The following is a 501,662-nucleotide window of genomic DNA, read 5'->3' as shown; positions in this document are numbered from 1 at the left end:
TTGGCAAACATTCAATTTGATAAACCTATACAACAGCATGTTTCCTTTAATGAAATAGTAGTTCCATATTATAAGATCCTGCCATAACTTCATTTGTGAGAAGATGTGGCATAAAGGACAGAGCAGGTGCTGACTTTGGAATTGGAGAACCAAGTTCCAGTCTCCCTGTCAGCTCTACAAGCAATTTTTTTTTAAATGCAGATTTAAATAGCGCAAACTCGACCCATAGGTATTGCAGCACTTTACATGAGCACTGGTTATGTTACATATTCAGGCACAGGGAGATTAAGTGATTTGCCCAGAATCACAGGATGTGGATGCGACCCGAGGCTCGAACCCTGGTTTTCAGCACCAGAGTCAGCAATCTACCCGACAGACCACATCCTCTCCTGTGATTGAAGGCAGATCACTTAATCTCACCATGTGCCTAAAACAAAATGAATGTGTCCTTGTGTGATGCAAAATGTAAAGAGCTCCAATACCTCCCGGTCGTGCTACATAAAACTAGAGATAAGAAAATGTACAATATCCCTCTCCTTGTACTCATTTTCACCCTCCCAACAAGCATTGGCAAAGCTAATTGCTTTTGCCTATATGTGGGAGCTGATTTTGTCTCACGTTAAAATGCATTGCAATGTGGGCTTATGCTAAGTTGGGATGTGTATACAATGTCCTCCATCTTGTATCCACGTCACCAAGATCAAGTGTTATTGTTGTCGTTCTTTCGTTCCAAAACAAGAATTGCAAGACTCGCATTAAATAAACTGAGAACTGTTCCCAGAGACCTCTTTGCTTTATACCAAGATTGCTTCAACCGTCCCAGGCTATGAACATGCAGTGTATCCATTGAATGGCTGAACTAACTGTGAGGATGTCTATATATTCCATGTAGTGCTACTATGAGAGAATCTCTAAATGTATTCTGTAATAAAATGTTTCATACTGCTTGTTCTCTATTGGTGCATATCCTGAGAAACGTGCACCTATGTAGGATGTATGACTGTCTGAAGTCCTATAAAAAGACATAGGTTTCTATTGGAAGGTGAATCTAAGCCAGTATTTACCTTGAAGTATACGCAGGACCACTGGAATTATGTGGCAAGGGAGGGCCAAATTATGCAGCAGGGTTGAGTAAATCATGCAGCAAGAAAAGGCAAAATATGCAACCTAATACAGCACATTTTTTGATAGTATTACCTCATTATTTTGTAGTTTGTGCACTTCTTAACACTTTCTGGGCATTGGGTGTACCTCATTGCTACAATTTTAATACCCAAATATACCAATAAGCAACAGAAAGGTGACCAGTCAACATTTGCAAAGGGCCCTCCACTGTGCTGCAACATGTCACAGCGCTTTTAGTAACTTTTGACCCGTTTGAGCTAGAAACATTTTTTTTTGTCAAAATCTGCAGATTCTGCAGCAGGTGATGGGTTATGTGGCAAATCTGTAATTATACGAAATTCTCAGCAGCCACACAATCGTAATTCCAGTGGCCCTGACTATACAGAGTTCTTTATATTTATGACCTATATGCTTTGCTGCTAAATCCCTTAATGGCATATATTTTGTAACCTGCCTATACTCTTTATATAAAGCTTTGAACCTACAATCCTTGTCTGCCATTCTTATTAGAAATGTTAGTCACTTGCTACTGATCTTAGTAGAGTGACAGCTCCAGTCGGGAGCACCCAAATCCGTGTTGGGACTACACCGCTCCCGTTCCTAGGTGTTGGCGCCCCCCATGAATGAGATTTAAGGTAATGTGAAACTTGCTGATGTAAGCGAGTCCTATTAGAGTTGTCAATGTTTTTTTTAAAGATGTTGCACAGCAGGGCGAGCTGCTGTGCAACATAGCTCAAAGTAAATAAAAAACAAAGCACTGTGGCACAGCCAACGTTGAATGCACCTTAGCGCTTTGTTTTTATTTACATTAAACCATGTTGCACAGCAGCCCGGACTAAAGGCAGATGCATCACAATGTCCCACAATGCATAGTCACGCATTGACTATTGGTTAGTCTCGAATAACGCTGCTGCCTGCAACACAGGAATCAACTATAAGCCTTGCACGCTCTCAGACCACGAATAATAGCATTGGGACTATCCTTAGGGGAAGGAGGCAGGCGTGCCTTCACTTAGAGGCTTCTGCCAAATGCACTCAGAGATTCCATTTTACAATCAAATGAAAGCCAACCTAATTGAGTTTTTCACAAATAATGCTACATCTGGCGAATCCCCAGGTTTGCTGTGGAAGGCCTTTAAAGTCTATGTTCGCGGAGCCTGCATGTCAAAGCAGCTGGACATACTGAGAGACTTGAGGGCTTGCATTGCCCGCATGGAGCAGGAGTTGCAGGACTTTGAGACCCACTACTTCATCACTAACTATGCACAGGTATTTGTTCAGATTTGCAGTAACATGCCAAGGCTGAGAGTGTAAACTCATTATGTGCATAAAGAGGCCATCGCAAGACAATACAGGAAGCGCGACAGAACTGTAATAACCCTTGCATCCCAAATCAAAAACAATCAATGTGGCCCCCCACGTTACTCCACTCCTGAATGACGAGGGACAGTGCTGTCATACTACCAGAGACGTTATGCAGGGGATGGTGCAATATTATTCCCTGCTGTACAAATCCAATCTTAAGGTAGCCCCTAGCGCAGCGACAGACTACTTTGATTCCATCCTGCTGTTGTGGTTGGACAATACCCATAGGCAATATCTGGATGTGCCACTTGATATGGCGGACATTATACATGCTATCTGGGCATCGCTAGTGGAGACTCCAGGCACGAGGGTCTCACAGTCCAGCTCTACAAAGAATATGCCTAGCGTTTAGACCCACACCTGCAATCCATGTCTGAGGAGGCCAGGGCTACTGACATACTCCCCCCATAGGTGAGAGAAGTGCTCCTGGTTATGGTACTCAAACCTGACAACCACTGTGACTCATCAAGACCGTTGCCAACGATTAACAGACAATAACATTCTGGCAAACTTATCACTGCTAGATTGCTTCCACTCCTTCCAATATTGCCTGGTTGGACCAGTCCCAGTTCATACCGGGTAAGTGCACCACATACAACCTGTGCGTCTTATTTGCAGTACTCCATTCTGTGCCTAAGCTTCAGGCCATGGCTGTTTTCCTTGATGCCACCAAGGCCTTCGGTTCGCTAGAATGGCCATACTTTTTTTCTTACTTAAAACACTGGCTCCAGTGCTGGCTTCCTCCAGTGGGGGGGGGACTGATCGTGCCCAGCCAACTGCACGTATCTGAGTAAATGGTGTGATTTTGCCTGCCTTGCAGATGAGCAGGCGCACGCAACAGGGCTACCCACTGTCCCCAGTGTTATATGCGATGGAGCTCATGGCAGCCAGTCTTCGGCAACACCACGTGGAGCGCAGACTAGGTTACACAACATGAAGACTTGTGGCTTCAGTGTATGCAGAGAATATTACAGCCTATTTGCACGGGCCTGAGGTTAATCTGGCACCTATTATGCATACATTTCTCAGGTTTGGCAGGTTGGCCGGGATCAGTATCGGCTGGACCAAGCCTGTAGTTTTTCCCCTAATGCATGCCAAATATATGCAAAAGGTACCACCTAAAAATACTTTATATGTCCAGGAGCCTGGGGGAAAATAACAAAAGACACTGAAAAATGCTCCTGCCTGACCTATATTAGTGCTTCTTTTAGGCTATAAGCAAGCTCTTAAGGGTTGTCCATCATGAGAAATTTAGGACGAAAACATGAATACAATCATTTGATTATTTATTTATAGTCTTTTTTTTAAATAAATGTAAATGGAAACGAGGGAAGATTTAATTTCATATTGTAATAAAAGGCGGAAATAGATGTTTATACAAAGTTAAAAGCCTGTTGAAAAAAGCACATTATGTTTATCCATGCGGATACCAAAGTATTCTTCATTGAGATATCTCACACATTTCTATCTATCGTGCTGAGACAAATCTACAACCTAAACAAATGAAAAGATGCCAATAGCAGTGAGACCTTCAAATTCATATAGTGCACCCCCTATGAGATCAACCACATAGCAATTATTCTGACCTCACATACCACAACATACTCACACATGTGCATGTCACTTGGAACTACTCAACCTAACAACATACACCGATGAAAATAGCGGAAAGAACACTTCAAAGATAATCCGCAATGGTGTTGTCCTTTAGGTGTTCTGAACATTCAGGTCAACAAACGTTTCAGTGGGAATAGCAATTATCTTTTACCTTCATCAGGACCATCCATTTGACTCATTCTAGGTGAGTGGGCAGGGGTATCTGTAGGTAAATGAACATAAAATGTATTTCCATATGGACTGCTCAAATTTAATTTTTTACTTCGTATAGGCGTGAAGGGTTTATTCAACATAGAATAGACCAACAATAAAAAAGTGAAAAGAGACCATATTGGCTTAAACCCCATGCATGTGAGAGAAGCTCAGTAAGGGTAGTCCATCCCTATAGATACCACCAACAAAGTGTGCATTTTTTGCATAGGGTCATGATAAAACCTTTCAAGATTTCCACCACCTTAGATACTTGGGGCCTCATGTAGGAAGCCAAATACCGGTCGGTAACGGCCGACTTTCGGTAATTATACCGTTACCTACCGGTATTTTGGCTTTTGAGATGTAGGGGGAGAATTTCATGATTCGGTATTTACCGAATCGGTAAAATTACCGAATCGGTAATATTACCGATTCGGTAAATTTACCGATTCGGTAAATACCGAATCATGAAATGAGATGTAGGGGGAGTGTGTGGTGGGTGTGGGGATTCGTTATTTACCACCAACTAAAGGTTGGTGGTAAATGACGAATAGGTGAAAAAAAGCATTTTTGTGCACGTTTAAGTGTGCAATGTGGCAGACATACATGCCCTTAGGGCATGTATGTGCGCCACATGTGCACACATGGCCGAATCAGGGGTGCAACAGGGTGTCAATGTGACACCCTGCCACCCTTGCATGTGCTCCCCCATTACCGTCAATGGGAAGGTATGCCTCATTACCGAATCGGTAAATACCGTTTCGGTAATTACCGAATTTTTCCGATTCGGTAATATTTACCGACTCATTACCTACATTGCATTTACCACTTCATAAATACCGAATCGGTATGATTCGGTATTTATGAAGTGGTAAATGCCAGCCCACCTACATACGGCCCTCAATGTGCAAATGATCATATTTACATGCAAAACTACTGTGAAGCTAAGAATATCCTGTATGTGATGATAGAAGGCGCGGACCCGCCCATATTGGTCCCCTGTATACATAGGACACCAACCACAGAAGGCCCTTTAATTGTAGCTGTACGGTTACCGCAGGTTCACCCACAGAAGACTCAATCCAATATATGCTGCCTGAGATGCAAATTCCCTTCGTAACAGAATTATCACAGTTAATTCAAGGGATACCAGAGATATCCAAAGATGCTAGTTCGGGACAAACTAAGGTTGACAAACGAAAAAAGAGAGATACAATAAAATATCCAAAGGGGATCAGATAGTACTGTAAGAAACTGGCTCTAAATATACTGCACCAAAGTGAGGTACAGTTTGTATAGAGTCCAAGGGTCTCCAGAGGTTTGGCAGAGGATAAAGTTAAATAGAACCTTACTCTCTAAAGTGGTAGCTTGGTCAAGCAGTAAGGCAGTATCAGAGGACAGTGTTAAGCATTTGATATAAAAACTCAGTCAGCAAATGAATTCACACACTCAATAACTGAACTCGAGGCCAATTGTTGTTGTATAAAAAATATACTGTTTTATTTCTAGAACCAAGCAAGCCTGGTACAGGTAAGCATATAAATACTTTGCAGTAGTAAATTACTTGTATGAACACAGTTCAAAATTGCAGTATAACTTGTACTGATTTTGGTTACAGTTTAAATAAGCAGTTTGCAACACATTGCAGGTATGGTACATTCGAATGAATGGGCTTTTAAAGTAAAATGCAGTTCATTACTTTTCAGATTACTTTTACTAACACAGGACTGGGTCCTAGATTCAGCCCTGGGACATTTCCTGAAAACAGGTGAGTAAATGCATTTTAGTTAGAAGTATGATTTTTAAAAAATATTATTGCATTTCAAAATTTGACACTTAGAAACTTTTTCACATAGAATTACCAATGTTATCCTATGGGAGGAAATTCACTTAGCAGGTAAGCTATGTTAACAATACTTTTTCTTACTCAGTGCTGGATACCTAGATTCAGCACCGGGACATTTCCTGAAAACAGTTGAAAAAATGCGTTTTGGTTATTCGGCTGATTTTTAAGGAATATTTGTAATTTTCAAAAGTCGACACGTTGAAACTTTTTGGGAGAAAAAGTGTCAATGTTATTCTATGAGGAAAAAGAGGTTATCGGTTCCCAGGTAGGTAATCAGTCTTTTGAGTTAGGGTTCTGGGGTAAGACTAGGGGGACTCCCAGGGCCAGTGATGCACTGTTGTTGCACCCCCAGTGGCACTAGGGCGGCCGGGTGCAGTGTTGAGGCCCAATGTTATCCTACGGAGGATAGGGGCACTCTGGTTGGTGGCTGCTGGCAAGCAGGCCACGAGGTTGTGGGAGCAAAGCTCCTAGGGTTGAGCTCAGGGCAAGTTGGGGATCAAATTAGCACCAAAGGGGCACCCTCAGCGGAACTAGGGCGGCAGGGTGCTGTTTTGAGGTCGGGTGCCCTGTTGATTTCAATGGAGATTCTCTGGGACAAAAAACACTACAGGCTCGGGGACGAGGATCTTCCAGGAGTGACCACCAATTTGAGGGGTAAGTTGGGATGTAGAGGGTTGGTTAGGCACCGCTGGGTTGGGCACACAAGGCTCTGGGGGATCAGGTGCAGGAGTGCCTTGGGACGTCGGATTTTCTTACCCGCTCTGGTCGCGGTAGGGAGGGTCCTCTGGATTGAGGCTGCAGGTGTCGTCAGGAGGCTTGAGGCAGGTCAGGGGTCGCCGGATCTCGGGTCAGGATCTCCGGGGGGACCTCCTTGTGGTATTTGTCCTCTCGGGCCAGATTCGGCGGGAGTAGAGTGTGCGGGATTCGCGGTTCCTGGCTGGCACCAGAAGTTGCAGTTCAAACACGTCCGGCGTTCATGGGAGAAACAGCTTGGAAAGTGAAGGCAGGCAGGTCCTCCGGGGCTTTTGAGGTTGCTGTCCGCTGGCCACGCCGGGGTTTTGCAGGAGCAGGTTTAAGGGGAGACAGGCCGGTAGGGCTGGGGCCAAGTTAGTGGGCGTCGTCCTCTTGCTAGCTCTGCATGGCTTCTCGTCCTTCTTCTCTTCTTGTTCTTGTGGTTGCTGGATCTGAGGAAGGAAGGTTCCGGGTGCCCCTAAATACTAAATTTAGGGGTGTTACAGGTAGGTAAAGGGCAGGGACCAATGGGTCCCTTCCCTGGGGTGGGTACACCCCACATTCCGCCACTCTGCAGTGGGAGGGGGGCAGGAGCCTGTCCCTGGTTGGCTGGGTCTCCCCCATCCTGAATATGGCGGGGACTCAAAGTTGTGCTTCACCTCGCCTCCCCCACCTTAGGGGTGGAGTTGGCAAAGGTAGGCACACCTCTCTTCCTCACTTGTTTTGCCCGCCGGTTCTCCCGCCCAAAGTGGGGGTAGAACCAGTGGGGACTAGTTGCTGAAAGCAGCAAATGTTCTGGAGAGGCTCACAAAGGCGCCATGCTTCGAAGCTTCTCCTTCGTGAACCTTGCCCATCCTGGGGAAAGAGGCTTGGCACCTCGTCCCAGGATGTGCATTGTTTCAGGCCCCCGAGAGCAGCACGCTCTCGACCCAGGGGTCCAGAAAAAGGTCTCGTGGTGGCAGCCTAGGCAGCCACTCAGTCAGGTCACTGGAGGTTGATCGAGTTTTAGGGGGCATATCTAAGATGCCCTCTGTGGTCATTTTACATTAAATCCCACACTGGCATCAGTGTGGATTTAATGTGCTGAGAAGTTTGATACCAAATTTCCCAGTCTTCAGTGTAGCCATCATGGTGCTGTGGAGTTCGAGCACCATATACTCTTAATGGCAACACTGCACTTACAGGGCCCAGGAATGGACTTGGGCACTGTAGGGGCACAGGGCTCATGCACCTGTACCCTCACCACTGGCATAGTGCACCCAGCTAGAGGGGTGACTGATGTATGCCAGGGCAGTGGTTTGTGGGCATGGCACACAGTGTGTCATGTCAACTCTTCACTTTGTACTGCACCAAAACACGCAGCCTGCAACAGCAGTATGTGTGTGTAAAGGTACAGGGCCTCTAAGGATGGCACAATAAGTGCTGCAGCCCTTAGCGGCCTTCTCTGGTTACAGTGCCCTGGGTACCTGTAGTACCATTTACCAGGGGCTGACATATGGCCAGAGATGCCAATTGGGTTTAGGCTTCAATGTAGGTTTAGGGAAGGAACACAGGCCCTGGGAACCTGATTGGCAGGAGCCCAGGGCACACTCAGTCAAAGTACATCAGCAATTCAATAAAAAGTATGGGCATACCATGCAAGAAAGATGGCACTTTCTCACAAGTACTTCTAATGGATTTTGCAAACCAACTTTCGAGTCTGATCGATAATATGATCTGTGTGATCATATTAGGAGTGTCGTTTGTGCAGGCTTCTATCCTGGGTTAGTCAATGTACCAGGCCTGAGTAGATAAAAACGCCCATATCAGTAATCCAATATATCATCACAATTTGACGTTGTGATACTTTAAAGCCCTTGTATTATGGGTCATTTAGGTAGCCAGCATATTCAATCTCATATGTCTTTCCCTAGGTGCTCATGTCTATCCTCAGAGACCAGCAATACCATGGATAAGGGGCAAATGTTTGGCTTGGTGTGAGAGCACAACCTGATACTTCATACGTCTCTAGAGGTAATAAGCTGTACCTATGAAGGCTACACTGCTCTAAGACAAACTAAAGCATATGAGAGTTACCAATCAAGATATTCTATAGGTTTATATATAAACGTTATCATAATTAAGAGTGGTAGAGTCCAAGTATTAGAAAATGAATGCTACTTTCACCGAAGAATCTCAACCTCTACTAAATTGCATCGCGCATGAGGGCGCCACCAAACAAATGATCATACGAGGTACGCAAATCCCCTAGTTTTAGATATGAACCCAGTACAATATTAAATAAAGCCTGTTCATTATTCCTCACCATTATTTATTCCTTCTCCGATCCTAGTAATGTCGCGTGTCCGGCATGTCTTTCTCTACCTGGATAGAGATGACTTTCCCTTTGTAAAGCCTCCCATGCAACGAGAGAAGCATAGGGAGGCGTAAGAGGACATTGAGTGGCTCCAATCACGTGCCGGCATCTACTAAAGTGACTTGAACACCTCTGTAGAGACACAGGAAAGACACGATAAACACATGCACTATCTTATAGTGTGTTCAGATTCATAGAAAAATTTATATGTTCCTGCTTTCGCCATGTTCGCCCATTTCTATTGCATGGGCAGCGAGAATCCTGGAATAAGACTCCATATACCACACTATTTGCCAAATTCAAAGTAATATTGCTCTCTCCTCATGTACCTCTCTTCCAAGGGTTATCTGGCTTAGTGCACTTTCCAGTGGGAAACAAGTGCCATATTTCTGATATCATTGCCAGAAATATGCAAATGCACTCCTTCCCTTTTAACTTGTAATCCTTTTACTTGAACATTGTGGTTGTAATACGTGCAATCAGCTCTGTGAACCGTCCCATGTCACAGATCGTAAAAAATACAACCAAGAGGGTGCAACATACGCTCCCCCAGCTGTTGCACTGCGAAAACCTTTTCAGTGAAACCACTTCCTCCTTGTTTACTCATTTTCAATGTAGTATACCAAACTTATATCTATCTTACGCGTATCCATATTCCTATGTATTTTAATCACTTCGTACACAGCATGGTTGCGCCAGAATACTTTATTCCACAGTTTTAAATGCTACTGCTGCCCATCCAAGCTTAAAAGAGCAACTTGTGAGGTCAACCATAATACAAAGCAGACTTTTATTGATTGCCGAATGCATTCCGAGCAATGTGGCTGTTCTTCAGGGGTCTCTGAAATAAATGAGAACATCAAGTCAACAGACAACTCGAGACGACCTAATCTTATGCAAAATACTGCTCAACAAAACTGCACTTCTGTCACCCAATAACTCCACCCTCATTAATCCCCCCTCCCTTTACCATCATAATGCGTACCCAGACCATCATGCACTCACAACTCATAAACTACTCACCCCATAACATCCGCTATCGCTCCCCGCCACAAGTACATCAAATGTGTTTAGTAATACTTAAACTAATGTGCCAAAACTAATACCCAACCCCGTTCAATCCTGTGAGAAAGTGGCTCTGTATATACTGTTCCCTAATAGGTACAGGGTGTACAGAGTCCACAGTCCCCCAGGGGCTGATAGAGGTTAAAGTTAGGTATGACCTTACTCTCTAAAGTGGTAGCTTGGTCGAGCAGTAAGGCAGTACCAGAGGACAGTGTAAAGCATTTGTTGTACACACTCAGTCAGCAAATGGTCTCACACACTCAATAACTGAACTCTAGGCCAATGGTTTTCTATATATAAAATATATGCTTGTTTTATTTTTAGAACCACAAAGGGAATAAAAATATACTTTCTCAGAATGAGAGGTTGAATATAAATACTCTTGCAATAAGCAATGGATTTTTGTAAATAGTCACAGTTGGTTGCAATAAACAATCCTATTTCCTAAACACAACAATGCATTGAGCTCAATGGTAAATTCAGGTCATTTGTAATAAATTACTTTTCAGATTACTTATGGAATTCCAGGTCTGGTTCCTAAATCCAGCCCTGGGACAATATTCAGAATCAAGTGGTGAAAGTCGACTTAATTACTGTACTGATTTTTAAATAATATTTAGCTATTTCTAAAGTTGACACTTAGAAAATATTTCAAAGAAAACATTCAATGGATCTCTATGGCAAGAAATTCAAGTTGCAGGTAGAGTACTTTATCGTTACTTTTGTAATCCAGGTCTGGGTACCTAGACTCAGCACTGGGGTCTTTATCAGAAACAGGTAAGTAATTACGTTTGCAGAAATTGTACGATTTAAAAAGAATATTTCAAGATTGCAGAAATCAACACTTAGAAGAAATTTCACAGAAAAGCAGTCAATGGTTTCCTATGGGAGAAAATTGGGTTACTGGTAAGTATAGATGCGAGTATTCTTCCGAGCTAGTGCTGGGCACCAAGATCCAGCACTGTGAGCCCACCTGAGAACAGGTGAGTTTTTGCGTTTTTGTCGCTCGGCTGATTTTAAGTGAATATTTGAAGATTTGAAAAGTCCACACTTAGATGAAATTTAAAGAAAAAGCCAGTCAATGTTACTCTATGTAGAAAATAGAGTTAGCGGTTTTCAGGTAAGTTCTCGACTGGCAAAGGTGGGGTTCTGGGCATAGACTCAGGGGTCCCCCAAGGTCAGATAGGCACAGTTAGTTCACCCTCAGCGGCTCTAGGGCAGCCGGGTTCAGAGAGAGTTAGGCCCAATGTTAGCCTATGAGGAACAGGGGGGCCTGGTTTGGTGGCTGCTGGCTAGCGGGCCACGCAGCTGTGGGAGCTGGGCTCCTGGTCACTCACTCAGAGCAAGTGGGGAAGTAGGCTAGTGTAGAGATTGCACTGCCAGGGCCACTCGGGCGGCTGGGTGCAGGGTGCTTTTGAGCCGTCGGGCGCTCAATGGAAATCAATGGGAATGTTCCGGTTAGGAAAAAGGCTGCAAGCTCGGGGACGAGGATGCTTCAGGTGCCACCACCACTTCGAGAGGTAAGTTGGGTAGTTGTAGGTTAGGTGGGTACCCCGGGATTGGGCACAGGGGGCCGCAGGGCGCCGCGTGCAGGGGTGCCTTTTGGTGTCGGGAAATCTTACCCTCTGTTGATCGCGGTTGGGGGGGGCACCTTGTTCTGAGGCTGCAGGCTCCTTCCGGAATGTTGAGGGGGGTCCTTGGGTGCCGGACTCGGGGTCACAGTCGCCGTGGGGTCGTCCTCAGGGTCTTTGTCCACTCCGGCACTGGCCAGGCTTGGCTGGTGCAGAGTGTGCTGGGTTCACGGTTCCGGGCTGCTGCCAGGGGTTAGGAACAGGTTTCTGAGTAGAGCCTCTACTCATGAGAGTCCCAGGGGCTTAGAGCCAAAAGGTAGCCATGTCCTCCGGGGTTGGTGAGGTTGCTGGCCACGAGAGATGCCGCGTTGGTGCAGGTTCGGGAGTCGACAGGCCGGTAGGGCTGGGGCCAAAGCAGTTGGTGTCTTCTTCCCTTTTTAGCAGCTGCAGGGCAGGTCTTTGTTCTTCTTGTCGTTTTTGAATCTGGAATCTGGGGAAGGAAGGTTCAGGGTGCCCCTAAATACTAGATTTAGGGGCGTTATAGGTAGGTGAAGGCCAGGGACCAATGGGTCCTTGTCCTGGGGTGGGTACACCCCCTATCCTGCCTCTCTCCTGTGGGAGGGGGGCAGTAGCCTAATCCTGATAGGGTAGGGCCTCCCATCTTCAAGATGGCGAGAGCCCGGAGATGTGTTTCACCTCGCCTCCCCCACCTGAGGGGTGGGGTGGGCAGGCTGGCACATCCCCTGTCCTTGTATGGGGTTTCCAGCCAAGCTTCCCGCCAGAGTGGGGGGTTGCAGTGGCCTGGGGAAACTCCAAATGGCGGCATGCCTTTGAAGCTTCCCTTTGCTCATCCTGGGGGAGGAGATTTCTCACCTCACCCAGGATGTGCATTGTTGCAGGCCCGGGAGAGATGGGGCTCTCCCACCCAGGGGTCCAGCAACGTGTCTGCTGTGTGGCAGCCTGGGCAGCCTCAGAGCAGACGTGCATTGTAGGTCAGCTGTAAGGGGGCATCTCTAAGATGCCCTCTGGGGTGCTTAGTACATTAAATCCCACACTGGCATCAGTGTGGGTTTAATGTGCTGAGAAGTTTGATACCAAACTTCCCAGTCTTCAGTGTTGCCATTATGGTGCTGTGGAGCTCGTGTTTGACGAGCTCTCAGCACCATGTACTCTTAAATGGCAGCACTGCACTTACAGTGCCCAGGAATGGACCCGGGTACTGTAGGGGCACAGGGCTCCTGCTCCTGTGCCCACACCATAGGCGTAAGGCACCCAGCTAGAGGGGTGACTGACATATGCCTTGGCAGTATAGGTGATGGGCATGGCACACAGGGATGTGTGCTATGTCGACTCTTTGTTTTGTCCTGCACCCAGACACTCAGCCTGCAAAGGCAGTGTGTGTGTAAGGGTACAGGGCCTCTAAGGGTGGCACAACGAGTGCTGCAGCCCCTTGAGGCCTTCCCTGGCCACAAGGCCCTGGGTACCTAGGGTACAATTTACCAGGGGCTGACATGTGGCTAGGGTTTGCCAATTTGGAGTTTGTGTGTTTTAAGGAAGGAACATAGGCCCTGGGCACCTGATTGGCAGGAGTCCAGGGTACACTCAGTAAAAGTACATTCAGCAATTTAGCAAAAAGTGGGGGCATACCATGCAAGAAAGATGGCTCTTTCTCACAAATCCCAACTATCACTTGCCCCAATGTCTCCAAGAACCTCACCCACTCTTCCTTGCAAACCCATCCACCTTGGTTCCCAAACGAGCCAAACCCACTCCAATATACCTCTCAAATGCCGAACCGGCGGCCTGACCTCCTTGTGCTACACTTCATGACCAAGATCCATGTACGTTCTCATTCCCGCTCAGTCCGTTCTTTCTGATATCCACATTCTGGATTGATAACTCGGCCAATCGGTTTATAGAAGATAACTAATGCCCTTTTGCCCCCTATTAAGCAGGGGATGAAGCTGGCGAAAGGCAGTAGTCACCTCACTCTGACAGAAAGACTTGCACATGATATCAGATGCCTGTGTAGTTTCACTGCACCATGTTCTTTCCACAATATGGTGCATGGTGATATTCGGGAACGGGGAGTGAAAGTAATTTAATTAGAAGCCATAAAGGCAGTGGAATATCAACCTACAACAATTGAATACAGATCTCCATATGACGGACCCATGCGCCGAATACAAGACATTTAAAAAAAAGAAAAGAACATAATTGGCGCCACAACCAGTTATTACTTAACACCACATGTATTTATAATCAATGGAAGGGCCTTAGCATCACGGACCCTGACAATGGTAAGATGTCCCACATTAATAAAGGTCCATATATAGGCGGGGAAAGGAAACCTCAGAATTCCAAACGTCCCAAAGGCGAGGCGATGATACCATGCAGTTAACTACATAAGGAGAATTACAGAGTGATTTACCACAGTTGTAAATGAAAATAAAGGGAGATAAAGCATGGGGAGAGGAACTAATAAGTCACACAATACCTCTCCTTTATATATGGTGGCAAACTTTAAAAACTAAAAAGCTACCCTATTCACCTAGTATGTAGGTACTGCCTACTCCAGGATGTTTAAGTGATGTTCCACACTATTTCTTCGTTCAGACCTTCCTTTACTGTATTCAACGAGAAGATCCAAAATGTCTCTCTTTCTTTGCGGACTTCCAAGATAGATCGCCCTGGTTTGGGTCTTACTTTCTCCAGGATAAGCCATTTGATTTTGCTCTCAGTATGTTTCTTCTCATGTCAATGCCAGGCCATAGAAGCTTGACATTTGTTGGTCCAGTTCGCTGACTTGTGCTCACAAGAGTGTATCCGAAATTCTCTCCTCGTTTCGACAATATCTCTCAGGCCACATGGGCAGAGGAGGAGGTAAACCCTATTAGTGCTCATACAGTTGGTCATATCTTTTAGTAACCCCGTGTAGCCCCTGTACTTCCATCGTTCAGTGGTGAGTACTAAGTCGCATGCGTGGCATGAACCACACCTGTGATTGCCTTTAATCAGGGGATAGCCCCCGATTGTCCAATGTTTCCACTCTTTCCGTTTCAGCCTAGTATGGATAATTTGTCCTTAAGATTCACATTTCTTCTGTAGGCATGCATAGGCTTCTGCAGCCTTTCTTCTTCTGCATTAATGTTAAGGATCTTCCAGTTTTTGTCTAGGACTTTCTTGATTTTGAAATTTAAGTTGCAATGGTTACTGACACACACCAGCTTCTCTTCCGTTTTCCGACCTTGACCTTGTATTAAGGCATCCCGATTACAATATTTTGCTCTTTTGAAGGCTTGCCTGACCAGGCAACTTGCATATCCCCTCTCTAAGAGTCTCCTTTTCAGTTGTTCACCATGTGTGTTATATTTTCAGTGTGTCCCTTAATGCAGGCTACGCTGCAGTTCAACATAGACTCTCCACTGAGGTGGGCTGGCTCTGCAGTCAAATACCTGGCTGTATGGATCAGTAGAGACATGGAGGCATTGTGGCGCAAGAGGTATGGTCAGGCTGTTGACTAGCTGGAATCTCATCCGTGCTGGGCTAGGCTGCCCCGACTATACCTGGTAGAACAGCGATTGCCAATATGGTGATCCTCCCAAAGTTTTTGGATCTCTTCATCAGTCTTCTTATGACGTTGATGAGGGCTTTCTTTAATTGTCTGTTCTCCCTATTGGTAACACTTGCCAGGGGAGGTAGACGGCCACAATTAGCTTGGGAGGTGCTGATCCTGCTGCTTGAACAGGGAGGCCTATGTGTCCCTGATGGACAAGTTACTTAATATAGGATATAAGATAAGTAACACCTTATTTGGATGAGACATAATCTAGCCACAGATTCCTTACCATAGAATATCCCAGGCGTCAGGCTGGACTTTTGTCCAAGCAATACACTTGCGTGCCAGTAGGTGACATTGGTCGGCTCTGCATGGCATCGCCGGACGTCTACAGCACCTATCTAGGCCCCACCTCAGCACACAGATGTCAGTTACTTTTCACGACTTTCCATGCACAGAGCCATGAAGTGCACTGACAGTGGTGTATTTAGAACAACTAGGGCCCTGAGAGGTGGGTCAGTAATGAATCTGAGGCTAGAATATGTCTTTACATAGAGATCGAGAGATAAGACGTTACTGAAGGTAAGTAACTTGTCCATCTGATACAGACAACTAGCCGCAGATCCTTACCTTCGAGTAGATACCCAAGCAATACCATTCCCGGAGGGGGGACTGCAGACAAGTTTAAACCAGGAAGTCCTGTAGTACAGAGTGGCCAAAAAGGCCGTCCCTCCGGACTTGACTTTCCAGGCAGTAGTGCTTGGTGATTGTGTGCAGTGACACCCATGATGCTGTCTGACAAATGTCAAGGACTGGAACACCACATTGTTGGTGGAATGAGCTTTAAAGCCTTCAGGAGGCTGTTTCTTTGGCAGAGCGTAGCAAATTTTTATGCAGAGATAGTCCTCTTCTGCAGCGCACAACCTTTCTTTGATCCAACGTACACCATGAAGAGTTGGTCGTCCACCCGGAACTCTTTAGTGCTTTCAAGGTAGAACGATAACACTCTTTTTGGGTCTAGACAGTGGAGGCGCGCCACCTCTTTAGAGGGGTGTGGAGGAGCATAGAAAGTGGGCAAGTTGACTGATAATCCCCACTGGGAATGGTGTTGCATCTTTTGGTAATAAAGAGGCTCTAATGCAAAGCACCATATTATCAGGGAAGATGGTCAGGTAAGGAGGCTCGGATGACGGAGCCTGCAATTCGCTCACCTTCCTGACAGAAGTTCTGGACACTAAAAAGGCTGTTTTGATGGAAATCAGCCGAAGGGGGAAGCTGTGCAGAGATTCGAGCGGAGTGCACATCAGGCAGGTGAGAACCAAATTAAGTACCAACTGAGGCATGACGAATGGGTCAGGTGGGATCATATGTACAAGCCCCTTAAGAAATCTGTTTACATTAGGGGATTTAAATGAAGTGGGTTGGTCTGGCATCCTTAAGAAGGCAGATAGGGCCAAAAGGAACCCTTTAAGAGTGCCCAGAGCATAGCCCTGCTGGGCAAGGATCAAAATAAACAGAAAGAGGATCAATAGATCTTTCTGTACAATATTTCACACAATTCTACCACCAGCAGGCATACATGGTCTTGTGGGAAGGGTATGCCCAGACGTGGATCCCATGCTTACTACGCCACTGGAGTCAAGCTATCCTGGCTGAAGAGGGGTGAAACCCCGAAACCGGTCCTAGGATGCTTGATTCCGGTCCAGGGAAGACATGGCTTGGCAATTCGGGCTGGACTGTTCCCATGAGGCACAGGGTCAAGACTGATTTGCATATGGCCATGTCTGAACTGGGGTGGCGTGGTGAGCAAAATAACTATGGGTGAATGTTTTGCCAATGTGCTACATTCCGTCCATCATCTTGTGTGTTTTGCTTGGTAGAGGGACGCCTGGCTTCCAAAATCACATCACAAACTTCGGGAGGACAGTCCAATGCTGCCAACTGCCGCTGATCAAAGTCCACGTAAGAAGGCGTCGAGTTGACAGGTTTGGGTGAAGGACGCTGCAACAGAAGGTCCTCCCAAAGAGGCAGCCAGATCAAAGGGTCAATGCTCAGTTGGATAAGCTCAGGATACCAGACTCTCAGTGCCCAGTCCAAAGCCACAAGAATGACTTGGGCCGGTCGCTCCTGATCTTCTTGAGCGCTCTTGGCAGGAGAGGTAGTGGCAGAAACGCGTACAGGAGGCCTGAGCTCCACTCGAGATGAAAAGCGTCACAGAGCGAGTGCCACCTTGGTAACTCCAGTACGCAAAACTGTTGACGTTGTGTGTTCTCGGCGGAGGCGAACAGATCTAACCAAGGCTCTCCCCCTTCTGAAAGAGACCTTGCGCCACTTCTGGATGGAGACGCCATTCATGATCTGCTAGGCATCGATGGCTGAGTTTGTCCACCCTGGCATTCAGGGAACCTACCAGGTGTTGAACCACCAGAGGTATGCTCTGCTGTTCCAACCTTGTCCAGCGACACAGGGCCTCCAGACAAAGGGTCCACGACCCTATCCCACCCTCTTTGTTGCAGTACCACATGTCGTGGTGTTGTCCGTAAACACCTAAACCAGCTTTCCCTTGATGGAAGGGAGAAAAGCTTTCAATGCTAAGCAAATTCCTCAAAGCTCTAGCAAGTTGATGTGAAGTCCGGATTCCGCCGGCGACCAGTCCTCTGATCTCCACCTCTCCCAGATGGCCACCCTATCTGTCACTACAGCGTGATCTGGTTGGGGAAGGGAAAGGGGTCTGCCTCTGACCCAAATGCAGTCAGTCAGCCACCACTGCAGATCCTCTGCAGTTCCCTCTGAGATCTGGACCATGTCAGAGAGATTCCCCTGATGCTGCTCCCTCCGGAACTTCAGGTCCCTCTGCAGAGCCCGCATATGCCACCTGGAATGTGTCACTAGCAGGATGGCATAAGGCCCAGCTGCCTCAGTCAGTCTCACAGAAAAACAGGATAGAGGCAGAAATATTGGCTTCATAGCCTAAATATCCTGGACTCGCCGCTCATTAGGATAGGCCCAATACTGCACTGTATCTAGAACAGCTCCAATGAAAGTGAGCGTCTGACAGAGTCAGGTGTGACTTCAGCACACTGATAATAAACCCCAGCGAAAGCATGAGATTCACCGTAGCCTAGAGGTGTCAGTCATGAAGATAGTGAAGACTGGCACCCCTGATCTGCACATATGAGCTGCGACCGCCGCAATTATCTTGGTGAACATCTGGGGGGCGCTGGTAAGGCCAAAGGGGGAGCACTGTGAAGTAAAAGTGCTTGTAGCCTACCATGAACTGCAAGAAGCACAGATAGGCAGGCAGGATAGGAATGTGAAAATAGGCATCCTGCAAGTCCAACGATACCATCTAATCTCCGGGATAGAGGGCAGACAAGACCTGAGCCAGAGTAAGCATTTTGAACTTTTACTTTTTTAGGAAGTAGTTGAGGGCTCACAGATCTAGTGTAGGACGAAGGACCTGTCCTTTTTTGGAACCATTAAGTAGCAGGAATGGCAACCACAGCCTACTTCTGGCGCCAGAACCCTCTCTAGTGCTCTCTTGGCCAAGAGAGTCCTGGTTTCCCCTGAAGCAAGTTCTGGTGGTCCTCCGTCAGCCAGTCATAAGTTGGAGGCATGAAGGCAGAGGTAGTCTTGAAGGGGAGAGAGTAGTCCCATCGGACTATTTGAAGAAACAAGTGGCGTAACACAGGTTCCCGCATTCCCCACAGTGCGGGGGGCCCCCTCAGCACAGTAGTCAGGCCTGAGAGCTCCGGATTCAATCTGCAGCGTGCCCCTCCATGTACCTTGCAGAGGGGCCCCCTCAACTTTTGTTACACCAGTGGACGAAGCCACTTATACGATTTGATATTTTGCCAGTGGTGGAGGTGATGGCTGATCTTGCCACCAATCGGCCGCTCATGATCTTGAAGAACTGGACTAAGAAGGTTTAGAGGCTGCAGGGGTAGGAATGGACTGACGATCTGTGGCTGCCTGGTCCATGCGGTCCAATGGAGCCGCGCTCACAGCCGCACAGAGGTTGCTGAACTTGCCCTGTCTTGTGGCTGGGATATGGCTGGTGTGGCTGAAAGCCCCTTCCGTTGTCACAAGTGGAGCTTGTACCATTGTGGATTCTGAGTATTGCAAATACACACTAACTATGTTGTATTTCTGCTCCTGATTATGCGTGAGCCACATGGAAGTATACCAATGTCATAGAGTCAAGCTTAGAATCTTTATGTGTCATCACTGGCAGTTGGAGCAGACAGGGACAGGTGATCACCAAAAGGCCCAAAGACTTGGCCGTAGCCTGCAAGTACTTAAAGCGCTCCAGGGCAATGTTTGCCTGGTCCCCTAAGAAATGTATCAAAGGGCATGCCCATAAAGGAAGCCTGAACATCCCCAGAAAAGCCAGATGTTCTGAGTCAGGCATGGCGTCTTTTCTTGCTGGGCGTGTGCCCACTGTTGCCAGGGGTGGGGGATTAACTCTGAATCCAGTCCTTACTATTTCCAACTGCACTCTGGAGTCCTCTATTCTCCCCATCACTCCGGTGAACAACCTGGCGCCTATTTTGTTTGTGGTACCCGGGTCCTCACCAAGGACTAGTCTGGATCCTGTTATCCTACTCACATCATCCCAGCCATACGGCATTGACCCTTCAAAGTCCCCACATTGGAAAAGACAGACCGGAGAACTATCTGAGGCCTCCCTCTTCCCCATGTTCAGGATCCAACTGACCATCCATCAAGTCCAAATCGTACCCAAGGTTTAAGAGGAGGTTGCATTCCACTGCCGTAGCATTAGCATTCATTTCCAATCAGTTACAAACCCTGAGAACCATCCTCCTACAAAACAAAATGGTTCTTGATTTCGTCCTTGCTGCCAGTGGTGGAGTCTGTACCATTGTGGGTTCAGAATATTGCAAATACACACCAATTATGTTGTTTTTCTGCTCGTGCTTATGCGCAAGCCACATAGAATTATAACTATGTTATAGAGTCAAGCTTAGAATCTTTTATTTGTCATCACCGGCAGTTGGAGCTTGCTGTCCGGTGTGATAGACCTGCTGTCCTCTGTTGGTAATTATCTTACAAATATTGTGAAAATCCTGCCAGTGTCTCATGGACCCTTCTTAACAATGTTGGCCACGATCGGAGAACACATCCACTACGTGAACTTTCATGGTTTGATCCCAATTTAACGTACTCTAACGAAAGTAGCACGTGGGGCTTTTCAACTGAGCACAGCAAGGAGACAGTGATTTGTTTTTCTTTACAATATTTACTCAGCTATGCTAGTTGCTACTCCTTACCGTACATCCTTGGGTATCGGGAGAATCTTCACTTTGCGCAGTGAAACCCCACACAGTTGGATGGACATGGCGGTAATGGAGTGGTGTTACCCAGTGTAAATCAGTCACAAGAAGAAATTGTACAAATGTACTTAACCCCAGAAGGGCCCGCCAGTAGCAAATTTGGAAGAGAGATTAGACAACCGGATTATCTCAAAGATTGTGTATCTTAATGCCATCTAGGCTTAACTTTATTTTGTCTTGCATTTTGTTGGCTTAACTTTATTTTGTCTTGCATTTCTTTACTGTTTTTCTCTCCTTTTCTTCCTGTTTATGATTGCACATGCTCATAATTTTAGCCTTCTCATTCTGTTAGTATTGTTGTTTTTAATTTGTGTAAGGAAAATATGTTGTGTTTCTTCTCGTGTTTATGCTCGTGCCACATAGAATTTGAACTATGTCAAGCTTAGAATCTTTGTGTGTCGACACCGGCAGTTGGAGGTTGCTGTCCGCTGTGAGAGACGTGCTGGCCACTGCTGCTAATTATTTTAATAAATATTGGGAAAATCCTGCCATAGTCTCATGGAGTCTTCTTTTGTACCATTGTGGGTTCAGAATATTGCAAATACACACCAACTGTTTCATGAAGTACATACATCCACATTGATCAAATCCGCAATAGTGTCAAGAGACAACACAATCAGTGGAGTATATCGTCATGGTTGAAAAGCACATTATGAGGGCTTAGAGAAAAAGGAATAAAGATGCTGCCAGCCATTTTTATCTTATTTTGATGCAGAAACACCCGATGAAGTGAACAGAATTATGTCAATTAATTTAAAGGTTGTACAATATTGTGCAAATGGAGACATTGCAGTTGTTTTTATATTTGCCTTAGTGTAACTTGGAATGCTTCTGCCATTTGCTGGATGATGTTAACCATGGCAACAAGCTGTGCTGCCTGTGATGTGCCACTGTCAGACTGGTCCTCAACAGCCCCCGCCGCAGCACCTGCGAGAACTCCACTGGCTCCCAGTCAACAAAAGAGTCACTTTCAAGCTCCTCACACACACCTACAAAGCCCTCCACGACGCAGGTCCAGCATATCTGAACCACCGCCTCTCATTCCACGTACCCACCAGATACCTCTGCTCTGCCCATTTGGCCCTGGCTACTGTCCCACGGATCCACAAGACCAGGATCGGCGGAAGATCCTTCTCCTTCCTCGCCACCGAGACCTGGAACACCCTGCCTCACCACCTCAGGCAAGCCCCGTTGCTGACCCAATTCAGGAAGGACCTGGCTCTTCGATGAACCCCAGGGTCCAGATAGATCAGCAGCAGCCCCCCCCCCCTCCTTGAGACCCTCAAGGGAGTAGTCATGCTATATAAACCATGATTGATTGATAAAGTATCACTCTCATGTTTGGCACTGTAAGCGAGAAACTCTTAACTTGTTTAGCCCTGCAAGTCTTTTTGTTCCATTTTGAGGTTGAATGTGTGTTTCAACTCTGCACCTGCTAAGCCATCAGTTGTCTCAGATTAGCCTTGTGATCTCCATTAAGTTTGAAAATGTAAACATTTAACCTTCAATATGGTCTATTTAATGTTTATGTGGACTGGGTGCTAGGGGGTACTTTTGCCAATTATTTCTATAATTCACTTTTTCTTTTTGTCTATAAATATAAGGAAATGCCTCTTTTTCTATGGTCACTCTAAAAAGTTTGGACTGATGCTGCTGGTTTTTCAACTCTGAAATTGCGCTTAGGCCTGCTAAAAAGACCTCAGTGCCTTTGTCCTGATCGTAAACTGTGTATGTTTGATAGGCTTATACCCAATTGGCATAAGCTAACTTACTTGTAAGTCAATAGTATATTGTATTTAGTTACCCAGGGCCTGTAAGTTAGAGGGTCATCCCAAGGACTGCAGCACCGATTGTGACCCTCCTGGACGTGGCAAGAGTAAAACATGGCTTCAAGTCGGCCACTGCCAAGAACAAGAGTTATTAACTGCTAACTCGACTCTGCCATTTAAAATGTTGGCATAGCCAAGTCTTTCCTTTTTAATATACATAAGTCACCCCTAAGACAGGCCTAGCGAGCCCTATGGCAGGGTGCTGTATATTATGCAGGGAAACGTGCTTTACATGTTCTAACAGTAAAAACCTGCAAGTGTTGTTTTTACTGTGGAAAAGGCTAGTAGCCCCGTTGGTGAATGCAGAGTACCAGGCTGCCACAGCAGCCCTGCTAACTTTTGACTGGGCCTACTAAAGTCGGTACTGTAAGGTATCAAACTACCCGTTACTTTAAGACTGACTTGATACCCAAGTTGAAATTAACATAACTTGTTGTAGTTTGCAACTTTTCCAAAGTTGCCACTTTATTGCCATACATCCGTGCCCGTCCATGGATCCACGTGGTTTTTTTTCCTTGAGACAGTTTCTGCCCCCCTGGGGGGACATGCAAACGAGTCCCAGGAAACAGGTCAATACCAGCCTGCGTGGGCGAGAAGTTTTTACCTCTCCCAGGCAGGAAGCCACTTGAACGTTGGCCCAAAAGGCAAGTTTAAAGGTAAAGCTCCCATTGAAGAGCAAATGAGGAACGTTTGGGAGAGGGGCTGCCCTATTGTTTAGGTAGACAGGCTGGCATTCGGGAAGGAGAGGGGAAAACAGTTGTCAAATTGTTTTTTTCAGGGGTCTGAAGGCCCCCTTGGTAACCACACCTCTCGGTTGGGCTAGGGATCTCCACATGCCAAGAGAGGGGTCCTGCTATGTTGGAAGTGGGCAGAATGGTGCATCCTGGGATAGCCCAGTGTCACAATTTACAGGAAGTGGTTATCAGGAGGGAGGTTGGGAACCTAATAGCCCATTGCCTACTGTTCAAGTTCAAGACGAGCTTTATTCGATTTTAGGCATTACAATCATAAAAGCAGACAGTTAAAACATCATCTCACATCTAAAAATTAATTTAACAATAACTATTTCTTTGCATATCATCTCTGTATTTCTCACATATATTTTACGTCCAGCATTCAAATATTAAGCGATTTTTCTGGCTCTGTGTACACTTTTAAAAAAAACAACACAATAGATCCTATACAATGACAGTTTTCCAACATCTGCAAATACACAAAAGCTGGACGGCATTGTCTTCATCCCCCCCTGTTTTAGTAGCGGTATAATCCATCTTCGCCTTTCAGTTTTGTAAAATTTGCAGAATAAAATTACATGGACTATTGTCTGTGGAGAAGTGTTATCACAAGGACATCGGCAGAGTTCCCTTGACCAGTTATTAATGTCTGGGTGACTGATCAAACGGTGGAAGATCCCGAATCGAAAGCGTGTTAACACGTACCTGTCATATCCCCCCAATATTCATGTCAAATATGGTTGAATGTTATATGTTATGGTAATTAATTGGTGTTCAACCACCGAAGATTTATTTATTTCCAGAGTTAACCTATTTTCTTCCAGATGAGTCATGCTGATTTTTTTTTAATTCTTCCAATTAATAAAATTCATATTTTCGGGTAAAAAAAAATACTCTGGACGGGTGATGTCCTGCATAAAATCTCTTGCATACTTCAACCAGGGAATCTTTTTAGCATTATCTAATTTCATTGCATCAGTTATTATTTCCCTATTTAGACCAGTACTAACAGAGGTCCAAATTCTATGCCAAAGCAACACCGGTTGTGCCTTAATTAAGTCAGAGATATAAGGTACTCCTAATTCACTATGGCAATTAAAAACTGGGACACTGACCGGTACTGCCAGTATAAATCTTAAAAAGGCATTTTCCACGTATTAGTGAACAGTCATAAAAACCCCAAATACCCGCCCCAAAAACTGATATACTAGCACATTTAGCTTGATACATTTTAAAAAGGATTTCTGGTTGTCTCTTCCCCAATTTTTTTTCAAAATTAATTAGGGCCGCGGTTGACTTCATGAACAGAAGGCTCCTAGTCTTGATAGCTTGGGCCCAAGACAAGGAACGGTTAAAAAGAACACCTAGGTAACTAAAGGAATTAATATATTCCACCCTACTTCCCCTGGCTTGAAAACTTCTGTTCTTATGTTTCCCTCTAACCGCAGGTCATAATAAAGCTTTTCTTTGCATTCATTCTTAATCCTAGGTTATCCATAAAACTTGTATAGAGAGTGAGGGCCCTCTGTAAACCATTCTGGGTACGTGCCATGAGTACCGCATCGTCGGCGTAGGGACGGGAGACTATCGGGCGTTTGTTTACGTATGGTGGATGCCCAGCGTTTGACACCAACTCTTGTTCTAGGGCATTTGTGTACAAAGTAAACAGCAGTGGTGGCAAAACGCAACCTTGCCTCATTTCCCTCTCGACTTTAAACGGCACAGTACACTCCCCCTTGAGTCCATAACGAACTTTTGCTGTAGCACCAGAATATAACTGTCTTAAAAACTGGATTAAAATGGGATCAACCTTTAAATCACTAAGAACGCTCCACAGCTTATTATGAATTACACAGTCGAATGCTGCTGTGAGGTCAACAAATGCCAAGTACAATCTCCCCGATTTTGCCTCCGTATACTTTCCAATTAAAATACTAAGGTTAAGAATCTGCTCATTTGTACCTAGACCAGATCTAAAACCATACTGTACATCAATTAAAATATTTTTTTTCCTCCGCCCATGTCTGCAACCGGTCTAAAACAATCCTGCCCGCTACCTTCATAAGAGAATCTAACAAAGATATCGGACGATAGCAGGCAGGATTTGCCTGATCCCCCTTTTATAATAATTGATTCGGACCAGGTGCCTAAGAAAACCCTTGCACAGCATGCTTGTAAAACCCACGTTAAAATTGGGCCCCACATTTCCAAATTCGACTTTAACAGGTCAATTGGTTCCCCATCCGGGCCGGGGGGCCTTGCCGCTCTTGCTTGCCTTTATAGCCGAGGTGACATCTTGTAAGGTAATATGGAGATCGATGGGCGTAAAATTATGGTCATTTTCCCCTGTGTCTTGCCTACAGTCTGCTTCCCTCACACGGGCCTTCTGTAGGGAATAGACACTTGAAAAGAAATCCACCCAGGTTCTTTCCTCTATTGCTACCTCGATTGACGGCGCGTCAGATCTATTATTAAGGAATGGGGCATTCACAGCTAACTAAAATTGTGAACTGTCCCTGCTCAATGCTGTGTTACTTAAATTCTTCCAAGCCTCTTCTTTTAATGCGTTTGTCCTATTTTTCCTAGCTGCGGTATACAGCTTTCTACAGATCCTAATCTCCTCTTTATTTCTTACTGATCTATGTAAGGCATTTTTTAGTTTGGTGTAACTTTTTGTGCAGTTATTATCGAACCATCCCTTTCTGGTATTACGGGTACCTTTGCTTTCCTTTTGCAGCGTGATTTTAACAATCTCAGTAATACAGATAAAAGCTTTTAGAACGCTATCATGTGTGGGGCTATCACTTAAACATGTAGAAATTGGCACATACGCATTTGTGACTATTTGTTTACTTAACTCTGCAGGGTCCTGACTTGACCAACAAATTGTGTAACCATTTTTTCTTCCCACTTCTATATTTTGCACCCATGCTACTTTATTATAGTTTCTCCTTTCTGTGCATTTTGGGGTTGCTATTTTTACACTTATCGGCAGGTGATCACTCATTGCATTTCGGTGGATATTGTACCCAATGACTTAACTTGCATAGCGGTTTGGCATGATAATGAAATCTATTGTTGAATCAGCTCCTCTACCAATAAAAGTATAACCAAACTCCACCTTAGGGGTACATTGACAATTTGTGAAACCAAAATCGTACTCAAACAGAATCTCGTTAAACATCTCTCCTTTTTCTGAATGGGAGAAATGGATCAGTGGTTCATCTCCCTCCAGTGTTAAACCACGTTTTCCCATTTCAGCCAAAGGATACAGACCAATATTAAAATCTCCACCCCAAACGCGCACTAAATTGTTAAGGCCTAGCAAGAGCTAGGCCTTTAGAGATATATGCTGTATTTGTTCTGCCTCAATAGGAAGTGTTTTTTATGGTTTTTTATTGTACATATTCCCTTTTTTAATGCTTATTTTTATATTGCCATTTGTTGTATAATGACGAATTTTTATTGATGACTCAATCTGCTCGTACTTTTAGGATATTTTATATCGAATAAAGTATTATACTACTACTACGACTACTACTACTATATTAAAATCCCCACCCCAAATAGGAATAATTTCGGTCTCCTCTTCTGATTTTAAATTTCTGATATCCTCGCTTAGTTTCTGCAGTATAGCACCCAGTTGCCCTTTTTCAACATTGCTGTAAAAGTTAATCACAGCTAAAATACAATTCACATCTGGGTGTATAGAGACAATTTGATAATAAATTTCCGAACTGATCATATTAACCTTCTGTGCCCCTAGCAGATTTGAAACGTAAACACAAACTCCACCCTTTGCTCTTCCCCTAAGTGATTGGATAGCTGGTGTGTGGAATGTCTTAAAACCGTCAATAATTATTTCATCAATGGCCCAGGTCTCTTGCATACATAAGATATCGAAATTATTAATAAAATACAACCAATCTGTGTCATTTACTTAGTTTTTTAGACCCGTAATGTTACAAAAAAGTACTCTACAAGCATTTGTTTTCTGAACAACTGTTTCAGATACATTCGCAGGCTGAGTTCTCAGTTCGCGTTCCGGTTGTGAAGCAGGATCGGATCTCCCATACTATCCATCAGTATACAGGATCTATTTGTGTATTCTGTCTCGATTGGCTCCCCGCGTTTAGGATTGCTTCCCCCTCCTCAAGTAGCTTTGCCTCAGTTAAACCACACAAAACTTGTACACCTAGACTTTCGGCACTATGATTGATTACATTCCCTGGTGAGTTCAACCGAGTTGATGGTCAATCATTTTCATCTAGAGTTGTTAGTGGATCAAATCTATTAGTTGTTGCGAAGTTAAAAAATGGACCATCTGTGGCCTGTCTACGAGGGCCGCAGTTTGTTGATTTTATGAAGCATGGAGGCTGGTAAAAAAAAAAGCCCAATGGGAGTACTTGAATATTTGTGTACATAGGGCTAGACTCTTGTGTTCTTAATAGGATTTCCCTTACCAATGTGGGAGATCCTAATGAGAGGGCGATACAATCACCTTCAAAGAGTTTGTTCTTATTTCCCACCTAATCAATCCTCCTCACCATCTTGAATTCCCTAAAAAGGGCACTAGTCAGGCCTGTTCTGTTTCCCAGCCAATGTATGGTTTTATTTCTTAGTGCCGACCAGGATTCCGTGTCAGCTAAAGGCGAGGACGGGACATTTGCCAGGATAATAGTATAGGGTGTGGCTGCTGGCGGTAGGTTTAGTGTTTGCGGGCTGTTGGTTACCACTGGACATAAGTGTCTATTGGGGTTGCTCTTTTAATTTCCCCTCCCAGCCCTCTTTCAGCTATTTTGTGCTCTGTCCTCCCCATCGTGTTTAATCTGTGCGCCGCTCCCTTTAAAGGGCAAATGTTTTCACATTTTCAGATATATTAAGGTTTAATCTTTGTCCCTTGCCCTGCTCTCTCACCCCGTGCGCTGTCTCTGCTGTCAGAGAGGTTACTTTTTTGGCTACCTTCTCAGAGTATGTGCTCGCACACAGTCATTTCTGATGTTCTGCGCCTCTTTCTTGTATAGCCTTATTCTGAGCTGTTGAGATTTTCTCTATGCCTACTTCAATTTTGTCCAGTCTACCCGTAAGGATATTGATGGCTTGTGTAACAGTCTCAGTTAGATCTTTAATGGCCAAGGACAGGCTTACCAATTCGGGTGAGGTTACCGCCCCTTTGCAATTTGCCTGTAATACATCAGTGGCGCATTTTTCCCTACGCATTTTGGTTTTGGGGCCCTGAGATTTTACCTGTAACTTTTTTGGATGAGTCTTAATTGGTTTAGGGGTAAGTTGTGCTGTATTTAGTTCTCTACTTGTAATATCCAGTATCCTTTGATTAGGCTATTTACAGAGTTTTTGGGGGGGGGGTAATTGATCATTTTGTAGTTCCACCGAGGAGATATCCTCGGAAATTACCTGAAAACACCAATTTTTCCTCTGCTCAAAGGGAATATCTCCCGGGCTAGCATGCTCAATAAGCTCTACACCCTTTGGGGTAATAATTTTCTCCTTTTGCTTCAAGGGTGATGGTAATGAGCCCTCCGTTTCAATGTTTAGTGTTTCTTCCACGGAGATTATCTGTCTTTCGATATCCCCGACTGCCCCGGTTAAATAATTGAGCAGGGTCAAATTTACTTTCCTGTGTTTGCTCGGTGTTTTCGGTGTATGGCTCGCTGTCTGCTTTCTTTTTCCCATGATGCTAGTCAACTAATTGGCTGCTACGTCTAGAAGGTTAGAGCTCAGTATACACAGTGAGCTCAACTTGTCCCCTGGCTCTCACACATAGGATATAAAGTGCAAAGTGCTTTTACTGTAACAGTGTCCCCTGACTCTCGCACATGGGATATAAAGTGCAGGGTGCTTTTAATGTAGCAATCCCAGGTCCCAGAACAGGAGGTACGGGTACAGATTGTTGCTGCAAGAATTCAATTATCCTCGGATTAAGAGATACGATAATATAGCAATTTCAAAATAGTTATACAAATACAGTTAATTACTGTTAAAAACCTGTTTAAAAAATGACGATATGCAAATATAAGATTCAGAAATCGGTTGACGAACAAGTGCTATGTAGTGCAAATTATTAAAGTCACAAGTAAATGTCAAAGAAGTGACCGTGGGCTTAGCCTCATTTGAGGTTTTAAGGTGCAGTACATAGATCGCAGCTGAGTACAGGTGTTAGAACACTCAGGCTTGGCTGGTCACAGTACCTTTCAATCATGTGGGGTGGCAGAATCCTAGGCCCTGCCCTGCCTCTTCCTGCCAATGACAGGCAAGGGCGGGCCCGCCCTTGGCCCGGGCTTCGCCCGCGCGCATCCCGCACTGCGGGTGGTGCTCGTTGCTTTTGGCGCCTCCGGGCGCGAGTGCAGCGTCAGGGGAGCGTCGCTAGCAGCAAGGGGCTGCTGGGGATTGTAGTCTTCCCAGCCGTTCCCCTCATGGCACGGAGAAGAGATTCTCAGCTGTTCCCCTCACGGCGTGTGCTCTTGCAAAAAAGGAGCCGTTCCCCTCACGGCGTTCTGGTGTCCTACTGCCCACATCCACCCCGAGGGCAGTTTCTGGGCATAAAAGGGCACCCCAAACTCAGATCTCAATGGTCTGGAGAGAAGGACCAAAGAACTGCCCTGCTGCACCAAGGAACCGGCAAAGAGAGGCTGCACCAGTGAAAACTGAACCTAGTGATCAGCAAAGGAGAAGGTACTGTACCTGCTTGTGGATAAGACATCTCCAGAACCCAGCCCAAGCATGAGACTCCGAGGGTAAGTTGGCTGACCAGGGGGTGAATTGTTATCACAAATCTTCAAGCCACTGATTTTCGTCGCCGTGAAGCACCAGAGACCGGGACAGACGCTCAAATTACACCCAAGGCTGCTGGACTCGAGAGATGCTAACATTCCCATGAGTTTCATGACTACCCTCACTGTCCGAGACTGACCCTTCTGCTAGAGGCGAGTTTGCCGTTTGATAGCTTGTATTCTTCTTTGGGTCGGGTATGCCTGTGCAACCTTGGAGTTTAATCTTGCTCCTAGGACGTTTTTTTCTAGCTCTGGTTTTGTTGATGACTTTTTGTGGTTTATTGAAAAACACAATTTTTGCAGCGTTGTGATCACCTGATGAACGTGTGTTACATCTTTGCTTTGAATTTGCCTTCGCCTTGCCTTGCCTCTCCTTAAGGATGCTGCTAATGTGGCTAGGCACTTTGTGAAGACTCTTGGTGCTGATTTTATTCCAAATGACAATCCTTGAATTGGTAGCGAATGTCCTCATGGGTGAACCAGAGGTATCTCTTGTGTGCTTGGTTCATGGGGATGTGTAGATAGGCGTCCTTTACATCAATTGTTGCCATGAAATTCCCTTTTTGCATTGGGATTACTTCCTGTAGTGTTGACATCTTGAAATACTGCGTGCAAATAAATTGGTTTATGAAACGGAGATCTGGGATAGGTCTTAGCTCAAGATCTTGCTTTGGTACCAAGAAGTAAGGTGAGTAGTTTCCTTTGTTGTGGTCCCTCTTTGGTACCCTATCTATTGCTTGGTTTTGTAAGAGTACTTTATTTCCTGTCTTAATTGCAAGAGTCCTGTGCTTTGGAACCTCTTCTTCCTTGGTGGATTTAGTGGGGTTTGTTTGATCTATACAATAGCCTTGGTGTACCACATTAAAAATCTGTCGGTGGTGAGGTTGCCCCATTGAAGTAGGTGATGCGCTATTCTGCCTCCCACTGGTCTTGTATGGGGGTCTTCCCTTGTGGGCAAGTCACTGAGTTTGCTCCTCCCCCTCAAGGGTTGTCCCCTGGCTCTTCCTCTGCATAAAAGGACTTCCTTGGTTGCTGCTGCCAGGCTTGGTATCTGGACTGCTGGTTTGATTGCTGACCGCTGCCCTGTCTTTGATGTTGTTGTTGGCCTGTTGAGAAGACCCCCCCCCCTCCTTCCAGTGGGTCTTCTGAGGTTAAAACCTCATCTTTTGAAGGTCCTGGCCATCTCATTGTCCTCCTTCCTTTGTTGTAGGGATTCAGCTACCTCACTTCCGAACAGAGCGTTTCCTGTGAAAGGTTTGTTAATTACGGAGGTTTGGACTTCTTGCTTGAAGCCTGAAATTCTGAGCCAGGCGTGCCATCTCAACGTTGTGCCTGTGCACATTTGTCTGCTGGCTGTATCGACTGCTTCTAAAGCTGATTTCAGGCAGGTGGTTCCATATGTTTCTTCCTGCCTGTATGATGGATTTAGCCCTTTTCTTATCCTCTTCTGGGAGCTTGTTCATCAGTTCTTTGATGTCATCCCATTGTTGGCAAGCATACCTACTGAGGGGGCAGTAGAGTTTGCAATGCACCATTGCGTTGCTGCCTCTTCCTCCATATTTCTCCCCACCATGTCCATTCTTATACTTTCTCTCTTTGGAGGAGGGCCAGTGGAGGAATAAGTGTTGCTCCTCCTTCTTGCTGCGGTGTCAATGATGGAGTCTGCCACTGTGTTCCCATGGATGTATTCAGGGTCCTTTGAGGAGGGTTTGTATTTTGTCTCAACCCTTGGGGTTACCCCCTTTGCTGAGGCAGGCTCCTTGAAAGCCTCCTTGCCTTGGTCCAGAATGCTCCTCAGCATTGGAAGGTAGTGTGTCTCCTTAGTGGATGGCGCTAATGTTTCTAGGAGTCTCCTTTCTCCTCCTCTAATGGGACCCCGAAGGTATCAGTTGCGGTCTTGATACGGTTGTTGTAGAAGGCTATGTCGTCTGGTGGCGAAGCCTTCGAGGGATAGGTACAGATCTCTTCTTCTGGGCTTTCTGTGCTGAGGTTATTCCATTCTTCCTCAAAAGTTCCAGAGGCTTCCTCCTCTTCTGGAGCGTCGAGTTCTTTTTCGACGTCCTCTTCATGAGGTTCGAGGGTTGCTTCGAGAGTATCCTCTTCCTCAGCGTCTGCAGCAGCGGACTGTTTCGCCAGGATTCTGAATTCCTTCAGCACCTCAAACTCCTTCTTTCTGCCTCCAGGTGCCTTTTCTTTTTTCCACCTCGAGGGCCCTTTCGGCATCTGAAGCCGGGGAGATTCTCTTCTTGGGTTTGGGGGATTCTGCCTCCGAAGGTGTGGTTTTTCCTTTCGCGGCCTCTCATTCAGCACCTGTCTTCTTCGATTTCGACAATCTTCCCTCGTCGGTATCCCTGGGGTGGGATCCGTGGGTTTCTTTCGGTCGTGGCTGACACTCAGTCATCGTTTTCTTCGACACCTGGGCTGCCTTTTGCACCTTCTTTTCAGGGCCCTTGGTATCCAACAGGTGAGGGCTTTTTATCTTGTCTGTTTTCTTCTGTACGTCCTTTGTCATCTTTTTCGTAGTATGCCTACTCTCGACATACTCTTTAAGGATCTCGACGGCCGACCCCCATGTGTCGATTCTGCGGCCATCCTCTGGTCATCCTTGCCGCTTGAGAGGCCCAAGTCTCTCAGTGATGCCTGGTGTTTCTGAATTTGGAGCATGGCTGCGTAATGGTCCTCGCTTTGCTTTCGACGGGCCTTGAGATTCTTGGACATGAAAACTACGCAGGCCTCACAGTCCTTATCCTTGTGATCCCTCAGCAGGCAGAGGTTACAAACATCATGTGGATCGTGTTGTGCAAACTTGTGGTGGCAATTTGGGCAAAATTTGAAAGTGGTATTTTCCATGGCCCTTATTTCGATCCATCTGCGTCATTACCCCGCTGGGATCCCTCGTGGGAGAAAGGTGTCTGGAGGTCTCTTCTCCCTCTCCGTTGTCTTCTCGATTTATGTTTTTTCTCTCTCGAAATCCTTGATTTTGGGGGGGGGGGGGGGGGGGGGGGGGGGGATTTTGTCCAAAACTTTGTAGTGTCTCCCTTTGCTCCCAGACCCAACGGCAGAAAAAAGAAGGCAACCACGCACAGAAACTTCAACGGTGCCGTCTGACATCACACAAAAGATTGACCTAGCACCATATGGTGGTCGATGATGCCCCAAAGGGAAAAAAAGACAAGACTATTCTGGACCCAACAACTAGATGGTGGAATAATGCACAGAATGTGATCCAGGAAAGGATTCATGCTGCAAAACATTACATTTTTAAACTCTATAAACCACTGAAATACACCAGCTTTAGTTAACTCAAGGAACTATAACTCGCGCCCTCACCATGAACTGCTTATAACCTCACCTATTACATCACTCATGTCATATTCAATCACATCATTATCATTGATGACACCTTAAATTAAATCACGGATGACCACACTGTGCACGGTGGGGGCGCAAGTAAGTTCTTTTTTGAGCTAACTGTAACTGATAAATAACATCATATACGTAAGAGGGCAGATTTTCTGCACTTTTTAGTTTTAATTTAGGGCAGTTAGAAACAGAATCTTATTCCTCTTGTTCTGGATGATGAATCTATGACCCAATAGCTCACAGCAAAAAAACAGCAAAAAAAGTGTATAGCACCATTGTTTATGAATCCATGAATAAATTAAAATCTTTTGATTGGTGGGTACAAGTTACTTTATATTGAAGGCCCAAGCACTATTTTTCTGAAACCATCACTCCTAGTTTATTCTTAACCCTTAGGTTTACAGATAAAACAAACGTATTTTATCATCCAACCACCAATAAATATAATATTTAGCCCATGGATGGCTCGAAAGGCCAATTAACATACGCTAAAGTATTTTGGGAGGTTTGGAGCAAAGCGGCGGTGGGACAGACTGTCACCTCAGTGAATCGCTGTAGGAATCTAGAAGAGCATAAAAGAAAAATCATTTTTGCAGCTTGAAGGTGTTGTAGATTCACATGCTGTGCATGCCTTTGCCATCTTGTTACTGGTTCGAAAAGCATATATTATTTAATCATGTATTTTTTTTACATTGTGGATGTCAAGAATGGCTGTGCTTGCCATAAAGGGTCTCCCACAAATTATCACCAGTGCTCCAGAATCTCTAGGGTTCTTTCCTTTCATCTTTAGACTGCATTTGCGACGGATTTTAAATGTATGATAGACTTGAGGTGGCAGCTAGGGTGGTGGTAACTCTCTTAACATAGACTGCATTGTGCAATCCCGTGGACCTGAAGTGTACGCAGATGAGGACTAGGGGATAAAATGCTGGCCATAGAAGGAATACGCTACTTACCAGTATGCATCTGTTCTCGGCATGTAGAGCTGCAGATCTACACACTATGCATAGATCGCCATCTGGTGTTTGGTCCGCTGTTTGCACTTGTTTTTGTCCTGGAAAGTCTTTGGAAGTCACGAGGTAGGTGACTCCTCCTTAGGATCATAGTGCGCATGGGCATCGACTCCATCCTCAGATTTTCTTTCGCCAGCAGGGAAATGATGGAGCTTTGTAAGAAACGGGAAGATGCCCTTGTATACCGTATCTACATAAGATAATACTGGAACAGATAAAGGAAGCCAGGGAGGCGGGTGGGTGTGTGTAGATCTGCAGCTCTACATGCCAAGAACAGATGCATACTGGTAAGTAGCATATTCCGTTCGAGGCATATGAGCTGCAGATTACACACTATGCATAGATTGTATAGCAGTCCCACTCCGTAGCAGCGGCCACCAGTATTTGTTGGAGTAGTCTGAAATAGGGTTTTGAGTACCGCTTGGCCCACACTGGCTTGTTGTTTCGATTGCACATCTACACAATAGTGTTTTGTGAACGTATGTGGTGTAGACCATGTAGCTGCTTTACAGATGTCATCTAATGGAATGTTCCCTAAGAATGCCATGTAAACCCCTATTTTTCTTGTAGAGTGGGCTTTAGGAGGAACAGTTACAGTGCATCTTGCTTTGTGGTAGCAAATTTGTATGCATTTAACAATCCATCTGACTATCCCGGACTGAGAAAGAAACAAAGTTGTTTGGTTTTTCGAAAAGGTTGTGTTCTTTCAATGTAATAGAGCAATGCTCTTAACATCTAAAGTATGAAGAGCTCTTTCTGCAACTGTGTGTGGTTGCGAGAAGAAAACAGGCATCTCCACAGATTGATTAGGGTGGAAGGGGGGAAATGACTTTAGGGAGGAATTAAGGATTAGTGCGGAGAACCACTTTATTGTGATGCATTTGTAAGAACGGTTCCTGAATAGTTAGGGCTTGTAGCTCACTAACTCTTCTTAGAGAAGTTCTGGCCACTAGGAAAGCAACCTTCCATGTTAAGAATTGTAGCTCACATCTATGTAGAGGTTTAAAAGGAGGTCCCATTAGTCGTGTGAGAACGATATTTAAATTCCACACAGGTGAGGGTGGAACTCTGGGAGGAATTATCCTTTTGAGTCGTTCCATAAAGGCTTTGATGGCGGGCACTCTAAATAGTGATAAATGTTGTCTATTTTGTAGGTATGTTGCTATAGCAGCAAGGTGTAGCAGAATAGACGTGTAGGCTAAGTTGCACCTTTGTAGGTGTAGTAGGTAGGTTATGATGTGTTGGATAGACACATCTAGGGGATTGATGGTATTAGTATGGCAATATATCACAAATCGTTTCCACTCGGCTGCATAGCAGGCTCTAGTGGTAGGGCGTCTAGCTTCCTTAATGACGTTCATACAGTCAGGAGGAAGGTTAAGGTAACCGAATTCTAAGACCTCAGGAGCCAGATCGCAAGGTTGAGCTGAGCTGGGTCCGGGTGTCTGATCTCTCCACGGTTCTGGGTTAAGAGGCGTGGTGAAAGGTGTAATCTTTGGTGCGGGACTACTGACAGTTCCAGCAATGTGGTGTACCTCGGTTGTCTGGCGCAAGTTGGAGCGACTAGGATGAGCGTTAAGGAGTGTTGCTGTAGTTTGCGCACCACTAGTGGGATGAGTGGGAGAGGCAGAAAAGCATACGCAAATTTGCCTGACCAGTTCATCCATATCGCATTGCCTTTGGACAATGGGTGTGGGTATCTGGTGGTGAAGCTTGGGCATTTGACGTTTTCGTGGGTGGCGAAGAGGTCTATCTGTGGTTGCCCCCACATTTGAAAGTATGGTTGAGAACTTGTGGATGGAGTTCCCACTCGTGGATCTGTTGTGTTTGACGACTTAACAGATCTGCTATGGTGTTTTGGACTCCTAGGACGTGTTGGGCAAGGAGAAATATGTTCTGAGGTATAGACCACCTCCATATGTTTTGTGCTAGCTGGGAGAGCTGCAGAGAGCGTGTCCCTCCTTGTTTTTGGATGTAGTACATGGCTGTCATGTTGTGCGGACTTAGACAGCCTTGGCCGATATTTGTTTTTGAAATGCTTTTAAGGCTAGGAATATGGCCAGGAATTCCAGGTAATTGATGTGGAATAACTTCTGTTGAGGTGTCCACCTGCCTTGCATGGTGTGATGTAATAGGTGAGCTCCCCAGGAGGAGAGCGATGCGTCCGCTCTCATGACAATCTGAGGAACTGGCTCTAGGAACGGTCGCCCCTTTGGAAAGGTTTTTGGTGTTCCACCACTGCAGAGAGCGATTAGTGCGACCGTCTACCAACATCAGATCTGTTAGCTGACCTAGAGCCTGGTTCCATTGGCGTGCTAAGCACTCTTGGAGAGGACGCATCTGGAGTCTTGCATGAGTCTTGCATAAGGCACTATGAATATGCAAGAGGCCATCATCCCTATGAGTTGCATGAACACTCGAGCTGGGAGAGAGTGATGCGGCTGAAACTTGGGTAGGAGAGCGAGAATGCTGGCTATCTTTGCTGGACTGGGATAGGCTAGCGCTTTTGAGGCAATTATTGTGGCTCCGAGGTACTGATGTATGTGAGAGGGTTGCAGATGAGACTTGGTGTGGTTTACTGTGAACCCCAGGTCGTGGAGTAATTGGATAGTCGCGTGAGTGTGATGAACACACTGGTTGTACGAGCTGACTTTTATGAGCCAGTCATCGAGGTATGGGAAGACGTGAATGTGTTGTCTTCTTAGATGGACTGCGACTACTGCTAGGCACTTTGTGAATACCTGTTGTGACTCCGAAAGGGAGTACTTTGAATTGATAGTGCTGCCGGTCCACTACAAGCCTGAGATATTTTCTGTGAGCAGCGTGTATGGGAATATGGAAATAGGTGTCCTTGAGATCTAAGGTGGTCAGGAAGTCTCCATGTGAAAGTAGAGGGAGGACTTGCTGAAGTGTGACTATGTGGAAGTGGTCCGATTGTATGTACAGGTTTAGTGGCCTGAGGTCTAGAATAGGTCTCAGAGAGCCATCCTTCTTTGGTATGAGAAAATACAGAGAGTAAACTCCTGTGTTTTGTTGGTGCAGGGGAACTAGTTCTATTGCACTTTTTTGTAGTAAGGAGATTACCTCTTGTTTGAGGAGTGACAAATGTTCTGCTGACATTGGACGCTGTTTGGGTGGAATGTTTGGGGGGGTAGAGGTAAGTTCGAGACAGTAACCTGATTGCACTATTTGTCGCACCCACCTGTCTGTGGTGATGTTGGTCCAGACAGTAAGGAACTGCTGTAGTCTTCCCCCGACAGGAGTGGAATGGTCCGGGGGAAGCGGAGGGAAGTCATTGGGCAGGGGTGGAGGCAGAGCGGGTGTTGTTAGTCTTGCCTCTGCCCTTGTTATTGTTGCCTCGGTATCCTCCTCTGTGGTAACCTCTGGTGAAGGTGGCTTGGGTGGGAGACTTGCAGGAGGTTGATGGGGTATCAGACGAGTATCCCCTGGAGTTTCCCCTGTAGGATGAGTGACTAAAAGAACGACTGGGAGCTTGCGATTGCAAGGCTCCCATTGATTTGGCTGTATCTGTGTCCTTTTCATCTTTTCAGGGGACGCATCCACATTAGGGCCAAAGAGGTGTTGTTGGTCGAATGGTTGATTGAGGATAGAGCTTTGCACCTCAGGTTTAAACCCGGAAATGCGTAATCACGTGTGCCTGTGAAGAAGGACGCTTGTGTTCACTGCTCTGGATGCGGTATCTGCTACATCAAGAGCACACCGGATAGAAGTGTTGGTGATTACTTTACCCTCTTGTATTAGGTCATTGGCCTTATGTTTGTATTTGTCTGGGAAGTGTTGGAGTAGGGACTCTAACTCATCATAGTGAGCCCCATTGTATCTTGCTAACAGGGCTTGAGTATTTGCGATGCGCCAAATATTAGCTGCCTGGGACGCTGTTCTTTTGCCGGAGGCGTCCAGGAGTTTAGACTCCTTGTCGGGCGGAGCTGCATCACCTGTTGTCTGCGAATTAGCCCTTTTCCTAGCATTTGAGACCACCATGGAGTCTAATGGAACAGGGCCCCTAATGTAAGCTGGGTCTGTAGGGGCAGCTTTGTATTTTTTCTCAATTCTAGGATTGATGATTCTAGTCCTGACAGGGTCTTTAAATACTTCTGTAGCGTGTTTAATCACCCCTTTGAGCATGAGTAAAGTGGATGTGGACCTTTGGGTGGTGTCGAAAGTGTCCATTAAAAAATAGTCTTCGACCGGTTCTGTATGTAGGTCGACCCCGTGGTACTGGGCAGCCCGCTGTATTTGCTGATTAAACCCCATGGTATCTTCTGGTGGGGAAGGCCTAGAGGGGTAGATGTCCTCTTGTGGGACATTAGGGACATCAGGCGTATTATAGTCATCCCAGGGGTCAGGGGAGCCTGGTGGACTGGGGTTATCTAGTGGCATGTTGTGGTCACCGTCCCCTGTGTCATCATATGTGTCGTTGTCCTCTACCGGTGTAGGGGATGGCGTAGGAGAACAAGGTTGGGGAGGTGGAGGAGGTGGTGGTGGAGGAGGTGGTGGTGGAGAAGGTACCCTAAGAGGTGATGTGGCGATATCCCTCTTTTTAAGTGGTGGAGCTGGTGCAGGCATGTCCAGTGGTCTTTTTCTGGAACTGAGAGTCAATTGACCGGTTTTAGGGTCTTTAGTTAAAGTTTTTTGTTAAGGGTCTGGTTGAGAAAGCTCTTCTGAAGAAGGTTGGGTGTTCGGTGTCGATGGTGTCGGCATCAAGGGCTTTTTCGGCGCTGGCTGCGGAGCGGTTTTGGGCTTCGAGCCATGCGATTTGTCAGTGTCTGTGTGCTTATTCGGTGTTGATGCTTTTTTCGAGTGTGAGTCCGAACTTTTGGGGAATGGCTTCTTCATCGGCTCCGATTGTTTTTTCGGTGCCGGGGAGTCACTGGTTAGAGTCTTTGGTGCCGAGGGCTTCAGGGTGGAAGTAGCGGTCGCCCCCGGGGATGGGTGCGGCTTCTTTTTCGGTGCCGATGATTGGGTTTGGGCACCGGTGGCAGGCAGACTCGAGCTCGAGTCACCGGAAGGCTTGGTAGGCTTCTTTGCCGGGCCCGAGGGCGGGGCATGGGAAGCAGTTTGTCGGTGTGCACCTGAGCCCGAAGGCGAAGGTGTGACCGAAGCCTTTGTTGTTGTAGGGAGTTGGTCGGGGTCGACGTCTTTACTTACGACCCATTGAGCTGGAGTCACTTCTTCGATGTCGGAGTCATTGGCTTTGGAGGCGCTGATGAGCTCTTCTTCGACCTGCTCCTCTGGCACATCGACGCCCTCCTGGAAGATGTCGTCGGGGATCGAACTCAACGAGCGAGCCATGGTCCTTCGAGCTCGTCGATCCCGGATGGTCTTCTTCGAGCGGAAGGAGGCACAAGCGGGACAGTCTCTGGCCTCGTGCTCGGAAGAGAGGCAGAGGTTACACACCTCATGCAGATCGGTGTGGGGAAACTTCGACCCACATCGAGGACACTTTTTGAAAGGCGTCCTTTCCATGAGCCAGATGCCAAGGCTCGGGTCGGCCCGAAGGCCTTCTTCGACGACCGGAATCGAAGACTGGTAGAGATGCGCGCCGATTAGGGTTCACGTTCGAGAAAATACCGTCGAAAGGGTGAAGGATTGCGCGTCGAAACAGGAATCTGTAACGGTTCCAAACTGGAGCGCGAGAAACCCATCCGAACACGATGGCGGAAAAAAACAATCTGAGGAAGGAGCCGATGCCCATGCGCACTATGATCCTAAGGAGGAGTTGCATACCTTGTGGCTTCCAAAGACTTTCCAGGACAAAAACAAGTGCAAACATCCAGACCCAACACCAGATGGCGATCTATACATAGTGTGTAATCTGCACCTCATATGCCTCGAACATTAATTTTTAAAATTGCGACTTCGGCACTTGACAAATCTCTTTCTCTCCATATACTTCACACTGTGAACGAGGAATGGAAGTGTACTTGTGTAATTTAAAAAGAAACTGTGTTGTCTGGAGTTGTACTATCACAGGTCTCCACCTGGTCACCTCCTGCTCGCTCTAATTTGGTTGTACCCAGAGTGCTTGCAGAAATGTACATACACACATGTATACATATGCCCAAAACGTGCACACACCCCCCCCCCCCCCCACACTAATATCAAGGTCTATTTACAGCACCTTCTGTTTGAGACGTCAGTGCTGCAATAAAAATGCTCCCTGTAAAGTTATTCACAGGTGTTTGAGCTAGGCTGATGTCACAACAAATACTTAAAACGAACCAAGTAAAAATGGTTCATTTCAATTTTGAACAATTGGAAGAGATAAATTCCGTTGTTTGCGCTAGTACAGTATACCACCTTTACCAATTTTGTCAGCCCCAAAAATATTACTACAAACTACAAAACTCAAACTTTTAAATAAATAAAACAATCCCTTTGTGGTACAAATGCAGTTTCCGAAAACGGTGTTCACCTCTGGCGACAGCAGGCCTCTGGAGAGGATGGCCATCTTGAAACCAGCATGTCTGTCTGTGAGAAGACTGGAAAGGCATGCTGAGGTTCTAAGGCATGTAAATATTTTAATACATCAGGAAATATTTGGCTCACAAGTCTCAATCAACGTTCACTATTTTTTACCCATGGTGTCAAGTGCACAAGGTGTCTGTTTTCCATCCACACATTCCCTCCCCCCAAAATACAAAGACTTTCCAACAATGTATTTTTCTCTAAGAACAATATATATTTTTCCTTTTCAAAATAAATACAAACAGAAACAGTAAAATAAGATTCCAATAGAAGGACCAGTCACATAAAACAAAACTGGCCCAGAAAAGTCTACTCAACAGTATAGTGCCCAACACTGAAGGCATCAGACAAGTAATAAACATTGTATTGCAAAGATACAATTTGTTGTCAGTCCTGCTTAGTAAATAAAAAAGTCACAAGGTTAAAGTAGCATACCAATGTCATTCGCCTTAAAATGGCTTATAGGTGAGAATAATTTAAATTCTCCTCAAATGTACACTATTTACAGTCACAAGAAGGGGGCAAAAGGACCTAGCTAAAATATTGTCAGTTAAGGGCATGGAAGCCAGGCGAAATCCCATTTTCCTTCGGATTGTCAGTTGTCTGTGGTTTGCGGGTGCTTTGTTTGGCAGTACAGCATGCAAATGTTGGTCTGTAACCATAACATGCTTGATTCACAAGTATCCTATCGCTTAAGACCCACCAGTAGTGACTTGGAAGCCACAGGCTATTCTCCGCGCCCTCTCTAGTGAGATCACACGTTTATCTCTGTAGCAACCACAACTTCAAGAACAAAGATAAACCACTATAGAGGGTGAAGCCGTCTGGATCCACTCTGCTCTTTTGGTATCGGACTGGCGAGATCCCTGCAAGCTATTACTGAAGCTGCTCCTCCATATTTTATGGGAGGTCACATAACAAACATATTATGAAAGAAATGCACACACCCTTGGCCCTTGCCCCCTTCCAGTAATATTGAAAATGTAAACAATCCCTGTTTTCCTTTTTACAGCATCCTATGGCTGAAGCCCCACCCGGCTGAAGCTTGGCTGCCGGTCCTTCCAGATCTGGAAGCTCAGGATCTCTCTAGTCATCGGCGATGAGCAGTAACAGCGTCTGTCGATTGAACGCTCACGCCAAGAGGACGAGCATGCTCTTTCTGTTGCATCACATTATCAACGGTTAACACAAAGAATTCCTTGAATAGTAAGTTTCTGACAATATAAACATACATACAAAGAGGGTGGGGGCTATACAAGGAAATCAATGACACATCGTGGGCCACAGTGTCGTCAAGTAGAAAGGCTGAACTGCATACACATCCACCGTTAGTCGCTCTCACTGGAGTCACTTGTTTGGTCACCCTGGACTTTGTTGCGGTGCTGCATTGCACGGTGATACGCAATTTGCACAGACTTGCGGATGTTTGACTTTCGCCCTTCGAGCATTTTTTCCTTATCCATTTCCTGGTTAACGCCCAAAGGAACCAGCTTCGATCTGGGTAACCACTGCCTGCAGGTGGGAAGCAAGGAGAGCACTCATCATTTATGGATTGCGGTATCTTGAAGCTGGGTCCTACAGCAGCATGCTGCACCTGGGGCCCTCATCAGAGGCAGCAACATGCCTCCTCGGACACCAGCACACCACACACTCTTGGAGCAGAAGGGAGTAAGATTCAAGCCACATCATTTCTCAAACTTTATGGGTACACATAAAGCAAAGTAGGGTTTCCAATGCAAGGTCCATGTCAATACACCGGGGAAACTGATACTCACCACCCAACCAACCAACTATACATTAAAAAAAATATCTGAAGAGTAGACATGTACCTCTCACTACCACAGCTAATGCCAAGCGTTAATGATGGACACAGCACTATTTGGGGCATGTAGTTCTGTACATTCACATGCTTGGTATACTCCTGTCATTTAGTGTTGTTCCCACATGTGTGGAAATTGTTTTTCTTCGAAGGTTTGATGACTCCTCCTCTTACTGGTAATGTGCATGGGCATCGACTCCACTGTTAGATAGTTTCCCCCGGGGTGGGGGAGAATGGAGTGAGATGCAAAGCGATGTGTAGAGGGAGGTCTATGCGAAAGAGGAAAGTGAGATAAAAAGATTACTAAAACGGCTACATGTGTCTGGAGACGAGGGTAGGCGCATGTGAATCTACAGCATTACATGCCACAAACAGATGCGTACTGAGTAAGTAACATTTTCTGTTCGAGGCGTGTGTGGCTGTATATACCCATGCTCTGCATAGACGGTAAAGTAGTCCTCCCAAAAGCCGTGGCTAAACTGTGGGTGTTTTGCATAGACTGAAAAAGTGTTGAGTACTGCCTGGCCAACTATGGCCCGTTGGTGGGTTGGCAAATCCGCACAGTAGTGTTTTGTAAAGGTGTGTGGTGAGGACCAGGTAGCTGCTTTGCATATGGCCAATGAGTCCTCTTTTAGCGAGTGGAGTGGGCTTTAGGAGGGACAGATAAGGTTCTCTTTGCTTCAGTATAGTAGGTTTAGATGCATTTGACTATCCATCTGGCAATGCCCGATTTAGAGAGGGCCTTTTCTTTGTGGGGTTTTGAGAAAGAGACAAATAGTTGCTGAGTCTTTCGAAAAGGTTTTGTCCTATCTATATAATACATGAGGGATCTAGTGTGTGAAGAGCCCTTTCTGCTACTGAGTCTGGTTGAACACAAAAAAACAGTTCTATTGATTGGTTTGGGTGAAATTGAGAATCCACCACAGGAAGGTAATTAGAGTTGGTGTGGAGGACGACTTTGCACCTATGCACTTGAAGTAAAGGTTCTTCTAGGTTTAGCGCCTGGAGATTACCAGCACGCCAAGGTAATGGCAAACGGAAAAGCCACCTTCCATGAGAGGAATGACTGGAGAGGCTCAGAAGGGGGACCCAAGAGTCTGGTGAGGATGATATTGAGGTTCCATGATGGCCCAGGTGGGGTCAGTGGGGGAGATTAACCTCCAGGAAAGCTTTGATAACTAGAATTTTGAAAAGGGCGAGATGTCCTCTGTTCTGTAGGTGAGCTGCCACAATGGCTAGATGGAGCAGAGAAGAAGTGAATGCCAGCCCGCACATTTCTAGATGTAGCAGGTAGCAGACAATGTCCTGTATTCTAGCTGTGAGTGGGTTAATATGTTTTGAGTGACAGTAGTGGACACATTTTTCCATTTGGCCACGTAGCATCCATGGATAGTGGGTCTACATGTTTCCTTCAGGATGGCCATGCATTCAAGATGTATTTTGAGATATCCAAATTCTAAGACTTTAGGAGCCAGATCGCAAGGTCGAGTGTCTTGGGTCAGGGTTCTGTATTTCTCCATGGTTCTGCATGAGAAGGTGTGGTCTGATCGGGAGTCTTATGTGGAACTGAGAGTTCCAGAAGTGTTGTGCACCTTGGTTGGCAAGCCCAAGTGAGGGCCTCTAGAATGAGAGTGAGGGACGTCTGCTGTAACCTTCGAACCACAAATGGAAGCAGTGGGAGAGGAGGAAAAGTGTAGGTAAATGTCCTTGACCAGTTCATCCATAATGCATTGCCTTTGGACTGTGGATGTGGGAACCTGGATGCGAAGTCTGGGTATTTTGCGTTTTCTACAGTGGCAAACAGGTCTATTTGTGGAAAGCCCATCACTATAGGTACCAGGGGAGCATTTGTGAGCAGAGTTCTCACTCGTGGACTTGCTTCAGCATCCAGCTGAGGAGGTCGGCAAAGTTGTTAGCCACCCCAGGGAGGTAGTCTGCTAATAGGTGGGTTTTGTGACAGACAGCAACATGGCTGTGCTGTTGTCTGTCTGGATGAGGATGACTATGCCCACCAGATGGGGAAGGAATGCATTCAATGCAAGGTGAACTACTAGGAATTCTAAGTAATATATGTGAAGCCCTGGTGTTTGGATTCCCAGTGGCCTTGGACGGTCAAAGTTTGCAAATATGCTCCCCACCCCGAGAAGGTGGCGTCTGTTGTGCTGGTCGCCTGCAGAATTGGGTCTAGAACAGGCAGCGCCCACAACAGGGTTTTGGTATTCCACTACAGGAGAGCATGACAAGGGCGGCGGCTGTCCAACACCAGTCTTCCCAATGACCCTTCGCTGGAGACCATTACTGCGCTAGGCGCTCCTGCAATGGCATGTGTAGCCTTGCGTGGGGCACTATTTCAATGCACAAAGCCATCATGCCTAGGAGGTGTGTAACTGTCCTGGCTGTGACCTGGTGGTCTGGTCGTCAGCGGGGAAGAAGTGTCTGAAAAGACAGTATTCTTGCCATGTGAGGGTACGCAAGTACGCATACAGAGTTGAGGATTGCTCCTAAGTAAGGCTGAATTTGTCAGGGTTGGAGGTGGGATTTTGTGACACTGATGGTGAATCCCAAGTTGTGTAGAAGATGTATAGTGGTCTGAGTGTGCTCGTGGCATACTTGGCGGGTGGAACTCTTGATGAGCCAGTCATCCAGATATGGGAAGGCCTGTATGTCCTGCCAACACAGGTGTGCGGCTACCACTGTGAGGCGCTTTGTGAATACTTGGCGTGCTGCAGTGACCTCAAAAGGGGGTACCTTTAACTGATGGTGTTTCCCACTGACCACACACTTGAGGCAGCACTGACGCGCTGGGTGTATTGGTATGTTAAAGCATGCGTCATTCAGCTCGAGAGTGGTCATTAAGTCACCCTGCTGTAGAAGAGGTATAACATCCACAAGGGTGACCATATGAAAATGTTGCGAGTGGATATTTTTTAATGAGGGCTGACGGAGCCCTCTTTTTTGGGAATTAAGAAGTACAGGGAGTACACTCCAGAGCCTTGTTGTTGAGGGGGTACCAGATCGATGGCGCCTTTGTGAAGGACCAATTGCACTTCTTTAAGCAGTTTCATGCGGTCTGCTGAACGTCTGTCAGCGGGGTGGTATGGTGGGAGGTTTGGAAGTTAGTTCCCGACAGTAACCATGCTGTATGAAGCCCAGCACCCACTAGTCTGAGGTGATGTTCCACCATGTGGGGCAGACCCGTTGCAAACGACCTGACAGGTGTTATGTGATCGGGGGCAGGCGGTCGAAGTCTGGGTTTGAGGACTGTGGCAAGTGTTGCTTTTGGAGAGGGACCCTCTATCTCTACCTCTGGAGTTATTTCGCTTATAGGTGCCTCTGGAGAAACCTTTACCTGAGGGTGGGGCTTGCGGGTGATTGTACGCCATGGAGGCTTCAGGGGAAGTTTGTTTCAAGCTTCAATGGAAGAAAGTGCGGTGAAAGGAAACTCGAAAAGTGGGTGTTTGAAGTGCACACCTAGCCTTTGCTGTCTCAGTATCCCTTTTACATCTTTTCAGAGATTTGGTTCACCTGGAGCCCAAAAAGATGTTGACCGTAAAAAGGAAGGGCTAGCAAGTAATGCTCTACCTCTGGTTTGAACCTTGATATACGCAGCCATGCACGACATCTGAGAAGGAGGCTTGAGTTGATGCCCCAACGAGCAGTGTTGGCATAGTCAAGGGCCCATTTTATGGCGGTGATGGAGATTAATATCGCTCCAGAAACCAACTCATGCCCTCTTTTCCTGTGTTCCTCAGGTAGGGTCTGAAGGAGCTCTCCATTTCATCCCAAGTGGCTGTCATATCTGCCCCAGAGAACTATAGAATTGGCGATACTGCAGTGGCTAGCGGACTGTGCAGCTACTCTTTCCCTGCAGCGCCTAGTCTTTTACTTTATCAGTTATTTGGGAGTTGGCCCTCTTCCGTGCCGTACGAACCACAAGAGCGTCTGGGGTAAGCTGACCTCGAATGTAAGGAGGATCTGAGGGGCACGCTCTATACTTTGTATCAACTTGGGGAGTAATTACCGGAGCACAGCCAGGGACCTGGAAAATGGTCAAGCTGGTTACATTTCAGGGTTGGTGTCTGTTGGGGGCTCAGCATCACAAGTGTCCCAGGGGTCTGGTTGTGGGGAAATGGGAGTAGAGTCTCCCCCCTCTATATCCCCAGTGTATGGGAGTGGTGACCCCTGTGGAGTGTTCGAAAGTGGTTCCCCATGTGAGGAATGAGGGGAAGGCGAATATTGTGTGGGCTGTGATGGTGAAGCAGGTGGTGGACTGGAGGCTGTGTCCGTCTAATTCCTTTCTTTAGAAAGGAGAAGTGTAGCTCACTGGTTAGAGGAGGCATACCCTGAAGCAGAGATCAGGCCAGGGACCTGGGTTCGATTCCCGACGCGGCAGGGTCCAGAACCCAATTGTCCACGGACTCGATAATTCTCGCTTCGGTGCCCACTCTAAGCATGAGTTCACACTATGCAGCTCTGGGCAACAAGCCTGCTTAATCTCCACAACGCCCCCCCGCGGCGGGATGCCTGGCTTTCACCTTGGGGATACCCAGTATGGGTTATCTTACAGGGAAAAACCAGGACGGGTTCCCAATGCAAGCGCCAAGATGCCCGTAGGGTGATAGTTGCGCTCTATAAGTACCCCAATCAATCAATCAATCAATCTTTAGGAGCTGGGGCTTCATCTTGGGCTTCCTGGAAAGAAAGCTGCCTTTTTGGTGGCTGTTTGGCAGCTTCAAGTTGGTGGGCGATGATCCAGCCCGTCTGAGGATGGATTGCCAAATGTCTGTCGGGCAACAATCTCCTCTTGAAGCTGATGGAAGAGTGGCTCGACTGTTAGCTGTGGGAACCAAAAAGACTACCGACGACAGTCTCGAACCAAAGCACACGTCCATACTCGTTGGGGGAAAGAGAACAATCTAACAATGGAGTCGACGCACATGTGCATTACCAGCAAGTGGAGGAGTCACTGAACCTCATGACTTGAAAGATCTCTTAGAATAAAAACAACTTGCACACATCTGGGCCCAACACTAGCTGGGTATGCGCAGCATGTGTGGCTACAGCTACGCATGCCTCGAACATTACATTTCCTGGCTACCTAGAGGAGAAGAGGCTGACACGTTAAGATAGCAGAGGATTGTTCAGGAATACGATGGAAAAGGTCCCTTGCTGGTGCAGTACTGAGAGTTTCCTACAATAAGTTTAATAGCAGACGGATGGGTCTGTGAAGCACTGCATTTGAGAGGACTATAACTATGCAAGAAATATTTACTTACAAAAACACCAATTATACTTGATCATGATTACTACAGATTATCAGCGCGTCATTTTCCAGTGTGAGGAAACAGAAAGACTGTTGAAATAGACAGTGTGCATTTTTTTCTATGGACCCAACTACTTAGCTAAGCAAAGCAGTAGTCTCAGGGGGAATCCATGGGAATTTAGGTGCCTGAAATGTGTCCATCTCATCTGTCGAGCGTTTGCACAGACAAGACTTTCTGCATTAAAGTCACCCCTTAAAAAGCTTCCTTTCCCCCATTCCTGTAACATCAGTCATCAAAGAGCACTTTTACCATGGGGAAAACCTCCTCTGCTTGCAGCGTAACCTACAAAACTGCACGTCAGGCACTTACCAGGTACGCTTATTGTCAAAGAACAGAACAAGATAGAGGTGTTCCTGTGCTTCCTGCGTCATCTGCTCACCCAGCTTCAGCACTTCCACTGGCGGAACAGGGATGGGGACGCCATGATGGAACACGCCTTCCCTTGGCATTTTTGGATCAATAATCTGTGAGGGGAGTAAACATATCAACACGGCAAAAGCAAATTAGAATCTGCTCATCAGCACTGTGATCCTGTTTAGGAGACTCCCCCCCCCCCCCCCCCCCCCCCCCCAAGTCCAAGCTGCTCAGCAGAAGTGGACAGCTGACTGCAAAACCAAAGCTTCCTGCGATTGGCCAAATAAGATCATAAGTGGTAACAAGGATTGCAGTATCGCTTTCACTTGGTTTTGTTGATATCAAGTTCAGTTCCTATGTTGACAACCATGAGCATGGAAAAACCATCAGATTTCTAATTCTGGATTTGCAATATTACCAAATTTCTCCATTCCGATTCAACATTTTCTGTGTTGTCCGATTTCAGTTATCTGCAAACCCTAGGTATAAAGATTCCAATGGAAACTCGACAACTACATAATTGTCTTTGCATGCAATGCATTTTCAAATGTGCTAAACCCTTTGGTATCCTGTCCTAGATAAAGAACCCATTTTGAACGTTTCACTCAAATTAGTCGATGCTTATTTAAATGAAAGTATTTGTTTGGTGCTTGCCAACTGCCCTGTAAGGAAATTGTTCAAAAAGGTAAATTTTAAAAGAGTAGGAAGCATTTTGTTTGCGTATCCAAGACAGGGATAGAAAAATCATAAAAAATTTACTAGCCCTGCAGGTACAGTAACTTGAAAAATCTACTTGATTACTGTAATGTACTTGACCCGTGAACTTATCTCAATGAGATTCTCACACAGTTCACTTTATAAAATCCTTTAACTTCAGTCACAGAAAGAAAATTTAATGTAGGAAGACAAAATGACTTTTGACTTCTGTCTCTGAAAGCCGACCAAATGTGACAAGATAAGATTTAAAGGCATCTTTATTGTTCATTCACTTTATGAGCAATAAAGATGCCTTTAAATCTTGTTATCTTGACACATTTGATGGCTTTCAGAGACAGAGGTCAAAGTCAGTTTGTCTTCCTACATTTACTTTTCTTTCTGTGACTGAAGTTAGAGAATTTTCAGGTCACCAGTAAGGGCGAGTAGGCCCTAAAAATATCTCGTCCTGAATAAATCTGTCTAGTCAAAGCGAGTGGACGAGTAGATTTCGACAAAGTTTGGAAAAATTGTGAATTCATTTTCAAAATAAAACAGTTGTCATCAGTGAATCCAGGATATGGGAGGCGCATTCTCCAATGGCGGAGGGAACTATGTGTTTCTGGCATGATAAGATGAAAACTCAGCAAAAAAAAGCTCAAGAGTTAGTGAGAACTCCCCTTAACTCCCACCTTTTCAACGCTACATAAAGTTTTTCTGTCAAAAGACCAGCTACTCCATGACTGGTTGTTCAAAATAAAACCTTGGCTAAGTGACAAAACACCTAAGTGACTGGTAACCTTATAAGTTATTTAACTTAATCTTTGAGCTAATGCCTACTTTAATTTTACTAAGACCTCCTAAATTGACATCCAATCATTGCTGTATTTACAACAAGCACTGAGAAAGCCAATAGGTCAGGCATTGACTGCCAGCATTTTGGCTCTGTCAATGCTCATTTTGCCATGGTTTTTTACCAACTTTATTGTTGCGCAAGCTCCCGGGCACTTGTCAATCTTAAACACTGGCTGAAAGCAAACATACTTTGTTGGTCTGAAAAAGCACACATTGCTGTTCACATTCCCAGCACTTAAGGGAACTACTTTGTTTGCAGATGTGCACTTTGTGAAATGTCAAAATGGCATCACTTACAGTGAAGTTAGCTAATGGCTGAAGTGGGCTGACCCAATTAAAAAAAACAAAAAAAACGGATTAGACCTATGACTGAGTTACTGCATGGCTGCTTCACAACTTCGACAACACTGTGCTGTATTGCATCTCAGTCAACAGTAAGTCATAGGTTTGGGCATCTGGCACTGCTCCCCTCAAACATGCCTTCATCCACCTCTTACGAATCCAACACTAGTGAGCGCAGTTGAATGTCCAGATGCAGTATGAATAAGTATGTACAAACAGCAGCGTTAGTAGGTACCCTCTGTGCACACCAGGAGCTATGAAGTTATCCCCAACTCTGCTCACCTTCTACCGAGCTCTCGGACTGATTCCAGGAAGAATCCTCACTAGTCAGGACAAATTGCGAACCTGCAACAATAGTTTTACAACTTGAAACTATTCTAGATTCACATGCTTTGCATTATTCTGCCAGACAGTGGTTAGGTCCAGAAATTTCTTCAAAAACAAAGTTTCAACTTTTTGGGTGTCGACCAAAGACAGAGCAATTACCTCTCTGATGACATCTACTGTAAATTCACAATAAAATTGTGTGAGACTACCTTCTTTAGAGTCATGTGTCTGCTTGCTTGTTTTTACATACTCCTGAGAGTGGAGGCACACATCACTACTGTGGCTATGGCTGGGGGAGTGGAGACAGAAGGATATCCCTCAGAGAAGGTTTTCCTCAGTCCCCCACCAACTACATCTAGAGCAGCATTCTTGGAGACCACTATGATGTCTGACAGATCTCTCCCATGCAAGTATCAATGTCTGCAGAGGAATCACCGTACAGCTCTCATGCGCAAATGTGCGACCAGGGGAATACAGGAAGTCAGCAGACCTAGCATAAGCAAGACCATCAGGACTGGAACTTGTGCACCTTCCTGATAAGCTGGGACCATCACATGGATGATTTTTGGATCCTTTGAGGAGGAAAGCCGCAGGAGTATAGTGTACAGGACAGGCACTATGATCAGGAGATGGTAGGACTCCAGGTGAGATTTGAGCCCGTTGACTAAAAAGCACAGGTAGAACAGCAGAGGTGCTGTCGACTGCAGATGACGCGCCACCAACTCAGGCCTCTCAGCTTTGATCAACCAGTTGTCCAGGTTCGGGAAAAATGGGATCAGTGAACGTCTGATATGTGATCCAAATGCCACCATTATCTTGGTGTAGATCCGACGTGCTGATGTCTCCAAAAAGAAGAGCCGAAAATTGGTAAAGAGTAGAGCCCACCACAAACCACTGTTTAAGACTAGGGATCTAGCATTCACCCTGCTGGCCTTCAACGTCTCCAAGGGACAGTCAGCTTTGTCACCTAAGAGGCGGGAGCCATCAAAAGGAAGACATAGAAGCGTGGCCCAAACATATGATAAAAATCGCAACATGTGCAGCCAAGTGTGGTGGTGACCGAAGACCTCATGGAACAGGCCACTGAGCCAGCAGTATCCAGTTCAGTTTTACCGATATGCCGAGAGGCATCCCTAACAACCACCGAAATATGAGCCTTGAAATCATCAGGGAATTATGTACCACTAAGTTGAGTCATATCCCACAGAGCTTGTGATTTTCTGGCCAGGTGGCATAACGTGTCTAGGGATTTCAATGCCATATTGTCAGCTGAAAAGATTTTTATGAGTCTAGACACTTAGACTTCCTGTCTGATAGGGTAGTTGGGAAAGTTCCACACTCCTGCCCTGAAGAACAAGAAGCTTGGATCAAGAAGCTGTGTGGAGAGGGGTATGCGGTCAAGAAGAGGAGATTCCCAAGGGCCGGGGAACAGCATCTTCCGACCAACCTATCCATCACAGGGCAGAACCAGGTTTCCTTCAAGTGTAGCAACAGCTGAGACGAAGGGGAAGAGGGTACAGGACTACTATCAAAACATTAACCTTTGTATTGATGGGAAGCAAAGATAGCTGCAAACCTCTGCTGCTGTCCTCATCGCTGAGTAAAAGGATGTAACTTCCAGAGGAGGAGGCATTAAAGGGAACTCCAACTCCGGTGAGGTATCCAGGCGATTGGCTGATGTGAGACCAGCAAACTCCAAAGTTGGGCCAATGGGACCCTTGTCCAGCCCCTCTCCAGTCTCAAAGGTCCAGTGGGTTAGCATCTGCTACAAAGGGGTCATAAAAAGCATGGCCATAAAGTCGTGCTTCTTGGCCGTGCCTCTCCTTTCTCCTCCTTCAACAGTCACAGCCCCCCCCGTCTAGATCTGAGCCCCTCTGTGGAGGACACTTGCTCAAATTCTGTAGGAGCTGGTGGTGCTGAGCTCAGCGCTGGTGGGGTGAGTGAGTGGTACAGAGATCTTAGGAGACTGTGAGCAACATTTTCAGCACCCCAAAACGACTTGTTACTCTCTGCTGATGAAGGACAATTATCATGAAACAAGCGTCTAGAGATACACAGCACTGGCTGCACTAACCAGGGTGAACTAATGACCGTCACTGATGTAAGTGTATTTACCATGATGCATCAGGGCAAACGGAGTGCTAGGATGTGAGGCAGTGTGCTCCCTTCCTCCTTTTGATTCACCAACTGAAGTTGCGCACGTCTAACATTGCATAGTGGTGTTTTCTTCTTTTCTGCACAATAAATGTAGTACATGGTAAGGATAATGGTCTAATGTGTCAGGCGCTGATCAAGAGCACCTACCGGACGTACAGCCGTCAGAGAACTACAACGACCAGAATCCTCGGCTGTACGAAGGCGGGGCCAAAACAGGGTAAATACGCGACTCAGGAACCAATCGAGGCGCGTAATACTGGATTGTGGAGCACGTTGGTTTTGACGCCCGTCACCGAGCGAGGAAGGCGCAAGTGTTCGCGTCTGCGGCATCGGAGGGGAGCTGGTACGTCGCCGTGCTGAGAAAACTGCCGAGAGACACCCGGCTTAGGATTGTTTGGTTCCGCCCTCCCGGAACTCCCACGCGGGACGCTGCTGTAAGCGTCGCCGCGTTCCAAGACCTCAGGATAATCGTAAGGTTCGGGGAGAACGTATTGTCCACCGGACTGCGAGGGCGCCGCCTTGGAACGTTTGGATACAGATATCCCCGGAGCGAGAGCGAGAAGGAGGCTGTTCAACTACTGGCAAGTAAGCGCGTTAGGCGTGAGGGTTTGCGAGACATTTTCTTTTCCCTCGTTGTTCATAAAAGAAGGAGCGGTAGATATAGGAAATACGAGACTCTGGTTCTTTATGCTCACTGTGTGCTGGGAAGAAGGAGAGCTCAAACATTGGTGCCCCTAGCGCTCTCTTTCATATTCTGATAAAGCGTCTACTGGAAATCTGTTCAAGACATTTGTGTTGGAGTACTTAACAGGGAAAGGGACTATAGAGCATCACGGAGGGATTGGCTTGAGTGGGTTTTTGTACATAGGCGAAGGGCAAACTGGGGACAGTAGAGGGAGAAGAGACTGAATAGAAGGTTGGAATTAGATGGGGAGTGTCCTCTCAGTTTGTGTTCAGGGGCATCTTAAGGAATTTGGGGGCCCTGGGCAAAAGGTATTTTGGGGGCCCCTGTTAGGAACCACTTTGAATTTATGATCCAATTTCATCTTTCATGTCATCTTTGGCCGTGTCACTGACAGTGCACAGGCATACTCATCCAATCTCTAAATGTGTTTGCATCTAATATTCAGGGATAGTTTCTTGTGTTTTTAAAATTGTAATACAGCAGCTGTTCACGAATATTATTGTAAATAATCTGTGATCCCCCTCCCATTTCTCATATGTGAGGTCCCTCTTTCATCTGGATCGTTTTTATGGATGTTGAATTAAACAAGTATCATTTCTCTGTAGAATGTTTGTAATAGACTCTCGCATATCACCCATAATATAAAGAAATCTGTTTAAGAATTATTAAGGTAATCAGGGCAAGACTCTTCAGAACGAAGCTGGCTCCATTAGGGGGCCCCCTGAAAGACTTGGGCCCTGGGCCAGAGCCCACTTTGCCCATGCCTTAAAACGTCTCTGTTTGTGTTGTCACGCTGTGCATGTAACAGTGTGTTTGAGGTGCCACAGTACATTTAGTGAGACCTAATGAGAGTAGGTTGTTATTGTGGTTTATCTTCTTTTGTTTTCACTCTTCCTATCCTTTCAGAACTCCCAATCCCTGCGGTACCCATCCCCTTTTCCCTCGCCTGATTGTTCTGGTACTCTGTGTTACTATAACCAGAGCCGGAGACGTCGGGAGGTGGAGCCCTTGTGCATCACTCGAATCTACAGGAACGACGGCGGTCGTGACATAATGTGCAGCAGACCCCATACAAAAATCAAAAAATCTAACCTAAGATATGAAATGGTGAGGTACTGGTGGTTTCGCACTGCCACATGATGCAATGGCACTCAGAGTAACATAAACCCTATAAGGCACTATGTTAAATGGAGATCTTGAAAACAGCGACTATCTTGCCCTCTGAGGATATGGGATTCTAATTATTGGAAGAAGTCCTAAAAATGTGGTAAATGTTGGCTTTAGTAGTAGAGAGCGCACACTGAGCACTCGCGAGTGTGGACCACCACTCAACAGTGTAAACTCGCATGCGAGATGGATAGTCTGATCTGCCACATCGTCATGCTTTATACCTGGACATCAGCCGCCTCCGTCACACGCTTACTGGGATGCACAAGTATGCAAGAAAGGCTACGGAGCACACACAAAAACCTCACTGATGAGCTACATTATGAAATCATCAAAAACACCAGGTAATAAAGATTATCTACCAGTGCAGGGTAAGATGGATATCCTCGGCACTTTGCCCACACCAGGTCCAAGGAATCAAGAGGTGAGTCTTCATCCTCCGAAAGCCACCCTGATCCTCGTGACATTGATTTGCGCATCACTACAAAGAAGCACAAAAAGCCTTGGTAAGGACAGCGCGAGTCTAATCTTGCACACAAAGAAGAAATCAAGGTATTTTAGATGCATTTTCTACCAGTCCCTTTTTATTACTTAATACAGTGGAGTCTATAAACGCCACTAGACGTTGCTAAAAATTAAAGAGAGTGTAAAAGAATTGTACACAAGACACCTGCTACTCCTCACTCTAAGGTGCTATAGGATCTCTCAAACAAAAGTCATGTGTTAATACTTGTATTTTTACTTTCATACACAGGTTATTTTTGTTACTGAATACTTTTTGTCCTTTCAAATGCTAATCTGGGGATAAGTTCATACTTACCAGGAGGTCGCCCCTTTTCATTCCTAACCTTGCATGTTCTCCATATTTTAAGAGTTACCTTCAACGTGCCAATGCCAGCATTTTCGTATGGATACCCGCTTATGCCAAGAATTACATACAATATTCCCGTACCAGAATTTGCATTGATACTGGCAATATATCATGGCTGGGCCCATATGTTAAAAATTTCCGCCAGTACATCAGAGCCAACATTTTCTCATTGTTTGCTTCCCCCAGCCTGCCCTTCAGCCCCAATATACCATGACAGCTCTCTGAGGCAAAGAATTAACTCCAATATGCCAGCACTCTGTCATAAGTGCCCTCTTATGTCAAGCATTACTTCCAGCATTTCAGGGTCTGCACGTTGTCATGGGAGCCCCACTCTATGTAAAGAATTAACGTTAAGGTCCCAGCACCTGCACTGTCATGGGATCCCCATGCCATGATTTCCCTCCAGTATACCAGCGTTAGCTTTTTTCAACAGGCCCTCCCATGCCAATGATTTCTTCTAGTATGGCAGGGCCAAAACTATGTTCAATATGCCTTCACTCACTTCCATTTATTCATGCGCACATTCTTAATTGTCACTGGTTCCCTCACATTCGCTCTCATTGGCACTCTCAAACACACACTCTGTCCCTTAAGCTAAGTCGCTCTCAATTACTCCTACACGAACATACGAGAGAGGGACGAGGAGATAGTTAGAGAAAGTGGGGGAAGGTCCTGTACCAATGCTCCGAAGGCAGTCAATCATAACAAAAAGGTGGCGACTAATGACTCACAACCATAGGTAGATTGTTGAGCATTTGTCGGCCCCCCCCTTTTCCCCTTTAGGAGCTCTCAATTACTCACAAACACAGTCATGCACAGAAAAACAATATTTTTTAATCACCTTTCTTCCTTTGTTGTCAACTTGGAGGCTCCAAAGTAGCAGCAGAGCGGGTATCCCGCGCTGGACGTTGGAACCAGCAGGCCATGATTCCCAACGAGGAGCCAGACAGAGAGGCGGGGGGCTAGGTTTAAAAGGGGAAGACCCCCCTCAATTCATCTCCCAGATTCTTGATAGGACTGGACAGTGCTGGGCATCCTGCCCCTGCTGCTCTGTGAGGCTCATCGCTGGCCGCAGGGATGCAATGATGCGTGCTCCAACAGCCACATTTTAGCAGTTAGAATGTGCTCCCAAGGCTTGTGTTGCATGAAAGTGAATTGTGCCTGGGTTGTAGGTTTATAGTTGAACTATGCCCTCACATGCGCAATCCAGACATCCAAATACATAGTACTGTGTTTTTAAACAACCGTCTGAAGGAGGATCGTGTCTTAGCCCCGTCAGCCCACCTTGAGTCATCAGAAGATTGAAGAGGAGGTCCTAAGTGCCGACCTGTGCACCGACAGTGTTCATGAAAAGGAAAGATGTGTTTCCATGAACACTGCTCAGTTAAATCCCGAGCAGTACTGGGCAGAGGCAAAACGCAGTAAATGGCGACTCATAGGAGGGAGGACTGTGCCCGCAAGCCCCTAGTAAGGAGCCGACACGGGTCCTTTCTTCACTCCAGCAAACACAACAAAGAGCTGATCACCCACACAGAACTCCATAGTCCCCATCAATGTAGACGGTAACTTGTTCTTTCATGCTGTGGAATGCACGAAGTGCCAAGGGAGTGCCCACAAGTGTGCTCCCTGTGACATATGGCTCAAGCTGTGCCTTAGTGACAAAACCCAAGAAGTACCAGTCTGGAACTGCTTGTTTTCCCGCCCAGAGCGGACTTGGCTTGGAAGTTTGAGATGAACTGTTCCTATAGACTGATTTGCCAATGGGTGGATCAGGTTTGTGATGTAACTTAGGGGGAAACAAACTATAGACTGGAATGCAGCCTGAGTATTTGCCATTGACTGATTAACTCAAACATTCCACTCATCGCTTTTTTTGTTTTCCTCAATGGAGAAACTAAGGGCCCAGTCAGGACCCAACTAGTGTAGCCTCTCATCCTCTTCGAAAATTGCCATGGAGAGACCACCACCAGGAGCGTGATAGGCGCCCCCACATGAAAGGGTGACGGAGCACTGGTAACGAGCACAAGAGAGACAGGTGGCATCACACTGGTCCGACCATCCCTGTTGGTGACATCCGCGGTCTAACGATGGATGCCTCCTAGTCTCACTTTAACTTGCTGAATTAAATTGTCGCGGCATGATGCAGTACAGAGCTGTGCCTACGCTTGCTCACCTTTGAGGGAATGAGAGCAGAGTGGCCACAAATCACTGCTCAACAGTCGTCTCGCAGGCAGAGAGCACTGGATCATCTCTATTTCAGGACAGCATAGGATCGGCTTCAGACCAGTTGGATTATTGGATCAATTCATTGCTGTTCCTTTTTAAACACACACACCGCAGCAAAATTCCTTGTGACTACATCTTCACTATGTAAAGATCTCCAATAATAGCATATGTAAACAATTGCTAACAAAACATTCCAATGACTATGCACAACAGCAGTTTTAAAGCCTTAATTTGTCTGTTTTCTGCGGACAGCTGGATTCTATTCTATCTGGACCATAAACCGATGCACACCCTACAATATCGAACTTAATTCAGGCATGACGGCTACATTTCTACCGACATAACGTCTGGCAACAGCACTTTTGTAGTTTGGGATGTGTTCAGAGCAACACTGACGGCTCCTACTAAATACTCACAGCCATGTCCAACTCCTCGCCCGCTACCAGCAGTGTACGACTCATTTTCAGTACCAGACGTTTCTTCACTGCTGTAATCTTGGAAGCTCTCACGGGAAAAGGAGGGCTTCCCCCTGCCCTGCTTTGAAGGGGTTGTACTGGAAAGAAAGAAAAGGTCACAGAGATCGTTAGTGGCTTAATTCAGGCTCACACCTACTACCCCATTCTGAATGCACAAACATTTGAGAATACATTGCAGCACACATGCAAATACATCTGTATTCACAGGGCTAGTAACGCTGTTAAACTCCGGTCACCAACAATGGTATGAAAGACAGAAAAAGCAAAATTCCAACTTTTTACTAAAACAACTTGCATTACTGTTGATAGAAAAGTGCCCTTTTTGACATGGTCACCCCCACTTTTGGTCTGGTATTTGATATGATTTTGACTTGTAGTGCACTGGGTTCCTGCCAATCTGGTCCCCTGTACCAGATTCCTTTACCGAAAACTGTGCAATTGTTTCCCCAATTGGCAATAGCTTTAGCACCCCCTGTAAGTCCCTAGTAAATGGTACCCCTGGTACGTAAGGCACGGAGTACTAAAGAGGGTCTTTAAGGGTTGCAGCATGAATTGTGCCACCCTAAGACACCCTTCACCAAGCACAGGCAGACTGCCACTGCAGGTTGCATGTCTTGGTGCAGACTAAAGTGAAAACACATCACAGCACGCATCCCTGTGCAAATCCATCTAATCTGGAGCCCATTTGCGCTGTCCCAGTCACATAGCGTCATCCATTAATATTCATAGACTCTCCATTTTCGTTGTGTAATCCATTTTAAATAGTTTTTTCCATTTTGTCCAATATTTTTCCATTACTTTCTCCGTTCACATCCAAGGCTTCACGTTTTCCCATTTCTTCTGATGCTAAAGATATGCCTATCCAGGCCCTTTTCTGAAGCACACGGGAAAACACGGGGATTGTTCTATTCACAGCAGCCATTGTACTGGTCTTTGAACCCGGTCCCCAGAAGAACATTTGAGAAGGCCTTGTTAAATGGCAGCAAGGGTTCCGTGGTGGAGACACCAGGCTGTAGGACCTCTGTCAAGACATTGGTCGTGACTGCCACAGTAGGAAGCTACAGGTCGAAGACCTCCGCAGCCCTACGCACCACCACGGTGAAGGAATCTCCCTCCCCAGGTTAGGAGGGGAAAGCATGCCAGGCTCTGGAGAGGTATCCAAGCCACTGGCATCACCCAGTTCCTCATACCAGTCAATTTCTTCTGTGTCATGCGGGGCTTCTAAGGGGTCCTGCATCCCCTCCAAATCTTCCTCCAATCCTAGCCCCTCAGAATAAGGCTGAGGATACCACAGAGCCCAAAGGCTCTGTCGCCGCCAGTCTCAGCATCGGTGGATGGCCAACCAGCTCCGTGTCGCCAGGGATAACAATGGGACTGGCGACAGACGCAGCACCGGGAAAGGTCGAGTGGGTATGTAGGGAACAGATCCATGAGAAGCCTTGGGCACTGGGGCCGGAGCCGCAGAACAAGTCCATTGCTGAGCCTGCAGGGCCTGAAGGCGCACCGGCAAGGTCAGGCCATCCAAATATTGCGCACATGGCGTCATAAAAGTCTTAACTGGGCAGGGGTCGCTACCGTCCCCGGAAAAGGAGGGAAATGCAGAGCCGACCCAGGCACCCGCTCGGCGGAGCGTGCCTTGGACACAGAGACTCCTCATCTTGTCGGGTGAAGGACGGAGCGAATTCGAATATGCACTTTATGGTGCTTCTTACCTGACCCCTTCTAAGATTTCGAATGGGATGAAGTAGACTTGGATCCCCTGGACCAGTGCTCGGGCATTCCTCTCAACTGAGACCGGGAACAAGACCTTTGAGGAGATCTCGGAGGTGCCGGGAGCCAGGCCGCAAGCAGCTTTAGGGTCTGCTGCCTCAAAGCTTTCAGCACCATGGCCCAGCAGTCGCAGCACAACTCTGGGTCGTGGTCGCGCTCCAGGCACGAAAGGCACACGAGGTGCGGGTTCCGTAACAGATATGGCTTGATGACAGGAGCCACAAGGTTTGAACCCCGATGTATTTTTGGACATGCTATACACCAAAAATGAATTCGACAAGATGTCGAAAAAAGATTTTTCACAAAATGGGGTTAGCTCTTTGACGGATCTGCGCTGACTGGCACGGAAAGAAAAGAACGGACGTCAGCGTGCTGAGGTAAACCCTCTATAGACAATGCAGACGTCACAACAACATCGATGCCACACGACGTCATGCGGAGTCCGACACCACCTACCGGCACGCAGTGGTACTGCTAAGAAAAATCTCCCAGGTCCAGCCTAACAACTTGAAGTTCACAGGTAAGGAGTCTGCGGCTAGATGTGTCTATTAGATACTATTTTTAATAAATCTAAAAACATTCGAAAATTGATATCAATTCTAACTAAAAACCATTTTGGATTTCCTCTTGTGAAATCAATTATCAATCAAGTGGTACAACAAAGGTCAAAGTCTTGTACCCCACCGCTGCACCACCAATGTAGGAAGCTGTCTCTGTATATGGTATGCCCCATACATGGTTATACCATGCACAATGTTCAGATTTTCCCCAAAAGTGTACAGGGCTCAATGTTAAACCCAAAGTGCTCTATTAGTAGTAGTGTGGGCGAGCAGCCTTAGGCCTAACACAGAGGAGACATTTATAGCACAACATTGAAAAATAATGGACACACGACTCAAAAACGAGATCAACACCAATTGTAGAAAAATATACTTTGTATACATTTTATTTTAAGACAAGTTGTTTGGAATTAGGTAATTATGTTTTTAAATAAAAATACTTTTCACTTTCAGAAGTCGACACTTAGAATATTTTTGAAGCAGTTCAATGTTATCTTATGGGGAAAACAATAATGCGGTTTAACAGGTAAGTACCACACTTACAAATCCATTCTTTGGGCCCATAGGTCAGCAAGGGTCAGCCCCACCAGCTGCAGAGGGGCGGCCAGGAGCAGAGGTCAAAGTCGGAGTATGGAGACTGGGGGTGCCTGCAGCCACGCTGTTTGCAGGTGAGTGGATCGGTTGCAGGGCCAAGCTTTTGGGGTTAGAACCAGCAAGGGGGAATGGTGGTCACACAGCAGCATGAAACATACACCACCAGCAGTACAGAGGCGGCCGGGTGGAGTGTGCAAAATCAGCATCGGGGGCCCAATGCGTTTTAAAGAGTTTCTTCGTTTGACAAACAGGAAAGACCTTAACCAGTTTCCTGTATGCTGATGATGTGGTTCTGGCCAGTCACACCCAGGTGGGCCTGCAACATCCCCTTAACAAAATGCAGGATTATGCAACGGAGAACAGCCTGAAAGTCAACTATAGAAAAAAAATGAACATTGGCCAATAACGAGAAGAGAAAGGGGTCACAAACCTGCCACCTGGGCAATATACAAATACATCCGGAAGAAGATTGTAAGTACCTCTGCATCGTTATTGACAAAGGTCTTTTTGCCCGACAGAAAGAAGTCATCAAAAGGAAATGGCTGGCGCTTGCAATAACATTGAAAAACCTCAAATCAAAACTGACTGGGTCCACACTAAGCTTCCTCTTCAGGATTGCACAAGCCAAAATTCTTCCAACAATCACCAATGGCTGCATATCCATGCAAGGCTAAGACGCCAAGATACTGGACAGCCCCCTAGTCATAGCATACAGAACCATGTACAGCCTCGGGGGTGCTAGCGAGTCCGAGGCAAGATGGGTGCACTGTAGTGAGGCTCTGCCGGCTGGGCTACCAATCCGACAATTATCTGCGGACCCGCTGACCATCGGACCCGACAAACAACAGCGTTTTGTGGCGGAATCACAGGGGAACTGCCCGGTGTGCAGCAGGACCAGGATATGACATCTAGCAGGCAGAATCGTAGTGTTAAAGTTTCTACCGCGACCTCGAGGGCGAACAAGATGGTGGCAGGACAGGGCCGTAATGCACTCTGGTGAGGAGTGGGACATTGAGTGCTCTGGGGCCACGGAAAAGCTAACATAGCTGTGCAATCTCGTTATTGGGGCTGACGGGCGAGTGGACGCTCAAACCTGATCGTCATCGCCCAGTGCTGGTGCGGAACGGCGCACTGCAGTGGCTGGTGCAAGGTACCACTGCAGTGGTGAATGCGTGCCTGAGTCAAAGTACGCCTGGGCGCTGCGGCAGAGCCACTGTGTACCCTCGGGCACTGCGGCTGAAGAAGCGGAGCGCCGGAGCAGCAGGAAGCCATTAAAAGTGGTGTGGTGAGTGTGCATACCCCCTGACCCCCCTGATTGAAGAAGTGCTGGGACTGTGAGCAGCGGGGGGTGCCACGCACCCGCGGATGGTCTGCCCGTGGGCGGCTACTGGTGCGTGTGTCCCAGGGAGCGGAGCGTGTCTGACTGCGTGGTGGTACCGGCTGGTTGCATTGCTTAGCGGACACGCAAGCAGAGATCTGGCAATTTATGGTGATCGATATACCAGTAGCTGAACCAACGGCCAACGAGATTGCGGGACAACGCTGGAGCCTATCTGCACTCAGGTGTTTGCACATTGAGGTGGCCCCCAAGCAGAGGTTCTGGAGTGCACTGACAGCATCAGGTCCGTACGTCTATGCGGTCAAGTTTCGCTGGGTTGAGGTGGTGAGTAGGTGCACCATCGTCCTATGCCTCATGGCTAAAGGAGTGGGGCCATTTCTGTACTGACCAAAGTAGTTGTATGAGCGTGTCCTCTCAACGGTCACAGTGCAGGTACCTCCAGTGCCAGGTGGGACAATAGTACGACATCGGTTGGGGCCTGCGAGTGATGCGACGCTTTGCCTTAGATGCGACTGAACAGGCATTTGAACTGGCTGACTAGTGAGATACGGGTGCCCTTTGATACACGTCTTTGCCCGAACTCAATGGCACTGCTCTAACGGCGGGATTTTCTGACTCGACAGAAGCGCTCAGGGGGGTCCTCTGGTGCATATAGCCAAACGCAGATAAAGTGGTCCCTTATCACAGGCACATTTGGGTGAAAGCGCACAGCAGGCTGTGTTACAGCTCCAGCCCTGAACCTTGCAGTGAGGAGGAACGCGGGGCACTGAATATAACGGACAAGTAACCGATCACAGAGTTTCGCACTGGGGCGGTGTCCCTGTATCCACTCACCTGCATACCAACACGGGCAAGACAGAGAAGCAACAACCTAAACAAAATGGTTACTTAACTAGTAGGAGTAGTTTTGCAGCTTGAAGAGTTTTCTGGAGTCACATGCTGTGCATCATTTGCATCATTCCGCCATCTAATGGTTGGGTCCGGAATTGTCTGGGTTTTTTTTCTCTTGTTTTGGTCGCTGTCGACCACCCTTTGGTGTCAGGTACGTCTCCTGTATGACATCAGACGGCATCCTGGAGGGTGACGTGCGTGGTGGCCATCTTCGGATTCTTTTTGTCTGTTTTTATGTTGTTTAATCCTTGTGATGGTCCTTATTTACAGTTTTTAACGTTGTACTTTGCTTCCCCACCTGTTGGTGTTCTAGGAGAAGGCTGGGTGGGTCGCATGTGAATCCAGAAAACTCTTCAAGCTACAAACTACTCCTACTGGTAAGTAACCATTTAGTTTTGCAGCGTGAATCCTTTTCTGAATTCACATGCTGTGCATCAGATTATGTAGCGGTTTCTCCCGTGTTTGGGAGGCTGTGGTGAGAGGAAGACTTAGCAAACAGGTGTTGAAGCACCCTTTCTCCAATTTGAGCTTCCTTTTTTATTTGTATATCCACACAATAATGCTTTGTAAATGTGTGTGGTGGTGCCCATGTTGCTGCTGCACGGATGGCATCGATGGGTACATTTGCCATGAAAGTCAGCGTTGCTCCTTTCTTCTTTCTAGTGGGGTGAGCTGTTGGTTGTATTGTTAGTTCTTTTTTGGCCTTTTATAGCTTAGTTGTATAGCCTGTACTATCCATCTAGCAATGGTTGTTTTAGTGACAGCTGATCCTGTGTTAGTATGTAAGTAAGCCACAAGGAAAATGCTACTTACCAGCATGCATCTGTTCTTGGCATGTAGAGCTACAGAGATTCACACTCTGTGCATAGATCGCCATCTGGTGTTGGGCTCGGATGCTTGCACCTTGTTGTTGTCTTGGAAGAAGTCTTTTGTAGTCACGAGATAGGTGACTCCTCCCTTGGACGATAGTGCACATGGGCATCGACTCCATCCTCAAGATTGTTTTTCGCCATGATGGGAAATGATGGAGTTTGTAAGAAACAGAAAAGATGTCCATGAGAATGTATCTAAGTAAGATAACACTGGAACAGATCCAGGTTCCAGGGAGGTGGGTGGGCGTGTGAATCTCTGCAGCTCTACATGTGAAGAACAGATGCATACTGGGAAGTAGCATTTTCCATTCGAGGCATATGAGCTGCAGAATTCACACTCTGTGCATAGACTCTACAGCAGTGTCTCCCCTAGCGGTGGTCACCTGTATCGGTTACTGTAGTTTGAAAAAGTGTCTTAAGAACAGCCTGGCCTACAGAAGCTTGTTGCTTCGCCTGCACATCTACACAATAGTGTTTGGTGATGGTGTGTTTAGTAGACCATGTTGCTGCTTTACAAATGTCTTGTAGGGAAATGTTCCTTAAGAATGCTATGGAAGCCCCTAGTTTGCGAGTTGAGTGCGCTCTAGGTGGAATTGTTAATGTACGTTTTGCTTTTTGGTAGCATATTTGAATGCATTTGACTATCCACCTTGCAATTCCAGCTTTGGAGATGGGGTTGCCCTTATGAGGTGGAGAGGAAGCTACAAACAGTTGTTTTGTCTTTCTGAAGGCTTTAGTCCTGTCTGTAAGAAAGTGGCTCTATATATACTGTTCCCAAAAAGGTACAGTGTGCACAGAGTCCACAGTCCCCAGAGGTTTGGCAGAGGCTAAAGTTAGATATAACCTTACTCTCTAACGTGGTAGCTTGGTCGAGCAGTAAGGCAGTATCGGAGGACAGTGTAAAGCATTTGTTGTACACACTCAGAAAATGGTCTCACACACTCAATAACTGAACTCTAGGCCAATGGTTTATATATAAAAATATATCGTTTTATTTTAGAACCAACAATGGGTATCAAAATATACTTTCTTAGGATGAGATGCTTTAGATAAATACTTTTCCATAGGCAATAGACTTGTGAAAATAACAGTACAGTGGTTGCAATAGGCAACACAATTTCAAACGCAATAATACATTGAGCTCAATGGGAACTTCTAGTTAAATGCAATTAGTTACTTTAAGGATTACTTTTCTAACCACAGGACTGGATCCTGGATTCAGTCCTGGGACATTTCCTGTAAACAATCGAGTAAAAGCATTTTGGTTACAGCTGTGATTTTTAAGCAACATTTTTGTATTTTAAAAGTTGACAAACTTTTTCACATATAATCACCAATGTTATGCTATGGGAGGAAATTCCCTTAGCAGGTAAGTGGGGTTGTGGTTACTTTATCTAACTCAGTGTTGGATCCTGGATCCAGCACTGGTGCATCACCTGTAAACAGTTGAAAGAATGTGTTTTGGTTATAAGGGCGGTTTGATTTGTAACGAATATTTGTAAGTTTGCAAAATCGACACTTCGAAACTTTTTCAGCAAAACCAGGCAATGTTATCCTATGGAAGGAAATTCAATTTGCAGGTAAAGTATGTTCTCGTTACTTTTGTAATCCAGTGCTGGGCTCCTAGGTTCAGCACTGGGACCTCTATCTAAAACAGGTCAGCAATTACGTTTTCACAGTTGATGCAATTTTTAAAGAATATTTGTAGTTTGCAAAAATGAACACTTGGAAGAAATTTCACAGAAAAACAGTCAGTGGTTTCCTATGGAAGAAAATTGGGTAAGCGGTAAGTACGGTTGTAATTACGTTGCAGGGTCTGTGCTGGGCACCACGATCCAGCACTGGGATCTCTCCTGATAACAGGTGAATAAATTTGTTTTCGTTACTCGGTTGATTTTAGGTGAATTTTTTAAAGTTTAGAAACTCAACGCTAAGAAGAATTTCCAAGTGAAACCAGTCTTTTGGGTAAGTACTCGACTGGCAGAGTTAAGGTTCTGGGCATAGACTCCGGGGTCTCCAAGGGTCAGGTAAGTACAGTTGTTACACCCTCAGCAGCACAGGGGCAGCCGGGTGCAGAGTGAGTTAGGCCCAATGTTATCCTATGGGAGGCAGGGGGCCCTTGGTTGGTGGCTGCTGGCTAGCAGGCCACGCGACTGAGGGAGCTGGGCTCCTGGTCACTTGCTCAGGGCAAATGGGGAAGTAGGTTAGAGTAGAGGTTGCACTGCCAGGGGCACTCGGGCGGCTGGGTGCAGGGTGCTTTTGAGCTGTCGGGCGCTCAATGGATTGCAATAGCTCAAGAACGAACAAAGGCTGCAAGCTCGGGGACGAAGATTCTTCAGGTGCGACCACCACTTCGAGAGGTAAGTTGGGTAGTTGGAGGATAGGTAGGCACCCAGGAGTTAGGCACAGGGGGCCCCAGGGCGCCGGGGTGCCTTTTGGTGTCGGGAAATCTTACCCTCTGCTGGTCACGGTTGGGGGGTCCCTGGTTCTGAGGCTGCAGGCATCGTCAGGAGCGTCGAGGTGGGTCCTTGGGTGCTGGATTCGGGGTCACAGTCGCCAGGGGGACGTCCACGTGATCTTTGGTCACTCTGGCACAGGCCAGGCTTGGCGGGTGCAGAGTGTGCAGGGTTCACGGTTCCTGGCTGATGCCAGGGGGTCAGTTACTTGCTTTGAGCAGTACCACTGCTCGTGGGAGTCCCAGTTGCTTAGAGTCACAAGGTAGCAAGGTCCTCCGGGGTTTGTGATGTTGCTGGCCACTGGAGATGCCGGGGTTTAGCAGGAGCAGGTTCGAGGGTCGACAAGCCGGTAGGGCTGGGGCCAAAGCAGTTGGTGTCTTCCTCTTGTTAGCAGCTGCACGGCAGGTCTTGTTTCTTGATCTTGTTTGCTGTTTCGGAATCTGGATCTGAGGAAGGAAGGTTCAGGGTGCCCCTAAATACTGAATTTAGGGGTGTTACAGGTAGGTAAAGGGCAGGGACCAATAGGTCCCTTCCTTGGCGTGGGTACACCCCCTATCCTGCCATTCTCCTGTGGGAGGAGGGCAGTAGCCTAGTCCTGTTTGGGCAGGGCTTCCCATCTTCAAGATGGCGAGAGCCCGGAGATGGGCTTCATCTCGCCTTCCCCACCTGAGGGGTGGGGTTGGCAGAGGCTGGCACACCCCCTTTCCTTCCTTGGCGTTTCCGGACAGTCTTCCCGCCAGAGTGGGGGTAAGAACCGGTAGGGGCCAGTTGCTGAGTACAGCAAGTGGCCTGGAGAAGCTCACAAAAGGCGGCATTTCTTTGAAGCTTCCCCTGCCCATCCTGGGGTAGGAGACCGAGCACCTCGCCCAGGATGTGCATTGTTGCAGGCCCAGGAGAGCGGATGGCTCTCTACCCAGGGGTCCAGCAACAGGTCTGATGTGTGGCAGTCTAGGCAGCCCCTCAGACAAGGCGTGGATTGTAGGTTAGGTTCAGGGGGCATCTCTAAGATGCCCTCTGTCGTGCATTGTACATTAAATCCCACACTGGCATCAGTGCGGGTTTAATGTGCTGAGAAGTTTGATACCAAACGTCTCAGTCTTCAGTGTTGCCATCCGGAAGACCTCCCAGCACCATATACTCTTAATGGCAGCACTGTACTTACAGTGCCCGGGAATGGACTTGGGTACTGTAGGGGCACAGGGCTCATGCACCTGTGCCCACACCACTGGCATAGGGCACCCAGCTAGAGGGGTGGCTGATGTATGCCAGGGCAGTGTAGGTTGTGGGCATGGTACCCAGGGATGTGTGCCATGTCAACTGTTTTGGTTCTGCACCCAGACACTCAGCCTGCCAGGGCAGTGTGTGTGTGTCAGGGTACAGGGCCTCTAAGGGTGGCACAATAAGTGCTGCAGCCCTTAGGGGCCTTCTCTGGTCACATGGCCCTGGGTACCTATTGTACCATTTACCCGGGGCTGACATGTGGCCAGAGATGCCAATTGGGTTTAGGCTTCAATGCAGGTTTAGGGAAGGAACATAGGCCCTGGGTACCTGATTGGCAGGAGCCCAGGGCACACTCAGTCAAAGTACATCAGCAATTCAGCAAAAAAGTGGGGGCATACCATGCAAGAAAGATGGCACTTTCTCACACTGTCTATGTAATAAAGTAAAGCTCTTGACGTCAAGCGTGTGAAGAGCTCTTTCCGCTACCGAATCAGGGCTTTGGAAAAATACTGGTAACTCTACTGATTGATTAAGATGAAAAGCAGAGATTACTTTTGGAAGGAATTTTGGATTTGTCCTAAGAACCACCTTGTTACGATGTATTTGTAAGAATGGCTCTTGTATGGTTAAAGCCTGGATCTCACTTACTCTCCTGAGAGAGGTGATTGCGACAAGGAAAGCTATTTTCCATGTAAGGAATTGTAATTCGCATTTGTGTAATGGCTCAAATGGGGGACCCATGAGTCTAGTAAGAACAATGTTTCGGTTCTACACCGGAGAGGGTGGCATTGTGGGTGGAATTATCCTTTTAAGGCCTTCCATAAAGGCTTTGATAGCAGGTACCCTAAACAATGACAAATGTTGTCTGTTTTGTAGGTAGGCGGCAAGGGCAGCCAGATGTAGTCTTATAGATGAGTGTGCCAGATTGCATCTTTGTAGATGCAGCAAATAGCAAATGATGTTTTGAATTGAAGCGTCTAGCGGGTCAATTTTGTTGTTATTGCAGTAAATGACAAATATTTTCCATTTAGCTGCATAGCAAGATCTTGTAGTGGGGCGTCTGGCTTCTTTAATAATGTTCATACAGTCGGGTGGAAGGTTGAGGTAACCGAACTCTAGGATTTCAGGAGCCAGATCGCTAGATTCAGATGTGCTGGATCTGGGTGCCTTATCTCCCCATGGCTCTGCATGGGCAGCCTTGGGGAGAGATGTAGTTTTTGGTGTGGAACTACTGAGAGTTCGAGTAGTGTTGTGAACCATGGTTGCCGTGCCCATGTGGGAGCAACCAGGATCATTTTGAGAAACATCTGTTTGAGCTTGTGTACTACTAGCGGAATGAGTGGCGGAAAAGCATACGCAAATCTGCCTGACCAGTTCATCCATGTCGCATTGCCCTTGGACAACGGGTGTGGGTACCTGGCGGCGAAGGTTGGGCATTTTGCGTTTGCGTGTTTGGCGAACAGATCTATGCCTGGGTGGACCCACATGTGGAAAAAGGGTTGAAGAACTTGCGTTTGAAGTTCTCATTTGTGTATCTGCTGAATTTGATGACTTAACAGATCCGCAAACTGATTGTTCACTCCCGGAAGATGTTCTGTCAGAAGATATATGTTTTGTGGAATGGGCCATCTCCATATGCTTTGCGTCACAGCTGGTCTGAGAAGTTGTTTGTTATTGAACGGGTGATTGAGGATAGTAGTCTGCCCTTCTTCTTTGAACCCAGAAATGTGCAGCCAGGCATGTCTTCTTAGTAACACACTAGTGTTAATGGATCTAGATGTGGTGTCTACTGCATCAAGGGCACACTTAATCAATGCATTTGTTATTAACTTGCCCTCCTGAATCAAATCATTGGCTTTGGCTTTATATTGGTCAAGCAAATGCTGCATTCGGGTTTCAAGCTCGTCGTAATGAGCCCTATCGTACCTGGCAAGTAATGCCTGCGCATTAGCTATCCTCCAGTGATTAGCTGCCTGGGTGGCAACTCGTTCGCCCAAAGCGTCTAGTAATTTAGACTCTTTGTCTGGAGGTGGAGCATCACCAGAGGTCTGAGAGTTGGCCCGCTTTCTAGCATTGGTCACTACCAGAGAATCTAAGGGAAGTTGACCTTTGATGTAGGTGGGATCATTAGGGGCAGGTGTATATTTTTTATCAATCCGAGGATTGAGAAATTTAGCCCTTACAGGGTCTTTGAATATCTCTGGGGCATGTTTAATGACGCCTTTTAACATGGGTAAAGTTTGGACTGTCTTTTGTGACTGTGCAAAAGTGTCTATTAGGAAGTCTTCCTCTGTGGGGTCTGAATGCATTTGAACACCATGGTACTGGGCAGCCCCATCAATTAACTGACTAAAGCCAATATTGTCATCTGGGGGAGATGGCTTTGTTGGGTATGGATCAGGAAGGTCTGGAGGATCTACTGGGTCTTCACAGTCATCCCATGTGTCCTGTGGTGTGTCTGTGTCATCATCAGGGTCATTGTTCCCTCCCCCACCCCCCAAATCATCATCATCCTGTGGTGGTGGTGAATGAGGGGGAAGGATGGGAGACTTTGGAGGAGAGACAGGCTTAGTAGGAAGAACAGGAGAAGAGGGTCTTAAAGGTGAAGTTGCACAGTCTATTTTCTTGACAGGCACCTCAGGGATGTGTGGGGTGTCCAATTTCCTCTTCTTGTGTGGAATGCTGAGAATATGGCCTGTCTTAGGGTCCACTTGGAGAGTTTTTTGTTTCGGACCGATGGGATCCGGGAGAAAAAGTTATTCCTCTTCGATAGTCGCTTTCGGTGCCGATTTTTTCAGTTCCGAGCGGGATTTAGATTTCTGCTCTGGAGCCTTTGAAGGGGTTTTTGGATCCTTCGGCTTCGGTGTCAAGTCGGAAATCTTTTTCGGTCCTGAGTGTTTTGGCTTCGGATCCAAGGCCTTTTGTTCTTTTGGTGCCGAGGCTTTCGGTGTCGTGGCCTTTTTGGAGGCTGCGGGAGTAGGATGTGTTCCCAATTTCGGTGCTGATGGTGTCTGTGGGGCACTGACATGCGGCTTGCTCAGTCCCGAGCCGCTGGAAGGCTTTTCCTTTGGCTTCTGAGTCAGGGCTTCTGAAGCTTTCTTTCGGTCACGACTGGGGTCTGCAGGCGAAGTGTTGACTGGTGCCTTCTTTTTTTTTAGGTGGGGTCGGGGCAGGGGCAATTGTGCTCACTCGTTGACCTGGAGTGATGTGGTCATCGGACTAGTCTGCCTGAGGAACGATGTCCAGATCCTCCGAATACTCTGCCTCCGGAACATCAGGGCCTTCAACAAAGATGTCTTCTGGCACCGATGCAGCCTGTTGCGCCATAACGTGTCGTTGGGCCTGGTTTTAACGGATAGTCTTCTTGGATCAGAAGGAGGCACAGGCTTGGCAAGTTTTCTCCTCGTGCTCGAGCGAGAGACAGAGGTTGCAGACCTTGTGTTGGCCGCTGTGTGAATTTAGCTCCACACTGGGGGCATTTTTTGAATGGAGTCCTTTCTATTAGCCGTAGGCCCGAAAGGCGTCGATAGGCCCAGAGGCCCGCGTCGACGAGCGGAATCGAGTATTTGAGTTAGCGTGTCGAAAGGCACGCAAACGAAAACAATACCGTAGAGTTTGCGATGGCTTGTGCGTCGAAAAGGTTTGGATAACACGGTAGCGAACCGGAGCGCCGAAGTTACATCCGAACCCGATAACGGAAAAAAACAATCTGAGGATGGAATCGATGCCCATACGTACTATCGTCCAAGGGAGGAGTTACCTATCTCGTGTCTACAAAAGACTTCTTCCAAGATTTCCTAACTGCGAGGCGTTCGCCACCCATTTCATAACTAAATCTGAAAACATAATGATAGATTTACGGAATTACCAATTAGCACTTACCGACCCTCACTTGATCGCCTCAAGGTCTCCCATCAGGAACCCATCTAGCTGCTCTGTAAAGCTCGACCTCAAAAACAACGCAAACTGGTCCTCATTCAACCTCTACAGTGAGGATTCTATTCTAAAAATACTCAAGTCCTTAAATCCCTCCACTCACTTCTCTGACCCACTCCCAGCATCCCTCCTAAAAGACTTCATACCGACATTAGTGCCTCTATGGACCAGGATTATAAACACCTCTCTGCTGCAAGGAACCATCCCAGACATCCTCAAAGCTGGTCAGGTTTCCCCCATATTAAAGAAACCATTGGCGGACCCAGCAGACCTAAATAACTATCGCCCTATATCCAACATCCCTACACTGGCTAAACTATTAGAAAAATGTGTTCACATGCAACTTACCTACCACATCGATCACTTCGACCTGCTCAATAAATTGCAATCTGGCTTTCGATCTGGGCACAGCACCGAAACTGCCATGAGCCATATAATTGACGACGCTTTAAAAACACTGGACCATAACAAAGCCTGTCTACTAATCCTGCTGGACCTATCCTCCGCCTTCGACACTGTCAAACACAACAATTTAATATACCTCCTGAAATTTAGAATGGGACTATCGGGAACGGTTCTCAACTGGTTCACTTCCTTCCTTCAAAATAGAACACAAAGATTCAAGACCAATCAATCTTTACCCACTCTGGTCAATCTAGGAGTACCCCAAGGATCTTCCCTCTCCCCGACACTCTTCAACTTGTTTATGGAACCACTCACCGAGCTTCTCAACTCATCAAAAGTCCAATACCATATGTATGCAGATGACACACAACTCTACATTAAGGTACACTCACTTCAGGACATCAAAGCCCTCAACTCAACACTCCAAAAAACGCAGACCTGGCTGGCAAAGAACCACTTGAAACTAAACACCTTAAAGACAGAATTCCTTCTAATAGCGCCCCCCAGCCAAACAACCACCATAATGGAATAGATGAAGCACTTAACAGCACTTGATGGCCAACCGCTCTTGATCGATTCTGCCAAATCGCTAGGCATAACTCTGGACAATAAGCTAAATATGCGGAAGCACATCAGTGCAGCAACTAAAGGAGCAAACTTTCAGATGAACACTTTAAGAAGACTGAAGCCCTTCATACCAGCAAAAGACTTTAAACAGGCAGTCCAAACCTTCGTAATCCCCAGAGTGGAATATGGGAGCGTCGCTCTCTGCGGCCTTCCCAAAGCAAGTACAGCCCCACTAAGAGCATCAATCAACACAGCCGCCAGACTAATCACTGGCTACAAAAGAAACTGTCACATCTCCCGGACCTACATGCCCTTAACTGGCTACCCTTTGAAGCCAGAATCCATTTGAAAATAGTCTGTATGACACACAAGGCTTTGCAACAAAAAACACCACGATACCTTGCAGAGAAATGAATACCATCTGGTGGGAGCAGAACCAACAGGAGCTCTGATAACCTTTTACTGAAACCACAACGATTCAGCAAGAAGAAAACATATAACCGCTCCTTCTCAGGCATGGCCCCTAGGATATGGAATGCCTTACGCCCAAAAACAAGACAAAACCCTCACGCGGCATCCTTAAAAATGAAGTGACATCTATTCTCCTGACTAAATTCACCTGATCTATAGATGCAGGCATGTAAATATTTGCTTTTTTGTTGGAACAGCTACCATTGTTTGACTATCATAACCAAGAATGTTTTGCATGTATATTTCGATTTCACCTATCTCCTTATTTGTTGTACAGCGCTCTGATACCCGCAAGGGTCATGTCCGCGCTATATAAAAAACCTTCAAAATAAAAATAAAATAAAGACAACAACAAGGTGCAAGCATCCGAGCCCAACACCAGATGGCGATCTATGCACAGAGTGTGAATTCTACAGCTCATATGCCTCGAACACAACTGTTTTGTTTTCCTTGTTCTGTTTTTTGCAGATAGTATAGTAGAACTCTCCTTAAATCCAGGGTGTGGAGGCTCCTTTCTAACTTAGTCTTTGGTTCCTTGAAGAAAACTGGCAAGATGATGTTTTGATTCAAGTGATACTTAGTTACTGCCTTTGGTAAAATCTGTGGGTTCGTTTTTAAGATTACCTTATCCTTGTGGATCTGTAAATAGGGTTCTTGAATAGTTAATGCTTGTAGCTCACGTACTCTCCGTAGTGATGTTATTGCAATGAGAAATGCTGGTTTGAGAGTAATGTGTTTGATATCCGCTGTATGCATAGGTTCAAATGGTTTTCCCATTAGCTGAGACAGCACCGTATTTAAACTCCATGTTGGTACAGGAGCAGTTCTTGGAGGAGCCACTCTTTTTGCTCGTTCCAGAAATCTTTTGATGAGTGGTCTAGTAAAGAAACATTTGCATGTTTTCCCTCTTCTGTGTGCCACTATGGCCGCGAGGTGTATCTTTAGGCTGGGAAAATTGATTTGCTGTTTAAAAGGTAGGTAAGATATGCGACTACTGTTTCCTGTGTCTTTATTGTAGTAGTCTTGTTAGCTGTGCACCATGTGGTATATCGCTTCCATTTAGCTGTATAGCATTTCCTTGTTGACCGTTTTCTTGCCTCCTTTAGAATCTCCATGGTTCTGCACTGCAGTTTGAGGTGTCCAAAGTTTGAGCGCCAGGCAGCTAGTTGTAGCGTTGCTGGTTCTGGGTGTGAAATTTGGCCCTGTTGCATTGTTAGCAGGTCCTTGTCTGCTTTGATCCCGATCATCCCTCCTTTCGAGAGTTCTAGGAGAGTTGAGTACCATGTCTGTCTCGACCAACGGGGGGCAATGAGAATCATATTTGTTCCTGGTTCGCATGCTTTTTGTAGTACTGTTTGCATCAGGGTAATTGGTGGAAAGGCGCAGACAAATGTCTGACAGCAATTGAGTGAACCCTTTGACAGGTCGTGTGGAAACCTGGATGCAAAGTTCCGGCAATTGTTGCTCTGCATTGTAGCAAAGAGATCCAACACTGGTGTTCCCCAAATGTTGAACAGGTATTGTACTGTTTGATTAGCTCCCACACGTGTGAGCAACTGTTTTGTCTGTTTAGCCGGTCTGCTGTGACGTTGTCTAACCCTGGTAGATGTACTCTTTGCAGACTGATTTGCTGTAATATCGCCCATTGCCAGATTTCTTGCGCAAGTCTGCTCAGGGGAAAGGATTTTGTTCCACCCTGTTTGTTCAGGTAAAACATTGTTGTGTTGTCTGTTTGTATTAGGATGGTTTTCCCCTGAATCTGTTTCTGGGATGCTTTGAGTGCCAGAAGAACAGTTTTCATTTCTAAGACGATGTGTTTTATGGAGTCTTCTTCGCTCCATCGCCCATGAATCTGTTGTTGGTACAGATGTGCTCCGCAACCGTTGAGGGATGCATCCGTGGTGATTGTCACAGATGGAGTTGTGTTTTTGAAAAGTCTCCCCTGTGCTATGTTGTTGGATGCCCACCATTGTATCTCTGTCTGTATTCTTTGTGTAACAACCACTATATCTTACCAACTCCCTGTGGCTTGTGACCAGCCGTTCTTGGAATGGTCGCATGTGAAGGTCAGCGTGGGGGATGAATGGGATGCATGATGCCATCATGCCCATAAGTTTCATTACCTTCCTCACTGTCAGAGACTGCCCCTTCTGGTAGAGGGCTGTTTCTTTGTAGATAGCTTGTATCCTGTTCTGTGTGGGATAAGCCTTTACGTTCTTTGCATTTAGTCTTACCCCCAGAAAGGTTTATTCGCTTTCTGGGTTTGTTGATGATTTCTTGTGGTTTATTGAGCAACCTAGACTTCGGAGTGTTTGGATTGTTTTCTGAACATGATTGGCTAATTAGGGTGCACAAAACAAATATGCCACAATCGTCCAGATAGGGGTATACATGGATTTTTTCCCTTCTTAGGCAGGCGGCTACCTTGGCCAGACCGTTTGTGAACACCTGTGGAGCTGATTTCATTCCGAATTGGAGTACCTTGAATTGGGAGTGTGTTCCATTGTGTAGGAATCTTAGGTACTTTGTGTCTTGTTCATTGGGATATGTAAGTAGGCGTCCTTGAGGTCTATTGTTGCTGGGAAATCTCCTTTTTGGATTTGCGGGATTATTTCTTGAAGAGTACACATTTTAAAGTTTTGTGTCCATATGAACTTGTTTATGAACCTTAAGTCCAAGATTGGCCTCAGGGTTAGGTCTTGTTTTGGTACAAGGAAGTATGGCGAGTAGTTTCCTTTGTGCCGTTCCTGTTTTGGTACTGCTTCTATTGCTTGTTTTAGACCCAGTTCTTTGATCTCTGCGTGTAGCAGTGTTTGTTCTGACTTGGATAATTTTCTTATCCTTGGAGGATTTGCAGGTGGTGTCTTTGTTAGCTCTATGCAATATCCGTGTTGTACCAAATTTAATATCCATTTGTCCGTAGTGATCCTTTCCCACTGGTTGTAGAAAAAGGATATTCTTCCCCCCACTGGTGTTTTGTGAGGGTCCTTTTTTGTGTGGAAGTCAGTTAGAGGTATTACTTCTCCCTCTTGAGGTTTGGCCTCTCCCTCTGCCATTTCCTCTCCCTTGAAAGGGCTGCTTCTGTTGTTGCCAACCCTGGTAACCAGATTGTTGACCCATTTGTTGGCTTGCGTTTTGCCCCCGAGACTTTTGCGGCATCTGCTGGTTTTGGCCGAAGCTGCCTCTTCCTGTGGTCTTTCTGCTAGAGATACCTCCTCTTTTGAAAGATCCTCTTTGTTGTAGGGCCCCCATCACCCTAGCGGTTTCATTATCCTTCTTGATTTGTTGAAGAGATTCATCCACTTCTTTCCCAAATAACTCTTGCCCGTTAAGAGGCCTGTTGATAATGGATGTCTGAACTTCTTCTTTGAATCCATCCTGAGCCAGGCATGTCTTCGGAGTATGGTTCCCGTGCACATTTGCCTGCTTGCAGTGTCTGCTGCATCTAGTGCAGATTTTAGGCAGGTATTCGCTAAGTTTTTTCCCTCTTGGACTACAGCTCTTGCTCATTACTTCTGGGGGTTTGTTTATAAACTCCTCCATTTCATCCCACTGTTGGTGGCCAGATCTGTTCAGCAGGGCATTTGAGTTGGCGATGCGCCACTGCGTTGCTGCTTCTTTCTCCATTCTTCTGCCCACCAAGTCCATCCTCTTACTCTCCTTTTCTGGAGGAGGTCTTGTATTGGAGACTGCGTTAGCTCTCCTTCTGGCAGTTGTTACGGTGATGGAATCTGACGTAACGTTTCCCTGTATATATTTAGGATCTTTTGAAGAGGGTTTAAATTCTTAAAAGGTTTCAGACGGTGTGTGTCGAGCCAAACTCCCTGCGTGTTGAAGAATACAGCACTGGCGTGTGCTGTATTCAACACGCGGTGAGTGTGGTTCGAGACACACCGTCTGAATATACACGTCTGTTTTTGTCTCTCCTTACATTAGGACTGTTCTCATTTATTGTGACATTTACCTTGAAGTTTCCCTAGAAAGTTACGCTGTGTATTATTTCCCTGCCTAGAGGATCTCCCCATTAGTAGCAGGGGGGCCTTTGTCTTTACATGACATTACTGGTGCCATATAAGCCCCACCGAGCGCATCAATATCAGTTCCTCATATGGTTTTTCCATGACCAAGAACCGGACACAAGCCCAGTTATATAGATAATTCATAAAGAGCATCATAACTAAAGGGGGACTTATCAAAGGGCATAAATAATTCCTCAGATAGGGGAGGGGGATACAATTAAGGAATTTGCAGGTAGACCCAAAAGACTAAGGTGACTTTTGCTTCCTATGGATACTGTTAACTGCAGATTCCTCGCCCTTTCTAATCCATATCACAGCAGAACCTCAATGGTGCTGGGTCTAAGGAAAGCTTAAACTAAGAGGTCCTGCAGAAAAGATCTAGCAAAGTGTCCATCCCTTCTGATTTCACAGTCCAGCAGTAATGACTAAAAAAGGTATGGGCTAAAGTCCATGGATAAGCCCAGTAGTGACCATGCTGAAAAAGCAGCCGTCAGCCCGGTGAAATGGGCCCCAATGACCTCAGGAGACTCCTCCTTGGTGAGAGTGTAGCAGATCCTAATGCATAACACAAACCACCTTACAACTATCCTCTGCTGGATGGTCCTGTCCTTTTTCACACCCACATATCCCATGGGCAGTTGACCATCAATAGTATGCTGGTCTCCGCATGAGAGGGCTCAAACAGTAAAGCAGCTATTCCTCTCTGGGACGATGAGGTGGTGGATTAAAAGTAGGCAGGGTGACAGATTGGCGCATGTGGAGTGAGCCGCCCCTTTTGACAAGAATGAAGCTTTTGAACTCCGGATCAACTTGCCCTGAATGAAAGCTGTTAACGGAGAAAAAATACATAATGGGTGCAGCTCACTAACGCAGTGAGCAAAGGTAATGGCAAATAGGGAAACGGTCTTTATCGTCCATAACCGCAATGGTCAGCTGTGAATGGACTCGAGCGGGGAACCAATACAGATGAGCATTACGTTCAGGTCCCACTGACGTATTATGAAGGACGAAGTAGCAAACATGAAAGATGGAGTAGTAAACATGTATGTGAACCCGCAAAGAAAATGCAAAGCTGAAACACATCTGAAAGGTGGGCCTTAAGGTGATCCATTTCCTCCCGGTGCACCAAGAAATACAACTGGACCCACATCCTAAAAACAGATTTCTTGGAAGGGTGGACGCCGACAAAATGATGTCCACCTCCGCCTGTAAGTTCAATGTACTCATATTGCCCCACTCAATCTCCAGGCACGAAGGGGGAGGCTCTGGGTGTTCGGGTGCAAGTCCTTTCCCTTCACCTGTGAGAGGACAGCCGCAAGTGGAAGAGGGAGAGGAGGACCCAAAAACAGACGCATCATATCTGAGGTAGAGTGACATCAACCAGATCCGGAGTCTCACTCCTCCTGTGCTTATGTTTATTTTGTGACATGTCTATTGACTTACTTGTCATCTGCGAGAGAGGTTCTGCAGTGACCCAAGATCTGGATAGCTTCTAGCTTATGTGGGCATTGCAGGCCTGCACCATAAACAGGCTCCCTAAGGAGGCATGAGGCCACATTTACTACACAACCCGGAGGTCTATCAGAAGCCCAGACACGTCATGGCAATGGACACCTGTTTATGGGAGAACCAGCGCTGACTGACCCATGATTCTTGGGGCGCTGAGATCATGTCAGCACCATGGCGTAACTTCAGGCCCCAGGGTGTGGGTCACACTCCGGTACTGTGCACAGGCAGCAGGCACCTGTCCTGAGAGCTCTGGACTTGGTCCAGAGTATGGGAGGCCCCTCAAGTTTTGTTATGCCACTGGTTAGCACTGTACATTAAAGTTTAGGAAAAAAAAATCTGAATCGAAGGGCAAGGAAAAAAAGGAACTGAGGTTGGTGCTGCGGGGGATGATTGGAGGTGGGTGGGGTGGGGGAGGGTTGTGTTGAAGAGCGATTCCATATTTTCCAGATCTAGTTTGGCCCTGGATGGAATTCAAGGTGAGGAATCTGCAGGTAAAAGTATCCTTCAGAATCATAATGCACGACAGCCCTCATTGCACACATTGCTAACACGTTCAGAGAAAAGTATTTCAACTGCTCTAGTACACTACGGTCAGAGAATGAGCTGTTTGCTGCTTTACATTAGTTCTCTTTTCGGACAGTTCATTGGCTAAGTTTAAAGCATTTAAGGGAGTCCCACGAATTAATCTATGAGTGAGACAATTCTATCTTCCACAGAGAAGAAACAAGTTACTTACCTGTAACGATGGTTTGCAGCCTAAAGCTCTTCTGGAGAAAAAAATTAACATTAAAACAAGTAGGACTTGCCGGCTCCAATCACTAGATGGTGGAATATACAAAGCATGTGAATCTTTGCACAGCATGTGATTTTAGAAGAGAATTCATGGTCCAAAACTACTATATTTTTTCCTCAGACTCTGCAAAATAAGAGGGGGAAGGGGCTGGGATTTAATGGCAGGGGGTGACGGTGTGGTGTGATATGTGATATTTAGAGCATCCCTCAACGTGGAATTTTGGACCACCTGCAATTTCAGAATGTTGGCTGTAGTCCTGCGCAGATCCCATGCCGTAACATACGAGACTTACCAAGTGAAATCAATACCATTTTATTCTCACTGTATCACCAAAGGTTCCCATTTAGCAAGTTACTCCTTCTCAATTGTTCTCCGGGATGTAAGTGGATGTGTAATGGTTTGTTTACGGTTACGAGGAGGTGAATCCTGCTGCGTCACTCATTGGCTGCAATATGGAAGGCCACCAACAGTTTGTTCTAAAACTTGAAACTGGGGGTAAGAACTACTTAGCTGCTCCTGTGACAGGACACTTGGTGGTTTCGAGAATCCTTTCTTCAGTAAAGCTTGTGTTCTTTGAAACTTACAGGTGTTTATATCTGTATCAGGGGCACGTGCTTTGCAATTCAATTTTGAGGAAGAAGTGAAATCCTTTGGAAAGCCTTCTTCTCTTCTTGCTAGAGGCTGCATGCAATCTTCAAAACTTGTAAGAAGCGGGAGCAGAATACACTAATTATTGTAACCGTATCGAACTGAACCCTGAATAAAATGCAGCTGCGTCTGATGTTAGTTATATGACAAACATATGGGGCGCATAGAGCGATACCTGGTCCGGTCGGAGGCGGCGCTGCTGCTGCTGGTGGTGCTGGACTCGGAATCAGAGCTGCTCCTGGGAAGATTGCAATCGTTTCGATAGACCAGAAAACTCTTCTTCACAGGCTGGTTACTGTTACTGAACCCATTTGCTGGTAAGTCTGTATTAAAGGACGAATGAAAAAGGTAAACAGTTAAACCCCGCTACACCTCTAGGACACAGAAAAAGGTAGGTAAAATTGATCTCCGTTTTTCAGGCCGATGAAACACAAGAAAAAGTCAGCAATAACGAAATGGTTACTTACCTGTAGAAGTTTTACAGCTTGAAGAGTTTTTTGTATTCCCAAGCTGCGCATTAATCCGCCACCTAGTAGATGTATCTGGAATTGTCATTTTTCTCTTTTTTGTGTGGGAGTTGTCGCTGACCACCCTTTGATGGTATATCCACCTACCCGTGACATCAGATGTGCACCCTGGCGTTCCTGCGCATGGCTGCCATCTTGAGATTCTCTTTTCCCATTTGCAAATTGTAGGTAGTTGAACTCACTCGGTCTTGCTGATTTGTTAACTTTGCCTGTCTGACCCCTTTTCATTTCCGGGGAGGTGGGCGGGGCATAGGTGAACCCTAAACACTCTTCAGGCTGCAAATTTACTCCTGCAAGTAACTTACTATTTCATTTTGCAGTATGAATCTTTTCTAGATTCACATGCTGTGCACTGATTTCATAGAGGCTTCGGTCTCCTTAGGGAGGCTCGGATGAAATGCGTATAAACATGCAAACAGGTGTTTTGGAACCCTTTACTCCACTTGGGCCACTCTGTGTACCTATATACCTAGACAGTAGTGTTTTATGATGGTGTGTATGGAGCACGAGGTAGCTACCATACAGATGTCACTAATGGAAACGTTTGTTAGGAAGACCAGCGTTGGTTATTTTTTCCTAGTCGAGTGTGCCCTTGGTTTGTCATTTAGAGACTTGTGTACCATATTTGAATTGTCTACACCATCCATCATACAATGATTTCCTTCTTACCAAAGTCCCCTTGTTAGCTCAAGCAAAAGATACATAACTGAGTTCCTTTTCTTAGACGCTTTGTTTCCTGGAGGGAGTACATGCCAGCTCGCCATACACCTAGCGTGCGCAGGGCTCTTTCAGTGTGCATCTTTGCCTGCTAGAAGAAAACTGGCAGTTGCACAGCTTAGTTAACGTGAAAATGTCACACTACCTTAGGGAGGTCCTTAGGAATTTGCAACTATGGTTCTAGAATGGTGAGTGCTTGAAGTTCGTTGTGTTTACGCAATGAGGCGATGGCTACTAGATAGACTGTCTTCTAGGTTAGTTATTAGTCATGATTTGTGCATTGGTTCAAATGGTTCCCACATTAGTTGAGCAAGTACTATATTTAGATTCCATATGGGTGTGGGTACCAACCTGGGTGGGGCTGTCTTTTTTTGCTCCTTCTAGGAACCTCATGACCAGAAGGGTAACGAGTCTTTCCCAGGTGAGACCCCAAATGTATGGTATAACGGGGGATAGGTGAACTTTTGAGTGATACCTTAGTTAAGTTTCCATCTAGTAAGTGGGTTCGGTATGGTAAGACTGTGGCGCGCTCAGAGAGTTTTGGCAAGACCTTGTTACTTCTTGCTTGTTGATAAAGAACATTGCGTTGTATTGTCTGTATGGATTAGTACTGTCTTTCCCCTTGCTTGTGCCTGGAAGGACTTCAATGCAAAAAACACAGTTTTAGTTCTGAGGTTTAACACAGTTATGTGTTTAACTGGCTTAATCGGGCTCCCTAGGGCACTGAGCTTGATGTTCGACATGTGTGCTGCTGATCCTGAGTGGGGCGCATCCGTGATGATGGTCACTGTTGCAGTTGGTAGTTTGAAGGGTATGTAGTCTGTGCATCACCATTGTATCTCCTTCTTAATCCCTTCTGTGACAATCCCTAAATCCTCTCACTTCTCAGTGATTTGTGACTATTTGTTCGGCAACAATTCCTGGTCTGAGTGCATGTTTGGCCTGGCATGTGGCATGAGTGGAATGCATGATGCCATCATAGCCATCAGCTTCATGTCGTTTGCACGGTCAGAGACTGCCCCCTTCTGGAAGAGGGGAGTATGGGCAGTCAATGCCTTGATTCTCTTGGGCATGCTCTTGCCTTTCTTCAGTTTAGTTCTGCTCCCAGGAACGCTTTATCTTGTTCTGGAAGTGGGAAGGTCTTTTCCAAATATACTGTAAAACCTAGTTTGTGCAGGCTTGCATCACAGTGTGAATATTGTCCTGATATTGGTGTTGCAAACTTACTTTCACCAACCAATCGTTTAAGTATGGGTAAACATAAAGACCCTCTGGGCAGACGTTATGCCAAAGAGTAATGCCTTGAACTGGTAATACGTGAATATGAGGTATCTCCTGTGTCTGTAATTAATGGAATATGCAGCCAAGCATCCTTTACGGCCACAATGGCCATGTAGTCCTCTCTTGATGAGCAGGAAGACGTCTTGCAAAGTTGTCATTTTGAAGCTTTGAGTTTGTATGCACTTATTTAACTGTATGAGGTCTAGAACAAGGCCAATGGACTTATCTGGTTTTAGAAAGAGGAAGTATGAGAAGACCCCTTTTTTGAAGACTCATTCGATCGATCATTTTTGGAACAGCCCTTACCTTCTGCTGTAGTGGGAGTAACTCCGCTCTAAAGTGTGCCCTCTACCTGGGTGGCTTGGAAGAGTGATATTTGAAAAGTGTGACGCAATGCCAAACTTGATTACATTCAGTATCCACTGGCCTGAGGTGATTGATTCCAAATTGAGAAAAGCCCCTACCCAGCCCCTAACCCACTGGTGCTCTGTGCAGAGGCAGTGTGTGGTAAAGTCACTAGGCAGCTGCCCCAAACCTTTTGAGGCTGGTCTTCTTCGCCTGCATCTTCCTAAAAAGGGCTGCCGTAAAATGTATGGTGCACCCATGTGGCATTGGTGGCTGGCTAAAGGCTTGTTGCTCTGGGGCTGCTCGATGATGGAAACCCCTTATTTGGTGGTCTTCTGGCTGCCACAACCCTCCTGTTGGAGGCTTCTCTAAACTGTAGCTCCTCCATTGCCGTAGCTCTTTTATTGTCCTTTTAGGTCTCGCCTGAGCCCGCGCATGCGCTGCTCTGGCAAGACATTTAGTGAGTGGGCTTTAAAAAGCCGACCACAGCTTTTTGTGTGGCCTAGAGTGTGCGGTTATGCGCACAGTAACGCGCATTCCTCGCATCGCTCGATCAGGCACCATCTGGCTTTCCACTTGCTTGCTCTCCCAAGCGCGCGCTTCAACGATCCTCCCCCTCCCCACCACAGAGCGTGTCTCGCGGCCGTGCATCTTGCATGCTTTGATTTAAGCTTAATTACTTCAAGCGCTGCCAATGCTTGTTGTTATTACATCCTGTCCCCCACCCCCTTTGCACCATCCACTTGCTGCTCTGTTTCCGGTCTACCCTCGTTCTCTGCCTCAACGTCACCACCTCTATTTGCTGCATCCCTTACCATCACCAATTCCTCTTTGGATGGACTTCGCTCTTCAGTGCCACCTCCAATATCCCCTCCGCCTTCACTCTACCCTGCTCCCTTTCTCCTTGCTCCCTTCATCTCTCCGCCCCTTCCCTCTGTTCGGGGCTTTTACTTGTCGCCCAATAAATCCATCGGAGTCCTTTCAGTTAACTCCCTCCTTTCTCCCCAGACAGAAGCGGCCCTTTTCCTGACCCATTCACATGAGAAAAGTGTCGCTTGGAGCCTAGTCTCTGTGATATTTAATTGAATAGTTTGTTTACATACTCTATAATTTAAATATATTGCATTTAAATGTACTTCTGTATTTACTTCACCTTCTCCTACCAATAAGAGTTTCAGTTTTGAACAAGCTATCAATAGATCAGTTACATAAATGGGTAGCCATCTAATTAAGTATATAAAAAGGTATATTATATAAAAATATTGTTTAAAAAAAAAAAGGTATATTATAGGGAAGCCCAGAAAGGTAACCTACCAGGAGCTACAATATTTATAATGTTATGTTAAATTAGTTTTATACAGCGCACAGCTACCCAACAAGGGTTTCCCAGCGCTAAACCTGACGAAAAACACAAAGAATAAAAAAGGAAACAAAGGAATGCAGTTAAAAGTAAATTATTGGTTAAATAACCAAGTTTTTAAAAGTTTACGAAAATTCATGTATGAAGTGCAATGGGAAGAGAATTCCACATGGATGGGCAAAGACAGGCAAACGAGCGACCTCCGATTCTTGTGAGTTTAATCCTAGGCACCAAGACTTTTCCCTGTGTGGTCGATCGCAGTAAACGAGGAGGTCGGTAGGGGTGAACTAGGGTTTGCAGATATTTAGGAGCAGAGCCAACCTTGATTTTGTACATATAACTCAGGGCCTTAAACCTAACACGGTTTTCAACCTTAAGCCAATGAAGATTTCGCAAAGCACTGGAGGTGGAAGATGCTTTAGAGAGCTGGCAGAGCAGCCTGGCAGCAGAGTTTTGTGCCACCTGTAGTCTCCGTGTAACATCCTTGTTTGATCCCAAATAAAGGATGTTTCCGTAGTCCATTCTAGATGTCACAAGCACCTGGACTACGGTTTTCTGAGTGGAGACCGGAAGCATCCAAATAATTTTTTGCAACCATTTTAAAATGGTGAAAGGCGTGGCTGCCACCTTTACTGCCTGCTGCTTCATAGAAAGTTTGTCATTAATGAGGACTCCAAAATTACGGACATGATCAGTGGGCTGAGGAAGAGCACCCATTTCACTCGGCCAATGCTGGGGACCCCAGAGATTTTTATTTGTACCCAAAATTAGGACCTCAATTTTTTCGCCGTTAAGCTTGAGTAGATTTGCTTGCATCCAAGATGCAATATTCCTCAGACCTGAAGAACTGAAGGTCCAGGCATCTTTTCCGTAGAGAGGGAAAAGATGATTTGGGTATCATCAGCATAAGAGAAAAGGCACAACCCAGCCTCCTCTGCAATTGTCGCCAAATGTTTAACATACAAATTAAATAGAAGAGGACTTAGGATAGAGCCTTGGGGTACCCCATAAGAAGAAAAGTGAGTTTTAGAAGTGGCTCTAGATGAAAAAACTTGAAATGTCCGTTTAGCTAGAAAAGATGAAAGCCAGTCAAGTGCTGAGTCGGTAATGCCAAGGGATTCCAAAGATTTAATTAGCACGGTATGGGACACCGTGTCAAATGCAGCGCTTAGGTCGAGCAATATAGGAGCCACGGTGTCCCCAGAGTCGAGTAGGTTTGGTTACATTTCTGATAATCCAAGAAGGGTTGCCTCGGTAGTATGGCCGGCCCTAAAGCCGGATTGAGAGGAGTGTAGAAAGTTAACAGATTAGACAAATTGAGTAAGTTGCTGGTTAACATGCTTTTCCAGGATTTTAGAATAGGTCGGAAGTAGAGAAATCGGCCTAAAATTAGATGGCTGCGCTGGGTCAGCATTGGCCTTCTTTAAGAGGGGATGATCCATAGCATGTTTCCAGTCCGAAGGGACAGTAGCTTCTTGAATAGAGGCATTAAGCAGCTGCATAATTAACATGAGAGAAGATAAATCCAACTCATGCAACACAGATACAGGGATGAGATCACAAGGGGAGCCGGATTTAATGCTGTTTAAAATCTTTTTAAAAGAATTACTATCAAGGAGCGCCCAGGTTTCTAATCTAGTAGAATCCTTCGCCCTGTGATCAGGCTCGATCGTAGAGGGCGGCATCACAGGTACCACTGGCTGAGTATTTTGCAGTGTGGAATATATTTGTTCTACTTTATCCACAAAGTAGTTAGCGAGGCTGTCGCATTGTTGTTCATTTAAGATAGGTGGCATTAAGTTGTGTATCAGAGCCAGCAAGTTTTTTCACTATAGTAAACAGGGTACGCGAGCAATTCTGGGCATTGGAAATGGTGGAGGAAACATAGTCCTTCCTTTCTAATTTACAGAGAGTTTGGTAGTGTTTTAAAGCTTGTTTATATTTTAATTTAGAGTCCTGCGTGTAATTCCTCCTCCAACTTCTTTCCAAAGCTTTACATTCGTTATTTCAATAGTTCAATATCTCAGCAACTTACACAGACTTAGTAATGGGGCCCACAGAACACAGGCGCAGCATCACTCGGCGCCGCCGCAGCATCACTCGGCGCCGCCGCAGCATCACTCGGCGCCGCCGCAGCATCACTCGGCGCCGCCGCAGCATCACTCGGCGCCGCCGCAGCATCACTCGGGGCCAACGCAGCATCACTCGGGGCCAACGCAGCATCACTCGGCGCCACCGCAGCATCACTCGGCGCCACCGCAGCATCACTCGGCGCCACCGCAGCATCACTCGGCGCCACCGCAGCATCACTCGGCGCCACCGCGGCATCACTCGGCGCCACCGCGGCATCACTCGGCGCCACCGCGGCATCACTCGGCGCCACCGCGGCATCACTCGGCGCCACCGCGGCATCACTCGGCGCCACCGCGGCATCACTCGGCGCCACCGCGGCATCACTCGGCGCCACCACAGCATCACTCGGCGCCACCACAGCATCACTCGGCGCCACCGCGGCATCACTCGGCGCCACCGCGGCATCACTCGGCGCCACCGCGGCATCACTCGGCGCCACCGCGGCATCACTCGGCGCCACCACGGCATCACTCGGCGCCACCACAGCATCACTCGGCGCCACCACAGCATCACTCGGCGCCACCGCAGCATCACTCGGCGCCACCGCAGCATCACTCGGCGCCACCGCAGCATCACTCGGCACCACCGCAGCATCACTCATACAGGCAGACACTAGTTGCCAGCATTGCAAGAACAAAAGAAAACTGAGGAAATGTTTTATTGTAAATACTTTTTTTAATATGGTCGTTCAGTTGTACATAATGCCTTCTTGGTCATATACAAGGTAACAAAAATTCTTCTGACAATTTTTATTACAACTTTTCAGCAAGCTGTACAGCAGCCACACTTCTCTACAGCACAGCTTAAAGACATTGGCAAAGTCAATAGATCTGGCTAAACACTTATAAGGCCCCAAATGCGAGACCTATTGGCTAAGCCAATGCTTGTTTAATTTGCTGTAAGGCCTCGCCCACTGCCGGGCCGAAGAGGGCATCACCACCTGTGAACCCCATATTAATGCATGCGGCTTGTACCTATGGCCTGAATCTAGAGACCCTTATCCAGGTGTAGCTTCTCAAGGTTGTCCCAGCGCATATTTACCTGCCTGCTGTGTCCACTGCGTTGAGGACAAACTTGAAGCAAGAATTGGCAATAGTTTGATCTTACTGCACAACCATCTTTGGTCTCATTTTGTAGTGCTCTGGGATGTGTTTCTTGATTTGTTCTATTCCCTCCCACTACTGCGCTGAGTAGCGCATTGGAGTTGGCAATTCTCCACTGGGTGGCCGTTGCTCACCTCATGCTCCTGCCCACTATCTCCATCTGCTTACTTTACTGGCAATGGTGTGAGTAAACGGCTAAATTTCCCTTGATGTAGATGGGGTCTTGTGAGGTGCGCCTATACTCTCTCGACACACTGAGTCACTGCCTTCAAAGTAGCTGGTTCTCAAAAAGTTTCCCTCCTTTGGTCAAGCTGTGAGCATCAGCAGACAGATATTCCTTCTTTGAGAAGGCATCAGTGTTTCAAACAGAAAACCGAATCACCTGTTCCTGAGGTGTCTGCTGCTTTCTTTACGAGAGTGTTGTAGACCGCCAGGTCACTGGCGGTGAAGGCCTGGAAGGATCTGTCCACGCCTTCATCTGGGCAGTCGGCATAGAGGTCATGCTAGTCTTCCTCGAATATGGTGGCGTCTCCATCCTCATAGTCCAAGAACTCCTTCTGCTCGTCCTCAAATCTGGAGTGGTGTCCAGCTCTTGTTCTTCGGCATGTTTAGGTTTAGACCATCTTAGTGGGATGCAAACCTCCTTCAAAATGTCAAAGTCTTTTTTTTTTCACTTTGAAAGAGTGCCACCATTTAAGCTTCATGCAAGCACTTCTTGCAGTCAGTCTTGTTGTTCGGCATTGGTGGGGCGTTTCTTTTCGTATTCAGCGGCTCTTTGCCTTTAGGCTCCTTTTCCTTTTCTCCAACGCCCCCTGGTGGTTGATAAGTGTTCCAAAGGCTTGCCTCTAATGGTTTCCATGCGTTTGGCCCAGTGAGCCTCTTTATATTTTTACTGTCCTTCAACTGTTGAGTATTTCGACACAGACATTGAGACTGTATTACTGAACTTACGAGCCTTCAGCTGTGAAGTTACTGGTTGTCGCTCCTCTGGTCAGGCTGCCCATGCTTTCCTTGTGGCTTCCAATCTCTCTATGTAGATCAGCCTTTCTTCGGCATCAGAAGCGCCTCCTTGAGCCGTCTCAGTATCTTCAATGTTTTCTTTGTCGTTACTGGACATGTCTAGGATGTTGAGGGAGGGCTGCTTCTTTTGTGCCTCGACTGCAGCATAGTGTGCCCATCGTTGTTTCTCTCTCACTTTCAACATCTATGGTCAGAACTCTGCCTAGGCCTTGCACCCTTTGGTGCTAAGTTCCCTTGGAAGGCAGAGGTTGCAAATTATATGCGGATATTTTTGCACACATTTATGGTGGGCCCTTTGGGGAGAACTTAAGATGTATTCTTGCGGTCCCAACTCTCAGCACCCTACGACCACATGCTCTTGGCCCAAACTTTTATTGTCCTTTTAGGTCTCGCCTGAGCCAGCGCATGCAGAACAAAGAGAAGAGTCGACATGGCACACATCCCAGTGTGCCATGCATACAACCCACTGCCCTGGCATAGATCAGTCACCCCTCTAGCTGGGTGCCCTCTACCAGTGGTGAGGGTATGTAAGAAACTGGCTCTATATATACTGCACCAAAGTGAGGTACTGTGTGTATAGAGTCCAAGGGTCTCCAGAGGTTTGGCAGAGGTTAAAGTTAGATAGAACCTTACTCTCTAAAGTGGTAGCTTGGTCGAGCAGTAAGGCAGTATCAGAGGACAGTGTAAAGCATTTGTTGTACACACTCAATCAACAAATGGTCTCACACACTCAAGAACTGAACTCTAGGCCAATTGTTTTTGTATAAAAAATATACTGTTTTATTTCTAGAACCAAGCAAGCCTGGTACAGGTAAGCATATCAATACTTTGCAGTAATAAATTACTTGTGTGAACACAGTTCAAAGTTGCAGCAGAAATTATACTGGTTTTGGTTTACAGTTACGGAAGCAGTTTGCAACACTTAGCAGGTATAGTACATTCAAATAAATGGGCTTTTTCAATAATTGCAAGTAACTTTAACGATACTTTTTCTAACTCAGTGCTGGATGCCTAGATTCAGCACTGGGACATTTCCTGAAAACAGTCGAGAAAATGCGTTTAGGTTATTGTTGCGATTTTTTAAGAATATTTCAAGTTTTCAAAACTTCACACTTAAGTCGTTTTTTTCGAAAGAAAAGTGTCAGTGTTATTCTATGGAAGAAAAACAGGTTATCAGTTTGCAGGTAAATAAACGACTGTGGAAGTTAAGGTTCTGGGGTTAGACTCCAGGGTCCCCCAGGGTCAGTGATGCACTGTTGTTGCACCCTCAGCAGCACTAGGGCAGCCGGATGCAGAGTGTTGAGGCTCAATGTTATCCTATGGAGGATAGGTGGTCTCCGGTTGGTGGCTGCTGGCTAGCAGGCCACACGGCTGTGGGAGCAAAACTCCTAGAGTTTAGGTCAGGGCAAAGGGGGAAACAAGTAGGCACCAAAAGTGCACCCTCAGCGGCACTGGGGTGCCCGGGTGCAGAGTGCTGTTTCGATATTGGGTGCCCTGTGGTTTTCTATGGAGATCCTCCGGTTTGAAGAAAGGCTGCAGGCTCGGGGATGAAGACCTTTGGGTGCGACCACCACTTCGAGGGGTAAGTTGGGATGTCGTGGGTTGGCTAGGCACCGCTGGTTTGGGCACACAAGGCCGGGGGGCGTCGGGTGCAGGGGTGCCTTTTCGCATCAGATTTTCTTACCCGCTCTGGTCGCGGTGGGGTGGTCTTCTGGTTTGAGGCTGCAGGCGTCGTCTGGAGGCCGGAGGCAGGTCAGGGGTCGCCGGATCTCGGATCAGTATCGCCGGCGGGACCTCCTCGTGGTATTGATTTACTCTAGCTCGGGCCGGGGTTGGCGGGTGCAGAGTGTGCTGGGTTCGCAGTTTCTGGCTTGCATCAGAAGCTGCAGGTTCGAGGCATGTGGGCTGCTGAATTCATATCTGTGCATAGATCGCCGCCTAGTGTTGGGTCCGGATGTTTGCACGTTGTTGTCCTGGAAGAGTCTTCGAAGTATCCTTGGATAGGTGACTCCTCCCCTGGACTACAGTGCGCATGGGCATCCTCTCCATCCTCAGATTGTTTTTTTCCGCCATTGGGTTCGGATGTGCTATCTTAGCTCAAGTTAGGAAAATATTTTTTCGAGGCCAAAAGGCCTTTAGTTTGCGTCGGTACTGTTTATCGATCGGGTTTCGATACAATCCTGTTCGCTTACTAACTTTCAGCACCGACTTTTTTCGCATTTACCCGTCCATCGACTACTTCGACGATGGAATCGAGGACGCCATTCAAAAGGTGTCCGGTATGCAATGCGAAGTACCCACACATCGACGTCCATCCGGTGTGCAACAAATGCCTTTCGCCGGACCACGACGAATCAACATGCATGGCCTGTGCCCGGTTCCGCTCCAAGAAGACTCTGCGGAATCGACGAGCGGCGAGACTTGAGGCGCAGCACGCGGCACCGGCCCCAACAGACATCTTCGACGAGGCCGAAGACGTCGAGGAATTGGAAGTCTTGCCCTCCAGTCCCGTTTCCGAACACGAACCCGGATCGGACGAGGAAGACGAGTCACTCTTCCACAGAGGTGAAGACGACACCGAGGTAGGAGACGACGAGGAGGCCTTAGGGGCCGAAGAAAGTAGCTCCAACGATGAACAAGGCCTACCTGTTCAAACCGTTCAAACACCAGTGCCACAGCCTATGGCTCCGGTCGAGGGATCGCCTTCGGGCCTTACCCGAGACCCATCCCGCAGTTCTTCGGCCCCGCCCTCGGGCCCGGCCTCGGACGTTCAGCGGCAGCCATTACTACATAAACAGGCTGGTTTCCCTACCACAAAACCGAAACCGAAAGCTGCTCAGGTTCCACCGAAACCGAAACTGAAAGTAGCGCTGGTCGGATCGAGGCCTTCGACGCCAGCGCACCGCGTCGGCACCGACCGCACCAAGAGGGACTTCGGTGCCGAACTTGAAGCGGGCGACGTTGGAGTCGACAAACGGAAAAAAGCCATCGGCACCGACAAACCTGCTCGGCTACCGGCACCGACGACACCAAGGGCCGTACCGCCTGCTGTGTCTCACATCGCTCCCTCGACGACACCTAAGCCTCAGGTATCGAAGACTTCGACGGTGATCTCTTCACCTCGACTCGATGAACCGCCGGCGCCGAAAAAATCTACGGCCGCCTCTACGAGCCTGGCCGGTGCCAAAGCCTCGAAGGCGCCCCAAGTACGACCTGGTGCGACGCAAGGCAAAACCACAACTGTCCTCCAGGACACGTCGGGCTCCGGTTCGGTCGGAGCTCCAGCAGCCTCTTCGGTGCCGACCAACATTACCTTCGGCTTGCCTCCGTCGACAATCCCAAAAATGTTCCAACTCAGGACACGGGTCACCCAACCTACGGTCACACCTGCTGAGACGTCTCCGGCACGTATCATCGACGCCGGCACTGGCAGGATGATTCTCCAGGACCGAAGGATAACTTCGGAGCCGCCATTGGACCCTTTCAGGATCCCACTAAAAAGGAAGTTGCCTGCAGAATCGGAACCTCTCCTTTATGAACCCTTCCATTCATCCTACCAGGATCCACACCGGTTCTCCCCCACACGCTCCGATACAGACGCATTGGAGGACTACATGGCTGACCAAGTCCCCTACCATGTAGACACGGACCCTGATGACCAGCAGGACCCTGATCAAACTTGGGGCGACCCTACAGACCCCAGTGCACCTCTCGATGCACAGGATCCACAACTCTATGGGGCAAAGACATCTCCTACGGAGGATACTGCGGCGTTCAATGCTCTTATCGAACGTGCTGCCAATAACCATGGGGTACAGCTTCACTCTGATACCATCGAAGATGACTTTCTAATGGACACCTTTGCATCCTCAGAAAGACATGTAAAGACTCTGCCAATGTTGAAGGGGGTCCTCAAACCAGCCAAGGACATTTTCAAAGAACCCACCAGGGCACGAGTGATAAACCCCAGGATTGATAAAAAATACAGATCAGCACCTGGGGATCCTACTTACATCAGAGGACAATTACCACTCGACTCCATCGTCGTAGCGAATGCACGCAAGAGGGCACACTCGCAAACAACAGGTGACGCTCCTCCCCCGGACAAAGAGTCCAAGGTGTTAGAAACCTCTGGCAAGCGAGTTGCCGCCCAAGCTGCCAACATATGGCGCATAGCCAACACTCAGGCGCTCCTTGCTCGCTATGATAGAGCGCACTATGACACACTGGAGCAAATATTCCAACATCTCCCTGACCAGTTCAAGGAAGGCGCAGAAATGCTCATCAGAGAAGGACAGCTACTAACGAACGCTTCCATCAAATGCGCACTAGATGCTGCAGACACGGCTGCCAGAGCCATAAACACAAGCGTCATGTTGCGACGACATGCCTGGCTACGGATCTCAGGATTCAAGCCTGAGGTACAAAACAATATACTGAACCAGCCCGTCAACCCCGACTATTTATTCGGGCCAGAGGTTGACACCACCCTCGAAAAGATAAAAAAGGATACGGACACTGCAAAGTCCATGGGCGCACTACAAACTCAGTCCTTTCGAAGCGGCTCCTTTCGTCGCCCCGGAAACAAGGGAGCAGGTAGAGGACAGGGGTCACAACAAACATATAACAAAGGCAATACACAGACCACCTATGATAAAAACACCCGAGGTGGATATCGTGGCTCCAGCACAAAGGGCAGAGGACGCGGCTACGGCAACACCAGGTCCTCCCCCAAGAACAAGCAGTGACGCCCTCTCCCTTCCTCCCGACCACATAACACCTGTCGGGGGAAGGCTACAAAGGTTCCTGTCCACGTGGAATTCCATCACCACGGACAGGTGGGTCAAAGATGTTATAAAATACGGTTACTGTCTGGAGTTAACCTCCACTCCACCCACAATACCACCAAGAAGCCGTCCTATGTCCTCAGAGCACTTAACGCTCTTACAGCAAGAAGTGCAAAGTATGCTTCTAAAAGGCGCTATAGAGGTCGTACCCATCCACGAGCAGGGTGCGGGAGTGTACTCCCTCTACTTCTTAATTCCAAAAAAGGACGGGTCGCTCAGACCTATATTGGACCTGAGACCCCTAAACCAGTACATTCTTTCAGAGCACTTTCATATGCTCACTCTACAGCAAGTCCTTCCGCTTCTCAAGCAGGGAGACTTCCTAGCCACACTGGACCTCAAGGATGCGTACTTTCACATACCCATCCACCCCTCACACAAAAAATACCTCAGGTTCATTGTTCAGGGGCAGCACTATCAGTTCAAAGTCCTTCCCTTCGGCGTGACAACAGCGCCCAGGGTTTTCACAAAGTGCCTAGCTACGGTGGCAGCACATCTACGGAGGCAGCATATACACGTCTACCCCTACCTAGACGACTGGCTCGTTCAAGCGAAGTCAGCCCAGCAATGTGCAAGCCACATGTCCCGCACCATTCACCTTCTTCACAGTCTGGGATTCTCACTAAATTATCCAAAGTCCCATCTCCAGCCCGCACACGTACAACAGTACCTAGGTGCGACTATAGACACTCTGGCGGCCACAGCTCAGCCAAATTTAGTGAGGATCAACAGCATACAACTGCTGATCTCCAAATTCAAACCCAATCACTCACTTCCAGCGCGAGTGTTTATGCAGTTGATAGGCATGATGGCCTCCTGCATCTTCATAGTCCCGCACGCGAGATTACATATGCGCCCACTTCAGGAGTGCCTAGCACGTCAGTGGAATCAGGCTCACGGACAGTTAAAGGACCTAGTGTTGGTGAGCGGTCGGGCATACAACTCTCTGCATTGGTGGAATCCACAAAACCTTTGCAAGGGCCGACCGTTCCAAGAGCCTGTCCCACAGATAGTACTGACAGCGGACGCGTCTCTCCAGGGATGGGGAGCTCATGTACTCCACTACACAGTGCAAGGACTATGGACAACACAACAAAAGAAGTTGCACATCAACCTTCTGGAATTGATGGCAATCTTCCTAGCCATGAAGGCATTCAAAGTACATCTATGCAACAAGGTCGTGTTGATCCGGACGGACAACATGACCGCAATGTACTACATACAGAAACAGGGAGGCACACACTCTCCACAGTTGTCTCATCTGGCTCAGAGCATGTGGAAGTGGGCCATTCAAAGGAACATGTTCCTCATGGCGGAACACCTCCCTGGCAAGGACAACCAGATGGCGGATCTGCTCAGCAGACACAGCCACCAAATGCACGAGTGGGAGTTACACCCATCAGTACTCCAACCGTACTTTCAGCAGTGGGGTCATCCAGAGATAGACCTATTTGCGACAAGCGAAAACGCAAAATGCCAAAGCTTCGCCGCCAGATTCCCACATCCGCAGTCGCAGGGCAATGCGATATGGATGAACTGGTCCGGCAGATTTGCGTACGCTTTTCCCCCAGCGCCATTGATACCGCTAGTGGCCCGCAAACTCCGACAACACTCCCTGACACTCGTCCTAGTTGCTCCCACGTGGGCACGCCAGCCGTGGTACACCACCTTCCTCGAACTTTCCGTGGTGCCGCATCAAAGGCTGCGGATCAAACCCGCGCATTTGACGCAGAACCATGGAGAGGTTCAGCACCCAGATCCGCAACAGCTGAATCTGGCGATCTGGCTCCTGAAGTCCTAGAGTTTGGCTATCTCAACCTGCCACCTGACTGTATGGACATCATCAAGGAGGCCAGGAGACCCACTACCAGAGCTTGCTATGCAGCCAAATGGAAAAGGTTCGTCATTTATTGCGGTAATAATGACATCAACCCGCTGGACGCATCCATCCAAAACATCATCTGTTATCTCTTACACCTATATCGATGCAATCTGGCGTACACCTCTATACGTGTCCATTTGACCGCAATATCAGCCTATCTGCAAACCAGGCAGCACCTCTCTCTATTCAGAGTGCCTGCCATCAAAGCATTCTTGGAAGGGCTCAAACGAGTCATTCCACCTAGTCACCCACCGGCTCCAATGTGGAACCTCAACTTGGTCCTCACACGCCTGATGGGTCCACCCTTTGAACCTCTACACTCATGCGAGATTCAATTCCTTACCTGGAAAGTGGCCTTCCTAGTAGCGATCACTTCCCTCAGAAGAGTTAGTGAACTCCAGGCACTAACCGTTCAAGAGCCATTTATTCAGGTTCACGCCAACAGGGTCGTACTACGTACCAACCCCAAGTTCATGCCCAAGGTAATATCGCAGTTCCACATGAACCAGACTATTGAACTGCCCGTTTTCTTCCAAAACCCACAAACTGTTGCAGAAAGGGCACTACATACACTAGATGTACGGAGGGCCCTCATGTACTACATCGACAGGACTAAACCATTCAGGAAAACAAAACAACTGTTCGTTGCCTTTGCCCCACACCACAAAGGTAACGCCATCTCCAAAGCAGGGATAGCCAGATGGATAGTTAAGTGTATTCAAATCTGTTATCAAAAGGCAAAACGCACATTAACTATTCCACCACGAGCCCACTCAACACGTAAGTTGGGGGCTTCCATGGCCTTCCTAGGAAATATTCCCCTGCATGATATATGCAGAGCAGCCACATGGTCCACTACACACACATTTACAAAACACTATTGCGTAGATGTGCAGTCAAAACAGCAGGCAGCTGTAGGACAGGCTGTTCTCAAAACACTTTTTCAGACCGCTGCAGCTGGCACGGGTAGCCGCCGCTAATAGAGGGCACTGCTATGTATTCTATGCACAGATATGAATTCAGCAGCCCACATGCCTCGAACTGAATATGCTACTTACCAGTATGCATCTGTTCTTGGCATGTAGGGCTGCTGACATTCATATCGCCCTCCCTCCTCCCCGGCGCCTGTCGCAGCTGCAGCTCTCAGAATTACTGCAAGCATGGTCATCACTTTCTGTATCTACTCCATCACTGCCACAATGGCGAAAAACAATCTGAGGATGGAGAGGATGCCCATGCGCACTGTAGTCCAGGGGAGGAGTCACCTATCCAAGGATACTTCGAAGACTCTTCCAGGACAACAACGTGCAAACATCCGGACCCAACACTAGGCGGCGATCTATGCACAGATATGAATGTCAGCAGCCCTACATGCCAAGAACAGATGCATACTGGTAAGTAGCATATTCATTTAAACACGTCCGGTGTTCTCGGGAGATAGAGTCCTTGAAGTGAAGGCAGGCAGGTCCTGCGGTGTTTGTGCGGTTGCTGGCTGCAGGACACGCCGGGATTTCACAGAGCAGGTTCGAGGGGAGACAGGCCTGTAGGGCTGGGGCCAAGTCAGTGGGCGTCGTCCTCTTGTTAGCTCTGCATGGCTCTTCGGTCCTTCTTCTTATCTTCTTTTCTTGTGGTTTCTAATCTGAGAAGCAAGGTTCAGGGTGCCCCCTAAATACTAAATTTAGGGGCCTGGGCCTTACAGGTAGGTAAAGGGCAGGGACCAATGGGTCTCCTGTGGAGGGAGGAAGGAGCTTGTCTCTGGTTGGCTGGGTACCCCCATCCTCAAGATGGTGGGGACTCGAGGTTGTGATTCACCTCGCCTCCCCCCCACCTGAAGGGTGGAGCTGGCAGAGGTGGGCACATCTCCCTTCCTCACTTCTTTTTCCCGCCGGTTCTCCAGCCCAAAGTGGGCAGTCGAACCAGTGGGGACCAGTTGCTGAAAGCAGTAAATGGTCTGGAGAGGCACACAAAGCCGGCATGCCTTTGAAGCCTCTCCTTCGTGAACTCTGCCCATCCTGCGGGAGGAGGCTTTCCACCTCGTTCCAGGATGTGCATTGTTTCAGGCCCCAAAGGGTCTAGAGACATGTCTGATGGTGGCAGCCTACGCAGCCACTCAGTTAGGTCACTAGTAGTTGGTCGGATTTCAGGGGCCATCTCTAAGATGCCCCCTGTCGTGCATTTTACATTAAATCCCAAACTGGCATCAGTGTGGGTTTAATGTGCTGAGAAGTTTGATACCAAACTTCTCAGTCTTCAGAGTAGCCATTATGGTGTTGTGGAGTTCATAATGACAAACTCCCAGCACCATATACTCTTAATGGCAACACTGCACTTACAGGGTCCAGGATTGGACTTGGGCACTGTAGGGGTACAGGGCTCATGCACATGTACCCTCACCACTGGCATAGGGCACCCAGCTAGAAGGTGACTGATGTATGCCAGGCCAGTGGTTTGTGGGCACGATACACAGGGATGTGTGCCATGTCGACTCTTTGTTTTGTTCTGCACCAAGACACGCAGCTTGCAAAGGCAGTGTGAGTGTGTCAGGGTACATGACCTCTAAGGGCGGCACAATAAGTGCTGCAGCCCTTAGAGGCCTTCTCTGGTCACAGTGCCCTGGGTACCTGTGGTACCTTTTACCAGGGCCAGAGATGCCAATTGGGTTTAGGCTTCAATGCAGGTTTAGGGAAGGAACACAGGCCCTGGGTGCCTGATTGGCAGGACAATTCGTGACAAGTCACTAATTGTACACAATAGTTTTCTGTAGTTTCTTCTTATGTGTACTATGTCACAGACAGCCATCACTTTTATTTACCTTTGTATAAATAAGTAAAGAATTTCATTATTTGCATAATTGATTTGTCCTTTTTGGTGTGTTACTTGGATATATGACTAGGAAGTATATTTCTTATTGTATTCAATACCTTGTACAAATCAATTGACCTACCCGACAGAATCAATTGCTTTTCATTGTAGATATCACACTGGGACATTGCCTAGAGAAAATGTAAGTAAATTAGTTTTTGTACATTTGCAGTTTCAGTGTTTCATACAAATCAACTCCACACTTAGAACAATTTGCAAGGAAAAACAGTCAATGTATTCCTATGGAGAAAAAAGAAGTTAACGGTTTGCAGGTAAGTACAAGTTTGTGGGAGTTGGTATTCTTGGGTTAGAAAAAGGGTTCCCCCAGGTTCAAGGATGCATTCATGAAACACCTTCAGCGGCACTAGGGCGACTGGGTGCAGAGTGCTGAGGCCCAATGTTATCCAATGAGGGATAGAGGGACTCCGGTTGGAGGCAGCTCACGAGCAGGCCACAAGGTTGTGGGAGCAAAGCTCCTGGTGTTAGGCTCAGGGCAAAGGTGGATCCAAGTTAGCACCTAAAGTACACCCGCAACGGCGCAGGGGCAGCTGGATGCAGTATGCTGTTTTAGCGTCAGGTGCCCCTGTTGTTTTCAATGGGAGATGCCGGTTTTGGACTTTTTGCTGCAGGCTTGGTCCAGGAAGACTTCTGGGAGGAACCTACAGCTGGGCAGGTAAGTATGAGGGCTCAGGATGTAGATGCACCTCAGGTTCTCTTCTCCAGAGCGCAGGGTGGCTGGATGCAGGGGTATCTTTTGAGCTTGGATTTCACCTTACTGGGCCACTCGTGGTGGGGTGGGGGGGGGGGGGGGGTCTCCGCGCAGAGGCTGCAGGTGATGTGGGGGAGTGCTTCAGGGGTTAACCCACAGTGGACTTCGACTCTGGAGCACTGGGGGTCCTCGCTGGGACTGGTGGGCCTCTCAAACTCGGGCCATAGGCGGCAGGTGCAGTGGTGGTTCCAGGTGTAGGGTCTCTTTGTCCTCAGCAGGCTCAGAGTCTTTCTTTGTGGTTCTTTTGAACAGAGCTGCTGCTCACAGGAGACCCGATCTTTGTTGAAGGCAGTCAGTCCTCCCAGGGTTTCTGGAGGTCACTGGCAGCAAGACAAGGCGACTTTTGGTGCAGGATCTCTGGAAGCTGCAGACGGGCTGGTAGGGCTGGGGCCAAGTCAGTTCTTCTCTGCAGTCTCCTCTGCTGGGTGTCTTCTTTTCTTCTTCTTAGGTTGAGGGAATCAGTCTTCTTGGTTCAGGGCTGCCCCCTTAATACTGTATTTAGGGGGCGTGTTAGGAGTCTTGAGGTCAGTAGCCAATGGGTTACTGACCTTAGGGTGACTACACCCTTGGTGTGCTCAACCCACGTGGGGGAGAGGGCACAATCTCTAATCCTGATCGGATAGTTCCTGCCATCTGCAAGATGGCAGGCACTGAAGAGTGGGCTTCATCTCGCTTCCTCCCACCTGACGGATGGGGTTGGCAGAGGTGGGCACACCTTCAGGGCTGTGCTAATTTTTCCTGCCCGTCTTTCCGCCGAACAGGAGGGGAGACAGGAAGGGGGCCTGCTTCTGAGAGCAGGAGAGACTGCATTACAAAGGCGGCAAGGCCCTTGAAGCTCCTCTGCCACAGATGGCTCTTCCTGGCCTGGGGGACTTGTGACCACCTCCTCCAGAAAGGCTTTGTTTCTGTGCTCATGAGGGAAGGCTCCCACCTCAGGGGTCCAAAAACATGTTTGCGGTGGCAGGCTGGTGTGTACCAGTCAGGGAACCCACAAGAGGCTAGTTGTTTTTCAGGGGACATTTCTAAGATGCCCTCTGAATGCATTTTTCATTAAATCCCACACTGGCATTTGTGTGGGTTTAATGTGCTGAGAAGTTTGATACCAAACTTCCCAGTTTTCAGTAAAGCCATTATGGTGCTGTGGAGTTCGTAATGAGAAACTCCCAGCACCATATACTCTTTTTTTTTTTTAAAACCTTTATTGACAGTTCAATCAAGAACAAGTATGGGCCTACAACCCCCCGGGGCCGGCCGCTAAGCAATCAGAGCAAAAAAAAGGCAAGTGTAAACACAGGCAGCACTTCGGGGAGCAGAATCGTAATGCTAATACTGTGAACAAAGTAGGTAGGGCACCAGGAGAAAAAGGTTTTCATTTTATAATGAAACAAGGCAGAAGGATCAGGTGCCAGACAATTTTCAAACAGCAATTACAGGTATGCAGAGTAATAAACGTAAGCGATTTAAAGCAATCCATTAGGTCAATGGCGCAAACACAAGAACATCAGGATGGGGAAAAATGTCATAAGCAGTTGCGCCTGCAGTCCCACGCCAGAACTCCCGGAGAGCACCCCGGAAATTGTGGTACACACGGAGCGGCAACGAGTCATAGCAAAGGAGGTGTATCACGCTGATCCCAGAAAAGAAAAAACAAAAAGAATCAGAGAAGAAAAAGGAGGCCATGGAAAAAGAGATAAAAGACTAAAGAATCCCCTCCCCCAACCCCCCACCCTGCACCTCTGCAGATGAGTACGGCCCCCCCCCCAGCAGTGTGCCTGTCGCCCTGGAACCAGACCCGAAATATAGGAGAACAGGGAAAAAGAAGTAGAAAAAGAACCCCACCAGACGGGGGGGGGGGGGGGGGGTAGAGAAAGTATTAATAAACTGGAGGAGGGCCTTCAAAACATACCCCCGGCTTCACCCTCCCGCACGGTAAGTTTCCCCCAAAGTGAACAATAAACGGCACAAAATCTATCTTCTCAAAGAAAAATGGGGAGCATTATGCACCTATTATGCTGTTAGCTATGCCAGGAGAGCACGCAACCCCTGAGCCCGCCCGTCCACTAGATGACCACCCCTGAAGGATCAGCCTCATCCCTGACCACTCTTTGGGAGTCTGCCCATGCCTACCCCTCGACCCAGCACCATATCCGATGTTCCAAGGTAGAGGATTGTCCAAAAACGTCCGAGAAGCGACGCACACAGGTGGGGTGGAAGTCTCTGAGCATCAACACAGTCCGCAGCGTGGAGAAACAGGCTTCCCAGTGCTGCACAAGGATATGCACTGCACTCCAGGTCCAGGAAGGCAGAAGCCGCCAAAGCAGACAATAGTTGCTGGAGTTGTCTCTGGGTCGCAGGAGGGCACGTACGGGACGAGGCTACCACATCCCACTCAGGTCTAATGCCTCCGGGGCAGATCAGGTCCTCAGCTGGACGAACACACTGTAGCATACTGGCCGGAGCGTCCAGCCGTGCACTAACCTCAGGGGTGGCCGCCAAAGTGTCCTCCTGTGCGCAGTGTGGGTAGTCCCTGTGTACGTGCGGACAGGCGGGCCGCCACTGCCCCAACGCCGACGCCACACCGTCAAGCTTACTCCCCAAGACCCCGACACCATGAATCAAGGAGGAGTGAAGAGCACCAAGGGCCTCGAGGAGGTCGCCGTACCCCAGCACAGCTCTCTGCGATCGCGCTGCCACACTCCCGAAAGTCGCACTCTCACAATCCCGCTGCGGCCCAGCGGACAGGATGGTAGGCTTCATCGCAACAAGATGGCCGCCAAGTATGTCCGACCCTCACCGGGGCCGGGACCCCGGGACAAGCGTCTCGATGTCCACGTCGCTGGTGACCGGGTTCCGGGGGCAGGCGAAAAGTTATCCGTTGCGTGGTCACGGGCAACAGTCGTCCCCACTACGGACCAGCTCCCGTAAAAATTCGGGGGCGGCCCGCAATGATCAGGGCAGGATACGGGCGGCGGCCGGGCAGCTCACCATCAAAGGCAGGGGCAGCCACCGGAGGGTCTGAGAATTGCACCCCCGGGCATGCACTCGGTCCGCTACGCTTGACAGTAGAGACGACCACGACGAAATGTAGGCCGAGTTTGGCACCGCTCCGGTGGACCGACTCCACCCAGTCACAACAGGCCGCTGTTGTTGAACTGCCACCCGGCCACGGCGTCCACTCGAGGTCCCGGCTCCAGGGCCGCACAGGCCGCAAAGTTCAAATGCACATTTCTCCAGCGATACCGCAGCCAGAAACCTCGGAGTCACACAGTCGGGTGCCTCTCTCCTTCAGAAACACGACCGCGTAGCACAGGTTAAGGATCTCGTGCAGGATATCCGTGCGGGATGCGGAGGTTCACGGAGCCGGGAGTCTACGCTGCCGTCCCGGTCGCCATCTTGGCTCCTCCCCCAGCACCATATACTCTTAATGGCATTACTGCACTTAGAAGTCTCAGAATTGGTCTAGACACTGTAGGGGTACAGAGCTCCTGCCCCTGTACCCTCACCACTGGTATAGTGCACCCAGCTAGAGGGGTGGCTGACCTATGCCAGGGCAGTGGGTTCTTAGCAGGGCACAAAGGGATGTGTGTCATGTCAACTCTTCACTTTGTACTGCACCAAAACACGCAGCCTGCAACAGTAGTATGTGTGTGTAAAGGTACAGGGCCTCTAAGGGTGGCACAATACATGCTGCAGCCCTTAGAGGCCTTCCCTGGCCACAGTGCCCTCGGTACCCATGCTACCTTTTACAAGGGACTGACCTGTGGCCAGAGGGGTGCCAGTTGGGGTAGAAGGTACAGTTTTGAGAAAAAACACTGAACCTGATTGGCAGGGACCCAGTGCACATCAAGTCAAAGTGCATCAGTAGTTTGGCAAAAAGTGTAGGGGGGGAGGTTACTGCAACAGAAACCCAGCTTCCAACAATGGTGTGGGTGAGGGGAGATCATGTTAGAGTGTCAAATACACATTGGTGGGGAAATCTCAGTCTGGGCAGATTCTAATTCCCCACCTTCACTTTGGTGGGAGGTAAAAATTGGGGGGGAAAAACATACGTGACTTAAAATATCACATTGTTCCCCCGACATAAATCCAGACGAGCATGGAGGATTGAAGATCGATTTAGTAGGGTATACTGTAATGAGGATTAACTTCAAGGCGAGAGAAACTGTGGGAAAAAACAATGGTCTGCTGAATGAAACCACTTTAGATCCTTGTTTTTCTTCACCATCCCCTGTACTATTGGTGGGTCCTACTGGAACAGATGCATCGCATTCAGACGATGCAGAGACCATGTTTGGGGAAAATTATGTGGTCAGGCACGGCGATAATTTTCTGGGGCGGATTCACCAAAGAGATTTAGGGATGACCCTGAACCCTGACTCTCCCAATCAGATCCTAATGGTAGCTCCCAATGGGGAAGACCTTGATTTGGTTAAGGAATGTCCTGAGGTGAGCTTGGTCTTTTTAACGATTGAGCACAAAATGACCTTAAAGAACAATGCCACGTGGTGGTGCACAAAGCGAGGAGAGTACCCGATATCATATTGAAGCCCTTGCAAGAGGAGTTGGATAAGTTGATACTTATGGGGGTTATTGAGGTGAAAGAATCTTCAGAATGACCTGCCCAGGTCTAGCTCCCAAGGAAATGGTACCAAGCAGTGTGTGTGTATCGCAGGGAACTCAACCAGTGCATCCGGGTTGATCGCCAGCCCTTGCCAAATATCACAGAGGCTTTAGCTACGCTAAAGGGTGCCTGTGTCGTTAGTGTGATGGATCTTTCAGCTGAGTACCACCAGGTCGTATTGCATAAGGATTCAAAGGCCCTACCATCTTTTGCTAGACCTGTGGGGGCATTTAGGTTCAGGAGAATACCTTTTGGGTTGGCTTCGGCTGAGTCATGCTTACAGATGCTTATGAAAGAAGAATTGAATAAGTAATGTATTTGCAGGACGACATCTTGGTACAAGGGAAGAACGAGCAGGATTATGGTGCTACCTTGAAGCAGGTATTAAAGGGACTGAGACACAAGGACCTTACTGTCAAAAAGGAAAAATACAAATTTGGAGTATGCCCGGTTTGAAAAAACGCCTCTTTTGCATGGTTAGCCCTCCACTTTGTGCCTGGTCGTGATGTGGGTCCGAATGTAGTGCACAGTGTCCCTGCCAACCAGGTCCCCTGTGCCAATGCTCCTTCCCTAGAAACAAATTCCTAATTGGTACTTCTGCCCTTGGTAAGTCCCTAGTAAATGGTACTCTTGAGTACCTAGGGCCTTGGAGCTGCAGAGGGTCCCCTAGACCCCCTTACTGAGACCAAGCTACTGTCCTTGTAGCTTGCATGCACCAGTGAGGAAGAAAATGACAAAGTCGACATGGCACCCTGCCTGGGTGCCATGCCATCTAACAGTGGCTGAAGGCATAGGTAAGCCACCCCTCTAGAAGGCCTCACAGCCCTAAGGCAGTGTGCACTATGCTATAGGTAAGGGCATATCTGCAGGATCAGATATGGCCCAACAATATTGGGGTCCATTTCCTAATATTGTAAGTGAACCCATAGAGAGTCAATAGGCTGGAAACTTGGCAACTCTAGTTCGATAGCACCATGATGGCTTCACTGAACACAGGAGTGTTTTCGGTACCACACTACTCTTTTCAATAAAGCCACACTGATGCCAGTATGGGATTTATTGTACCATGTACCCAGAGGGCACCTCAGAGGTGCCCCCTGACAACATGCCAACCCTGGTGTGGTCTCTGACCGGCTGTAGGCAACCAGCCACCACCAGACATGTTTCTAAACCCCTGGGTAGAGCCCTGTACTCTGGAACCAGAAACAATGCCCATCCTGGACATAGGTATCATACCTCCTACCCCAGGATGGGCCAGAGCTCGAACAGGGAAGCTTCAAAGGCCTGTCACACTTGTAATGCAAACCTCATCCTCTGATGCTAGCCGCAGATGGCAGCCCCTGGTTCACAACTCCTCTTTGGGAGGGAAAACCGGCGGGAAAAACTAAGAAGACTAGGAAGTGTGCCCACCTCAGCAATCCCCACATCCAAGGTGAAGCACATCTTTCAGTCACTGTCATCTACAAGATGGGAAGACTCCTTCAGTCAGGTTTAGGACTATGCCCCCCTCTCACAGGCCTGTCTCCAGCTAGCCTGTGACCGGTCTTGCCGCCAGCGTCCTCTGAAACCCTGGGAAGACTGCTGCCTTTGAAAAAGACTCCGATCTCCAGTGGACATCGGATGTGTCCAGAAGAAACCTACTGCAAGGACTCAGGATCCCAGCGGATCCGCGTTTCCTGCCCAATCTGCACCATACGCCCAGCAGCACCAAACAAACACCACCATCGGCACAGGGGCGGCCGGGTGCAGGGTGCAAATTCAATGTCGGGCGCCCAACGCTTTTCAATGAGGATCTATTTGATGGTAAAGAGGCTGCAGGCGTGGCGCCGGAGGAAGACCAGCAACAGCAGAGGTAAGTAGGGATGCACGGGGTCGTAGGGGCACCATCAGTTCAGCTCACCGAGGCCCAGGGGTGCCTTTGGACATTTGAATCTTCTTACGGAAGCTGGTCCTGGTCGGGGACAGCCTCTGGATTCACACTGCAGGCGCCGTTGTGGAGAGCAGGAGAGGTCAGCCAATGCTGGATAAGAGGTCAGGATCGCTGGGAGGCTTCACTACACAGGTGAGCCACTCAGACTCATGCCGTGGGTGTCAGGTGCAGAATGGGCTGGGGGGCGCGTATCCGCTTAGATCCGGAGTCTTGGAGTTGGTTTCTTCTGAACAGGTGTGCTGTCCTCAGGAGATTGGAGTCTTTATTGAATGCAACACTCCTCCCAAGGGTTTTGGAAGTCGTCGTTGCAAGACAGGTTGAATGTTCCTGTCCAAAGTGGGGGTGTAAACCAGGGGCTGCCATCTGCTGCCAACAGCAGAGACTGGGGGTCGCATTACAAAGGCGGCAGACCTTTGAAGCTTCCCTCTTCGAACACTGGCGAAAAGATAAGAGGTGTTCCCACCTCTGCCAACCCCACCCCTAAGGTGGGGGGAAAGCAAGGTGAGCACAACTTTCAGTCACCGCCATCTTGAAAATGGGCGGACCCTTCCAATCAGCGGTAGGTCTATGGCCCCTCCCATGGAAGGGTGGCATAACAGAGGGTGCAGTAAGATGCCACTTGGCTCTATCTGCAACTCCCCTAATTAGTATTTAGGTGGCTCCCCCTGACCTGGCCCCGAGATCTGCGACGACCTAAGCAGGAAGAAGACAACCTGTAGCAGAAGACAGGAGATGACAACTGGCATGGCCCTAGCCCTACCAGCCTGTCTCCAGCTCAACGACCCTTCATCTGTCTTGCAACAACGACCTCCAAAACCCTTGGAAGGACAGTTGCCTTCAATAAAGACTCCATCTTTGTTATCTGCCCCCAGCCTTTAGCTGCTATCAGCAACTGGCTCCCACCGGTTCTGACCCCCATTTTTGGCGTGAGAACTGGCGGGAAAACCTAGCCAGGAAAGGAGGTGTGCCCACCTTTGCCAGACCCACCGCTCAGGTGGGGGAGGCAAAGTGAAGGCCACTTCTCAGTCCCCGCCATCTTGGGGATGGGGGATCCCTCCAATCAGGAAGAGGTCTATGCCCCCCTCCTATTGGAAGGTGGCATGCTAGGGGGTGTAGAAATATACCCCAGGAAGGGACTCATTGGTCCCAACCTGCACACCCCAGCACACGACAACGACAACTGCTTTGGTCCCTGCCCTACCGCCTGAACATCTGCAAGCTGAAACCGGCGGGTCCTGCAGCCAGCAGCCTCCAGAGACCCTGGGGACCTGCCCTGCCTTCCTAAAGAACTCTTATCTACCGAGGACATCGGAACTGTCAAACAGCACCACAAGCCAGGACTCCAGATCCACGAGTCCTCACCACTCTGCACCAAACGCCCACGGCCCGAGTGGCCCAACACCACAGCGAGGTCCCCCCAGCAATTCTGACCTGTGCTCCAGTGTTGGACGAACTCCACGGACCTTCTATTCGATGACTGCAGTCTCATTCTGAAGGGTGCCCCAACCGTGACCGGAGAGAAGAACCCAACATGAAAGGACACTCCCGAGTCCTGAGGTGCCCGACCGACGGTGTCTTGGTGTCCAACAACTCTTCATCCTCCAGTCATCGATTCCTTTCATCCAGTCTTCTGGCAACAGACGTCCTCAATTAAAAAGCATTGGGTTCCTGACCCCTCCTGAGCACCTGCATCTGGCCGCCCCTGCACTACTGGTGCTGTGGACTTGGTGCCAAGCTGGGAGCCGCTTTGCCCTGACCTTAACCCCAGGAGCTTGGCTCACAAGTCCAAGTGGCCTGGCCGTGAGCAGCCCCCATCCCAGGTGCCCACTAGCCTCACTGGCTAACATTGGCACTCTGCACCTGGCGGCCGTGGTGCCCCTTGAGTGCAAACCTGAACCTTAGGAAACCTTTGTTCTTCCCTCTAAAACTCCAACCCCAAAACCATTTACTTACCTGCAAACTCAACACTTTGTTTTTCTCCATAGGACTGAATGGTGGGTTCTCTCTGAAAATTCTTCAGTGTTGAACTGTCTTGTACTGCAACAAAAGCAACTCGGTGCCTTCAATAGAGTTAACCTGTTTACCAATTTTCTGAGTTGTTTAAACTGTGTTAGGAGTGTTTTTCATGCCAAACTAGAAAAGTAATCTCAAAGTAGCTAATAGTTCTTCAAATGTAATTTCAAATGTTTCTGAACAGCTCAATCGTTTTCTTAACTGCAAAAGTAATCTAAATGTTCCTACCAGACCAGTATTCACTGTCTTTTGAAAAGTAACATTGTATGAAGAGCTTATCTTACCTGCTAAGTCAATCTTGGTTCTAAAAATAAAACAAAAGAACTGTTTATACCAACAATTGGTCTGGATTCAGTCTAGGTTTGTGTGATATCATTTCTTGCCTGAGTGTGTACAACAAATGCTTAACACTGCCCTCCCCAGGGTAGTGGGGTCCCCAGCCTGAAGGCTCAACCACACTACCTCAAAAGGGAGTAAGCTATTATCTACTTTAGCCTCTGCTATTCCTCTGAGGGATCCACTGGACTCTGTGCACACTATACCATACTTTGGTGTAGTATATACAGAGCCAGCTTCCTACACCTCTGAACAAAAAGTATATTTCAGGTCGATGAAGAAGGAAAACAGCAGCTAAGTTGAAGACCATTACAGTGTATTAGAGTAAGTTAATAAAATAAAAGCAGGACTAGCAAGAAATAAGCCTTCTGGATGTTTTGGAGTCCTTGTTGGCTATTCACGTCTGTTGCTTTAAGAGAATATGGGACACGTGAAGGTAATTCTGCAGCAGTAACCTGAAAATGCAAATGTGCTAATGCTTCGGAGGGCACATCACAAAAAGAGTTCCTTGGGTTTCAGTAAGCTAATACACATAGGACAACAGCAGGTGGCTAATCAAAGGAACCAATTCACAGCACACACAGTAATACTGACAAAATTATCTACGCCTCTGCTGAAAAAGAGTTTTATAGAATGCACGTGAGGCTTGACGGGAGGGACAGATAAAAGGTTAAGATCACTATGTTGCAGCGTGTATCGTAGCGCATAGGGAAACATTTTCTTTTTATATATCTATTTCTAGAGCACCAGACTACCCAAAGGAAAGGGTGTCCTGGCACTTGGCCTGTACCCACGATACTTATCTGGAAAGTGAAAGGACAGAATGCCTTAAAGAGGAGGATTGAGATGGTTCCAAAAACTCCTGAGATCGGTGTTCCCACACTGGGGCGAAGTAAGGAAGTAGCAGGCTTTTATTTGGGGGTACTGACAGAAATGTGCCTCCCGTGCAAGCTTTTTTGGAGCAAGGTTCAAATACACGATGGACCTTTGCAGAACGTAGGGTCCCTGTTGGCATTCAGCAACAAAATCCCTTGTTTTAGTAAATGGAGTGAATCCATGAAGCACCTTGGCAAATAAACTTTTACATAAACTTATTTTGTGAATCAGAAAACAGAGTAAAAAGAATAGATAAGAAGAAATGCAGATCTGTCTGTTGAGACAATGGAGGAGGTGAGCCACAGCGTTCTGTAAACACCAGCAGAGTATTGTGGTGCCTGATTGCCAATTGATGTAAAGATCATTCTCTACTGTAATGGGAGCGAATTAGGTGACTTCTGGATACCGTACGAGATCTATTTAAAAGAGATAAAATAAGTTGAATCATGGCATTCTAATGCATATGGTATGCTGGCAGATTTATAGTTGCAACAGTCAAGGCTAGAGTTAGTGGAACCTTTAGAAATGGGTCGATGAGCTTAACTTTCCAGATATGGAGGATATTATGTCGCTATAAAACAATCGGTCTGCTTCAACAAGGAAGCCCAGATTTGCTGCATTCTTACCAAGTAGGATGTAGTATCAGGAAATATAAGATCAGTTTTTGAACTCTTAAGATGGGGGCTGTCAGTAGCCTTCCTCTCCTCAGTTCTGCTAAGGCATTACGAAGGGTTTTAACAGCAGAACTGTCTTGGGAGAATGTAATGTGCATGTCTTTGCAGACATAGGACTGGAAAAGGGTAGTGTGATTAGTGGCAATATTAAAAAAGGAGCCAAATAAATAATTCAAATGACAGGAGATAATGGTGAGTTTGGAGGGATGTAATGACCCACAATCATCTGCTGGGAATGGTGTACTGGGAAATAAAACAAGATGAACCAATTCAGGGCCTTTTAGTGGATGTGGGCTACACTGGATAACCTGGTGAACAGGATGGCATGTGTAAGCTGCACAGGTACAGCACAACCAGCAAGCAGCTTGCTCCTTTGTCCGCCATCCACAAACTGTCATTCCAGAAAGCCTTCCGGGCACTACTGGTCGAACAACTGGCTTTAAATTCAGACTGAATGAAACAGATGGTTGTTGGAATCTAGGGAAGAGAAGAAGATGGCGAGTGTCTATAATTTTTGCAAAAGGCTGGTATTCTTGAGTTGGGCCTGCAGTTTGAAAGTATGGAAGAGTCTAAGTGTTTCAAAGACATAGCCTTCGTTAAAGGAAGCATACAGCAGGCAGCTGATAGGAGGAGCAAATGCCAAAGGAATAGACTCATTGTCCAGTAAGTTTAGGACAGCACAGGAAGCCTTGGCTGGCTCAATTGAAAAGGTATAAAAGAAAAAACAAATTGCCCTTGGGCAGATGTCAGCATGGATTTAGCGAGCAAGGACTCCCTTAGGGTTAATTATCGTTTAACAAATTAAGCAATCCCTTGGTTAATTATTTCTATTTTATGTTAAAGAACCTTTTTAGTTTATCACAGAGGCCTTGTGAAGAAGAGATAGTGTGCGTCTGTGGGCCTGTTGTGGTAATCTTGAAGAGCAATCTGGACTGATCGTGAACCCTGCCAATAACTGTACTACAATGACATTTTTGGATTTGACAACTGTGATAACAGGCCTCATCTTGAGGTCCGTTTGTTTTCAGTAAGACGACGATTAAACTAGTTTTGTTTGATTTGCTTTTAGAATAAACCAGGGTGCAGGACTGGATTGAACCAGTGGTTGCCAACTGTTGTTAAAAATGTCCTACATTGATAAACAAAAGAGTAAAAGTTGTCCAAACAAGACTGCCCATTGATCTGCAGAGGAATGTAGAGAGAACACACAGAATTTGTTCTTTTGAGAGATGTTGTGTCCACATTTGTATGTATTACACACATTCAGAAAGCACAGATAGACAATAGTGATCATGCAGGCACAGGAGGATAGATGCTGACAGAACTCCACAGAACATGGAAGGTTGTAAACTGCACTACACAACGGGGGACGTAAACAACGGAGAATAGAGTGTCATGGAAAAAGAATGAAGAACCAGAAATGAGAACCCGTGGAAGGAAACAATTCAATTACTGACTGGAGTAGAATGGATAAAAGTGACCTCTCTGTGCATAAGATCACCAATGCAGGTGCGCAAGTGATGGGACTGGACAAAAGGCAGGGAACATTGAGCAACAGAGGTAAGACAGAAGGTAAGGTATGTATAGTCCTTCACCTTTCAAATTAAATCTGCAGTTATGCAAGGATCCAAGGATGTATATATGGGCCAGCATTAAATGCAGAATAAGCAGACACAACAGGTTTTACCGACAACCTGTATAGCATCGGGAAGAGAGACAAATGTAACTGCAATTTTACAGGACATGGGCCTACGAGCAGGATTTATTAGAGACATCATGGCATTAGTTTTAGAGTATCAATTTTGCAGTCTGTATAAGTGCTAATGCACTAGAATTATCCCCTTAAAAATTTAAATTATTACCAGAAACTTCCTCAGTTTATTTTATCTGCAACATAATAAATGCTCAAAAACAAACCAGCCTCTCTTTATGTTCCAAAACTTGGGGATTGCAAGCTATCCATTAAAGGAAATCTGCAAGACAGTTGGTGTTTTCTGGTGCTGCACACAAGATTTAGCCGTGCATGTTCCCTTGTTTTATTACTCCTTCCTTTTAGACGTACTGGAACTTAGGTACAAGAGTAAGATGGGAGAATTGACTGCACTCACCGATTGGGGAATCCTCTCCGGACTTGTCACTGTCGCTCTCTGAGCTGGAAGTCTGTCGGGGGCTCCTCGGTCTTTTGCGCGGCCTTTGTGATCCCCCCATCGAAGGTAGCTGTGGGGGTCCCACTAGGCTGCTTCCTTGTCCTGGAGCTAGCTGGTTATCCCGGTTTTTTGGGGGCCGACCTGGACGCTTTGGGGGTCCAGCGACATTAGGGTTCTTCTTGGAGAAAAGGACTGAGGTTCTCCTGCCAACTTCATGTGCTGGGGTGGAAGAGGAGTTTGGCCCGAGCCCTGAGAGAAACAGACAAAGACGGCAAGAACAGAGTGGGGAGACAGCAGGGATGGGACCACAATTTGGAGGAGTAGGTAGGGAAAGGATGCAGTGAAACAAACACAGAAGAAGAGAAAGAAAGGGGCAAGAAGAGAAAGAGAAGGAAGGATGAGTAATGTTTAAATTCCCATCAGATAAACAGCAAAAACAGCACATCCCAAACCACGTGCATCAGGCGCAAACCTCACTTGCTTCTCAGCAGACTCGAGAGAGTCCTGCAAGAGCTGAACATTTGATATTCTACATTAAAAGCGCTCTGTACTTCAAAAAATCAAAGGGAGCAACATGTTAGTTTTAAATACACATACTTTATTGAAAATAATATCAAAAGTTTACCCAAAAAATACAGTGCTGAATTACAACTTTAAAACAAAAATGCTCACAGACAAAATCCCAGGAGGTAAAGAAAGACCCCTCTTGAATCATCTGGTGTGTGTGATACAGCACTTGTCAAGTCAATGGCATTAGCTATCAAATGACTTCCCCCACCAGTGCTTTGGAATATTCTATGGTCCCAGGAATGCCATAACAGTCCCCGCTAGCTTATCCCTCCTCAGTAAAAGAGCAATTTATTTCTTGGATACCAAGGATGGAAACTGAGGTGGACAGGAATTCTTCAAACAGCAGAACTTCCCCTGCGTAAGCAGCACATTCAACTTTAATAAAACAGTATCCAGATCAGACAGTGAGTTATTTGACTCCATTATCATAGGATGCATCTCACAGTATCACAATAGACCCCATTAAAAATAACAGGAAATACAATGAAAAAGAAAAAATCTGATCCTGTGACAATTTGAGGTCAGCACTGTTCGAAGTCTGAAAAGAAAAACAACTAAACGGGATGGAATGCCTTAATCTCTTCCTCTGTTCAGTAGTGAAAACCAATTAGCGCAGACTGAGGAACGAGAATTTCAAATGAGGTCTGCTAATTCAAGACATGCAATTTACAAATATGGAAGGGATGGAGTTGAAAGGTGCTTGCAGAAAGATGTGGAAAAGGGAGTGGGGGAGGTAAAGCATTCAGGAAGGTGCAGAGCCACAGTCCAGCAAAATCTACAATTCGAAGTGGCCGGTATTGGAAATGGGCTTGCAGCCGAGGTAGCATAGTTGAGCACCGGGAATGTGAAAAGACAGAACTGATCCTTATTAAAAGACCAATACCTACAGATTTAAAAACAGGTAACTGAGCAGCTTTGCCTTATGGAAGACACGACTAGCTGGCATGGAGACAACCCATAACCATGTGGCCGGGGGAAGGAAGAGGTTATCAACTGCAAGCAATAGCGTAAACAGGCCACAGGTCTATAAACATTCAATGTCTTTTATGGTCGTCCGGAGTGGGTGTGTGCAGCCAGGAAATAATCAGTCCTGAGAATTGCGGAACAGAAAGGACAGTGTAGAAATCTACCTCTCGTTGAACTAGCAATCTTAGCTCCAACCTTTCTTTGCTTTGTGGTTATACATAAACATTCAAAGTTGGAAATTCCCAACTGCTCCCAAAGTGTTGAATCCAAGAGTGGATAAAAGGCGTAGGTTTCAAAAATGATCACATAGTTTTACTCCCATTTTCCAAGGCATCTAGCTTGATCCTTCTGAATCATACGAAATACAAAGAATTACAATTGTGGAACAGTAACTATTACTTGCCATTTCGTGTTTGTGGAGACTTACGACCCAACAGTCGAAAGCAATGCTATTGAAATCTATTTCAAACCCATTACAGATACCACCTCAAAATATTAGTCAGTCTCTCATCACATTAAATTAGTGGAATTATGCCCCACAACAACAGTAGTAAAGGAAAACAAGCTCCCTCGAGTATCCCAGGTTTTCTAGCAGATAGTTATTAGAAAGCTTAGGACATTTTATGTACAAAATGGAAATCAAAACCGATGAAGTAATGAAATAAACAGCTTTCCTTTAATTATTTTCTCTAACATTGCAGAACCAGTGCCTGAGATTGTGTACTAAAGAAATAGCTTTGCTGGAGCTAAATTCAAATTTCACTGACAATTGAATATGCAAGTGCCGCACTCGCAGTATCAGAGCCTATAGATGGGCTTTGTCTTTGAGGTCCAGCTAAAACCAACGTGACCTTTTCATATTTAGACAGATTTGCCGACATACTTTGCTTCGCCTACAGTAGAGTAGCTGCGATCACAGAAAAGGGAACACACAAACTGCTAACAGCCTCTCCTAGATCTGGACTGAAGAAGAGGCTCCAAGGGTCACAAAGCAGGATGCTTCTGAACGAGCGCCGAGTCAGTACCTTTCCTAGTCTCCTGGCTGCTGCTCTCTTCTGCAGCACTGTCCGTCTGTCCATCCTTTTCTGAAGGGTCGTGTGGAGGCAGCCCTCCTCTACCAGATGAGCTGTGTCTGTCCATGGCTTCCCTCTTGGATTCACGCTGGTGAGCAAGTTTGCGCCGGATGACAGTTATTTCCTTTTTTAACATTTTGGCTCGTCTGTTGCGCCCGATGCTGTGCTTGCCCACACTCGCCTCATCCAACCGTTCAAGGAGGACCTTCAATTGCTCTTCCAGGGGCAGGTGCTTCTCGTGCTCTGGAATCTGCTCGTCCGCTGCAAAAGGTAGAGACAAATGTTATGGGTATGTTTATCCAAAACAGGTTTGCTGTTTGGACACTGCATTAGAGCAATCCTATTGCTTGTAACCAACCCGTTTAAAGGGACTGCAAATAAAGGCACTAGATTGTATGCACTTAGCTACTTTCCTCCAACAGTAGTTGTGAAGCTTGAAACTTCTATATTTACACGTGGTACATAATTCCACCATATAGTGGTTGGGTTGAGTACTTCATCTAAATATATCAAAGAGTTTTTAGTTTGGCCGTTGATCATAAGCAGTCGGGACAACTCAAGGTGAAGCCTATACCCTCCACAATACCCAAACAAGTGGGGACTATTGTAGATTCTCTTTTTCCGCCAATGTTTTTGTTAGCACAAGAGTAAATTGAAGAGACTTTTGAGAAATTCAACTGTGACATCGAAGTTAAGGAGGCAAACATATACCATGTTAGGCGTACAGTAAATCAGTGCTTCCCAACTTCAGACTCAACACCAATTTATTTTTAGAATGACAAACCTTTGCGACCCACCTAGCTTTAACCCCTTGTGTGCCACGCCCTTTCCCCACCCTGTGCCGGGCGTTGCATTAGCGGGCGGGGTTCATGACGAGCTGGACTCGTCATGGGCACAGCGCAACCGCGGCCCATGACGAGTCCAGCTCGTCATGGACACACAAAGGGTTAATGGACATGAGCAGGTGATTTTTTTAATGTAACTAAATAATTGTGTGGCAGCACACTTATTTACAGACAGCACATTTTCCACTGAAATGGGCAATACATTTGCCCAGACATACAGTTGTACAGATAAAATTATAATGCATAAATGATAATGTGCTGAAATCAGGTTTCAGTGAATAGTTATCATTTGTGCATCACCATATAAAGTGTTTTAATTTGTTTTGACCCTTTTAAAATCTTTGCTTCCATAACACCTCAGAATAAAAAAAAACAGCTACATTTTAGCTTTCCTAACTGCTGAATGCGTACAGTTCATTTACAGGTATTTACATTTAGTAATGGCAGCCTAGCCATTCCTTTCACACATTGTACCCAAGAAAGATGGTCTTACAATTCACTTTACTTTTCTTTCTCTGACTGCAAAGTGAGTTTGTAAACATCAATCCCCATGTTAAAAAAAATATAAGCAGCAATTTGTCAGAAGACATTGCCTGAGATTTTACCTCTGTCTTTGAAGAGCAAAAACGCTGCCAGAAATGAATAGCTGTTAAAAAATTATAAATTAGTTACTTACCTTTTGTAACACTTCCTGGTGGCTGCATTGTGAACCTGCCCAAGTACCGGTCTCAATCGGGAAAGACAGCACCATAAGCCTCCACACACCTCCCTCCGGACACAAAAATACAAACACAAATAAACCACCACTGCACACTCAAGTCAGTTAAATTATAAACAACACAAAGTGCAACCGACAACTGAATATCTCCGGCAGAATGCGAAAGCTACCTTGGAATCTTATTGGAGAGCCCATTGTACAGAACTGGGAAGAGGGACGGCTGTAAGGAATCTGCTGTTCTTATCAACCAGAAGGTAGGTTACAGCAGGTAGAGGCCCTAGAGAATACAGTGATGAAAAATACTTTTCCATTTTGCTGCAGAATATGCCTTTAGTGGTTACCTGGGCTTCTTTTAAGATGGATAACATTCTTAGAAGAAGGTTGAGGCACCCCACTTCTAGGACCTCCGGGAGCCAAATCTCATGCTTTGAGCTGCCTGGCATCTGGATGCCTCACCCAACCATGTTTCTGCGTCAGAAGGTCTGGCCTGAGGCGAAACCACTTCCGAGGGCTGACTGACCCCTTTAGGAGGGTGGGGTACCAGGGCTGTTTGGCCCAGGTCGAGGCTACTGGAATGAGGGTAAGTGATGTTTGCCTGAGTTATCTCACCAAGAAGAGGAACAGCGGGAGACGTGGAAAAGCACAGGCAAAAATCCCTGATCAGCTCTTCCACAATACATTGCCCGTGGGCATCTGCTGATGAAGCGGAGGCCTCTGTGGAGTCTGTGGTAATGGTCACTTGAGGTACTGGCTCTGCAAAAGGCCTGCCTTGCAACAAGTTGCTTTTCCACCACTGCGGGGCATTTTGGCCAGTACAAACCAGATCTTCCCAGTGACCCTCTACTTGAGATCATTGAGCTGCGGGGCACTTGGAGGGGGCACATGTGAAGCCTTGTGGGAGGAACAAAGGCCAGACTAGAAGGAGCAGGATAGTGCATACTGTGAGCTGACGACTTGGCTGGAAAACAGGAAGCAGGTGCTGAAAGGCTGTCACTCTATGATAATTGGGGCAAGCTTTCTCCATGACTGCTTCCGATATGGACCATAGGGAGGGCTGTTTTTTAAGACACTGCCAGTAGCGTTTGATAACGCTTATGGTAAAGCTTCGGCTGTGGAACAGCGACACCACTGACTGGGTGTGTGCTAGAAACAGCAGTTTGTAGCTGCTCTTGATTCTCCAATTATAGAGGTAGGGAAAGGTGTGAATGCCCTCCTGTCATAAATATGCAGCCACCACCACTAGCAATTTCGAAAACACCCTGGGAGCCGTGGTGACCCCAAAAGAAAGTACTTTGAACTGGTAGTGTTACTTACCACAAAGCTCCCGGTTGAAGGAGTGGGATGATAATTCTTCAGAGTTGTCTTGGAAAATGTTCGGACAGGATGTAGCTGTTGATAGGTCACAGACTGAAGATGGGCCTCAGAGCTGGCCTTGGGGATGAGGATGTAGATAGAGTAGACACCACTCCCCTGGTGTTGTGAGGCAACCTCTCGATAGCACTCTATTATAGGAGAGACAGCACTTCTTCCGAAAGGAGGGAGAGGTGCTCTCTGAAGAGAGTATGTGTACGTTGAGGGATGTTCGGAGAGGTTGAGGCAACAGCAATGTTGGACTATGGCTATGACCCAGTTGTTGGGAGAGAGAGAGGATGTTGCAAACCCTACTTCTAACAACTGATGTGTGATTGGGAGCGGGGGTCAGGGCTACTTACTGTTTGGAGGTGGCAGCTCCCTTGCTGGAGGCCCTTTTACTATCCCTGTAGGAGCCTCAAATGCCCCCTCTCTGTTTGCTGCTGCCTCTGTGTGATGAGATGGGGTGTATTATATAGTGTGCTTGTGTGACCTTCCCACGTAATACACTTCCAACACCTTTAGGAGTAGTCAGGTTTCGTTTGTTAAAGCTTCGCTCAAGTCTGGGTAGCTGTGGCTCTGAGCAGTCATGCTTACACAAAGGAACAAGTGTAAAGTAGCTGTTGTGCACATTGGGAGACTGGACTTGTTGGCAGCCTTCTGTTCTTCGGGACGAAGGGAACTTTGATCAAGATGTTTAGGGGACTGAGGTGTTCTGCTGATGCATCCTCCTCTATATTCAACGTCATTCCATTCGGTACTTCAGTCTCTTTTGGATCGGAAGGCGCGGCACAATGGGCAGGAGGCTTTGTGGTTGGGAAACAGGGACAGACTGCACAACTCATCACGATCTGCTCAAAGTAATTTCAAGTGACAGCGCAGTAGTTCTGAAAAAGTGTCTGTTCTATCACCCAGGCAGCAGTCTCTGGTATTGAAGGGCTGGCGGCAACTCTAGGACCCAGGTATCCTGGGCATCAATGATCTTCGATGAAGCTGATACACATCAGGGAGAGAAAGGTAGAGGGGCCTTGGTCAAATCCGACATGAAGTGACAGAAAGGTAAAATAAGGTGCCTAAAGAAAATTGTGTTCTGGACACAACAAACCCATCTGGTTCAGACTCAGTGCACGTCTGAACCAGATTGCGGGGGGAAAAAAGGAAAATGCTACTTACCAGTATGCATCTGTTCTTGGCATGTAGAGTTGTATACTTTAGCATAGATCACCATCTGGTGTTGGGCTCGGATGTTTGCATTTTGTTTTTGTCGAAGTCGTCTTTGTAGTCACAGATAGTGCGCATGGACATCGACTTCATCTTCAGATTGTTTTTCGATATAAAGGGTGATGATGGAGTTAGTACGAGAATAGAAAAAGATGTCCATGTGATGTATCTAAATAAGATAATACTGCAACAGATAAAGGTACCCGGGGAGGTGGGTGGGCGTATACAACTCTACAGCTCTACATGCCAAGAACAGATGCATACTGGTAAGTAGCATTTTCCATTGGAGACATGTGAGCTGTAGATTGAATGTTTTAGCATAGACTATAAAGCAGTTTTTCCTCCCTAGCAGTGGCAACCTGTATGCATTGCAGTAGTTTGAAAAACTTTTCTTAATATAGCTTGGCCCACAGTAGCTTGTTGCTTTGCTTGCACATCTACACAATAGTGTTTAGTGAAAGTATGAGGTGTAGACCAAGTTGCTGCTTTGCAGATGTCATCTAGAGGAATGTTCCCTAAGAATGCCATAGAAGCCCCTGGTTTGCGTCTGGAATGAGCTCTAGGGGGAATAGTTAATGTGCGTTTAGCTATGAGATAGCATATTTGGATGCATTTAACAATCCACCTTGCAATTCCTGTTTTTGAAATGGGATTGCCTTAGTGAGGTGGGGAGAAAGCTAAAGAAGTCCTTTTGTTTGTCTAAAACTTTTAGTTCTTTCGATGTAGTAGAGTATCGCTCTTTAACGTCTAGCGTGTGGAGAGCGCATTCTGCTACTGAGTCAGGTTGAGGGGAAAATACTGGAAGTACAACCGACTGATTAAGGTGAAAGGCAGATACCACTTTAGGTAGATATTTAGGATTAGACCTAAGAACCACTTTACTATGGTGTATTTGTAGAAATGGTTCTTGTATGGTTAATGCCTGGATTTCACGAACTCTCCTAAGTGATGTGATAGCTACGAGGAAGGCCACTTTCCAAGTAAGGAACTGTAACTCGCGTTTGTGCAGAGGTTCAAATGGGGGACCCATGAGTCTCGTGAGGACTATATTGAGATTCCATACAGGAGAAGGTGGAACTCTAGGTGAAATTATTTTTTTAAGTCCTTCCATGAACGCTTTGATAGCGGGTACTCGAAACAACGAAAAATGTTGTCTGTTGTGGAGGTAAGCCGCAATTGCAGCAAGATGTAGTCATATAGATGTATATGCTAGGTTACATTGTTGTAGATGCAAAAGATAACAGATAATATTTTGGATGGAAGCATCTAGCAGATAGAATTTGTTATTTGTACAATAAATGACAAATCGCTTCCAGTTTGCTGCATAGCATGCTCTAGTAGGACGTTGTGAGAAAGTGGCTCTGTATATACTGTTCCCAAATAGGTACATTGTGTACAGAGTCCACAGTCCCCAGTGGTTTGGCAGAGGCTAAAGTTAGATATAACCTTACTCTCAAAAGTGGTAGCTTGGTCGAGCAGTAAGGCAGTATCAGAGGACAGTGTAAAGCATTTGTTGCACACACTCAGTCAGCAAATGGTCTCACACACTCAATAACTAAACTCTAGGCCAGTGTTTCCCAAACTGTGGTCCGGGGACCCCCAGGGGTCCCTGACACTTTCCCAGGGGGTCCGCAGGCAGCAGTTTAAAAAGCACTGCACATGTATAATTAGCAGTTTTCCAGCAACAATAAAAGTGTCAAGATAACACCAGTGATTAATGTACCTGCTGGAGAGAGATGAGTTTTGTCCTGTGGCAGCTTTGAGTTATCTAATGTAGCACAGAGGGTTAATATGCCTATTGCAAAGAATGTGTACCATGCATTTTAAATACAGTATTTTATGTGCATAGGTGAGTGGGTTACTGCTTTTGTCACAAAGATTATTTTGTTACTGTGCAGTACATAAGTGACAACCATAATCTAGCACAGTGACCTATAAACTATCATCAAAGAGCTGCTTGCAAACTGCATGGTACAAGTTAGTAATTTATGTTTTCACCCTGTCTTTCATTATCCCGATGCTGCTAAAAAGGTTTACCAGGGTGGAAATACATTTTTATTGTTAAAGTCAATGCTAACCACTGTCTTAAGTTCTGAATCCCAAGTTTTTTGTGCTTCTCCAGACCAAGCACTCTTTAAAAATGCCTACCAGTATAAATGACATGTGAATCCTCACCTTGTAGTCCCCTTTGCCTTATGTAACATTTTCTATACACTGAGTTACACTTATGATTAATTGTCTCTATATGTGTGTGATGTAAAGTGATAAACATGTTGTAGACTGCACCATTGTTTCCTAAATTTCTTTGGGGGTAGAGCCTCCCAAAGCCCCCTTTGTAGTGGTCAGGCACACTCAATGCACTAGGTGTGCACCGTATGGGGACTGGTCTGAAAACATTTGCCAGGGCTGCTTTGGGATCCCAGTCTGGCCCTGGCAGGAGTAGGAGCCTCGTACTGCGAAATAAAACCAACCATTTAAAAGTTAGTCACAGAGATGCAGCACCAACCTTCCCATTAAAATTTTAGTTTTTTGCAAATTCTTTCAATATAAAATACTAAGGGGGATATTTACAAAAGAAGTGGTGGAGCGTGTCGTTAGCCTCTGTGGCATAACGACACGTGCCGCCACTTCAGAAACACTGCGCTGCACCATATTTACAAGAATATAGTGCAGCCCTACATTTCGCCCTGTGCTGGTGCTATACTTAGCAGTGTAGCGCCAATGCAGGCACCCTTGCAACACAGTGCAAGGGTGTCTGCGAGAAGGGGAAGATTGTTTATGTAAAGGAAGGTCCCCCCTTCCTGCACATAAACAATCTTGAAATTAGGTTTTGTCACTTGTATGTGTGCTGCTTAATGCAGCACACATGGAAGTTACAAAATGCCATTTTTTTAATGATTGTTTATGTGTTTATGTGCAGGAAGGGTCACCTTCCTGAACATAAATAATGCGAGGCGTTTTGGTTTTTCCATGTGTGCTGCACAAGGCAGCACACATGGGAAAAGCAAACAAGAGGAGAGATAAAGCATTCCTCCTCGTTTCGCCAAGTTAAGATCTGGTTTTCCCTGGTGTTAATTTTGTCGCTGCCTTCTATTTACGCTGCCCCTGTGAATAGGGGGCAGCATCAAAATCAATGGGTTTTGCGGTGGAACACCCACTGCAAAACACACAACCCACCCCTTTCACGCTAAGCATTGCGCAAAAGGGGGCCTTATTTACAAGGCAGCGTTAAGCCATGTTAAGTGGCTTACCGCTGCCTTGTAAGAACGTTGCAAAAAGTGATGTTTCCATGGTGGTAGGGGTTTGTAAATATGCTCCTAAAGTCCTTAGTAATTCGAGTATTTGTTTTGTGTGCACACATGTATTTTTTTCGAATTACTGTTTCAACGTTTGAAATTTAAATCATGCAAATTGCTTGGGGGTCCCCGACTTCCAGTGGTGACTCAGTGGGGTCCTCAGGAGTCAAAAGTTTGGGAACCACTGATCTAGGCCAATGGTTTATATATAAAAAAATATATGCTTGTTTTATTTTAGAACCAACATTGGGTATCAAAATATACTTTCTCAGAATGAGATGCTTTAGTTAAATACTTTTGCAATATGCATTTGGCTTTTGTAGAAAGTTACAGGTTGTTGCAATAGGCAACACAATTTTAAACACAATAATGCATTGAGTTCAATGGAAGTTTCAAGTTATTTGCAATAGATTACTTTCAGGATTACTTTTGTAATTCCAGAACTGGATCCTAGATTCAGTCCTGGGTCAGTTCTTAGGAACAAGTGATAAAAGTCGACTTAGTTACTGTTATGATTTTTAGACAATATTTTGCTATTTTAAAAGTTGACACTTAAAAGAAATTTCATAGAAAACAGTCAATGATTCCCTATGGAAGAAAATTCAAGTTGCAGGTAAAGTAGGTTCTCGTTGCTTTTGTAATCCAGTACTGGGCTCCTAGGCTCAGTACTGGGACCTCTATCTAAAACAGGTAAGTAATTACGTTTTCACAGTTGGTACGATTTTAAAAGAATTTTTGAAGATTGCAAAAATCGACGGAAGAAATTTCACAAAAAAACAGTCAATGATTTCCTATGGAAGAAAATTGGGTTACTGGTAAGTACGGTTGTGAATATTTTTCAGGGTCAGTGCTGGGCACCAAGATCCAGTACTGGGAGCTCACCTAATAGCAGGTGAGTATTTTCGTTTTCGTTACTCGGCTGATTTGTGGTGAATATCTTAAGTTTTGAAAACTCCACACTTAGAAGAAATTTCAGGAGAAACCAGTCATTGTTACACTATGGAGAAAATTGAGTTATCGGCTTTCAGGTAAGTACTCGACTGGCAAAGTTAAGGTTCTGAGCACAGACTCAGGGGTCTCCCAGGGTCAGGTAGGTACAGTTGTTACACCCTCAGCGGCACAGGGGCAGCCGGGTGCAGAGTGTGTTAGGCCCAATGTAATCCTATGGGAGGCAGGGGGTTGGTGGCTGCTGACTAGCAGGCCACGCGGCTGTGGGAGCTGGGCTCCTGGTCACGTGCTCAGGGCAAATGGGGAAGTAGATAGGTGCAAAGGTTACACTGCCAGGGCCATTCGGGCGGCCGGGTGCAGGGTGCTTTTGAGCCTTCGGGCGCTCAATTGATTTCAATGGGAAAGCTCCGGGACGAAGATTCTTCAAGTGCCACCACCACTTCGAGAGGTAAGTTGGGTAGTTGGAGGATAGGTAGGTACCCAGGAGTTGGGCACAGGTAGCCGCAGGGCGCCGGGTGCAGGGGTGCCTTTTGGTGTTGGGAAATCTTACCCTCTGTGGATCGCGGTTGGGGGGGGGTACCTGGTTCTGAGGCTGCAGGCGTCGTCAGGAGCGTCGAGGGAAGTCCTTGGGTGCCGGACTCGGGGTCACAGTCGCCAGGGGAGAGGCGGGTGGAGGGGGTCGTCCTCGTGGTCTTTGTTCACTCCGGCACAGGCCAGGCTTGGCAGGTGCAGAGTGTGCATGGTTCACGGTTCCGGGCTGATGCCAGGGAGTAGATGCTGAGTTTGAGCAGAGCCTCTGCTCATGGGAGTCCCAGGTGCTTAGAGCCAAAAGGTAGCCAGGTCCTCCGGGGTTTGTGAGGTTGCTGGCCACAAGAGGTGCCGGGTTGTAGCAGGAGCAGGTTCGAGGGTCGACAGGCCGGTAGGGCTGGGGCCAAAGCAGTTTATGTCTTCCTCTTCTTAGCAGCTGCAGGGCAGGTCTTCTTTCTTCTTCCTCTTCTTTGCATTTCGGGGTGGCTGATGTATGCCAGGGCAGTGTAGGTGGTGGGCATGGCACACAGTGATGTGTGCCATGTCGACTCTGTTTTGTCTTGTACCCAGACACTCAGCCTGCAAGGGCAGTGTGTGTGTGTGTGTTAGGGTACAGGGCCTCTAAGGGTGGCATAAGGAGTGCTGCAGCCCTTAGAGGCCTTCCCTGGTCACAAGGCCCTGGGTACCTAGGGTACCATTTACCAGGGGCTGACATGTGGCCAGGGTTTGCCAATTTAGGTTTTAGGATTTTAGGGAAGGAACATAGGCTCTGGGCACCTGATTTGCAGGTGTCCAGGGCACACTCAGTCAAAGTACATTCAGCAATTCAGCAAAAAGTGGGGGCATACCATGCAAGAAAGATGGCACTTTCTCACAGACGTCTAGCCTCTTTAATGATGTTCATGCAGTCTGGCGGGAGATTAAGGTAGCCAAACTCTAGGACTTCAGGAGCCAGATCGCAAGATTGAGTGGATTGGGATCTGGGTGCCTTATCTCTCCATGGTTCTGAGTGAGGAAATTGGGGGAGAGGTGCGCTTTTGATGAGGCACTACTGAAAGTTCCAAGAGGGTTGTGAACCATGGTTGGCTGGCCCATGTTGGAGAAATGAGGATCATTGTGAGGGAGTGTTGTTTGAGCTTCAGAACCAGTAACGGAATGAGGGGGAGAGGCGGAAAAGCATATGCAATTCTGCCTGACCAGTTCATCCCTAGTGCATTACCTTTGGACAATGGGTGTGGATATCTAGAGGTGAAGCTTGGGCATTTTGCGTTTTGGTGTGTGGCGAACAGATCTATGTCTGGATGACCCCACATGTGAAAGAATGGAAGAAGAACTTGAGGATGAAGTTCCCATTCGTGGATCTGCTGTGTTTGACGACTGAGCAGATCTGCAATCTGATTGTGTACTCCTGGTAGATGTTCCGCGAGGAGGTAAATGTTTTGAGGAATGGCCCATCTCCATATGCTTTTCGCTAGTTGTGAGAGCTGAAGAGTGTCCCCCCCCCCCCCTGCTTTTGTATGTAATACATTGCTGTCATGTTGTCTGTACGTATCAAGACAGCTTTGCATACTAGCAAGAGTTGAAAAGACTTTAGTGCTAGAAAGATTGCCAGTAACTCCAGGTGATTTATGTGGAGTTGTTTTTGTTGATGGGTCCATATACCCTAAACGGTTTGGTTTTGGAGATGAGCTCCCCAGCCGGTGAGCGATGCGTCTGTTGTTAGCACTATCTGTGGAAACGGGTCAAGGAACGGCCGCCCTTTAGATAGGTTCTACCACTGCAGAGAGTGATGTGTGCAGCTGTCCGCCAACACCAGATCTGTTAACTGACCTTGAGCTTGGTTCCACTGATGTGCTAAACATTCTTGTAAGGGACGCATCTGAAGTCTTGCATAAGGAACGATGAGGATGCAAGAGGCCATCATCGTAAATTAGCTGCATGAACACTCGAGCTGGAAGGGAGTGTTGAGGTTGCAATCTTGATATGAGAGCTTGCATGCTGGCTATCCTGACTGGATTGGGGTATTCAAGGGCTTTTGAAGTATCTATTGTGGCACCTAGATACTGAAGTAGGTGGGACAATTTAAGATGTGACTTGGGTAGGTTTATTGAGAATCCTAAATCGTGAAGCAGCTGGATTGTTTTGTGTGTATTGTGCACACAGTGTGTGTGAGACTTGGCTTTTATGCGCCAGTCGTCGAGATAAGGAAACATGTGAATGTGTTGTCTCTGCAAATGAACTGCGACTACCGCGAGACATTTTGTGAAGACTCGGGTGCTGTAGTTACTCCGAATGGGAGTACTTTGTATAGATAGTGCTGACCGTCCACTACAAACAGTAGATACTTTCTGTGAGCGGGGTGAATGGGAATATGAAATTAGGCGTCCTTGAGATCTAGAGTGGCAAGGAAATCGCCTTGTTGGAGCAGTGGGAGAACTTGTTGGAGAGTGACCATGTGGAAGTGGTCCGACTGTATGTAGAGATTTAACGGTCGGAGGTCTAGTATTGGCCTGAGAGTAACGTCCTTCTTTGGGATTAGAAAGTAAAGGGAGTAAACCACTGTTCCTTGATTAAGTAAGGGAAACGGTTCTATTGCTTGTTTTTGTAATAAAGAGAGACCCTCTTGTTTTAACAGTGTCAGATGTTCTGTGGACATTGGATGTTGTTTGGGGGTATGAATGGTGGAGTTGAAGTGAGTTCCAGGCAGTAACCATACTGGATAATTTGTCTTACCCACTTGTCTGTGGTGATGGAATTCCAGACAGGTAGGAACTGTGATAGTGTTCCCCCGACTGGAGTGGAATGTTGGGGGGGGAGGGGGGTGGGGGGGGGGAAGTGGAGGGAAGTCACTGTTTTGTAGTAGGAGAGGTGCGGGTGTTATTGCTGCATCCTCTACCTTTGTTGTTGTTCCCTCTATAACCCCCTCTGAAATATCCTGTGTTAGGGGATGTCTGAGTAGTGTTTTTGTAGGAGGATGAGGTGTTGTGCATCCCACTAGTTTTGGAGGCACCCCTATAAAAGGAGCGACAAAAAGAACCTCTAGTGGTTGTTGCCTGTAGGGCTCCCATGAACTTAGCAGTTTCTGAGTTCTTTTTCATTTTTTCCAAAGATGTGTCTACAGTGGGTCCAAATAAGTGTTCTTGATCAAAGGGCTGATTAAGAATTGTAGACTGCACGTTCTGTTTGAACCCAGATAGGCATAGCCATGCGTGTCTGCGTAGTAGAACGCCTGTGTTAACCGCCCGAGACGCCGTGTCGGCTGCATCAAGAGCACACTTTAAAGAAGTGTTTGTAATTAACTTTCCATGTTGTATGAGGTCATTAACCTTAGCCTTATACTGATCAGGAAGATGTTGTATGAGCTTTTCAAGCTCATCGTAATGAGCCCTAATATACTTGGCCAGTAAAGCTTGGGTATTGGCAATGTACCAGTAATTTGCTGCTAGTGAGGCAATGCGTTTGCCAGATGAGTCTAGTAATTTAGATTCCTTATCTGGAGGTGGGGCATCTCCTGATGTTTGAGAATTTGCTCATTTATGTGAATTCGAGACAACCAAGGAATCTAGAGGGAGCTGTGCTTTAATATACGCTGGATCGTTGGGAGCTGGTTTATATTTTTCTCAATCCTGGGGTTGAGAACTCTAGCCCTGACAGGGTCTTTAAAAACGTCAGGTGCATGCTTGATGATACCTTTTAACATGGGCAGAATGCTTGTTGATTTTTGTGACTGTGTGAAAGTCTCTAATAAAAAATCTTCCTTCAGCGGGTCCGAGTGTAATTTCACCCCATGATATTGTGCAGCCCTATTTACGAGATGCGCAAAACCTATGTTGTCGTCTGGGGGGGATGGCCTAGATGGGTAGGAGTCTGGATTGGGGACATCTGGAGGATTATCATAATCCTCCCAAGGATAGGGTGGTGGGAAAGTAGAGTCGTCATCATTATCCTCTTGTGGGTTTTCATTCCCACCCCGATGGTGATCATCATCATCTTGTGGTGTAGGTGAATATGGAAGTATTGGAATGTGCTGAAGAAAGTGGTGTAGTAGGAATATTTGTAGGAGAGAAGGGTCTGGCTGGCGAAGTTCTGATGTCGCTTTTCTTTGATGGTACCTTAGGGTCCTCTGTGGAGTTAACAGGTCTCTTTTTAGATGGAATTGTCTTGATATGACCAGTTTTAGGGTCAATGTGAAGGGTTTTTTGTTTAGGATCCACTGGATCTGGTTGAAATAGGTATTTTAATCCAGTCTCCTTCTTCAGCACCGAGGATTTTGATTTAGACTCGGAGCTTTAGGAGGGGTCTTGGTGTCCTTGTGCTTTGGAGGAGTTGCGGAGTTTGAGGAGTTTTTCGGCTCCGAAGACTTATGGTCTTTTTTCGGCTCCGAGGATTTACTGTCTTTTTTCTGTTCCGAAGATTTATGGTCCTTCTTCGGCTCTGAAGATCTATGGTCTGATTTCGGCTCTGCAGATTTATGGTCTGATTTCGGCTCCGAGGGTTTATCCTGGGGGTGTTTCGGTGTCGAATATTTGGATTTTGGTACCGGGGGTGGTACTTTGGTACCGATGCGTGGCTAGCTCGGTCTCGAGTCGCCTGAAGGCTTGTCCTTGGACTTCAGAGACGGGCCCGAGAGCAGGGCGTCTGAAGGATTATCACAGTGTAGACCCGAGCCGGAAGGCGAAGGTGTTACCGGAGCCTTATGTTTTTGGGAAGGGGTAGGGGTTTCGATGTTGGTACTCACAATTAGTTGACCTGGAGTAACCGTCTGATCTTCGGCCTCTGATTCGATGGCTTCAGAGACGCCGATGTCTTCACTGCCCGATTCTTGTTCCTCAGGAACATCAGGGCCAGCATCAAAGATGTTGTCCTGCACCGAGGTAGTGGATCGAGACATTACGGGACGTTGAGCCCGTTGATCACTTATGGTTTTCTTCGATCGGAAGGAAGTTCAGGACGGGCAATCTTTGTCCTCATGTTCTGGAGAGAGGCAAAGGTTACAGTACTCGTGGAGATCAGTGTGTGGGAATTTAGCACCGCACAGGGGGCATTTTTTGAATGGAGTTCTTTACATTAGCTGTAGGGCCTGATGGCGCAGGTAGGCCCAACGGCATGCGTCGACAACCGGAATCAAAGGTGTTGAGGGATTTGTTGGATGCGCATCGAGAAACAATACCGTTGAACGGTGAAGAATTGCGCGTCGAAGGGTAATCAAATACGACACCGACCCGGAGCGCAGCAGTTTACACTCGAACCGATGGCGGAAAAAAACTATATGAAGATGGAGTTGATGCCCATGCGCACTATCACCAGAAGGAGGAGTCACCTATCCCGTGACTACAAAGACTTCTTCGATAAAAACAAAGTGCAAACATCCGAGTCCAACACCAGATGGCGATCTATGCTAAAGTATACACTCTACAGCTCATATGCCTCGAACACCCAATTCAGTACGGAGTTGGTGCCCATGCGAATGTACAGCAAAAGGAGTTACAACACTTTATGACTCGAGAGACTTGTTCGTACAAAAACGACTGGTTAACATCCAAGCCCAACACTAGATGGCAGGAGATATTGAAGCACGTGTATCTACAGCTACAAATGCTATGTCACAGTATTACCGACGTTACACAACTGATTCTCTGATGGCTACTTCTAAGCATAGACTCCTTATCTTGTAAATCAATACCAAAGCAATGCCCTCTTTAGTAAGGTCTGAGGAGAGGACTCTACAGCAGGAAGTCATCTAGAAGGCAAAATGGCCTTTCCTGTGGTAAGCTGATACAGTACTGCCTGGTGAACAAATGGGTAGATGCCCAAGTGGCTGTCTGGAAGATGTCCAAAACAGCAACATCTGGCTGCGGCAGTGATCAGGACTTTGGCTCTGAAGGAACAGACACTAGGGTCCACAGGAGACTCATTTATTCAAGGACATACTATAGTTTCAAAGACTGGACAACCCATGTGGAAGAGGGCCGTTTCTGAACTGCATTTCTTTTCTTTGCACCAGTGATCCCAGCAAACAGCGCATCGCCCACCAGCAGTCCTTAGTTCAATAAATGTAAAAACTAAGAGAACATTGTGGGTCCAACTGATGAAGCCTCTTCTTTTAGAAGTATGCACTGGAGAAAATAATTAAACAAGCATGAAGGACTGCAGCACAAGGAAAGTTGACAACCTTTTTGGAAGAAAGAATGCAAGAGTTCTAATTACCAGCTAATCAAGAAACAAATGTAGTATATACGGAGACTAAACTGATGGATGAGGCCACCAGCTTGCTGATGTGCAACACAGAGGTAACTCCAATGAGAGACAATTTAAGGTCAAGAGACTTGATGGTTAGGATCTATTAAGGATCCCACTGTGGCATATCAAAGGCACTGTGGAAACATATCTCAAAGTCCTTTCAATAAACTCATCATAACGGGTGACTTGAAAAATTAGGGATGATCAGACCAACAAAGAAATATAAAAAGGACTGATAATAAACCTGAACTGTGCCCACAGCAAAGTCTATCCTGGCTAGAAACAAGGCAAACAAACAAAACAGTCAGCCAGCATTGCCAGTAAGTTGGTGGGGAGCTGGCATATTTTTCTAAATATAAAGTGACAGACTTCGCCTCACAGCTTGAATATACAGACTTGGTGGGAACTTGAGATTGTCTGAGCTGTGCCGAGCGCTTGGTCTCAGTCCCACGGCAGGTCAATGTCAAGTGTGATTAGTCTTTGTCAAGTGTGATTAGTCTCAGTCAATGTCAAATGTGATTAGCTGGATCTGGTGGCTTAGTAGACTAATGTATCCGCTGTAGTGGCCTGTGCTCATGGTCACAGGTTCAATTCCCGGCAGGTCCAATCAGCCTTTCATCCTTTCGGAGTTCGATAAAATGATAACCAATGAGTTGGGTAACAATAAACATCTGTTATTCAGCACCAAGATGCCCTTCGGGGATGAACGTGCGCTTTACAAATACACATGTTATGGAGCAAATTATCCATATACCGTGCAGAGAATCTTCTTACAGTTAATATTATCTCACTGAGCAAGGTTTTTGAATCCATGTTTGGGTTGGCACACCTGGACCGGCTTCTTCTACAGGTTCTGAGACTGCATGAGATAGCAGTTCTTGTCAGGGCCTCTTTAGGAAGTTGAGTCTCCGACAAGGTAACTTGTCTACAATCTCTGGTCACTGACACAGCTCTTGAAAGAAAGAAGACAACTGCCTTGGCCCCAGCGCTACCCACCTGGCTACAGCTTTGACGACCCAGTGACCAGTCTTGTACCAACGACCTCCAAAACCCCGGGCAGGACAGCTGCCTTCAATGAAGACTCCAATCTCCCGAGGACAGCAGACCTGTCCAGAAGAAACAGACTCCAAAGACTCCAGATCCAGGCGGATCCGCGTCTCCTGCCCACTCAGCACCCGACGCCAACGGACCGAGTCTGAGTGACTCACCTGTCCAGTGAAGTCTTCCTGGCGAACATGACCTCATGTCAAGCGTTGGCTGACCTCTGCTGCCCTCCACAACGGCGCCTGCAGTGTGAATCCAGAGCTCCCTTCACCAGATCCGGTAAGAAGACTCATATGTCGAAAGGCCCCGTGCACCCAAAGCCCCTGGGCCTTGGTGAACTGAACTGACTGTGCCCCTACAACCAAACTTACCTCTAATGTCATTGGTCTCCCTCCTGCAACCTCCTGTGCCACACCTGCAGCCCCTTTTCAGTCACAAGAATCCTCATTGGAAAGCATTGGGCACCCCACTTCAAATTTGCAACCTGCACCTAGCCACCCCTGTGCCGCTGGCAGTGTATGTTTGGTGCTGCTTTGTGGCCCAACCTCTGCTTGTGCTAACCCCAAAGTTTGGCCCCTGCAACCGATTTACTTACCTGCTAGCAGTGTGGTTCCAGGCACCGCGTCTAAATTGGAAAGCTTTGGGTCGAACTACCATGTTGATCTCTGCACCCGGCCACCCCTGTGCCGCTTGGGGTGAAGGTTTGGTACTTACTTGACCCCATAGCCCTTGCTGACTTTTGGCTTCGAAGACTGAGATTGTAAGTAGAACACTTACCTGTATAACCGCAATATTGTATTTCCCAAGTGTCGATTTTCCAAAGTGAAAAGTATTTTTAATTAAAAACATACTTACCTGATTAAAGTATAATGGTATAAAATTGGCCTGGATCGCCTTCTTGAGTTGTGTGTCCATTATTGATCACTGTTGTGCAATAAATATCTTCCACTCCTCTGTATTAAGCCAAAGGCTGCTTGCCCACACAACCACCAATAGAGCACTTAGGGTTTACATCGAACTCTGTATACTTTTGGGGAACCCCCGGACTCTGTGGATGGTATTAGCACCTAGTGGCAAAATCAAATCGAGAGCCAGCTTCCTACACACCTAAATACTAAATTTAGAGGCGTTTTAAGGGAGTGACAGGTAGGGTCATTGGGCACCTCACCTGAGGTGCCTACACCCTCAATTATGCCACCCTCATTGTGGGAGGGTGAATAGACCTAGCCCTGATTGGAGGAGCGGGAACTGAAAGGTGTACTTCTCCTCGCCTGCTTCACCTTAGGGGTCGAGGTGGCAGAGGTGGACACCCCACCTGTTCTTCCTAGGTTTTTCAGTCCAGAGTGGGGGTGTAAACTGGGGGCTGCCACCTGCTGCTAGCAGCAGAGGCTGGGGTTCGCATTACAAAAGTGGCAGGCCTATGGAGCTTCCCTCTCAAGGTTTGAGAGGAGTAGTATCGTACCAAACACTCCTGGGTTCAGAGATATCTAAGAATGGACTTAAATATTGTAGGGGCATATCTGCTCATGCAGATATGCCCACACCTGTGATACAGTGCATCCTGCCTTTGAGCTGTTAAGGCCTGCTAGAGGGGTGATTTACCTATACATTAGGCAATGCTGGTTGGCATAGTACACAGGAAGTGTGCTATGTCGACTGTCGTTTTTGGCAGCACCAGAGCATGCATGCTGCAGTGACAGTCTGCATGGCATGGGGGGGGGTCCCTAGAGGACCCTCTTCAGTCTCAATGACCTAGGTATCTTTTACAAGGGACTTACAGGGGGCCTGAAGGGCCAATGGTGGAACAGTTTTAGGGGACAAGCACAGGTACTGGGACCCCACTTGGCAGAGACCCTGTGCACTACAATCAAAACCACATCAAATACCAGGCAAAAAGTGGGGGCTGATCATGTCAAAAGGGGCACCTTCTCACAGGTATGATCAATATTTATTTATTTATTTCTGAATTTGTAAAGCGCATGGTTACACTTACAGTGAGCTCAGAGCTCTTTTAGGATTCAAGTGATGGAGTCTACCCGTCTTCTCCTGACAAAGGTGTGGGGAAGCATAGACGGGTGGCATTGTGATGCTTTGACAGACGTAGAATGGCATCACAACTTTCAGCAAAGAGGATGGTTGCTGTAGGAGGCTGGCTCTTAATAAGATGCATCAATAATCTGATATACCGTGTAAGGAGTCCAGGGGCTCCCTTATGAGTGGACAGGGGCTTGCTATGCAATCCCAAAGTGCTCTGTTAGGGGGTAGTGGGGTTGAGTAGTCTTAGGCTTAACACAGAGGAGTGCAAGACATTTGCAAATACACACAATTATTAATAAATGACACACAGGACTCAAGAAGAAGATTCACACCAATTTATAATGGCATGTATATTTACATATGTTTAGGCATCAGAGAAAAATTGTTCAGGTAAGTGCGTTTTTAAATTCTTTTCACTTAAAAAATAGACTGTGCAATTTTTAAGTTCTGCAATGTTATCCTATTACAGGAAGAACAAGTTCTGCAAACAGGTATAGTACAGCGACATACAAGACAAATCTCCAGCAGTTAAGGTGAGTGGTGGCCAGGTCCAAGGCAGCACCGGCAGTACACCACAACCAGCGGCATGTGGGCAGCCGGATGCAAAACAGCATTGAGAACCCAATGTATTTCAATAGAGATCGGTCACTGAGGAAAGAAGCTGCAAACTCTGGCCAGGAAGCCAGTCGGGCTGAACTAGCATGGGGTTCAAGACTTGCAATGCTTGGGGAAGGAGACAAGTTTGGTCCTCTTCTCCAAGACCCTGGGGCGAAGAGTGTAGGGGTGTCCTTAGACGTCCTGTTTTTCCTTTCCGGAGCAGTAGTGGTTGAGGGGGGGGCCTGTGTGCAGAGGCTGCAGGTGACTTCCGGGAGTCCAGGAGGGGTGAAACCACGATGGACTCAAGCCCAGGAGAGCTGGGGAACCTTGTTGAGACTGGTGGCCCACTTTAACTCGGGGTGAGGTGATGCCATTCCAATGCTGCTCTCTGTGGAGTAACCTCCTGTTACAGGTTGGTCATGGCCACCATCATTGATTTTTTTTAGAAAAATTGAAAATTGGAAAAAAAAGTTTTCAACTACAGACAATTTTCCTCTGTGGAATTACTTATCAACCAAGTGGTAGAGCAAATTTCGATTTTTCTATCCCACTGCTGCCACCAATGTAGGAAGCTGGCTCTTTATGTGATATATCAAAACGTTGATATACCATGTACAGAGTCCAGAGATTCCCTTATGAGTGGAACGGATCTTGCTATGCAATCCCAAAGTGCTCTATTAGGGGGTAGTGTGGTCGAACAGCCTTAGATTTAACACAGAGGAGTGCAAGATATCTGCAAAATACACACAATGATTAATATACGACAACACGACTCAAGAAGGATACCCACACCAATTTAAACAAGCATTGGCATAGCCAATAGGTCTCGCCTTTGGGACCTTATAAGTATTTAGGAAATGCAGCACATTATATTGGGTACTGTACTATCAAATGTTCTTTTGCGCGCAAAACAACTGGTTGCATAAAGCCGAATCCATTACCGTTCTATTGAAAAGCGCCGGCCATGTCACATGTGAGTGATCACGATAAAGATTGCAGAATCCGTACGCTTCAGTTACTCTATTTGCAGCTCTCTTACCTAGTTCTGGTTGATTGATTGTTACGCAGAATTCACCTGAAACACCACCGACTGCAAAACCAAGGCTGCGAGAAGATGTCCTTTGACCATCTCATTCAAGAGAGGCCACACCCCTTGCAATGTCTGCAGCAACCTAGTCAGAAGCAGACTTTCCCCGTGGGCGGGCAAGAACACGACGCACTCCCGTGATACAGAGATATGTTTTATTTCAATGCAGAAGTTAGCCTTGCTCACTCCTCTTCTAAGAAGCGTAGGGGTAACATCCTACAGGTGGGAGATTGTGAGGGATATCGAAAGGGTGGTCTATTCCTCATCTCACACTCAAATTTTTAGCAATGGGGAGAACTTCCATTATTCAGATAGTGGATCTAAGCAGAACTGAAGTATGTGCGAACTACTGAGGAGCACGACCCCCAAAACAAGCAGGAAGTGGGATAAGGGAGGGGGTAGGGCTCGTCGTGCGCACCAAGGCGGAGAGAGGCACGCAGGCTGGCAAATGGTGTGCACTTCGCGGCTGCTTTGATGTTCTCAGTGGCCGCGCGGTTCACTGAGAACATCAAAGCAGCCGCAAAAGTGATCACGCAGGCTGACAAATGGTGTGCGCGCCCGGCGCACATGCACTGTAGCTGGAGGCCTGAAAAAAGCCACTAGTTCGCACTTCCAAAAACCCGCTTACTAAAACTCTCGCTAAAGCGCTGGCTCAGACGAGACCTAAAAAGGAGAATGCTACTTACCGGTATGCATCTGGTCTCGCCATGTAGTGCTGCAGATCCACACACTGAGCATAGATCGCCATCTGGTGTTGGGCCCAGATGTTTGCACTTGTTTTTGTTTTGGAAAAGTCTTTGGAAGTCACGAGATAGGCGACTCCTCCTTTGGATCATAGTGCGCATGGGCTACGGCTCCATCTCCAGATTGTTTTTTCACCAGCAGGGAAATGGAGTTTTGTAAGAAACAGAAAAGATGCCCATGTATGCTGTATCTAAATAAGATAGCACTGGAACAGATAGAGGTAGCCAGGGAGGCGGATGGGCGTGTGTGGATCTGCAGCTCTACATGCCAAGAACAGATGCATACTGGTAAGTAGCATTTTCCGTTTGAGGGATATGAGCTGCAGATCACACACACTGAGCATAGATTTATAGCAGTACCCGTTCCTAGCGGCGACCACCAGTATCTGTTGTAGTAGTTTGAAATAGTGTTTTGAGTACAGCCTGGCCCACACTAGCTTGTTGTTTTGTTTGCACATCTACACAACAGTGCTTTGTGAATGTGTGTGGTTCCCTGATGTTTGTGAGTTAGGCCTCTTTCTGGCATTGGAGACCAGTAAGGAATCCAACGGTATTTGGCCCTTAATGAATACGGGGTCTACTGGGGCAGATTTGTATTTCTTCTCTATCCTGGGGTTAATAACCCTACCCTAACAGGATCTTTGAACACCTAAGGTGCATGTTTCATTACCCATTTTAACACAGGGAGAACGGAGGTGGACTTTTGTGAAATATCAAAAGTGTCCATTAAGAAATCCTCTTCCACAGGGTCTGTATGCAAATCAACCCTGTGGTATTGTGCAGATCTGTAAACGAGCTGGGTGAAACCTATGGTATCCTCTGGAGAGGAAGGTCTAGAGGGGTAGATGTCGTCTTGTAGTACATTAGGGACATCTGGTGTATAGTAATCGTCCCAGGGGTCTGGGGTATAAGGCGGACTAGGATCCCCTGGTGGTTCATCATCTGCACCCTCCCCCGTGTCATCAGAGGTGTCATAATCGACCACTGGTGGAGGAGATGGTGTAGGAGAGTGGTGTGGTGGGGGAGGTGGAGGAGGAGGTGAAGGGAGTCTGAGAGGAGATGTTGCAATGTCTCTTTTTTTAGGTAGAGATGGAGCCGGTAGATGCGTGTCCATTGGTCTCTTCTTGTAACAGAGTCAGTTGACCTGTTTTTGGGTCTATTAGATGAGTTTTGTGGGTGGGATCCGGTTTAAAAAGCTCTTCTTGTGGAGGCTGGTGTTTTGGCGCCGACTTTTCTGGTTCCAAGGGCTTGCGTGGCACCAAATCTGGGGTGGATTTGTGCTCTTTTGGCTTTGAAGCGTGAGATTTTTTAGTCTCTGTAGGAGCCTGCGGAACCGGTTGTTTTTTCGGTTCCGATGGTTTTTTCGGTTCCGAAGGTTGAGAATGTGAACTTTTCGGTACTGTCTTTTTACTCGGCTCCAACGACTTTTTCGGAGTCGAGGGGTCAGTGCCTGTTGGTTTCGGTGCAGAGTGCGTCGATGTGGAGGCAGTGGTCGGCACGGAGGTGGAGGAAGGTTTCTTTTTGGGTGCCGGGGTTTGGGTTTCGGCACCGATGCCAGGCTGACTCGATCCCGAGTGGCCTGAAGGCTTAGTTGCCGACTTCTCTGCTGGGCCCGAAGGCGGGGGGTGAGAAGTATTGTCTCGGTGTGCACCTGGGCCCGAAGGTGAAGGTGTTGGTGTTACCAAAGCCTTTTTCGGTGGTGGGGGGTCGACGTCACTAGGAGTGATGTCTTCGACGTCGGAGTCATCGGCTTCGGAAGCGCTGGCGGTTCCTTCTTCGACCCGCTCCTGTTCTGGTACATCGACACCCTCCTGGAAGATGTTGTTGGGAATGGATGAGCGAGCCATTGTTCATCGAGCTAGACGATCCCGGATGGTTTTCTTGGAGCGGAAAGAGGTGCAAGCTGGACAGTCTCTGGCCTCGTGCTCTGGTGAAAGGCAGAGGTTACACAGATCTGTGTGTGGGAATTTTGACCCACATTGAGGACACTTCTTAAAAGGAGTCCTTTCCATGAGCCAGATCTAATGGCCTAGGTAGGCCCGAAGGCCTTCGCCGACGACCGGAAACGAGGACTTCGAACTTTAAGAGATGCGCGACGACTAGGGTTCGCGATCGAAATAATACCGGAGAAAGAGTGAAGGATTGCGCGTCTAAAGTTGGATCAGTAACGGCACCGAACTGGAGCGCGATAAACACATCCGAGTCCGATGGCGGAAAAAAACAATCTGGGGAAGTAGCCGATGCCCATGCGCACTTAGATCCAAAGGAGGAGTCACCTATCTACAAAAACAAGTGCAAACATCCGGGCCCTACACCAGATGGCGATCTATGCTCAGTGTGTGATCTGCTGCTCATATGCCACGAACATACCAGGTACTTTTATATGTGATTTGGCATCAGAGAAAAATCGTTCAGGTAAGTACGTTTTTTAATATAAATTCTTTTCACTTTAAGAAAAGTGGACCCAGTGCAATTTCTGAATTCTGCAATGTTATCCCATGGAAGGAAGAACAAGTTATGCAAACCTGTACAGTACATCGACTTACAGGACCAATCTCCAGGAGTTAAGGTGAGTGGTGGGCAAGGACCAAGGCTGCACCAGCAGTACACCACCAGCGGCACGAGGGTGGCCGGGTGCAAATCAGCCACAGAAGCCCAATGTGTTTCAATAAGGATCGGTTTCTGTATGAAGAGGCTCAAGACTTTGGCTAGGAAGCCAATCGGGCTGCACCAGCAAGTGTGCTCTGGCCTTGCGATGCTCGGGGGCGCCTTTGGTTCTATTCTTCAAGGCCCAGGGGCGATGGGTGCAGGGGTGTCGTTAGGCATTCAGTTTTCCTCTTACCAAAGCAGTTGAGGGGGGCCTGCATGTAGAGGCTGCAGGCAATGTCGGGGAGTCTAGGAGGGGTGAAACCATGATGGACTCGAGCTCTGGAGGGCTGGGGAACCTTGTTGGCACTGTTGGGCCACTTCAACACAGGCCGGAGGTGATAGGTGCAGTGGTGGTGACTGGTTCTGGCGGTTCCGGATGCCTCAGTCTTCTCTTTTGGAGTCTTTAGAACAGGTCTGCTATCCATGGGAGGTTTTAGGTCTTTTTTGAAGCCAGGCAGCCCTCCCAAGTTTCTAGAGTTACAGCTGCAGGATGAGTCGACTTTGGCACCGGTTTTGACTAGGGATGCCGGAGAGACTGGCAGGGGGTGGTAATAGGTCAACTTCCCTCTTCTCGTCTTTTGCGGCTCTTCAGTGTCCTCTCTCTTCTTAGGTCATCAGTATCTGCTTCTCTGGTGCCAGGGACTCCCATAAATACTGAATTTAGAGGAGTTAGGTAAGTGTAGGGTAGTAGCCAATGGGCTAATGACCCTTTGGATCACTACGTTTCCTATATGACCTCTTTCTGTGGGAAGTGGGCAGAGCCATGTCCCAGAATTCCTAGGTATGCCATCACAAAAAGGCTACTTCTGAAAAATCGTGTCCACCAAACAGTAGCCTACCTTAGGTGTGGTACTAGCCTGGAGGTGGCACGCCTACCTGACGAGCTAATTTTCCCACCTGTCCAGATGTCAAGGTGGTCCTGGACAATGTGGGGGCGGCTTCGTCTCCTGTGAGGAGAGCCAGATTCACATTACAAAGGCAGCAGCTCTGTGAAGATTGCCAGCCCAAGGAGGCTAATCAGCAGGTCATCCTGTGGGAGGGGGTGTTACACCCTCTTCCCAGACAGGCTTTACTTTTGAGTCTCCTGACAGCAAAATGCTCTCACCATAGGAGGTCAGTCTCGATGGCAAGCTGGCAGAAACAAGTCAGCAAGGACAACAGAGGGTGGTAGGTTTTCAGGGCACACCTCTAAGGTGCCCACTGGGTGCATGTATTGGTAAATCCAACACTGGCATCAGTGTAGGTTTAACAATATGAGAAGTATGATACCAAACATCCCTATTTTCAGTGAAGCCATAATGTAGCTGGTGAACTCGTTTTTACCAGTGTTCCGCACAGGTCTTAAAATGGCTTCCCTGGTCACTTATACTGGCAATAATAGGACTCTAGGAAAGTTCGTTTCTGTAGAAGTACCCCCCCACACACACACAGTTTTTGCTTGACTTTGGTGCATCTTTGATTGAGTGTGTACGGAGTTCCTGCTACCAGGTTCCAAGTGCCTGTGTTCTTTCCAAAACTGCACCTTTGTTTCCACAATTGGCTCACCTTTTGCCCGCATAGAAGTCCCTTGTAAAAGGTACTAGTGATACCAAGGGCACTGTGACCAGAGGGTCTCCAGGGGGTGAAGCATTGTAGGAAAGAGCGTTTCTGTTGCAATACCCCCGCCACACCCATTTTTGCCAGATTTCCGATGCACATTGAGAGCGCCCTGGGTACCTGCCAATCTGGTATCCAGGGCCTGTGTTCTTGCCCTCACCTGTACCATTGTTTCCACAATTGGCACCACTCTGGACTACCTGTAAGTCCCTAGTAAAGGGTACCCATGGTAACAAGGGCATGGCAGCCAGGGAAAGGGTTCTGATGGCTGCAGCATGTTTTATGCCACCCTCAGAGACCTCTCACCACAAACATGCACCACTGCCATTGCAGACTGCGTGTTTTGGTGCAGCTAAAAGTGAAGAGTCGACATGCCTGCCCAGAACTGCATGAGGCCTAGGTAAGTCACCCTTAAGGCAGGGTGCACTGTTCCTCATGTGAGGATCTATATGCATGAGCAGATAGGCCCCTATAATAACTAAGGTCATTCTTAAATATTATAAGTGCCCAGTAAAGCCATACTGAGTATATGGTCTCAAAACTAGTCAGTACGAGTTTACTAGCACCATAATGGCTTTATTGAATCCTAGGATGTCTCAGAATAATAAACTTACACCAATTGCAATGTTCGATTGATTATTTCCTGCACTCTGGGGTCCCTTTCTAGAGAGAACCCCGGAACCAAACCAGCCTCTGGAGTGTTCCTTACTGGTGAACACCAGCCCGCCACCATGAGACAAGTTTCTGGACCCCTGGGGTGGGAGCCTTTGCTCCCTGGGCCCAGAAACTAAGCCTTTCCTGGGCAGAGGTGTTCACACCTGCACCAGGTCAGGAAGAGCCATCTGGGGCAGGGGAGCTTCAAAGGCCTTGCCGCCTTAGCAAAGAGACCTCCAGCCTCTTCTACTATCAGGAGCAGACCCCTTCCCATCTCACCCCCTTCTCGGCAGAAAGACAGGCGCGGAAACCTAGAGCAGCCAGAAGATAAGACCACCTCATCCCACCCCACAGTTCGGGATGCGAGGTGAAGCCCACTCTTCAGTGTCTGCCATCTTGTAAATGGCAGGCATCCTTCAATCAGGGTTAGGGATTGTACCCACTCCCCTACAACGGGTCAGCACACCAAGGGTGTAGTCACCCTACCGTCAGTAGCCCATTGGCTACTGACCTTGGGACCTCTAAAACGCCCCCTAAATACAGGATTTAAAGTGCAGCCCTGAACCCAGAAGGCAGTTCGACGACATAAGAAGATTGGAATCTCGAAGACGTCGCAGCAGTGAGGACTCCAGGCCCAAGTGACTTGGCCCTAGCCCTACCGGCCTGCCTGCAGCTCTGAATAAAACAACGGCTCCAAAAAGGATCAGCGACCTCCAGACTGGGTGAGGACAGATCCTCCACTTCGACAAAGACTTGAGACTCCCGAGGACAGCGGCCCTGTCCACAAAAGATGATCCAGCCCCTGCGGGACCAAGAAACCCTGCTCCAGGACTTACCTCTGCTCCGGTCGTCCACGACCCATGTCACGAGGGTCCAACTGTCCTGAAGTGGTCCCCCAGACGTTTTGACCTCCAAACCATCGAGGGGTGTCACCTCCAAGGTTCCGTGTCGCCGCCTGCAGCCTCTTCACAATGATCTCCCACCACCGTAATCGGACCGTTAAAACAGATTCCCTACATCGAAAAGCACCCCCAGCAGCCTCCGACCCTGCGTCCTGGTGACCCTATCCTGAAGTGTCCTGACGTCGAGGGACATCTCTACTTACCAGCCCAGCTGTTGGTTCCTCCTGAAAGACTTCCTGGACCGGGCCTGCAACCGAAACAAAATCCCAAACCGGCAAACTCCATAAGATTGTATTGGGCTCCAGACACCTCTGAAGCACCCCGCACCCGCCGCTGCAGGTGGTGTGGACTTGGCGCCAACCTGCACCCCCTTTACCCTGACTTTAACCCCAGGAGCTTGGCTCCCAAGACCAAGTGGCCTGCCAGTGAGCAGCCCTCAACCAAGGTGCCCCCTAGCCCCATTTGCTAACACTAGCACCCTGCACCCGGCCGCCTTAGTGCCACTGGTGGTGCCCATTGAGTGTCAACCTGAATCTTGGTTCTATCTGCCAAAACTCCTTATCCACAACAGTTTACTTACCTATAAACCTAACACTTAGTTTTTCTTCATAGGACTGAATGGTGGGTTTTCTCTGAAAAATCGTTTAGCTGTTAGCTCAACAGTTAGACGATTGTACCCTCCGGCTCGTACTGCAAACAAGAGTAACTTAGTGCCTTTAAAAGAGTTAGCCTGTTTACTGACGTACTGTGTTGCTTAAACTGTTAGCTTGTTTCATGCCAAACTAGAAAAGTAACAAGCATGTAATCTAAAAGTAATCTAAAAGTAATTCCAAACCGTTTTCTCAACTACAAAAGTAATCTACTGTTCCTATAAAACCAGTACTCACTGTATTTTGAGAAGAGACATTGTATGTAAAGTATAACTTACCTGCCACTAAGTAAATCTTGGTTCTAGCAATAAAACAATAAAATAATTTTGTACACAAATATTTGGTCTGGATTCAGTCTCTGAGTCTGTGACATCATTTCTTGCCCGAGTGTGTACAACAAATGCTTATCACTACCCTCTGATAAGCATGACTGCTCAACCACACTACCCTCAAAGAAAGTAAGGTATTATCTACTTTAGCCTCTGCTATACCTTTTGGGGAGCAACTGGACTCTGTGCACACTATACCTTACTTTAGTATAGTATATACAGAGCCAACCTCCTACAAGCATGTATTGTGCCACCATCAGAGACCCTTCGCCAAACACAGGCATACTGCCACTGCAGCCTGCATGTTTTAGTGCAGACAAAAGTGAAGAGTCGTCCTGTGTGCCAGGCCTGCCAGCACTGCAAGAGGCATAGGCAAGTCACCTCTACAGCAGACCTTACAGCTCTAAGGAAGGGTGCACTATACCTTATGTGAGGGCATAACTGCATGAGCAGATATGCCCCTAAAGTGTCTAAGTCCATTCTTAGACATTATAAGTGCACAGTGAAGCAATAGGGAGTACAAGGGCTGGGAGCTTATCACTGAGTTCCACAGTTTCATGATGGCTTCACCAAATTCAAAGATGTTTGATACAAAACATCTCAGATTAATGATCCCACACTAATGCTATTGCTGGAATCATTAATAAATGCACTCAGAGGTGCCTCATGAAAACCTACCAACCCCCTAGTGTGTGCCTGACTGGTCTGTACCAGCTTGCCACCCCTAGCCATGTTTCTGACTGCCTGAGGTGGGAGCTTTTTGCTGTCGTGGTTCCGAAACTAAGGCTGCTTTGGGTGAAGGTGCTTCACACCTACTGCCAAGCAGGAACAGCATTGAAAGGCGGTAAGCCTCAAAGGCTTCCTGTTATTTGTTATGCTGACCAGGGGCTCTCCAGCTAGTGGAGAAGCCTGCCCCCTGACCAAGCCCCACTTTTGGAAGCTATGTCAGAGGGAAAATTAGTAAGCAGGAGATGTGTGCCCTCTTCTCAGTCAGGGCCACCTCTAAGGTGCCCTGAGCTTAAGTGACACCCTCCTTTCAAAATCGTCCATATTGTTTTAGATGATTCCAGCCAATAGGGTTAGGGGTATGCCCTCTCCCCAGAGGGAGTGGACATACAAAGGGTGTAGGCACCCTAAAGGTAAGTAGCCCATTGGCTACTTCCTTCTAACTCCTGTAGCGCCCCTAAATGGAGTACTCAGGGGCACCCATTAACCTTGGTCCTCAGATTACGATGACCTACGAAGAAGACAAAAAAAGCGCCATGCAGCAGGGAAGTCAGCGCTACCAGCCTGTCACCAGCCCTCAAAGACCCTGTGTGAGAAAGTGCCATCTTTCTTGCCTGGTATGCCCCCACTTTTTTGCTGAATTGCTGAATGTACTTTGATTGAGTGTGCCCTGGACTCCTGCCAATCAGGTGCCCAGGGCCTATGTTCCTTCCCTAAAACAAACCAAACCCAAATTGGCAAACCTTGGCCACATGTCAGCCCCTGGTAAATGGTACCCTAAGTACCCAGGGCTTTGTGACCCATGAAGACCTCTAAGAGCTGCAGCACTCCTTGTGCCACTCTTAGAGGCCCTGTACCCTTACACACACACACACACACACACACACACACTGCCTTTGCAGGCTGAGTGTTTGGGTGCAAGACCAAAACAAAGTCGACATGGCACATATCCCTGTGTGCCATGCCCATCACATACACTGCCATGGCATACATCAGTCACCCCTCTAGCTGGGTGCCTTATGCCAATGGTGTGGGCACAGGAGCAAGAGCCCTGTGCCCCTACAGTGCCCAGGTCCATCCTGCTCTCCTGGTCCTGAAACAATGCACATCCTGGACGAGGTGCTAAATCTCCTCCCCCAGGATGGGCAGGGGGAAGCTTCAAAGGCATGCGCCTCTGTGAGTTTCCCCAGGCCCCTGCAACCCCCCACTCTGGCGGGAAGCTTTGGCCGGAAACCCCAAATAAGGACAGGGGATGTGCCAGCCTGCCAACCCCACCCCTCAGGTGGGGAAGGCGAGGTGAAGCACATCTCTGGGCTCTCGCCATCTTGAAGATGGGGAGCCCTACCCTATCAGTACTAGGCAACTGCCCCCCTCCCACAGGAGAGAGGCAGGATAGGGGGTGTACCCACCCCAGGACGGAGACCCATTGGTCCCTGCCCTTCACCTACCTGTAACGCCCCTAAATCTAGTATTTAGGGGCACCCTGAACCTTCCTTCCCGAGATTCCAGATTCCGAAATTACAAGAAGAGCAAGAAGAAAAGAAGACCTGCCCGGCAGCTGCGAAGGAGAGGGAGACACCAACTGCTTTGGCCCCAGCCCTACCGGCCTGTCGACTTCGAACCTGCTCCTGCTCTAATTCCGGCATCTCTTGTGGCCAGCAACCTCAGAAACCCCGGAGGACCTGGCTACCTTTGAACTCTGATCCCCTGGGACTCCCATGAGTAGAAGCTCTATTCAAAAACTACCTTTCACCCCTGGCAGCAGCCCGGAACCGCGATCCCAGCCCACTCTGCACCAGCCAAGCCTGGCCGGTGCCGGAGTGAACTAAACCCACGAGGATGACCCCACGGCGACTGTGACCCCGAGTCCGGCACCCAAGGACCCCCCTCGACAATCCTGACGAAGCCTGCAGCCTCAGAACAGTGTGCAACCCCAACCGCGATCAACAGAGGGTATGATTTTCCGACACCAAAAGGCACCCCTGCACCCGACGGCCCTCTGTGTCCGAACCCGGGGTACCTACCTATCCTCCAACTACCCAACTTACCTCTCGAAGTGGTGGTGGCACCTGAAGAGTCCTCGTCCCCGAGCTTGCAGTCTTTTTCCTAACCGGAGATTTCCCATTGACATCCATTGAGCGCCCGAAGGCTCAAAAGCACTCTGCACCCAGCCGCCCGAGTGGCCCTGGCAGTGAAAACTCTATTCCTTCCTACTTCCCCACTTGCCCTGAGTAAGTGACCAGGAGCCCAGCTACCACAGCCGCGTGGCTTGCCAGTCAGCAGCCACCAAACAAGGCACCCCTATCCCTCATAGGATAACATTGGGCCTAACTCTCTCTGCACCCGGCCGCCCTAGAGCCGCTGAGGGTGAACCAACTGTACCTACCTGACCCAGGGAGACCCCTGAGTCTGTGCCCAGAACCTCAACTCTGCCAGTCGAGTACTTACCCTTGAACCGCAAACTCTATTTTCTTCATAGGGTAACATTGACTGGCTTTTTCCTGAAATTTCTTCTAAGTGTGGACTTTTCAAATCTTCAAATATTCACCAAAAATCAGCCGAGTGACAAAAACGGATTTACTCACCTGTTCCTAGGTGAACTCCCAGTGCTGGATTTTGGTGCCTAGCACTGACTCTGAAAAATCTCTGCAACTGTACTTACCCTTAACTTGATTTTCTTCCATAGGAAACCATTGTCTGTTTTTCTGTGAAATTTCTTCTAAGTGTCGATTTCTGCAATCTTTAAATATTCTTCAAAAATCGTATAATATCTGAAAACGTAATTGCTTACCTGTTTTGGATAAAGGTCCCAGTACTGAGTCTAGGCACCCAGTACTGGATTACAAAAGTAACGAGAACGTACCGTACCTGTAACCTGCATTTTCTTCCATAGGGAATCATTGATTGTTTTCTCTGAAATATTTTCTAAGTGTCAACTTTTAAAATAGCTAAATATTAGTTAAAAATCATTACAGTACTTTAGTCGACTTTCATCTCTTGATTCTGAGAACTGATCCAGTCCTGGAATTACAAAAGTAATCTAAAAAGTAATCTGTTGCAAATAACTTGAATTTATCATTGAGCTCAATGTATTGTTGTGTTTAGAAATAGAGTTGCCTACTGCAACTACTTGTAACTGTTTACTAAAGTCTATTGCATATACAAAAGTATTTATATGAAACATCTCCTGTTGAGAAAGTATATTTTAATTCCAAGTGTTGGTTCTAAAATAAAACAAGCATATATTTTTTATATATAAACCATTGGCCTAGAGTTCAGTTATTGAGTGTGTGGAACTATTTGCTGACTGAGTGTGTACAACAAATGCTTTACACTGTCCTCTGATACTGCCTTACTGCTCGACCAAGCTACCACTTTAGAGAGTAAGGTTATATCTAACTTTAACCTCTGTCAAACCCTGGGGGTCTGTGGACTCTGTACATCCTGTACCTATTAAGGAACAGTATATACAGAGCCACTTTCTCACACCCTGCTAAAGAAGAGCGACTCTTCCCACAGCCCAGTGACCTCCAGAACCCGGGGAGGACTGCCTGCCTTCTAAAAAGACTCCTTATCTCCCATGGACAGCGGACCTTTAAAGAATAAGCCAACTTTAAAGAATAAGGAACTCTGCCCTGACGAACCACAAAACCACCGCCAGACCCATCTCTGCACCCGACGCCCACAGCACGAGTCCAAGTGGCCCACCGGTCCTGTGAAGTTTCCTTAGCGATTCTGAGCAAGAGTCCATCGTGGGTTGACCCCTACCAGACTCCACTTAGACGCCTGCAGCCTCAACGCAAAGACTCCCACTGACCGTGACCTGTCCGGTAAGCTGTTTCCCGACGCCAAAGGACACCTCTGCACTCAAAGCTCCTAGGACTTGGGGATTTAGACCAACTGGACTGTGTCGCTACGTCCCCTAGCATCTCTACTTAGCTGGGCAGCTGTGGGTTTTCTTTGTACGGCCTCCTGGCCCGAGTCTGCAGCCTTTCTTCAAGCCTGATCTCCCCCATTTGTTAATATTAGGTGCCCAACGCTGTGCTGGCAATCTTCACCTGGACGCTCCTGTGCCGTTGAAGGTGTAAATTTGGTGCTGCCTTGCCCCCGCCCCTCCTTGCACTTAACTTCAGGAGATTGAACCCTGACACCGCTTCACTAACCTGTGAGCAGTGCAGCGCATCTTAGAGTACCCCCAGTCTCCATTGGTTAACATTGGGCACCCGGCCCAGAATCGGACCTCTGTACCCGGCACTCCTGTACCGCTTCTGGTGCAGTTTTGGTTCTGAACCTTGCCTGGTGTTGACCCGACACCCTGAATACTGGATCTGTAAGTTATGTACTTACCTGAAAAACTGCATTCTTGTTTCCCTCAGTAGGTTAACATTGCACACCCTGAAAATTGCACTAAGCGTCCACTTTTTAAAGTGTAAAGTATTTTCACTGAAAACATACTTACCTTTTTGCGTACATCTTGGTCTTAAAATAAAACTTGAAAGAAGCATATTTTACCAAAATTGGTGTGGATCTCCTTTCTGAGTTGTGTGTCATTATTAATCACTGGTGTGCAAAACAAATGTCTTACACTCCTTTGTGATAGGAGTAAGGCTGCTCACCCACACTACCACAAATAGAGCACTTTGGGTTTACACGGAACCCTGTACAATTCTGGGGGAATCTCTGGAATCTGAACAATAAAATTACTTTGTGGTATACCATAAACTGAGCCAGCTTCCTACAATGACTGACCAGCACAGGGGCATATCTACTCATGCAGGTGTGCCCTCACATGTAATATTCATCACCCTGTCTTAGTGCTATCAGGCCTGCTGTAGGGGTGACTTACTAACACTACATGCAGTGTTAGGGGACATGGCACACAGGATATGTGTCATTTTGTGTTTTCATTTTTGTCTGCATCACGAAAAACAGCCTGCGATAGCAGCCCTGCATGTGCTTGGTGGTACCATTTACTAGGGACTTAGAGGGTGCTAAAGGTTTTGGCAATTGGGGGAAAACAATTGTACAGTTTTGGTAAAGGGCACTGGCACTGGAAACCTGGTTGCCGTAGGATGTGGGAAAACAAACTTCAATTGAAACCAGATAACTAGCTCAGTACCCTTAAAAACGGCAAAGAATCTGCAAGTCTGACCTCAATTTGTAATGCTTTGTGAAAGGTCTGCCTACAGCTACACTGTAAATACCAGCCATAAAAATATTCCTAAGCAAAGCTGCAGAAATGAGCCCTGCCAATAAAGGGAAAAGGGTTTAAAAGCCTTCTGTGGCAGAGGTTATCAGGTACCCAGAAGATACGGTGTGATGCAGGTAATAAAGCAATTAACAAAAACAAAAACACTTGTGAAAGTAAGCCCACAACCTCTCGCTGTTTACTAAAAACTACTGTAGATCTTCATTTTCATATTGCCCCTCATCTCATGGAGATAAGCCTGAGCTAAGTTCATGAGAGCTACACTTTGATGGCAGAAGGCTAGCATAGGTTCCGAAAATGGAGGTCTGCACTCAACAATGTGATAAAAAAGAAGCACCAAGTACTTTTTTTTAACTAAGAATGTGTGTTTGGACATGAACTCCTCTAAGGGCTTGATTATAAGTGTGTTGGTAATTCGGAGCAAACACAAGATGATGGACGGAGTGCTGAAACGTTTCAACCACTCACCCTCAGTCAAGAGATCTGGGTGGAATCCATCGTTCTTTTGCTCACTATGCCACCCCAAGACTGATTTGCATATGGCCGGGTCCAAACCCAGCCATATGCAAATCAGTCTTGACCCTGCTCCTAATGGGAACAGTCCAGTCCGTACTGCCAGGCTAGGTCCACCCTGCAACAGAAACAAGCATCCTGGGACCGGTTTTGGGGTATCACCCCTCATCAGCCAGGCTAGCTTGAATCCAGTAGCACAGTGAGCAATGGACCCACGTCTTGGCATACCCATGGCCACTTAGGGAGAACATAGCAAACACAACAAGATGATGAAAGGAGTGCTGAAAGTTTTTAACCACTCACTCACAGTCAAGAGATCTGGATTGAATCCATCGTTCTTTTGCTCAGTATGACCCGTTCACCCTAAATGCTATGCTCGGTTAATTCTGACCCGTGCGTAAATCCCCTGTTTATGCACGTCAGAATTATGAGTTTGAAGGTATTTAACACATTCAATAATTATCGCATGCGTTTAATAACTCAACCCTTGTTAAATTTCGGCACGTTAAACTGGCCAAAATTTAACAGGGGAACTTGTACGCTATTTACTGTATCATGCGGATTTTGATGCGCTGAAACCCAAAATCCACATGTTATCCCCCACAAACTCGTAATAGGTGTTTGCACACGATAAATAACCTACCCTGTGGTATTTTTACTTATCAGGTGCGATAAATAACACCTAAACTTATAATCAAGCCCTAACAGGTAAAGGAAATAACATGTAAACAATGCTCTAATACATGAAGAAAATGACAGGTCTAGTCTGTCATTTAAGAAAAATAAATGTTTTTTTTAATCATTCCGCCTTAATAAATGAGTATCCTTCTGGACTTTCCTACAAGAAGATATTCAGAGGACTTGAGAAAACACTTTATCGTGAGCCGTGAAACAACGTCTCATTGTGGCAAAGCCAGACACTGAACCGTAACGTGGAATCTTCTTGAGATAAAAAGCAAAGCCTTCATATGTCTCTCCATAGATCAGATGCAGAAACTGTTGAAAAAAGGTAATGGTGGAAAATATAGAAAACTCCTTTTTTATACAATTAACAAGCATCTTGGGAGGACACTAATTAATCAAACTCCAGAGTTACTAAAAAGCAGTTAAACGGAGTTGTGGAATCTTGGCATTATGCATGCATCATATCTGTGGGCAGCCTTCGTTGCGCTTCTCAGAAAACGAAATGGCAGTCCAAAGCTTTCCTTGGAAAGACTGGCCGCTTTCCCGTAAATAAATAAATAAATAAATAAATAAATAAATAAACAAACAAACAAACAAACAAACAAACAAATAAATAAATAAATAAATACACCATTAAATTGTTTCTGTACTAGAGTCCACCAATTTAACTGTGGTGGTAAATGACTCACCTTCTCACAAAAAAGAAGCTGTGGACAATAAGCAAGCGTTGGGCTCCCAAGCTTCTGTGGTCGCACATGCAAAGACTCGGCCTTTTTGAAGCTAAGGTACATGTTTAATTCTGAAAGTGGGAGCGTGCGGCAGCTGTATGATGTTAGGCAAGCTAGCCTATTAAGATTTAAATAACTGCTGGGAGGCACAGTTCATCACTTCCAAAGAGTGCTACTTAGTGTGAGATACAATTTTAATGGTCACCCACCAGCTAATACAATTTGCATAGTTCTTCGCGTTACTCAAAGTCCAAGCTACTTTAGGTCTGAAAATGCCATTCAGACTTTTGTGGTCTTCAATAACTAGCTTTCCTACCCAGAATGCACAAACACGACAGCACCCAGAAATAAAACCATTCTTTGTAAATCGCTGCCTCATTCCACTTAGACGTCTCTGCTGAGGATACCTCGCTTTACAGCAGTAAATAAATCTACAACACACCTCATCAGTCTTATCACTTTTATGTCATCAGCATTCACAATAAGATGCAGAAAATTTCAACTGAAGACTTCAATACCCACCATCAGTAGTAACACGTTGAGTGGTCTCTTCAACCGGGATGGAAGGAGGAGTGTGCATTCCAGTCTCAAAGTCTATCCCAATTTTTTCTGCTGCTTTGCGGGCCTGTCGTAGCACTGCGTTGCCCTGCTCACGCATGCGCAAGGCAGACCGATAGAAACTGGTGTCCTTGCCATTGTATTTCATGCAGTTTGTAACGATCAGATTGAAATCGGCCTCAAACTGGTCGAAGCTCAAGTAGCGGTAAGACTCCAGATTCTGCTTCATGGTCTGGAAATCCATTGGCTTCTTGATGTGCTCCAGATAGTCGGGCACCTAAAACAAGAAACATTGAAGGGTAAAAAGGAGAATGTTACTTACCCTGTGAGCATCTGTTTGTGGCATGTAGTGCTGTCGATTCACATGCTGTGCGTACTTACGCCATCTAGTGTTGGGCTCAGACGTATACAACTTGTTTTTCTTTGAAGTAAGTCTTTTTGAGTCACAGGATCTTTGACTTCACCCACTAGTGGTAATGCGCACAGGCTCCACTGTTTTTTTTTTCCCCGCACAGAGAGGGAGATTGGAGATGGAGGATAGAGACACAGTAAGGATGACTATGAAAAGCAAAGTATTAAAGAAAACAAAAGAAAAGAAACATCTGCAACAATCAAAGGCGACTGGGGAAGAGGGCGGGTGCATGCGAATCTACAGCACGATATACCACGAACAGATGCTTACAGGGTAAGTAACATTGTCTATTCATGGTATGTCTCTGCAGATACGCATGTGGTGCATACACAAACAGTTCGCCCTAAAGCTGTGGCTTAGCCAAAGGATGTTGCAGAAGACTGGAAAAGTGTACGCACAACAGCCTGGCCAACTCTAGTTTTGCTGTCTGGCCAATACATCCACGCAGTAGTGTTTAGTAAATGTATGAGAGGTGGACCAAGTAGCTGCCTTACAGAGGTCAGCTAATGGTATATTACCTAAAAAGGCCATATAAGCCCCTTTCTTACAAGTAGAATGAGGTCTGGATAAGACAGGCAGTATTCTTTTAACTTTTGCATAACAAGGCTGTATACATTTGACCAAGCAATGCGCTACTAACGCTCTGAAAATGGCACACCCCTTGTGTGACATGGAGTATGACACAAAAAGATTTTGTGTTTTACGCAAGGACTATGTTATGTCAATGCAGTAGATTAATGCTCTCTTGACATCTAGAATATGTAACAGCGTGTTTCTCTACAGTCTGAGCGCAGAAAGAAAAAACTAGTAGTTCGATTGTCTGGTTACTGTGAAAACTAGAGACTACTTTAGGGAGGAATCTTGGATTGGTTCCGAGGACCAGCTTATCATGATGTACTTGGAAGAAAAGCTCTTCCAAGGTAAGGTCGTGAATTTTGCTAACCGACCTGAAGGAAGTGATGGCTACAAGGAAAGCAACCTTCTAATAGAGAAATTGCAATGGAACGATTGAAGGGGTTCAAAGGCGGGCCCATGAATCTTATAAGGACTATATTCAGGTTCCACACAGGAGCAGGAGGCGTCAGAGGTGGGATAACTCGGAGTGCTTCCATAAAGGCTTTAATGACATGTATTCAGAACAATGAAGCATGTTGCCTATTCTGCAAGTAGGCAGCTACAGCCCCATATATAATCAAATGGAAGTGTAGGCAACGCTTGATTTCTGCAGGTGGAGCAGGTAACAGAAAATGTCTTATACCGATGCAGTGATAGGATTGTTACATTTAGGAAGACAGCAGTGCACAAAATGTTTCTATTTACCTGCGTAGCAGGCCCTGGTGGTGGGCCTGCACGATTCTTTGAGAATGGACATACATTTCTCCAGGAGGTTAAGATAACCTAACTCTATGACCCCCCCAGGAGCCAAATTGCCAGGTTGAGTAGCTGAGGGCTGGGTCTGAGGGAGCTATCCTTTTTTGGGGGTAAGAAAGTACAAGGAATAGACCCCGTTTTTGAGGTGTTGTTGCAGAACCAGATCTATGGTCTCTTTGGCAAAAAGGGCCTGTTTTTCCTGCTGAAGACGACGAAAATGTTTGTGGACATTTTGTGTTGGCGGGGAATGTCTGGTGGCATTTGAGTGAGTTCCAGACCGCACCCCTCCAGGAAAATGTAGAGTATCCAACAGTAGGAGGGGATTTCTGCATAACATGGCAAAACCCTTGCAACCTTACCCAGACAGGTGTTATGTGATCGGGGTATGGAGAGTCACTGTTTTGGAGCGGCTCCCTTCCCTCTACCCTCACCATTATTGACCCTGTAACCACCCCTGTAGTAGCCCCGGGAAAGAAATTGCTGCATTTGCCTTGTGATGGTGGTGGAGGTTTCCGTGAAGGAAGTTTTTGCTGCTTCACAGTATTGGGAGCGTCAAAAGGAGCCACAAGAAGCGCGTCTGTAGGGCACCCGATGCTTCTGGCTTGTCAGTGTATTTCTTAGTTTTTTCTAGCATCTCGACCTAAGGGCCAAAGAGATGCTGGCCATTAGAGGGTACATTTAAAATGTGCTGATGGACCTCCGGTTTAAAACCAGACATGTAGCCAGGCATGGCGACGCAATAGAATGCTGGTGTTAATGCCGTGAGTGGCTGTGTCAGCCGAATTTAGCAAACATTATTGGAGATTATTTTTTCCTCCGTCACCAGTTCCTGTCCCTTCTTATGGTTCTGTTCTTGGAGATGTTGGAAGAGGTCCGCCATCTGACCCCAATGAGCTCGGACGTACTGGGAAAGTGTGCAGATGGAGCTGCGATGGGCAAATGCATAGCATCCTGTGATGCAACACTTTTGAACCCGGCATCAATTTTCTTGCTCTCTCGGTCTGGAGGGGAAAGCATCACCTGTGCCCCATGTATTAGCCTGTTTGCTAGCTGTACGCACAACTACAGCATTAGGTGGTAACTGACCTCGTATGTATGTAGGGTCATTTGGGGAGGTCTTGAATTTCTGATCAACCGTAGGTGTAACAACCCTCGCTTTATCTGGCTCCTTGAATATGTCAGTGGACAGTCTGAGAACCCCTTTGAGCATGGGAAGATACTGCAGGAAGCGTTGGGTGGAGGAAAGGGTCTCCATGAGGAAATCCTCTTCCTCGTGTTGCACATAAATCTACACGTTGTGGAAGGTATGTGCTCTATGAAGGACCTCAAGATAAGAGGTGACGCCATCTGTGGGTGAAGGCCTTGCGGGTGCAGGTCTGGGTTTGTGTCCACTGGGAGTTCTGCATCATAATCATCCCAGGGTTCTGGGCCCCGGATAGGATAGCCTTGGTCTGTCACACCCCACCCAGAGTGTGAGGAGCCCTGTAGTGAGTGTTGTGGAGAAACCACATTCAGTAAAGGAGAGGGTGAAGAAGGTCAAACAGGAGTCAGTGGAGAGGTAGCCCTATCGTGCCTTTCAGGTCTTTTGGGAGTGGGAGGCACAGGAGGGTTAAAGGCCACCTCAAAAGCCAATTTAATCTTATGAGGAACAGAGTCCTAAGGCAGCTGTGAAGGTTTTGCCAGGATATGACCAGGGCATGCCTGGATGTGGATTCTCTGCTGCTTGGCGCTGAGATGTTCCTCGCGCTGGAGAATCGATTGGACTAAGTCCTCAGAGGCAGCGGAGGATGCACAGCAGAAGGCGGTCTAGAGGGAGCCAAAGGAGGTCTACGCCCAGACGGCGCCGAGCTCCACTCCGAATGCCTCGGCACGGAATTCTTTTGGTCGATACCCTTCTGCTCAGAATGTTTTGGGGCGGTGTGCCTTGGCTTTGAATGCTTCAGGTACACCAGTTGCAAGTCCAAAACCAGGCGAGCCTGCGTCTTCAAATCCAGCGCCGAAGCGGCAGTCTAGGAACACTTTGGCGCAGAGAGTGAAACAGGTGTCGGGTTCAGCTTGAAATGGCGGTGTCGATCATGGCCGGAAGACAGTGGTGCACTGGAGAACTCAAAGACGGCACAAGAGCTCCATCTGGCGAGTAGAAGAGGTGCGACAAAAACACCACGCGGGGTCGAACCAGAGCTCACAAACACATCTGAACCAGACGGCGGAGAAAAAAAAAATCTAACAATGAATTTGATGCCCATGTGGATTACTACTAGATGGTGAAGTCACTATATACCCTGATTCGAAAAGAAATACTTCGAAGAAAAACAAATTGTACACGTCCAAGCCCAACTCTAGATGTCGGACGTGTGAAAATCATGTGTGTTTACAGACACACATGCCACAAACAAAGTTACAATTACATTTTCTTCATTTTTAAAAGCTAAAATATAGAACTATTTAGTTCAATATGGATTAGTGATATACACATAGATTAGATACTGCGATACATACCCAAGAGTTATGTGGTCCAGGGTGCAATGAGCTGCAAGAGTTCCATATCCAATCACAGGTTATTGGGGATAAGAGTGGCCTCAGGCGGCAGAACACTCGTGTGCTTGGCAGTGTTTTAAAGGAGTGAGGGTCTGATGGGGGAGATTAATAAAGTTTATATTGCTTTTACCCACATGACAAGGATATGGAGTCTGACCAGTGTGAGGGCACTTTATGATTTCAATGAAGTTGCCTACGGTGCAAAATGAGGACTACAAGTAAGTAATCATTTCTGGTGCATCACAGTATCTTCACTGATAGTCATAAACATTAGAAAGGAGCAGCAAGCAACAACCAAAAATTAATTTCAATTGCAGCTCTTGGATGGAATGAAATGAAAAAAACAATAGAACAACAAGAGGGTACCGAGTAACTCCAAAATCCAAACCCAACAAAAAAAAAAAAAAACCTTCAGAGGAGCTTGATGAGGGAAGGACTCTCAGGAAGGCCTTGACTGCCACGTTCAGTGGGATGAGTCTTGGGTTCACCTGATAGATGTTGATTAGCCAAAGAGCTATACAGGCACAATGCAACAAGAAACAGCTTGTATGAAAGCAGCTTTTCCTCTGAGAACGTGACCAGTTTATAAAGAGCTGGTTTGATTTGAGTAAAGTCTTTGTCTTGTCCATGTAGAAGTGCAAGACCCGCCTGATCTCGCGAGAGTGCAAGGAATACTCTGCTGATGCAGATGGATTGCTAAAGAGAACAATGATCTGTGTTGGTATGAAATTCTGGTGCCAAGTTTGGAAGCAAAGGTGGACGGGTTCCCATTATTACTCTAGTTGCAAGAAAAACTGTACACGTTTCAAATGCTGAAGAGGCTCAGACTTCAATAATACAAGCCGAAGTAATAAGTACCTAAAAGAGGCATTCCCAGACAGATGCTGCATTGAGGTCTTATGATTGGGCTCCAAAGGTAGACCCACTGATATTGACAGATTGACTGTGCTCCCAAGGAGTGGCGGCATTCCTTTGAGGAGACAGACTTTCTTTTAGCTTTCTGAAACATCTTTTGTAATGAGCAGCGTAAAAAAAGGATGCTCAATTGGGGACGTTTACTATAAGCTGTTAAAAGTCGCAAAGCTTGACTTTAACGTGAGACAGCAGAAATGTTACTTTCACCATTTGTAACAAGTTCCAACTATTCTCATCTTGGCAGCAGATAACCTCGTTATTGACATCATAAGCAAAGTTGGAAGCTCTTGTTTGCAGACGTCTAGCCGCTTTCGAAAAAGTTCATAAAATTGTGGAAAATTTAAATGATGATACTGAATTAAGGAGCCGTGCTTCCAAATTCAAGGAAGTTTGGATCAGGTGGAATATCTGGCCCTGTAATCTGGTGAGATTCTGCTTTCATAGCAATTCTTGTGCCGTTTAACAAATAGTTTCTTACCTGTCGGTGTAGCTTTGCAGCTTGAAGATCTTTCTGGATTCACTATGCTGTGCATTATTCTGCGGTCTGGTGGTTGGGTCCGGAACCGTAGTCTCTTTTTTTTTTTTTTTTGTAGCCCAGGTGGGCGTCGACGTCCCACCATTTGGTGTACTTCTCGTGACATCGGCACGCTTCCAGCGGAAGCTCCCACCTTGGGGCGCCATCTTCGGATTCTTTTTTCTTTCTTTTGTTTTTTTTCTTGAATCCTAGGCAATTTTCTTATAATTTTTTCTTAATCCCATCCTTTTACACATTTCTCTTAAGTCTCTTCTTGTTCTCTCTTCTTTGTCTTTCCACCTTCTTCTCCAACCTCATCTTTCTGGCGGAGGTGGGTGGGTTCGCTAGTGAATCCAGAAAGATCTTCAAGCTGCAAAACTACACCGACAGGTAAGAAACGATTCGTTTTGCAGCGTGAATCTTTCTGGATTCACTATGCTGTGCATAGACTTTGTAGCGGTTTGTCATCTTTGTGGCGGCTGGGTGGAAGATGAGCGTTGGTCGTTGAATATATGTTGAAGCACCTTCTGTCCTACTTGTGCTTCCTTGTTCATTTGTATATCCACACAGTAGTGCTTAGTGAACGTGTGCACTGAAACCCATGTTGCCGACAGGCATATGTCTTGAATGGGTGTGTTTGCCAGAAAGGCAATTGTTGCTCCTTTCTTCCTTGTGGAGTGGGCCCGTGGCCCTTCCGATAGTTCTTGCCCTGCCTGTTTGTGGCAGAATTGTATCGTCAGTGCAATCCATCGCGCGATGGTGCTTTTTGCTACTGGTCTACTCAGGAAGCTGGTTACGAAGGACACAAAAAACTGCTTCGTTTTCCTGTGCTCCTTTGTTCTCTCGATGTAGTGCATCACCGCCCTTCTTGCGTCTAGAGTGTGCAGTGCCCTTTCTGCGCTTGTGGCTGGGTTGTGAAAGAAGCTTGGTATTTGAATTGTCTGGTTCATATGGAATGCCGACACCACCTTCGGCATGAAGTGTGGGTCCGTTCTCATGACGACTCTGTCCTTGTGTATTTGGATGTAAGGCTCTTGCAGTGTTAGCGCTTGCAGCTCGCTTACTCTGCGCAGCGAGGTTATTGCCACCAGAAAGGCTGTCTTCATTGTCAGCATTTGAAGAGAGGCCTTGTGGATGGGCTCAAAAGGTGCCTTCATAAGTTCCGTCAGGACTATGTTGAGGTTCCATGCCGGCGGCGGCATCCTCTTTGGTGGCGCTATCCTTTTCGCCCCTTCCAGGAATCTCTTTACTACTCGTGATGTAAAGAAACTTTCGCCCGTCTCACCTCGTTTGTAAGCTACAATCGCTGCTAGGTGTACCGTTAACGAGGATAAACATAGTTTAGTCTTTAGTAGGTGCGTGAGGTATCTCAGCACTGTTGATTCCTTTGTCAACTTGCTCTGCAGTTTCTTTTTGCTGCACCATTGTGTGAACCTCTTCCATTTTTCCCCATAGCATTTACGTGTCGTTGGTCTCCTTGCCTCCCGGAGCACTCGCATGGTGCTTTGTGGTAGCTTAAGGTGTGCGAACTCTATGTCTTCAGGATCCATGCCGCTAAGCCGAGGCTCTCTGGCTCTGGGTGTAGAACGTCTCCGTTCTGCATGGAGAGCATGTCTTTCCTTTTGGTGAACTTGTGGGGTGGCCCCTGTGCCATTTCCAATATTTGTGAGTACCAGGTCTGTCTCGCCCACTGTGGTGCAACTAGGATAAGTGTCATGTTGCTGGTCCTGCACTTGTTGAGTACCCTGTGTATCAGTGGTATTGGGGGAAAAGCATAGGCAAATGTTTTTTACCAGCTTATCTATAGGGCATTCCCCTGGGATTGTTTTTCTGGTTGCCTGGATGCGAAGATTTGGCCTTTTGCATTTAGGTGTGTTGCAAACAGGTCTATCGTCGGTGTACCCCACCTTCTGAATAGCCTTTGCGTTTCCTGTCCATTGAGCTCCCACTCGTGGGATGCTGAAGTCTGCCTGCTGAGCCAGTCTGCTTCCACATTGTCCTTCCCAGGTAGGTGTACGACCAGCAGGTCTATTTTGAGTGGGATAGCCCATCTCCAAATGTCCTGAGCCAGGTTGGATAGAGGGAACGATTGTGTTCCTCCCTGCTTGTTGATGTAGAACATCGTTGTCGTGTTGTCTGTTTGTATCAAAACCTTTTGGTTGTACAGTTTTTTCTGGAAGGCCTTCAGGGCTAGGAAAACGGTCTTCAATTCCAGGTAGTTGATGTGTCTTACCGCATCTGCTGGGGACCACAGACCCCTCACTCTGAGCTTGTTCATATGTGCTCCCCATCCTATCTGGGATGCGTCTGTGGTGATGGTCACCTTTGGGCTTGGTGGTGTCAAGGGCTTCCCTATTGTTATGTTCTCCTTGTTCCACCTGCTATCTCTTCTTGCACCACATGCATTACAACCACTAGATCCTCCCAACTTCCGGTTGCTTGTGACCATTGTTGTTGTAGCCATTCCTGGAATGGTCTCATGTGTAGGCGTACATTGGGAACTAGGTGAATGCATGACGCCATCATCCCCATGATCTTGCTCGCTGTTCTCACTGTCAGAGCTTGCCCCTTCTGGTAGAGGCGCGTCTCCTTCAGCAGGGTCAGTGTTCTCTTGTCGCTGGAGATCACAGTTCTCTGTATGGTGTTGATCTGAGCCCCCAGGAAGATCTTCATCTGTTCCGGTTCCATTGAGGATTTCCCCCAGTGAATGGAGAATCCCAGCTTCGTTAGTGTCCTTGTGACCCACTGTGCGTGTTCCTCGCATCTTTCGCGTGAACTTGCCTTTATTAGCCAGTCGTCGAGATAAGGGTACACATGAATCCCTTCCCTCCGCAGGTACGCCGCCACTGCCGCAAGGCATTTTGTGAAAACCCTTGGTGCGGACTTTAGTCCGAAAGCCATGGTTGTGATATGGTAGTGTTCTTTGTTGATGGAGAAGGAGTAGTTTCTTTTCTGTAACTCCAGTTCTGTAGTAGGGGTATCTCTGTTATAGTCATAATCTAGTGAATAGTCCCGCCCATGTGCGTGGACCCCAGGGCAATAAAAAATAATCTCTAAAAGGTGACAAATCATGCAGACCTGCATACACCTTTAAGAGAGAATTTAATTTAAAGACAGATAATGCAGCCTATACCCACAGGCTACACTGTCCAGTACTTCAACTAGAATTCCACCAATATCCACAAACAGCACTGCCTGTCTAGTTTTTCTCCACATAGGAAAAAACCCTGCCTCTACCAGCAAAAGCCTCTGGAATGATAGAGAGGAAGGAGTGGACAGACAAGCCCCATAGGCTGCCATTATGTGGCTTGGAACAGGATACTGTGCCTTTAAGAAAACTTTCCAGTTTTCCAGAACTTTCCCCAGTATCCCAGAATGCCCAGCAGGTCCCATTTACTTTCAGTTCTTTTTGAAGGCGTAGCACGCCAGACCTGTAGCATTCTACATATGAATAAGTATCTCTCCACCGGGGAGGAGGGCGGGCGCTTATGACTATAACAGAGATACCCCTACTACAGAACTGGAGTTACAGAAAAGAAACTACTCCTTCTGTAGTAGGGGATCTCTGTGTATAGTCATAATCTAGTGAATAGAATGGCAAGCCCATCCCCACACAACAAAAGCGGTGGAGAACACACAAGACACTACCACTACTGTGCGAACAAATTTCGCAGCGAAGCCTGCCCAACCTGAGCATCTGCCCTGGAATCCGTGTCCAGACAGTAATGCGCAGCAAAGGTATGGACCGACTTCCAAGTGGCCGCCTTACAGATTTCCGCAATCGGAACATTACGCAGCAAATCCGTCGTGGCAGCTTTGCCCCTGGTGGAATGAGCCTTAGGTTTACCCCCTAAGGTCTTATTAGCCTTTTGATAACACAACTGTATGCAGGACACAATCCACCGAGAGATGGACTGCTTAGAGGTCGCAAGACCAGTCCTGACTGAGCCATAATTAACAAACAATTGGTCAGACCTACGAATATCCTTGGTCTTATCCAGATAAAATTTCAACACCCTTCGAACATCCAGGGAATGGAGAGCCCTTTCCGCTGGCGAAGAGGGATTCTGAAAGAACGTAGGTAAAGTTATGGTCTGATTGACATGAAAGTCAGAGATAACCTTAGGAAGGAACTTAGGGTGAGTACGCATCACAACCTTAGCAGCATGAAACACAGTATAAGGTTCTTGACAACATAATGCCTGAAGTTCACTCATCCTGCGGGCCGATGTAATGGCCACTAGGAACGCCGCCTTCCAGGATAGGTGCTGCAATGAAGCCTTGTGAATAGGTTCAAAAGGCTCCCTCATCAGTCTGGACAGCACCACATTCAAGTCCCAAGAAGGCGAGGGAAGTCTGACAGGAGGAAACACCTTCTTCAAGCCTTTCAAAAAATCCTTGACCACAGGAATCTGAAAGAAGGACGTCTGTGAAGGGCACTTCCTGTAAGCAGTCAAAGCAGCCAGATGAACCTTAATGGAATGGAAATTAAGGCCAGACTGCGCCAGATGCAAAAGGTATGGAAGGATGACATCTTCCTTACATGTTGTCGGATCAAAGTTCTTGGACTTACACCAGATACAGAACCTCTTCCACTTGTAAGCATAGGATGTCCTAGTGGAAGGTCGCTTAGACTCCTTCAGAATGTCCATACAATCGTCTGGTAGATTCAGATGACCGTATTGCACTATTTCAGGAGCCATGCCGCCAAACTCAAAGACGAGAGGTTGGGGTGCACCATCCGCCCCCCGAACTTCGTGAGAAGGTCCGGCCTGCACGGCAATCGCATGTGAGGAAGGAGAGACCGGTGAAGAAGGTCCGTGAACCACCACTGCCTGGGCCACTCCGGGGCGATCAGGATCATCCGCGCCCTGGACTGGGACAGCTTGATGAGCACCGCCGGAATCAGGGGAATGGGTGGAAAAGCGTACAGAAAGCTGTTCGACCAATCGATCCATAGCGCATTCCCCAGCGTCCCCCGCTGGTAGTACCTGGATGCGAAGTCTCGGCATTTGCTGTTTTCGGCGGTGGCGAACAGATCTACGTCTGGAGTCCCCCACCTTGCGAAGACTTCTCCTAGTACTTCGTCGTTTATGACCCATTCGTGGTTTTCCTGAATCAGCCTGCTCAAGGCGTCCGCCTGAGCATTCTGCACCCCTGGCAGATGCGTGGCCGTAATCGTCAGTCCTCGGGCCAGCAGCCAGCGCCAGATCGCCTGCGCCTCCTGCGACAGAGTGCGCGATCTCGACCCCCCCTGCTTGTTGAGGTAATACATCGTGGTTGTATTGTCCGTCTGTATCAGCAGCGAGTTGGTCTGGAAGGACGGAAGGAAAGCCTTCAGTGCCAGGAAGACAGCTCTGAGTTCCAGGAAATTGATGTGGTACGTCGATTCCAAAGGAGACCACTTCCCTTGAATCTGCAGGTCCCCGGAATGCGCACCCCAGCCCTGGAGAGAAGCATCCGTCACCACATTCGTCGTGGGAATGTCCTTGTGGAAGGGAACCCCCTTGAGGAGGTTTTCCGCCGAACACCACCACTTCAGAGACTGACGAGCATGTAGAGACAGTCGGATCTTGTCGTCCCAAGAGCCTGTCCTCTGATCCCACTGATCCTCCAAGCACTCCTGCAGTGTAGACGTGCGTGCGGAGTGAGGAAGATACAGGAGGCCATCGATCCCAGTAGAGACGACACCTTCCTCACAGTCGTCGATGGAGCAGTCCCGAGGTCCTGAGCCTTCCGAAGGAGTGATAACCGTCTCTCCTCCGAAGGAGACACGCTTGCTGACCGCGTATCTATGGAGGCCCCCAGGTACTGTATGCACTGTACCGGAGACGGGACCGATTTGGACATGTTGACGTGTAACCCCAGCTTGTTCAAGAGCTCGCACGTCCATCGGAAGTGTTCTTGCGCTTCCTCGAAGGATGATGCCTTGATCAGCCAATCGTCCAGATACGGGTAGACAAACACCTTGTTCCTCCGCAGGTGTGCCGCCACCACCGCCATGCACTTCGAAAAGGTCCTGGGAGCAGACTTTAGCCCGAATGGCAGTACTGTGTATTGATAGTGATTGGCGCCGACTTGGAATCGCAGGAACTTCCTGTGCTTCCGTGCTATGGGCACATGGGCTTCCGTGCTATGGGCACATGGAAGTACGCATCCTGTAGATCTATGGCACAGAGCCAGTCTCCCCGTTGCAGCTGAGGGTAAATCTGGTGCAACGATAGCATGCGAAACTTCTCTCTGCGAATCCACTTGTTTGCTTGTCGCAAATCCAGAATGGGCCTGAACTCGTTCTTGTCCTTCTTGCGAACGAGGAAGAACCGAGAGTACAGACCTCTTCCCCTTTGAGACAAAGGTACTTCTTCTACCGCCTTTTTTCTCAACAAGATGTCTGCCTCCGCCTGGAGCTCCCTCAGCTGGAAGCGAGGGCTGACCGGCGGAATCGCTGGAGGCGGGCTGATAAACCGAAGACTGTATCCATTGCAAACAATATTCAGCACCCACTTGTCCTGAGTAATTTTTCTCCACTCTGCCGGAAAGAATTGAATGCTTCCCCCCACTGGAGTGGGTAACGGTTGAGGGGGAAGTAACCGCTCAGGGCCGAGACCCGGCCGGGCCCTTGTTTGTGGTAGTAGCCTGCTGGCCTCCTCTACCCCTCTGGCGCTTCTGGAAGGGCTTGCGGAACTGCTGCTGTTGTGGCTGCTGCTGTCCCGAGCCCTGCCCACGCCCTCGGCCCGACGACCCAAACCTCCTCTGGAACGGTCGTTTCTTTTTCTCGGCCTTCTCTAACCCGACAGCCGTCAGGGTTTCCGCCTCAGCCTTCATGCGGGCCATCTCATCGTCCGCATGCTTCCCGAACAGGGTTTCCCCCGAGAAGGGCAGGTTGGCCACTCTTTGCTGCGCCTCCGGCTTGAGGGACGTCAGGCGCAACCAGGAATGGCGCCGCTGGTGGACGCCATGACAGTAGGCGTGGGCAGCCAATAGCGATACATCCGCCGCTGCGCTGATCGTTTGGTTAGAAACCAGCATGCCTTCGCGCACCGTCTCCAAGAAGTCCTCCTTCTTGTCTTGTGGCAGGAGGTCCGCATATTGCTGCAGGGATTCCCACAGGGCCCGGTCGTAACGGCCCAACAACGCCCCTGCACTCGCCGCCTTCATCGTGGTGGCGGCGGTACCACACACCTTCCTGCCCGCAGAGTCCAGCCAGCGGCTTTCCTTGTCCGGTGGAACCGTGGAGGCCGGGGCGGTCGCATGTTGTTTTCTCGCCGCCGTCACGATCACCGAATCCGGCTTCGGGTCCACTCTCAAAAAGGACGGATCCGACTCCGGGGCCCTATACTTCTTCATGAGCCTGGACGGAGCGGCCTTCGCCGTTGCGGGAGTGAGGAACAGTTCCAAGGCTGGTTCCACCAGTCCAGGCACGAGAGGCAGGAGGGGGCGAGACAAGTGTCTTTTATGAAGCGTCTCAAATATCACGGACGTCGTGGGCTGGACGTCGTGGGCTGGACGAAGCCGACGACGCCGATGTAGTCGACGGCGGCCTATTCAGGTCCCTCGACGGCGATCGTCGACGCCGCTTCTCCCCAGAGCCCTGGGGAGACGGCGAACAGACGGTGGTCATCCTCCTCGACGTCGCCGTCGACGCCCTCGACGTCGACGGGGAGTGGGAGCGCTTACTGGTCTTCCTGCCCCTGGGGAGCCCCCCAGAGGCCTCAGTATGGGCCAAATCAGCCCCTCCAGACCCACCTGGTGCCTTCAGTCTTCGCTTCTCCAGAGCTTGAAGCCTGCTCTTCATCCTGTCCCTCAGGGTCCTGGCAGAAAACGAGTGGCAGATGGTACAGCTTTCAGGCACGTGGGACTGGGGAAGGCAAGCTATGCACACCTCGTGTGGGTCAGTTTTAGCCTTCTTTCGACCACATTCCGGGCACTTGTCGAACAAGCCAGGCATGTTGACAGTACCAGCTACTAAACACAAGAAAAAATGACAAAAATTGCCAAAATCTCAATGAAACCCTTGCAAAAGGGAGAGCTCAATGCTCCAGGGTCCTGCTAGCAGGAGCCGGAAAAAAGAACTGAAAGTAAATGGGACCTGCTGGGCATTCTGGGATACTGGGGAAAGTTCTGGAAAACTGGAAAGTTTTCTTAAAGGCACAGTATCCTGTTCCAAGCCACATAATGGCAGCCTATGGGGCTTGTCTGTCCACTCCTTCCTCTCTATCATTCCAGAGGCTTTTGCTGGTAGAGGCAGGGTTTTTTCCTATGTGGAGAAAAACTAGACAGGCAGTGCTGTTTGTGGATATTGGTGGAATTCTAGTTGAAGTACTGGACAGTGTAGCCTGTGGGTATAGGCTGCATTATCTGTCTTTAAATTAAATTCTCTCTTAATGGTGTATGCAGGTCTGCATGATTTGTCACCTTTTAGAGATTATTTTTTATTGCTCCGGGGTCCACGCACATGGGCAGGACTATTCACTAGATTATGACTATACACAGAGATCCCCTACTACAGAATCGTAATAGACGTTTGTGCTGCCTGTTCATTGGGATGTGCAGGTAAGCGTCTTTGAGATCCACGGTGGACATGAAGACTCCGTCTCTCATCTGCGGGAGAGTACCTCTTGTAGGGACGTCATTTTGAACTTCTGTGTCCTTATGTACTTGTTTAGGAACCGTAGATCCAGGATGGGTCTTAGTGTTTCGTCCACCTTTGGTACCAGGAAGTAGTTTGAGTACACTCCCTTGTTCCTTTCTTTGAATGGTACTGGTTCTATGGCCTCCTTTTGGAGTAGCTCTTGTGCTTCCTCTACGAGTTGCACTAGCTCCTGTCCTGAGTGTTTCCTTCTCTTTGGTTTCCTGTTTGGTGGTTTCCTTTCCAACTCTATGCAGTATCCAAACTGTATGATGTTGAGTATCCATTTGTCTGTTGTTATGTTTTTCCATTCCTGAAGGAAACGTCTCAGCCTGCCGCCTACTGGTGTTGCAGGATCGTTGGCGATTGGTCTGTGTAACCCTCTCTTGTTGGATTTTTTATGCTCTCCCCTCGGAGGGATCTTGTGGGTGAGCACGCTTCGCCGGGCGGAGTCACTGAGGCGGGTTGTTCTCCCCCTCTTCGTCTTTGCCCTCGTCCGTTCCCCCTACTGTGAAAGGACTGGCCCCGAGGCTGGTACTGCCAGTTTTGTTTCGGATGCCCCTGCTGTCCGTGATTGTCGCCCTGGTGTCCCTGCTGGAATGTCTGGTGTGACGTTCCCGGCTGGTTTCCTCCCCTTCCGTATGGTCTCCATGTCGGGGTACCTCTTCTCATCCCTCTGAATTGCAGGGCCCCCATTGACCTTGCGGTTTCGTTCTCCTTTTTGAGCTGGGTGAGTTTTTCATCCACCGGTGCTCCTAACAGCGTTTCCCCGTTGAAAGGGGTGTTCAGGATGTTGTTCTGGACTTCCTTCTTGAAGCCTGAGATCCTGAGCCAGGCCTGCCATCTTTCTGTTATCCCTATTGCCATCAACCTGCTTGATGTTTCGGCTCCATCCAAGGCCGTTTTAAGGCACGAATTCGATATATTCTTCCCTTCCTCCACCAGGTGCGAGGCTCTTTGCTGGTATTGTTCGGGGAGGTGCTTGATTAGCTCCCCCATTTCGTCCCAATGTTGGTATTGGTGTCTGTTCAGCAGGGCATTGGAGTTCGCCATGCGCCAGTGCATCGCCGCGTTTCTCTCAATTTTCCTCCCAGTCAGGTCCATCCTCCTGCTTTCCTAGTCTGGTGGTGGCCCAGAGGTTGCCGGGACATTAGCCCTTTTCCTGGCAGTCAATGCAATGATGGAATCCGCTGTGACGGATCCCTTGATGTATGGAGGGTCCTGGGAGGAGTGTTTATACTTCTTCTCCGTCCTAGGTGTGATGGACCTGCATGTTGCAGGGTCCTTGAACGCCTCCTTCCCCTGGTTCATGACACTTTGGAGCATGGGGAGGAACTGGCTCCTTGTTTGGATGGGGAGCAGTGTTTCCAGTAAAAAGTCTGCTTTTGGCTTTTCTTCCTCAAGCTTGACCCCAAAAGCTGCTGCTGCGCTTTTGATGACCATATTGTAGGCCCCAATGTCATCTGGCGGCGAAAGCCTCGAAGGGTAAGTCTCCACGGGCTCTTCTGGATTTTCAGCGTCGAGGTCCTGCCACTCCAGGTCCTGTGTCGTCGACGGCGCCTAGCCGTAGTTTGATTGTTGTTCATCATCTTCCTCTCCCTCTTAGTATAGGTCCTCTTCTTCATCTCCGGGAGTTTTCCACAGTTCTTCGGCGTCAAACTCTTCCTGTTCCTCGACGTCTACGATGACCGACGGAGGTTTTGTGGGAATTGTGAATTTTTTCATTTTGTCATCGAACTCCTTTTTCCTTTGTAGGATGCTCTCCATTTCTGCCTCGAGCCTCCTCTTCTTTTCCAGTTCAGAGGCCTGTTCGGCGTTGAGCGCGGGTCTCTTCGTCGACGCGACCTTATCTTTCGAAATCGAGCGCCCCAGTTCTTGGCATTGCTTCGGCGACCTTGGCTTTTTGCCGGTTTTCACCACCTGGGAGTCCTTTTCGAAGGATCCGCCAGGCCTTTCGTCCTTGGATGCACTTGCGGTCATCGAAATTTTCGGCACCGGTGCTCCTTTCGAGGACTTTCTCTGTTTTTCGAGAGTCGGGCTCTGGTTTTCGGGGGTCCTGTCGAGGGTTTAGTGTTCGACGTCTCTCCTACCTTGTCAGACGTTTTCTTATCGGTCTCTGCGACCGTGAAGTCATCAGGTCCCTCGGCGATGTGGTCTTAATCGTTGGTGGAGAGGCCCAGTTCGTACAGCGACGGGGCCTGTCCCTTGCCCTGCATGTTGTAATTGGCACTCCTCTGTCTCTCTCTCACCCGGAGTGTCTTCGGTGTGAAGGCGGAACAGGCGTTGCAGTCTTTGCTCTCGTGGTCGACTGGCAGGCAAAGATTGCAGACCGGGTGCTGGTCCTTCTGCGCGTATTTATGGTGGCAGTTACGGCAGAATTTAAAGGGTGTCTTGTCCATTCCTGTGCTCAGTGTCCCTGAGTGCGCATTCTCCGTTGGACGTCGAAGATCCAATGGCGGAAAAAAGAATCCGAAGATGGCGCCCCAAGGTGGGAGCTTCCGCCGGAAGCGTGCCGACGTCACGAGAAGTACACCAAATGGTGGGACGTCGACACCCACCTGGGCTACAAAAAAAACAAAAACAAAAGAGACCCAACCACCAGACCGCGGAATAATGCACAGCATAGTGAATCGAGAAAGATTCACGCTGCAAAACTGACATTTGCTGCAGCTCAGTGTATAACCATTCTCTGAGCCACTAGGGAGAGATGAGAATTTTTGTCGCCTGACAATTCTGGAGTTTCAAGATTACTGTTGGTATTAATAGAATCAGAGGACAGGAGGAGAGTAATATCTTTGACCACTTCATCAAAAGGGCGTGGCCGAGAGAACATGAACCTGGAAGCAAAGTCTTAGCATTATTTATTCTGAGATGCAAAAACAATTTGTGGATAACCCAACTCTTCAAAGATTTTTTTAACACCACCATTGTCTAGAATCCATTTGTGGCTTTCTTTGTAATACCTGCTTATGAAATCTCCTCGTCAGGTTAGAATTGCGGGCAAGTGAACCAAATTTACTGACAGGCCCCACATCCAGCTCTTGTGCATCTCTAGTTCTATCTTGCGCCTCCTTGTTTGTTTGAAGTATGGACTGTTTTTGTGTTGTCTGTTTGAATGATAATGTTGTTCAACATCAGAAATAGTTGGAAGGCATTGAGAGCCACATGGATTACTCTGCATTCCAAGAAATTGATGTGATGATGATTCTCCTTCCTTGCTCAAAGACATGGCGCACACACAGAGGTCCTAGGCAGGCTCCCCACCGTGTGATTAATGAACCGCAATCATTTAAATTGATGTGATGATGATTCTCCTTCCGTGAACAAAGACATGGCACACACAGAGGTCCTAGGCAGGCTCCCCACCTTGAGTGTGCGCCATCAATCATTTAAATTGATGTGATGATGATTCTCCTTCCGTGAACAAAGACATGGCACACACAGAGGTCCTAGGCAGGCTCCCCACCTTGACAGTGAACCATCAATCACAATCATTTAAATTGATGTGATGATGATTCTCCTTCCCTGGACAAAGACATGGCACATACAAAGGTCCTAGGAGGCTCCCTACCGTATGACCCATGAACCGCAATCATTTAAATTGATGTGATGATGATTCTCCTTCCCTGGACAAAGACATGGCACACAGAGGTCCTAGGTAGGCTCCCCACCTTGACAGTGACCCATCAATCACAATCATTTAAATTGAAGTTTGCTTTTGAATAGCTACATCTGGCAGAAGATTGGTTTCTACGCATCACCAGGAGAGAAACTGTTTTGCTGATTTCAAGATCAAGACGGTCGTCCCAGTTCATCCCTTTTGAGACCACTCACCTAGCAGACATGGCACTCAGCAAAGATTAGATCGGACTGGCTGATGGCTAGGGAGCCTCAAAGCAGCTGACACTTCTCCCAGATCAAGGACACACTCTCTCCTCAGAAGGAAACCCTGCGCCTAATGTTACCCCATGCAAGTTAGGGCTTGTAAAGGGACTGGGACTGATTTCTGGTTCTTTATTTGGGGACCTCGACTGTGCAATAGATAATCTGTCCAGTGCTACTGGTTCAGATCAGGAGGGTGAATATTCTTTGACATCGAAGGTGGGCTGCCACGACTGTCATGTGTTTGGAGAATCTCTGAGAGTACAGGTTTCAGACTGATGGATAGAGCATATTAATAATGTGATGTTCCTACAATGAATGCCAGGTATTTTCTGTGTCTATTCGACATTGGTATGTGGAATAGGCATCTTTTAGATCCACAACGTGCATTCACACCCCTTGCCTGAGATGTGGGAAGGTTTGAAGGCGTGCCAACACACAGAATGCTTCTGTTTTGATCTACTTATTAGCCATACACAGATCAAAGATGGTCTGAATCCGCTCATTGAGTCTTTTTTTCTAAACCAGCAAATATCTTGAATAAATACCTCTCCCAGGTGAGGAGTGGGTAGAGTCAATAGAGACTGTTAGGAGGCCACAGAGAAAGGGGCAGGTTGAGACTATACTGACAGTCTTTGATCTGCCCCTCGTTGGTAAGAGTTTCTTTGGCACTGCTGATCGGACCAAAGAGAGGATTGAACCTTCTGCCAAAAAAACAGCAGTGGTCTTTGTGACTATACTGTGATCCAACAACAACTTTTCTTCAAGAACCTCGGACTTCAAAGTCTTTGCTTCATTTTTCATCCACGCTATTTCTTCCTCAGTATATTGTGCCAATGGGGAGGATGCAAAAAACGAGAGGTCTCGTTTTTTAAGCTGTCCATCAGAGGTCTGGCAAAACCAGAAAGAACAGTGCAGGGTAATACCTTAGCAATAAATGGATGTGGCCAGCTCTGTCAAATCAGGTCACACTCACCACTTGGTTTCAAACCAAGGAACACCTGCAAACCATGCAATGTCTTAGTGGGTTGTCGGAGAAAGATTTAGAATTTCTCAGTGAGAACAGCCTTGAAGAGCGGCCACACTTGCCCTTTGCAGTGCTGTGGCTGCAGTCAAACAACATATTCTTGTTTGCCAGATTTATACTTTTGTTTTCCCTGTCAGGTAACAGAGGTCTTGGAGATGCTTGGGGTTAAAGAGTCTCCATTATGATGGACACCAATGTTTGTGGTTTTTCTGTAGATATGTTTAGCTTTTACATTGAAGATGGTGAAGGAGACTCGTCTATGCTTCCTTGGTGTATGTGGGGAGCCTAAATCCCTCAGAAGATCTAGGCGTTTTAGGAGGAATATTGCCCGTTGTGAGTCAAAAGCAATTTTCTTATGGGTAACAAAAGTTTCAAACTGACAAATGGGGTATGTTTGCAAACAGTCTAACCAATGGCAATCGCTTGGGGTAGTATTTCAACCCACCATGATGGAATGAGAAATGCTTTAAAAGAAAAGTTTCTTTCACACAAGACTTTGTATTTAGCACATGGCTAGAGATATTCAGCATTTACATAAACAATGAAGATGTCATAGAATATTTTAGCTTAGATTTATACTTCAAACATATGTGGTAGCCTAGACAACATGCCATGAATATTGAATGTTGGAAATGAAATACATAATGGTACAGTAAAAAAATTGAAAAACTGAAAAATAATGTGGTATAATTAAAAAATAAAAAATCAATATAGTGACGTGATGTCATACTAGGCCCTGCTATGCAAGAGAAGTGCACTTAATGAAATTAAACAGATCAAAATAAAAAGGGAGTATGTCCCTTAACATCCGATACGGATCATTTGTACTAAATAGAGGGGCTTCCTTACTCTGCACACTTTAGTATAAGGCCAAGGTAGGTTCAAATAACTACCGCTTAACCTTCTCATGAGTATGGACTTCTTAAAACACAACATTTGACTTAAGGATGCAAGGTTTTCGGTCTCATGACTCAGCCATTTCATTAACAGATTCAATGCTTTTAAAAGATAATGTTTTCTGTGATTTTTCTATTTGTTTATCAGGGATTGAAGCTGTTGTGACTACACACCCTGCTTACAAAAAAGAAACCTCTGAAATTACACTTCAGCTCCACCTATGAAGTTTCACAAAAACCAGAGGCCAAAAATAAATTGTAGTTGCTAGTGTTAATGTTAGTCTTTCAACCCACACAAACATTTACATCATAAGTAAGCAAGCATGCAAACTAGCAATGAGGTATGCCTATGACTTAAATTGCAGGCTCAGAGCAACAAGGGATTAATTAGTCCTTGTAAGTTATATCATGCTGGTGTAAGCAGAATGTTAGGCCCAAGTTAATGGCTGAATGTAAAGAAACTGTTAGCAGTGTGATGAGGATGGCAACTGGGAGAAGCGACTCGAGTGGTGTGGCGCAGGGGGAAGCATTACTGGTGACACTGATTAAAGGAGGGAATGCGCCAAAAACTTGTACGCACTATGAACGTTAAACGCATGGGAGGTGGTGGGGAAGATAGTAATGTCCCCTATTTTCTAGATCACTATACGTCAATTGTTTACAACCCTTTGGAAACATCAAAACAATGTGTCTATAGGACAATGGATTGCTGACTGCTGTCGTGCACTGGGTGATTTATACACGGGTGACCTTCCTGGACGCACAACAATTTGGCATCAGGCCAGTCCAATGCTTGCAGTATGCTGAATTTAAAAAAAAAAAAAAGCCGGAGAAACATGGCGGGAATTTCCTGGAGTCCCTGTCGCTTATGTCGCAATGAATGTGCTGCTGGAGACAGAGGTTGATAACCCTTATGTTTAAGGCTCTAAAAGACGACAGAGTGGAGACTCCCATGAAGGAGAGAGCTGTGGGAGACAGATCTATGAGAACAATTGACGGACACTGAATGGAATGGGACTCCGGCACTAGTAAAAGAGGTGTTCAGCAATGCAGATTTCCAATTGGTATACTTCATCTTCTTCCCTGTACCTATATGTCCCATCCCCCCACCCCCAACGACCCAAACTGTACAAAATATATCGATATAGATATACGAGGTGTCCTAGATGTGGGAAGTGTGAGGCACACAAGATATGGACCTATATCAAGATTAATAGATACTGGCACCAGATAGTGCATGGGTTGACTGTGATCTTCCACATCCAAATCAGCGCGACTTTGAAGCATTGTATATTAGCCATCATACATACAGCTAGAGACATGAAAATGCAGCATGGCTTTGCTTGGATTGGTCCAAGAAAAGAGACGGGTGGCAATAAACTGGATTAATTCAAGAGTACTGACCATAGACTCCTGGGAGTGAGATCTGCCAGGGTGGTAATTAGAGGATGAACTTCGGATGTGTGACACTAGTACAGATGAAAGGGTAGTAGACGACATAGTCCAATAGTCCTTCCTCAATACAGAAGGTGGGATGGTGAAGAAAAGAACGATGACTAACACAGGGTGCCAGAAGGAGAATGGGTACAGCTACTACAATCCTGACTGAAGAAGCTGAACATGATTGGAGCGGGAGGGGCACCTTTTTTGTGTATTATGAATATACAGTTCTGGATACTCATCTGACTGATCATGCTGGCACTGCTGCCCTGCTGGAGAAGTGGAGTGCAGTTAGGAGAGTGGAGGGGATTGATGGTTAACTAAAAACTACTGTATTAACTGCATACCCAGGTCACAGCAAGTAGGCATAATTGTGAACTCTGGACAGAATACTGGGTCTGTAATGTGTTTGTTCTTGTATTGCAAAATGAAAAATAAAATACAAGTTCTAATACATAAAAAAAAAACTGCTAGCAAATGCATCACTCTGAACTGCTCAGTGGCAAACAAAGGAACAATGGTACCCTACAGAGACCAACCACTTCATTTTCAACCAATACTGCAGCGAATGATTTCCAAACAGGTTGAAAGGCACAAAACTTCGACACTGCACTTGTGTTCATTATTCGTATCACACGGCAGCACAATCAATGCAATGAGCAATGGATAAATTGATGATGAGGATGGTTCTTACTTGGTAGATTTCTGTTACCTCGGACAGAGGGACAGGCTGGTTGAAGAGGTTGCTAGTATCCTTTTCCTGAAGCTGCTCCAACGTTTTACGAAGCAGAATGAGAAAAGGGGTCAACTGTACTTCCAGTGCCACCTGCTGAACCTTGATCTGAAATAAGATCATACAGACAGTAAGAGATGCTTCCTTCCCATAAATGGAGGCACTCGCATGGACAGAAAAAAATGACGCAAAGTGATGCACTACTCTCCTCTAGGGGAAAAACAGAATGTCCGCACACAGGCCTCCCAGTATAAACAAGGATGCACGGACTAATTTGGAGAAGGTGAAATAAAATCCTACCCACCTGTAACCATCAACTACCTTTGCAGCTTGTTATGAATGACGTGCCCTGCACAATCCTGCCGTTTAGTGTAAGCCGAAGGCAATGGCGGGTTGATATTCTTAACACCAGTTTGTCTCCAAAAATACCATAAAAACTTAGCAGCAAGTCACCCTGAAGCCAACGATGTATTCAACTCTGCGTCCGTTTACATTTTATTCCCATATTCTTGTTAGTGTACCCATAGCAACACCCAAGTAACATTTCCTTTGTGCAATGTTTGCCTAGGGTAAAGACACATGATGCGGGTGGACTGTTAAACAGTACAAGTTTATTTTATTTAGCACAGTTACTTAAAACCATTGCTACAAAATGTCTCATTACATATCATCAATTTATAAAATATTAAAACCAGTTAAGAGTCAATATAACTAATTGATGTTTGCAATACATTGAAAAAAATAAGTAGTTATTTAGCAATGTCCAACCTTTCCTTATCAGCTGTATTGATGTTCTGTCTAGGCATGTTCTTCTCCACTTGTTTCAAAAATTTTACAAAGGGGCAATTAAGCTGCGCGTCCTCGGGTGCAAAACACGCCAGAACAGCCTGTCTCCGTGTGCGGATACCTCTCTGATAAAAAAGTGTTTTTAAAAGCGGTTTCCTTTCCTTTGTTAGTTCTTTGCATATACAGATAAGGTACAGCATATCTTCTTGCGATATACAGCATAGGCGACAGGTAAAGTCAGATTGTTTTTTCAGCCAGTGTGGAAAGTGCTTTATGCATGGCAATAGGCCTAATCTGTATTTTAAAAATTAAGTTTTAGTTTATTTGGCAGACCCCGAGGCTAGATAGTTTTGTGCAGCCAGGGAGGAATAAGAGCTCAAGATCACCCAGCCGTGCGACCTTCTTATTAGGGCTGCCTTGTCTTCAATCCAGGATTGATTCTTTACTATTTTCTTTGTTGCTTTTTTAAGGAGACAGTGACTTGTAGGAGTTTCCCAAAGTTCAGTGAGACCTAATGTGGACAGACTAGTTGCTAAGTATTTTGCCGCTGGTGACGCTTTTTAGGTCTCGCCTGACCCAGCGCATGCGCTGGTCTGGCGAGACTTTTTGTGAGGGCTCAAAAAAGTGCTACCACTGTAGCCTAGAGCTACAGTGCATGTGCGCGGGTGCGCGTGCCTCACTTTTGCAGCCCCACGGCCGCTTTGATGTTTGATCGCGCTCACTTTCGCGGCCGCACGGCCCTTTGATCTTCTCCGTGAGCCAGTTTTTTTTCCTCCTGTTTATTACTTCTAGGTAGTAATGGTGGCACCCGTGCGCCGCCATTACTACAGGGCAGTAATAAACAGAAACTAGCATTGGCATAGCCAATAGGTCTCGCCTTTGGGACCTTATAACTATTTAGTTATGCAACTGTTGCATGGCCAAACACTTATAAGGTCCCCAAAGCGAGACCTATTTGGCTATGCCAATGCTTGTTTCTGTTTTAACTCAGACCACAAATGTCAATTTAGGGTGCCTGGTTTGGATTTCCTTACTTTGTCCCAGAAGATGACTGTTGCACCTTTTCTTGCTATGGTCTGTTTTTAATGCCAAACTCGAGCCTGATTTGTGTTGGGGAGACTCGTGTTGGTAAACCAAAAATTATTCTATGCACTTTAGTGACCACAGCATCCAAGATCTTCGAGTCCCTATCCCTCTGTGCCATGCTCTCATAGGTTATGGTGGGTAGAAGTTGTGCTCGTATAACTTCAACCAATGGGGCAAGTGAGGGGCCCGTCAGTTTGGAGTAGAGGTTTCTTATTGACACAGCTAGGGCTATACCCTTTCTTCTAATTGTATCCCTTTGGGTTACAATGTGCCCACCTTTATCGATAATCACCCCCAGGTATTTATACTCTGTAACTGAGTCTATGCGTTTCTTGTCCATAAACCAGATCGGTGTTTTCTTAAGGTTCTTTTTCATTGTCATGGTTCTGGTTTTTTCCAGGTTGATATTTAAATTGTTAGCCTCAGAGTACTCAAACGTGATATCAAGAAGACACTGTAGACCCACCTTCCTTTGGCTAATCAAAACCAAGTCATCTGCGTAAAGTAAGCATGGTAGTACTAGGTTCCCAATCTTTGGAGAGTGTGAATTACTGGCATTTAATAGCGGGATCAAATCTGCAAGAAACAGATTGAATAGCGTCGGGTCCAATACGCAGCCTTTCTTGAGGCCTTTCGTTGTTGGAATTTTCCTTGATAGTGTTGACCTGTCACCCAGCTGTACTTGAACCCAGGTCTTAGTATGCAGATTGATTAACAGATTCAGTAAAGCCTGGGGAATGCCCCAGCCTGCAAGTTTCAACCAAAGTCTATGACGATTTACATGATCGAAAGCCGCCCTGTAAGAGAGTTTGTTTTCTTCGACCATGGGTCCTGCGGTTGTTTGGTTCAAGACAGGACGCTGTGGGGTAGTTTCTTCCGAATTCGTTCTACACAACAGTAATTGATTTTCAGCTTCTACCCCCTGGCGGTGGTTGCCACAAGGAGCCCGTAATGGCTGTTTTTTTATTAGGAGTTTGAGACCAACCCTTGCCCAGGACGCAATGCATTTGATTGTGTGTTGCCCTATTGCGCTGGGGATGCTTGATTTGTAAGGTCAGATATTACAGGTAATGTCTGTCTAAAGAGGTGGGCAAAATCCTCCTTTTTTGAGGTAGGTTTTTGATTCCGACCCCTTCTCCTTTGGGCTCGCCTTTGTTTGGCATTAGAAGTTACTCCTGGGTCAGCCAGCTCTATCTCTGTCCCCGGAAAGATTCAGATGCTGATGCACGAGTCTTGGTGCACCCATCTTTTTTGGCATTTCCTGTTCTTGTCTGCTTTGAAATAGAAGGTTTAGGACCTAGATTTCCTGTGATAAATGTGCTTGTTCCATACTTATCCTCAACTGGATGGGTTCCCTTTTGGTTAGACTCGGTGGGGTTCCGTACGGAGTCTTTAATTTGGGCGCACAGGTCGCTCAGTATTGAGGGGAGAGTGGCGAGTTTATCGACTATTGGGCCGCAACCACAATTTAGCTCCCATTCTTGTAGTTTTCCTTGTGAGCTCTGGAAGCATGAGTTCAGAGCGCCAAGTTTTTCACCAATTGCCACCACAAACACTGCCAGTGTGTTTAATAGAGTTAGCAGAGTGTTCATTTTGACTGATTGATATTGAAGGGCTTCCACTAGGAGTTGTACTGTTTTGAGTAAGCTAGCCCAGGCATTTCCAGAGTTCGGTTTTTGATGAAGATTGGTTGAATTTCCTAAGTCGGGTGTCAGTGAAAGGGCCTCCTTACCCCGAGTCCCTTTCAGCTCTATGTTCTCGGTTATGGAAAAGTTTTGGGAGTCCAACTTGGGTCTCACTGGTGTTTGTTGTCTGGGATTTGTCAGTAAAACATCCCAGTCCCCTTTGTCCATTTTATATAGTCCTTTAGATTTTCCGACTCTTGTCTGAGTACTAGTTCCATGCTGTGGGGCATTGATGACAGTAACAAACGATAATTTGGCGGTGGGGTCCAACCGGTCCTTGATTTTTTGGTAGCAATAGGTGATGTGCTTATCTCTACTATAGACAATTCCTTGTTTGTGGTGCAATTATTCCCTTTTTCCCCACTGCAACCTCTCTCTTCCTGCTGGTCTTTATGCTCTCTTCCAGCTCGTCCAGGAAGCATTGCCAGCTTCTTTGTTGGTTCTAGATTGCTTGGTGTAATTGCTTTTAGCATTCCAGCTTCTAGATGGCCCTGGGGCCCTTGTGGCAATGTTTTGGAGTTACGTTGAGCAGCTAATATCGAAGCCAATTTCCTATGTGTTCGGTGTAGTACATCATTCGACTCTGGATCGTTTTTTGTACCAGATGTCGCACTTTGGTTGTTGGTTTGAGTCTTATTCGCCCTGCTATCCGATAGTTTGAGTGGTGAAATCGGAGTTTTGAGACCTTGTGCTGCAATTGAACTTGATAAGAGGGCGTCTCCCGGGTTTTTTTGAAAACTGAAATTTTGTGTAAATCTTAGGCTGTGTCCATTTGCAGCAGTTCCGAGTTGGTCCTGTCTCCAAATTGTTGTCCCGTGTGGTGCGTCCCATGTCAGGGGAGGTAACGCCTGCTTTAATTTTAGTTTTAGGTTTGGGCTCCGCCATGCAGCCCTTGGGTGACAAGGATCCTTTTTTACGCTTATTCATTTTTGTCTGTTTGTTTTAGACGGGCACCCCCTGATCCTGCCAGATCTCATTTGTTCTTTGGCTGGTCTGCTGGTTGCCTAGTCCGCCTCTTTGGCCACTATTCGGCACTGCGCTCGCTGGGTGCCAACCCAACTTGCAGCGACAATGCACAGCGCCAGGCGAAACAGAGGGGCAAGGAGACAAGGAAAGCAGGCTGTAGGAGGTGAGTTGGTGTAAGTTGAGTAACACCATGCACCACCAGGCACCTTGCACCATTCACCGCTGTTAAACAGTACTCTCACCTCAACAACAAATGGTTAGTACCATTGAAAGCATTCTGTGGGGTCCATACAATACATGGTAGATGTTTTCAAACCCAGGATGCTTTCTGTGGGGTCAAGGCAAACCATGGCAGCTATTGTCGCTTGTAGATGTTCTCAGATTATGGTGCCTTCTGTGTGGTCAATGTAATACATGATAGTTGTTCTCACATGCAGAAAGTCTGCTGCAAAGATAACAGAATACATATTAGTGTTCTCACATGTAGCTTATGTGAGGTCAACATAATACATGATACCTGTTCTCACGTGTAGGATGCCTTCTCTGTGGTCAACGGATCACACAATAGTTGTTCTCACATGTAGGGTGTATTCTGTGTGGTCAATGCAATACATGGTAGTTGTTCTCATGTAGCTTTTCTCAGATTGGGATGCCTTCTGAATAGTCAAAGTACAATAGAATAGCTGCTCTCACATGTAAGATCCTTTCTGGTTAGTCAACATAAAACATGATAGATTTCCTCACATGTATGATGCCTTCTGTGTAGATAACATATTACTGTTCTCACATGTATCTTTCCACATACATAAGGGTGGATTACATGAGGTCAACGTAATACAGGATAACTTTTCTCACGTGTAGGATGCCTTCTGTGTGGTCAAAGTATCAAAATAACTGTTCTCACATGTACAGTGTGAGAAGCTGGCTTAATATATGGTGCACACTTTTGTAAGCAGACACCCTGCACTAATCCAGACAACCCTTATGGTGATTTCAGTGGTCTTAGACAACCTTAGAAAGCTCTCTAAGTAGTACCTGTGGCGAGCAGCCTTCAGGCTTAGTGGAGAAGGTGTGTAAAGCAGCTTGTTTTTTTACCAGAACATAATATTATCGGTACAGATTAAGTGAAAAAGAACCACACAGTGTCTTTATAAAAATATGCATTTATTATAAGACACTAACACATACAGATATCTCTAGCCATAGATATACACAATGCACAGAATACTTTTCAATAGAAACAGGCGTGTAGCACGAAATACACAGTGGTCATCAGGAGGAGACCAAACCATATACTAAAATAGTGGTATGCGAACCACGACTCAAGTCAAGGCTCTACCCAGAAGACGCAGAAGTGCCAATACAAGTCAATGGGTAAGTCTCTGTTGCAATTTTTAAGAAAATGGACCCTTCCCAGTGGACCCTGAAGAAACCCGTTGAAGACAGAAGGTTGGAGAGCCACCCCAACCGTGGATATCTTAGGAACCAGGATACCTGCACCAGGAAAGCCGGGTGCATAGGTGTGAAGTGGCATCGGAAACTGCAGTCAAACCCAATGAAGGACTTCAAAAAGATGCAGCTGCTGAAGAAGGTGAAAGTGTCCGGTGGAACCCAAAGGTGGATTCAAGATGTGAAGAACCTGCAAGCAGAGGGGACAGAGTCTATGCCACTCAGGAGTGACCAGGAGGCACAGAAGACGAATGCCCACCGATGTCGAGTGTTGCAGGAGAGCCAACGGTGACCTTGAAACTGCAGCTGTGCAGACCAGGCAACACCGTGGAAGACCAGGAGCCGTGCACGAGCAGTCCCACCTCAAATGTCGAGAGTTGAGGGGTCGGTGTCTGTCGGGATCACCAACAAATCTTTGCAACCGCAACCAACGAGGAAAGTGAGGAAGGTACAGTGTTGGGACCAGCAATGTCCAGGTGACTCACCACAAGGAGGAGTCAGGGCAGGCCCGAGCAATCAGGATAGCCTGCTGAATTCAAAGATGACCCTGAAGAGCAGCCACTGGCCGGAGGCACTGTAATCCCGAGAGGACCTCGAACAGCTCACCAAAGATGCAAGCCTACAATGGAAGTGATGCGGTGAGGACAAAGATCTTGGTCACAGGAGATGCTTGTGGTTGGGGCTACTTGGAGCCCGAAGATCTTGGGAGAGGGAATACGACAAAGCTTTGCAACAGTAAGCTGACACAGTGCATAGGGGTTCGGTTCTTGCGGCTCCGACGGGAGATACTGGCCTCAAACTTGGTAAGAGGACAGGGCAGACCTCGAGGGATGTGAAGAACCACCACCTGTGTTGCTGAGCTTTTTCGGAGTCTGTGGGAGCCCAGGATCAGCAGACCGGTCAGTTTAGTTGCTGTGCCTGCAGATGCAGGGAAGTGACTCCTTCAATTCAGGGAAGTTTCCTACAGGTATCTTGGATGCCCACAGGCCTTGGAAGGTTCCTGTATGGAGCACAGGCACAGACTTTGCAGCAGACGAGCAGGGCGACGAGATCAGGAGTCTTCCTAGTTGCATCCATGATGCCCAAAGCGAAATCAAGCAAAGTCCAGAGTGCCAGACGGTCGAAGTAGTGTCTTGAAATAGATCTTGTCTCACGACGAATCTAGGAACCCACTCACAGGTAAGCCCTTAAGTACCCTAAGGAAAGGGTTGAGACGATTCAGGGTTCCCTCCCAGGGGAGAGGTTAGACAGTTTGGAGGATACTCCCACGTCCTTTGTCCAGTTTAGCGCCAGAGTAGGAGCCAGTGGCTCCCTGAGCTGGTATGAACTGGACTATGCAAGAAGGGCACCAAATGTGCCCTTCAAGCAAACTGAGTGGCCTTGGCAAGTGCTCTCACCCGGCCCCAATAAACTAAACCCTGTCTGGAAGGTGGTCACACCTTCCTGTGACAGGATACCTATTGTTTTGCCTTCCCTTGCTCGAGCTTGCCTCACCAGCAGGAGGGCAGACTCGTGTCTCTGGTCGGCAGCAGCCATGATGTGCTGTCCGGGTCTTGAAGACTGGTGCCGGGAGGACCGAGGGCTGCCCAGAGGAGCTTTACAGTGCATGGAATCATACCTCTGATATGATTTCAACATGTTTGATATCAAAGACAGGGTTTGTTACAGCCAGTTTAGAGATGGCCATTGCTTAATGACGCATAGCTTTAATGACAGCTTGGATGATTATGAAGCTAAACAAACACTGTTGCCAACTGTACAAGTATTCAAGTGCGAAATAACCCCAGCTGCTTTAATATTAATGAATACTGTTAAATATAGTGAACTAAAACATATATTAGTCCAGATGTTCGTATAGTGCAATGGTGTGCATACATTTCTACTTTGCACCTTAGCATACACTTGTAGGCTGGCACTAGGACTGATGTATATTCTGGATGCAAGATAAGATACTCAACTATGATTTATTTAGGGTGTCAGATCACAAAATGTAGGTATTGCAGACTGAGGGAAATTACTGGCAGAGTATGTGTTATGGTGGTGTAAGTTTCCTGCAACCGTATATCAACATTTCCAAGAGGACAGAAAACCAAGTCAAGTAAGCCAAGAGTAGCAATCTAATCACTGCCATTGGTGCTAACATCATTTACATTCAGTAGAAGGGCAAAAGGAGACAAATCATACACAAATATCCCTGACCAATCAATCCTTAGAGGTGGTCCTTGTATACCCATGAGACTGGAGATATGGATGCCTGGTTTTAATGTTTTGCATACTTTCCCTGCGGTAAGCGAGTCTTTCTGGCGTCTTACTCTCTGCATGTCTGTAGAATGTTGTACTTGATCTCCTTTCTTGCCATTCCCTGCTTAGTATGTCTGCCAAATGGTTCTCCATATGAGGCAAGTAACCAAAGAAAATGACTGCTTCTCTGAAGAGACCAAAGCCGCAACTTCAGTGCCATCCCGGATAATCAGTGAGGGTGCATTCTGCCAGAAATATAGAATTGTCAGATTGTATGTTCAAATTGGAAACCCTCTGTCTGCGATAGCGATTTGTAGATTCTCTCAAGGTAAAGCAAAGGCTTAAGTTCAAACACATTGAGATGCAGGTGCACCTGCTCAGAGCACGAACTGCCCTGTACTGAAAGGTTGTTCATGTCAGCACACCAGCCCACCTGTGAAGAGTCCATCATAGTAGTCACCTGTGGGCAAGGGTCTTCACAGATACTGCTTACAACAAAATTCTAGGAGTTAACCACTATTTTGTTTTGAACCTTGCCTATTACCAACATTATATTCTCTCAAGACACTTCATCTGTGGTCTTGATTTGGCAACCACTGCTGGGGTGATCTCAGTACAAGTCACAAAGTCATCTTGTCGAACAGGTGCGTGACCTTCAACACCACGGAGAGATTATGGCATCTTGCAAACACAAGCAATGGCCAGAAATACCTGCTCCATTTCCTATGCGAGACACGCTTTCACCATTTGCAAATTCATCCTAGGCTACGAGAGGACTGATGACAGCAGGATTCTAAGGGGTACAGGACTTTTTCTTGTTACCTCTACACTTTGCTTTGCCCTGGAAACGTCCACTCAGATTCTGTCCTACCCTTACTTGCATGTGGTATTAGTAGGTCGTGTGTTCACGTTTCACAGTAACCTGAATCAATGTTGGTACCCAATGGGACATGGTGTGCATGGGTAAACAAGACTGCGGTTCCCATGCAGGGTGTATTTTTCCAGCTCAAACAAGGCTGCCTTTACTTCCACCAAGTTCAGGACCCTCTCTCCTGAAACCAGTTCTTCTTTTGTTTCATCAAGGTAGTTTGACATGCCCTGGTAAAGGACAGTAGTAGTCCTTCATTAATGTCTGTTGCCTAACAACAGGGGCTTTCTGCTGGGCTTTGTTGGAGGTCAATCTATACCCACAACTTAATGAATTTGAACAGGTCTGACCTTGGATACTCTGCTGGAAGTCCAAGGAAGCAGGACGGCAAACGGATCTGGATACAAGAGGACTTTCACAACCTCTGTAGATGTGTCCTCAAGAGGCAGAAATGGACTATCCTAAAAGATGCAAACTCAAAATAAGGCCCAGCCAACAGAGTACCCGCGAGGAGGATAACCTGAAGTACCAAGATTGTTCAGGAACCACAAGGTCACTGCCGCGAAACCGCAACGGAGCACTGAAGACCACAGACAAGAGTGGCGCAGGTTATTGAGCTGCAGAGATGCTTTAACGACTCATCAACAAATCTCTGGGCCCCACTGTTGTAATAAAGTGCCCTCTTTGTGCATGGTTGCCTCCACTTTTTGCCAAACTGCTGATGTACTTTGACTGAGTGTGCCCTGGGTTCCTGCCAAACAGGTACCCAGGGCCTATGTTCTTTCCCTAAAACTACACTGAGACAAAACACAATTAGCACTGTCTGGCCACAGGTCAGTCCCTTGTAAATGGTACCACAGATACCAAGGGTACTGTGGCCAGGGAAGGCCTCTAAGGGCTGCAGCACATATTGTGCCACCCTTAGAGGTCCTGTACCTATACACACACACTGCTATTGCAGGCTGTATGTTTTGGTGCAGAACAAAGTGAAGAATCGACATGGCACACATACCTGTGTGCCATGCCTACAACCCCCAGCCCTGGCATAGGTCAGCCACCCCTCTAGCTGGGTGCGTTATACCAGTGGTGAGTGTACAGGTGCATGTGCCCTGTACCCCTACAGTGTCTAAGCCAATTCTTAGACATTGTAAGTGCAGTAATGCCATTAAGAGTATAGGGTGCTGGGAGTTTGTTATTACCAACTCCACAGCACCTTAATGGCTTAACTGAAAACTGGGAACATTGGTGTCAAACATCTCAGCACATTAAACCCACACTGATGCCAGTGTCAGACTGAATGGCAAATGCACTCCGAGGGTATCTTAGAGATGCTCCGTGAAAACCGACCTAACTCTAGTGTCCTGGCTGAGTGGCTGCTCGCCAACTGCCACCACCAGACATGTTTCTGGACCCCTGGGTCGAGAGTCTGCTGCTCTTGGGGTCTGAAACAAAGGACATCCTGGGACAAGGTGCCAGGCCTCCTCTCCCAGGATGGGCAGGGTCCACAAAGGGGATGCTTTAAAGGATTGCTGCCTTTGTGAGCTACCCCAGCCCTTTGCTGCTTCCAGCAACTGGCTCCCACCAGTTCTGACCCCAACTGTGGGCGAGAGACTCGGCAGGAAAACCAAGTGAGGAAGGGAGGTGTACCCACCTTTGCCAACCCCACCCCTCAGGTGGTGGAGGCGAGGTGAAGCAGAATTCTCAGTCCTCGCCATCTTGCAGATGGGGAGACCAGCCACTGGAGGGTGGCATAATAGGGGATGTACCCCACCCCAAGGAAGCAACCCATTGGCCCCAACCTTTACTTACCTGTAATGCCCCTAATTTTAGTCTTTACAGGTAACCCTGAACCTTGCCCTCCTCAGACAAGCACCGACCTGAAGAAGAGAAGAAGGAGGAGGACCGATTGAAGCCATGCTGAACTAAGAAGAGGAGGATGCCCATTGACTTGGCCCCAGCCCTACCAGTCTGTCCGCACCTCAAACCTGCTCCAGCAAAATCCCAGTGTGCCCTGCAGCCAGCAGCCCTCAAGAACCCGAGGGACCTGCCCTGCCTTCCAAACCCAAGACTTTCTCTCCCATGAGCACCGGATTTGCTAACCCACAGATTCTGGCCAAAACCACAAATCAGCACCACTCTGCACACGGCCTGACTTCGAGTGCTCCAACACCACGAGGAGGTCTCCCCGGCAATCCTGACCGGAGATCTGGTGATCTCTGACCTTCCTCGAGTGTTCAAATGACACCTGCAGTCCCTTTCTTCTGGAGGATCACCCCCCCCCCCCCAACCGCAACCATGAGCTGGTAAGAAAACCCTACGCCTAAAGACACCCCTGCACCAGACGTCCCTTGGCCTAGGGTGGCCCAACCGACTGTGTCCCAGCATCCCCAGACATCCCAACTTACCTCTCCAACTGGAGGTCACCTCCAGAAGATCTTCCTCACAAGCCTGCAGTCTTTGTTGCAACCAGAGAATCCCCATTGAAATTAACAGGGCACCCGACGCCAAAACAGCACCCTGCACTCCGCCGCCCCTGCGGGTGTACTTTGGGTGCTAACCCTGATCCCCCTAAGTCTAGCCCCAGGAGCTTTGCTCCCACAACCTTGTAAAAAGAACAATTGATTGACAGAATGCAGAACAATGTCATATATTATCCCCGGTACAGAGATCTAGGCCTAAATCCATCGTTTTTTGCTCACCATGCCATTTCAGTTTTGACCCAGCTATATGCATATCAGTCTTGACCCTGCGCCCAATAGAAACAGTCCAGCCCGAACTGCCAGGCCAGGTCCTCCCTGGACTGGAAACAAGCACCCTAGGACCGGTTTCGGGCTTTCAGCCCTCATCAGCCAGGAGAGCTTGACTCCAGTGGCATGGCGAGCACGGGACCCAAGTCTGGGCATACCCATCCCACTCAATATCCCATATTAGTAAGCAGATCAGTAACAAAAAAAGTGGTATGATAGCCACCAACAAGAGAATACTATGTTGGTCCAATTTAGGGCTAACGCATGGTAATGGAGACTCTCCACACTAGCTGATGTACTTTGTGATGAAAGTATAATCCGGCATGGTTCCGGTAAAGTCTCGACCACTAGATATTAGATTACGTCAAGTTGTAAATACGCTTGCATACTGGAGCATGAACTCTACGCAATGATTAAATGACTGTCTGATAAACGTTAGCTCAGGATAATTGCTCAAGAAAGGTCACAACAGGGTTGATCGGTTGTTGCCTCCCACTGATAGTGCCCTGAAGAAGTCCTCTGTTATAGGACGAAACGCGTTGGCTGTAGTTTTTTCCGAACGAGAAATAAAGAAGAGAGCATATTACACCTTGCTTCACTGAATGAGGTTTTTCGACATGGACTTTGATTGATAGTGGAGCAGCTCTAATTTAGTCTGCTTGTTAATAGGTCTTGTATTTATTTCACAGGGTTCTCAGTTCTATACGTAGCTAGAACTGCTTCATTTGAATACCCAAATGTGAATCTCCATCTCTCCAAAGTTTGTAATATGTTACACTGTCTTTTCCTCCAAGAAGATAAATTCAATGTCCGTATTTAGTCAGCACTCCTATCACTGTCAATTTTAACAAAGACCTCTGGCTCGTTTACCTCTCTGCAGGAATACCTATTTTTAAATCTGCAATTACATGCATGGCAGTCTGATACCAAGATCATTGCATTCAGGAGAAGTAATAAAAAAAACCTCAATCTAGAAATGCCAAACTGTCATTGTCTCCTGAGAAAGCGCCGGCAGTCAAGAGCTACCTCTTCCAGTTGAGAAAAGTATACAGTCACCTTTGCTTCCCCCACCCAATCTGGCTAAAGCCTTGAGAGCTACTACCAACTTTCACCTTGACTATACTGAAACAATTCTCAATGTGTGCATTTCAGAATACATCATCAGCCTTTAGTGGCTACAGTGTTAGTTTACACTGCCGTTTTCTTTTTTTTCCCCTTAGATACATTGTTTTTCTGGTCACTCTTTGATGGATAGCGCCTGTCTATTTGAATATGTCGTAATTTTTAAATATTGACTCTTCTGCAAAAACTTTCTTGCATGTTTACTTTTTTTGTTTGTTTCTTAAGTGATCAGTATCCCGCACATGGGCGGGACTATGCAGTGCTTTTGCTATTAATAAAGACCTCTTGTAGGAGAACCAGTGATGTTCTTAAAAAGGCATACTTAACAGGTGCCCTTGGATTGCAGGGGTAAACCCTGAAACTCAGAGCCGAGCATGGTGACAAGAAAAAGCCAGGGTTGAGCAGGTGGCTGGCAATAGCTGCTGCATCCCCTACAGTGAGAATGTAAGGACTTGACATGGCGTGGCACTCCGCAATCTAAAACCTGGACCTTCTTCAGGTGGAGCATTATATTCTTCCTCTCATCCTACTGTTACAAGAGCTAAACTGAGCTTGGGATTTGGCTATACACAAGCTTTTAGCCATACCCTCTAACATAAATGAGATGCTTTAAGTAGGAGTTAAAACACTTGGAAGTCATAGACCCACTCTTGATAGGGTGGGAAGAATTATTTTTGGCAGGCCGAAAGAATCACTTGAGCATTGGTATGGAGTTGTTTGCTCTGATCTGCTGAGTTTCGATAAAAGAGTAGGAATATGCTACTTACCAGTATGCATCTGTTCTTGGCATGTAGAGCTGCAGATCTACATACTTTTGCATAGATCGCCATCTGGTGTTGGGCCCGGATGTTTGCAGTTTGTTTTTCCTCTTGGAAAGTCTTTGGAAGTCACGAGGTCGGTGACTCCTCCCTTGGTTCGTATTGCGCATGGGCTTCGGCTCCATCCTCAGATTGTTTTTTGCCAACAGGGAAAGATGGAGCGTAGTAATAACAGTGAAGAAACCCATGTGTGTTGTATCTAAATAAGATAGACTGGAACAGATACAGGTAGCCGGGGAGGCGGGTGGGCGTGTGTAGGAGAGTAGGGTCTGCTATCCTATGGTCACCCCAAATTTTTGCTTTTTGCTTCACTGGTTTTTGACATATTGAGGCTGTGGGCCTGCCAATCAGACCCCCAGCCTGCTGTTCTCTCTACTAAATTAAAACTATGCACCCTAGGTGCATAACCAATTGGAAGTGGATCACCCTGTCAGCCCCTGTACCAGTGTACACTAGGTACCCAGGGCATTGGTGTACCCAAGGCCTGCCAGGGGCTGAAGCATGTATTATGCCACCCCAGGCTTGGCCTAACAATTTGACACAACTGGCTGATCACTCAGCTGGGGTAAGTTGGTGTAATCACCTCTTACTTAGGTGTAGTATACCTATACCTAACCTTAAATGGGACACCTGGTAACCTATAAGTCACTCCTATGGCAGGCCTTAACAATCCTGAAGGCAGAGTGCTTGGTTCCATGTGAGATGGTGCTCTGGCATGAGCTGAGCCTGTCTGCAGTGGTCGGAACAACTTCCTTCTACTGTTTCCAGATATCGTCATACCATATACTCTTAAGTGCATTATGAACCTCGCGGTTAAATGCTATCTTTGGTTTGGCTTTATCAAAACATGTCGAGTAAGGTGTCATACGAATTGGAATACTAACCCCTCGCCAATTCTGGCGACGGGGTTAGCATTCCACCCTTCTAGAGGGACACGACATGTACAGTACCTGAAACCCGGGTAAAATCAGACATAGCCTCAGCTCCACAAAATGGATGCTGCCACCACAGACACAAGTCTGCCCTCCTGCTGCTGGGAGTCCTTCCAGCTTGGGAGGTGTGGACAAAGGGTTTCCTGCCAGGGGAGGTGCATGCACCACCCCAGACAGGATTTTGTGTATTGGTCAGGTAGGGCTTGAAAGAAACCAGACATGCCTGTGGCTCACAAGGAGCCTCGGTGCATATGCCAGTTCAAACCGGTCCTGGGGCACACCAGTCCCGGGCCTGGGGCGAGCTGGACAAAGGATTGGGGGTGTAACCACCCCCCTTCCTGGTCCCACCCATAGGGAGGGACCTAGCAAGTAGTCCGGCCCCTAGAATCCGCTTAAAGGTAGGAGCTGTGTCCTAAGACTTCAGACATCCTGGAATCAACTTGAAACTAAGAAGAAGACGGGAACTTCGACATTCTGCTGCACAGAAGACTGAAGGAAATCTCCCCTGTGGTCAGGGAGTGACCACCTTGCTAACGCAAGCACCATCCAGCGAATCAACGTCTGCTTTGCCGCCGCCTCCCGCCGGAGCCCGAGCCCAGAGACTGACAAGACCTGGACCTCCAGACCTCTCACCGCCCGATCCACAGTCCCTGAAAAGAGGAGACCCGTGGAGGCACCGAGACACGTGGAGCCAGCCATCTTGAAACGACCACGACAAGCTGACAAGTGCAACAACCGAGACTCCCTCCAAGTTGTGCTTTGGGATCTGAGAAGCCCAACCCTCGAGCAGCATCTGCACCAAAGGTGAGCCCTCCAGCATCTCCACGATCTGCGTGGGGCCCTTCTGCATTTTGCCACTCGACGCGCCTAACCGGTTGCTGGCCCGCTGGCTAGTAGCCATCTTGGCGATGAACTTTACGAAATACACCGCTGGTCTGGTTGCTCCAGACTGGCCCTTGCTCCCCTCCAAAGGAGCAGTCCCTCTGACCTTGCTGGGCAGAGCCATCAGCTTATTTAATCTCCTACAACAATTGCTTTTGCCAAGGCTTGTTTGCTTCGATCAAGTCGCCGACACCGCCGACAGCGAGAGCCTGCGTGGGACAGCTCGTGAACCGACTCCTGGACGTCGTCGACCTCCAGGGACCACGTGGCTGCAGAGACAAGCTACACCTTTCTTCCTGTTTGCACCCGACATTGCCTGGTACCCACCTGGTGCCACGCTGGTCACTGGCTAGTGACTGTGAACACTGTCCCCTCTGCTTACAGGTCTTCAACATCTCCGATCCACTCTTGGATCCACCGCATCTCTCCCGGACCGACCGCCTGCAGCATCTTTGTCTTCAGGCTCCACGGAACAGATAGAAGAAACCCGACGCACTTCGAGGCCTATGCACCCGCTTCCTGTGGGTGAGGTAAAGCTGGCACTCCTGTGCCCAAGTGTAGTATTACATCTCTAGTGCCTGTGTTCCAAATCTTGAGTTCCTAGTCCATCCGGAAGATCCTCTTGGCAGTAACTTTGTACTTTTTACGCACCCATTGAAACCTATGGGAGCACGCGTGTGACTATTTGCTCTGCACACGCCACCCGTGGACCTCCTGGTCACTAACTGAAGTTAGCTCCTTGTAGGCCCAGCGATTCTAGAGGCCCTAGGCCTTTTCCCCTTTCTGTTCGTGGTACTTATACCACTATTTTAGTATATGGTTTGAGCGGCCACCAGGGCCTATCCATAGAAAGTGCAACTTCTGTGTATTCTACTGTAATCTTGTTTGACGATTTGTGCTCCTGTGCTCATAAAGAGACTAGGGGTTACTTTGAGAAATAAATACATATATATTTTGAATATATATCTGTGTGGTGTCCTTTCATTGGTATAAAAGGGGGTTGCATTTGGTAAAACAGCTGGATTAACACGCTTCACGAGTTTAGCCTCAAAGACTGCTTAGCCTACGCTACCACTAGGGCAGCTAGTCCGAAAAGGTTGACTTACAACCACACCATAAGGGTTGCTTGGCATAGTACAAGGTGATCACTTTAACTAGTGAGCATCATATACCAGGCCAACTTCTCACATTGGTGAGCAGCGGTTGGATTTGAGCTTGCTGTGTTTTACCATTGTAATCTCTTGGTTACCAATTGAAAGATCACATAGGTACATGTAGGTACATATAAAACAAGATTAGATATACATAAGTTCTTCTGAACTTAGTTGTTGTAGAGCAAAGGGAGTAGCACACCCTGACTACAACTACTAGATAGGTTTAGTAGGTAAACCCAAGTGTAGGTAGATTGCAACACATCCACCCACACTTAAGAGCAATGGCTGGGGCAGAGGGGTCCACTGTACCCATCTCTGTTGAGAGTGACCCCCAGAGGGCACCATCCATCTTTGCTACCCTTAACCAGAATGAGCTCAGGCATTTGGCAACTCTTAGAGGCCTTAAACAGCCCAAGAATCCTACCTCTGCTGAGCTCAGAGAACTCTTGCAAAATGATGAAAATCAGAGAGAGCTCAAGAAAGCTTCCCAGTTAGCCCCCTTAGGGTCAGGAACAGGAGCCCCCCCTGCTGAAGATGCTACAGAAGTACCCCTTTCCAATAGCCATCCCTTAGATGAGAACCATACTACAGAGGAGGAAAGTGGAGAGGATACAGAGAGTAGTGATGATGAAGGGAGAACTAGCCCAGTGCCAAGTGTTATACTTGGCCCAGCTAAACTAAGGCTATTGGGGACTGACAGTGGGTTTACCCCATTGGATCTCCCCAGTGGACTTAACACAGGGCTTGGGAGGCAAAGGAATCGCTCAGGTGAATCCAATGCTTCTCATGGCTCTAGAGGCTCTCAAGGTCACTCCAGGAAAAGGATAACCACCCCTCAGAGGAGGGAACATGAGGCCAGAATGCAGGAAGCCCAGCTGAGGATCAGGAAGCAGGAGCTAGAAGTAGCCCTGATGGAAGAGAAACTGAGTAAGGCTAGGCAACCTAGAGAGAGTGGGTCTATATCCACTGGTGGCAGCATTGTCCCTAAGGACAAAGATAGGGTCTTTGATAATAGGAACCTGTCTAAGGTTGTGCCCCCCTACAAAAGTGGGGATGACATCCACAAATGGATAACTGCTCTTGAGGGAGCCTGCAAAGTACAGCAGGTTCCTGAAGACCAGTGGGCAGCAATCCTCTGGCTCTCCTTTGAAGGAAGAGGCAGAGACAGACTCCTCACTGTTAGAGAAGAGGATGTCAGAAACTACAGAGTCCTGAAGAGTGTTCTGGTTGATGGGTTAGACTTAACCACTGAACAGTACAGGTTAATGTTCAGAGACACCCAAAAGACACAGACTCAGGACTGGTCTGAATATGTTGAATGTGCCACTAAGGCTTTGGAGGGTTGGTTGCTGGGAAGTAAGGTATCTGATTTTACAGGATTGTATAATTTGATGATGAGAGAACAGATTTTAAATAACTGTCAAAACCAGCAACTGCATCAACACTTGGTTGACTCTGATCTGACCTCTCCCCAAGAATTGGGAAAGAAGGCAGACAAATGGGTCAGAACCAGGGTTAAGCAAAAGAACCAGAACCAGGGCCAAGGGGGTGATCAGAAGAAAACAGACCAAAAGGGTGGAGATCAGAAACCTAAAGACCAGAAGTCTTCAACAGGGCCCCAAACTACTGCTAAGGAGGGTGGGTCCCAACAGTCCAAAAAGAAGAAAGAAGGTCAGAAGAAACCCTGGTGCAATCATTGCAAAAATACAACTCACTGGACTAGTGATTGCAAAAAGGGTGGAGCCCCCAACACTGTTGCCCCTAAGGCACCTGCTCCCAGTACTACTGTTAGCAGTGTTAGTCCCCAGACAAAGGGTGTAGTGGGAATCACTATGGGAACTGAAGGAGATTCTGACTTAGACAGAACCCTGACACAGGCAGTCTTGATCTGTGATGGGGACATTGATTTGTCCCTGACTGTGAGCCCCAGTAACCTGGGCAAGTACAGACAGACTCCTTTAATTAATGAAAAAGTGGCTCAAGCCTACAGGGACACATGTGCCAGTGTCACTATGGTGACACCAGGCTTTGTGGACCCTGGACAGTACATACCAGGTGAGAATTACCTGGTGACCAATGCCAGCAATGCCACTACTTCACATAGTGTGGCAGTTGTTAACTTCTCATGGGGAGGGGTAACTGGCCTCAAAAGGGTTGTGGTTAGTGCAGACCTCCCAGTAGAATGTTTGTTGGGCAATGACCTAGAGAGTTCTCTATGGTCAGAAGTGGATTACAGAGGACTCAATGCTGTCACCAGGACAGATGCACACCCTATTCCAAGGGCAGATGAGCTCATAGACAAACTAGCTTCTGCAAAGTTTTTGAGCACATTTGACTTGACAGCTGGCTATTGGCAAATCAGATTAGCTGAGGAGTCTAAGGCCAAAACAGCATTCTCAACCCCAGGTGGGCACTACCAGTTTGTGGTGATGCCCTTTGGTCTGAAGAATGCACCTGCCACCTTCCAAAGGCTGGTGAACCAAGTCCTTACTGGGTTGGATGACTTTTGCGCAGCATATCTTGATGACATTGATGTCTTTAGCTCCACCTGGGAGGATCACCTGATCCACCTGAAGAAGGCTCTTGAGGCTCTGCAAAGGGCAGGCCTCACTATCAAGGCTACTAAGTGCCAGATAGGGCAGAGTAAGGTTGTATATTTGGGCCACCTTGTAGGTGGAGGCCAAGTTCAACCATTGGAGAGTAAGATACAATCCATCAAGGATTGGTCCCCTCCAACCACCCAGACTCAAGTTCGAGCTTTCTTGGGCTTGATTGGGTACTACAGGAAGTTTGTTAAGAACTATGGGTCCATTGTGACTCCTTGTTAGACCTGTCAGCCCTTTGGGTGGTCCCTCCCCATCATTATTTATTTTGTCCCACTTTTGCCTCAAACCCTGTTTGAATTTTTTCCTTTTTGGGAACCACCAGACTTTTTAGTGTTGCTGCAGATTCAGGGAGCCATTTTATCTACCCCTGGAACTTCTGTCTGAGGGCCTGGTGCACAAAATGGTGGCCACCTGTGACATCACCAGCACCCACTGGAACCTACTAGAACCTTCTGCAACATTCTGGAGCCCTGTGACAGTTGGAGGCGGTTTAGAATGTTGGGAAGCTAAGACAGAGAGTTGGCAGTTGGAGCTGGCAGTTGGCACCTGACTGGTGAAGAGTGAGCAGCAGAAACCTGAAGGAGGAAGGAGTGAGGCAGCAGGGGTGGAAACTTGTGCCTGGAGTGGGGTCCATAAACCCACCCTTGATACTAGTCCCTACTGACTGAGCCCAGCCTGGAGCCCTGTGTGGGAAGAAGCAAGAAAAACCATCTTAAGGACCTGGACAGCAGGAACAGGCCTTAGAATCCAAGAACAGCAAGATCCTGACCTGGATACTGGTTTCCCTGGAGTCCGACGTCGAGAAGCCTGAGACCTGGAGCCCGAGGTGGAGAAGCGGCGCTGACTGGAAAAGCAGACGTCGTACCCGGAGCCGCCAGAGGTCGAGAGAGGGCGCCGACGGAGGTCGTGAGGAGTACCAGAGGTCGAGGAGGAAGTCACCCGAGGTCGAGTGAGCGGCGTCGACGGGGGAGTGAAGTCCGCCCTCCGGAGTCGCCGGAGACCGAGGTGAAGCGTGCCGGAGGTCGGGAGTGGAGATCGCACTCCGGAGTTGCCGGAGCCTGAAGGGAATCGTGCCGGAGGTCGGGAGTGGAGGTCGCACTCCGGAGTCGCCGGAAACCTGAGGAGAGGAGCACCGGAGGTCGGGAGTGAGGATCGCACTCCGGAGCCGCCGGAAGTCGACATCGAGCCAAGGCCGGCCGACGTCATCGAAACTGAGGTCGCCATCGGACCGGAGCCGCCCGAAGTCGACATCGAGCCAAGACTGCCCGACGCCATCGAATCGGAGGTCGAGATCGGAGCCGAGGCCGCCGACATCGAACCGGAACCGCCTACCGGCGTCGTCAAGAACTGACATTGTGCCGAGGCCGCCGACATCGAACCGGAACCGCCTCACGGCGTCGACACGACTCCAGCGGCGTCGGAGCTTCAGAAAAAGGGCAGTAAGTGGAATAGAGGGCGCCAAAGGCCCTGTGGAATCCTAAGAGACTACTCTAGGGGTTAGAGAGGTGCTGGAACCAGCTGGACTGTGCCAGGGGTGAGCTGAGACTAATTCAGAGGGGTTGTGTAGGGTGAGAGAGCCAGGTCTCTAGTAGTCCCCCCTTGATCTACCTCAGTTTAGGCCTCAGCCTTGTCCAAGCCAGGGAGTAGACACCCTCAAGCCTTCCACATCCCCACAAGCTGTGCCTGGGCCAAATCAGCCCATAGTAATCTCAAATGTGATCTGATTATATGAGTGTCACTGTCAGCTTTTAATTATTTATTGAGGGCACTGTATTTATTGTATTTAACCTATTTATTGCTTCACTGTATTAATTGTTCCACAGTATTTATTGTTGCACAATATTTATTGGTTTACAGTATTTATTGCCTCAGAATATTTAATTGCCTGTATGTTTTGCACTTATATTTATGCCTTCCTTATTTATGATCACCCCTATTTATTGAATCATTAAGCCAGTATTTATTTGACCTGCACTATTTAAGAAAAGCCTTGTATATTGTGATTGTGTTATTTATTTATTTATTCAGCAACTAAGAGAAAAAGCAGATAAAGAAAGATATTTTCATAATTTTTACGGTGTAGAGTCGTTTTTGGAACGGATGCACGCATGGTTATTGTATGGGTATGTCGTATGCTTAGCACGGTGCCTGATTCCTGACCACTCGAGCCAAGCTACCACAGTGTATGTCTGGGAGAACACTACCACCCTTCCGGTGTGGGAGTGGAGTATTTCCAACATTAATTGGTGTTCAGTGGTGGGATAGAGCTGTGCCTACGTATACTCAATAATAACTGTGGGTAGTCCATAGGCCTACACCGGGAGTTTTCTCAAAGCGGCCTTCCTAATTGTGAGTTTTTGTTTTTCCAAATTTACTATGGTGGTGGGAGGAGGTATTATATAAAGGTACCCCCCTGCATTGTTACTGCAAATAACTGTCCTCTGACCTGAGTGGGCAAGATGGAGTTTGTACTGGAGAATTTAGAAACGTACACTGTGGCCCAACTCAGGGAGTTTTGTCAGCGGGAGGGTTGTATTGTCCCCCAGGAGCAAAGAAGGGTGCACTCCAAACCAGCTTAAGGGCTTGGGGGGGAGGCACGCCGAGAAAGCAAGGCTGAGGAGGAGGACAGGGATAGAGAGCCCGACAGTGAGGGAACTGATTTGTACCAACCTGAGGTGGGGAACCTGTCAGCGGGGCCCAGGACACTTTCCAGGAAGGGCAGCAGTGCCTCTAGCGGTGGCTTGTCTGAAGTGGAGTTAACAGACCGGAGGGAGAAAAGACAGCTCACATGGGACTTAGCAAGGCTGGAGAAAGAGAAGGAGGAACAGAGGATGGCTCATGAGATAAGGCTGAAAGAGATAGATCTTCAGATCCTGAGAATCGGGGCACACCCTGTACCTAACGGTGGCAGCGAAGAACGAGAGTACCCCAGGGAACCCAAACCCTACCTGCCAAAGGACATAGTAGCTAGCTATGGGGTGGGTGACGATATCGCCAAGTGGCTAGCGGCCTATGAGGTCTCGTTAAGGGCCCATGGGGTTCCAGAGAAGTACTGGGGAGGGGGATTGTACAAGTACATGCCTCCAGCTGGTAGGGATGCATTATTGGCCCTCGAGGAGGATGAGCAGACCCACTACCCCACCATGAAACTGGCGCTCATAAGAAAGTTTGGACTAACACCCGAAAAGTACAGACAGAAGTTCAGGGGTAGTCACAAACTGGGCACACAGAATTGGGTGGACTTCCTGGACTATGCAAAGAAGGCACTAGAGGGTTGGATTCAGGGCAGTGAAGTGAGGAACTACGAGGGGTTGTTAGATCTAGTACTGAAGGAACACCTGCTCGAGAAATGTTTCCCTGAGCTGCGTCAACACCTGGTGGATAGCAAGCTGACCAGTCCCCGGAAGCTTGCTGAGGAGGCGGACATTTGGGCTAGTACCCGGGTGTCCACAAGGGGGACTGGAGGGGATACTCAAAAGGCCGGACAGGGCGCCCCTCAGAAGAAAGAGGGAGGGGAAAAGAAAAAGGAGTTCTCCAAAGGCCCCCAAAATAACTTCCAAGGGAAGGGAACAGGATTCACCCCTAGGGCTAACCCACCCAGAAACCCTAATCCTGGCCAGAGTCAGCAGCCAAGGGTTGTCCATTGCTACGAGTGCGGTGGCGTTGGACACTATAAAGGAGATCCGAAGTGCCTGAAACGACCACCCCCTCCCATTGGAGGAAAGACCCCCGGAGTAGCTAGTGTAGTGCTCGGGGAGGAGATGCCCTTAACTAAGGGAAGGGAGTGGGCGGGTGTCACTTTAGTATCCCTGGGAGAACGGGAGATGGTTCCTAAGATCCAGGTGCCCGCAAATACCGTAAAGTATGGGCAATGGGTCACCATCAACGGCCAAAGAGGGGAGGCTCTGAGAGACACAGGAGCCAGTATGACTATGGTACGTAGTCAACTGGTGTCTCCAGAGCAGGTAATTCCCGATGTACTCCACCCAGCCACGATGGCTGACGGCAGAACAGACCACTATCCAGTGGCCGAGGTTCCCTTTGAATGGGGGGGGGGGTTGCAGATTCACTTCGAGTTGCCGTAAGCCCTGCCGTGCCAGTCGATTGTCTGCTGGGGAATGACATGGAGCACAACGCTTGGAAGGAGGTGGAATACCGGACTCACACTGAGATGCTGGGTACACCTGATTGGGCCTGTGTGAGCACAAGGTCCGCGACTACCCGGAGAGGGAGTTCGTTTCGGCTGGAGCCTGGAACAAAGGCCCAGCCAGCTGCCAGTCAAGGGAAGAACCGAGGACAGGAGGAGCCTGCCTCGGCGTCCACACCCCGTAGGACGGATAGGCCACCGGAGGTGGTGGACCAGGAGTATGCGGTGGGGGATGTTAACAAACTGGAGGACCTACCCATCCCGGCCGAGTGGCACGTGGAGGGAGGCCCGTCCAGGGAGGAATTCTGCCAGGGCCAGAGGGAGTGCCCTACCCTTGAGGGGCTGAGGCGACAGGCCGAAGCCCAGGCAGCAGGGAACGTTGAAGGGAACTACAGTGTTTACTGGGAGGATGGCCTCCTCTACAGTGAACCCAAGGCACCCCTACATGGATCGTCACGAGCCTTGGTAGTCCCTCAACGTTATCGAGCCTTCCTTCTGGAGTTGGCTCACGAGATACCATTGGCAGGACACCTGGGGCAAGACAAGACCTTCGCCTGTCTTGTCCCACACTTTTATTGGCCTCAGATGAAAGTGTCGTCCGATACCTACTGCCGGACATGTGTGTCTTGCCAAGCCAGTGGGAAAACAGGGGTGAAGCTGAAAGCTCCCCTGGAACCACTTCCTGTCGTTAGCACCCCCTTTGAAAGGGTGGGCATCGACATTGTGGGTCCGTTAGATCCGCCAACGTCAGCTGGTCACAGGTTTATCCTGGTTCTGGTGGATCATGCCACACGGTACCCAGAGGCAATACCTCTGAGGACCATAACAGCACCTGTTGTGGCTAGGGCCCTGATGGGAATCTTTACCCGAGTGGGTTTTCCCAAGGAAGTTGTGTCCGACAGGGGGACCAACTTCATGTCAGCGTACATGCGGGCGATGTGGAAGGAGTGTGGAGTGACATACCGGTTCACCACTCCTTACCACCCCCAGATCAATGGTCTGGTGGAGAGGTTTAACAAAACCTTGAAAGGCATGATCAGAAGTCTGCCTGAAAGCCTGCGGAGGAAATGGGACGTCCTCCTACTCTGTCTACTCTTTTCCTACAGGGAAGTGCCACAGAAGGGAGTGGGCTTCAGCCCCTTCGAGCTTCTGTATGGGCACCCTGTACGTGGACCTCTCAACCTGGTGAGAGACGGATGGGAAAGAACTCCCAGAAAGCTTCCCCAGGACGTGGTGAGCTACATGCTGGCCTTCCGGAGCCAAATGGCTAAGTTGTGGAAGCAAGCTTCTGACAACTTGGAAGCCAGCCAAGCAGTGATGAAGGCGTGGTATGACCACAATGCTCACCTGGTGGAGTTGGAGCCTGGCCAGAAGGTGTGGGTGATCGAACCAGGAGAGCTTAGTGCCCTCCAGGATCGCTGGTCAGGACCCTTTGAGGTGTTGGAGAAGAAGGGCAAGGCTACCTACTTGGTGGACCTTAAAACCCCTCGTCAGCCCCTGCGGGTGCTGCATGCCAACCGCCTCAAACCCCACCACGAGAGGCCCGAAGTCATCTTGATGATGGTGACTGACGGAGGAGAGGACGTGGAAAGCGAGCCTCTCCCTGATTTGTTTGCGTCTCAAGAAAAGGATGGGTCGGTGGAGGGAGTGATTCTCTCCCCATCTCTAACTCCTGAACAGCAGGAGGACTGTCGCCAGGTCCTGGGGCAGTACTCTTCGTTGTTCTCCCTTGTCCCGGGTAGGACTCACCTGTGCGTCCATGACGTGGACACAGGAGACGGCCCACCTGTGAAGTGCAAGATCTACCGGATGTCAGACAAGGTGAAGGCCAGCATTCACAGTGAAGTCACTAAGATGCTGGAGCTAGGAGTGATCGAACCTTCTAGCAGCCCCTGGTCCAGTCCGGTGGTGTTAGTACCAAAAGCTGCACCACCGGGTGCCCAACCGGAACTGAGGTTCTGTGTGGACTACCGGGGACTGAATTCAGTGACCAAAACTGATGCTCATCAGGATCCCTAGGGCGGATCAATTGATTGACCGGCTGGGAGCTGCCCAATATCTAAGTACCTTTGACCTTACTTCTGGGTACTGGCAGATCTCTTTGACTGATGGAGCAAGGGAAAGGTCAGCCTTCTCCACGCCCAATGGCCACTACCAGTTCTGTGTGATGCCCTTTGGGCTCAAGAACGCACCTGCCACGTTTCAGCGCCTGGTAAACCAGATCCTCACCGGAATGGAGAGTTTCTCTGCTGCTTATCTGGATGACATAGCCGTCTTCAGTAACAGCTGGGAGGATCACTTGCGTCACCTGCAAGCTGTTCTCCAGGCCCTGAGACAAGCTGGATTGACGATCAAGGCCAGCAAGTGCCAGATCGGGCAGGGGTCGGTAGTGTACCTTGGACACTTGGTGGGCAGGGGAGCGGTGCAACCCCTCCAGGCGAAGATCGAGGCCATCATGGCCTGGGAACCCCCCAAAACACAGACTGAGGTCCGAGCTTTTCTGGGCCTCACGGGATATTACCGCCGCTTCGTGAAGGGGTACGGTACCATCGTAGCCCCCCTCACGGAGCTCACGTCCAAGAAACAACCTCGACGGGTAGTCTGGACGGAGGCTTGTCAGCAGGCCTTTGTGAGATTGAAGAAAGCCATGTGCGAGGCCCCGGTCTTAAGGGCCCCAGACTTTTCCAAGGAGTTCATTGTCCAGACAGATGCATCAGAACATGGCATTGGGGCAGTGTTATCGCAACTCAATGAAGAGGGTCTGGATCAACCCGTGGTTTTCCTATCCCGGAGACTACTCCCCAGGGAACAGAAGTGGAGTGCAATAGAGCGTGAAGCCTTTGCAGTGGTATGGGCTCTGAAGAAGTTGCGGCCATACCTGTTTGGCTCGCACTTCCTAGTTCAGACCGACCACCGACCCCTTCGTTGGCTGATGCAGATGAAGGGGGAGAATCCCAAGTTGTTGAGGTGGTCTATTTCCCTACAGGGAATGGACTTTCAGGTGGAACATCGGCCTGGAGTGGACCACGCCAATGCAGACGGTCTCTCAAGGTATTTCCGCCTTAGTGATGAGAACTCCCAAGGGGTTGGGTAGCTCTCCCCACTTTCAGCTGGGGGGGACGCGTGTTAGACCTGTCAGCCCTTTGGGTGGTCCCTCCCCATCATTATTTATTTTGTCCCACTTTTGCCTCAAACCCTGTTTGAATTTTTTCCTTTTTGGGAACCACCAGACTTTTTAGTGTTGCTGCAGATTCAGGGAGCCATTTTATCTACCCCTGGAACTTCTGTCTGAGGGCCTGGAGCACAAAATGGTGGCCACCTGTGACATCACCAGTACCCACTGGAACCTACTAGAACCTTCTGCAACATTCTGGAGCCCTGTGACAGTTGGAGGCGGTTTAGAATGTTGGGAAGCTAAGACAGAGAGTTGGCAGTTGGAGCTGGCAGTTGGCACCTGACTGGTGAAGAGTGAGCAGCAGAAACCTGAAGGAGGAAGGAGTGAGGCAGCAGGGGTGGAAACTTGTGCCTGGAGTGGGGTCCATAAACCCACCCTTGATACTAGTCCCTACTGACTGAGCCCAGCCTGGAGCCCTGTGTGGGAAGAAGCAAGAAAAACCATCTTAAGGACCTGGACAGCAGGAACAGGCCTTAGAATCCAAGAACAGCAAGATCCTGACCTGGATACTGGTTTCCCTGGAGTCCGACGTCGAGAAGCCTGAGACCTGGAGCCCGAGGTGGAGAAGCGGCGCTGACTGGAAAAGCAGACGTCGTACCCGGAGCCGCCAGAGGTCGAGAGAGGGCGCCGACGGAGGTCGTGAGGAGTACCAGAGGTCGAGGAGGAAGTCACCCGAGGTCGAGTGAGCGGCGTCGACGGGGGAGTGAAGTCCGCCCTCCGGAGTCGCCGGAGACCGAGGTGAAGCGTGCCGGAGGTCGGGAGTGGAGATCGCACTCCGGAGTCGCCGGAGCCTGAAGGGAATCGTGCCGGAGGTCGGGAGTGAAGGTCGCACTCCGGAGTCGCCGGAAACCTGAGGAGAGGAGCACCGGAGGTCGGGAGTGAGGATCGCACTCCGGAGCCGCCGGAAGTCGACATCGAGCCAAGGCCGGCCGACGTCATCGAAACTGAGGTCGCCATCGGACCGGAGCCGCCCGAAGTCGACATCGAGCCAAGACTGCCCGACGCCATCGAATCGGAGGTCGAGATCGGAGCCGAGGCCGCCGACATCGAACCGGAACCGCCTACCGGCGTCGTCAAGAACTGACATTGTGCCGAAGCCGCCGACATCGAACCGGAACCGCCTCACGGCGTCGACACGACTCCAGCGGCGTCGGAGCTTCAGAAAAAGGGCAGTAAGTGGAATAGAGGGCGCCAAAGGCCCTGTGGAATCCTAAGAGACTACTCTAGGGGTTAGAGAGGTGCTGGAACCAGCTGGACTGTGCCAGGGGTGAGCTGAGACTAATTCAGAGGGGTTGTGTAGGGTGAGAGAGCCAGGTCTCTAGTAGTCCCCCCTTGATCTACCTCAGTTTAGGCCTCAGCCTTGTCCAAGCCAGGGAGTAGACACCCTCAAGCCTTCCACATCCCCACAAGCTGTGCCTGGGCCAAATCAGCCCATAGTAATCTCAAATGTGATCTGATTATATGAGTGTCACTGTCAGCTTTTAATTATTTATTGAGGGCACTGTATTTATTGTATTTAACCTATTTATTGCTTCACTGTATTTATTGTTCCACAGTATTTATTGTTGCACAATATTTATTGGTTTACAGTATTTATTGCCTCAGAATATTTAATTGCCTGTATGTTTTGCACTTATATTTATGCCTTCCTTATTTATGATCACCCCTATTTATTGAATCATTAAGCCAGTATTTATTTGACCTGCACTATTTAAGAAAAGCCTTGTATATTGTGATTGTGTTATTTATTTATTTAATCAGCAACTAAGAGAAAAAGCAGATAAAGAAAGATATTTTCATAATTTTTACGGTGTAGAGTCGTTTTTGGAACGGATGCACGCATGGTTATTGTATGGGTATGTCGTATGCTTAGCACGGTGCCTGATTCCTGACCACTCGAGCCAAGCTACCACAGTGTATGTCTGGGAGAACACTACCACCCTTCCGGTGTGGGAGTGGAGTATTTCCAACACTCCTCTTAATGATCTGACATCCAAGAAGATGCCCAAAAAGGTTCAGTGGACAGTAAGCTGTCAAAAGGCATTTGATGACCTGAAGGAGGCCATGTGCTCTGCACCTATCCTGAAAAGTCCTGACTACTCCAAAGAGTTTATTGTCCAAACAGATGCTTCTGAGTTGGGTGTGGGAGCTGTGCTGTCACAACTTAATGTAGATGGTCAAGACCAACCCATTGCTTTTATTAGCAGAAGGTTGACCCCCAGAGAGAAGAATTGGTCAGCTATTGAGAGGGAGGCCTTTGCTGTGGTGTGGGCCCTGAAGAAGCTGAGGCCATACTTGTTTGGCACTCACTTCAAGATTCAGACCGACCATAAGCCCCTCTTATGGCTAAATCAGATGAAGGGTGAAAACCCCAAACTGCTTAGGTGGTCCATTTCCCTACAGGGTATGGACTTTACAGTGGAGCACCGGCCAGGTACTGACCATGGGAATGCAGATGGTCTCTCCAGGTACTTCCACTTAGGACATGAAGACGAGACTGGTCAAGGCTAGTTTAATGTCCCAGCGTTTGGGGGGGGGGGGGGGGTTGTGTAGGAGAGTAGGGTCTGCTATCCTATGGTCACCCCAAATTTTTGCTTTTTGCTTCACTGGTTTTTGACATATTGAGGCTGTGGGCCTGCCAATCAGACCCCCAGCCTGCTGTTCTCTCTACTAAATTAAAACTATGCACCCTAGGTGCATAACCAATTGGAAGTGGATCACCCTGTCAGCCCCTGTACCAGTGTACACTAGGTACCCAGGGCATTGGTGTACCCAAGGCCTGCCAGGGGCTGAAGCATGTATTATGCTACCCCAGGCTTGGCCTAACAATTTGACACAACTGGCTGATCACTCAGCTGGGGTAAGTTGGTGTAATCACCTCTTACTTAGGTGTAGTATACCTATACCCAACCTTAAATGGGACACCTGGTAACCTATAAGTCACTCCTATGGCAGGCCTTAACAATCCTGAAGGCAGAGTGCTTGGTTCCATGTGAGATGGTGCTCTGGCATGAGCTGAGCCTGTCTGCAGTGGTCGGAACAACTTCCTTCTACTGTTTCCAGATATCGTCATACCATATACTCTTAAGTGCATTATGAACCTCGCGGTTAAATGCTATCTTTGGTTTGGCTTTATCAAAACAGGTCGAGTAAGGTGTCATACGAATTGGAATACTAACCCCTCGCCAATTCTGGCGACGGGGTTAGCATTCCACCCTTCTAGAGGGACACGACATGTACAGTACCTGAAACCCGGGTAATATCAGACATAGCCTCAGCTCCACAAAATGGATGCTGCCACCACAGACACAAGTCTGCCCTCCTGCTGCTGGGAGTCCTTCCAGCTTGGGAGGTGTGGACAAAGGGTTTCCTGCCAGGGGAGGTGCATGCACCACCCCAGACAGGATTTTGTGTATTGGTCAGGTAGGGCTTGAAAGAAACCAGACATGCCTGTGGCTCACAAGGAGCCTCGGTGCATATGCCAGTTCAAACCGGTCCTGGGGCACACCAGTCCCGGGCCTCGGGCGAGCTGGACAAAGGATTGGGGGTGTAACCACCCCCCTTCCTGGTCCCACCCATAGGGAGGGACCTAGCAGGTAGTCCGGCCCCTAGAATCCGCTTAAAGGTAGGAGCTGTGTCCTAAGACTTCAGACATCCTGGAATCAACTTGAAACTAAGAAGAAGACGGGAACTTCGACATTCTGCTGCACAGAAGACTGAAGGAAATCTCCCCTGTGGTCAGGGAGTAACCACCTTGCTAACGCAAGCACCATCCAGCGAATCAACGTCTGCTTTGCCGCCGCCTCCCGCCGGAGCCCGAGCCCAGAGACTGACAAGACCTGGACCTCCAGACCTCTCACCGCCCGATCCACAGTCCCTGAAAAGAGGAGACCCGTGGAGGCACCGAGACACGTGGAGCCAGCCATCTTGAAACGACCACGACAAGCTGACAAGTGCAACAACCGAGACTCCCTCCAAGTTGTGCTTTGGGATCTGAGAAGCCCAACCCTCGAGCAGCATCTGCACCAAAGGTGAGCCCTCCAGCATCTCCACGATCTGCGTGGGGCCCTTCTGCATTTTGCCACTCGACGCGCCTAACCGGTTGCTGGCCCGCTGGCTAGTAGCCATCTTGGCGACGAACTTTACGAAATACACCGCTGGTCTGGTTGCTCCAGACTGGCCCTTGCTCCCCTCCAAAGGAGCAGTCCCTCTGACCTTGCTGGGCAGAGCCATCAGCTTATTTCATCTCCTACAACAATTGCTTTTGCCAAGGCTTGTTTGCTTCGATCAAGTCGCCGACAGCTAGAGCCTGCGTGGGAAAGCTCGTGAACCGACTCCTGGACGTCGTCGACCTCCAGGGACCACGTGGCTGCAGAGACAAGCTACACCTTTCTTCCTGTTTGCACCCGACATTGCCTGGTACCCACCTGGTGCCACGCTGGTCACTGGCTAGTGACTGTGAACACTGTCCCCTCTGCTTACAGGTCTTCAACATCTCCGATCCACTCTTGGATCCACCGCATCTCTCCCGGACCGACCGCCTGCAGCATCTTTGTCTTCAGGCTCCACGGAACAGATAGAAGAAACCCGACGCACTTCGAGGCCTATGCAACCGCTTCCTGTGGGTGAGGTAAAGCTGGCACTCCTGTGCCCAAGTGTAGTATTACATCTCTAGTGCCTGTGTTCCAAATCTTGAGTTCCTAGTCCATCCGGAAGATCCTCTTTGCAGTAACTTTGTACTTTTTACGCACCCATTGAAACCTATGGGAGCACACGTGTGACTATTTGCTCTGCACACGCCACCCGTGGACCTCCTGGTCACTAACTGAAGTTAGCTCCTTGTAGGCCCAGCGATTCTAGAGGCCCTAGGCCTTTTCCCCTTTCTGTTCGTGGTACTTATACCACTATTTTAGTATATGGTTCGAGCGGCCACCAGGGCCTATCCATATAAAGTGCAACTTCTGTGTATTCTACTGTAATCTTGTTTGACGATTTGTGCTCCTGTGCTCATAAAGAGACTAGGGGTTACTTTGAGAAATAAATACATATATATTTTGAATATATATCTGTGTGGTGTCCTTTCATTAGTATAAAAGGGGGTTGCATTTGGTAAAACAGCTGGCTTAACATGCTTCACGAGTTTAGCCTCAAAGACTGCTTAGCCTACGCTACCACTAGGGCAGCTAGTCCGAAAAGGTTGACTTACAACCACACCATAAGGGTTGCTTGGCATGGTACAAGGTGATCACTTTAACTAGTGAGCATCATATACCAGGCCAACTTCTCACAGCGTGTGTAGATCTGCAGCTTTACATGCCAAGAACAGATGCATACTGGTAAGTAGCATATTCCGTTCGAGGCATATGAGCTGCAGATTACACACTCTTGCATAGACTATATCGCAGTTCCCAACCTTAGCGGCGACCGGTATCTGCTGCAGTGGTTTGAAATAGTGTTTTTAGTACAGTCTGGCCCACACTAGCTTGTTGCTTGGTTTGCACATCTACACAGTAATGTTTAGTGAAAGTGCACGGTGTTGACTATGTAGCTGCCTTGCAGATATCATCTAATGGGATGTTCCCTAGAAAATCCATAGAAGCCCCTATCTTTCTTGTAGAGTAAGCTTTAGGGGGAACAGATAGCGTGCGTTTTGCTTTGTGGTAGCAAATCTGTATGCATTTTACAATCCACCTAGCTATCCCTGATTTAGAGATGGGGTTGCCTTTATGAGGTGGAGAGAAAGAGACAAACAGTTGCTTTGTCTTTCTGAAAGGTTGTGTTCTCTGGATATAGTAAAGCAAGGCCCTTTTAACATCCAGTGTGTGTAGAGCCCTTTCTGCAACAGTTTGAGGTTGCGAGAAAAAAAACGGTAATTCTACTGATTGGTTTAGATGAAAGGGTGAGATGACTTTGGGTAGGAATTTTGGGTTGGTACGGAGGACAACCTTGTTCGGGTGCATTTGGAGAAAAGGTTCTTGTATAGTAAGTGCTTGTATTTCACTGACCCTTCTAAGGGAGGTGATGGCTAAAAAGAAAGCTGTTTTCCAGGTGAGGAATTGCAGTTCGCATTTATGCAAAGGTTCGAAAGGCGGTCCCATTAGCCTGGTGAGAACTATATTTAAGTTCCACACAGGTGGCACTCTGGGGGGAATTATTCGTTTTAGGCCTTCCATGAAGGCTTTAATGGCAGGCACTCTGAAAAGTGATAGGTGCTGTCTGTTTTGTAGGTAAGCGGCAATTGCTGCGAGGTGTACCCGAATGGATGTATATGCTAGGTTACACCTTTGTAGATGGAGTAAGTAGCATATGATGTGCTGTATGGATGCGTCTAGAGGGTTGATTGTGTTGTTATGGCAATAAACAACAAATCTTTTCCACTTGGCAGCGTAGCAGGCTCTAGTGGTAGGACGCCTCGCCTCTCTGATAACGTTCATACAGTCGGGGGGAAGGTTAAGGTATCCGAATTCTAGGATCTCAGGAGCCAGATCGCAAGGTTGAGCTGAGCTGGGTCCGGGTGTCTGATCTCTCCATGGTTCTGGGTTAGGAGGCATGGTGAGAGGTGTAATTTTTGGTGTGGCACTACTGAGAGTTCCAGCAGCGTGGTGTACCACGGTTGTCTGGCCCATGTTGGAGCTACTAGAATGAGTGTGAGGGAGTGCTGTTGTAGCTTTCGCACCACTAATGGAATTAGTGGGAGAGGTGGAAAGGCGTATGCAAATTTGCCTGACCAGTTCATCCATATCGCATTGCCTTTGGACAATGGGTGTGGGTATCTGGCGGCGAAGCTTGGGCATTTTTTGTTTTCGTGGGTGGCGAATAGGTCTATCTCTGGATGCCCCCACATTTGAAAGAACGGGTGAAGAACCTGTGGGTGAAGTTCCCACTCGTGGATCTGCTGCGTCTGTCTGCTGAGCAGATCTGCCATGGTGTTTTGGACTCCTGGGACATGCTGGGCTAGGAGAAAGATTTTGTGTGGAATTGCCCATCTCCATATGCTCTGTGCTAGTTGAGAGAGCTGTGGAGTGTGTGTGCCGCCTCATTTTTGGATGTAGTACATGGCGGTCATGTTGTCTGTGCGGATAAGGACTGCCTAGCCTAAAATCTGTGTGTGAAAGGATTTTAGGGCTAGAAAGATTGGCAGTAACTCCAGATGATTGATGTGGAGTAACTTTTGTTGCGGCGTCCATGTGCCCTGCACTGTGAGGTGTAGTAGATGAGCTCCCCAGCCGGAGAGCGATGCGTCTGTTGTCAGGATTATTTGTGGATCCGGGTCCAGGAACGGTCGAACTCTGGACAGATTTGTGGTGTTCCACCACTGCAGAGAGCAATGGGTGCGACCGTCTACCAACACCAGATCTGTCAGTTGCCCCTGGGCCTGATTCCATTGGCGCGCTAAGCACTCTTGGAGTGGACGCATCTGGAGTCTTGCATGAGGCACTATGAAAATGCAAGAGGCCATCATCCCTATCAGTTGCATAAACACTCTTGCTGGGAGGGAGTGTTGAAGTATGAATTTTTGACGCAAAGCCTGAATGCTTGCAATCCTGGCCAGATTGGGGTAGGCTATGGCTTTTGAGGTGTCTATGGTGGCACCGAGGTATTGCTTTATGTGGGATGGTGTTAGCTGGGACTTTTGGTGGTTCACCGTGAAGCCTAGTTGGTGAAGTACCTGGATTGTAGTAGAGGTGTGGTGTACACATTGGTTGTAGGAAGCGGCTTTTATCAGCCAGTCGTCCAGATACGAGAAGACGTGAATGTGCTGTCTTCTGAGATGTGCCACCACTGCCGCTAGGCACTTGGTGAATACCCGTGGTGCTGTTGTGACCCCGAATGGGAGCACCTTGAACTGGTAGTGTTTCCCGTCCACAACGAATCTGAGGTACTTTCTGTGGGCATGGTGTACCGGAATGTGAAAGTATGCGTCTTTCAAGTCCAGTGTGGTGAGAAAGTCGTTCTGGGAGAGGAGCGGAAGTATCTGCTGAAGTGTTACCATGTGAAAATGGTCCGAATGTATGTATGTGTTTAGAGGCCGGAGATCTAAGATAGGACGTAGAGTCTCGTCTCTTTTTGGTATCAGAAAATATAGGGAGTAGACCCCTACATTTTGCTGACCGTGGGGGACCTGTTCTATTGCGTGTTTTTGTAGGAGGGAGATTACCTCCTGTTTCAGTAACATGGAATGTTCTTGTGACATTGGGCGTTGCCTGGGTGGAATGTTGGGGGGGGGGGTAGATGTGAGTTCTAGGCAGTACCCTGAACGAATAATTTGGGTCACCCATTTGTCTGATGTGATGGACTCCCAGACGTGAAGGAAATTTTGTAGTCTGCCCCCGACCGGAGTGGGATGGTCTGGAGGGAGCAGGGGAAAGTCATTGGGTAGGCGGTGTGGCAGAGCGGGCGGTATTTGTTTTGCCTCTGCCTTTATTGTTATTGCCTCTATATCCACCTCTTTGATAACGTTTTGTGAAGGGGGACTGAGGAGGGGATTTGTAGGACGTGGACGCGCTATCTGAGGAGTAGCCTCTGCCCGTGCCCCGAAAGGAAGAGCGGCGAAAGGAGCGCCTAGGAGGGTGTGACTGTAGGGCTCCCATAGATTTCGCCGTAGTTGTGTCTTTCTTCATCTTCTCGAGGGCCTCATCTATCTTTGGACCGAATAAATGTTCCTGAGCAAATGGATGGTTTAATATAGAGGCTTGTACCTCAGGTTTAAAGCCTGAAACTCTCAGCCAAGCGTGTCGACGGAGGACACTAGTGTTAATGGCCCTGGAGAGTGTGTCTGCTGCGTCCAAGGCACAGCGTATAGAGGTATTAGTTATGATCTTACCCTCTTGAATTAATTCATTGGCCCTATTTTTATATTTTTCTGGGAGATGGTGCATGATGGTTTCTAGTTCATCATAATGCGCTCTGTCGTATCTGGCCAATAGCGCTTGAGTGTTGGCGATACGCCATATATTGGCTGCCTGGGACGCAGTAAGTTTTCCTGACGCGTCCAGGAGCTTTGACTCTTTGTCAGGCGGTGGTGCTTCGCCTGATGCCTGGGAATTAGATCTTTTCCTTGCAGTGGATACCACTAGGGAATCCAGTGGCGCTGGTCCTTTGATGTATGCAGGATCTGTGGGGGCGGCTTTATACGTTTTCTCTATGCGTGGGTTTAGGACTCTAGCCCTGACTGGGTCTTTAAAAACCTCTGCCGCATGTTTTATTACCCCTTTGAGCATAGGTAGTATAGCAGTAGACCTATGTGCATTATCAAAGGTGTCTAGGAGGAAATCTTCCTCTACTGGGTCAGTGTGTAGCTCTACCCCGTGATAATGTGCCGCCCTCTGAAGTAGGTGGTGAAAACCTAGTGAGCCTTCTGGTGGAGATGGCCTGGATGGATAAAGGTCATCTTGTGGGACATCTGGAATGTCTGGATTATTATAATCATCCCAGGGGTCTGGGGATCCTGTAGGGGTGGGGTCTTGTGGCACATCTGCTGGGTCGTAGTATGGGTCCCCCTGATCATCATGGTCTGGAGACGGGGTCGGAGAGCGATGAGGCAGGGGTGGAGAAGGTGGAGGGGGTGGAGGTGGGGAGAGTGGAGGAGGTGGGGAAGGCACTCTGAAAGGGGAGGTAGCACAGTCCTTCCTCTTTGGAGGATGAGGTGGAGCTGGTTTGTCCAAATGTCTCTTTTTAGAAGACAGTGCCAAATGTCCAGTTTTTGGATCCTTGGTAAGTGTCTTTTGCAAAGGATCCGGTGTAAAAAGTTCTTGCGACACTGGTTGTTCGGTCGGCGCCTACGTTTTCGGGGCCGATGGCTTTTTAGGCTCGTCTGTGCCGTGCTTTTTTGGAACCTCCAATTTTTTGTTCGGTGCCGAGAGAGGCTTCAGCGCGGGAGTGTCGGTGCTGAGGGCCTTATGATGTTTGGTCGGCACAGAGGCTGGGTTTGGACACCGAGGGCTTTGGTACGGGGCTCGGTGTCGAGGTAGAGGCCGATCTTTTCTTCGGTGCCGAAGGGTGTTTTTCGGCACCGTTGGCAGGCTGGCTCGAGCCCGAGCCGCCGGAAGGCTTAGTTGGCTTCTTCACCGCGCCAGAAGGTGGGGTGTTCGCAGCAGTGTCCTTGGTCTTGCCTAGGCCCGGAGGCGAAGGCGTGACCGAAGCCTTTTTGGGTGTCGGCGCGGGTGTGGGAGGGGGTATTTTACTCACGACCCTCTGCGCCGGGGTGATTTCCTCCACATCCGAGTCGTCGGCTTCAGAAGCACTGACTAGGTCATCTTCGGTGTGCTGTTGTCCCGGAGCTTTGACGTCGTCCCCGAAGATGTCGACTGGAACGGAAGTCGAGGAGTGCGCCATTTTCCGTCTGGCCCTTCGATCTCGAATAGTCTTTTTGGATCTAAAAGACTTGCAGGCGGGAGAGTCTCGAGCCTCGTGTTCAGGGGAGAGGCAGAGGTTGCACACCTCATGAAGATCGGTGTGGGGGAATTTGGACCCACATCGAGGGCACTTCTTGAATGGAGTTCTTTCCATCAGCAGGGACCGGAGCCTGGATAGGCCCGAAGGCCGCCGTCGATGACTGTAATCGAAGGTGTGTCGAAGAAGAAGGTGATTGAGGAGATCAGTATCTAAACAATACCGCGGAGAGCGAGGATTCCGCTTTGATCGTCGAACTGGAATGGTCGGAACCGGAGCGCGAAGTATTACATCCGAGCCCGATGGCTGAAAAAAACAATCTGAGGATGGAGCCGAAGCCCATGCGCAATACGAACCAAGGGAGGAGTCACCGACCTCGTGACTTCCAAAGATTTTCCAAGAGGAAAAACAAACTGCAAACATCCGGGCCCAACACCATATGGCGATCTATGCAAAAGTGTGTAATCTACAGCTCATATGCCTCGAACATAATTTTCCTCCTGTTCCTACCTACATTACCACACTACATGTGCAGATCTTAATATCACTGCATAATAGCAATGTCTGGCCAGCAGGGGTTGATTTTGCCAAAGACGCACCCGATAATTGTTCGGGGTTTCTCACACAAACACCGATAATCAGGATAACGGTGCTTCTCTTTGTCATGATAGGTCTCTGTGAAGGGACTGTAGTTCATGGCCCAACTAGATGGTGGGTGTAGTGTCCCACTTAGCTCTGGGAACAACGTGCGCCTAGGTGTACTTGGCTTGTCATTTCCAGTCCTTCCCTTAGAAAACGTTAAGTGATCTAGGCTCAGGAGAGTGGGTTAATCAAACGTGGGTCTATTTGAAGCCGGTACTATACTTTATTTTATTTTCAAAACAGGTTGAAATCAAGGCTGTCACAATGTGACCAATTTTAGTGATATTCTTTGTTTTATTTCCTGTAGAGGTTGATTTTCCAGAAAGGGGGTGGTGGTGTGGGAGTGACTAAGTGGGTTAATGCTAGACTAGGAATATAGATCAGTCTCCGCCTGGGTCTTTCAGGTCAGGGTCAGACTTTGTTTTCAGGTCAAATTATCTTTTGAGTTTGAGACTTCGTTTCAGTGAGGGAATCCTATGAAGTTGATCATCCAAGTGAACTTTAGTTGGTATTTCAAGGGGACTGGCGATGAGGCCGTTTCTTAATGCTCAATGGTTGCAGGTTTGAATCTTGGCTGATGAACACAGTCTTTCATCCTTCAGAGCGATAAAATGAGCACCATTGAGCCGGGATACAATAAACCTGTGTCACTCAGCAAAGATACTTAAAAACTCTCCTATCGATCATTCTTTACACAGTTTCTTTCCACCTCCCCAGAGCTAGTATCCAAAATGCTTAGTAGCACGAAATCCAGCTCTCCACTTGACCTCTGCTCCCCGGCAATTCCAAAACTGGCCCCAGAGCTGATAGCGATCAATCTCTCATATATCGAACTCCATGTTTACCACTGGAGGTTTCCCCTTCATATGGAAAAAAGCCTCCATTCCCGCTTTGACAAAGAAGCCCACACTGAATCCTGCTGACCCCAGCAACTATCGCCATCTACTGCCCCCCCACCTGCAAAAATTGTAGAAAAAATAATGAACATGCAGCTGTCTCAATTCATCCATGAGAACCATTTATTGAATCCAACTCAGTTCGGATTCAGACCTGGGCATAGCACAGAGACTGCCCTAATCAAAGCCACCGAGGAGGTAAAGGCTGCACTAGATAGAGGAGGATCTGCAGCTTTTATTCTTGTCGAACCACCTGCAGCTTTTGACACGGTTTACCACAAGACTCTGATCAATCATCAGGCCTAACTAGGAATTAAAGGCAAGGCATTGTCTCTCCTGACTTCCCTTCTCTCTCTCAGAGACTCCAAATAGTTGCTTTAGGCCAGTAAGAATCCTCCCCATTTTAGGTCTCGCCTGGTGAAAGCAGCGCATGCGCTGCCCTCGCCTTTTGCAATCAATTCAGCCAAAGCTGAATGCACGCGTGTCCAGATGGACAAAGATGGCTGCTCTCGCCATTCACAAAGCCAAACGTGCACGCGTAGGGACAAAAAAATGCACGTGCATGTGGACAGCCCGAGGCCATCTTGGTTTACTTTAATTAGCATAGGGATGTGCACACGTGCGCGCATTGTTGTTTTGTCCGTACGCGTGCGACGGCTCCCGTGCACTCGCCTTGGTGCTTCCTCTTCCTTTCGTGCACGCATGAGCGAGCTCCATGCCTGAACAGCGCTCCCGCTCAGCTGATGGCTGGCTTTCCCTTCTCTCCCGACACGGAATGTGCCTTTATTTATTACGGTGCTGCAATCACTTTGGGCTCGCCGGTGTCTGTGTTGCCTTTAGCTCCTCCCTTCCCTCCTCATGCCGTTTGTTTGGATTGTGTTTATGTGCGTATCACAGTTTCAGCGTGTAGTTCCCTGCTACTGCTAGTAGCTTCAAGCACCGCCCGCATCTCACTTTTCATTCAACCGTTGCCTCATACCATATCAAAAGACACGCATCTATCTAAAACACCCACTCGCCCTGAACCTCCAGTAAGTTATTAAAATGAGCTCGTGAGACTTTGCGTAAAACATGGTAAACATGAAATACATTCCGAGTCGGAAAATGGTTAAACGCCACTCTCGGCCAAACCGGAGCTCACGTTGGTAAACGCTGGTCTGCAGCAGCCAGACAGTTTGTTGAACGAGGCTCGGCCCATGCAGCGGGTACATTCTTATAGCGGCATATGGGTCAGTCCATACACGGTGGTGTGTGGCCGGGGTCCGGTGGAGACCGAGTAACAATAGTTGTTTTGTCCTTTAGGCAGCCAAATCTGGATCTTTTGGTTGAAAATGAATAAAGCAAAGTGATGCCCCTGAGACTGCAGAAGATTATGACTGAGCTCTGTTGTGGGAAGCGTGCTCAGTCAGCGACATTTGTTGTGCCTGCAGTGGTGTACCCTAGTGCCTCTTGTTCACAAATCAAAACAAGCATTGACATAGCCAATAGGTCTTGCTTTTGGGACCTTAGAAGTATTTACTTATGCAGCACAATATCCTTGGTGCAACAACATCAACTGTTGCATGGCTAAACACTTATAAGATCCCAAAGGCTAGACCTATTGGCTATGCCAATGCTTGTTCACTTTCTTGTAGGGTTCCGCCGGGATCCTTGCCCAATCCAACATTATTTATCCTCTATGTCACAGAGCTAGCTACTCTAATCAGAACTTTCGATTTTTCACTCACTTCTTACGCCAATGATACTCAGCTAGCTATATCAGCGTTAAACAATGATCTCAAATTTTCCACCTGTTTCCATGACTGTATGCGTGCCATCAGTTCTTAAATGAACAGTCATTGTCTGAAGCTCAAACTTTGAAGTGGTAATTGAAATCTTTCACCACCCTGGACCCCTGCTTGGTGGCCAGAACTAGCCCCCTTCCTGTAACCCCCTTGGCCAAAGCCAAGAACCTGGGAGCACAGATTGACAACAAGCTTAATAATGGCACCCAAGTGATGGCCGTGGTCTCATCATCCTTTTATACCCTTAGGATAGTCAAAAACAAATTCCCTTCCATTCCAGACAAAACCAAAAAGACTGTCATCTGTTCCTTGGTTCTATCTAAAATAGACTATTGCAATGTCTTCTAAATGAGCTCATATATTCAATAAACTTCAGAGGATACAAAATGCAGCCGCCGGGATTCTACTAGGATTTCCTCAATTCCATTCTATCTCCCATGTATATCAAAAACTTCACTGGCTTCTGGTGAGAAGTCGCACAAAATGTAAAGTGCTATGCATAGCCCATACGGCACTGCATAACACAGGCCCTGACTATCTATGGCACATCTTCAAGTGGTACACACCCTGTAGACCCCTGCGCTCCTTAGGAGCCAGGACACTCAGGGCTCCCAGATAAAAAAAGAAAATGAACTGGGGAGGAAGAACCTTAGTCACTGATACTACCAAGCCATGGAATGACCCCCACCCCCAGGCTACACCCCCCCCCCCCCCCACGCACACACACGCCCCCCTAGGGTCCTGCACTCTCGGCTCGCCTTTGGAAAGGAGCTAAAGATATGGCTTTTTTTTTTAACTAAGGGCAATGCGCATTAGTGTTCTAAAGCAGTCAGTGCCAAGACACCCAAGGGTATACGGGCGCTTTACACGTTGGATTAACATAACTTAACATGAGGGAACGTGAATTTTGCAAATACATTCTGTAGGATGCGTACCTACCGTAATTAAACCAGTGCCACAGCTGCCACAATTAAATACTTTTTGGACCGAAATGCCCACACCTCTGACATGTAAAAGTTGACGAGATGGCTGGAGAAAAAAGTGCAGACTAAAGGTAGATCTCTTCAGTCTTATGAGCGATTACACAGACAGAATTTAAAAGAGGTATCCCTACACTACATGTGTGAAGGTGGCTCTGTACATGGCACACCTGTAAGAGGTTGTATTGTGTAAAGAGCCCAGAGATTCTCCCACCCAGAAGTGTACAGGGCTCAATGTAAACCTATTTGTGGTAGTGTGGGCGAGCAGCCTTAGGCCTAACACAGAGGAGAATAAGCCATTAGTTAAGCACAGAGTGACTAATGAATGACACGCCTCAAAAAGGAGATCCACACCAATTTTACAATAATAAAAGTTTCTTTCAAGATTTATTTTAAGACCAAGATGTTTGCAAAAGGGAAGTATGTTTTTCAGGAAAAATACTTGATACTTTAAAAAGTGGATACTCAGTGCAATTTTCAAGCTTTGCAATGTTAACCTATAGGAGGAAAGCAAGAAAACAGTTTTTGCAGATTAAGTACTCTACACACAGATTCAGTCTTCAAGGTCTTTGGTCAACTTTAGGCAGAGTTCAAATCAGTTCCAAGAGTGCACCACCAGCGGCACAGGGCGGTAGGGTGCAGAGGTCAAATTCAAGGTCAGGCGCCCAATGTTAACCAATAGAGACTGGGGGCCCTCGAAGTCGCGCTGCTCACAGGTGAGTAAAGCCTTGTCAGGGGTCAATCTCCTGGAGTTAAGGTCAGTAAAAGCTGGGCCACATGGCGGCACCAACTTACACCCTGAGCACCTCGGAGACTAGAGGCTCTCAACCCAGAGGTCCAGAAACATGTCTGGTAGAGGCAGGCTGCCTAAAGAAAGTCAGAGACCACACCAGAATGGGTAGGTTTCAGGGGGCACCTCTGAGATACCCTCTGAGTACATGTTTTAATACATCCAACACTAGTATCAATGTGGGTATATTAAGGATGGCTTGGTACCAAACACTCATGGGTTCAGTAAATCCGTCATGGTGCTGGGGAACTCTATTCAACGAGTTTCCAGCCCATGTACTCTCAATGGCTTCACTGGCACTTATATTAAGAATAGACTTAAATATTGATGGGGCATATCTGCTCATGAAGATATGCCCACACCTGAGATATAGTGCACCCTGCCTTAGGGTTTGTCAGGCCTGCTATAGGCGCGACTTACCTATTCCTTAGGCAGTGTGGCATTGCTTGGTGTGGCATAGAGGTAGTGCGCCATGTTGACTTTGTTGTTTTTCTCTGCATTAAGGCATGCAGGCTGCTGTGGCATTTTGCATGGCCATGGTGAAGGGTTCTGTCCTAGGAAGCCCTCTTCAGTCCCAATGCCCTAGGTACCAGAGTTACCATTTACTAGGGACTTACAGGGGGGTCTGAAGTGCCAATCGTGGTACAGTTTTAGGGAAGGAGCTCTTGCACAGGGGACCTGGTTGGCAGGGATCCTCTGCATTTTTAACCACATCATTTTCCAGGCAAAAGGTTTGTGTGTGAGGGGGGAGGGGTGGGGGAGCACTGCAACAGAAACCCATTTTCACAAACTAGATTTAAACACAAACTCCATTCACCTCCGCAAAGAAAGAACACCAATAAACCAATGTTTTCTAGTTCCGCACTACAACTTGATGCTTTTGTTTTGCATACTCTGTGTCAAACACTCTCCTTCTCCTAGTGCACTGTTGGGTTTCAAGAAGACCGAGGAAAGAGTTTTCAGGTCATGCTTGAAAATCAGACTGCAGGAAAAACTTGGTACATTTGTGCATCAATATCTAGTTGGAAGGAGTATGAACAGCATTTAACTCTACAAGCATTTGCACACACATCTTACAGCAGCTTACCGTCTCCCGCTTCAGTTTCTCTCTTTTACGGATAAGTTCCACCAGCAGTCGTGCTCTCTCAAGGTCGTGACGGAGACGTTGCCATGCCTTGAGCTGTTCTTTGAGGGTCCATGGTTTATCCTCTGTGTCTTTCTGTGGAAACAGTGGAGGCCATAAGAGAAGGGAAAACATTAAATATTGCCCTTCTGATGGGTCAACATACAGACCACATCTTCCTACCCAATCAAGCTCTCAGATCAGTAGAAGGCAGTTCCTTGACTTGTACCCATCCTAAAACAATTCTAAGAGCATTGGAGTGCAGACCAAGCTACTAAATGGTTTAGGCCAGTGCTTCCCAAACTTTTACGGAATTAAACTTTCACAATCCACCTATCTTTAATTGAGTTTTTATTTAATGTAACTAAAGCATTATGTGGTAGCATACTTTTATTTACAAACAGCACATTTTCCATGGAAATGGCCACTAAATTTGGACAGGCTCAGTCTTACTCATAAAACTATATTACACACAAATGTGTGGAAATCAGGTTTCTGTGACCAGTTCTCATTTGTTTATCTCTCAGTAAAGTGTCTTGATCCTAATAAAATGTGTTTCCATCACACTTCAGAATTAGAAGAAGAAATGTGCTTCATTTTTGCTATCCTAACTAGTGAATATGTACAGTTCTTTTACAGGTAACCTACATGTGCGTTATAAATTAGCATAAATTACATCCTATAGCCTTTCCTTTCGCAATCCCTATAACCCAGCAAGATTACCACATAATTCACTTTACTTTTCTTTCACTAACTGCGAAATGAGAGGAGTTTGTAAAAATCAACTCCCATGTTAAAAAAGTAAGTAGTAATTTGTCAGAAGATATAGGCTGACATTTGACCCTCTGTCCTTGAGGCAAGCAAGAGTGACAAGATAAATACAGAACTCAAAGGCATCTTTATTGATTTATTGCTTAGTCTTTAACGACCCACCCCACTCCACCCAAAAAACGAAACCAATCGGCTTTGAGAAACACTGGTTTAGGCAATAGTATACTGCCCAATTATCAAATTCAAATTTTCCCCAGAACAAAAAGGAAATCATTTATTTGGTGGCTAAAGAGCAAAACTAAAAGGTCACATTTAATACTCTACCACGTTGTCTGTAGGAAAAAACACTACGCAGGACGAATACACAGAGAGTACTTTTTCCAATGTTCCCTACCAAATATTGTTAGAATCAGACAATTTGGAAACTCACATTAAAGTTTTAGGCTTAAACGAGGATCAGAAAAGAAGCCTTCTAAGGTTGTGCAAACTCTCCTACTATATTCTAGGCTTATGCAAACGCTCCTCCTATATCAAAAGTTGTGCAGCTTTGGAAACACTGGTTCTGATAAAGAATCTCCAGATGGAACAGAGTATTCACCTCTGAAAACCGATGCTGCAGGTCAGTCATGGGGAACTTTTGAAGATGGTCAAGGAGCTAGGTGGCACTACGTACAATCCGGGTACCACACCAGTACGATGTGAAGTCAAACTGATGTTTGGCTGCACATAAGGACAGAGGACATAAGAGGTGGAGCCCCACCCTATTCCTTCACTTCCTGTAATCATCCAGCCGAGCGAGTGTCAAAAGATAGTATCCATGAAAAAGGTCTGCAGATTCCTCATCTTTGAACATCCAACAAGCAATAACCAACCCATACGGATGGAGAGCACCTTGAAAATCAAGTAGAACCTAAGCTATGAGACTGGATTGATCTTACAACCAAAGTTTCATTCCTGGCAATGCTTTACAGAGGTACGGAAGGAAGAGAAAATATCTGTCTTGTAGATCTTCTCCAAATGCATCCATCTGAAGAAAAAAGCAGAGAACACTCTGCTCTTCTGAGAATGCGCAATTATAGCTTTTTATTTATTTGAAAGTTTTATATAGCGCGAAAAAGACCCTCGCAGGTTAAGAGCGCTTTACAATGTTAAAAAAAAGGACATATAGAATCGGTATTATAATGGTCAAGAGGCAGTACAGGATATGGCAGTTCCCCAATGAGGGTGGGATCTCCTCGAAGGTAAGACATAGCTCAAAAACAATAATATCACAAGCGAGCAGTAATCCTGAGTGAAGTTGAGGAGTCCTGCTCAGAGAGAAAAGTTCCAAGGGTCTAAGGCAGAAAAGTGTTCATGAGTAGTTTAACTTCTTTCTTGAAAGATACCGTTGAGGGATTCAGTCTGGTTTCAGGGGGGAGGGAGTTCCAAATTCTTGAGGCTATGCCAGAGAAGGCCCTGTTGTAGGTTTTATTTTGTTTTAATCTCTGTGGTTTCAGCAGCAGAGTGCTGGAGCTTCTAGAGATCTGAAGCCACCAGAAAGTTCAAGCTTCTGAGCAAGGTAAGTTGGGGGTATTGAAGTGTAGGGCTTTGTGGGTCATGCATGCAATTCTGAGCAGAATTTTAGCTTCGTAGGGGAGCCAGTTAAGACATTTCAAATTAGGGGTGATGTGGTTTTTACTTTTTGATCCAGTGAGGAGCTGTGCAGCGGAGTTGAGGGAGGCCCTTAAAGGAGCCTTTTTCGATTTGGGCAAACCACCTAAGAATCACTAGGGTTTGGACAGCAGACTTAAAGTCCTTCGGGGGTAGGGAGGGTTTTAATTTTCTTGCAATGCTCATTAGGTGGCAGCAATGATGTGCTTCTGGAAGTTAAGGTTCTTATCGAGGGTTAGTCCCAGTGATTTTGCCGAGTCTATTACTCGAGGTATGCAGTTGAAGGCTGTTAGGTGCTTCATCTATTACTTAATGGCTGGTGACTGTTTAGGTGGGACGATTAGGAGGAATTGGGTTTTGGGCGTGTTTAGTTTGAGGTGATTGCATGTCAGCCAATTTTGGGTTTTTTATAATGTTAAGTTGAGGGCTCTGATGTCTTCAGGGTAGGTGACTTTCAGGTATAGTTGGGTGTCATCTGCATACCTGTTATAGTGGATGTTGGATGATCTCAGAACAGCAGTTAGCAGCTCCATGAACAGGTTAAAGAGAGTAGGTGAGAGGGTGGAACGCTGTTGGACCCCCAAGATGACCAAATCGGACTTAGAGACTGATTAATCTTGATTTTGAGTTCTGTTTTAGAGAAACTAGGTGAACCAGTTTAGGACGGTCCCAGAGAGTCCCATCCTACGTCAGGTAGGTATTCATGCTTAACCATATTGATTGCAGAGGATAGGTCAAGGAGCAAAAGGAGCAACGATTTGTTTTGGTGCAACATTTTTAGCGCTTCTTCCACTATATGTGTGAGTACCGATTCAGTGCTATGTCCCAGACGGAAGCCGGATTGGGATTGGTAAAGATGACTGAATTGACCAATGTGGTTACAGAGTTTGATGTGTACACAATTTTTACGGCGCTTTGCCGGAGTTGGAATGTTGGAGATGGGGCGGAAGTTATTTTGGGCCGTGTGATCAGCTGTTAGCTTTTTTAGGAATGTTACCTGCCCAGACTACGAAATCTGGGATTGTGCCTTGAAGTAAAGAGGCATTAACGATCTTAGTCCAAAGTGTGAGTATAGATAGTTTGATCTCACTGAAGAAGATGGGGGTAGCGGGTCATTGAAGTGGTTTAGGGTTTCAGATCTGCCAGAATTTTTAGAGTTGCATTTTCCACGAAGGTTATAAAAGAGATACACAAAGCGATGTATTTGAGGAAGTGCTCCAGTAGACCAAAAGGTACACAAATCCGGAAAGGGTATAGGCTGGAGTGAGGTGAGAGATGACAGTGCTCCAGTGCCCTTAGCAAATCAGATCTCATTTTCCGTCTTCTCCAGGAAGGAGGCGGCAAATTTTCCGCAGTTTGGTAGTGGATTCGATCCAACTGGGGAAGGGTTGGGTACGCAAGTTGACTGAAGTTTAATGAGTGCAAATATTTTTTGGGGTCGGTTTCTAAAGAAGTTTGCTTTAGAGGGTCTAATGCTTTTGTAATATGAATTCCTCAATTATCTCAAATGTTTGAGGTGCTCAAGATAGGGTGAGGATCTCCACTTTCATTCTGCTAGTCTCAAGTTATGTCTTTCGGCATTAAAGCTACCAGTGTACCATGGTTTGGAGTCTTTGGAGGACAGTCTTTTTAGCTGTAAGGATGCGAACAAGTCTAGAATGTTCTTCATGGAGCAGGTGTAGTGCTCATGGAGCAGGAGGAGGTTATTTCTGAGGGATGTCAGTTTATTGAGGTGAATGTTATTCATGCTTGTTTTCCACATTTTGGGTTTCGTTAATTGAGCAGAATTTGTTCTTACGGATTCCAAAATGAAGAATGTGATGCAATGGCGGTCAGACCAGCCACACAGGAGGATATATTCCAATTGAATAGTTAGCTTTGGCTATGATCAGATCTAAGGTCGCTCCCATGTCATGTGTAGGGCTCTCTCAGAATTGTATCAGGATGAGATGAGCAAGGAAGGATTTAAAGCTGTTAACTATAGTGCCATTCAGATCGTTCCTATGGAGGTTGAAATCTCCAAGGAAGATGGGGGGGGCTCGAAGGGCGGGTGGAGCGGAGCTGGAGAGCAGTTTAAGAGGGTGTGCTAGGGTGCTGTTGCAAGATAGGATGGGAGTTCAGACTTCAGCAGTGTCATTGGTTGAGGCAGGGTAAGAGGGCGTGCTAAAGACAGGTTTTTGGGCAGGTTAGGGGGCTCAGACTGCAGCAGTGTCATTGGTTGAGGCTTGGCGGGGGTCTGAGGTCCAGACGGGGAGAGGTAGTGATTCCCTTGTTTGCGTATTCACAAATGAAAAAAACAGTCTATCTAGCTTGAACTTCTCAAGTCCCTTTTCTGGTTTAACTTGTGCAAACTCTCCTCCAGTTCAGATGGTGGCATAAAAAGTATGCAATTCATTTGACTGGTGTGTAGGAAACTGGGTTTTTGTTGCAGTCGTCCCCCACACAAACACACTTTTTGCCTAGTATTTGATTCCTGCTAACCACGTCCACAGTCCCAGTGTTTTGCCCAAAATAAGACAACTGGTCAACTGATCCCCAATTGACCAGGCCTTTATAACCTCTGTAAGCCCCCAGTAAGTGGTATTTCTGGTACCTAGGGAATAGGTACTAAAGAGTGCCTAAGAGCTGCAGTGTATCTTCTGCCACTCTAGGGGACCCAGCACTGCAGGCTGCGTGACAAGGTTCTCTTAAATGTGAAAACACGACATGGCAATGTGTGCCATGTCCCCTAACACTGCATGTAATATTTACAGTAATAGTCACCCAAGGCAGAGTGCATTATATTACATGAGGACACATCTTCATGAGCAGATATGCCCCTGTGCTAGTCAGTTCAACTACTGATAGTACAAGGGAACAGGGAAGCATTCTTAAGGTACGTACTGGGCACTGGTCAGAACGAGTTTCCAAGCTACATAGTGGCTTCAGTGAAACCTGTGGTGTCTGGTATCAAACACCTCGTATTAATAAACTCACACTGATTCCAGGGATGGATTTATTAATAAATGCACCTAGGGTACCTTAGAGGTACCCCCTGAACCCTACTGGCCTTTGAGTGTGCTGGCTGACTGGTGCAGTCCAGCCTGCACCACCACAAGTGCCTGACCCACTAGGAGGGGAGAACAATGCTCTCGGAAGACAAACAATGCCTGCTCTGGAGAGATGTGTAATCACCTCCACTTCTAGGAAGTCTGGCAAGTCTGCATATCAAGGCAGGAGACTTGAAAGGCCTATGCTGCCTTTGTTATGAGACCCAGGGCTTCTCCAAACAGGGAGATGCCACTCCCTGCCCTGGGCACATCTCGCACCAGGACAGATGGGAACATTAGCTATGCAGGAGGTATGCTGCACTGCCAGGCTGGACACTCCTCTAGGATCACAAACTTAGGAATTCCACCATTTTGTGTGTGGTGGAATTAGGAACTCTGGGACAGGGTGATGCCTACACCCCAAAGGAAGTGGTCATCAAGGGGGATGTAATGACCCCAGGAGTAAGTAGCCCATTGGCGACTTCCCATCACTCCTCTCAACACCCCTAAATTGAGTACTTGGGGGACCCCTTGATACCAGGGCTTCAGATTTTGACTTGCACAAAAGAAGGAGGTGACAAAGAAGACTACTAACCCAAGTACCAAGGAGCACCACTGACTTGGCACTAACCCTGCCAGCTGCATCTAACCCTCGTGGAGCAACCAACTCGTCCTGCCACTGTGCAGACTCCAAGAAACCTGGAGGGCTGCCAGTGCTTTGACAATTGTTAAAGAAACTCCCTTGGAGTAGAGGAGCTACACCCCTGCAGCCACAGGCACCAAAGAAGCAACACCCAGTACACCGACCTGTGGCCTACGGGGACTACCGACGCAGCAGCTGCCCAGAAAGAGGTACGGTCTAAGGGTGGCGACGCCAGTATCGACCGGAGCTGCACAACACTAATACCTGGGGTACTGGACCTCTTGCAGCAACCAAGGCTTGTTGTAACCAGGCCAGACACTAACGCTGAGGAAAACCACCTGCACGTCGAAGGACTTTAGGGACAGCGAGAACCACACCAAGAGAGGGCCAGCTATCCTGTTTATACCTTTTCTGCAGAACAAAGACAAAGAAGTTAGACTTCGGCTGTCGCCACCCGACGCCTCAAAGTACCTCTGCACCCGCGCTCCACAGACCGAGTTCAATAAGGTGACGGTGCCAATGGGCTCCCCAGAACCTCAAGAGGTAAGCCCACCCTTGGGTTTACCCAGACTGGACTTCCATTTGCCGTCTGCAGCCTCTTTCTGCAGGCTCCCTCTAACGGCGAATGACTCCAGCACAGAAGCAGATGCCAAAAGACACCACTGCACCCATGCCCAACAGCCCGAGGAGTAGTGGACCAACAGTGCCCCCCCCCCCCTTTCCCAAGCATCTCAAGGGTCAAAACCCCGTGGTTCTCCCAGATTGGTACCCCAGTCCAAGCCTCTTCCAACCAAACCATTCCCCAATAAAGTGAATCGGGCACCCGTTTCCGTAACGCACCTTTGCATCCGGACGCCACAGAGCCTCCCGAGGTGACCTGTTGGTGTGGCCATGGACCTTTCCCGATACTCACCTTAAAGCCTGAAGAACAGTGCTGTCAGTCGCTGTTAAGTGCCTGAATGTAGAAAACGTTTTTCTCCCATAGGACAGCATTATTGCTCCCAAAAACTGCAGTGTGTTAACTTTTGAAAACTGTAAAAATTAATAACTCCAAAGGTACTTACCCAATTCCGATGAGCTTTGTATCTACGTTCAAATGAAATTCTCTCATTTACTGCCTTTGTGTGTGCAATAAATGCTTAGCACTGCCCTCTGATTTGCTGAACTGCTCGGCCATACTACCATAAGAGAGAGCATTTGGGGTGTCATTTGTGCCTCTGTAATTCCTATGGGGTTTGCCAGGACTCTTTACACCGTGTACCTCTTTTTGGTCCACTATATAAAGAGCCAGCTTCCTACATTGCTAAGATGGAGTTCTGTGACGGTCATTGGGAGGGAATGACTGCTTTACCCTCAACGTCATTTGTCTGTGGAAAAGTCTATGTCTTAATCGCCAATAAGACTTGTAACTCACAAAATGATGCGAATAAAATTATTGCCACCAGGAAAACATTTTCAAGAGTAAGATACTGGACGTCACACTTGAGCAAGAACCATGAATGGAGCAATCAGAAAATAGAGGTCCCAGTGAGCACTGGAGAAGCCAAGCTGTGGAAACGCCTTTCCATCCCTCTCACTCATCCTCCTGTGATGCAGAGGTAATTGGGCACTTCCAGTAGGTTGACTGTATATTTTTATGGTGTTCACCATCTTGGAGTGGTAAATTGAAAGAAAAAAGAAAAAGCGCATGAAGTGGCATTACAAAGAAAGAAGCGGTCCCATGGCAAATGTCTGCTGCTGGGCCCTCATATTCAAAATATTTAATTTGCGAGGTCTACCCTTTATACTAGCAAGTGTCAAGCTCACAACAATTTCTAGTCCATTCCGCTATGGGATTACATAAAACCACTGGGATGGTATTCTCATGCAGAACAGATTCATCACCAAAACACTGAAAAAAGACTACAGCAGCAATGTGCAGATCACAGTTACTTTCTTGATGACACCAGACACAAGAATCCTGCCAGTACATCTGTAAAACTCACATGGAACTCTACAACATCTGAACAGTAAACATTCTGTTCTTTAGTTTTGAATCATACCTCACATTTCAAAATAAGCTCTGCTCAACTACACACCGATAATAACTCATGCCAACATTATGTATCAAAGTACTTGTGCCTCCAAAAACATTCCCTACAAGTAGAAAACAGGTAATCACAGCCTTTGCCTGTACAAGGAAATGAAGTCTGTGAGGATTTACCTCTTTGCTAGGATCAGACGTGTCTTCATTGGCTTTGGCATTTGTTCCCCAAAGAAGATCATCCTCGTCGTCTGCTCCGGGAATCAGCCACTTCATCTCCTGTAGAAACAAGTCCAATAATATTTGACCCAAACAGAGATCTTACTTCTTTGCATGCACTATGACAGTGGAAAAGAACAAGACATAATGAGGGTGTCCAACATTTAAATATATGGGATAGATCAACCCTCGGTGCAAGCTTGGGCCCTGATCCTTCATGTTTTAAGTAAGAATATAGATACTATTTAGGCAGCAAATAGTCGAGAGACTGCGCTAAATGCCTATTTGTATCCTGAGGAGGACTTCACTACTGCCTTCGTTTACATTAAAGTACACTACAGCAGCTGCTCTCCTCATCATAAAAAACGTTGAGGCGGTTACCCTGAAAGGATCTCAAGATAGGACCCCATCCTTGTATGTTCTACAAATCGCAGAAGACAGTACAAACTTCTTTTGTACATTTGCTTTTCTCTACATTGAGATTTTCTGGATTTGGGGGAAGTGGCGAAGCAGAGGTCACTTATTTTAGATAAAGCAACGCTATGACAGCGATCTTTTTTTTTTTATGTCTATCAAGTATGGAATTAGAAGGGTGATCCTGGCGTTTGTCAGTTATAGCCATCTACTTTGCTTGGATATTCCATTCCTTTTTTGTGTTTAAAAGGCTTTATTAGCATTTAATAATCAACAAACCGATCAGCAACAGATAAGGAAAACAAGATAATAGTAAAACAAGCAAAGAAGCTGATATCTGAAAAGGAAGAGTAAAAGCACTTTTCGGGGTTGTATATATAAAACAAAAAGGGGGATGGAGGGACAAGGGAGAGAAAATATCAGCAGTATGGTGTGGAAATGTGGATTTTCCTGATCAGTTATGTCCCCTATCTTGGACCCCAACGGTTCTATATGCATGTTACAAGTACATGTATGTTCCCTCCAGTTCCAGTTTCTAAGACGCAAACATATGTGTGTCTACCGTTGACATGTTCTCTGTCAGATCCGCCATCACAGGGTTGGATATTCGATTCCTAAGTATGAAAGGCCACCGACTTTATATGGCTAAGTTACTCCATTTTTACAGTTCAGGCAAGTAGGCCCGATTCTGTCCTCAAAGCCTTTCCCTGCTCTCTGTCTCTGACAGCTTCAGCTTGAGCTCGCATCTGTATCCATGAACTTTGTCCTACTCCCTGTGCAGCTAACGGTGACTGCCTCGGCCAGTTTTCGCCTGTCTGCCAAGAAGTTGTATTTCACCTTCGAATTATCTATTTTACTCTTCAGCCGATGCATTCCTGTCCAGTGATTTAGGTAAACATTTCCTTTAGCTCACAAGCAAAGGACTCAGCCTTTCCGTCCTCCTGCAAGTGATTCATAGCCCTGTTGCCATGGAAAGTTTTCTGCCCCTCGCATCTCATATAGACACTTAGACGCTTGTACACGCACACAGTCAGTATAGAATAGATTCTGTCCGAGAGTTCTTCCTTGTGGATAACATAGTTCTTTAAACATAGGATGTTAGATACGATTTGGGATTAGGTTGACTTGACCCCAGACTTCTCGTCTCCACATGTAGAGCTAAATGTCAAGTCCCCTTCACCCCCTAGTTGCACGTCAATTACACGTCATGCTGCCGCGCGCGCATCTATGCCAAGTATTATCTTATAGATCCACCTATGTCTGATAATTCTAACCAATCATGTTTCTTTTATTCCTTATTACGCCTAGTTTCGATTATGTCACTGTTTTGTCACTTTTCTTATCAAATGTTACGCCTTCTACATTCGTTTCATTGTAATGCACTTATTATAAAAATACATGTCTGTTAATGAATTATTGTACTTCACTTCCTGAACCCTCGTGGTGACGGAACCTGAAGGCCGCGACTCGAGTCGGCCATTTTGAATGGAATAAAGCCCATTAGAAAACCTCTTATACCACGGATTCTGCCTCTTGTTATTTTGAGCTATTTACTTTAATTTAAGATTCCGCATGAAATTCAGTCCGGTAATATTTATTTTATTTACCACATAATGGCGCCCGAACAGGGACACTTTCTCATCTCACGCGCCGGCGGTGCGTTGCAGGCCCGGTCTCCTGCCACAGCTGGACGGACCATAAAACGCGTACCAGCAGGATTTCCTGTAAGCTCCCTCCGGTCAAGCGGGGGCGACTGAGGCTGCGATCAACCCAGACGAGGCGGTGAGAAGTGCGAAGTATCCCGACCAGAGCCTAGCTGAGAGAGCAAGATCCGAGGTATACAGAGGCCCACCAGGTTTTCCGAAATCCCGACGTCCAGAGGGTCCGATGTCCGCAGTTATCGAGTCCTGTCCATTCTCTGAGGCCTTCCGTTTCAAGGAGCTACTCGGTGAGTACCATCGCCGGGGAGGCGTGTTGACGCGCACATAGGTTGTGCCGGTCAAGACGGATTTGGGTACACAAATCCGGTCTGCACTGTTTAGCAGTGTATATGTACTGTTTATCAGTATATCAAGTATTCCGAAGTATTCAGTTATTGTCAAGAATTCAGCGTGGTGATTAGTTAGGCAGACTGTCATCATTGTCGACCATTGTTATAATGTTTAATGTTTAAAGTTTAAAGTATTCAGAAATGTCTTGCATATTGTGGTATGAATGACTGTTCATTGTTCACTGTTCATTATTGTGTTTCTCGTATTAAGCAAGTTCAAGAGTAAGTATCAGATCAGTTGTAAATATGCCGCTCTTCTCGAAGTTAAGACAGATTACTACCAGAAAAGGGGTGCTTGAAGAAGCAGTTCCTATTCCTCCTAGGGATACTCCAGGGCATTTCATGTACCATAAACATGGCTTAGATGCCATATTGTTTCTTGATCTATGGGTAGATTATACCAAAGGATTACCGGAAAGTCAAAGGTGGCCCATAGCGGGAACCTGGGATGCAGAGTGCATCATGAAAGTGGAGGAAGAGTTATGGAAAAGAAAGGTCAGACAGTCACAGAAAGACGCTGTTGAGTTATGGCGTAAAGAATCTCATAGACGAACAGAAAAAGCACGTAGACAAGAAGAGAGGAGTAAAGAAAGTTCAAATAAAGTTCAAGAAAATCTATTAATTGAGGAAGGTATCCGAGTGAAATCAGAACAAGTGAATAGACAAAGAAATGCTCTTATGAATGGTATGTATCCCCTTCTAGCCGAAGGACTACCTAAGGCTGCTCCAGAGATACCAAAAGACTTGCCACCCCCATTATTTCCAATTAAGGTACATCCAAAGGGGCATCCCAGAACCGCAGAAGATGTTTTTCTTTCCTCATATCTAGACGATGCAGCTCCCGAGTATGCTAACGCCACACCACATAGACCGTCTGGCGGAGGGGTCCAACGTCAGGATCAGGTATCTGTCCCCGTGCAACAGCAAGTCCCGATACAAGCTTCGGCAAGCACATCTGTTTCCGCATCTGTCTCCGCAGTCGACTCTACAGAGGTATCGACACCCATAGTTGCTGTGTCACGTTCAACGAACCCATTCACACCCGACGCCCCAGATAGGGCCACGGGAGGTGCTAGCAGTACTTTTACACCACCTAGAATAAATAAACTTGTCTTTCAAGAATCAGCGCATTCACGTACACCTAAATTCGTAAGTGAACGTACGCTTAAAGAACTCCTTGTAAATTGTAGATATGACCCAGTGGTTGGTAAAGAGGACGAAATGGTCCTGGCATCATTACGTATCAGGCGAGCCGCAGAATATTTAGCAAGGTTACCAGGGATGACTACGCATCTAGATAACATATATCATTTTGTTCAAACAGGACGAGATCCAGGATGTATTAACAGAGCTATGGAATTCCAGAAAGTAGAGATACAGGGGGAACTGTTGCGTTTCCTCATAAACTGTGTAATCAGAAATCAAGATCGTCCGGGGGTAGACCCGAATGCAATGCTTATTCTTACAAGATGGAGTCAGAATATATCAGAAGGGAGACACGATAAGCAAAATTGTATAATAGCCATGTGCCGAAAAATACGTAAAGAAATAGAGCGTATTCATGAAGAGAGATTGGGAACAGACGAGTTTGAGCAAGATGAAGTGTCCGAATCAGGGAATTCCGCAAGACAGTCAGAGACCATAGCTTATGTAGGCAGAGGAAGAAAGGAGCCGAGCTGCAGGTTCAGGGCTCGGGGATAAAGTTAAACTGTTACCAGGTTTACTAGTACAGGTACTGCCACGTTTATTAACTACAAAAAAGGAAGATTGGGGTGCAATCACAGCCTGCAAACAAAAGCAAGATGAAGACACAAGCGATTATTATGCTCGATTTGAAAAATGTTTTGGTATAAATAGTGGTATAAAAGCAAGTAGTGACTCATATCCACATTTATTTGTGACAAAATTGGTGGAAAATGCATTGCCTCCAGTGAAGAATAGAATATTGAAATTCGAGAGTACCTGGCAAAGTAACACTCCGTCGCAAATGCTACAAATGTTACAGTATCATCACAATAGAATTAGGGATGAACAAGAACACGAGCATAGACGCATGAAGGATACAAAAATGAAAATGCTAGTTTCTCAGACAGTACCAGCAGATGGTCACAAAAAGGGTGTGACACATTCTGGTGATTCTGCAGTTCCTGTAAAAGGAACCTGCAATTACTGTAAACAACTAGGCCATTATGTACATGATTGTCAAGTCCTGAAACGTAATATAGCTACAGGTATTGCAAAAGAGAGACCACGATTAGTTAGACAAGATCAGAATGAACAAGGAGCTATGCAGCATGGACAGTCCATGCCAGTTCAGCAACAGTCTATGCCAGCCTCACAGCAACCCATACAGTTTGTGCCAGCTGCACCACCGTTGCCTGCTACTGCCACACAAACCACAACACGACAAATGTATCAGACTGCACAGTATGAATACCCTGAGAATCAGCGCTACGCATGAACCAGCCTAGAGAGGGAAGTCGACTTACCGCTTATCGAGATTCCTGTAGATCAAGAAGGACCTTATGTACATAGTGAATTATTAGGTCAAGATAGAAAATTCTTACTCGATACAGGGGCAAGTCGAACAACCATAAAACGTAGTGAAGTTCCAGGGGCACCCCTCTCAGGCTCTCAAAATGTTTCCCTTGGTTTTTCAGGAAAACCTATTGTTAATGAAGTATCACAGCCTCTACCACTTACGTTAGGACCTTTGACACGAACTACAGATTTATTGCTTACTAAATCATGCCCAGAAAATCTGTTAGGAATTAAGACTCTGAAAGCACTAGGAGCCATAATATGTTGTTCTCCGGAAGGAGTAAGGTTGTTTTTACGTGATTTTAAAGGTCACTATGTGTCTAGAGACATGGATCCCCGACTACAGACTTTACCAGTACATCTATGGGCACAAGGCCCTACGGATGTTGGCTGCATGAACATTACACCCTATCGAGTTACATTGAAAGCAGGAGTGGTACTACCACGAATGCGACAATACAAGTTACCGCATGATGCTGTAGTGGCTTTGTTGAAAATCATTGATGAGCTAATTGCCCAGGGAGTAGTTGTAGAAACAGACTCCAATGTATGTAATTCACCGATAATTCCGATTCTTAAACGAACTGATCCTACTGCTCCGCCAGTATACCGATTGGTTATTGATTTGCGTGAACTAAACAAGTGTATTGTACCACAATTCCCTGTGGTCCCTGATATATCATCATTGTTGACAGCAATTGATTCCGAAGCAACATTCTTTACTGTAATCGATCTCAAGAATGCCTTTTTCAGCGTCCCAATAGATCCGGAAAGCCAATACTTGTTCGGATTCAGTTTAAATGGGCGCAGCTTTAAATTCTCACGCGCTCCCCAAGGATTTACAGAAAGCCCCAGCATCTACAGCCAAGCACTGAAAAGAGAACTTGACAGTATCCACATGCCAGTCAATACTGCACTGCTTCAATATGTCGATGATCTGCTGATCACCGCAAGAAGCGAGTCAGAATGTGAAAAAGCTTCTCTGACAGTTTTACATTTCCTAGCCGACAAGGGGCACAAGGTGTCCCCTTCTAAGCTGCAATTCTGTGTTCAGCGAGTTATTTATCTTGGTCACTCGCTGTCCAAGGAGGGAAGGCAGCTTACACCAGATCGCATTCAGTTAATTGCTAACATGTCAATACCCCAGACACAAAAGGAGGTGCGAGCTTTCATAGGCCTCACTTCATATTGTAGGCAGTGGATCCCTCAGTACGCATTTCTAGCAAAACCACTTATTCAGTTAACCACACAGGAGGCAGCCACATCGACTGTTCTCCCTTGGACTCAGGAACATACACAAGCTTTTGAAAGCCTAAAGGAAGCTTTATGTCAAGCACCTGTTTTAGCAACGCCATGTTATAGCAAACATTTTACACTCTTTGTTACAGAACGCGAAGGTACTGCCTTGTCAGTACTCACTCAGGATCAAGCAGGATCATGCAAGCCATGTGCTTATTTTTCCAGTACATTAGATCCCGTAGCTCAGGCTTTGCCTGCATGCCTGAAATCAGTGGCAGCGACAGCTTTAGCAATCAGACAAAGCGATGCCATAGTATTAGGACACCCATTGACAGTTCAAGTACCACATGCAGTAGAGGTTCTTGTGAACCGAACACAAACACAACACTTGACCATAGCAAGACTTACCGGTTATGAACTGACATTGTTTCAACCACACATAGAGATCCGACGGTGTAATACATTGAATCCTGCTACACTATTACCTGTAATTGGAACAGACCCACTAGCTCATGATTGTGTTAAAATCATTGAAATAAAGACGAAACCTAGACAAGACTTGACAGACGTTCCATTGTTAGATCCAGACCTGACGTTGTATGTAGACGGATCATGCATGAGAGCAAGTACAGGAGATTTAGTGGCCGCGTATGCAGTCACAACAGACACTGAAGTTATTGAAACAAATTGTATAGATACTTTGTCAGCCCAAGCAGCAGAACTCATTGCTCTAACGCAAGCCTGTATTCAAGCCACAAATAAGAAAGTTAATGTATACACTGACTCACGTTATGCATTCGGAGTTGTACACGACTTCGGCGTGCTGTGGCGAGAGAGAGGTTATTTAACGTCCCATGGTGCCCACATTCAGCACGGACCCCTCATTCATGCTTTGTTAGACGCAATACATCTACCCACTGCTATATCGATTATGAAATGTAAAGCACACACGAAGGTTACTGATACCATTTCTCAAGGCAATGATTTAGCTGACAGAACAGCTAAACAGACTGCTCAGAATCACACATTAGACATGACAAAGCCAATAGTTCAGACACCAACACAGTGTATGACAATTAAGGATCCCGCACTTGATGTAATTGACATACAGACACATGCCACAGCAGAAGAAATAAAGAAGTGGACTGAACTAGGAGGGATCCAGACAGATCAAGGGTGGATGACAAAGGAGAAATCTGTATGGTTTCTCCCTGATTCCATGGTTCAAGCCATTATAGCTACAGTTCACAGTCCAGCACATTTAGGAGAGAAGGCTATGCTAGACAGCATTCAGCACATTTGGTTCAACAAACATTTACGAGCAGCAGCTAAACAAAAAGTTCGTACCTGTATGATATGTTGTCAGTTTAATCCAGGAAAGAGTGTTCCCGTAGAGCAGGGTGGATTTCAGCCTCCTGACCATCCTTTTGAAGTCCTCCAGATGGATTATATTCAGATGGAACGTTGTCGAGGATTCAAATATGTCCTCGTAGTTGTCTGCGCTCTCTCCCGTTGGACAGAGGCGTATCCCGTATCAGATTACACTGCCCCGACTACTGCCAAGCAGCTAGTTCGAGAATTCTTCCCACGGTACGGTTTACCACGTGTTGTATATTCAGATAACGGTCAGCCTTTCTCATCCGAATTAATGAAACATGTCTCACTCTTGTTGGGATATCAGTGGAAATTCCACTGTGTCCGACACCCCGAGGCAGCAGGTCTCGTAGAAAGACATAACCAGACACTGAAAATCAGACTGTCCAAAATATGTAGAGAGAAAGGTGTCGACTGGATAGTAGCATTACCAGTTGCACTCTTTTATATGAGAATGGTAGCACACTCTAGAACAGGGCTATCCCCGTATGAGGTGATCTTTGGTAGACCACCGAATATGTGGGGGACGCCTATACCACGCAAAATAACTGACATTGACTGTAACATGCTGACAGATTACTTGGCTTCCTTGATGTCTGCACTACAATCTTCTCGTTCACAGGTAGCTGCAGCCTTTCCCGACAACACTGAGGCGAAACCCCATGACATTGTTCCGGGTAATCTTGTCTTTGTGAGAAATTTCGACAGGAAAAGTCAATTGGAGCCCAGGTGGAAAGCACCGAAGTTGGTCCTGTTGACCACAAGAACAGCCGTGAAGATCGAGGGACGTAAAGGGTGGATTCATTCAAGTCACGTCAAAAAATTCCATGGACTACCTTCAGATATAGACACTGTGCCCTGCACTCCCTCACAGACTGATTCAAAACTTCCTTTTGTTGAAAAGAATGACTCTCAGTGCTATAAATTAAAGCTTAGGCCCAAACCGTCGAGCAATTTGATTGTTTAAGTCCTCTCCAAGGTGAAGCGGTTGAATTGTCTCCGACATGTATCCCTTGGACCTGAGTAGAGAAAATACCCGAGAAATGTTGAAACGACAGGCGTATTGTAAATCACTGCGTAGCCACTGTATTGTGACTTTATTAATTTTGTTTTTCTTGAGTTTTTTAATAGTTACTGCAAGTATATTGTTGCATATGTATTATCCTGATTCTAAACGTGTTTTCAATATAACTGATGAACACTCTTTTAGTGACCTACCGCCACATGAGTTGTCCTATAGACTTGCGCTGCGCAATAACACCTTCATTAGTATGTTACATCATTCCCATCAGACTAGTAATGCGACCAATTGTTGGGTGTGTGGCCGACTCCCTCCCTATCAGAATAACAAAGGAGTTCTGCCTTTCTTTCCACATCCGTTCACACACAATGGCTCCTGTGGAGCATGGTTTAGTTTATTAAATTCCATAGACCCAGACACAGCAGTTTATCAACAACATTGGATATGGGGAAATCTGAATTTAGTTTTATTCAAAGTCTGTCACCCTAATAAGGAGGGTTACCCCAGTAGAACAGGAACTGATTTAGAAAATGAAGTGTATAAATTAGGTAATTTTACGCCTAATCTTATGATTTTGAATGTCAAATCCGAAGTTGAACTAATTCTGCCCACTATGTCAGTATTTCCAGTTAAGGGTGAATTATGTGTAAGAAAAGTTGGTTCCATACACATGGGCCATAGCCAATGCGTTACTACAGTAGAATATAGTGATCAAGGTAAATCTTCATTTAGAGCTTCTCGCCATTCTTACTTTATATGTGGTCAGATGGCATATATGCGTCTGCCTCTAGATTGGGATGGTACCTGTTACATAGCATTCCTTTTGCCACCTGTTTTCCTAGCTCCCCCTGATTATTATCGAAATGTTCATTTAGTACACAATAGAGAGCAAAGAGATCTCTCAGTTGTCGATTATACTGAAACAGCATGGGACAAGTATGTAGATTTCAATAAAGGTATCTTTCCCTATATAGGTACAATATCAAATGGTAAGCTGATACGCAGACTCACCAAGACTCTTGAAGCTGTAGTAAACGAGACTATAGCCGCCCTAGGCAATCTGACAGAGGAACAATCAGTGATGAGAATTGTTGTTCTCCAGAATCGTCTTGTCCTTGACGTCATCCTGGCCGATAGGGGCGGAGCTTGCAGGGTCATCGGATCCAGCTGCTGCATATTCATACCAGAAAATTCGCCATCTGTATATAAAGCTATAACACGCCTTCATAAGATTGTAAGCCAGATACACGAGAATCCAGGCACTTGGACGTGGTCCGGGTGGTTTTGGAGTGTGATATCAGCCTGGGGATGGAGAGTTCTATCCTTCCTAGGTATTGGCCTTCTTATGCTCTTCAGTTGTTGTTTATGCCTACAATGTGGACCAGCGATTTGTGGTCTGTGTGCCACATCGTGTATTCCACATCAAGGTTTTCGTTCAAAATACCGGAAGAAGAAGGAAGAAGAAATGATGCTCCATGAGCAAATCAATGGAATGATGAAGATTGATGTCTCGTGAAGGGCAAGAAGGGGACAAGGAGGGAATGTGGAAATGTGGATTTTCCTGATCAGTTATGTCCCCTATCTTGGACCCCAACGGTTCTATATGCATGTTACAAGTACATGTATGTTCCCTCCAGTTCCAGTTTCTAAGACGCAAACATATGTGTGTCTACCGTTGACATGTTCTCTGTCAGATCCGCCATCACAGGGTTGGATATTCGATTCCTAAGTATGAAAGGCCACCGACTTTATATGGCTAAGTTACTCCATTTTTACAGTTCAGGCAAGTAGGCCCGATTCTGTCCTCAAAGCCTTTCCCTGCTCTCTGTCTCTGACAGCTTCAGCTTGAGCTCGCATCTGTATCCATGAACTTTGTCCTACTCCCTGTGCAGCTAACGGTGACTGCCTCGGCCAGTTTTCGCCTGTCTGCCAAGAAGTTGTATTTCACCTTCGAATTATCTATTTTACTCTTCAGCCGATGCATTCCTGTCCAGTGATTTAGGTAAACATTTCCTTTAGCTCACAAGCAAAGGACTCAGCCTTTCCGTCCTCCTGCAAGTGATTCATAGCCCTGTTGCCATGGAAAGTTTTCTGCCCCTCGCATCTCATATAGACACTTAGACGCTTGTACACGCACACAGTCAGTATAGAATAGATTCTGTCCGAGAGTTCTTCCTTGTGGATAACATAGTTCTTTAAACATAGGATGTTAGATACGATTTGGGATTAGGTTGACTTGACCCCAGACTTCTCGTCTCCACATGTAGAGCTAAATGTCAAGTCCCCTTCACCCCCTAGTTGCACGTCAATTACACGTCATGCTGCCGCGCGCGCATCTATGCCAAGTATTATCTTATAGATCCACCTATGTCTGATAATTCTAACCAATCATGTTTCTTTTATTCCTTATTACGCCTAGTTTCGATTATGTCACTGTTTTGTCACTTTTCTTATCAAATGTTACGCCTTCTACATTCGTTTCATTGTAATGCACTTATTATAAAAATACATGTCTGTTAATGAATTATTGTACTTCACTTCCTGAACCCTCGTGGTGACGGAACCTGAAGGCCGCGACTCGAGTCGGCCATTTTGAATGGAATAAAGCCCATTAGAAAACCTCTTATACCACGGATTCTGCCTCTTGTTATTTTGAGCTATTTACTTTAATTTAAGATTCCGCATGAAATTCAGTCCGGTAATATTTATTTTATTTACCACAATGGCATAGAAAAATAAAACAAGAAAATGCATACTAGAAAACATACTATAAAAAAAAGGAAAGACGATTGTGAATTAAATCAAAACGTATCACAATGCAACAAGGTAAAAAACGAGTAACCAGAAATAACAGAGATAAAATCATTTAAGGAGGTTTAAAATGTTCAGAAGTTAAGTGCGAGATGTTCTTCAGAACAGTTCGGTCTAAGTAGGTGGTGAGAGGCAACCAGAACAAATCTTTATTAAGCGGAGTGCAAGAGGAGCGAAAGCAACATCTAGCTTGAGAAAAGGACAAAGGGTATTCCCCCAATGTTGTATGGATAATGTTGCGAGATGTTTCCAATTGAAGGAAATATGCTGAAAGGCTAAAGCAAGCAGGATATTCCATTCCTAATTGTTAGCGAAAGGGGAAACGCCAGTACATGGAGACCCATTGGATCGTTTCTGTGTTATTCTCAAAACGTTGCTGATGGTTTCAAATGAACATCATTTGTGAGCGAGTATGGCCTCTCTATGGTGATTCCAAACAGGGTCAACATTGGTATTAGTTCGGATATACAAGCAGAAGAAAAGCCATGCCACAGTACAGGCAACCTACCTGGTCACAGTTTCTTTGGGACTGCAGGTGTGTTTGCAGCCGTCGTAACAAAGGTACCCCATTTCGAGACTGTCTCTTCAGTGTCCAGTAACTGTGCAGCCTCTGCATAAACTGGCTCTTCCGCTGGATAGTTAAACGGTTTGTAATCTTACTGAGCCTGGGAAGAAGAGAAACAGAAAGATTCACCACAGCAGCTCCCAGAAGAGTGAGTATAAACCTCTCCAGCCACTAGAGTTCTCGAAACTATACCGAAAATGGCTTGTGAATCAAAGACAAGATTTAAATCTTGACTCGCTTTGTACAGAAACCTTAAATACAAACCTGTGTGCAAGGAAGAAACAGTAACAGAAAGTAATGTGCATAAATGAAATGCTGAACAAGCTAACGCTATAAGAACTCTTCTTTACAGCACTCTGGACTGCTTCCATGTGGCAGCAACACCAGTCTTGCAGGCTGGCCCACGACTGGCAAATTATTTAAAACCTAAGTAAATAATTAATATGTGTGATTAATCCATGAAAGGAAAACTCCCAGGATTTCGGTCATGCTGTGCAGACCTGCAGAATTATTAATAAAAGTAGAGCAAACAAACTGTAAGCACTATCTCCACTCATTGAACTAAGCTTGAAACTAATCTTTTATAGTGGGTATTTTAGGGGCACAGGCCAAGAGCTACAACTAAATTCTTGAGAAACTAAAAACAAATGTTCCGCGATATACTTTAATGAATTACATTTATATCGAAGCACCATAGGAATAAGTTATAGTACTTGAAGGTTGATATCTTACAGCATCGTCACTTTGAATTATGCACATCTGATGTGCACCATAAGACCTGCTCAATGGGGAACATGCCGCACAGGGAAAGAAAGCAGAGAAAGCCAACAACCGTGACATTGGTGGAGTCCTGCTCTTTGGTACATCTGGACACGGTATCATTTCTCGCACCTGGACGTGCACTGCAGAAGAGCAGGCACCCAACTGTACCCACAGATTTAAAACAACAAGGAGTAAACTCACTTGAACACCGGAAGTACTTTCTACGCAGGAGGGAAGTTCTTCACTCCAGGTTTATTTTCTGAGACTGATGAGACGGTCATTTAGTGTGCTGACCAGCTCCAGGGATGGCAAACGAGGCTCAGCCTGCAATGCATGGAGTGGTGGAAGGATAGAGAGCCTAGATCATGCTGGGCACTCCAGGGACCATCAGAGGGGCGCAACCTGCACCGGGCGAATGATAGAAGGAACGTGCTAGGCAGCTTCAAGGACTGACAGAGGGGCTCAGCCTGCAATGCATGGAGTGGTGGAAGGATATAGAGCGCATTGAGCGTGCTTGGAGCTCCAGGGACCATAAGAGGGGCACATCCTGCACCACAGGGATTGCCAGAAGCATACAGAGTCTGGAGCGTGCTTGACAGCTCTAGGGACAGCCAGCGGAGCACACATTGCACCACAGGGATTGGCAGACGGATACATAATCTGGAGCATGCTAGGCAGTTTCAGGGACTACAGTGGGGCTCAGCCTGCACCGCGGGGATTGGTAGAAGGATGCTGGGCACTCCACGGACTATCAACTGGGCTTAACCTGCACCACAGGGATTGACAGGATAAAGTGTTGGGGCCTGGTAGGTGGCTCCGTGGACGGCCAGTGAGGCCTGTAACCCAGGGATTAGCAGAAGGATACAGAGTCTAGCGAGTGCCAGGTAGCTTTAGGGACGGACAGAGGGGCTCAGCTTGCACCTCAGGAATTGGTGAAAGGATATCGAGAACCTAGAGTGTGCTAGGTGGATCCAGGGACTATCAGAGGGGTGCACCCTGCACTGCAGGGATTGCAAGAAGAATACAGAGTATGGAGCGTGCCTAAAATCTCCAGGGAAGGCAAGTGGGACTTACCCTGTACCCAAGGGATTGGCAGGATACTGTAGGAAGCTGGCTCTGTATAGGATATTGCCACTAGGCGGTAATACCATGCAGAGTCCAGGGGTTCCCCAAAAGTGTACAGGGTTCAATGTAAAACCCAGAGTTCTTTATTAGTGGTAGTGTGGGCGCGCAGCCTGAGGCCCAACACAGGAGTGTAAGACATTTATTGCACAACAGTGATCAATAATGGACACACGACTCAGGAAAGAGATCCAGACCAATTTTAGAAACGTATACTTCGTTTGTATTTTATTTTAGGATCAAGATCCTCGTAATAAGGCAAGTACGTTTTTAATAAAAAATGCTTTTTACTTTGAAAAATCGACACTTAGAAACTTTTAAGCACAGTTCAATGTTATCCTATGGGGAAAACAATATTGCGGTTAAACAGGTAAGTACTGCACTTACAGTCCCAGTCTTCGGAGCCAAAAGTCAGCAACGGTCCGGGAAGTACCAAAACTGCACCACCAGCAGCACAGGAGCGGCCGGGTGCAGAGGTCAAAATCGGAGTTTGGCTCAATGCCTTCCAAAGGAGACAGGGGTGCCTGGAGCTACACTGCTTGCAGGTAAGTAGATCAGTTGCAGGGGCAAAGCTTAGGGGGTTAGGTTAAGCACGGGGGCACAAAGCACCACCAAACATACAGCACCAACAACACAGGGCGGCCGGGTGCAGGGTTCAATATCGACATTGTGAGCCCAATGCAATCCCATGGAGTTACTTCTTTTTGGAAACAGGCTGCAGGTGTCGAACGGAGCGTCCAGACACAACACCAACGACGGCACGGGTTACTTAAGGTGTTAGGGGTCACAAGGGAACCGCTGGTCGAGCTCACCAAAGCCTGTGGGATGCAGGTGCAGGGATGCCTTTAGATGTCGGAAATTTTATTTGACCGGTCGCGGTGGGAGTGACCCTTCAGAGTCACTCTGCAGGCGCCATTGCGGGGGTAGCGGAGGTCAGTCAACGCTGGATTCGGAGTCCTGGTCGCTGGGGAAACTTCACTTGGCAGTTGGGCCACTCAGACTCGGGCGTCGGGTGAAGAGTGAGCACGAGTCGCTGATCTGTCTGGATCTAGTCTTTGTTGTTGGTTTCTTCTGGACAGGTCTGCTGTTCATGGGAGATCGAGTCTTTATTGAAGGCAGCAGTCCTCACAGGGGTTTCAGAGTTCGCTGGCTGCAAGACAAGTCTCAGGTTTGTTGAAGCTTGAGACAGGCCTTTAGGTCTGGGGCCAAGGCAGTCGTCGTCTTCAATCTTCTCTGCAGGGTCGTCTTCTTTCTTCTTAGGTTGTTGCAGATCTCATTTCTAGTTCTGGGAGAGCCTCCTAACAACTAAATTTAGGGGGCGTTTTAGGGGAGTAGCAGGTAGGGCCAATGGGCACCTTACCTGAGGTGACTACATCAACTAGTGTGCCACCCTCTTGTGGGAGGAGGCATAGCCCTAGCCCTAATTGGAAGGGTCCCCTCATCTTCAAGATGGAGGGGACTGAAAAATTTGCTTAGCTTCGCCTCCTCCACCAGAGTGGGGGAGTTGGCAGAAGTGGGTACACCACCTAGCCTTTCGAAATTTTCCCGACAGTTTTCCCACCCGAAGTGGAAACTGGGGGTTGCCATCAGCTTCTGGAAGCAGACACGGGGGGTCGCATTACAAATGTGGCAGGCCTTTGAAGCTTCCCCTTCGAGCACTAGCTCATCCTGGGGAGGAGGTTTGGCACCTCTGTCCAGGATTTGCATTGGTTCTGTCCCAGAGAGCAGAGACTCTCCACCCAGGTGTCCAGAAACATGTCTGTGTGTGTGTGGAAGGTTGCCTAAAGCCAGTCAATGCCCACACCAGGGTCAGTAGGTTTTCAGGGGGTACCTCTGAGGTGCGTTTGACTAAATCTCACACTGGCATCATTGTGGATTCATTACAAGGAGGAGTTTGGTACCAAACACTCTTGGGTTTAAGGAAGCCATCATGGTGCTGTGGAACTCGGGTAGTCAAGTGCCCAGCCCATGTACTCTCTCAGACTTCCCTAGCACTTACAATATTAGGGAATAAACCCCGATATTGTAGCATATGTGCTCATACAAAAATCCCCACACCTGGGATATAGCGCACCCTGCCTTAGGGCTGGTAAGGCCTGCTAGGGGGGTGAGGTGACTTACCTGTATCTTAGGCAGTGCTGGCTGGCATTGCAGACACTCAGTGTGCCATGTCGACTTGGTCATTTTTTCACCTCACAGGGGCAGTGGCATGGTCCTACACAGGGGGTCCCAAGGGAATCCCTTCGGCCTACAGGCCCTAGATACCTCGGGTATTACTTACAACGGACTTACAACGGGGGGGGGGGGGGGCAGGAGTATCAATTGTGGGCATGTTTTAGGGAAACAACACTGGTACTTAGAACCTGTACAGCAGGGACTCAGTAATCAGTCAAAGTTGCATCTAAAGCCAGGCAAAAAGTGTGTGTGTGGGGGACCTGCAACAGAACCCCATTTTCTTACACATACAGAGTCTGGAGCGTGCACACCGGGATTGGTGGAAGTATACAGTCTAGAGCATGCTAGACATCTCAAGGGAAGGCCAGCGGTGCTCAGCCTGCACCAAAGGGATTTGTGGAAGGATATAGGGAGCTTAAAGCATGCTAGGAGGCTCAAGGGACTATCAAAGTGGTGCACTCTGCACCACAGAGGTTGACAGAAGGATACAGAGTCTGGAGCGTGCTAGGTGGTTCCAGGGGCATATAGTGGTGCTCAGCCTGCACCGCAGTGATTGGCGGATCGATCTAGAGAGGCTACAGTGGGCCAAGCTCTCTAGAGAACATCAGAGGTGCTCACTCTGCACCACAGGGATTGACAGAAGCATACAGTCTGGGGAATGCTAGGCAGCTTCAAGGACAGCTAGAGGGGATCGGCCTGCACCCCAGGGATTGATAGAAGGATATAGAGAGCCTAGAGTATGCTGGGTGGCTCTAGGTACAATCAGAAGGGCGCAATCTGCTCCACAGGGATTGGCAGAAGGATACAGAATCTGGAGCATGTAGGCGACTCAAGGGACGGCCAGTGGGGCTCGACCTGTACACCAGGAATTGACAGAAGGATACTGAGTCTGTAGTGTGCTAGTCAGCTTCAGGGACAGCCAGTGGGATTTAGTCAATACCCCAGGGATTGACAGAAGGATCCAGAGTCTTGAGCGTGCTTAACAGATCCTGGGAGGGCCTCAGCCTTCACCGCAGGTATTGGTGGAAGGATATAGAGAGCCCAGAGCATGCCGGGCACTCCAGGCCCCATCAGAGGGGCACGCCTTGCACCACAGGGAATGAACGGAGGGAGGATACAGAGTCTGAAGCATGCTAGGTGGCTTCAGTGACCGACAGTTGGGCTCAGCCTGTAGCCCAGGAATTGGTGGAAGGATATAGAGAGCCTAGAGCGGGCTAGGCGGTTCCATGGACAGCCAGAGGGCTCATCCCGCACAACAGCGATTGGTGGAAGGATATAGAGAGCCTTGAGCATGCTGAGCCCGTCAGGGACCATCAGAGGAAAGCACCCTACCCCACAGGGACTGACGGAAGGATACAGAGTCTAGAGCGTGCTTAACAGCTCCAGAGACGGCCAGCGGGGGTCAGCCTGCATCGCAGGGATTGCTGGAAGGATAAAGACTGCCTGGATCGTGCTGAGTGGCTCGAGGGACTATCAGGGGAAGCACCCTGCACTACAGAGATTGACAGAAAGATACGGAGTCTGGAACATAGTAGGCGGCTCCAGGGACGGCCAGTGGGTCTCAGCTTGCACCACAGGGATTGGTGAAAGGGTATAGAGAGCCTTGAGAGTGCTGGGCACTTCGGGGAATATAAACAGGCGCACCCTGCACCAAAGGGATTGGCAGGATACAGAATCAGAGCGTGCTTAACAGCTCCAGAGACGGCCTGCAGGGCTCAGCCTGCATCGCAGGGATTGCTGGAAGGATATAGAGAGCCTTGAGCATGCTGAGCCCATCAGGGACCATCAGAGGAGAGCACCCTACCCCACAGGGAGTGACTGAAGCATACAGAGTCTGGAGTGTGCTTAACAGCTCCAGAGACGGCCAGCGGGGGTCAGCCTGCATAGCAGGGATTGCTGGAAGGATAAAGACTGCCTGGATCGTGCTGAGTGCCTCGAGGGACTATCAGGGGAAGCACCCTGCACCACAAGGTTTAACAGAAAGATAATGAGTCTGGAGCATGGTAGGCAGCTCCAGGGATGGCCAGTGGGGCTCAGCTTGCACCACAGGGATTGGTAGAAGAATATAGAGAGCCTTGAGCGTGCGGGTGGCTCCAGGGACTTTCAGATGAGTGCACTGTGAACCACAGGAATTGACAGAAAGATACAGAGTCTGGAGAGTGCTTAACAGCTCCAGAGACGGTCAGTGGGGCTCAGTCTATACCACAGGGATTTAGAGAGCCTAAAACATGCTGGGACTATCAGAGAGGCGCACCCTGCACCACAGGGATTGACAGCAAGATACAGAGTCTGGAGAGTGCTGGGCAGCTCCAGGGACAGCCAGTAGGGCTCAGCCTGTACCAAGGGATTGGTGGAAGGCTATAGAGAGCCTTGATTGTGCTGGGCACTCCAGGGACTATCAATGGGGCGCACTCTGCACCATAGAGATTGGCAGAAAAATACAGAATTGAAGCGTGCTGAACAGCTACAGGGACGGCCAGCGGGATCAGCCTGCACCAAAGGGACTGAAAGGATAGTCTGAAGCGTGCTAGGCAGCTCCAATGACAGCCTGCGGGGCTCAGGATGCATCGCAGGGATTGGTGAAAGGATATAGAGAGCCTAACACATTCTGGGCGGCTCCAGAGACTATCAGAGGGGCGCACCCTGCACCACAGGGATTGGCAGAAGGATACAGAGACTGGAGTTTGCTTGACGGCTTCAGGGGCTGACTGTGGGGGCTCAGTTTGCACCATGGGGATTGGAGGAAGGATATAGAGAGGCTACAGTGTGCTGGACGCTCCAGGTACTATCAATCGGGGGTGCAACCTGCACCACAGGGTTTGACAGAAGGATAAAGAGTCTGGAGTGTGCTAGGCAGCATCAGGGACTGACAGCGGGCTCAATCTGCACAGCAGGATTTGGTGAAAGGCCAAAGAGAGGCTACCTTGCGCTGAGTGCTCTAGGAGCCATCAGAGGGGCGCACCCTGCACCACAGGGATTGACAGAAGGATGCAAAGTCTGGAGCGTGCTAGGCAGGTTCAAGGACCGGCAGAGGGGTACAGCCTGCACCACAGGGATTAGTGAAAGGATATAGAGAGCCTAGAGTGTGCTTGGTGCTCCAGGGACCATCAAAGGAATTCAACCAGCACCACAGAGATTGACAAAAGGATAGAGTCTGCAGGGTACTAGGCGGCTTCAGGGACGGCCATTAGGGATCAAACCGCACCACAGGGATTGGTGGAAGGATACAGAGAGCCTAGAGCATGCAGGTGTCTCCAGGGACTATCAGAGGGTGCACCCTGAACCACAGGGAGTGACGGAAGCATACAGAGTCTGGCGCATGCCTAACAGCTCCAGGAACTGTCAGTGGGGCTCCGCCCGCACCGCGAGTATTGACAGAAGGAAACGAAGTCGGGAGCATGCTTGGGAGCTTCAGGGACAGACAGTGGGCCTCCGCCTGCACCACAGGGACTGGTGGGAGGATAGAGAGAGGTTACAGCGTGATGGGCGGTGCCAGTGAAGAGACCCCAAATGCAACTGCTCCTATTTTGTACTAGTGAAATTCATTCTGCTTTTACTGCGTGTGCAGGGACATTGGGCCACTGAGGTGAATAGCTGCCAAGTTTTTGGTCAACTTATGTGTGACATTTCCATGTTTTCAGTGGGGACGTGTGTGACATTTCATTCTCTTATGTGTGACGCTTTGTCACTAGTAGAATTTACTAAACAGATCGACAGATAAAAATCTCAACATGCACAAAAAAGAAAAATTATTAAACTTTCAGGTCAAGCAGGAGTTGGCAGGAATTGTTGGAGGGTGCAGCAACTGCTCAATTCTTCAACAAAAAAACTCTGCTAGATCTGAGTGGCATTATTATAGTACCTTACTTAATACTAAATATGCATTTTTCTTTCCCCCCCGAAATTTTGTAATAAACCTTTTGGTTCTATTTACCTCATGTGACTTTTAGAATTTGATTGGGTTTAAAGAGAAGGACAAATCATCATGAGCAGTTTAATACTGTAAACAATTGTTTACATAATTCAACAGATATTTTTTTTTAAATGTGCTGCTTGAGCTCTGTTACACATTTAATTGACACTGGATTGGAGTCACACTATTGGAATGACCCCCTTAGTTCATGCACTAAGTGGCAGACTTAAACATGAAATGAAACAAATTTCTTTTGTTTTGACTTTCACATCACTAACAGACACTCCAAAGAGGCAAAAAGAAAAGGGAGTCATGAATTCAGGCTTCCGGGTGGTCTTGTTGTCATGTTATGTACAGTAATGTTTCTAACATTACACTTCCAGACATCATGATGCCCTGTGTAGATAGTGTGAAAATACACCGTTTATATTCATGGTTTTTAGACTTATCGAGTAGATACCAGTGAACACATGCCACATAATCTCTAGAGCTGAATGCCTGCCTGTAGCGCTATTGATCAACTCGTTTTTAGGATGTGTGGGTAGAATGTTATTACTCCGCATTATTCCCTTAAATACTGCATACTGACAAATCCACTAGATTGTGCCTGTTGTAGTATAATTTAACTTTATGAGCACCAGACTAAGACTACATTGTTCCAGCTATGTGCAACACACATTAAAGGTCTCCATACTGCTGTTGAAATATAACACACGTTATACATCCGTAGAACTGTATGTTACTTTATAGTGACTGTGAGGTACTCGCATTTGGGAGATGTGGGTTATAAAGTTATCACCCTTTATCATTGCCCTTAATATTGTGTATCGAGTAAATACTAGATTTTGCTTGTCATCACGATATCCTATGACAATAGCGCTAAACTATCATTATTTATGTCCGTTTTTGTGCAACATGAGAGAACCAGCTTGAGCCGTTCTTTTATTTCTTTTTAGTAATTTGTGCTTTGAAGCATCATTCCTCGAAAGGTAGAGGTAAATTAACATTACCTATAGGTGAGTTTACACACTATACATACTTACCTGTTTGGTGTGTTTTCCCTATTTCTAACCATGTGTGCAACACATATCACGTGTGTGTGGTGTTAGATTTGGTGTATGGAGGATTACTTTGACGTTTTGGAAATGATATTGAATTTATTTACTATCTTCTTCTTCAGAGACACTGGACCGGACTGCAGCTGGTTCCGTTGTCATAAATACCTTACCACTGAGTATGGTCTGTAACTTAATTTTTGTCCTATAAGCAGAGTGATAATATTGAGAGGTCCTGATGAATGACGCAAACAATTAGTCATCTGGCAGAAACATGTCTACCACCAATAACTAGGATATTATTTCAATCCTAGATCACCTCATTTTAACTCTAGCAGAAGGGAACTATTATTAAATTAAATTTTGTTACCCTATAGCTAGTTTTATTTACCCACATTTTGTTTGACTTACACTCTGCCCCTTACTTCCCCTGCCTAAGTTGGTATCCTCATTAAAACACCTCACGCTCCTCTCTTATTTTTCTTTGAGAGTTGTAGCCCACACTGTATACCTTGCGGTTGCAGTGTACAAGAGGGGACCCAATGATGAAGCATGTCACCCTCGGGTGAGTGAGGGTTCTCGTCTTTAAAAGAAAATATTTATTTTTCCTCCTTTGTTTATACACCCTAACCCTGTCTTTCAGTACAGTAGCATTACATCACTTTTAGTGAGATAAATTCATTTGGAGTTGGTGATGCATGGTGCTTTGTCTTACTCCACCGTTAGAACCCTCTAGTGTGATATACATTCTCCGTGTACTGCCAGGCACTTGAAGTAACCATGCTGGCAGATCAAGGAAACCCAGTCAAAGCTACAGGCACAGCCCTGGTGCCTTGTGATTAGCTTTCCTCAGGTCCAAATGAAGTGTCCATGCAACTGGTCTCTTGGCCGGTCCTTCCATGCATCTCATCCTTCCCACATATCTGAAGGAATGAATCCACCCCCTCCCACCGCTCCTGTGCAGAGCATGCAGCTACCTATTCCCTACAACTGCATTTTAGGGTATGCAGTTAGTTGCCTTGAAAATTTCTACCAGGGAATGGGGGCAGTTTCTATCCACATTGACGATATGGACTGGATGCATATCTCATCTTCCTGCAAAGCAAGGCCCTCCAGGACCTCCACACCCCCATCAATACCCCAGTTTACAACACACTTTAAGTTTGGGATCAACTGGTCTCACTGTTTGCAGCTTTAGTGGTGAATGGTTTCTGTTGGTGACGCAGGGCTAAAACCTCCGATTAGTATGCTCACAGAAGTGGGGTATTTCAAGTACCTGCAGCGTTTTTAATGCTACATTCAACAAGCAGTAGGCAATAGAGGAACCTGTGAAAGTAGTGGCACCTCTGAAGGGTGCAAGGCAGAGAAGGGTGCAAGGCAGAGAAGGGTGCAAGGTGCAAGGGAAGAAGGGTGCAAGGTGCAAGGGAAGAAGGGTGCAAGGTGCAAGGGAAGAAGGGTGCAAGGTGCAAGGGAAGAAGGGTGCAAGGTGCAAGGGAAGAAGGGTGCAAGGTGCAAGGGAAGAAGGGTGCAAGGTGCAAGGGTGCAAGGGAAGAAGGGTGCAAGGTGCAAGGGTGCAAGGGAAGAAGGGTGCAAGGTGCAAGGGAAGAAGGGTGCAAGGTGCAAGGGAAGAAGGGTGCAAGGTGCAAGGGAAGAAGGGTGCAAGGTGCAAGGGAAGAAGGGTGCAAGGTGCAAGGGAAGAAGGGTGCAAGGTGCAAGGGAAGAAGGGTGCAAGGTGCAAGGGAAGAAGGGTGCAAGGGAAGAAGGGTGCAAGGGAAGAAGGGTGCAAGGGAAGAAGGGTGCAAGGGAAGAAGGGTGCAAGGGAAGAAGGGTGCAAGGGAAGAAGGGTGCAAGGGAAGAAGGGTGCAAGGGAAGAAGGGTGCAAGGGAAGAAGGGTGCAAGGGAAGAAGGGTGCAAGGGAAGAAGGGTGCAAGGTGCAAGGGAAGAAGGGTGCAAGGTGCAAGGGAAGAAGGGTGCAAGGTGCAAGGGAAGAAGGGTGCAAGGTGCAAGGGAAGAAGGGTGCAAGGTGCAAGGGAAGAAGGGTGCAAGGTGCAAGGGAAGAAGGGTGCAAGGTGGAGACGGGTGCAAGGTGGAGACGGGTGCAAGGTGGAGACGGGTGCAAGGTGGAGACGGGTGCAAGGTGGAGACGGGTGCAAGGTGGAGACGGGTGCAAGGTGGAGACGGGTGCAAGGTGGAGACGGGTGCAAGGTGGAGACGGGTGCAAGGTGGAGACGGGTGCAAGGTGGAGACGGGTGCAAGGTGGAGACGGGTGCAAGGTGGAGACGGGTGCAAGGTGGAGACGGGTGCAAGGTGGAGACGGGTGCAAGGTGGAGACGGGTGCAAGGTGGAGACGGGTGCAAGGTGGAGACGGGTGCAAGGTGGAGACGGGTGCAAGGTGGAGACGGGTGCAAGGTGGAGACGGGTGCAAGGTGGAAGGGAAGAAGGGTGCAAGGTGGAAGGGAAGAAGGGTGCAAGGTGGAAGGGAAGAAGGGGTGGAAGGGAAGAAGGGTGCAAGGTGGAAGGGAAGAAGGGTGCAAGGCGGAAGGGGAGAAGGGTGCAAGGCGGAGGGGGAGAAGGGTGCAAGGCAGACGTGGAGAAGGGTGCAAGGCAGACGTGGAGAAGGGTGCAAGGCAGACGTGGAGAAGGGTGCAAGGCAGACGTGGAGAAGGGTGCAAGGCAGACGTGGAGAAGGGTGCAAGGCAGACGTGGAGAAGGGTGCAAGGCAGACGTGGAGAAGGGTGCAAGGCAGACGTGGAGAAGGGTGCAAGGCAGACGTGGAGAAGGGTGCAAGGCAGACGTGGAGAAGGGTGCACGGCAGACGTGGAGAAGGGTGCACGGCAGACGTGGAGAAGGGTGCACGGCAGACGTGGAGAAGGGTGCAAGGCAGACGTGGAGAAGGGTGCAAGGCAGAGGGGGAGAAGGGTGCAAGGCAGAGGGGGAGAAGGGTGCAAGGCAGAGGGGGAGAAGGGTGCAAGGCAGAGGGGGAGAAGGGTGCAAGGCAGAGGGGGAGAAGGGTGCAAGGCAGAGGGGGAGAAGGGTGCAAGGCAGAGGGGGAGAAGGGTGCAAGGCAGAGGGGGAGAAGGGTGCAAGGCAGAGGGGGAGAAGGGTGCAAGGCAGATGTGGAGAAGGGTGCAAGGCAGATGTGGAGAAGGGTGCAAGGCAGAGGGGGAGAAGGGTGCAAGGCAGAGGGGGAGAAGGGTGCAAGGCAGAGCATGAGGCGCGTCTAGCAGCACCAGGCCTGTCAGCATGTTTTACAGACCCCTATACAAACAACTATGACGGGCCCCAAGTCACAAGCACCTGTTTCGAAGTTTAAAAATAAAGTGTTATGGGAAAGAGAAAACACAGTAGCTCCAGTCTTGCCACCACCTAATGATTTCAAATGTGTCAGCTGACATGAAAAAACACAAAATGCTAGCTTCAAAACCTATGCATCAATTTTCTAGCACAAGCACCGGTGCTGTCAAAGCGCAGGGTCTGAGGAAAAGAGTCCCTTTGGCAGTCCTGGAGTGTCTGTATGAAGGTGTGACTGCATCAGTGCTCCCTTTACACATGGTATCGCAATCAGCAGCTGTCTCCTCCCGCGCCTGGCGGTGTCTGAGGCCTCAGAATATATTATGATGGTGCCGAGGCCTCTAAACAGCAGCAGGCTCGGTATTAGCGAGAACATGCTCTGCATACAGCGTGGACCCGGTCTCATCAGAGCCGCGCGGGCCAGACACGGCTGGGGCTGGCAGCTTCTCATCACAGCCAGCGTGTTAACCAAGGAGACGTGTCCTTGGCAACCACTGGCCCCAAATTCATTCTCTGCAGGTCTCACTAGGGAAGAGCTGGCGGGGGCCCGAGGGGCGGCCGCACAGGGCTAAAGTCAGAGGGGCCCGTATGAGGGCAGCAAATTCTGCTGGTAGCGAGAGGAGGGGGGCGGGGGGTGCACAGCGAGGGATACAGGTGAGGGGGGGGGGGGGGGGGGGGAGTGTGGAGGGATAGAAGGGACAGAAGGTGAGAAGGGGTTGAGAGTGGGCGCGAAAGGAGGGAGGGCGCAGAGAGATTCAAAAGGGGGTTCTGGTGAAAAGGGGCGAGCAGGAGGGTTTCAAGGTGGGAGGGTAGGGTGGATTTAGCAGAGAGGAAGAGAAACAGGAGACAGGTGTGACAGGGGCAAGGCAGCACAGGGAGTGATACAGGTGAGAAGGGTGTAAAGGAGTGGGGAGGGGAGGTAGCAAAACGAAGTAAATAGAGGAGCCAGGTGAGTAAGAGAGATGTAAATATATTAGAAAAAGAAGGCGAGAGAGAGACAGAGACAGACACAGGGTTGGGGCTTGTGAAAAGGGGAGACTCGAGAGAAAGTGACTGAGGATGAAACCGATGCCGACAGGGAGTGAGACAGTGAGCAGGTGGGTAAATGAGGTATGGGGGAAGAAGGAAGTGGGTGAGCGAAAGGCCTTGGAGAGATATCGAGGAAAAAGAGAGGCCAGCGGGAGCATATGTGACTGGAAGGAAGAGGCCGGGTGTGCAGAGAGGCCGCGAGAAGGGGGTGCAGGGCGAGATGAGAGCGGGTCAGCAGCTGGGTAACAGGTGCGGGTGAAGGGGAACAGGCATATATAGAGGCGGACAAGGGGAGGCCGACGAGCAGGAGAGAAGGGGAGATCAGAGGGGCGAGGAGGCGAAAGAGAGGGGGGCTAAGTGAGTGGGTGAAATGGGGAGAGGGTGGAAGGGGAAGCGGCAAAAAGGAGAACAGGTGGGGGGAAAAAAAGGAGCTCAAGGAAATCTGATGCTGGAGGGGAAAGAACGACAGATGTAGAGAAGCGCGGGGTGAGACGGGGTTGAAGAGTAGACAGGAATCACTAGGAAAGAGGTGTGTAGCAAGGGGGAGGAGAGGTGGACGAAAATGAGGGAGGAAGAAGGGATCACAATGGAGTCATGAAAGAAAAGTGAGATAAGAAGTGCAAAAAGGAGGTAAAGGGGTGGGGCGTGGTTAAGAGGGGAAGGTTCACAAAGCAGCGGAGAGACACTAAAATGTTATGAAAGACGGTGTGCAGGAAGAAAGTGCAGGGGGTGGGATAAAGGTGAGAGAGAGGGAAGATCGCAGGTTAGGAGAGATACAGAGAACCAAAGAGGACGGAGAATAGAAAGACAAGAAGAAAGGGGGTGCCGCTCGCGCCAGGGATAATAGGAGGAGAGGCTCAGATAACACGAGGAGAAGGCGCACGGCCGTAATAGTAACGTGGCCGCGCAACTGTGAAAATACTGGTTCACTGAGAAAAGCAAAGCGGCCGCGAAAGTGATCGCGGTCAAGCGCGGCGAGCAATGCGCTTAATGAGCATAACGAGGAAAGCCATATGGCGCCTCTGCTCGTAAGCACGCGCCCGCGCACATGCACGCAAGCTGTAGGCCGGTCATGGTAGCATTTTTTGAAGCCCTTACTAAAAGTCTCGCCAGAGCAGCGCATGCGCTGGGTCAGGCGAGACGTAAAAAGGACACTATACGATATACCTGTTCTCCCAGAATTCCTGCTTGAGAAAAAACAACGCACATGCACAAAGGATTTAACCTGAAGCTAACTGAAAGAGGAATGTTTTTTATTCTTTCCTAAAATAAAACGAGACAAAGTAAAATAGGATTCAAAAATCATATTAGAAGTAGCAGGAAAGGCCTTAAGGTTTTGAAAAATCTACTCGTGCAAGCCAGTTTTTATCGGGGTGAGCTATTTTTAGGGCCTACTGGCCCTCTTTGGGAGAGAGCTGGAGCTGACAAAGAAGAGGTGTTCTAGTCATTCAGAAAGTGAATGATGGTGCCTTTAAATCTTGCTTTTATCTTGTCATTTTTGCTGTGCTTCACAAACAGTGGTGAAGAGTCAGCTCATGCTGCTTACAAATAGCTGCTTATTTTATCATGGGGATTATTTTACTTGTCTTTCTCAAACTGCAAAGTGATCTGTCCAACAATTGTGCTGGGTACAGCGAGTGCGAAATGAAAAGCTATAGGAGGTCAGGTTTTTTTCTACCAACATTTAGATGGCTTGAAAACGAACTGTATAAAAATAATATCAGTAGAAGGAAACCACATTGTTTGTAATTCTTAAGTGCGATGGAAACAAAGATTTTAACGGGCTCCGAACATTTTATTTGGTGATGTGCAAATGACAACTATCCGCCAAAAGCAGATTTGCACACATTAGCGTTTGTACCCATGCAGTGTTATCACTAAAACTGCACGTCAGTGGGAAATGGTGGCCATTGCAATGGAAAATGAGCTGTTTGTAAATGACAACGATCTACCACATAATACTTTGGTAATATATCTAATAAGAGTGAGAGTTGCTAAAAACATTAACTGAGAAACATTCCTGTCCCATCCTGATGACTGGTATCAGTGCACTAAGAGGCCAGGAGGCATGTGTAATCTGAGCTCTTTTATACTGTACATTGGGCTGGGCTGCTACAACAGCATCAGAAGTGTCAGAACTCTTTTTAGATTCTCCTGGGCATCTCCTCAGCTGGACACCTTCTCAATCCCACAGCTCTGGGGAGGCAGGTAAATGAGATAGACGAACACTTTTTGCAGAAGAAAAAAGCACAAGGGTAAAAGGTAAAACAAAGTAGAAAATGATGAACACTTGCTTTCCCAAAAAGCTTTTTATTCATTAATTAATTAAGTAGGATGGTGTGCGGTCATTGAACGGTCCCCAAAAGACAACAAACTGCCTTTTAACTAGGACTGCCCCGTATTAGGCTCGGTGGGATAACTTGGCTGCCTTTAAGTTTAAAGTGCAGTTTTCTCTCCCTGGAAGCCTATGCAATGTACTCTTTCTGGGAGGCTCCTATGTGCTCAGTTTCTTTCATACTTTGCACTTCATAAAAATACCCAAACAAAACAGTTAAGAAAGTGAAACTATAAGGCTTTCCTTTTCCACAGCCGATCGCTCCTTCACACAGACCACACGATGGACAGGACGACGCATCTCGTCTTTGTGCGCCTTCACTCCTGGAATATCATACTCTAGCCCAAACAGAACAAGCATTTGCAATGCAATAGGTCTCGCATTATTGAAAGCTAGAGCTCTTGGTGTTGAAAATGGGAGTGTTTTTTACTTTTCCATTTTTTGTATTTAGTGTTGAAGTTATGGTTTTCAGTAAGTGGGGAGCAGGAAGAGGAAGAAAGAGGGGGAGTGGCAGCGCAGGAGAAGTGAACACTGTCGTTCAAAGAAAGAAGAAGAGAAAACGGAAGTAGCGCTTCACAGGCAAATTGTGTAAAGTGGCGCTAATGTGTTTCAATAACCACCTGCTCACCTCTTCAAGTTTCTTGGCATTGTCGGTCACGAATACAGTGTTCTCTTGACACAGGGGGCCATGCTTCTTGTGGGGTACAGTTTGAGGAAATCCAACCATATCTACTCTGTATAGCCAATAGATGCAGATCCCAGCTGCGGCTCAAGTCTCATCTTTAACCTTATCCCGCCAACGTCGAACAAGGAACAGTCTATAAATTTGCAACAACGCGGCAGCCATGGTTCACCATTTTCAGGCATATATCCACCAATACCATAGCTTCACGAAGTGGAACGGGGTAGAGCATTAGTTTTCGATTAACTGGAATTATTGAGCAGCCTGACTTTCACACACGAAAAGCTTTAGTATATATTGCAGTACAACTTATCACGCATATTGTGATAAATGTCTTTATGAAGTTTTCTGCCTGCCTTTTTTCTCCGCTTGTACTTGCCATTTTGAGAAATGCATAAATACATAGCTATGCTAAATGGCTGCACCTGAAATGAATTCACAGCAGAACTGCTGATGTTACTAAAATTCTACCAGTCTTTCTTTTCTTTCCTTGCCAGTGTAGTCCATGTATTGTCAGAGTTCTGTGCTTTTGATCAAATGTACTCGCTTGCCTCCCTTGTGCACTTCTGTGTTTCCGGCTGTGGAGTTGCTGCCCCATAGCTCGCAGTTTGCCTCAGCCAAATTCTAGGAGCGCTTTTTCCATCGCCGAGGTACAGGTGCCTTCGAGTGGTGTGGCAACTACACTAAGCTTTGTGGCGTGCTGCACAAGTACATCAAAACTAAGGGCAAAGTGTGCTCTGCTCTAACCCCAAATACTTTTGTAATCACAACTAAAACAAGAGTGTTTTGAACAGGGTGAAAGGGTAAATAGTGCACGTATGTGGGACAGAGGTACAGGGGAGCGTGTGTTTGTGAGTAAAGGGTTTTCCGAGATAGAACAACTACTGCTGAATGTCCCTTCTTTCAGGACCCTTCAGAGTGCAGCCTCTTCCACAGTTTGATGCTTGACAATTTGGCTGGACTTCAAGATAAGCGACCTCTCTCGGGTCCGGTGTGCCACGGCGCCCTCTACAACGAGTTAAGTTGCAAATGATCATCCGGATGCATTGCTACAGGGGAGCCGACTGCAAGTGAGGAGACCGGCATAACTTGTGCATGCCTTAACTGACTGAGCCCGAGAAGAGAACTGCTCAGTGCTGATTCCAGGCTTTAACAAGCATTGGCATAGCCAATAGGTCTCGCCTTTGGGACTATAAGTGTTTAGCCATGCAACAATTTATGTTGTTGCACTAAGGATATTGTGCTGCATAACTAAATACTTATAAGGTCCCAAAAGCGAGACCTATTGGCTATGCCAATGCTTGTATAACTGGTCAGGACGCCTCTCTTCGGCAGGGCGCTGAAAGAACTAAATGTGCGCCTTGTGAGAAAGGCAGCAGACAGTTTTATTAAAAAACAGGCGTTAAAGCTCGCTCTGCGGAATGAAACAAGCGATGTTCAGGCATTAACGATGGCTTCGGGTGAATGCATCTTCTGCAATAACACCAATAATTTACAACGCATAAAACGTCACATGGAAATGGTTAAACATAAGAATGGTTGCAGAGTAACTGAAGAGGAGAGTGCAAAAAAGTTACAAGGCTTGTCAAAGGCACTAGATTGTTACTAAGTCGGTCAGTCCGCACGAGTATTATCGGTCTACCCAGCAAGGATGCTATGTGCCAGGACAGCATAACTTAGTTAAATGACACAGGTGGACCTGTAGCCATTTTTTTTTTTTATAGTAAGTACTTGCACCTGAATCACGGCGCGAGGAGCGGATGGCTAGCGGAAGGGCACTAACCAAACATAACAATTAATCTGTGTTTGCTCCGTGCGCCCCAGAAAGAAAAGGAAGCGACGCATGGCAAGAGCTGCCAAAATTACAAGGCAGCAAATAAGAGCGACGACGATGTCAAAGAATGGCAAGAAATTAGTGGGTTCCAAGCCCATTACTGAACCAGAGTCTTGCTCACGCAGGTTCGACCTAAAATTTGCACCGTAAGTGTGCGCTTGCTATTAGTGACACTAAACTGTTGTGCACTGTGCCACCTTACTATTCTGAAGCCCTTTTCACAAGTCACCATTCCTTATTTTGACCTCACTAAGCAGTTTACGTGAAGGTGAAACTATTACAAACCCAGTCTGCCAAGAACAGTTAACAAGCAGAGCTAAATTGTGAGGCATTGGTCGAATAAAACCCACACAAAACATAACGGACCTAATATAAAATAATCTGTAACCAGTGTGCAACTACATAAATAACAAACAAGAATTTACAAAGCCAATATCTCTGCTTTGCGTAGTAAGCTGTTGTTTAGTTAACAATGCCTTTCTTAAAGCCCACAGACCATTTAATTCTAGCGCCGTCATTCTGACTTGTAACCAGCAGCCCAGGCTGCCCACTGACTTGGAAGCTTTGCTTAGGAGGGATCAGGAAAGTTTCTGTTGGAGGGGAAGAGAAGATGGAGAGAAAAGACAAACAAAAATGAAAGAAAAGACGAAGAAAATAAAAGTGAGCGGGCGAGCGCCTGCGAAAGTGATCGCAGGGATGCGCTCCGTGGTGAAGGAGGGGCAGAGCGAGGCGCTTGGGAAGAGTGCTCTAAGGCTTTATGAGCTATGACGGCCAGACGGAGGAAAGACAGATGGCAGCTGCGCGCGTGCACGCCCTTGTGAACGCAAGCTTGAGGCCAGGAAAAGCCTCTGGTAGCACTTTAAAAATCCACTAACTGAGGAGGAGCCAAGATGGCGACCGAGACGGCAGCGTAGATTCCCGGCTCCGTGAACCTCCGCATCCCGCACGGATATCCTGTACTAGATCCTCAGCTTGCGCCATGGGATCGTGTTTGTGAAGGAGAGTGGCAACCGATCGTGTGACTCCGGGGTTTCTGGCTACTGTACCGCCTGAGAAATCTGCGGATGAACTTTGCGGCCCGTGCAGCCCCGGAGCCGGGACCTCGAGTGGACGCCTTGGCCGGGTGGCAGTTTAACAACAACGGCCTGTGGTGACTGGGTGGAGTCGGTCCACCGGAGCGGTGCTGCCCCCGGCCTGCATCTCGCCACGGCCGCTCCCGTTGCTAAAGCGTAGTGGATCGAGGGCATGCCCGGGGGTGCAGTTCTCAGACTCTTCGGTGTTTGCCCCTGCCTTTGACGGTGAGCTGCCCGGACACCGCCCCTAGCTCGCCCTGATCCTTGCAGACTGCTCCCGGATTTTCGCGGCTGCTGGTCCTTGGTGGAGACGACTGTTGCCAGAGTCCACGCAACGGCTGAATTTGTACCTGCCCCCGGACCCCTGTCTCCAGCGACGTGGACCCCGAGGTGCTTGTCCCTGGGTCCCGGCCCCCATACGAGTCGGGCCTCCCCCGGCGGCCATCTTGTTGCGATGCAGCCTACTATCCTGTCCACCGGGTCGCAGCAGGATTGGGAGTGTGTGACTTTTGGGAGTGTGGCAGAGCGACCGCGGGGAGCAGTGCTGGGGTACGGCGACCTCCTTGAGGCCCTTGGTGCCCTTCATTTCTCCTTGGCTCGTGGCATCGAGGTCTTGGGGAGTAAGATCGACGGTGTGGCATCAGCGATGGGACAATGGCGGCATGCTGGTCCGCAGTTACACGGGGACTTCCTACACTGCACACAGGAGGATAATGTCGCGGCCATCCCTGCGATTAGGGCACAGCCGTACACTCCGGACAGTATGCTACCGTATGATCGGCTGACTGAGGGTTTGATCTGTTCCGGAGGTAGTGGTTCCGAGTGGAAGGTGGTGGCCTCGTCCCGTGCACGACCTCCGGTGACCCAGGGACTTTACCAGCAATGTCTGTCTACTTTGGATGATTCAGCCTTTCCGGACCTTGTGTGCAGTGCAGATCCTGGGGCAGCACTGGGAAAGATGTCCCTCCGAGATGCGGACTGTGTTGGCGTTCTGAGACCTCCACCCCACCTGTGTGCGTCGCTTCCCGGTTGTTTTGGGACATCCCTTCACCTTGGAACATCGGACATGGCGCTGGGTCGGGGGGTAGGCATGGGCAGCATCGCCAGGAGTGGTCAGGGATGAGGCTGATCCCTCGGGGTGGTCATCTGGTAGACGGGTGAACTCACGGTTGTGTACTCCCAGGACACAGCTACTAGCATATTCGGTGCGCAATGCTCCCCATTCCCCCTTTTGTTATGGTCGATTTGGTGCTACTTATTGTTTGCTGTTGGGATACCTTACTGTGCGGGAGGGAGAAGCCGGGGGTATGTTCTGAAGGCCCTCCTCCAGTTTATTATATTTTCTCCACCCCCCCGCCTGGTGGGGTTCTTTCTTATTCCTTTTTCCCTGTTTCTTCTATATTTCGGGTCTAGTTCCAGGGCGACAGGCACACTGCTGGGGGGAGGGGCCATACTCATTTGCGGAGGTGCAGGGTGGGGGGTTGGGGGGGGGGGGACTCTTTTCTTTCTCAGTCTTCCTCTCTTTTTCCATGGCCTCCTTTTTCTTCTCCGTTTCTTCTTGTTTCTTCTTTTCTGGGATCAGCGTGGTACGCCTCTTTTGCTGTGAACCGTTGTCTCTCCGTGTGTGCCACAGTTTCCTGGGGGTTCTCTGGGCGTTAGGTATGGGGGCCTGCAGGCGCAACTGTTTTTGATATTCTTCCCCATCCTTTCCTGTGTTTGCGCCATGGATTCGACAGATTGCTGTTTATTGCTAACGTCTATCATGCGGCCTGCCCTTTATCGCTGTTGGGAAATTGTTTGGCACCTGATCCTACTGTTTTGTTTCATTATAAAATGAAAAAACCCTTTTCTCCTGGTGTCCTACCTGCGCGGCTCCCGGGCCGAACTATCTTAAGTATGAAGATTTTGCTACCGCGGTGCCGCATGTGCTTATATTTGACCTTATTGCTCTGATTGCTTAGCGGCCGGCCCTGGGGGGTTGTAGGCCCATACTTGTCAATGATCGAAATGTCAATAAAGGTTTTTCAAAAAAAAAAAAAAAAAAAAAAAAATCCACTAACTAAATGTCTCGCAGAGCAGCGCATGCGCTGGCTCAGCGATACCTAAAAATCGGGCGTCCACCGCCTAAATCTGGGCTATTGGCATGTACGACTAGAGTGCTAATGAAAACATCCTAACTAGGCTGCAAACCTTCCTCGGAACACGCTAGTAGAGCAAAACAGTTGCTTCTGTTAGTTGCTGTGCCAAACATTCGAAGTTGCAGAGCCTCCGCCCCATGCATCTTAGCATTATTTTCCCTCCCACCGCTGGCAGGGGTCTGCCTCCCTGTCAACACAGGCCCTGACCTCTGCTAACGGTGTCAAAATGTGATAATAGTAGCGGGCTCTAGGTGAACAGACAGCCGCATCCAACAATACGGGTAACCAAGGCCCGGATGCGCGCTCCAGGTGCATCACCTCAGGCTGTGCGCTTGGAGAAGGCTTTCCGTAAACCCATTTTCCGGGGCAGAAGTGAGGCTTCCATCTCGTGCGTGGCGTCGCAGGGCATAAATTAAAGACTAAGAAAGTCACTTCAAACAATCCCGCGAATGGTGCCCGTGAATGGTGCGCGCGAGATGCGGGAGCTGCTGGTGTGCGCGCGCGGTTGCGAGCAGCAGCATATGTTTTCAATTATCGCGCCCATGTCTGGGTACGATAATTGGAAACATGCTGCTGCTGCGCGTAACAGACACCAATAGGCCATGGGCGGAGAAAAGCGCCCGCCTTTGGCCAATTGCGTGCGGTCTTCGTGAAAAAGACAAACGCAAAGGCCAATAGCGTGGCCCAAAAGGAAAAGCACACGCTTGTGCGTGTGTGATTCCTAGGTCAGTTTTGAAACCCCCTACAAGAGGTCTCTCGCTGCGCGAGCAATGCTGCTCACTGCAACGATAGGCGCGAGACCTAAAAACCCTCACTGCCAGACTCAAGAGTTCATAACCTGATGGCCAACATTTGCCTTAGCCTTCGTAAGCAGGAGCTCAACCACCACCGTCTATGGAGGACTCCACTGGCGGGGGATCAGATTCAAGGTTCCATAACTCATACTATGGATGAAGCCCGGTGCACCTGTGGAAACTGGCACCTCAATACAAGCCAACAAGAGCCCATTGTACACCATCCACCTATAGGAACACACAATGATCGTTTAAGAATGCGAACCGGGGAGGAAGATCACTTGGCACCCAAGGACCTAGACTTTGAGTCCGCTTAAGGCTGTTGCTGAGATCTGAACACACAACAGGGGCTGTAATCAGAGAATTTAGGACACTGCTAATCCCTACTTCTGGGTAGACTTCAACACCCTGCTATAACGTTCCAGCCATCTCCCCACACTGCCGTCACATGCTGTGAAGTAATAGGAAGGACAAAAAGTTTTTTTTTTTTTTTTTTAAACGGTCCAATAAATAAATGTGAGTCGAGATATTAAGTGTTTATTTCAATAAAGTTCCCATGATGGAAAATAAAATGAGCTTTGGCATGCAAGCACACTTTTCAATAAAGCCCATAAAAACAGCAATCCTTTGTGAAGTTGTACTTCATTCATGTCAAGATGAAAATGTGGGAGTATGTTGATAACTGCTTCCAGTAATACTCTTTCCTTATTTAGTTTATAATCTAGACAGATTACACAGTGTGATAGCCACTGGTTAGTTATGGTGAAGATTAATTTTGTTAGTTATGGTGAAAATTCCTTTCCACTGATCAGCAGTTTTGGGGTTTGCAAATAACTTTTGAACCATTTGTTGAACCTGCACAAAAAGTTCCATTGAATCAGTGTAAATCCCAAACTGTTAGCTTGCAAAGTTTCGTGAAGATCTGTCATGGGCATGAAGAGAGTAGACAGAAGGGGGTGTTTTTCAGTTCTGTTTTCCATTTTAATTCGTGTAGGAAAGCAGAATTGGGAAGGAGAGAATTACACAAAATGTGGTATTAAAATAGAGCTTTACTTGGCAATGCATTTGATTCTTTAGGAGTAAAGTATTGTTTGAAAATTTTCAGTTATAAAAAAATTTGCTTTTGTAAGAGACTTTTGTACATCTGGGTGAAGATGGGTGCTGTGTTCGACAAGACATACTATGACTGGGATAGCGGCAACAGTAACATTTGCTATGTTGAGCTTTTCAGTATGTTGAGCACCACGGGTCGAAGGGAAAGTGAAAACTATAAAAAAAAGGTGGCTGGGAGTGCAACACCATGCACAGAGGGTACCTTGAGCCTAAGGACCGGCTCAGGGCCCAGCCCCAACCTCCAGTCTGAAGGCACAAACGCTGTGCACAACTACGTCAGTGGTACGTGGAACTGTGCAGAGCCTGGCTTCAGGGCCCACTGCGTACCTACAAACTGTGCACAGCTGGTTCAATGACACAGAATGGCCAAGCGCCAACTGAAAGGATCATTACATTTGCACTGACATACAGCTTTACTGCTAAGACTATACAGCACACAAACAATGTGTGGAAATTGTATCACTTACTGTATTGATTGTTTTGATCCTATTAAAACATTTGTTTCCAACACACTTCAGAATTGCAAAAAAGTGCGATTCATTTCTGATTTCTTAATTCTCACATATTATGAAATATCTGCACAGTTCGTTTAGACATTAAAATTTTGTTGTGTGCCAGAATATGCTTTTCCTTTTCACACCAAGATTAGAACATAAATACTTTCACTACAAGTCAGAGAAAAAAAGTGAACACCAACAGCCTCAAAAGGCAAAGCCTGACATTTGAGCTGTGCCTTTGAGTGCACAGCAAAAGTGACAAGATTAGAACAACATTTTAAAGCAGGTTAACAGAAAGTAAGTACTCATGGATGCTTTCATGGAAGAATACAAGGAGCCATGGTAAACAGACTATGCTCCAATAGGGGGGGGGGGGGGGTAAATTCAAGTTGGACAGCTTACAAAAGCCTGCAAATAGAAAGCAAGCAACTGTGTGTCACAAGACTCAAAGCAAATGGTAAGCAATGGGCTGAATGCATTCCCAGGGAAGCTTTCAGAATGTCCCCAAGAGGTCTTAAGTAAATCAAACAGCTGCACTGTCTGGTAGGCTTCAACCTAAAAACGAGACAGGCATTGGCAATGCTAATAGTTCTTACTTTGATAATGTGGGTGCTACGCTATTGGCTTAGCCTATGCTCACTCGTAAAACATTGTTTAAAAAAGAAAAGTAAAATAAAAACATTTCAAAATACTGGAGGAAAAACAGACATTTTAAGGTATCTCAGAAGTGTACAGTACGTTCAAAAAAGTCAATCTCTTGAAGCGGATTTAAAATTTTAATCTTTATGGGGCAACTAAAATGGTCGCTCGGCTTAGAAGCTCAGTCTGGCCTTCCAGCACTATGACGTGTTCCAGCATCCAGCGCCGGCATCGTGGGGTGAGCGCGAGGTGACTGATTCCTGCAGCGATTCTGCACTCTCTGGTGCAAGAACGGAGCCAATCGGTGCATGGGGCCGGCCGTTATGACTTTATGATGTGGCTCCCCCTCCACGAGTGCAGCTCCCGACTCCGGATCCGATACCTGAGCCCTGGGTCAATATGGTGTGGCTTGGCTCCTGCAGACCCCGGTAAGTGCCGCCGCGCCCCCGCTGAATAAACCGCCCGCAGGCCCGTTCCACTACCGCCGATGCCGGGAAATTCGTTTGACGGCATGGCGGCTGATTTCTGACACAGCTGTGGAGGGAGAGGCGCATGCTGGTGGAAGACACACGCTTCGCCGACTGTAGCCCGGGACATTATCCTGCCCATATCTTTGCCTTGTGAAGCGCTGAGCCCAGCAGGGTGCTAGCGTGCGAGGCGCCCTTTGGAAATTCAAGGAACTAAGACTCGCCAGGTCCGGTCTGTGCAGTGTACCAAAGTACAGTATTCCCCGTATCACTGACGACCGGCCCGCAAAGTGCCCCCCACCCCCCCACCCCTCAGTGCCTGCCTGCTACGACAGCCCTTGTACTATACTGCAGTGGCCTTCACACACAGGCACCCAGTCTCTTGCTTACAGTGGAAGCCTGCTTTATACTTGTGGCCATAACATCTGTGACACGGCTGGCAGAGCGGAATTGGCCCCCCCATTCCTATGTGTACAACCTAGCATCTACAGCGGGGGGTGTCACTCAGCAGCATTGCCACAGCGTGTGCACCAACCAGCCACTCGCCGCCTTGTCACAGTGTTGAGGGACTTGGGGTAGTTGATTGTTCCAACAACACGCCACACAAGGAGGATAAGTTCACCCTGGAGACAGCCACAACATCCTAGTGGGTAGTGGCAGTTACGTCTATTGCGGCATGGGCCGCAAGGACCCTAAACAGTGGACGCTCCCTATCGGAAAAGTTGCAGAAACCGCTCAGGAACAAACCTTCAACATGGCGGAAGCTGTGCAGGGCCCGGTGCTAGGTGACGGATCCAATGACACTGCTGAATCACTACTTCAAAGAGATGCGAGCGGGCTTTAAGTCGCTGGACAGTCGCTTTGATTCCCTAGACAATAACATCGCTAGCCTGGACGCTAAAGTTCAAGCACACAACAGAAGGTTAGACGTGCCAGAAGCCCGCATTTCTGATATCGAGGATGGAACTGCACAGTCGGCCAAACGCCTGGAGCGAGTGGAGAGCATTCTAAAAGAAGTGGCCATTAAAAACGAGGACTTAGAAGCGCGCAGTCGCCGAAACAACGTGCGCATCCTGGGCATCCCAGAGACAACTCCCACCGGCCGCATGGATCTGTTCATTGAAACCATGCTGTTGGGTTTGTTCGGCAAAGAGGCTTTCACCCCTGGCTTTGTCATAGAGAGGGCGCATAGATCACTAGGCCCTCGACCCAAACCTGGTCTTCCTCCACAACCCATCATAGCACGCGTCATGAATTTTCGGGACAGGGACACAATTCTCCAACTGGCACGAGAAAAGGGAGATGTGAACTGGCAAGGTTCCAAGCTGTCCTTCTTACCCGATTTTACTGCCATGGTACAGGAGGCTAGGCAGAAATTCCAACGGTGTCAAGGCCGCCCTGAGAAATATGGGTCTGCGGTATGGCATGCTGCATCCTGCCAGGTTGAAAGTTGATGGAGATGGCAAGGTTCGCATATTTGATAACCCGACGGAGGCACAGGAGTTTTGCCAGGTACACTAACAGAAAAACATTCCTACAAGAGGGACTGGGTCACGATCTTCTCCCTCGCACAGCGGCTCAGATGCAAGTGCGGAACTGTTCTTGAGTGCTGGCACAGGATTATCGGACTACTTTCCACTACATGTTCTTTTATTGCATTTTGCAGGAACACGTTGCATAATATTGTTTTGCTATTTCAGATTGCTGGAGACTGGCCAGGGCGTTGCTGCCCCCCATGGTATATCCTTTGAGTATGGTTCGTTTCACCTTGGGATACTGTTTATTGGGAACATCATTGTTGTGTAAAGGTTTGTGGTATCACACAGTCACTTTCGTTTGGGGTATGGCCCTTCCCCGGGTGTGTATTCAGCTGGGTGGGGGGTGGCGGGTGGGTGATTTAATTAATAAGCTCATCTTTTTCGTTAGGTTGCAGCACTCCAGGCCAATCACTGATGTTAGTAGTCAACTCTCTATACTTGCATAATCATCACACCAGTTAGATGACCAAGTTTGGTAATGTTGAGGGTCCATCGGGCCTCACTCTGCTCTCGTGGAATGTGAGAGGCTTAAATAACACTCGAAAACGGAGACAGGTTCTTCATTACTTAGTACGACACAAGGTGGATGTTGCTTTTTTACAAGAAACTCACCTCCCCAAGAAAGACAAGGTGCACTTTGGGTACAGCTGGGAGGCGAATAGATATTTTGCAAATTATAGTAACTATGCAAGGGGGACAGCCATTTTGATACGCAGCACAGTCCCATTCTGCTTAAGCTCCTGTCAACAAGACTGCGAGGGACGCTACTTGATAGTTACTGGGACCCTGTTTGGTAGGAAAATCACACTATCATGCATATATGCCCCTAATGTAGATGCCCCAGAATTTGTTCATGCTCGGTCATCACAGCTCGATAAACTTGACCCGCAGACTTTGATAGTTGGCGGGGATTTTAACATACTCCCCGACCCCATCGCAGACAGTACCTCATGAGCACAAAACACTAAACCTCGAGCTTGGCGGGCACTCCTGGAGCTCTGCGATCGGTTCTCCCTATTGGATGTATGGCGTAAACGGAATCCAAACACGACAGAATACACGCACTATTCAGGCCAATACAACACATGGACGAGGATCGATTTCTGGCTGCTCTCGCCAGACATATGCGGCTGGTGCTCGCAAGTGGAGTCCCTCCCTCGGACCTATTCAGACCATTCCCCGGTGAAGCTGCAGTTACAGTTCCCCCGCCCTGAGGGCTTTGAGCGCCAATGGCGGTTCCCTAATAGCGCAATATAGGATGAGGTATTCCGGGCTGAGATACAAGATGCCATTGAAGATTACTTTGATATTAATACTGGCTCGGTAGACTCGTGGGCGGTCCTATGGGAGGGCTTCAAAGCGGTTCTCAGGGGCACATGCATTGCGAAACACGCCGGTGTACTTAAAGATCTACGCAACACATTTGCGAGACTTGAACTAGACCTCAAAATGTTAGATGAGGCCAATGCACAACACACTACACCTACATATGAACAGAGGCGATTGGTGCTATTAGAGGGCTACAGAGATACAGCAGATAGGGAAATGTTATTTCTGGGAAAATACCAGACTGCCAGATGGGACGGAGAGGGAGAGAGACCTGGTAAAGTCCTTGCTCAACTGTTGCGCCCACCTAATCACAAAACATACATTACTGAACTGCGAGCCTCTGATGCACACAATTTCACCACCGCGAAAGACATTCAGAATGGCTTTCTGGGGTTCTTTTCCAAACTATACTCCTCTACGATTGGAGTTGATAAAGAAGCGCAAGAGGGTTACTTGGACAAAGTCGCTTTGGTGTACCTTGAAAAACATATGCAGGACTTTTTAGCTGAACCCATTTCAGTTGCAGAAGTTCTTCTTGCCATAGACACTATTCGGGGCTCATCGGTGCCTGGGCTGGATGGATTTACTGGGGAATTTTACAAAACATTCAAAGAAATCTTAGCTCCCAAACTCATTAAAGTCTATGCAGAGGCCCTCGAACGGCAGACGCGTCCCCCCCCCCACTCTACTTGAGGCGGTCATAATTCTGCTTCCCAAACCGGGCAAAGACCCTACACGGCGCGGCTCATATCGTCCATTATTCCTCCTAAATTTAGATTATAAAATATTGGCGAAGGTTCTTTCCAACAGATTGTCCCAAGTGATGCAATTTATAATCTCCCCAGCTCAATCCGGGTTTGTGCCGCATTGATCCACCTCCCTGAATCTCTGCATGCTATTCTCGGTCATCCATCGGATAGACCCGCTGCCATACTGTTGGACACAGAAAAGGCGGTTGACTCCTTAGAATGGTCCTTTTTTCTATCTATAATGCGCCGCATGGGCATGCCCATAGGCTTTATTGCCACAACAGCCCTTTTATATACTAAACCGACTGCCCGGTTGTGTTTAAATGGTACACTCTCAAGCCCATTTGAACTAACACATTGTTCATATTAGCCATGGACACCCTCATACGTCATTTCCAACAAAAGCATCTTCACAGGGGATTACAATTCAATACCGGGCCCCTATTGGTATCACTATATGCAGACGACACGATTTTATATGTCGGACACCCCAAGGATAACCTAAAAGAATTGATTAGAGAAATCATCAGGTTTGGCAGTTTTTCGGGACTGGGCATAAACTGGCACAAATCGGTGATATTCCCATTAACAACTAGCACACAACCATGGGAACTGGAGTTCCCCTTGAATGTTGCACAGAGTCGGTAAAGTATTTAGGCATACACGTTCACCTGGATACAGCCCAGATACTCAGTCTTAATTATGGTAGAGCGGTAGACACGCTCACTGCTCAAATAGAGAAATGGTTGAAATTGCCACTGTCGATGGCAGGCCGGGTCGCCATTATTAAAATGGTTTTCCCCCCCAAATTTTTATATTTATTCAACAACATACCGATTCCTCTCACTAATCATTTTTTTTGCCACACTCCGCTCTCTCCCGAGTAGTTTAGTGTGGGGTGGTAAACACGCATGGGTTCGAAGGGCAGTCCTCACGTTGCCATATGAGAGAGGGGGTTATAATGTTCTAGATTTTCAGCTTTATTATTTGGCGGCACAGTGTAGCTATGCAGATCACTGGTACTACCCAGGCGCCCGGATCCCCTATTTGAGGTCTGAGCCAGATATGGCACTTCCCGGACACTTCTCGGCTGTATTACCCGTAGGTTTTCCAAGAGACCCACTAGATATTCAGACTGCATCCTCCACAAGCTGGGCATGGCATAAATTATGCCGGATCACTGGAGCGGAGAGACTATATTCCTCTGCCCTACCTGTCATTAATCCTCGGTTAATTCCCATCACGTCGGAACAACTGGTGCAGCGCACCTTGGCGAAGCTAGACTTGACCAAACTGGGAGACTTGTACCCCCCAATGGCCAAGTCTTCTCACCCTCGGAAGATGCACGTTTTAACGCAGTAGATTTTATGGATGTATTAAGTCGCCTCCACTCCGCACTACGCCCCGTCTTCCCACTGGAGCCAGCTTCGTTCCTTCCCCTAACGATACTTGTAGAAAAAGTAGACAGCACGCACCTGATATCGAAACTTTACAGGGCATGCGCCACACTGAAACCTGTACAGAACAGTAAGATTCGCACTGCATGGGAACACAACCTGGGTATCACATGGGAATACGACCTGGGTATCACAATCACTGATAAGCTATGGGCTCACTGCTTCTTGGTCACGCAAGACATTTCGCTTAACAGCAGACACAAACTCCTACATTTTTAAATTTCTACGCCGCATCTATTTTACCCCGGCACTAGCACATAAAATAAACCCATCTACGCCGCACAACTGTCGCAAATGTTCTGCCCCACGTGCAGACTTCGCACATCTCACCTGGACATGCCCGAAACTACAAGACTATTGGACGCAAGTACATCACACGCTTGGGCAAATGTTTAACATCCCATTGACTCAGATTCCAGAGGTTGCCCTGTTAGGCTACACTGTAACTTTCCCCCAAAAATTTCGTAAGTTTGCAGCATTAGGTCTTTTATTAGCTAAGCAGGTGGTGGCACTGCACTGGGGGCTTAAAACTGCCCCGAATGTCCAGGGCTGGTTGCGTAGTGTCGCTTATTGCAATGTTAACAGTGAGCTCTATGCGAGTATGATGCCCAGCACGTCACGTCCCAAAGATATCTGGGGACACTACAAGAAGTATGTCGAGACCATTAGACAAGCAACTGAGTCCCAGCTAGAGCAAGGGATTGTCCCGGCTGGGGTGAACCCTGCGCACCGTTTGGCTCAAATAATTTTTGCAAGGGTACATTGTGACGTATACAACACTGTATGGCGGGTTCGTTGTGTGTGTGTGTGGGGGGGGCTGATAGAGGTGGATTGTCTTTTTGTTGCTCCCGTGGGTGGGTTTGGTTCATGGACCCTACTGTTATTAACAATGATTTGCGCCATTGGTCTTCTCATTAGATGCCACTTCGAACATATTACCATGTTACTTATGACTCCAATTCTATATGAAGAGACAGCCTGTGACTGTGGATTGCTGCACGTACATTGATGTATGTTTTTTGTATTGATGAAAACGCTAAATAAAGTTTTTTAAAAAGTATATGGTTGATTTCCATTCAATGCAAGATTGCAAGCTCCGTCATATAAAAATAAATATTTAGCTAAACCTACCACACTGCTACCCTCATCTGAGGTTTTTCTCACAACAATAGTTTAATCAGATTGGAGGGAATTAGGAGCCTTAATCTCATCACATGGAAAATTTATATGATGACTTTATTTCAACAAATAGAACACATTGGAAACCTTAAAAGTTTTTTTAAAAACCTTTATATAAACAGTCATGGTTTATTTTTCAAATAGCACGCAGGAAACTTTGAACATTATTTATAATGCCTATTGCACATGATCCAGCTTAAGAACAACAGTGGACCAGTTTCATGTACTTGAGAACATTATAGATGTCAGAGAGTTCACTTTCTACACAACTCCGGGCATTTGGTACTCTGCAGCAGCCCATCAGGCAGTTTTTAGGTCGAGCCTAGCGCAGCGCGCATGCGCTGTAGAGGAGAGGACCTCTTGGAATCACCCCAGACTTTTCAGTAAACTTGGACGTGTCTCGTGCGTGTGGCTTTAGATTTTCCACACATTGTATTGGCCTTTGCGTGTGGCTTTCAAAAATGAAAGCACGCAATAGGCCAAAGGTGGGAGCATGCCCCACCTTTGTTAGTGAATGTTTACTCCCAAGGCCTCCAGCTTGCGAGAGTAAGCAGCGGTGCGCAGGGTGCCAGCAGCATTCCTTTGTGGATCATTAAACACAGCGCAGTCACACGCAGATGGAATCGGACAACTTGTTTTATTTGTTTTCATACATTGGGGCTTAACTTGGATGGCTAGAACAGAAAATCAAAGTAGAGTTTTCAAAGGTCACCCAAACATGTCAACACACATACCATGGGGCTCGACCTTGCCCGCATTGTTGGCAGGCACCCACTTTAGGAAAGGCAACGCAATCACCTTTTCTTGTCAGTCATCCAGAATTTTCTCGACGCTGCTGGCAGGGTACAGCAGCATAGCTTGTAGTGTCAAAATTGATAAGCTGGGCCGCACCTGAGGACACAGCTGTTCTTTGTTTTTCTTTTGGATGACTAAGCGAGCAAGCTGCATTACTGGACATCCGGGCATTTCTCGGCTTTCAAAAGCAAAAACAACAGTTGATGGACAGAATGCAGAACAATGTCATACATTCAACCCAGTACAGAGATCTGGGCCTAAATCCATCGTTTTTTTGCTCACCATGCCATTCCAGTTTGAACCCAGTCATATGCAAATCTGTCTTGACCTTGTGCCTCATGGGAACAGTTCAGGCCGAACTGCCAAGCCAGGTCCTCCCTGGACTGGAAACAAGCATCCTAGGACCGGTTTCAGGGTTTCACCCCTCTTCAGCCAGGATAGCTTGATTCCAGTGGCATGGAGAGCACGGGACCCACATCTGGGCAAACCCGTCCCGAAGCCGGTCCTAGGATGCTTGTTTCCGGTCCAGGGAGGACCTGGCTTGGCAGTTCGGGCTGGACTGTTCCCATGAGGCACAGGGTCAAGACTGATTTGCATATGTCCAGGTCTAAACTGGGGTGGCATGGTGAGCAAAAGAATGATGGATTTAACCCAGATCTCTTGACCGGGGGTGAATGTTTAGATTCTGCATTCCGTCCATCAATTGTGCGTCTTTTGCTTTCTCTGCGTTCAAGCCTTCGCAGATGCACACAACTCATCCAGTACAGCCTTACAGACTGAGCTGGATTGAATCGGTAGGACACAGCGGAGAGCCCTTAATACCAATTGGCTGCAAGGATATTGAGCTGATACCGCATCCGGTAATAATAAGTACTGCTTTTTATTATCCTGGATTTTAAATGTCCTAATTTTTATTTGGATTGAACGTTCAACGATGTTTGATTGGTGCGTTTACTCAGAGATGCGGCCGACTTTGGAACTGGCGAACCAGGTTCGAGTTCCGGCGTCGCCTCAAAATCCTGTGATTCTGGACAAATGACTTAATCTCCCGGTTCTTAAAAAAAAAAAAATCTGCCCTTCTGTAAGGTTATCTAGTGCACAAGTAAAGCAATCTAAAGGTCTTGCGGAAATTTTGTGATATATGATAACTGCAAAAATAGATACAAATTAATAACGCTTAATTACTAGGACGTAACTTGTAAGAGTTTGTATTCTCATGATTTAACATGCTTCTGGAATGTTGAGGTACGTGCTATAAAATTTTTCAAGTTTGAAACAAAAATTACATTGGCAATTCTGTGCTGTGTTTTCTACCAGTACACCTAATAGTATTTATAAAAGAAGATGTTTCATTCTAAGTTTTTCTACTAACTCAAGTGTCAGTATTATTAGAAATGGGAAGGTGTCGTCTCACCTTTTGGTACCCTCGGATGAGGCTGATGGTTTACTCTTAAAAAGTGTTTTCGGGTAGGGATTTAGAGATGAAACGAAACAGCTAAACATTAAAGAATAAAGCATTTATGACTCAAACCAAGGTTATCAATTCTCATTTGAAATAATGATATTACAAAATAATAAAGGGAAAGGTGAAGGTAAATAGCCTTTGAAGTGTCTCTAATTTTTTAGCACATTTGTTAGAAAATGGGTTAGTATAAGGTCAAAAGCAACTTTAAAATAAATCTCTTTGATATAAGAATTACCAAAGCATAACCACTGAGGTTTCACTTGAATGGGAATGATAGAACAAGCACTGGCATAGCCAATAAGTCTCGCCTTTAAGACCTTATAAGTGTTTAGCCAGAGATATTGGTTTTGCCAATGTCTTTAAGCTATGTTGTAGAGGATTGCGGTTACTATGCAGCATGTTGAAAAGCTATAATAAACAAGTGTTATTAAATGTATTACTTAGCATGCTCATTGAGCTTATTTAGCTAATTATGCTTTCTCTCAAACGATCTTGGTTTCCAGCTTCTTTGTTAATGCTCTGAATCTTACTGTCATATCTTTATTCCCTTCCTCATTTTGCCATACCTTCTATTATGCTAAAGCTAAAAATAACCTCATATATTTATGAGAAATTTAAGATATAAGTGGTTGCACGTATGGGTTGGCTCTGTTCTTTTCTCTTTGGGTGGATTCTGACACGATCCTTTATTAACATCGGTGCTATGCAGTTATGATGTGGAAGCATTTTATGGATTGACAGCTATGTCTGTTTTGCTATTTCTATTTTGTGATGTCCAGGTGGTCCAAGAAGAAGATCGATTGAGAATACCCATTACTTTAATTGTGAATATAGAAGGAGGAAAGAGGCTACTATCAAGAATAATGAGTCAGGAATAGAAGCAATTAAATTTATTTAAGGCCCACTTGGGCGTAGTACTTTTCCTAGATTTTGTTTATCATGCTAATTTATCCTTTTATCATGTTTGGGATTATAGATGTTCCTCTTTCCATTAATTTAATTTTTTCACTAATCTTTTGAAAATATTTTTTTACCCACTTGGGTTTAATTCTGAGAAAAGAGATTTAATGTAATTAAACATTACATTAATTTTTTGACTGAGATACCCAATCTTTTCTCACTTGAGATGTATTATTTTGGTACCTAAGTGTGAGAAGAAGATATTCAAAAAATGAAGAAAACTTTATTGCAAAACTTTATCAAAAGTAAATTTCTATAAGAGTAACGGTTGTTGAGGAGCAGCCACAATATAAGTAACACTGATTATGTTTTGAATTCATGCACTTGCTCGAATTTTGTTAGGCAATAAGCGTTTTCTTCCCTCTGTATGCATTACTTTATCGCATAATCAGATTAGGGTACCATTATGTTTGGTCTTCATTTACCGTTCTAAGATGGCCGCCATGTAGCTGGATAGTGATATATACAAACTGCTATCCGCTTTTGCTGTTGATGTTTTGAACGCAGCTCCGATGTTTCTTTGTCTCTTTTTTTATGCATTTAAACTGTTGAATTGTAAACAGTCGGTTACCCGTGACCAAGACGATACGGTCGTCGAAACGCGTTGGGTATTTATTTGGCTTTCATGCACTGAATTAAATCTTGGGGTATTTATTTGGCTTTCATGCACTGAATTAAATCTTGGGATTTACAAAAGACGCTGTTTGTGTATCATTGGGGAAGGAGTGCATACGTGTATGCGATACACTTGGTGGAACTGGAATATATATATATATATATATATATATATATATATATATATATTCACTGAAAAAACCATAGGTTTCACACATGTTATAGTTAGCGGAAATTTTACTGATAAAAAACCAGTGAAATTCCCCCGTTATAGTTAGTGTAGGCAACTATAACTCACGCGACCGCAATCCTCTGCTGATGCTAATACTGTATTTAGACACTTATTTGCCCATGTCTTCTTCCATACATTTTTAGCTATACATATATTTCAAATATTTTTTTTTCATAAAGACACATGTCATCAGCAGAAGATTGCGGTCGCGTGAGTTATAGTTGCCTACACTAACTATAACGGGGGAATTTCACTGGTTTTTTATCAGTAAAATTTCCGCTAACTATAACATGTGTGAAACCTATGGTTTTTTCAGTGAATTTGCAAGGTTTTTTAAATGCTAATTCCTAACTATAACGTGTGTGAAACCTATGGTTTTTTCAGTGAATTTGTACGGTTTTTTAAATGCTAAGTTACTTTACGCCATTCGTGGCGTGCGCGCCCACTTAACGCAGTTCGTTCCGTGCGCGCACGGTGCGCTTCGCGCACCGTGCGCGCACAGTAAGCACGCGGTGCGCTTCGCGCACCGCGCGCCCACTTTACGCAGTTAGTGCCGTGCACGCACGGTGGGCACGCGGTGCGCTACGCGCACCGCGTGCCCACGTTACGCTAGATGGGCCATGTACGCACGATGTGCTTCGCGCACCGTGCGCACATGGAGGACATATGATGCACTTCGTTTTGAAAGGTAATATTTTAATTTTTATAAGTGGGGTGGAGAGAGTGTTGTTAATTTTTTCTTTTATTATTTTTGTTTAAAATATTGTGGTTTTTACCACCTCTAATAAGCCCTGAACATTTGGTGGCCTGCGGCCACCAAAAGCACAGGGGGTGGGGTGAGTGAAGATAGTGTTTTTTTTTTACATTTTTTACCGTACGCGTACGGTAAGCGTAATCGGCGAAATTAGCGAAAAAAAAAAATGGCATTTTTGGCCTTGGGGGGTCTTTGGGGACTCCCTCAACATGGCTATGTGTGTGGGAGCTGTCTAAACAGCCCCTTTACATGTTTATTGGTTTTATTAAACAACCTAGCTCTCAGTGCGAGAGAGAAAATGGCGGCCGCCGCTTCCTGGTTTCGGCTGTTTGGAATGTTTACTAAGATCTAAGAGCCAATCAGAATCGCGCTCGCGCACGCCACCGTACGCGTACGGTAAGCTTACGGTAAGCGTACCGTAAGCTGGCTCAGATATATATATTGATTTAAAGGCTATTTTCTCAGAATCTACTGAACAGATTTACACCAAACCTACAAAAGGCACTTCCTTGACCTGAGGACTACCTCTCTGCCAAATTTCTAGTAATTCTGTTCAGCCGTTCGGGCTGTAGCCCTGTCTAAAGGTCCTATGGAAAAATGCATGGGAAAAACGCGTTTTGGGACCCCCCTTTTATCTCAGCCCCCGCTTGACGAATCCCCCCCGAGACTTTCAGGGTAGGAGCGGAGCGTAGCGCCCCACCTATTTTGAGAAATTCGCGAGGATTCGTCGACCGGCGCCAAAGTTATTCAAAATAGAATGTTGCGGATTTCCTATGGAAAAGGGGTCCTAACTATAACTACCTACTGGCAGTAGGTAATATATATTACCTACTGGCGGTCGCCAGTAGGTAGTTATAGTTAGGACCCCTTTTCCATAGGAAATCCGCAACATTCTATTTTGAATAACTTTGGCGCCGGTCGACAAATCCTCGCGAATTTCTCAAAATAGGTGGGGCGCTACGCTCCGCTCCTACCCTGAAAGTCTCGGGGGGATTCGTCAAGCGGGGGCTGAGATAAAAGGGGGGTCCCAAAACGCGTTTTTCCCATGCATTTTTCCATAGGACCTTTAGACAGGGCTACAGCCCGAACGGCTGAACAGAATTACTAGAAATTTGGCAGAGAGGTAGTCCTCAGGTCAAGGAAGTGCCTTTTGTAGGTTTGGTGTAAATCTGTTCAGTAGATTCTGAGAAAATAGCCTTTAAATCAATATATATATCTGAGCCAGCTTACGGTACGCTTACCGTAAGCTTACCGTACGCGTACGGTGGCGTGCGCGAGCGCGATTCTGATTGGCTGTTACATCTAAGTAAACATTCGAATCGGTCGAAACCAGGAAGCGGCGGCCGCCATTTTCTCTCTCGCACTCTGAGGGGGGGGATGTAAATAAAGGCAAAAAACATATAAAGGGGCTGTTTAGACAGCGCCCATGCACATAGCCATGTTAGTTGAGTCCTCAAAGGCCAAAAACGGTAAATTTTTATTTTTTGAAAATTTCGCCGATTACGCTTACCGTACGCGTACGGTGCGCTTACGCTAAAAATTTTAATAAAAAAAAAAAACACTCTGTGCATGGCATATTATTGTCATCACTTACAAATTAAATTTAACAGATTACCTATCACAAGGAAGCGCATAATATGTCCTCCATGTGCGCACGGTGCGTAACGTGGGCACGCGGTGCGCGTAGCGCACTGCGTGCCCACCTTGCGTGTATGGCACTAACTGCGTAAAGTGGGCGCGCGGTGCGCGAAGCGCACCGCGTGCTCACGGTGCGCGAAGCGCACCGTGCGCGCACGGAACGAACTGCGTTAAGTGGGCGTGCACGCCACGAATGGCGTAAAGTAACTTAGCATTTAAAAAACCTTGCAAATTCACTGAAAAAACCATAGGTTTCACACACGTTATAGTTAGGAATTAGCATTTAAAAAACCTTGCAAATTCACTGAAAAAACCATAGGTTTCAGACATGTTATAGTTAGCGGAAATTTTACTGATAAAAAACCAATGAAATTCCCCCGTTATAGTTAGTGCAGGCAACTATAACTCACGCGACCGCAATCTTCTGCTGATGACATATGTGTCTTTATGAAAAAAAAATATTTCTAATATATGTATAGCTAAAAATTTATGGAAGAAGACATGGGCAAATAAGTGTCTAAATACAGTATTAGCATCAGCAGAAGATTGCGGTCGCGTGAGTTATAGTTGCCTGCACTAACTATAACGGGGGAATTTCATTGGTTTTTTATCAGTAAAATTTCCGCTAACTATAACATGTCTGAAACCTATGGTTTTTTCAGTGAATATATATATATATATATATAACCTACTGGCGGTCGCCAGTAGGTAGTTATAGTTAGGACCCTGTTTCCATAGGAAAACCGCAACATTCTATTTTGAATAACTTTGGCGCCGGTCGACGAATCATCGCGAATTTTTCAAAATAGGTGGGGCGCTACGCTCCGCTCCTACCCTGAAAGTCTCGGGGGGATTCGTCAAGCGGGGGCTGAGATAAAAGGGGGGTCCCAAAACGCGTTTTTCCCATGCATTTTTCCATAGGACCTTTAGACACAGCTACAGCCCGAACGGCTGAACAGAATTACTTGAAATTTGGTAGAGAGGTAGTCCTCAGGTCAAGGAAGTGCCTTTTGTAGGTTTGGTGTAAATCTGTTCAGTAGATTCTGAGAAAATAGCCTTTAAATCAATATATATATCTGAGCCAGCGTACGGTGTGCTTACGGTGCGCTTACCGTACGCGTACGGTGGCGTGCGCGAGCGCGAGCGCGATTCTGATTGGCCCTTAGATCTTAGTAAACATTCGAATCGGTCGAAACCAGGAAGCGGCGGCCGCCATTTTCTCTCTCGCACTCTGACAGGGGGTTGAAAAACCAAGTGCAAAAACATGTAAAGGGGCTGTTTACACAGCTCCCAAGCACCTAGCCATGTCGAGGGAGTCCCCAACGATCCCCCAAGTGAAAAAAGGCAATTTAAATTTTTTCGAAAATTTCGCCGATTACGCTTACCGTACGCGTACGGTAAGAAATTATATAAAAAAAAAAAAAATCCACATTCTCCCCACCCCGTGAGCAAAAGGTGCCCGAAGGGCACCTTTTGTGCATGGCTTAGTAGAGCTAAACAAAACATATATTTTACCTGTCACAACGATGCTCATCATATGTTCTCCATGTGCGCATGGTGCGCGAAGCACATCGTGCGTTCATGGCCCATCTAGAGTAACGTGGGCACGCGGTGCGCGAAGCGCACCGCGTGCTCACTGTGCGCGCACGGTGCGCGAAGCGCACGGTGCGCGCACGGAACGAACTGCGTTAAGTGGGCGCGCACGCCACAAATGGCGTAAAGTAACTTAGCATTTTAAAAAACGTACAAATTCACTGAAAAAACCATAGGTTTCACACACGTTATAGTTAGGAATTAGCATTTAAAAAACCTTGCAAATTCACTGAAAAAACCATAGGTTTCACACATGTTATAGTTAGCTGGACATTTTACTGATAAAAAACCAATGAAATTCCCCCGTTATAGTTACTGTAGGCAACTATAACTCACGCGACCGTAATCCTCTGCTGATGACATATGTGTCTTTATGAAAAAAAAATATTTGTAATATATGTATAGCTAAAATTTAATGGAAGAAGACATGGGCAAATAAGTGTCTAAATACAGTATTAGCATCAGCAGAGGATTACGGTCGCGTGAGTTATAGTTGCCTACAGTAACTATAACGGGGGAATTTCATTGGTTTTTTTATCAGTAAAATGTCCAGCTAACTATAACGTGTGTGAAACCTATGGTTTTTTCAGCGAATATATTATATATATATATATATATATATATATATATATATTACCTACTGGCGGTCGCCAGTAGGTAGTTATAGTTAGGACCCTGTTTCCATAGGAAATCCGCAACATTCTATTTTGAATAACTTTGGCGCCGGTCGACGAATCCTCGCGAATTTCTCAAAATAGGTGGGGCGCTACGCTCCGCTCCTACCCTGAAAGTCTCGGGGGGATTCGTCAAGCGGGGGCTGAGATAAAAGGGGGGTCCCAAAACGCGTTTTTCCCATGCATTTTTCCATAGGACCTTTAGACAGGGCTACAGCCCGAACGGCTGAACAGAATTACTAGAAATTTGGCAGAGAGGTAGTCCTTAGGTCAAGGAAGTGCCTTTTGTAGGTTTGGTGTAAATCTGTTCAGTAGATTCTGAGAAAATAGCCTTTAAATCAATATATATATCTGAGCCAGCTTACGGTACGCTTACGGTAAGCTTACCGTACGCGTACGGTGGCGTGCGCGAGCGCGATTCTGATTGGCTGTTACATCTAAGTAAACATTCGAATCGGTCGAAACCAGGAAGCGGCGGCCGCCATTTTCTCTCTCGCACTCTGAGGGGGGTCTGTAAACAAAGGCAAAAAACATATAAAGGGGCTGTTTAGACAGCGCCCATGCACATAGCCATGTTAGTTGAGTCCTCAAAGATCCCCCAAGGCCAAAAACGGTAAATTTTTATTTTTTGAAAATTTCGCCGATTACGCTTACCGTACGCGTACGGTGCGCTTACGGTAAAAATTGTAATAAAAAAAAAAAAACACTCTCTGTGCATGGCATATTATTGTCATCACTTACAAATTAAATTTAACAGATTACCTATCACAAGGAAGCGCATAATATGTCCTCCATGTGCGCACGGTGCGTGCCCACCTTGCGTGTACGGCACTAACTGCGTAAAGTGGGCGCGCGGTGCGCGAAGCGCACCGCGTGCTCACTGTGCGCGCACGGTGCGCGAAGCGCACCGTGCGCGCATGGAACGAACTGCGTTAAGTGGGCGTGCACGCCACGAATGGCGTAAAGTAACTTAGCATTTAAAAAACCGTACAAATTCACTGAAAAAACCATAGGTTTCACACACGTTATAGTTAGGACTTAGCATTTAAAAAACCTTGCAAATTCACTGAAAAAACCATAGGTTTCACACATGTTATAGTTAGCGGAAATTTTACTGATAAAAAACCAATGAAATTCCCCCGTTATAGTTAGTGCAGGCAACTATAACTCACGCGACCGCAATCTTCTGCTGATGACATATGTGTCTTTATGAAAAAAAAATATTTGTAATATATGTATAGCTAAAAATGTATGGAAGAAGACATGGGCAAATAAGTGTCTAAATACAGTATTAGCATCAGCAGAGGATTGCGGTCGCGTGAGTTATAGTTGCCTGCACTAACTATAACGGGGGAATTTCATTGGTTTTTTATCAGTAAAATTTCCGCTAACTATAACATGTGTGAAACCTATGGTTTTTTCAGTGAATATATATATATATATAACCAAGAAGACATTATGTACAACTGAACGACCCAATTAAAAAAGAATTAACTAAAAAAATGTATTCTAGTTAAGTGAATCTCCTCAAAACAAACTGATCTGTCTATTGCATGACCAATGTCCAACCCAAGATTTACAGAAAAAGATATGTTTTTATAACTCCCTGAATTGCATGCGTTTCTTCCCATGCCTGATGCAAAGGGGAGGGAATTTGAAAGTCTAGGTGCAATACATGAGAAACTCTGACCTCCTAGCTGCTGATGCGAGTGTCTATGAGTAATCAAATAATTTTTATTTGATGACCTCAGCCTACACTTTGACCGATCTTTTTGCATAATATCCTTCAGGTATGTTGCTCCATGTGAAGTGACAACTTTGCAGTAAGTACATAGGACCTAAAGCTTTCCAATTTTTCACTTTTTTCAAATGGATAGGTCTCAAAGCCATGGTACAAAGGTTATGTTATTGAAGTCCTGATGTTACTCTAGCATTTTAGGTAACCTATAATCACACTGGGGAATGCTGTGGCAGCCCAACCAGTAGCGTGTTGGCATCATCTAGCCAAAGATCACCCATAGCACCTAATATTGTGTCTCAGGTGTCCTGGGATGAAATACATGCCATTCCTCAGCATCGCCAGATGAACAAAAACCTGTTTACCATCTGACAAATTTGAGAAGACATTGTTAGTTCACTATCTATGATTACTTCTAAATGCTGTAATTTGTCAGATATTAAGAGTCTGCAAAGAGTCCACAAATGGCGTCTCGCAGCACTGAGCTCTCAAGTAGTTTACCGCCCCACCTGAGCCATTAAATTCCATTTTGCCCCATTCAGTTGAAGCCAGCGGTTGTTGACCCACCCTTCCAGCTATTTCAAACACTTAGGCAAAATTTCCTATTGAGAACTGGACCCCTCAATCGTATATTCCACCTTCTAATCATACTCAATAATGACTATATATATTTGGAGAAAAAGACAGGGAGAAAGAGGTGACCAGGTGGGCTCACTAAATTCCATTGTTGAGGTCTCAGAGTCATGGTCTTCGAATCGCACTCTGGAGGTGCGTCTGTCCAGGAAGGACATGAACCGGCGGAGTTCCAAGGCTACCATCCTTGCAATGCTGCTCTGCCGAGTAATTGGGTGATCCAGTGTATCGAAGATGGCAAGGATAAGGGCACTTCTGGACACCACTACTCTCCCACACGAGCCAGCAAGGAATGGAAGGACGGCCGTCTTTAGTGAGGTAATGGATGGCACAGTGTCATTTGAGGTGACCAGTGCTTGCAAAAGTCCTATTTCCCCCTGTACACTCCATTGCAATAAGGAGCTATGGAGAGCCAGACATCTCAGGACTCAGAATGCCCATCCACAGCCTGTGAACCTATTCAACGCCACAGATACTCATAGGCCTTACACTGTATGGCTGCCCCCTGAAGGGTGGTCCCCTCCCATGCCACGGGGGCTGCAGGGGTATGTGTTACACCCTTGTTCGATACTGCAACAGACAGAGGTCACTGCTGATTGTCCTGGGCTTGCCGTGCTTAATATTTCTCCTGATGGCTTACAGGAGATTATTGACATGGCAGTGGTGGCGGCCTTTCAGGTACAGGTTCTACACCCAAGGCAGGTCTTGGTGAGGAGGAGGGATTGAATAACAAGATCCTGTACCTCAAAGAGAGAAATTGTCCCAGTTTTCCCACCGGTCAGAGGTAGGTACCTGCATACGGAAATACTCATATTACCTTGCTCCAGATACATCTGTGGATCCTAAAGAATCTTTTGGATTCTATGGGTTGCCACCACTTCATACTCTGCCAGTTCACAAAGCAATCAATGAATGACCTTTTGACCTGGAAATTGAAAAACGTCGATAAGCCTAGTTTCCCGAAGTTCCTGTGGCTTCGTGACTCATTTTACAGTTTTGACTCAAACTTTCTTCAGCCTGCGAAAGTTAACTTCTTGCTGGCTAGCATGTTACCTTCATTAGCAATTGAAGACTATTTGCCTTCAGATCTAATTGACAACAAGGGGGAGGGGCTATCAAGAAGGCATATGCTGCCTTCAGCTTTCATTTTGAAAGATGCATATGCAGCACAAGCCCTTTTGATGGGTTTTCAGGTTCTTTATGATGGAATTCAGAACGGAATGGACTGAGCTTTTAGGTATCGCTGAACATGTGGTTTCTATCTTGCAATATATATTTAATGGTTTGTTTACTGCTGCGCCTTCTTTGGGAGCTGTCACAGCTCAATGTCACCACAATAAATACGACCATTTTAACTGAAGCCTACTTACCCATCCTTTATATCTCATCCTTCATTTTGTCCTAAAGATTTTGGGCCATATTTGGATGAACTGCTGAAACAATATGCTGAATATAAGAAGTTGTTGAAGTATCTAAGGTACTAGCAACCCAGCTGACTTTCTTACTTATTTTCTTGCTCGGGACAACAACAGCACTTTCTGAATCAGCATGGATTTGCAAGGCCGACGTCACTTTCGCGCTTGGGCGGAACTATCTTGTCAAGTCATACCATCAGCTTTTACCATTCTGCTACTCCACAAGACCTCACTATGCGGATTCTACTTTGGGTCTGGTAAGGGGTCGACTATTTCTAATTTCTCAGTTTAATAATTAGTGATCTCACATTCAAGATAAATGGGCCTCACAAATATTTACATACGTATATCAACTGAAATACGTTCTTGCCCCTCCATCTTCACAGCTTGATGGCATATCTATGCTGGCAGGGGGTCGGAAAGCAGAGGTTACTGATTGCATGCTTGCACCAATGTACGTTGTCCAAAGGAAGAATGTAGTGATTCCAGTGCCGGACAAGAGTGGTACAGGGATCTATTTAATCCTGTCTGCGATGAGGAACTATCCAGAGATATCTGTACTATTCTGGACTTGAAAGTGGTCAATCCATTCATGTCAACATATCTCTTCCGACACACATTCACCTTCTAGCCCTTGGTGTTTTTCTAACCACTCTGGACTTGCAGAGGGCCTGTTTGTTCCATCCCTGTGCTTCACCTGTCAACTGTTTTTAGGTCGAGCCTGAGCCAGCGCGCAAGCTCTGCGAGGCTTCTTGTAAGTACTCTAAACTACTGTGTGTGGGTCTGACTCCTCCCACGCACAGAATTTGGCTTTTCCGTGTGTCTTTCAATAATGAAAGCACGCAAATGGCTAAAGGCGGGTTTAAGTCCCACCTCTTTAAGTCGATGTTCACTCCCACTTGGGAGCGAGCAGCGGCGCGCAGGGTGGCAGCTGCATTCCTCGTGGGCCAGGTTACCGTGCTTTCTCTTTCACTTGCAATCATTTTCCTGCCTGTTTTTTTAAAACAGCCCGGCACCCCGGACTTCATCATTAGCATTCGCTTGTTTGCTTTGTTGCTGGACTTGTTCTTATTCCATGGGTATTTCTCAAATGTGTGCACTACGTGTCAGCTTTCTGTGCCTGCCCTGTTTGGATCACACCTTTCAAAGTGCACCTCCTCTCAATAGGATTTCTTTTCATCCGTCTTTATTATTGGCCACCTGCCCTCGAGGAAATTGAAGGGCCTTCGCAAAAAGGGAAGTTGTAGGACCTTCGCAAAAAAATGAAAGGCGAGTAAGTAAGCCACTTTTCCCCCAAAAGATGGCTGTTCTCTTCCCAGAAACGTTTTTTCTTGCACAGGCTACTTTAGATAGGCAATGTTGCGGTTTGTGTTAGGTCTGAAGTGCAACGTACCACAATACTTGGCATTTATTTCTTCAGAGTTGTTTTACCTCTATTTATCTACCTTTAATACTTGTTAATAAGATCAATTTTGCCCTTGGTATGACACTTTTCCTTCACCCTTTTTGGTCATTGTTTTTAAACAAACAATCTCTAGTTCTCGCTTGTTTTCTTGTAGCCGCCCTGAGAGGAGAAGTGTCTGAGGCTGTAGCAGTTCAGGAACAGAGTTGTTCACGCTGAGCCCATGTGTGACCTTGGGCTAAGTTACACCGCAGGTTAGCCACCACACATTTTGGGAAGAATATCACTCGGTGTCTCAAGTTAGGAGATTGCAACCAGAGGTGGTTTCATGCCATTAAAAGACTGCTGGCAAAATAATGCTACATCTGGAGAATACCAGTGCACATCAGTAGATTATTCCAGAGCCAATGCGTGCACATTCCAAACTTTTGAATTCTTTAAAACAAACTGAAAAGTTGTATGACAGACAAAGCTTTCCGCAGTATTTTTTTGGGCAATTGAATTAAATTGGAATTATCTAGTGCTTACTACCCCAAAAAGGTGTTGATACGCTTTATGTCTTTTTCGCTCCCTAGTTACGGTGAACCCAAGTATTGGATCATTGCCTCCAATGCCTCCGTTTAGATGGTTGTGAAATTGCTCTTCAATCCCTAGCAGCACAGCACCCGGGATAAAGTGCTGCATGGCTAAACACTTATAAGGTCCCAAAGGTGAGACCTATTGGCTATGCCAATGCTTGTTTTACAGGTCTCTGGGTAAAAGGGCATCTTTCCAATTACTCCAAGTACACCTTCTATCACAAATGCAATCAAGTGCAACCTCCTGATCCAGAAATACTACCTTTGAGTGCCAACGCCTGGGCTTTCATGAAACATGTGGAGGGCATGAGACAAAAGCAAACCAACCCTCCAAAGTCTGCTCTTTGGTAAAACCTGGCAAAAATATACTTGTTACTGTGCTTTTACGGACAAACTGGAAGGAGAGAGAAGAAACGCAGAGCAGGAATTTGAGGAGGAAAGCAGAACACGGAGGAGAGAGCAAGAAAACAAATCCACTCCCATGGAGTGCTCAACGAATAGGAAGTTCCTTGATGCAAGCTGTGGAAGTATACAAGTCCTACAATCAGAAGAATGGTAAATAAGCTATGTTGCAGGGAAAGGACAAGCACAGGGGGAAGGCATGCTGCTGAATAAGAAGCAAAAGGAGAGTGACATGAAAACCAAGAAAAGAGAAAAATGGGCAGACCTCAGGCCCACTGAGTATTGTCATTGTGCACAATCAGTCGTTTTGACAATAGACAACTATAAGCGTCCTCTAAGCGAGCCAAATATCTATTGTACCTACAATGAAAAGCATTGGGAATGATTTTCATAAAACATGGAAGAGGTGTGACAGTTCTTGTACATCTTTTTCATCATTCTTCCGTTTTGAGAAAATCTGCGCACCAGTCTTTGCAGAAGAAGCAGAAAAGGAAGAGCAAATGAGGTCAAAGAAATATGTAGACCTTGATAATTGGGTTGCCATCTTGGATTTGCCAAACATGAGAAATATAAAGATTCTGATGGGAAAAGGCAATTGGTTTTCCCTTAGTGCAATGAGACATTTTCAGATCCTCACCGGTCTAGCAATTAGAGGGATCTGATCAGAGCAATCTAACTGAATGGCCATGGCTGAAAATTCCTTACCCGATAGCAATCGCAGGATAAAAAGTACATAAGCTTGTGTCCTTGAAAAAGGGTGAACGCACAGGTGCTAAAGCAGCATCCCCTGACCTCAGCAATGATTGAGAGGGACCTCCCAAAGTGACTGATACTGTCCTCCAGCTCTGAATGGAAAAAAACATACTTCACACTTTGTGATTTGCAAACGCACAGCACACAGGCGAATCCTGCAAGGCACCTCTGTGCTGGATTTTTGGGGGTGGACTGTGGAAACACTTGTGTGACTTGTGGTACTACTAGTTTTGGGGGGGCAGGGGGGCTGCAGAACCTAGGCTAGGCCCTGTGCCACGAGGCAGCCGCACAGCTTCCAATGTGTAATGATGCTTAGGAGCAGGGCCTGACCAGGACCTAGGTTGCATGAGATGGGGGCTGGTGTTGGGCCCATCAATACTCCGGTTCCTGCATCCAGAAGGTGTTGCGCACCTCTGAAGGTTAAGATAAAAGGTTAAGATAAAAGGAAAAATAGGTTTTGGCCTGGGACTTAAGATAACTATTTTGTGTTTGGTTGTGATTCTTTTGAAAGGGCAAGACTTATTAACAAGGAAGTTTGCCAGAGAGGCTGAATCACTGCCCCATATTGTATGCTGTAGCAGGCGGAAGAAAAATGTGACTGACACAATAACTGACTAATGGATTAAGAGGACAGAGCACAAGTCCCTATAGATAAACAAACTTTTGGCAAAATCAAAAAGTCTGTCTAACGTGGACCTATAAAATTAAATATGGCTAAGCAAGAACTTGGGAATTTCAGTGGCTCATGTCTACTGCAAAGTAGGGATATTTAGTCTATAAAAAAAATGGTTTGTCTATTTTTAGCAGCCGAATCCTAAAAACACCGTGGTAAATTAGGTCAGCAGTAGGACTGAAGTTCTCACAAAATAACACTATTATAAAAGCAGAAGTAGGGATACTTTCATCCAGACAACTGTAGTAAGGTTGTGAACTTCACTCAGTGAAAATTTTACTATGGCATTTTATGTAAACATGGTTTGTATATCACTGCATTTTGAGATCTAGCAAGCTCATCTGAGGAAGTATTTCAGTAAGAATGGAGGTTTCTCTTATGGGGGGGGGGGGGGGGAGGCAGTACTGTGTGCTTTTTAAGGTTTGAGCTTTTGACACCTTCCAAAAGCAGAAGGGGAAACACATTGAGGTTGGCGGCCATGTCCACATGCCTGAAGTTGGAATATTCATATTTTCCACTCTCCTGGGGAAAACATACAACTTTCATAGACCCAAAAATAGGACTCCAATAATAATAAAAACTGCATTGTGATTGGGACACTTCTGCATATACCTTGTGCGGTCCAAATGTTTAAAAAATGTCCACTGCAAGTCCCACAGCTTGAATTTTGTAATTGCAATCTGGAGCACAACCAAGTACTGATTCCTTGCCCAGTGTGCTTCCACTGCTGGCCCTTTCGGAGCTACTTTGTTCTTTAGTAGCAGCACTTCATAAGAGAGCATATGTTGGAGGCAGTCTCCCATCCCACGTCCCGGTCCACAAGGTTGCTTATCCACTCCCAACCAGTTGCTTTGGCCCTGCCACCACCACCTCCCAAATTGTTGCTTGCCCCATCCCACCTGCTTCCCTCACTGGTCAACTCATAGCACTTGTTTTTCTAACTTTCAGCCATGCGGCAGTACAACATGGTGAAAAGACTGACAACGCCAATAGCTCTTGGACTGCCAAAACCTATTGGCTTTGCCAATGCTTGCTCTTTTAGTTTCAGCACTCCATAAGAGAGCACGTGTTTGGAGGCTATCTCTCCTCCCACGTCCCGGTCCACAAGGTTGTTTTTACCCCTCCAAGCATGTTGCTTGGTCCATTCCACCATCCGCCTCCCAAATTGTTACTCGTCTCATCCCACCAGATTCCCTCACTAGCCACCTCTCAGTGCCATTTTTAGGTCTCGCCTGAGCAAGAGCATGCGCTGCTCTGGCGAGACATTTAGTAAGTGGGTTTTTAAAGTGCTACCCACATGCTTTTTCCGGCCACCAGCTTGCTGTTACGCGCACAAGCGCGGGCGACGTGCACAGCTGCCATCTGGCTTTATCGTGTGAACCCGATCGTGATCACTTTAGCGGCGCACGTGCACACAACTCCCAGGGTTCTTTTCACGCACGCACCACTCGAGTGCTTGTTTTTCTTTTAGCGCGCGCGCACACAACTCTCGCTTCTCTCCCCCCCTCCTCCACCACCACAAATCGCCACCACCAATCGCCGCCGCCATCGCCGCCGCCGCCGCCACCACCACCACCACCAATCGCGTCTCGCCTCATGCGCGCGAGCGGCCGCCAATGCTGGTTTCAACTTACATTCTTTCCCAAACTGAATACGTTCAGAGCCAGTGACCGGAGTTCAGGGGTGAATTTGCGCATCCATAAAAGCGGTTTGCATGGCATTGGACTTTCCTGAGCATTAACGTGACTCATAGCTGCCAAGGTTTCAGATTGCTATGTGTGACAGTTTCATAATTTCAGAGAAATTATGAGTGACATTTTAACGACTATGAGTAACAGTCTTGCGCGCAAAATCATGCTATGAAGACTAAGAAAACAAATATAAAAAATTACACCCTTTTCAGCTACAGCAGTCGGAAAGAATGATTAAATGTCTTCCATTTATGAGCTCATGCCTAAGTAAATATAATTAGAATTGTACAAATTAATGCTCTGAACTGTAGCTCAGAAACAATTTTTTTGCAGATGTGTGTTTTTTTTAGGCTTGTGCTTCTGGGTGGTGAATGCTACAAGCCTGCACAAGACACTCAGCTATGGAAAGCCACGCCATTTGGCAGTGAGATAGTGCAGACCTTCTGCTTGCGCATCAGTGTCTTTATTCCCTGCCTGAAAATGAGCTCATCTGCCCAGCCCCGCACTCGCAGACAGTGGCACCAGCTAACACACCAGAAGGCTATCACAGACCTAGTTCTGCCTCTCTGTGATGATCTATGTGCAGCCGCGCTGACTGTCATTTGTTGCACCGACTAGAACCACCAGTCCACTGTGACTGCGCGCTATGGCTAGCGCAAAACAAAAACCAAATCAAATGTCAACAAGCAGGCACTCACTTTACTTGATGAGCAGCAATAGCAGGCCGCCTGGTCGTTAGATCCGCAACGACTACTGGCCAAGGCAAACGCCGGCCAGCATAAGTCTGAGGCTCAGGGGGCCTGGCTGCACAGGGCGTGGAATAGCAAGGTGGGTCGGTTCCGGTCGCGGCAGGGTCAATGATACCACGGCACAACGCAGCGCAAGCAGCGCTGATATTTCCCCTGCAGTCAGCCTTAAACACCATGAACTGCATCACCTGCCTGGCGCCACCGCGGATGGCAGCCGGACGTCCCGCCTAGTGTGGATGAAAAATTCAAGCTGACCCGAGTCGCACAGACCCACTTACTCTCACGTCAGTCATGATCATTAATATATCAAAAAGCAGGCGGCCGGCAGTGTCGGGTGAATACTAGAAGAATTACATTGTTTATTTGTAGCACTAGCAGCTAGAGTTGCAGACTGTGAGCAAGCTCGTCCCTCTGGGAGCAGGGCACGGTGAGCTGCAATTTCAGCTTCATTTTAAGCTTATTATGCGAATGATTACTAGCGCTGTGACTCCACCTTGACAGCAGAGATGCTATTATGCGTGACTTAACATTTCAGTGCGGTGATGCGGACCACCACACTGAAATGCGTTAGTCTAACGCCCGATGCGTGATACTTGGCAGAGCTGATGACTCTGTGGGCTAAGTTTTTATTCTGAGTTTCGACACCAGTATATTACAGTTGCTGTTTGACTTTTTGGTGCCTGTTGAACACTTTGCATGTGAATACTAAGGCATTATGGGACTAGCAGTCCCGCTTGTTTTGACATGCTGCTCACGGGTCGACGTCAGGGTTTCACATCACACGTTAGGTGTCATATTTCTTTTGTCAGTCTGATGTTGCTTTCGAACTTTGGCCCCATTTGTGCCTGCATGTGTATATTTAACTCAGCACTGACCAGCCTTGCCTTTCATTCCAACCGCAAGTGAGATTTATGGGCCCAGCCTCGAGTGGTTTAAAGGTTATCAAAGGGATTAAGTGTATTCATTTTTATCTCACTAGCGCTTTATGTTTACACAGCATGCTTTTTGTTTTTGAGTGTTACAAGAAAGAGGTTTGCGCAATTCTTTTTAATATGTGACAATTATAGTAGATGTTCTATCACATTGAAAAAAGATACATTTCCAACACGATTGCCAATTGTACTATTGTGCATGTATATTTTAGTGGTCTGACAATGCATTAAGCATGTAATTGATTTATATTATTGCACTTGCATTTTTATTTATTGTTTTCAGTTATGTTTGTGACCACTAAATATACCCAGGTAATTATGTGTGAATGCATTAGCGTGCACTTTTTCATAGTATGTACCTTTTTAAATTAGAAACATGAAATGTTTTCTATGTCTATGACGGTGACATTGCAAAAATGGTTACAGAACAAGCATTGGCATAGCCAATAGGTCTCGCCTTTGGGACCTTATAAGTGTTTAGCCATGCAACAGTTCATGTTGTTGCACCAAGGATATTGTGCTGAATAACTAAACACTTATAAGGTCCAAAAGGCGAGACCTATTGGCTATGCCGATGCTTGTTTCTAAGTGTTAGCCACGCTGCTGTACAACATGGCTGAAAGACATTGACAAAGCCAACAGCTCTCACATAGGAACAAACTATTGGCTTTGCCAAGTATTGCTCTTTTATGGGGACCCAAAGGAGAGCTCTCGGTGCTAATGCGATATGATCAAAGCACTTCAATCCCAACAGGCAATTCGGGAGTGAGTGAAATGGTTGAAGACCATTACAAAACATTACCACTTCCAAGACAAATGACTTTTTTTTTGAGAGGTCAACCAGAGGTGGGTTTCCTTTTAGCAGTCATACACGTGGACCTCTGCAGTTGTAGGCATTTATCAAGCACTTCAGAGCACATATTAGATCATCTTTAATGAACTACGCACGTAAACAATGGCTTTCAGACTCGGCGGAATTGTCAGGATTGAAAAGTAAATTTGAGGTTTAGCACCATTCGTAAATAGGCACATACTATATTAATAACAAAATAAATACTACATATAATATTGTCAAAGAAGGGCCCCACGAGTGTGTACTTTATGAATGAGATCTTGGAAGAGGTGGGTCAGATTACAAGACTTTAAAAATATTTTGCAATACATCACCTTCAGCAGGTGGAGCTGTCCTCAGTCAGTTCCAGGCACTGTATCCCTGCTGCAATGAATTCCTATGGAAATGTTCCTGATGCAAGGGATGAAGGATCCTGAAAGTGCTCAATGATGCTGTGGGTGCAATGTGGCCATCCTGCGGCTACTCCTTGGTCCACGAAGGGCGGACGGTGGTGGTGATCCCATCCCTCGAAGTCCTCCCAGTGCTGGTATGAGTCCAGTGCCTCTGGGCTACCAGTCCCCCAGTATCGTGGCCACGGTCAAATCCTTCCCTGGGTGATTACTCTGCTTCTGGGTGACCAAGCAGCACTCCGACGACTCTCTCTGGCTCAGTTAACTCAGGTGCAACTTTGAGTGTAGGGTCCTGATCTCTGGTGCTGCATAGTGGCTGCTTGAAGAATCTCGACTACCAACTTGCCCCAGCAGGCTTCTCAGGTGTTGTTGCCCTAGGACGTGAACAGGAGGTCAGACAACTGACCCTAGGAGTCTCTTGGCTTTGGTTGTGCTATGGAGATGACCTCTCCACCAGCAGGACACAGTAGGCACAGTTCCTCTTTTTTGCTAGCCACCAGGTTCAGCAGGCGCAGTCCACGATGGTGTAGTCTCTCGTTGCCAGTTCCAAAGTGCAGCAGGGCAGTCCTTTTTCAGTTCCAGTCCAGATCCGAGTTCTTGGTGCCAAGTGTGCCCTATTTATGCTCAGAAAAGACTCAATTCTTCCAGTAAAATACACAAGGGCCCGCAGAATTTGAGACAGTCACCATGGTTTACCCTCAACCTACTAATACTGAAGAAGCACTGTAACAATTAAAAAAGGAAATTGAGGAGGCATTATCAGAAAGCGAGTAGGATAGATTACCAGGAAGCAATCAGACTTACTCCGAGAATAGAAATGCCCAGGCAACCCACTATTCCACTAAGCATGAGAATGCATCAAACTCACATTGGGAGATATTCTCAATTCTTAAAATTATTAGTGGAGGTGAGATCTGTCCACCCACACCTAGAACCCTCAACTATCTGCTGCAATGAGTTAGCCTCGTTCTTACCAAAGAGGATTTCAGACATTTTTTTTTTTTTCTCCAGGTAAAGCTATGTCCTTTATAGTTTCTTTCCCGTTAATCTGACAAGATGTCAGCCTTTCAGCCTTTTCCCCGATTTCGCACAAACAACTCTTGACCTTGCTCAGCCAAGTGAAGTCAGGATCTCCATTTGACTCAGATCCCCTCCACATCTTGGCTCAGGGTCCAGTGATTATTTCTCAAGTTCTACTACAATTAGTGAACTTGTCAGGCATAGTCCCCCAAAAATGGAAACATTAGTAGTCAAACCCTGGCTGAAAAAAACTAATCTTGAACCATCGTGCCTGGGTAACTGTAGGCCCATCTCCCTGTTGCCAGGCATATCCAAACTGGAGAAACATGTTGGCCACCATCTCTCCATGTTCCTAGAATCTAAATCTTCTCTGCTACACCCAAACTGGATTCAGACCATTACATGGTACTGAGATTGCACTGCTAGCCGTAACTTAAGGCCGGAGACAAATTCTTAATCAGGGTAGCTCAGCGGCAGCCACTCTCCTGGACGTCAGCGTAACCTTCGACACAGTGGATTTGTCGAAAGGCTTGCAGAAGTAGGGATAGGTGACCATGCGCTGCAATGGCTTATATCCTTCAAGGACAGAACTTTTAGGTGTGGGACACAGAATGTTTTTTCGATATAAGGTGGAGTACCTCAGAGCTCCATAATAAGTCCAACTTTGTTTAACATTTACCTGCACCCCCTTGGAAAACTAATTCAATCTTTTGGCCGGTCTACAGTGTCATATGCTGATGATACGCAATTAGTTGTATCGATTGCTCCAGAACAAGGAACTTACTGCAACCAACTTTTCCCCTATCTTAATAAGGTAGCCAACTGGATGGCCAACGGCTCCCTCATACTAAACGGGGACAAGACGGAGCTTATGCTACTAGGAAATAATAAAGTTGAGAGAGAGCATCTCCCTTAGCCGGAGTGCATAGGAGCTGCTCCAACTCAAAAAACAAAAACAAAATAAAAAGTCTGGGCATCTGGTTAGATGACAGACTTACAACGGAAGTACAGACCAACCCACTAGCTGCAAAATGCTTCAGCACTCTCAGACTCCTGAGGAAAGTGCTAGATCTTCTGCCCCATCTGGCACAGAGACTCGTCATCCAGGCCCCGATTATCTCTCAACTTGATGACAGGAATCCCCTATATTTAGGGTCTCCTCACTATGTCAAGAAAAGGCTACAAACTATTCAACGCTGCTGCTTGTCTCCTCTACAAAATCCTAAGGCACCGATCAACAAGGAGGGCCCTGGCTGAACTTCATTGGTTACCTATAGAGCAACGAGTTCAATATAAATGCTGTGCATCACCTACAGGACTTTTTACAGGAAGGGGCCTCAAATTCTTTATGCTCTGGTTGAACCTTAAAACCCAGGCTAATCTCAAAGGTCCTCTTCTCTTTCTCTTGTAACAATATCCCGTATCTATAGATCCAGATTGGGCAGGTGCTCCATTAAACATCTGGCATCTAGACTTGTGAACTCCTTGCCTCTCAAATTGTGTCAGATGGACTCAGAATTGGCCTTCAGGAAAGCTTTGAAGACGTGGCTTTTCTCTAATCTTTCTTCGCTTAGATCTTAGCTGGGCTGTCTTGTGATCTGCTGGCTTGATTCAGCGCTGAGAAGCCTCCGGGTAGCCATGCGCTCTACAAATAGACTAGACTAGCTTAGATTTGCTCTTCAAAGGTGGCTTCAGCTTTGAGGCTCGCCTTCTGAGCCAACACCCATGTGGCTTCCTGCAGAAAGGAGGCAACACCTCTTTCCTGTGCAGACCCCTATAGTCTCCTTTCCTGGGATTGGTTAGCACATCTCACTCGGAGAGCAGAATGTTGTATAGGGTTCGAGCTCCTTGTGTAACCGTTAAGGGCACAGGAGGTTGAGGGCAACAAAGTGGCAACTTTTTAAAAGTTGCACACTGTGCTTTGTTACATTAATTTCGACTTGAGAATTTAGCCAGGCTTAATGTAATGAGTTGTTTGAAAACTTGGAGTACCAACTTTGGTTGCACCGCTCAGGAGTTAGCACAGTTAAGGGGTCAGCATGTAACACTACTCTCAAATGGGGCGAACAATTCTTTCCATAGGAAAAACTACAATTTTGCGTTTTTACTGCCAGAACACACAAAATAGATGTTCTGCCCATGAAGTGTGCTGTACCCTGCCTTAGAGCTCAGTAGGTCTGCCATAGGGGTGATTTTAACATGTTTCAAAGGGACATTTGACCGTGCCATGACTTATAATGGCAAAGTCGGGCTAGCAGTTCGAAACTGCTCTTCCAGTCTGCAATGGCGGACTGGGAGACTTGCTTTAACTTTGTCACACCCAGGGTAGCACAACCAGTGCTGCAATCCCTGGGGTGACTCAAGCTTACAGGCTCTGGGTACCATATACTAGTGGCGTACAAATAAGTTAGTCTAAGCCAATTGGGTATAGCCAATGTAACATACACGTTTGGGGAACAGGGCAGTGGCACAGAGGCCTGGCTAGCAGGCCTCAGTGGACTCAGAGTCGAAAAACTAGCATCAGTCAAAAAAAAACCTGGGGTGACCATACAAAACAAAAAGAGGCATTTCCTTACAGTCACTCATTTATTCATTCACTTGAATCACTCATCCACTCGCTCATTCAGTAAGTTACTCAACCATCATACTGCTGCTCAAATGTCCACTCAATCACCTACTGAATAGCATAGTCACACAACCCCACACTCATATAATCAGTCAATCAATCAGGATTTCTAAAGCGCGGCTAATATTCTTTTGAGACATCCCAAAGTGTCTATCTTAAGAAGATCATTAATGACCCAAAATCCGCATCATGGGTGAGTTCGGTGTAGCACCAAAGAGAGAATTTGGCAGTTGTGATATCTTTACTTTTTCAAGCATAATCAGACATCCTCATCAACATGTCAATGTGATGGCACAAGTTTAAGCTGATGCAAATTACATTTGTCCATTTTACCCAATTAGTCAGCACCAATGGATAAATGAGATCTTGCGAGAAATCAGTGTTCAAATTGGGGCAAATTGGGGAACAAGGGTTAGGATGCATCTATCGTTCAGGGCAGTTCGTATATAGGGCTTGCTGAAGAAACACGTGGGGATCGAAACTACTGTGCCTTATGATAGCTGTGATAATAATGAATTGATCATGGCTATTTTCGTTATAATTTAATGTTTATTGTAGTTAAAATGTTGTTATTTCTTTTGTGTCATACACTGCATTCCATATTTTTTGTAGCTAATATCCAAACAAAGTCTTTTTGAACTGAAGTCATTAGTGTTTTCATATGTCGTCTGTGGTGCTCTTTGTATCATAGCTGAGGTGTATGTAGGGGGTGAAACTATGGTTGCTTACCTCTCTATTAATTGGCAAATGTTAGTGTGCTTTTTATCTTAGACATAATGTCACTTCAAACTTTAAAGAAGCACTTATATTTTTATATGCGGTTTTGTTTGTGGAATCAGTAGGTAATCATAACATTCCTTTAACATTTTTTTCTTTCGAACAAAAACTGTGCAGTAGACAAAACACAAAAACAAAAAAGTACCCCCCCAAAAAAATACTCAAAAGGGACAACTTGGGGTAAGACTTGAAAATTATCAACTGCCAACTAAAATAGAGCAGCTAGATCTTGAATAATATTGTAAGTACAAACAAAGACTAGCAGCACAACCCAACGACAGACAAAATACCAATGTCTAATAGGAGGAACATATTGAAGGCTTAGTCCAAGACAGCCTCTCTTACTTAACCTTTACTGATCATGTTTCACAAAGTGCACAGCAATCAGCATCTCTAATGCAAACCACAATGGGTGAATGAAAAAGCTCACCGACAGTGGTGGAATCCTATTACATCCGAACACAACGCTGAGACCTTGAATGCCCACACCCCTCTCTGTAAACCGTATGTACAAAGTCAGAAAAGTAATAGGTTGAAATCTCGGAATATGGAGAAGGAACACACTATGGGATGTTACACCTGAACCCAATGCAAATTCAATCCTCTGGTTATCCAACAAAACCTACCCTTCACACTTATTCTGTTGCAGACCACAACATTTTTTTAAACGTACCTTCTTTTTGCTGGCTACGCTGCTCTACACTGTGAATGAAGGGCTGAATTCAGAATAACCCCAATGTGATAGCTTGGCTCTTCAGCCCCTGGACTTCCCTTCTACTTTCCATTCCCCCTCTTTATTTCATTTTTCTTTATCTCTGCCTGGCAAAATTCAGTTTAGGAAAAGTAAGAAGGGGCATAAACTCTGGATTAAAAACAGACATTTGCTGGGGGTTGAAATAAATAACATATTTGGGAAGTACAAGGGTCTATAAGGCATACATTCAAAATCCTGCGAGACACACAAACAGGGGCTGGATGCCCACCTTATTCTTTAAAGTCCCAGGTCTTTTGCCAAGGTATACACTCCTCGAAAGCCTCATCGAATGGCAAAACAAACCCTGCGCACACACCCGGAAGTGATAATACTGTCACCACCGTTGTAAGGTGCAGTATTACCCCCAGAATCCCGTTTTGCAGCATATATTAGAGGCCTAAGTTTTGGTACTTCCATTGCCATGTGCTTGCATTCTGATGTCGGTGGTCATCACTCCTAAGGTGCTACAATGCAGCATTACTCTCAATTTGAGGAGTGGTACAAATGTTTTAGACACAGCATTACACTTTTTACAAGTACTGCAGTCTTGTAAAAGAGGATAGGTGCTACACAGGAGTCACTTGTAGTAAAATATTCACCTCTAAGAGTGGTGGCACTAACTACCTTCTTCAAAGCATTAGGGAAACAAGATTGAAGTCAATTTGCTGCCCTTCGCCTTTTAATTCTCACACTCACAGACTTCTGAAATAATTGAACAACAAAAACCAAGGAGTACCTGTGTGGTGGGATGCATGGCACAGAGACAACAGGAGCAGCAGCACGCTTTTCTGCTAGGATTTTTCTTGCTTTTTTCATTTTAATCCTCGACTTTGCTTTCGCTTTTTTGACTTTTTCTGAGCTCCAGCTTTTGCCATCTTCTTCGTCCTCATCATCCTCTTCCTCCTCTTCACTGTGAGAGAGGTCAGGAAGCTTGCGAACGGATCCAGGAGGTGTATGAATGTCACAGTAGGCAGTTTTGCGCACACTGAAAGAAGTGCCATTGGCCCCCGTCTCACGCACAGGCTCCATTTTCATGTAGAGACCGGCTTGTTGCGCGCATGTGACATGGAAGGCAGTGTAACAGTTTGCTTTGTGGCACTGAATGCAGGCTCCCGAACCGCGTTGCTTACAAATGTAACAGGTGAGCTTCCACCTTGCCGGTGGGATATGTTCGATACTATCAATGGGTTCCAGAAACACAGTGTTGGCAAAACAAACCTCGGGGATCCAAAGAGCACAGACCACATGCGCCCAGCGCCCATCGTCTGTCTGTTTGAAAGCACCACCCTTATTTGGGCACAAGGCACAGTCCACTGCCCTGGAAGGGGACTGAAGGCATCTCCTGCAGAGCCACTGTCCTTCTGGGATGTAGGGCACACCATAACACTCCTGGTGCACAGCCAGGTTGCACATGTCACAGAAGAGAATGACGTTGCTGTTTTGGCATTCCCCATCATTGCAGATACAACAAACTGCATCTTCGTCAATGAGGGAATTTGGATCGCCCTTATTATGGCTTTCGAAGTACGATTCCTTCTCCAATCTATCCATCAGGTACTCAAATATCTCCTGCGGGATGGGGTTCACCCCTTCGGTCTTCCTTCGGTCATTCATAATGTCCAGCCAAATGTAGTCCTCCTCATCCATGTCGTACTCCACATCCTCATCAAGCTCCTCTGCAGACTTCTCAATGTATCTAAGAAGCAAGAACAACAGATCACATTTAGACATAGGCTCAGGAGAAGGCATTGAACAGTACCCTTCTGCCTTATTCGTGACAGCACAAGGGAAGCACAACATACAACAGAATATGGATTTATCTCGCCTTCAACAGCTCTTTGAAACACCATGCTACGTAAGGATTCAATTGTGCGTCCCCCTATCAGGAGCCACTTCCACTCCAACAGAGCTTCAAGCTAGAGGAAAAGAAAATACTCAAGATGGGAACTATTACTGGTATCCTTATTACATGGTTTGCCCAGACAGGACATGTAACTTCCTTGCGACGTGATCGTGTACCAAGAAAGAGAAACACAAAAAATGCACTATTTAATAAATAAAATAAGAATCTTAATTGAGTGTAAACGTTCTGCTTTTATTAGAAAAAAGGTTGAGATGCAGTAGTGGTTTGGAGCATAAACTTTTCAACATTGAGCAGAGTACAAGAGGGACATTGGGGGTCAGAAAAGGCACGATTCACTTAATTGCACTATTTGATTTACTCCTCAGTATGTGTATATGGGAGGAATAGATACTACCGTGGGGTCATAAAGGTACCAAGTAATACATATAGGTAGAAATATTTAAAAGTGATTATATATATATATATATATATATATTAATACGCATTACCAAACATTTTACTCCTTAATCAATTTAAACACACGCATGGGAAAAGGTGAAAGGAAAAATAATATACCATCTCTTTTGCAGGGTGCGACTGCAAAGCATTAGGCCGATAGTTTTCAACTGGGGCTTATTAGAGCCATGGGCAAACAGCTGCTCAGTAGTTCTAAAGTGTGTTAAAAGTCGGAGCTAAAACAGCCATTCCTTTTCTCCAAACTGTTCCCATTTTTAGATGATAAAACCTAGGAGATAGAAGTGACTAACATACAAAGAAATCTCTCCATAATAATTTCTATCCTTTCAAAAATTAAGGCATAACAGATTTCCAGAAAGGCATGCATTGCAACGGAATGCGTTGTACCGACATACAACCACCCCGCTCTGGAAAATATAAATCCTTGGCTCTTATGCGGACAACTTGGAAGTCAGTGTTGCCTCATTTGTTTTGAATGCAGAATATTCCCTTTCCACTGCTTCCTTCGAACACTTTGGCTGAAACAAAGCTGCTGCTTTGGTGACAATAGGCCTAATTTTTGAAAGATGTTTTCTCTGAAATCGAGCTGATGAAATGAGAAGGAAATCTAGATAAGACATGGTAAAATCCACTTAAAAACGTGTGCGCCACTAAAGGTTTTGAATTCAGATTACAAGCCATTGTTCTTACCATATGATGCATCGGTGTCATGACCAGGGTACCGAGAAAAAACAAAACTGTGGCAAAAGGGCTTTACACATGGAACCTGCTATACTAGCAACAGAAGCCGTTATCTGCTGCATACTTTGCAGATTCTACATTAAAAACTTTTTTAGCTCAAAGGGGTTAAAAGTTATTAATACCGATGCAGACTGGTTGCAATGCGGCACCAGGCACTTTACAGAAATGAACTGGTCACCATCTGCTGATGGCAGTAATCAGCCCTATAAAGAGGGGGCAATATTGCCACAGAGCATTAATATTACCATCTGATATGCTTTGGATGTGGGTGGCGGGCTCATGTCTGCAGCAGGGATTACAAAATGTCAATAATTAAATGCAATTCAATTATGTGGAGAGAATGCTCCCGTTTTTGTCAATTCTATTTCCTTACTAAAACAATTTCATATTAATCTCACAGGCAGTATTATCAAAGCTGCAGCTATTTCACCAAGGTACAGGGATCCAAGAAGAACCCTAACATGGTCCAGTCCATCCCTTTTTAACCCCTTCGGTGCTCATGACGGAATGGTTCCGTCATGACCCACGGTTGAGCTGTGCTCATGACGGAACCATTCCGTCATGACCACGCCCGCGCAAGATTCCGTCAGCACAGCGGCGGAATCTGCGCAGCATCGAAGGGGTTAAAGGTCCCTCGTATTGAATCCCAAAGTGACTCCGTTGATGTTGTTGCACCTAGGATATTGTGCTGCATAACGAAATACTTACAAGCTCCCAAATGCGAGACCTATTGGCTATGCCAATGCTTGTTTTAACATGGAACAGATAAAAAGGTTTGTGGTGTTTTTATAAATATGCAGCAGCTTTCCTCAGATTTTAAACTACAACTTTTGTATTATTGTCGCTGTCTGGTGTCCAGTGATGGGCTCCCTTGCCTCTTGCCAAGAACTGTTTATGGGGGAAAGTTGAGCTTTTCAGCACGAGTGAATTCTTGTCTTTATCCTGTGTTAGTGTGAGAACACCTGAAGTTTTATCATCTTAAAAAGCACAAAGGTGCAGTTAGTTATGTCAGATAGTGTGTGTGTGAGGGGGGGGGGGGTGGAAGGGAATCCGGAGGCCTCCCGTTGCTAATCCACCTGACGGGATTAAGGTTAGAATAAAAGAGATGTTTATAATAATGTGTTTTTTTATATGAACTGTTGTGCTTTTATGGTCTGTTCACAAAAGATCGAATAAAGTTGTGTGACTGACAGAATAAGAATGTGGTATTGATTGAATGAAGTGGGGTGCCAGCCGCGAATCTGCATTGTGTTTCGCCACTCATTTTCATTCCACATTCACATTTACAGCGCTTTTATTAAATTCTAATTGGCAGAGGGCATATAAAAATGTGATTTAATTATCACGCCTGATTGTCCGGTCAGAGCGTGTATAGTTACAGGAGATTTGGGGGGGGGGGAGGGGGGGGGGGGGGGGTTGGGATTCTCTCATCTACAACCCAATTGATTGACATTTTGGGAAAATTGAGCTTTTAGCGTTGCGTGAAGCTCCCATTTGTGCCATTCGATTCGATATGATGTATTTTTGTTGTGAAGCTGGACACTGTACACATTCCATGTGTAACTCTTTTGACATGTCACTTGGGTGTCTGTGCGGAACACAAGAGCTAACAAGCGAGCCACTCTACGCGCTGTTTGTTTGCAGCATTTCAAGATGCACTTTTGTTCTGCGCTGTTCACAAAACACATTGGTTCCAGCAGAGACCAACTCGTTTCCCTGGAAAGAGCTTCTTAAAAGGACGTGTGAGCACATTAATTGACAGTGAAAAAAAGACAAATTCCTAAAGTGAGACGGTATGCAGCACAAACCTTGGCCAGTTGAACATTTTTACCCAACAAAATGAAGCCGCGCTCCTGTCCACACTTAATAAAATCTCAAAGGATGCTCAATCCCCATAGGAGCTCAGAAAAATGAGAAATTATTCCTTCATGTCATGGATCTTAAATGCATTTAGGTAATTACAAAGGTGTAGATTATATCTGTATGATGTATCCTTTTTACATAGCATAATTTTGGGCTCTAAATACAAAACCACAATCTCGAAAAGCTTGTCACCGGGATAAAGGTATTTGCCATTTTAAGGCATGGACAAATAAATGTGTTACTCTATTTGGGCTCACGGGTCATTAGAGATGAAAGTGTGCAAACCGGAGTTTATAAATTATTCATCATAAGCCAATTTAGGAATACTCCCCAATTCTTCACTTTCGTAAGCTGAAAAGTAGAAATCAATGCTGCCAGGCTTGTCTGATTTGACAGATTTAGATATTTTTCAAGCAGTGAAAATAAGAGTGCTACAAGGGGGGAAAAAATAAATGTGGTGGCGAGCTCTTGACAATTCCCCAGAGAATGGACGACCAGGCTGGGAGCTGAAGGTACATTTTCAGCTGGTGGGCAAATTGTGCCCTTACTTCGCATCCTACCTCACAAATATCAGGTCACAGTGGGCAGCCTGTGGAAGTGAAATCAATATTATAAGTAACACTTTAGATCATATTAATTTTAGGGCTGACCACATGCCATTTCATATCTAAAGCTTAAAGAGAACATACAGATAAGCAAATCATTTAAATCAAAATATTTCAAGTAATAAATACATGGCTGTTTATGTTAATCGCAGCAGCGAAGGACACTCAGCAAAAAAGAAAAAAAAAAGGGGGAAAACAAGGTCAGTAACCTAAAGCATTCAGGTTATTTAAATAGTGAAAAACTAGGTAAGTGTACGCTTGATGTCAACCTTAAGGACGTACCTCGAAGATGATTTTGGTTTGCAAAAACTGTTACCCAGTCCTAACAGAACAAGCACTGGCATAGCCAATAGGTCTCGCCTTTGGGACCTTATAAGTATTTAGCAATGCAGCACTTTTTATAGTGGGTGCTACAACATCTATTGTTATTTAACACAGAAGCTTTGTGCATAGAGCAGTGCTGCTAGGCACTGAGATGTGGCAGACATTCAATGGTGATCATGTTGAAAGCTGTTGCATAGGTTTCTAACTGATGGTAGTTTTCTGTTCAAAATCCGTCCCTCCAGACTCTGCATGGTAGTGGTATAGACAGCAACCATTAATTAGATGTTCTGGTGATCGAAGTGCATGCCCCAATGTATGTGTGTCTAAAACTATGCAAACGGGTTTAATGGGATTAGGCTTGTCCTAAGCCTGTGTGCTCTGCATGCCTGACCATGAACGGCTCTAGGGCAAGGCAATGCTGAGGGGGACATCTGGCTTGCGCTCAAGAACATACAGAATGCTGGGTTTGGTGGCGGCAATTTACACCTTCCTGCTCTTTGGAGTTATTCGCCACTTGAACAACGCACGATCGGGCATTACTGTGGCGTCGCTGTACTTTGCAACATAACATCTGCGCGACCTTTGGAGCAGTCCTGAGGTTTGCAACAGAGACGGCAGTGTGATTTGGGCTGTCGAGACTTGCAGCCGACAGACCGAGTGAAGCTATGAAGGGGTTGGGTCTCAGTATTACAGAGTGCGAACCAGGTGGAAGGAGGCGCAGGCTTCCACTTGTTGTTAAGGTACTTAGAAGAGCAGAAAATAAAAAAATTCCCAGAAAAAACAGAAGGCGGGAGCTCGAATGTAAGTTGCATTGGGTACCAGCGCTGAAAAACAGCAAGCACTGCTACCAAATAGTAAGACAGCCGTGGCAGCTCGACTGGACTACAGAAGAAGTGGCTGCCAACAAACACGAGGGCGCACACGTAGGACTCGGAGACACACCCGTCACAGTGACCAATAGAACAGCTGTGCTCTGAAAGTGAAGTCACAAGAGTGATCGTTTAAAAGCCCGCACTTTGCGTCAGTCATCATCCCATCCCAGCGCCTCAGCTCCTACACCAGTTAACACCTTGTCAGAGTGGTAGAAGATGCACAATTCAGCTGCATGCCAAACCTGTGCCTTTAGACGCAAACATTACGGCACTGTTTGTAGGTAAATGCAAGAGTTAGGAGTAACAGCCCAGTTTAAAAAATCGTGACTCCAGGACACAGAAGCTACATTTTATTACAACCACGGCCTGCATGTAAAACAAGGGCACACACGTTGATTAAAACCAGATGGTACACCTAAGCAGCAGTTTGTCACAGAATACCTTTGTGTGTTTGTGAAAAAAGCCCTTCACGTATTCACAGAATTTCTAGCTGCCAGAGTTAGGCAAAGTACGTTTTAGCACTTTGTAAAGTTAAAATATTTATGAATTATTACTTCGCACAATCTTCTTTTACCAATTTTTTTTGCTGCTTTTTTCAAACTTTTACTTCTTGAAGCTACCTCTAAAAGTTCGCAGAAGTTGTATTTCATATTTCATTACATTCTTTTTGCTGCATATAAAAAAATAGAAAAGCACAGTCATTTCTTATTTAAAAGATAGGTGATACTATAGATGCGGAGTGCTCAAATTTGCTGAATAAAAAACGAGTTATATTTCTGCCTCGCGGGGTATGTGATCACGCTTGTGATGTTTTCAAGCAGGATTTGCCACTTGTTGATTATGACTGCATAATGCCGCCTGCACGGCTGCCTCCCGTTGCTCTTTCTGAATCATATTCAATTCAATATAAGTAACATCAGTAATGTGCCTAACACGCATCTGCATTCATTGCCAGTGGCAAGATGAGCACTGACGGGGAGGGAGTCAACGCAGCACACCAGGCAGAGGGGATGGGAGAAGAGATTGCAGGAGGCAAAGGATGCTGCTTAGATGTTTTCCCATTAGTATTCAGCAGCGCGGCCGCCGTACCAGGAGAGGGGGTGTGCAAAAGCACATCTTGTGTGCGCGCATTATGAGGCAAAACACAGACACGCCTTTTAAATGCTCCTATTTCCATTTCGGATTTATCATTTAAAGAGCTAGTGTCGTGAGCACAAGTGTTCTCTTCCTGCATTGAATTAAACTAGTATAACAGAGATATTTAGAAATCGATCGTGGAACAAAATGCGTTCTTTCACAGCTATATAATGCTATTCCCTCGGCGAGCACCGGGCTCTAGGCACGGGGTTCAAATCTGTTAGATCACAAGTATTACAGTATTCATCGTATGACATCCAGCGCATTCAAAGTACCTCAGGAGACTGTCCGTGTCTGATGATCGGCAGATCACAGCGCAGCGGGAAACGACGGGGAGGAGCCTTTCACCTCAGAGAGCGCGAATCTAATCAGTTTAAAGTTGTTATTCATCACAGGTCTTTGCTCATTCAACTTGATGAGATGGCCAATCTCATGTTTAACAAGGAGACCAACTGAAAAGAAGGTTTGTTGCAAAACCCTCTCTCTAAAGCAGAGTATTAGGTTTACACGCTTCTCCTCAGGTATCGTTAACTGCAGGGCAGGATGGAGCCTCGCCGTAGATGTTCGTGTGTGGTGTACCGCATACTACTGTTGTACTCTGTTCCAATGGGAAGACGTCATGATCCAGAGCACAGCCCCCGTTAACAAAAACTTTTGACGGAGTGTACATTACAGTTTACTTCTCTCGGTTTACTGCAGGACTTTAAATAGGAATAAAAGTAAAGCAACAAATTGAAATGCGTGGCTGTATTTTAAAGTGTTTCACCTTGCTACTTTGAAATAATGAGTGGGATAAATTTGCGCGGCCCGCGAGAGTGATCGCGATCAAAGACAGATGGCAGCTGCGCGCGTGCACGCTCGCGTGAACGCAAGCGCTAGGCCACCAAAAGCCTGTGGCAGCACTTTGAAATCCCACACACTAAATGTCTCTCCGAGCAGTGCATGCGCTGGCTCAGCGAGACCTAAAAAGGAGCAAACTGCACTTCTGCAAAAGATGCAAGGTGTTCTATAGATGCCACACTGACAGAACCCAAAATCACATATATAAAATTAGAAAATGGAAAAAAATATTTTGAAATGGTACTGGTTCCGCAGTAGAAGGGTTTTAAACATTTTCCAGCACAGAAAGTTTAGTAGCTTGAAACCCCACTACAGCCAGTTTTCATCCTTCAATCTAGACTTCGCCAATTCAGTGTTGCTATCACCATCACGTGCCCTATGTTGAACTTGACATTGATGAGTTTCTTTTCCTAAGATTTTGAAAGAGCAACCACAAAATCAAACATAATAGTCCTACAATGGCTACCTTTTCATCAAATGCTATTCAAAAAACAGCATCCACGCCACAGCACTATTTTCAGAACCCAGCTTTCAAATATACTGCAAATATTGACTGCAACTACCTTGATAAAATAAATACTCTTTCACTTCTTTTTTTTTTTTTTTTTAATTAAATTTTCACAACAGCATAGATAATTGAACGAGCTTAACAAGGCATACATGAAAATAAAGAGAAAAAAAACAGGAAAAGTTAACACAATTGAGAAAGAAAAGTTTGTCTTCTCTTCTAAGACTGAACCCAGTTGCTAATAGGGGCCCAGATATTTAAGCCTAGAGCTCTCTTTTTCTTCCCTTTTAGCCGATACACAGCTTGCTCTAGCTGATAAATATTCAACAACAATTTCGATTGCCATTGTATAAATGATGGAGAGTCAGAATCAAGCCAATGGGAAGTGATACAGTATCGAAAAATAGACAGATATAAATAAAAAGCCTTCTTCAGCAATTGTCCATGCTTTAACAGGATTTGATTGAACACCACAAATGACAAATTCGGCAGAAAGGATAACGGATGAATTCATAATATTATTCAAAAATATTTGGATTTCGGAGATAAATTGAGTTAGCTTTGAACAGAAAAAAAACATATGTGCAGCATTTGCACCCAGAAGATTACATCGACTACATTTATCACCCCTATTAGCTTTCCATTTCATCAATTTAGCTGGAGTATAATATAAATCAAAAATACTCATAAAGAATTGGCTTTTAAAAGATCCATTAATTAGAACTAAATCAGATAAGTATAAAGCATCAGATAAGTTAATAATCTCTATACCCAGATCCTTTTGCCATTTTAAATTGAACAACTCAAGATGGTCTTCTTTCCGGGTCAGCATAGTCTGATACATTATGCCAATTCTATTTTGTTTCTTGCAACATTCGAGTATATCAATTTTCCTGATGTTATTAGTATATAACAAATTCTTGGGGAGTAGAAAACTACGTATTTGTAAGTACTTAAAAAAGTCTTTTTGAGGTACATTATAGTTTTGTTGTAAATACAAAAATGAAACAAATCGTCCTTCTTGATAAAGATCGCCTAAATTAAATATATTAAGTCTTTGCCATTGCTGAAGAATCTGATCTGAGAATATTGATGGCAGAGTTGGGTTATTATACAATGGTGTATAATAGGTAATGTTATTAAAGCAAAACCTTTTCTTACATGGTCTCCATACCTGAAAAATGGTCGATATAACTTTAAATCTTGTTTTTTTATAGTAACTTGGTTCTGAAAAACGTACAAGGCATTGACGTGCTTGCATACCTAAAATCATTTCATAAATAGTTGGATAAGTAAGATCCCTGGGTGGTAATTCTTGAAAAATTAGGACTCTCATAAATTTAAGTGATATCGCCAAATAATATAACCGGAAATCTGGTAGTCCCCAACCTCCTCTATAAGTAGGAAGTGAACACCACTTGAAAGAACGCCTAGCTCTCTTATATCCCCAGAAAAATCTTGAAAATATTCTATCTATTTTTGTAAATAAAGTAGAGGGAAATAATAATGGTATGGTGCGAAAAAAATAAAGAAATTTGGGGAAAAAGAGCATCTTGATTACATTGGTACGACCATAAAGGGAAAGATGGAGATTATTTAACCTTTCGAGAGATCTAGAAGTTGAAACGAGTAATGGGTCGAGATTAAGATTAACAATATCCTCAACCTTAGCAGAAATTGTTACGCCCAAATATAGGGCCGTTTTAGCATATGTCAGATCCGTTGGTAGGCTAGCATTAGAGTGAATTATTTGTGTTTTGGCTATATTTAATTTATATCCAGAATATAAACCAAATTCTCGAGCTGCCTCTACAATTTTAGGAAATGCCAGACTGATATCTGAAGTAGCAATCGCGACGTCATCAGCATATGCAAAGATTTTATACTCTACTGGATGAATTATAACCGGTGGGATATTTTCCTGATGTATTCGTTTTTGCAAATAAGACTCAATATAAAGTGCGAATAAAAGAGGCGAACATGGGCACCCTTGCCTGGTCCCCCTTGTTATTGATAATATCGTAGATGTCTCAGAAGCAATACGAATTACAGCCTTGGGTTGATTATATAAGGCTTTAAGAGCTGATAGAAATTCAGCCGGGAATTTTTTCCAGATCAGTACTTGCCAAAGGAAACCCCAATCAACCCTATCAAATGCCTTCTCAGCATCAAGTAAGACAATTCCGACTGGGGATCCCGTGGCTTGTGCCCAATCTAGCAATGTAATGATCCTTCTGACATGATCAGTTGTATCTCTCTTTTTAATAAATCCATGTTGCGACTCAGCCACTAAGTTTGGCATTAAATCATTTAATCTATTAGCTAATATTTTAGAGAAGATTTTACTATCTGATGTTATTAAGGATATAGGTCTGTATGATCCAAGATCCATAGGATCCTTCCCTTTTTTTTTGAATACGACAATAGTGGCTAGAGACCATGATGGAGGTGGCCGACCGTTAAATGCTTCTTGAAATATTTTCAATAACTCTGGTTGTAACATATTACGGAATGTTCGATAAAATTCTAGAGGGATGTTGTCTGGTCCGACTGCTTTGCCAGATGCCAAGCCTAAAATAGCCCCTTCTATCTCTTCCCAAGTGACTGAATCGGTTAATGTATTTTTTTGAACTTCCGTAAGAGAGGAAAGATGTTCAATTTCCGGAAGATAGTTGGAAGCATCTTCACAGACACTAGTACCGTCATTTGATCGATTATACAAAGATTGATAGAAGTTTCGGAATGCTTCTAAGACACCAGACTTGGATTCCTGAATAACCCCTTCCATATCCAATATTTGAGCAATATCCGTAGCGGTTGCTTTCTGTCTCACTCTCTGGGCTAATATTCTGCCGGTTTGTTCACCTAGTTCATAACAGTCCTTTTTAAATAATTTGTACTTCTCAGCTACCTGATTGGCTAAAAAAGAGTAAACAGTCGACCGTGCAGTGGCCAGCAATTTTTGAGCTTCTTGTATCGCTGAACCCAGCCTAACACAAGAGGCTAATTTGATTTCTGCTTGAATACTCTTTCACTTCAGTGAACTTGCACGTTTTATTTTAACTCGCCTTTCCCCAGGTTCTTTGGATAATTGATGAAACCTGTGACCTGGTGTTCAATGTTTTACAATTGTTGATCTCTACAGGCCGTCCCACAGCAGCCACTAGTATTGATCGTGTATCTACAAACAGCAGAGGTGCCATTTCATAGCTTGCTATACTGGCTGGGCAACATCTTTCATTAGCAGAGGAAGGCAAGCACATAACGCCACTGACCTGCAATAGGTGCAGGCAAATGGAAGAAATAGGGGAAATGGACTCAGTGACATGCCCTTGAATGAACACTTCCACAGGCACTTCACTCATAACATTTTTAGCATACATTTGAATTAGTCCGAGCAATTCTAAAATGTACCGTAGAGACGGTGGTCTCTAGGTGCTACGCAGATGGTGGGGAAGGTGGTATTAGAAGAATGAAGGCGAGAAAGAAGGGGGAGCCACAATGAAAACTGTATTTCAGATAGAAAAGCAAAAACTACTGGTAAGGCATGAGTACCAGGCTAGTAAGTGCATGCCCAAAGTCTATTGCCCCATCCATTGAGTTAACCATAGTCACTACTGAAACAATATTAACATTAGATAAATTATCTTTCAACCAATAATGCTAAAAGCCTACTACTAAAAATGTAGGGAGAAGGAAGGCATGCTACTTTCAAGGTGGAAGTAAAACATTTACAAGCATTTCACGATATAGCATATTTTATCCGTTGAGTTTGCTTGATACATTGTTCTCTGATCCTCTCAGACATTGACATGCAAGAGCCAGAACTGACTTAGAAGTACTGTACTGACACGGATTGCTTGTGAACAGGCAATAAAAAAATATTTTATTTTTTCACTTCCTTTACTTTGAACAAGTGTGTTTGTGTTCTGTACTTTCAGCAGTCTCAATCCTTTTTATTGTATATAAATCTCATATCATGAACCAAAATGGTGGTATTCTTGGGGGTAATACTTTTTAATATTTCCTATACAGCCTGTGTTTGGAGAGGTGGGAGGGTGACTGGGTTTGGGGGGAGAGATGCTTCTATTATTACCGAGCACACAGAATGAATTAAACAAAACATAGGCATACATAAAATATTTAACGTACTCATTTTTACCCAATTAACAAAATAACATGGAAGACATACTCTGGGAAACCAGGTATATACATTAAAAATGCAATAATGTCAAACCTAAAACTCAAATTGGAAATAAAATACACCAAATAAACTTAGAAAAATAACACATGATTTGTGTTGCGCTCATAAAAGAAGAATGGACAAACAAGACAATAAGAGAAAACAGAAAGGGTGACCTGAGGGAAAAAACGAATTAAATAAGCCTGGCCGTGGGATATAGGATGCATGGACAGGTGTGTTTAAAAGCATAAATACATTAATATCAAAGAGAAATAAAACAAAAACAACAAAGTAAAAGTATTAATTTTGAGACACTGGGTGATGACAGGATGTTCTAAGCTGACGATTAAGGCTATCTTTTTTTATGTATATTTTAATAGGTGGGTAGGGGGTTAAAATGGTTTTCCCAATAAACCTGGGAGGCAATTAACATGCATACCTCTTTGGGGGGTCATACACATTTGGTTCACAATCTTTATTTCTATAGAACAATGCATAACTGTACAGTTCAAAAAGTGCATAGTTTAGAGACACCTGCAGAACATTATAGCCAAATTGTTTCACAAAAATAATATTACTTTGAATTCTCCACTTAATAAAATATGAATACGTTTTAGTGCAGAGTCTGCAAATTGTAAACAACAGAATTTAAGAAGACAATGCAAGTAAACTTGCAAAATGGAGGGATACTTCTGTGGGGGTAAAAATACTTGTCCACAAGTCCCACAAGCATAAAAATATAGGCTACTGCAAAAAATTAAGTTGACTGCACCTTCAAATGCTGCACGTTTAGGGTATTTGATGGATGTTTTTAAAATGCATGCTGGGAAATTCAAAGAAGTATTTCTAAAAAAAAATAACAAATTGCCATTTAAGGGATTTAAACCTAAAGTGTGTAAAGGAAATTTTAGGAAATACTGAGAAGAACCATTCCTGATGGAAAACACTAATGCATTAAATATTAACAAATGGAGAATATACAGAAATTATCATTCAGTTAAAAAAGAATGCCACTTCCCATTGAAATAAAAATATTAAGGGTATCAGTGCAGCAGCAGCAGACAAGCTAATTATTCTTTGTTGATTTAGATAAAGAGAGGGGGAAGTAAGAGAAATATTGTGAAGTTGAAAGGTTAAGAAAGGGATGGTATGAGCTAAGTACAAAGAATGATCAGATATAAGAAAAGAAACATGCAGGAAATGGGGTATAATGAGAGTATGGAGTGAAAATAAAGATGTTAGTGTAAAGTGAAACAGAGAAATGGAAAAGAGAAAGAATCAGCAATAGAGGGATGAGAATGATAGTGTGTGGGCTGAAGTAAAGGAAGCAACGAAGAAAAATTGGGAGGAGTAAAAGGATAAAGGAAATAAGAAGTGTAAATAATCAGAATAAGATAAGGGAAAGTCTGAAACATACTTGCGAGGGAAAAGGAAACCGAAGAAATTAAAAGAAAAACAAAGTAGAAAGAAAAAATATATGGGGCAAAATCTAAAAATTTTAACAGGAGAAGGAAGGGGATAAATCAAGAAACACGTACAAAGATAAAGTTTAGGGAATTAATTAAAAGAAAATGAGAGCTAGAGAAGAAATGAGAGGGAAAAAAAACATCCACTAAGGAAAAAAAAGGCCAGCCGAAAATGGGAGGTGCCAAACCCCTTTCACAGAGGGAAAAGTTCATGGTGGGTAACCCGGAAGAGAGGGAATGAGAATACCGGCAGACTGGGTGGGACCTTTCTTTCCACTAAAAAAGTTTCCATGGGGTTCTGCTTCATGGCATGTTATGTGTGAAGTAAGGGTTAAACGTGGGCCACAGGTGAGGGCCACTGTCACTAAAAATAACAGAGGTCGAGCATAGGCAACCCGTGCGTGCATGTGTGCGCGAGCGAAGGTGAAAGCAGCGCGTTTGCACATATGTTTTAAATTAATGCGAGACACGGCGGGGGATGGACGGAGGAGCGCTCAGAAAGCAAGCAAGAGGAGAGACAGAGGGCGCCTGATCGGACGCTTAAAGCGGACAGCTGCGCGCGTAACCGCAAGCCCTAGGCCAGCAAAAGCTGGTAGCACTTTTAAAAGCCCACTACTAAATGTCTCGCAGAGCAGCGCATGGGCTGGCTCAGGCGAGACCTAAAAAATGAAATCTTCTATACTGTTATGTAGAGTGGTTTTCTAATAGAAAGTGGGAAAGCATAATTTGCCTTTCTCGAGGCACACCAATGGCAACCCTCCTGTACAATTTGCTACTTAACTTATGCCTCATTGTGGCGGCTCTGGCCATGACCCTCGAAAAGTCTTCAATTCAATGCATTTCAAAGCAAATTCATTTTTCATGAGGATATATTATATATATATATATCTGTATTTGTTTACTCCAATTTACAGTCAAGGCCGCTGCTCTCGGCATAGCGGGTGCAAAAGCTCACAAAGACGGGAACTCGTGCACACCTTCATGAAGGAGCGCCATGCACTCTCTGGGCTTTCAATATTTCTTTAATCACAAGTTGCCAGCAGAAAAAATACTGACAAACGTCTCCGGTTCTGATTTCAACTTTTAACATGATTGCATCGGATTGGACGGTTCAGGTCGCATGGAAATAAAAAGCGGACTGTGCCTTTTTATATACATGGATTTTCACTGTGAATTCGTCTGACATGTTTAGGTCTCGCCAGACCCAGCGCATGCGCGGGTCTGGCGAGACTTTTTGAGAGGGCTCAAAAAAGTGCTACCATGGCCAGCCTAGAGCTACAGTGCATGTGCGCGTGGCCGATTTGATGTTTGATCGCGATCACTTTCATGGCCGCTTTGATGTTCTCCGTGAGCCAATGCTTATTTTTTTCTGTTTATTACTTCTATGTAGCAATGGTGGCACCCGTGCTTTAGCTTAAACATCTTAGGCTAAAGTCTGGTGCTGAGATTGCTTCAAAAGTAAAAAAATAGACAATGCTTTACTTTTGAAGCAATCTCGGCACCCGACTTTAGCTTAAGATGTTTAAGCTAAAGCACAGGTGCCACCATTACTACAGAGCAGTAATAAACAGAAACAAGCATTGGCATAGCCAATAGGTCTCGTTTTTGGGACCTTATAAGTATTTAGTTATGTAACTGTTGCATGGCTAAACACTGATAAGGTCCCAAAGGCGAGACCTATTGGCTATGCCAATGCTTGTTTACCTTACCACCAATTCCATGGTTATTACAATGTTCAAACCACGAATGACCCGGCATTGATCTATATAAAATTTCCGTCTAATTCAAATTACTTTTAATTTGACTACATACTCTAGTTTGTCAGTATTATTTCTGTTGGTAACTTGCAATTAAAGAAATATTGAAAGCCCCAAGAGTGCATGGTGTTCCTTCGTGGATATATTATTATTATTTTTTTAATTTGACTATATACTCTAGTTTGTCAGTATTATTTCTGTTGGTAACTTGTAATTAAAGAAATATTGAAAGTCCCAAGAGCGCATGGTGTTCCTTCGTGGATATATTATTATTATTTTTTTCTCACAATGTGGTTTTGGCCGGATCGCTCAGCAGCGGGTGCAGGCGTTGGGCCAAACCAGTGGCAATAAATCAATTTTAGGACAAAGGATGCCGCACTCTGGAACTTTATAGGTTTCTAGAATTTATTAACAGAGCCCAGTCTGTCACACCGACGCGTTTCGGCCTGAACGGTCTTTCTCACGGTAGGGGGCACTACTTTTCGCATCTGTTTGATCTCATTTCCTGTGCATTATACAGTCCCATTGTTCTCTGGGATTTGTAGTTCGACATTGTTGAATATAGATCACCTTGTGACAGTTCCGTTTTTCAAACAGTTAACACATTAGTATTACATTTCATAAGTACCGGTACTTAATATTTCTAGCATTTTATCACAATTGTGCAAGGTTGTCAAGATTGAGAATACGAGGCAATTATTTGTATATTTGGCCAAACATTGATGTACATCGGATTACTGTATGTATAGTACAATTCAAATTAAAACTCATTCATGTATTGTGAAATGGGCCCGATAGGTCATAAATCTCTCACACACACACACACACACACACACACACACACACACACACACACACACCCACCCCCCCCCCCCCCCCCCCCCCCGTCACGTCGAACTCCTGCGGTGGTGAACCGCCGATTTACGTAACCACAAGGCGAACCCTTCCACCGCCACAATGGAGAGTACACACGGAAGTTCAGTTGAAACATAGTCCATTGAGAAAGCCATAAGGCGAAACGCGCCCGTCAGTGCAGGGGGGTTTGCACAATAAAGCACTTTGTTTCAACTGAACTTTCATGTGTGCTCCCCATTGTGGCGTTGGAAGGGTTCGCCTTTTGGAGATAGATAGATAGATATATATTCCAATGCCCACAAGATAGATATATATTCCAATGCCCACAACAAAAGCATACAGCTCAGTTATCCTTTAAATATCCTAAATGTGATTTATCAAGTGTATCAAACCACGAAAACATAATTAAATATTATAACTGCATTCAAAGTTTCACGGCTGTGATAGTACTGCTTTGTATCAAAAGTGTCATGGGGTGCATTTTCTACTTAACCATATTTACAGTTCTTTACTTTAATCAAATAATGCTCTATACGCCCATTTATCGCACTTACCAACATCCGCAGTCACTCAAGAGCTGTAGGTAGATACGATTATGGACAGTACTAAAATTATATTTTTATCATTCAAAGGTGCTCAATCAGATGAATCTGTAAAAACCATTAAATAGTGCATTACTTTCTATAATTATTGCCAGATGCATATCTAACTGGACTAGTAAGCATGGTGGCGCCACCCATGTGCCGCCCACCGCAAAAAAATAAATAATAGAAATGGAAAACGACCAGTACCTGTAGTAGGAAGAGGGCCGTGGAGGGGCATCAGGTGTGTCCTGGTCCAAGACTCGGTACACCACCTCGGGCAGCTTTGGGGTGGTGCCAGCTGAAGTGCTATGATGGTGGTGATTGGAATCCTTCCGCTTCTCCTTGCTTTTGTGCTTACCCATTTTTGGAGTGGTGCCAGAAATTTCGTCATTCTCCTTATTGCTGCCATTTTCAGGCACCTCTTCGGGAACCTCCTCATCCTCTGACACAACGTCCAGGTTATCAAATATACTGATGCGATGGACTCGTCCATGCAAGTCCACCTCCACCAGCCTCTGAGCCTGGGCATGGGTCATCAGCTCTCGGATAGGCGATCTCGAAACCTCTGACTGAGTCGGGGAGGGTTTATTGGCCGATCGTTGCTGCCGCCCCTTTTTCTTGGGTTTGCGGATCGGAGTCTGCTGAAGTGGCGGAGGGTTGTCATGATCATAGTGGTAGAGGTGGTACTCAATACCACTGTAACTCTTGTAGATCCGACGGCAGGTATCCACAGGGCACTCATAAGGTGGCTTTGTAGCCCTCAAGTTGTGGCAAAATGTCTTCACGTCGAAGTCCACACCCATCCTGTTACATCTGAAAAAACAATGGGAACTGGTTTAAGCTGAGGCTTAATATGGGTAGATGTCATTTAATAAACAATGATCCTCAACCAGCAATAATAAACAAGTGGATTTTAATTGTGAAACGGGCACAAAGATGAGTTCAAGTAGCACCTCACTAGCGGAGAGCAGAAATTCACTCAAATCATCATTTAAATAGCGGCAGCAGATCTCTCATCCACTAGAAAGCATCAGTAAGGTAAGGAGTCAATGGACTGCTAACTCCTGGCAGGTGAACTGGCACACGTCACCGTACAGGGTACTGTAGTCGGAATGATTAGTGGGAAAGGGACATGATGCATCTGGCAGCTTGTGGTAGGGTTGCCGCTCTTCAACACTTATACGAATATTGGGGTCCAAGGGCAGACTGTAATCATAGAGCACAACAAAGCTGCGGGCAATTCACTCGGAAAGGGAGTTACAGCAAAGGGCTCAAAGCAAGGTAAGATTCATAAGAGAAAGAGGACTTCATGAGTAGGGTTTCTTGCAGTTAGGGAGCAAACCAGTTGCCGTCAATACAGTTTTTTATGCCTCAAGTATTCATTAGTGGTGTACAATGAAGACCGTCGTGTTTGATTTCCCAGTCCGATTAGTAGCAGCATATTAGCCACACATATTTGGCCTACAAGACTGAAAGGGTTGGGGACTGGAGCAGAGCCAAAATACCAACTTTGACCAGGAGAGGGAGTCAAGACAGATTTCACCTACACTTAATACTAGTGAATGTGAAATACTTGAGTGAGATAGAATAGTTGTATTCTGTAAAATCACCCACCATCTGTTGGAGCAGCACCTGAGATACCAGTATTCAGGGCGAAGCAGCGCTGTGTCATAGTACAGTGTAGCAGGAGAGTGAGCCCAACAGTAGACAGAAGGTCAGGCAGAGACCAGTCAGGGGTTGCTTATGCCACGGGCAACTATCCTGCTTCATGACCGCCGCCTGATTACAAGACATCCAACGGCACACTTGTGGTGGCGAAAGAGTGGATAACATTGAAAGCTTTAGTACTTTGAAAGCTTTAGTACTTTGCGGAAGTGGACCCCGCTCCATCTTGACATGCCACCCAAAGAAGCCAAAACCAAAAGTGCCAAGAACAAAAGAGATGACTTCACCCCTGCAAAGAAAGGTGGACTCTGAAGGGGGAGGGGCTCTTGTACTGCCAGTCTAATAGGTAGTGAGGTGCTGCTCCATGATCCCCCCAGTATATTGATAGGCCACAATATGTTTAAACTGGGAGCCCTTGACCAGCGATCGCTAAAGGTTGGCTGCCACTTGCACAGACAAGCGGAAGGAATGAATCAAACAGTACGAGGACACAGCGCTGGTGTAAGTGGAGCACAAAGTGGAGATGTTGGACAACATGGGTATGGCCACTAGTCAAGTTCTCCCTTGTAATTCGACACCTCCCTCACCATGAGCCGTCAGATCAACACCGTCACCTCCACCTGCTTCAACACCCTCTGCATCCTTCGCAAGACCTTCAAATGGATCCCCCCCCCCCCCGAATCAAGAAAGACCATCACCCACACACTCATAACAAGCAGACTGGACTAAGGATACACCCTCTATGCAGGAATCAACAAAACCCTGCTGCACAAACTCCAGACCATCCAGAACACCGAGGACAGACTAGTCCTCGGCGTCCCACGACAAACACATCACCCAACACCTAAGAGACCTCCACTGGCTCTCCACTGAGAAGAGAGTAACCTTCAAGCTACTCACCCACACCTACAAATCCATCCACAACACTGGACCCAAATACCTCAACGAAAGAGTCTCCTTCCACGTACCCTAGAGAAACCTCGGCTCCGCCGACCTCGCCCTAGCAGAAACCCTGCGCATCCATAGGACCAGAGCAGGTAGAAGAGCCTTCTCCAACGTCGCGGCAAAGGCCTGGAACGAGCTCTCGGTCAACATCAGACGTACCCCCACGTTGCACACCATCAGGAAGAGCCTCAAGACCTGGCTCTTTGGCTGACTCGGAGCCGCACCCCCCCCCCCCCCACATCGCCTTGAGACCCTCACGGGTTAGTAGCGCGCTTCACAATTCCCTGGTTGATTGATTGATTGTAATGTTGTCTGGTTGAATGTTGCTCCCAATAAAAGGAGTTAACCTAAAATAACCCAAGCTTGAGCTGATGGGTGATAAAGCCTCATCAAATGAGTGTACTTTCCATACTCATTGCGCATCTGGTTAAAACATCCACTCAAGAGGCTTGATGTTCCTTAAATCTGCCCCACATTGTTTTTACTGCCGCAAGTAGCCCAATAAAAAAAATAAAAAATTGAGGATCAATGCAGAGTTGGAGGTTACCCTGATGTGAAAGCGGGGAGGGACTTACTTGCAAGTAAGGAGGTGTAACCGAGGTAGATTTAGCTGACACAATGCTAGCTCTCATCTTCAGTTTTACAATCTTACAAGGGGCTTTGGCCACAATTTCTTTATTCAAAGAAGCCTGAACATTGTTTTGAGTTTGCATACATTAAGCACAGCTTATAGCAGGCATGATTAGTGTTTAGACGCAAACAGCTAAATATATCGGGGGTAGAAAAGAGAAAGCGCGACAGAGGGGTCTTTGTGAGAAGGGAGGGAAATAGAGGCTATTACCCAAGAAGGGTGATAGCGACAGCATAAAAGAAGAGCATCAAGAGTGAATATGAGCTCTGGTTAGTTCATTTATGAAGACTGAGTTCAGTTTGGACTTGAATGAACGTCACAAGGCTAGTGGCAGCTTTGGAGTCTGCAGGGAGGAAGTTCCATCATTTGATACCTAATGTTGTGAGTTGTTTGCCACCAAAGCTTTGTCTTTTCATTTTGGTCGTGCCAATGACATGATACAACTGTGCTCTTACACCAACTACTCCAGATTACAGTTATGAATATAAATAATGACATAATTTGAGCCTCAATAGAGTTAACACAACAATAAAAATAATTGAACTTCTCCAAACCTGGTGTTGTAACTTGACCATATGTGGGCTGTGTGGATGAATTAAAAGAAGGAGTTAACACGACTCCAAGATTATGCTAATACAACCCACTTTGCCACAGAGAATTCAGTATCAAAACCTTGGTGTAGGCCAGATGCATAGACATTAAAGAGCAGCTTTCTTCCTATTGATCAGGTTGTCTAGGAAGGGAAAACCAGGGATGATGCTTTTCATCAGAGCTAAGACAGTGGATATTAAGCAAATTAGTTAATTGTGTTCTAAAGGAAGTGGACACGGAAACTGCCTGCGTGTAGAGGCGACTGCTGCAAGGCCCAGAAGAGTGCTAGCTTCTTCACCGCTTCCACTTGGCAAGCATAGACTACCTTTACCATTTCTGGTCGGGTAAAGGGGTGCAGGATGGACTCTTGCTGTTGAAAGGTCTAGCTGCAAGTGACTGTGGGCAGGAGGCTTAGATGGTAGGTCTTTCAGGGGGTTTGTCAATGTTATCATTACATGGAATTTAGATTGTTATCAACTGTACCAATATCGGAGCAACAACATTTTGTGAACCCAAAAAAGATTTTCAATAGCTTGGACAATGCAATCTTCTATAGATTTTGGCAGCACGAAGAGTCTATGACCTTAATTATGAGGTTCACTGTGAGATGTGTTTGTGGAGGAGGTGGCAAGCGCTTGCATCGATTTGTTGACAACATCTGAGGAGAGTCTTGAAAGGACCCTTTGATCTCTGGGGAGCAAGGAGAGGAACTCGAGATTGGATTTGTGGTGTGACTGAAAGCAAAGATGGGTCCACAGGGAAGGGCCAATGAGGTCTGTCAATAACCAGTGACAAACGCGAAAGGAAAAGCATATATACTTTGCCTTACTTGATTTATAACCTTTTTTTAAGTGAGTGATCAGGTACCAGTCCGTTTCAAGTAGGGAATACCATCTGAAGAGTATCCCTTTGGCAATCAGAGTACATTTTTGTCTAACTGTCCTAGGTAACCCGCCTTCACATTATACTTAACTACCAACCTTGGTAATGTGTTACAGGGCACAGTGTGGTGCAGCCCAGGGTTAGTGCAGTGAGCTGTATACACACTTCATGGCGCATTAATGGACATCCCGCTATATAGATGCAACCCGGTATGAGACTTGTTAAAGTAATCCGTTCCACATCATTCTGAACACCACTGTAAGATTATAGTCGGGTGAAAACACTGCTTCTCCTCCATTTTTAAATCCTGGTTCTGCATAAATTGTTCTTTTTGCAGTATTGTTTTCTTCATGTGCCATGTCTCCCGGGAATACTTCAGATAACAATCTGTCATTTTTGGGCATGGTTGAACAAACCCGCCTTTGCAATCAGGTTGAACTTGTTATCCCAGAAATTGTAATAAATGCTAGAAAATAACACTGTAGAGGAAGTGGGAAAGTAAAACGATTAAAATAAAATGAAAAATCTCTATGGAGCACAAGTAGGGCAAGCCATAGCAAACCTGGGAACGAGCAGTCTGAGTGTAACAGGCCCCTGCGGGGGCGGTGTCCTCCAACAATTCAGGAGTCCCCCATTCAGCCAAAGGACAATCCATATCTGTGAGATATTAGACTCGGGGGGCAGGGGGCCCCCCCTCATCACATTCTACAGGAGGGGGGGGGGGGGGGAGAATAATTTGGCGTTACGCCACTGGGAGGAGTGCTCATTACTGAGTTGTGTGCTGAAAATCTGGAGACTGGATGGGCCCAGGAGCCACATGTTGTGAAAGGGTATGCATACAGAGACACTGCTTTGGCAAAAGAAAGATATGCGTCACTGAGATGCTCTCATAGGTCCCGCGAGAAGTTGTGTAAAATGTGTGGGTCTACTGAAGGTGGCAGGAGTGCAAAAAGCGTACAGTGATCGGAGTTTCAAATGTGGTGCTAGATTAAACGTGCAGGTCGCTGTACTGGAAGAGGAGAGGCGTCAGAAACCGGGGCAGTTCGACCAGAGTTATCGTGAGTAAACCATGCATAGCAGACTTACGAGTACTATATTCATTTTAAACTTTATTCAATTCGGGATAGAGAGACACACTGGTGACTCATTAACAGATCGCTGCAAGAGTGCCACTGTTAACAAATGGACGATCTGGAGGGTCAACACAGGCTTGAGTCGTGCCAGTATTGCAATGCGTCTGGGTGTGTCGCTTGGTCCCACCTGCCATTCTTGCACAACAATTTGCACTTTCGGGAACACGCCTGTGCTACCATGGTGCTTTCATGCTGAGCTTTCATTGCTGCTGAGTCCATAGGTTATTGCTGCGAGAATGACAATGCCCAACAGGCAAGGAGGTCTGGTGTCCCCCAGCATGCGTATCAAGTCCCCCTGGACACTACAGCCTGCCTCTATTCCGGGAAGACCCCAGCACAATGGGTAGCAAGAAACAACAGTCAATGACGGGAGACGCACAGTCATTAGAGTCCCCCAAAATCAGTGGCTCCCACGAAAAGAGGATGTGGCCTTCGGTTCCAATTACCTGCCCCCCTCCCCCACCTCCAAGTTCTATAGGCGCTGCTGCAGCCGGGTCTCATAGCTATCCCCTGACGTGACCAGACATTTCTAAATGTCAGTACTCCCTGCAATGATGCCAGAACAGTGAATAACAAAAAGGGTTTCCCTTCTGTCCTATAAAAAACAGTCTGCCTATTCACAGCAGCGAGTAACAGGATGATTATAAGGAGCCTACACAACACTGTAAATGTGTGACCCAAAGGACGGTTATAGGGAGCCTACACAACACTGTAAATGTGTGACCCAAAGGACGGTTATAGGGAGCCTACACAACACTGTGAATGTGTGACCCAAAGGACGGTTATAGGGAGCCTACACAACACTGTAAATGTGCAACTAGCAGGACAGTTATAGGAAGCATACACAACACTGTAAATGTGTGACTCGCAAGACTGTTATAGGGAGGATACACAACACTGTAAATGTGTGACTCAAAGGACGGTTATAGGAAGCATACACAACACTGTAAATGCGTGACTCAAAGGACGGTTATAGGGAGCATACACAACACTGTAAATGTGTGACTCAAAGGACGGTTATAGGGAGCCTACACATTGTAAATGTGTAACTAGCAGGACGGTTATAGGGAGCATACACAACACTGTAAATGCGTGACTCAAAGGACGGTTATAGGGAGCATACACAACACTGTAAATGTGTGACTCAAAGGACGATTATAGGGAGCCTACACAACACTGTAAATGTGTGACTCAAAGGACGGTTATAGGGAGCATACACAACACTGTAAATGTGTGACTCAAAGGACGGTTATAGGGAGCATACACAACACTGTAAATGTGTGACTCAAAGGACAGTTATAGGGAGCATACACAACATTGTAAATGTGTAACTAGCAGGACGGTTATAGGAAGCATACACAACACTGTAAATGTGTGACTCAAAGGACGGTTATAGGGAGCATACACAACACTGTAAATGTGTGACTCAAAGGACGGTTATAGGGAGCATACACAACACTGTAAATGTGTGACTCAAAGGACGGTTATAGGGAGCATACACAACACTGTAAATGTGTGACTCAAAGGACGGTTATAGGGAGCATACACAACACTGTAAATGTGTGACTCAAAGGACGGTTATAGGGAGCCTACACAACACTGTAAATGTGTGACTCAAAGGACGGTTATAGGGAGCATACACAACACTGTAAATGTGTGACCCAAAGGACGGTTATAGGGAGCATACACAACACTGTAAATGTGTGACTCAAAGGACGGTTATAGGGAGCCTACACAACACTGTAAATGTGTGACTCAAAGGACGGTTATAGGGAGCATACACAACACTGTAAATGTGTGACTCAAAGGACGGTTATAGGGAGCATACACAACACTGTAAATGCGAAAGGGAACGCGTTTCACTTCATGGTTCTGAGTAACAAGGTAAACAAATGATGCTTTGCAGCCTTTATCTATTGGGTCTCAATCACGATAACTAACAAAAGGGAAAGTTTTCACCTAGGAGGTGAGAGTGACATCCTTAGCACTCGTTTTCTAGTGGGCGCCAATCATACGTAACTGTCTTGAATAAGAGTGTGACATCCTAGACAACTACAGCTTATCTATTGGATGCCAATCAAAACCTCATGGTGGAAACATCCATTATTTGCGGTGATTCGTCTTTAATTCTACGTATTGTGTTTTCCTTTGGTGATCTGGGCACTGGCAAGCCAAACACCCCCCCCCCTCGACGGATATTCACGAGCTCTGTCCAATAAAGAGCAGCTTTCAACTCATGAGAGGGTGGCATGCTTGCACTGTTAGACTGCCGCTGCTTCCTCAGATTTGGAGCCAACCAGTGGCTCTTCCAGCTCACTGACAAATACTTGTGAACAGCCTGCCAATGGTGCGGGCAGAGTTCACGGAGTCGGAAGTGGGCGGGGCGTCGTGATGATACAGTGATATTATTAGATAGAGTGGCTGATGCCATGCTTCTGTAGCGCGGGGGGGGGGGGGGGGGGCGTCTACCTGCTGCCAGTGACAGTGCGCCCAGCACTGCTGCAGCAGTGTTTAGTTCCGCAGTTCGTCGTATTGGAGCAGGCGCAGCACAACTGGGAGAGGCGAAGGTGGTATGTGATGTGCAGTGGTACAAACACGTGGTTAGAGACTCGGTGGCATGGCGAGCAGTAAGTACTGTGCGAGAGGACCGAGGGAGATGTACAGAGTGATGGGAGAGTGGTAAGGGAAGTAGACTGTGGAGGTGAGGTGTAGTCACATTGAGGAGGTACGGGGCAGAGTATTAAATAGAGACTGTCAGAGGCACGGGAAGAGGAACGGCGTGATGGTTGATAGGTGTAGTGGCACTGGGGAGCAAAAGTGGAAAGATGAGCGGTGCAGTGTGAAAGGGAGCGGTACAGTGTGAAAGGGAGAGGTGCGGAGTTAAAGCGAGGCATACTGTGACAAGGAGAGTAGATTGCGCATGTGATGTGTAGTGACATAGGTAGTATGGGGACAGGAATGGTGTGAAGGAGAGAACTGTAGGAGGCACGGGCTGATCACAAAAGGGAGAGACATGAGAAGCACAGGTGAGTGAAACTACACTTGCATGGGAGGAGAGGGGAAGGCACTGGCTAGGAGGAGAGGCAGAGTGGCAAGAGAAGTAGACTGTGCAGGGTGGAGGTGCAGTGACATTCAGGAGGTAGATGGCAGAGTCTGAGAGGAAGCGGTACATGTCAAGGGAGCTGTAGTGACAGGAGGGCAGAGTAGAGGTGCAGTGACATTCCGGAGGTAGATGGCAGAGTCTGAAAGGAAGCGACACGTCAGGGGAGTTGTGACAGGAGAGCAGTGTAGAGGTGCAGTGATATTCAGGAGGTAGATGGCAGAGTCTGAGAGGAAGCGGTACATGTCAAGGGAGCTGTAGTGACAGGAGGGCAGTGTAGAGGTGCAGTGACATTCAGGAGGTAGAACGGCAGAGTTTGAAAGGAAGCGGTACATGTCAAGGGAGCTGTAGTGACAGGAGGGCAGTGTAGAGGTGCAGTGACATTCAGGAGGTAGATGGCAGAGTCTGAAAGGAAGCGACACGTCAGGGGAGTTGTGACAGGAGAGCAGTGTAGGGGTGCAGTGATATTCAGGAGGTAGATGGCAGAGTCTGAAAGGAAGCGGTACATGTCAAGGGAGCTGTAGTGACAGAAAGGCAGTGTAGAGGTGCAGTGACATTCAGGAGGTAGAATGGCAGAGTCTGAAAGGAAGCGACACGTCAGGGGAGTTGTGACAGGAGAGCAGTGTAGGGGTGCAGTGATATCCAGGAGGTAGATGGCAGAGTCTGAGAGGAAGCGGTACATGTCAAGGGAGCTGTAGTGACAGGAGGGCAGTGTAGAGGTGCAGTGACATTCAGGAGGTAGAACGGCAGAGTTTGAAAGGAAGCGGTACATGTCAAGGGAGCTGTAGTGACAGGAGGGCAGTGTAGAGGTGCAGTGACATTCAGGAGGTAGATGGCAGAGTCTGAAAGGAAGCGACACGTCAGGGGAGTTGTGACAGGAGAGCAGTGTAGGGGTGCAGTGATATTCAGGAGGTAGATGGCAGAGTCTGAAAGGAAGCGGTACATGTCAAGGGAGCTGTAGTGACAGAAAGGCAGTGTAGAGGTGCAGTGACATTCAGGAGGTAGAATGGCAGAGTCTGAAACGAAGCGACACGTCAGGGGAGTTGTGACAGGAGAGCAGTGTAGGGGTGCAGTGATATTCAGGAGGTAGATGGCAGAGTCTGAAAGGAAGCGGTACATGTCAAGGGAGCTGTAGTGACAGAAAGGCAGTGTAGAGGTGCAGGGACATTCAGGAGGTAGAATGGCAGAGTCTGAAAGGAAGCGGCACATGTCAAGGGAGCTGTAGTGACAGGAGAGCAGTGTAGAGGTGCAGTGACATTCAGGAGGTAGATGGCAGAGTCTGAAAGGAAGCGACACATGTCAAGGGAGCTGTAGTGACAGGAGGGCAGTGTAGAGGTGCAGTGACATTCAGGAGGTAGAATAGCAGAGTCTGAAAGGAAGCGACACATGTCAAGGGAGCTGTAGTGACAGGAGGGCAGTGTAGAGGTGCAGTGACATTCAGGAGGTAGAATGGCAGAGTCTGAAAGGAAGCGACACATGTCAAGGGAGCTGTAGTGACAGGAGGGCAGTGTAGAGGTGCAGTGACATTCAGGAGGTAGATGGCAGAGTCTGAAAGGAAGCGACACATGTCAAGGGAGCTGTAGTGACAGGAGGGCAGTGTAGAGGTGCAGTGACATTCAGGAGGTAGAATGGCAGAGTCTGAAAGGAAGCGACACATGTCAAGGGAGCTGTAGTGACAGGAGGGCAGTGTAGAGGTGCAGTGACATTCAGGAGGTAGATGGCAGAGTCTGAAAGGAAGCGGCACATGTCAAGGGAGCTGTAGTGACAGGAGAGCAGTGTAGAGGTGCAGTGTCATGTGAAGAGGCACATTTAGGGAAAGTACTGGTTAGGGAGAGGTACACAATAAGGGAGAGGTACACAAGGAGGGAACGGTATTGGGGGAGGCCCATGAGAAGAGGGAAAGCTATTGTTAACAGGAGAGGGAAAGGTATTGATCAAGGAGAGGCCTGGGGCGGATTCAGTGAGGCCCATTGGGGAAGGGCAGTGACAAGCTGTGGGGACAGTGACAATGGAGACTGTGCACAAGGACAGCCACAGCTTGAATCCTCGGTCCCACTGCGAGAAGCGCGAGCCGAGGCCCCCCTGCCCTGCACATTAACTACCCTTCAGACCTCCTGCCCCACACGACATCATTTACCCCCGTCCCTCCTGCCCACACATCACCTGCCCCGGTCCCTCCTGCCCACACATCTCATGCCCCGGTCCTTCCTGCCCACACATCACCTGCCCCGGTCCCTCCCGCCCGCTCACCTGCTTGGCCGGCCGGCTCATGGTGGCCCCTGCTCGGGCTCAGGAACACCTCCTGCCCGCTGGGGCCCCGGCCCCCGGGGCCATGGGCTGAGGCCTGCTCGGGCTGCGTTCACAGAGCGGCGCTGGGCCTGAAGCCGCGGCCTCGAGTAGTGCGCCCGGCCGGGGAGGCGGCGCGGGCCGCGGGGAGATGCGGGGGCAGAGGGCGGCGCCCCAGCCCCGCTCCTGGAGGGTGCGCCCTGAGCTCGGGAAGGCCCCGGATCCCTCGGGCTCTCTTCGGCGCTGGTTCCGCTTCGGGGCCGAACAATGGAGCGACTCTGCCGCCTGCGCGCTACGGGAGCCCGGGGCTCGCCGGCCTAGTCAGGGCCGGTGCAGCGGGGGAGCCCCGGCCCCAGAGCCGCCGCCGAGGGCTTGGAGGAGCCGCTGCCGCCCTGCAGAGCCGGGAGCCACGGCCTGGGAACCGGCGGGGACGGGGGTCGGTAGCAGCGGGTTCCACGGGACCAGTGTGCGGGGAGGAGGAGCGGCGGCTGGAGGAGGGCCCGAGAGGAGGCGCGGAGGAGGGCCCGTGGCCTAGAGAGGAGGAGCGGGAGAAGGCCCAGGCGGAGCCAAGGCCTCGAGAGGAGGAGCGGGGGCGGGGCCGGGTAGGGGCCGAGGCCCAGAGAAGCGGCCGAAGGAGGGAACCAAGGAGGGCCCGGGGCGGAGAGAAGCGGCGTCGGGGCCGGGAGGGAGGGACCCGGCAGCGGAGGGCGGAACAGAGGCCGCAGGGACAGAGCTGAGGCGGCGGAGAGTGCTCAGGAGGCCTGGAGCCGAGGAGGAGGGACCCTGGTCTGACGGGGAGGACTGAGGCCCGAGGAGGCGGGACACTGGTCTGAGGAGGAGGGACACTGGTCTGAGGAGGAGGACTGAGGTCCAATGAGGACAGACAGTGGCCTAAGGAGAAGGGCACGGGCCTGAGGAGGCGAGAAGGAGGGACAATGGCCATGAACACACACGACGAGCAGTGTAGGGTGAGGGGCACTGGTTGAAGAACTGAGGAGGGACACTGGTCTGAGGAGGAGCACTGTCCTGAGGAGGGACACTGGTCTGAGGAGGGACACTGGTCTGAGGAGGGACACTGGTCTGAGGAGGAGCACTGTCCTGAGGAGGGACACTGGTCTGAGGAGGGACACTGCCTGAGGAAGAGCACTGTCCCGAGGAGGGACACTGGTCTGAGGAGGGACACTGGTCTGAGGAGGAGCACTGTCCTGAGGAGGGACACTGGTCTGAGGAGGGACACTGCCTGAGGAGGAGCACTGGTCTGAGGGGGAGGGCACGAGCCTGAGGAGGAGGGACACCGTCCTGGGGTAGGGCTTGTCACCTACTTCAACAGAACCTCGGCCTCTTCTCGCCTGTGTCCTGATTTAGCTAGACCATGAGTGCTGGTAGTATGATGGAGGCGGGGTCTCTGCCACCGGCCCATCATTTCTGTTTTTGTGCCCTCGAGAGGGGCTCTCTCGCTGTTCTTTACTAGATGTCCAGCTGAACAGTTGCTGCACATTTGCTTGAACTTTCAAACCTGCCCCAGCTACATTCACCTGCTCATATTTCCAGTATATGCCTAAGACATGGTCACCATAGGCGGCTCTCCCTGCCGAGGCCTTTCTGTGTTGCCCCTAACTGTGCTCTCAATGGCACTATAAACCCCATTCCCAGTGCTGATCGGATCAATGCCTGTTTGGGGTCTGTTTGCAGACCATGTCTCATACATGCTATCAGCCTCTCGCTGATGTGCTGTCAGTGAATGCTGCCTTATGCCTGTTGCAATGTTTGGTTGAGCTGCGTCTATCTGTACTGCATCCTTTTGTACTTAACCTATCCGCCCCTCTGTTTCTACTAGTAGCTATAATGCCCCTCCCCACCAGGATCCCTGGTAATGAGTTGGGTACTGCCTCCACGAGTTGTGTTGCTCTGTCCTGGGGCTGCCTGTTCCTTTATGAGTTTGTCTGACACTAGTGTGAGCTTCTGGCTTTGTGCCTGTGTACTGGTGATGCCTCTTTGTGGCACACCTCCTTGACCATGTGGAAACCCTTCCGCCATTTGTGACACTGGAGGGGGCCACAGCCACCTAGCACAGCTGTCCTGACTGCAACCCCGTTATTTCCTTAGGTTGAAGCTGCTCTGTGCTGGTCAAACAGAGGCCCTACAGGGTCCCTTGTGGCAGGGTTAAGTTCCCCTGCTGCCCATTCCCATGGATGGTGGCTGGTATGCCACTCCTTCTGGCCCTCTGTGTCTTGAACCGCCTGCTCCCACCACAACCAATCAATAATGTCAATACTTTTACCTTATAAGACCCGTATTCTCCTTAAGATTGTGTTGGTCTGCGGCGCTTCTACAGGTGATGCTGCCACTTTTCAATAGATTCCTGCACAGCCACCTCCATAGCTGTAGTTTATGCTGCATGCACTACCCGAGAACTGCTACCAGCTCTTCCTGCTTCTGTGTTTGTCCACGTCTTCTCTTCAGCCAACTTCTTGGTTGTTGTGAAAACAAATGAAAAATCTGTGAGAAGCTGGCCTGGTATATGATGTATACGTATGTAAGTAGGCAGCTTGCACCAGTCCAGACAACCCTTATGGTGATTTAAGAGGTCTTAGACAACCTTAGAAAGATCTCTAAGTGGTAGCTGTGGAGAGCAGCCTTCAGGCTTAGTCCAGAAGAAGTGTAAAGCAGCTTGTTTTACCAGAGTGCAATCTTATATTATAGATTAAATGAAAAAGAACCACACCAAGTATTTATAAAAATATGTATTTATAATATAATACTCTCTAGAATGTTCAAGTATATCCAACATGGAGATAAACACAATGAACACAATACTTAAGTTAAAAATGCAGGAAATAGCACGTTATACACAGTGGACCCCAGGTGGGGAACAAACCATATATTAAGAAAGTGGTATAAGAACCACGACTCGAGTCAGGACGATATCGAGAGGACGTAGAATCGCTTGAGACCCACAGAATAACCCCAAGTAAGTAGAGAAGGACCCCACAGAGAGCGTGTGCAGTGTGAGTACATGACTGCGTGCTTCGTACAACTCTATGTGCAAGTCACGGTTGGATTTTTAAAGATTAGGGACACTTTCCAACGGACCCTGAAGAAACCCCTTAGGAGTTAGAAGGTTGAAGAGCCACCCCACCCATGGATTCCCTAGTACCCACGTTATCTACACCAGGGACGCCCGGTGCATAGGGGTGTAGTGTTGTCGGAAACCGCAGTCAAACCCAATAGAGGACTTCAAGAAAGTGCCGCTGCTGGAGGAGGAGACAGTGTCCGTGGGAATCCAAATGTGGATTCTTGAAGAAGAGTACCTGAAAGCAGAGGGGACAGAGTCTATGTCACTCAGGAATGACCAGGAGACCTGGAAGACAAATACCCTCCGATGTCAGGTGCTTCAGGAAAGAGGACAATGACCTTGACTCTATAGCTGCGAGGAGCAGGCGACACTGAGGATGACCAGGACCCGGATACGAGCTGTCCCATGAAGGATGTAGAGTGCTGGGGGTCGGTGTCTGGTGGGTTCACGAACAAGCCTTGGTAAATGCAGCCCACGAGGGAAGCCAAGAAGGTGCAAAGTTGGGACCAGCAAGGTCCAGGGGACTCACCACAAGCAGGGGAGTCAGGGCAGGCCCCAAGCAATCAGAGAAGCCCAAAGGAAACAAAGGTGACCCTCAAATTGACCCACAGGCCGGAGGCACTGGAGTCGCAAGAGGACCTCAAGTATCTCACCAATGGAGTAGGCCATGGTGTCCACGAGGCGGTGTGGCTGAAGATGGTGGAAGAAGTTGCCGGAGGTTGGTTGGGGCTACTTGGAGCCCAATGCACTTGTCGCAAAGTTGCCAACAAGCATTTGCACTTGCAAAAGTACGTTGTGCACAGGGGTTCAATTAATGCAGCCCCCACGATGGATATTGGCTTCAAACTCGGTGAGAGAACAGCTCTGGCCTCGAGGGATGTAGGAAACTACCACCTGTATTGTTGAACCCCTCGGACTCTGCAGGAGCTCGGGGTCAGCTGACCGGTCAGGAGTGTTGAAGTGCCTGCGAATGCAGGGTAGTGACTTCTTCACTTCAAGGGAGATTCCTTCAAGTGTCTTGGATGCTCTACCGGTCCTGCACGGATCCTGTATGGTGCACAGGCACAGACGATGCAGCCGACTGGAAGGGAGACAAAATCAGGCCCAAACGAAGTCCAGCTAAGTCCAGAGTGCCCAGATGGTAGAAGTGCGGTGGTGTGAGTACTGAATCTTATCCCACGACAAATCTAGGGCCCTACACCCAGGTAAGCCCTTAAGTACCCTAGGGAAAGGGTTGGGAGGATTCAGGGGACCCTCCCAGGGGAGGCTCTGGACAAGGGGGAGGTTACTCCCATGTCCTTTGTCCAGTTTCGTGCGGGAGCCGACGAATCACAGAACTAGTATGAGCGTGACTATGCACAGGGACACCAAATGTGCCCCTCATGCAGACTTTCTGGTGCTGGCAAGCGCACCCACCCGGTCCCGATACACTAAATCCTGTCTGGAAGGTGGTCACACCTCCCTGTGAAAGGATGCCTATTGTTCCAACTTCCTCTGCTCGAGCTTGGCTCAGCAGCAGGAGATGTGTCTCTGGTCGGCAGTAACCATTTTGTGCTGTCCGTGGCTAAATGGTTGGCACCAGGCACTCTGAAAGCCTAACGGAGGGCTTAGAATCATACCTCCCACACTCATACGGTGTGGAAGTATGATTCCAACATGTTTGATACCCAACATGATGGGGTTAGTTGCAGCCGGTTTTGAGATGGTCATCGCGTAGTTACATGATGCCCCTCTATATAGTATATGGCTGCTTCACTGACAACCTGGGAGAATTGACTCAGTAGGCTGCAGGGGTGTCCTGCTCGTGCAGGGGCACCCTCTCACTTAGAACCAAACACACTGCCTTCAGGATTGCAAAGGCCTGCTATAGGGTTGACTTACAGGTTTTAAGTGCAGTGACCCAAGATATAGTAAACCTATATCTTTGCTAAGTGGTGTAAGCACCAACCTACACAGGCTGCAATGGCAGGGCTGTAGTTCCATTTTGAATGGTCTCTCATGGGTGGCACAATACATGCTGCAGCCCATGAGAGACCTCTGGGGTACCTATGCCCTGGGTACATGGGTACCATATACTAGGGACTGACAAGGGTACCCCAGTATCCAATCTGGGATGCACCTAAGTGCTGAACTGGTGTCCTGATTAGTAGGATCCCAGTCAGACTAGTCAAAACACAGCTTAGTACCAGGCAAAAAGTGGGGGTAGGGGGGCGTGGCCAGGAGGCGAATGGAGCGAGATGTGTCTTACTGAGTCTGCGCTCCACCGCGGCCTGCTAAAGCTTTGTAATCCATCCGCTGGGCACGCCGAGCTACACTGAGGGTCTAGTCTGCTCTTGGATGGATGAGGGGCACCCCTGCCTACCTGTAATCTGCCCGCCGAACATCGAGGGGGCTGTAGATCACCATCGGATGGAGCCGTTTCTAGCTGCGCTGCCGCCATTTTGATCTGGGAGCGGCGGAAAGAATCCTGTCTCTTGCCCTCGTTCTTGGGCTCGCTGCAGTGTTGTCTCGCCCAGAGAAACGTTTAAGGGTGCTTAAACCTCTGGGGGAGCTGTGAACCCCCGGGGCCTGGATCCTGAACCTGGAGCTTCTGCGGCGAAGTGGGCGGGCCGGCTGACCCATCCACGCAGCTGCCTTCTACACGCCGGGACCCACAATGATCCGAGGTGCCTCCTGGACATAGCTGCCTGCCCTCTGGCACGCCGCGACGTAGGTGAACTTTGTTGGGGCTTGCTCCACCCCATGGCTGCCGGGGGGTCTGGGGCCTCCTGCTGAGTGGAGCTCTGGTGGATCGTACCGTCCCATGGGGGACCTAAATATCTCAGCTTGGTGCCCGGGGAGATCATTCCAGACACAGCTGACCAACATACAGGTACGCGCACCCAGTGTCGCGCGGTTGAGGGGCTGTCCAGCTGTTAAGCCCGCTAGTTCTGGGACACACCTTAAAAGGGGCGATACACAGGCTGATCCCTGTTAGAGTCAGACCAGTGAAGCTGAAGGGAATAGCGCGACACGCTTCACGAACCAATGGGAGGCCTCTCCTGCGAACCAGGGGGCAAATGTGAACTGGGGCTGCTGCATGGAGACAATGGGATTCCCCTGTACAGCCGCATGCTGAAATGGGTCGGCCAGTCAGGCTTGGAAACCTCTGTGACATCAATGAACACCAGGCATCGCTGAGGTTAGCGTTCATTCCCCCTGTGTAAGGCCTTGGTTAGCTAGGCTTGGCGGACTATACCTGCTGGAGACCCCTTATTCCCTTGGTCTCTCCATGCTGGCTTGTTGTGACCTCATTAGACTATATCAAGCACAGGAACCATTCGTTCTGCTCGCTAGACTGTTGCTGCCCAGGAGGTTGTGCTAGCGCTGAGGGAGTGTAGTAAATCATTATTGGAGACTCTGACAGCCCAGTAGGTCTGAGCCGCCTATTTGACTGGGTGGTGAGGGGTCTTGGCTCTGGCACCCTGTTTTGCGATCATACCTATACCCCCCTTGCTGCCTATACCCTCCTGCTGGGATTTCTCTCCACAACTTGAGCCTTACCTGAACCTGACGTATAACTGGCCGTGCCATCTCTAAACCCTGAGCAATTCCTCATTTGGAGCTGCTGTGTCAAGGAATAATAATTAGCTATGCCCCCTAAAAATAAAGCCAACAAGGACCTAGATCCTACCTCGACCAGGGACAACCCTGTAGTTTCTCTATGGTCCAAATCCAATTCACAGCCTCATGCTACAGCCATCTCTTTAGATCCTGCGGCGGAAAGGGCCCAGCTCAATACACCGATCACCCAGGCCTTTATGACCCATTTCTCCAAGAGATCAAGGATGTATTTGGGTCTCCTAAACAAGACTTCAAAGCCGGGCTGCAGGACATCCGAAGGGATGTCACAGAAATCGGCAGGCGGGTGCACGATCTTGAGCGCACCATGGATGCCAGATCTGAGGACCATGAGAGCCTATGGCGGCGGATGGCGGAACTGGAAGACCGACACATTAGCCTACAGCTCAAACAGGAGGATCTTGAGGATCGAAGTAGGAGTAACAACCGACGTAGCAGAGGAGTTCCCCAGGGGGCTGAATGCAAAGACATCATGACCTTCACAGCAGACCTTCAGGTGATCCGCGAGAACGAAGATGCATCCCCACCCATCCTGGACAGAGCACACCGGGTCCCGGGCCCTAGAAATCATCCTGACTTCATCCCGGACATACTCACACAGGTCAATTTTTTAGCTGAAAAAGAAGCCATCTTGAGAAAGATTCAGGGAGTTAAAACCCTCTCTTATAACAGATTCTTGAGCCAAATCTTTCAAGACATACCCCCAGCCACCCTCCGGAGGAGAAAAGACTTTAAGCCAGTTACGGACAAGCTCCGTGAACTCAACATCAAGTACCAGTGGGGCCATCCCTTTGCTCTGTTGTTCAGCTGGGAGGACAAACGACACGTCCTCCGCTCACTGAGGGAGGCAAAGCAACTCCTGCATCTTCCACTGGATCTCAGAGACGGAGATCCCCCTTCCCCGCGTGGGTGCTCTGGAGGGCCCCCCCGCCTGGAATGGTCTACTGTCCCGCCGCCTAAATATATTGTTTCCAGTCCAGAGAGAACCTGGCTTGGCAGTTCTGGCTGGACTGTTCCCATGAGGCACAGGGTCAAGACTGATTTGCATATGGCCAGGTCTAAATTGGGGTGGCATGGTGAGCAAAAGAATGATGGATTTAACCCAAATCTCTTTACTGGGGGTGACTGTTTTGATTTGTTCTGCATTCCGTCCATCAATTGTGTGTCTTTTGCTTTCTTGCCCTAAGTGCGCCAGGTATGCCCAGACGTGGGTCCTGGGCTCACTGTGCCACTGGAATCAAGGTATCCTGGCTGAAGAGGGGTGAAACCCCGAAATCGGTCCTAGGATGCTTGTTTCCGGTCCAGGGAGGGCCTGGCTTAGCAGTTCGGGCTGGACTGTTCCCATGAGGCACAGGGTCAAGACTGATTTGCATATGGCCAGGTCTAAACTGGGGTGGCATGGTGAGCAAAAGAATGATGGATTTAACCCAGATCTCTTGGCTGGGGGTAAATGTTTTGATTTGTTCTGCATTCCGTTCATCAATTGTGTGTCTTTTGCCTAAATATAGGAGGCACCTTCAGGAACGGGCCTCCTCCCAGGCCAAACAGGAGATCATCAGCCACATCCGGTCTTTGAGTGAGTTGTCTCCACAATCTCGATCTCCTAACCATAAGGTTTGATTCGGACCTGGAGTGCCAGCTCCTTGTGTTCCCTGTATCTAGCACTGTGACCTGGTGACTGGATAAACCTGTGTGAATCTAACTTCCTCCAACTGTTCTAGCCGTCTCTCCACCTTGGGGAGAAATGGTCCCTTGCGGGAAAATAAAAATACACACGGTCACATCCAACATGGTTTTGGGCCTTTGGACCTCATCACTACCCGCTATGGTGCTGGCTCTTCCGGAGGTGACCCGGTGGAGGATGACTTCTGTCCTTCTCCTCACAACAGGCCGTTGGATGCAGAGACCTACAAACGTATTGGCGACTGCCAACCCCCCGTTCACAGGGTCCCTTCGAAGAGGGACTTCTTCAGAATGGCCCATCCTTTGGACGATGGGCTGTTCCTGGTAGACGTTGACCTTGTCTGGCCCTGTTGGCCATCCCCTGTTGGGACTGTTACCTCTCCCTTTTCCCCCACTCCATGTCAATCTTTCTGTGATGCTCTGCTATTAGGGGGTCGAGATTGGGTACCTTCAGTCTTGGAAGTCTGGTTGTCACTGGGGGTTACCATGTTTCCCCGACTGCCTTGCATAGACCTCTATCTTCCAAACTATTTTGGGGAATGACAGGATTGGAGGTTGGGACCCCGCCGTCATTCCTGATGTTTTTGTTGGGCAAAACACCTTTTCAGACTGACCATGAGAATTTCTTTTAAATTCCTCTTGCTTAACGTTATGGGACTTAACTCCCCTAATAAGAGACGGCAAGTCTGGCGATATATCCTCCTTCAGAACCCACATGTTATATTTCTCCAAGAGACCCACCTTCTTCCCTCTGACACTCGTCCAATGTCACATCCCAAGTATCCTACTCAATACTGGGCCTGCTCCTCTACTTAAACTGCTGGAGTGGCCATATTACTTAAAGCTTGTCGGGTGGGGGATGTCCCTAAGGTCGTGAAAGATCCAGACGGAAGATTTCTAAAAATACAAATGCACAGGGACACACGGCCCCTGAACCTCGTAAACATCTATGCTCCTAACCAAAACCAAAAAGCATTTTTACGCTCCCACATAAGCGATCTCTTACAACCGGTTAAAACAGCGATTATTCTTGGGGGGGATTTTAACCTGGTATGGGACCCGGAATGGGATCGTACTGCACACGCATATCAAAGCACTGGCGCCATGTCCGCAGCTCTTAAAAAACGCTATCACTGATCTAGGACTACTCGATGCCTGGAGGTACATACATCCTGACTCTAAAGACTTTACATTCTTTTCTCATTCACATCGCTCTTACTCACATATTGACTATTATTTTCTCTCCCTGCCCCTCCTTTATTCAGTAGCTGCTGCTAAGATATGTGACATTTCCCAATCTCATGATGCTCATATTTCAATATCACTTCAGCTTTCCACTCCCCAAAGCAGCACACAATCCAGGTGGAGATTACCTCCTCAGGCCCTCCGGGACCCTGTCGACCTTGCGGATATTTGGAAAGAGATCCATGCCTTTTTTATTGCAAACAACACCACCGGCGCTTTGGAAGCTGTCCGATGTGATGCTTTTAAGGCAGCCATTTGTGGAGTTATATCCTCCATAGCAATAGCCAGATCCCGAGAAGTCCGCCTTTGTAGAATCCTCCCGTGCTGCCAACATCAAAATGAAGAACGCCTGCCCAATCAACAGCCTTCTATCCATAATAACGGCTACTTGCTGAACTATGTGGTCATCTGCGCTTACACCGCACTAATAAAGCGGAGAGGCACTTGCTCGCCCTTTAATAAAAAAAATTCACAGGGTGACGAGGTTGAGGCATGTCTAGTGTGATGCCTGCGGGCCCAAACTACGAGAGCCCTTATCTCCAAACTTCTTTGTCCCGATGGCACCTGGGCCATTTTGGAGCTCGACAAGAGCTTAACCCGTTCAAATTTTTGCAGAGATCTATATTCAAACAAACTGTGCTCCCTAGAGGTAATTAAGGACTTTCTCGACTATTGCCCTTGGGAAACTATTAGCTCTCACCACACGAAACTGTTAGAAGAACCCATTCCACGTGAGGAAATAGTGAAAGCCCTAAAACAGCTACAAACAGGGAAAACGCCTGGCCCTGACGGCCTCTCTATAGCCTTTTATCGCCCCTCCTACCCCCATCTCCAAGACCACCTTCTTCAGCTTTTTAATGGCTTCACCGATGTCACCGGCCTTACTCCAACTATTTCAGAAGCAGAGCTAGTGCTTGTCCCAAAGCCTGGAAAAGACCCTTCCCTGCCTACCTCGTACTGCCCCATCGCCTTCTTAAATACAGACACGAAGATCTATACTAAGATCCTCGCGAATTGCTTGGAGCCCCATCTTCCAGGTCTCATAGACCCGGATCAAGTTGGTTTTATTCACCAGCACCAGGGGTAGACAACATTTGCCGGATAGTCCACCTTATTGAAAAAGCCCAGTATAGAGATATACCTGCCTGCCTGGTGTCATTAGACGCCGAGAAAGCTTTGATCGGGTGTACTGGTGCTTTCTTAGGGAGGTTCTTCGGAGAGTGGGGATGAGCCCCACCATGATCTCCAGGCTGATGGCACCTTACACGCAAGCTACCACACATATTGGCATAAATGGTCGCCTTACCGCCCCCATTCCGATATATCGCGGCACCAGGCAAGGATGCCTGCTATCCCCGCTCACGTTTGCCCTTGTGGTAGAGCCTCTGGTGGTTGGGATCCGCCGTTTACCTGCTATCTCGATATGCAAAAGGAAAATGGCACAGAGGAATGAATATCTCTTTTTATTTGTTCATAGGGAACATTTAATTACCCTATCAGTAGTCCAAAGTCCTGTTAGCAATACATCAAAAAATGAATTCAACAATCCCATGTACCATGGAAACAGTCTTTGAAAATGTCAATCATAATAGAGGTTTTTAACACAAAGAAAAAAAAAACAAATAAACATATATATATATATATATATATATAAACATATACATCACAAACATTTGTAGACTAACACCTGAATGGAACAAATCTAAACTGCCAATACCCGTATATTTCTATAGTGATTGGTGTTCACACACTTAATCTGAGTGATACAATATGAGGTAGTCTTCTATGTACATGAGGATATAATGCTATCGGGTGTGCTTAGTAACTAGAAACACAATCCTTATTGTTTGACAGACTCTTCTCGCCAAAATTGTCGACATGGACGCGTTTCAGCCCCCAATTTCTTCTGGACCTCCTCAGGACAAGGGTAAGGGTAACCAACGTGCCAAACACCAAAACAAATTTTCAAGGTCGTAATCCAATTCTACAAAGTCCCTCGTTCTGACAGAGGATTACCTCCTCCTATCCCTAACCATCCCGTCCTCCTCTCTCCCAGCACTAGCTACTCTTCTGGGATCTTTTGAGGGAGCTTCAGGCTTTAAGATAAATCTAGCCAAATCTCATGCCCTCAAACTCACCCTTCCGGCCTCGGAGATACAAGACTTACAAAATCTGATCCCCCCTAAAATGGTCTGATAAGACGTTACAATATTTAGGCCTGGACCTGACCCCTTCGCTCGCCTCCTGGACTCCAACTAATTGGCCTAGATATAGAAGTGCCATCCGGGAAGAGCTACGCAGATGGCGTGGCCTTCCCCTTTGTTGACTTGGACGCATTAACACTGTCAAAATGTCTCTTCTCCCAAAGATACTATACTTATTCCAAACCCTCCCTACCCCAATCCCACAAAGTGACAGCTTATCTCTCCAGCGAGATTTTACTAACTTTATCTGGGGTAACTCCTGCCCACGCTTTTCTAATAAGGTATTGATGCTGTCTCGAGACCGGGGAGGCTCACATGTCCTAACCTCCTGGAGTATTATTGGGCTTGCCACCTCCGCTACATTTCAGAATCGGTGGTCCGAGAGAGTGAAAAGCATTGGTTCCATATGGACTGGGCTGTAGCAGGTAGACCTCTATGGGACCTAGCTTGGCTCCCTCAGGGGGCTCACCCCCGTAGTGCATACATAGCCACTTCCACAAAAACAGTCCTAGACATATGGGACAAATTGGCGATACCTCGGGGCCTGACCTCGTTCCCTTCCCCTAACACGCTCATAGCACGCATTTTTCCGCCTGCTTTGCAACCTTGGTCCTTTACTGCATGGACAGATGGCGAATGTCGTATAATACAGGATTTATTTCAGGGTGAAAAATTTCTCATGTTTGACCAGTGCAAAAAATCATTTCACCTTACCGAGGGGGCTTGGATGCAAGACTATCAAGTCCGCCATTGGCTACTCTCTCCTGGCTACACACAAGGAGCGACCAGACAACTCACTGCCTTTGAGACCCTACTTCGCAAATTTGAGGGCTCGAGGGGCCTTATTTCCCATACTTACAAAGTCCTGCAACACATGTAACGGCTTCAACCCCACACATACCAAACACAATGGAACATGGACTTTGGCGAAGAAGTCTCCCCAGAGAGCTGTCATCGACGTGGCGGGACATCCCGAAAAGCTACCAAAGCATTACTCTGCACGAGTCGGCATATAAGATTATGACTCGATGGTACTTTACTCCGGCCCGTATACAACAGATGATACCAAACTTTCCCCCGACCTGTTGGAGGTGCCAGGGTTATAGAGGTGATTTCATCCACATATGGTAGTCCTGCCCCAGCTTAACGGTATTCTGGAAACAAATCCTCAGTCATATCATGGGCACAGTGGGATTCCCTATTCCTAGTTCCCCAATTGTGACTCTGCTAGGTATTAGACCTTGGCTGCTATGACTCACTCGGATTGGCGTTTAATATCACAGATGTTAGGAGCAGCACAACAGTCCATAGTCTTATTCTGGAAGAAGCCGAACCCTCCACCTATTGGCGTGTGGTTTCTCTGCTTATGGCATGTTCTAGCCCTTGAGCTACTTTCCGCCCGCATTAACCGCACAGCCACCAATTTCACTCGCATCTGGCAGTTATTAATTCAAAATTTCTCCCGCTTGGTTTCCCCTCACCTGCGAGCTCTACAGCTCTTTGATGATCCTCTTGTGCCCTACTTTAGAGGTCGACAACCAGCATCCCCAACCCCATTGGAGATGTAAGGGGATGTCTTACCTCCCCCTCTTGCGTGGCCTTAATCCCCCCTCAAGATATTCTGTGCACATCCTCCCTTCCCCGACCCCCTTATTTGGGGTTTCCTTGTTAGCAGTTTGTGATATACACTTATTTCTCCCAAACGGCACTAGCAATAATATCTAGCGATGAATACACGTATAAAACATTACATAGACATACTTGAACCTTATTCATTTATTTTTTTCCTTAGTGATGGGCCCACACGACTCTCTTGCATTAATATGTTATTGTATTGGGGCCTTCTTACCAAAAGCAGTGTCCGCCTATAACCCTTGCTAGGGAAGTACCGCATTATTCTCCTCCTTATTTTGCCTTCACAATTTCAGCTTTGGTTTACAGTGTAATGTCTATTTCTTACAGGATTCCATTGCTGTATTCTGCTACTTGTGATGGGTTTATGTCATTTATTTATTTGATTTTTTCTGTTTTCAATATATCCAATAAACAGATTTTAAAATAAAAAAAAGTGGGGGTAACCATGCAGAAGGATCCAACCTTCCTACAAAATCTCTCTGTATATCGTTGATATACTCATGAAGTGCAGCGTTAGCAACTGTTTATGTGTAAGAAATTAGGTTATTGGTTGAGGTGGGTGGAAGCCCTACTCAAGCAACAACCACAATCCTCGTCAGGGAGAACCACAAAAGTAACCAAATTACGCTGTGCTTAACCCTTTGGTAGCTTGTCACAAAGCAGTCAGGCTTAACTTAGAAGCAATATGAAAAGTATTTATGCAGCACACAAACTGTAATAAACTGAAAACACATTAAAAAAAACAATTTAGAAAAAATAGAGTACATTTTAATTAATAAAATGATATCAGGACAAAAATCCAATCAGTAGAACTGGAGATAAGCATTTTCAAAGTTTTAGATAGCGCGCCTAAATGCACAAAGCGCCACATCCAGTCATCAGAGCATGCAAGTCCGGGGTAAGTCAGAAGTTAAGGCCGACCATGGTAGAGTGCTGGCTGGATACAGTGACCAGGTTAGTCCTGCTGAAAAAGTTACCTTTTTAAAGAGTTCTGTTCGCAGTTGAGGAGGCCGCGAAGAGCAGGGAAAGTGTTGTGGATGGTCATCACTACAGAGCCAAGAACAGTCCTGGTGTTGTGAACAGTGGTCTCTGAAGTGAGAAGATCTGGTCAGGGGTCCAATGCGGGCTATCATGGCAGTAGCATGTAGTGCAGATCATGTGTTACCGGTCATTGCTGGGGGTTGTGTGGTAAATATTTAAATTACCTGTACTATTTTTATGCGGTAAAAGTCTAGTAAGAATAACTCAGAAAAATAAGAGGCAGAATCCGTGGTATTTGAGGTTATAAAAGGGAATTTATTCCTTACAAAGGAATGATGGTTCGAACCAGGCAATCGAGTTCCGTCACCACGAAGGTTCAGGAAGGGATCAGCAATACATTATTGACAGGTTATAGTATATATAGTAAATGTATTACAATAAAGACAGATGCAGGAGGCGTAACAGCTGAGAATAGAGATAAGAATACACATACGTAATAAAAAGGCGTTACAATAGGCGTGCATAGAGGCGTATACTAAAAACGTCATTATGATGATGACACAAGTGGGTGGATCCATAAGAGAATCCTGCAAAGTCAGCAAAAATACATGGCAGAGATGCGCGCGCAGCCGCATGACGTGTGATTGACGTGTAACTAGAGGATGAAGGGAACTTGACATTTAGCCCTACATGAGGAGACAGAAGTCTGGGATGTCAGGACAACCTAGTCCCAAATCATATCTAATATCTTGTGTTTAAGGAACTATATTATCTAGAAGGAAAGGTCTTTTCGGACAAAGCCTATTCTATACTGACTGCTAGTGCGTGTACAAGCGTCTAAGTGTCTACATGAGATGCGAGGGGGCATGGGCCTACCATGGTAACGAAAGTCATGAATTACTTGCTAGAAGACAGTAAGGCCGGGCCCTTTGCTCTGCAGCTGGAGTGATGTTTACCTAAGCTACTAGACAGGAATGCATTTCTCGAGGAGCGGGGCAGATAACTTGAAGGCTGAATACAGTTTTGGCAGGCAACAGGCCGGGCTAGGCACCGTTAACCGCGCAGGAAGTAAGTCAAAGTTCATGGATACAGATGCAGGTCCAGGCTGGAGCATTCAGAGGCAGAAGCAGGAAAAACTCGATGGCAGAATTCAGGGCCTACCTTGCCAGAGCTGGAAAACGTGAAAGGTACACCATATAAAGACGGTGGCAAGGCATACTTAGGAACGGAATATCTGACCCATTCATGGCAGATCTGAAAGAGGACATATTAACGTTGGACACAATTGTATTTGCGTCTTCATAGCTTGAAGCGGAGGGAACATACATGTACTTGTGGCATGTACATGGAGCCGTTGGGGTCTAGATAGGGGACACAATTGATCATAAAAATTCATATTTCCTCATTCCCTCCTTGTCCCCTACGGACCCTTCATGAAATATCGATCTTCAGGAATCCATCAATCTGTTCATGTAACATCATTTGCTCTTCTTTCTTCTTCCGGGATCTTGAATGAAAACTTGAACGTGGAATACACGATGTGGCACACAGGCCGCAAATCGCTGGTCCACATTGTAGACACAGGCAACAACTGAATACTATGAGAAGGCCAATACCTAGGAAGGATAGGACTTTCCATCCCCAGGCTGACAACACGCTCCAGATCCAACCGGACCATGTCCAGGTGCCTGGATTCTGATGTATCTGGTTTGCAATCTTGTGAAGACGAGTTATGGCTTTATATACGGATGGCGCGTTTTCTGGAATGAAAACACAGCAACTTGATCCGATGACCCTACAGGCTCCGCCCCTATCGGCTAGGATGACGTCAAGGACAAGACGATTTTGGAGAACAACAATCCGCATCGCAGACTGCTCCTCTGTTAAGTTGCCTAGGGCGGAAGTAGTTTCATTCACTACTGCTTCAAGGGTTCTGGTTAATCTACGTATCAGTTTACTATTTGAGACCACACCTATGTAAGGAAAGAGACCTTTATTGAAGTCTGTATATTGTTCCCATGCTGTTTCAGTGTAGTCAACAATCGGGATATCTCTCTGGGGTCTATGGTGTACTAGATTGGTATTTCTATGATAATCAGGAGGGGCTAGGAAAACAGGTGGCAGAAGGAATGCAATGTAACAGGTACCATCCCAATCTAGAGGTAGGCGTATATATGCGGTATGACCACATATAAAGTAGGAATGACGGAAAGCTCTAAATGTAGACTTGCCTTTATCACTGAATTCGATCACAGTAGTACATTTACTATGACCCAGGTGTACTGAACCATTCTTTCTTACACAGAATTCACCTTTGACTGGTAATACTGACATAGCAGGCAAGACTAGTACAGCTTCAGATTCAACATTCAGAATCATGAGGTTAAGTGTAAAATTACCTAATCCATATACTTCATTTTCTAGATCAGTTCCTGTTCTTTTGGGAAGTCCCTCCTTGTTAGGATAACCGGCTTTAAGTAAAGCTGAGTTCAGGTTTCCCCATACCCAGTTGCTCTGGTAAACTACAGTGTTTAAATCTAAAGAGTTAATCAAACTAAACCATGCTCCACAGGAACCATTGTGTGTGAACGGGTACGGGAAGAGAGGCAGAACTCCTTTGTATTTCTGATAGGGAGGAAGTCGGCCACATATCCAACAATTTGTAGCATTGCTGGTCTGATGGAAATGATGTAACATACTAATGAATGTGTTGTTGCGCAGCGCAAATCTATAGGACAACTCATGTGGAGGTAGTTCACTAAAAGAATGTTCGGCAGTAACATTGTAAGCAGGACGAGCACGCTTGAAAATAGGATAGTACATGTGCAACAGCATACTTGCAGCAATAATAAAAAGACTTAGAAAAAACATAATCAACAATGTTACTATACAGTGGCTATGAAGTGATTTACAATATGCATGTTTCTCGAGCTGTTTCTGTCTATTTCTTTCTCTAATTCGGTCTAGAGGATACATGTCAAAGACTAAATTCAACCGATTCACCTTGGAGAGGACTTAAACAATCGAATTGTCTGACTTGCTAGACCTTAGTTTCAGTTTATAGTTTTGAGATTCGGTCTTCTCAACCAGGGGGAGTTTAAAATCAGTCTCTAGAAGGGGGCAGGGCTGAGAGTTCAGATCAGATGGTAGTCCATGAAATTTCTTGATATGGCTAGAGTGTAACCAACCCTTGCGACCCTCGACCTTCACTGCTGTCCTTGTGGTGAGAAGTACCAGTCTTGGGGTATGCCAGCGAGGCTCCAACGGGCTCCTCCTGTCGAAGTTTCTGATGAAAACCAGATCTCCAGGAACCACTTCATGGGGCTTCACCTCGGTGTTGTCGGGAAAGGCTGCAGCTACCTGTGAACGGCAAGATTGTAGTGCAGACATCAAGGAAGCAAGGTAATCTGTCAGCATATTACAATCAACATCAGTGATTTTACGAGGTATAGGCGTCCCCCACATATTTGGTGGCCTACCGAAGACCACCTCGTACGGGGATAGCCCTGTGCGAGAATGTGCTACCATTCTCATGTAAAATAGTGCAACTGGCAAGGCTACTATCCAGTCGACACCTTTCTCTCTACAGATTTTAGAAAGTCGAATTTTCAGGGTCTGATTATGACGTTCCACGAGACCTGCTGCCTCGGGATGTCGGACACAGTGGAATTTCCATTGATAGCCTAACAAGAGTGAAATGTGTTTCATTAGCTCGGATGAGAACGGCTGGCCATTATCTGAGTACACGATACGGGGCAAACCATACCGTGGGAAAAATTCACGAACTAACTGCTTGGCAGTAGTCGGGGCAGTGTAATCTGAGACGGGATATGCCTCTGTCCAACGGGAAAGAGCGCATACAACTACGAGGACATATTTGAATCCTCGACATCGTTCCATCTGGATATAATCCATCTGGAGGACTTCAAAAGGGTGATCGGGAGGTTGAAATCCACCCTGCTCTACAGGTACGCCTTTACCTGGATTGAACTGACAACAAATCATACAAGTTCGGACTTTCTGTTTGGCTGCAGCTCGTAAGTGTTTGTTGAACCAAATGTGTTGAATACTGTCTAACATAGCTTTTTCTCCTAGATGTGCGTGACTATGTATTGTGTTAATGATAACTTGAACCATTGAGTCGGGGAGAAACCATATAGATTTTCCCTTCGTCATCCATCCCTGATCTGTTTGGATCCCTCCTAATTCAGTCCATTTCTTTATTTCCTCTGGTGTAGCATGTGTCTGTATGTCAATTATATCAAGGGCGGGATCCCTAACTGTCATGCAGTGTGTTGATGTCGGAACTATTGTCTTTGTCACGTCCGTTGCGTGATTCCTATTCTGTGCTGTTTGCTTAGCTGTTCGGTCTGCTAGGTCGTTACCCTGGGAAATAATATCGGTGACCTTTGTATGGGCTTTGCACTTCATGATAGATATTGAAGTAGGTAGATGTATTGCATCTAACAGAGTTTGAATGAGGGGACCGTGTTGAATGTTGGCACCGTGAGAAGTCAAATAACCTCTCTCTCGCCAAAGGACTCCGAATTCGTGTACAACTCCAAATGCATAACGTGAATCTGTGTATATGTTAACCTTTCTATTCTTGGCTTGAATACAGGCTTGTGTCAGAGCAATAAGCTCTGCTGCTTGAGCTGATAATGTGTCAATACAATTTGTTTCAATAACTTCGGTGTCTGTCGTGACTGCATAAGCGGCCACTAACTCTCCTATACTTGTTCTCATACATGAACCATCCACATAAAGTGTCAGGTCTGGATCTGGTAATGGGACATCTGTCAAGTCTTGTCTGGGTTTTGTCGTAATAGTAATGACTTCGATACAATCATGTGCCAGTGGGTCTGTTCCACTTAATGGCAAAAGTGTGGCAGGATTTAATGTACTACAACGTCTGATTTCTATGTGTGGCTGAAATAATGTTAGTTCGTAACCTGTCAGTCGTGCTATAGTCAAGTGTTGTGTTTGTGTCCGGTTCAAGAGAACCTCTACTGCGTGTGGTACTTGTACTGTCAATTGATGTCCTAATACTATGGAATCGCTTTGTCTGATCGCTAGAGCTGTCGCTGCAACTGATTTCAGGCACGCAGGAAGAGCTTGAGCTACGGGATCTAAAGTGCTAGAAAAGTAAGCACATGGTTTGTGTGATCCTGCTTGTTCCTGAGTGAGTACTGACAAAGCAGTACCTTCACGTTCCGTAACAAAGAGTGTAAAAGGCTTACTGTAACATGGTGTCGCTAAAACAGGTGCTTGGCATAAAGCTTTCTTTAAGTCTTCAAAAGCTTGTGTATGTTCTGGAGTCCAAGGGAGGACAGTCGATGTCGCTGCCTCCTGGGTTGTCAACTGAATGAGTGGCTTTGCTAAAAATGCGTACTGGGGGATCCACTGCCTACAGTACGAAGTGAGGCCTATGAAGGCCCGTACTTCCTTTTGTGTCTTGGGTGGGGGCATGTCTACAATTAACTGGATGCGGTCAGGTGTGAGCTGTCTCCCCCCCTTGGACAGCAAGTGCCCAAGGTACACAACTTGCTGGGCACAGAATTGCAGCTTCGAAGGGGACACCTTGTGCCCCTTGTCGGCCAGAAAATGTAAAACCGTCAGTGATGCTTTTTCACATTCGGGTTCGCTTCGGGCGGTGATCAGCAGATCATCGACATACTGAAGCAGTGCAGTGTTTACTGGCATGTGGATACTGTCAAGTTGTCTTTTCAGTGCTTGGCTGTAGATGCTAGGACTTTCTGTAAATCCTTGAGGTGCGAGTGCGAATTTAAAACTTCGTCCATTTAAACTAAATCCGAACAAATATTGGCTCTCCGGATCGATTGGGACGCTGAAGAAGGCGTTCTTGAGGTCAATTACAGTAAAGAACGTTGCTTCTGAATCAATGGCTGTCAGTAATGAAGAGATATCTGGGACCACGGGGTATTGTGGTACAATGCATTTATTTAATTCGCGCAGATCAATAACTAATCGATATACTGGGGGTGCTTTTGGATCAGTTCGTTTAAGAATCGGAATGATCGGAGGATTACATATATTGTAGTCGGTTTCCACAACCACTCCTTGTGCAATGAGCTCGTCAATGATTTGCAGTAAAGCCACTACAGCATCTGGAGGTAACTTGTATTGTCGCATTCGTGGTAATACCACTCCTGCTTTGAGTGTGACTCGATATGGTGTAATATGCATACAACCTACATCAGTGGGGCCTTTTGCCCATAAATGTGCAGGTAGATTCTGTAACCGGTGATCCATGTCTCTTGACACGTAGTGACCTTTAAAGTCACGCAAAAATAGTCGTACTCCGTCCGGAGAACAACATATTATAGCTTCTAGAGCTTTCAATGTTTTTATACCTAACAAGTTTTCTGGGCAAGATTTTGTAAGCAATAGATCTGTAGTCCGTGTCAATGGACCAACTTTAAGTGCAAGCGGTTGCGATACTTCGTTAATAGTAGTCTTTCCTGAAAAACCAAGGGAAATATTTTGTGAGCCTGAGAGGGGTGCCCCTGGGACTTCGTCGTGACTTATAGTTGTTCTGCTTGCCCCTGTATCAAGTAAAAACTTTCTTTCTTTCCCTAATACTTGACTCTGTACATAAGGACCCTCTTGATCTACAGGAACCTCAATAAGGGGTAAGCCAACTTCCCTCTCTAGGCTATTTCATGTGTAGCGCTGATAATCTGGATAGTCATTTTGTGCATATTGGTACATCTGTTGTGTCGTGTTTTGTGTTGCGGCAATAGACTGTGGCTGCGGTACCACTACGGTCTGTTGTGGAACTGGCATAGGCTGTACATGTTGAGGTGCTTGTTGTTGGATCTGATCCTGTCTAGGCGGACGTGGTCTCTCCTTGGTTTTACCCGTAGAGATATTATGTTTCAGAACTGCACAATCGTTTATATAATGACCTGGCTGTTTACAATAGTTGCATGTCCCTTTAACGGGAATCGCTGAATTACTGGACTGTGTCGCACCCTTTTTATGACCGTCAGCTGGAACTGACTGAGCGACGAGCATTTTCATTTTCGTGTCTTTCATACGTCTTTGTTCGTGTTCTTGTTCTTCTCTAATTCTATTCTGGTGATACTGTAACATTTGTAACATTTGTGAAGGAGTGTTAGCTTGCCAAGTGCTCTCAACTTTCAATACTCTGTTTTTGACCTGTGGCAGGGAATTCTCGACTAGTTTTGTTACAAAAAGATGTGGATATGAATCGCTACTTGCTTTCAGGCCGCTATTAATACCAAAACATTTTTCAAATCGGGAATAAAAATCACTAGTGTCTTCATCGGGTTTCTGTTTGCAAGCTGAGATTGCTCCCCAGTCTTCCTTTTTCGTAGTTAATAAACGTGGCAACACTTGTACCAATAATCCTGGTAATGCTTTAGTTTTGTCCCCAAGCCCTACGCCTGCGGTTCGGGCATTTTCTTCGTTTTCTAATACTGTCCAATCAATCTTTTGGTCTCCCACTTCCCACTCCTTTTCTTTGAGTTTCTCATAAATACCGGCAGGCAATAATACTTTCAATATTTTCATAATGTCAGGATAGGTATAATCACCCATGAGTAACATGTCCTTTAGTTCACGGTGGAAACCTGCTGGATCCTTATCATGGCTGGGCACTAATTTTTTCATTTCCAATAGTTCTATTTTGGTTATGGGCGTGTACACAAACACGCGTCTAAACGTATTATCATCATTTCTAACTGGGTGTACTTCGCGTAAGGGATTCTGTCTGTCTATGTAATACGTTTTTCTCTCCATGGAAGGAGCTGGATCATGTTCTGGACACAAAAAGGCACTATATCTATGTCGGTATTCTAGAATTTCTTTAATTAGATCGGTACCTAGACCTCTCCATTTATTCAGGAGTAGTTCTATCAGTATATCAGGTAGGGGACCAGGATCGGAGTGTTGGCCTTTATATAATATAAGGAGATGTTGTATCATGTATATACTAGCTAAACGCTGTTCATCTGGGGTGAGATTCAGAAACGTGTGTGCTAGCGCATCATCACTGTATTTTTCAGAGCTGTCAGCCCATTGTACTGCTGACCTGGCTAATTCTTGTTCATCCATAGAATCAAGCACATGGTACCCCCTTCGTTCTCGAAGTAATTTATCAGTAGCCTGGAATAAGTGTTCAGGGGTCCTTGGATTTGAGATAGCTGTTTGAAAAATTCTGTTACATTCTGGATGCATCGGACGTATTGGATATTTGAAAGATCTTCCTTTTCCTACATAAGCTATCGTTTGTCTAGCTGGTAATTCTAATTGTCCTGTGTTCATTTCTGACTGTTCCTCCTCCTCTTCCTCCGATTCAGTTTTATCTGCTTCTAATCTTCTTTCATGTATTCGTTCTACTTCTTTTCTGATCTTTCGGCACATGACTTCTATATACTTCTGTTTATCATGTTTTCCGTCGGTTATATTCTGACCCCACCTGGTAAGTACTTGCATTTCCTCCGGCTCTACCTCAGGCCTATCTCTGTTTCTGATCAAGCAGTTTATAAAAAACGTAACAATAATCTCTGCATATCTACTTTCTGGTATTCCATGGCTTCGCCAATACTTTCAGGACCTTGCCCTGTTTGGACAAAGTGATATATTTTGTCTAAATGTTCAACCATTCCTGGTAATGTCATTAAATAGTTTGCGGCTCGTCGTAAACGTACTGAAGATAGCAACATTCTGTCGTGTTTACCTGGCACTGGGTCATATCTACTATCTGTAAGAGGCTCATTTAATATATTGTCATTAGCTCTTTGCGGTGTACGTTGGTGTGCTAAATCCCTATAAGTCAATCTAGTTGCTGGCGGTGGCGTGGAAAAACCTCCTGTCGCACCTCCTGAGGTGCCAAGTCCAAAAGGATTTGTTGGGTGTAGGGTAGAGAGTGTGGGTGCAGGAAGGACTGTAGAAACAGATGGAATGGTCTGAACGTGAGGAGAGGTTTGTTGCTGCGGAGGTTGGTGCGGCTGATTTTGGGGTCGAGCGTCATTAACAGGTGGTGTGCGTTGCTGCGCACCATTAGCATATTCGGGGGCTGCATCATCTAAATAGGAGGAAAGGAAAATGTCTTTTGCGGTCTTGGGATGTACTTTAATCGGGAGTAATGGAGGTGGCAGATCTTTTGGTACCTCCAGGGTGGCCTTAGGCAAACCCTCGGCCAGAAGAGGATACATACCATTCATAAGAGTGTTTCGTTGTATGTCTACTTGTTCTGTTTTTACTCGGGTACCTTCGTCAATTAATATGTTTTCTCGGGCTCTTTCTGAATCTTCCCTACTTTTCTCTTCCTTTCTGAGCGCTTTCTCTGTGCGCCTATGCGATTCTTTACGCCATAATTCAATGGCATCTTTCTGTGACTGTCTGGCTTTCTTTTTCCATAATACTTCTTCTATTCTCATGATGCAATCTGCATCCCATGTTCCAGCAACGGGCCATCTCTGACTCTCTGCTAAATCCTTGGTGTAGTCCACCCATAGATCAAGATATAATACGGCATCTAGGCCATGCTTATGGTACATAAAGTACCCTGGAGTGTCCCTAGGTGGAATGGGAACAGCTTCCTCGAGTATCCCTTTTCTAGTTTTTATCTGTCTTAATTTTGAAAAAAACGGCATCTTGAACCTTGCTACTTAATTCTTTACTCGGTCTTGAACACAATAATTACAATAACCACAATAATGAAGATCGAACAATCACTCATACCACGACATTTAAAACATATCAAAACATTTTAGAACGAACAATAATAATTAGAATAAAACTAGTTAACTGCATAATACTAAATATACTGTATGTACTGCTAAACAGTACAGATACACTGCTAAAACAGTGCAGACCAGGTTTGTGTACCCAAACCCGTCTTGACCGGCACAAACTAATGTGCACGTCTAGATGCGTCCCCAGCAACGGTACTCACCGGGAAGCACGGAACGGAAGGCCTCGGAAGTCTGGACTGGACTAGACCAAACTGGACTGGACTCGACTCGTGACTTAGATACTTCGGAACTTCGGAATCTGGTGGGCCTCTGTATACCTCGGATCTTGCTCTCTCAGCTAGGCTCTGGTCGGGATTCTCCGCACTCCTCACCGCCTCGTCTGGGTGTTGATCGCAGCCTCAGTCGCCCCCGTTGGCCTGAGGGAGATACAGGAAATCCTGCGGGTACGCGTAATTGTCCGTCCGGCTGCGGCAGGAGACCGGGTCTGCAACGCACCTCCGGCGCGTGGGGTGTGAGAGGTGTCCCTGTTCGGGCGCCAATTATGAGGTAAATATTTAAATTACCTGTACTATTTTTATGCGGTAAAAGTCTAGTAAGAATAACTCAGAAAAATAAGAGGCAGAATCCGTGGTATTTGAGGTTATAAAAGGGAATTTATTCCTTACAAAGGAATGATGGTTCGAACCAGGCAATCGAGTTCCGTCACCACGAAGGTTCAGGAAGGGATCAGCAATACATTATTGACAGGTTATAGTATATATAGTAAATGTATTACAATAAAGACAGATGCAGGAGGCGTAACAGCTGAGAAGAGAGATAAGAATACACATACGTAATAAAAAGGCGTTACAATAGGCGTGCATAGAGGCGTATACTAAAAACGTCATTATGATGATGACACAAGTGGGTGGATCCATAAGAGAATCCTGCAAAGTCAGCAAAAATACATGGCAGAGATGCGCGCGCAGCCGCATGACGTGTGATTGACGTGTAACTAGAGGGTGAAGGGAACTTGACATTTAGCCCTACATGAGGAGACAGAAGTCTGGGATGTCAGGACAACCTAGTCCCAAATCATATCTAATATCTTGTGTTTAAGGAACTATATTATCTAGAAGGAAAGGTCTTTTCGGACAAAGCCTATTCTATACTGACTGCTAGTGCGTGTACAAGCGTCTAAGTGTCTACATGAGATGCGAGGGGGCATGGGCCTACCATGGTAACGAAAGTCATGAATTACTTGCTAGAAGACAGTAAGGCCGGGCCCTTTGCTCTGCAGCTGGAGTGATGTTTACCTAAGCTACTAGACAGGAATGCATTTCTCGAGGAGCGGGGCAGATAACTTGAAGGCTGAATACAGTTTTGGCAGGCAACAGGCCGGGCTAGGCACCGTTAACCGCGCAGGAAGTAAGACAAAGGTCATGGATACAGATGCAGGTCCAGGCTGGAGCATTCAGAGGCAGAAGCAGGAAAAACTCGATGGCAGAATTCAGGGCCTACCTTGCCAGAGCTGGAAAACGTGAAAGGTACACCATATAAAGACGGTGGCAAGGCATACTTAGGAACGGAATATCTGACCCATTCATGGCAGATCTGAAAGAGGACATATTAACGTTGGACACAATTGTATTTGCGTCTTCATAGCTTGAAGCGGAGGGAACATACATGTACTTGTGGCATGTACATGGAGCCGTTGGGGTCTAGATAGGGGACACAATTGATCATAAAAATTCATATTTCCTCAGTTGCTCTAGTGCAAAGAGTGAGGTTTATTGGAGCTTTGTGTTGGTGGTTTTCACAGACGGCAGAGTCTCTGCACAAACTGGCCCGTTTGTGGTAGCAAAGAGGCCAACACTTCAGGATTTTACCTTTTTAACACAGTAGGGGCTTAACTGATGTTAGCCAAGAGTCCTATGGAGGCACTTGTTAGGGATTAGGAACTCACTCTAGCAGGGATCGGGCAGAATGAGTTGCAGGTTCAGTTGCAGAGAGGCCTCTGGAGTTTGTTGTGTCCCTGTAGCTCAGACAGTAGGTCCATCTGACCCTTTGGAATCACTCCGGCATCCTGGGCTGAAGGGAACAGATAGACTATTTCTTTCTCAAAGAGCAGGGCAGTCCTCAAGCAACATGGCAGATGTCTGAGAGGCAAGGCAGTCTTCAAGTAGTGGCAATTCCTCAGGTAGCAGCAGGACAGTCCTCTGGGGAGCAATGCAAGCCTCTAGGAGCAGAGGAGTCCTCTGGGGAGCGAGGCATTTTTTCCTTCTGTAATGTACACAGGTCCAGGAGCATACTGAATAGCGGCTCTGGATGTCCAATATTTATACGCGGTACCAGCTTTTTAAATGGGAGGATTACCTATGCTACACCCACATCTGGTTCTGGAAAGTTTTTCCCTTCCCCTGTCAAGGTCCCAAGAAGTCTAGGGTGACAAAAGACTAGTGTCATGTTCCTTTGTGTGTGTTGGAGGCGAGCCATTTGAAAAATAAGTAGGGCAGGCACCAGCTCCACTTCAGCCATCCTGGCAGGGTGTCTCATCCTGCCTACACCTAGTCCCCTTTTTGTCACTGCCTGGAAATGTTAGACCTGTCCACTTTAGGGTGGTCTTTTTTCCTTCCTCCTCCATTTTTCTGACCTAATTATTGCTGGCCTTAGGACTCAGCACTTTACCACCGCTAACCAATGCTAAAGTACATGTGCTCTCTCCTCTAAACATGATAACATTGGCTCATACACAATTTGACTATTTATTTATGTATAAGTCCCTAGTACTGTGCACTTCATGTGCCCAAGGCTTATAAATTAAATGGTGCTAGTGGGCCTCCAGCACTGATCGTGCCACCCACTTAAGTAGTCCTTTAAACACGTCTCGGGCCTGCCTTTGCAGAGCCTGTGTGTGCAGTTTAAACTGCCATTTCGACCGGGCAAAAAAACCTTTTGCTTGGCCCAAACCTTCTTTTTTAAAACCAATAAGCCACCCCTAGGGTAGGCCTAGATAGCTCCGAGGGCAGAGTAAAATGTATTTAAAAAGCAGAACCTGTATGTTTAAGTTTTACATGTCCTGATGGTAAAAAACTCTTAAATTCGTTTTTCACCACTGCAAGGCCTTTTTCTCCCATAGGATAAGATTGGGATTACCTTATTACATTTTATAAGTGTAAATTCCAAATGGGAAGATTTTAATTGGTTCAAGTTTGGGGTCTCTAGAATCCTAATGTAAAATCCTAACTTATGGGGAAGGCAGACTTTAAATTACAACTCTGAAAATGCTAGTTTTAGAAAGTTGGCATTTTCTTGCCTTAGTCATTTGGTTCCTGAAGCCTGTCTATAGTCACATAACTGGGTCTAGTTGGCAGTTGGGCTTTGTATATTTCTCCTAGACTGTCACACACAATGAGGGCTTAGGTGTGACTGAGTGGAGTGGGCCATCACTGACAGCATGGGAGGGAAGAGCTGGGACCACCCTCACTTACACCTGAATAGGCTGTGTCCTGTCCCCACACAAAGGGCTAGTAGTTAGTCTGTAGTTAGTCTGGAGCCAGGGTTGGCAGGACAGAGCATCTGTGCCCTTCAAAGGCATGCCTAGAAGCTTCTCCCCTCTTCAAAGGCACAACTGTGTATGGGCGTCTGTGCTGCCAAAGGACTGCCACTCTGCTGGACTCCTGCTCTGCTGTGATGACCTGCTGACTATGCCCTCTTGCCTGGGTGAGAAGGACTATACCTGCCTCTCTTGAACCCAGCGCCTAGAGTGACTCCAAGGGTTAGTTGGCTGGCCTCCAGACCTGAAGCCTCAGAGACATAACTGGCTTCCAACCATCTTGCACGTGCAGCTGGACTCTACCATCTGTAAGTCTGCCCTGCCAAGTGGTGCCACCATAGGCCTGGATTCTTGGAAGTGGGCCTAAGGTGCTTGCCAGCAGAACCAACACATCTTTTCGGGCTGAACGATGTATCCTCAAGCCGAACTGACGCATTGTCACCTCGGCGTGGAAGGTGCTTGTTGTAAAGACGCTTATCACCCACTTCAGTTCTTGAAATCGACGCATTGCCACGGTGGCGCAGCACATCCATAGCCCAGGTCCTCGCATCTCTTGTCGACTGCAGTGCTGATTACGTCGACAGACTCTGCATCACAGCATTGTAGCTTCTTGGAACCAACGCATCACCGCATTTCAGACATTGGACTTTGCATCGCAAGACCCGGTGACGGGACCCTCAAAAACGACGCAATAGGAGCTCTCACCGCAGCCTCGCCACATCTTGAACGCGATGCACCGCTTTGGCTGTGCAGAACATTTTCAACACAGATCCATGCAACACTCCACAACCAGGATTTAAGGTGCTCTGTTCAGCAGACCTAACTGGGTTAGCCGGCCCGCGCTCCATCGTGGTCGGCCTGAACTTATGGCTTTGCCCCAGTCTGGCGCGACAAGATTTCTCCGATTAGCGCTTTGTGCTTTTCGGTGCTATTGTCAGGCTACTTACGTTTCCGCAGGAACGTGATACAAATGATGAATAATTCCCAACTTCACCTGGTCATCAAACGCACCCAACTATGTCAAAGTGCAAATAATAACTCGGGAAAGAGAACAAGGGTAAACACAAAAAGGTTCCTCGTGATGTCCCAAATGTGAGATGAGATCACTGTAAAATATAATAGGAAAATGAGGTAAGTATAAACTTAGTGTAGACCTTATAAATATATCTATTCTCTAATCTAGTGTATATTTCTGATTTTGCAAATACCTGATTATTTCCCTTATTCTGTTTTCTCAAATAACTGAGGTAATTTTACAACATAGATGAGTTTGGAACAACAGAAAATCTGGATAAAAACAAATGCAAGAAACATATGTAATGAATGATTGTATTTTGTTTATATGTCTGGAATTAAGTGCTCATTGAAATGGAACCCAAAATGTTTTATGGGAACTGATCCATAAATGTCCTGGTTCATCACATAACTTAAATTCCCTTGACTGCAGGTAATCCGTTCTATTCAATAATTCATCCTTCCCTTGTTTTCAGGAATCAAGAATAAACCAAGGAGTAAAATGTAACCTTCATCCACTTGGAGCCCAAATTAGATAAGTAACTTTAAATATTTATAATGGAGGTCTGAAATCAATTGTAAAGTCTTAAATCAGTTTTCAGCATTTCTTCCTTATGTCTTTTCTTTAGGAGGTGGTGGAGAAAAACCTGAAGCCTACCGCAAAAGGAGACATCGATAAGGAGCCAGAATGTTGCAGGAAAGAGGCTTTACATACAGAGGACGTCGCTAGAACACCGCAACGAAGGCACGACGAAGCAGTGTCCTTCAGGATATTAGAGATGCCAGGAAAACGCTGTGAGAACGCTGTATTCAAGGCCCGACGAAGAAATGTCCTTCAGTATCCGAGAAATGCCAAGAAAATGCGGTGAGGACATCGCGATGATGGGGAACCCGACGGGAGAGTGTAACGCGACCCGGAAGTCAGGTGAGTAATCCAGGAAGCAGAATCTGTTCCGGAAACTAGAACGCGAAGCGTTCTTTCCCGAGAGTGGCTTGTTTAAGTTCATTGCGGCCGGCTCTCGTGCATGTGCAGGGCGAGAGTCGGCCATTGCTGTAGTCCGACTGCCGCTCGCGCTCTGCAAACCTGACAGCTACTTTTACAAAAAACTGTCAAATTTAATATCTCTGGTTCTACTAATTGGATTTTTATTTATTAAAATGTACTCTATTTTTCTATACCTGTTATGGGCTCCTTTTGTGTTTTTTTTCACTGTTTCACTGTTTGAAGTGTTCCACAAATACTTTACACAATGCCTCTAAGTTAAGCCTGACTGCTCTGTGCCAAGCTTCAAAGGTGGTGAGCACAGGTTAATTTGGGGTTTGCTTGTGCCTTACTTTGACAAGGATTGTGGTTGCTGCTGTTAATATTGATGTCAATTTACAACACATGTAAATTATAAGACAAGATCGTATCACTGTTGTCGAAATCTACCGAAATGACTTTTCCATCATCCCAGAGTAAGAAATACTGACTGACAGATCACAAGTAGAGTAGCATGCAAACAGCCTGACAAACACACGAACAGGAAAAACCCAGATTAGTCCCACAGATAGGCAGCAACACCACAATGGTCCCAGGTGATCGGCCCAAATAAAGCACATATGGCCGGAAGGGTGCGCATGTTCTCAAAACACCATAAAGTTTGATGTCACTTACATTTAGGAACACTCAACCAATCAGAGCATAGCACACACAGTACACACAGCTATCGTGTTCCCCATACCAGACATCTGGACACTTCACCCACTGGCCCTCATTGTGTCCACACAAGGTCGAGACCCACCTGCATTCACTATTAGGTGGCATAATTTACAACCCCATGACTAGGCTTGCATTCCTTTCCCTAAAAACGAGATCTGAATTGTTTTATGATGCTCCAAAGACCGTATATAATAGCACTCAGAACGTATGTATGTTGAGACAGTCTTTAGACTCATTTCTGTAGTTGTTTCCAGGCCATAGCGTTTAATTAAACCAACTGTTCCTGTTTAGCCAAACGTCTCTTGTCTTATGTTTTTTCACGGTAAATTCATATTCTAACAACACTACTTGACCAGGACTTATACCCCAGTCAACCAGCAACCCAATTTCTTACACTGATGTTTAGCGGCGAGGATTCAACATGTGTTTGTACAGTGCCATACAGTAATTTTGTGTTACACTACTACCCTCATAAATAATTTAAGACCGATTTCTTTGTTTTAATTCTACCTAATTGGCTTTCGATGCTTTTTCTAAATCCTTTCTTTGACTGTTGAGCTTGAGATCACACCTGCGAGAATGGAGTTTGAGCTGGCCAACATGGACGTCTACACTGTGGCCCTGCTCAAGGAGTTCTGCAAGGACAGAGAACTACCTGCGAAGAGCACCACCAGGAAGGTGGAGTTGCAAAAGGCACTGAGGGCCTGGGGGAAAGCTCACCAAACACTGGTTGAAGCCACAGGAGAGGATAATAGGATGGAGGGGCTTGAAGAGGACCTTCCTGAGGAGTCACTTGCAGTGACAGGGGATGACTTGCTACCTGGAAAGGAACCCTCTGTCAGGGCACGGAGCAGTGTCTCTACCTGCATCTTGTCCCCAGAGGAGCTGGAGGGAGGAGAGAGAATTCTAGCTGCAGATGACACAGTTAAGGATGGAGGAAGGAAACTGGTGTTGGAGGAGAAGAAGGCGGAAAGGGCTTAGGAGGGGAAAATGTTTTTACTGGCTCATGAACTGAGTGTTAAAGAGCTGGACATCAAGGCCAGGCAGGCAGAGTCCACCAGTGATGGTGGCAGCATACCTGCAGTGTCTGAAGAATACAAAAAGGTCTGCATCCCTAAGGATCTGGTGCCCAGTTGTGTGCTGGGAGATGACATTGACAAATGTTTTTCTACCTGTGAGGTACCTTTGAGGGTGTATAAGGTCCCAGAAGAGTATTTGGGGGGTGGTTAGTGGAAACACATGCCTAGCGTGGGGTGGGACACACTTCTTACTTTAGAGGTTGAGGCCAAACAAAGTACACTCCCATTAATTAATCTTGATTGCTAATTTTGGACTGACCCCTGAAGAGTACAGCCAAAGGTTTAGGGACAGTCAGAATCTCCCCAACCAGTCCTAGGTAGATTTTGTGCATTACCCCAGCAAGGCACTGAATGGTTGAGTGTGGGGCAGCAAAGTTAAGGATTTCAGTGGGTTGTAAAATTTGATTATGAGAGAACACATGCTCAGTATTTGTTTTCCAGAGCAGCACCAGCACCTAGTTGACAGCAAGTTGACTGACTCCAGGAAGCTTGTTGGGAAGGCGGACCTCTGGGCTAGCACCAGAGTTTCCAAAAAGGTATCTGGCGGGACTCCCACAAGGGTCATCAGGGGTCCCTCCAGAAGAAAGAGGGGGGAGAAAAACTTAAAAATAAGTAGTTCTCTAAGACTCACCAAAATAATTAGCAAGGGAGTAGTGGTAACCAGACACAGTCTGAGCCTAAGAACAAACAGTTCTTTTATAAACAGACACGGAGGTTTGTACCCCAATGCACAGAATGCTACAAGTATGGGCACTCCGAGGGCGACTCCAAATGTCACAAGTGGGTACAACCCCCCCTCACCGGTGGGCAGACACCTGGGCTGGCGATTGTAGCGTACAGGGAGGAGGTAGTCCCAATTAGCTTTTGGGAGCAGATAGCGGTGACCCTATTTCTCTGGGGGAGAAGGTCTTGGTGCCAAAAGCCCATATGCCTGCCAGTACTTCTAAGTACAGGCTGTGGGTCACTGTCAATGGGCAATGGATGGGGGTTCTGAGAGACACAGAAGCCTGCACGGTGTCAGCTGGTGTCCTCAGAGTAGGTCCTCCCTAGCACATTCCACTAAGTCATAGTCGCCGACAATCATGAGAGCCATCTACCAGTGTCTCCGGTTTCCTTTGAGGGGGGAAGGGTTCTCAGGTTCTCTAAAAGTAGCTGTGAGCCCTGCCATGCCAGCAGATTGTTGGGCAACAACCTGGAGCACACGATCTGGAGTGAGGTAGAGCTCAGGTCACACTTGGAGATGTTGGGTTTGCCTGAATGGGTCTATATGACTACACAGGCCATGGATGCCCAGGAAGGGTGTTAAGGCCATCTGGAACCTCGAATAATGGCCCAGACAGCTGCCAAAAAGGAGAGTGGCAATGGTCGTGGGAACCCAGCCCCTGAAGTTCCCACTGTTGCGGTTGAAGGTCATTGCCGTCCTGGAAGGCCTGCCTGAGCTTGCTGGTCGGCAAGCTGAGGGTGGGCCCACCATGGAGGAATTCTGCAATGCACAGGAAGAGTACCCCACTCTAGAGCTCTTAACACTTTATTGTATCTCACCTGAGAGAGAGCCGCCTCAAATAGAGCCGCACAGCAGCTTTAAAAGGAGCACAAAATTGCCCTAAAAGGACATTGCCATATTGTTATACATTTCTGCACATGGCAATTACTTTCGATCACTTTGGAACTGACGTACGATGCTGTCACATGAAAATATTTGATACCCCTGATGAAGGGCCAAACCAGCCCGAAATGCATGGGGTGATGATTCCACAATATTTCATATAAGACAGCGTTCCAATTCATGAAAATACATGGATCGTTTTTTCTAAGGATGTTGAAATAAAACTCTGTGAAATTTTCAAAATTGTATGGAAGTTGAATTTTTGGTTTCAAAAGAAGAACTCTGCATTTGAATTTTTTGGTTAACTGATTAAACCCTAGTGGTTCCCACGCAGTGCGCCAAGGGGACGATACCCAAGTTGGGAAGCGCATGTTCATTAATTTATCTTACACGCCCTAAGGAACAGAGGGCGATACCCGCAGCTGCACGCAAAATCCGATTTACCAACAGAAGATACTCACAAACAAGGAGTGCTAATACTTTACCTTCATTGTCATATTGTTGTGAGCCCACCACAGATGCTTTCCAAAATTAATTCTGCAAGACACCGTTTTTATTTACGAGAGCCTACCATAGCTGCTTCTCAATTTCCCAATGAACTAATAAGGGAACTCTTGCCCCCTACAAGTCCATAGCAGAATCTGCCTTTACTAACCAGACATAATAACTGTTACAACTCTTTAGTGGGTCCCCACCAGGCAGATCTGATTCTCTACATTTCCAGCCAACCCCAGGCCATTTCAGTCCTGGTGACACCCTTGTATTTGTGTAAGGCTCGAAACACCATCGACACATGTACAAAGACAGACTGATTTTCATAACTGTGATACAATGATTAATTCCCTGTGTCCTTTTTTGTACTGAATATAAACTGCTGTCTTTTGCTATAGCATTCCGTCCATCATCTGTGTGTCTTTTGCTTTCTCGCCCTAAGTGCGCTGGGTATACCCAGACGTGGGTCCCGGGCTCACTGTGCCACTGGATTGAAGCTGACCTAGCTGATGATGGGTGATGCCCCGAAACCGGTCCTAGGATGCTTGTTTACGGTCCAGGGAGGACCTGACTTGGCAGTTCGGGCTGGACTGTACCCAGGAGGCACAGGATCAAGACTGATTTCCATATAGCTGGGTCTAAACTGGGGTGGCATGGTGAGTAAAAGAATTATGGATTTAACCCAGTTCTCATGACTGGGGGTGAATGTTTGATTTGCTCTGCATTCCGTTCATCATCTGTGTGTTCTTTGATAGAGCATCCAATATACCATGGATGTTCACGTTTTCCCTCACTTTTTTTTCTTCATTTCAGTTTTGGTTTCTCTTTACACCTGGGGTCTATTCATTCTTTCCTACTTTATTTTGAGAAACACTCACACATTTACAGGTTAATGTTTTTCTTTTAAATGCAGAAATGTTTTTCAATAAAACTCTGTTCGGCTGAACCTCAGTTATTCATATATACTGGCTCTGCTTCAATATGTTTCACTACTCTTTACTAAAGATCATTGTTCATTGGATCAAGGATGTTGATATAAAGATTGACTCTACACAGAAAGGTCTATGCAACAAAACAAACTTTTCTAGAAATGAGTTCCATGTGAACGCTTGTTCCAAGGATCACTCTAGAGGGCTTGATGCAACAAGCTGAGGTACAGGCAGCAGGTAACACCTCTAGAGATCACCTGATCTATTGGTGAGAATTACCTCCTATATAGTGAGCCTAAGGCTGCTGGACCTGGGGCAGCTCATGTGCTGGTGGATCCTCAGTGTTACTGGACCTTCCTGCTGGGCTTGGCTCACGACACACACCTGGCAGGACATCTAGGACAAGACAAGACCTTGACAAGGCTTGTTCCACTTCTATTAGCCCCAGAGGAAGACAGCCTCAGATGCATTCTGTAGGTCCTGTTCCACCTGCCAGGCCAGAGGGAAGTCAGAGAAAAAGCTCAAGACTCCTCTGACCCCATGACTGGCCATTGGCACAACCTTTGAGAGGGTATACATCAACATTGTGGGATCCTTGGACACCAAGTCAGCTTTAGGTAACAGGTTCATCCTGGTCTTGGTGGGCCATGCCACTAACTACCCAGAGGCCATCCCTGTGAGTTTGGTGGCTGCACCGGCGGTGGCCAGGACCCTGATGTGGATTTTTACCCGTGTGGGGTTCCCTAAAATATCTGACAGAGTCACAAACAAACTTCATGTCAGCGTATATAAAGTCCATGTGGGATGAGTATGGGGTAACTTACAAGTTTTCCACACCCTATCACCACCAATTCAACAGTCTTGTGGAGAGATTCAACAAGATCTTGAAAGGCTTGACAATGGGCTTACCTGAGCCCATGGGCCATAAGTGGGACGTCCTCCTTCCATGCTTTCTCTTTGCCTACAGGGAGGTGGCAAATAAGGGAGTTGGGTTTAGCCCCTATGAACTCCTCTATGGCCACCCTGTCAAGGGACCTATTAGCCATGTAAAAGAGGGGTGGGAGTAAGCTCCCAGGAAACCCCCTCAGGATGTGGTCAACTATATGTTGACCCTCCACAACCAGATGCACCGTCAAAAGCCCAGACGTGGGTTCCTTGCTCTCCATGTCACTGGAATCAAGCTATCCTGGCTGAAGAGGGGTGAAACCCTGAAAACGGTCCTAGGATGCTTGTTTCCAGTCCAGGGAGGACCTGGCTTGGCAGTTCGGGCTTTACTGTTCCCATGAGGCATAGGGTCAAGACTGATTTGCACATGGCTGGGCTCAAACTGGAGTGGCATTTTGAGCAAAAAACGATGGATTTAGGCCCAGATCTCTGTACTGGGGTGAATGTATGACATTGTTCTGCATTCTGTCCATCAACTGTTGTTTTTGCATTTTTTCCATCAGAAAAACTGACACGCATCCCATCCCCCTGAGCTGATGAGTTCATAGACAGGCTGGGCGCTGCCAAGATCCTCAGTACTTGTGATTTAACATCAGGGTACTTACTGGCAGACCTCTCTGACTGAGGGGGCAAAAGAGAGGTCTGCATTCTCAACCCCTGAGGGCCACTTTCAGTTTTGGGTGATGCCCTTTAGTTTGAAGAATGCCCCTGCAACCTTCCAGAGGTTGGTCAACAGGGTCCTAGGCCGGAAGGAGTCATTCTGTGCCGCCTACCTGGACAACATAGCTGTCTAAGTTCCAGATGGGAGGAACACCTGTACCACCTCTGCTTTAGGCCCTGCAGCAGGCGGGCATGACCATCAATGCCAGTAAGTGTCAGATAGGACAGGGTTCCATGGTTTATCTGGGCTTTGTGGGGGCGGGGGCATGGTGCATCCCCTCCGGGCCTAGATTACAACTATCCTGGCCTGGCAACTTCCTAAAACACAGACTGAAGTGAGGGCCTTCCTGGGTCTCACCGGATACTATAGGCACATTGTTAAAGGATATGGCACCATTGTTGCCCCCTTAACAGAGCTACCTCGAAGAAGCAGGCCAGACAGGCGATCTGGACGGAAGCCTGCCAGAAAGCATTTGATACCCTCAAGGAGGCCATGTGTACAGCACCCGTACTCAAGGCTCCTTACTTCTATAAGGAGTTCATAGTGCAGACAGATGTTTCAGAACATGGCATGGGGTGGTCTTAGCACAGTTAAATGGGGAGCGCCTAGACCAACCAGTAGCCTTCATTAGCTGGAGGTTACTTCCAAAGGAACAGAGGTGGAATGCGTTTAAGACTGAGTTAGCTGTGGCCCTTCACTGACTAGTGCTTTTGGACTGACATCAATCAATCAGTCAATCAATCACATCATTTATAAAGCACACTACACACCCGGTAGGGTCTCAAGGCACATGGGTATTGACATGTATCTGCTGATGTATCCGCTAAGGATTCATTTTCAGTGTTGTCCAATGCGATTGCCGTTGCTACAGAATGCATATTACGAGCCTCTACTGGATGCTTCGGCTCCTGGATTCATGGACCCTGGCTCCTCCTCTGCGGCAAGACACTACCGGCTGGCATGCCATCAGCGGCCGCTGATTGGGTTGAATATGACCATGTTTGTTCTTTGGTCCTCCACGGAAACATCGTCTGTGGAAGCTGGTTACATCATGGCTACTAATGACTCTCGGAACATGTAAAACATTCCTGGAGCCTTATGAATTTGAATTCAGCATTTAAAAAAAAAAATGCTTTGCACATTTATTAATTGCATAATTTTTTAATTGACATTTTTTAATGCAATTTCGCTTTTATTTTGCTACATTATTAAAGTGCATTATTATATATTTTTATGGTTTTAGGCTTATACATATGTTAAGTTTAATTTTAGAATATGCCTTTAATTTTAGTTTGAAGTATTAGTCTCCCTCTGAACAAGGTGTGGGTGTAGTGAAGTTCATAGGGCCCGGGCACAAAAGCTTCCATTTTACATGCTGACATTTAAACTTGACATCTTTTTTAGACGGTGACTTTTCACATGCTTGACAAGTCCATGACAACGTATTCAGAGAGAGTTCTGCTTGCAAAGTGCATTTCTTTGTAAGCATTTTATCACAACACTGTACATTTTGTTCAACGATAAAGTACACTGAGCACGCTGCGCACGCTGCCTTCGCACTTTGTTGTCCTTTAGGATACAGCTCTGAATCGGAAAGACAAATACAGATACTAACAATGGATCTCAGACGCAGTACAAATAGAGCCAGTTTTTACTATATAAACTGCGCTTGAGCTTTAGCTCACCAGAGGAGCACTTCCATGAATTATCCTAGATGTTCGCATGCCACATTACAGCTGTAATTCAGGCGTCGTAGCACACCCAGGATGTACTCTGCATCCTGTGTGGGAACCCGATGATGAAGCATGCCACCAGCTAGCTTGGTGGGTGAGGGTTCTTCTAAAAAACCTTTTGGTTTTATGCACAAAACAGTTTTCTGACCCATAAGTAATGTCTGTATGAGCCCCTTCTCTTTGATTGAAAAAGCTTATCCAGGGGAAAGGAACAAGACGCTCTTCCTTTCCTCGCTCTCTCTTTGATAATTTGTGTTATTAATTAACCTTGACATGATGGAAAGTAGGTATTTGACCAGATAAATATTGCATTGATGGTTGTATCTGTGTCAACAATCGAATGGCTTGACGCTTTCACAGTTCTTTGAACGATAAGGTCAGGTGACATCTGTGTATAATAGCAGACATGAGAATAATTCTGCATAAATCATAACAAATAGCGACTTTCATTGTTTTAGATAGGGAAGATGGCGACCTCCATGAGTCAGACCTTAGGGACTTTACGTCAGTACATGTAATGCCATATACAAGGGACTTGCAAGTAAATTAAATGTGCCAATCCGTGTGGGCCAATTTAACTATGTTTTAAGGAGACAGCAGAAGCACTTTAGCGCTGGTTAGCAGTGGTAAAGGGCCAGAGTCCTCATACCAACAAAAAATAATTCAGAAAAACTGGAGGGCTGAAGGCAAAAAGTTTGGGGGCGACCCTGCAGAGAAGGCGATGTCGAACAATATGTAATCCTGAATGTATTAACAATGTAATCAATTATGGATGTTGTTTTATAGTTGCTTGAAGCTTCATGTGATCAATGTGCTTCTAAACTTTCATGGGTCTTTCATTTCTCAGTGTTGTAACTTTCCCATTTTCTAACAGCATAACCCCGGTTCCATACCTGGCAAAAAAGGCAGGGTTTGGTGAGAATAATGTACTGGATACACCAGTGATATTTTCTATTCAAGCCCATTACTATTGTTTACATGAATTCAAGGCCATTTTGCTCTTCCTTGAGGGGAAGGTCCTGACACCTGCTCAGTGCATAAGTTCTCACTGAGAGTAACATGTTTCTATCACATGATCATGTTTCATTGGCTTGTATTGGGAGAAAATGTGTGTATACTGGGTAATGTTTGTGAATTTTAGCTTGTAGCTCCAACTGAACATTTTTTAGTGAGAGTGCTGGTCAGTTGAAATGACATTGTCTATAATCGTTTTGCAATGCTGACGGCTATTTTACATTAAACGCTAGTTGAGCTATAGGCGTCCCGACGTGTTGTGTTTTATCTTTAACACTGTTGACCCTCACAGTTGGCTATGGTGGCTATTGAGTCTGACCCAGGAATTGATTGACAAGAGAAGGAGACAAAGCAAGCTTACATTTTTTGTTCTCTGTAGTGCTCTTTGTGTCAGTGTTCTGGGAAAAGCAGTAATTCACAAATGTTCAGAATGCTGATGATGGGTCTCGAACATTTGACCATCCATACTAACCGCCAAAGCATTCACCTTTCTTCCTTTTGGCCTCATGTGCTGAAGAGTTGCACCGAGCCCTGCTCCGTTTTGGCTTTTGACCCACAACACAGCTAAGAAAGGTAGTTGAGGTGGGTGGTTTAAGACCTCATCATCCTTACTACTTTCTCCATCTACCTGAAGGTCCTCACCTTCAGTAGTGGGGTGGTCTCTTGCATACCCTGCAAGGAACTCCTGGAGTTGCATTTTGGTAGGGTTGGACCTAGTTCTTAGTTGTTTAGATTTACAGAGAAGCCTTAACTCTCTAACCTCTAGGCAGGAGTAAGGGGTGAGGTCGAGCTCCTCAGCCATCTTCTCTGGGTTGCTCATTTTTTTTTTACTAAAGTGGGGTTCTCTTTAGAAGACCTAAAACAAGTTCTCAGTACTTCTCCCCTATCTTCATTAACTTTTAAGTTTCTAAAACAAACTACAAGGACTTAACACAAGCCCCTAACAAAACTTTTAGAAATTTGGAAAATAGTCAATTAAAAAAAAATGAGTTGTGCTAAAGACAATTTTTGGATTCTTGTCGTGTGATCAGGTGTTGACTAAGTTAGTCCAACAAATGCCAAGTCTTAGACCCAACTGCTGATCCACCAATGTAGGAAGCTGGCTCTGTATATACTATACCAAAGTAAGGTATAGTGTGCATAGAGTCCAGGGAATCCTCAGAGGTATAGCAGAGGCTAAATTAGATAATCACTAAGAGCTCTCTTTGTGGTAGTGTAGTCGAGCAGTTAGGTTTATCAGGAGAGTGTGTTAAGCATTTATTGTATTCACTCAATCAAGGCTGATGACACACACTCAGAGACAGAATCCAGACCAATTAGGTAAGTATAAAAAATATATCACTTATGTTATATTTCTAGAAACATGCAGGAATTGGCACAGGTAAGTAAAATATACTTTTGAATGCAAGACTTTACAAGGAAATGCAGTTGTGGATGAAAGTGCAATTGTTACAGGTTTGTATTTTTTTTAAACAGTTTAAAATTCATTGACTGGGTGATATGCCTAGATATCACTCCATGGATCTTACAACACAAAGGTAAGTAAGACACTTTTTGGTTTAAGGCACAGCTACTTTTCTTTCATACAAAACACAAGTCAGCACTTAAACATTTTTAGGAACAAAAACTCGTAACATTGGTTTCTATGGAGAAAAGAGTGTTAACGGTTTACAGGTAAGTAAACAACCTGCAAGTATGGCTTTTGGGGGTTAGGACCAAGGTTCCCCATAGGTCCAGTTAGGCACTCAAACACCAGCGGCACTGGGGCAGCTGGGAATAGAGTGCAGGAGCCAAATGTTAGCCAATGGGGCTAGGGGTCACCTTGGTTGGGGGCTGCTCACTGGGAGGCTACTAGGTCTTGGGATCCAAGCTCCTAGGGTTAAGGTTTGGGCAAAGGGGGTCCCAGGTCAGCACCAAGTCCTCACCACCAGCGCTGGGGCAGCCCGGTGGAGGGTGCTTAGGAGGGGTCGGTAGACCAATGAAATCCTATGGAGGTTGCCGGTTTGGGATTTTGGCTGCAGGCTCGGTCCAGGAAGTATTCCGGGAGGAACCAACAGCTGGCAGGTAAGTTGGAGGGCTCGGGGACGTAGGTGCACCTCAGGTCCTTTTCTCCAGGGTGCAGGGTGGCCGGATGCAGGGGTGCCATTTGAGGTCGGATTTCACCTTACGGGGCCACACGTGGTTGGGGGGGGTCCCCATGCAGAGGCTGCAGGCGAAGTCGGGCAGTCCTGGAGGGGTCAACCCCCTGTGGACTCGGACTATGGAGCACTAGGGGACCTCGCTGGGACTAGTGGGCGACTTGGACTCAGGCCGTAGGCGACAGGTGCTGTGGTGGTTCCAGGTGTTGAGTTTCTTCGTCCTCAGAAGGCTCATAGTCTTTCTTTGGAGTTTCTTTGGAACAGAGCTACTGTTCGCAGGAGATTCAGTCTTTGTTGAAGGCAGTCAGTTCTCAGGGGTTCTGAAGGTCACTGGCTGCAGGACAAGTTGACTTTTGGCCCAGGATCTCCGGAAACTGTAGATGGGTCGGTAGGGCAGGGGCCAAGTCAGTTCTTCTCCACAGTCTCCTCTGCTGTGAGACTTCTTCCATCCTTCTTGTGCATAGGTTTCAGGAATCTAGGAAGGCAAGGTTCAGGGTCCCCCTAAATACTACATTTAGGGGTGTTACAGGGGTGTGCTGGTCAGGACCAATAGGCACTCTCTAATTGTCTGGATCCCCTCATATTCAAGATTGAGGGGACTGAGATGTGTGCTTCACCTCGCCTACCCCACTTGAGAGGTGGGGTTGGCAAAGGTGGCACACCTATCCTCCTAACTTGATTTTCCCGCAGATTCTCCCACTCAAAGTGGGTATCAGAACCGGTGGCGGCCAGTTGCTAGGGGCAGCAAAAGGCAGGGACAGCTTACAAAGGCGGCAGGCCTTTGAAGTTTCCGGATGTATGACGTTACAACGCTTGCTGTTACAACGCATGCTGTTACAACTAAAGTTTTACAACGCGAGTGCATTGACAACGCAGGACATTACAACACAAGTCTTTACATCGACTTGCACTAGATGGCGTTCTAACATTAAAAAAGTGTAATTTACTATTCCAACTCCAGTCCACGTAACAGTAGGGAAGGTGTTGGGATAGTAAACTACACTATTTTTAATGTTAGCACGCCATCTAGTGCAAGTCGATGTAAAGACTTGCGTTGTAATGTCCTGCGTTGTCAATGCACTCGCGTTGTAACCGTTTCGTTGTAATGGTAGTGCGTTGTAAAACTTGCGTTGTAAAGGTTGTTCCCCAAGTTTCCTCTTTGTGGACCCAACCCATCCTGGGGGAGGAGGCATGACCCCTCTGCCCAGGGTGGGCTTTGTTCCTGGACCCAGAGAGTGGAGACCCTCTAACCAGGGGTCCAGAAACCTGTCGGGTGGTGGCAAATGGTGGACAGTCATTCAGGAACGACACCAGGGCTGTTTGTTTTTCAGGGGGCATCTCTAAGATGCCATCTGAGTGCATTTTACATTAAATCCCACACTGGCATCAGTGTGGGCTTAATGTGCTAGGAATGTGCTGAGAAGTTTGCTACCAAACTTCCCAGTTTTCAATAAAGCCATTAAGGAGCTGTGTAGTTCGTAATGACCAACTCCCAGACCATATACTCTTTATGGCTTTACTTCACTTACAGTGTCTAAGAATGGACTTAAACACTGTAGATACTCATGCAACTGTACCCTCACCCTGCTAGAGGCGTGACTTACCCAGGCCCTAGGCAGTGGGTTGCAGGCATGGCACTTAGGGATGTGTGCCATGTCGACTCTTCACTTTTCTCTAAACCAAAACACGCAGCCTGCAATGGCAGTGTGTGGGTATTACAGTGCAGGGTCCCTAAGAGTGGCACAATAGGTGCTGCATCGCTTAGACACCTGCCCTAGTCACAGTGACCTTGGTAACCATGGTACCTTTTACAAGGGACTTACATGTGTCCAGTGAGGTGGCAATTGTGGGTACAAAGGTACAGTTTGGGGAAAAAAACACAGGCCCTGGGAACCTGACTGGCAGGGACCCAGGACGTGTCAAGTGTCAGGCAAAAAGTGAGGGGGTTACTGCAACAGAAACCCACTTTCATACAGGCGTCCCTTCCTAACAGCGACTCACAGTGCCATGTACGAATATTTTGTGACTGAAATGCGGTCGCAGAATATTCACATTTTACCGCCTACTTCAAGTAGGTGGTAACCCAGTCGCAAACAGGAAGGTGTCCCCAGGGGACCCCTTCCCCTTTGAGAAGGGTTGCAAAAATGTTTCTTAAGAGCAGGCAGTGGTCCCACGGACCGCTGCCTAATCTTAAAAAATTAAACGGAAATATTTCACAACCCATTTTCCTTTAAGAAAAACAGGCTGCATTAAAATGTTGCTTTATTTAAAAGCAGTAACAGACATGGTGGTCTGCTGTCCCCATATAGTGTGACTATATTATGAATAATAATGAGGTAGGTCAATTGCAACCCCATTAGGAATCACTAAATGTGTAAAGAACACATTCCTACAGAGGTGTTTGCAATGTTCGAGTGGCGAATTGCAAAAATTTGCTATTAGGAACTCGCAAAATAAAGCCTACACACATGTGGCCCTGGAGAAGCTTAGAGGAGGGGATAGACTTGGCTGAGCTAAGGTGATGGTACACATGACTGGAGGTAGAACGCAGGCCAGGATAAAGTGAGGGGTATAGACACAGGCATAAAATGGATGATGAAGATGGTCTAGTGTGACACATGCCTCTGAGTCTGAGGAGGGAAGAGATGTCGGCCTGAAGGAAAAATTGGCCTTCTCTCTTGTGGGAACTATTCTCATGAAAATGCAGGTATAGACTCCTGACTTTGAATGAGAAAGATGATGAGCCCTATGACTTGTGTTTTGGACTCACCATTGAAAAATACAGGATAACATTCAGGGAGACTCGAAAAAACCAGAGTCAGTTCTGTGTGGAATTTGTTGACTTTTCAGTGAAAACACTAAGTGGTTGGTTAACTTGTAACAATGTGTATGACAATGAAGGGGTTTACATTTTAATCATGAAATAATATCTGCTAAGTAATTGTTACAATGATAAGTTTAATCAGCATCTGGTAGACCTAAGTACACTTTTTAGGTCTCGCCTAGTGACGCAGCGCATGAGTTGCTCACTTGCGAGATCTATTGTCGTCGTCTTAGCTTCGGAAGCGGGGTGGAAGCTCCACCCATGCTTCTAATTGGTGCGGGTACCAAATGCATGATTTTCACTGGAAGGGAGGCATTTTTATTGCCTCCCTGTCTCCTGCTCACCGTGCCTGCCCAGACAGGAGATGTGCACTTTTTAGGTCTCATTTAGCGACGCAGCGCATGCGTTGCTCGCTTGCGAGATCTATTGTCGTCGTCTTAGCTTTGGAAGCAGGGTGGAAGCTCCACCCATGCTTCTAATTGGCACGGGTCCCAAATGTGTGATTTTCATTGGAAGGGAGGCATGTTTTGTTGCCTCCCTGCCTCCTGCTCACCATGCACGCTTTCACTTTTTTCTACATCCTGCCCCACACAGCACTTGGGGCACCGGCTTCAACAATGGTGGCTGCTTTTTGTTTTTATTTGCTGCGTGCCATGTGCGCTTTCACTTTGAAAATAGTAATTACTTCAGACGTGTATGTAACAATATTCACGATGCATATTTTTGCTCAATCGCTTCTTATTTACATGCCGTCGATTATTCTCTTTCTTTCCCGGACCACTTGCACAGCCTGCAGAAGGAGGCTGCATGTCCAGTCTACCTGGACCCCTTCCGGGACCTGGTGTCGGTGGAGTGCGGCCACAGCTTCTGACGGTCCTTCATCAACCATACCTACAGTGCAACTTCCCGTGCCCGCAGTGTCACAGGGTGTCCCGCTGGAAGAAACTGCGGCCTAACCGACACCTCGCTAACATGTCCAAGCTCGTGGAGCAGCTGGCGCGGCTGCAGGCTGGCTGCTGCAGTAAGCGGCACGAACCGCTGCGGCTCTACTGCCAACAGGAGCAGTGGGCCCTCTGCCTGGTGTGCTGAGAGTTCTGGAAACACCGGGCGCACACCGTGGTGCCCGTGGAGGAAAGTACTGAGGAGTACAAGGTAATAGGACTTCTATTTTATTTATTTTTATACAGCGCAAACTGGACCTGAAGAAACTGGAGCACGTTACAAAAGTTAGTAGCAGTTACATTATATAAGGTCGCGTTCATAATCGCTAAGCCCAGGGTGATTACGTGATTTGTAAGTAATCACAGAAAGATGTGTCGATACTAAGGCCCAAACCTTGTTCCCCCCTTCCAAAGTTGGTAGGCTCTGGCCGTTTTTGCATTGTTTCATCCTAGGATGGTCTTCTGTGTGATCGAGACTTAGGAACCTAAACTCTAATGTTTCCCACCAAATTAGTTAAGTTGTGTGATCTTTGACAAATCTCTCTACCTCTCGTGGCGTAAGTAGTGATTGCCAGATCTAAAACGCAAAAGAAGCACCCTACAAGTTACCCCCCATTGCCTAGCGCCCGTCGTCTACATATAATTCCGGAACAACTCGAAGAATCCCAGCATAATAACAGCAGATTTCTTTTTTTTTACAGCCATGAAGCTTTCTCACATTGCCCCACAAAGTTATCCATCTTCCCAACTGTCTCATCCCTATACCTAATCCTTTATCAATGTAGTGTACTGTACTATCAACAGATTTTAATATTCTTGGTTATGTGGGTGCAAGGAACCCCTAATAACACACCCAACAAGCATTTGCAATGCAATAGGTCTGGCATTTGGAACAGTTTGAGCTCTTGGCATTGTAAATGACAATGCCTTTTATTTATGTGTTGGTTTTTAAAACATAAATAAAAGGCATTATCATTTACAATGCCAATAGCTTAATCTCTCTCAAATGCAAGACCTATTGCATTTCAAATGCTTGTTCCTCTAGAGTTGGGGAAGAAGGCAGACCACTGGGTTAAAACAGGAGTAACCAAAACTACAATTGGTGGGGGTGAATAAAAGAAAAAGGTCAGAAAGACCCCTCAAGGTAAAGATGGTGACCAAAAAGATAAAAACAAAAATGAGTCTTCTTCCAGCCCCCAAAAACCTGCTCGGGGGTGGGCCCCGAAACTCTTTGCAGCACAATTGTTGGTACCTGGGTAAAAACTTGGATTCCTAAAAAGGCTTGGTGTAATGAGTGTAAGGCCCTTGGACACCGAACTGGAGACCCTAGCTGTAAAACCAAAATGAACGCCTCTAGCACACCTGCAGTAAATGCAGTAGTGAGTCTCCAGATGGAATCATAGGTGAACCCTGACAATGTCAAGGTGCTCACTGAGGCCACTCTAGTCTCAGAGGTAGAGGTGGATGTAGCTATCTTGGCTGTCTGGCCCAGTAACCTGGAGCAATACAGACAATACCCAAATATCAATGGGATTGGAGTGGAAGCCCTGATAGACACTGGTACCAGTATTACCATGGTGACTAAGCAACTGGTGTCCTCAGATCAATATCTACTTGGAGAGACCTACACAGTCCTCAACTCTGGCAATCAGGCTAAGGTGCATCCAATGGCATTGATGTCCTTAGATTGGGATGGCGTTACTGTCCTCAAAAAGGTGGAGGTATCTTCTGCTATCTCTAAACTGTGTTTGCTTGACAATGATTTGGAGGACTCAGCATGGGCTGAGGACGAAACAAAAACCAATGCAGCAATGCTGGGAATACCTGAATGGGTGTGTGTGAATATCAGAGCACTGTGTAGAACCCAGGTTGACAAAGAAGTATTGGAGTCTGAAATGTATGGACCAACCTTCCAAGAGAAATGGCAAGAAGTCTGGGAGGCAAGCTTCGATTCAGACCAGATCAAGTTCCTCTCCTCGTGGAGAATACTTGTCAGCCCCATAGGGAACTGAACCCCAGGAGCTTGGGCATTGCACAGCAGAGCTTCTGGGCCCAGGGAGACCCTCTAGGGAGGATCTTTGACAGAGGTAGAGAACATGTCCCACTCTTAAAAGCCTGAGGCAGCAAGCTGTTGATCAGAAAAAGGGAAGTGTCAGTGGGTCCTAAGCAACATATTGAGAGGAGGGACTACTCTACAGTGAGGCCAGAGACCCCAAACCTGGTGCCACTAGGAGAGTGGTAGTGCCTCAGCAGTTTAGAGAGTTTCACCTAACATTGGCCCATGACATTCCCCTTACTGGGCATCTTAGCCAGGCCAAAACATGGAGTAGGTTGGTGAATCACTTCTACTGGTCAGGAACGTTGCAGAAGGTGAAGGAGTTTTGTAACCACTGTGCCACCTGTCAAGCCAGTAGCAAGACAGGTAGCCACCTAAAGGTTCCATTAATTCCACTTAAAGTGGCTGGGGTACACTTTGAGAGGGTTGGGATTGGCATTGTTTGCCCCCTTAATCCTCAAACAGCACCAGGAAACTGATTTATTCTGGTGGGAGTTGATCATGCCACCAGGTATCCTGAGACAATTTCCCTAAGGACCACCCAGCCCCTGCAGTGGCAAAGGCCCTCCTTGGTATCTAAACCAGGGTTGGGCTTCCTAAGGAGGTAATATCAGACAGAGGAACAAACTTTATGTCTGCATACTTAAAGCACATGTGGACTGACCTATAGATTCACTACCCCATACCATCCACAGACAAATGGGCTTGTTGAAAGGTTTAACCCCTTCGCTGCTAGGCCTTTTCCCCTCCTGTGCTAAGCCTTTTTTGGGCTATTTGGGGTAGTGCGCGCTTAGGGCCCTGTAACTTTTTGACCACAGTAGGTATCCACGCCAAATTTGCGTCCTTTTCTTCCAACATCATGCGGATTCTAAAGGTACCCAGGGTTTGTGGATTCTCCTAGAGGGTTCCCAGAAATTAGTCAAAATACAGCAAAATGTTGTTTTTTTTGTGAAAAATGGGGAAAAGTGGCTGCAAATGAAAGCGTCTGGGTGTTTCTCTGCAAATGATATCAAAAAAGGGTTTGTGGGGCTGAAATCACCATTTCTCCAGCTTTTAGGGAATGACAGATTTTTGTCAGAAATCCAACTTTTTTTACACAGTTTTGACATTTTTCGGGGACATACCCTATTTTTGCAATTTTTTGTGCTTTCAACCTACTTCCAGATAATGGTAGAAATGGGTAGAAAAGCAATAATGGATCTCAGAAAGCTATACATTTTTGAATAGTAGACAAAATTCTGAATTCAGCAAGGGGTCATTTGTGTAGATCCATCAAGGTTTCTTTATAGAAACTAACAGTTAAATATAGGAAAAATTAAAAATTAGTTGAAAAAAGCAGCCTTTTGTGTCAACGTTTTCACCTGTAACTTCTTCTAATTATGACATCTCTTAGAAAGCAATGTACCGTTACATCCGCTGGACCTTCCTGGTTATGGGTATATATAGGACTTGTAGGTTCACCAAGAGCCCCACGAACCCAGAGTAAAAAACTGAGCAGCTTTTTGTAATGGTTTTTTTTTTGTTCCGGGTATATAGCAATTATAGTGTGAAAATGTATACATGGAAAAATTGGTATGAAAGACACCTATGTATTTCTGAAATGGGAACAAATTACAGAGTTTAGAAACAGTGCATATTTGCACATTTTCGAAATTGGGAATACTCATACTTGCATGACAATTATTGGCCCTTTTTTTTACACAATGTCTTTCATTTGGAAGGGAGAAATGCATCAAAAATCAATAGGTAATAACACTTGCTTTTCAAATCTGAACTACCCTAAGTCTCCCGATAAAAATGGTACCTCACTTGTGTGGGTAGGCATAGTGCCCACGACAGGAAGTGGCTCAAAACCTAAGGTGAACACACCACATTTTCTCACTGAAAATTTACACATTTTTTGCAAAGAGTCTAGCTGTAGTTTTTTAACCCTAGCTCTGCCGGCACCTAGGGAAACCTAGCAAACCTATACATTTTGAAAACTAGACACCCAGGGGAATCCAGGATGGGGTGACTTGCCTGCCTCCCACCATGATCTGTTACCCAGAATCCCTTGCAAACCTAAAAATTGACAAAAAAAACACCTTTTCCCCACATTTCTGTGGTGGAAAGTTCTGGAATCTGCGTGGATCCATAAATTTCCACCCACCCCGCGTTCCCCAAAGTCCTACGAGAAAAATGGTACCTCACTTGTGCGGGTCAGCCTAGTGCCCGCGACAGGAAACGGCGCAAAACGCAACGTGCTCACACCTCAATTTTGCAGTGAAAAATTAGCCTTTTTTGCCAAAGGGACTAGCTGTAGTTTTTGAACCCCAGCCCTGCCGGCACCTAGGGAAACCTAGCAAACCTATATATTTTTGAAAACTAGACACCCAGGGGAATCCAGGATGGGGTGACTTGAGTGCCTCCCACCATGGTCTGTTACCCAGAATCCCTTGCAAACCTAAAAAATTGACAAAAAAAACACATTTTCCCCACATTTCTGTGATGAAAAGTTCTGGAATCTGCGTGGATCCACAAATTTCCACCCACCCCGCGTTCCCCAAAGTCCTTCGAGAAAAATGGTACCTCACTTGTGCGGGTCGGCCTAGTGCCCGCGACAGGAAACGGCGCAAAACGCAACGTGGTCACACCTCAATTTTGCAGTGAAAAATGACCCTTTTTTGCCAAAGTGACTAGCTGTAGTTTTTGTACCCTAGCCCTGCCGGCACCTAGGGAAACCTAGAAAACCTATATATTTTTGAAAACTAGACACCCAGGGGAATCCAGGGTGGGGTGACTTGAGTGCTTCCCACCATGGTCTGTTACCCAGAATCCCTTGCAAACCTAAAAAAGTGACAAAAAAACACATTTTCCCCACATTTCTGTGATGGAAAGTTCTGGAATCTGCGTGGATCCCCAAATTTCCACCCACCCCGCGCTCCCCAAAGTCCTACGAGAAAAATGGTACCTCACTTGTGCGGGTCGGCCAAGTGCCCGCGACAGGAAATGGCACAAAACGCAACGTGGTCACACCTCAATTTTGCAGTGAAAAATGACCCTTTTTTGCCAAAGTGACTAGCTGTAGTTTTCGAACCCTAGCCCTGCCGGCACCTAGGGAAACCTACCAAACCCACACATTTCTGAAAACTAGACACCCGACGGCTTCCAGGGAGGTATGGCTTGCGTGGATCCCCCAACGGTTCCTTACCCAGAATCCCCTGCCAACCTCAATTTTAGCTTTTTTCACACATTTTGGTGTGGGAAAGTTGTGGCATCACAAATTTACCACCACCCAGCGTTCCCCCAGGTCTCCCGGTAAAAATGGTGCCTCACTTGTGTGGGAGGCCCAAGTACCCGCGGCAGGCAAGGTCCCAAAACGTAGTGAGGCGAAATCCACATTGCCTATCAAAAAAATGTCTGTAATCGTGAGTTTTAAGTTAAAATAATAAGGTTCGCACTTTGAAGATGTTTATGGTTTAATACTTCATTCTTTGTGACGTCTCTTCATGTTTTTTTTTACTTCAGCTCTCAAGTTAAGGAGCAAGAACAGGCACTGGAAGAGCTCGAAGAAAGAGAAAAAAACCGATCTGCCCCTCATTAGTAGCTATTTAAGCAGAATGAATAAAATGAGTTGAAATGTGTTAGGTGCTCTGCCATCAAAACAATATTTGACAGTGCATCACAACAACCTAGTGCACGTTTCCTCTTGGAAAGTGAGCACATTGCAAGGTCTGTTAGAGAAGGGGTTAGAGGAGGATAACACAGTGCCTTAAGGCCCTTCTTTAAGGAGCACAGAGATATAGGAAAGCTTGGAGGAGGAGGGGAAATTGGATTGTGAAGTTGAGACGCGCAAGATATCTATATATAACAGGAGAAAGCTGGACGACAGACCTAAAGAAGAAAGGCAGGCTACATGCTTAAGACTAAGGAGGGTACATCCCCTGAGGAACGGGAAAGGAAAGGTAAAAGGTGGGTTATAATAATGTAGTGCTCATGGACTCTAAATGTTACCAGTAAATGAAGTCATAAGAAGTACTTTCCACTTCCTAAAAACTCTTTGACAGCTTGTGCCTCATCTAGGCTGTCCGCAGAAACTACACGGTCTGGAGTGGACCTCAAAAATTATCTTCATACTATGAAAATGTGTAAAAGATATAAAACTGGGCAGTTTGATAGCCCCCACCTCTGACCCCATGGGAACAACACATCAGGCTGGGCCTCCAAGCAAATGCTTGGTTCTGTTCAGTCGCACATTCCACCTTCCAGATACTCTGCATTGACCCCAGCGCCATCGAGACGAAGGTGCATTGTTCTTCTAAGCCTTAATCTTGAGGGGCCCGATTCACAGAACTAACTTAAGACAAAATCTTAAACTTACTACCATTTTGGTATTCACAGAAGGCACTTACTCATTTTGGTATTCACAGAAGGTACTTACTCATTTCGGTATTCAGAGAAGTTAGGAGTCCTAACTTTAGGACTCCTAAATGCCTTCTGTGAATATCGAAAGTCTTAAAATTAGAATTTTTCTAAGTTTAGTAGTAGTATAGTTAGGACTCCTAACTTTAGGACTCCTAAATGCCTTCTGTGAATATCGAAAGTCTTAAAATTAGGATTTTTCTCAGTTTAGTAGTAAAAAAGTTACAACTCCTAACTTTAGGACTCCTAAATGCCTTCTGTGAATACCGAAAGTCTTAAAATTAGGATTTTTCTCAGTTTAGTAGTAGTAGTAAAGTTAGGACTCCTAACTTCTGTGAATACCGAAATGAGTAAGTGTCTTCTGTGAATACCAAAATGAGTAAGTGCCTTCTGTGAATACCAAAATGGTAGTAAGTTTAGGATTTTGTCTTAAGTTAGTTCTGTGAATCGGGCCCGAGGTATCCACAGCATACAACACTCTGTTGTAGAATAACTCATTGACTCTTCCGGCAGGAGGCAAGATTTACTATTGGGCATTCGAACACCGCAGGATGCTGTGATCCTTTTTGACTACAGTAAATTACACTCGTACATTTGGCTTCACCCCTTGCTTCAGGGGGAGGAGACATGTAAGTCTAAACTTTGAAAATGTTTGCACGTTTAACTATTCACTAGCCAAAAGTGTTAAAGTTACCTAAAAGTGTAAGAGAAAATGTACACATGTAAATTACTTACAAATAGAAGTTATTTTTGTAAATTGCACCCTTTATGTTTTGTAACGCGATGTGTACTCCCTGCCTCACAGAAGTGATAGCAGAACTATTCCACATGTTGAATTGGCCTGTGCTGGCTTTGAACAGCAGCACTATTCCAGCCGCGGCCCGTGGAGGGAGTTGGGTGTGGCAAAGGCAAGCCCATCTGTGCCCATCTGTGCCTGGACCGTGCCCAGCCCTTGACCCCTTGCATTTTTGGTGCCCCATCCTGTACTAAGGCTGAACTATCCTGCTCCCACCTTCCTTGAATGTAAGCCTTGCTTGCCCTCGCCTCGTTGTACAGGAGGCCCCCCCTCCTCCTTTGAAGGGTCTTTCTCCAGACCTCCCTGGTACTTCACATATTCTCCCCCCACTCCTACCCTCCGCCTATGACTCAAAGGAGGACCGGCCCTGTATTTCTCCTTCCCCTTCCATCAGTTACAGAATCTATTCCAACAAAGATTCCATCGCTTTGTTTAAAAATGGCTCTTTATTAATAATTAATTATAAGTGTTAATTATTAATGCCTTCTCTCTAGCCAAACACGCTCTGGGAGTCTGTATCTAACTGTTTCAAATACTCCAGTCTTGCTTTTCCTAATAGGAACCTGGCTGAACCCTGTCTCTGCCATGGTCCTAACTATTGTGATTTCTTCTGGTTTCAACATAATGAGACAGGTTAGAATTCTTAAACCTGGAGGTGGATTGGCCATCACTTAGCCCTCCACCTTCAATTGTTCCATTATCTCAGCATAGGTTAAAGACTGGATTGAGTGCCTTACTTCGAAAAGTATCTCCCCCAGTTCCCTTTGTTTTGAGATGAACTTTGGTGTATTGTCCCCCGGATCAGTTATAACTTTATGGAACTTATTTCACCTCGTTCTTTGGCTTTTCAATCATTCATGCTTCTTGGGGACCTCAACTTTCATCTGGAAGACACATCTGAGCCAGACTATGTCAACCTCTTGTACAACCTCAGAGTGCTGGGCCTTTCTCACCACGTTCAAGGACCCACCCATCTCACAAGCCACTTACATAACTCTACCTTCACCAACTTTCCAAATTAGGATAGAGGGGGCCCTACCCCTTACAGGGACAGATTTTTTAAATCAGTTTCAGCATCTCTTTCTTTCGGCCTAACAATGCACCCACACATGATCTTTACACGCGCTGATAGAACAGAATCGCTACGAATAGCTGTAACTCAGACCCTAACATATTCCCTCTGCTTCCATCGTACTGTCTACTGTCATCATTAGGTTCACCACTTGGCGTACAAATGCAGCTGGTACCCTTGGCCCATTAAAGACATGCTCCACATCAGGGTGTACCCACCCCCACTCTAGCTGGTATACAGAGGACCTCGGGCGGCTTCCTACTGCAAACACCTTGAGCGGCACTGGCGTAGCTCACATAATTCCAGATGAATGCACCCTTAAATCAGCAGTATGTAATTATCACCAGCACCTGATAGATCACTCCTCACCAGGTTGAAAAGAAGAGGGGAAACATCTTTAGAAGGGGAACAGTCTTTTAATGAAGCCACAGCAACAACAGAGCCAACGATGAACAACAACCAACCCCACCAGACAAGCCAGAATGTTGCGAGAGTTACCCGTGTGGCATTCCATGATGCCATCAATCAATCAGCATTTGTAGAGTGTGGAACTGTCACCCCAGGGGGTATCTGGGTGCTGTAGTGCGAGATCTCCGTCGGCGGTGGGAAGAGGGAAGAATTTAACAAAAAAAGGCAAAACAGAGAGCAGAAAATGAGCGAACAGATAAGGCAAAAGAGAGCAGAATAGGGCAAAACAGAGGGCATGAACACAAGCAGAAAAAGGCACATCATAGGGCAGAAAAATGAGCAGAAAGGCCAGAGGACAGAAAAATAAGCAGTAAAGGCAAAACAGAGGGCAGAAAACCGAGCAGAAAAGGCCAAACAGAGCAGAAGGAAAAACAGGGAGCAGAAAAACAAGCAGCAAAGGCAAATTGGAGGGCAGAAAAGGGAAAACAGAGGGCAGAAAATGAGCAAAAAGGCCAGAGGACAGAAAAATAAGCAGAAAAGGCAAAACAGAGGGCAGAAAAACAAGCAGGAAAGGCCAAACAGAGCAGAAGAAGGAAAAACAGGGAGCAGAAAAACTAGCACAAAGGCAAATTGGAGGGCAGAAAAGGGAAGACAGAGGGCAGAAAATGAGCAAAAAAAGGCAAACGGAGTGGAGAAAAATTTGCCGAAAAAGGCAAAACACAGGGCAGAAAAAAGAGCAGAAAAGGTTAAAAAAAAGAGCAATAAACGAGCAGAGGAGGCAAAAACAGGCAGCAGAGGGTAGCGGACTGTGGGCAAGCTGGACAGGAGAACTGTTGCAGGGGTAGCTGGCACAAGGACCCGCTCCTCACATCATGCAGTCACATCATGGAATCCCACGCAGTCACTACATACACTTAACCTTTGTCTTGAGGCAATCCATCATGATGTTTCTGACATTCGTGGACGACCCCCGGTTCTGTTTTTAGTGTCCGTGGCTTGAAACCTTTTTAGTAGTTTGGGCAGTGAAAACTTTACCCTTGGATACTCCATCCTGAGCCGAGGGGTGGGCAGCACATTTGACAGCAACCCCTCTGAGGGGCAATGGAAAAGCATTGAGCAGACATTTTGCAAAAAACCCATTTTTTGATGGGAGTTTGGGCTGAGTTGAGGAAACCTTGCTGCAGCCAGTGGAGGTTAGAAATGTGAAGTCATCCAAACCTGTATTTGGAACCGGTGAACATTTTTACATTCTTCTGATTAACTACAATGCAAGCACTGGAATGACTGCTCATTTGATCACCTGAGCAGAGTGTACCTGCGGTAAACATTGACTCTTTCAACAACCTGGTAAAATGTAGAAAGAGCATGACCAGCATCCAGGACTCCCTTCCATCTCTGAGACAGGCCCATCAACATAAAGTGCAAGATCACAGTGCGGCAAAGGTGCGTCAGAGGGGTCAGCACGAGGCTTGGTTGGCAGCGGCAAGCAGACAATCATTCTGCTCCCCTTAGATGGTGGTAGGGAACAAGGAAGCTGGATCTAGCATTTAGGGCATTGAAACAATATAATGTTGAAAGCAGCAATATTTCGGGCCCGATTCACAGAACTAACTTAAGACAAAATCCTAAACTTACTACCATTTTCGTATTCACAGAAGGCACTTACTCATTTTGGTATTCACAGAAGGCCCTTACTCATTTTGGTATTCACAGAAGTTAGGACTCCTAACTTTAGGACTCCTAAATGCCTTCTATGAATACCGCAAGCCTTAAAATTAGGATTTTTCTGAGTTTAGTAGTAGTAAAGTTAGGAGTCCTAACTTTAGGACTCCTAAACTGAGTAAAATCCTAATTTTAAGACTTTCGGTATTCACAGAAGGCATTTAGGAGTCCTAAAGTTAGGACTCCTAACTTCTGTGAATACCGAAGTGAGTAAGTGTCTTCTGTGAATACCAAAATGAGTAAGTGCCCTCTGTGAATACGAAAATGGTAGTAAGTTTAGGATTTTGTCTTAAGTTAGTTCTGTGAATCGGGCCCTTCATATTTAGACAACCTAGACATAGAAAGATGCTGTGTTCTCAATATTGCAGCCATAGCACACTGTACAGCAACACTGAGGGGCGACCCAAGCTTACGGATATTTCAGTAAGATGATCTGCAGTAGCCACAGGGAACAGGAATGGGGGAATCCTTCTGCCATAGCATCAGGAGCAGAGGAGAAATAAAAATAAAATAAAAATGTGGGGGCAGATTTACAAGCCCCTTGCGGCACTTTTGCGTCACTTGTAACATGGGAAAAGTGACGCAAAAATGGCGGTAGGGGCTTGTAAATATTCCCCGTGTTTTCCTCTGATCACCGTGTTCTTGTACCAGCATTCCCAAAGCAAAGCCATCCCTCTGAAGGCAATGCCGTGGGAATGGCTTGGTTTAATCAAGCAAACCTAAGGGAAGTGGGGAGGACAATGCTTGTTTTAAGGGCACGGTACCGGGAGAGACAATTTGTCCTACACAGCTCACCTTGATGAAAGTGTGACTATAGGGAGCTGTCCTCGCTCCCCTGCCAGTTCAAGCTTTGATTTGAATAAACTCGGTTTCCCTCGGAGAGCAAGTTACTTCTCCATATTTTCTCTGAGCATTCACTCAGAAGTGTGTTTACGCTCTACCCTAGAAATAAGCAGGTAGGGGTAGTACCTATGGGATCTTTCTCGTGTGAGTACTGATGAAAGCCGGGGTATGTACGCTAGCCGGCTGTACCATGTCGACGTTTCGCAGAGTGGAGGGGTAGGGGGTTCATTATAGCCTACCATACCACCACCCATTGGTCTGTTGATTAGCTTTTACTCTGGTCAGGGAATCCAATATTAAAGTTACATTTGGAATTCCTGTGGTCAGTTTTAAATTGTTGTATCTGCACCATTTTTCACTTGTGATCCCACACTGTTTCTCTATGTGTTGTATTGTCTTCCCCTCCCCTATTGCTCCACCTCTGTCGTTGGCTTGCGTGGAGGTGTGTTAGCAGCCCTTTGATGAAGCATGACACAGATCTCTGTGTTTGAGGGCAGTTTTAACACCCTGGTGTGTTTTCTCACCCCTAGATCACAGCAATTTCAAGTATAAAGCCCCCCCTTATACATGTGTGTGTAAGTTGTTTTAGGAGGTCGAAGTGGGGCGGTATTTCCTCCTACCTCTTATCTTATGTGTGTGGTTAAGGACACAAATGCCTGGTCCTTGTTAGCAACCTATATTTTCTGAAACTATATACTCCTCCATAATCTGATTAATTTGGATTAGTGAGTTAGTATGCACATTCTAAAGCCTCACCCATACAACACGCGTGTTCTGCCTAAATAGTGCAGGCTGCATGGTGTAGTCTTTCTTCTTTGAACGCTGCATTTTGAACTTCCAATATTGACTGTTCAAATCGAGATTGCTGCGATCAGCGTGTTTTTGGCCATGATTGCAGTGCCATAGTCTTTGTGGAAAGATTTTCTCTGAATGTAATCTAGGAACTTATAAACCTTATTGATCCATGAAAGTATTTCCAAACTAGGAATCATTCTAAATCCATGGGGTTCTTGGATATAGATCCCATTCTAAGATGGCTTTCATATCACTTCCTATTCCTGTTTGAATAATTTCCAGGTTATATTTTACGATCACTATTAAAGGAGCGTGGGAAAAATCCTCAGTGCATTACAACTTTGCTCTCCATCAATTGATCACTCTAGGAGATTTTCTTGTTGCCTTGTCTGTGTCCAGCATCCAGGCTTCAGTGCATTCTGGAACTCTGCTTCTACTGGCCTGTAGGGTTTGTTCTGAGGTTTGCTGTTTTCCCTTTTTGGATAATATCTGCTGCTAATCTTACATTCTGTTGTGTTCCACCCTGGATAGAAGAGTTGACTCCAGGATTCCAAGAGTGGGAGGTCTTATCTTCCAATTAAGAGAAGAACTCAATCCATGTCACTATGAAGACCAGCTCTTGACAGATGTGCCCCATTGCACCAAGACAACAATTTAGGTGTAACTTTCTCTACAAAATCTTTCAACAGTTGGACAGTACATGTAAATCCCAGGATCCACTATCATGGCACTATCCGGCCATTCTAAAAACAGTGCGCGTATGAGAGATCGTGACACCTTACAGACAGCTTCGATCTGCTTGGAAAATAGATGTTCTTCAGCTGCCACGATGTTGTGATCTAGATATCAAACACAGGGAAGACAAAACTTCAACTTGTCTGTGGAAGTGTTATGCTTTTTCATAGCCAATTTAGGGGGCAAAAACAGAGAATTAACCTTGCATTGGTCCATAGAGTCAGAAGTGACCATCAGTTCATCAACATATTAAACCAAGGTAGACCCACCTGGTAAGAACAGGTGGCGCAAATCTTTCATAAGTGCTCGTGTGTCAGGAATGTGCCTGTTCCTGGAAGGGAGAGCTGGCTTTGGACTCCGATAATAATCCACTAGTCTCCCCTTAAGAATTTACCGAGTGGTGGAATGGTAACCTAACTTCCCGGATCAGTCCAGAACAGTTAAGAGAGTTAGATGGTTTGGGAAGATGAGAAAGAAACACACCACACCAATGAGGGCTCATCTCAGGAGATTTTCTTTGCTTGACTAAAATGGGTGGCGTTGTAATTAGAAATCTTAGAGTTGGGGCTAAAGGCACTTAAAGAACACCTGGCACAATGACAATTTACATATATATATATTCACTGAAAAAACCATAGGTTTCACACATGTTATAGTTAGCGGAAATTTTACTGATAAAAAACCAATGAAATTCCCCCGTTATAGTTAGTGCAGGCAACTATAACTCACGCGACCGCAATCCTCTGCTGATGCTAATACTGTATTTAGACACTTATTTGCCCATGTCTTCTTCCATACATTTTTAGCTATACATATATTACAAATATTTTTTTTTCATAAAGACACATATGTCATCAGCAGAAGATTGCGGTCGCGTGAGTTATAGTTGCCTGCACTAACTATAACGGGGGAATTTCATTGGTTTTTTATCAGTAAAATTTCCGCTAACTATAACATGTGTGAAACCTATGGTTTTTTTCAGTGAATTTGCAAGGTTTTTTAAATGCTAATTCCTAACTATAACGTGTGTGAAACCTATGGTTTTTTCAGTGAATTTGTACGGTTTTTTAAATGCTAAGTTACTTTACGCCATTCGTGGCGTGCGCGCCCACTTAACGCAGTTCGTTCCGTGCGCGCACTGTGCGCGCACAGTGAGCACGCGGTGCGCTTCGCGCACCGCGCGCCCACTTTACGCAGTTAGTGCCGTGCACGCACGGTGGGCACGCGGTGCGCTACGCGCACCGCGTGCCCACGTTACGCTAGATGGGCCATGTACGCACGATGCGCTTCGCGCACTGTGCGCACATGGAGGACATATGATGCACTTCGTTTTGAAAGGTAATATTGTAATTTTTCGTATATTTTATAAGCCATGCACAAATGGTGCCCTTCGGGCACCATTTGCACACGGGGTGGAGAGAGTGTGGACAATTTTTTTTTTTATTATTTTTTTTTAAATATTTTAGTTTATCTCATGTCTAATAAGCCATGCACAATTGGTGCACTTCGGGCACCAATTGCACACGGGGTGGAGAGAGCGTGGATAATTTTTTTTTTTTTAAATTTTTTACCGTACGCGTACGGTAAGCGTAATCGGCGAAATTACCGAAAAAAAAAAAATTCCGTTTTTGGCCTTGGGGGATCTTTGGGGACTCCCTCAACATGGCTATGTGTGTGGGAGCTGTCTAAACAGCCCCTTTACATGTTTTTGGGCTTTATATTTTAAAAATCACTCTCAGTGCGAGAGAGAAAATGGCGGCCGCCGCTTCCTGGTTTCGGCCGATTCGAATGTTTACTTAGATCTAAGAGCCAATCAGAATCGCGCTCGCGCACGCCACCGTACGCGTACGGTAAGCGTACCGTAAGCGCACCGTAAGCTGGCTCAGATATATATATTGATTTAAAGGCTATTTTCTCAGAATCTACTGAACAGATTTACACCAAACCTACAAAAGGCACTTCCTTGACCTGAGGACTACCTCTCTGCCAAATTTCTAGTAATTCTGTTCAGCCGTTCGGGCTGTAGCCCTGTCTAAAGGTCCTATTGAAAAATGCATGGGAAAAACGCGTTTTGGGACCCCCCTTTTATCTCAGCCCCCGCTTGACGAATCCCCCCGAGACTTTCAGGGTAGGAGCGGAGCGTAGCGCCCCACCTATTTTGAAAGATTCGCGAGGATTCGTCGACCGGTGCCAAAGTTATTCAAAATAGAATGTTGCGGATTTCCTATGGAAACGTGGTCCTAACTATAACTACCTACTGGCGACCGCCAGTAGGTAATATATATATGTGTACTGTAATCTCACATGAACAGATACACAGGCATGGAATGCAATGGGGCCCACCATGTACACAGAGGAGGTGGCAGTATCAAGTCCCAAAAGTACCAGGAAACACCCAGAGGTCCAGAAACGCCTGGAAGGTCATCCGGCAAAGCAGCGGTAATGATGGGTCAAAAACAACCAACGATCATGAAGCAGAGCAAACTAGTAAGTAAAGGAGGCAAGATAACCAGGGTAAAAGAAAAACCCTAACCGAGGAAGCAAATAACACATCCAAAGTATGGAAACAAAATACAGTAATGAACTTAGGGACAGCAGAAGCCATACAACAAGCGGAAAGATGAAAGGCATCTTCTTTCTGGGAAGCAGCCTTGTTTATAGTGTCCAGGACCTGCTGGCGCGGGTCTGGAACTGTTTGTTCTTGGCTTTGTGTGTGAGCCAACCACCAAGAGTCAGTTGTGAACAGCTCTTAATCGATCCCTTTAAGGATCTCTTGAACAGAAATGAGCAGACTTACACTTAGATCTCTTCATCATTGTGTCCTGAGATGTAATCCTGACTGTACTCCCCTCCCCAAGATCTTTATTTGGCTTTTGGGGATGTGTGGAATGAAAGACCCTAATCAATCTGGATGCATGCACAAACGCTTCTGGTTCCCAAGATCTCTGGAGCACCACACCCCTTCCATGATACTACATCCAGCAGGCTACTTTAATGTATTCTAGAGTCTAAGATTGGCTAATATTCGTGTGACCCATCTACCAGAATCTGTGGAGGTGGGACTAGGTAGTCCTGGTACAGCATCCTTGACACAGGATGCATGTACTGCAGGATAGATTTGTTATCTGTTACGTAAAGCCACTCATAAGGCAGAAGTCCCTACCCACGTTTTGATTTAAAAGGGCCCCACAAATTGGGGCGAAAACATTGACTGGCCCAGTGGAATAGAGAGATGTTTCATGGAAAGCCAAACATTTTCCTCTATCTTTTAATGAGGTAAACGACTCATGTGGCGATCAAAAAATCTAATTCAGCCTCCTAGGCCTCAACCAAATGTGCATCAGCTGCTCTGTGGGTGTGATGGAGCTAAGTAGGGTTGTAACAGGGGGTACCTTTGTAATTGCTAAAGAGAAAGGCCAAAACCCTGGGTGGAGCCCATGGGCACAACAGTGTTGTGTAGAGTTGTTATAAACTCATTCAGCTAAAGCAACAAATGTAGCCCATTAGTCTGCATGCTCAATTATAAAACGTCTTAAATATTGTTCCAAGGACTGGTTGAGTCTTTCTGTTAGGCCATTTATCTGGAGGTGGTACCGGGTGGAATTATAGTTTGCAGTTCCTAATGACTATAGCCAGGTATCCCAAAATGTTGCTATGAACCGGGATCCTCTATCTGTAATTATCACTTCAGGGAGTTCTTTTATCACACTATCTGAATCAGAAAATGCTATGGCAATTCTGGGCCAGTTGGTTATTTAGTAAAATAGAGGAAATGACCAAGCTTGGTGAAATAATCTACCATGACTAGCCCTGTAGTGTAACCTTGAGATACTGGCAAGTCCAGAGTTAAATCCATAGAAATGTTTGCCCATGGAGCTGAAGGAGTAGACAAAGGTTTCAGCACTCACACTCGCCGCTTATATTCACTTTTGGTTTGGGCCCACACTTCACAACTCTATGTACTGCATAATATCAAACGCCTAATGCTACCATAAATTACGCAGTTATAAAGTTTCAGTGATTGCCAAATGCCCTGCTGCTCGGGAATCATGAGTCGCGACAAGGATAGATTTCTGCAATCCACAATAACACTCTTTCAAACATCAACCTGAGCTCAATGTAGAAATATATATATACAGAAATTATGTTTTATTAAATTTAAATCATTGTTTTTTCTTTTTATATATAATTAATTCAGATACTACTTGGTAGTTCACAGCCTCGAGTCCTTCCCTTTCTCGCGAGGATATCTTGAACAGAAACAAACAGATTTATAGTATGTTTGTTTCCCTAATGTGTCCCTAGATGTAATCCTGACATTGAGAGAAGACTGAAGGTGACTCTTTGTGCCCCTACGACAGCCACATCCACATTGGTTGGGACCTTGAAAATGTCAATGAGAAAAGGAACTGTGTTTCCGGGTGTCTGCGAATAGAGTAAACGACAGAGCATAAGTTGACAACAGTAAACCAAGCGGCTTTCTCCGGTGTGCATAACAAAATGGTCACAGGGCTCGGAACAACAGGAAAACATAGTAAATCAGCAACATTAATGGTATTCAGCTCTTGAAAAAATTTGACAGGTTTCTTTTCCCGGCTTCTTGATAGGCAAATTAAGAGTATTATGGACAATGGACCCCAAACCTTTTGCATTACCAGAGCAACAGTGACCTGGAGAATTCCTGCTTCCACCTTGGTTATTAGGGTATGTGACAAAGCTTTTTGATTGAATTCCACCGAATCATAAACAGTTCAGCAGTCAGAATACAACCTACATCGCTAGCATGTTGAGAACCCTATGAAGATGATGTATCACAACGCATCTTCGGGTGTAGCATTGACTACCTCATTAGTTTCTGAGGGATAATTGTGTTCACATAGCACAGCCAAACAGTATTCCAATTTTCAACAGCTATATTTAAAAAGAGGCCATCCCTGAAACAGAACACTGTGCAATTTAGTGTGCATGAAAGGTCCCTTCCCAACAGCGCTGAAGGGGAGGCGGTGCTCATAAGGAAAGCGTGTCAATCAGTACTTGGACTCATGGAAATAGGCACACGATCAGTAATGTAGTGAAGTGCATGTGTGTTTGAATTGCCAACCAAATCTGTGGTTTCACCAAATCAATCACCCAGAAGGCTTGTAAAGCTCGACTACTCACCTGTATGGCTCTCAAGGCACTGGGGTCCCAAGGCCCAAGAGAGAAAGACTAGGAAATAGAGACGTTTTAGAGATAATCGACTGGCACCAGCATCAAGCGAAGATGATGTGGGCTTTCCATTAATGACATATCTTACGTATGACCCGTTATGATTTAAGCAAGTCCAGAGCAGTCTTCTCCCATTGGGCTGCCTTAAAATGTTGGATATTAGTTTGGAGGGGGAGCGAAATCAGACTGTTCTGGTTGTTCACGTAAACCCTTGGATAGATTAGGGCATTCTCTTTTCCAGTGACCTCTTTGACCATCTTTGAAACATGAGGAAATACCAGTTGGAGCAACACATCCCCTTTCCCACTGCTGCACACTTCCCATTCGCCCACCTCCCGACTGCCTTGTCCTCCAGGTTCAACTTTTTCCTTGGCCTCTCCCCCTGACCATTTGGTGGAAAGGTTCCATTTGCAGTTATATAAGTTTAGATTCAGTGGATTCTTTCTAACTCTCCTGAACTGCTAAGAGTGATTTGCTTCTGGAAATAATTCTGAGATATGTTTGTTTTGTCAACCAGTTCTTTATTATTCTTGCATTTTTAGGCAGCCACCTTGAACAATGGCAGCACCACAGCTTCGGGGTCAATCCCAGTAGCACAAATAACACTGAAATAAAGTTTCAAAACATTATTTGTTTTCATCCAATAATCTTTGTCTGATCAGTTTTGAATGGACAGACTTATAGCTCCTAAATCACCGGCCTTCCACTGTTCCTACCCAAATAAATTAAATCCCAATGTCAGCTGCTCAGATTCTTAATTTAAACACTTAGGGCCATATGTAGGAAGCCCAATACCGGTCGGTAACTGCCGATTTTCGGTAATAATCCCATTACCGACCGGTATTCAGGCTTTTGGTATGTAGGGGGCACATTTCAGGATTCGGTAATTTACCGAATCGGTAAAATTACCGATTCGGTAAATACCGAATCCTGAAATGATATGTAGGGGGAGTGTGTGGGTGTTGTGGGGATTCGTTATTTACCACCAACTAAAAGTTGGTGGTAAATGACGAATGGCTGTGAAAAAGCATTTTTTTGCACTTAGAAGTGTGCAATGTGGCAGACATACATGCCCTTAGGAATCAATGGGAAGCCAGTTACCATTACCGAATCGGTAAATACCGATTCTAAATTACCGACCCATTCCGAATCGGTAAATATTACCGATGGATTACCTACATAGCATTTACCACTTCATAAATACCGAATCGGTAAAATTCGGTATTTATGAAGTGGTAAATGTTAGGCCACCTACATATGGCCCTCAGGGCCATATTTATGAAGGCCTGCATCACATTTATGCCGCCGTTGCATCACTTTTTGTGAAGCTGCGGCGGCGTAAATAATGCGCCATGTTGCACCATATTTATGAAGTGAGGCATCTAGGCAGATGCGTCACTTCGTAGACCCCTGCGCTACATTATACCTGTGTCAGGTATAATGTAGGCAGGGTGGCCGTTCCCCCACAAGAAAGGGTCGTAGTAGTGGCGCAGTGAAATCTATAAGATTTCAATGCGCCACTTCTAGGATGCCAATGTGTCAATATCTTACACCTGCTTCACGGCAGGCGTAAGGGTGACGCATGCCCTTTCACATGGGGCTTGCCCCATGTGAAAGGAACATTGCTGGAGTTGCATAATGCTTCCGACACGACTCAAGCAATGCGCCACTTTTGCGCCAACAGATACGTCAGTAACACTGATGTATCTGTCATTGCTTGCGACATGGTGCGTCATACAGTAAATATGGCGCATCCATCATGTTGCAAGTAGGACACACTGAGAAGTGTTGCATCACTTCTTTCACGCAGCGATGCCACACTTCTCATAAATGAGGTCCTTAATGTAGCTATTACACACAATAAACACAATCAGCCTCATATATTCTTCTTAAAGAGTCCCCATGGCGGATATAGCTATACATTTTCTTCGCAGAGTTTTTGCAGTTGAGAGAGTATCCAGGGAATTAGTGACTGTTAATGGGGTGCAACTAATATATAGGAAGGATGAGGAAAAGTTTGAAGGCCAATGATCCTAAATCCATATTTATGCAGTTTGAGTGAAGCTACTGACATAACTGCTGATATCAGCAATCCAGGGTTCGAAAATCACATCTGTGAACACAAGTCTGGGGTCTCGCTTCCTGTCTCTGCCGGGTACACCAGACCTTCTGGAAGGAAAGCCGCAGGCGCGTAAGATGGAAGTCAGAGGGACTTGTTAGCTGCCATCAGTAATCAAGGCAGTGGGAGCAGAGAGAAGAGGGCACTGAGACAAGGAAAGGGCCAAGTAGAGGCTTGAGAGTGGAGACCTGCAGTCTGACCTGCACAGGAGCCTCCTTAGAACTCAAGGGCCAAGGGGAGGCTTGAGAGTGGAGACCTACAGTCTAACCTGCATAGGAGCCTCCTTACAGCTCAAGGGCCAAGGAGAGGCTTGAGAGTGGAGACCTGCAGTCTGACCTGCACAGATGCCTCCTTAGAACTCAAGGGCCAAGGGGAGACTTGAGAGTGGAGACCTACAGTCTGAGCTGCACAGGAGCCTCCTTAGAACTCAAGGGCCCAGGAGAGGCTTGCGAGGGGAGACCTGCAGTCTGACCTGCACAGGAGCCTCCTTAGTACTCAAGGGCCAAGGGGAGGCTTGAGAGTGGAGACCTACAGTCTGACCTGCACAGGAGCCTCCTTACAGCTCAAGGGCCAATGGGAGGCTTGAGGTGGGAGACCTACAGTCTGACCTGCACAGGAGCCTCCTTAGAACTCAAGGGCCAAGGGGAGGCTTGAGAGTGGAGTCCTACAGTCTGACCTGCACAGGAGCCTCTTACAACTCAAGGGCCAAGGGGAGGCTTGAGAGGGGAGACCTACAGTCTGACCTGCACAGGAGCCTCCTTACACCTCAAGGGCCAAGGAAAGGCTTGAGAGTGGAGACCTAAAGTCTGACCTGCATAGGAGCCTCCTTACAACTCAAGGGCCAAGGAGAGGCTTGAGAGTGGAGACCTTCAGTCTGTCCTACATAGGAGCATCCTTAGTACTCAAGGGCCAAGGAGAGGCTTGAGACTGGAGACCAACAGTCTGACCTGAATAGGAGCCTGCTTACAACTAAAGGGCCAAGGAGAGGCTTGTGAGGGGAGACCTACAGTCTGACCTGCATAGGAGCCTTCTTACAACTCAAGGGCCAAGGAGAGGCTTGAGAGTGGAGACCTACAGTCTGACCTGCAGAGGAGCCTCCTTACAGCTCATGGGCCAAGGAGAGGCTTAAGAGTGGAGACCTGCAGTCCGACCTGCACAGGAGACTCCTTAGAACTCAAGGGCCAAGGGAGGCTTGAGAGCGGAGACCTACAGTCTTACCTACATAGGAGCCTGCTTAGAACTCAAGGGCCAAGGAGAGGCTTGCAAGAGGAGACCTGCAGTCTGACCTGCACAGGAGCCTCCTTAGAACTCAAGGGCCAAGGGGAGGCTTGAGAGTGGAGACCTGCAGTCTGACCTGCACAGATGCCTCCTTAGAACTCAAGGGCCAAGGGGAGACTTGAGAGTGGAGACCTCCAGTCTGACCTGCACAGGAGCCTGCTTAGAACTCAAGGGCCAAGGAGAGGCTTGCGAGGGGAGACCTGCAGTGGAGAAGTGTGGCTCAATGGTTAGAGCGGCAGACCCTGATGCAGAGGTCTGGCCCGGACCAGGGTTCAATTCCCGCCTCGTCGGGTCTTGGGCTCAATTTCCCCGGACCCAATAATTCTCACCTCGGTGCCTATTCTAATCATGGGTCCTACTCTGCAACTCTGGGCAATAGCTTGCTTAATCTCCACAACGGCCCCAAAAGCGCTAGGATGCCTGGCTTCACCTTGGGGGTGCCCAGGAGTGGGCACTTCACAGGGAAAGGCCAGGAAGGGTTCCACAGCGGTATGTGCACAGCGCCTGAGAGACCCTTTCGGGGGTGTGCGGAGCGCTACATAAATGCACTACATTTACATTTGCAGTCTGACCTGCATAGGAGCCTCCTTACAACTCAAGGGCCAAGGAGAGGTTTGAGAGTGGAGACCTACAGTCTGACCTGCATAGGTTCCTCCTTACAACTCAAGGGCCAAGGAGAGGCTTGAGAGTGGAGACCTACAGTTTGACCTGCAGAGGAGCCTCTTACAACTCAAGGGCCAACGAGAGGCTTGAGAGGGGAGACCTACAGTCTGACCTTTATAGGAGCCTCTTTACATCTCAAGGGCCAAGGAGAGGCTTGCGAGGTGAGACCTACAGTGTGACTTGCATAGGAGCCTCCTTATAACTCAAGGGCCATGGGGAGGCTTGAGAGTGGAGACCTACAGTCTGACCGGCACAGGAGCCTCCTTACAGCGCAAGGGCCAAGGAGAGGCTTGAGATTGGAGACCTACAGTCTGACCTGCATATGAGCCTCCTTAGAACTCAAGGGCCAAGGAGAGGCTTGCGAGAGGAGACCTACAGTCTGACCTGCATCAGAGCATCCATACAATGCGTCATTCATCCACGAACGAGCAGGAGGTGTGAATGTCTGGAATGATCTGCGCTCTCAATAAACTGATGTGTGTGTCCAACGCAAGGCGTGAACAGGGGCGTGACACAGGCCCCTGTGGCACGGGGCCTACCCTTCAGAGGGCTCACAGCCCTTCAGGGGCCCCATTCAGCCCAAGGCCAATTCATATCTGTGCTTTCATATTTTCACAAGTCTTGTGAAAAGTGACATATATAGGTCACAGAGGCATAGTCTGATATCACTTTCCCAGGCAATCGACAATAAAACACATTACTCAGCTGAAAGAGCAAGTCCTGTACAATACAACACAATACAACACAACCCTGACTGACACCATAAAGAACACAACACTGCTTGAACAGTACAACATGCACGCAGTAGTCAGAGGAACTATTCTCTCCATCCATTCGGACAGCTACAGCGCTCCCAGGGAAGAGCACCGCTTGAGAACACACTTCAAAGTTTTTAAAAGTGATCCAGTTCACTAACTGCTATAATTTACCAAGCACTCAATTTTACCTAGATTTAATTACATTCACTAAGCACTGTAATTTGCAAGCTCTACATTTTATTTAGAAGTAATTGAGTTCACTAAACACAATAGTTTGCAAGCACTACATTTTATTTATAAGTAATTGAGTTCACAAAACACTATAGTTTGCAAGTACCTCATTTTATTTAGGCTATAATCAGTTAACTAAGCGCTATTATTCACCAAGCGCTACACTGTATTTAGTAGTTTAACTAAGGTTTAAAAATTTATTCACAAGCACTATATTATATCTGCACTGATTCAAGTTTAAAAGGAGATAGAGAGACACGCCATAGATCAGAAAGCGGTCTCTATGGCATGCTAATTGTTTGGTCTGTGAAATTTCTGTCTGAAGCTTTATTTTACTGCTTTTAGAAACACGTTATTCTGCTGCTAATTATTTCGGTGTTGGGTTAGGAATTAAGATACTGCTTTTAAAATTCGCACTTCCGCTCTGCTAAAGCAGTCTAGTGCCCAGGGGGGGAACAGCTGCTGCCACGCAGAGCTGATTGGTTGGTGGGCGGAAGGGGAGTAGCTAAAAATCCTAAGGCAAGCCCGTCTGCGCCCGTCCGCGTCCGACCGGGGCCAGGGGCCAGAATTCCTGGTCTATTTCGGACTTACACCGGGGCAGAATTTCAGACTTTATCCTCAAGTAGTCATACCCTTACCGAAAAGGTAGCAGATAAGCTGAGAGCTGAATAACTGCTGAGAAGCAATAATGCGGGAAGTCCTACTACCCCGTGCCTAGTCCCCCATAACATCATTACACCTAGTAACCCACCTGGCCTGAAAATGGCAGTTCTTACTACGCGCTCCTTACAGAAGCACCACCTGAAAATCTTCTCACTCCTCCAGGATGGAGACATAGACATCCTAGCACTCGCTGGATCCTGGTTGGGCAACACTTCTGTCCTTAGACATCATCGCTGCCCTCCCGGGGAACTTCTAGACAAGGATAAACCTGTGGAGGGGGAGTAGCCATTCTGTTTAATAAGCGGATAATGGCCACTAAAACAGTGGCAGAGAGCATTGATCATGCAGACATACTAGGGTTCAAAATCTCATTTAAATCATCCTGCCTATTACTGCTGGTTGTATACCGCCCCCCACGGTCAACCACAAGCTTTAGCGATATTTTTACGGAAGTTATTACTGACCTCTGTTCATGGTACAAACATCTTTTAGTGACTGGTGACTTCAACTATCAAAGGGATAAAGCTCCGAAAGAGCTGCCCGCTAGCCAGTTTGAGACAGGGATGTGCGCGATCGGGCTCCACCAATTGGTGGATGCCCCTACCCACGCAAAAGGGCACATCCTGGGTCGTATCTGGACCTCGCAACTTCGGGCCAGTCTAATAGATATTAGCCCCTGTGCATGGTTGGACCACGCGCGTCTTAGCAGCTGGGTCCTAATGGACCGCCAACTATCGCAAGCACCCCCAGAGTGGAGAAAGGTGCAAAGCTGGAAAGGAGAGTGAAGCCCAGACAAACACTCTACGCAGAGCCATACACTAAGTGGCCCCAGCGCGAAGAGATAGAGTGAGAGATAAAGGGAAAGGTGCCCCTTAGTTTAATGAGACTCTGAGGGAATTGAAGCAAAGCCTTTGCCACACCGAGAGGCGATGGCGGAAAGCCTACAACCCAGCGGAGCTGGCAACCTATAAATCTCTACTTACATCATATAAAAAATACATTACTGGCAGGAAAGCTGAATACTACGAGGCGAGAATCACAGACCCTCCTAACAAGCAGAAAGAGACTTTCAGAATACTGAAAGAACTCAGCCAAACGTCTGAGGTGAAATCCGCAGCCGCACCCCTAGACTGCAGTACTTTCCAGACCTACTTCCTGCAAAAGGTCAGGGACATCATTTCCGAGATTGACAATACCCCCATCGATCAGAGCTCCCTAGTCCAGAATCAGGCCCCCCTTCTTCCCGGCAAGCAACTTACTACCTTTCGTTTTCTAGATTCTACATCACTGACACAACTGATGAATCGCATTAAATCAGGTTCTCCTGCAGAACCCTGCCCTCTGAGGATCTTCCGAATGGCCGTTCCTGGCCTGGAAAAGCAGCTCCTAGCATTACTGAAAAATTCCTTGGAGACCCGCCACCTACCCTCCAACCTGGAGGAGGCTAGAGTCACCCCCCTCCTAAAGAAACCTGGAGCAGGTGCCGCTAGTATCAAGAACTATAGGCCCATTTCCCAGCTCCCCTTCCTGGCGAAAGTAGTAGAACAACATGTTCTCAAAACACTTCCATCCTTCCTGGAGGAATACCAACTATTCCAGACGCGACAAGCGGGGTTTATAGCCCATCAGAGCACGGAACTGGTGATGCTTTCTGTTCTTGATGACCTCAGAATTATGTCCGACAATAACAATCCGAGCGCCCTGATTCTATTAGATCTATCAGCAGCGTTCGATACGGTCAACCACACTCGGCTGTTAGATCGAATAACGGCCCTGGGTATTCATGGGCTGGCACACCAGTGGCTAGAATCCTTCCGGACGGAGCGGTCTCAGAGGATCCAGTTAGGGGAGCGGGTATCAGACAGTGTCCCTCAAGTTTCCACATTGTCCCCGCTCCTCTTCAACATCTACTTACAGCCTCTGGTGACAGCCCTAGCCCACATGGACTGCCGTGTTTTCAATTATGCGGATGACACCCAGCTCATCCTCTGTATTGATAATTCCACCTATGCCCAGGATGTGGCACAAAACATCCTCCGATTCACAGTGAATTGGATGACTGCAAAAGCATTAAAAATCAACCCTGATAAAACGGAAGTCCTTGTCATCACCACAAAAGACAACCCTTGGAGTGATCGTTTTGGCCCCAGGAGTTGGGTGCCACCCCCACACCAGAACATGCTGTGAAAAGCCTAGGCATTAAAATTGATTTGGCGCTCTCCATGGCTAACCAAGTCACCACAGTGGTCGGTACTTGCACAGGGCTTATGAGACAGCTACGGAAACTTGTCCCCTCCTCTCAACTGCCTCTCTACAAATGATCGTATCGGCCACAATCGTCTCCAGACTAGATTACGGCAATGCCCTATACATGGGCCTTCCTCAAAAGCTCATCAATAAACTACAGGTGGTACTTAACGATGCAGCCAGGTTGATCTTTAGGCTACCAAGGCGGTCCCATGCCTCCCCTCTGATGGGCAAACTGCACTGGCTCCCCATCAAGCAAGGAGCTCAATTTAAGGGCCTCTGCATTGCCCACAAAGCGATCTACGGCAAAGCCCCGGCCTACATTGAGGAACGTCTGAAGAACTATGTTCCAGGCCGCATATTGCGGTCCTCTGAGGCCTGCCGCTTGGCCACCCCAAGATGCAATACTTCATCCAAAGGGGGCAGAGCCTATTCCGTCTTGCTCCCACAACTTTGGAACCAACTGCCCGATTTCCTGCACAAGGAACCAGCTCTCCTCCCATTCAGGAAACAACTTAAAACTTACCTATTTAGGGAGGCACTGGACACTGTCTAACTTACCTCACTGTGCAGCCATACACCCGCTTACGACCTCTGGCAACTCACTCAAAAGCCCTTAGAGACCCGCCGGTGATTAGCGCTATATAAAAATCAATTAACATAACATAACAAAGGCACTAAGTGCTAAACAAGCACTTGTTTATGACATCCATTGTGTCTCTTAAAAGTAATGCTGACGTTGTCCCTGGATTCACGCTCATGTGTGCATGCGCAGCAGAGGTTTGCGGTCTTCACCCTCGATCGAAGACAGATGAGTCTTTTTGGAAGCACCCTATTTCTGATGATGCCTGTGTAACTAGAATCTATGGAAATGTCCAGGATTTGCATTTATTTAGAAGATTACAGAAGTAAACAGCTTAATGTATGCTAGGCTAGGCAGGGTCATGTATACAATCACTGATGGTATTTCCAATTTATCAATGCATCAGGAGCTGATATAAAATATATTGACTGGTTAAATTCATTAGGTTTCGCCTGCACAGCGCATGGGCTGTGCTTGTGAAATCTATTGTATTGATATAAATCTAAAACAGGGGCTTAGAAAACACCCTTGCTTTTCATTGGTTCCTGTGTTCGCTACTTACTTTCCCTCCGTTTCCATTGGCTGTAGCATACTATTTCCTGTTGTTCCTCTGTGTGTTTCTCTTATCCGTTTAAAAACAAAATACAACAGGAACCCTGGGTCTACAAGAAAGGAAGAAAGCTGATACTGATTGGGTGTCCCTTTTATATGACAGTTTCACTACCCACTTGGAGGTGGCATGCTTCACCATAGGGTAACATCCTCGCACTATGGACCGAGTCATAGTGCGGGCTACAACCCCCTCACTGAGAGGCAGGAGCTCAGGGGTGTTTTATTTGTTTGGAAGAGGTATACTAAATACCGTTTGTGAAATCGATGTGATGAAGGGGGCAAAGAAGGGAAAAGAGACAGATGTGAATTAAAACTAGTTCAGAAGTACACGCTTTGTTTTATTCAAGCGTCCCCCGACCAGGATTAAAAATAAGCTATGACAGACAGGAATTAAATCTATCGTAGAGCACATAAGTGGTCATAGGTCGTCATGTTTCAGCCTAATACCCTCATAGAAAGTGTGAATGCCTTCTTCAGGACCTTGTGAATGTTAATGCAAGATTAGGTAACAAATGTCACAAAGAAAACTAAAGGAATGGTCATATACGTAACCAGTGGTTGGACTGGTGTACCTCTCAGTCAGGGGTCCACTGGTAAGCACCTTCGACAAGAAATATATAACAGTATTCAAACATAGAAATTGTTACAACACAACACAGCATAGCACAGCATTCATTCCAAAATAGGGGGTTGTCTCCACAGGAGATTCCTGGAACCCTTTATGAGTAGCAGAACTTACTGGGACCAATACATTAAAAAACAGTGAGGCGTTGTAAAACACCGATGTATTAGCTTATTGCAGTAGTCAGGTAACTAACCCCATCTAAACCTTGGCACAGACCTCAAGGGAACACCGAGTCCTGTACTTTCAAAAGGACAGGTAAGATTTAATATTGATATAGTTGACTCATTGCAGGATAAAAAGTTATTTGGTTCAGTTTACATTAAAATGACTAAATTTGGTGTGGTAGGATTGCATGCAAATCTTTATATCCTGAGAGTAAAATGGTGTGGCTACACTAATGTAATGGTAATCTAGATGGGTGTGTGCATGCAAAATGATGCCAAAGTCTTTGGACTGGTGGTACCAATAAATGGCTAATTGCTGGAGGCCACTGATGTGACGTTAACTGCTGCAGCCCTTTAACATCATCAGTGCTGGCGGCAGAAACATGTAGATGTCTTTATCATCTTCATCACTAATAATGTGTCTCAGAAATGTGACAATATATTCAAAGAGAGGTCTTCAAAAACACCATTAATGATCACCAAACTTTCTTTAAATGAGGCTACTGGGCCTGAAGCCGGCACACTGGCGTCTCTGCTTCATACTGATGGAGATGTCAAACACTGCCATTCATGTGGTCGGCATTCATTCCCTCGTGGTTAAACTAACCCGGAGGGTGGGAACGATTGATCATGCGTCCTGGTGTCAGTTGGCCAACACGATTCCATAGTTTCTAAAACCCCCCAACACACCTTCAAAAAACAGGAGCCCACATACCCCTAGAACTCGATATCAGGCGGTGCACTTTGTAAGGATTAGTCCCCGGTCCCCGAGCGAGCCAGAAGAAATAGATCCTATGGGTGGCGCGATAAATTGGAAATTCCATCAGTGATTGTATACATGACCCTGCCAAGTCTAACATATATTGAGCTGTTTACTTCTGATATCTTCTGAATAAGTGGAAATCCTGGAAAAATGGTTGTTTACCACTTAGTGCCTTTTAAACTTGAATCAGTGCAGATATAGTATAGTGCTTGTGAATTCTAGACCTTAGTGAAACTACTATAGACAGTGTAGTGCTTGGTGAATAACGGCACTTAATTAACTGAGTCATGCCTAAATAAAATGCAGTGCTTGCAAACTATAGTTTTTAGTGAACTCAATTACTTCTAAATAAAATGTAGGGGCATATCATCAAGACAGGCGATAAAATTATCGCCGCTTTAGCGGCAGAAAACTGCCGCTAAAACAGCGATAATGGGCTTGATAATATGCGAAGGACATCTAACCTGAGCTTCAATTGGAATTCCATAGAGCATATTATCAAGCCCATTATCGCTGTTTTAGCTGCAGTTTTCTGCCGCTAAAGCGGCGATAATTTTATCGCCTGTCTTGATAATATGCCCCGTAGTGTTTGCAAATGACAGTGCTTAGGGAATGTAATTACATCTAGGTACAATTCAGTGCTTAGTAAATTATTGTAAATAGTGAACTGGATCACGTATAAAAACTTTGAAGCGTGTTCTCATGCGGTGCTCTTACCTGGGAGCGCTTAGCTGTCCGAATGGATGGAGCGAATATTTCCTCTGAGTACTGCGGTCATGTTATACTGTTCAAGCACTGTGTGTTCCTTATTGTGTCAGTCAGCGTTGTGTTGCATTGTACAGGACTTGCTCTGTCACCTTAGCAATCTGCTTTTATTGTTGATTGCCTGGGAAAAGTGATATCAGACTTTGCCTCTGTGACCTATATCTGTAACTTTGCACAAGACTTGTGAAAATACGAAAGCACTTGTGTGAGTGTCTAGGCTCAGAAAGAGGGGAGTCAAACCCAGTGGCATAACTCAAAGTGATGGGCCCCCCTGCAGAATGTGAGGAGGGACCCCTGGGTCTCCCATATCTCACAGAAATTCATTGGCCTTGGGCTGAATGGGGCCCCTGAAGGGCTGTGGGTCCTCTAAAGGGTAGCCACCCGTGCCACAGGGGCCTGTGTCATGCCCCTGGTCACTCCTTGCATTGGACACTCACATCTGTTTATTGAGGGCTCAGATCATTCCAGAAATTCGCCTTTACTGCTCGTTTGTGGATGAATGACGCGATGTATGGATGCTCTGATGCAGGTCAGACTGTAGGTCTCCCCTCGCAAGCCTCTCATTGGCCATTGAGTTCTAAGGAGGCTCATATGCAGGTCAGACTGTAGGTCTCCCCTCACAAGCCTCCCCTTGGCCCTTGAGCTGTAATGAGGCTCCAGTGCAGGTCAAAATGTAGGTCTCCACTCTCAAGCCTCTCCTTAGCCCTTGAACTGTAAGGAGCCTCCTATGCAGGGCAGACTGCAGGTCCCCCCTCGCCAGCCTCTCCTCGGCCCTTGAGCTGTGAGGAGGCTCCTATGCAGGTCAGAGTGTAGCTCTCCCATCTTGAACCTCTCCTTGGCCCTTGAGTTGTAAGGAGGCTCCTATGCAGGTCAGACTGTAGGTCCCCCCTCGCAAGCCACTCCTCAGCCATTGAGTTCCAAGGAGGCTCCTATGCAGGTCAGACTGCAGGTCTTCCCTCGCATGCCTCCCCTTGGCCCTTGAGCTGTAAGGAGGGCCCTGTGTAGGTCACACTGTAGGTCTCCCCTCGCAAGCCTCTTCTTGGCCCTTGAGGTGTAACATGCTCCTATGCAGGTCAGAGTGTAGGTCTCCCCTCTCAAGTCTCCCCTTGGCCCTTGAGCTGTAAGGAGGTTCTTATGCAGGTCAGATTGCAGGTCTCCCCTCGCAAGCCTCTCATTGGCCATTGAGTTCTAAGGAGGTTCCTGTGCAGGTCAGACTGTAGGTCTCCACTCTCAAGCTTCCCCATGGCCCTTGAGATGTAAGAGACTCCTATGCAGGCCAGACTGTAGGTCTCCGCTCTCAACCCTCCCCTTGGCCCTTGAGATGTAAAAGGCTCCTATGCAGGTCAGAATGTAGGTCTCCCCTCTCAAGCCTCTCCTTGGCCCTTGAGTTGTAAGGAGGCACCTACGCAGGTCAGACAGTAGGTCTCCCCTCTCAAGCCTCCCCTTGGCCCTTGAGCTGTAACGAGGCTCCTATGCAGGTCAGACTGTAGGTCTCCCCTCTCAAGCCTCCCCTTGGCCCTTGAGATGTAAGAGGCTCCTCTGCAGGTCAGACTGTAGGTCTCCCCTCTCAAGCCTCTCCTTGGCCCTTGAATTGTAAGGAGGTTCCTATGCAGGTCAGACTGTTGGTCTCCCCTCTCAAGCCTCTCCCTGGCCCTTGAGTTGTAAGGAGGCTCCTATGCAGGTCAGACTGTAGGTCTCCCCTCTCAAGCCTCTCCTTGGCCCTTGAGCTGTAAGGAGGCTCATATGCAGGTCAGACTGCAGGTCTCCCCTTGCAAGCCTCCCCTTGGCCCTTGAGCTGTAAGGAGGCTCCTGTGCAGGTCAGACTGTAGGTCTCCCCTCTCAAGCCTCCCCTTGGCCCTTGAGCTGTAATGAGGCTCCAGTGCAGGTCAAACTGTAGGTCTCCACTCTCAAGCCTCTCCTTAGCCCTTGAACTGTAAGGAGCCTCCTATGCAGGGCAGACTGCAGGTCCCCCCTCGCCAGCCTCTCCTCGGCCCTTGAGCTGTGAGGAGGCTCCTATGCAGGTCAGAGTGTAGCTCTCCCATCTTGAACCTCTCCTTTGCCCTTGAGTTGTAAGAAGGCTCCTATGCAGGTCAGACTGTAGGTCCCCCCTCGCAAGCCACTCCTCAGCCATTGAGTTCTAAGGAGGCTCCTATGCAGGTCAGACTGCAGGTCATCCCTCGCAAGCCTCCCCTTGGCCCTTGAGCTGTAAGGAGGGCCCTGTGTAGGTCACACTGTAGGTCTCCCCTCGCAAGCCTCTTCTTGGCCCTTGAGCTGTAAGGAGGCTCCTATGCAGGTCAGACTGCAGAGCTCCACTCTCAAGCCTCTCCTTGGCCCTTGAGCTGTAAGGAGGCTCCTATGCAGGTCAGACTGTAGGTCTCTACTCTCAAGCCTCCCCTTGGCCCTAGAGGTGTAACATGCTCCTATGCAGGTCAGAGTGTAGGTCTCCCCTCTCAAGTCTCCCCTTGGCCCTTGAGCTGTAAGGAGGCTCTTATGCAGGTCAGATTGCAGGTCTCCCCTCGCAAGCCTCTCATTGGCCATTGAGTTCTAAGGAGGTTCCTGTGCAGGTCAGACTGTAGGTCTCCACTCTCAAGCTTCCCCATGGCCCTTGAGATGTAAGAGACTCCTATGCAGGCCAGACTGTAGGTCTCCGCTCTCAAGCCTCCCCTTGGCCCTTGAGATGTAAAAGGCTCCTATGCAGGTCAGACTGTAGTTCTCCCCACGCAAGCCTCTCTTTGGCCCTTGAGTTCTAAGGACGCTCCTGTGCAGGTCAGACTGTAGGTCTCCACTCTCAAGCCTCCCCTTGGCGCTTGTGCTGTGAGAAGGCTCCTATGCAGGTCAGACTGTAGGTCTCCCCTCTCAAGCCTGTCCTTGGCCCTTGAGCTGAAAGGAGACTCCTATGCAGGCCAGACTGCAGGTCTCCCCTCGCAAGCCTCCCCTTGGCCCTTGAGCTGCAAGGAGGCTCCTCTGCAGGTCAGACTGTAGGTCTCCCCTCTCAAGCCTCCCCTTGGCCCTTGAGATGTAAGAGGCTCCTCTGCAGGTCAGACTGTAGGTCTCCCCTCTCAAGCCTCTCCTTGGCCCTTGAAGTGTAAGGAGGTTCCTATGCAGGTCAGACTGTAGGTCTCCCCTCTCAAGCCTCTCCTTGGCCCTTGAGCTGTAAGGAGGCTCATATGCAGGTCAGACTGCAGGTCTCCCCTTGCAAGCCTCCCCTTGGCCCTTGAGCTGTAAGGAGGCTCCTGTGCAGGTCAGACTGTAGGTCTCCCCTCTCAAGCCTCCCCTTGGCCCTTGAGCTGTAATGAGGCTCCAGTGCAGGTCAAACTGTAGGTCTCCACTCTCAAGCCTCTCCTTAGCCCTTGAACTGTAAGGAGCCTCCTATGCAGGGCAGACTGCAGGTCCCCCCTCGCCAGCCTCTCCTCGGCCCTTGAGCTGTGAGGAGGCTCCTATGCAGGTCAGAGTGTAGCTCTCCCATCTTGAACCTCTCCTTGGCCCTTGAGTTGTAAGGAGGCTCCTATGCAGGTCAGACTGTAGGTCCCCCCTCGCAAGCCACTCCTCAGCCATTGAGTTCCAAGGAGGCTCCTATGCAGGTCAGACTGCAGGTCTTCCCTCGCATGCCTCCCCTTGGCCCTTGAGCTGTAAGGAGGGCCCTGTGTAGGTCACACTGTAGGTCTCCCCTCGCAAGCCTCTTCTTGGCCCTTGAGCTGTAAGGAGGCTCCTATGCAGGTCAGACAGCAGAGCTCCACTCTCAAGCCTCTCCTTGGCCCTTGAGCTGTAAGGAGGCTCCTATGCAGGTCAGACTGTAGGTCTCTACTCTCAAGCCTCCCCTTGGCCCTTGAGGTGTAACATGCTCCTATGCAAGTCAGAGTGTAGGTCTCCCCTCTCAAGTCTCCCCTTGGCCCTTGAGCTGTAAGGAGGCTCTTATGCAGGTCAGATTGCAGGTCTCCACTCTCAAGCCTCTCCTTGGCCCTTGAGTTGAAAGAGGCTTCTATGCAGGTCAGACTGTAGGTCTCCACTCTCAAGGCTCCCCTTGGCCCTTGAGCTGTAATGAGGCTCCAGTGCAGGTCAAACTGTAGGTCTCCACTCTCAAGCCTCTCCTTGGCCATTGCGCTGTAAGAAGGCTCCTATGCAGATCAGACTGTAGGTCTCCCCACGCAAGCCTCTCTTTGGCCCTTGAGTTCTAAGGACGCTCCTGTGCAGGTCAGACTGTAGGTCTCCACACTCAAGCCTGCCCTTGGCCCTTGTGCTGTGAGAAGGCTCCTATGCAGGTCAGACTGTAGGTCTCCCCTCTCAAGCCTCCCCTAGGCCCTTGAGATGTAAGAGGCTCCTGTGCAGGTCAGACTGTAGGTCTCCCCTCGCAAGCCTGTCCTTGGCTCTTGAGCTGTAAGGAGGCTCCTATGCAGGTCAGACTGCAGGTCTCCACTCGCAAGCCTCCCCTTGGCCCTTGAGCTGTAAGGAGGCTCCTCTGCAGGTCAGACTGTAGGTCTCCCCTCTCAAGCCTCCCCTTGGCCCTTGAGCTGTAAGGAGGCTCCTGTGCAGGTCAGACTGTAGGTCTCCACTCTCAAGCCTCTGCTTGGCCTTTGAGCTGCAGAGAGCCTCCTATGCAGGGCCGACTGTAGGTCCCCCCTCGCCAGCCTCTCCTCGGCCCTTGAGTTGTAAGGAGGCTCCCATGCAGGTCAGACTGTAGGTCTCCACTCTCAAGCCTCCCTTTGGCCCTTGAGGTGTAACAGGCTCCTATGCAGGTCAGAATGTAGGTCTCCCCTCTCAAGCCTCTCCTTGGTCCTTGAGTTGTAAGGAGGCACCTACGCAGGTCAGACAGTAGGTCTCCCCTCTCAAGCCTCCCCTTGGCCCTTGAGCTGTAACGAGGCTCCTATGCAGGTCAGACTGTAGGTCTCCCCTCTCAAGCCTCCCCTTGGCCCTTGAGATGTAAGAGGCTCCTCTGCAGGTCAGACTGTAGGTCTCCCCTCTCAAGCCTCTCCTTGGCCCTTGAATTGTAAGGAGGTTCCTATGCAGGTCAGACTGTAGGTCTCCCCTCTCAAGCCTCTCCTTGGCCCTTGAGCTGTAAGGAGGCTCATATGCAGGTCAGACTGCAGGTCTCCCCTTGCAAGCCTCCCCTTGGCCCTTGAGCTGTAAGGAGGCTCCTGTGCAGGTCAGACTGTAGGTCTCCCCTCTCAAGCCTCCCCTTGGCCCTTGAGCTGTAACGAGGCTCCTATGCAGGTCAGACTGTAGGTCTCCCCTCTCAAGCCTCCCCTTGGCCCTTGAGATGTAAGAGGCTCCTCTGCAGGTCAGACTGTAGGTCTCCCCTCTCAAGCCTCTCCTTGGCCCTTGAATTGTAAGGAGGTTCCTATGCAGGTCAGACTGTAGGTCTCCCCTCTCAAGCCTCTCCCTGTCCCTTGAGTTGTAAGGAGGCTCCTATGCAGGTCAGACTGTAGGTCTCCCCTCTCAAGCCTCTCCTTGGCCCTTGAGCTGTAAGGAGGCTCATATGCAGGTCAGACTGCAGGTCTCCCCTTGCAAGCCTCCCCTTGGCCCTTGAGCTGTAAGGAGGCTCCTGTGCAGGTCAGACTGTAGGTCTCCCCTCTCAAGCCTCCCCTTGGCCCTTGAGCTGTAATGAGGCTCCAGTGCAGGTCAAACTGTAGGTCTCCACTCTCAAGCCTCTCCTTAGCCCTTGAACTGTAAGGAGCCTCCTATGCAGGGCAGACTGCAGGTCCCCCCTCGCCAGCCTCTCCTCGGCCCTTGAGCTGTGAGGAGGCTCCTATGCAGGTCAGACTGTAGGTCCCCCCTCGCAAGCCACTCCTCAGCCATTGAGTTCTAAGGAGGTTCCTATGCAGGTCAGACTGCAGAGCTCCACTCTCAAGCCTCTCCTTGGCCCTTGAGCTGTAAGGAGGCTCCTGTGCAGGTCAGACTGTAGGTCTCTACTCTCAAGCCTCCCCTTTGCCCTTGAGGTGTAACATGCTCCTATGCAGGTCAGAGTGTAGGTCTCCCCTCTCAAGTCTCCCCTTGGCCCTTGAGCTGTAAGGAGGCTCTTATGCAGGTCAGATTGCAGGTCTCCCCTCGCAAGCCTCTCATTGGCCATTGAGTTCTAAGGAGGTTCCTGTGCAGGTCAGACTGTAGGTCTCCACTCTCAAGCTTCCCCATGGCCCTTGAGATGTAAGAGACTCCTATGCAGGCCAGACTGTAGGTCTCCGCTCTCAAGCCTCCCCTTGGCCCTTGAGATGTAAAAGGCTCCTATGCAGGTCAGAATGTAGGTCTCCCCTCTCAAGCCTCTCCTTGGTCCTTGAGTTGTAAGGAGGCACCTACGCAGGTCAGACAGTAGGTCTCCCCTCTCAAACCTCCCCTTGGCCCTTGAGCTGTAACGAGGCTCCTATGCAGGTCAGACTGTAGGTCTCCCCTCTCAAGCCTCCCCTTGGCCCTTGAGATGTAAGAGGCTCCTCTGCAGGTCAGACTGTAGGTCTCCCCTCTCAAGCCTCTCCTTGGCCCTTGAGCTGTAAGGAGGCTCCTGTGCAGGTCAGACTGTAGGTCTCCCCTCTCAAGCCTCCCCTTGGCCCTTGAGCTGTAATGAGGCTCCAGTGGAGGTGAAACTGTAGGTCTCCACTCTCAAGCCTCTCCTTAGCCCTTGAACTGTAAGGAGCCTCCTATGCAGGGCAGACTGCAGGTCTCCCCTTGCAAGCCTCCCCTTGGCCCTTGAGCTGTAAGGAGGCTCCTGTGCAGGTCAGACTGTAGGTCTCCCCTCTCAAGCCTCCCCTTGGCCCTTGAGCTGTAATGAGGCTCCAGTGGAGGTGAAACTGTAGGTCTCCACTCTCAAGCCTCTCCTTAGCCCTTGAACTGTAAGGAGCCTCCTATGCAGGGCAGACTGCAGGTCCCCCCTCGCCAGCCTCTCCTCGGCCCTTGAGCTGTGAGGAGGCTCCTATGCAGGTCAGAGTGTAGCTCTCCCATCTTGAACCTCTCCTTGGCCCTTGAGTTGTAAGGAGGCTCCTATGCAGGTCAGACTGTAGGTCCCCCCTCGCAAGCCACTCCTCAGCCATTGAGTTCTAAGGAGGCTCCTATGCAGGTCAGACTGCAGGTCTTCCCTCGCAAGCCTCCCCTTGGCCCTTGAGCTGTAAGGAGGGCCCTTTGTAGGTCACACTGTAGGTCTCCCCTCGCAAGCCTCTTCTTGGCCCTTGAGCTGTAAGGAGGCTCCTATGCAGGTCAGACTGCAGAGCTCCACTCTCAAGCCTCTCCTTGGCCCTTGAGCTGTAAGGAGGCTCCTGTGCAGGTCAGACTGTAGGTCTCTACTCTCAAGCCTCCCCTTTGCCCTTGAGGTGTAACATGCTCCTATGCAGGTCAGAGTGTAGGTCTCCCCTCTCAAGTCTCCCCTTGGCCCTTGAGCTGTAAGGAGGCTCTTATGCAGGTCAGATTGCAGGTCTCCCCTCGCAAGCCTCTCATTGGCCATTGAGTTCTAAGGAGGTTCCTGTGCAGGTCAGACTGTAGGTCTCCACTCTCAAGCTTCCCCATGGCCCTTGAGATGTAAGAGACTCCTATGCAGGCCAGACTGTAGGTCTCGGCTCTCAAGCCTCCCCTTGGCCCTTGAGATGTAAAAGGCTCCTATGCAGGTCAGAATGTAGGTCTCCCCTCTCAAGCCTCTCCTTGGCCCTTGAGCTGTAAGGAGGCACCTACGCAGGTCAGACAGTAGGTCTCCCCTCTCAAGCCTCTCCTTGGCCCTTGAATTGTAAGGAGGTTCCTATGCAGGTCAGACTGTAGGTCTCCCCTCTCAAGCCTCTCCTTGGCCCTTGAGCTGTAAGGAGGCTCATATGCAGGTCAGACTGCAGGTCTCCCCTTGCAAGCCTCCCCTTGGCCCTTGAGCTGTAAGGAGGCTCCTGTGCAGGTCAGACTGTAGGTCTCCCCTCTCAAGCCTCCCCTTGGCCCTTGAGCTGTAATGAGGCTCCAGTGCAGGTCAAACTGTAGGTCTCCACTCTCAAGCCTCTCCTTAGCCCTTGAACTGTAAGGAGCCTCCTATGCAGGTCCCCCCTCGCCAGCCTCTCCTCGGCCCTTGAGCTGTGAGGAGGCTCCTATGCAGGTCAGAGTGTAGCACTCCCATCTTGAACCTCTCCTTGGCCCTTGAGTTGTAAGGAGGCTCCTATGCAGGTCAGACTGTAGGTCCCCCCTCGCAAGCCACTCCTCAGCCATTGAGTTCTAAGGAGGCTCCTATGCAGGTCAGACAGCAGAGCTCCACTCTCAAGCCTCTCCTTGGCCCTTGAGCTGTAAGGAGGCTCCTATGCAGGTCAGACTGTAGGTCTCTACTCTCAAGCCTCCCCTTGGCCCTTGAGGTGTAACATGCTCCTATGCAGGTCAGAGTGTAGGTCTCCCCTCTCAAGTCTCCCCATGGCCCTTGAGCTGTAAGGAGGCTCTTATGCAGGTCAGATTGCAGGTCTCCACTCTCAAGCCTCTCCTTGGCCCTTGAGTTGAAAGAGGCGCCTATGCAGGTTAGACTGTAGGTCTCCACTCTCAAGGCTCCCCTTGGCCCTTGAGCTGTAATGAGGCTCCAGTGCAGGTCAAACTGTAGGTCTCCACTCTCAAGCCTCTCCTTGGCCATTGCGCTGTAAGAAGGCTCCTATGCAGATCAGACTGTAGGTCTCCCCACGCAAGCCTCTCTTTGGCCCTTGAGTTCTAAGGACGCTCCGGTGCAGATCAGACTGTAGGTCTTCACACTCAAGCCTCCCCTTGGCCCTTGTGCTGTGAGAAGGCTCCTATGCAGGTCAGACTGTAGGTCTCCCCTCTCAAGCCTCCCCTTCGCCCTTGAGATGTAAGAGGCTCCTGTGCAGGTCAGACTGTAGGTCTCCCCTCGCAAGCCTGTCCTTGGCTCTTGAGCTGTAAGGAGGCTCCTATGCAGGTCAGACTGCAGGTCTCCCCTCGCAAGCCTCCCCTTGGCCCTTGAGCTGTAAGGAGGGTCCTCTGCAGGTCAGACTGTAGGTCTCCCCTCTCAAGCCACCCCTTGGCCCTTGAGCTGTAAGGAGGCTCCTGTGCAGGTCAGACTGTAGGTCTCCCCTCTCAAGCCTCCCCTTGGCCCTTGAGGTGTAACAGGCTCCTATGCAGGTCAGACTGTAGGTCTCCCCTCACAAGCCTCTCCTTGGCCCTTGAGTTGTAAGGAGGCTCCTGTGCAGGTCAGACTGTAGGTCTCCCCTCTCAAGCCTCCCCTTGGCCCTTGAGTTGTAAGGAGACTCCTGTGCAGGTCAGACTGTAGATCTCCCCTCTCAAGCCTCTCCTTGGCCCTTGAAATGTAAGGAGGCACCTATGCAGGTCAGACTATAGGTCTCCCCTCGCAAGCCTCTCCTTGGACCTTGAGCTGTAAGGAGGCTCCTATGCAGGCCAGACTGTAGGTCTCCCCTCGCAAGCCTCCCCCTGGCTTTTGAGCTGTAAGTAGGCTCCTGTGCAGGTCAGACTGTAGGTCTCCCCTCTCAAGCCTCCCCTTGGCCCTTGAGCTGTAAAGAGGCTCCTGTGCAGGTCAGACTGTAGGTCTCCACTCCCAAGCCTCTCCTTGGCCCTTGAGCTGTAAGGAGCCTCCTATGCGGGGAAGACTGTAGGTCCGCCCTCGCCAGCCTCTCCTCGGCCCTTGAGCTGTAAGGAGGCTCCTATGCAGGTCAGACTGTAGCTCTCCCCTCTCGAACCTCTCCTTGGCCCTTGAGTTGTAAGGAGGATCCTATGCAGGCCAGACTGTAGGTCCTCCTTCGCGAGCCTCTCCTCAGCCATTGAGTCCTAAGGAGGCTCTAATGCAGGTCAGACTGTAGGTTTCCACTCTCAAGCCTCCCCTTGGCCCTTGAGCTGTAAGGAGGCTCCTGTGCAGGTCAGACTGTAGGTCTCCACTCTCAAGCCTCCCCTTGGCCCTTGAGCTGTAAGGAGGCTTCTGTGCAGGTCAGACTGTAGGTCTCCACTCTCAAGCCTCTCCTTGGCCCTTGAGCTGTAAGGAGGCTCCTATGCAGGTCAGACTGTAGGTTTCCACTCTCAAGCCTCCCCTTGACCCTTGAGCTGTAAGGAGGCTCCTGGGCAGGTCAGACTGTAGCTCTCCCATCTCGAACCTCTCCTTGGCCCTTGAGTTGTAAGTGGCTCCTATGCAGGTCAGACTGCAGGTCTCCACTCTCAAGTGTCTCCTTGGCCCTTGAGTTGTAAGGAGGCTCCTATGCAGGTCAGACTCTAGGTCTCCCCTCTCAAGCCACCCCTTAGCCCTTGAGCTGTAAAGAGGCTCCTATGCAGGTCAGACTATAGGTCTCCCCTCACAAGCCTCTCCTTGGCCATTGCGCTGTAAGAAGGCTCCTATGCAGATCAGACTGTAGGTCTCCTCACAAGCCTCTCCTTGGCTCTTGAGCTGTAAGGAGGCTCCTATGCAGGCCAGACTGTAGGTCTCCCCTCTCAAGCCTCCCCTTGGCCCTTGAGTTGTAAGGAGGCTCCTGTGCAGGTCAGACTATAGGTCTCTACTCTCAAGCCTCTCCTTGGCCTTTGAGCTGTAAGGAGGCTCCTATGCAGGTCAGACTGTAGGTCTCCGCTCTCAAGCCTTTCCTTGGCCCTTGAGATGTAAGGAGACTCCTGTGCAGGTCAGACTGCAGGTCTCCATTCGCAAGCCTCTCATTGGCCATTGAGTTCTAAGGAGGTTCCTGTGCAGGTCAGACTGTAGGTCTCCACTCTCAAGCTTCCCCTGGGCCCTTGAGATGCAAGAGGCTCATATGCAGGTCAGACTGTAGGTCTCCGCTCTCAAGCCTCCCCTTGGCCCTTGAGACGTAAGAGGCATCTATGCAGGTCAAATCGTAGGTCTCCCTCTCAAGCCTCTCCTTGACCCTTGAGTTGTAAGGAGGCACATACGCAGGTCAGACTGTAGGTCTCCCCTTTCAAGCCTCCCCTTGGCCCTTGAGCTGTAACAAGGCTCCTATGCAGGTCAGACTGTAGGTCTCCCCTCTCAAGCCTCTCCTTGGCCCTTGAGATGTAAGAGGCTCCTCTGCAGGTCAGACTGTAGGTCTCCCCTCTCAAGCCTCTCCTTGGCCCTTGAATTGTAAAGAGGTTCCTATGCAGGTCAGACTGTAGGTCTCCCCTCTCAAGCCTCTCCTTGGCCCTTGAATTGTAAGGAGGTTCCTATGCAGGTCAGACTGTAGGTCTCCCCTCTCAAGCCTCTCCTTGGCCCTTGAGTTGTAAGGAGGCACCTACGCAGGTCAGACTGCAGGTCTCCCCTTGCAAGCCTCCCCTTGGCCCTTGAGCTGTAAGGAGGATCCAGTGCAGGTCAAACTGTAGGTCTCCACTCTCAAGCCTCTCCTTAGCCCTTGAACTGTAAGGAACCTCCTATGCAGGGCAGACTGTAGGTCCCACCTCACCAGCCTCTCCTCGGCCCTTGAGCTGTAAGGAGGCTCCTATGCAGGTCAGACTGTAGCCCTCCCATCTTGAACCTCTCCTTGGCCCTTGAGTTGTAAGGAGGCTCCTATGCAGGTCCGACTGTAGGTCCCCCCTCGCAAGCCACTCCTCAGCCATTGAGTTCTAAGGAGGCTGCTATGCAGGTTAGACTACAGGTCTTCCCTCGTAAGCCTCCCCTTGGCCTTTGAGTTGTAAGGAGGCTCCTGTGCAGGTCAGACTGTAGGTCTCCCCTCGCAAGCCTCTTCTTGGCCCTTGAGCTGTAAGGAGGCTCCTATGCAGGTCAGGATGCAGATCTCCACTCTCAAGCCTCTCCTTGGCCCTTGAGCTGTAAGGAGGCTCCTATGCAGGTCAGACTGTAGGTCTCTACTCTCAAGCCTCCCCTTGGCCTTTGATGTGTAACAAACTCCTATGCAGGTCAGAGTGTAGGTCTCCCCTCTCAAGTCTCCCCTTGGCCCTTGAGCTGTAAGGAGGCTCTTATGCAGGTCAGACTGCAGGTCTCCACTCTCAAGCCTCTCCTTGGCCCTTGAGTTGAAAGAGGCTCCTATACAGGTCAGACTGTAGGTCTCCACTCTCAAGGCTCCCCTTAGCCCTTGAGTTATAAGGAGGCGCCTATGCAGGTCAGACTGTAGTTCTCCCCACGCAAGCCTCTCTTTGGCCCTTGAGTTCTAAGGACGCTCCTGTGCAGGTCAGACTGTAGGTCTCCACTCTCAAGCCTCCCCTTGGCGCTTGTGCTGTGAGAAGGCTCCTATGCAGGTCAGACTGTAGGTCTCCCCTCTCAAGCCTGTCCTTGGCCCTTGAGCTGAAAGGAGACTCCTATACAGGCCAGACTGCAGGTCTCCCCTCGCAAGCCTCCCCTTAGCCCTTGAGCTGCAAGGAGGCTCCTCTGCAGGTCAGACTGTAGGTCTCCCCTCTCAAGCCTCCCCTTGGCCCTTGAGCTGTAAGGAGGCTCCTGTGCAGGTCAGACTGTAGGTCTCCACTCTCAAGCCTCTCCTTGGCCTTTGAGCTGTAGAGAGCCTCCTATGCAGGGCAGACTGTAGGTCCCCCCTCGCCAGCCTCTCCTCGGCCCTTGAGTTGTAAGGAGGCTCCTATGCAGGTCAGACTGTAGGTCTCTACTCTCAAGCCTCCCTTTGGCCCTTGAGGTGTAACAGGCTCCTATGCAGGTCAGACTGTAGGTCTCCCCTCACAAGCCTCTCCTTGGCCCCTGATTTGTAAGGAGGCTCCTGTGTAGGTCAGACTGTAGGTCTCCCCTCTCAAGCCTCCCCTTGGCCCTTGAGTTATAAGGAGACTCCTGTGCAGGTCAGACTGTAGATCTCCCCTCTCAAGCCTCTCCTTGGCCCTTGAGTTGTAAGGAGGCACCTATGCAGGTAAGACTGTAGGTCTCCCCTCGCAAGCCTCCCCTTGGCCCTTGAGCTGTAAATAGGCTCCTGTGCAGGTCAGACTGTAGGTCTCCCCTCTCAAGCCTCCCCTTGGCCCTTGAGCTGTAAGGATGCTCCTGTGCCAGTCAGACTGTAGGTCTCCACTCTCAAGCCTCTCCTTGGCCCTTGAGCTGTAAGGAGCCTCCTATGTGGGGCAGACTGTAGGTCCGCCCTCGCCAGCCTCTCCTCGGCCCTTGAGTTGTAAGGAGGATCCTATGCAGGCCAGACTGTAGGTCCCCCTTCGCGAGTCTCTCCTCAGCCATTGAGTTCTAAGGAGGCTCCTATGCAGGTCAGACTGTAGGTTTCCACTCTCAAGCCTCCCCTGGACCCTTGAGCTGTAAGGAGGCTCCTGTGCAGGTCAGACTGTAGGTCTCCACTCTCAAGCCTCTCCTTGGCCTTTGAGCTGTAAAGAGGCTCCTATGCAGGTCAGACTGCAGGTCTCCACTCTCAAGCCTCTCCTTGGCCCTTGAGTTGTAAGGAGGCTCCAATGCAAGTCAGACTCTAGGTCTCCCCGCTCACGCCACCCCTTGGCCCTTGAGCTGTAAAGAGGCTCCTATGCGGGTCAAACTATAGGTCTCCCCTCACAAGCCTCTCCTTGGCCCTTGAGCTGTAAGGAGGCTACTGTGCAGGTCAGACTGTAGGTCTCCCCTCTCAAGCCTCCCCTTGGCCCTTGAGCTGTAAGGAGCCTTCTATGCAGGGCAGATTGTAGGTCCGCCCTCGCCAGCCTCTCCTCGTCCCTTGAGCTGTAAGCAGGCTCCTATGCAGGTCAGACTGTAGCTCTTCCCTCTCGAACCTCTCCTCAGCCCTTGAGTTGTAAGGAGACTCCTATGCAGGTCAGACTGTAAGTCCCCCCTCGCGAGCCTCTCCTCAGCCATTGAGTTCTAAGGAGGCTCCAATGTAGGTCAGACCGTAGGTCTCCACTCTCAAGCCTCCCCTTGGCCCTTGAGCAGTAAGAACGCTCCTGTGAAGGTCAGACTGTAGGTCTCCACTCTCAAGCGGCTCCTTGGCCCTTGAGCTGTAAGGAGCCTCCTATGCAGGGCAGACTGTAGGTCTCCCCTCTCAAGCCTTTCCTTGGCCCTTGAGTTGTAAGGAGGCTCCTATGCAGGTCAGACTGTAGGTCCACCCTCTCAAGCCTTTTCGTGGCTTTTGAGTTGTAAGGAGGCTCCTCTGTAGGTCAGGCTGTAGGTCTCCGCTCTCAAGCCACCCCTTGGCCCTTGAGCTGTAAAGAGGCTCCTATGCAGGTCAGACTATAGGTCTCCCCTCACAAGCCTCTCCTTGGCCCTTGAGCTGTAAGGAGGCTACTGTGCAGGTCAGACTGTAGGTCTCCCCTCTCAAGCCTCCCCTTGGCCCTTGAGCTGTAAGGAGCCTTCTATGCAGGGCAGATTGTAGGTCCGCCCTCGCCAGCCTCTCCTCGTCCCTTGAGCTGTAAGCAGGCTCCTATGCAGGTCAGACTGTAGCTCTTCCCTCTCGAACCTCTCCTCAGCCCTTGAGTTGTAAGGAGACTCCTATGCAGGTCAGACTGTAAGTCCCCCCTCGCGAGCCTCTCCTCAGCCATTGAGTTCTAAGGAGGCTCCAATGTAGGTCAGACCGTAGGTCTCCACTCTCAAGCCTCCCCTTGGCCCTTGAGCAGTAAGAACGCTCCTGTGAAGGTCAGACTGTAGGTCTCCACTCTCAAGCGGCTCCTTGGCCCTTGAGCTGTAAGGAGCCTCCTATGCAGGGCAGACTGTAGGTCTCCCCTCTCAAGCCTTTCCTTGGCCCTTGAGTTGTAAGGAGGCTCCTATGCAGGTCAGACTGTAGGTCCACCCTCTCAAGCCTTTTCGTGGCTTTTGAGTTGTAAGGAGGCTCCTCTGTAGGTCAGGCTGTAGGTCTCCGCTCTCAAGCCACCCCTTGGCCCTTGAGCTGTAAAGAGGCTCCTATGCAGGTCAGACTATAGGTCTCCCCTCACAAGCCTCTCCTTGGCCCTTGCGCTGTAAGGAGACTCCTGTGCAGGTCAGACTGTAGGTCTCCACTCTCAAGCCTCTCCTTGGCCCTTGAGTTATAAGGAGGCTCCTATGCAGGTCAGACTGCAGGTCTCCCATCGCAAGCCTCTCCTTGGCCCTTGAGTTGTAAGAGGCTCCTATGCAGGTCAGACTGTAGTTCTCCCCTCTCAAGCCTTTCCTTGGCCCTTGAGTTGTATGGAGGCTCCTGTGCAGGTCAGACTATAGGTCCCCCGTCTCAAGCCTTTCTGTGGCTTTTGAGTTGTAAGGAGGCTCCTGTGCAGGTCAGACTGTAGGTCTCCCCTCGCAAGCCTCCCCTTGGCCCTTGAGTTCTAAGGAGGCTCCTGTGCAGGTCAGACTGTAGGTCTCCACTCTCAAGCCTCCCCTTGGCCCTTGAGATGTAAGAGGCTCCTATGCAGGTCAGAATGTAGGTCTCCGATCTCAAGCCTCTCCTTGGCCCTTGAGCTGTGAGGAGGCTCCTATGCAGGTCAGACTGTAGGTCTCCCCTCTCAAGACTCCCCTTGGCCCTTGAGATGTAAGAGGCTCCTATGCAGGTCAGACTGTAGGTCTCCCCTCTCAAGCTTCTCCTTGGCCCTTGAGTTGTAATAGGCTCCTATGCAGGTCAGACTGCAGGTCACCACTCTCAAGCCTCTCCTTGGCCCTTAAGCTGTAAGGAGGCTTCTATGCAGGTCAGACTGTAGGTCTCCACTCTCAAGCTTCTCCTTGGCCCTTGATTTGTAAGACGATCCTATGCAGGTGAGACTGTAGGTCTCCACTCTCAAGCCTCTCCTTGGCCCTTGAGTTGTAAGGAGACTCCTATGCAGGTCAGACTGTAGGTCTCTACTCTCAAGCCGCCCCTTGCACTTGAGGTGCAACAGGCTCCTATGCAGGTCAGACTGTAGGTCTCCCCTCGCAAGCCTCTCCTTGGCCCTTGAGTTGTAAAGAGATTCCCATGCAGGTCAGACTGTAGGTCTCCCCTCTCAAGCCTCTCTTTGGCCCTTGAGTTATAAGGAGGTTCCTATGCAGGTCAGACTGCGGGCCTCCCCTCGCAAGCCTCTCCTTGGCCCGTGAGTTGTAAGAGGCTCCTTTGAAGGTCAGACTGTATGTCTTCCCTCTCAAGCCTTTCCTTGGCCCTTGAGTTGTAAGGAGGCTCCTGTGCAGGTCAGACTGTAGGTCTCCCCTCTCAAGCCTTTCCTTGGCCCTTGAGCTGTAAGGAAGATCCTATGCAGGTCAGACTGTAGCTCTCTCCTCTCGAACCTCTCCTTGGCCCTTGAGTTGTAAGAGGCTCCTATGCAGGTCAGACTGCAGGTCTCCACTCTCAAGCCTCTCCTTGGCCCTTGAGCTGTAAGGAGGCTCCTATGCAGGTCAGACTGTAGGTCTCCACTCTCAAGCTACTCCTTGGCCCTTGAGCTATAAGGAGGCTCCTATGCAGGTCTGACTGCAGGTCTTCACTCTCAGACCTCTCCTTGGCCCTTGAGTTGTAAGAGGCTCCTATGCAGGTGAGACTGTAGGTCTCCACTCTCAAGCCTCTCCTTGGCCCTTGAGTTGTAAGGAGGCTCCTATGCAGGTCAGACTGCAGGTCTCCACTCCCAAGCCTCCCATTGGCCTTTGAGCTATAAGGAGGCTCCTATGCAGGTCAGACTGCAGGTCTCCACTCTCAAGCCTCTCCTTGGCCCTTGAGTTGTAAGGAGGCTCCTGTGGAGGTCAGACTGTAGGTCTCCACTCTCAAGCCTCTCCTTGGCCCTTGAGCTATAAGGAGGCTCCGCTGCAGGTCAGACTGGAGGTCTCCACTCTCAAGCCTCCCCTTGGCCCTTGAGCTATAAGGAGGCTCCTATGCAGGTCTGACTGCAGGTCTCCACTCTCAAGCCTCTCCTTGGCCCTTGAGTTGTAAGAGGCTCCTATGCAGGTGAGACCTAGGTTTCCACTCTCAAGCCTCTCCTTGGCCCTTGAGTTGTAAGGGGGCTCCTATGCAGGTCAGACTGCGGGCCTCCCCTCGCAAGCCTCTCCTTGGCCCGTGAGTTGTAAGAGGCTCCTTTGAAGGTCAGACTGTATGTCTTCCCTCTCAAGCCTTTCCTTGGCCCTTGAGTTGTAAGGAGGCTCCTGTGCAGGTCAGACTGTAGGTCTCCCCTCTCAAGCCTTTCCTTGGCCCTTGAGCTGTAAGGAAGATCCTATGCAGGTCAGACTGTAGCTCTCCCCTCTCGAACCTCTCCTTGGCCCTTGAGTTGTAAGAGGCTCCTATGCAGGTCAGACTGCAGGTCTCCACTCTCAAGCCTCTCCTTGGCCCTTGAGCTGTAAGGAGGCTCCTATGCAGGTCAGACTGTAGGTCTCCACTCTCAAGCTACTCCTTGGCCCTTGAGCTATAAGGAGGCTCCTATGCAGGTCTGACTGCAGGTCTTCACTCTCAGGCCTCTCCTTGGCCCTTGAGTTGTAAGAGGCTCCTATGCAGGTGAGACTGTAGGTCTCCACTCTCAAGCCTCTCCTTGGCCCTTGAGTTGTAAGGAGGCTCCTATGCAGGTCAGACTGCAGGTCTCCACTCCCAAGCCTCCCATTGGCCTTTGAGCTATAAGGAGGCTCCTATGCAGGTCAGACTGCAGGTCTCCACTCTCAAGCCTCTCCTTGGCCCTTGAGTTGTAAGGAGGCTCCTGTGGAGGTCAGACTGTAGGTCTCCACTCTCAAGCCTCTCCTTGGCCCTTGAGCTATAAGGAGGCTCCGCTGCAGGTCAGACTGGAGGTCTCCACTCTCAAGCCTCTCCTTGGCCCTTGAGTTGTAAGGAGGCTCCTATGCAGGTCAGACTGCAGGTCTCCACTCTCAAGCCTCCCCTTGGCCCTTGAGCTATAAGGAGGCTCCTATGCAGGTCTGACTGCAGATCTCCACTCTCAAGCCTCTCCTTGGCCCTTGAGTTGTAAGAGGCTCCTATGCAGGTGAGACCTAGGTTTCCACTCTCAAGCCTCTCCTTGGCCCTTGAGTTGTAAGGGGGCTCCTATGCAGGTCAGACTGCAGGTCTCCACTCTCAAGCCTCCCATTGGCCTTTGAGCTATAAGGAGGCTCCTATGCAGGTCAGACTGCAGGTCTCCACTCTCAAGCCTCTCCTTGGCCCTTGAGTTGTAAGGAGGCTCCTATGCAGGTCAGACTGTAGGTCTCCCCTCTCAAGCCTCTCCTTGGCCCTTGAGTTGTAAGGAGGCTTCTATGCAGGTCAGACTGTAGGTCTCCACTCTCAAGCCTCCCTTTCGCCCTTGAGCTGTAAGGAGGCTCCTGTGGAGGTCAGACTGTAGGTCTCCACTCTCAAGCCTCTCCTTGGCCCTTGAGCTGTAAGGAGGCTCCTGTGCAGGTCAGACTGTAGGTCTCCACTCTCAAGCCTCTCCTTGGCCCTTGAGCTGTAAGGAGGCTTCTGTGCACGTCAGACTGCAGGTCTCCACTCTCAAGCCTCTCCTTGGCCCTTGAGTTGTAAGAGGCTCCTATGCAGGTGTTCTGCTTTGGTTTTTGGATTGGGTAGAACCTGCTCTACAGAGCCCTTCTGACCCAAAACAGAACGTTACCCCCTCCCTAGGGCCTTTTTACACCTAAATAAGCATATATATATGTACCACCTAAGGACAGAGAATTCCTATTATATATATATATCAAGACCTCACAGCCTCGCAATCTCAGCACCCACAGTCTCGCGACCTCAGTCAGGTCCAGAATCTCCTACCCATCCGGTAGCGACACACACGATCTCGCGGCCTCAGTCAGGCCCAGAATCTCCTACCCATCCGGTAGCAACACACACAGTCTCGCGACCTCAGTCAGGTCCAGAATCTCCTACCCATTCGGCAGCAACACACACAGTCTCGCGACCTCAGTCAGGTCCAGAATCTCCTACCCATTCGGCAGCAACACACACAGTCTCGCGACCTCAGTCAGGTCCAGAATCTCCTACCCATTCGGCAGCAACACACACAGTCTCGCGACCTCAGTCAGGTCCAGAATCTCCTACCCATTCGGCAGCAACACACACAGTCTTGCGACCTCAGTCAGGTCCAGAATCTCCTACCCATCCGGTAGCTACATACAGTCTCGCGACCTCAGTCAGGTCCAGAATCTCCTACCCATTCGGCAGCAACACACACAGTCTCGCGACCTCAGTCAGGTCCAGAATCTCCTACCTACACGGCAGCCTTAGCACGAGCTCATCCTATTATTACTGTGGTACACAACAGGGGAATCGGGATTACCATATATCAGATCACACAAAGACTATTAGTTGAGCACAACCTGTTCTCTAGTTCGAGGGGCTTGTTTTCCCCCTCATCCAGTTACCACTTACCTGACCAGGATTAACCTCTGTTCATTTTAAGGCAACTCTGACTAAAGAATAGGCTATCCTCCTATACAAAAGTACACAACACATGCTAACGTACAACAAGCTAAATACTTTATTTAAATGCCACATGCACATTCGCAGAATACATTATATATATAGACAACCTGCAAGGAAAGTGAAAGGTTAAGTTGTATACTCTAAAGAAAAAGGGGTCGACTTCACCTTTATGGTACGTAGCCCGTGCTCAATGGTCATCTAGGTTCCCTTCTCGTCTATGCCTCGGCTTCGCCTGGAAGTCACCCCTCTACAGTTGTGGGTCTGCTCCCTTCTCCCTCTCCGAGTCACTGGAACCTCTTCCCTGTCGGCTACTCTGTCCTCTTTAGATTCGAGTTCGTCATCCGTCTTCCCTGGAATAAGTAATAGCTTTTCTGCTAACGGCCAGATGCCGCCTATGGTCTAGAAGCAAGTGCAAGTGTCTGCCTCAGACTTTCACTAATATAGATGTGCATTCTCTCATGGAAATTTCCAGCTCGAAACCTGCCGCCCACCAAATTCCTGTACCTCCCCGCACCAAGGACACTTTCCCAGCCGGCCGGCCTGATGTAGTGTCTTCGGCATGAAGAAAAATACAATCCTTCGATAAGGGCCGGCCTGAACCGGTTCTCTCCGAGCGAATAACACCTCATAACTAAAACACTGCCTATGACCTAGAAACTTCCCAAGCTGCCAGAGCAGGAGGAAAGATGGAGTCTCTCCCGTTTAAGGCCTACCAGGCCTGAATGCAGCACAGCTCCATTAGATACCCTCACTACAGAACAGATTACCCCTAATGCTAACGGATCTATCCCCTAGGATATGTATGCAAACCCTGATCTATGGGGAAGGACACAGGATCATGTCGAAGTGAATAATATCTCTCCCGTTTAAGGCCTACCAGGCCTGAATTCAACACAGCTCTATGAAATACCCTCACTATAGGGCAAGTTATCCTCAAGGCTACCGAATCTATCCCCTAGGCTATGTGTGTAGGCCCTGAGCTATGGGTAGGAGCACGGGATTGTGTCAAAAGTGTCTAATAGACAGGCCCTATTCACTACTCCAGTCCTTAGACTTGGATGGAAAGAGACTGAAGTCATATGGATCGCTCTATAACACCGGAAGGCCGGGAAAATCGAGCAGTACATTCCACCCTTGACTTCAGTCTATTATACATACTAAATGGAATTAACATCTGTGGAAGAATAATATGAAACAAAACTAACCGATCTATGTCTAGTACCAGATGTGCAGAATTGAAGCAGTGAAGGGATACACTGAATAAAACAACAGATAGAAATTAAAACAGCAAGAGCAATCAAAATGCCACCTAATGTGTGGCGTAGCATATGCATGTCCGGCAACCAATTAAAGAGCCAGTCAAACCAGCCCTGATCAATGTGTTTCCTAACTTCATTAGTTAAATCATGCAATTTATCTATATGTGCACGAATGGATTGTGTATGATCAGATAAGTTAAAACAACAGAGACCTTCAAAGTCAGAGCAGCCATGTCCATGTTTAAGCAGAAGATAATCAATGGCTGCTCTATTTTGCAAGATGGCTCTACGTTCACCCTGGGCGTCTAATAGCAAGTCAGATAAGACTGTAGAAGTATGATTAATAGATTTGACCATCCAGCAAGCCATTTTCCCAATGGATTTGGCATTGTAAACCGCCAAGGCAGGGACACCAATAATTGAAACAGCTAGACTAAGATATTCAGACTTGGAATATAAATGCAAAGATGAGTCACAATCCTCCTGTAACAGTACTGTATCTTGAAGCACACGAGAGTTGGCATTTGGATGTGAAGAAAACATCAACAAACTTAACCTAGTAATGGCACACGGGCCGCCGGAAATGTTTGCGGGGACATAGGGCCAGGAAGTGTTACCACATGAGAAAAGCCATCCGTCAGGTAGCAACATCGCACGATAGTGACTGGGGGTAACTACTAAACTATTGCAAGTCATATTGTTCTGGACGGAGATACATTTCGTCGGTGTCCTCTGGAAACACAAAGTTCGTTCATGAGATGTGAGAGAGGTGGCGCCTCTTAACTTGAGACGTAGACATTCAGAAATTGCATTAGGATTACATGTGAGGAAAAAACATAGGTCGCCTTGTGTAATATTATACGTAGTTATTTGGGATTGGATGGGAAGTTGCTCATTCGGCAGTTCAGTACACAAAGGACAATATGCATGGGTAGCAAAATCACCCAGAATAATATTCGGACGAGCCTTTGAAATGTTGAAGATGCTTATTAAAGTATCCAGCGAGGCGGGGACAGCAACTAGGCAGGTCGCCAGGATATCGTGCACAGATCTCATCGGTGTCAAACAGAAGTGAGGGGCATCAGTCACTCTTTTCGCCAGGAGCGTCCAAAAGTTCGATGACGAATCCCACGCATTGAAGGAATGCAACACTCTAGTTCCCAATTCATCCCGGGTTGATGGGATCCCTTCTCTCTCTCCGAAGTAGTCCGAACGGTGTCCAGTACCGACACATCCTGCAGCAACAATCCAAAGAATGATCTGCTAGTGGCCTTCTCTCCAAAGTGTCCTGCCTTCTGGTGTGCCCATTTCGCCAATCCCGCAATATCAGGATCTTGTCTGTCCACCACTGCCTCAGCAATTTTAGATTTCTCATCTGCAATATTATGAAAAAATTTGTCAAGAGAGTCTATTGGGGTGTGAGCATCCACATGGAAGATGGTAACAGTACTCTGTGGGAGCATTTCCCAAATCTCTTGCCATAACTCTTTTCCCCATAACTCTTTGGAGTGTAACCTCCAATTATGGGAATGCCAGGTCGGCAACCAAACAGCCAGTCCATTGGCAGTGGACCAGGAATCGGTGAAAATGTGGCATACGCCAGGTAACTCCTGTTTCAAAACTTGGTAAACGGCATAGAGCTCGGCAAACTGACTACTCTTCCCTTCACCAGTTGTGCTCAACAGTTTTTGTGTGATCGGATTATAAGACACCGCCTTCCAGTGCCGCGTCGTTCCAATAAACTTTGCTGACCCATCTGTGAACCACACATGGTTCCTGTCCTCGACGGATAAATCATCAAAAGGTCTACCCCACTTGACAGGAGACTCCTGTTCTAAAGGTACGGAACACTCACTCTCAGTCTCAGTCGATGGTGCTTGTGCCACTTGCTCATGTAAAGACGCAACTCCTTTCGGACCCACACGTGCCCTGTCTTGTATGTACCATTTCCATTTAATCACACTCGCCTCCTGAGCATGCCCAATTCGATGAGTTTTTGGTGAACTCAAAACCCACTGCATAATAGGAATTTCAGGACGCAAGAATATGTCATGTCCCAAAGTCAATTGCTCGGTATCCACTAAAGCCCAATAACAAGCAAGTAGCTGCTTCTCAAAGGGTGTATAACGCTCACCAGCATCAGGTAGCTTTTTGGTCCAAAACCCTAATGGTACTTTACACCTGCCTTGTTTCTGCCACAGACTCCAGTTTGCATAAGGGCCTTGCACAGACACATTCAAATCCACATCACCATCACGTACAGGCCAGAGATCCATAGCATGTTGAATTGCCTCTTTCGCCAGACTAAATGCATCTTGCTGTTGCTTACCCCATTCAAATGCATTCTTTTTACGTGTAACTCGGTACAAAGGGGCCAATATTTGACTCAAATGAGGAATATGCTGGCGCCAAAAACCGAATAAACCAATGAATCTTTGGGCTTCCTTCCTATTCCTCGGAACCGAAAAATCAAGAATTTTCTGTTTAACTTGAGGGATCATCTCGCGGTGTCCCTCATGCCAATTAATACCTAAAAATTTTACAGCTTGAGACGGACCTTGTAATTTGTCCGGGTTGATCTCCCAACCTTTCCCACGCAGACACTCAATGACTCTATCTAATTGTGTCTGAACATCCTCTTGTGTTTCGCCTTGGATCAAAACATCATCAATATAATGACATATCTGGATTTTGGGATGAACTGGTACCTCAATCAAGTGTTCTGCCACCAGCCGGTGACAAATCGTAGGACTATGCACATAGCCCTGAGGAAGACTTCTGAACGTCATCTGACGCCCATTCCACGTAAAACTGAACTGTTCCTGACACTCAGGGGCAATTGGAATAGAAAAGAAAGCATTAGCAATATCGATGGACGCATACCATGTACCTGGATGTGTTTGGATTCTTTCAATCAGGGTGATAACATCCGGTACTGCAGCAGTCAAAGAGGGCGTGTGTTTGTTCAATTCTCGATAATCAACAGTCATGCGCCAAGAATTATCACTTTTACGCACCGGCCAAACAGGATTATTCCAAGCAGAAGTAACTGGAGTTATAACGCCTGCATCAACCAACTCCTGAATGGTGGTACTAATCTCTTCATGACCACCCGGAATACGATACTGCTTCTGACAAACCACTTTGGTCGCCTGGGGAACTTGTATGGGGGGCATCCTTAAACGACCAACCCGTATAGGTCTGGACGAGATATAATGCGTCGTTCCAAATTGGTCACACCCATCATCAAGATGCAATGTCATTCCCTTCAAAATATCAATTCCAATTATGAATTCTAGAAGTGGCACCACTAATACAGAATATTCCTTTCTAGGGATTCTACCTATTCTCATTTCAAGCAAAGTTTGAACTGCAGGGGTTTCCTTTCCTCCTAATCCGGTAATAGTGAAAGGCTGCCCTGTAAATTTCTTTGATTTTCCATGAATAAGAGTGGCCTCCGCTCCTGTATCAACTAATGCTCGGGCCCTTTGGATATTACGATGTCTCCAAAAAATATCAATATCTACATAGGGTCTATTATCTCTGTGAGCCCATCTGTGTACCGGAGCTTGACCTATTTCCTAGTCATTCTTACTGCATTCTGTGTACCAGGACAAATCAGGATAAAGACTCTCACGTTTCTTAGGTATCGGTACCTCCTGTTCATATCCATCTCTATTACGAAATGGATTCCTGTCCTCTACATTGCACTGCGAGTTTCGATCGGCCAAACTGTATCGATCCTCCCTCCTTCTCAATTCAGGGGATTGATCCCTATCATCTCTACGTCTGCTGTAAGCATGATCATTTCTCCCCCTTTCCTTTTCCCCCTCTCTCTCCCTGTCCCGCTCTCGACGAGGGGACAGATCACGTACAGGACGCCGATCATCACGACGATCAAAGCGCCCACGGCGATCATCATCACCGCTACCATCAGAACAACCACGATCACACTCAGTCGTCCGAACACGCCGGGCACCCTCCTTCCGGTCCAAGCCCCGTTTGCGAAACATTTCCCACAAACGAGCAGTAGTCTCACCATCAATATCCTCCCGACGCACACCATCAGCCAAAAGACCAGTAAAGATATCACGTCTAGTAAATTTATATTCACCAGGAGTACGAGTGTCAGACCGGGACTGACGTTCAGGTTTAAACCACTCACCCAACTCACCGAGTTGGCGTACCGACTCCAACACCGTAGATAGTACATTACCAGTCTGGTTAATCAACAAAGTCATCATGACCTGCTTGTAGGCAACAGGAGAAGAGCGAATGATACGATTCCGCACCGAAGAAGTCAACAACCCATCAAGCAACCTGTCAGCAGTGCCCAGAAAAATAGCCGTTTTCATCACTTCCTCCTTAAGACGTTGCGCAGCATCACGCAAGGTATACCACGGCTTGTCATTGACAGGCCAGTCAGATTCAGTAGGATACTTCAAATTGCAACCTTCAGTCGCCAATTGGAGCAAAGAAATTTGACCACCACCATTATAGTTACGAAAATGATCTTGCACAGTAGAATCCAAACTCAAAGAACAAAACTTCAAACAATCGCCAGTATCCAACATAATACCAGCAGCGCCTAGTTCATAAAGGCGCACCATCCACGTGAGCAAAGCCTCACCAGTCCGCTGCCGAAAGCGTTGCAAAATATCACTAATTTCTTGCTGGGTAAAATCTTCCAAACAGTCCAAAGAAACACCCTGCGGAGCATTGGGAGACTGCTGCAACTTCCGACGAAAAACCGGGTGCGCAGAAACAACGGGACGAGCATCACAAGGAGCCCGAGCAGTACGAGTAGAGGGACAGTCAGTGTGAAAAGTATCAATCCCGCCCGAAGAACGAGCGCAATCACGGGGTGCACCATCAGAGGTGCGAGAAGTAGACTTACTGTCAGGACGGGAACGAGAAAGCTCATGCATAGCACATTCCTCACCCGAGGAACAAGACGTAGTCGAGTCCCAGATATTACCATCCCATTCATCAGGATTCCAATCCAGTCCAGCTTTCGCCACGACCAGACGCACTTTACGCGACGAAACACGACCACGCCTGTTCTTGTACTTATAACGAGCAATCCGCACAGCCGCCCTTTCGGCAACCGTTTGGTAAGTGTCAAGTTTGTCGGAAAGCAACTTATTTTGACACCGCAATAAAGTGTTAGAATTCTGAATCTCAACAAGGTGTGATTCCGCATCCTTAAAAGAGACCTGCAATTTCAGCAACCTCTCATGCAGAATCCGATACGCAGACAGAATAACCCAACCTCTGCGCCCCAAAGCGGGAACCTCCTCACCCTTCAAGACAGGTGCCGTCTGCAAACAAGCAATCACGTCAGCCGGTTCCGCCGACTCCAAAGAAGAATTCCAATTTTCACTCAGACCAGTAGAATCAGCCCACTCTCGGGCCAAGGCACCATAAGGCGTTGAATCCCATCCGGGAATATCAACGGACAATTTAAGAGTAGATTTCGATTTCCTAGAAAACATCGCGAAAAAGAAAGAAAAAGAAACGCAGAGAAAAGAAAGGAAGAGAGAAAGAAAGAGAAAGAAAAAGTATACACGCAAATATACAAAAAAGAAAATCACGCACACGCCGAAAGCAAACACAAGACAACCACAACGCACACAGGTTACGTAAACAGTTCGTGACGCCAAATGTTCTGCTTTGGTTTTTGGATTGGGTAGAACCTGCTCTACAGAGCCCTTCTGACCCAAAACAGAACGTTACCCCCTCCCTAGGGCCTTTTTACACCTAAATAAGCATATATATATGTACCACCTAAGGACAGAGAATTCCTATTATATATATATATCAAGACCTCACAGCCTCGCAATCTCAGCACCCACAGTCTCGCGACCTCAGTCAGGTCCAGAATCTCCTACCCATCCGGTAGCGACACACACGATCTCGCGGCCTCAGTCAGGCCCAGAATCTCCTACCCATCCGGTAGCAACACACACAGTCTCGCGACCTCAGTCAGGTCCAGAATCTCCTACCCATTCGGCAGCAACACACACAGTCTCGCGACCTCAGTCAGGTCCAGAATCTCCTACCCATTCGGCAGCAACACACACAGTCTCGCGACCTCAGTCAGGTCCAGAATCTCCTACCCATTCGGCAGCAACACACACAGTCTCGCGACCTCAGTCAGGTCCAGAATCTCCTACCCATTCGGCAGCAACACACACAGTCTTGCGACCTCAGTCAGGTCCAGAATCTCCTACCCATCCGGTAGCTACATACAGTCTCGCGACCTCAGTCAGGTCCAGAATCTCCTACCCATTCGGCAGCAACACACACAGTCTCGCGACCTCAGTCAGGTCCAGAATCTCCTACCTACACGGCAGCCTTAGCACGAGCTCATCCTATTATTACTGTGGTACACAACAGGGGAATCGGGATTACCATATATCAGATCACACAAAGACTATTAGTTGAGCACAACCTGTTCTCTAGTTCGAGGGGCTTGTTTTCCCCCTCATCCAGTTACCACTTACCTGACCAGGATTAACCTCTGTTCATTTTAAGGCAACTCTGACTAAAGAATAGGCTATCCTCCTATACAAAAGTACACAACACATGCTAACGTACAACAAGCTAAATACTTTATTTAAATGCCACATGCACATTCGCAGAATACATTATATATATAGACAACCTGCAAGGAAAGTGAAAGGTTAAGTTGTATACTCTAAAGAAAAAGGGGTCGACTTCACCTTTATGGTACGTAGCCCGTGCTCAATGGTCATCTAGGTTCCCTTCTCGTCTATGCCTCGGCTTCGCCTGGAAGTCACCCCTCTACAGTTGTGGGTCTGCTCCCTTCTCCCTCTCCGAGTCACTGGAACCTCTTCCCTGTCGGCTACTCTGTCCTCTTTAGATTCGAGTTCGTCATCCGTCTTCCCTGGAATAAGTAATAGCTTTTCTGCTAACGGCCAGATGCCGCCTATGGTCTAGAAGCAAGTGCAAGTGTCTGCCTCAGACTTTCACTAATATAGATGTGCATTCTCTCATGGAAATTTCCAGCTCGAAACCTGCCGCCCACCAAATTCCTGTACCTCCCCGCACCAAGGACACTTTCCCAGCCGGCCGGCCTGATGTAGTGTCTTCGGCATGAAGAAAAATACAATCCTTCGATAAGGGCCGGCCTGAACCGGTTCTCTCCGAGCGAATAACACCTCATAACTAAAACACTGCCTATGACCTAGAAACTTCCCAAGCTGCCAGAGCAGGAGGAAAGATGGAGTCTCTCCCGTTTAAGGCCTACCAGGCCTGAATGCAGCACAGCTCCATTAGATACCCTCACTACAGAACAGATTACCCCTAATGCTAACGGATCTATCCCCTAGGATATGTATGCAAACCCTGATCTATGGGGAAGGACACAGGATCATGTCGAAGTGAATAATATCTCTCCCGTTTAAGGCCTACCAGGCCTGAATTCAACACAGCTCTATGAAATACCCTCACTATAGGGCAAGTTATCCTCAAGGCTACCGAATCTATCCCCTAGGCTATGTGTGTAGGCCCTGAGCTATGGGTAGGAGCACGGGATTGTGTCAAAAGTGTCTAATAGACAGGCCCTATTCACTACTCCAGTCCTTAGACTTGGATGGAAAGAGACTGAAGTCATATGGATCGCTCTATAACACCGGAAGGCCGGGAAAATCGAGCAGTACATTCCACCCTTGACTTCAGTCTATTATACATACTAAATGGAATTAACATCTGTGGAAGAATAATATGAAACAAAACTAACCGATCTATGTCTAGTACCAGATGTGCAGAATTGAAGCAGTGAAGGGATACACTGAATAAAACAACAGATAGAAATTAAAACAGCAAGAGCAATCAAAATGCCACCTAATGTGTGGCGTAGCATATGCATGTCCGGCAACCAATTAAAGAGCCAGTCAAACCAGCCCTGATCAATGTGTTTCCTAACTTCATTAGTTAAATCATGCAATTTATCTATATGTGCACGAATGGATTGTGTATGATCAGATAAGTTAAAACAACAGAGACCTTCAAAGTCAGAGCAGCCATGTCCATGTTTAAGCAGAAGATAATCAATGGCTGCTCTATTTTGCAAGATGGCTCTACGTTCACCCTGGGCGTCTAATAGCAAGTCAGATAAGACTGTAGAAGTATGATTAATAGATTTGACCATCCAGCAAGCCATTTTCCCAATGGATTTGGCATTGTAAACCGCCAAGGCAGGGACACCAATAATTGAAACAGCTAGACTAAGATATTCAGACTTGGAATATAAATGCAAAGATGAGTCACAATCCTCCTGTAACAGTACTGTATCTTGAAGCACACGAGAGTTGGCATTTGGATGTGAAGAAAACATCAACAAACTTAACCTAGTAATGGCACACGGGCCGCCGGAAATGTTTGCGGGGACATAGGGCCAGGAAGTGTTACCACATGAGAAAAGCCATCCGGCAGGTAGCAACATCGCACGATAGTGACTGGGGGTAACTACTAAACTATTGCAAGTCATATTGTTCTGGACGGAGATACATTTCGTCGGTGTCCTCTGGAAACACAAAGTTCGTTCATGAGATGTGAGAGAGGTGGCGCCTCTTAACTTGAGACGTAGACATTCAGAAATTGCATTAGGATTACATGTGAGGAAAAAACATAGGTCGCCTTGTGTAATATTATACGTAGTTATTTGGGATTGGATGGGAAGTTGCTCATTCGGCAGTTCAGTACACAAAGGACAATATGCATGGGTAGCAAAATCACCCAGAATAATATTCGGACGAGCCTTTGAAATGTTGAAGATGCTTATTAAAGTATCCAGCGAGGCGGGGACAGCAACTAGGCAGGTCGCCAGGATATCGTGCACAGATCTCATCGGTGTCAAACAGAAGTGAGGGGCATCAGTCACTCTTTTCGCCAGGAGCGTCCAAAAGTTCGATGACGAATCCCACGCATTGAAGGAATGCAACACTCTAGTTCCCAATTCATCCCGGGTTGATGGGATCCCTTCTCTCTCTCCGAAGTAGTCCGAACGGTGTCCAGTACCGACACATCCTGCAGCAACAATCCAAAGAATGATCTGCTAGTGGCCTTCTCTCCAAAGTGTCCTGCCTTCTGGTGTGCCCATTTCGCCAATCCCGCAATATCAGGATCTTGTCTGTCCACCACTGCCTCAGCAATTTTAGATTTCTCATCTGCAATATTATGAAAAAATTTGTCAAGAGAGTCTATTGGGGTGTGAGCATCCACATGGAAGATGGTAACAGTACTCTGTGGGAGCATTTCCCAAATCTCTTGCCATAACTCTTTTCCCCATAACTCTTTGGAGTGTAACCTCCAATTATGGGAATGCCAGGTCGGCAACCAAACAGCCAGTCCATTGGCAGTGGACCAGGAATCGGTGAAAATGTGGCATACGCCAGGTAACTCCTGTTTCAAAACTTGGTAAACGGCATAGAGCTCGGCAAACTGACTACTCTTCCCTTCACCAGTTGTGCTCAACAGTTTTTGTGTGATCGGATTATAAGACACCGCCTTCCAGTGCCGCGTCGTTCCAATAAACTTTGCTGACCCATCTGTGAACCACACATGGTTCCTGTCCTCGACGGATAAATCATCAAAAGGTCTACCCCACTTGACAGGAGACTCCTGTTCTAAAGGTACGGAACACTCACTCTCAGTCTCAGTCGATGGTGCTTGTGCCACTTGCTCATGTAAAGACGCAACTCCTTTCGGACCCACACGTGCCCTGTCTTGTATGTACCATTTCCATTTAATCACACTCGCCTCCTGAGCATGCCCAATTCGATGAGTTTTTGGTGAACTCAAAACCCACTGCATAATAGGAATTTCAGGACGCAAGAATATGTCATGTCCCAAAGTCAATTGCTCGGTATCCACTAAAGCCCAATAACAAGCAAGTAGCTGCTTCTCAAAGGGTGTATAACGCTCACCAGCATCAGGTAGCTTTTTGGTCCAAAACCCTAATGGTACTTTACACCTGCCTTGTTTCTGCCACAGACTCCAGTTTGCATAAGGGCCTTGCACAGACACATTCAAATCCACATCACCATCACGTACAGGCCAGAGATCCATAGCATGTTGAATTGCCTCTTTCGCCAGACTAAATGCATCTTGCTGTTGCTTACCCCATTCAAATGCATTCTTTTTACGTGTAACTCGGTACAAAGGGGCCAATATTTGACTCAAATGAGGAATATGCTGGCGCCAAAAACCGAATAAACCAATGAATCTTTGGGCTTCCTTCCTATTCCTCGGAACCGAAAAATCAAGAATTTTCTGTTTAACTTGAGGGATCATCTCGCGGTGTCCCTCATGCCAATTAATACCTAAAAATTTTACAGCTTGAGACGGACCTTGTAATTTGTCCGGGTTGATCTCCCAACCTTTCCCACGCAGACACTCAATGACTCTATCTAATTGTGTCTGAACATCCTCTTGTGTTTCGCCTTGGATCAAAACATCATCAATATAATGACATATCTGGATTTTGGGATGAACTGGTACCTCAATCAAGTGTTCTGCCACCAGCCGGTGACAAATCGTAGGACTATGCACATAGCCCTGAGGAAGACTTCTGAACGTCATCTGACGCCCATTCCACGTAAAACTGAACTGTTCCTGACACTCAGGGGCAATTGGAATAGAAAAGAAAGCATTAGCAATATCGATGGACGCATACCATGTACCTGGATGTGTTTGGATTCTTTCAATCAGGGTGATAACATCCGGTACTGCAGCAGTCAAAGAGGGCGTGTGTTTGTTCAATTCTCGATAATCAACAGTCATGCGCCAAGAATTATCACTTTTACGCACCGGCCAAACAGGATTATTCCAAGCAGAAGTAACTGGAGTTATAACGCCTGCATCAACCAACTCCTGAATGGTGGTACTAATCTCTTCATGACCACCCGGAATACGATACTGCTTCTGACAAACCACTTTGGTCGCCTGGGGAACTTGTATGGGGGGCATCCTTAAACGACCAACCCGTATAGGTCTGGACGAGATATAATGCGTCGTTCCAAATTGGTAACACCCATCATCAAGATGCAATGTCATTCCCTTCAAAATATCAATTCCAATTATGAATTCTAGAAGTGGCACCACTAATACAGAATATTCCTTTCTAGGGATTCTACCTATTCTCATTTCAAGCAAAGTTTGAACTGCAGGGGTTTCCTTTCCTCCTAATCCGGTAATAGTGAAAGGCTGCCCTGTAAATTTCTTTGATTTTCCATGAATAAGAGTGGCCTCCGCTCCTGTATCAACTAATGCTCGGGCCCTTTGGATATTACGATGTCTCCAAAAAATATCAATATCTACATAGGGTCTATTATCTCTGTGAGCCCATCTGTGTACCGGAGCTTGACCTATTTCCTAGTCATTCTTACTGCATTCTGTGTACCAGGACAAATCAGGATAAAGACTCTCACGTTTCTTAGGTATCGGTACCTCCTGTTCATATCCATCTCTATTACGAAATGGATTCCTGTCCTCTACATTGCACTGCGAGTTTCGATCGGCCAAACTGTATCGATCCTCCCTCCTTCTCAATTCAGGGGATTGATCCCTATCATCTCTACGTCTGCTGTAAGCATGATCATTTCTCCCCCTTTCCTTTTCCCCCTCTCTCTCCCTGTCCCGCTCTCGACGAGGGGACAGATCACGTACAGGACGCCGATCATCACGACGATCAAAGCGCCCACGGCGATCATCATCACCGCTACCATCAGAACAACCACGATCACACTCAGTCGTCCGAACACGCCGGGCACCCTCCTTCCGGTCCAAGCCCCGTTTGCGAAACATTTCCCACAAACGAGCAGTAGTCTCACCATCAATATCCTCCCGACGCACACCATCAGCCAAAAGACCAGTAAAGATATCACGTCTAGTAAATTTATATTCACCAGGAGTACGAGTGTCAGACCGGGACTGACGTTCAGGTTTAAACCACTCACCCAACTCACCGAGTTGGCGTACCGACTCCAACACCGTAGATAGTACATTACCAGTCTGGTTAATCAACAAAGTCATCATGACCTGCTTGTAGGCAACAGGAGAAGAGCGAATGATACGATTCCGCACCGAAGAAGTCAACAACCCATCAAGCAACCTGTCAGCAGTGCCCAGAAAAATAGCCGTTTTCATCACTTCCTCCTTAAGACGTTGCGCAGCATCACGCAAGGTATACCACGGCTTGTCATTGACAGGCCAGTCAGATTCAGTAGGATACTTCAAATTGCAACCTTCAGTCGCCAATTGGAGCAAAGAAATTTGACCACCACCATTATAGTTACGAAAATGATCTTGCACAGTAGAATCCAAACTCAAAGAACAAAACTTCAAACAATCGCCAGTATCCAACATAATACCAGCAGCGCCTAGTTCATAAAGGCGCACCATCCACGTGAGCAAAGCCTCACCAGTCCGCTGCCGAAAGCGTTGCAAAATATCACTAATTTCTTGCTGGGTAAAATCTTCCAAACAGTCCAAAGAAACACCCTGCGGAGCATTGGGAGACTGCTGCAACTTCCGACGAAAAACCGGGTGCGCAGAAACAACGGGACGAGCATCACAAGGAGCCCGAGCAGTACGAGTAGAGGGACAGTCAGTGTGAAAAGTATCAATCCCGCCCGAAGAACGAGCGCAATCACGGGGTGCACCATCAGAGGTGCGAGAAGTAGACTTACTGTCAGGACGGGAACGAGAAAGCTCATGCATAGCACATTCCTCACCCGAGGAACAAGACGTAGTCGAGTCCCAGATATTACCATCCCATTCATCAGGATTCCAATCCAGTCCAGCTTTCGCCACGACCAGACGCACTTTACGCGACGAAACACGACCACGCCTGTTCTTGTACTTATAACGAGCAATCCGCACAGCCGCCCTTTCGGCAACCGTTTGGTAAGTGTCAAGTTTGTCGGAAAGCAACTTATTTTGACACCGCAATAAAGTGTTAGAATTCTGAATCTCAACAAGGTGTGATTCCGCATCCTTAAAAGAGACCTGCAATTTCAGCAACCTCTCATGCAGAATCCGATACGCAGACAGAATAACCCAACCTCTGCGCCCCAAAGCGGGAACCTCCTCACCCTTCAAGACAGGTGCCGTCTGCAAACAAGCAATCACGTCAGCCGGTTCCGCCGACTCCAAAGAAGAATTCCAATTTTCACTCAGACCAGTAGAATCAGCCCACTCTCGGGCCAAGGCACCATAAGGCGTTGAATCCCATCCGGGAATATCAACGGACAATTTAAGAGTAGATTTCGATTTCCTAGAAAACATCGCGAAAAAGAAAGAAAAAGAAACGCAGAGAAAAGAAAGGAAGAGAGAAAGAAAGAGAAAGAAAAAGTATACACGCAAATATACAAAAAAGAAAATCACGCACACGCCGAAAGCAAACACAAGACAACCACAACGCACACAGGTTAGGTAAACAGTTCGTGACGCCAAATGTTCTGCTTTGGTTTTTGGATTGGGTAGAACCTGCTCTACAGAGCCCTTCTGACCCAAAACAGAACGTTACCCCCTCCCTAGGGCCTTTTTACACCTAAATAAGCATATATATATGTACCACCTAAGGACAGAGAATTCCTATTATATATATATATCAAGACCTCACAGCCTCGCAATCTCAGCACCCACAGTCTCGCGACCTCAGTCAGGTCCAGAATCTCCTACCCATCCGGTAGCGACACACACGATCTCGCGGCCTCAGTCAGGCCCAGAATCTCCTACCCATCCGGTAGCAACACACACAGTCTCGCGACCTCAGTCAGGTCCAGAATCTCCTACCCATTCGGCAGCAACACACACAGTCTCGCGACCTCAGTCAGGTCCAGAATCTCCTACCCATTCGGCAGCAACACACACAGTCTCGCGACCTCAGTCAGGTCCAGAATCTCCTACCCATTCGGCAGCAACACACACAGTCTCGCGACCTCAGTCAGGTCCAGAATCTCCTACCCATTCGGCAGCAACACACACAGTCTTGCGACCTCAGTCAGGTCCAGAATCTCCTACCCATCCGGTAGCTACATACAGTCTCGCGACCTCAGTCAGGTCCAGAATCTCCTACCCATTCGGCAGCAACACACACAGTCTCGCGACCTCAGTCAGGTCCAGAATCTCCTACCTACACGGCAGCCTTAGCACGAGCTCATCCTATTATTACTGTGGTACACAACAGGGGAATCGGGATTACCATATATCAGATCACACAAAGACTATTAGTTGAGCACAACCTGTTCTCTAGTTCGAGGGGCTTGTTTTCCCCCTCATCCAGTTACCACTTACCTGACCAGGATTAACCTCTGTTCATTTTAAGGCAACTCTGACTAAAGAATAGGCTATCCTCCTATACAAAAGTACACAACACATGCTAACGTACAACAAGCTAAATACTTTATTTAAATGCCACATGCACATTCGCAGAATACATTATATATATAGACAACCTGCAAGGAAAGTGAAAGGTTAAGTTGTATACTCTAAAGAAAAAGGGGTCGACTTCACCTTTATGGTACGTAGCCCGTGCTCAATGGTCATCTAGGTTCCCTTCTCGTCTATGCCTCGGCTTCGCCTGGAAGTCACCCCTCTACAGTTGTGGGTCTGCTCCCTTCTCCCTCTCCGAGTCACTGGAACCTCTTCCCTGTCGGCTACTCTGTCCTCTTTAGATTCGAGTTCGTCATCCGTCTTCCCTGGAATAAGTAATAGCTTTTCTGCTAACGGCCAGATGCCGCCTATGGTCTAGAAGCAAGTGCAAGTGTCTGCCTCAGACTTTCACTAATATAGATGTGCATTCTCTCATGGAAATTTCCAGCTCGAAACCTGCCGCCCACCAAATTCCTGTACCTCCCCGCACCAAGGACACTTTCCCAGCCGGCCGGCCTGATGTAGTGTCTTCGGCATGAAGAAAAATACAATCCTTCGATAAGGGCCGGCCTGAACCGGTTCTCTCCGAGCGAATAACACCTCATAACTAAAACACTGCCTATGACCTAGAAACTTCCCAAGCTGCCAGAGCAGGAGGAAAGATGGAGTCTCTCCCGTTTAAGGCCTACCAGGCCTGAATGCAGCACAGCTCCATTAGATACCCTCACTACAGAACAGATTACCCCTAATGCTAACGGATCTATCCCCTAGGATATGTATGCAAACCCTGATCTATGGGGAAGGACACAGGATCATGTCGAAGTGAATAATATCTCTCCCGTTTAAGGCCTACCAGGCCTGAATTCAACACAGCTCTATGAAATACCCTCACTATAGGGCAAGTTATCCTCAAGGCTACCGAATCTATCCCCTAGGCTATGTGTGTAGGCCCTGAGCTATGGGTAGGAGCACGGGATTGTGTCAAAAGTGTCTAATAGACAGGCCCTATTCACTACTCCAGTCCTTAGACTTGGATGGAAAGAGACTGAAGTCATATGGATCGCTCTATAACACCGGAAGGCCGGGAAAATCGAGCAGTACATTCCACCCTTGACTTCAGTCTATTATACATACTAAATGGAATTAACATCTGTGGAAGAATAATATGAAACAAAACTAACCGATCTATGTCTAGTACCAGATGTGCAGAATTGAAGCAGTGAAGGGATACACTGAATAAAACAACAGATAGAAATTAAAACAGCAAGAGCAATCAAAATGCCACCTAATGTGTGGCGTAGCATATGCATGTCCGGCAACCAATTAAAGAGCCAGTCAAACCAGCCCTGATCAATGTGTTTCCTAACTTCATTAGTTAAATCATGCAATTTATCTATATGTGCACGAATGGATTGTGTATGATCAGATAAGTTAAAACAACAGAGACCTTCAAAGTCAGAGCAGCCATGTCCATGTTTAAGCAGAAGATAATCAATGGCTGCTCTATTTTGCAAGATGGCTCTACGTTCACCCTGGGCGTCTAATAGCAAGTCAGATAAGACTGTAGAAGTATGATTAATAGATTTGACCATCCAGCAAGCCATTTTCCCAATGGATTTGGCATTGTAAACCGCCAAGGCAGGGACACCAATAATTGAAACAGCTAGACTAAGATATTCAGACTTGGAATATAAATGCAAAGATGAGTCACAATCCTCCTGTAACAGTACTGTATCTTGAAGCACACGAGAGTTGGCATTTGGATGTGAAGAAAACATCAACAAACTTAACCTAGTAATGGCACACGGGCCGCCGGAAATGTTTGCGGGGACATAGGGCCAGGAAGTGTTACCACATGAGAAAAGCCATCCGGCAGGTAGCAACATCGCACGATAGTGACTGGGGGTAACTACTAAACTATTGCAAGTCATATTGTTCTGGACGGAGATACATTTCGTCGGTGTCCTCTGGAAACACAAAGTTCGTTCATGAGATGTGAGAGAGGTGGCGCCTCTTAACTTGAGACGTAGACATTCAGAAATTGCATTAGGATTACATGTGAGGAAAAAACATAGGTCGCCTTGTGTAATATTATACGTAGTTATTTGGGATTGGATGGGAAGTTGCTCATTCGGCAGTTCAGTACACAAAGGACAATATGCATGGGTAGCAAAATCACCCAGAATAATATTCGGACGAGCCTTTGAAATGTTGAAGATGCTTATTAAAGTATCCAGCGAGGCGGGGACAGCAACTAGGCAGGTCGCCAGGATATCGTGCACAGATCTCATCGGTGTCAAACAGAAGTGAGGGGCATCAGTCACTCTTTTCGCCAGGAGCGTCCAAAAGTTCGATGACGAATCCCACGCATTGAAGGAATGCAACACTCTAGTTCCCAATTCATCCCGGGTTGATGGGATCCCTTCTCTCTCTCCGAAGTAGTCCGAACGGTGTCCAGTACCGACACATCCTGCAGCAACAATCCAAAGAATGATCTGCTAGTGGCCTTCTCTCCAAAGTGTCCTGCCTTCTGGTGTGCCCATTTCGCCAATCCCGCAATATCAGGATCTTGTCTGTCCACCACTGCCTCAGCAATTTTAGATTTCTCATCTGCAATATTATGAAAAAATTTGTCAAGAGAGTCTATTGGGGTGTGAGCATCCACATGGAAGATGGTAACAGTACTCTGTGGGAGCATTTCCCAAATCTCTTGCCATAACTCTTTTCCCCATAACTCTTTGGAGTGTAACCTCCAATTATGGGAATGCCAGGTCGGCAACCAAACAGCCAGTCCATTGGCAGTGGACCAGGAATCGGTGAAAATGTGGCATACGCCAGGTAACTCCTGTTTCAAAACTTGGTAAACGGCATAGAGCTCGGCAAACTGACTACTCTTCCCTTCACCAGTTGTGCTCAACAGTTTTTGTGTGATCGGATTATAAGACACCGCCTTCCAGTGCCGCGTCGTTCCAATAAACTTTGCTGACCCATCTGTGAACCACACATGGTTCCTGTCCTCGACGGATAAATCATCAAAAGGTCTACCCCACTTGACAGGAGACTCCTGTTCTAAAGGTACGGAACACTCACTCTCAGTCTCAGTCGATGGTGCTTGTGCCACTTGCTCATGTAAAGACGCAACTCCTTTCGGACCCACACGTGCCCTGTCTTGTATGTACCATTTCCATTTAATCACACTCGCCTCCTGAGCATGCCCAATTCGATGAGTTTTTGGTGAACTCAAAACCCACTGCATAATAGGAATTTCAGGACGCAAGAATATGTCATGTCCCAAAGTCAATTGCTCGGTATCCACTAAAGCCCAATAACAAGCAAGTAGCTGCTTCTCAAAGGGTGTATAACGCTCACCAGCATCAGGTAGCTTTTTGGTCCAAAACCCTAATGGTACTTTACACCTGCCTTGTTTCTGCCACAGACTCCAGTTTGCATAAGGGCCTTGCACAGACACATTCAAATCCACATCACCATCACGTACAGGCCAGAGATCCATAGCATGTTGAATTGCCTCTTTCGCCAGACTAAATGCATCTTGCTGTTGCTTACCCCATTCAAATGCATTCTTTTTACGTGTAACTCGGTACAAAGGGGCCAATATTTGACTCAAATGAGGAATATGCTGGCGCCAAAAACCGAATAAACCAATGAATCTTTGGGCTTCCTTCCTATTCCTCGGAACCGAAAAATCAAGAATTTTCTGTTTAACTTGAGGGATCATCTCGCGGTGTCCCTCATGCCAATTAATACCTAAAAATTTTACAGCTTGAGACGGACCTTGTAATTTGTCCGGGTTGATCTCCCAACCTTTCCCACGCAGACACTCAATGACTCTATCTAATTGTGTCTGAACATCCTCTTGTGTTTCGCCTTGGATCAAAACATCATCAATATAATGACATATCTGGATTTTGGGATGAACTGGTACCTCAATCAAGTGTTCTGCCACCAGCCGGTGACAAATCGTAGGACTATGCACATAGCCCTGAGGAAGACTTCTGAACGTCATCTGACGCCCATTCCACGTAAAACTGAACTGTTCCTGACACTCAGGGGCAATTGGAATAGAAAAGAAAGCATTAGCAATATCGATGGACGCATACCATGTACCTGGATGTGTTTGGATTCTTTCAATCAGGGTGATAACATCCGGTACTGCAGCAGTCAAAGAGGGCGTGTGTTTGTTCAATTCTCGATAATCAACAGTCATGCGCCAAGAATTATCACTTTTACGCACCGGCCAAACAGGATTATTCCAAGCAGAAGTAACTGGAGTTATAACGCCTGCATCAACCAACTCCTGAATGGTGGTACTAATCTCTTCATGACCACCCGGAATACGATACTGCTTCTGACAAACCACTTTGGTCGCCTGGGGAACTTGTATGGGGGGCATCCTTAAACGACCAACCCGTATAGGTCTGGACGAGATATAATGCGTCGTTCCAAATTGGTAACACCCATCATCAAGATGCAATGTCATTCCCTTCAAAATATCAATTCCAATTATGAATTCTAGAAGTGGCACCACTAATACAGAATATTCCTTTCTAGGGATTCTACCTATTCTCATTTCAAGCAAAGTTTGAACTGCAGGGGTTTCCTTTCCTCCTAATCCGGTAATAGTGAAAGGCTGCCCTGTAAATTTCTTTGATTTTCCATGAATAAGAGTGGCCTCCGCTCCTGTATCAACTAATGCTCGGGCCCTTTGGATATTACGATGTCTCCAAAAAATATCAATATCTACATAGGGTCTATTATCTCTGTGAGCCCATCTGTGTACCGGAGCTTGACCTATTTCCTAGTCATTCTTACTGCATTCTGTGTACCAGGACAAATCAGGATAAAGACTCTCACGTTTCTTAGGTATCGGTACCTCCTGTTCATATCCATCTCTATTACGAAATGGATTCCTGTCCTCTACATTGCACTGCGAGTTTCGATCGGCCAAACTGTATCGATCCTCCCTCCTTCTCAATTCAGGGGATTGATCCCTATCATCTCTACGTCTGCTGTAAGCATGATCATTTCTCCCCCTTTCCTTTTCCCCCTCTCTCTCCCTGTCCCGCTCTCGACGAGGGGACAGATCACGTACAGGACGCCGATCATCACGACGATCAAAGCGCCCACGGCGATCATCATCACCGCTACCATCAGAACAACCACGATCACACTCAGTCGTCCGAACACGCCGGGCACCCTCCTTCCGGTCCAAGCCCCGTTTGCGAAACATTTCCCACAAACGAGCAGTAGTCTCACCATCAATATCCTCCCGACGCACACCATCAGCCAAAAGACCAGTAAAGATATCACGTCTAGTAAATTTATATTCACCAGGAGTACGAGTGTCAGACCGGGACTGACGTTCAGGTTTAAACCACTCACCCAACTCACCGAGTTGGCGTACCGACTCCAACACCGTAGATAGTACATTACCAGTCTGGTTAATCAACAAAGTCATCATGACCTGCTTGTAGGCAACAGGAGAAGAGCGAATGATACGATTCCGCACCGAAGAAGTCAACAACCCATCAAGCAACCTGTCAGCAGTGCCCAGAAAAATAGCCGTTTTCATCACTTCCTCCTTAAGACGTTGCGCAGCATCACGCAAGGTATACCACGGCTTGTCATTGACAGGCCAGTCAGATTCAGTAGGATACTTCAAATTGCAACCTTCAGTCGCCAATTGGAGCAAAGAAATTTGACCACCACCATTATAGTTACGAAAATGATCTTGCACAGTAGAATCCAAACTCAAAGAACAAAACTTCAAACAATCGCCAGTATCCAACATAATACCAGCAGCGCCTAGTTCATAAAGGCGCACCATCCACGTGAGCAAAGCCTCACCAGTCCGCTGCCGAAAGCGTTGCAAAATATCACTAATTTCTTGCTGGGTAAAATCTTCCAAACAGTCCAAAGAAACACCCTGCGGAGCATTGGGAGACTGCTGCAACTTCCGACGAAAAACCGGGTGCGCAGAAACAACGGGACGAGCATCACAAGGAGCCCGAGCAGTACGAGTAGAGGGACAGTCAGTGTGAAAAGTATCAATCCCGCCCGAAGAACGAGCGCAATCACGGGGTGCACCATCAGAGGTGCGAGAAGTAGACTTACTGTCAGGACGGGAACGAGAAAGCTCATGCATAGCACATTCCTCACCCGAGGAACAAGACGTAGTCGAGTCCCAGATATTACCATCCCATTCATCAGGATTCCAATCCAGTCCAGCTTTCGCCACGACCAGACGCACTTTACGCGACGAAACACGACCACGCCTGTTCTTGTACTTATAACGAGCAATCCGCACAGCCGCCCTTTCGGCAACCGTTTGGTAAGTGTCAAGTTTGTCGGAAAGCAACTTATTTTGACACCGCAATAAAGTGTTAGAATTCTGAATCTCAACAAGGTGTGATTCCGCATCCTTAAAAGAGACCTGCAATTTCAGCAACCTCTCATGCAGAATCCGATACGCAGACAGAATAACCCAACCTCTGCGCCCCAAAGCGGGAACCTCCTCACCCTTCAAGACAGGTGCCGTCTGCAAACAAGCAATCACGTCAGCCGGTTCCGCCGACTCCAAAGAAGAATTCCAATTTTCACTCAGACCAGTAGAATCAGCCCACTCTCGGGCCAAGGCACCATAAGGCGTTGAATCCCATCCGGGAATATCAACGGACAATTTAAGAGTAGATTTCGATTTCCTAGAAAACATCGCGAAAAAGAAAGAAAAAGAAACGCAGAGAAAAGAAAGGAAGAGAGAAAGAAAGAGAAAGAAAAAGTATACACGCAAATATACAAAAAAGAAAATCACGCACACGCCGAAAGCAAACACAAGACAACCACAACGCACACAGGTTACGTAAACAGTTCGTGACGCCAAATGTTCTGCTTTGGTTTTTGGATTGGGTAGAACCTGCTCTACAGAGCCCTTCTGACCCAAAACAGAACGTTACCCCCTCCCTAGGGCCTTTTTACACCTAAATAAGCATATATATATGTACCACCTAAGGACAGAGAATTCCTATTATATATATATATCAAGACCTCACAGCCTCGCAATCTCAGCACCCACAGTCTCGCGACCTCAGTCAGGTCCAGAATCTCCTACCCATCCGGTAGCGACACACACGATCTCGCGGCCTCAGTCAGGCCCAGAATCTCCTACCCATCCGGTAGCAACACACACAGTCTCGCGACCTCAGTCAGGTCCAGAATCTCCTACCCATTCGGCAGCAACACACACAGTCTCGCGACCTCAGTCAGGTCCAGAATCTCCTACCCATTCGGCAGCAACACACACAGTCTCGCGACCTCAGTCAGGTCCAGAATCTCCTACCCATTCGGCAGCAACACACACAGTCTCGCGACCTCAGTCAGGTCCAGAATCTCCTACCCATTCGGCAGCAACACACACAGTCTTGCGACCTCAGTCAGGTCCAGAATCTCCTACCCATCCGGTAGCTACATACAGTCTCGCGACCTCAGTCAGGTCCAGAATCTCCTACCCATTCGGCAGCAACACACACAGTCTCGCGACCTCAGTCAGGTCCAGAATCTCCTACCTACACGGCAGCCTTAGCACGAGCTCATCCTATTATTACTGTGGTACACAACAGGGGAATCGGGATTACCATATATCAGATCACACAAAGACTATTAGTTGAGCACAACCTGTTCTCTAGTTCGAGGGGCTTGTTTTCCCCCTCATCCAGTTACCACTTACCTGACCAGGATTAACCTCTGTTCATTTTAAGGCAACTCTGACTAAAGAATAGGCTATCCTCCTATACAAAAGTACACAACACATGCTAACGTACAACAAGCTAAATACTTTATTTAAATGCCACATGCACATTCGCAGAATACATTATATATATAGACAACCTGCAAGGAAAGTGAAAGGTTAAGTTGTATACTCTAAAGAAAAAGGGGTCGACTTCACCTTTATGGTACGTAGCCCGTGCTCAATGGTCATCTAGGTTCCCTTCTCGTCTATGCCTCGGCTTCGCCTGGAAGTCACCCCTCTACAGTTGTGGGTCTGCTCCCTTCTCCCTCTCCGAGTCACTGGAACCTCTTCCCTGTCGGCTACTCTGTCCTCTTTAGATTCGAGTTCGTCATCCGTCTTCCCTGGAATAAGTAATAGCTTTTCTGCTAACGGCCAGATGCCGCCTATGGTCTAGAAGCAAGTGCAAGTGTCTGCCTCAGACTTTCACTAATATAGATGTGCATTCTCTCATGGAAATTTCCAGCTCGAAACCTGCCGCCCACCAAATTCCTGTACCTCCCCGCACCAAGGACACTTTCCCAGCCGGCCGGCCTGATGTAGTGTCTTCGGCATGAAGAAAAATACAATCCTTCGATAAGGGCCGGCCTGAACCGGTTCTCTCCGAGCGAATAACACCTCATAACTAAAACACTGCCTATGACCTAGAAACTTCCCAAGCTGCCAGAGCAGGAGGAAAGATGGAGTCTCTCCCGTTTAAGGCCTACCAGGCCTGAATGCAGCACAGCTCCATTAGATACCCTCACTACAGAACAGATTACCCCTAATGCTAACGGATCTATCCCCTAGGATATGTATGCAAACCCTGATCTATGGGGAAGGACACAGGATCATGTCGAAGTGAATAATATCTCTCCCGTTTAAGGCCTACCAGGCCTGAATTCAACACAGCTCTATGAAATACCCTCACTATAGGGCAAGTTATCCTCAAGGCTACCGAATCTATCCCCTAGGCTATGTGTGTAGGCCCTGAGCTATGGGTAGGAGCACGGGATTGTGTCAAAAGTGTCTAATAGACAGGCCCTATTCACTACTCCAGTCCTTAGACTTGGATGGAAAGAGACTGAAGTCATATGGATCGCTCTATAACACCGGAAGGCCGGGAAAATCGAGCAGTACATTCCACCCTTGACTTCAGTCTATTATACATACTAAATGGAATTAACATCTGTGGAAGAATAATATGAAACAAAACTAACCGATCTATGTCTAGTACCAGATGTGCAGAATTGAAGCAGTGAAGGGATACACTGAATAAAACAACAGATAGAAATTAAAACAGCAAGAGCAATCAAAATGCCACCTAATGTGTGGCGTAGCATATGCATGTCCGGCAACCAATTAAAGAGCCAGTCAAACCAGCCCTGATCAATGTGTTTCCTAACTTCATTAGTTAAATCATGCAATTTATCTATATGTGCACGAATGGATTGTGTATGATCAGATAAGTTAAAACAACAGAGACCTTCAAAGTCAGAGCAGCCATGTCCATGTTTAAGCAGAAGATAATCAATGGCTGCTCTATTTTGCAAGATGGCTCTACGTTCACCCTGGGCGTCTAATAGCAAGTCAGATAAGACTGTAGAAGTATGATTAATAGATTTGACCATCCAGCAAGCCATTTTCCCAATGGATTTGGCATTGTAAACCGCCAAGGCAGGGACACCAATAATTGAAACAGCTAGACTAAGATATTCAGACTTGGAATATAAATGCAAAGATGAGTCACAATCCTCCTGTAACAGTACTGTATCTTGAAGCACACGAGAGTTGGCATTTGGATGTGAAGAAAACATCAACAAACTTAACCTAGTAATGGCACACGGGCCGCCGGAAATGTTTGCGGGGACATAGGGCCAGGAAGTGTTACCACATGAGAAAAGCCATCCGGCAGGTAGCAACATCGCACGATAGTGACTGGGGGTAACTACTAAACTATTGCAAGTCATATTGTTCTGGACGGAGATACATTTCGTCGGTGTCCTCTGGAAACACAAAGTTCGTTCATGAGATGTGAGAGAGGTGGCGCCTCTTAACTTGAGACGTAGACATTCAGAAATTGCATTAGGATTACATGTGAGGAAAAAACATAGGTCGCCTTGTGTAATATTATACGTAGTTATTTGGGATTGGATGGGAAGTTGCTCATTCGGCAGTTCAGTACACAAAGGACAATATGCATGGGTAGCAAAATCACCCAGAATAATATTCGGACGAGCCTTTGAAATGTTGAAGATGCTTATTAAAGTATCCAGCGAGGCGGGGACAGCAACTAGGCAGGTCGCCAGGATATCGTGCACAGATCTCATCGGTGTCAAACAGAAGTGAGGGGCATCAGTCACTCTTTTCGCCAGGAGCGTCCAAAAGTTCGATGACGAATCCCACGCATTGAAGGAATGCAACACTCTAGTTCCCAATTCATCCCGGGTTGATGGGATCCCTTCTCTCTCTCCGAAGTAGTCCGAACGGTGTCCAGTACCGACACATCCTGCAGCAACAATCCAAAGAATGATCTGCTAGTGGCCTTCTCTCCAAAGTGTCCTGCCTTCTGGTGTGCCCATTTCGCCAATCCCGCAATATCAGGATCTTGTCTGTCCACCACTGCCTCAGCAATTTTAGATTTCTCATCTGCAATATTATGAAAAAATTTGTCAAGAGAGTCTATTGGGGTGTGAGCATCCACATGGAAGATGGTAACAGTACTCTGTGGGAGCATTTCCCAAATCTCTTGCCATAACTCTTTTCCCCATAACTCTTTGGAGTGTAACCTCCAATTATGGGAATGCCAGGTCGGCAACCAAACAGCCAGTCCATTGGCAGTGGACCAGGAATCGGTGAAAATGTGGCATACGCCAGGTAACTCCTGTTTCAAAACTTGGTAAACGGCATAGAGCTCGGCAAACTGACTACTCTTCCCTTCACCAGTTGTGCTCAACAGTTTTTGTGTGATCGGATTATAAGACACCGCCTTCCAGTGCCGCGTCGTTCCAATAAACTTTGCTGACCCATCTGTGAACCACACATGGTTCCTGTCCTCGACGGATAAATCATCAAAAGGTCTACCCCACTTGACAGGAGACTCCTGTTCTAAAGGTACGGAACACTCACTCTCAGTCTCAGTCGATGGTGCTTGTGCCACTTGCTCATGTAAAGACGCAACTCCTTTCGGACCCACACGTGCCCTGTCTTGTATGTACCATTTCCATTTAATCACACTCGCCTCCTGAGCATGCCCAATTCGATGAGTTTTTGGTGAACTCAAAACCCACTGCATAATAGGAATTTCAGGACGCAAGAATATGTCATGTCCCAAAGTCAATTGCTCGGTATCCACTAAAGCCCAATAACAAGCAAGTAGCTGCTTCTCAAAGGGTGTATAACGCTCACCAGCATCAGGTAGCTTTTTGGTCCAAAACCCTAATGGTACTTTACACCTGCCTTGTTTCTGCCACAGACTCCAGTTTGCATAAGGGCCTTGCACAGACACATTCAAATCCACATCACCATCACGTACAGGCCAGAGATCCATAGCATGTTGAATTGCCTCTTTCGCCAGACTAAATGCATCTTGCTGTTGCTTACCCCATTCAAATGCATTCTTTTTACGTGTAACTCGGTACAAAGGGGCCAATATTTGACTCAAATGAGGAATATGCTGGCGCCAAAAACCGAATAAACCAATGAATCTTTGGGCTTCCTTCCTATTCCTCGGAACCGAAAAATCAAGAATTTTCTGTTTAACTTGAGGGATCATCTCGCGGTGTCCCTCATGCCAATTAATACCTAAAAATTTTACAGCTTGAGACGGACCTTGTAATTTGTCCGGGTTGATCTCCCAACCTTTCCCACGCAGACACTCAATGACTCTATCTAATTGTGTCTGAACATCCTCTTGTGTTTCGCCTTGGATCAAAACATCATCAATATAATGACATATCTGGATTTTGGGATGAACTGGTACCTCAATCAAGTGTTCTGCCACCAGCCGGTGACAAATCGTAGGACTATGCACATAGCCCTGAGGAAGACTTCTGAACGTCATCTGACGCCCATTCCACGTAAAACTGAACTGTTCCTGACACTCAGGGGCAATTGGAATAGAAAAGAAAGCATTAGCAATATCGATGGACGCATACCATGTACCTGGATGTGTTTGGATTCTTTCAATCAGGGTGATAACATCCGGTACTGCAGCAGTCAAAGAGGGCGTGTGTTTGTTCAATTCTCGATAATCAACAGTCATGCGCCAAGAATTATCACTTTTACGCACCGGCCAAACAGGATTATTCCAAGCAGAAGTAACTGGAGTTATAACGCCTGCATCAACCAACTCCTGAATGGTGGTACTAATCTCTTCATGACCACCCGGAATACGATACTGCTTCTGACAAACCACTTTGGTCGCCTGGGGAACTTGTATGGGGGGCATCCTTAAACGACCAACCCGTATAGGTCTGGACGAGATATAATGCGTCGTTCCAAATTGGTAACACCCATCATCAAGATGCAATGTCATTCCCTTCAAAATATCAATTCCAATTATGAATTCTAGAAGTGGCACCACTAATACAGAATATTCCTTTCTAGGGATTCTACCTATTCTCATTTCAAGCAAAGTTTGAACTGCAGGGGTTTCCTTTCCTCCTAATCCGGTAATAGTGAAAGGCTGCCCTGTAAATTTCTTTGATTTTCCATGAATAAGAGTGGCCTCTGCTCCTGTATCAACTAATGCTCGGGCCCTTTGGATATTACGATGTCTCCAAAAAATATCAATATCTACATAGGGTCTATTATCTCTGTGAGCCCATCTGTGTACCGGAGCTTGACCTATTTCCTAGTCATTCTTACTGCATTCTGTGTACCAGGACAAATCAGGATAAAGACTCTCACGTTTCTTAGGTATCGGTACCTCCTGTTCATATCCATCTCTATTACGAAATGGATTCCTGTCCTCTACATTGCACTGCGAGTTTCGATCGGCCAAACTGTATCGATCCTCCCTCCTTCTCAATTCAGGGGATTGATCCCTATCATCTCTACGTCTGCTGTAAGCATGATCATTTCTCCCCCTTTCCTTTTCCCCCTCTCTCTCCCTGTCCCGCTCTCGACGAGGGGACAGATCACGTACAGGACGCCGATCATCACGACGATCAAAGCGCCCACGGCGATCATCATCACCGCTACCATCAGAACAACCACGATCACACTCAGTCGTCCGAACACGCCGGGCACCCTCCTTCCGGTCCAAGCCCCGTTTGCGAAACATTTCCCACAAACGAGCAGTAGTCTCACCATCAATATCCTCCCGACGCACACCATCAGCCAAAAGACCAGTAAAGATATCACGTCTAGTAAATTTATATTCACCAGGAGTACGAGTGTCAGACCGGGACTGACGTTCAGGTTTAAACCACTCACCCAACTCACCGAGTTGGCGTACCGACTCCAACACCGTAGATAGTACATTACCAGTCTGGTTAATCAACAAAGTCATCATGACCTGCTTGTAGGCAACAGGAGAAGAGCGAATGATACGATTCCGCACCGAAGAAGTCAACAACCCATCAAGCAACCTGTCAGCAGTGCCCAGAAAAATAGCCGTTTTCATCACTTCCTCCTTAAGACGTTGCGCAGCATCACGCAAGGTATACCACGGCTTGTCATTGACAGGCCAGTCAGATTCAGTAGGATACTTCAAATTGCAACCTTCAGTCGCCAATTGGAGCAAAGAAATTTGACCACCACCATTATAGTTACGAAAATGATCTTGCACAGTAGAATCCAAACTCAAAGAACAAAACTTCAAACAATCGCCAGTATCCAACATAATACCAGCAGCGCCTAGTTCATAAAGGCGCACCATCCACGTGAGCAAAGCCTCACCAGTCCGCTGCCGAAAGCGTTGCAAAATATCACTAATTTCTTGCTGGGTAAAATCTTCCAAACAGTCCAAAGAAACACCCTGCGGAGCATTGGGAGACTGCTGCAACTTCCGACGAAAAACCGGGTGCGCAGAAACAACGGGACGAGCATCACAAGGAGCCCGAGCAGTACGAGTAGAGGGACAGTCAGTGTGAAAAGTATCAATCCCGCCCGAAGAACGAGCGCAATCACGGGGTGCACCATCAGAGGTGCGAGAAGTAGACTTACTGTCAGGACGGGAACGAGAAAGCTCATGCATAGCACATTCCTCACCCGAGGAACAAGACGTAGTCGAGTCCCAGATATTACCATCCCATTCATCAGGATTCCAATCCAGTCCAGCTTTCGCCACGACCAGACGCACTTTACGCGACGAAACACGACCACGCCTGTTCTTGTACTTATAACGAGCAATCCGCACAGCCGCCCTTTCGGCAACCGTTTGGTAAGTGTCAAGTTTGTCGGAAAGCAACTTATTTTGACACCGCAATAAAGTGTTAGAATTCTGAATCTCAACAAGGTGTGATTCCGCATCCTTAAAAGAGACCTGCAATTTCAGCAACCTCTCATGCAGAATCCGATACGCAGACAGAATAACCCAACCTCTGCGCCCCAAAGCGGGAACCTCCTCACCCTTCAAGACAGGTGCCGTCTGCAAACAAGCAATCACGTCAGCCGGTTCCGCCGACTCCAAAGAAGAATTCCAATTTTCACTCAGACCAGTAGAATCAGCCCACTCTCGGGCCAAGGCACCATAAGGCGTTGAATCCCATCCGGGAATATCAACGGACAATTTAAGAGTAGATTTCGATTTCCTAGAAAACATCGCGAAAAAGAAAGAAAAAGAAACGCAGAGAAAAGAAAGGAAGAGAGAAAGAAAGAGAAAGAAAAAGTATACACGCAAATATACAAAAAAGAAAATCACGCACACGCCGAAAGCAAACACAAGACAACCACAACGCACACAGGTTACGTAAACAGTTCGTGACGCCAAATGTTCTGCTTTGGTTTTTGGATTGGGTAGAACCTGCTCTACAGAGCCCTTCTGACCCAAAACAGAACGTTACCCCCTCCCTAGGGCCTTTTTACACCTAAATAAGCATATATATATGTACCACCTAAGGACAGAGAATTCCTATTATATATATATATCAAGACCTCACAGCCTCGCAATCTCAGCACCCACAGTCTCGCGACCTCAGTCAGGTCCAGAATCTCCTACCCATCCGGTAGCGACACACACGATCTCGCGGCCTCAGTCAGGCCCAGAATCTCCTACCCATCCGGTAGCAACACACACAGTCTCGCGACCTCAGTCAGGTCCAGAATCTCCTACCCATTCGGCAGCAACACACACAGTCTCGCGACCTCAGTCAGGTCCAGAATCTCCTACCCATTCGGCAGCAACACACACAGTCTCGCGACCTCAGTCAGGTCCAGAATCTCCTACCCATTCGGCAGCAACACACACAGTCTCGCGACCTCAGTCAGGTCCAGAATCTCCTACCCATTCGGCAGCAACACACACAGTCTTGCGACCTCAGTCAGGTCCAGAATCTCCTACCCATCCGGTAGCTACATACAGTCTCGCGACCTCAGTCAGGTCCAGAATCTCCTACCCATTCGGCAGCAACACACACAGTCTCGCGACCTCAGTCAGGTCCAGAATCTCCTACCTACACGGCAGCCTTAGCACGAGCTCATCCTATTATTACTGTGGTACACAACAGGGGAATCGGGATTACCATATATCAGATCACACAAAGACTATTAGTTGAGCACAACCTGTTCTCTAGTTCGAGGGGCTTGTTTTCCCCCTCATCCAGTTACCACTTACCTGACCAGGATTAACCTCTGTTCATTTTAAGGCAACTCTGACTAAAGAATAGGCTATCCTCCTATACAAAAGTACACAACACATGCTAACGTACAACAAGCTAAATACTTTATTTAAATGCCACATGCACATTCGCAGAATACATTATATATATAGACAACCTGCAAGGAAAGTGAAAGGTTAAGTTGTATACTCTAAAGAAAAAGGGGTCGACTTCACCTTTATGGTACGTAGCCCGTGCTCAATGGTCATCTAGGTTCCCTTCTCGTCTATGCCTCGGCTTCGCCTGGAAGTCACCCCTCTACAGTTGTGGGTCTGCTCCCTTCTCCCTCTCCGAGTCACTGGAACCTCTTCCCTGTCGGCTACTCTGTCCTCTTTAGATTCGAGTTCGTCATCCGTCTTCCCTGGAATAAGTAATAGCTTTTCTGCTAACGGCCAGATGCCGCCTATGGTCTAGAAGCAAGTGCAAGTGTCTGCCTCAGACTTTCACTAATATAGATGTGCATTCTCTCATGGAAATTTCCAGCTCGAAACCTGCCGCCCACCAAATTCCTGTACCTCCCCGCACCAAGGACACTTTCCCAGCCGGCCGGCCTGATGTAGTGTCTTCGGCATGAAGAAAAATACAATCCTTCGATAAGGGCCGGCCTGAACCGGTTCTCTCCGAGCGAATAACACCTCATAACTAAAACACTGCCTATGACCTAGAAACTTCCCAAGCTGCCAGAGCAGGAGGAAAGATGGAGTCTCTCCCGTTTAAGGCCTACCAGGCCTGAATGCAGCACAGCTCCATTAGATACCCTCACTACAGAACAGATTACCCCTAATGCTAACGGATCTATCCCCTAGGATATGTATGCAAACCCTGATCTATGGGGAAGGACACAGGATCATGTCGAAGTGAATAATATCTCTCCCGTTTAAGGCCTACCAGGCCTGAATTCAACACAGCTCTATGAAATACCCTCACTATAGGGCAAGTTATCCTCAAGGCTACCGAATCTATCCCCTAGGCTATGTGTGTAGGCCCTGAGCTATGGGTAGGAGCACGGGATTGTGTCAAAAGTGTCTAATAGACAGGCCCTATTCACTACTCCAGTCCTTAGACTTGGATGGAAAGAGACTGAAGTCATATGGATCGCTCTATAACACCGGAAGGCCGGGAAAATCGAGCAGTACATTCCACCCTTGACTTCAGTCTATTATACATACTAAATGGAATTAACATCTGTGGAAGAATAATATGAAACAAAACTAACCGATCTATGTCTAGTACCAGATGTGCAGAATTGAAGCAGTGAAGGGATACACTGAATAAAACAACAGATAGAAATTAAAACAGCAAGAGCAATCAAAATGCCACCTAATGTGTGGCGTAGCATATGCATGTCCGGCAACCAATTAAAGAGCCAGTCAAACCAGCCCTGATCAATGTGTTTCCTAACTTCATTAGTTAAATCATGCAATTTATCTATATGTGCACGAATGGATTGTGTATGATCAGATAAGTTAAAACAACAGAGACCTTCAAAGTCAGAGCAGCCATGTCCATGTTTAAGCAGAAGATAATCAATGGCTGCTCTATTTTGCAAGATGGCTCTACGTTCACCCTGGGCGTCTAATAGCAAGTCAGATAAGACTGTAGAAGTATGATTAATAGATTTGACCATCCAGCAAGCCATTTTCCCAATGGATTTGGCATTGTAAACCGCCAAGGCAGGGACACCAATAATTGAAACAGCTAGACTAAGATATTCAGACTTGGAATATAAATGCAAAGATGAGTCACAATCCTCCTGTAACAGTACTGTATCTTGAAGCACACGAGAGTTGGCATTTGGATGTGAAGAAAACATCAACAAACTTAACCTAGTAATGGCACACGGGCCGCCGGAAATGTTTGCGGGGACATAGGGCCAGGAAGTGTTACCACATGAGAAAAGCCATCCGGCAGGTAGCAACATCGCACGATAGTGACTGGGGGTAACTACTAAACTATTGCAAGTCATATTGTTCTGGACGGAGATACATTTCGTCGGTGTCCTCTGGAAACACAAAGTTCGTTCATGAGATGTGAGAGAGGTGGCGCCTCTTAACTTGAGACGTAGACATTCAGAAATTGCATTAGGATTACATGTGAGGAAAAAACATAGGTCGCCTTGTGTAATATTATACGTAGTTATTTGGGATTGGATGGGAAGTTGCTCATTCGGCAGTTCAGTACACAAAGGACAATATGCATGGGTAGCAAAATCACCCAGAATAATATTCGGACGAGCCTTTGAAATGTTGAAGATGCTTATTAAAGTATCCAGCGAGGCGGGGACAGCAACTAGGCAGGTCGCCAGGATATCGTGCACAGATCTCATCGGTGTCAAACAGAAGTGAGGGGCATCAGTCACTCTTTTCGCCAGGAGCGTCCAAAAGTTCGATGACGAATCCCACGCATTGAAGGAATGCAACACTCTAGTTCCCAATTCATCCCGGGTTGATGGGATCCCTTCTCTCTCTCCGAAGTAGTCCGAACGGTGTCCAGTACCGACACATCCTGCAGCAACAATCCAAAGAATGATCTGCTAGTGGCCTTCTCTCCAAAGTGTCCTGCCTTCTGGTGTGCCCATTTCGCCAATCCCGCAATATCAGGATCTTGTCTGTCCACCACTGCCTCAGCAATTTTAGATTTCTCATCTGCAATATTATGAAAAAATTTGTCAAGAGAGTCTATTGGGGTGTGAGCATCCACATGGAAGATGGTAACAGTACTCTGTGGGAGCATTTCCCAAATCTCTTGCCATAACTCTTTTCCCCATAACTCTTTGGAGTGTAACCTCCAATTATGGGAATGCCAGGTCGGCAACCAAACAGCCAGTCCATTGGCAGTGGACCAGGAATCGGTGAAAATGTGGCATACGCCAGGTAACTCCTGTTTCAAAACTTGGTAAACGGCATAGAGCTCGGCAAACTGACTACTCTTCCCTTCACCAGTTGTGCTCAACAGTTTTTGTGTGATCGGATTATAAGACACCGCCTTCCAGTGCCGCGTCGTTCCAATAAACTTTGCTGACCCATCTGTGAACCACACATGGTTCCTGTCCTCGACGGATAAATCATCAAAAGGTCTACCCCACTTGACAGGAGACTCCTGTTCTAAAGGTACGGAACACTCACTCTCAGTCTCAGTCGATGGTGCTTGTGCCACTTGCTCATGTAAAGACGCAACTCCTTTCGGACCCACACGTGCCCTGTCTTGTATGTACCATTTCCATTTAATCACACTCGCCTCCTGAGCATGCCCAATTCGATGAGTTTTTGGTGAACTCAAAACCCACTGCATAATAGGAATTTCAGGACGCAAGAATATGTCATGTCCCAAAGTCAATTGCTCGGTATCCACTAAAGCCCAATAACAAGCAAGTAGCTGCTTCTCAAAGGGTGTATAACGCTCACCAGCATCAGGTAGCTTTTTGGTCCAAAACCCTAATGGTACTTTACACCTGCCTTGTTTCTGCCACAGACTCCAGTTTGCATAAGGGCCTTGCACAGACACATTCAAATCCACATCACCATCACGTACAGGCCAGAGATCCATAGCATGTTGAATTGCCTCTTTCGCCAGACTAAATGCATCTTGCTGTTGCTTACCCCATTCAAATGCATTCTTTTTACGTGTAACTCGGTACAAAGGGGCCAATATTTGACTCAAATGAGGAATATGCTGGCGCCAAAAACCGAATAAACCAATGAATCTTTGGGCTTCCTTCCTATTCCTCGGAACCGAAAAATCAAGAATTTTCTGTTTAACTTGAGGGATCATCTCGCGGTGTCCCTCATGCCAATTAATACCTAAAAATTTTACAGCTTGAGACGGACCTTGTAATTTGTCCGGGTTGATCTCCCAACCTTTCCCACGCAGACACTCAATGACTCTATCTAATTGTGTCTGAACATCCTCTTGTGTTTCGCCTTGGATCAAAACATCATCAATATAATGACATATCTGGATTTTGGGATGAACTGGTACCTCAATCAAGTGTTCTGCCACCAGCCGGTGACAAATCGTAGGACTATGCACATAGCCCTGAGGAAGACTTCTGAACGTCATCTGACGCCCATTCCACGTAAAACTGAACTGTTCCTGACACTCAGGGGCAATTGGAATAGAAAAGAAAGCATTAGCAATATCGATGGACGCATACCATGTACCTGGATGTGTTTGGATTCTTTCAATCAGGGTGATAACATCCGGTACTGCAGCAGTCAAAGAGGGCGTGTGTTTGTTCAATTCTCGATAATCAACAGTCATGCGCCAAGAATTATCACTTTTACGCACCGGCCAAACAGGATTATTCCAAGCAGAAGTAACTGGAGTTATAACGCCTGCATCAACCAACTCCTGAATGGTGGTACTAATCTCTTCATGACCACCCGGAATACGATACTGCTTCTGACAAACCACTTTGGTCGCCTGGGGAACTTGTATGGGGGGCATCCTTAAACGACCAACCCGTATAGGTCTGGACGAGATATAATGCGTCGTTCCAAATTGGTAACACCCATCATCAAGATGCAATGTCATTCCCTTCAAAATATCAATTCCAATTATGAATTCTAGAAGTGGCACCACTAATACAGAATATTCCTTTCTAGGGATTCTACCTATTCTCATTTCAAGCAAAGTTTGAACTGCAGGGGTTTCCTTTCCTCCTAATCCGGTAATAGTGAAAGGCTGCCCTGTAAATTTCTTTGATTTTCCATGAATAAGAGTGGCCTCCGCTCCTGTATCAACTAATGCTCGGGCCCTTTGGATATTACGATGTCTCCAAAAAATATCAATATCTACATAGGGTCTATTATCTCTGTGAGCCCATCTGTGTACCGGAGCTTGACCTATTTCCTAGTCATTCTTACTGCATTCTGTGTACCAGGACAAATCAGGATAAAGACTCTCACGTTTCTTAGGTATCGGTACCTCCTGTTCATATCCATCTCTATTACGAAATGGATTCCTGTCCTCTACATTGCACTGCGAGTTTCGATCGGCCAAACTGTATCGATCCTCCCTCCTTCTCAATTCAGGGGATTGATCCCTATCATCTCTACGTCTGCTGTAAGCATGATCATTTCTCCCCCTTTCCTTTTCCCCCTCTCTCTCCCTGTCCCGCTCTCGACGAGGGGACAGATCACGTACAGGACGCCGATCATCACGACGATCAAAGCGCCCACGGCGATCATCATCACCGCTACCATCAGAACAACCACGATCACACTCAGTCGTCCGAACACGCCGGGCACCCTCCTTCCGGTCCAAGCCCCGTTTGCGAAACATTTCCCACAAACGAGCAGTAGTCTCACCATCAATATCCTCCCGACGCACACCATCAGCCAAAAGACCAGTAAAGATATCACGTCTAGTAAATTTATATTCACCAGGAGTACGAGTGTCAGACCGGGACTGACGTTCAGGTTTAAACCACTCACCCAACTCACCGAGTTGGCGTACCGACTCCAACACCGTAGATAGTACATTACCAGTCTGGTTAATCAACAAAGTCATCATGACCTGCTTGTAGGCAACAGGAGAAGAGCGAATGATACGATTCCGCACCGAAGAAGTCAACAACCCATCAAGCAACCTGTCAGCAGTGCCCAGAAAAATAGCCGTTTTCATCACTTCCTCCTTAAGACGTTGCGCAGCATCACGCAAGGTATACCACGGCTTGTCATTGACAGGCCAGTCAGATTCAGTAGGATACTTCAAATTGCAACCTTCAGTCGCCAATTGGAGCAAAGAAATTTGACCACCACCATTATAGTTACGAAAATGATCTTGCACAGTAGAATCCAAACTCAAAGAACAAAACTTCAAACAATCGCCAGTATCCAACATAATACCAGCAGCGCCTAGTTCATAAAGGCGCACCATCCACGTGAGCAAAGCCTCACCAGTCCGCTGCCGAAAGCGTTGCAAAATATCACTAATTTCTTGCTGGGTAAAATCTTCCAAACAGTCCAAAGAAACACCCTGCGGAGCATTGGGAGACTGCTGCAACTTCCGACGAAAAACCGGGTGCGCAGAAACAACGGGACGAGCATCACAAGGAGCCCGAGCAGTACGAGTAGAGGGACAGTCAGTGTGAAAAGTATCAATCCCGCCCGAAGAACGAGCGCAATCACGGGGTGCACCATCAGAGGTGCGAGAAGTAGACTTACTGTCAGGACGGGAACGAGAAAGCTCATGCATAGCACATTCCTCACCCGAGGAACAAGACGTAGTCGAGTCCCAGATATTACCATCCCATTCATCAGGATTCCAATCCAGTCCAGCTTTCACCACGACCAGACGCACTTTACGCGACGAAACACGACCACGCCTGTTCTTGTACTTATAACGAGCAATCCGCACAGCCGCCCTTTCGGCAACCGTTTGGTAAGTGTCAAGTTTGTCGGAAAGCAACTTATTTTGACACCGCAATAAAGTGTTAGAATTCTGAATCTCAACAAGGTGTGATTCCGCATCCTTAAAAGAGACCTGCAATTTCAGCAACCTCTCATGCAGAATCCGATACGCAGACAGAATAACCCAACCTCTGCGCCCCAAAGCGGGAACCTCCTCACCCTTCAAGACAGGTGCCGTCTGCAAACAAGCAATCACGTCAGCCGGTTCCGCCGACTCCAAAGAAGAATTCCAATTTTCACTCAGACCAGTAGAATCAGCCCACTCTCGGGCCAAGGCACCATAAGGCGTTGAATCCCATCCGGGAATATCAACGGACAATTTAAGAGTAGATTTCGATTTCCTAGAAAACATCGCGAAAAAGAAAGAAAAAGAAACGCAGAGAAAAGAAAGGAAGAGAGAAAGAAAGAGAAAGAAAAAGTATACACGCAAATATACAAAAAAGAAAATCACGCACACGCCGAAAGCAAACACAAGACAACCACAACGCACACAGGTTACGTAAACAGTTCGTGACGCCAAATGTTCTGCTTTGGTTTTTGGATTGGGTAGAACCTGCTCTACAGAGCCCTTCTGACCCAAAACAGAACGTTACCCCCTCCCTAGGGCCTTTTTACACCTAAATAAGCATATATATATGTACCACCTAAGGACAGAGAATTCCTATTATATATATATATCAAGACCTCACAGCCTCGCAATCTCAGCACCCACAGTCTCGCGACCTCAGTCAGGTCCAGAATCTCCTACCCATCCGGTAGCGACACACACGATCTCGCGGCCTCAGTCAGGCCCAGAATCTCCTACCCATCCGGTAGCAACACACACAGTCTCGCGACCTCAGTCAGGTCCAGAATCTCCTACCCATTCGGCAGCAACACACACAGTCTCGCGACCTCAGTCAGGTCCAGAATCTCCTACCCATTCGGCAGCAACACACACAGTCTCGCGACCTCAGTCAGGTCCAGAATCTCCTACCCATTCGGCAGCAACACACACAGTCTCGCGACCTCAGTCAGGTCCAGAATCTCCTACCCATTCGGCAGCAACACACACAGTCTTGCGACCTCAGTCAGGTCCAGAATCTCCTACCCATCCGGTAGCTACATACAGTCTCGCGACCTCAGTCAGGTCCAGAATCTCCTACCCATTCGGCAGCAACACACACAGTCTCGCGACCTCAGTCAGGTCCAGAATCTCCTACCTACACGGCAGCCTTAGCACGAGCTCATCCTATTATTACTGTGGTACACAACAGGGGAATCGGGATTACCATATATCAGATCACACAAAGACTATTAGTTGAGCACAACCTGTTCTCTAGTTCGAGGGGCTTGTTTTCCCCCTCATCCAGTTACCACTTACCTGACCAGGATTAACCTCTGTTCATTTTAAGGCAACTCTGACTAAAGAATAGGCTATCCTCCTATACAAAAGTACACAACACATGCTAACGTACAACAAGCTAAATACTTTATTTAAATGCCACATGCACATTCGCAGAATACATTATATATATAGACAACCTGCAAGGAAAGTGAAAGGTTAAGTTGTATACTCTAAAGAAAAAGGGGTCGACTTCACCTTTATGGTACGTAGCCCGTGCTCAATGGTCATCTAGGTTCCCTTCTCGTCTATGCCTCGGCTTCGCCTGGAAGTCACCCCTCTACAGTTGTGGGTCTGCTCCCTTCTCCCTCTCCGAGTCACTGGAACCTCTTCCCTGTCGGCTACTCTGTCCTCTTTAGATTCGAGTTCGTCATCCGTCTTCCCTGGAATAAGTAATAGCTTTTCTGCTAACGGCCAGATGCCGCCTATGGTCTAGAAGCAAGTGCAAGTGTCTGCCTCAGACTTTCACTAATATAGATGTGCATTCTCTCATGGAAATTTCCAGCTCGAAACCTGCCGCCCACCAAATTCCTGTACCTCCCCGCACCAAGGACACTTTCCCAGCCGGCCGGCCTGATGTAGTGTCTTCGGCATGAAGAAAAATACAATCCTTCGATAAGGGCCGGCCTGAACCGGTTCTCTCCGAGCGAATAACACCTCATAACTAAAACACTGCCTATGACCTAGAAACTTCCCAAGCTGCCAGAGCAGGAGGAAAGATGGAGTCTCTCCCGTTTAAGGCCTACCAGGCCTGAATGCAGCACAGCTCCATTAGATACCCTCACTACAGAACAGATTACCCCTAATGCTAACGGATCTATCCCCTAGGATATGTATGCAAACCCTGATCTATGGGGAAGGACACAGGATCATGTCGAAGTGAATAATATCTCTCCCGTTTAAGGCCTACCAGGCCTGAATTCAACACAGCTCTATGAAATACCCTCACTATAGGGCAAGTTATCCTCAAGGCTACCAAATCTATCCCCTAGGCTATGTGTGTAGGCCCTGAGCTATGGGTAGGAGCACGGGATTGTGTCAAAAGTGTCTAATAGACAGGCCCTATTCACTACTCCAGTCCTTAGACTTGGATGGAAAGAGACTGAAGTCATATGGATCGCTCTATAACACCGGAAGGCCGGGAAAATCGAGCAGTACATTCCACCCTTGACTTCAGTCTATTATACATACTAAATGGAATTAACATCTGTGGAAGAATAATATGAAACAAAACTAACCGATCTATGTCTAGTACCAGATGTGCAGAATTGAAGCAGTGAAGGGATACACTGAATAAAACAACAGATAGAAATTAAAACAGCAAGAGCAATCAAAATGCCACCTAATGTGTGGCGTAGCATATGCATGTCCGGCAACCAATTAAAGAGCCAGTCAAACCAGCCCTGATCAATGTGTTTCCTAACTTCATTAGTTAAATCATGCAATTTATCTATATGTGCACGAATGGATTGTGTATGATCAGATAAGTTAAAACAACAGAGACCTTCAAAGTCAGAGCAGCCATGTCCATGTTTAAGCAGAAGATAATCAATGGCTGCTCTATTTTGCAAGATGGCTCTACGTTCACCCTGGGCGTCTAATAGCAAGTCAGATAAGACTGTAGAAGTATGATTAATAGATTTGACCATCCAGCAAGCCATTTTCCCAATGGATTTGGCATTGTAAACCGCCAAGGCAGGGACACCAATAATTGAAACAGCTAGACTAAGATATTCAGACTTGGAATATAAATGCAAAGATGAGTCACAATCCTCCTGTAACAGTACTGTATCTTGAAGCACACGAGAGTTGGCATTTGGATGTGAAGAAAACATCAACAAACTTAACCTAGTAATGGCACACGGGCCGCCGGAAATGTTTGCGGGGACATAGGGCCAGGAAGTGTTACCACATGAGAAAAGCCATCCGGCAGGTAGCAACATCGCACGATAGTGACTGGGGGTAACTACTAAACTATTGCAAGTCATATTGTTCTGGACGGAGATACATTTCGTCGGTGTCCTCTGGAAACACAAAGTTCGTTCATGAGATGTGAGAGAGGTGGCGCCTCTTAACTTGAGACGTAGACATTCAGAAATTGCATTAGGATTACATGTGAGGAAAAAACATAGGTCGCCTTGTGTAATATTATACGTAGTTATTTGGGATTGGATGGGAAGTTGCTCATTCGGCAGTTCAGTACACAAAGGACAATATGCATGGGTAGCAAAATCACCCAGAATAATATTCGGACGAGCCTTTGAAATGTTGAAGATGCTTATTAAAGTATCCAGCGAGGCGGGGACAGCAACTAGGCAGGTCGCCAGGATATCGTGCACAGATCTCATCGGTGTCAAACAGAAGTGAGGGGCATCAGTCACTCTTTTCGCCAGGAGCGTCCAAAAGTTCGATGACGAATCCCACGCATTGAAGGAATGCAACACTCTAGTTCCCAATTCATCCCGGGTTGATGGGATCCCTTCTCTCTCTCCGAAGTAGTCCGAACGGTGTCCAGTACCGACACATCCTGCAGCAACAATCCAAAGAATGATCTGCTAGTGGCCTTCTCTCCAAAGTGTCCTGCCTTCTGGTGTGCCCATTTCGCCAATCCCGCAATATCAGGATCTTGTCTGTCCACCACTGCCTCAGCAATTTTAGATTTCTCATCTGCAATATTATGAAAAAATTTGTCAAGAGAGTCTATTGGGGTGTGAGCATCCACATGGAAGATGGTAACAGTACTCTGTGGGAGCATTTCCCAAATCTCTTGCCATAACTCTTTTCCCCATAACTCTTTGGAGTGTAACCTCCAATTATGGGAATGCCAGGTCGGCAACCAAACAGCCAGTCCATTGGCAGTGGACCAGGAATCGGTGAAAATGTGGCATACGCCAGGTAACTCCTGTTTCAAAACTTGGTAAACGGCATAGAGCTCGGCAAACTGACTACTCTTCCCTTCACCAGTTGTGCTCAACAGTTTTTGTGTGATCGGATTATAAGACACCGCCTTCCAGTGCCGCGTCGTTCCAATAAACTTTGCTGACCCATCTGTGAACCACACATGGTTCCTGTCCTCGACGGATAAATCATCAAAAGGTCTACCCCACTTGACAGGAGACTCCTGTTCTAAAGGTACGGAACACTCACTCTCAGTCTCAGTCGATGGTGCTTGTGCCACTTGCTCATGTAAAGACGCAACTCCTTTCGGACCCACACGTGCCCTGTCTTGTATGTACCATTTCCATTTAATCACACTCGCCTCCTGAGCATGCCCAATTCGATGAGTTTTTGGTGAACTCAAAACCCACTGCATAATAGGAATTTCAGGACGCAAGAATATGTCATGTCCCAAAGTCAATTGCTCGGTATCCACTAAAGCCCAATAACAAGCAAGTAGCTGCTTCTCAAAGGGTGTATAACGCTCACCAGCATCAGGTAGCTTTTTGGTCCAAAACCCTAATGGTACTTTACACCTGCCTTGTTTCTGCCACAGACTCCAGTTTGCATAAGGGCCTTGCACAGACACATTCAAATCCACATCACCATCACGTACAGGCCAGAGATCCATAGCATGTTGAATTGCCTCTTTCGCCAGACTAAATGCATCTTGCTGTTGCTTACCCCATTCAAATGCATTCTTTTTACGTGTAACTCGGTACAAAGGGGCCAATATTTGACTCAAATGAGGAATATGCTGGCGCCAAAAACCGAATAAACCAATGAATCTTTGGGCTTCCTTCCTATTCCTCGGAACCGAAAAATCAAGAATTTTCTGTTTAACTTGAGGGATCATCTCGCGGTGTCCCTCATGCCAATTAATACCTAAAAATTTTACAGCTTGAGACGGACCTTGTAATTTGTCCGGGTTGATCTCCCAACCTTTCCCACGCAGACACTCAATGACTCTATCTAATTGTGTCTGAACATCCTCTTGTGTTTCGCCTTGGATCAAAACATCATCAATATAATGACATATCTGGATTTTGGGATGAACTGGTACCTCAATCAAGTGTTCTGCCACCAGCCGGTGACAAATCGTAGGACTATGCACATAGCCCTGAGGAAGACTTCTGAACGTCATCTGACGCCCATTCCACGTAAAACTGAACTGTTCCTGACACTCAGGGGCAATTGGAATAGAAAAGAAAGCATTAGCAATATCGATGGACGCATACCATGTACCTGGATGTGTTTGGATTCTTTCAATCAGGGTGATAACATCCGGTACTGCAGCAGTCAAAGAGGGCGTGTGTTTGTTCAATTCTCGATAATCAACAGTCATGCGCCAAGAATTATCACTTTTACGCACCGGCCAAACAGGATTATTCCAAGCAGAAGTAACTGGAGTTATAACGCCTGCATCAACCAACTCCTGAATGGTGGTACTAATCTCTTCATGACCACCCGGAATACGATACTGCTTCTGACAAACCACTTTGGTCGCCTGGGGAACTTGTATGGGGGGCATCCTTAAACGACCAACCCGTATAGGTCTGGACGAGATATAATGCGTCGTTCCAAATTGGTAACACCCATCATCAAGATGCAATGTCATTCCCTTCAAAATATCAATTCCAATTATGAATTCTAGAAGTGGCACCACTAATACAGAATATTCCTTTCTAGGGATTCTACCTATTCTCATTTCAAGCAAAGTTTGAACTGCAGGGGTTTCCTTTCCTCCTAATCCGGTAATAGTGAAAGGCTGCCCTGTAAATTTCTTTGATTTTCCATGAATAAGAGTGGCCTCCGCTCCTGTATCAACTAATGCTCGGGCCCTTTGGATATTACGATGTCTCCAAAAAATATCAATATCTACATAGGGTCTATTATCTCTGTGAGCCCATCTGTGTACCGGAGCTTGACCTATTTCCTAGTCATTCTTACTGCATTCTGTGTACCAGGACAAATCAGGATAAAGACTCTCACGTTTCTTAGGTATCGGTACCTCCTGTTCATATCCATCTCTATTACGAAATGGATTCCTGTCCTCTACATTGCACTGCGAGTTTCGATCGGCCAAACTGTATCGATCCTCCCTCCTTCTCAATTCAGGGGATTGATCCCTATCATCTCTACGTCTGCTGTAAGCATGATCATTTCTCCCCCTTTCCTTTTCCCCCTCTCTCTCCCTGTCCCGCTCTCGACGAGGGGACAGATCACGTACAGGACGCCGATCATCACGACGATCAAAGCGCCCACGGCGATCATCATCACCGCTACCATCAGAACAACCACGATCACACTCAGTCGTCCGAACACGCCGGGCACCCTCCTTCCGGTCCAAGCCCCGTTTGCGAAACATTTCCCACAAACGAGCAGTAGTCTCACCATCAATATCCTCCCGACGCACACCATCAGCCAAAAGACCAGTAAAGATATCACGTCTAGTAAATTTATATTCACCAGGAGTACGAGTGTCAGACCGGGACTGACGTTCAGGTTTAAACCACTCACCCAACTCACCGAGTTGGCGTACCGACTCCAACACCGTAGATAGTACATTACCAGTCTGGTTAATCAACAAAGTCATCATGACCTGCTTGTAGGCAACAGGAGAAGAGCGAATGATACGATTCCGCACCGAAGAAGTCAACAACCCATCAAGCAACCTGTCAGCAGTGCCCAGAAAAATAGCCGTTTTCATCACTTCCTCCTTAAGACGTTGCGCAGCATCACGCAAGGTATACCACGGCTTGTCATTGACAGGCCAGTCAGATTCAGTAGGATACTTCAAATTGCAACCTTCAGTCGCCAATTGGAGCAAAGAAATTTGACCACCACCATTATAGTTACGAAAATGATCTTGCACAGTAGAATCCAAACTCAAAGAACAAAACTTCAAACAATCGCCAGTATCCAACATAATACCAGCAGCGCCTAGTTCATAAAGGCGCACCATCCACGTGAGCAAAGCCTCACCAGTCCGCTGCCGAAAGCGTTGCAAAATATCACTAATTTCTTGCTGGGTAAAATCTTCCAAACAGTCCAAAGAAACACCCTGCGGAGCATTGGGAGACTGCTGCAACTTCCGACGAAAAACCGGGTGCGCAGAAACAACGGGACGAGCATCACAAGGAGCCCGAGCAGTACGAGTAGAGGGACAGTCAGTGTGAAAAGTATCAATCCCGCCCGAAGAACGAGCGCAATCACGGGGTGCACCATCAGAGGTGCGAGAAGTAGACTTACTGTCAGGACGGGAACGAGAAAGCTCATGCATAGCACATTCCTCACCCGAGGAACAAGACGTAGTCGAGTCCCAGATATTACCATCCCATTCATCAGGATTCCAATCCAGTCCAGCTTTCGCCACGACCAGACGCACTTTACGCGACGAAACACGACCACGCCTGTTCTTGTACTTATAACGAGCAATCCGCACAGCCGCCCTTTCGGCAACCGTTTGGTAAGTGTCAAGTTTGTCGGAAAGCAACTTATTTTGACACCGCAATAAAGTGTTAGAATTCTGAATCTCAACAAGGTGTGATTCCGCATCCTTAAAAGAGACCTGCAATTTCAGCAACCTCTCATGCAGAATCCGATACGCAGACAGAATAACCCAACCTCTGCGCCCCAAAGCGGGAACCTCCTCACCCTTCAAGACAGGTGCCGTCTGCAAACAAGCAATCACGTCAGCCGGTTCCGCCGACTCCAAAGAAGAATTCCAATTTTCACTCAGACCAGTAGAATCAGCCCACTCTCGGGCCAAGGCACCATAAGGCGTTGAATCCCATCCGGGAATATCAACGGACAATTTAAGAGTAGATTTCGATTTCCTAGAAAACATCGCGAAAAAGAAAGAAAAAGAAACGCAGAGAAAAGAAAGGAAGAGAGAAAGAAAGAGAAAGAAAAAGTATACACGCAAATATACAAAAAAGAAAATCACGCACACGCCGAAAGCAAACACAAGACAACCACAACGCACACAGGTTACGTAAACAGTTCGTGACGCCAAATGTTCTGCTTTGGTTTTTGGATTGGGTAGAACCTGCTCTACAGAGCCCTTCTGACCCAAAACAGAACGTTACCCCCTCCCTAGGGCCTTTTTACACCTAAATAAGCATATATATATGTACCACCTAAGGACAGAGAATTCCTATTATATATATATATCAAGACCTCACAGCCTCGCAATCTCAGCACCCACAGTCTCGCGACCTCAGTCAGGTCCAGAATCTCCTACCCATCCGGTAGCGACACACACGATCTCGCGGCCTCAGTCAGGCCCAGAATCTCCTACCCATCCGGTAGCAACACACACAGTCTCGCGACCTCAGTCAGGTCCAGAATCTCCTACCCATTCGGCAGCAACACACACAGTCTCGCGACCTCAGTCAGGTCCAGAATCTCCTACCCATTCGGCAGCAACACACACAGTCTCGCGACCTCAGTCAGGTCCAGAATCTCCTACCCATTCGGCAGCAACACACACAGTCTCGCGACCTCAGTCAGGTCCAGAATCTCCTACCCATTCGGCAGCAACACACACAGTCTTGCGACCTCAGTCAGGTCCAGAATCTCCTACCCATCCGGTAGCTACATACAGTCTCGCGACCTCAGTCAGGTCCAGAATCTCCTACCCATTCGGCAGCAACACACACAGTCTCGCGACCTCAGTCAGGTCCAGAATCTCCTACCTACACGGCAGCCTTAGCACGAGCTCATCCTATTATTACTGTGGTACACAACAGGGGAATCGGGATTACCATATATCAGATCACACAAAGACTATTAGTTGAGCACAACCTGTTCTCTAGTTCGAGGGGCTTGTTTTCCCCCTCATCCAGTTACCACTTACCTGACCAGGATTAACCTCTGTTCATTTTAAGGCAACTCTGACTAAAGAATAGGCTATCCTCCTATACAAAAGTACACAACACATGCTAACGTACAACAAGCTAAATACTTTATTTAAATGCCACATGCACATTCGCAGAATACATTATATATATAGACAACCTGCAAGGAAAGTGAAAGGTTAAGTTGTATACTCTAAAGAAAAAGGGGTCGACTTCACCTTTATGGTACGTAGCCCGTGCTCAATGGTCATCTAGGTTCCCTTCTCGTCTATGCCTCGGCTTCGCCTGGAAGTCACCCCTCTACAGTTGTGGGTCTGCTCCCTTCTCCCTCTCCGAGTCACTGGAACCTCTTCCCTGTCGGCTACTCTGTCCTCTTTAGATTCGAGTTCGTCATCCGTCTTCCCTGGAATAAGTAATAGCTTTTCTGCTAACGGCCAGATGCCGCCTATGGTCTAGAAGCAAGTGCAAGTGTCTGCCTCAGACTTTCACTAATATAGATGTGCATTCTCTCATGGAAATTTCCAGCTCGAAACCTGCCGCCCACCAAATTCCTGTACCTCCCCGCACCAAGGACACTTTCCCAGCCGGCCGGCCTGATGTAGTGTCTTCGGCATGAAGAAAAATACAATCCTTCGATAAGGGCCGGCCTGAACCGGTTCTCTCCGAGCGAATAACACCTCATAACTAAAACACTGCCTATGACCTAGAAACTTCCCAAGCTGCCAGAGCAGGAGGAAAGATGGAGTCTCTCCCGTTTAAGGCCTACCAGGCCTGAATGCAGCACAGCTCCATTAGATACCCTCACTACAGAACAGATTACCCCTAATGCTAACGGATCTATCCCCTAGGATATGTATGCAAACCCTGATCTATGGGGAAGGACACAGGATCATGTCGAAGTGAATAATATCTCTCCCGTTTAAGGCCTACCAGGCCTGAATTCAACACAGCTCTATGAAATACCCTCACTATAGGGCAAGTTATCCTCAAGGCTACCGAATCTATCCCCTAGGCTATGTGTGTAGGCCCTGAGCTATGGGTAGGAGCACGGGATTGTGTCAAAAGTGTCTAATAGACAGGCCCTATTCACTACTCCAGTCCTTAGACTTGGATGGAAAGAGACTGAAGTCATATGGATCGCTCTATAACACCGGAAGGCCGGGAAAATCGAGCAGTACAGCAGGCCAGACTGCAGGTCTCCACTCTCATGCCTCCCCTTGGCCCTTGAGCTGCAAGGAGGCTCCTGTGGAGGTCAGACTGTAGGTCTCCACTCTCAAGCCTCCCCTTGGCCTTTGAGCTGTAAGGAGGCTCCTGTGGAGGTCAGACTGCAGGTCTCCCCTCTCAAGCCTCCCCTTGGCCTTTGAGCTGTAAGGAGGCTCCTGTGGAGGTCAGACTGTAGGTCTCCACTCTCAAGCCTCCCCTTGGCCTTTGAGCTGTAAGGAGGCTCCTGTGGAGGTCAGACTGTAGGTCTCCACTCTCAAGCCTCTCCTTGGCCCTTGAGCTGTAAGGAGGCTCCTATGCAGGTCAGACTGCAGGTCTCCACTCTCATGCCTCCCCTTGGCCCTTGAGCTGCAAGGAGGCTCCCGTGGAGGTCAGACTGTAGGTCTCCACTCTCAAGCCTCCCCTTGGCCTTTGAGCTGTAAGGAGGCTCCTGTGGAGGTCAGACTGCAGGTCTCCCCTCTCAAGCCTCCCCTTGGCCTTTGAGCTGTAAGGAGGCTCCTGTGGAGGTCAGACTGTAGGTCTCCACTCTCAAGCCTCCCCTTGGCCTTTGAGCTGTAAGGAGGCTCCTGTGGAGGTCAGATTGCAGGTCTCCACTCTCAAGCCTCCCCTTGGCCCTTGAGCTGCAAGGAGGCTCCTGTGGAGGTCAGACTGTAGGTCTCCACTCTCAAGCCTCCCCTTGGTCCTTTCCTTGTCTCAGTGCCCTCTTCTCTCTGCTCCCGCTGATGGCAGCTAACAAGTCCCTCTGACTTTCATCTTCTGCGCCTGCGGCTTTCCTTCCAGAAGGTCTGGTGTACCCGGCAGAGACAGGAAGCGAGACCCCAGACTTGTGTTCACAGATGTGATTTTCCAACCCTGGATCGCTGATATCAGCAGTTATGTCAGTAGCTTCACTCAAACTGCATAAATATGGATTTGGGATTCTCTGTCTTACAGCGCCGCAGTTGTTTGTGCTTTGCCACATCTTGTCATGAACCCGCGAGCCACCCGCTGGCATGCACTGCCGTACCTGCTCTTAAAGGTGCATGCCTTCAACCTGAAGGGGTGGGCTTCACCATACATTGTCTCTACCCGTAGTGTACGAGGGCCACCCTCGTAGCTTAGCGAGAGCCTGCCCATGTCTTGCAGAGGTACCAGTGAGCACCTGATAAAAACACTAAGCTGGGGCCAGACAAGTATTAACCAGAAATAAAAACTGCTAAACTGTTCATATGATGTGTATCCATCCACACAGAAGTGTCTGGTTTTCATAGCAAAATATGTGTATTTTCAAGCTGATCTTTGGGTACAAACGTCTGTATTTGGTGAATATTAAATCTCATTGACAGTTCATTCTGAGTGTGTGAGACTGGACCTTGACACCTGGTCCTTGGGAGAGGAGGCCACGTATCGATTCTGCTCTGATCAATAACTTGTCCCGCAGACATTTTATGACCTTAACTCAAGGCCACCGGAAACCTGCAGTTCTGCGGCCGCAGGATTTTGTACATGATTGTGGGTTCATGGCATGCTACATGTGGGTTTTTTCGGGTTTGTGCTTTGTAATCGTGTCCTGGTATTATATTGGGATGTGTGTCTTTACTGTAAGATTGCTGTGGCAGGAACTGCGGACCTGACCCACGACCTCTGACACCAGAAGGCCGCAGGCTCAATTCATTGACTACTCAATAAACAAGGTGATGTCCGCATTCGTCACATATAAATCTTTAAAACGTGAAAAAACTGAATTCATTCAAAACGGTATGGTGTCCGCTGACAATGCATCCATTCTAGCTTGTAAGCTGGGCCGGACTGGGAACCAAAACCAGCCCTGGCAAAGTGCTCGGCTGCCGCCCCCCCCCAGCTCTTTGCCAGGGCCGGTTATCGGTCAATTTTGTTAGAGGGCACTGGGGGATTGCCCGGTGCCCGCCACGGCCAGTCCGGCCCTGCTTGTAAGCTAGGACTCTTTCAAGCAATGAATGCATCTGAGAGCATCTGTTCCAAGGAATGGATGTATTGTCAGCGGACCACATGTCGTTTTGATTGAATTCAATTTTCAAGTATTAAAGATTTAAATGTACAGAATTCGGAAAGTAACTTGTTTATTGAGTTCTAAATGAATGGGGCTGCGGCCTGCGGGCCTTCTCGTGACAGAGGTCGTGGGGCTGGTCAGCAGTTCATGTTGCCAGGCCAGCGATGTTACAATAGTGTTGGCGCTCATTCGCTTCCAAGCCAGCAGGTTGTATAATCTGCAAAATACATGTTTTGAAAACATTAAGCATATAGTTGAGTGTCTCTACCGGTCTTCCAAAGGATTTCCGTGCGTGTCTTTGGAACATGTGTGTGTCCTGTGAGGTGTATGTGTGTGAGCTCGGGGAAGACTTCGAGAGACTGGTAATGGTGGTTCCTCCCTTCTCTGCAGCTCCAGGCACTTCTGTGAGGTGTGATTTATTGACCCGGGAACCAGTTCAATTGGTTTCCTGGTGTGGCCAATCTGTTTCCCATGGCACCTTCCGTATAATTGACAGTCGCGCTCGCGCGCATAATTTGCGGATTCCAACAAAAGGTTGCGGTTCAAGAGTCGCCACACCTGGTGCGGTGCACAGTCAGCCCCTTTGGACATGGTAACTGGTCACCTTTCGGCTGCTGATTGCTGAAGCAAGGTGTCAAGCGGGTATTAATAGGGTGACATCTTTACCCAGGCATTATCAACATGTGTTAAAATGACAGAATAATACGGGGACAGCACGTGCTGCCTGAAGACACATATACTGTCTGACATATACTGTAGTCATCCCTGCCTGCTTATCAGTTAACCGTCCATTACCTCACAATCGCCGTCACCCGTGTGTATTGATACATCTATTTATGATGCCTCTGTTTATCACTTCTTCTGTCTGGACCTTGAATGTGTAGGATGGCTGTGGCCTGTCTGCTGACCGACGCGTCATGGTCCTATAAAGAGAGAGCTGCGACACTGCCTTATGACCCTATACAATGTGCCCAGCTCAGCAGCTCTGTTATCTATGGCCCCTCTGTGTCCCGTGATTGACCTTTCTGACTCGAGGCCTGTATGGCCAAGAATCTACTTGTAACAGGCAGACTGGAGACATCACTCGATCAATCAAACATTTGTAAAGCGCACTACTCACCCGTGAAGGCGCTGGGGGGTGCTGCCACTGCTCGAACAGCCAGGTCTTGAGATGTCTCCTGAAGGTCAGCAGGTCCTGGGTCTGCCTCAGCTGTGTGGGTAGGGTGTTTCATGTCTTGGCGGCGAGGTAGGAGAAGGATCTGCTGCCGGTGGTCGTTCGGTGTATGCGTGGGACGGTGGCGAGGGCGAGGTCAGCGGAGCGAAGCTGGCGGTTCGGGGTGTAGAAGGACAGTCGTTCGTTGAGGTACGCTGGTCCGGTGTTGTGGAGTGCCTGGTGTGCGTGGGTGAGGAGTTTGAAGGTGATCCTCTTGTTGACCGGGAGCCAGTGCAGATCTCTCAGGTGGGTGGTGATGTGGCTGTGGCGAGGGAGTCCAAGGATGAGGCGAGCAGGGGTGTTCTGTATGCGTTGGAGTCTCTTCTGGAGTGTGGTCGTGGTTCCTGCGTAGAGAGCGTTGCCGTAGTCCAGTCTGCTGCTGACGAGGGACTGGGTGACCGACCTTCTGGTTTTGGTGGGGATCCATCTGTAGATCTTGCAGAGCATGCGGAGGGTGTTGAAGCAGGAAGAGGAGACGGCGTTGACTTGCTGGATCATTGAGAGCGATGAGTCCAGGATTAACCCCAGGTTGCGTGTGTGGTCAGTAGGTGTTGGTGCGGCTCTCAGTGCGGTCGGCCACCAAGAGTAGTCCCAGGCGGAAGGGGTGGAGCCAAGGATGAGGACCTCTGTCTTGTCCGACTTCAGCTTCAGGCGGGTGTTCTTCATCCATTGGGCGATGGCCTTCATCCCTGCGTGGAAGTTGGTTTTGGCGGTGGCGGGGTCTTTGGTGAGGGAGAGGATCTGCTGGGTGTCGTCGGCTTAGGAGACGATGTTGAGGTTGTGTGATCAGATGATGTTGGCGAGTGGTGCCATATAGATGTTGAAAAGTGTTGGGCTGAGGGATGATCCTTGGGGTACACCGCAGGTGATCTTGGTGGCTTCAGATCGGAAAGGAGGGAGGCGGACCCTCTGGGTTCTGTCGGTGAGGAAGGAGGCGATCCAGTCCAGTGCTTTGTCGCAGATTCCTGCATCATGGAGGCGTGTACGTAGGGTGTGGTGGCAGACGGTGTCGAAGTCGGCTGAGAGGTGCAGGAGGATGAGGTCCGCGGTTTCGCCGTTGTCCAGCAGGGTCCTGATTTCGTCAGTGGCAACGATGATGGAGGTTTTGGTGCTGTGGTTGCTGCGGAAGCCGGATTGGGATGGGTCCAGGGTGTTGTTCTCCTCAAGGAAGTGGGTCAGTTGCCTGTTGACGATCTTCTTGATGACTTTCGCCGGGAACGGGAGCAGGGAGATGGGCCGGAAGTTCTTGTGGTCTTTTGGGTTCGCCTTGGGTTCCTTGAGTAGGGCGTTGATCTCTGCGTGCTTCCAGCTTTCCGGGAAGGTGGCGGTCTCGAAGGAGCTGTTGATGGTCTTCCGGAGTTGGGGTGCAATGGTGGGGCTTGCTTTGTTGAAGATGTGATGCGGGCAAGGGTTGGATGGTGATCTGGAGTGGATGGTGCTCATGGTTTTGAGGGTGTTGTCATCGTCAACGTGGGTCCAGGAGAGCAGGAGGTTGGTGTAGCTGCGGGGCGGTGAGTCTGCGGTGTCGGTGGCTGTTGGGAGGGTCTGGGTGTTGAAGCTGTTGTGGATGTCTGCGATCTTGCGGTGAAAGAAGGTGGCTAGGGAGTCTCAGAGGTCTTGCGACAGCAGGATGTCGTTGGAGCTGGAGCTGGGGTTGGAGAGTTCCTTCACGATGTGGAAGAGCTCTTTGCTGTTGTGAGCGTTGTTGTCAATGCGTTCCGTGAAGGAGGTCTTTTTGGTGGCTCGAATGAGTTGGTGGTGCTTGCGGCTGGCGTTCTTGTGGGCTGCGAGGTTGTCCTGTGCCTGTGTGAAGTGAAATGGTGACAGTGAAGGAAGATGCTGTACACATTTTAAAAAATGAAATACCATGGTAAAGTGCATAACTAGATATTTTTTAAAATAAATCCCCGTTCTCTTCATAGCAATCCAGCCAATTTTTAGGGAACTCGCGCTGATAATTCCACTGTTTCGACATCCGTTCTCTTGCAGAGGGTGTTTTCCTGATACTACGAGGGGAAGGCTAGCCCGGCATACTGTGAAAATACTGGAATAATTCTGAATCTTTGGCTTCTTGTAACCAATGCTTGTGGAAATGATGGAGTATTATGCTACATCGGGCCATCAGCACATCTGGAGGAAGCTTGCGTCACTCGCTGCAGACTGACCAGGGTGTTTACTCCCAACCACCTTCAAAGTTCACTGACTGTCACTGATATCCGCCTGATATCCGCCTCCGTATTTGGAATGTGTACCTTCCATTACAAGCGATAATGATTACAGATTTTCTGAAAACTATGCTTGCGTTCTCGACTTCTTTTTCCTAAAAACCTTAGCTCTGTTCATCTTGTGAATTTGTTCTCTCCTTCCTTCTGGCAAGCAGTTAGTTCATTGAAGTTCCTTTCCTACCAGGCTGCTATTTTATTTGTGCTCTGCAGGTGGCGCTGTTGCACCGAGAACCTCTCAGATCCTATTTGCCAGCAGATGGATACGTATTTGGCCGGCACAGACTTGTTGGAAGCGTTCATCAGACCTGTGCAGTAGTTGGTGTGAATTTTTGCTTTCACCATTTTCCTCTTGTTTTTTGGGAAGTCACCATCGCAGAGGGCGGCAGATCCTACCACCTGTAAGAGTGATGCCAGTCTTATGAGAACACAAATGCACCATTGTCAGCCATTTTGTCCTGCCTTACTAAATAATATGGGGCAGATTTACAAGCCCCTTGCGACACATTTACGCCGCTGTTGAGTCACTTCTGTGGCGCAACGGCGGCGTAAACCATGCGCCATGGTGTGCCTTATTTACAACGTGACGCATCTAGGGTGATGCATCACGTTGTAAAGCCCTGCGCTACATTAAACCTGCGTCAGGTTTAATGTATGCAGGGTGGGCGTTCCGTCGGAAAAAGGACAAGATTTCACGGAGTTACTTTTCCGACGCCGCTGCGTCAAAACCCTGCGCCTGCTTGAAGCAGGCGTAAGGTGTGACGTAGCATGTTAGGTATGGGCAGCCCCCGAATATTGCTGGAGTTGCGTCGCGCTTGCGACACGACTCCAGCAATTCGCCGCCCTTATGCCATCAGATGCGTCACGCATCTGTTTATCCTTGCGCCACGATGCGGCGCATTGTAAATGCGGCGCATCTGTGATGGCGCAAGGGTTTGACTTGCGTGACGCATCTTACCTGGCGCATCCCTGCTGATATGCAGGTATGCGCCAGTCCTTGTAAATCTGCCCCTATGTTGTTTTAATATTCTAATGGCCCTAGTGCCAAAGGCAGGATTTCAGTTTATTGCTTATGCATTCAGAGAGCGCTAGATTGTTTAGTGACCATGAGAGAGACATTAAGGGTCAATTACAACTCAAACTATTGCTTCAGCGCCTCACTAGAGGCAGGAAGCGCTATATGAATGAAATTACAATACAAATGCATGAAGGGGAACCCCCCCTTCTAGAGGTCGTGAGGGGCTCAGATACTCTTCCCCCTGAACACGCTGTTTAGTTCATCAGAAATGTACGTACAGAGATGACTTTTTGTCTTAGCAGCACCCCATTAGCACCCCAATTCTGAGAGCTTGGTGGTGCAGAGTTCCACTAGTAAGACAAATCCTGACATTTTCCCAACCACTTACCCCGATAGTGAGTCCAGCAGAGGGGAGACCTTTGAGAGGAGGGTATTCTCTTCCATTAAGTTGGCCCTCTGGTTAGTTCATAGCAGTCGCCTGCTGGGCGGCCATTCCCGCACTCTCCAGGTTTTGCTGCTCAAATCCTCCCAGAGGTGCCATAAGACCTTCGCCCTGCACCGACCCAGGCCATACAGGACGGCTGCGACCCTGCCCAGTTTGCAATCTTCTATGGCCTGGATTCCATAATGTGAGCAACTGGCACCAGCGTTGTTATTTGTTGCCACGCCTGGTTGCGGTCAACAGGCGTTTCAGGCCATGTGCAGTCATCCCTTATGCACATGCCCTTTGACAGGACTCACCTCTTTGGGGACAAAGCAGACTCTGCGCTTGAAAGCGAGCAGGGCCAGAGTGCGCTCCTAGCGGCGTGGCTGCTCAGCCGCAAGAGCCGCAACAGTCCTTTCGTGCTCCTCGCATCCTTGGCAGAAGCGCCCCATGCCGACGGCCTCTTCAGCCTCAGCAACGTGCCCAGCCCTTCCGTTGCTGAGGCTGTGGCATCCACCGCCCCCACGGTCAGGGACATCATGCCAGTCAGCCCACGGCCCCACCTCCTCCCTTCCACAGCCACACCTGCCGAACCCTCCTAGCATGCCCTTAGTGGAGCACAGCCACCAGGATGGAGACAGGAGTCAATGACTTCCACAAAGGTGCTCTAGTAAACACCTTCAAGCAGCATCCACGTGACTACTTACTCCTCTCCCCTCTCCCCTCTCCCCTCTCCTGGGGCTCTTCCTCCACACCAAACGACAAGCAAGGAGGAAACACAGTCTTGCTTGAATGGCCATCAGTGTGTGTCGCTTGGTGGAGACGCCTGGTCCTATTGCCTGTTATTTACATGATGGCACCTGCAACTACACCAGCAAGTGCAACCGTCCACCTAGTGGCATCTCTTGCCCATGGTGTCTGAATGTTGTTGATATTCTTGATATATAGCCAGGACGGAACCGCGGCTCTTCAATGCCCAGACATGATGACAATAGCTGCTTTTTTACAACACCCTGCAGGTTTTGTCACAATGAGTTGGACGATATTGTCAGCTTTGCAATGGGCTCTGGGCCTTCTAATCGAAGGGGTAAGAAGATTCTCTTCTTAGGCCCCCTTTCAACATGTGTGTAAATAATGCCCTTTAAAGTTCACTGAGACAGATGCTAGGACCTGGAAGAGCTACCAGGAGCCATTGACATTGGTCATACCTGGTGGAGACATCACAGGGCAGTGACAATGATCACACCTGGTGGAGAAAACCTGGACCAGTGACATTGGTCACACCTGGTGAAGACAACATGGAGCCGGTGACATTGGTCACACCTGGAAGAGACACCCCAGAAGAGACACCCCGGGCCAGTGACATTGGTCACACCTGGAAGAGACACCCTGGGTTAGTGACATTGGTCACACCTGGAAGAGACACCCTGGGTTAGTGACATTGGTCACATCTGGAAGAGACACCCTGGGCCAGTGGCATTGGTCAGACCTGGAGAGACACCCCACTCTGGTAACATTGGTCAAATCACAGGACACATCCCTGGTCATTTGCATTGGCCATAATAGGTTGTATGTTTTAAATGTGAGGAGATTGTAGGTTGCATCACCCCACAAATCAAAAACAAGGAACTCAAAAATAAGTAATAACTAATAATACAGGATGGGCCTGGTGACTAAACATATCACTGATAATCAATACCACGTGCTGGGCCCAGTGCCTAAACATATCACTGATAATCAATACCACATGCTGGGCCCAGTGCCTAAACATATCACTGATAATCAATACCATATGCTGGGCCTCGTGCCTTAACATATCACTGATAATCAATACCACGTGCTGGGCCCAGTGCCTAAACATATCACTGATAATCAATACCACATGCTGGGCCCAGTGCCTAAACATATCACTGATAATCAATACCACATGCTGGGCCTAGTGCCTAGAAATATCACTGATAATCAATACCACATGCTGGGCCCAGTGCCTAGAAATATCACTGATAATCAATACCACATGCTGGGCCCAGTGCCTAAACATGTCACTGATAAACATTACTACATGCTGGGCCCAGTGCCTAAACATATCACTACATAACTGCCCCCTGTCATGGGCTTTAATTCATTGAAAAATCCAGGGGTATCTGAAACTACATCGCATGCCCTTTAATTCTCTATGACGTCACAGGCATGACGCCACTGGCCCTACTACTCTTTCTGGTTCCTTCAAGGTTGGGGGGGGGGGGGGGGGGGGGACGGGTCAGAAAATTGAAATAAAGTTTCAGGTGGCTTGGGGTCCTATATCCTTGCTTTACTTTCTCCTCCCTTCATGACCCCCAGGGCCAGGATGTTATACCCTGTATAATGTATTTAAATGTTAAACAGCCTAGGTCCTCCTAGCTGCTCAGCTAGAGTGTGTGTTGGTTACGGAATGTTGGTGTGCCTGTGATGCGTGGGATGCCTGGGTGCCTGAGTGGATGAGTGGTGACAGTTAAAGAGGGGCAAAATACGACATCAAAAAAATGAGCATCAATATCCCCCATCCTCCCTCATGAAAAATTATCAAGACATTTCAAAGCGTCAATAAAATATACAATCACAGAAAAGGTTACAACTCAGGGAAGCCAAACGTAAAGCAACTGCTAGAAACACTGCGTAACTTTAGGAAGGAATAAACTTGTCAAGCAATAATAAGTACAAAGCAAGCAGTATCCCCATCCTTCTCATAAAACCATTAGAAAATAAATAGAGAAGGGTTGACCACACCCCACAACTAACACCCGAGGCCAGAAACAGACAAGGATGAAACCAACACCAAAAATACACGTGTACCACAATATGGACCACACAGAGGTTACATCAGTGAGGCGCAGGGCGACTTACACACGACAACATCTGGAGCGCGGGGCGACTTACACAGGACAACACGTGATGCGCAGGGCGACTTACACACAAGACATGACATGCAGCGTATCACGACTTACAGACACAATCAGACCCACAGATAAGAGCAGACGTGCAGCGCGAGACGAAAAACACAACAAAGTGAAAAATGGGACTACCACCCATGAACACACACCCAATGAAGGGATGTACCCTTGTACATGAAAGTGGGATTGACACCGACAACCCAACCCTGTGTAAGGGTTAACATCATATCCAGGTATAAGGGCACTCATCCATACACCTACCCCCATGTAGGGGTCACTAACTGGGACTCCAACCCAACCCCATCCCTGACGAAAGGGTTAAAACTGGTAAAGAACTATCGCCATTGCCCAAACCCATCCCTCCTTTAAGGGGTCACTGTGATGACCACCCACTAGAACACATAGACGACCCATCCATAACACCGCTTAAAACTGTGGCATCACGAAATACAAATTAAACTGTACCATATAAAATACACACAATTCGATTGACTGTAGAACACTGGTGAACTGTGCCCTACGCCGGTGAGCGACCTCTCACCCGAGTACTACAATATGCAATAGAACATCACCTTTTTTAAATCAAATGACTATTCTGTTATACTTCAATAACCTTTCTTGAGTTGTACTGTTCACTCTCTTGTGATGTTTTCCTTTATGTTGCATCCCTGAGTTCAGAACTTTACTGCTTTATTGTGCATAGTTCTTCTCTTGAAGTTTTGTTATTTTTGTTTTTATTTAAAGGAAAGGGATAATGTTATACACTGTATATTGTAATTACATGTTAAACAGCCTTGGTCCTCCTAGCTGCTCAGCTAAAGTGTGTGTTGCTTACGAAATGTTGGTATGACTGTGATGTGTGGGATGCCTGGGTGCCTGAGTGGATGAGTGGTGAAAGTTAGAGATGGGCTGAGCAGCTAGGCAGGATGTTCCTGGTGGGGCTGGTACATGGCTGTTACTTGACCAGAGCTGGCTGGACTAAGAAAGTTGTCAATTGGACATGGAACCAATAAAGAAGACTTGGAAATACTACAAGGCTACATGTGTCTGCATGTACAGGGCACAACACAGGGATAGAAAGGCAGTGCCAGGGGTAGGATTTAGCAAGCCAGGGGTAGCGGCTGGCATCCCTGGATACCCCTAATTGACACCCATCCACTACAAAACTACATTTCATGATGCACGAGACAACGCACCTAGCCAAAGTCAACAATGGCGGCTTTCTACAGTCTTTAAGCACAGACTGGCCACGTGCCATAAAGCATTAGTGAAGGCACACTGCACGCTTTAACAACACCCACATTATGTAAACATTTCTAATGTGCCGCAGTAAGTGCACATTGGGAGTTCCCTGTGTACCCCAATAAATATGCGCTTCAATTGTCTGTAAATGTGCCTCGCTGCAAGAAGAAATACGGAGGCTGGTACAAGTTGGAAAAGGAACAAAGACAGGGGAGTGGAGTGCCTTTTCAATAAAAAACAAACTGAAAAAGAACACTGGAGTAACAAGAGAACACGCTGATTTATGTTCAATTCTGTTCTGTTTTTTATGCTATGCTATGCTATGTTATGTTAAGTTCTGTTCTGTTCTGTTATGGTTACATTAGGATACTGGGGTTAGTGGGAAAAACTCCAGACCAATGAGTTATCTTCGTTAAATGTGCTCAAGGTTTATTTAATTATATTTTGTATTCTTTTCTGTGTAAGTTTTGACTCTCTTGAGAGAGAGTCTTCCTTTCTTCCCTCTTTAGGCTTTTCCTTCAGAAGGACCTGATATGATCCGAGACAGAAAAGAGAAGTGACAGGTAAGTACTTATTCTTTTAAGCTTCCTCTTTGAATTCCTTCTTCTATTCTACCTACTTTTTCCTCTATCTTGTGCCTTTCTTTCCTTGCAATTTCTCTGAAGTCTTAGCACTACTGCTCTCCTCCTAATCCTTTCCTTCCACCTAATTTCTCAGGTCTGCAGCAGGAATAGAGAACTAAAGGAAAACCCAAAGGGCCCGATTCACAAAAGTAATCTGAGACAAAATCCTAACTTTACGACTTTCGGTATTCACAGAAGGCAATTAGGAATAGTAAAGTTAGGATTTTGTCTCAGATTACTTTTGTGAATCGGGCCCAAAGTAAATAAAAGTAAAACACATTTTTAGGGAAAATCTAAGTCCTAACTCTGGTTGCAGCCTGAAGGTATTCTTGTCACCGCTGTCCATTGACCCAGCAGGAGGATTGGAGGATGGGTTGGATAGATGCCCCCCACACCATGCTCAAGCAGATCTTAAAGCCAAGCTCAGCCCTGAGCCTCTAGTAGAAATGTATAAGGGCTGTTGGACTTGGCCCTTTTTGCAGGGTCATCCCTGAACTTTTTGCCTTCCTCCTGTATTTCTTCTGACCTGTTGTTGGTGGTTTTATGACTGAGCACTTTACCACTGCTGATCAGTGCTAAAGTGCATATGCTTTCTATGTTAAGTTGATGGAATGGATTAGTGACTCCATGATTGGCTTATTTGATTTACTTGTCAGACCCTAGTACAATGCACCATGTGTGCCCAGGGCATGTAAATCAAATGCTGTTCATGGGCTTGCAGCATTGGTTGTGCCACCCACAGAAGCAGCTGGTAAAGTGTGTCTCAGGCCTGCCATTGCAGAGCCTGTGTGCAGCCTGGGGCTGCCATGTTGACTTGGCAAGTGCACCCACTTGCCAGTCCTTAAACCTTCCCTTTTCTACATGTTAGTCACCCCTAAGGTATGCCCAAGGTACCCCCATGGGCAGGGTGTATTGTATGTAAAAGGTAGGACATGCCCTGATGTGTGTGGCATGTCCTGATAGTGAATTACAGCCAATTTCGTTTTTCACTATTGCAAGGCTGCCTGCTCCCATAGGCCGGAAATGGCAGTTTGGTTATAACATCCTACAATCCTAACTGACCGAGGGAGCAAGGAAGAAATTCAAATATAGTATGCCTAAACTCAGAATGATAAAATACATCTTTTAGTAAACTTGGTTTTAACATTCTGTGTTTGAAAATACCACTTTTAGAAAGTAGGCATTATCTTACCTAACCGTCCAGCCTGCCTCTGCTAGGTTGTGTCTGGTTTGGGAGTGGTGGGAGAAGTAGCACCTGGGCCTGAATAGGGCTGTGCCTGCCTTCCACAATGCTGGCTCCACCTCCTGTGGTGCGTCTGATGACCCTGGCCCACACTGACAAAGGAAGAAGTTGTGCACTGGCAGAATGCACCCAGAGCTGGATTAGGTACAGACACTCTCTGCCTACAGAGACAAAGGATGTGGGTGTATAAAAAGGGGGACCCAGACCCCAGAACTTTAGATCACTCTGGGAATCAAGACAAACCTTTGCTGAGGAGAAGAACCAGGAAGCTGAAGGAGGAGACTACCCCTGTGCTGTATGTTTGGGGGTTGGCCTGCAGTGGTTGCTTCATTGCCAAAGAAAGGAGAAGAGGACTGAGTGTGCTTTCATCATCTTGAAGAAGATCTCCAAGGGCTTGAACTTTGAGCTTGCCTCATGCCTGAAGTCTCAGGGATACAAGACTTCACCACCAGCTTCCCCTGAATTCCCTTGCTGTGAATTGAAGTGCCTGCTGTTGTGCTGGGCCTTCTAAGAGACTGCGTGTCACTGGGAGCTGGAAGCCCGACTCGCGCGTCACCGCCATAGCAGATGTCGTCGCATTGCTGAGTAAGCGTGCCGCCGCTGTCACCATCGCATTGCCGCGGTGCGTGGCAACCCCGGAGAAGCGTGCTGCCGCCGCAGAGTATGTTTCAAAGAACAAGGGACCCCAATATGGAGACCTGGGGTGATTAAGTATTTGGAAAAAACAGAGGTCTGCGGGAGGCCACTAAGGTCCTCGTGTAGCCTAGGCTACTGAGGTATTTTAGGAACAGTGTTTAGTCAAATAAAACAATTTGAGGAAGTTCAGGCGGGACTTATTATGCAATATATGCTGAGACACAAGGTTTGGTATGACATCACATTTATTAGCAGCATAAATGGAGTATCATAGTATATTTCTAGAAATAGTTCCGGTGCTCACACAATAAGTGAAAGTGCGTTAAGTGAGGGGTGCTCGTGACAGTAAAATTTACATCGCATTGCTGGGGGTTGAGTAACTAGTTAGCATGAAAGAGTCTCGTTCGTTATCGGAATTAACCAGACAAATTGCTCCACCAACTAAGAACGGCCATGCACGCCGCAGAGGTCGCCGTCGCATCGCCGGAGAAGCGTGTCGCAGGGCTTCTCGTGGCTCAGAAGTTCACCGAGTCACCGCACGGCCGTCGGGCGTATACGCATCGCATCTACGTTGTTGCACCGTAACCAAGACGCCATTTTGTCGCATCGCACCGGAGCGTCATCGGATTGCAGTAAGAAACCGGCACGTCAACTCCCCACACAGTAAGGAAGCGACCCTCAACTCCCCTGTGCAGCAGTAAGGAACTGACGCATCCACTCCCCTGAGTGTAAGGAACGGCGCATCGCCTTCCCTGTGACCCTTTTGTTTGTTTTGCGTTACGCATCCCAGGTACTTTGAGAGTAAAGTGTTGCATTTACAATCTAAAGTGAACTAAGCTATTTCTACCATCTTATTATTGATTACAGTATTGTGGATTTTTGTCGTTTGGTCTTGTGTTAAGTCTAGTAAAGATTACTTATTTTTCTAAACCGGTGTAGTGTCCATTTGTAGTGTTTTCACTGTATTGCTGTATGTGTTCACAAATGCTTTACACACTGCCTCTGAGATAAGCCTGTCTTCTCGTGCCAAGCCACCAAGGGGGTGAGGAGGGGTTATTTTAGAAGTGGAGCCCCTTACCCTGACCAGAAGCAAGGGTCCCTATTTGGACAAAGGTACCTACCTCTGCCAACTAGAGACCCCCAGTTCTAACAAGGGAATTGAAGGGTGGCTATGGAAAATCTTAAATCTGAGAAAGAGGAGGGTCAGGAGCAAAAGGAACAGAAGAATGTCTTCTCAGTCTTTCAAAAGAATAGTGATCGAAAGAAAGGCCAAAATAAGACTTGTCTAAAAAAGTTCAAGAAAAGGAAAAATCGAAGATTAACAAAGAAAGGTATGAGAATTTTAAGGTTCGCATCTCAGTTGGAAAAAGAGATGGAGCCCCCTGGAAAAAGCTAAGTCCAAGAAGTAAGACCAGACACAGATGAAGAGACTTTTCAAAAAACAATGACAATGAAAATATAGGAAGAAAATAAAATATTAGATTCAACCACAAAAACATGTGTAAAGGTTGGAACAATTCAGGAAAAACTAGAAGATATAACATTGGAAGATCCGGTTAACTCACCAAAAAAAGCTTCTAGGGTCATATTATTAAGAACAGCGATAACATTATCGCTGCTTCAGCGGCAGGAAAATGCCGCTAAAGCTGCGATAAGAGGCTTGATAATATGCCATAGAGAATTCCAATAGAAGCCCTGGTTTGATGTCCTTCACACCAGAACCTGGGCTTCTATTGGAATTCTCTAGGGCATATTATCAAGCCCCTTATCGCCGCTTTAACTGTAGTTTCCTGCTGCTAAAGCGGCGATAATGTTATCGCCTTCCTTGATAATATGGCCCCTAGTCTTTGGGTCATCAATAAATCTCCTCTAATGCCTGTAACACTGGGAACCTAGGAGAGAAACCCAGGCCCCAAGACAACAGTGTATTGTGATATGTTTAAAAAAAGAAGAAATCGCGATTGAAATTAAATAGATATTAGAATAATGCTGCTGGTCGATATCTTTCCGGATGGGGGCCACAATTCTTTCTTAAATTGATCGAGGATTCTACCAATTTTTTGCTCGCTTCCAAAGGTCTCAAAATTAACTTCTGAAGATTTAACATTGGTCACATTGCTCAAAAACAATTATCAAAAATATAAAGAGCAAACGGTGTTGATACATTTTGACTAGAGAATAGTGGCAGATATGGTCTTAAGTTGTAATGGTCGATTTATGATGTTCTGACTACAATCAATGTTTATGAAAATATTGAAAATACTAATTTTCTTTCTCAATTAAAAGAAAGACAGAAATGTATGGAAGATCTAGGTAAAATTAGCCAGTTAGGCAATGTATTGACTTCAGTTACAGACAGGACTAGTGAGAAATATGATTCTGGGGAAAGCGAGCAAATTGTTATAACAAAAACTGATCAAGGAAGACTAATTTATAGGAATATCAACTATATCACCTTACCGAAAATAGACGATTGGAATTGGAAAGCGATCGCTATAAACTCTAAGAATCAGATCCCTAAATCATCACCCTGGAAAAAGAGATGATGATTGTATTTGCTGTTTGTTTTGGAATATCTCTGGGATAAGAAGGAACTGTCAGTCTCTTGTTAAGAAGTTGAAAGATAAGGACATCACTGTCGTTGCGTTACAGGAAACGTGCGAGTCAAATGATGTTATGTTGAATGATTTCATTGCCTATAATGTTAATGCAATGAAAAGGCGATGTGGTAGGGGAGCTGGGGGTCTCCTAACATTAGCATCCACAAAGAGGAACTTAAGGGCTAAGAGGATTTGTAATACATTGATAGATTTCCCTACAGTTCCATAACCAATGTTAATCATAAGACCCCTCATAAGCCCAGAGGAGCTAATGATTTTATCATTATATACACACACTTCCCATCGAACCAGCCTCTCGATAAGCAAGTTCAGCAAATGATACAGAATGAGTCTACCTTATCCACAGTCTCCAACCCTTGCATATGATGATTTTAATGCAAACAAATGTATCTCTGATTTGTGCGATGAATTTCAAGCAGAAAGGGAAGTAAACTTAAATATTCCAAGTCAATCATTAATAAATAAAACAAGCGTTGGCGAAGGCGGAAAAATGTAAAATATCTTAAATGCATTTAATCTGATAATTATCAATGGAAGATGTAAAGGGGATCAACCTAGTAAGCCAACGTTTAATAATCGCGAAATGTCCTCCTTAATTGATTATGCAATAATATCTATGGAGACGTTTTGCTTACTTGAAGACTTGGTTATAGGGGAGTTGAATGGGAGTCACCATAGGCCTCTGCTATTAGCAATTAATTGGGTAACTAAATAAAGAGATATCTGGCTGAAGTCAGCTCATTCTCGATGCAAAAATAACAGAAGAAGAATTTGGTCTGTGAACAGTGGCGTCCGGCACCAATTGATGGATGGGGGTGCTGGGGCAGGAGGAGGGGGAGGGGGATGCAGGGAAAATGGGTGTAAATAAAAAAAAAAGGAAAATAACTTACCTTCTTGCCACTCCCTCTCCACGTCTCTCCTCTGTAGTCCCTCGCTCCGGCCGAACAGGAAGCCCACCCAGGCTCCCAGTCTGCCAATCACAATGCTGCAATGTAGAGTAGTGTTTGGTCTGAGCGCCATAGTTCGGCACTCAGACTCTGACTGGGAGCCTGGGCATGTTCTCCACGGAGGTTGAAATGCAGCCTGCTTGGAGTAAATTGAAAGTGCGCATGAATGTTTGGCCGGCCCGAGATGGCCGTTCAAACATTCATGTGCACTTACAGAGGGCCCACCACTCTCCTTGCTCCTCAAAGCTGCCAGACATCAGGTCAAAATAAAACGATAATAACACAAGGTATTATCATTTTAATTTTCCTTAACTTCACTGCTAAAAAGCAGTGGGGCAACACTCCTCCGCCATAACGGAGGAGCCGCCACTGACTGTGAAAATGAAGAATCAAGTTAAACAAATGATCCAGACTCTTCTGACCTCATATAGTAAAAGCTAAGTTATTAAAATATTGATCCAATGTGAAAAGTCTAGAAATATTAACAAAAAGGCAGAGGCCAAATCACGGTGTGAGGGAGAAACGGTAAAAGCTAAGGCAACTTTGAATAAGAAAATAAGGGAAGTGTATAAATCTGACACTGAGGTCAGAAATAAGTGGATAAAGGTTTATAGGAGGGATTTCAGAAGGGAAATAAGAAAGGCTGATTGGAAAGAGAAGGAGCGTATCTGGATTGAAGTTATTACAGCCTTCAGTAGTGGAAGAGCAAACATATTTTGGGAAGTACTTGGTAAAACTCAAGGAATGAATGAATGAATGAATGAATGAATGAATGTAGGTTTTATAGAGCGCGTAGTAACCCGGAAGCATCCCAGCGCTAAAAAATCAGGACAGCCGATTCAGAGGTGGTAACCATGGAGAAAGGGGATCAGGGGAAGAGGTAGGTTTTCAAGAGTTTTCTGAAGCGGAGATGACAGGATTCGCTCCTGAGTTTGGGAGGTAGGGCGTTCCACAGTCTAGCCGTGTTCACCGAGAATCGCCGACCTTCTGTGCGTGCCTTTTTTACTCTGTGCACTATGATAAGATGCTTATGATCCGAGCGGAGAGGCCTATTGGCTTTGTAAGGCGTGACTAGGATTTTGAGGATGGGGGGGCCCTTGTCCTGCAGAAGTTTGTGTGCCAGACAGAGTGATTTGAATTTTATCCTTTCTCTTATTGGGAGCCAGTGCAGGAGTTTCAAAGCTGGTTTGGCAGATGTTCTAGCCGGGGTGTTCGTGAGAAGCCGGGCTGCGGCGTTCTGAATTTGTTGTAGTTTGTTAAGGGTGGATTTGGGTGCTCCCAGGAAGATGGCGTTGTTATGATCCAGTCTGGAGAGGATCAGTCCTTGGATGAGCAACTTCTGGGAGGCTTGCGGGAGAAGGGGCAGAATTTTACGGACTGATCTGAGAAGGCCGAAGCAAATACCCGCAGTTTTTTTAGCTTGAGTTTTAAAGGACAGGTCCTTTTCCATCCAGATCCCTAGACTCTTGATCTCCTCTTTGGGAGAGGGGGGCTCTCCCAGGCATGTGGGCCAGATGTTCAGGGGAAGGGTGGACCCTTTAAACCCAAGGAGCATGACCTCCGTCTTGGACCCATTGAGTTTTAGGGCTGATTCACTCATCCAGATGAAGATTTCGGAAAGGCAGGTGTGAAGATTGGACGGTCCTTGGTCAGGATGGGATAGTGAGACGACCAATTGGGTGTCGTCGGCGTAACTAATGATTTTTACTCCAAACGGGGCGACCACCTCCTCCAGTGGGGACATGTAAACATTAACTAAAGTTGGGCTAAGGGAGGAGCCCTGCAGTACTCCGCACTGGAGGGGAATCGCCTTGGAGCGGATGTTACTCTCCCAAACCTGGAAGGTGCGGTTGTTTAGGAATGACGTGAGCCATGACAAAGCAGTTCCTACCACCCCAATGTCATTAAGTCGCTGGATGAGGACCTGGTGGTTAACAGTGTCGAAGGCCGCACTGAGGTCCAGGAGGATCACTGCCACTGATCCTCCTGCATCCAGAATGCATCTGGCCTCCTCCACCACAGCTAGGAGGGTGGTGTCCGTGCCCTGTCCAGGGCGAAATCCAGTCTGAGATTTCCGGAGAAGGTTGTTAGTCTCCAAGAAATGGGAGAGTTTTTTGTTAACTAATTTTTCCGTAATCTTGCTGATTCCGGGGAGAAGGGAGATTGGCCTGTAGTTGGCCAGGTCCGAAGGATCTAGGAGAGGTTTTTTGAGAAGGGCTTTAACGACGGCAGCCTTCCAGCCGGGAGGGACCATTCCCTGACACATAGAGGAATTAATGAGGTCAGTAAGGGGAGTGGCGATTGTGGATGCCACCGTTTTTAGGATGCGAATGGGAACCGGATCGCTGGGAGAACCACTTTTTACCGTGGCCAGCGTTTTGAGAACTTCTTCTACTGTTACCGGGCCAAATGTGTCCAGGAGAGTGTCTAGTTTGGCCGGCTGAGGATTTGAGTCTGTACCAGACTTGCGTAGCCCGTTAGCGTCTGTTCTTGGGATGACTTGAGGCAGCGTAGCGAGGATGTTGTGAATTGTTTCGTCAAAATATTTTGCCAGTTTATGGCATTTGTCCACAGAGGTGTCAAGAACTGGGGGAGGGTCAGGCACTTTGAGCAGCTCTTTCATAATGATGAAGGTTTCTCTAGCGGAGCTGGAGGACTTTTTGATTCTCTCATCAAAGAAGTGGCTTTTGGTGTTACGCAAGGCAGTTTTATAAGTTCTCATGGAGGAGCGAAATGCGTCTTTTCTGGATTTAGTTCCGTCTTTCCTCCAGGAGCGCTCCAGTTTTTTGCCTTCTTTCCGTAGTAGTTTTAGCTCTGGGGTGTACCAAGGGGCAGGGTTGGCTCTTTTGGCTAGTTTCAGGGTGATTTTTTTAGGAAGAAGAGAGTCGAGTGAGTGGGTGAGACAGATTTTGAATTGCGTATTAGCGGTTGCTGGATCTAGTGCCGGGGGGGGGGGAAAAGACTGCGTAAGCCTGGCGGACCAGTCTTCAGTCAAGAGTTTGGACCACGGTCTATCCGTGACCCGAGTTTTGAGGGGTTGAGGTGGCGGGGCGCTGGATTGCCAAGAGATAGGGACCAGGAAGTGGTCTGTCCACGGGAGTGGGAGGGGGAGTGTGGTTTTAAGGTCGCTGATGTTGGTGAAAATGGGATCAGGAAGGTGACCTTTGTCATGCGTAGCCTCTGAGTTCACTAATCTTAAATCGTATGAAGTGAGGTCGAGTAGGAGATCGGACACTGTCAAGTCCTGGGGGTCTCGAAAGTGGAGATTGAGATCTCCCAAGATTATGAAGTTGGGGGATGAAGTTGCCATTGAAGTGACGGTTTCTATAAGGGCGCTGGAGAACTTGGTCGGGACCCCAGGTGGGCGGTATATGAGTAAGCCGGATAGGGAGACTGTGGGTGAGATTTGTAAAGCGAAATGGCAGCTCTCGCAGTCTTCAATGGTCCCGTTTTTTGCTCTGCAAACAAACTGCTCCCTATATATTATTGCAAGGCCACCTCCTCTGCCGTGGGGTCTGTTCTGAGAATAGATTAGGTAGCCTTGGGGAAGGGTGCTGACGATGTCGGATTCTGAGTTGGGGGTTAGCCATGTTTCCGTGAGGAACAGAATGTCAATCGTATGGTCCTGTATAAGGAGGTTTATCTCTAGGGAATGTTTCGGGAGAGACCTACAGTTCAGGAGGGCCAGTTGCAGGGCATGACGTCCCACCGTGGTGTGGGCTGAGTTACATAGATCGCAGTTGATAAAGGTTTTCTCCCCTTTATAGGTGTAGATACAGTTTGCGTTTCTCATGGGATTGAGTGAGAGGAGGTTTCCTTGCATGTAGCTATAGCGATCGCTGGTGGGTTTGGGCACAGAGTCTGGGCCTAGGGCCGGCTGGGCCCGGACGGGCACAGACGGGCTTACCTTTGGCAGGAGGGGGGCGTGGCCTCTGAAGGTGGGCGTGGCCTCACTTCCCTCTAATGGCGGCTACAAGATTTCCCAAAGCGCCGCGGCAGCGTTCAAGTCGGCTGCGCGGTGCGACTTTGGTGATGAAGGAGGGGGGGAGTGCTCAAGATCAGGTGAGTTCACACAATTAAAACAGTTTAAAATTTCTGTGCTAAGGTTATTTTCGGCGAGTGTCTCCCGGCTTACGCCTCAGGAGCTGTCAAGGCTAATGCGTGCAGAGGAGCGGTGCGACTTATATAGCGAGGGAGGGAGGGGGGCGTGGCCTCTGAAGGTGGGCGTGGCCTCACTTCCCTCTAATGGCGGCTACAAGATTTCCCAAAGCGCCGCGGCAGCGTTCAAGTCGGCTGCGCGGTGCGACTTTGGTGATGAAGGAGGGGGGGAGTGCTCAAGATCAGGTGAGTTCACACAATTAAAACAGTTTAAAATTTCTATGCTAAGGTTATTTTCGGCGAGTGTCTCCCGGCTTCCGCCTCAGGAGCTGTCAAGGCTAATGCGTGCAGAGGAGCGGCGCGACTTATATAGCGAGGGAGGGAGGGGGGCGTGGCCTCTGAAGGTGGGCGTGGCCTCACCTCCCTCTAATGGCAGCTACAAGATTTCCCAAAGCGCCGCGGCAGCGTTCAAGTCGGCTGCGCGGTGCGACTTTGGTGATGAAGGAGGGGGGGAGTGCTTAGGATCAGGTGAGTTCACACAATTAAAACAGTTTAAAATTTCTGTGCTAAGGTTATTTTCGGCGAGTGTCTCCCGGCTTCCGCCTCAGGAGCTGTCAAGGCTAATGCGTGCAGAGGAGCGGCGCGACTTATATAGCGAGGGAGGGAGGGGGCGTGGCCTCTGAAGGTGGGCGTGGCCTCACTTCCCTCTAATGGCGGCTACAAGATTTCCCAAAGCGCCGCGGCAGCGTTCAAGTCGGCTGCGCGGTGCGACTTTGGTGATAAAGGAGGGGGGGAGTGCTCAAGATCAGGTGAGTTCACACAATTAAAACAGTTTAAAATTTCTGTGCTAAGGTTATTTTCGGCGAGTGTCTCCCGGCTTCCGCCTCAGGAGCTGTCAATGCTAATGCGTGCAGAGGAGCGGCGCGACTTTATATAGCGAGGGAGGGAGGGGGGCGTGGCCTCTGAAGGTGGGCGTGGCCTCACTTCCCTCTAATACCCACCCCTCAAGGGAGGGGTGGGGAGAAAATAGAGGCCTGTCCAGTGGATGAAGAACACTGTATTACGTATATTATGGATCTCTATTCTGTTAAGAAAAGTAAAAATAAAAGTGCAAAGAAAAAGAACTGCAGGAATAGCTGGCTAACTGGCAGGGGTATAAAAGTCCTAGTAGGAATGGGAATAATCGAATACCCTTAATAAAGTAAGTTACAACTATGATAAAGAACTTGAAGATCTCTCGTGCCCCAGGCCTGGAGAGACTAGTCTGTCAGCAGATATATTAAAACCGGAACCTGACCTTTGGGCACAAGTTTTAACACCTTTGCTCCCCAATGTAGTTTGTGGGGATAGAATTCCTAATTCTTGACAGGGAAGTATTTGCATCCCAATTTTTTTAAAAAGGGTCACAAGTAATGCCTAACAATGACAGAATGATAACATTATTGGATATACCAAGTATAACTTATGTGAAGCATCTGTTACAGGCCCTAGAAGCATGGGTAGAAAGACAAGAGGGCCTGCCAGCGTGCAGTTGGGTTTCAGTGGGAACCACTCCACTGTTGATGGGCGCTTCGCATTTAAACTGATGGTGGAAGATTGTGTTTCAAAAATAAAGGGATCCATGAACGTAGCTCTTTTAGGCTTATCTACTGTCTCTGACCAAATCAACAGAGCTGGATTATGCAAAAAGCTCATGAATAGAAATATCCCCCCTGGGCGGCTATTGAAGTTGGTTGTTCAACTTCATGATGGCGCTCGGCCATGAGTGGAATTGGGGAGCGATGGAGCCCTAAAAAGGAAAATCTATACACCTAACTTCCCGCGCCAAGGTTGTATATTCGAACCGGTGCTCTTCTTTTTATATATAGCAGATATTTTGGTGAACCTTACCCCTGGGCGTACTGTTCCACGTATATTAGGAGGGGAGTTAATCCCAGCGATATTATACGCTGATGACGTTATCTTAATGGATCGTCCACCATTAGGCCTTCAAAGGCGGTTGGATGTTTTCACCACTTACTTCTTGGCTAATGACCTGAACATTAATAAATCTTAAACTAAAGTAATTTTACATTTAAGGCTCATATGGCCAACCAGCAGAGGGCCAAGGTTGTTGCTTGGTCTTTAAAGAATTTGGATTCTGCCCTGGGACACAAGTTGGTGGAAGTTTCAAGAGAAACTTATAATTTACTGTTGGAAGGCGTTCCCCGGGGAGGCTGCGGAATGGGTTCCTGACCACCCTGAGGCCCACCTTTCCCAGAATTAGGCCGAGCAAGAGCAGGGAGGCCCTTCCTGGAAGGGTCTCGCACCTAGGATCGCACGCGCTGCGCTTACTCTCTCTTCGGATAGAGGGACACCACACAGTAGTTCGTTATAAGGCAATAAGCTTTTATCGGTAGTTGTCAGGGATCTTTATGATCCGGCAGGCAGGTGCAGAATGAATGCCACAAGCGGCAGCGATCTTGTGATGATGGGAAAAGGGGTAGCGGGACAGTCTTTCAATCAGTGTCTCTGCGAGATATCTGGCGCACAGCTCTCAATCCTCGAGCTGAGGGGATGTTGCTTCTCTCGGCAATCTCTGCCGATTCTCTTGGAGGAGCGGGCCGCGAGTCACTCAGCAGGCACCGGAGGGTCGTAGTTCAGGGAGCCGCGACGTCGTCAGCAGGGCTCAGATGGTTCAGCGTTCGGGGAGCCGCGACGGCGTCAGCAGGGCTCAGATGGTTCAGAATTCGAGGAGCCGCGACGGCGTCAGCAGGGCTCAGATGGTTCAGCGTTCGGGGAGCCGCAACAGCGTCAGCAGGGCTCAGATGGTTCAGAATTCGAGGAGCCGCGACGGCGTCAGCAGGGCTCAGTTGGTTCAGAGTTCGGGGCGTTTCTTCTGTTCGGTGAGCGATCGAGCCGCCACCAGGTCCGCAGGCTCTCGTCAGTCCAGGTCTTCTCTGCCCTCGTCCCTTCAGCACCGCTTGTTATACTCCCCCTCCTCTTTGAAGTCCGGAGTCCTCGCGGAGAGGGGTCTCGTGCCTGGGGGGCGATGTGTCGGGGTTTCCTGTCACTCAGCCCCTTGATCTATTCAGATGTGTCCGGGAGGAACCCCAGACTCCCAGCAGGAGAGGCGCCCGCTCACCGGGGGCCTGGTGGCCGATCGAAACCTCCCTCGGGGAAGAGTCCAGAGGTGTGACAGAGTCGGCGCCTTTCGGTCTGGTTTGGGGGGGGGGTTTCGTTCTCCCTCGGCCGGGCATGCGTGTTGGGGATCTGGTCGGCCCTCGGGATGTTGGTCCACGGGAGCCGGAAGGCCGTGTCCACGAGGTTCAGCGTGGTTGTAGTGTACTTTGCTGGCCGGGAGGGCCCACGCCACGAGGCCGGTCTCACACGTGCCCCCCCCAGCTGAAAGGCGGGGAGAACTACCCATCCACTTGGGAGTTTTCCTCGCTGAAGCGGAAGAATCGGGACAGGCCGTCCGCGTTGGCGTGGTCAGTCCCGGGGCGATGTTCCACAGTGAAATCCATCCCCTGGAGAGAGATGGACCAGCGTAGCAGCTTGGGGTTTTCCCCTCGCATCTGCATCAACCACCGCAGGGGTCGATGATCTGTTTGCACTCGGAAGTGTGTTCCGAACAGGTAGGGCCGTAGCTTTTTGAGAGCCCAGACTACGGCGAACGTCTCACGTTCAATCGTGCTCCACCGCTGTTCCCGGGGCAGTAACCTTCGGCTGATGAAGGCTATGGGCTGATCTATGCCTTTGTCGTCGTATTGTGAGAGGACTGCCCCGATGCCGTGTTCCGAGGCGTCCGTCTGGACCACAAACTCCTGGGCGTAGTCGGGTGCTTTGAGTACTGGAGCCGCGCACATTGCGGCCTTTAGGGTGTCGAACGCCTTCTGGCAGGCGGGAGTCCAGTGTATTTTCTTGGGGTGTTTTTTGGAGGTTAGTTCTGTGAGAGGGCCTGCGATGCTGCCATAGTTTTTAATGAACCTTCGGTAGTAGCCGGTGAGGCCCAGGAAGGCTCGGACTTCCGTTTGGGTTGTAGGGGGTTCCCAGGACAAGATGGCGTCGATCTTCGGCTGGAGGGGGGCGACCTGCCCACTCCCCACCTGGTGCCCCAGATAAGTTACGGAGCCGTGCCCAATTTGACATTTGCTAGCTTTGATGGTGAGGCCGGCCCGGCGTAGAGCCAGCAGGACTTGACGGAGGTGCTGGAGGTGCTCGGTCCATTGGGAGCTGAAGACCGCTATGTCGTCAAGGTATGCTGCGCTGAACCCCCCCTAGTCCGGCCAGGACCCTGTTCACCAGCCGCTGGAAGGTGGCCGGGGCATTTTTCATTCCGAACGGCATCACCCTAAAGCGGTAGTGCCCATCCGGGGTGGAGAAGGCGGAGCGCTCCTTGGCTCCCTCGGTGAGGGCAATCTGCCAGTACCCACTGGTCAGGTCGAAGGTGCTGAGGTAGCAGGCGGCCCCAAGGCGGTCAATGAGTTCGTCGGCACGGGGGATAGGGTGAGCGTCTGCTCGGGTGACGGCATTGAGGCCTCGGTAGTCCACGCAGAATCTCAGCTCGGGGGCAACACCCGGGGTAGTCGCCTTCGGAACCAGGACTACCGGGCTGGCCCAGGGGCTGTCGGAGGGTTCAATCACCCCAAGGTCTAACATCTTTGCCACCTCGGTCTGGATGCAGGTCCGGACCCGATCAGGGACCCGGTAAGCCCGATGTCTCACTGGCGGGCTGTCTCCGGTGTCCACGTTGTGGACACACCAGCTGGTGACCCCGGGGGTCAGGGAGAAGAGATCCGCGAACTGCCCAAGTAGCTGGCGGCAGTCGTCGGTCTGTTGGGCTGTGAGGGCGGTCGACAGTCTCACTCCCTCCACCGATCCATCAGTTTCCTTCGCCCCCAGGGGGTCTGGGAGGGGCTCGGTGTCTTCTTCGGTCCCATCGTCGGTGGCCAGGAGTAGACTTAATTCGGTCCGCACAAAGTGGGGCTTGAGGCGGTTCACGTGGAGAACTCGGAGGGGGTTCCGCGGGGACTGCACATCGATGAGATAGGTGACTTGGCTCTTCCGCTCGATCACCTTGAAGGGTCCAGTCCATTTATCCTGGAGGGCGCAGGGTCTCACCGGGGCCATGACCCAGACTTGTTGGCCTGGCTGAAACTCGACCAGCGTAGCATTCTGGTCATACCAGCGCTTCATCTCTTCTTGACTGGCCTCGAGGTTTGCTTCTGCGAGTTCCCTGAATTTTCGGGTCTGGTTGCGGAGCGCCAGGATGTATCGGAACACGTCTGGAGGGGTCCCCCGGGGGGTTGCTTCCCACCCCTCCTTGACCAGGCTCAGGGGTCCTCGGACGGGGTGTCCATATAACAGTTCGAATGGGCTGAACCCCAGGGATTTTTGGGGGACCTCCCGGTAGGCGAACAGGAGGCATGGGAGGAGGACGTCCCACCTCCGGCGTAGGGGTTCCTCGAGGCCCATGATCATCCCTTTCAGTGTCTTGTTAAAGCGCTCGACCAGGCCGTTTCCTTGGGGGTGGTACGGGGTGGTGAATTTGTACGACACTCCGCACTGCTGCCAGAGGGACTTCATATATCGGGAGATAAAGTTCGTCCCCCGGTCACTCACGACTTCGCGGGGGAACCCCATGCGGGAGAAGATCCCCATCAAGGCCCGGCCCACCACGGGGGCCGTTACGGTGCGGAGAGGGATGGCTTCGGGGTAACGGGTGGCATGGTCCACCAGGACGAGGATGAACCGGTGGCCCTGGGCGGTCTTAGGGTCCAGTGGTCCGACAATGTCGATTCCTACCCGCTCAAAAGGGGTACTGACGACGGGGAAGGGTTGGAGCGGAGCCTTGCGCTTGCCCCCACTCTTTCCGCTGGCCTGGCACGTGGGGCAGGACTTGCAGTGGGCCTCCACATTTGCTCGCATCTTGGGCCAGTAGAAGTGGGTGACGAGTCGCTGGTATGTCCTATCTTGGCCTAAGTGTCCGGCCAGGGGTACATCATGGGCCAGGCCCAGGAGGAGACTTCGGAAGCGTAGGGGTACTACTAGTACTCGGGCCGATCCCAACTCGGCCGACTTCTGTTCACTGTACAGCAGTCCGTTCTCCCAGTATACCCAGTGGGTGCCAGTCTGGTCGCCTGCTGCTTGGGCCTCGGCCTGTTGTCGGGGTGCAATGAGGGACGGGCAGGTGGACTGTTCTTGGCAGAACTCTTCACGGGAGTGGCCCCCTTCGCAGGGCCACGGGGCCAGTTCTGGCAAGTCCCCGAGTTTGGTCAGGGTTGCGGGGTCGGAAGGCCCGGATTCTTCACCGGGAGCGGTTGGTTCGTCCAGAAGGGGGTCGTCGGCCTTTGGTGGTGTATCCTGGCTCTCAGGGATGGTGGCGGTGTTCAGGGGCATGGCCTCTCCCCCCTCGGAGGAAGGCGCCCGGAGAGTCATCGAGCGCGTGGTGGCGCATACCCACTCGGGTAGGCCCATCATCTCGAGGTGGGCCCTTCGTTCCACTTGTCCCCCGGGGAGTTCTCCAGGTCGTTGCCCAGGAGGCAGTCCACGGGCTGGGAGGTTCGGACCGCTACTTTTAACTTGCCGGTGACTCCCCCCCATTCGAAGGGGACTAGGGCCATCCGGCAGAGGCTCTCGGAATTGTCTGATGAGATGACGGGGCAAAAGGCGTCAGGCAGGATCTGATCCTCGGAAATCAGGTGACAGTGGACCGCCGTGACACTCGCCCCCGTGTCCCGCAGCCCCTCGATGCGGTGATCGTTGACCGTCACCTGCTGTCGGTACTTCTTCGTGTTGGCGGGCAGGGGCGTGCCGGGGACCATCTCCCGGTCCCCTAGGGAGACCAAGGCCATGGCGGCTGGTTCCCATTCTTCGGAGTCTTCCATCTCTTCCCCCAGGGCTACAGAGGCCATCTGTCGAGCTGGCGGGGATGTGGTGGTGGTTCGCTGGTACAGGGGACACTGAGGGTCACTGGCATAGTGTCCGGTCTGCTGGCAGCGGAAACATGTGATTCTCCCTCGGGGTCCCGGCCTCCCTGGGGGCCCGGTGCTGGCCGGAGGCGGAGCTGGAAAGGGCAGAGATTGTCCTCTGGGAGGGCTGAGCGGGGATCCCCCCGGGAGCTCCCTTTGCCGGCCTTGGTTCCCTCCGCCCCTCTGGCGGGGGGGTCCCTGATTTTGGCGACCGTAGTCTCCCACGGGGCCCCGGGAGGTCCGGGTGTTCACCCACCGGTCAGCCTCGACGGCCAGTTTCCGAGGGTCTGTGAGTTTGCTGTCCAGGAGGTGCTGGCGCAGCTCTACGAAGCAATTAGCGGCCAAGTGTTCCCATGCGATCAGGTCGAACAGCTCCTCAAAGGTGGAGACCTTGCTGCCCTTGATCCATCCGTCCAAGGCCCGGCTGTAAAAGTTCACGTACTCCACCCATGTGGTACCGGGTATCTTTTTGCAGTCTCTAAACCGTTGCCGGTACATTTCAGGGGTGAGCCCATATCTGGCTACCAGGGCCTCTTTCATGTGACTGTAGGAGTTCATCACGGTGGAGGGCAGGTCCAGCAGGGTATCTCTCCCCTCGCTCAGGAACCGGCCCCACAGCCCAGCCCCCCAGTCTTTCTGCGGGACTCGGTGGGAGGTCATGGCGACTTCGTAGGCCTTGTACCATTGCTGAATATCGTCGTTTTTATAATATTCTTTCACCACATCCTTGGGGATGTGGACCTTCGGTTCCACGGTGGAGGAGATGGGTTGCGTTTCCGAGGGTCGGGTCTCCGCCCGCTTGGCCTTGAGCTCGATCTCCTTCAGGCTACGTTCGTGCTCTAGTTGGAGTTTCTTTTCTACGTGTTCTCTCTGTCGTTTCTTTTCCTCTAGTTCTCCGTGTAGGCGTAACTGTTCTACTGCCAGTTTTTTCTCAGCCAGTTTTATCTCTCCTTCGATTTTTAGCTTTGCTAGTTCCAGTTCGTGGTTGCGACTTCTTTCTCGGTCCGCTAGTTCCTCTGGGGATAGGCCCCCCTCGGGGGCGCCGTTCCTCCCCGGGCTGCTTCGTGGTTCGTTGGGGTGCTCTCCTTCTGCTTGTGACCGGGGAGTTTCTGCCTCGACCCAGGTTTTTAATGCCCCCTGGAAGTCCTCTTTCATGCTTAGTCCGGTGGTAGCGATTCCAAAGTCTTTGCAAAATTGTTTCAGTTCTCGGTGCGTATCCGATTCTAACTGGTCTTTTTGAAATGCCGTGCTTGGGTTGGTGCTTGCGGCACCTAGGGAAGTTTCTCCTTCCATTCTTCTCGGTGGTGCGTAAGCCGTCTACTGCACGATCTCCAGGTGTTGGCTCGGATCCCGTCGCCTGCCACCAAATGTTGGAAGGCGTTCCCCGGGGAGGCTGCGGAATGGGTTCCTGACCACCCTGAGGCCCACCTTTCCCAGAATTAGGCCGAGCAAGAGCAGGGAGGCCCTTCCTGGAAGGGTCTCGCACCTAGGATCGCACGCGCTGCGCTTACTCTCTCTTCGGATAGAGGGACACCACACAGTAGTTCGTTATAAGGCAATAAGCTTTTATCGGTAGTTGTCAGGGATCTTTATGATCCGGCAGGCAGGTGCAGAATGAATGCCACAAGCGGCAGCGATCTTGTGATGATGGGAAAAGGGGTAGCGATACAGTCTTTCAATCAGTGTCTCTGCGAGATATCCGGCGCACAGCTCTCAATCCTCGAGCTGAGGGGATGTTGCTTCTCTCGGCAATCTCTGCCGATTCTCTTGGAGGAGCGGGCCGCGAGTCACTCAGCAGGCACCGGAGGGTCGTAGTTCAGGGAGCCGCGACGTTGTCAGCAGGGCTCAGATGGTTCAGCGTTCGGGGAGCCGCGACGGCGTCAGCAGGGCTCAGATGGTTCAGAATTCGAGGAGCCGCGACGGCGTCAGCAGGGCTCAGATGGTTCAGCGTTCGGGGAGCCGCGACGGCGTCAGCAGGGCTCAGATGGTTCAGAATTCGAGGAGCCGCGACGGCGTCAGCAGTGCTCAGTTGGTTCAGAGTTCGGGGCGTTTCTTCTGTTCGGTGAGCGATCGAGCCGCGACCAGGTCCGCAGGCTCTCGTCAGTCCAGGTCTTCTCTGCCCTCGTCCCTTCAGCACCCCTTGTTATACTCCCCCTCCTCTTTGAAGTCCGGAGTCCTCGCGGAGAGGGGTCTCGTGCCTGGGGGCGATGTGTCGGGGTTTCCTGTCGCTCAGCCCCTTGATCTATTCAGATGTGTCCGGGAGGAACCCCAGACGCCCAGCAGGAGAGGCGCCCGCTCACCGGGGGCCTGGTGACCGATCGAAACCTCCCTCGGGGAAGAGTCCAGAGGTGTGACAGAGTCGGCGCCTCTCGGTCTGGTTTGGGGGGGGTTTCGTTCTCCCTCGGCCGGACATGCGTGTTGGGGATCTGGTCGGCCCTCGGGATGTTGGTCCACGGGAGCGGGAAGGCCGTGTCCACGAGGTTCGGCGTGGTTGTAGTGTACTTTGCTGGTTGGGAGGGCCCACGCCACGAGGCCGGTCTCACATTTACCAATAGTAAATCTTTTATTCTATGGCTGCAGAATCCTGGTGGAATCAGATACTTTACACCTCCAACAGTAGAAATGGCTAAATAGAAGAACTGGCTGAACCGCCCAAAAGCTCAGTCAATCGCGCACTTAGAGTGGATTTGGGTCTTATGAATATTAAACAAAGGCTCTGACAGAGAATATTAAATTATGGGGTAAAATTATGTTCAGCACCTGAGGGCACATTTTGGTATTTATTTAAATGTCAGTTACAACTGAGGGACTCAACGGTTTAGACTAAGGGGCAGATTTATGTTAACTGGCGCATCCCTGCATATCAGCAGGGATGCGCCAATTATTATGCGCCACAGCTGCTCCACCATGGATGCGCCGCATTTATAATGCGGCGCACCATGGGGCAAAAACGGCACAGATGCGTGACGCATCTGTGCCGTAAAAGTGGCGCATTGCTGGAGTTGCGTCGCAAGCGCGACGCAGCTCCAGCAAGGCTCAGGGGTGCCCTATCTGTACAATGCTGCGTCAATCCTTACGCCTGCTTCAAGCAGGCGCAGGGTTTTGACGCAGCATGGGCCTAAAAGTGACTGAGTGAAATCTTGTAGATTTCACTCAGCCACTTTTAGGAGGCGTTCCTGCGCCGGAACGCCCCCACCTGCCCTGGAACGCCTACATGTGGCGCAGGGCTTTACAACGTGACGCATCTCCCATATGCGTCACGTTGTAAATACCCCGCACCATGGCGCAGGATTTGCGCCGCTGCTGCGTCACAAAAGTGACGCAACGGCGGCGCAAAAGTGGCGCAAGTGCAACATAAATCTGCCCCTAAGAGTTTAGGAAATGTTCTGCAGGCTGTGAATTTGTCCCCTCTTTTATTTTTAGTGAGCCCCATCTGCGAGTTAGTAAAACTAAAGCCAACAATATGCTAAAGAATTCTGCTCTGCAGTCTGCAGGCAGAGACCCCAGCTGGACTACCTATTAGACCTGGATTAGAATGGTACACCACAACAGCACCGGAAAGATATGAAAACCAAAAATAGAAGGCAATGGATGCCGAAGAGTGGAAGTGCCGGTGTTTATAAAGTGCAAATGTAGCAGTTTGATTTCTAATAACGAATTTCAATTGGAGACTATTGGTCAGTGCTGTCTACAAGCTTCTTTGCCCCTATGTCACATATTAACATTTTGTAGTGTTTTTAATTATGAAACAAAGAGTGCTACTTCCGGAGCTCCAGATATAATATATTAAAAATTTATTATCTATCATATTGGCATGTCCTGACATCAGGCTATGTTATAGGGTTGGTAATTGTTTTCGAAACAGTGACTCATTTTAAGAGTAAACATGGTGATTTATAATGTTAATATGAGACCTTCTACGGCAGGGATGAAGTATACGCTCAGATTACATATTGTTAACCTTTAAAATGCTAAACATATAATTTCACAAACTGTGACGATAAAGTCAGATTGGGGCTTGATGTTATCACTACTTTTATGGCGCTAAACTGTATTGCAATTAATATACTTGTTGTATTTATAATGAATGCACAAGGTCACTTTAGATGAGAATAAGCAACTGCCACTTATTTGGTGCAGAGGGAAGGGAAGGCAGCCTTGAGACCCTCACGGGTGAGTAACGCGCCTTGAGACCCTCACGGGTGAGTAACGCGCCTTGAGACCCTCACGGGTGAGTAACGCGCCTTGAGACCCTCACGGATGAGTTCAGCGCCTTGAGACCCTCACGGGTGAGTAACGCGCTTACAATTCCTGATTGATTGATTGAAAGTACGATGGCCGGCGATAAATAGACTTTCCTTTTTAGGTCTCGCCTGACCCAGCGCATGCGCTGGTCTGGCGAGACTTATTGAGAGGGCTCCAAAAAGTGCTACCAGGCCACCCTAGAGCTACAGTGCATGTGCGCGGGCACGCGCGCCGCGATTTACCGTGATTACTTTCGCGGCCGCGCGGCCGCTTTGATGTTTGATTGTGTTCTTGATCGCGATCACATTCACTTTCGCGGCCGCTTTGCATAGCCAATAGGTCTCGCTTTTGGGACCTTTTAAGTATTTAGTTATGCAACTGTTGCTTGGCTAAACACTTATAAGGTCCCAAAGGCGAGACCTATTGGCTATGCCAATGCTTGTTTTGTTTTGTCTCTTTGTTAATGAGAGTGAATCTGTAATGTTTGTGCACCTTTTTTGGATCAAATCAAGCAATAAATAAATGAAATGAAGTGAAACCTAGGATGCTTCCCAAATAATGAATGTAATACTACTGCCCTTCGTTGGATAGCACATGTTATTTTTTCTTTAGATGTTCAGGCACATGCTCCTGCTCCCTCATACCTGTCCCTAAGATTTGCCTCTACACTTACATATGTGAGAACCACTCTCATAAAGCCAAGCTCCCTTGGAAGTGTGGCTGGGGCCAGGGGCCCCTGCGGTCCGCGTCGCGGAGGCTTCGCGGAGGCATCGCGGAGGCATCGCGGACGCACTGCGGCTGAAGGTGCTACCTTCCTTTCTTTGCCCTTAGTGCTCCTCTCCTCACATCTCCTGTCTTTGCCACCACTCTCACCACATCTCCTTTTCTCGCTTTTCTTCTTTTTGCGTCTCTCCTCTCTGGGCCCCTTCCTGCAGCTCTCCCTCTCATTTGTTTTGTCCATGTGCTACTTCCCCATCTTTGCATGACTTTTGTCTTCCTCTGGTTTCCCTTTCCTGTTCTGTCCCGTGAGGAAGGGATTGACAGCTTTTTTCACTTTTCCTGTTTTCCCTCTGTGCCACTGTTAGTCTGACTTCCATGTATAGCTCCTTTCCTCTAGTTTGTGTTCCAGATGGCGTTTGGAGTGACTGGGTCCAGCACACAGATGTAACAAGAGAAGAGCTTTTGTTCCCTCCTGCTCTGGCCCCTGTCCTGTCCCTTCACAGTTATGCTGTGTAATGTTTATTTGCAAAGCACACAATCACCTAGGAGGGTTTCCTAGTGCTATTGCAGATGCTAGTCTAGCCAGGCCTTGGGCTGGTTAGTGGTCTGTTCGAAGAACCATGTCTTCAGCTTCTTGCAGAACTCAAGAGTTTGAGAGAATGCTCTGATGTGTTCCTAGCTTTGGGGGCTTTGTGAAGACCCAGAAATAACGTCTGGTTCCGTGTATGCATGGGATCTGTGCAAATAGGAGTCTGGCTGAATGGCGGTGTCTCGTTGGTTTGTGAAATGAGATTAGGCTATTGAAGTAAGCTGGGCCCGTGTTGTGTAGTGCTTTGAAGGTGTGTTTGAGGAGTTTAAATTGTGCTTGTTTGTGTATTGGAAGCTGGTGGAGGTTCCTGAGGTTCAGTGTGATGTGCATGAGTGTGGTAAGTTGAGAGTGATCCTGGCTGTTGAGTTTTAGATGGTTTGTAGATGTCGGATGAGTTGTGTGCTGATCCCAGCATAGAGGATGTTCTTGTAGTTCAGCTTCCTTGTGACAGGGCCATGAGTAACAGTTCTGCAGGTGCTGGTTAGGAACCATTTGAAGATTTTTCTCAGCATCTTCAGGGTGTGGAAGCAGGAGGCTGTGATGGCGTTGATTTGGGCGGTCATGTTGAGTTGGCTTTCAATGAGAATCTCGAGGTTCAAGTCCCAACGGCCTTTAGGTGGCGTCCCATGGTGATAGGTTCTTTCCGAAGATCACAACTTTTGTCTAGTCGGTGTTACATTTGAGACAGTGGTATTCATCGATTCTTTTTCTTCGGTCATGCAGTTGGCCAACTTGGTCTGGATGTTGGGGGTCTTGTCCGAGAGGGAGAGTATTAGTTGGGTGTCAGCAGCGTAGGATAGTACGTCAATGTCGTAGGTGCAGTTGATGCTTGCTAGAGGAACCATGTAAGCATTGAATAGAGTCAGAGTGAGTGTGGATACTTAACCAGGCATTCCTTTACCACAAATGTCGTTACAACGACATGCCTAATGTAAAGCGGCATTGGACTTTAAAGTCCAACGCTTTTCCTACTGTTGCGCGGACTAGAGTTGGAATAATATATTACACTGTTCCAAAGTCCAGCGCTTTCCGTAAGGCAAGTCATAAAAACTTGCGTGGTAAAGGAATGCATGGCTAAGATGCATTTGTTGTCAAGAAACGCGTGGTTTAGGCATGCGTGATTCTGTCATTCAACCGGATACTTGTGGATCTCCACAGATGAGGCTGCGGGAGTCCGAAGTGCAGGGAGCCAGGCTGAGTGACTGTGTCTTTCCAGTCAGGAAGTAGCAGATCCAGAGACGAGCGGGTCCTTGGATTTAAATCTCATGTAGGGGTCGGATAAAGACGGGGTGGGATATCATGCTGAATGCTACGAAAGGTCTAGGCAGATGGAGGCATTCTTGTCACCTCTGGCTCAGTTGCAATGTATGTCATTTTAGCTGCAATGAAGGCTGTCACTTTGCTGTGCTTAGGCATGAAGCAGGATTGTGTGGCATCAAGGAGTTGGCAGTCGCTGTAATGGTTGGCAGGGGCGGTTTATCAATTAGGGCTCTGGGGCTGCGCCCCTCTGAAATTCCTACACATTTACCTAAAAAAATGTTAAGTAGATCAATGTATTTAGAGACACGATCGTATCTCTATACAGATCGATGTATTTCAGTTTGGGCTGTCCGTCCCAGGCTGCCTGCCACGCCTCACTCTGAAGCAGGAGACGGATGCCAGGCAGTAAATCAACTTTCTGCAATGTGACGCACAACACAGGGCTTACCTGTCTAAAGCCTTTCATTGTCATTGGTATCCACTGTAGATCAGTGACGCTGCCAGCATCAAGGCTTCAGGTGTCGGAGTCTCCGTCCCTGCGTGAGGCCAAACGTCACTCATTCACGGGCATGGATCCCACCCCTGCCCATTCTTCACAAGCTCAAAGGGAGAAATATCTGTTCACAGTAAAGACAGTTGCATGCTGTTTGGTGTTACAATTGGCCCTGTCTTCATGCCATGAACATTAATGCCACAAACATGGTTTGATTTATGAACAATGAATGTTAAAAACGTTAAGGTAATGCACGTCTTTGATTTAGTTCCTCTTTTATTTCACGTTTTACTTAATCTTGCATTCCCCAAGTGTTAGCTATTTCATCATGTTGTGTTTCTGTATTTTTTGTGCATCTCATTGTTCTGGTATAGTGCATACTTTGAGTCGTGCCAGGTGTTTATGAGGGGCTTTGATTGAGAACTCTGGCACCGAGGCTGAAGGTCATGTATTCCAGTTGAAATTGAAATTCTGTGTAAATGTGTGTGAAAGGGTTACACAGATATCAAAATATATACAATGCAAAAGTAAAAGAAAATAAAGTGTTTAAATGTGAGTAAGTGCAGAGTATGCTTGGGGTGGTGAAGTGAGGGAGATGCGGCAAAGTGTATTTGGGGGAGATTGAAAAGAGGGTGATGATGAGGAAAGAGATAAAGTTGAAGATGTGCAGATGGACGAGATGTGAAGAGAAAAAGGGTGTATGTGAGAAGTTGGCCTGGTATATGCTGCCCACTAGTTCTAGAGGGGACCATGTATCAGTCCAAACAACCCCTTATTGGTGATAGGTTAAAGGCCACCTTTATTGAATCTATCCTAGTGGTAGCTATGGAGAGCAGCCTTCAGGTTAAGTCTTGAAGGAATGTAAAGCAGCTTGTTTTACCAGTCTATAATCTCTTGAGTCACTAAATGAAAGACATCCACACCAGGTATATATATAAAATATATGTATTTATTACTAAACACACCCTCCTAGTCTCTTTATGAGGCTAGAGGTCAAAACACATAAGTTACACTTCAATAATTACAGTAAAATAGCACAAATACACGTCAGGCCCTAGGGGTGAGCAAACCCATATACTAAAATAGTGGTATAAGAACCACGACTTAACTAGACACAAGGCCTAAAGCCTGTAGAATCACTGGGACCCCAAGGAACCACCCAAAGTAGTGACACAGGGGACCCACGGGGGCCGTGTGCAGTGTGAGAACACAGCCGTGAGCATCCGTTAGCTTCTATGGGGAAAGTCGCTGTTAGATTTTTAAAGATTAGGGACACTTAGAAATGAGTCAGGACCAAACCCTTTGGGACTTAGGAAGTTCTAGGGTCAACACCCACGGGAGCACTGGAGTACTCGTGTTACCTCACCCAGGGAAGTCAGGTGCATAGGTGTCAAATGGTTTCGGGTCACGTTGTCGATTTCAATTGAAGCTGGCGAAGAAGTGCTGCTGCCTGGAAGATGCGAAGTGACCGAAGAGATCCAAGCCTGGATCAAAGATGAGAAGAACCTGAAAGCAGAGGGGACAGAGTCTGGGTCACTAGCCAGTGACCAGGAAGGCAATAAGCAGATGTCCACCGATGTCGGGTGATTTCAGGTGAAAGAGGTGAAGGTTGACTCTTCAGCCACGAGGACCAGGAGGTGTCGAGGACAACCAGGAGCTGGATTCGAGCTGTCCCATGAAGGATGTCGAGTGCTGCAGCGTCGGTGCCCGAATTGGACACAACAAGTATTGGCAACAGCAACCCACGCAGAAAGAGAAGAAATGCTTTGCTGCAGACCAGCAAGGTCTGTGGGACTCACCACTTGGTAGGGAGTCGGGGCAAGTCTGGAGCAACCAGGGAAGCCCAAGGAAATTCAAAGTTACCCCCTCAGGGAC

At 47.2% G+C, this 501,662-nt stretch overlaps 1 protein-coding gene across 2 annotated transcripts; it reads right to left on the bottom strand.

The window, feature by feature from the left end:
• Positions 1–41,217: 41,217 nt before the first annotated feature.
• BRPF1 (bromodomain and PHD finger containing 1) lies at positions 41,218–323,270 on the bottom strand. 2 transcript variants are annotated; one of them, XM_085624272.1, is made up of 15 exons: positions 322,765–323,270; positions 311,775–312,380; positions 294,249–295,208; positions 236,174–236,330; positions 224,177–224,275; positions 215,845–215,976; positions 172,571–172,717; positions 150,217–150,529; positions 114,353–114,661; positions 111,753–112,040; positions 80,524–80,671; positions 58,238–58,374; positions 55,087–55,205; positions 48,454–48,608; positions 41,218–42,513 (listed from the first exon to the last, which is right to left on the bottom strand). In XM_085624272.1, the coding sequence occupies exons 2-15, from the start codon at positions 312,368–312,370 to the stop codon at positions 42,330–42,332; spliced, it is 3,744 nt and encodes a 1,247-aa protein (XP_085480398.1). In that variant the 5' UTR covers positions 312,371–312,380; positions 322,765–323,270; the 3' UTR covers positions 41,218–42,329. The 2 variants fall into 2 exon arrangements, with proteins under 2 accessions (XP_085480398.1, XP_085480397.1); XM_085624271.1 differs by having other exon boundaries at positions 48,454–48,631; positions 55,089–55,205.
• Positions 323,271–501,662: the final 178,392 nt, after the last annotated feature.

This window comes from Triturus cristatus, chromosome 9 (assembly GCF_964204655.1).
Source record: "Triturus cristatus chromosome 9, aTriCri1.1, whole genome shotgun sequence".
Taxonomy (NCBI): Eukaryota; Metazoa; Chordata; class Amphibia; order Caudata; family Salamandridae; genus Triturus; species Triturus cristatus.
Note: the sequence above shows the minus strand (reverse complement) of the source record. Positions and strands in the feature narration are given on the sequence as shown.

Coding starts and splice junctions, on each gene's coding strand:
- BRPF1 (XM_085624271.1), bottom strand. CDS start 312,370: ATGGGTGTGGACTTCGACGTGAAGACATTTTGCCACAACTTGAGGGCT. Junction 215,977..224,176: donor CGTCTGATCCTAGCAAAGAG/GTAAATCCTCAC, acceptor CTGTTTCCACAG/AAAGACACAGAGGATAAACC. Junction 150,530..172,570: donor AGGTAACAGAAATCTACCAA/GTAAGAACCATC, acceptor TTCTTGTTTTAG/GTGCCCGACTATCTGGAGCA.